At 43.0% G+C, this 576,716-nt stretch overlaps 2 protein-coding genes and 1 non-coding gene across 5 annotated transcripts; 2 read left to right on the plus strand and 1 right to left on the minus strand.

The window, feature by feature from the left end:
- The first annotated feature begins 24,217 nt into the window (after positions 1 to 24,217).
- On the plus strand, positions 24,218 to 231,225 carry ULK4 (unc-51 like kinase 4). Its single transcript, XM_056857060.1, is given in 37 exon segments — positions 24,218 to 24,386; positions 25,338 to 25,437; positions 26,685 to 26,824; positions 27,050 to 27,212; positions 28,729 to 28,830; positions 29,246 to 29,326; positions 31,625 to 31,700; positions 31,903 to 31,998; positions 32,945 to 33,066; positions 33,169 to 33,238; positions 34,335 to 34,437; positions 35,843 to 35,947; positions 41,612 to 41,672; positions 46,831 to 47,012; positions 48,093 to 48,139; positions 50,754 to 50,832; positions 55,024 to 55,131; positions 60,252 to 60,335; positions 69,326 to 69,487; positions 72,018 to 72,200; positions 83,228 to 83,355; positions 88,810 to 88,943; positions 93,506 to 93,627; positions 93,952 to 94,008; positions 99,972 to 100,023; positions 100,123 to 100,217; positions 102,939 to 102,990; positions 103,080 to 103,221; positions 115,943 to 116,035; positions 124,250 to 124,298; positions 160,668 to 160,773; positions 177,264 to 177,430; positions 180,369 to 180,467; positions 182,167 to 182,352; positions 226,742 to 226,830; positions 231,128 to 231,188; positions 231,190 to 231,225. Coding segments are annotated over 37 exon segments (3,870 nt in total). The 5' UTR covers positions 24,218 to 24,248.
- Positions 231,226 to 232,240: 1,015 nt separating this feature from the next.
- CTNNB1 (catenin beta 1) lies at positions 232,241 to 241,710 on the minus strand. 3 transcript variants are annotated; one of them, XM_056857994.1, is made up of 16 exons: positions 241,652 to 241,698; positions 241,384 to 241,482; positions 240,373 to 240,600; positions 240,041 to 240,294; positions 239,643 to 239,881; positions 239,362 to 239,563; positions 238,948 to 239,092; positions 238,182 to 238,285; positions 236,623 to 236,961; positions 236,245 to 236,403; positions 235,552 to 235,671; positions 234,896 to 235,046; positions 234,694 to 234,815; positions 234,092 to 234,152; positions 233,264 to 233,484; positions 232,241 to 232,997 (listed from the first exon to the last, which is right to left on the minus strand). In XM_056857994.1, exons 3-15 carry the CDS (start codon positions 240,590 to 240,592, stop codon positions 233,276 to 233,278), a joined length of 2,325 nt encoding a protein of 774 aa, XP_056713972.1. In that variant the 5' UTR covers positions 240,593 to 240,600; positions 241,384 to 241,482; positions 241,652 to 241,698; the 3' UTR covers positions 232,241 to 232,997; positions 233,264 to 233,275. The 3 variants fall into 3 exon arrangements, with proteins under 3 accessions (XP_056713972.1, XP_056713973.1, XP_056713971.1); XM_056857995.1 differs by having other exon boundaries at positions 241,384 to 241,467; positions 241,652 to 241,689; XM_056857993.1 differs by lacking the exon at positions 241,384 to 241,482 and having other exon boundaries at positions 241,652 to 241,710.
- A 110,168-nt stretch (positions 241,711 to 351,878) lies between these two features.
- On the plus strand, positions 351,879 to 351,950 carry TRNAG-GCC (transfer RNA glycine (anticodon GCC)). The gene has a single exon. It is a non-coding gene; the product is annotated as a tRNA-Gly (tRNA).
- Positions 351,951 to 576,716: the final 224,766 nt, after the last annotated feature.

Genomic DNA, 576,716 nt, shown 5'->3' on the forward strand with positions numbered 1-576,716 from the left:
GCTGAGCACAATTCAAAGCAGTGGTGGTTACTTTCAAAGCCTATGCAGTCTGAGGCCTGGTTATCTTAAGGACTATCTTATCCCATATGAACCTGCCTGATCATTAAAATCTGAATCAGAGGCCATGCTGAGTGTGCTCTCATTGAGTGAAATAATGCAGGTGACCACAACCGACATGATCCTTTCAGTGGTGGCATCTTACTTTTGGGAAACCCTCCCCCCCACATTTAAGGCTGGCGTCATCTATGTGACGTTTCACATACAACATGAAAACACGATTAATTTCTCACTTTTAATGATTAATTTTTATGTGGGTATGGCTGGTTTTACTCTCGTCTGTTTTTTCACTGATAAAAGGCAAGAAATCAATCTTAGATTATTTAAACCTTGTTTCTATTGCTGCCAAATAAAATTTTTAAAAAAATTTAACTACCTATTGTGATTTATTGTTGTTTTATTTATTGTTTATATTCTTGTACATCAACTCAAGAGCCTTCTATGAAAGGGTATATAAATAATAGATACATTTCTGCCATGGCTGAATTATTAAGATGAAATATTTCTATACTTCTAAATCAATGATGGAAGAAGCCATATTTTTCTGTTCTCTCTACATAGGTAAATTCTCTGGAAGAAGCAATTAGGCATTTATACACTATCAAATGGCTTTGTCATGTTTAAGAACATATCAGTTCTAACCATAAGGAAAAAGGTAGAACAACAGAACGTATAATTTGGGTACTGACCGACTGGGGTTCTGTTTTGCGAAGGGAAACAAACATCTGTGACAGACCGGCTAGTCCACAGAAAAAAAGAAGAAAGAACAAACAGTATGCCCCAAAAAATAGAATGGAAATCAAAGCCTGAAGGTGTTTTATCTTTGTGATTCCAAGCACCCATCTGAAAATGAGCAAGCCCCAGCATACAGATGGTGCCAGTTAAAAGAAAGATGCATATCCAGGCCTTGATCGTTTCCACAGCTATGTTGGCAGTTGACATCAGGATTGGGAGAGCCAGAACTGAAGAAATAAATATTACACAAATGGTTTGACTCAGCTTCAGAGTCTGAAGGATTTTTTTAAGCATGTGCCAGAACTGCAAACGGAAGACCTCGAAACGATATACCGCATTTTTCGCTCCATAAGATGTACTTTTTTCCTCCTCAAAAGTGAGGGGAAATCTCTGTGCGTCTTATGGAGCGAATGTGGGGGAATCCGGCCCCCGGGGAGAAGGGCAAAGCTGCGGAGAGGCCCGGCCGTGGCAGCCCAGCGCAGAGCCGGCGCGCCCAGGAGCCGGCTAGGAAGCCGCCAGCCAGCTGGGGGGCGGGAGGCCCCTCCCAGCCACCCAGCGCAGCGGCAGTGGGGCTGGGCCACCCCGGGAGCCGGCCAAGACTTTAGCCAGCTGGGGGTGGGAGACCCCTGTGAGCTGCCGAGCGCAGTGGGGCCGGGCCACCCCGGGAGCCGCCCAAGACTCCAGCCAGCTGGGGGTGGGAAGCCCCTGTGAGCTGCCGAGCGCAGCGGGGCTGGGCAGCCCCGGGAGCCAGCCAAGACTCCTTCCAGGGAGAGGGAAGCGGAGCAGGAGGTTTCCAGCGCCAGCGGCCCTTTGTCATTCCAGGAGCGCGCGCGCCCTCGCTCTCTCTGTCTCCCTCCTTCGCTGGTGTGGCGCCTGGGCCAACTAGCCAACAGAGAATCTCTTACCTTCCAATGCTTCTGTATGGAGGTGGGAGGGGGCGACCTCTTCCAGACCCCATCACTTCGGACCCCCCAACCCAATCTTCACCAAACTTGGGGGTTCTTGCAAGGAGAGTCCCTGCAAACTACCCTGCAAGTTTGGGGGCTCTTCCTCAAAAATGCCCCCCAAGAGCTGCACTGCTAGTATAACATAGCATATGTTATCCTGTCCTCTGCACTATTAATAAAAATAACGCCTTCTTCATCCCAAGGAAACTTTCTAATTCACTAGAGTACTTACTCTTACCCAGTTAAGAGGTTTAATGATAGCCTAAAGATTAGCCAGGAGATCATGCTTACAGTTAATTATTTTAGCAGATTAGTTTCTAATTTACTAGAGATTACTTAGCTTGTTTAGCCCCAGGCTGGGAAAATTTTCTGACTTTCCAGTATCTCAAGATACTTTAACATAAACCACTATACAATTTATTTGAAAAATTATCCTATTTTCATGTTAATATTTTTGATGGATAAAGTGAAACAGGAAAGACCCAGTTTCTAAAAATTATCCTAAATAGAAAACTCCTAGGAAGTTTCAGATAATGATGGTGGGGCATAAAAGAATGAAGGTGAACAGTTTGTCCCATATAAGAATATGGTTCCAATACAGCATGCAACCAACACAGGCAGCCCATTATTGAAAAGGGGGTAGATCTGTGGCCTCCAGGAGCAGCGCCACCTCCTCAGAGGCTTCCTGGCTGCCAAAAGGACTGACAAAATAAATTTTCAAATGCCCCCATAAAGCAAGGCTACGCCACCAAAAATATGGTGTAGCAACACCGCATCTCAAGGGGGCGTTCCCGGGGCAAAAGGGGTTTGGAAGCTAACGTCAGCTCCCACCCCTGAAAACGCACCCCCCCCTATGCTGGCATGGGCTTTCCCTTCTGAGCATTCCCTGCTGGCACAGCTCCATGGTTCCCTGACACTGGCGCATTTGCCCCTGGGACAGTGTAGGTGCCACATTATTCCATGATAAGGTGGCACCAACGCCAGCGCGGGGTCACGCCGGCTCCTATGAAGCTTGCCCCCCTTTAGGAATGCAGCCTTAATAATAGAAACAACTGCAGTGTAAAATTTTGCATCCGAAAAAAAATGTTACATTTGTGCTTTGACACAGACAAAGATCCTGTTCTCCAACATCGGCTTTTCATATCATGACAAGATTTTGTTTCCTAAACAGACAGCAGGGCACCCAAGGGAATGACAAAGGGGGAGGAGGCAGTGTATGTGTTAAATCTCTGATTTCTGAAATCTCAGTTACTTCATGGCAGAGATCAAGCAGTGGAGGAAGAATGTGTATGTCAAAAATTGGTGGAATAGTACAGGGTGGGTGTAATAGCTGAAGGTGAAGAAATGGAACAAGTAACATAGGGATGGGTGGCTATACCCAACAATGTTTTGGATTCAGGAACATATATAGCATATTAATGTATTCAGATGTCATGAAGTTTGACATAACCATAAGATCAGCTCAACTCTTTCATGGAATGAAAAAAGAACATTCTTAAATGTTAATTAAAGTATTTTGATTTCAACTCAATGCTAAATGAAGCCAGAAGATAGACCTACAATGTTTTCAAACACCTAGCTAAATGATTCTCAGTATCAACCGAACTGCATTCTCCTAGAGCAGGGGTGGGGAACCTTTTTCCTGCCAAGGGCCATTTGCACATTTATGACATCATTCAGGGGCCATATCAGGTGTAAATCTCCCGGTGGGGGGGGAAGAGGCTAGGGTTGCCAGGTCTCCAGCCACCACCTGGAGGTTGGCAACCCCAGGGGAGGCCACACAGAGAAGGCCTGCAGGGTGCCCCCACTCCCCCTCCCAGGCATAAGGGCAGCCAGCAGTGGGCCCGAGCAAACGAGGTGCCGGGGGGAGCAGCCCACAGTCGATCTGCAAGGGAGGAATGAAAACAGAGAAAGAGGAGGAGGGAGGGAGAAAGGGAGAGAAAGGGAGAAAGAAATGGAGAGAGGGAGAAAGAAAGAAAAGGACGGAGGGAGACAAAGAAAGAGACAGAAAAAGAGGGAGAAAGAGAGGGAGAGAAAGGAGAGTGACAGAAAAAGAGGAAAAGAGAGAAAAGCCTTCCCCCCACACACACACACACCCACGCATGCTGGCCCCGCGCGACCGGGCCCCAGCCTCCCCTGCCCACACACACACACACGGCGGCACACAGAGCCCCGCGTGACCGGGCCCAGTCTCCATGCCCTCTCCTCCCCAGAGTCCACAAAAGGGCCCCCCCGAAGCCTGATCGGCTCCTGCATGCATGCTCTGCCGCCGGGAACCACCAGCCTCTTTCCCCCTCCCTCTCGCTGCTCAACAGCCGACAGTCGGCGAGAGGAGGTCCAAAGGGCGCCACAGCACCGCTGTGCGCCAAGAACACTCTCTGGGAGGGCCACCCTGCGCCCCGCCTCTGCAGCAGGGCCCCGGAGCTCACGAGGGCCACAAAAAATGTCCTCGGGGGCCGCATACGGCCCCCGGGCCTGAGGTTCTCCACCCCTGTCCTAGAGAAATCAGCACTCGCATTGTGCACCCTCATTCCATATTGACCCAAGCAGACTCTCCATATATTCCACTACAGGACTAGGTTAGAATAGAACCCAAACCTTCTGTAGACTAAATAAAAGAAATTAATTAAAAATGTGCTCAGATGCAATTTTACATAACTCAATATAGCTACATTAATCATATTTCAGCATGCTAAATTTGATCAAAAATGATGGCATAATTAACAACAGAGAAAGTGTAGAAGACTATGCAGAACTACTATCATCATAACCTGGTGTCATGGGCTGCCCTGGTGCAGCATGGGAGGATGAATCCTCATTGAAGGAAGAGGACAACTCGCCCCCCAAAGCCCCACCTTGGCAGACCCTTCTTGTTAGGCCAGGGTCTCAGGGACTTTCCAAAGGGACCCTGGGCCAGCACAGATACCACCCTGAGTCAGCAGGGCCCTCAGGCCTGGAGGCCCCAGCATGGACCTGACCGTGACCAGACCTGTCACTGTCTGCCAAAACACCCTAGGGGCAGAGGAGGGGAAGGGCTAAGGCTGGCTTCCTCTTTGCTAAGGACCATGACTTTTGGACTGTGACCTGAGAACACCTGCTGTCAGACCCTGTGGTTACTGGGACTTGCCTCCCACCTGGTGACCACAACACGTCATAAGACTCCAATCCAATCCAAATGTTTAAGCCAATTTTTAGCACCTGCTCAAATTCAGCTTTCAGATTGTAAACTCCTTGTGTAATCCTGGACTCTATGCACCACCACGCACATTGATGGCACTACATAAATCATTGATTTCCTCCTCTCAAGAAACTTGCATAGGAGTTTTCACTACTAAGGATCTAAACATACACATGACACTACTTCTGTCCTATACGGCTGACTCCATAGTACCACTTGCACAAAAACTATCCTTGGAACCCTGAGTACTTTAACAGCGTACCATACAATCAATTTAAGCAGCACACAAAGACTGTGAAAAGAGACTGGAAGGGGGGAGTTGCTTGTTCTTTCTTGATTTCAAAATAGGATCCTCTGGGGAAAATATTCTTTAAACAAGAACAGGCTATGGCTGTAAGTGGACAGGACATGGGGAAAGATTAATTTGCGGTCAAAACCTTTTTAAAAAATGTACCTGCATCACTGCTGATGCGCACACAATTTTTTTGAACAAAAACCTTAAACTGATCAGAACTTGGGGCTGAAACTAACCACATACTTTAACTGACAGGTAATATTTACTGTCTATAGACATAAAGTCAATGGTAAATTTGCTAGACATTTTCTGTCTAGTCTGTTGCAAGTCTTCTTATGCAAATCACTCCCTTGAAATTGTAAGAAGTCTTGAAACTGACTAGGTGCACAAGTTTTATGCATAGATTCAAAACAACTGGTTTTGTTTGTTTTTACATGTGAGTGTCAGAGAGGAAATTAACGTCCCTTTCTTTTAAATTGTGCCCAAATGAGGACACACGCTTACCAGGAAGAGAGAAAAAGAACAAACGGAAGGAACAAAAAACATCAGCAAGAACAAACTGCATATGTTCCAATTCCAAAATTATACAATCTTTTCTATATATAAACAACTGGGAAATTGATAGAGGGAGACGCTAGGCTTGGTCAATTCACAGAAAACCAGGGGGAATTCACCCAACAATTAAAAGATGTGTATGTATATAAATTACAAAGAGAATCTCTCATGTGTGTCAATCTTTACATGAGTTTCTGACAACATTCCACCCTACTCTGTTTTGAGTAATTTTTTTCATATCCACTTAACTTCTTTACGCCTTGTCCCTTTTCACTGTGTTTTGTACAACTGACAGCCCATTTCTGAGCTGTGTGGGCAAAAGTTCTTTGGAGGCATGCAAGGGCCCGCATCAGCCTCCATGCCACAACCAGCACGGACGTGGAGTTGGGCCACACACGCTGGACTGCCTGCATTGCTGCAGCGCAGCCCTGGGAGGCCGGTTTGGCCTCCCGCTCGCGTGACGGCGCACCTCCGTGCACCTTCATCCCAGGGGGCATTGCTGCCTTTAGGTAGCTTCCTAACCCTCCTTCAGGCCAAGAATGCCCCCTTTACCCTTACTTGCATTTACGCCACTGCTGTAACCTCACCTAACTAGTTTCCGAAGGTAGCCGTGTTAGTCTGCAGTAGAACAGTTAGATACAAGTCCAGTAGCACCCTGCAGACAATCAGATTTTGGGGGTATAAGCTCTCAAGTCAACATTCCCTTCTTCAGATACCTTACAAGATGTGTGTGTAAAGTGCCGTCAAGTCGCAGCCGACTTATGGTGACCCCTTTTTGGGGTTTTCATGGCAAGAGACTAACAGAGGTGGTTTTGCCAGTGCCTTCCTCTGTATAGCAACCCTGGACTTCCTGGGTGGTCTCCCATCCCAATACTAACCAGGGCTGACCCTGCTTAGCTTCTGAGATCTGACAAGATCAGGCTAGCCTGGGCCATCCAGGTCAGGGCACCTTACAAGATAGCTCTATGTTAATCACATGTATTTTGTTGTCACAAGACCAATACTATATCAAAGTTACAAATTTAAAAATACCTGAGGGGGACTTACCAGGGCGGTGTGTGTGTGTGTGTGGGGGGGGGTGGAGCATGCATGTATAGGTATATTGTGTCCTTGCAATAAGATGAAGTAATGATCAATATATACATCATACTTGTGGGAAATTATGACATCATAGTCATAAGATGATTCCAACAGAACATATCACCAAATGAATAACATGAACCGTGACTTGTTTGGAAAGAAAGCTTCCCAAGCAACAGAGTTTGAACTTCAAAAATTATTACTGCTATCTTAATCTCTGAGTCCTACATATTCATGTGGTTGTGGAAAGTGTCGTCAAGTCACAGCCGACTTATGGCGATCCTGTGGGGTTTTCAAGGAAAAATGTTCAGAGGTGGTTTGCCATTGCCAGCCTCTGTGTAGTGACCCCAGACTTCTTTGGTGGTCTCCCATCCAAATACTAACCAGAGCCAACCCTGCTTACCTTCCGAGATCTGATGAGACGGGGCTAGCCTGGATCATCCAGCTCAGAGCACATAGCTGTATATGAGGTAACAGACTATGCTTCCATACTTTAGACTAGAGCAATCCTATGCACACATACCCAGGAGTAAACTATACTGAGTACAGAGAAACTTGGTCCCAAGTAAACATGCATACAACTGCACTGTCAAACCATGTTAATAGTCTGCTTCATTATTAAGAAGAATAGCTTCATTTAAGAGGCTCATTGGTAGATCTTAACATTAAAATGTTACATAGAAACAGATTTTAGAAATCAAGAGACTAAGAAAGTACTGAAACACATACACATAATACAAATTTGAAGAAGTAGAGTTGGTTTTTATAAGCCATCTTTCTCTACCACTGAAGGAAGAATCAAACCGGCTTACAATCACCTTCCCTTCCCTTCCCCACAACAGACACCCTGTGAGATAGGAGGGGCTGAGAGAGTCTGACTAGCCCAAGGTCACCCAGCTAGCTTCATGTGTAGGAGTGGGGAAACAAATCCAGTTCACCAGCTTAGCGTCTATCGCTCATGTGGAGGAGTGGGGAATCCAAACCACTGCTCTTATCCACTATGCCATGCAAAGGAGCACCAGGTTGGAAATGCAACTAGGGGTCCAAAACACCAATGATGAAAAACCAATTTTGACACATAAAAAAACAATTTTGAAAAGCTTCCAGTGACACAAGAAGGCAGAGAGCACCACTTTCAAAATGGTATTGGTGGGATGATTGTAGTGGGATGCAGCATCAGTGCCATGCATTAAAGTGCAGGGATGATAACACTCAGGCAGTGTTCAGATATTACAAACAAGCCACTATTTGTTTGTGATAGGAATCAACCTGAAAGCCTTGATCTTCAGCCTTCCTTTGCCTTGCACACAGAAACTGAGGACTTCCTGGTTTAAGAAATCTTGAGACGCATATTTAAGAAGTCTTCAACCACGAAATCTGAATTGAGAGCTTTAACAAATTGAGGATCGTTTCTTACCCACAGATCAAAATTCTAAACCCTGCTAAACTGTGGTTTGGGATATAAGTTTCCAGGCAACCCCAAAATTATCTGATTCGGATTTCATGACACATTTGGGTTAGGTTGAAACCAGTCTTCACACAGTGCATAGGAGGAAGAAAAGGGAGCATGTGAGTCTGAGAATTTCTGCCTTGTTTTCATCATGAACAAACCGTAGTTGGTTTGTGTTGCCTGAATGCAGCCTCACTCTACAACCTCTTCTACCATGTAGCACCACTATGCTAGGCAGCAGATTCATAAAGGCCACACATGGTGTCATCCTAAACAGAACTACGCCCTTCTAAAACTACTGATTGCGTGTAAGCCAGTAGTCCAAGCTGGTTTAAAGTCCCAGTCAAGCTAGAATCCTGATTAGTTGCAACCCTTGCTCATGTTGCTATTAAACTCAACTGTGTCTAAGGGAGAGAGGAGAGATTTGTGGTGAAGAAAATGCACCCCATTTCCATTTTTCATCTCATTCTTTATGTAGTTTGGCCAGATCATCAAGAAGAGTTAATTCATAAGAAAAGCAAGCGTCACCAAGGCCTGGACTCCTAGCACCGAGATTGTATAAATTAAGGCAATGGAGAACATAAAGGGTATTTTTAAGATCGATGCAATGGGCATCAAGTTTGCTGTTCTTTGGTCAGCTTCTGTGCAAATGCATAATGACTAAATATGTCAACCTAATGTCAATGAACATTATATTAAAAGGCATGGAGATCTTCACACCTTATTTGCGGCTGCTATTCAAACATTTATGAGAACAGTCTCAGTTTATTTCATTCTCAATAAAGACTTTCAGTTCTTACCAAGATCAATGTGTGCCAGAGAAACTGCTACTAATGCTATGGACTACCCATAAACACATGAAGCTGCCTTCTACTGAATCAGACCCTTGGTCCATCAAAGTCAGTACTGTCTACTCAGACCGGCAGCACCTCTCCAGGGTCTCAGACAGAGGTTTTTCACATCACCTACTTACCTGGTCCCTTTAACTGGAGATGCCGGGAATTGAACCTGGGACCTTCTGCATGCCAAGCAGATGCTCTGTCACTGAACCACAGCCCCTCCCCGATGCAAGATGTGCAAATTCAGTTATTTCATCATTTCACCATAAAGTTTGCATATGCACCTGAAGAACTGGGCAAGTTCAGACAGTAGTGCATTTTGAAGTAACAGAAGTATTTAGACTCATCTATTTGCAAATATAATCATACTTCACTGGAAACTCAGAATAGCATGCTGAGTTTCCTAGGTATTGATATTTGCAATATATATTATTATGTCATGCATCAAGGGGATGAGGCAATGGGGCAGGGTGGGTGGAGCAGTTTCAAAAGCATAATAAATTTTTATTGACTGTCTCTTAGATCAGGGGTAGGCAACCTTTTTTGACCCACCTGCCAGGGGATGAAGACTTTGTTTTGTTTGACATACCTCCAGTGTTGTTATGTGTGTTCATATGTCTACACGTTTTTAAATAGCTGAAATATTTTATATACACCTAGTTTTTGCCGCCCTGGAAACCTTATTCGGGCGCAAAGGTGGCATAGAAAGCTTTTAAATAAATATTTCTTATTCTAGGATCAACATGCATACTGAACATCATGATGTTAAGCATGAACAACACATATCCTAATCATAACTGAAGAAAGCCAGTAAATAAGCAGAATACAGGATTTTGTTTAATGTAATCATAAAGGCATAGGCCTTAGAAGCAGAAGCAAGATCTTCCTTGAAAACAGTATATTCAGTACAATATCCTTAAAAATACTGCCCTTATTAAAGTGGAATTCAAACTCCTGCCCTTTGAAATAAGAAACACCTGGGACATAGTTTAATTCCCAAATAAAAACAAATGCACCAATTAATGTTTTTTTGGGGGGTCATGCATAGGATCAGGCCAGCCACCTACAATTTCAGCTTCCAAGGATGTAAACTGCAAGTGCCCCCTATACAGTCCTGTAACCATTTGACTCAACATACCAATAAATATAAATATTAGACAAAGCCTTGGAATCTTTTCTAGCTGCTAACCCATCAAGGACAGGATTAATGGTTGAACAATTCGAGGACTGGAAAGAGGGCTGATGGAAGCCTCGGCATGTTCCCCGTAAACAATCCACCCGGCCCACTTTCTGCAAACAAATTCTTGTGTAAACAAGGATCTCCTGAATGAAAGGGAGGGGAAAAAAGGGCTAAAGACCATTTCACAGCGGACAGTTTCACTTACGGCCCGGCCGGCCTCCCTGAAGGTCAGCTGGCTGTCATGCGGTCCCCAGCAAGGGATGATGGAAAAAAACGGCACGACCCGCTAACCGCTACGTCCCCGTCACCAAGGACTCGAGGGCGGCCTCTTTCCGCTCCCCGGATCTCAAGGAGAGCGCGGCACATCTGCAAGCCCAGCAAGCCACCCGCCCATTGCTCCTACCTGAACATACGCAAGGCGGGGGGGGGGGGAGTTAAACAAGGAGAGACTCTCTCGCAAACCTGTCCTCGCCGGCAGGGCTTACCAAGAACACACTATTATGGCCATTTATGCACGGGAGGCTTTGCCCCTCTCCAGCAGCACATTTTCCCCATCTGAATTCTCAAAACTCTGCATGGGGGCTTATTGTTGAGAATTCGGATGGGGAAAATGCGCACCTGTGTGTGTGTTAAGTTCCGTCAAGTCGCTTCTGACTCACGGCGACCCTATGAACGAAAGTCCTCTGAAATGTCCTATCCTTGACAGCCTCGCTCAGATTTTGCAAATTGAGGGCCGTGGCTTCCTTTACAGGGTCCACCCACCTCTTGTTGGGTCTTCCTCTTTTCCTGCTGCCCTCGACTTTTCCTAGCACGACTGTCATTTCCAGTGACTCTTGCCTTCTCATGATGTGACCAAAATACGACAGCCTCCGTTTAGCCATTCTAGCTTCTAGGGTCAGTTCAGGCCTGATTTGATCGAGAGCCCACTGATTTGTTGTTTTGGTGGTCCACGGTACCCGTCACACTCTCCTCCGACACCCCATCTAGAGAAGGGCCAAACCTCCTGTGCGTCAAGGGCCCTTAAGCAGGCAAGGGGGAGAGCCACCCAACCGACCGCTTCCCCGGCAGCAGCAAACCTCCCCCGGCTGCTCCGTCGACGGCCGCCAAGTATTGTGACAGGACCCCAGAGGTCTCCTGGTAATAATTGGCTCCCAGGCTGCCAGGGAAGGAATTTCTGCCTAGCTACAAGCCTGCTCTGTGCACTGGGCTAAGAGTCCTGGAGTGTCAGAAGTAGAAAGGGGCAAGAGTCCAGTAGCACCTTAAAGACTAACAACAATATTTTCTGGTAGGGTAGGCGCTTTCGTGAGCCACAGCTCACGCTGTGGCTCACGAAAGCTCCTACCCTACCAGAAAATATTGTTGTTAGTCTTTAAGGTGCTACTGGACTCTTGCCCTTTTCTACTACTGCAGACAGACTAACCCGGCGCCCCACTATGGAGTGTCAGAGCGAACGATAAACAACGGTCGGAGAAACTGGATGAGACGGCAACTGCACTGAGCCGCCTTCCTGCCTGCAATACAATCCAGATATGCATTACTTGTTTTTTTATATATATAAATTTTTCATTGATTTTATAATAAAACATACAAAAAGAAAGAAAAAATATATAACAGTAATAATAAAGAAAATAAAATAAAATACACAGAAACATTACGACCTAAACTAATACATTAATTACTTGTTGATGCCTCGTCATCACTTGAATCTGGATCAATATCCCTTCCCCGGTGTAATCGGGACCGGGAGATTTCTGCCCCTGAGGGCCTCTGAGGGCTGCAAACCAACGGTTTTCCTGACCACGGTCTCGCGTCTCCCTGCCCCTCCCCCGCGCACCCCTGTGGAAACAGGCGCGAGGCTCCGGCTCGCGGACCCCGCCGCAGGGCCGAGGGCCACACTCACCCGGCGCCGGCTCTCCCCCCCGAGGCGCGCAGGGGCCTGCGGCGGCCGACCTCCCTCTCTCGACGGCGGGCGAGTGGGCCTGGGGCTCCGTCCCCTTCTGGCGCGGCGCTCGAGCGGCTCCCCTCCTGCGACGCGGCCGCCGGGGGGACGGGGCTCGGGCGGCGGCGGCGGGGCGAGCGAAGGGGCCGGATCTCCGCCTCCCAGCGCCCGGGCCGGGCGGCATGCAGCCAGCCAGCCGGCGGCGGCGCACGTGGGGAAAGGGGCCGGCTGGCGGCGGCGGCTCCCTCCTTTTCCAGCCGGAGGGCGCTGCCTGCTGATGGGGGGCTGGCGGGGTCCGCGCCCTGAGCCTCGCCGCGGGGAGAGCGGGGACCTCCGGCCGCTGAGCCCGGCGCTTCGGGGCCTGGCGCCCTTTCCCCACCCCGCCTTGGGCCGAAGACCTGCTGCTCCTGCCGCCTCGCGGCCAGCCCGGGGAAAGGCGAGCCCCCTGGATGCGCTTCTCGCCGCCCGTTGCTTGCTTGGCCGGCTGGGCGGGCCCGAGGCGCGGCGGCCCCGCCCCTCCGGCGGTGACCTCACCGCGCGAGCCCCGCTGCTGCGGAGGGAATGCCTGGCGGGCGTCGCCAGGCAACCGGCTCCCAGACATCAACAGCGGCCGACCCCACCCGCCGGAGCGGGAGCGCTTGGCCCGCGCTTGCCCCTCCCCCCCCCGGTTTAAATCGGGGGCCGTTACGGCCAAGGTCGGCTCCAAAAGTTCAGCGTCGGAGGGGATGAGAAATCTAGGGGAGAAGAAAACTTAGCAGAGGAGGAAACGGGTTAACATTAAAATGGGTTAACGTTAAAAAAAAAAAAGAATGGGTTAGAATGGGTTCACAAGAAAGAAAGAAAGAAAGAAAGAAAGAAAGAAAGAAAGAAAGAAAGAAAGAAAGAAAGAAAGAAAGAAAGAAAGAAAGAAACCCCTTTGCAACATTTATAAGTGACTCCAAGAGATACCCTGGACCGACACAAAAACAAATCAGGGGGTTATAGATCAAATCAAGCCTGAGCTGACCCTAGAAGCTAAAATGAGGCTTACTTTGGTCACAGTATGACAAGAGTCACTGGAAAAGACAATCATGCGAGGAAAAGTTGAGGGCAGCAGGAAGAGAGGAAGACCCAACAAGAGATGGACTGACTCAATAAAGGAAGCCACGGCCTTCAATTTGCAAGATCTGAGCAAGGCTGCCAAAGATAGGACATTTTGGAGGACTTTCATTCATAGGGTCGCCATGAGTCGGAAGCGACTTGACGGCACTTAACACACACACACAAGATGTAGCTCTATAGATACTTAGAAATTTTCTAAATATCTATGTATCTATCTGTATAGAAATTTTCTGTGTCACCTCTTTAGAGTAATTGCCTACAAAGTAAAATATGATGAACATAAAGCAGTTGACAATCCTATTAAAAGCTCTGCATGAAAAACCCTATTAACAACCCTATTACAAGCTCAGCATTAAAAACCCAACCAAATCATGGAACAGCATAAAACGAGTTTCCTAAAACAGTTTTTAGACTAGGAGAAAGCTATACAACATTAAAAGACTTATCCCTTTTGGCCTGGTGCCTAACAGAGTACCCCCTCCCCCTTCATGTATTCGAAACAGTTTGGCTGACGGGCAGCCGCCTGTGGGGGCTCTTAGTAGAGTGGGACTTATGCGCCATCTTTGGTTACTGGTTAAGATTTAATTTTATTGTTGGTTTTATTATTATTATAATTATATGATTGTTAGATTTTAAATGATGTTATCCGCCCTGAGCCAGCTTGCTGGGGAGGGCAGACTGCAAATTTGAAAAAGAAATAATTAGGCCTGCCTCAAGGGGAAAAGCCTTGTCTGTAGTCGCCACCCTCCTTACCTCTGAAGGTAGGGGCACAAAGAGCTAGGCTTGTAAAGATGATCTTAGTTGACCGTCTGGACAGTATGGAGGAAGTCAGTCTTTCAAGTATCATGGCCCCAAGCCGCTTAGGGGGGAAAAAAACTTGCAAAATGAAAAAAATACAAAAGGTGCAGTCTTGAATTCAAAGTGCTTCCTTAGAGGACCTACAATGATAATAAAAGAACTTTCATTTAAAACCTTATGTTAAAATAAAAGATAACGAGAATAAGTGATAAGAGTGAGAGAAAACAAAAACTACCTACTTTACCTTTAACAACACTTCAGAATAATAGCTCAAACTGCAACTGGGTTTATTAGCACCACATACAGCTGAACTCAATGAAAACACTCAATGTTGTGAATTGTTTAACCGAGACCCCAAAGTTCCAGATCTTAATTTAAACCATGTGGAGCTAAAGAATCCAATCTCAAAATCCAGTCAGCTTCTTAATAGTTTTTTTGTTTGTTATTCATCCCAGTGACTGTTTCCCAAAAATAGAGATGAAATTATTGGTCTGTATGCAATGGGCAACCAAAGGTGCACCTGTTTTCTTATAACATATGTTGCTAAAATGCTCTGAGCAGCTTATCTAGTGCAGCTTATTTTTACAGTTTTACATCACCCACACCACTTAGGACCAGCACTTTCAATTGTGCCTGGAGACAGACAGAGAGCTAGTGTAGATCTTTCAGCACAGGGGCGATAGTCCCTGTATCGTGCCCCTGGCAGTAGCCTAGCTGATGCATTTTTGACCAGCTGAATTTTCTGGAGCTTTCAAAAAGAGCCCCATGTACAGCACATTACATTCATCTAACCTAGATGTGATCAGAGCATGGATCATGGTGGTCAGATAGGGTTGCCAACCTCCAGGTACTAGCTGGAGATTGCCTGCTATTACAACTGATCTCCAGCCAATAGTGATCAGTTCACCTGGAGAAAATGGCGGCTTTGGCAATTGGACTCTATGGCATTGAAGTCCCTCCCCCAAAGCCCGCCCTCCTCAGGCTCCTCCCCCAAAACCTGGTCAGATTACATTTTTTTTTGAGGAATGGCTGTAGCTGGCATATCAGCTAAAACTGATGAATGGTGCTATGTGCCTTAGAAGAGACCTCAGCCTCTAACCACAGGCCAGGTTCCAGCAATACCCTCACACTATGAACCTGCTCTTACAGGTAGTAATTTAAATTAATTACAGTGAGTTTCTTGGGGAGAGGGACAGGTTGAACATAGCTTAAAATTCTAGGCAAGCTAGCCTGGAAGTAACTCCCATTTAACTGTGTTTCTTCTAAGTAACATGCACAGGATCTGGTTGCATACTACCCAGTACAAGTTTAAGAGTAACATCTAGAACTCTTGCCACTAAATTGAGACCACAATATAAGGCCAAAATATAAAGGGGAAGGAGCGGACAGTGTTCCAGTCACAATACACAGATGTGTAATTCCATTTGTTGAGAGGATAGACCTTTCTGTTTGTGTATTTTCAAGGCAAAAACACTCCAAAAAAGGGGGGGGAATCACAGTCTCTCTGTGGTTGTAAGCAAGAATTGACTGTTGTAATGAAGGCTCCAGTCTTTTGTACTTTTACCTGGAAACAAACTCCACTGAACATAATGAGATTTGCTTCCTAGTAAAAGTGTATATGATCAGGCTGGAAGGAAGATAAGGTATGCTCTGGCTACCGTTTGGGCTGGAATTGAGCCTTTACTGAAAGGCTTATGAGTTTTCTCTGGCATATTCTAGTGAATGTGTTGTGCAAACATGCTGTAGGCAGCAAAATACTCCATTGGAAAAATGGAGTGAATTCAGACAACCCATACCTATCACCACAGGCAACAGATTGGTATTTCAAGTAAGAAATGTATAGACTGTCAGATGCACAGGTGGCTTTATGCCATTTTATTACAATTTAACTGTTCTAGTATATAAAACCACAAAGGTTTCTTTTCATGTTGACCCAAGTAAAATTCTTTTAACATATACTAGAAAGCACAAAGAGCAAGTGAAGAAGTTTTTTTTTTTTAATCAGTTTCAGTTCTATTCTAAATATCCATGGTTCCTTCAACAACTTTTTATGGTACTTGTAAAGGAATTATAACAGAGTATTGCTTTAAACACAGTAACTTGAAGAGACTAGTGTACTTTACTGATTGAAAGTTTAAATAAACCAAAATGATGGGCGGCCTCTCCCAGTACAAACCTACATGTGATTCTTTCACTGCAGAATCATTAATTATCATTATCTCCCCAAAGTCAATTACTCTCGCAAGTTGACACTCAATAGACAAAATAGCTGGATGTCTTAACTGTACTTGCCCCACAGAATAACATAAAAATATTGGTGTAAGTTTGCTGATATTTCTTTCAGCTTTGCTACAGTTATTGGCAGAGTGCAAAAAAAATCTGCACTGAAAATTCATTGCCAAGGTGGTTTTTTTGTTTTGTTTTTGGTGAATCTCAGAAAGATAAGTTCACTGCTGTTGAAAGTCTTCTGAATGTGGTGGTGCTCGTGGTGATCTTGCCAAGTATCTCTTGAAAGCATTAGAATGCAGCTGCACAATACACCTAGCAGCTTTTGTTAATCATCAGTTGCCACTGACTCAGTATGGAATTCTTTTCATCCTGTTTTGTTAATCTGCTTCCCTGGTTAGTGTACTGCGGGAGCTACAGAACCGCCTTGTCGGTTTAACAAGGATTATCAGTGTCTTCAGTTCTTTCTGGTCCGTTTATTTATCTTTCTTGTGTTTCCGGCTGCCGGACTTGTATTTATAGCCATACATGGCAGTATGGACTGCGGTGACTGTTTTTTGTTTAAAAACCCCTAATATATATTTGGAGTCTGTAAAATGTGCCTGCATGGGCTTCCGCTGTCACTGGGATAATATCCATGATTATGACAATGGTTTATCCTCCCAACCAGCTGATCCTCTTTCCCTATGCACATGGAATTCTGGGACTGGTAGTTCTTGAATGAGCATATCTCACAGGAAAGCACAATCTATCTGTTTCTCAAACTAAGCCCTAGTTTAACTGGACAAACACACTCATTTCTAGAGAAGGGCCTGGGCTGAGCCACCAACTCAGTGTTCAAAATATTGCTTCTACTCTACTCTGTGCTTTGGCAACTCTCACAAGATCTGCCCCCCCTCCAATATAGATACATGTCATAGATACAGGGAAATATGTTTCCATGAATATCCTTAAGCATGACCTACAGTATAGCCTCATTTTTCCTTCTTATGGTAATGGGGTTGTAGCCTGCGCTGGCTAGGTGAACTTGAGTCAGTTATTATTTCTCAGTGCAAACTACTATATGTGGGAGGGCATGTAGGCCACTCAGAACTCCCTGGAGAAAGGAGAAGATAAAATGTAATAAATAAAAATAAGTCAGAAATCAGCACAGGTATTGATTATTGTAAAAGTGCCACAAGCAAGGCAACTACTGTGTTCTAATTAAAAATACATATGGAAGAGAAAACAACCAACAAATTATTGCCCTAGCTGACATATATAAAATATATTTATCTACCCTCCATAACAACTATGTTTTGAATGTTAGAGGAACACTTTATCCACTAATTAGGCAATGCCTTTCCAATCTAGCAACATAAAGAAACAGGCTCTTGCTTTTGTTTGTTTTTCTTTACAGTACCGTATTTTGCATTGCTGTTGTGGCTTCTAGGGTTTCTCCACTGCTTTACATAAACGTTGTTTGTCTAGCTTTAAAACATCCCATGTGAACAGTCATCTTTTCCACAAATTTTGCATGTAGTGATTGATGCTAAAAATACTGTGTTTGCAAAACAAATAATGCCTCAAGGGGGAAGGCATTAAGGGCTGCCCTTTGTGTGTGTGTGTAAGAGAGAGAGATCCCAGCTCCTGTTTCCTGCCACTGCTCAGAGCAGCAGTGGGATAAAAAGCAAACAAAATGGGCACTGGCCAGATGTCACTTCCAGGAGAAACCCAGAAGCAACATCAGTCCTCTCTAGGAATCGCCAGAAACTGAACCAAGTTTACCCAGTGAGCTCAATTGTTGAAATGGGGTTTGAAACCAGATCTCTACAACCCTAGTTCTTTACGCTACACTGTATTTGTAAGAAGCAATCATGAAATAAATGTAGTAACCAAAGGGGTGCTTTGAGTAGGTGGTTTTTTCATGTTCTTCACAGCAATCAATGAAAATTTTGTTGTGAGTAAAGAGTGAAAGAATTTCTCTACATGTCCCTGTAAAGGTGCTAGTCTTCACCTCCTGTGCACATTTTTTTTTGTAATATTCTGAGGCCACAATGCACTTTTACTTGGTATTATGTTCTCAATGGGGACATAACTCAATGGGACTTACTTCCAATAACCTGTCTAGGATTGCTCCTTAAATCAGATTAGAGTCACTACACTTAATTATACACCTTAACATTATGAGCTGCACAAATCTCTATGACAAACCAGGTAATTACAAGTTATGGCAACATCACCAACCAACTGTGGCATATTAACAGTTCACAACAAAGGAAGAACTTGCTTTCAGTTTACAAAAATGCCTCTATTGTATCCCCTGTGGGTAATTCTTATTTGTCACATCATCTAGGTAAGTGGCAGCTCATAGGCTTCTTCTGTGGAGTGTTTGATTTAAGTTTCCTCATATTTAAAAGTGGGTATTATCTGTCATTAAGTCATGGTTGTTATACGGATCTAAAACCACAGTGTACATGTGCTTTCACACGTGCCAAATAATGCACTTTGACGATCATTCACAAGTGGATTTTGCCGTTTCACACAGTAAAGTCCAGATACAAAGTGCATTGAAAATGGACTATTTGGCATATGTGAAAGCACCCCACGTGTATATGGAAGCAGGGTGCAAATTTTTAGGAAGGGATAAGAGCCCAGGCAAATAGAGTCTCCCTCCCCCACCAGCCAAGATCTGGGTGAATCAAATGCCTCCCAGAGGATTCATATTGATTTACACTGGATTGGGGAAGGGGTGACTGCACCCTAACCATGCCATTATGCCAACAAGCTTTGGGAAGAAGGAAGGGAGAATAGCTACTTTGCTCCACTGATGGACTGTGGATCTGGAGATATATATTTGGTTGAGAGGGGAGTTAGGATAAATGGCTCAAAAAGTTTGAGAAAACAGATAGCTCTATAGTTCAGGGAGCCTATGGAAAATTGCGTTCCCATACCTTAAGAAATGTGGTATTGCCATTTGTCACCCCTTGGGAAGGTTGTCTCACCTTTAACAGTTCTACCTCAAGTAAAAATCCAACAGGTACAGCTTTCCTTCACCTCCAACCAGTAGTGAAAACATAAGCTGCTTGATCCCCCACCCCACGATACAACCCAGTAAAGGCACAAGGGTCCTGCCGGGGAAAGTGGTAGTTCACAACCACATAGGGTTGCCAACTCTGGGTTGGGAAATACCTGGAGATGTTGGGGGTGGAGCCTAGCAAGGATGGGGTTTGGGGAGGGACTTCAACAGGGTATAATGCCATACAGTCCACCTTCCCAAGTGGCCATTTTCTCACGGGTGAACTGATCTCTGTTGCCTGGAGATCAATTGTACTAGCGGGAGATCTCCAGCTACCATGTGGAGGTTGGCAATCCTACAACCACATCGCTTCCCTCAGAAATCATCTTTGGTCTCCTTAGGGTTGCCAGGTCCCTCTTCACCATCGGTGGGAGGTTTTTTGGGGTGGAGCCTGAGGAGGGCAGGGTTTGGGGAGGGGAGGGACTTCAATGCCATAGAGTCCAATTACCGAAGTGGCCATTCTCTCCAGGGGAACTGATTTCTATCAGTGGGAGATCTCCAGCTAGTACCTGGAGGTTAGGAAATTAGTACAGGAGCGAAACTATGTATAACAAAGTGCAAAAATATCTATTTGTTATTCACCCCTATCATCAATCTATCAATATCCATAGTTCATAGCATATCCTAGTACATTTCTTCCAAAAATATGCATAAAGCAATATTGAAACGGCCGTATCCCCTTTTTACTTTGACTTAACTCCTTGAAGAAACCAGCTGGATATTGCTTTATGCATATTTTTGGAAGAAATGTACAAGGTATATGCTAGGAACTATGGATATTGATAGATTGATGATAGATTGTTACTATGAATGATGTTACGTTGGTAGCTCACAAATAGATATTTTTGCACTTTGTTATACAGTTTCACTCCTGTACTAATTTCCTAACTTTGCAGTATCAGTACAGTGGTGTCTATTTTTTCTACAAGTACCTGGAGGTTGGCAACCCTATCCTTGCAGTGGTTTCCCTTCTGCATCATCGCCCAAAGCCAGTACACATCCACTTTGCTCCCTACTGTTATATCACCTCCTGCTTCTCAGTGCTCTTTTCCTAAAAAGTTAATTTAGCTTATCCTAACCCACAGCCTCCCGTGCTCTGTTGCTCCTTATTCTGGAAAGACCAACTTGGAGGTCTCTGGAGCTGCCTCCTCTCCCTCCAAACGTCACTTTTTCCTAGGTTTGTTGCTGCCACTTAACCCTATACTGATTTAGCCTGTCGGGTATCAGGGTTGGTAGGGTTGCCAGGCCCCTCTTCCCCATCGGTGGGAGGTTTTTGGGGCAGAGCCTGAGGAGGGCGGGGTTTGGGGAGGGACTTCAATGCCATAGAGTCCAATTGCCAAAGTGGCCATTTTCTCCAGTTGAACTGATTTCTATTAGCAGGAGATCAGTTGTAACAGCAGGAGATCCTGTAACAATTGTAATATTACTTATGCCATTAAAGGTTTTTCATTCATTTCATTCAATAGCAAGAGATCTCCAGCTGGTACCTGGAAGTTGGCAACTCTAGGGGCTGGTCTTCTGCATGGGGGCTCATTTTTGAGTTTTGAGGATTCAGACGGGGGAAATGTGCCCCTAGAGAGCAGCAAATCCAAGGTAAGACCTCCCATGCACAAATGGCGTGTTCTCTAAAATGACTCGAAAGCGAGTTCGTGTGGATTCCTACGGCCTTTCAACGCAGGTTTAATAGTCACGGGATGTTTATTTTTGGCGCCCCACGCCCGGCTGTAGCGGGAAGGGACGAGCGCCCTCTGGAGGACGGCGCGCAGCCCCCATCTCTGGCGGGAGAAGAGGCCAATTGCCAGAGAGCAACGCGCCTCCTTGCGGCCTGAGCCTGCCCCCCGCCCTATGCTACGGGGGACCAATCGGCGAAGGACAGGTTTCCACAGTAACAGACTTCCTGAACGGCTCCGCCTCGCTGCACCGTTAAGCGCCGTAAGGAACATCCGGGCATCCCCGATAGAAGAGAGCAGGAGGGTCCGCCGCGTGCTGCTCTTAAGGGCAGCTCGCCCCTCCTCCCGGCCCCCTCAAAAGGGCGCGCTCCAATGTTGTTTCCGGCGTCTCGCGCCGTATCTTAGATACCGGGGTGGGTGGGCTGGACTACTCGTGACGCAAAGGGAGGGGGGGGGTTGAACTGGTCAGCAATACGGTTTCCCCAAAGCCCTAGGAAAGGCCGTAGTCGAAAGGAAGACTTGGCGGAGGGCATCAACCGTTGCCACAGGCCGAACGCATCCCCTTCACTGCGATTCCCGGCAGGGGCACCACTGTCCAATAGACAACGCCGCCGCCCCCCCGCGCTTGCAAAATATGGATCAGCCTGGAGGGGGCGGGGCTCGGTGTTTCGGTTGATGCCGTTACCCCGCGCCCACCCCATTAGTGTTTTCTGGGGCCGACCGGGGCTGTTTCTTTGCGAAAGAGCAGGTATTCTTTCTTAGAACGGTGCGGGCGGGGACAGAAAACCGGCCGACGCTTGTTGTGGCTGAAAAGGCTTGGAACGCCTCCCCCTTTCTCCCCCCCCCCGAACCTGAAGGTGTTCAGCAAGCTCTTGGGGCGGGGTGTGTGTGTGTAGGTCTACCTAAGCCTAACTTCAAAGACTAATTCACAGTGGGTCGCCGTGTTAGTCTGTCTGCAGTAGTCAAAAAGGGCCAGAATCCAGTAGCACCTTAAAGACTCTAGCTGTATCTGAAGAAGTGAGCTGTGGCTCACGAAAGCTCATACCCTATCAGAAAATATTTTTGTTAGTCTTTAAGGTGCTATTGACTCTTCAAAGACTAATTCACAGTGGGTCGCCGTGTTAGTCTGTCTGCAGTAGTAGAAAAGGGCCAGAGTCCAGTAGCACCTTAAAGACTAACAAAAATGTTTTCTGGCAGGGGATGAGCTTCCGTGAGCCACAGCTCACTTCTTCAGATACAGCTAGAATGTGAATCCATCTGTCTTTAAGTAGAGGAGAGTGAATTCAGACAAGCATCAGTATGTAAATGGTAAAGGTAAAGGTCCCCTGTGCAAGCACTGGGTCATTACTTGACCCATGGGGTGACGTCACATCCCGACGTTTCCAAGGCAGACTTTGTTTTACGGGGTGGTTTGCCAGTGCCTTCCCCAGTCATCTTCCCTTTACCCCAGCAAGCTGGGTACTCCTTTTACCGACCTCGGAAGGATGGAAGGCTGAGTCAGCCTTGAGCCGGCTACCTGAAACCAACTTCCTTCAGGATCGAACTCAGATCGTGAGCAGAGCTTGGACTGCAGTACTGCAGCTTAACACTCTGCGCCACGGGGCTCCTAAATGTTGTGTGTGTGTGTGTGTGTGTGTATGTGTAAAGTGCCGTCAAGTCGCAGCTGACTTATGGCAACCCCTTTTGGGGTTTTCATGGCAAGAGACTAACAGAGGTGGTTTGCCAGTGCCTTCCTCTGCACAGCAACCCTGGACTTCCTTGGTGGTCTCCCATCCAAATACTAACCAGGGCTGACCCTGCTTAGCTTCTGAGATCTGACGAGATCAGGCTAGCCTGGGCCATCCAGGTTAGTATGTAAATGTGACTAGCAGGCATGATGCTACTACTGCAGACAGACTAACACGGCTACCCACTAAGCCTAACTTGTCAGTGGAGTATTTCGCCTTCTCCTCCAGGGGAGTTGGGTTTGCTCCAGGGTGGCGTGAATCCGCCTTAGTAGGGAAAAGGCTCTGGGATGTGAGTCCCATTTATGCATGGGAGGTTTTGTCTTGAGTTTGCCGCTCTCTAGATGCACGTGGTTCCCATCCGAATTCTCAACAATAAGCCCCCGTGCAGCATTTTGAGGATTGGGATGGGGGAAAATGTGCATCTAGAGAGCAGCAAATCCAAGGCAAAACCTCCCATGCATAAATGGCCAAAGGTTTGTTTCCCTCGGCCCACGAGAACATTCTCTTCTAATAGGGTTGCCTTCACTGTTACCTTCATTTTTCTTTCTCCTCTGACAGATGATGCCCAGGTTATTTGTCAGGCAGCTGCTATCAGTAATGTCTCCCATTTCTATGGGAAGAGCTGTAATTTCAGCCTATGTTATTAAAGGCACCTGCTTTTATGTAAGGGGGGGAAGGGCCCCTTCTTGTGAGAATCAAGGCTAGCCTGGGCCATCCAGGTCAGGGCCTAAGTGCACTTAAGTACATCTTATGTGTTTTCCTTAAAGAGGCAAACAGTGTTATCCTCCGGGGCTGTTTCAGATAGGGAAGCCTTGCCCTGTACCATTTTTCCTATGTGCTGTAGTCTAAATACAATTTGGCCCCATGTGCCTGGGATTTATTCCAACCATGCAGTTTGTAGTGTGTGGCTCATCATCAGGACCTAAGGAAAATGTAGAGTATGGTTGGGCCCTTAAGGGTTGTAGTAGAGGGAATATGAGGAAGGTAGAATGGACTGTGTTTAGCTATATTTTATAATTCTGTGTGAGCTTCCATACTATACAATTCCAGGTTCTGATTTGCTTTTCGTTGGTCGCAAAAACAGCAGCTAAATATTCGTTAATGTTTTACAGTCATGCATAAACTTATTGTTGCAGTTTGTTTAGCAAAAGAACTATGTGTCATTAAGTGTTATTGGTGCACTATGTGCACAATAAATGTTTGCATAAAAGTGCACAACCTTAATAACCAGATTCATACAATAGTGACCACCCCCTTTGGGTTGTGGTTGAAATTAATGTCAGTCATACAGAACATGTAAACATTCTATGAAATTATGTTCTATGAATTAAGGATTGTTTTCTTTGTTTTAAAGGTGGTGCTTTGTTACAAAATCAGTGGCTTTAATTTGATGTGTCCAATGTAACTTTCATTATGGAAAATTTTATTTTGTATGAAGAGATTGGAAGAGGAAGCAAAACGGTTGTTTATAAAGGCAGAAGAAAAGGAACTATTAATTTTGTGGCTATTTTGTGCACTGATAAAAGCAAGAGAGCTGAAATAACAAACTGGGTAAGAATTATATTGAATATCTGGGAAAGAGATGTGAATGTAAATTATCAACAATGTATTTTGAGAGGCAAATGTGTCAGCTGATTGAATTGTGTTTTTCATAGCTTACAATGAAATTGTATAATATGCCTAATAGCTTTATTTTAAAAAGTGTTCTTTTGTCAGATTCTTGGTCTTTGGTGTAAAATTACTCTGCATATCTTGAGTGTTCATACCAATAGTGCACAATTTTTGAATAGTCATCTGGGAGATAATTCTTTGTAGATGGAGAAACTATGTGAGACTTTTATGAGGTAAATGGCAATTATGTAGTACTCTAGGGCATTCATTACAATGATTTTAGATGCAATGGATTGCTATGGATTGCTATGTAGATCCTTTATGAGATTATTAAGATGTGTGATACGGTGCCAGGTATTTTGGCACAAAAATATGATACACAAGGGTCCTTGTTTTGCCATTAACTGATCTGGCAGTCATTCAACCCCTATGTAACTAGCTCTGAAACACTCTTTTCCTGGGTAGTGTCTGTTCTCTGTCTATCTCTGACTTTCCGTGTACTGTCTGTTTTAGTATAATCATCATGGGAATAGGTGGCAAAAATAGAATATAGCATCTAGGAATGAACATGATTATATCTTCACCTGGGTTGTCAAATCTACCCAGGTTTGAATAAAACACAGTTTGGGAAGACAGTGTTCACTTGGGAAAATAAAGAAGACATTTATTTACACATGTTTTATATATGGATTTCATATAATATTTGTAGAACTATTTTTTCTCAAGCTGAAGGCTCATGGTAGTTTACATTGAACACTTTCCTGTGCTGAAACTTCCGTCTACAAACCCAGTCCATGAATTGGTACCCTGAATAGATAACAGCTGTTCTATTATCTGCTTGGTCTCTCACATGTCCAATGTATGTCATCATGTGCAGATGATCTATTACAGGTGCGTCTTACCCATGAAATCAGACACAAGAACATAGTAACATTTTATGAATGGTATGAAACAAGCAATCATCTCTGGCTTGTGGTGGAATTATGCACAGGTAAGAGGATGTTAAACCAATATGTCGATATAATTCCACAGGGGTAGTCATGTTAATCTGTCACGGCAAATTAGAAGTTGAGTATTATGTTAAAGATGAACCAAGTTTATTCCCGTTTAAACGTCATTTCCTCAGTTGGATAGGACTGCATAATAATTTTACAGATATCTTCATAATTAAAGTCCCAAAAGGGGAGGCAAGAGGAGGCATCTAACTCCTCCTTTTCCCTTCCCCCTTTTGCACTCCTGTATATCAGAGGAAGCGAGGTCTGAATCCCAAAAGCTGATCATAGAATACACTTAGTTAGTATTTAATGTGCCACTGAACTAAAGTCTTATTTCAATATGTTGAGTGGCAGTTTGAGAGAACAACTTTTGGATGAAACTCTTTCTGCCCTAAATTTAAATACTTGCATCCAAAGCACTGTTTAGGCTCATGCGAGGGGGCTGTGTTATCTGAATACAATACCTGACTGTTTGTTTCTCTTTAAACCGTTGTTTGACCTATAGTTTATCTATAAACTCTAAGACTTCAAACACAATCTGCTATGTGGCATGAGAAACTTTCTGGAAAACAAGTCTGTAGCTCACTAGGGTTCACAGAAATAATGTCATAGTTCTTTGGATCCTAGCCAAAGTTATTTTTTTTAAATTGAGGATGAAGGTTAGAATCCAAAAAACTGCTTAAGGTATAACCTAGAGATTGAGTGTGCAAGCAGGAGTTCCTTTGGAAAACTTCTTGTAAAGCTCCAGTTTCAAAAGAGGTCCACTATGCATCCTGGCTGCTCCGTCGTGCGTGCGCGCGCAACTGTGAGTAGAGGAGCTGATTGAGAGAAATAAGTCCAAAGCTTCCTTGGGGAGGCAGAATTACTAAGCCACTTCTTTGGACCTAGTTTGAAGTTTATAAGCCTGTTCCCCCCAAAAAAGTAATCTTAGCCTGTAATTTATCTTATTATGTGAGGTGCTGATTGAACTTAGATTCTGACTAATATTTGATTATATATACTGAATACATTCTATTAAAAAAGTAGAGTACTACAGTAGAGAGGTTGAGGCAACTGGAATATTTATCAGGTTAGCATTTTCAGTTTTATGAAAAGGTGTGTGTGTCAAAGGGGTGGAGAATGTTTTATACAGTTTGACATACGTAGATCTAAATATTTAGAAAAAGTCTAATGTAATGCTTATAGTAGTCTGTTGCAAAAAGGTAAAATTATCTATAGTGATTTTCACTAAATACTTTTGTAGGTGGGTCACTAGAAATGGTAATTGCTCAAGATAAACATCTACCTGAGGATGTTGTACAAGAGTTTGGTATCGATTTGGTTACTGGACTCCGTCATATTCATGATCTTGGAATTATTTTCTGTAATCTTACACCTGGAAAGGTAAGTATCTTCTGAGCTAATCTGTTGTAGCAAAATAAAACAAAACTCAAGTTCCACCTTAAAGAGTAACATTTATTTCAATATGAGCTTTCATGGGTCACAGCCAACTTTGTCAGATGGATATGTGAATTGATAGATTAACACCTGAATTCCTGAAACGTTAAATCTCTTTTAGTATCAAAGAAGCAACTAATTAGTGTTTATGTCCACATTTTAACATAACAGATTCTCCTGGAAGGACCTGGCTCTCTGAAATTCAGTAACTTCTGCTTGGCTAAAGTAGAAGGTGAAAACTTAGAAGAATTTTTTGCTTTAGTAGGAACCGAGGAGGGAGGCGGTGACAGCGGTGAAAACACAGGACAAAGAAATCAGAAAAACAAACTGAAAGGTACATTGCAATATAAAAAATATATATCAAGATTTACAAACAAAGGCCTGGATCCAGAGTTTTTGTTCTTACAGTGATGAAGCCTTCCTCTGTATTGGTGGTCTTTTCAAAATATATATAAAAGGAGTAATTATGTGGCCATCTGTCTCACTGAAAGCACCTCTTGGATAAATGGACAGTCATTCCTCAACACAAAGTCAAACCAAGCTGCTGTGGGCCCTAGAAGATAGTGCAATGTAGTTGCTTAGCTGCAAGTTGCGCCAGGTGATGGTGGATGCTGCACTACCTCAGGTCTTCTGTGGTCTCCCAACAAATGCACTTTCCTCTCATGGTTGGTCCCACTCTACAGCTAGTGTAAAGTGGAACGCAGAGGAGACATTTAAGTTTCCAAGTCGGGGTGCCTGAATGTCTACATCATCCCCATTTCCCGGCTGCTTATTGTTCTGTGGTTAATTGGAACAGCTCTAGGTATGTCCTGCAGTCCCATCAGCATGATTAACTTACCGTATATACTCGTGTATAAGCTGAGTTTTTCAGCCCAAAAAAAGGGCTGAAAAAACCAAACTCAGCATATACGCGGGTCAATACGGTAGGAGGGGGGAGGGAGGGAAGGAGGGAAGAGGAACTTACTGCCACCGCCGCTGCCGCTGGCCCGCATGCCTTCTGTGTGGTTTGGAAGCGGCCAGCGGGGCCTGCCTGCGCTCAGGCAGGGCCCTGCCGCCGCCCCCGCTGCCGGCCCGCATGCCCTCTGGGCGGCCTGGAAGCGGCCAGCGGGGCCTGCCTACTCGCAGGCAGGGCCCCGCTGCCGCCCCTGCTGCCGGCTCGCGCGCCCTCTGGGCGACCTGGAAGCGGCCAGCGGGGCCTGCCTGCGCTCAGGCAGGGCCCCGCCGCCGCCCCCGCTGCTGGCCCGCGTGCCCTCTGGGCGGCCTGGAAGCGGCCAGCAGGACCTGCCTGCTCGCAGGCAGGGCCCCGCCGCCGCCCCCGCTGTCGGCTCGCACGCTCTCTGGGCGGCCTGGAAGCGGCCAGCGGGGCCTGCCTGCGCGCAGGCAGGGCCCCGCCGCCACCAGCTCCAGCGCTGGAAGGGCTCCGCTGCCGCCTCCAGCTGATCAGCGGGCCTCCTCCTCCCACCTCTCCCGGTAAGTTGGGGGTTCAGGGGCTCTTCCCCCTCCCCCCCCCAGGGTGGCGCTGGGGTCGGGGTGGGTCTGGAGGGTCTGGGAGGGGGTGGCACTGGGGTCGGTCTGGAGGGCCTGGGAGGCCGGGCGGGAGGGCGACCCGTTGTATAAGCCGACCCTCGGCTTATACGCGGGTGCCTAATTTTCCCCCATTTTTGGGGTGAAATTAGGCACCTCGGCTTATATGCGGGTCGGCTTATACACGAGTATATACGGTATTTAGAAGTTCTTATTTAGAGGAACTTATTTAGAAGTTAAATCCAGCAGGGGTTGAAATAGAGTGGTTAGTGATTTTTGAAGGCTATTACAGATGTGGAGGAAATATACTGATGATTTTTTTGCAGATTCTCCAGCTTACATTGCTCCAGAAGTGATAACGGGAGCCGACTTCTCTATAGCCAGTGATCTGTGGTCGTTAGGCTGTTTGCTGTATGAAATGTTCTCAGGTATTCATACAATATAATTACTAGCATATTAAAAATGCCTTGGAAAGTTAAGATGAAAATTATATTGTAAGCACTTTTAAGATCCAGGTAACTAAAATGTAGTTACGTCATTAGGAAAACATGGCTTTTGTTTACTACATACCTTGTATGCTGGTACACACAACAAAAACCAAAATAGTGATTTGTTCAGGGGTTTTTTGAGAATGAGAGCGGTCTGCTAAGCAGAATATTTCAGTGAGGGAACTCTTTTTCTGACAAGGTATCTACAGATCAGTGGTTTCTTATTCAGAAATCACAAATGTTTCTTTAGTGTAATAAATTATCATGTTTTCACCTGCAACTATAATCTTCAATTATTTTGTAACTTAATGCAGTCTTGTTTGAAATATGGCCTAAAGTGATATTACATTTACAGGGAAACCTCCGTCCTTAGGAAACCTTACTAAATTATCAGAACAGATTGTACATGAAGATCCTTTTCCACTTACACAAAAAGGTAATGCTATGTGCTAATACATTATCTAATAAACCTGGTGAAATATAATTCAGTCAGTTTTCTCAAGTGTGATAAAAGCATGTATGGGTTTTCTTGCCTTGCCAAACAATACCTAGGAGAAAGTCTTTCAGAAACTTATTATGTACTCCAGCGATATGTCTTAAGGCTTCCTTCTTGCTACTACACCTTTCTTTTTCTGGTGTGGTATAATAATGACTGTATTCAGATGTCACCTGCTAATGCTACAAGTATTTATGAGAGATTACCAAGTTACTGGGATATTGATTACTAACATGAAAGTCTTGGGGTTTGTTTTGTAAAATTTCATTTTTAAGAAAAGGACAGATCAGTTCTTGCTGTAAAGGAAGAAAATCTGAAAAATGTGCTACAGAATGGCAATAAAGTTCAGTCACTATGTCTGCATGGGACCCTAGAGGGTCTTATGGCACCAACAAATTACTGAGCATGCCAGCCCAAAATTTGTGCATAAAGGGACAGGGAGGCATTTCCTCATGTGGCCAAAGATGCCAGCGAAGTGGCTGCCAGGAATTGCAAGAAGGTAGGCAGCAAGCACTGGGAAAATGTTGCCAGTAACTAGTAAGTATATAAAGAATGGCAAATGGAAGTGGTTTAGGTAGTGATGGAAAGACAGGAAGTGAAAGGTCGATTTGGGAGAATGTAGTGATAAAATATTGCCCGGATTTGTGGTGGTGCATGCTGCTAGGTCTAGATTTCATGGAGAAGGACAAGCATTTGCAGTATTCTCTGGTGGAATTTTAAAAAGGGGACTTTAAGATGTAGTGTTTAAAGAAGGTAGCAATATTTTCTTCTACTGTTTATTAGTCTATTGTTGTCCCACCCTTCCTGCAAGGAGGTGGTGTGATTAATTTTCCTGTCTGTTTTATCCTCATAACAACCGTATGATGTAAGTTCAACTAAGAGAGTGCCTGGCCCAAATTCACCTGGCAAATGTCTGGGAATTTAAACTGAGGTCTCCCAGATCTGAGTGTGATGCCCTAACAGTTACTGCTCTCTGGCTCTAGTTATTTAGAAATCACTACAATTCGTTTGTTGTGGCAAGGACAAGTTGATGTCTACTTGTGCATCTTTTTTTTATTTTATTAGAAAAAAACCAATGACAATAACAACTAAAAAAAGCAGAATTACTGACAGTCTTCGTAATTTAAAAAATAATATATATATATACACACACATGCACACATAATAAAATAAGATCAAGTCTTCCATGCTACAGCTTATTTCTGTGTCTTCATATTCATCATTACATCCTGACTGAGGGCAACACGTTCTTCTTTCCCGCCCTTGTTTATGAAATTCTCTATTTTACTTATTGTATGTGACCATACTGCATCCAATCTTATTGTATCTCTGTTTTTCTGATATGCTGTTAGCTTAATTAAAACATACCGTATTTTCCGGCGTACAAGACGACTGGGCGTATAAGACGACCCCCCATTTTTACAGTTAAAATTTAGAGTTTGGGATTGTCCCGAGTCCGCGGCCTAGAGTCGGCCCTCAGGACTGCGCCCCAACCCCGCGGCCGCCCCCAGACCTCCTGGAGTGGCCCAACCCGAGTCCGCGGCCTGGGGCCAGCCACCGGTCCTCCTGGGGCGGCTCAACCCCCGGGGACATGGACAGAGCAGAGGCGGCTCCCCAGGGAGATTCTCCAGTCCGGCTCGGAATTCAGCATCCGGCGTATAAGACGACACCCGGCGTATAAGACGACCCCCGACTTTTGAGAAGATTTTCCTGGGTTAAAAAGTAGTCTTATACGCCAGAAAATACAGTATATTTCTTTAACGAGCCATTCCTCTGTCTTTGGAGTTGATTTTTGTTTCCAGTGACTGGCAAAGGTTGTTCTAGCCACAGTTATCATATGTAACACCATACAAAGTTGATCTTTAGCTAGATTAGGTACCAGATTTAACAAGAATATCTCTGGTTTACATGGACTATCAACCTCCATTCCAACCTACTTGTGCATCATTAACTGTGTGATAAATTCCATTGCTTTCTGTAATTTTAGACATCTGATAGCAGGATAAATCTAAGAGCTAGTAGATATGCTTACTTTTTTTAGAAAGAGGAGAAATGAAACTCATATCCACTAGTATGGCCCTAATGGCAACATCACATGCCTTGAGTACTGTTTCGTTGGACTGAATGCAGGCGTTGGTGAGCTTGGTTCCATTTAAATTGTGTAGTCATGATATTTTTTAGCCTTTCTTAAGAAAATCACTTTTGTTTCCAAATAAACTGTTCAATTTTATCTTACAGGACCTGCACTTCTAAAACCATCTTCAGACTTTGTTTGCTTGCTTGAGTCATTGCTTCAAAAGGATCCTCTAAAGAGGTAGAATGTTGATTTGAAAATCTAGAGTCATTGCTTCAAAAGGATCCTCTAAAGAGGTAGAATGTTGATTTGAAAATCTAGCAATCTGTAAATGATAGATGCTGATGTAAGCTTTTCCATAGTTTGGGGGTGGGGGTGCTGTGGCCTTTACATTGTTGATGAGTTTGGAAGGTTATATCACTTTATCTCATTATATTTAAAGGATGACCTGGGGAGAATTATTACAGCATCCTTTCTGGAAAGATGCCTTTATCCAGACTCCCAGTGAATCCATGCCCAGCCAAGACACAAGCTTCAGGTACAATCGATTAAGTGGAGATTTAAAATGTGAATACTATTGTCATTGTTAAGTTGCCTTTTCAGTTTTAATTTTTAGTTGTTTAATATGCACTTAGTTTACACTGGTTTTTCATGGAGCAGCTCTAGTACTGAATTGTATGTGGAGGAAAGAGTACCTCAGGAACTGATGTTGGCTATCATGGGAGTTGTGCTGCTACACTACACTTGATCTTAGCCAAAAGGCCGAGAAGCGAGTTGTGTTGCTATCACTTGTGTGGAATGTGCCAGTTGCACTGTTCCTGCTAGTTCTAGGACTAGAACTGCTGGGGATCAGTATGATTAAAACACAGTTCCATTCTGGATTGAGAGAACCAAACATAAATAAATATGTTGTTCAAACAACCTTCCTTTTTTTGTAGCACTCTGTGTAATACAATGTACACCTACTGCCTGATTCTGACAATTATACATTTAATCCTTTATATAGCACACAACTGCCAATATGACACTAACTTTAGATTCACTGAGTAATTTAAATATTACTGGGGGGAAAGTGAAGTCTGCTCATAGTAGTGTTCTTCAATCAATGAATCTCTTTCTGCCTCCCAGAATAACAATCGTGAGAACTGCAAACTTTTCTGTAGTAAAGTGGAGTTCTTGGGTTTCTGGTAGTGTTATACAGAATTAGTCCAATCTTAGGCCACTGAAATTAATGGGCTCTGATTTGAGTAACTTCATGTAGAATTCTACTGTGAAACATCCACTAAATTCTGTTTGGAACACTCACAATTGCTTTACATTCACCTCACCAATTACCTTTTCAGAATGCCTGCCCTTTACACTGATTTATAAATACAAATTTCTTTGCAAAATTAATTCAGGTGTTTGAAGTTCTGAACCTAGATAGATAAAATCCAGTGAAAGTTGTATTGAATTCAGAGTTAATTTCATTGTTGTTTGAATAGTGGTGGAAATGCCAAGCTGTTTGTATCAGAAAAGTCTAACCATCAGTCGGAGAGTCAAACAGATCCAGACATCATTATATGCCCAGAAGCAGATAAACAATTGAACAAATCTTTCAAGCTGGGTAAGACTATTACTGTAATGTGAAAATCATAATGAAGATGCATGTTTGAAAAACTATATATAAATATTTAGGTTGATACTAGTTGTGTTTTTTGTTTGGCAGACAATGCAGAAGAATTACGTCCTAAAAATGCAGTTGATGGTGAATCAAATGAGTCTATGTTTCTTCTCAGGTATTACCTTATACCTACTTTTTTGTCCTTTAAAGCAAATTCTGTTCCCTAGCTTTATTATGTGACCAGTGCAGACTTTAAAAAACATGAGTCTGTTCCCATGTTACATATAGTTTACACCTTCAACATCAGTTGTGGGAAGCCAAAGAGAATATCAGATATGATAGCTTCCTGAGCTGCCCTAGTTGGACTAGAGGCCTAACACTATTTCAGCTAATGATTAATTTCTATTAGGGAAATTCTGAAGCGGGGTTGGGAAGCAGCCCCTATTCTTCCCTGTTGAGTTCGCTCCTGGGTGGAGTGAGTTGCTCTGTACCCAGATTTGCAAGGAGACAGAGGCACGCAGTATTGTAACCTTAAAGACTATTTATTATATCAAATGGTAAACTAGAAAAAAACAGGCATAGCTTATCCAGATAGGGGAGGGGAGTACATGTGACACACGTGAATTATGGCCAACCCCCCTGCTCAATCTGAGGGGGAAGACTTGTCCCAGTCAGGCCACCATTAAGGTAAATCTTGGATTCCCTTAGCACTTTGAGCCAAGTCATCTATGTTTAAACTTGAGGATGGTACACTTGGCTCTGGAATGTCTGCAGTAACCTAACCAAAGGGCAACTTGAAAGCAGAGCATTCTTGCAAAGGCTTATGGGAAGAAGAACCAGAGATGAGTATTCAGAGAGAAAAACTCCTGGTGTCAATCCTTTAAAAATCTGCCACATTTTCTAAAAACAGATATGCAGGACTTGCCAAATCGCCAAAGCAACTGTCTCTGAAATCTCGTCCTGTAATACTATTTATATGAAAGGCATATGCAGTTATCCAGAAGTAAAGAGAGGCATTTGCTTTATTCTAATTTATGTATTTTATGGCTGAAAACTAATTCTGGGGCTGAATCGTAGTGAGTGAGCTGCAGCTGAGCCCTGGTCTCATAACAAGATTTGCTGTTTACTAGCAGGATGGTGGAAAATGGTTGTGAACTTAAATTGTGAGTGCACAATTGCATAAAATTGTGGGAGTTGTAGAAAGTTAATATAGGAGATGTTTGGAATTTAAGTATTCTGTTTTGTTTGCATGTGTATGCATTCTCTTTCAGTTCTCGCCCAACTCCAAGAACTAGTTCTACAATAGAAATGAACAGGGCTACTATTGTTGTAAGTCCTAATTCAGCGCACCAAACACTGCCTCCTTCAGTAAAGGTGAGTGCAGATTGAAGGAAGGAAGAGGCTAAACAATAAGTTTTATAGGATTGCTATAGGGAAATAAATTATCAGTAGAGCAATTAACAGTGATCATAATTTGGAAAACATCAAATAACAAAGAGCCCTTCAGGTGCCACAAGGCTAACAAATGCGTGCCACAAGATTCTTTGTTATATTACCCACAGCAGACTAAGGCTGCTTCCAAACAGCAATGATTTTCTGAGTAGCTTTCATTGTCGCTATGAATGCAGTGGCAATGGAGCACCCACACAGTAGGTTTCTCTGAACCATCCTTGCCTCAGACCCATAGCTGCCATCCCCTTTTCTCCATGCCATTGGAGGGCTTCTTTGGCCCTTTTTGAAAAATTCACAGTTGACGTGTTGCTATTGCATTATAGCTACCTATTGATGAATTCCTTTGAATTCCCAGCTTCCATGTAAAAAAAAAACATGTCAACAGTCCTTTATATTGTGGACATGTCTTTTCCCTTTATATCTCTACAATAAAATGGGTTAGAGACTTAACGAAAGAAAGGAAGAAAGCTGGGAATTCAGAGGAATTAGTAGATAAATCGTTATAATGCTATAGCAGTATGTGGATAGATCTTTATAATGTTATAACCCTGTAGTGATATCAGTTGCAGATCTTGTTGAAGAAACCTGAAAAAGCCCTCTGGTTGCTGGGGGAGCATGAGGCAAGGAAAATGATGGTGATGTGTGGGGGGACTTGCAGAAAAGCACACCTTCCCATCTACATATCATACAAACACACTGTGACTGATCTTTCACAGGTTAGGTAAAGATCATTGCAAAGCAGTAAAAACCAGAGGAAGTGGATGATCAGGTGATGATGTTGTATGGATGCTCCAAAAACATCTATTCTTGTTTTGATGCCAAACCAGAGCAGAACCTCCATGTTGAAGCAGATTAACATATTTACCAGTACCACTCCCAGAATAGAAAAAGAGAGCCTCACTGGATTGGAGGAGAGATACAATAATTGACCAAAGGAGCAGAGAGGATGAGGAGCATAATTACTTTGCAGAATATGTACACACCTTCTTAAAGCTGGCAGAGGCTGCTAAGGAGGAGTACAATAATTTGTTTTTTGCTTTGTTTTTCATGGAAAGCAGAAGTAACAAAGTTGTGCAGAGCCACTGTTCTCTTTCTGTCTTTGTATGTGTACACAGAGTGTGAAGCCTGAAATTCCTGCTGTTGGGCTTCTCAAAGAAGTATGAAATTCAGTGTTTTGGTGTGCTGGCCAGGAACTATTTGTAATTTGTGCATGAGTTGAGTGCCTTGTTGTATTAAACACAAGACTTGCATATCTGTCATGCTTATGACAAATATTAAAGGGAAAATACTCACAGGACATATTACTAATGTTTTTCTTATATTCTAGGTTAAGAACACATACTGCATTGAGCAGGATATGGAGTCCAAAGTGAAGGAACTTATCTACGTGGAGTCTGATTTAAGTGTAACTCCTATTATTGACAATCCAAAGGTAAAATTAAAACTTACCACACACAGCACTTCTGATTGTATGCAGGAACATGATGCCATTTTTGCATTGCACAGATAAATCTTTAACTCTTATGAATGTTTCCACCTGGTGGCTGTACCAGTTTTCTACAGTTTTATGTCAAACACATGTATCCAGGGGCGATGCCCCTGTACTTACCCCAGGAGAATGCAAGCCCCACAGCTGGGGAAGGTGCCTTATGGGTTGCAGTGGGGGCTGGCCTTGGCAGAGTCTACTCACGAGTTAGCCAGCTTGAATGAAGGAGCCCAGCCAGCTCTCAGCAGCACCGGCCTTCATAGAGGAGGTTGGGCAGAGCAACTAGCTATTTAAAGAAGTCCAGCGGGATAGGCAAGGTAAGCGTCCATTGGCCCAAGAGCTTGTCACTCCCCAGAGCAGGATTGGGAGGAGCTGCCGAACCCAGGATTGTCCCTCCCTTGGGGAAGCATTTAAAGTAGGGGTGTTGAACTCATTTGTTAGGAGGGCCATATATGACATAAATGTCACTTAGCTAGGCCGGGCCTAAGGGCTAACTGGTACGAAACCACAGCCCTACAGCTATGGTTTAAACTTGAGGGAAATGTAACCCATCAAGTTCCTAATAGGGCCTTATTAAAGCTAGCAGTATCTCTAAAATGGCTTAACAACAAACCTTCCAAGAGAGTGTGCTAGACTCAATAAATCCACCAAAACCTTATGTAGACCAGAGAACGCATCAAGACGCCAAACTGCCACAAAAAACCTCTCTAAAGACAATGAGAATGATGACAACAACAACAACAACAACGCAGGTCTTCCCCCCAAACAATCAATCAAATCACTCCTTCCTTTCAGGTTGAAGTCAGCCATGAGGCAGAGAAACCCCCCAGAATTCAAACAGTGGAACTGTGAACCACAATCAGTGGAGAAATGAAAGCAGGGCCTCCCTCCAAAAGAATAATAAAATAACCCTTTCAAACTAACAACCCCATCACTACCCCCACCCCCACCAACCGGCCAAGGTCTGTTGGCTTCTGGCAAAATTCAGAAAATAAGGGCCAAATACTACAACTTGTTTAAAAGAAAAATGTTGATTTCTCAAACCTTTTGATGCCTTCTTCTCCAAGCAGCAGGTTTTAATTCAGCAGGTCATGATGAGGCACCAGGACACAGATGGAGAATCAGGCAGCTAAAGCCAAGCTTTACCACCACTCTCTCTCTCAAATCTCTGTAAGAAATGACCTGGTTTGGGAACCAGACCTGCTTTTATAGTCTTTGGCCAAGCACAGAAAAGTTTGAAAATAATCCCAGCCAAAAAACACCTTCTGTGATTGGTGAAAGAACACTGTTCTTCCTTACCTGGGTTACTATTGGCCAATGAAAATTATTGGCCCTCCTCTCTCCCCCTCTCTAGGTTGTCCTCTGTTGCAATCAAGGTAGGTTGCACCAGCTGGCCACATGGGAAGCTCCAGTGAACCAATGGAGGGAGCAGGCATCTTGGAGTGGCCAATAGGAAAGCTCACTGGAGTTCCCCGTTTGCCAAGCTGGCGGTCTCTGAGTTCCCCGTTTGCCGAGCGGGCGGTCTCTGAGTTCCCTGTTTGCCGAGTGGGCGGTCTCTGAGTTCCCCGTTTGCCGAGCGGGCGGTCTCTGAGGGCAGTCATGTACTGTCTATGGGCGAGAGCTGTTCCTTGTTTTAGTATGTTCCTGGGCCAGGATGTACAAAAACAAATGACAGGATTGCCAACTGGACACAATTGGAGAGGCTGGAAGGCCTATTGAAGATAATGGGAGGCAGGATTGTCAGTTGACTTGCATGTGCTCCCTTGAAATGCATTTCAGTGCAAAAAGAGTTGCAAAGAAAATGTGGAATGGATTTTCCTTTAAGGTCTCTTGGCCCAGATGCAGTACTCTGGGACTGGAATGATAACCCCCGGAGTAGAATGACAGTCTCTAGGAATGGAATCAGTCCTCTGGGATGGAATGTCAGCCCCAGGGAGTCGCAGAAGTGTTCTGGGACTGAAATAACAGCTAGTTCCAGGGCTGTCATTTCAATCTGGCGATTGTCATTCCAGTCTCAGAACACTTCCGCTAGTCTCAGGGTCTGTCATTCTACTCCCAGACCACTTCTGCTGCTCCCTGGGGCCGTCATTCCAGTCCCACAACACTTCTGCTACTCCCTGGGGTTGTCATTCCACTCTGGGGGATGTCATTCCAGTCCAGGATGACTGATTCTAAACCTAGACACCATCATTCCACTCTGGGGGCTGTCATTCGAGAACCAGAGTAGTGTATCTGGGCCAAGAGACCTTAATGGAAAATATGTGTGAGTAACATATCATTCAAAAGTTTCCCTGGAGGTCACCCTTCAAGCATCAAAGAGACTCAGATCTGCATAAGTTCATTTAAACTGTTACATCATGTGCCTGCAGACATGCTTTAAAAATGCAAACATAAAATTTAACACAGTGATAATTTGCACACTAGTTCCTTCTCCACACAGACCAAAATCACACCTTGAATATAAACTGAAGAGCAGCTGTAAACCAACCATGACACATGGCCATCCATAGGGTCAGAAATCCAGTACAAACTGAATGTAGAAATGTATATGTTTATTTGACTTAGAAAAATAATAAAAATTATTAAGAAAAAGAAATCCAGTACAAACTCTCCTTTTTTCCACACGATAGAAACTTGATACTTGCACACCCAGAACTGCACCTGGGTCATCAGCATAGCCTCTTCACCGAGAGCCCCCGCAATTGCTGACATTGTGCTCGCCCCCAGCTCACCACCTAGCACCTTGCTCCAACCTGATGGTGCGCTTCTCCATAGCACAGTGCCAGGTAGTCTGGCATGGCCCAGCCCGGGCTCTGCTGCTAGTGCCAGGACTGACTGTGAAGCAGTCAACATGAATCTAGGATCAGTGGAGCGCCCAGTGGGGGAGCAGCCAGAGTTCCTCGCTGGCAAGAGCCCCGGCCTTTGCGGCCTTCTGCGAAGTGAGGACTCCAGTCCCCACTGAGTTTTTTCTAGTCAGGTGGGCGAGCCTAAGCCGGTGCTCTGGGCCGGGGGGGGGCACCCTGCAGAGAGGCACCCTCCCACCCCGCCCTGTGGGATGAGCTCACTGTTGGGAGGGGGAAAAGTAGGATTGGCATGAACTTCGATTGTAGCCTCCCTTTCTTGTGTAGACCCGAGGAAGGGCTCTGTCAGTCATGAGTGGGAGGGTGGAGGTGAAAGGCTAGAATGCCTGTCCCTTGCTTAGTGAGGAGAAGAGGGACGCTGGCCTCCCTCCCCCAATGGAATAAGTCTGGAACAAGTCGACTGGGGCCATGGCAGATACTATGGGCCTGTGTGGCCAAATAAGTTGGAAACAGGCAGGATGAAGAGAAGGCAGACTGGAATCCAGAGAGCCAGGAGCAACTGGCAGGGGGTTGCCGCCAAAGCAGGGTCATCGGGAGCAAGCACAGAGCAGGGAGGCCAACTTTCTGCGTGGGAAGTTCTCTCATGCCTGAGGGAGGGCTGCCTTGGAGTTGGCCTCAGCACCCCGGGCCAATGAGGAAAGGTGGCTCGCGGGACGGATCAGAGGGCTCAAGGGGCCAGATCTGGCCCAGGGGCCGTATGTTTGACACCCCTGATTTAAAAAGCGTGCCTAAGAGCAGCCAGCGAGGAACTGGTTGACCCATTCAAAGGTAGCAGGGAAGAGGTAAGTGGCTGAGCAGAGTAGGGAAATTGGGTGAAGAGAAACTCCCTTCTCTTGCTCTAGTTTGAGGCTGTTTACTAGGGCAGTTGCTCAAATGAAAGTAACCCTGGAGTTGGAGGGTGAGATAACCCTGGACTCACATATACTGTTAGGATGGATAGCTTTTGTATCAGCTGTGTAAACAGAAAGAAATGTTTATGCATTGGGTCTTTTTTTGTTTTTTCTTGTTGCGTGCTCTGAATGTTGCACCCCATGGGATCAGTTTACTGTATTAAGATGTAGCAATCTGTGGCTTGCTGCCCCTTGTTTTCTTCTTGTCCTTCTGCCTGGCTTTGTACTGCTCCTTCATGCTTGTGATGGTCATCCCACAAAATCTTCCTAACAATTCTGTGAGGAAGCTTAGATTGATAGAATGCTTTGTCCCTGATAACCTAGTGAGGACTGAGCTTCGTGGTTGGGCAGGGCTTTGAACTCTGACCTCTGTGGTACAAGTCAAACACTTTAACCACACAAATGTTAAAGTGTTAAATGAAGATGAGTTATAAAACTTAAAAGGGATTTTCCAGCAAATGGAAGGTAGAAATCCCATGGGACATAACATCACAGAGTCAATGTTCTGTAGAGGTTGGACTGGGATCTGGGAGCACCAAGTTTGAATCCCTGCTCTGCCATGGAAACTTGCTGAATGACCTTGGGACAGTCACACCCACTCAGCTTAACCTACCTCATAGGGTTGTTATAAGGATGAAATGGAGGAGCGGAGAACAACGTAAGCACCTTTGGGTCACTGTTGGGGAGAAAGGTGAAGGGTAAATGAGGTAGATAAACAAATGAAAAGCCCGGAATAATGCAATTTTGGCCTGCTGCTGAAAAATTAACAGGTTGGGCACCAAGCAAAGAATCGGGCTTTTATCTGATGGTTCCCTTCTGGGTGTATATGTGATCTTGCACAAGTGGAAGTGTATTTTTCCTCCCACAAAGAATGTTGTGCTTAAAGCATTAATTGTATCCAAATATGGTGGTTTGCTTGCACAAGGCAGACTGTTGGGGCCCCTTGTGGTCATTCTGGCAAAGTCTTATTGAGACTTTGGGAGTGGACTACTAGAAGTGTCCCATGTGCAGCAGTTTTTACTTGCCCTTGGAACAGTGGCTTGGACATGTTCTTCTGCTTTTGCAGTTGCCCTTGCATCCATGGAACCGCACTTAGTTGATGTTGCATTCTGTGTACATTTTGTTGGGTGTAGGGCAGGAGGAAGGGATTCCACAGACATGGCTGCCTGACAGAAACGGCCCTAGCCTTTCATGGCTGCACAGTTCAACTTTGCAGGTGGAGGGGTGTGAAGCAGGTGATGAAGATCTCAAACCTTGGGCAGGTACATGTGAAAGAAGACAGTCCAGATTCCAGAGCATTTAGGGCTTTAAAGGTTACTTTCAATTGAGCCTGGTGTTGAATCTGTTAAGTATAATCACAATCCAAAGTCCTGGTTCAGCACAGCCGTGGAGGTTTTGGACTTGTGTTTCTCAAAGAGCAGCTCCCCAAATAGCAACTCCACAGGCTCATGGCAAACCGCTTTTGAAACTGAAGGACATTTTAAAAGCAGTTCATAATGTAATGCGAAACTGCTTTTCAAATAAAAGAGTTTTCAAAAACCAAACAGACCAAAACTCCTGGTTTATTTTAATGCTGAAATGGACAAAGAGTATCTAATAAATTTGGCTAAGCAAAAATTCAGGAAAATGGAACTTTTTTAGCTAGTTACGTTGATACTGCTGTTATCCTATTCTAGGATTGAATTGTGAACTTATTCTCCAACTTCATGATAGTAACAATTTTGTGGGGGTTAAGACTGAAATATTGACAGCTCTTGGGCGTTTTACGATTAAAATTATTATGTGAGGATACATTCAAATTTTATGCCTGTCAATGCTTAGAATTGCCTCAAGTCAGACCATTCTTTTTTTTTCTCCAGATAGTAAAGCAAGCACCAGTGAGATTTGACTTGAAAAATTTACATATACCAGCACATTCAGGTAAAGTCTGCTGAAGTAATGATAAAATATGAAACAGTTCTAAAATATATAAAATATGCACAATGGCAGATTATTCTTTGATACTAGAGAAAGTCTTAGCATCCACTTAACTGCTATTTGATTTCTTGTGTCTGTTTGATTTACTTTGATTTCTCACAAATGCTATTATGTAAAAGGTATGCCCACGTGGGTGGGGAAATCTGTTATCATTGTTATTTTAAAATTAAATGTATTTTGAGCTCCTGTTTTATGTATGTTATGGTAGTCCATATTAGGTATGTTTTATTTAGTGTTTGTCTTAACAAGGAAAAATACAACAGGATCAGAGAAATACCAATTGCTATTTATTCAGTTTGGTATAATCTAGGCTCACTACAATGGGTTTTTATGGTATACTCAATTCTATGTATGTTTGCATAAGCCTTGTTCTTAGGTAAGTGTCTTTGGATAGGTAGGCTGCAACAGGGATGAGTCCAATGACTGTGATACATTGCTATCTGATAGTTGTTTCTTACATGCTCAAAAATTGCAGTGTGTTAACTGCCCTGTGGTGCAGAGTGGTAAGCTGCAGTACTGCAGTCCAAGCTCTGCTCACGACCTGAGTTCGATCCCAACAGAAGTTGGTTTCAGGTACCTGGCTCAAGGTTGACTCAGCCTTCCAGCCTTCCGAGGTCGGTAAAATGAGTACCCAGTTTGCTTGGGGGTAAAGGGAAGATGACTGGGGAAGGAACTGGCAAACCACCCCGTAAACAAAGTCTGCCTAGTAAACATCGGGATGTGATGTCACCCCATGGGTCAGAAATGACCCAGTGCTTGCACAGGGGACCTTTACTTTAGCCTAAAATATAGGCTATGCACTTATTGAAACCAAACCAAACTTATGGATTATCCTTCAGTAGTAAAAGTGCTTTGGTTCTGATATTGGAACTTCTTCATGTCAAATACAGTTCTACAAGCCTTCTTATGTGAAGTGACGTGAACTTTCCTATAGTAAACTTAACCTCATTAGGATAATTCACAGTGGATAGCCGTGTTAGTCTGTCTGCAGTAGTAGAAAAGAGCAAGAGTCCAGTAGCACCTTAAAGACTAACAAAAATATTTTCTGGCAGGGTATGAGCTTTCTTGAGCCACAGCTCACTTCTTCAGATACAGCTAGAATGTGAATCCATCTGTCTTTAAGTAGAGGAGAGTGAATTCAGCAAGCATTAGTATGTAAATGTTAACAGTATGTAAATGTGAATAGCAGGCGTGATGGGATAAGGTGTGGTATGCAGAAGAGTCTGATGTCCAGGGGAGAGATGGCTGTGGAGAAATCAGCATTGGTAATGAGCCATGAATGCAAGGTCTTTATTCAGCCCAGGTAAATGCATTGTCTTTAGTTTGAATATCAACTGTAATTCAGCAGTTTCTCTTTCCAATCTCCCTTTGCAATTCCTTTATAAGATAACTGCTACTCTTAAATCTGCAACAGAATGTCCTGGAAGGTTGAAATGTTCTCCCACTGGTTTTTGAATATTGTGGTTTCTGATGTCAGACTTATGTCCATTTAATCTTTGTTTAAGAGACTGACCTGTTTGTCCAATGTAGATTGTGGAAGGGCATTGCTGGCATGTGATGGCATAAATCACATTAGAAGATGAGCAGGAGTATGAACCTGAGATAGTATGGCTGACATTGGTGGGTCCAGAGATGATGTTCCTAGAATCTATATGAGGGCAAAGTTGGCACCTTGGTTTGTTGCAGGCCTCGGTGCCAGAGTCCATGTTCTTGTTAAGTAGTTTATCATCATGGGTGAGAAGCTGTTTTAGGTTAGCCGGCTGTCTGTAAGCAAGAAAGGGACGCCCCCCCAGTGCTTCAGCGAGGGAAGTGTCACAATCCAGCATTGGTTGTAGGTCCTTAATAATACGTTGGACTGGTTTTAATTGGGAGCTATAAGTGACAACCAGAGGTGTTCTGTTGTCATTCTCTCTGGGCTTATCTTGTAGTAAGTTGTGCCTGGGTATCATTCTGGCCTTCTCAATCATCTTTCTCACCATATCAGCAGGATATTGTAGTTGCAAAAATGTTTGCTGTAGGTCTCTCAAGTGTGTATCTCTGTCTGAAGGATTGGAGCAGATGCGACTATAGAGTAGGGCTTGGCTATAGACAATGGATTGTCTGATATGGTTGGGGTCCATATCCCATCACGCCTGCTATTCACATTTACATACTGTTAACATTTACATACTAATGCTTGTCTGAATTCACCCTCCTCTACTTAAAAACAGATGGATTCACATTCTAGCTGTATCTGAAGAAGTGAGCTGTGGCTCACGAAAGCTCAAACCCTGCCAGAAATTTTTTTTGTTAGTCTTTAAGGTGCTACTGGACTATTGCTCTTTTTAAACTCATTAGGGTCATCACATGGACCTGTCTTCTTGGAGGCTTTAATTCATTCTTAAATTGTTGCCTCTTGTGTATCTTTTGTGGGATATGGTTTTTTGTGAGCTCTGCCATGTCCTGTTGTATCTGATCCTGGAACAAGAGAATCTGCACCCACAGCCTCCAGCCGTTACCTGGAAAATGGCTCCAACATGTGGTGTATTGAGATATGGCAAGGTCTGTTGCTGAACTTACTCTTGTCCACTTTCCTTTTACATTTGGAAAGGGGAAGTTTTAGTGACCCAGGTGGGCGAGTATGCCACTGGTTGAATGCCTGCCTACTTGCCTGTGCGCTGGGGCAGCTGCCTGCTTGGGGCTCGGTCAGCTAATTTTTAAGTTGATAATTTTGTATGGCCTGCGAACGATGTTATCCAAATGGCCCTTGGCGGAAAAAAGGTTCCTCACCCCTGTTCTAAACTAACCTAAGCGTAGAGCTATATATCAAGACTGACACCCTAACCACTACACCACACTATCTCTCAAATTAGGATCTGGGAGACCCAGGTTCGAATCCTCACTCTGCAGTGGATGCTTGCTGAGTGTGACTTTGTACCATTCACACACTCTCAGCTTCAACTACCTCGCAGTTGTTTTGAGGATAAAATGGAGGAGAGAAGGAAGATGTAAGCTGCTCTGGTTGGTGAGAAAGGACGGGTATAAATGAAATAACTAAAAATAATTTCAATGAGGCTTATGCATACAAAATGATACACTTGTGGCTTTAATAGTGCTGTAGTGTTACACATGTGAAAAAACGAAAAGGGAAAAAACCTCAACCTAAACTACACAAAGAATTAAAAGTTGAGCTAGTATTATACAAATACGTTCTATCACTGTTTGATGATTTACATATCCACGGGACATTGTAAATATACTATAAGAACCTTTGTGTGTGTGTGTGCCAATTTTAAATGGTGAAAACAACATCTTTCACTACAATTGACAATGGGCCACACAACATATAAGGTGGTTACTTTTCAACATACCTTTTATGTATTTTTGGATGTGTTTGTGAAAATATGTATGAATGTATATATGACCACTGAGTAAGGCTGAACGGGCTGAAATGCGTCTGGTTTTATATTGGTCATTTGCATTTATTACAGATCATCAACACTTGTAATATGAAGTCTATATGGTTTGGGCTTAGTTTTTTTAATGTGTGTACACTCTATAATTATAATAATTTGTATAATATTAGCTCAACTTTTAATTCTTTGTTACACATATTACAGAGAAGCACAAGTTCCTGGCAGTGCTTAAAAAAGACTTTAAAGGGACAAAAATGGTCGGGGGAAGGAATAAAATAGGAAGGTTGCATGTACACTGCAGCTTTCACATTCCTACTGGACTCTAAAATGTTGAAGGGAATGCCATATTCTACTGAAAGTAACAGTTGTCCAATTGGTGTTAATCAGCCAGGACTGTCCTTTTAATCAGATAGTGTCAAAATCTGGTTTGCAGATTTTTACCAAGTGTTGAAAATCATGGCCAAAGACCCCACTGTGTGAGTGTGTGTTAAGTGCAGTTAAGTTGCTTCTGACTTATGGTGACTGTACTAGAATATTGAAGTCTTGCTCTGGTGAGGCTTCACATTTTCAAGCATAGGACTGCTGCATGTCTTGTAAATGTTTTTATGCCACATAGCTACATTTTGAATTAATGGTGTGACACTTAATGTACAATGTATTTTTAGTTAGAGAGATGAATGTGTAGTAAGAAAGATTTGAATGGCTACACTGTACTAAATAAAAGTCCCATTTTAAAGTAAGCTTGTAGCAGAGAGTGCTTAGAAAAACAAAAGATCATTATCTGGCATGTATAATTTCTTCTTCTAGTCATTTCCTTAAGTACTATTTAGAGCTATTGTTATGCGTTTCTTTGTTGAACAGATTTGAGCCAAAACCTTGACTCTTGTGCTAGTTCAGATCTCTGTTTTGCTTGGTGCCAAAAGATAAGCACAGAAAAATAGAAGATCTTATTTCATTATGTATTCAAGAACAAACAAAACTATATTTTTAGACAGGATACACCAGGGAAAATTAGTCCTGACATCAGTGTGACTTAAAGCGTGCAGTTAAACATTTATAGTAAATTGTTTTAAGCAGGATATCGTATTCTCTGGATTCTTATGTCTTAGATATTTAAAATCTACTCAGTACCGTGGTACTGTTTCAGTTGCCTTGGCGACCTCACGCTAATCACTTGATTTCTCCAAATCTTTAGCAGAATATTTTGTACCTGTTTGTCCATAGATCACTTAAATATTCATAAGTGTAAGTAGCACTTGTTCAGTAGGATGTGAGCAATGATCTCTTACGGTCACCCTTGCCTCAAACAGTGCTTACAGTCTGGCCTATGACATAAAAATGGAAGCTGTTGTCTGATTTATATTTCAGGGAGCAATGGGAACTTAATGAACTGCTCTCCAAAAGTGCAAAATTTATACTCCGGCTGCAGTGCCAGGCACACTTGCTTGTTGGGACACACAAAACCTAGTCTGATTACTTTTGATTTAACCTATGTAAGATTGGGCTGTGATACTTATCTTGCATTGTGTTTTGTATGAAGTTCTTTTTTAGCCAGCATTCAACGAAAGCCTTACATTACCTAATCATTTTGAAAATAAGTTAATATTGGTGGAACCCTTTTTATAAAATCACTACTTGGGTTTACAGTCTACAGCAAGAGATCACAGGGCACGTTCTTGAAACTGTTGTTGACATTTTCTGTGCAGCTGAGAAGCTCTTGCTGCTAAAAGAAGCAGAATGGAATGACTTCCTGCAGCAACTGTGTCAGCTGATTGACTCCCCAGAGAAGAGCACTGGGACAACCCGAGCTAAACTGAATTTACTCTGCTACCTCTGCACTGTTGTTGGCAATAAGGAAGTAGCAACTAAGTTAATCAGGACACAGCTGGTAAGTAATTTAGCTTGTCAAGAGCCAGTGAGTTTGGCACAAAGTTAATGTGGCACAAGTCCGATGCCCCCTGTAGTGATGCTTGTTTACTTAAAAAGCAAAACAAAAAAACTAACAGTGCAGACCTAAGCAGAGTTGTACCCTTCTTACTCCATTGAGGTCAGTTGGCTTGGTAGGGTGTAACTCTGCTTAGAATTTTGCTGTAAGAGCACAAGAACAACTGGTGCATCATCAGAACTGAGATAGGAAATACTCTGATTATACTTCTGGATAAAACGTTACATACACTGACTGTGGGTAGTTATTTTTTTCCCCTAATTTTGAGTGCTTGTTTGAAAAAGTGAAGATACCCAGTATTATGATGTGCTGGACTTAAGAATGCATGCTCCCAGTCCAGAGCAGTGTATGTATTCTAGTGTACACATGGAACCTTGAATATTTGAGTTGTACAGTTTCATGGCTGAAGTATATACAAAATAATTTACTTGTTAGTCTTCCTGCATAGAAGTAAAATTGACTCTGTTTTTCCACTTGTCTTTGTCTTGTAAGAGACAAGAAGCTTTTGTGAATTGGGGCTTCTGTGTGCCAGCATTAACAGTTTTTATCCCCTGAATAAGCAACCAGATCTGTTAAACTGTCTTGTTTAGTTGTAGATAGTGTGACTGTCTTTTCAATCCGTACCCATTTAGCTGGGTATAATCTTCATTGATATCACTAAAACTTTCTTCCAAATTGTGCTGTGGAGCAGAGAGACAGTTGCTCAAGCAGTTATTTGAAATGACACTGTGTCACACTTAACGTTGCTGATTTAATTCCATAAAGGGTCCAATAAACCATTTCTAAAATCAGATTTCCAAAAACATTCCTGAAATTCAACCAGATTGGTCTAAATCTCCCTAGTCAATATATTACACAATAAAGTTGGAAAGATGAGGATTAAAACCCATGACCTGTCATTTCTTGTCAGGGCCTTTGGCTCTTCAAGTAAAACTATAATGGTGTAATTTCCCCAGATGTTTTAATTGTCTTATTCCTTTGTTAATTATAATGAGTAATTTGATTTCTTTTTAAATTTCCAAGTTCACAGTGCTGATGCTGCAGTTGCGAATAGCTCCAAACTGGGATATGTAAGTAAAAGTACTGTCTAACCATTTGGGGCTTACATTAAAAAATGTCATGATCCAGGGAGGCTGTATGTGTGCTTGTACAAAATGTTAGATAAAGAGTGCACATATACCTGCTCAGTCTTGAGTATTGAGCTGTAGTCTGTGCAGATGAGAAGGCACTGCCAGGTCACCATTGACGATGTGGAATAAATGCTCCTTGCTTGAGGTCCTGTGCAGCGATAAAGTGAAGTACACTGGTTGATGGCTGTTGATTCTCTGTGGACACATCTGCCAGCTCCTTCATATCGATGTAGCTTCCTAGCAAGAAAGGCTTCTTGGTATCCAGTTGGAGGTAGTGGCCTAGCACTACCATCTTCGCACCTACTTGCATGACAAGGGCGGGACTGAGGCCATTTTTCTAGAGGTTCTTCAGGATTTCAGAAGAAGGCTGTGAATATTTTATCAGTTCTTGCAAGCTTTGCCTGTTTTTTATTGTGAAACAGAAGGGACTATAAGTAACTTCTATTAGTTGGAGTGATAACTACTGTGAGTCCTGGTAAAGTGAGTGAAAGTTTTGGAAGCAGGGTCTAATGAATCACACTGTATTTAGTATGTCAGTTTTTCATTAATGCTCTTAAAATACTGCTAAGTACTGCTTATATGTGGAGTCTAGCTCTCTGTTTCTACCATGCTTGAGTGAAACAGAGCTCTGGCTGTGGGTCATTGTGCAGAAAGCCATCTTGTCTTTCTTGGTGGCTCTTTCCCTACTCAAGCTGGCCTTGGGTGGGAACATTCCAGAGGGAGCATAACTGATGAGCAAAGGATTTGGGATAAAAGGAAGGGGGAAGTGAAGCAGGAGGATACAATATTGGAATGGAAATAATCCACAGTAGTAGCAGGTTGATGGTAGGGGAAAACAAATATTTCTTTATGCAGCATACAACTCTTAGAATTTACCACGAGATGTGATAATGGACTCTAACTTGTTCAGAAAAATGTTGTGGAGTAAAACTTATTGGGATGTGCTACTTCAGGCTACAAATCAATGACTGATGCTTTCCCACATCCCCTGAAGATACAACCTTTTTCTTTTCTTTATTTTTTTTCCATTTCATTTCTTTACTGGTACGTGGAGGTACTCAAACAAGTATTCCTTCACCTGTATTGCAGTGGCATACTCCTACAGCATTAATACTTCCAGTCATGAAGCCTGACTCTCAGGTATATTTAAAAAGAAGTTAGACCCAAATTTGTGGATGGTAAATCTATCAAAGGCTGTAACCATCATCTAAATGGAACCATTATGTTTAGAGGCAGCATATCTCTGATGACATGATGCTTAAGGCGAACAGCAGGGGATAACTATCTCCTTCATGCTTCTTTGCCTCCCAGGTAGCCTCTGTATCCTTGGTGTGATCTGCTAAGGAATTACATTCTTAATTAGAGGGGTTGGAGTGAATAGGGGGCATGGAAAATGAAAGACGTTCTCCTGCCTTGTAAAACACCATCAATCCTGCCTAACCCATTAATTTATAGACAACTAATATTGTTCTCTTCAATTAAAATATGCAAAAACAGAGGATAAAAGTATACATTGCAATCTGATATTAATGTGGATTTACATTATTATCTGCCATTAGCCTTTCTGTTCACAATTTATTTTCCCCTCTGTCTGTTATGTAATCATAAACAGAGAAAACAAACTTCAGATACTTTATTGCAATAATGCCCTCTTCTGGGTGCTTTAGGAAATAGTTTAACTCACTTAAAAAATAGAATTAAGGGCTAAACCATATGTGATTATTCTGATTTTACATCTGACAGTTTTGTGTTCAAGGATTCAGGAAGGGAGGGGGAAGGAAGACATTTTAACCCTCTCCTTTCTTGCTGTCTGTTCAAAATCCCCTCTTTCCATATTTTTCCCCTGTGCAGAGAAAGATTGATAGTAGCTTTTCATCCCTTCTCTTCTCCACGGAGCTCAGAATTGCAATAATGGTTCTTCCTTCACAGTTGGTTCGTCACAATCTCTCTGTGAAGTAGGTTAGGCTGAGAGTGTGTGTTTACTGGCCCAAGGTCACCTGTATGAAGTAAGAGGATTTGTGCATAGATCCTAGTCTAGCACTACACCTCATATCGCCTTTCCCGCAATGGTGGAAAAGTTACTGAGCAAGTGATTTGAAGTGTACAAATATAAGGAAAGGGGAAAGTTAATGCACCCCCCACCCCGCGCGCCTAGTTACTGGGTCTTCATTCCTGATTCAGCTTTTTGGACAAAAGGTTAGGGGAAAGAATTTTGAAACTGACCATTTTGTATAATTTGCCTCTCAGTAAAATATATTCTTTGTGTGCTAAACTGCAGACAGCAGATTTTCACCAGGTACTGTATACCATTCTGGTTAGCATGTACTCATCAAAGAATGGAGTAGGGCTTCCCATGCTTACAGTTCTTCTGGGCATCCTGTTGCTTTTGGGGTAGGGATTTGCAAATATGCGTCTTTCATTAAGTTAATTATTTATAGCCTGCCTTTCTCATTGAGACTCTAGATGGAAAAACTGCATAAAAAGAAAAAAGTGTCACACATGATACATCATAAGCAATGCAGAAAATAAAGTTAATAAATGCATTTCATTGCAGACGAGCCAAAGCAGCCCGAGTGATAGGTTTACTGGCATCGCATACATCTGAACTTAAAGAAAATGTTCCAGTTATAGAGGTAACATTCCTTGCTAATCCAAGGTTTATATGGTCAAAGTGAAATGCTTTATAGTACTAATTTAGACATTTGTTTTAAAGTTGGATTGGGCTATAATGATGGCTAAATATCTGTTAAATTCTATAAGGAGTTCAGGATGGTGAACATGTCCTCCCTCCCCTTTTATCCTCAAAAGAACCCTGTGAGTTGAATTAGTGTATTTTACGACATTATGTCTTAGCAGGGATTTGAACCTGAGTCACCCTAAGTGTAATACTCCGTCAAAATACCATACTGTTACAACAAATTTGCTTGGCTTCCCTCAGACTCCCTAGGCAAAACAGAAGCAAATAGTCTTGCTTTAAACAATCTGTCAGATATTTAAATATTGGATATGGTTTAACGACATGCAGCTCTCTAAATCTTCCTTTTTTAAGTAAAAAAGGAATAGTACATCTTTATAGTGGCCCAAAATCAAAAGGATTTTAAATTTCAGGGTTTAGTAAAAAAAAATTATCTATCTTGTGATATAATGGAGATTAAAAGCTAGAAATGGCATAGATACCCAGGATAATTTTGATATTTTGGGATGCTCTAGATTTTGTCCTTGGTTAAGCCATCTAAAGTTATTTTTTGAATGTGAATGATTTTATAATGCTTGTCACATCCATTGAAAGATGACAAAGGTGCTGAGATGCAGGGGAGAGCACAAAAATGTTGTAAGGAAGGGACTGAAAAATCTAATACAACTGATTTTTTTAGAATTTAATTTCTGTCATTCTAAAGCTTGCATGGGTCAAATGTTCTAAAGGCTGATTGCCAGTTCAACAGTAAATGTGAATCAACATGGGTGAAACTCATATCATGCAGGAACATAAGATGGAACCAGTGTCCATCTAGTCCAGCATCCTGTCCCACATAGTGGCCAACAAGTTCCTCTGGAGGTCCAGCAACAGGGCATAGAGGTTAAGGCCTTCCCCTGAATGTTGCTTCTTGGTACTGGTATTCAAAGGTTTACTGCCTCTGAATGTTCCATTAGTCTCCATGGCTAGTAGCCACTAACAGACTTATCCTCCATGAATCTATCTAATCTTCTTTTCTATTCCTAATAATCGAATCACCACTATCAAAAGCCCACCCAAGAAATTTCTTAAGAACTTAAAAGGAAAATTGGAGAATGTCTTAAATGCTAAGCCTACTATCAATAATCTAATTCAATTTATGTATTTTAAGTTTTTAACTTTTGGGTCAAGAGATCGTTCACAGGTGCTCTAGTATTATTTCTTCTGTAGATGGGTGAAGCTTGGGGCTTATCCAAGGGTGGTTTTCTGGTTTTGAAGAGCTGGGTGATATACACCATGATAGTAAAAAAATTGGGTGGTTAGCAACAGAATGGGGAATCTGTGTCCTCTTTGTCAAAGGCTTTCTTAAAACCTTATTTCATGATTACTAGATTATTCAGTGTAATCTGGAGAAGTCCCTGTACTATTATACAAGCTTCCACCAGAGGTCACTTGGACATAAACATTAAAGACTGATTTTTTAGCTCTTCTGGATCCGGTGGTTTGTAGACTAGGCAGGGCTAAGTATTATATATATAATTCTTAGTCTGATGTAATAGGAAAGATCAACTGTACCTTGGTTCTAAAGTAAACAGATTGAGAGCATGTGATGCAGCAGCCTTGTATGAGGATTAGGCCAGTGCCTGGTGAAGGAATTCCTTTTGAGAATCCTATGTAAGACGCCTTGAATTGTATGATGGTGGGAACAGGATATAAATGCAATAAAAAAATTGAATGTCGAAGATGGCACATTTTCCAAATAACGCTGCTGTACTTTATTCCTGAAATGGCCATAGGTAGTATTTTATTTGTCTTTTATTTGAAATGGAATTAGTTTTTAAACGAACATCCTGCTCACACACTGTCCTGGTGTATAGATCTTATGTAAAGTAGTGTGCAGTAGTGAAAAGATAAGGCAATTATAAGATACTCCAGTTGTAATAAATATGGGGTTTTCATTGGAGTAGACATGCAATTTATAATGATGTTCTTTATTCTTTGCTTATATATCAATCAATCAATCTTTATTAAAAACAGTCATACACCAGCACAGCTCTTCACAATTTACCGTTAAAGCCCTTAGTGTTACGCTCTACCCCCAGGTTAATACAAATAGTAAAAAAGTTGTTTGTACTCTTTGAAAACTATATAAACTACCCATTAAAATTGACATGCTGGTGTTCTCAGCAGCGTCTGACGAATTCGACAGGCCACTGCACAAAACTTAGCCGTTCCTAATGTAACCTCTGCTCATATAAATTATCTGGATATATGTGGAGATGCAGTAGCCTGTTTCAGTTTTGGGCTGTTACTGACTCTGTCTTTTATTCTGCAAGTAAATTGTTTTATAATTTTAAGCTCACTGTCTCTTTATAATTTTAAGATTACTGTCTCCTTAAAATCTCAACTGGTGCTTTGGAGAACATGCACAAATATTTATCTACTTCTAAAGGAACAGTATTCTCTCAAGTTAATCCCATTGAACTTTCATTCATTTGGGAAGTAGGTTTAGAGTGAAAGTACATATTCAGAATAATGATTGTCGTTCAGTTCTCATATATTTCTATCAAGTGGCCAGGTGATTACCTGGGTTTAGGTCAAAGTCTGCCTTCTAACAGGTAGGTGACCAATTCATAGCAAGAAGATTCCTTCCGTGTGCCTTGAAGGGAAGCTTTGCACAGGCATTGAATAGATCAGAGACAACTGTTTTCTATGGTATTGTTACCATGCATACAGAAAAATTTGGAAAGATGTGTTAAATGAGCAAATTATATTTGGAGACTTTTAACCAGTCTTTTGCCATTTCTTGTTCTATGCAAATTAATACAAGACAAAAATAAAATACATTGTAATTGATAAATTTTGGAAAATCTCTTCTTTCAGAGAAAATAATAGAAGCTCTTAAATTATAAGTGTACCCTGCTTGTTGAAATACACATTTGTGTATTTAAATGTTGAAAAACAGTATCAAATCAATTAAGTACCTCTCCAGTTCTCTTGTATTACTTGGCAAATATGGATAAAGCTGTATCTTGCTTTTATACAATTCAGTCATCTGGAAGATTAAACTTAAAAGCCAGCCTGTGGGGAAAAAATGGTTTTCTGCACCTTAGTCGTTTGAGTTTTGACTTGATTGGCCAAAAAAATGCAAGTCTTTATGGCAAAGCTGTTGAAAATTTTATGGAATATAATGGAAAAAATCTGACCACCTTGTTTAAACTGCCACATTTTATGGCATTTTCTTAATACTGGTGAACAATTCTCTGCTGATAATTCTTACTACAAAGGCAGGAAATTATGTTCACTCACATTTGTGGCACTCCTTGCATCTTAAATGAAGTAGAACTGAAATGTTGTTCATTTCTGTTAATTACCATCAAGTTCAAATGCAGTATTTGTTTATTTAATTTATTCCCCACAGAGGACTTGGGGTGGCTTACAACATTTAAAATGCAATAAACAGAAATACAATACAAATAAATACATAAGTATAAAACCGTAAAACCAACTAAAACATTAACTTAAACAGCAAGCCAATCTGAAGGATTAAAACAACTGGCCAACTTCTCAGTTCATAGCACTAACCAAAGGCCACATGAAACCAAGCGGCCTTGCGTGCCCTATGGAATGCTGGAAGATCCTGGAGGGCACAAACTTCCCTGGGGAGTTGTACAGAGAGGGGTCAGCCGTTGAAAATGCCCTTGTCCTGGTGGCTGACAGGCGTCAATTCGTGGGCTGTAGAAGGCTCCGTGATGATGATCTAAGGAGGTGATGGGGGTCATACTGGGAGAGGCGGTCACACATACTTCTGTGTATATTTCTCCTTTTAAAAGTGTGCTGTGCTGGTAGTGACTGCTGAAGCAACTCTTCAAAAATCTGCACAGCCAATCTGAAGTCCTTGGGGCTTGGCAGGTGCCAGGAAAAGTGTCTGTGGGCACTATGGTACCCACGGGCACCATGATGGGGCTCCCTGGACTAGATGATCCTTTGGTCTGATCCAGAGGAGCTGTTTTTGTTAATTAATAAATGGTAATTAGCAGGTTTTGATGGAGAAAATTTATTTTGTATCCTTCATGTATCCTTGATTTGAGTGGTTGACATTCTGCCCAATGGTGTACCTCATTCCTGCTAATTTGTTGTTTTTCTCCAGGCTGTCACCCTCTTAACTGAACTGATAAGAGAAAACTTCAGGAATAGTAAACTAAAACAGTGCCTTTTACCTACCCTTGGGGAGTTGCTTTATCTTGTGGCCAGCCAGGTAAGACAAATAGATACAAATTTCTCTAATTACATATGTGTAAGTTATCAAAGAGGTGAGCATCCTAAAAAGATGTTCTAAGGATTTCTGAAGCCTTTGGCTGTGTCATTTGCAATATATTTTGTATTTTCCATTATATAGGGCAGTGGTTCCCAAAGTGGGCAGTACCACCCCCTGGGGGGCGGTGGGATTACCTAGGGGGCACTAAGAGTCAGGGGGTGCTAGAGGTGGGCCCCTTCGACTGTGTGGTTGGATAGGGTAGGGGGCGCTGGGGTTGAGTTTGTGGAACCAAGGGGGCGGTGGCCCAAAATGTTTGGGAACCACTGATACAAGGTATAAACAAAAAGCACTACTTTATAGTATTAAACAAATGGTAACCCTCAATGATTTGTGGGACTCAGGAGCCATCTTATTTTTCCCTCCCCCGCTATTTTCTCTTTCCCTTTCCTGAAAGCCTCCATAGCCTCTGTAATTCCAGGTGATCTCCAGCTCTCACCAGAGGATTAGCAGCCCTAGTTCCCCTGGAGGAAATGGCTGCTTTGGAGGATAGAGTCTATGGCATTATATCCCTCTGAGACCCCTCCCCTTCTCAAACCCCAGGCTCCACCCCTCAAATCTCTAGGAATTTTTTAACCAGGAGTTGACAGCCCTATCTACCTTTATCTGCCCCCTCTGTCTTCAGCTTTCTCTCTCCCCCTTCCCAGATGGCTGCTACCTAGGGAAACTGTGGCCTAGTTGGGCATTTGAACCTGGGCCTCTCAGACCCTACTCTGAAGCGCTTAACTGTTACATCACTGATTTTCATCAGGTGACGTCTGTTGAACAGTAGCAAGCAACAAGACCTAGTTGAGTAATGCAAGCCAGGTCTGCTTGGGTGGGAGAGGTAAAGGTAGGTTTGTTGGTGGGTGAGAAGGAGGTAGGAAAATGGGAGAGCTACGGGGGCATAAGGAGAAGAGGAACTAGAGGGGAAAATAGTGGGGGAAGGGGAATGAGATACCCCTTTCAAGTCCTTGTGGGTTCCTGCTTGTAACTTTATAGTGATATTGTATTATCCCTTGTTATAATAAGAGAGATAAATCTTAAAAGTATTCTTACATGCAGTATTTTCAATGGGACATTTTCAGAAACCTAGGAAAGGCCATATTTCCAAATCATTGAACCATACTCTCTGAAATGTGAAGAGATTTAATAGATTCAAAGATGCTTCCTGTTGCAAGGACTATGAATGCCTTTCTTTCCCCCAAAGTTACTAAAAATTCAAAGATGTTTCCTGTTGCAAGGACTGTGAATGCCTTTCTTTCCCCCAAAGTTACTAAAAAGTTATTTCTGTGTATTTATTCTTAAATAGTGTGGTATCATGTGGGAATTGAAGCAAATTTCTTAATATTTATGTAAATAGCTCTTTTGTTGTAAATTTTGTTTCCTCTTTTCCATGTGTTTTATTTCTCATTGCTTTGTTAAATAAACTGCTTAATATTCATAAATTGCTGTAATTTCTCCAAGCATAGTAGCTTAGATAGAGACTGGTGTTTCAATGAGCACAAGGATTCCCACCCACATAGAACTATTTTCCTACTTCCCCTTCCCCCAAGAACAGAATTTTGGGCAGGGAGGTGAGGAAACTGTGTTTGCGCCTGTGGAGATGCTAGCCTGGATTCAATGTACTGCTTCCAAAATTATTGCACCAGATAGAAAAGTTCCTGTAGCCTGTGTGTCTTAGACACAGTCTTAGAAGGTGAAAGAATGGTACCATTTTGAAGGTGTTAGAAATTATGGACTGAGTCCCAGAATAATTTTCCGTTATTACTTCTGATAGTATGGATAGGGTGATTTTGGTTGATTTTGTTCCCTCCTTCAACGCCACTGAACTCTTTGATATAATGAGGGACCAGGAACTCTCTTAAACAGCATGGGTGGTGCTGTGGAGCTCTGAATTAGAGAGGTAATTGCCAGAAAATGATCTTAGATTTCTGCCTATGCCTGTATTTCAAGGAGATGGATGTCAAGTGTAGGGAAATAATTTCAGGTATTACCTTGTTGATGGGTTGTTGGTTTATTTGAAGTAGAGTTAAGATCATACTGCTTTTCCAACAAGTTTTATTTGGGACAACATATAGAGAATCCTTGCAATGCATCGGGACCTAAGGCACAGAATATCTTCTGGAAACTACTGAAAATGCAGATTTCAAAGACAACCTTCTTCACATGTTCTTTTTAAGGAAAAGAGAATGCTTGGGGGGAGGGAGGGTTTGAACTTGAGAAAGGCTGTGGAGATGGAAAAGGTAGGGGTGAGGCTTGAAGTATGAGCCAGAGGGGAGAAGTGGGGAAGAAAGGAATAAAAGTTTTGTGGGGGAAAGGGGAGCAATCAAAGATGGAACAAAGAAAGCTTTACAGATAGTAACAGTGAAATTAGAGAAGATAATGGAATTCACGCCTTAAGAGCTTTCTGTGTCTGGGTTTCAGCACTTGAAGGCTAAACTCTACATAAAGTGCCATAAATTCTCTGGCTTTAGATGAGAGTGTGGCTGTTTTGCTTGAAATAAGTCCTCTGTTTCTCTTCAGTGTCAAATGGCTGATAAATTCCAAACACCCTCTGAGTATTCTGCTGCCTGTAAATTTGTCTAATTGTGGGGGTATTAAAATTATTTTGATTCAATTGATTCCCAGATACACCTTTAACTGGTCCCTAATATTTCTTAGGGTGCTTTCTCAGAACAGCAGAAATGATTTATTTGTGTAGTAATAGAAAAGAATGTCATCAGTAGAGTTGCGTATTTTGTTTCTGATGAAAAATAATTTTCTGTAGACATAGTTGGCTTAAGTGTGGAAATAAAAACTAAACAGATGTGTCTGCTTGAAGACATATCCACCTTTTACTATATTAGTTTTCTATCCAGTTCCTAAGATCACTTGCTGAGGGCATTAAGCCAGACTAATCAAGCCAGAAGCAACAATATGGAGATGAAATAATTTCAGTTTAAGTTCCTTCTGTTATGCTCAGAACTGTTCACCTCTCTAGTTCTGATTTTTTTCCATAATTGAAATAAAAGTGTACAAGTATGAAATTAGAAAATACTGATAAAACAAGTTGGCTTCTGAATTCAAGACACATGCTACTTATGTTTTTGTTTAGTTTTCACTAAGCGGGGGCATTGTCACATCAGTTGTCTGTGATGTGCAGATTTACTCCATACTTGGTGAACTGGTTGACTCACGTGATGGCCTGTTGACTGCTATATCTGTGCTTATTCTGTCAACTTTAAGCATTTCAATATTTTAGCTTTTTTGTTGTTGAAATGTAAATCCTGTGTAGAGTTGGTTAAGGGGTTCTTCTGTGGGAATGAACTATTGCTTGCTTTACCTTTCAAATGTTACTGCTAGTAGCCCCATTGCAATGGCTTCCACACTGCTGAAGGTAATGGTACCACTCTGCTATAAATCAGATACTAACACTATGTCTTGTTTAATTGTAAGTGATTAATATGTCCAGTTACTCAAAATCATTCCTGATCATAGGATTTTGTGTTTACTAACTTTGTTATGTCAAATGTATTTTATCCCACTTAATGAAGCTAGTAACATTCCAGATTCAAAAGTCAACCCAAACATGACAGAATAAGGGGGAAGACACTCTATGATTATGGAATAGCCACCAAGAGTGTTTTGTGTGATCTTGCTCATGTTTATTTTCCATGTAAATTAAAAAATTAAAAATATATATCACTTTTAGGCCTAAGGATATTTTATTAAGCCTGGGGAAAAAGAATTCCAGCTCTACAATGCGTGCACGAACTCTACTCAGTTCTTAGGTATCCTTCCTTCTCTGCAAACTCCACCATATTTCAGTAATTTAACAGTCCGTTTTCTGAAGAGCTTTTATGCTTGCTCGTTTGAATGCCGTGCCTTCAGCAGTGCTAAATGGAAGATTTGGAAATTTTCTGCCTTGAAAGACTTTACTCATTTAATATGAAGAAAATTGATATGCTTTCTCACATGATGCTGGAGTGTCCCCTGCCACCGTAACAGATGATAAAATGTTCCCCTTTTTGCTGGTGGATAGAGATCCAAGTATAACATTGGCGGTGGTCAAGTATCTCTCCACCATATTTTCCTTAAAGAAATAGAAAAAAACAACAACTCCCTATTAACTGCTCAAGACCTGTGGGTCATCGGAGCTTGGAAGGAAAAAGGAAAAGTAAATAAATCATTGAAAAGATATTTTTGGACAATCTTGGAGCTCAAGAGGAAGAAATGATCTCCTAGGTAGCTGTTTGAAGATTCTGCAGTCAAACCTAGGTTGTACAGACTGGAAATTTGGGCATAAAACATTCCAAACAACTCTTCTTCTGAAAAGGCAAATGTCCATTTTATTTAGTAGAAGAAATTCCCAACTAGCCATTAAAGAAAGCCCTAAATGGTAATCAGTTAATTTCAGTGGTTCTATTTGGTAAGAATATTCCAATCCCTCTCCGTTAGACTTGAATTTGTTGTTGAATTGTACATTAATTTTGCTGTGAGCCTCAGGACAAATCAAAACAAAGTAGTCCTTATTGAAACCTAGAAAGTAACTTGGAGAATACATTTAAAGGAAGTCAAGTGAGATCTTTTTTTATGGTATGGTATTAATGTTTTGAAGTCATGGAGACATTTGATAATTCTCATATCTGTTCTTTTTCCTTTTCATCTTATAACACTCTTAAGAATCTGATTTGTTATCACACTGTAAATGAGAAAAGGATGTGCAAGTAATCTGTCTTGAGCATTTGGCATACGGCAGGAGAAATCTAAAATAATAAGCTGTAGTGAGATGTGCAGCCATCGTTGTATAAAGAAAAGTTGATGTGTTTCAGCCCTGTTCAGTTTGCTTTCCTCAATAACTTTCCATTGAAAACTATTCTGTCCCTTAAAAAAAGGAGAGTACAGATGCTAAGTTGTACTTTTGTGTACATATTAGTCACATATTCAGCAAAGCAATGGTGTTTGATAGTGGCATCAAAATCATCATTTCAAAAACAGGCTCATATGGATTGTGTGTTTTTTCAAATTGTAATTTTTGCAGTAAAGTCTCAACATAATTTGGGCTATCTGTTACATTTCTGGTCCTTCTACTTCCTCTACAGGAAGGGAAAAAAGAACACCCCAGAGAGAGCAGGGTCCTTCCTTCAGCTGCTTACACCGTGCTAATGAGGTGCCTTCGGGAAGGGGTAAGGCTCTTTTGTTGTCCTCAACAGAATCTCTCCATTGTAATAACCCTTTAGGCATTGTGTGAGGATTGTAGCCTGCAGCAGTGCAGCGCCTTATCAACCAACGATTGGTCCTGAATTTAAATAATCATAAGACCATGACCCACCAAAGAACAAAGGACAAAAAATAAAGTGGTTCTTTTTGTATTCTCATCACTTATAAATTGCTGTCTGATTTTGATTATAGAAATAAAATTTTCTTGGTTAATGTTATATTCAGGTTACAGAATTCTTATAGGAATGCTCTGACAACTAATACAATTCTTGTCACAGTGTGAATTTGTAGTGTGCATCTTCCTTTTTTGTAATCATTAGTTGCCATCTCATGAGGAGCTTATATTTAGGGGGGCTCCAAAGTACTAAACAGTTTTTTGTTTTTTTTTTACTGTCCCTGCTTCTTTCTTTTGGGGATGGTTTCCTTTATTCAGAAGCCAACCATGTGTATTTCCTGTTTCATAAAAGGGAAAAGAATGGATTAGCGTCACATAGAAGGATAAATTTGGTATTTACCTGAGGCCAGTTTGACATTATTGATGCCTAAGGCAAAGCTGAAGGCTGAAAGCGTTTGTTATAAATTGGGGGTGGGAAATATCAAGCCAACACTTTTCTTTTCCTATTTTTATGCATTACCCATTTTCAATAAATGAAAGATAATTTTAAATAGAGAATTCTTTGAATGAATGATCAAAACAGAAGGCAAAAATAGACACACACCCCACACTGAGGATCTGGTTATGGTTCGGTGTTTTCATTCATGCCTTGGATGATGGAGTCTTCATGTGGGAAAGAAAAGTTCAAGAAATTAAATTGGGGGAAATGGTTTGGTTCAGGCATCACTGAAAAGGATTTAATCAAATGCTTGCTTACTTTTGGTTTAATTTTGGGGTTAGGGATAAATTTCCTCTTAAAAAAAAAATCCATTATTGCAGTAACATATGTATTAATTTGTGCTTGCCCAGACCCTTTCTTGCAGCCCAAACACCCAATAATTGGCATTTAGCCTCAAGGAAAAGATGCAACTTAGCAGGCACTTGGACTCAGTCTAAATTTTGACCTTCCATATACAGGGTTGGATCCCGACTACAAATTTTCACCAATTCTCTCTTCCTACTACAGACCTCAATTTAACTTTCATGCAGCTCCCCTGTCCCCTAGAGCAGCGTTTTGAGGAGATCAGTGCCCTGCAACAGAATGGGGGAGGCAGGAAGGTTCTGTTCCACTGTGCTCTTGGCAAGACGTGTCTTGTGTGAATGGAAAACTTAGTTTGAATCCAAACCACGCTCTTTCCAGGGTGGTCAGAAGTCTAATTATGGAGGAATTGTTTTAAAATATATTCATAGAAAAAATTAAAACTTTGTTATGATAAAGGCCACTTTGTGGTCATTCATCAATAAAATTGCCACCTTGTGGTCATCTGCAGGTGCAATAGGGAAAGACAACTAATTAAGCGTTATACAGAGCATGCTTCAAGTGCCAGGCAACTGTTGGTTGCCGTGGAGATCTTTTAAAAAAAAAGCTTGGAGGAATTAAGGGTAGACCTGAAATAGGATGCGTGTGGCTTTCCTGAAGAATGTTCGCCTGCAGGCAGCTACATGTGAGTGAAACTGTGGAGACTGGCATGTCTACGTGCCTTAGAAGGGTATAACTCTATTTAGAATCACACAGGTCAGGAGAACATAAGAGCCCTGCTGGATCAGACCAGTGATCCATCTAGTCCAGCATCCTGTCTCACACAATGGCCAACCAATTTCTTTGAAGGTCCAACAACAGGGCATAGAGACCAAGGCCTTCCCCTGATGTTGCTTTCTAGCACTGGTATTCAGAGGTTAACTGCCTCTGAACACGGAGGTTCCTTTAGTCACCACAGCTATCCTAATCTGTCTAGTCCCCTTTTAAAGCTATCTGTGCTGTTGCTGTCGCTACATCCTCTAGCAGATAATTTTACATTTTAATCACTCATTCTGTAAAGAAGACCTTCCTTTGTGTGTCCTGAATCTGCTGCCCATCAGCTTCATTGGATGCCCTCTAGTTTAAGTATTTTGGGAGAGGGAGAAAAAGTTCTTTGTCAACTCTCTCCACCCATGCATAATTTTATAAACCTCTAACATGTCCCCTCTTAGTAGTCTCTTTTCTAAACTGAAAAGTCCCAGACTCTTCAGCCTTTCCTCATAGGAAAGATGCTCCAACCCCCAAGTCACCTTGGTTGCCCTTTTCTGTACTTTCTCTAGGTCTATGGTGTAGTTTTTGGGATACAGTGACCGGAACCACACACAGTATTCCAAATAAGGCCGCACCAGAGATCTATACAGGGCCCTTATAATATTGGCCATTTTATTTTCAGTCCTTTTCCTTATAATCCCCAACACAGTTTTACTTTTTCGCTGCTGTGGTACACTGAGTTGACACTTTTATTGAGCTCTCTACTAGGACCTTAAGGTCTTTTCCCCTCTCAGTCTCAGCATTCAGACCCCATTAGCATATACTTGAAGCTGGTATTTTTTGTTCCAGTGTGTGTTTTTTTGTTCCTTACACTTACCAGCACTGAATTACATCTGCCACCTTGTTTCCCACTTATCCAATTTGTGGAGATCCTCTTCACAGTCACCCTTGGTTTTCATCAGCCTGAATAATTTTGTGTCATCTACAAACTTGGCGACTACGTTGGTCACCTTTAGTTCCAGATCATTTATGGACAAATTAAATAGTACGAGCTCCAACACCAAGAAATCCATTGCTTGCTTCTCTCAATTGTGAGAACTGTCCATTCCTGTTCTTTGCCTCCTGATATTTAACCAATTTTTAACCCTTAAAATAATCCGTCCTCTTGTCCAGTGACTACTAAATTTACTCAGGAGTCTTTGGTGAGGTACCTCGTCAGCAGCTTTTTGAAAGTCCAAGTAGTTAATGTCTACTGGGTCATGGTTATCTCAAATGACTACTAAATTTGGTTATCTCAAATGACTACTTGTTCACTTTCTCTATGCACTGAATGTATAGAATCTAGTGAGTGACAATGAACTGTGACCCGAGATAGTGTTCCAATAAGCATTTTTGTTGCAAAAAGCATAAGAGATTATATGCCTAAAATAAGACACATAAGAGGGACTCCTGAAGTCATGTGTTTAGCATAATTAAGAATCTTCCCCTTTTTTAGTTGTTTATTTGAGAGACATTAAGATACCCATGAAACATGAATTGGCATGAATAGAGGGTGAATAGAGATTTTTTTCTCCTTGATACTAGAACTCAATCACTAACTGAAACTCATTAAATAAAGACTTGGGGTCTTTTTTTTTTGTGGTGCGAACTTTGAGCAAGATTCCCACTTCGCAATTGGACTAGAAAAGTCATCCTGCATGCCAGAACCAGCTAAAAATATTGAATGGGAGGGAGTCTTGTCAGGCAGTCAATTGTTGGATCTATCTGAGCTCTGTAAGCAGCCAGCCATCAGTCTGAACATATGGATGAACTGCCTTTCCTACACTTTAGAGAAGGGGATGAATGCAAGGTGTTTTGCTTACAAGATGTTCTACTTTGTATTTCTGTTCCATGTTTTCAAAAATCTTAAATACTATTGTCTTGTTTTTTTCATGACCTTAGACAAATAACAGTGCAATCCTAAACATAGTTACTCCAGTAAAGCCTACTGAAATGAATGGTCTTAGAAGTAACTCTCTTTAGTATTGTACTATTAATCTTTTTAAAATTCAGTCTACTTTTATGGAGTGAGTGGGTTGACTTGCATCCCCCCCCCCACGAGTTTACTGCTGTAGAGGTTCATAATATTCAAAGATTGTCCGTTTCCACCTTGACCAGAACAGCTTCTATGGCTTTAACAGGGAATTATACAAATTCATGGAACTACAAACCTGTGGGTTTTCCAGAAGTATCTGGCTAGTCACTATGGAAGGATGGTGATCTTAATGAACTTTTGGTATTTTTCAGGAGGGCTGCTCTCTCTGAGGTTGAGTGTGTAGGTAGAAGTCCAAAAGTAACCACCGCTATTGCCCACCTGCCTCCACCAGGCACTGTTGAATGGTGGTGGTTTCTTCTCTTCACTGCCACCCATCCATCAATGACAGGTTTGTAATCAGCAATTGGTGTGGGGATACTAGCCAGCAACGGACCCCATTAGATGCCTGGACATGCAAACCTCTATTACTTTTTTTTTTTAAATAAAATTTTATTGGTTTTTATAATAGAAATTTTCCATAATAACTAAAAACATATAAACATTACAAAAAGAGAAAAAAGATAAAGGAAATTTCTTTGACTTCCCCATCACCTCTGTCCGCCTCTTAATAAAGTATTTTTATCCCAACGTAATATGATCTTAATTATTCTTAAACTCATTTAAATTTCATTTAACTTTCATATAACATACTCTATTGATATAAATGGTTATAATTCTTAATATTAATAGTGTCATCTAGATCAGATTAAAAGGTATTCTTCCATTTTTCCCAGTTTTAATTCATATTCACAATATTTCATCCAAGCCTCCCATTCCCCCATAAATCGAACATTATCTTTTTGATTTAAAGTAGCTGTAAGTTTTGCCATTTCCACCAGTTCAAACATTTTCATAATCCAGTCTTTTTTCCCAGGGATATCTGCCCCTTTCCATTTTGCTGCATAGAGCAGTCTTGCAGCTGTTGTAGCATAAATCAAAAATTTCTTTGTGTTGACAGGTCATCAGGTATCATACTTAGTAGCATCATTTCTGGTATTTTGGGTATATTTTTTTGTAGTATCAGTCTTAGTTCATTATAAATCATATCCCAAAAATCCTTGGCTTTGTCACAGGTCCACCACATATGGTAAAAAGAACCAACTTCCTTGTTACATTTCCAACATTTAGGGGACGTCATTTTGTAAATCCTTGCAATCTTCTTAGGTGTTAGATGCCATCTATACATCATTTTGTAGATATTTTCTCGAACTGACTGGGCATTTATTCCTTTCAGGTCTTTCGACCATAGTCTTTCCCATTTATTTAAAACAATATCATGTCCCACATTTTGAGCCCAATCAATCATTGTTGGTTTAATTGTCTCCTGCTCACAATATATTGTTAAAAGAAGATTATACATTTTAGATATCAGTTGAGTGTCGTTGTCTAGTAACATCTTATGAAGAAGCGATTTTTCTTTAGAGAATCCATTTTTCATATCTTGTGTAAAGACTGATTTAATCTGACAATATTGAAGCCATTGTAAATCCTCTTTAAGTAACTGAAAGTCTTTTAGTGAGCATTTTTTCCCTTCCCAGTTAATTAAATCCTGGTAAGTAATAAATTTATCTGGTCTAAGTGGGCGTAATGTCAGCATTTCTTGGGGTGATATCCACATCGGTGTTGCTGGTTCAAAAATATGTTTATATCTCATCCAAGTACAAAGTAAGGCAGACCTGATTATATGGTTACGAAATGATGCATGTATCTTAATTTTATCGTACCATAAATAGCCATGCCATCCACTTATATTGTTGAAACCTTCAAGATATAGCAAACGCACATTGGATAAGTCCATCCAGTCTTTTAGCCATGTTAAAGCTGCCGCTTCAGCGTAGAGTTGAAAATTAGGTAGTGCTAAACCTCCTCTAACTTTAAGATCCACCAGATATTTGTAAGCAATCCTCGGTTTTTTCCCTTGCCAGATGAAGTTTAATATGTCTTTCCTCCAGGTATCAAAGTATTTGACATGTGATATTATAAGTAAGTTTTGGAATAAGAAGAGTATCCTTGGTAAAATGTTCATTTGGACTGTTGATATACGTCCCAATAATGACAACTTTTTATTTGACCAAATGATCATTTCAGTTTTTATTTTACTCCATAGTTTAAGATAATTATTGTTTATCAATTCTTTATTCTTCGCAGAGATCCAGATTCCCAAGTATTTGATTTTGTTAACTTTCTCCCAACCTGTATATGAAGTAAATTCCTGCTGTTGTGTTTCTGGTAGATTCTTGAATATTGTCTTTGTCTTTTCTTGGTTGACTTTAAATCCCTACATGCAAACCTCTATTACTGAGATGGAGATCTGCTTGTGTGTGTTGGAGGTGATCTACTGGCAAGATGGAGATGTGACTGCCCGTGGATTCTCTTCTTCCTGTCTCCACCTCCCCAAATGATGCATGCAGGCAGTAAATTATGTATACTCATACTAGCCTGGAGAATGTGAAAATTCTAAAGCATTTTCTGCACTATTTGTTTTCTTCTAATCCAGAGTAGCTGCTAGGCTGATCCTATCCAAATCTTTCCTAGCTGAAAGGAAAACTTGCCAACTTTAGCATCCTTTTCTTTTGCATGATTGGTTTGAATATCCACTGAAACTGCAGGTGGTCAGCATCTCCTAAATTTTATTGCATTGGGATAAAGCTGGAATTAAGTTGGAAAACACAAAATGATTTTTTTCAAGTTGTTGGCGTAGTTTATGAGAAGCACTAAAAGGGACTAGTGCTTTGTACTCCTTTCTTATGGACACATTTCTCTTGACTAGCACACCTCATAGACTCATAATATGGCAAAAAGGAGTCTTTTAGCATAAGAGACCAAATATTAGTTTAGTTCAGTCTTCCCTTCCAGGAAGCTAATTAAGCAGAAAATGGTACAGTCGTCCTGCTTATAAGAGTCTTTGATAATAGATCCCAAAGGGGCTAAAGACAGCCCATCTCAGGTGGCAGCAAATTGAATTAGTCTGACAGCCTCATTGAGTTTATGGAACATTGTGACAATCCATGACCCTTTTTCAGCCAAGATGCTATGACTGTCTGGCACAGGTCATGCTTCATCTCATTACTGGATGCCATATGCAAGCTGAAGAAACCCGTAAGGGACACATTTGCTGTAGACAGGCAAAATCACTGCTGTATGTTACTCAGCTTGTTACTGCTAGTAATAATTGATATCTATTGAAACTGTCCTTTAGTTTTGATTTATTTAGTGTATGTTTTAGTTCAATATGCAGGGTTTAACCTACATTGGGATCCTAATAAGTGCTTCTAATTATTGTTCCCGTGGCACAGAGTGTTAAGCTGCAGTACTGCAGTCAAAAGCTCTGCTCACGACCTGAGTTCGATCCCGACGGAAGTCGGTTTCAGGTAGCCGGCTCAAGGTTGACTCAGCCTTCCATCCTTACGAGGTCGGTCAAATGAGTACCCAGCTTGCTGGGGGTAAAGGGAAGATGACTGGGGAAGGCAACGGCAAGCCACCCCACAAACAAAGTCTGCCTAGAAAATGTCGGGATGTGACGTCTCCCCATGGGTCAGGAATGACCCGGTGCTTGCACAGGGGACCTTTACCTTTAATAAGCAACTTGTATCATTAATGCTTTAAATAGTAAAGTATTTTAGATCATTTTCTGTTTATAGAGTTATGATTTGCCATAGATGTGCAGATATATTGAAATAAAAACCTGAATTTGAGATGAAATCTATATTTGTTTATACTACTTTATCATAAAAAATATACTTGTGTGGTGATTTTAAAGCCACTTAATTGTCACTCATTTGTGGTGATTGTTTCACAATAATATATGTATGTTAGACAAACACAGTTTTGGTGTTAATGCTATAGTCCAGGTTATTCTGGGTATTATAATTATTGATATGAGAAGTAATTCCATTGAAGTTGGTAGTTCTACATATGTATAAAATATGTGTGTGAGATAAAAATTCGGTAAAATATTTGAAGTGTTTGCCCAGTTGAAATTGAAACATTTCAATGATGATTTAATGTTAAGAAATTCAATGTAGAATTTATGTATAATATATAATGTATGTATGACGATCACTAACAGTGCATTCTTAAGGAAAGTTGCTCCAGTCTAAGCCCATTCATTTCAATGGGCTTAGACTGGAGTAACTCTCTTCAGGAATGCACTGTAAAGGTCACAAGAATAGGGTCTATAAATCACATTAGGATGTGTGTATAATATACTGATTATGCCATTTTCTTTAGAGTTTGATTGGTGCTCATAGTTCTTATGGTTATACAGATAACTTGCAGGTATCTGAAGGGCATTGATATTAGTGTTATTAAGGAAGCTGGAGTTATATGTATTGTCCTCAAGTAAAAAATACTTTGATACTTAAGATTTTGTTTGGCCTTTTTTATGAGTGGAAGTAATATTTTGTAATGAATATGAGAGGGACAAAATTCGTTTACTTGGTTTCTAACTAATAGAACAGTGAATTTAATTCAGCCATCTATTTTTGGATACAGCTTATTAGCATACCTCTTGTTACATAAAGTAGAGGAAAATTCATGTGATTATTGGTAATAAGCTCCAATATTAGCCTGTTTGGAGACAGAGAATCCCCCAAAGGGGGAAGGTCGTAAGGATTTGCTGTCAAATAGAATGGATGTGTCAAAACTAGTGGCTGAAGGAGACAGTCTTCCATGGCTGTGCCCTGGGACACGTTTGCCATCTCCCTGGCTTCAAAGAATCCAACAAAAATGCAAATAGATGTGGTCATCTGGAATCTCTTGGGCACTTGGAGACACAGGTTGATTTTTGGTGTATTCTATTCTTTCTGGTTCCCAAGAACAGGGAAACATGAATGAATGGCCTTCTCTTAGCCTAGCTTGCTTGGGTTGTGAGGGTAACACAGTTGGAGGGGCAGTGAACCCCATGGACTCAGCCTTGAATCCATCAGAGGGAGAGTGGGGATAAGCGTTGGATAGAATGCAGGGGAAAGAAGCATGAGGTGCTACATTGACAAAATATGCTATACTCATTAGTGGTAGCCATTTCTCAAAACAATGGTAGTTTCAGAAATAATTTGAATCAGTCCTTCTGATAAAAGAGAAACAATTCATAATTGTGGGGAAAATCATGGCATGGGGCTTATGCTTTTCTCCTGCATCTTCCAATAATTTTTATAGTTTGAATTTAATTTTGTAATATTTTTACAAGGAGTAGCTAATGTACTTTCCCTCTTTCTAGGAAGAACGTGTTGTGAATCACATAGCTGCAAAAATAGTTGAAAATGTCTGCTCCACTCTTTCTTGCCATGCTCAGGGATTTATTACTGGAGAAATTGGACCAGTGTTATGGTATCTTTTTACACATTCAACCATCGATTCTTTAAGGATAACTGCTATTTCGGTAAGCAAATTTTATTCTGAAAATAAAGTTTATTTTATACCTAATTTTGATGCTTTGGGTACTTTACAAGTTCGGTAAACTAAAGTGTGTAGAATTTCAAATATATTTGAAATATTTTTGGCTCTCTTTTGAAGTCTATATAGTGTGCGTATGTTTCTTTATGCTGCCTTCCCTCCCGCCTTAGTACTAAAGACGATACGTAATCGGTTTTTCCTCACTACTATTATCAGCAGATAATATTTTTGCTACTCTAGTATGACTCTTGAACACAAAAGTATTTTGAAAAATTCCTCAGTTTTGGTCAGCTTTTGTAACAGGCATTGTACATCTTTAGAGTAACATTTTACATCAAAAGAATTATTCCTGAGTTATAATTTTAACATCACTAATAAAAGCATAATTCTCCTTCCCATATCTAGTACTTAGGAAAGACTTTTTATGCTAGAAGTATCCACTGCAGCCTGCAGGTTGCACAGTGGCAGACCTACATTTTTGGGACCCTGAAGCTTGAACTGTTACGGGGGCCCCCTTTACAACCAGCAACAATAGGGAAACATCCAACAAGGTCCAAAGGGCTTTGCTGCTCTTGCAATGACCTTGAGGCCCAAATGGCATAGAACAGGGTGGTGGGGTGAAGTCCTTGAAAATGGGCCATACAGTGAGCCCCTTCCCACCAACAACGAGGTCTGGATAACCACTGTTACCTTCTTCAATGGGGTTGTTCTATGGCAGATGTACTGGTTCATTCTCTAATAGAGGGGTAGAAAGTTATCAGAGGGGGCTCGTTAGGATAAAGATGTGAAAATCAGATTTTTGGTGTTGAAATGCACAGGCGAGACAAGTGCAGCCTGAATTGAGAATTCAGATGTCTTTTTATGGTTCCGATTGGCTCTAGCCTAAGGGCTGAGCTATAGAACTATTAAGCCATGCACCAACAAAGGATTTGAGGATTCAGCTGCCAAAATGTAGGCTATGAATAGATTCTGGCGAGCTCAGTAAGCCCCTACAGCTGGGGGTTCGGGCGCTGCAAGCCCCCCCCAAAAAATTGAAATTTGACCAATTACAGGGACTTTGTGAGGCCACATGAAATGGGTATTAGAGCATATTCTGAGGTCAGTACTTAAACCCATTGGCTTATGATTCTATCACTAAAATAGCCTTATTTTAATAACAAACATAAAAAAACTCCATCGATTTTGTTGAAAAATTAACTCATTAAAAAAAAAGTTGCTTCAAGGCCTCTCTGGGATTAGGGGCCCTGAAGCTTAAATTTCATTAGTTTCATAGTAGATCCGCCACTGAGGTTGCATAGTTAATATCGCTGCCCTATGCGGTCTTATCTGTCATCGGTGATAAACTAGAACTGTGTTACAACATTTCCTATTTGCTTTGGAGTGAAACCTGCCTCGGGTATGTGTCACAGACATACTTTCTAGAGAGACTGAGTCTTTCATTATCTTGCTAGTGTCAAAAATCAGAAATACTTCGGTTACATTTCAGATTCAAAACAGGCTCATTCATACAAACTTTGTTACTGAGAAGATTTGTTTCTAAATAAATAGAACAAATGTGACCTTGTTAGTCACAAAATATTTGATGTTATAGTCCTAGAACAATGCAAACATAAAGCTACTAAAATGTAAGCTAATTCTGCCTTACAGAGGCAGGATTCTGATTTGTTAGGTCATTGGCGCACAGATGACACAATTAACCGGGGTTCGATCAAATTATAGTTTACTCTAACGTCTGAATACAACCCTAGGAAACCCTAGTTTTCGTTGCTAAAGAAATTTGAAAAAAAATGTTTTTGTTAGTCTTACTCTGCATTCAATGTAATCTTATTTCAATGAAATTACTAAAGTCGGGTGGACTGGGAGGCAAAAATGGCCAGAGAAAGGGCCCTGGCCTGACCCCCAACAGAGGGTAGAGGGAAGGAGTAGGCTTGTTGGGCTTCCACCTGGTTCATGCCCACCTGCATTGTGCAGGTTAAGGGCCACTGGGACTTGTGGCTGCTACAGTGCCCTTTGTGTGGGATATGGTCTGCTGGTTTCCATGAGGTGGGGGTCACTGGCTTGCTTTGTGTGGGGTGGGGTCTGCTATTTCCATGAGATGGGGGTCACTGGCTTGCGGTGCTAGCAGCTGTACTTCTTTTTCAGATGCTTCCAGCTCACAGTGACAATGGCTCCTGCCTACTTTATGTTCAGTGGACTGTGGCACTAGCACTCTCCCCCCTTGCAGGGTTTGTGAACTGCCCATTTCTTGTGAAGCTGCTGTGGGGTCAGGGAGTGGCCCTTGTGTGTGTGGGGGTGGCCCCCTGGCCATCTGCTCACTGGGGCTTTTTCCTGGTGGCCTTAATAGCCAATCCATCCCTAACCATGATGAAGACTTTGGATTTTCCCCCATTTTGAGGGTCCTTCTAGTTGAAGAGTGACCTATACACATGAATATAAACAAATGTTAACATTTTGAATAATATTTAATAAATAAAGTAAAAACATCTGATCAGGGTGCTTTGTTTTATATCATCTAGGCACTATGCAAAATTACTCATCACTCGCCTAGTGCTTTCCAGAGCGTGATTGAAAAAGTGGGATTAACAGCTGTGATAAATTCACTGGCAACTGGAATATGTAAAGTTCAGCAGTACATGATGACTATGTTCTCTACTTTGTTGTCTTGTGGGATCCATTTGCAGAGACTGGTTCAAGAAAAGGTTTGATTTAAATTTGATGTTCCTTATTATATAACAAATAGTGTTTTCTTTATAGTTCATTGTTTGCATAACTGTTTAAGCACTGAAATGTCTCACTAGAGTTCAATATTATCTTTAATATCCATTAGCCTTCATCCTGTTGAAAATTGTCACCGATGGAAAGATTTGTCAGAGTGTGACTTTGTTGGTACCACGCTTTGCCACTACAGCCCAAAATGTCCCATTGAAATGCTACTTGTGGTGGACAGGGAATCCCAGTTGAAGGTCTACTGTAGGAAGGAGGATTGACTAAAATTGTACCCTCTTTTCTTTCAGTGGGAATATTTGGTAGCCTCCATCTCAGTTTATAAATTATTCATTATGTATTTTGGTGTATTCTGCAAATACAGCTATAGCTTACAGTAACCGAAATAGCCAATCCAGGTTGTTGGGGTGAAGAGGTTTTTTTAAAAAACAAAACACTTTTTTGTTAACATTTATGTGCTACCTTTCCATATAAATTGAACCTCCATTGAGCGTTCAGTTACAATATTGACATTGTACAATATATAGCTACATGTCACAATATATTAAAGGCTGTACATTTTTTTGATTCCTTGATAGTACCATAACATTACTAGCTTTTATTTTTAAAAAATAGACTGGCCCTTGGATTTTTGAACCAGTGTCAAAATTGTTGATTCGATTGGCTTTTGTAGCCTTATTGGTGAGTGCTTCCCAGAATCTCACCCTGTGAGATTAAACCTTCTAAAAATTAGAAAATCAAGACATGATGATTTAGAGGTATGCATTCCAGAATTCGCAAGCCAAAAATATATGCAAACATTGGTGTTCTAGGTAGTTCCGGTGATTTTCCTGAATGGTTACACAGATCTGGAATTTATAGGCATTATGAAACAGCCCCCTCCTGAAAAATCCGTTCAGTTTTTCGAGTTTGGGCGCTTGCCATCATCAGCAGCAGGCATCTTTACTTTTCTTTGATGCACCAAATTTCCCAGGCAGTGGCTCCCAGGCAGTGGGAAATGTGGCTCCCAGCCAGCGCAAATCAGGCACATGGCTTGGCAGAACTGTGGTTCTAGCTCGCTCCTTTCCCCCTCCTTCGGTTGTGAGGGTGGAGCCCTTTCCCCCCCACTGCAAGTAGAATGCCTGGGAGCACCTTGTTCAAGGGCCCATAAAATTTTACCCCTTGTTACAATTCACTTGGATCCTGGGTGAACAGAAGGCACTAGCTCCCCTGCAAATTTGGTTGAAAAACAGCCACTCCATGCCCACTCCAAAATGAGTACACCAAAGGCAATAATAACAGAATAGTTGTTCTGGCTCACTCCCTCTTCCTCACTTTGCGAAAGGAAACAAGCAGCATAACAAGGAAATATGGCACAAACAGAGTTTTCAGCAGAAAGGTAAATTCTTTTTATTGTCAGTCAGCCGCTGTAAGAGTAGGAAAAATGAAAGGGTTTTGTTTTGTTGCTCCTGTGGCTGGTGCCATTCTCCCCCCTCCTAATAGGAATCGTTCAATCTGTTTGAAACTTGATGGATCTTTAGATTAGAGGGAGGGCTATGTTCTGTGCAAATTTAATACCATTATATTTAAAAACAGCTGCCCCAGACCCTTGAATTGGTTCCCCATTGAAAATAATAGTCCCCAAAATCTGGAACCTGAAAAATTACATGGATTTGAATCCCTAGCCTGGAATGTTCTCACTGAAAATCAACAGTCACAGTAACCCCCACCCCCAAATCCTACAACCAAAATCATAATGAAATTTTTTTTGGAGCACACCCCTAATATTGATTGCATAAATGTGGTATGATCATAGAAATTAACACAGTCAATATTTTGGGGTTTCCATTTCATAGATATGCTTACCTTTTAGCCAGGATTCAAAGAAGGGGCCTTTGCACATGGCAGCTAGTTGTATGTCCAGCCAGAGCTTTGCTCACTATTTCAATGCAGCCGTTCTGGCTCTGAAGAGATCAGCTACTGTTCAGTTTTAAAAGTGTATTTTCTCTTTAGCAGTGGGAACCGCTGCAGCGAAAACAGCATATACTAGTCATCTTCAAGCAGGAGTCTCTCTCATGTCTGGAGTATGGATCCCAGCCACTTAAAAAACAAACAAAAAAACAAGTAGAAGATAATGTTCAACAGGAAATTTTATCTTCCATGATGTTATTCTCCCCCTCAGATAAGCTGAATATAAGATAATGAGGGACAGAACATGACATGGTTTCTTTGGCAAGTCCCAAGAGATAGAAGTAATCTGAGTTGCTGCTCAGATTCAATACTTTCTATGAGCTGTAGTATGGTCGTCAACTAATAATGGCCTCGAGGAAAAAACAGTGAGAAATATATGAGGACAACTACTTTGACACAGTATTTCTAGATGCTTAAAAGGGAAACTGATTGAATCTAAAGGTGTACTTTGGTTATACTATCCTAAAAGGACCTTAGGCTAATTTAGAAGTTAAATATCTCCTGCAAAAATTGTCTTTCTGGTAAACTGGACAGTTCTTTTTAACCATATCAGAGAATAAAGCTGAAGGTCAAAGGAAATGCATATACTATCTATGGTTCAATTCTGCCATCATATGTTGGCGAATCTTTTTTGGGTATAACTTAACATTCAGGCTTCGGTAGTAAACTTGAAAACTGCATACAACAAAATCTACATGTTGTTGTTTTATTAACTCATGAAACTATGACTGACTAATGGTTTATACGAATAATTCCAGAACCCTTTATTCCAGAAAAGTCTGTACAGCACAGGGCTTCTTAAACTGTTTCCACTTGCAACCCCTTTTTGCCCGAGAAATTTTTACGCATCCCCGTGTATTTAGGTATACACACATACATAAACCTTTATTGGCATAATAACAGCATTTTAACATGCGATAATACAAACACCAAAGGAAAATCATATTCTTTCATGAGCTATCCATCTGCTTTAATAAAATTGCTAAATATATAGGTATACAAATCAAACATTTACTGATAATAAATCATAAATTTATTTTAAAACGATTCTTTTACTGTTGCCAAATTTTTCGCGACCCCCACATGGGGTCGCACACCATAGTTTAAGAAGCTTTGATATAGCACATTGGCTTTTAGACAAAAATAATGAAAAGTTAAAATACAAAGGAACCGAATATTGTTCCTGAATTTAAAATAAGAAAAATGTACGTATTTTAATATAGCATAAATTAAAATCTGCTGAAAAATTGACAGGCTTGCTTCTTGATTATCCTAACAGTGAATTAATAGCAATGGTTTGAATTATAAGTGCAATTGAAATATATTTGTCAATAACCAGAATGGTGCAAATTTCATTCTCTGATAGGAAATGATAATCAGAGAAAAGGTGGATGTAAAAGCACCCCAAGCTGCACCCCTGGACCTTTAGTGGAAGTCCAACCTCATCCAGAAGAGATTGAATACTGCCTCTGAAGTCTTGAGAACTCCCCACCAATAGTACCTCTGTGTCATCTAGCTTAACAGCCTGAGATAAGCATGTAACTTCATTGTCAGTCTTCAGTGCAGCCCCACACATGGGACTGCACAGGCACAGGCCAGCCTTTCGGGGGAAGATTTTTCTAGCCTCCTAGAAACAGGGGGTGCCCCTCCCCTCCTGGGAGAGCGCGGTGGTTCCTTCCCGCCCAAACCACCACGTGACCCAATGGGAGGGGCACCCCCTCCTCCCTCAGTTCCTTTTTTGCCGCCGTTTGGTGTAGAAGTGTTCAAATTGACCTCCAGTTTGTGAGTCTTCCCTGAGATACTTACGTGATCTGAGGCAGTCCATCTGGCCTAGATCGGATCGTTTCTTAGTGCCGCGATGGCATCTAAGCCACTTTTTAAAAAATGCTCTGGGTGCGGGATGAAGATGCCCCGCTCCAATGATCATGCCCTCTGCCTCCTCTGTCTGGGGGAAGGGCATTCTGTGCAAGCCTGCACTATTTGCAAGGGGTTCACCAACACAGCCCGCAAAGATAGAGCCTTTCGTTTAAAGGCCTCCCTGTGGGAGAAATCGTTGGAAGCCGCTACCAAGCAAGCCGCGTCGGCGCGCTCCACCCCGACCCGCCCGTCAGCTGATCAATCGGGGGCGGTGTCAGCTAACTCTGCGAGGAGTACAGCCTCGGCCCCGGCGAGAAGCTCGACTCCCGCACTGAAGACCGCTGCTTGGGTCCTGGCGTCGGAGCCGGAAGGCTCCTTTGCTTCAAGCGTACACCTGGCTGCAGTCTCAGTACCAGCAGCTTCATTGGTCCCGACCGGCCAGCCTTTAGCCGGCTCCGCTCCGCTCCACCCGATACCATCACAGCCGGGCTCAGGATCGGGTCCGACTGTTACGGGCCCAATGCCCCCTAATCCAGGCTCATCATCTGAAAGGAAAAGAAAGAGCCCCTCTGCTCCAGTGGAGCCCTCTTCCCCCAAGAAACTGAAGCACAAGGATAAGTCTAACAACAAGAAGAAAAGCTCCAGCGCTAAAACGGCACGGGCTTCTATACCCCACCACCTAAAACTCCGTCAGTGGGGTCACCTGCTCATTCAATGTTAGATCAGGACTTAATCTATCCCTCTCCAGAGGGTTTTGAATCTCGTTCAGTTTCACTTGTACCCAACCTTCACTGGCAATGTTAGCAGCTCTTGGCTCAGGAACACCGCACTCCCAATCGACACCAGGGCTAGAGTCGAGGATTTACCCTTTGAGGGAGAGACTCTCTTCTCTTCGTCAAGCAACGAGTTCCTCAAAGAAAAGAAGACGGACCGGCAGACGGCCAGATCATATGGAATCCTCCCTGCTACTACTAACAGCAGAGATCGTTTGAGCCCCAGAGAAGACAGGGATATTACCCATCTTATTACCGGCCTCCACAACAGCAGCAACAACTGTATCCACGGCAACAGTACCAGCCCCGAGGGAGTGGGAGGAGACCTAACGCCTTTGGAGGCAATAAGAACCAAACCGCCTCGGCACCCCCTCCTCAGAAGGATATGCACCACCAGGGTCGCAAATTCTGACTCTCACAAGTCCAGGAAGATCAGTTTTTCCTGGACAGATTGTTCCAGTACCTACCACAGTGGCAGGCCATCTGCCAAGATGAGTGAGTCCTCCAAATTGTTATGATGGGTTACAGGTTGGAGTTTAGAAGTTTACCCCCATTATACCCCCCCTCTGCTGCCGTTGATAACCCAGTGGAGGAGGTTGCAACTCAGTTAAAGGAGTTGCTTACCAAAGGGGCTGTTCAGTGCGTTTCTCCCTCTTCCCAGGAGTGGGGTTTTTACTCCAGATTTTTTCCTGTTGATAAAAAAGACGGAGGCCGCAGGCCTATACTGGATCTCAGAGAACTGAATAAATTCTTGTTTGTTTCACGTTTCCGAATGGTATCGCTTCCAAGTGTTATGGAATTGTTGGCCCCAGAGGCCTGGTTTGTGGTGATGGATTTAAAGGATGCTTACTTCCATATTTCCATCCATAGTAGCCACAGGAAGTACTTGAGGTTCAGAAAGGGTTCCAGCATTTATGAGTACACTGCCCTCCCCTTTGGCTTGGCCACGGCTCCCCGGGTCTTCACTAAGACCATAGCCGTGGTGATGGCCCACCTCAGGACTCTGGGTTGCACCATTTCCTTCTTACCACGACCCAATTGAAGGGTCGATGGTTTTTTCTCACCCCTATTTAGATGATTGGTTGATCGTAGCCACGTCTCCTGACGTCCTGGAGAGTCAGGTCAACCTGGTTCTGTCCACATGCAAGCGATTAGGCCTCGCCATAAATTGGAAGAAATCCCATCTCATCCCTCCTTCATTGGAGGGCTCTTAGATTCCCGCCAAAGCCTTGGTCTACTCCCTGTAGAGAGGGCTGCCTCTATCAAGAAACTGGCTCATTCCTTTCAGAGGATGTGTTGGCAGACCATCAGGTCTACTCAAAGGCTGCTAGGGCTAATGGCCTCTACCACAGCAGTGGTCCTGAGTGCTAGACTCCACATGAGACCATCGCAACTGTGGTTTCTCAGTGTTTTTCGGCCTACTTTACAGGCCCCCTTCCACCATTTTTCGATTCCCCAGATTATACTTAAATCCCTAAATTGGTGGTTGGTTGATGCTCACCTGTTCAGTGGTATTCCCTTCGGGTACTGGTCTCATGAAGTGACCCTGACCACTGATGCTTCCCTACATGGGTGGGGGGGCCATTGTGAGGGTCATGCAGTTCAAGGGTTGTGGATGTTACCACAATCCACCCTCCATATTAATAGGTTAGAATTGGTTGCTGTACGTCTGGCCCTTACCTCTCTTTCAGATGTGGTCCGTGGTCGCAAGGTACTCCTCCAGTCAGACAATATGAGTACCGTCTTTTACATCAACAAACAAGGGGGCACTGGTTCCAGGACCCTTTGCGAAGAAGCCATCAGAGTGTGGGAGATGGCCATTTCCAACGGAGTCACCATCAGGACAATCCATATCGCAGGGGTGGTGAATATGTGGGCAGACAGTCTCAGCAGAGATTATGGGACCAATCACAAGTGGTCTATCCAGAACAAATACCTTTTGCCTATATTTGCAAGGTGGGGTTACCCAGACGTGGACCTATTCGCAACCCGGGAATCCACAAAGGCGACTCATTTCTGCTCCCTGCAGGAAACTACGACATCTCCCTGGGGGATGCATTCCAAATCAGCTGGTCCCACCGGTTCTGTTATGCCTTCCCCCCTTCCCGCTATTACCCAGAGTGTTGGGCAAGATTGTGGCAGACAACGCCCTTTGCATTCTTATTGCCCCCAGCTGGCCCAGACAAATCTGATACCCGGAGTTAGACTGGCCGGTCCCAATGTCATCCCCCTCCCTCAGGTCCCGGATCTGCTAGTGTGGGCAGGTGTATGGCACCACGACATACCCAGACTTCACCTATCAGCATGGCTGATCGGTGCACAGGGTATACCTTAAGCAGTGAGGTTCAAGAGATCCTGTTACAGGCTAGGAAACCCTCTACCAGAGATTCCTATGCTAGGAATGGACGCAATTTCAGAACTGGGTCTCAGAGAAGGATGCCCTACCCTTTGACTGCCCTCTGACGTTGATCCTTGAGTTTTTGCTTATGTTAGCATTTAAGGGCTTAGCGGTATCTTCAGTGAAGGTTTTTCTGGCCGCAATATCCGCTTACCACGACCCAATTGAAGGGTCGATGGTTTTTTCTCACCCCCTCTCAAAGAGATTTATGAAGGGTCTGTTGCATGTTTTTCCTCCGGTTCCTGTCTTGGTTCCCCAGTGGTCCCTTCAGCTGGTCCTCATTAGAATGACCAGCCCCCCTTTGAACCTATGAGTACATGTCCTGTTTCCCTTTTGTCAGGAAGGTGGCCTTTCTAGTGGCCATTACCTCAACCAGACGTGTGAGTGAATTGGCTGCTTTAAGGTCAGATCCGCCTTTCCTGAAGGTTTTCCAGGAGAGGGTTGTCCTTCATCCCAGTTTGGAATTCTTACCCAAAGTTGTTTCCAAGTTTCATATGGCACAGCCGATTACCTTACCTGTGTTTTTTCCTACCCCTTCGTCGGTTGCTGAAAAAACTTTGCATACTTTAGATGTTAAGAGGGCTATCCTTTATTATTTAGACAGAACTAAGCATTTTAGAATAGATAAGTCTCTGTTTATCTGTTATGCGGGCCCCAAGAAGGGAAAGTCTGCTTCTTCCCAGACGTTATCTAGATGGGTCGTGGCTGCTATCTGGTCAGCATATGATGCTTCGGGTGAGAAATGTCCGCTGATCATCAAGGCGCATTCCACGAGGGCCGTAGGTGCATCGGCTGCTTTCCACAGGAGAGTCCCCCTTGTAGACATCTGCAAAGCAGCGACATGGTCAGATGCTGATACCTTCGTCCGGCATTATGCACTGGACCTGAAAGCGAGAAAGGAGGCAGATGTCAGAAAGGCAGTGCTGCAGTCACTGTTCCAATAGTGCGCCTCCCACCTCCAGTATCGTGAGTAGCTCGCTAAAATCCATTATGTGGGGCTGCACTGAAGACTGACAGTGAAAACAGAGTTGCCTGTAACTGGTGTTCATTGAAGTCTTCGTGCAGACACACATCCCTCCCTCCATCCCCGCTGTGGCTCACTATTGTTTTTTCTTTTACTTTAGGAGTACACGGCGGCGCATAAGAACTGAGGGAGGAGGGGGCGCCCCTCCCATTGGGTCACGTGGTGGTTTGGGCGGGAAGGAACCGCCGCGCTCTCCCAGGAGGGGAGGGGCACCCCCTCTGTTTCTAGGAGGCTAGAAAAATCTTCCACCGAAAGGCTGGCCTGCGCAGTCCCATATGTGTGTCTGCACGAAGATTTCAATGAACACCAGTTACAGGTAACTGTTTTATTTTTCATCTTCAGTCTTCTGTGCAGTCTCAGATTGGGACTGTGCACACTCATGATGGCCACAAGAGAATTTTCTAGCTAAAAAAGTAAAGGAGGTGCCTCTCTCCCTCAAAGCGTGTCGAAAGCTGTTTCCCACCAAAAAAGTCACTTGCTTCAAGGAAGTGGTGCCCCCTTCCCTCAGTTTCTTTTTTGCCAGCTCAGAGAACGGATCTGTTCTAGTGTTACTCTTTCTTCGTCCTTAAAAAAAATCAAAGTGTGTGCGAGAGCCTTTCTGTCTCTGTTTTGCTACAGAGTAATCTTGTCAAAATAATGGTGCAGAAGTCTGTGTTTAAAAAGTTTTCCCATTGCGGGATTAAAATGACCCACACAGACGGACACTCACTATGCTTGCTGTGTTTGAGTGAAAACCACAATGTCTCAGCATGCAGGCATTGTCAACAGTTTACACCAAAGGCCCAAAATGAGGGCCCAAAAATCAAGGATGGAAGCAGCCTTATGGGAGAAGGCCTTATCCGCACCCAAGTTTGAAGCAAGAGTAGCGTTGTCCCAAACTCTGTCCAGATGGATTGTTGCTGCAATTAAACAGCGTTACAATCAAGCTGGAGTGTGGTATTTGCTTCCTCTTCAAGCACATTCCACAAGGGCTCAAGTGTCTTCTGCAGCATTTCTCCAGGGAGTCTCCACACCAGGTATCTACAGAGCAAAGACCTGGTCATCTTCTGATACCTTCATCAGACATTACTCTGTGGATGTGAACAAAAGTCAAGAGTCATCAGTGGGGAGTGCACTTCTTCACTGTTTTATTGAGAGCTCTACCCTCTTCCTTGGTGAGTAGCTTGTTAGACTCCCAATATGGGACTGCACAGAAGACCAAAGATGAAAACAAGGTTGCACTTACCTTGTAATTATTCATCGAGTTGTCCTCTGTGCAGGCACACATTCCCTCCCTCTTGCCACGTTGTGAGCTCTGTGTTTTCAGCAATGGGTTGAGGGCTTATGGTGTCTCAAGAGGAACTGGCTGAAGGGGATGCCACTCCCTCAGAGCATGTCACTGTTTTGGCGGGAAACAGCTCAGTACGCTTTCAGGAGTAGGGGCACCCCTCCTTTATTATTTTAGCTAGAAAATTCTCTGGTGGCAGGCCTGTGCATGTGCAGCCCCAGTGTGTGCCTACACAGAAGACAACTTGATGAACAACAGTTACAGGTAAGTGCAACCCTGTTTGCTACAAATTGGAGGCAGAAATCATATCTCTTCTTGAAATTGTGGAGTTCTTAGACTTCAAATACACATCTATATGGCATCTTAAAACTACCACAAACTATCTTTTTAAAAGAATAACGGAGATTTTAGGAGTGTAATACCCAAATTTTTTCTTCCTGTACTGCATCTGTATATTCTAGTTTTGAGGTTCAGAGTACCTCTTTGTTATGTTAAAGGTAATGACAATTTTGTGGCCTCCCATTAAATACAGCTGCCCGTGTGTATACTATGACCTTAAATAAAAAATACATCCAGTCATAGTGTAATATATTTTAAGTTGTGTCTATTGTAGAAATACTCCAGTCTCATGAACTCCAACTTCACTGGGAATCTTTTTTGCTGTGTCACCGTTAGCTGAATATGAGATCACCAGTTCTTCAAAATAACATGTAGGGATAGGGATTCTAAAATAAATACAAATCGCAAGACAGGTTATTTTAAAATATAATGGATCCCTTTATATTCTGAGAGGATACTGTCACTGGATTATTTATCTTATAAATTGTAGCTGGAGATAATACATGTGAATAGAGAGCGCAGGTGTGGAGTTTAGATAGGGGTCTAAATTGTCCTAATTGCATATCCAGGACCGGCTTGATTACTGAACTGGCAAATTTCATCTGTGCATCTTTTTGACATTTTCCCCATGTGTTCATGTGCATATTTTAGTTAGAGATAAGCCTGATCTGTTGGAAGGCTGTTTGTACGGTCTCCCCACTAAGGACACATCCGTATGGGGAGATCTTGCGTTCTTAGTTTGTGTTTTCAGTCACATCAGAAATATGGGAAGCAATCCAAGGGATATTACATCCTTCTGTGTGTAGATTACTAGATGCCATTAAGCTAGCAGAATAGGTTCAGAATGCTAGAGTATTGTTTGGAATAGAAAGGTGAAACTGAATAGAATTTCCCTAAATAACACTCTAAAAACTACTGCTATGTAGAAACGCTGTTAGCTAATTAACATACAGCAGAATTCTTATTGAACTGGGGTGGATCCAAAGAACTGTGAGTGCCATTCTGTAAACACTCAAAAGCTTGTGCCAAAGACTGTACAAAATGTAAGAGACTGTGACAGAGTTCATAATGTTATAAGTAGATTCTGTAGCATTTTTCTTGCTGCATTTTGTGCAGCTTCTTCCAGAAGGGGAACATTTTTTTAAATTTAGTTTCAGTTTTCTCTTGTAACAGTCCAGTGTGAGATGCAGAAACAGGCCTTCCATAAACAGGATAAGTCTTCCGCATACCAAACAGCACTTTTGCATCCAGTACATCGTATACTTATGTAATTTTGTCAAAATATTATTTCATTGAAATACTGTTAACAATGTACTATGTTAATATTTCTGGAAATTTTGCTTTCTATGGATTCTGTCAATAAAACAGTGTTTGTACTTTTTTTCCCCAATCAGGATTTCGTAATTACGGTTATTCGACTGCTTGAAAGTCCTTCAGCTTCCATTCGAGCAAAAGCCTTTTTGGTCCTGTTACAAGTTATAATTAATAATAGGGAGATGTTGCTTCTGAGCTGCCAAGCAAGGTATAGTGATGGTTGGCATGGAAGTTTGGATATGTAAAACACTTTCTTTATTGTTTTGTGGCAATCCTGCACTTAATACTAGTTTTACTAGGCATTGTGTTCTGTGAGGCTATATGATTTTTTGTGCTCATAATGAAAGTTAGCTACCAGTGGGTGATAGAGATGAAATAACCAATCAGGAGAATGTTACTTCTATAGCATTCTGTCAGTTGAATGTTATTTGTTTAATGGGCAAGAATAGTAGACAATGTTTATTATCCAGGTGTCTTAGAAGCTTAAAAATACAGCTGCTTTGACTGGAAGTCAAAGCTGGTGAATAGAAAATTTTCTGTTTTCAAATGTGCACGGTTTGGATACTGCATAGTAATTCAACCAGTTAATAGTGGTTGAGTTCTTTCTATTCTTTTTTTAAAATTTAAAAAGCACATATAGGCACCAAGTATATACAACAACTATTACATTGCTTCAAAGCTATAAAATCAGAGATAAAATGCAACCGGTACATGAGAACCGATCAATATGATTTAGTTGACAGAGATGATACAGCCATCAGAGTAATAACTATCCCAAGGCAATACTGCATAGATTTCCACAAACTAAAGATAAATGCTGTTTATTTTGCGTTTAGAACAGGTTTTCATTTTGACCAAGTTACAACAACTGATGCCATTGCCAAGTTTTCTCTAGATTTCTTAAGTAATATAATGAACCAGTTTAGGTGTAACAGGGTTTTGGGATGCCAATTATGAATGAAAAATTAGATTTCTAGGTGTCAGTTGATTTTACAGCTTTAAGAATACAATCCTACTATGTCCATTTATTTGGAAGTAAATCTCAGCAGGATTGACTTCTGAGTAACCATGCATAGAATCTGTTCTGTGATTCAGTATGTTACATTTGGAGGCCACTGTTCCATAAAGGGGCTCTGTACTGCTTTGTTTCATATGGGAAGTAAGATCAAGGACAGATGCTTCGATTCATTGTTGTGGTACCTGTGTTATATGAGTTACTGTACACATGCAGGCCTACCACAGAGATGTTGAAGCTCAAACTCTAGAGACTGCTCCTTTCCCCCTCTTCCACACTGCTTTCCTGCCTTTTCCTTTTTTTTAACAAAATTTTTATTATTTTCTTCATTTAATACAAGAAAAAAGTAGTAATTAAAAAATGTAGTGACTTCCCCCTACTTCTCTTCCATCCAATAATTAATTATATGTACTTTTGATTACACATTTTAATCCCTAAATTATTTAATCAATATATAATTATCTCAACTATGAATAATAACTTTTAAACTTAATGCAATCACTCTACCAAATCTATAATAGAGATTAAATTAAAGGATATTCTTTGATTTATGATCCCATTAAGAAATGATTTTCACAATAAATTCTCCACGCCTCCCATTCCCCCCAAAATTGTGCATTATCAGTCTGATTTATCAAAGCTGTAAGTTTTGCCATCTCTGTCAAGTCCAACATCTTATTTATTCAATCATTTTTTGTCAGCAGCTCGTCAGTCTTCCATTTAGCTGCATATATCACACGTGCAGCCATGGTGGCATATATCAAAAAAGTTCGATGAGTAAAGACAGTCTCTGGAATCATACTTAATAGCATCATTTCAGGTGTTTTAGAAATATTTTGTTGTAAAATCCTCCGTATTTCATTATGTATCATCTCCCAAAACTTCTTAGCTTTTTCACAGGCCCACCAAACATGATAAAAGGAACCTATATCTTTATTACATTTCCAACAGTTTAGTGACATTGAAGGAGATGATTTTGCTAGTTTCTTCCGTGTTAGATACCATTTGTACATCATTTTATATACATTTTCCTTTAATATTTGCGAGGATATAAGTTTCAGATCTTTTGTCCATAACCTTTCCCATTTCTGCAACATTATATCATGTCCCAACATTTGCGCCCAGCTAATCATAGTAGGTTTTATCCGTTCTTGTTCACAGTAAAGTTCTAACAGTAGTTTATACATCTTAGATATAAGATGATCATTTGTATCCAGTAAAAGTTTTTGTAAAGTTGATTTAGTTCTAAGAAATCCTATTTTCAAATCCTGTAAATAAACCGAATTTATTTGATAGTACTGGAACCAAGATAGTGAGTCTTTAACTTCTTCACAGTCTTTAAGTGAACATGTTGTGCCTTCCCATTTCAAAAGATCCTGATAAGTTAAAAACTGGGCAGGCCGTAGTGGGCGTAAAGTTAACATTTCTTGTGATGAAATCCATAATGTTGTTTTTACTTCTAACAATTGTTTATATCTGGTCCATGTCCTGTAAAGAGATGATTTAACCATATTTTGCTGAAACGATGCATGCATTTTGACTTTATTATACCACAAATAACCATGCCATCCACTTCTGTTGTCATACCCTTCTAAGTCCAATAAACGAGTATTTTTAAAATCCATCCAGTCTTTCAGCCATACTAAAGCAGCCGCTTCAGCATATAATTTAAAATTTGGAAGTGCAAGTCCACCTCTCTCTTTTGAATCAATCAAGTACTTATATGCAATCCTTGATTTCTTGCCTTGCCAGATAAAATTCAATAAGTCCTTTTCCATGTATCAAAATACTTTACTTGGGATATAATAGGAAGATTCTGAAACAAAAACAATAGCCTTGGTAATATATTCATTTGTACTGTCGAGATACGTCCTAGTAAAGATAAATTCTTATTTGTCCAAATCATCATATCTCTCTTTATTTCTTCCCACAGTTTAGTATAATTGTTAAACATCATGTCCACATTTTTGGTAGAAATCCATATTCCCAAGTATTTCACTTTACTTTCCTGCCTTTTCCAGCCTAAAAGGAGGAGGTGGAGCACCCATCCCCTCAGTTCTCTGCCACCACGGAGAGACGTTCTTCTCTTTGAAGCTCTGTGTGAGGAAAATTGCAGCCTTCGAACTTTTTGCTTTTGGCAGACCTAATTCATTTCAGAGATTTCAAAGCAACTGGGCTCAAATAACATGGCCATAAAGCTGTCTGTACAAAATGCATATCTTGTGGGCGAAAATCCCCCATAGGGTCGGCCGTACCATGTGTCCATTGTTCCTCGGTGAAGAGCCTTGAGGTCCCAGTATGCAGACAGTTCACTCCTGAAGCGAGACCTGACCGTGTTGCATTTGAAAGCTGCTTTATGGGGGGGAAAGCTTTGTCCAGGACTGTTCCTGACAATCGTCCAAGTACAGTGCTGAGACCAAAACTAGAGATGTAGATCAGATCATCAATGGATTCAACAGATCCAAGACTCGGGCCACAATGCCCAAAATGGAACAATCTTCTACTACCCTAGCATCTCCTGGGAGAAGTGCTTCAGAGATTCCCCCCAACAAAGGAACATAACAAGCACAAGGATGTGGAAAAAGCATTGTTGAACTCATCCAAGTAGTCCTCTTCCTTCTATCATACATCCAAGACTCTGTTACAACCACTCCTTGAACCTGTTGTTGGATCCACACCAAGAATCAGGCCACTCTCAGATTTTGGCTCTGTCAGTGTTAGGTGAACTTATCTATGCTGGACCATCCTGTCATTAACCCTTGTTGTCTTGTTCATCAGATCCAGGACGTCAATTGAATCCAATGGTGCACACCGCCAGTCTCTTTCCCAAGACCTCTTTTAGAGGACCTGTATGATTCATACTGTGATGACCTGACTTGGGATCCATATGTCCCTCTTGGTTCCTATCGAACAAATGTCACGCATCATACCCATCCTGATTTTTCAGTGACTCTGGAACCGATTGTGAATACGACCAGTCGCTGTATAATAAGCAGGACTCTGATTTTGTCTTGAAACTGTCCCAAAGGACCAACTTCCGGAACCCATTTGTTCCCCTAGTGAAAACTTTAGGCTTTATAGTGAAAAAATCTGTATGGCGAGATCACTCCAAGTTGATGTCTTCTGCACCCCCCACCCCAAGGGCCACAGGTCATGCTTCTCAATTCCCCTGGCCCATTCACCTTCCCTGGAAGGACTGTTAGAAGTAACTACAGGGCCCTGGCTCAAACCTGCTTCTGTGCCATCATAGGCCCAATATAGGATGAAGCAAGAAGGCTGTCCTTTCCTAATCCAGAATCCTACTTCCAACTCCCAAGTGGTCAACTCCATTCAGAGAAGAAACATAGGCCCCTTGCCCCTGTTGACAAAGAGTAGGCCAGTGGGCAACCTTGATGGAGAAGGCCAGTGTTGGGGTCACCCTGCCCCGCCCTGGCATCCTCCTTGGTGAAGGTAACCCCTGTGAGGCCCCTACCCTAGCCAGCCTCTCCCTTCCTTGATCGCTATGTGCTCATGGATCCTCCTCTGCAATTGTTCATTGAATGGTCACATGTGTAGTCATACATCCCTCCCTCCTCTCCCGCTGTGATCTCGAATGATTATAATAAGGCCAGCTCTCTCCAATGGTGGCAGTGAGGAGCTGAAGGAAGGGCTCTCTGCCCCTTCCTTTTACACTGGAAAAGGCAGGAAAGTAGTGTGGAGGAAGGGGAAAGAAACACCCTCTTGAGTTTTTGAGCTTCAAACTCTCTCTCTGTTCGGCCTGAATATGCACAGTAACCCACGTGTGACTGCAAAGGTGGCCACTCAATGAAGAACAGTTACAGGTAAGTGTAACCTTTTTTTTCTGTGTTAGAAATAGTAGATTAGTGCTTTATATTTTGAGTATCATGATTTTTTACCATTGAAACAGTTCTCCCTACTCCAAATTTTTGGGGATTAATTAGTACACTACTTGCAGCCGATCTTCCTCTTTTAAATATTTGAAGGAGTCGATTTGAAATCCCTGTTATTTGTTACTACTGAATGTTTGGTGTCTTTCCAAATCTGAAGCTTCAACCTAAATATGAAACAGGAGGGAATTCTACAGTACCCTAGGTACATACTGCAAAATCACTGATTTGCAGTTAACTTGTGTGGTAAAGCTGTGACATTGTGCAGTAATTTGCTAGAAATTGCTGTGTTTACATTTACCAGTGTTAAATGGGGAATCCCAAAAATACAGACACCTTCCTGCACATACGGTCTAAGAATAAACTAGTGAAAGAGATCCATCTTTTCTGAAACTGGCATTTATTAGATCAGCTGAAGAAAAAAAAAGAGAGGGGGGAATAAATGTTGGAAATTAAATACTGAAAAGTGAGCTACCTTAGCAGTTCATTCATTTCATGTCAGCAGACTGTTATGACTGGTGTTGCTTCTGTACATCTGAGTTGTATCTGGCTGCATATATTTACTTTGATTTTTTTCTCTCTTTTGATCGATTCAGTTTTCGACCTTTCTGATCAAAAGCAAAAAAGTTAATATCTTAAATGGGCTGCTTGGAGCACTGTCGAAACATCATCTCTTTTATGGAAATGCTCGTCTGAAAAGCATAGAGAGTAGCATCATTTTTTGTCATATGAAGTAATCCTTGCATTTGTTTGTGTGTAGGCTGGTGATGTACATTGAAAGAGACGGCAGAAAGGCCACACCAGGAAAAGAACAGCAAAGCAGCAATGAATATCTGTCAAAATGCCTGGATCTTCTCATCTATCACATTGTACAGGAGCTACCGCAAATTCTAGGTACATTGAGCTGCCTGACTATAAACAGGGTTTTTCTCTTTACTCCCTTACATAACACTTAACTGTAGAAAATTGAGAAAACATTATTTCTGCTTCAAGTAACTTGAGGCCAAATTTAGACATTCTGGTTTTTAAAGAATTGGGTTCCCTGCAGCTGTGAGGAATGGCTGTTAAAAATAAAGGAGAACCCGTTTGGTCTTAGATTGCTGCTGCAGGAGGAGGAAGGGCCCTTCCTCCCACACACACAGCCGTTTTCCTGCACTGAAACAGTGTGTGGGGAGGGGTAGCTACTTCCCTGTTCTTTGCTGATCCATGTGCACAGAATACTCTGGGTGGAGCAGCAAAAATGGGGAAATTAAATAACCCCCCCTTTCAGTGATGTTTTGGCATAGAAAAATGGCTTGGGGGAGGGGAGGCTGGAGCCCTTCCTCCCCCCGATGGCGGTGATCCGAGCCCAAATGGACTGTCCTTTTTTAAAAATAGCCATTCACCACAAGTACTGTGTGGCTGCAGGGAACCCAGACGCAACTCTTAAAAACCTGCACATCTACGGTACTTTGACCCTTGTATTCCAAGAGAGGAATATGTAAACTATACTAGAAAGTTGTATACTAGAATGAGAGATGAGTGTTATACAAGTGCCTATATTTTTGTGTGTAATGTACAAAATAATATACAAACCTGGATCGAAGGAGGAGGGGAATTTCTACGAATCCTTCTCCAGCCCCTTTTGCCAAATTCCAGGTTATTCTTGCCCATTTCCTTGACTCTCAAGAGAACACCGGGTGGGGGGAGGAGTATAAGGGAAAGCAATGTTCTGGAAGCAGAGTTTAAGTTTGTTTTGGATCTAATCAAAAAATAATGCAATTGCAGAGAGACAAATCACCCCTTTTAAATATCTTGGGACATAAAGTAAATTTGTATCTGCTCCAAGATGATTGCTACTAAGGGTTGTGTGGCAAAGATGGGTAGCTCAGGAAAATACATTGTGATAAAGGGCAAAATGAAAGCAGATAAGTGTAATAATAGCATACTCTATTGATAGAGAAATGTGTGTGTGTAAAGTGCCGTCAAGTCGCAGCCGACTTACGGTGACCCCTTTTGGGGGGTTTTCATGGCAAGAGACTAACAGAGGTGGTTTGCCAGTGCCTTCCTCTGCACAGCAACCCTGGTATTCCTTGGTGGTCTCCCATCCAAATACTAACCAGGGCTGACCCTGCTTAGCTTCTGAGATCTGACGAGATCAGGCTAGCCCGGGCCATCCAGGTCAGGGCGATAGAGAAATACCCACAGAAAAATGTGAGGACAGGTCATCTTAGCTTCTATTTACATATAAGATTTAGGGAGTAAAAAAGTAGTAGGGAGGCTAGGAATGTGAAAAAAGATCTTATTTAATTTATGTGTATTGTGACTTCAGTTTTGGCCACCACCTAGATATGCAGGGTAAGATACTTTCAGGTTAGAGAATTTCACAGAGTTATTAGTATTGTCAAGTGAAGATTGTAAGGAAAACTTGAGTAGAAATGAAAAAAATTATTTTCAGTTTTAATGGTCTGAATTACAAACATGCATTGAGCCCACCTATCTAAAGCTGGATTTGCTTAAAACACAAGCATGCACACCCTTTTGTGACTGGTGTATACACCTCTCCTCAGTATTCAAAATGAAGTTTGCAAAGTGAAACTAATTAGATATTGTTTAATTTTTGATTTACATTCCTTGCATATTTGTGCAAACAACATTTAAATCTTAGTCTCTTCCAGCAGATGTAGCTGTAATCCACATCTCCTACACAATGGGCCAGATCCTTTATATTAAGTTATTAAAAAATTATTAATTATCCTTCAGTTTTAGCTACAGCAGTGCAACCCATTAATTTTGTTATCTTAAATAACCAAATATTTTTATGTTTTAACAAATATCGTATGTTTTTAATACATATTGACTATGCAAAAATTAAACAGTGCTACTGTAATATTGTTATAATATCTTCGTAGCAAAATACTGGGAAAAGTGACAAAATTGTTAGGACTTCATATATTGTCATATTATACTGTGCTAAGAGTCAGTCATAGCATCAATGCATTGATGACCATTTTCCAGGTCTTAGATCTCTGCACTACATTGTTCTAGGTAACTGACTAGTCACCAGATTTCAGTGGGTAGGGGAGTTGGTGGCCAAGCAGTTAATTAGAACCATCTATTAAAGTGAGAGATACTGATTCTTTTTGGTAGGAGGCAGGCCTGGAAATAGTTGTAACTGGAAGCAGAGGGTCTGTCTAGGTCCAAAATAGTCCCAGCCTGGAGGCAGTGAGCAGGGCATCATTGGTGCCTAGGATTAATCAAGAAGGCCTGACCCAGCAGGCCTACAACAGGCTGCAGAGATCCCATCCCCCTTGCTGATATGGATAGGACAGCATACATTGTTGGGGAGAAGAAGCCATAAAGTAAAAACCTTACTTGTCATTGGAATGCTGGGGATGACCACCCAAACCCTCAAGTTTAGCAGCTAATCTGCAGAAGAAACTAGCCCCCTAAGGCAGAGATCTTCAATATTTTCATACTTAGGACCCAGTTTTAAACCTCAAATGGCAGCATGAGACCTACTGAGCTGCCAGCTAAGATTAGAGCCTTTGGAGAATCCTCAGTGACCTAGCCTTACTGTCCTGCTACACCTCTCAGTTAGCAAGAGCAGCTAGAAGTGTGGCACTAACAGCAAGTCCTTCCAAAAGATCAGCAAAACAAATTAGTGTCTCTTTAGAGGCTCACAAGCAAGTGAGGCTCTCTGACCCACCTGATGATCTTAACCCACAGGTAGAAGACCACTTAACTAAGGCAAACCCAGCAGAGGCCTTCTTAACAGCTAAGTACAGAGAACAGTGACCCTCTCTTCAGCATTCTTTAATCAAGGACGTAAGGAAGGGCAGTTCATTCCCTTTTTTGAGAAACAAGAGAATACTTTCAGGTACTTGCAGGAAAGGTTAATGAAGTTTCAGTTTGTGATTCCAGATAACAGTTGCACTCTGTAGAGGAAATGTAGAAGGAGGGGAAACCCACCACTGTAAGTCCTCAAAATAATTTTAAGTAGAACTCAATAGCATCCTGCTTAAAACATTAGCTATCACTGACAAATAATGTCCAAATGGAAGTGTCTTCTCAAGATGGGAGAAAGCATAACCATAACCCTACAAACATCTTCCCAAACATGCAGAACTAGTATGAAAGACAAGAGGTGGGTGTTGCCAATCAAACTGCTGTCTATCCTAAAAGCTTCTGCCTCAGAGATCAGGGCTTTGCTGCATATCAAAAACGATTAGAAGTTCATGAAAAGTCAGTAGTTCCATGTAGATATCCCATGCTCTGACAGGAAACAAAAATGCATGGAGTTGTGCACATTATTATACGTTATCAGTTATATACATGTGCACACACTCTCTCTGTAACCAGTAAAGATATAAACTCAAGAAGCTGCCTTGTAGACCACTGGTCCATCAAGCCCAATATTATTTACTTTGACTGGCAGTAATTCAAGGGTCTTTCACAGCCCTGCTACTTCGGATCCTTAATGGTGGCTGAACTCCCTGCCATTTTAAACATATCATAGAATGTGACTTTTAATCAATGTAAGAAGAAACTCTGGCGAAGTGTTCTCTGAGATTTTTAGTATATAAAATACCTAATGTATGTCATCTTTTTTCTAATGGTTTGGGATATGAAAATGGTTTGGCTGATATAACATTTGATTGAAAAATCCTGGAGGTGCAGGGGATAATAAGGTAAGGTAAAGGTCCCCTGTGCAAGCACCGGGTCATTCCTGACCCATGGGGTGACATCACATCCCGACGTTTACTAGGCAAACTTTGTTTACAGGGTGGTTTTCCAGTGCCTTCCCCAGTCATCTTCCCTTTACCCCCAGCAAGCTGGGTACTCATTTGACCGACCTCGGAAGGATGGAAGGCTGAGTCAACCTCGAGCCGGCTACCTGAAACCAACTTCTGTCAGGATCGAACTCAGGTCGTGAGCAGAGTTTGGACTGCAGTACTGCAGCTTACCACTCTGCGCCACGGGGCTCCTGCAGGGGATAATACAAATGTTCTAAAGGTGTATATTCACAGTCTAGCAGTGTTTCAAGCATATGACTCTGGACGATGCTGTTCAAATATTGCTGCTCTATACCTCTGTCCTCAGTCAGCACTTCAATCCGGAAGTGAGTTTTGTTGTTTCTGGTGACTTAGATCCATATGTGCCATGCCTAATCATAAACAAGCAAAGAACTTCACTGGCCTTGGGAAGTATTGGTTCCTGGATTCACATTTTATTCAAACCAGGCAGATGCATTTCCCATTTAAAAGTTTTGGTGCTGCAGAGTAACAAGATAAACATACTGAAAATTTGTTGTTGTTGTATTATGAGTTGATTACTTAGTTCTAAAGCTTGAACCCTCAGATTGGAATCATACTAAAAATAGTTTGTTGAGATCAAAATGGGGTTGGTAAGTATTAGTAAGTGCTCAGGTAGATGAATTGCTGGTTTTCTAATAATATAAAACCTGTCCTTTATAGATGATATTCTTGCAGCTTTAGCCAATGTATCAGGACGTAAGCATCCATCAACAGTTCAAGCGAAACAGTTGAAGGGCTGCCTTCCAATGATGCCTGTAGTACTTCATCTCGTAGCATCTCAGGTAATAGTTGTTAAAAGACCAAAATGTGAGGCATTTTATTGCTTGTTTTTGTGCTCCATGGGGTGCTGCGAATATGCAAAATTTTGCCTTCTCTTGTTTTTCTTGGTACAGAAGGGCAGCATTAATGGATGACAGTGAATTTTGGCTTTCCACCTTGAAATCCTTATTTAATTGTTGGTGGTGTTGCAGCAAGATGCTTCTCCTATCTGTCATTCTCCATTCTGACCAAAACGTGTGTTTGTATTAAAAATTATACCAAAATATGTGGCACCTTTGCCACCTATTACAAGTATTTATTGTGTTTTTAAACTTCTGTATACTTAGGTGTTTCGTCCACAAATTGTAACTGATGAGTTTCTTTGCAACTATGGAAATTTCCTGGTAAGTAATAGTGTTAAGTCACAAGTGCACGAAACTATCAGAAGAGCAACCCACATGTCCATAATGTTACCATTTTTGTTTTGTTTTAGTATTTATTTGTGTATCTCTCATATTTTAATTTGCTGATACAAGTGTGTTCCCCCTAACATACATTCAAAAAGAAATATTGTTTTAAAGCACATTTAACTGAGGAATTGACAACTCTGAAATTCAACATATAGGATGCTTTAGGTAGCTGAGTACCTGCATTAGGCCCTGCTTTTACCCATGTGTTACAGCGAGCAACTGATGACTAAGGATAGCATTCATTAGCCCAGCTTCCCTTGAGATCTTTCCACCACCAAGTGACTGTTTTCTCTCAAACCACCTTTCCAATACTCTGTTTCTCTTTTTGTTATTTACCAGGCAGTGTATAGATATGGGGCCACCACACATCTACCTTCAGTCTCAGCATGTGCCGCCTCTCTGTTCTTTCAAACCTTCAGTGTTTGGTTTTAGCATTTGTTGTTTGTTTCAGCACTCCAATCAATCAATTTATTTTTTCAGCACTTGGTTTCACCACTTGTTGGGTCTTATTTTTGTCTCCTACTTGATAGAAGTATGCGCTTTAAAGAGCCTTTGCTGACTTACTAGAAGTCACATTTTTGCTTTTAACTGGTGCCACAAAACCAAAACAGGCCGCCGTACATTAGCTTTTTAAAAAAGGTTTGAGTAAATGTATAATTACTTCCCTTTCATAGTATGGCAAAAATAGCTCATATAAGATTCTTCTGTCTTTTAAAAGATGAAGAATACAACCTGAAAGTGTTGTGTTCTCTTTTTCTCCTTGCCCGAACATTTACATATTTAGTTGATGAAATGCTGAGTGTTATCAACTAGAAAGGTGAGACATTTGTCATGTTCAGCATCAGCACGCTAGCTTTGATATTAACTATAAAACCTCTGTTGGGATTTCAATTGTGTCGCAGCGCACTGCAGTTAAGATGAAGTACTACTTCTATATTGTATTGTCAAGTTTCTACCATGATTGTTTCAGTGGCTGTTCAATGACAGGTATATATTTTAAAAGTTTTAACCATTTTTCCACTGAAACAAAATATGGTGCATGCATATGTTTCAGTAGCAAGTATTTAAATGAATGATTTACTTATCTAGAAAACAGCAGCACGGTCCAGTGATAGTAGGTTGGCTTCGTGTGCACCTCCATGGGCTTCTTCAGTTCCAAGAAATTAGAAGCGCCTCAGATTTAAATGGAGCATTCTATGGTTGTAGACACAACACTGGCTGTTACCGCACTTGTATTCCCAGTGATGTATTAAGAGTTTGAAAACATTATAAAAAATACTGTTCACATTTTCTGTGTATTCCCAGCGATGTATTAAGAGTTTGAAAACGTTATAAAAAATACTGTTCACACTTTGTTTGGCCCCTTTAGTTGTGAAGACGTCTTCCAACCATTTATAAGCCGTGGTATCCAAAAACCCTTTTAAAGCGATGTTTTTTACAACATTTTCAAACTCTTAATACATCGCTGGGAATACAAAGTGCGGTAACCCCCAATATTTGTGGAGATACTGTTAAAATTAGAATTAAAATAAATTGCAAGATGAACTAAAAAAAGGAATTGCAAGGTTCTCTCCTAAATATTTGATTAGATCAGCTTCCATCAAAGAGGTTGAGTTATGATATGAGATTCCTGTTGAGTGTTTTCTCTCTCGTAGAATGCAGTTTGGGGGAGAGACAGCATGTCGTTGCTGTCCTGCTCCTTCTGCACTAAAAATGTGAAATTTATGAACAAAACATCACAATTGGTTCTTGTAGGTTATCCGGGCTGTGTAACCGTGGTCTTGGAATTTTCTTTCCTGACGTTTCGCCAGCAACTGTAGCAGGCATCTTCAGAGTAATAACACTGAAGGACAGTGTCTCACAGTGTCCAGTGTGTAGGAAGAGTAATATATAGTCAGAAAGGGGTTGGGTTTGAGCTGGGTACTGTCCTGCAAAAGTAATGTGCTAATCATTGTCCTGTAAGTATCAAGATAATGTGCTAATGAGGGAATGGTATGTTAATATGGAACCATTGTATCCTGAAGTGATCTGTTAATGTGTGTAATCCAAAGCTAATCTGCATGGCTATTGTTGAATGTTGTCTTTGTTAGTCTGGAGGTTTTCTGAACAGGAAGCCAAGCTTTATTCATTCTTAAACTCTCCTCTTTTCTGTTAAAGTTGTGCTGATGTTTATGAATTTCAATGGCTTCTCTGTGCAATCTGACAAAATAGTTGGTAGAATTGTCCAGTCTTTCAGTGTCTTGGAATAAGACCCTGTGTCCTGTTTGTGTCAGTCCATGTTCAGCCACTGCTGATTTCTCAGGTTGGCCAAGTCTGCAGTATCTTTCATGTTCTTTTATCCTTGTTTGTATGCTGCGTTTTGTGGTCCCGATGTAAACTTCTCCACAGCTGCATCACAAGCTCTGCAATTAAATGAATGAGCAAACATTGTATTTTTATGTAATATGACTAGGAAGGATTATTTCTACAGTAACTTTTAGGAATGGCAGTCTACATAAAATGGTACTTTAGCTTATATCATTAGTGAGATTGTGGCTTTGAAGGGGGTTTAGTAGAATGTGCATTTATTTGATTTAAAATTTGAACGATGGGAGATTATGATATGTGAAAGCCTATTCTAATGCAGTATGGAGATTACTATCTGTAAAGTGAAGTTCATGATGGGTAGCCGTGTTAGTCTGTCTGTAGCAGTAGAAAAGAGCAAGAGTCCAGTAGCACCTTAAAGACTAACACAATTTCTGGCAGGGTATGAGCTTTCGTGAGTTGTAGCTCACATCCTTCCAGAACTTTTCTTAGTCTTTAAGGGGCTACTGGACTCTTGCTCTTTTCTACTGCTACAGACAGACAGACTAACATGGCTACCCATCGTGGTCTATCCTCATGGAAGGCACCAGATTTAGTTTTACAGAATAGAAATCCTTCAATTTTGTAAAGAAACTTGCACAGATTCAAATTGACATAATCTTTCTCACCAAATGCAGAAGACTGAACATCATATCTAAGGGACTAAGAAATAAGAACCCACTACAAGCTTCTTACGAACTTTCACCATGGTTTGTGGGGTGTCATAACTGCATCTGAAGAAATGAGCTGTGACTCACGAAAGCTCATACACTGCCAGAAATGTTGTTAGTCTTTCAAGTGAAGTTCTGTTTGTGTGGCCAGCCCAGAACACACCTATTCTCTCATCATGTTGCAAAGACTTATTTCATGTCCTAGTTTTCCCTCTTCAGCCATGAGGAAGAGAGGGTATTAACCAGTCTAGCTAAAATGAAGCACTTTGGAGTCCTGTTGTTTGAACTGAAGAGATAAACAAAAGCTGAATTCTCCTCCACTGAGTTTGGTGGGACTTGAAACTGCTTAACTTTGGCAGGATCATGTTCTGAGATTCTTATTATCTACACTGCATTTTAAGCTCTACAAAGAAACTATCAGTTTGGGATTTGTGGATCTTAACCTATGCATCTCAGCTAAGTACTTAGGAATCATCTAAAGAAGTGGCTACATCTTTATTTTCTTTTAATTGTCACTGTAGTCTTTTAAGTAGTTTTTCATCTGGTATCTGTGTTGCTGGTATGACACCAGCTGCTTAGTGCTGACCGGTTTTTACAGAGTCCTGCCTGGAATCTTCATAGTGCAGTCCTGTTTGATGAACAAATGCATTATGGTGGTTTAGTGTTAAGTCTACTGGATGAAGTGATGCTGTGAACATTGTGCATGTCTCGTTCTGTCTTGTAGCCTAGTAGACTATAACTTTACACTAAAAGAAAAGTGAGAGAGCTCCTAGTTCCGACTTCATAGCCATTTGTGAAGTGGCCATTGCTGTTAAATTCTGCCCTTGTGCAGCTAGCTTTTTGTTGTTGTTCGGCTACCTAGCAACATTCTCTTCTAGTTTCAAGTCCAAATTCCTAATATATCAGGATGCTAAGTAGCTCTCAATAGCTCTTCCCATAGTTTTCCAGAGGCAGCATTCCCTTAATAGAGCCCAGATTTCTAGGACTCTTTTCTTTCTGCTTTCTTTTACCTGCTTTCTATCTGCAGCTCAACGCTCTTAAGACTTCTCCTTCAGTACTAGCATACTTCTTCCATGATGGAGACAAACCTCCCTATGGGAAAGCCAGACTGGGGAAAAAGGGCTGGGAAAGTGCTTCTAGTTACATCAATAATGTAATTATAAACAAATACAATCACCAGTCAGCCATTCTGCTGCTTAGCAGGACGATAAGAGAATTCATAGCCCTTTCCATTGGCCTGCCTAGCCCGGTTGGCTCCTCCACACTGAATCCATCAACAGCAAGTCACCTTGAAGGGGACCGAAGAGGTCTGAAAGCCCTTCCTTTGGCTGATGATTATTTTATACTTACTTTCATTAGCTCCCTTGAGTTTTTCTACTGGAAAACAATATAGGATCTAAGCAATTAATAAATGTCTTGATACATTTTTTTTCAGTGTGCCAGGAATTCTTTTTCTATCTGATGATGCTTTTCTCATGTGACACTTTAGGGAGAAGAAATTACACATTTATGCTATAGGTCCTGAACAATTTAAGTAACATATATTGCATGCTGCAGAGGGTTATTGCTTCTCCTGCACATAAGCATCAATGACATATCTCTTACATCCATATAAAATATCTTCCATGCATAAAATTGAATTACAAAAATGGAAATAAATTAAGTGGCACAAGAGCAGTGGGAATAATAGTGAAGTATTTACTTATCCCAGAACATTAATATTTCATTTTGCGGCTCTTCAGAAGGATGATTTATTTAGGTTATCCTAAAAGTGTGGGAGGATGTAGTTTTCTGCACTTCAGTATTTCTCCATAGAGTGTGTGTTATGAGAAGTGGCTCGAAAAGATCTCACAAATAACAGAGAACTGTATTTTCTAGAAGACTTTTAGTCTTTTAAATCTATACGCTGAAGTTCAAGACCCCTGTAGAAAATGGAGTCTTAAACTACTAATGAAGTACACTGTCCTTCAGTGTTACTACTCTGAAGATGCCTGCCACAGTTGCTGGCGAAACATCAGGAAAGAAAATTCCAAGACCACGGTTACACAGCCCGGATAACCTACAAGAACCAATGAACTCTGACCGTGAAAGCCTTCGACAATATAATGAAGTACATTGTTTAACAGTGTCGTGTTTTACCTGGAAATTATCTTTCTTGATATTAGTAATGCTAAAAGTCATTCAGTTCGCAGTAGTTCTGATGGCGGGGAAACTTGACTGAACTTCAAAAATTATGTTGCAAACTCATATCAGATGTGATTTCTGAAACATGCGCAGCCCATTCCTGAAGGGGGGTAGATAGGAGGGGGCAGGAGTGGCGCCACCTCCACAGAGGTTTCTTGGCCAAACACTAAATGTTTAAAAAGCATTTTTAAAAAAACACAGTGAAACTCCTCCGTGGAGTTACACAGGGCTATTTTGCTGACATAGCAACGCTGCAGCATAGAAGGGCATTCCCAGGCCAAAAGGTGTTTGGAAACTGACCAGCGTCAGCTCCACCTCTGGGAACATGCCCCCTGATGCCAGCATGGGCACCCACTTCTGGGCTTTGCTGCCTGTGTGGTAGCGCAAACAGCCGAGGTCTGCATTGCTGCGATGCTCTGGGGCGCCACTTTATAATGGTGTAGAGTGGTATGGAAGCCGGTGTGGGTTTATGCTGGCTCCAATTTGCCCTCCTCTTCCGGATTGCACGGTAAAAGTGGCTAAACAGTTTTACAGAGTACATCATTATATTCTCTGCTGTCAGTTTTCTGCTGCCATTACTGTTATTACTAGACAAACACATAAGTATTCTATGTTGTATACAATAAAAAATTTAGTCTTCGCATCATGTAAAAACGAACTAATCTTCTCGATTTGTGTGCTCCCCCTCCCCTGCCCCAGAATTTTGTCAGATCAATAGATTCGGGAGAAACTAACTTACGTGGAGCAATAGGTGAGTACATCTGGGACATTTGTCATTTCTTTTATATAAGAGCGTTTTCTGTCTTAGATACCAAAAGTAGATGCTGTGATTTCCTCCCTCTCCCAACAGGACAGACAGCTTCAGAAGAACTGATTAAGGCTGCTTTATCAACACTTGAGGCAATAATACAACATCCAGCCTTGTTGACGCTTTACTGCTCCACAGTAAGTCCTGGCACTACATGAAACACTTATGTGTTTACTGGCAGTTCTTTCACTAATAAATGGAATATTTCCAGATCATCAGTAGTTATTAGGGTCATGGGTTTTTAAAAACGAACTGTCAGGAGAAGAAAGGAAATTGATTTAAGTATTTTTCACCCTTTTTTTTTTATTCAGTTGCCATTTGTTTGGAAGCCTTTTTGAATTGAACTTTGTTGAATCTGACTCTTCTTATGTACATAGCCCACATCCAGTATGGAGCCAGTTTATCTTTTATATGTTCACCTTGGGTTGTAAGTTCATGAAAGATTTTTCTTTGGGAGTTGTGAATAAGGTCAGGGAGAAAAACTACTTGAAATTTAAAAAAATACTCAGAAACACATGGATGTACCTCAGGCGTCTAAAGATAACAAGCTTTCTGTCCCGATGTCCTTACTTCTTGATTGTCCTAAATCCCTGATCGTAATAGATATTAGTGCCATGATCAGCAGTGCTGTAATATGGCCCCAAAAGGTATATAATTCTACTTATTTAGAATATGGCTTAACGTCATTGTAGGAGAAACTTAACACTTCACTTGCATGATGCATATAAACAATTCAGAAATGCTTTCACTCAAGGGATATCTTAATTCATTGTTGAGCATGACTTGAAATCTATGAATGTAAATGCTCAACACCCAAAGGGTCTTGATGCTTTCTTGTAAAATTGAAGCAGGACATGTTCCGGGTTCCAGATCAATACTTTAAACGTAAAAATTCTTAATAGGATACCCTTTTTCTCTGACTAGAAGTGTGCATCTAAGGTTGGTTCCAGTGGGTAGGCTAGCTAGTGTCAACAGTGTTCGATACCATCCTTGTTTGATGAAGTAAAATATTTTTAAAACTACCTTGCATAACAAATAATAGTTTCTAGAGCAAAGCAAAACAACTTGCAGAAGAAAATCTTCAGGCAGTTTTAAGTTATATGGATATGTTGTTGGCTCATTTAAAATTATATCCACTATTCTTTGAACTTGTCTATATTTGTATGTTCCTGTGGGCAAATATTCAATGGATTGGATCCTATCTCTCATATCTCTGACATATCTAATAGGCTTTTTGTGAGAATAAAGTGGAGGAGGGGATGAGAGCCAGCCTGGCCTCCTTGGAGGAAGGATACGATAAAAATTTATCGTGGTAAAACAAAGAAAATGAAGGCGAGGTCAGCATTAGAGGCATCCTCAGCTTTCAAGAAGCACAAGAGACCATTTTATATTAGACTGAATAATGGTCACTAGTTTAGTTGGCTTTAAAAGGGGATTAGACCATGAAATGGAGGATAGATCCATCACTGGTTGATAGCCATGATGATTAAATGTTGACAACGTAACCCTCAATATCAACAACAGGGTAGCAACAGCAGTGGAAGAATTTGTCTTGAGTGCCTTGATTGTAGGCCTTCTGGGGGCAAGTGGTCGTCCATTATATGAAACTGGATGGGTTTTCCCTCTGCTGTTTTGATGGGTAGGTTCCAAGGATTAATTTATTCAGATAGACTGTGTCCGTGTGGATCTAATGCAATTGAAATGTCCTGCTTCTCCATAGCATTGTTGTTCATTCATGCACCTCCCAGGGTTTCCCCGGCTTCTCTCTGATCTTTCTCAAACCTCCTTTGCAGCAAATATTTTGCTGTGAAATATTGCAATAAAGCCTGAATGACTGCCACGTGTTTGGGAAAATTTGGATTTTCCTGCCCATGTAGTAGCCATTTTCCCTGACACTGTCCCTGCAGCAGCCATTTCCTCCTTCCACTATTGGGGGGGGGGGCTTTTTCGTTATTTAAAAAACCTCAGCAGTTGAATGCCATTCTGTCAGTATAACAATATGTTTAACAGGTTCTCTAAATTCCCAGTTTCTTTTCTTTTTCCTAAAGTAAGTCTCAACCCTTTTTCATTGCAGAGATATAAGGGGAAAGAGAACTCTGCAATGGAAGGAACGAGAGACTTACTTTTTATAGATGAGAGCTAGGAGAATCCATTACGCATATTGTTTATAATGTTATAGCAATATAATAATATTCAATTGGTAGGTTTCTTTTACAAAACTGAAAAGTCTGCATCCCTCCCAGGGGAGGAGGGATGGTTGCTGCAGGGAAATGTGGACAGGAAAACTAGGGGAAACCTGCTATGTAGAAGGCCCATTGCTGCTGAGCTGTATTGGCAGCCACACCTGCAATGGAGAAACCACCCAAGCCTGTCCCCATGTGGGAACCATTACTGTGCTGCCTTCAGGTAGGCATTATTCCTTCTGTACTTTGGTTCTAGGTGATCTCTTCAGATTTTAAAATGTGTAAGACTGAATGCTTTTATTGACTGGAGTAAAAAATTCCACTACACCCATGGACAATAATGTGCCGCTGAAACATATTTCTTCCTTTGTATAGTGAAGGATTATCACTAACGTAGGCTTCACTTGTATCTTTTTCTTATCTAATATTCTACGTTAATTGAATAGTAAGACTGATGGTTAGAAACCAGTAACACAACATATTCCTATATGTAAGATTAGACAATTTACTTGAAATTAATTTGGCTTACACAAGTTTATGAATGAAAATATGTTCAATTATTCAGCTCTTAGATTAGAGGCTGTAGTTGGGAAATAAATGCAGATTGTACTATATATGAATTCTATTTTTATTTCTGAATGATTTAAACCATATTTGTATTGTGCTCTCCTTTAGGTTATGGATTACATCCTTCCACCCTTAGTTTCTTTGGTCTTCAGTCAAAATGGTAAATATATGGCCACATCAACTGAAATACCCATTTTGCTTTAATTAGACATCAGTGTGGTCACATTCTTGGCACGTTAATTTTTCTAGTGGAATGGAGACTCTTCAGCTTGCGGTTACTCTCAGAAACCACATCACTGCTTGTGAGCCACGAGGTCGTGGCTGAAGAGAAAGAAAACCTTAACTCAAACAACAAGCTTCTGTCTCTTATTAGAGACTCACTGCTGCCTCAGTAAGTACCAGACAGTTTTTTCTAATCAAAACTAATTCTATAACCAATCTGTTTTGACTGCATGTTTTTAAAAAATGCTGTTAGAGATCAGTGACAGGAGTTAAGATAGTCCTACTGAATGATGAGCACTGTTACACATTCATCTGCCAGATGTGTCAGTGCAAGTGTTTTATTTAGTCCTTCTCTATATGTATTGTAGAAGTTGCCCAGCTGCAAGACACCAACATTTGCACAGCAGTTTTATAGTCTTCTGGTTCCTCCTGAAGAGAAGCAAGGTTATTTTGCTGCTATTTTTATTGGATTTCTTTCTGCCGTTCTGGCTACAGTAATCATTTGGTCATAATCATTAGTCTACTCTTCACTGAGATTGTATGTTAAGTAAATCCTTTTCTTAAAACATGAAGGCAGGATCGGAGGAAATTAGGCCTTTTGGATGAATTCAGTTATACTCATAGAGGAGCAAAGGGGTTAAAAGAAGGCCTTTCAGGAAAGAGCAGAGCAGTGAAAAGTGATTAATAAAAACAAATAAGAAGTTTTAGGGGGTTTGGTTGAGGCATATGGGCAGTGGAAAGCTAAATACTAAGATTTAATGTGGTTTAGCTAGAAAGCATAGAATGGGCAGTGAGAAAGATGATAATCATACTTGACATGTTTCCTCTGTAGATAATCTCTATGCCGGAAAACCACATGTATTACCGATTTTGAAGTGTGATATGAATGTGTGTGCTTTTACCATAAATACACTAGCCAACAAGTTGATGATTACTAGTCTTACCTGTTACAAATAATATATTCTGGTTAACTCTGCAGTTCTATGTTACTTCAGAGTAAGGGAGCTGAGCAGGACATGCCTCTAAACTAAGTCATGGGGTTAGGAGTGTGCAGCAAAAAATATATATCTTTTTTTTCCTGATCTGGATATATTTGACCCAAAATATATCGATATACTTTTCAGGATCCCAGTACTGGTAAATTATTTGGATCTGGGTTTTATACAGGATTCCAATATTGTTCACTTCCATTATAGCCTATGAGGAACCTATCCAGGAGTCTGGAGGGGCGGTTTTTGAAGCTGGGGGCACCAAATTGCTCCACGGCTACTAGTGCCTGTCCATCGAAGAACTCTGAAGTTTGAAGAAGATTGAGACCCAATTGAGACCCAATTCTATGGGCCCCCAAACAAGGAGCCCCCATCCATCCTCCATTGTTTGCAATGGAATGGGGAAACCAGCAACCACTGGTCAGTGCCTCCCATTCCAAGAACCAACAACAAGACCAACAGAACCAATGCAGAATGCAGGAATCCCAGCACAATCACAAGTCAATGTGGCAAGCCCAACAATTAATGGCAAACCATAGAATCTCAGCAGAACAGTGTTAAGCAAAGTGGGCTATCAAGAACCTCCAATCCAGGGGGCTCTTGTTATGGGTCAGGCAGTATTCAAAATTAACAAAACACCTGGGGTGCAAGTCCTTACACCTCATGAGGATAGTTGCCACACGTCCCTTTCTCTAACCCAACCAGCCAGAAGCTAAGGGATGGATTTCCAACCAACCTGGATTTAACAAAAGAAAGTCATCCCTGCAAAGTAGGTCACCTGCATGTGAGTTTCACCAATTAATTATCTGGTAGGTGTAGCCCTTTGGTCAAGGTACTAGACTCAGATTGAAGCCACCTGAAGACAAAAATACCACACAAATATAATGAAAGGAATTTATTAAAATTGTACAAGAATATTTTTAAAAGAACAAAAGCAAATGAGGCATTTAAAATAGCAAATCCTAAAGCAAGTAGCACTAGCTAAACAGTCAAACACTAATTCAAGAAATAAGATACAAGCTTCAAGGTTCAAAATTCAAGATGTTACCCATCAAAAAGGTCCACCATGTTAGGAGTTAGGAGTTAACAGCATGTCTCGACCCCATAGCAGGAATCATGAAGTCCAAAGGTGGATCATGGAACCATGAGATAGGACCCAAGAACAAAACTGAATTGAAACTGCAATACTTTAAAGCCCAAAAGATGCTGAGTTGACTAGGGCCCTTAATCAATCAAATCTTTGGTTGATTATCTTAACTAATTGCATCAGCTTGTGGCTGACCAGGCGATTGAAAGGGTCATCATGAGTTACAAATGGGACGTCTTCTCTGCAGCGAAAAACCTCCCATTCTCTCCCATGTGACAGACCTTAATTTCTCTGTTAATTAAATGGGATGTGATGCCTCGGTTCTGAAATGTTGACGACCTGAGAGGGAGTCAGCGTAAAACTTGCCAAACTCCCCCCACCTGGCATTCTTATCTCCATTGCTAATAATTACAGCTGGCTAAATTCCAAGGCACTGGCAAACCACCTCTGTTAGTCTCTTGCCATGAAAACCCCAAAAGGGGTCGCCATAAGTTGGCTGCGACTTGACGGCACTTTAAACATACACACAAATTCTAAGCAATGACATTGCAATTATTTTCCTCTTCATGAACTTTTTACCATGTAGGCCCAGAAGAGCCTAAATCAGAGAACAAATGTTTTAAAAAATCAAAATTTAGGGGGCTCAGTTTCTTTACAGGGGCCACTTTGCAAGCCCAGCACTACCAATGTCAGCCCAGAGAAGCCCAGCAGAACAAAATTAGGCAAGGGGGACACTTTTGCAAGCACTACAGAACCAATGGCAATCCGCAGAAGGTAACCAAAAAGGTTGACCAAAAAAACCTAATCATAGACAGAATAACAATGGGTTACATTAAAAATTAGACAAAACTTTAATACATTGTAAATCATAAAAAATATCATTAAACCCAAATGCGATTCGGACACTAGGCCTTCCTCAGTGGTACACTCCATAAAGTATAACAATTCAAAATACAAAAATATAAAGTATAACAATTCTGACCAAGCTGTAAAACACATATAAAAAGTAGGGGCCATTCATTAGCCAGACAGTCCCCACTTCGTTGTTGGGATAACATAGGACCGTCCAGAGTCATTTTGCAGACATTTGGTTTTTTGGGGGGAATGTAGGGTAGAAGGGGAATTTTGGTAATTGAGGGGAAATTTAGGATATAAATAATAAACATTCCAGTAATAGAAAAAATATGGTAAAGAAATATAAATATGGGGGGGGAGGTTATGTATATTTTGAGCAAAAAAAATTAGACAGACTTTTATTAAGAAAATATACCACATTGTCTTTATTCAAAATTGCAGTTATAAAATGAAAGAATGAATTAAAATCATCTTCTTTATTCCGGCTTCATACTAGTTAATTGGCTATCAAGAGGCAATTGTGTAAGATGCTTTTGTGACCTTTTTGACACTGTTAGGGAGTTTTTTTGAAGACACTAACATTTTGTTCAATGTTGAAGTCAAAGAAATCAGGCATGACATTGCTTATTTATCAGAACTATTTGCAAAGTTCAATGAACTGAATTTGCAGTTGCGAGGAAATGAGGTCAATATTATTGCCAAATCTGTCATCTCTACATTTATTTCAAAGTTAACACTGTTTAAACGCAATAAGGGCTGTCGTGAGCTATACCAATTTCCAAGCCAGTCTGAGCTAGAAATGAGGGATACAAGATGATGATCTGTAAGTTTTTTGTGACCATTTGGATATGCTGCAAGAAGATATGTCTGAGTGATTTGAGGATCTTCTTTTCATTGAAATTCCAGATTGGGTGAAAAATTCATTTTCAGATACTGAGGAAGTTGGGGTAGTGGAGGAAGAACAAACTGAGCTACAAAATGACATTAGACTGAAGCCAACGTTTAAGAATCATACCAAGAGTTTTGGTCACAGAAGGAAATTTCTGATTGCCATCCTGCACTGTGGACAGTGGTTAAGAAGCTCCTTGTTTCATGTCCAACACCATACCGTATATACTCGCGTATAAGCCGAGTTTTTCAGCCCAAAAAAAGGGCTGAAAAAGCCGAACTCGGCTTATACGCGGGTCAATACGGTAGAGGGGGGAGGAGGGAGGGGGGAACCTACCTCCATCACCGCCGCCGCCGGGCCCAGGCGCCTTCCTCTGGCCAGGAGGGGCCTGCCTGCGCAGGCAGGAGGCCCCAGCCGGCTACGTCGCCGCTGGCCGCGCGCCTGGCCGCCTCCCTCTGGCCGGGAGGGGCCTTGCGAAGGCCCCCGCCTGCCGCGGCGCCGCCGGCTGCGCGCCTGGCCGCCTTCCTCTGGCCGGGAGGGGCCTGCCTGCACAGGCAGGAGGCCCCCGCCGGCCGCGCCGCCGCCGACCACGCGCCTGGGCGCCTTCCTCCGGCTGGCAGGGGCCTCCTGCCAGCCCAGGAAGGCCGCACCGCCGCCGCCGCCGCCGATTCGCCGCCTCTTCAGGTAAGTAGGGGGTTCAGGGGCTCTTCCCCCTCCCCCCTTGGATGGCACTGGGGTTGGGGTGGGTTGGGAGGGCCCGGAGGCCGGCGGGAGGGCGACCTGGGGCAGGGGCCCTGCGCTCTAAAATGGCGGCCGCCATTTTAGAGCGCAGCATTGCCGGTAAAGGGAATTTCTTATTGACCCTCGGCTTATACGCGGGTCAATAAGAAATTCCCTTTTCTGGCCTCAAATTTGGGGGGTCGGCTTATACTCGGGTCGGCTTATACCCGAGTATATACGGTACTTTGTGGGATGTGGTTTTAGTATGGTCATCCAATTTCTCTGAGAAAAGAAATTGACTCCAGATTACTAAATGTGTTGATTTAAGACTCTTGTTAAGTGACTTTAAACCAGACATTGAGAAACAGGTATCGCTTAATCAAGCCCATCTGTTGCATTAAGAATTTACTGAACATTGAAGTTCCTCTGAATAGCGAATTGGGCCAGACTTAAGCCGGAATAAGTAATCACCGAGTCCCTGGAAGTTCTAGTATACCATAGGGAACTCAGGAAATATTCATCAAAATTCCCTATAAGATTTTGGAAGAGAGTATTATCATCCGGCCCTATTCGTGCGTTAAAATCACCAGCCATAAGAACTGGAGTAGTTGGATGGTGGTTTTTGATGTCATCAAATAGTTCTCCCAGACATTGAACATTGAAGTAGTTATTCAAGATTCTTGCTAAAGAGCTATCAGCTGGTATCTCTAGATCAAATTCATCAATTTTGTTGAATAAATTAAACTAAAAAGTGTTAACTGGATTTTGAATAAAGGTGCATTTAATTGTTACTGTTTTGAGTTTGTTATTATTTCCTTAGTGGGTTGGGCATATCGCTAATCTGAATAATGCTTTTAATAGGGCAGAGCAGGGAGCACTGGGAATGAGTTTGTGGCACTAAGGAGGCGGTGGCCCAAAAGAGTTTGGGAACGGCTTCTTTAGGACATGGACAATAAAGAACTAGCTGGTTGATTAGAACAAAATGTGTATAAAGCATTATGTGACCAGATTTTACAGCACATAAAAGAGTTGATAAATCTATATAGTCCCCAAAGATGGAATAGTCTTTGGGGTGTAAGTGAAACCTCCAAAAACACTTTTCTTTCAACCACAATATTTTCTAGCTATGTGAAGGAATTTGTAAGGGAAAGCAAGATGTTGTACATGTTATCTTCCCCCTTGATAATCCTCCTTTGCCTTTCTGAAGGGTATTTATTTGGCCCATTCAAGATATATGATATTGCCAACCTCTTTCTACTGAATAATTTTATTCTGTAATAATTCTGTTTATCTTGTGTTAACATTTTTTGTTCTTTTCTTGTATATTTTATTGTTACTTAATGTTACTGTAAATGACTTCAGGAGCTGTCCTGGAAAGCAGCCTAGAGACATGAGTCATAAAACCGAAGGGAACCGCTATGTTTAAACTTGTGTTTTCATAGCTGGAGCATGACATGGTGGAATATTAGGAGGCCTGAAGGTTGAAAAGCAGGAAAGAGAAGTTAATTTTGATGGAAATTTTTGCCTTCTATTGTGTTGCTTCTGGAAAAGTGTAAAAACAACAGAGAATGACTGATCTACCAAACATAAAACAAAGAAAATTATACAGGTCGAGATCTTGTACGTCTTAAGAAAACAGATTAACTGTCTGTATAGAGTTGCTTCCTCACTTGTAAAGGACACAGCAGAATGAGTAAGGGGGAGGTTGTTATTAAGGGAAGCATGGTGACTAATTACCCAGTGTACTGCTGAGCATCGAGCCTCTGCCATGGAGGAGAGCAAGAACAAGGAAATTGAGCTATTTCTCTTGCCCAGCAGTTCCACAGCATCTTAAAATGAAGGAGGAGGAGGTCACATGTGTGCAATGTTAAAACTTATTATTTCCAGTTCAAAGCTTCTAATCCTTGAGAGAATGAATCAACGCTTTCTCTTGGGTCCTCCTGCAACCTGGAGAATAACTGAACAGTTCAAGCTGCTTTAATTGATAACTCAAAAACAGCTTCCTTCTCGCTCAGAGGGAGAAGGGCATCTTCATTATGGGTGTCTCCTTTTCCTCTTATCTCGGGAGGCAGGAACCAAATATTTAAATTTTTCTGACCTCTGAGGGTAAACGCCCCCTTGTGACCAGTTCTATTTCCTGCCTTGAACGGGAGAGCAGCCTTCTAGCAGCTCTCTGCTACAGAAATAATAGAGAAACCTTAACCTTACTTATTAGACCTAAAAATATTCTTATTTTAACAAACCTAAACTTAACCTAACTAATCTACTACTCAATTCTATTTACTGTCTTAATTTTCTGCCTATTCTCCTCAGAAGGGTCTTTTCCCGCCAAAAATAATAATAATAATAATAATAAAAAAAATGGCGGATCGGCATCAGGACAGCTATATAGCGCCTGCCAATTTAGACCCTAGCCTGCTAGTGGCCTTACCACTACAATTAGATGAACCCTCGGACAGTCACTCTGGTGACCTGAGGACCAAAACTCAAAAGGGAAAGGCAAAAGCGGCAAGAACGGCGCAGGCAAGTACAAACGGCTTGGCTCGACCGCTAACAAGCGCGCCAAATGCCTGCTGCAAAACGCACGCTGCTCTGCCGCGCCTGAAAGACGCGACTGCCAGATCGCAACAGAAAGCGGCCGGGAGAAAACAGCGGCGGTAGCCGCTCCTCCCACACAGCATGAACGGGGGAAATGAAGGAGGCTGGCGGCTCGCCTTTTTGCCTCGCCCGCCGTGCTCCGTCCTTAGGCGGCTCGCCTATTGTTATTCAAGGACGGGAAGCAGCGGGAAGCAGCCAGGAGAACACAGCGGCTATAGCCACTTCTCCCAAACTGCACAAACGGGGAAAATGAAGGAGGCTGGCGGCTCGCCTTTTTGCCTCGCAATGCTCCGTCCTCAGGCGGCTCGCCTATTATTATTCAAGGACGGGAAGCATCAACGGAGACATCGACTGCCGGTAAGGTGACTTCGCCCCCCCCCTCATAGATGCAGCCTGTTTTACTCCTGTAAGAGCAGAGCTCTCTGCCCTGATTAAAAACGCCTTCTCAGATGGCTTAAGGGCAGTACAACCTCCTTATCCTGCCCCATCCATACAGGGATCGTAGGGATCACACCCTCCAGCACCACAAACAGTAATCTGATTGCTAAAAGGGCAGAATATCAGCCAAAGCAGGGGAACGGCTGTGGCTCAGTGGCAGAGCGTCGGATTGGCATGCAGAGGGCCAATTCTGGTAGTAGGTGATGTGGAAGACCTCTGCCTGAGATCCTGGTGAGCCGATCACCAGTCCAAGTAGTACCAAGAGAGTACGTGCTGGCCAGCCTAAGCAGCGCTGAAAGCTAATTCACGGTCACAAAATTGCCAATTGGTACCCAGACTGTCTATAGTATTTAACGCAGAAGATTTCCTTCTGCATTGGCATAAAAACCTAGCTACTCTTGATCTCTCAGAGGACTCAGAGTGGGAGAAAAGACTCCAGATAGGTTTGTGCCAGCGCTTGATTATTTCTAACTCTGTTGAAAGCAGAGCGGGAGAAACCAATGGCACCCATACAATGCTCCACAGCCTCTAGGAAGCCTTTATATTTGGTTTATCGGTGCTTCTAAAATTCTAAAAGTGCCTTCAGTAGAATCACCTGTCACTGCCTTCACTCCTTCAACCTTGTTACATGGCCTTGCCATGATTAGGGACCCTACAGATAGGAAGGCAGAGTTAGCAGGCATAAATGCTCAGAGGCCTTGGCACTCACTATCAAGCGCTTCTATCACATCTGCCCTAGTATACAGAGCGGCAATAATTTGGACTAGGAAGTTATATCAACTTTTTCCACAGGAAGAAAGAAACGCCTTTACAGGAGTACCCATGTTTTTTGAGAGTGGTATTCTTTCTAACTGATTCGAACTTTGATACCATGCCATATGCAGCTAGGACACTAGCCGCAGCATCAGATGCCAGAAGGGCATCCATGTGTTTTTTTTTAGAGTGGTATCCTTCCAGCTGATTCTACCTTAGATACCATGTCATCCATGTTTTCGAGAGTGGTATTCTTTCTAGCTGATTCCTCCTTAGATAACATGTCATATGCAGCTAGAACACTAGCCACAGCCTCAGCTGCCAGAAAGGCTCTCTGGGTACGCCCCTGGCAAGCGGAGTATATAGATCAAAATTGGTTATTATGGGCTTCCTGTATCAGGGAAAGACCTTGCTTGGAGACAATTTGGTCCCCATATCAGTGGAGACCAAAGACAAGTTTCTACGCAAGGAATCCAAGGGATCACTCCCTCTATGTCCTTTCGTGCATACCACATACTTCAAAGATACAGACCTGATCAACCTAGAAACCACCGGAACCAGAATCGCAGTTCCTTTAGTAAAGGAGGACGATTCAATAAATCTCCAAAATCCTCCACCTTCCAGGGCAATAAAGGGGATAAACCCGACCGCCCAACCAAACAGTGACGCCAGCCACCAGTCAGTGGAAGGCAGGCTCAGCCTATTACACCGTCAGTGGTCACCTCCCAACCAGGCCTCTGGGTCACAAACATTATCTCACAAGGCTATCAGATAGAGTTTTTCTTACACTCCTTCACATCGACTAGTAATATCTCCAACATCCCCCCCCCAAAAAAAAATCCATAGAACTTCAGAGGCCTCTTAGACATCAAGGCGATGGAGCCAGTCTCACCATTAGAGCATACATTGGGAGTCTATTCAGTATTCTTTACTGTTCCCAACAAAGGCGGCGGATGGAAAGCCATCCTAGACCTCAAGTTTCTGAACAGATTATCCCATTAAAGCGCTTCAGGGTGGAGACACTAAAGTCAGTCACACAGGTCCTCAGGGAAAAGCATTTTCTTACATTCTAATACACCCGGCACATTGTTGTTTCCTTCGGTTCCCGTACAAGGGACACCTCTTCCAATTCAGGGCCTTACGATTCGGGTTATCATCGCCCCTCCTCGAGTATTCACCAAAGTTCTGGACACACCAGTCACATCTCTGCGCGAGGAGGGCGTGAGAATGCACCCTTCTCAGACGACATTCTGATTTGCGCAAGCTCAAACTAGCAGAGCATAGATCATTCAGAGAGAGTTCTGAAGAGGTTAACAGAACACGGGTCATAATCAACTTCAGAAAGACCCACTTAGTTCCATCCCAACGATTGAGAGAGATGGGGGATGGACATAGACACACTGACAAACTCCTTATACCTTCCAGTGGACAAAAATCCACAACATTTCATCTCTAGCAAAGAAAGCGATTAATTCCCGGTTGCCTTCTCTAATGTCCCTGACCAAACAGAAGGGTCACATGTCTGCATGCATTCCGGCAGTTCAAGGGGCACGCTTACGAGCAAGACCTCTTCAGTGGTTCTTAAGGCCGTACCAAAGAGACATACCAAGGAAGAAGTGACAGAAATCTCATCCTGACCGATGAAGTCAGATCAAGACTAGTATGATGGTTTCAGTCTCAGAATTTGATGAAAGGAAGTTGGTATCTCCGTCCAACACCAATTCAAATCTTCACAGACGCGTGTCTATCAGGTTGGGAAGCCACACTCAAGGGACAATGGCTCAAGCAACATGGACTATCAAGAACAGAATCTTCACATCAGTGCCCTAGAAATCAGGACGATCCTCAGAAGCGACTACATTTTTCCTTGGGCCGAGTCCAACCTCTCATCAAAATCAGCAGAACATATTCAGGGCACAGTCAGCATACAAGCAGACTGGCTCAGCAGACAGGACATCAGCGAGGCAGAATGGTCTCTACATCCAGAGGTCTTTCAACTTATTACTCAGAGATTCGGCACACCACAGATTCATCTGTTTGCATCCAGCATCATCCACCAGCTGCCAAGGTACTATTCCATGTACCGTCAACAGGGGGCGGAACAAATGGACCTCTTAATGTCACCAGGGCCACACGACCTACTGTACGGGTTCCCCCCCTCCCTCCAAGGGTATTGAGAAAGGTACGACTTCAAAAAGCATCAGTCAGATTCATAGCTCCATATTGGCTGCGACGACCGTGGTTCCCATCTATAATTCAGATGTCCATACAGAACCATTGGAGACTTCCAGACAGACAAGATCTCCCGCTACAAGACCCAATATGCCATCCCAATCCAGGGTGGTACAAACTGACCGCATGGGCACTGAAAGGAGATGACTTATAGCCCTAGGTTATAGCCCGGTGGCCGTCACTACCATATTGACAACAAGGAAGCCATCAGGAGGGACAGAGCTTAGGGCTAGCTACCTGCACTCTACAAAGGCAACTGGCATCTATAGCTACCATAGTACCCAAGGTATCTGGATACCGCTTAACCAAACACCATCACATAAAAGCCTTTTTAAGGGGCGTCAGTTATTTAGCTCCTCCTGTTAGACACAGGTTCACAACTAGAGCCTGCACACAGCTTTGACAGCACTCACACAACTACCATTCGAACCAATCACTGAGATAGGACAAAATGTAGCTGCAAGTTTCACAGGGAGCAGGACATAGTGCTTACATCTTCTGCACTAACCCCAAGAATCCTAAGGAGAAGGCCTAGCACTAGCTAGACCTAAGAAGGGCACTACCTGTTTACATTTATCTTACTAAAATTATTAGGAACTCTGACTCCTTATTCGTTCATATCTCACCACCTGACAAGGGCAAGCATATGTCCAAGGCATCCATTAGTAGGACCATCACCTTATACATAACACAGGCTTATAGAATAAGTAACCTACCTGCTCCTGCGGGCGTTACTGCCCACTTGGGAAGAAGTGCGGCTACTTCAGCAGCCTTCGACTGCCGTGCTTTATGGAAGAGATATGTAAGGCTGCAACTTGGTCCTCGGTGTCCACATTTGTGAGACACTACAAATTAGATCTATACTTGTCAGCAGATGCCGCCTTAGGCAGACGAGTACTGCTAAGTATACTTCAGGACGTCTAACCCTCCCAAGGGCGGGGGACAGCTCTTGTATGTCCCATAATGAAGATGCCCTTCTCCCTCTGAGCGAGAAAGAGCCTTGGCTACTTACCGTGAAGGCTTCTTCTGCTCAGAGGGACGAAGGGCATCTTACCCGCCCAGACGTCAGTAAAATATAAATAAAACAAAATAAAATTACAGGTAATCATGGTTACATCTAACTTCCAGTTGACATTCAATTCAAGTTAAACGCTGTTTGTTGGTTCATGACTTATAGTTATCCTAAAGGTTCATCGTTAATGTTTATTAGGAACTTATTTCTTGTATAGAATTATAACTAACATGTTTCTTCAGTCTATCTTAAATATATAAGGCTCGGAAAGTCTTTAACTGATCACAAGGGGGCGTTTACCCTCAGAGGTCAGAAAAATTTAAATATTTGGTTCCTGCCTCCCGAGATAAGAGGAAAAGGAGACACCCATAATGAAGATGCCCTTCGTCCCTCTGAGCAGAAGAAGGCTTCACGGTAAGTAGCCAAGGCTCTTTTTCAGAATGGTGTAATATTTAGTGGAGGTATGAGTTCTTCTATAACCTTTAGCAAAAAAAAAAAAAAAAGGCAGATTTTGTGACTTGAATAGAACTCCTTGAATGTTACATAGCATTACAGTAAACAACTGAAATGAAGAAGGTTGCTGCAGCAGTTTCCTAACTTAGGCCACCTTGGGTACTTTTTGCTGGCACTATGAAGCAGGGCAGCTGTCTATCAGTGGACAGACTTTGCTGTTGTCTCACTCTCTCACTGGATGATTATAAAGACTACTATATTTCAAAAATGTGGGATTCAGAAATAGTAACAGGTCTGTGCCCCCAAAGGCTATATTATTGCAACAAGGTTGTTCTCCTTTCCCCTCTTCGAAAATATGTGACAACTGAAAATCATTCTGCTGCTTTGGTGCTGTATTACTATGTAAGGGTTCGTTGATCATGGCTGTAGGAAAGGAAAGAGCACTATGCTATCATTAAATATCTGAAGAAGTGAGCTGTGGCTCACGAAAGCTCATACCCTACCAGAAAATATTTTTGTTAGTCTTTAAGGTGCTACTGGACTCTTGCCCTTTTTGACTACTATCATTAAACTTTGTTTTTTATAGCCATCTTTGGGGGAACCTGATATTCTCTCACCACTCTCGACTGCTGTAGCCCAGATTATAATTGTATTAAGACAACCATAATATACTGGTCACTAGGAAAAAATTGTGGTGTTTTTGGTAACAACTGTTAATTACATTTACCACATATTGCATTAGCAATATGGGTCTTTTAGAAAATAAGAGAGATGAACTTTACACATATATTTGTGTTTACATAATTTCATTATTTTTGTGGGAAACTGTAACGGAAGTAATTGTATTATTCTATTTTGCCCTAGATTTGAACAAATTCTAATGGCTCCTGACCCAGTACCAGCTTATGCTCTCAAGCTGCTAGTTGCCCTGACTGAATACAGCCCTGCTGTTACAAGGTAACATGTTCCTTCACTCATTTTGTGTGCTGAATCCAGAGCTTCTTAGTATTGAGGTTCAAAAATGATAAGCCGCCTTGCACTTGAGAGAGGCAACAAACAAGTAAGAGCTTGTGCTAGCCTGGTGGAATCCTTAATCCCCCCCTTTAATCAGCTGACCCCAATATTACCTTGCAAATGGCTTTGAGGAACCACCGCTGTCCTTTCCCCTCTGAGAGCCAGCGTGGTGTAGTGGCTAAGAGCGGTGGTTTGGAGCAGTGGAGTCTGATCTGGTGAACTGGATTTGTTTCCCCACTCCTACACATGAAGCCAGCTGGGTGGCCTTGGGCTAGTCACACTCTCTCAGCCCACCTACCTCACAAAGTGTCTGTTGTAGGGAGGGGAAGGTGATTCTGAACCGGTTTGATTCTTCCTTAAGTGGTAGAGAAAGTCAGAGTATAAAAACCAACTCTTCTTCTTCCTCTTCCGTTTCAAACTCAGTTTACCATGTAGCATGGGTGGCTGCTGTTTTGAGAAAAACAAGCCAGAAGTCCAGTTGGACTCAGTCGCAGGCCTTTGTATCCTGCTGTCAAATGATTCCAATGGTTATCATTCAGTTAGCCATTGTGGTGTAGTGGTTAGACTGCTAAATAAATTGAGATGATTGTTGATACATGATAACCTACATGCAATGTTAATTCAAGGTTATTACTGTATTAAATAAAAATCTCAGACAGGAAGTGTTTGCCAAAAACTAAATAACATGTTTTTGTCCTAAGTTGTAATGAGCTACAGTCTCTCTTTTCTTGATTATAACTTACATTATGTCTTAAAAATATATACAACACATTCAATAAACAGTCATCACAACCAACCTGAAACTAAACTTCAATCTAGTTCTCATATGGAGAAAAAAAGCATTTTATAATAACTCTGCTTCCAAATAATGTACTAAGTGTTACCAGCTTTCCTCCCTACATCTAATATTACTAGAACCTCATAATGCAGTTAATTTTATCATCCTTATCATATTCCAAACTGCCAGTTTTATTCCCTGTATTTGTTACTGTCTTTAGTGTGCATAGTTAAAGCTATACCTCATTCTTGATATCACCCCCTCCCATGTAGTGGCTGAGCATGGAGGAGGATTGCAAGTGAAATCATTTAGTGTTGTCATCTTGATGTGCCCACACTGACCATCTTTAGTTGATATAGGAGGTGATGCCTTCTAATTCATCTAGCAACGGATTATATCTTCTGTTGGAAGTAGATTCTATTGACATGGTGCCCACTTCAGTGCAGGTTTTACTCATTTTCCTCCCCGTTTAAGAGATCATTGCTGCTACTGTCTTAAAATAAGTGTTATTAAAGTGCAGGCCAACTGACTGCGAAAGGTTTGCTAGTTTTAATCTAAATATACAATATATAGTCAAAACCATTTAAAGCCAAAAATAAATTCCTTCCCCTACCCCTCCAGATTAAAAAAATAATAGGAAAATACATAGAAAATTCGAGATTTTCAAGAAATTATAAATGAATGTGAGATAGGAAGATTTTATTCCCTTTGCCATTACCCTCCCCTTTAGTGGACTCCCACACTGGATAAACATATATCCAGAATAATTCCTCATCTTACCTCCACCCTGGGCCTTACTTTCTCTAATGAGTGGGGATGTAGAATGAAAGTTCTGTTAACACTGGATCAACAAGTTTCTGTGCATAGAAGGGGCTGTGGTACAGTGGTAGACCCTCTGCTTGGCTTGCAGAAGGTCCCAGGTTCAATCCCAGTCAAAGAGACCAAACAAGCAGGTGATGTGGAAGATCTCTACTTGAGACCCTTGAGAGCCACTGCCAGTCTGAGTAGACAATGCTGACTTTGATGGACCAAGGGTCTGATTTAGTATAAGGCAGCTTCATGTGATTTCTCTGCTATTGTTCCACAAAGGCAAAAATCTCTGATAGAGATTCTTTCTTGCCCTAGCTGACTTCCCTACCTAATTGGCTTCTCAGTCCTCACTCAGTCAGTCTGAATTGACAGATAGAATACACAGACACTCGAACTGCGTGTAGATTTTCTGTATAATTAGTGTCAATGCAGGGCAAGCATATGATACAGTAGGTTTAGGATTCATAATTAATAGTGTGCAAACGTATGAGGCTATTAGTTTATTCATCTGTACTAATTATTGTCTTTGTCTTTCCAAAGTAATGGCAGCAGTAACAATTTAGATACTGATTATTTATTTCTAGGAATATGGAATTACTACAATTGTTCTTCGCTCAACTCTGCTAACTTAATAATTGGCTCATGGTGGTGATTTTTAGTATACTTAGAATAGGTTTGTCCAGCCTATCAAGACAATCTCTTTTGGAGTGTGAAGAATGAAATTGATGGATAGTGGCAGAACAGTGAAGTTGGAGGTGTGAATAATAATTGTATGCTAGAGGAAGAGGAGAGGAACAAACTGATAGTGGAGGATATGTGTATGTGTGTGTGTGTGTGTGTGTGTGTGTGTGTGTATATATGGAGAGAGATAATATAATGTGTATACATATAATTACACACATACAAGGACTGAATTTATAACTCACATACATGATATATGGCGTATGTGTGTTATAAATTCAGCCCTTGGGCTTAATTTGTTCACATTCTGATATAACGTCCAGTCATACTGAGGAGAGTTTCAGCATATTCATAGCTTCACATCCTGTGCAAGCTTCTTTATTAGCTCATGGAATAATTCTAATTTGCCTTGGATTTGCCGCTCTCTAGATGCATAGGATCGGCTGATCCCATTCATCCTAATAGGGAAAAGGGGGGGACCCCATATTTCGGGGCCCCCTGATCCCATCTTTACAAAACTTGGGGGTTCTTGCAAGAAGGCTCCTCTGAAGCTACGCTGAAAGTTTGGGGGCTGTACCCCCCAAAATGCGCCCCCTGCAGCCACGGAATGGCTCGAATGTGTGCTGTAAATGGAATAAAAATGCACATTAAGGGGGGGACACCTTCCGGGGCCCATATTTTGCCCCCCAATCCCATCTTTACAAAACTTGGGGGTTCTTGCAAGAAGGCTCCTCTGAAGCTACGCTGAAAGTTTGGGGGCTGTACCCCCAAAAATGCACCCCCTGCAGCCACGGAATGGCTCGAATGTGTGCTGTAAATGGAATAAAAATGCACATTAAGGGGGGGACCCCTTTCGGGGCCCATATTTCGCCCCCCCTGATCCCATCTTTACAAATCTTGGGAGTTCTTGCAAGTAGGGTCCCTCCCAGCTACCCTGAAAGTTTGAGACCTCTACCCCCAAAAATGCCCCCCCCCCAGAGCCACGGAAAAGCACCAATGTTCTTTAAGTGGCTTTATTCCTGTGGGTGATTTTTGGGGGGCGACCCCTTCTGGGCCCCATATCTCGGGACCGCCTGACCCAATCTTTACAAAACTTGGGGGTTCTTGCAAGAAGTGTCCCCTCAAGTTACCCTGAAGGTTTGGGACCTCTACCCCCCAAAATGCCCCCCCGAGCTGCGGAAAGGCGCAAATGCGTTTTTAATGGCTTTATTCGGCCGAATTTTCCCCCGAACTCAGAACTTGGCGCCGAATTCCACGAATCCGAATCGGGGGAGTTCGGACTTCGGCATTTCCCAAATAAAAACAGGCCAAATTTTGCCGAATCTGAATTTTACCGAATTTTATTTTCAACAGCCCTAGGTGGGGCATGACATATTTTGGAGGAGTGTGGCCTCCAAATGATGTTCGTATATGATGTGTTGAGAAGCTCATGCTAAGGACAGCCTTCATCTCTAGCTTAAGTCCTTAAGGATTCCATTTAGCTATCATAAATTTGTTTTATCCTATTCTAAAGCTTTGTAAGATGATATATAGATCAGCGCAACTTCTGGTGATAAATTCCATGAGTGAACTATGCATTGTTTAAAGAAGTATGGCACTTTGTTGTTTCTGTGCCATTTCCATTCAGTATCATTGGGCGAGCAAGCATTATAGCATATATGTACACTCATCCTGTCGTGAGCAATCTTGTAAAAGGGGGGGTAGTGGCAAACATGCGAAGTCTCCGCTGCATATCTAGACCTTGCTGCTGTAAGCTTTTTTTTTATTTTTTTTGCCGTTGAGTCACATCTGATTTATAGTGACCCCTGGTGGGGTTTTCAAGGCAAGAGACATTCAGAGATGAACACGTGAAGCTGCCTTATACTGAATCAGACCCTTGGTCCATCAAAGTCAGTATTGTCTACTCAGACTGGCAGCAGCTCTCCAGGGTCTCAGATAGAGGTCTTTCACATCACCTACTTGCCTAGTCCCTTTAACTGGAGATGCTGGGGATTGAACCTGGGACCTTCTGCATGCTGAGCAGATGCTCTACTACTGAGCCACAGCCCCTCACCCCTCTGCCTGCCTCTGCGTCATGACACTGGTATTCCTTGGAGGTCTCCCATCCAAATACCTTCCAGGGTTGGCCCTGCTTAGCTTCTGAGATCTGACAAGCTCAGGCTAGTCTGGGCTATCCAGGTCAGGGATTGCAGTAAGCCTACTCACTTGTTTGTTGCATGAAAAGAATATGATACTGCAGATATGGGAACTGAGCTAGCGGTATGCAGCCACTAAATAAACTGTTTTTTTAAGTTTTCAGGAAAGACCACGTATCTGATCTTACTACACAGTTTGATACAAGCCCTGTGCAGCTGATTCATCTGTATATTAATTCACCTCATGGGGATGGAGCGTGGGCAAGAGTATGCTGGTTCTTCCTCCACACCGTTCCTCAGTGGTCTGTCTGGTGCGAACACATGGAGGAAGTGCCTGTGTGCCTGCCCCATCCTGTGATCAGCAACACTGCTTTGCAAACATTGTTGATCCCAGGGAGGGGGTGTGAGCATGAGTAGGGGTATGCGTTCAGCGTGCAGGAGCAGGATAGAGCATGCTCGTGCCTGCTTTCCCTCCTCATGTGGTGGGTCAGCACGCTGATGGGTCATCTGCACCGGGCTATAGTGTTTGTGGTAGAGATTTCCTTTCATCTTTTTATTTTCTACGGCTTATTGATATCCCTATTTAAGTAATCCCACAAGACTTGAAAGAAGAAGTGTAAGACACTTACTTGTGAAGCCTTCTCCCCCCCCCCCCCCCCCGGATGCTGTATACATTCATAGCTGGTTTGTGCACTCTCAGTCTACAGAACTGGAACTAAATTAACACATTGGAGATGAGAATGATCTGAGTAACTGAGGCTCCTGCCCATAAAATTCATTAGCTATGTATTGAATTCATGCAGTATATAGGTAGACTATACTCAGTAAAATTTCCTGTATGACATAGCTTAATTCAGGGTACGTTATTCAGGGTGCTGTGAGTGTCCTGGAAATGTTCTTTCGGGACATTTTGAGAATATGAAAATAGCTGCTTTCATTCTGTGAGCTGTCCCTTGAACATTTCTCTCCATGTCCAATGTTTTGAGAATCTTCATTGTATACATGGAGAGGTTTGTCTTGAAGATTATGGGCTTGTCGATAGGTAACTTTGTTTTCCTTGATAAGTGACACTGATGTGTGTATCTCCGGCATGTGATTTTTCCCATATAATATTTTATACTCTCAAATGAGTGCCAGTCATTTCCTCAGCTGTTACAAGTTTACCAAAGCAATTGCATGGTAAATAGGTGAAAAATTAATTAGAAAATGGCTTGAGAGGCTTGACAAGTCAGCAATTTTAATATAGTAACTATTTGCATAGTTCATTAAACTTATTTATGCCATCGGATGGTTTTATTTATTGTGCAAATAGAATGTTATTCTCTTACCATTCTTATACTGTCAATTTGTACATTTCATAATTGACACTCAGGGCAGTGTCGGGGTTTACCTCTGAAAGCTATAGCCATATCAGTTCATCATTAGTGACAAAGGGTATTCACCAAAGAACTTTTCCTTATAGCCACTTTACTGTTTTATGTCAATTTGCTATATTTGGAATTCTCCAACAACTGTTGGCAGGCAGTCTGACAAATCGTATAAAGTGTTTTTCCAAGCCTCAATAATGATTTATGAACATGGTGAACCCTCATGAAAAAATCTGTTTTAGAAAACTAACTTAAAAGTTGGTTACAAAAAGACTGAACTTTCAAGCCCTTAGACATTTTCCCATATTTCTATTTTGTCATGCATTTGATACCCAAGGACAACTATATACATACAATTTGTTTGTAAATGTTTTGCTGTGGGTTTTTTAAATTATCAATATTTTATATCTTGCATGTTTTAATGTGGTTGGAAGTCACACTCTCTTGGGAGATAGGAAAACTGAGTGTTTGGCAAGTCCCAACCATTTTTGTGTGTGTGTGGCAAGACACATTTTTTGGTATTTATCTATGAAAAGCTGTTATTTAAAATTTGATTGTTTTTTGGGGGAGGGGGGATATTGACAAAATTAATATGCTATCATAATAGGAACAAAAAGTAAAACTATGGTCGGAGGTTAGCCACCGGAGACATATGTTGCCCATCTTCAAACAACTATGTTGATTGCTAGTCTGTTTCTGAGTTCAATTCAAGGTGCTGGTTATGACCTTTAAAGCCTTTCATGACCTCAGAGCCAAATATTCGAAGGACCATCTCCTTCCATAGTTGTGTGTCATCTATGGTTGTTGGGCAGCCATCTGTTGGCTGTCCTACCACTTAGGGTGGCCCATCTGGCATCGACCAGAGCTGGGCTTATTCCATTGTGGCTCTGTGGAATGGGCTCCCTTGAGGAGGTGAGGGGGGGCCTTTCCTCAGAGATCTTCAGGAGGCGCTGCAAGGAAGGGATCTTTTAAGGGGGATGAGGGAGGGGTTTATTGTTTTATTTTTGGTTTTAAACTTTAAATGTTTTAAATTATTATTATTGTTGTAAGCTGCCCTGAACCACAAGGGAAAATGAGATATAAATGTTTTAATGAATTAATAAATGAATTGGTTTAGCAATAACCTCTTTTGTAGTGTTTGTGATAACTAGTTAGCCTTGCAAGGAAGTATCAGTAAAATTAAAAGCTTGGGGGATAATTTATCACACTTGACACATAAAGTCTGAAGTCCTCTTCTAACCTAACAGTAATTTCTAAGGAAAGCTTAGGGTGGAGAAGGGCTTCATAATCTCCTCAATGGAATGATAGGAAATAAGCCAGTCTTTTTATAAATGAAAATGTAGAGTTTCAGTAAAACTGGAATCATATGTTTAAAAGCCTACTTTCACATTTGCAGCTTTGTAGCATTTCTCTTTGGGGCTGCCTTTTGGTCTAAAATGTTAGTGGCCAGTTGATGGCCCATAGGATTATTTTGCCTGGTCTCCATGAGTTTGCCTGCAGTTTGGAACATGCAAAGATACTTTGACCCTTATTCAAGTTGGTTGGTACTAGCATGCAACTTATACTCCCTCTTCCCATAACAGATGTAATAGGAAAGAATCCCCCCCATCCACCATGTAACATTCTGCTATGTGATTACTGCTTTTCCAAGGAATGGCATTAGCCATCTAGCCATCTTTTGGTCTTTTGGAATAATGCTTTTTAGGTGTAATGAAGTTTACATTGATAAAAAAATAACGATATTTGGGCAAATGTGTAGCTGGTGACTTGATATTGTAATCAGAAACATACATTTATAGTTCCTGTGATCCTAAATTGAAGAAGAGTCCAGGCAGAACCAGAAAATAAGAGATGGACAAGGAAGAATAAGTCAAAGATGAGGATCACAGCAAAAGAAGGGACTCAGGGTCCTAGTTGAGAGAGGAGAAGGCAAAGACCAACTGTTTAAGCTCATAACGCTTAAATAGTTTTTAATAGCTAATAGAAGCTCTCTGTTGTCATAAAACTACACATTCTTTTATCTGAACCCTGCTGGATAATTATTTATCAGATACACATGAGGTGATTCTTAATATATGTAAGTTTATTAATATAGAAAATATAATGTAGTTAATGAGGCATACATAAAAATCTACCTCATCGTGTGTTTTAATTTCAGCCTGTATATTGTGGGCTATTAGTTCAAATTACTGTATCACCTACATTGCTCGTTTGATGGATTTAATCATATTTCTATATTTTAATACCCTCCTTTTAAAAAATTAATTTACTTACTGTTCCACCCACTTGCCTCACATCAGTGAGGAAGACCAAAAAGTAATTAGCGCGCTATATATTCGTCATGCTGCTTTATGTTCAATGGTTTAATCTGATAATTTTTTGACAGCCTTCTTCAAGAAATTCATCTTATTCCAACAGTTTTTCAAGTCATTATGGTAAGAATATATTTTTATTCATAAGTTGATTCATAAGTAAATATAAAGCCATGTTGTATTAAAGCAACATGTATGCTGTTGTATTAATAATGGTATTTGTCTAATATGTCTAAATATGTCTAATTTTCTCAAAAAGGTTGTACAAAACTCAACTGAATGAACTATTGTGGGATGTACTATAGAAAATTCTGTCTCATTCTTCCTATGCTGGCTTGAATGTTTAGAATTGCTATTAACTCAACTTTCCATTTTAATAAGAACTTGAACATATCCCATAAGAACATAAGAAAGGCCCTGCTGGATCAGACCAAGGCCCATCAAGTCCAGCCGTCTGTTCACACAGTGGCCAACCAGATGCCTCTAGGAAGCCACAAACAAGACGACTGCAGCAGCACCATCCTGCCTGTGTTCCACAGCACCTCATATAATAGGAATGTTCCTCTGATCCTGGAGAGAATAGGTGCGCATCATGACCAGCATCCATTTTGACTAGTAGCCATGAATAGCCCTCTCCTCCATGAACATGTCCACTACCCTCTTCAAGCCTTCCAAGTTGGCTGTCATCCCCACATCCTGGGGCAGGGAGTTCCACAATTTTACTATGCGTTGTGTGAAAAAATACTTCCTTTTATCTGTTTTGAATCTCTCACCCCGCGTTCTAGTATTATGGGAGAAGAAGAAAAACTTCTCCCTGTCCACTCTCTCCAAACCATGCATAATTTTATAGACCCCTATCATGCTGTTTTATAGACCTCTATCATGCTCTATCATGCATAATTTTGTAGACCTCTGTCATCCCACCTCAAGCATTGCAAATTTATAAAAAGATAGAGATGCTCTGTCCTGTAACCCATTTTTAACAGACTGGTTCAGAAGTGAAGGGCTGTTACCGCACTAGGTATTTTCAGCGATCTATCAAGAGTTTGGAAATGTTATAAAAAACATTGCTTTAAAAGGGTTTTTGGATGCCACGGTTAAAAAATGGTTGGAAGACATCTTCACAGCTAAAGGGGCCAAACAAAGTGCGAACAGTATTTTTTATAACAGTTTCAAACTCTTAATACATCAGTGGAAATACATAGACAGTGCGAACAGTATTTTTTATAACATTTCCAAACTCTTAATACATCGCTGGGAATACCTAGTGCGGTAACAGCCAAGAAGAGTATGCTTTCGTCACTCTCAGAAATGCACTTTTTGCCAGCTGTTATGGGGCTGGATTTGGACATGGCGCAAAACCATGTTTTCATTAAATGTTAGTAACAGGATTTGACTCACAGCTGAATCCCTTGACCTAAGATCAGGCTGCTTGTTGCATCTCCAGATTTGTAATTGTTTTCCGCTTGCTTCCTTTAAATCCTGAGACAACTCAGATAGGCGGCTTGTGCCTGTGTCTTCTCTGGTGAAAATATTTTTAAAATGCTTCCTTGTAAATCAAAAAAGGCTTACTTCAATAGAGTGTTCCTCAGAGGGCGTTAAAGTTTTACTCTTAACGTAACCTCCAGCCTCATCTAGAAGATCGTTTTACACTACAGCCCAGTTGCTTCCCCATGAAAGGCCCATGTAGCAGATGACTATCTGACTTTGTGTCAGAATGGTACTTGGAAACAGGCTTCCAAAAAGGGTTCATATGTGGTCCTTGAGGTATTATTTTATCCAATATTTTGATGAGCTAAAGCAGATGTTCAGTTGTGAAACAACACAGTAAAATGCTCTAGAAAGAAATACTGTGCAAAATTGATGAGCTGTGCAAAATATATTCCCAGAAATGTTATTTATGAGATGCTGTTAAATATAATTAAAATGACATAAAAAGCTATTTTGTGAATGTTCACTTTAAAGACAGTAACATATATAATGGGAGGGCAGTAGGTTTATATCCATGTAACTATTCTTGTGTTTGAAAATAAATCTCATGTGGGAAGTGGGGAGTAGAGCCTGGTCTATTTTTAACCTGTTTCTCTCCCAAAGGGTCTGAAACATTATATTAACTAAACAAAAATATATCAGCAAGTTTAAAACAAACTAACCAGAACCAAAAACAAGAACTAAAAATACAAATGATAATCTTTAATTTCTTTTAAAAGTCCTTTTTAAAAACAATTCAACTTTGCAGCCATCAAAGTAGGGGCCTTCCTCCCATTTTCAGGAATATATGGCGTCAATATCAGTACTGCCCACCATAGGCAGCTAAAGTCTAAGCATGCCTGTAGGTTGGAACCAATGGTACGACTTGATTGTCAGACCATAAGTATCACTGAGGAGTATACCAGGGGAGTGGTCTTGCATATATGAGGGACCCAGGCTCTAAAGTTCCGAACCAAAACCTTAAATTGTGCTTGTGAACAGATAGGTACCCAGCGTAATGCTTGCAAAATAGGTATACCGTATATACTCGCGTATAAGCCGAGTTTTTCAGCCCAAAAAAAGGGCTGAAAAAGCCGGCCTCGGCTTATACGCGGGTCAATATGGTAGGGGAGGGGGAGGAGGGAGGAGGGAGGGGGCAACTTACCGCCGCCGCCATCGCTGCCGGGCCCATGCGGCTTCCCCCGGCCAGGAGCGCCTGTGAGGGCCTCCTGCGGCTGCTCCAAGGCAGTGATCACATGGAGAAGTGATCACATGGAGATGAGGAAAATTTTGATGTCCTCAATTTTTAAAATGGGATAAATATGTTAAGCTCCTAGTGTTTACAGTGTCAGAATAGGATCTGGGAGACCCTGGTTTAAATCCACACTCTGCCACGGAAGCGTGCTGGGTAACCTTGAGCCAGTCACACACACTCAGCCTAACCAACCTCATAGGGTTGTTGTGATGAAAAAATGGAGAAGGGGAGAATATTGTCAGCCAATCTGAGTCCCCATTGAACAGAAAAGAAGGGTATAACTGAAGTACATAAATAAATTAATAAAATTGTCATTCTAAATGTAGACTTTTTAACATACAGAGGTGTGGCATTACGGCTAAACGGGAATAATTAAAAGAGCTCTAATTATGTTTAAAATGTTTTTTTCCTGTCATGCAAGAATGTCAAATATCTGTTTAAATGTTTAAGATGATTGTATTGCTTCAGATCACCACACAACAGTTTTTTAACGGACAGAAATATTGCATTAATTTCCCAAATGGGCCATACTAGACATAACAGATCCTGTGGGTCCAACCCGTGGATGGCACTGCTATTTTAAAGCAATCTAAAATTGCTGTGAGGGATCTTGCTGCACGGCATGGCCAGAAGCCCCCCCCTCTAAATACCGAATTGGCTTGCCAGGCCACCATTGGGGGCAGGGATCTTCCACTCCGGGCCCCCTTCCTTGGCACCAATCAGCTGGCCTGTGGAGGATTATTGGCAACAAAAGGAGGCCTCGGTGACTTTACTTCCAGCATACACTGGGAGTAGCATCATCACGTCAACGCAAGAATGAAAAATTACTTATACCATGGGGGTTTTGCCCAACTACCAGAGTGTCCCTGCATCGCTGCCAATGTGATGATGTTACTTTCTGTGTGCACTGGAAGTGACATCACCACGATGCCGGCCTAGGCCTCTCTTTGCTCCCAGTAAGCCCCCCTCCCATGGGTTGCCAAGGGGTACCTGCCAATATTTCAGCCCACTGCACTGCAGGGCCAAGATTGGGCCCTCACAGCATTTGAAATCACTTGTGGGTGCCATCATGTCTAGTCTGGCCATAAATATGACTATTCAATACAGTATTCAATGTGAGTAAGATTCAGTGTGAGTAAGTGTAAAGTGATGCATATTAGGACAAAAATCCCAGCTTCACATATACACTGATGGGATCTGTGCTGGCAGGGATCTTGGGGTGGTAGTGGATAGCTCAATGAAGATGTCAACCCAGTGGGCGGCTGCTGTAAAAAAGGCAAATTCCATACTGGCTATACCGTATATATTCGCGTATAAGCAGAGTTTTTCAGCCCAAAAAAAGGGCTGAAAAAGCCGGCCTCGGCTTATACGCGGGTCAATACCGTAGGGGAGGGGGGAGGGGGGGAGGGGGGGAGGGAGGAGGCAACTTACCGCCGCAACCATCGCCGCCGCCACTGCTGCCGGGCCCATGGGGCTTCCCCCGGCCAGGAGCGCCCTGTGAGGGCCTCCTGCGGCCGCTGCAAGGCCACGCGGCCGCCGCCGCCGGGCGCGCCTGGCTCCCCCCGCCCTGGAAGGGCCGGGGGAAGCCTGCTGCGGCCGCTGCCGCCGATCACACCTGGCTCCCCCTGCCCTGGAAGGGCCGGGGGAAGCCTGCTGCGGCCGCCACTGCCGGGCGCGCCTGCCTCCCCCTGCCCTGGAAGGGCCGGGGGAAGCCTGCTGCGGCCACTGCAAGGGCGCGCGGCTGCTGCCGCCGGGCGTGCCTGGCTCCCCCTGCCCTGGAAGGGCCGGGGGAAGCCTGCTGCGGCCGCTGCCACCGGGCGCACCTGGCTCCCCCCGCCCTGGAAGCCTCCTGCGGGGGGCCTGCCGCCGCCACCACCGCCTTCGCCGGGAGCCCTGTCAGGTAAGCTTGCGGGGGGGGGGAGGGGTTATAAGCCGACCCTCGACTTATACGCGGGTGCCTAATTTTCCCCATTTTGGGGGAGAAATTAGGCACCTCGGCTTATACGCGAGTCGGCTTATACATGGGTATATACGGTAATTAGACGAGGAATAGAGAATAAAACTGCTGATATCATACTGCCCTTGTACAAATCTATGGTGAGACCACACTGTGTACAGTTCTGGTCACCACACCTAAAAAAGGATATTACAGAGCTTGAGAAGGTGCAGAAAAGAGCAACCAAAATGATCAGGGGACTAGAGCAACTGTCCTATGGGGAGAGGTTAAAATGCTTAGGGCTGTTTAGCTTGGAAAGAAGGCAGCTGAGGGGAGACATGATAGAGGTCTATAAAATTATGCATGGTTTGGAGAGAGTGGACAGGGAGAGGTTTTTCTCCCTCTCCCATAATACTAGAACACGGGGTCATCTGCTAAAGCTGGAGGGTGAGAGATTCAAAACAGATAAAAGGAAGTATTTTTTCACACAACGCATAGTTAAATTGTGGAACTCCCTGCCGCAGGAAGTGGTGATGGGTGCCAGCTTGGAGGGATTTAAGAGGGGAGTGGACATATTCATGGAGGAGAGGGGTATTCATGGCTGTTAGTTAGAATGGATACTAGTCATGCTGCATACCTATTCTCTCTAGTATCAGAGGAGCATGCCTATTATTTTGGGTGCGGTGGAACACAGGCAGGATGGTGCTGCTGCACTCGTCTTGTTAGTGGCTTCCTAGAGGCACCTGGTTGGCCACTGTGTGAACAGACTGCTGGACTTGATGGGCCTTGGTCTGATCCAGCAGATGTTCTTAATACAAATACCTTTCTTATGTTTTTAATACAAATACCTTTATTGGCATAGTATGTTTAAAGGAATATACAAAAGCTGAGATTAAAAAATTGAATGTTAAACTAGTTTGGATACAGTTTATTCTTTAGTGTTGAGATCCTCTTTCTGGCTAAGTTCCCATTGGTTGATTGCTGTCATCAGGAATTTCGCCACACTTTCTGTAATTTCTGGATCCCGATCAGCTAGTAGTTTTTGAAGTGTTTTCCTGTTAAAAATATTGTCGAAGGCTTTCACGGTCAGAGTTCATTGGTTCTAGTAAGTTATCCTGGCTGTGTAACCGTGGTCTTGGAATTTTCTTTCCTGACGTTTCGCCAGCAGCTGTGGCCGGCATCTTCAGAGGAGTAACACTGAAGGACAGTGTGTCTCAGTGTCAAGTGTGTAGGAAGAGTAATATATAGTCAGAAAGGGGTTGGGTTGAGCTGAATCATTGTCCTGCAAAAAGTATCAAAGGTAATGTGCTAATCATTGTCCTGTAAGTATCAAGATAAGTATCAAGTATCAAGATGTTTTTCTGTTATTTGAGAAGGAATTCGGAATTAAAGGTTTTATTAAGTTGTCTCTTGAAGTGTCATATACCGTATATACTCGGGTATAAGCCGACCCGAGTATAAGCCGACCCCCCAAATTTGAGGCCAGGAAAGGGAATTTCTTATTGACCCGCGTATAAGCCGAGGGTCAATAAGAAATTCCCTTTACCGGCAGTGCTGCGCTCTAAAATGCCGGCCGCCATTTTAGAGCGCAGGGCCCCTGCCTCAGGTCGCCCTCCCGCCGGCCTCCCAGGCCCTCCCGCCCCACCCCACCCCACCCCAACCCCAGTGCCATCCAAGGGGGGAGGGGGAAGAGCCCCTGAACCCCCTACTTACCGGGAGACGCGGCGAATCGGCGGCGAGGCCTTCCTGGGCCGGCAGGAGGCCTTTCCAGGCCCCTGCCGGCCGGAGGAAGGCGCGTGGGTGGCGGCGGCGCAGCCGGCAGGGGCCTCCTGCCGGCCCAGGAAGGTCCCTGCCGGCAGAAGAAAGGCGCCCAGGCGCCTGGGCGGCGGCGGAGCAGCTGGCAGAGACCTCCTGCCGGCCCCTCCAGGACCCTGCCGGCAGGAGAAAGGCTCCCTGCCGCCTGGGCGGCGGCAGAGCGGCCAGCAGGGACCTTCTGCCGGCCCAGGAAGGTCCCTGCCGGCAGAAGAAAGGCTCCCTGCCGCCTGGGCGGCGGCAGAGCAGCCGGCAGGAACCTCCTGCCGGCCCCTCCAGGCCCCTGCCAGCAGGAGAAAGGCTCCCGGGCGAGGCTGCGAGCGGTAAGTTCCTCCCTCCCTCCTCCCTCCCCCCTCCCCCCTCCCCTCTCCTACCGTATTGACCCGTGTATAAGCCGAGTTCGGCTTTTTCAGCCCTTTTTTTGGGCTGAAAAACTCGGCTTATACACGAGTATATACGGTAGATGGCATTCCAGGAGTATGTGGGACAGGGAATCAGGGCATCCTGCACCACATCTGCAGTTTCTGTCTGCATAGGGTATTTTTTAGGAATCTGCCACAAGGAATCGCTGAGGGCAATGTGTTGGTTCTGGCTTGCATAAAAGCTTTCCTGAGCTTGGGATTGTCAAGGTGTTCCAGGTATTTTGGACCAAGGTTTGATGTAATTCCAAAATGTTGAAGTGAGCAGACTGGAGGAGTTAGAGGAAATTTGCTCTGAAGTTTGTGGTCAGTTAATCTTTGTTTTATTTGGCTCTCACCAGCAAGAGATAGGGAGTCCAGGTCAATACCTAGCTGGGTTATCTTCTTTTTTATCTTGATTGACCAGTCAGGATGATCCGCCCAGCGAGTATCTTCCAGTAGGTATCTTAGTAGGGTTGATTCTCCTGCATGATAGTGGATCTGTAACCAGTATTTTATTGTGTGAAACCAGGCCCTTGTGTTTACTAGTTTGTTTCAGAACATAAAGTAAGGTAGGAAATGCAATTGGCAGCCCTACTAGTCTCCTAAGGAATTGGCCTTGGATTCATTCCACTTCATTGGAGTAGGCATGGATCCATATTGGCACTGCATATAATAGTTGTGGCATTTCTTTCATATTGAAGATTCGTAATGCGGCTGGAATTAGTTGATTCCCTTGATGGTAGAAGAATCTTACTATTGCCTGTGCTGCACATCTAGCATGATTTATCGCATGTGTTTTGTTCTGCATCCAACTGAGATTGTAAATGAAGGTCAAACCCAGGTATTTGAAGCTCTTGACTTGCCCGTAGATAGTACTACCGATTTTCCAGTTGTAAAGTCTCCAGGATTTGGCAAAGACCATGATTTTTGATTTCTCGACATTGATGGTAAGTCCATTTTGATGGCAGTAAGTGGCAAGAGTTAAAAGGTATCTATTAAGCCCGATTATGGTTCTTGCCATGATTACAGCATCATCCGCGTACAGTAGCAAAGGAATTGAATGGTTGTTCAATTTAGGGGGATGGCCGTCTGTCTTGTCAAGTGCAGTTGCCAAATCATTAATAAATAGATTGAAGAGGTGAGGAGCTAGGACACAACCTTGCCTCACACCTTTTTTGACTGGAATTTTTGCTGTTAAGTCACCGTTGAGATTAACTTTCACTTGACAGGTTGTGTTGGTGTATAAACGACGTATTAATGCAAGGAGGCGCGGGTCCATTCCCAGTTTTCCCAGTTTCTGCCATAGAAGGTTCTTAGGAATTGTGTCAAAAGCACCTTTTAGATCAATAAAGGCCACATAGAGCTTTCCCCTTTCTACTCATGTATTTTTCGGCTAGTGACATTCAGCGATTCAGAGATGTTAGGGCTTGATATTCTGTCAGGACGTTGAAAAACTTTTGTCACGCCAGTCCAGAATTCTTTTGTATCTTTTGATTTTACTGAGTTCAGGAGTGATGTCCATTTCTGAGCAAAGTAGTTTCTCTTTTTTTGCACAATCAGTTTGTTATAGCTTGCTTTGGTGGAGAAATATTCCTGCCAGCTATTTGAGTCTTCATTTTTGTCCTGCATCATGAAATTTCTGTCGTAGGTCCTTTTTCTTCTGAAGGCATTCTTGATCGAACCAGGTAAGTGGTTTGAATAACTTCACTGTAGGAGTTTGAGCTAGGGAGTTGAATTTTTCTACTATAGAATTATAAGCATCATGGACTTCCTCAGGAGATTTGGCTCCTTGTAGATCTTTATACAATTGTTGTAAGTCTGTGGTGTTAATCAAGAGGTTCCCTTTTCCACTGTCTGAGTAGACCAGTTGATTTTTTGTAGTTTAGGATTCAAGTTCTGCGCATGTTCAAAATATAACTACATGAGCCCAGATGTGGGAGAAGAACACAATGTTATACCTTTTTTTTTTTGCATCAGATTTGTCTAAACATGAGCAGCAGCAAGGCTTACCTTAATAGTAAATTAACATGAGGAACCTGTGTGAACTGAACATGCAGATGGTTGCAGATATTAAAGGTCAAGAAAATATGGATTCTGTTTGTTTCAAACAAATGTTATCAACATGTCCTTGGAAAAATTATTGCTGTTAGAATAATTGTATTTCAGCAAGCAATTCAACATAACATTTTTCAGATTAGCAATTTTCATGGCTGAAATGTGGTCCCTTATATGATCATCAGATCTTACGCTAAATTTACTGTTTTTCTGCTAAGAAGTGAAATTAATATGTATGAGTTGTTAAAGGCTTTGTGAGATGTAGTAAGAGGAAAATACTATGTTCAAATTGGTTTACAGAAAGAAATGCAAATTTGGTAGGTGTGTTTTGTCCTTACTTTATCTGAAGTTCAAGAAAGTTAAATATTTTTCCCTTGCTGAGAACAAATTGAACACAATGTAATTATATTTTTTAAGAAACATGAATTTCTTTTAAGATCTATTTCCGTGTATGATCTGTACATGTACAGATCTTTACTGTCACAGTGGATCAGTTTGTAATCCTAGTCATTTCTACCCAAGAGGTTTCACAGACCTTTATGATTATAAAATAATAGAAACTGAAATATATGCTCTAAAATATTAGGTATCATTATCTCATTATGTAATGCTTCATAATAGGAAGTTAAAAGATTTCAGTGAGCAGGAGGGATGTCACTGAATTATATTCTTTGAGCCTCTAGAATATCTGTGTACTCACTTGGATACCCAGGCTAGCCTGATCTTGTCAGATCTCAGAAGCTGAACAAGTATATTTGGATGGGAGACCACCAAGTCAGTCCAGGGTTGTGACACCCAGGCAAGCAATGGCAAACCACCCCTATCTCTTGCCTTGAAAACCCCACGGGGAGTCGCTGTAAGTTGGCTGTGACTTTACAGCACTTTCTACCACCACCACTAGAATGTCTAGTCTGAGAGAATAGTTACTTCTTTCTCTGTCGTGCATGAACCCTTCTGAACGGCTGACGGGAAGCAGCCCATGGAGTTTGCGATTAGGTGAGCAGGATCTCTAAAGCTTTGCTTTTCAATACGAGCGACAATGCCTAGTGCAGCCCTGTAAATTGTGATATTAAGCAGCACGTCTCTCATCTTGGTCTGGCTGCTGCTTCTGCACGAATTAAACAGTGAAGAAAAGGTTTTCTTCTCTCACTTGCTTGCCACATGTGGCAAGAATGCCAGCACCACCGATGAAGACTGCAATAATCTGGGTTTTATTTATTTAATTTGTTTTTAATCTATTTAAAAAATTTTAAGCCACCTTTCCTCCCAACTTAGGGGTCCCCAAGGTGGTGAACAATAAAAACATTAAAACAAGATTAAAAAAGCATTTAAATATATATAAAAAACAGATAAAAGTTTCCCTGTGGAGAATCATGCTACCCCTAGAATTAAAAAATAAATATTCACATAACCTTTAACTACTGGTAAAGAAGGGGTGTTCTCAAAATGTTTAAATAGAAATCATTGGCAATCTCTTTACACAATTTTAGAAATATTAGGTAAGGTCTTTTCTTTTCAGAAACTTTCAGAATTGAAGTAACATACCCGAAAGCACAGAGAATAAATAGGGTAGATTTTATTGGATGCTTTGGGTTTTGGGGGGGGGAAAGGATTAACTGAACATTTTTTCTTCAAAAATCTTTAGTAAAAATGACTTTATATTGAGCAATAAAATTCTGTTGTGTTTTGGTCAATACACACAGTCCTGTTCATTAAATTTTGTAACATTTCAGTGTGTTTCTCATTTCATGGGTGCTAGGAAAAACATTTGCTTTTTCTCTAGGAAAGTTGGAAGACCGGTGATGAAAGTATTAGAAATAATTATTCCAAAGTTAATTACATTTTCAAATTATGCTGCAGCCTTAGGGGAGTTTCTTTCAAATGTCTAATGTAAAAATAAGAGTTAAAGTTTGTAACAAGGTAGGTTAAATATCTAGAACATAAATTGCCGTTTTTTTCTCCCCCCCACACAATGCCTTCATAAGACTCAGTTTTCAAGTCTTGCATCACCTAAGCTAAAACTCCTCAAGAGAATAACACAAATGTCACCCAGTCTGAAAACCATATGTACTCTTTCGTCAGGAAAGGGTGAGATAGAAATCGATAAATAAAAATCTATGCTAAAAAGTTAACATAGAACTCTACTAGCTGAGAGTAATGAAAACAAGGCTCTAAATAATCCTCCTGAAATAATTTCTATTGTGTACCATATGCATACTGAAAAATACAAGGCAGAGATTTGGTTTGCTTTGGGGTGGGGTATTCTCTGACCAACACAATTCCCCCTTTTGGAGAAGTGAGAGGCAAACTAGAAGTTCCTCTTTCTCTTCGTTATGCATTAACATGCTACCATCCTAACTGAGCCGATGATGCTTACCTTTAAATCAAGTATTCCAGCCATATTTTTGTTACTTTTCCCTCAAAAGTTCCTGCTCCGTCCACCTTATCAGCCAAGATATTCCTATTTGATTAGCATCACGACAGGGTTAGGTAGGTAGGTAGGTAAGTATTTATTTGTAGATAGCCAAAGGCCTTTACAAAGTATATTAAATTAAAACAAGATTATACAATAAGAATAAAAGAGAGAATACAAAATGTCGTATAAGTTATAATAAAATACAACATAATTAGAATATATCCTAGCTGGCCATCAATTTTGGCTAGTTGCATTCTTTGGCACCAGTTCGGCTCTTATCTTTAGCTGCTAGAGCGAAAAGTGACATCCTGTAAGTAATAAATGGGTTGGTATCAGACAACAAAGATACTAATTTATGAGTCAGAAAATGAGTTCAACCCGTTTAGTATGGTACGAAGCAATTTTTCTCTAGGTATTTCATAAAAAGGACAAGTTAAAATATAATGGGATAAATTGTCTACAGCAGAACCACAAATGCAGATACATTGTGCTATTGGCACTTTATTATATCGTCCATCCAATATTATGTCAGGGATTCCTTCATTCCTTCCACCGCCTTCTGAAAGAGGAAGTTGTCAGCACAACATGTCAGAAATTTATTGGAGATTCCATGCTTGCAGAGTTGGTCTTCCTAAATGTATCGGAGTAAGTGAAGTATCCCATCATTACTCATTCTTGCAACAGCTCTAATTTCTTCCAGGAAAGTATAATCCACATTCTCTTCTTGGTCTGTTGGTCTGTACAGACTGCTATAACTATGCTTCTTTTCTTTCTCCTTTTATTTTTGTTTTGATGTTCTCCACAGGGCTACATGCCCAGTCTCTTGGACTTCTCAGCTGATGTACACGTTTTTTACATACAGTGCATTTTGTTGCATCTATTCTTTTTGAGCAAGTCATATCCTTTATTGCTATATTCCAGTCATGGGGAGTCATCTTCTCAGTTATGAAGTCATATTTATTTTCCTGTACTAGGAGTTCAAGCTCATCTTGTATATTTTCTCCGCTGTGGCATACAGCAGGTGTTCCCAACGTAGCTCCCGTGGGCACCAACACATTTTCTGGTGCTTACCAAGTATTTTTAGGAAGTGGGCGAGGCCAGATAGGGCTTTTGCCCAGTAAGACATCTGATTGACTACTGGAGATTTGATTGGCTGTGCAGATTTTAAAAAATGTTTCTTTGGCAGCAGCTGCCACCACAGCACAAGGAACTTCACTGGGTGACTGAAGTTAAGCTGTGACAATCATTTTGTGGCTGGCTCCACCTCCTTTGGCAGCCATTTTGTGACAGGCATTTTGTTGCTATGCCCATTATGCCATGTCAGAATTCCAGAGGTGTCTGCAGGTTCAAAAAGTTTGGGGACCCCTGGCATAGAGGTATTTAGAACAGATATTTAGAAGTTGAAAGCCATGGATACTATGCTCCAGTGTCTCTCCTATTTTATGGTGTGTGTTTTTTCAGGCACTCCTACAACTCCTGGTTTCTCCTACAATATCCATGTCCCTATCTTTGGTACTGCTATCTTTGGTACCTTCAGGCTTCATCTTCTTCCCACACACAGCATTCATTTTCAAGCCCTCTTAATCAAGTTTACTAGGCTTCTGCCAATTTCCCCCCCCCCCCCAGTCTTTTTGAGTTTTGCAGGAATTTGATATTTTGCCAGATTAAAACTGTAGTATAATGAAACTGATCAGTAGGACATTTTTATGAAGCAGTAGGATTGTAAGCTACTGCAATGTTTATTGTACGTATCACCATTTTATTGTATTGTTGTCTGCCTGTGTAACCCACTTTCTGCATTATGCCAGGTCATGCCTTAGGCGGTTTTTTGTTTTGTTTTTCAAATTCACATGAACACATGACGCTGTGTTATACTGAATCAGACCCTCAGTCCAGCAAAGTCAGTATTGTCTACTCAGACCGGCAGTGGCTTTCCAGGGTCTTGGATAGAGATCTTGCGCATCACCTGCTTGCTTGGTCCCTTTAATTGGAGATGCTGGGGATTGAACCTGGGGCCTTCTGCATGCCAAGCAGATGCTCTACCACTAAGCCATGGCCCCTCCCAACCTGTAATCCTAGTCCTGTGGCATTGTTCGTTGGATGTCTGTGCTTTAATCGTTTTTTATATCCTGCAGTCTACCTTAAGTCTCATTGAGAAAGATGGGCTATAAGTGAAGTAAATAAATTGTAATCCTCTGCATTTTACTGGAACAATTGACAAGAACACCTTCTGAGCCTCATAGCTGTGCCTGACAGTGTCAGTTGTCCCCCTGTGAATGAGTAGGGAATGGTAATGATCAGTGGATTTCATAAATCTCAACAACCTGTCTATCACATCCTAATCTGTGCACTGGTTGGAACTCAGCCACCTCCGTACCTCTCAGAAGGAAGTCACCAGCTATCATTACCTGTTCCTCTCCATGCAAGCTGTTATTATATATCCTCTTTCAAGGAGGAGCTTAGAGCCTTCCTTCCTACCCAATATAGCCTACATCATTCATACTTGAAAACTCCTGAAAGTCATGCTCTTCCATGAAGTTTCCTTTTCCCATATAGGTCTCATATTCATTCTTGATAATCCCTGCCAACTGCTATCCTTACTGCAGTGCCCTCTGAGTCCTGTCCAAGAACTTATCTTCTGTAATGATGTGAAGTGTCAAAACTCCTCCAGTCTTCATTCCTTCTCTTCCAATGGGGCAACCAGCTTAAACGTGCTGCAAGGGTATGCAGTGATTGCAGATCTCCACCACGGAATCCATCCTTTTAATTCTTGCTTACATCCCAACCTCTGTCACAACTGATGGAATGTCCTCTGCATATTTCTTCCCTTTTTGCTTGAAGGTCCTATGATGTGCTGCTGTCTAGCAGATACCATATTTTCCGCTCCATAGCACACACCTGACCATAACACGCCCCCCCCCAGCTGGCCGTCGGGGCGGGGAAAGCCGGCTCGCGCTGGAACGACGCAAGCCGTCTCTGTGCTCCCCGCCCACCTCGCTGTTCCAGCGCGCCCAGCCGGCTCTGTGCCACATTCACTCCATAACACGCACAGACAATTCCCCTCACTTTTGAGGAGGAAAAAAGTGCGTGTTATGGAGCGAAAAATATGGTAGTTTGGCATGCTCTGCAAGGCATGATGTTTTCAGCCTGCTTGTGGTTCTCCTAGATGTTATGTGAATGTTTTTTCACCGCCCAAAGTGGCCTCCCGTTTTTCTGGTATCAGCATACCCTATCTTCCTCAGAAGTTAGAATATTTATGAAAATTCTGTGTTCCCTTGGCACGTCAGCCGATTCTTGGAGATGAGCTCTCAGGCATATAACAATCAGATGTTCAGCCAGCTTTAGCCTCGTTCCTTGAGTGCCACCTTGCTCAAACCCTCTGCAAATTTTATAGGGTTTTCTCTTTTTTCATATCCCAGCATAACCCAAATACCAGAAATCACTGAAATGTGATAATGCATTAAGATCAGCCTTTATAGACTGAGCTTTGTTATGATGATGATGATTTTAAAGAATAAGAAAACAGAATTATGTGTAGCTTTAAGAGAGTAATTCTGCAAGCACAAGAATATAGTCCCAAAGGTAGAACTGTCAAGTAAGTGCCCAATTACCATCACACATAGTTACAATTTGCAGTACTGTCTTCATATTCACTGTGTCAGTCAATAGGCAAGAGTTTATCAATAGCTTTACTAGTTTTAGCATCACAGGACATGACACAATAATGGTCTTATATGGATTAATCCTGATGTTGGAGATAGATACAACAGTGCAAATGATTAATATAAAGATGCTAGGCATCTGCTATTTATGCATTGGAAAATCAATCCCTAAGTGTTTTTAAATGTCCGTGTATTAGATAAATTGAGCGGAAAATGTTTTATGATATCTGAAACTATACTTAGATGCTGTCTAATTTTTAAAAGTTTTGGCATGAACAATTCAATAAAAAACACACTTTTTGTTATTGAGTACGAGTCAGTTTCTGATTATACAAATACTGGTGATATTGCTCTCCTTTGAGTGTTCTTTTAAAAAGAAGATGGATCCAATTTGTGAAAAACAAATCTTCCTCTATTTTAATCCGTACTGGTTTTGGGACACAAATCTTGCTGGAAGTATATGTCCTTTTCCAAAATATGGGATCCCATAACCTCAGTGTTTGAAAATTTAAAATCTCTCACCTTCATATTGGCTAAAACCCCAAATGAAATCAATTAAAGAACATCAGTGTTCCAAAACTTGGGGGAACAAAATCTTATAATAACCCCCTTTTTGGTTACTTCTTAGGCCTAACGTTTGGCAAGTTGATGCTGCGTTTTAACCCAAAATAAATACTGGCATTATACAGGTGTGTTGATAAACCTTGCTATCTCTGATCAGGTGCTGGTGTAACAATGGTTGCTTGTATAACTGTGGCTTTCAAAGTAGGGGCCAGCCTTGGGAATATGCATCCTCCTCCTTTCCCCTCCCTTCTCTGGCACAAATTGCTATTCAAAGATATTCTTTTCGCTGCTGTCCTTCTTTATACTTTCTTTAAACTCCCTGCTGAGTTTGCAAGATATTAAATCAGTCAGTGCCAGCCTGTACAGTGTTTTAATCTGCAGGCAAGGAATATATTTATTTATGGCCACTTTGATGTCCCCAAAATAAACAGAAGGAGTGGTGGAGAACTGCTTTAGGACTCGATGTCACCCTAAGCCTTGTTTATCTGGGCACAAAGCCCTTTATATGGGTGGAGACCCCTTTTTAGATATTGCATTTATAAAATTATAGAGGTAAAACAAGCTAAAATAGCATATAAATAGAGGATTATTTTGACATGTTTCTTTCCCCACTGCTTGGCTTGATGATAATACCAAATAAGGCTAAAGACTGAAATGGGGTAAGAGGACAGTTCCTCACATGGATTAGAAAACTGATTACATGACAGGAGGCTGATAATTAAAGCAAATGGGCAAATTTCACAGTGGAGGGAAATAAGTAGTGGGGTTCCTCAGTGGCTGGTATTGAAACTGTTACTATCTAATTTGTTCATAATCTATCTGGAATTGGGGCTGAGCAGTGAAGTGGCCACATTTGCAGATGATGTCAAATTATGCAGTATAGTCCCCAAAAGTTCCTTCCAAACACAGTGAGTGGTCATCAACATGGTAAAGGATATTTAATGTAAGTGTAAAGTGATGTGAATTGGGGTGAAACATCCTAACTTTCAATATATGGTAATAGGGCCTGACATGGTGGTGACTGTTCAGGAATGTCACTTTAGGGTTGTGGTAGCAGCAATGGAAAGGCAAATTCTGTGCTAGGAATTATTGGGAAAGTGATTTGGAAATATGATGACCAGTAATGTAATGCCCTTGTAGTTATGATGGAGCCAAATTTGGAATACTGTGTACAGATCTGTTTGCCATAACTCAAAATGGCTATTATCAATCTGGAAAAGGTGCACAAATGATCAGGGGAACAGAGCCTCTTTCATCTGAGAAAATGCTTAAGTAGTTTAGCTTATAGAAAAGAACACAAGTGGGGACCTGATAGAGGTTTTTAAAGTTATGCATGAGGTAATGGTGGTGGACAGAAAGAGAACTTCCCCCCTCTCCTATAATACGAGAACTTACAAGTAAAGTTGATGGCTAGTAGATTAACAACAGACAAAAAAAAAGTGCTTGTTTTACTCAAATAGAATTTGCTGCTGTGGTAGTCAAGTTTATTTCTGTGGTATCTGATGATTGTGACTAGTTGTTGGTTTTAAAAAGAGTTAGACAAGTTTATGGGTGCCAGATTTATTAACTATGATGGCTAAATGGAACCTGCATGTTCAGCAGCAGAAATATTCTGAATATCAGTGCTGCTTGTAGGACTTTTAATGGTTAAACAGGCTGTTGGACTAGATGAGCCCTTGGTCAGATACATCATGACTGCTGTTATGTTCTTATGCTGTTACGGTCAATAAACCCATTGCTAAAGTTTGACATATTTTGTGCCAAAGCATCCTAACAATGTTATAACCATAATGTTATAGCTGTAATATATGTGAATGTTGTAACCATAATATAAATAATTCTTAAGGGCCTTTATTCCTTTAGTCCATGTATATGGGGAAGAGGAGAACAATGTAAACATCTCCCCATTGTGGAGGAAGGAAGGGTATAAATGAAGTAAAGAAATAATAAATCTCTTACGTTTTTAAAACATACCTTCTCACATTATATACTTTCAATGCTTTAAAAATTCATAGATTTTGCAGCAGACATGTCTCATTTTTTGATGATTTACATGTTTCAAAATATGGCTTATGTATTGTGTCATGAAAGGATATTTGTTGTGTGGACAGACATTTCAGTCTAGGGGAATTATGAACTAATTATAACCCTTTCAATGGTTTGTAATTAAATAACATCTAGGATGATGATTCCAGGTTAATGGTCCTGCCATAATCTGAACAGATTTCTTCATTATGCTTCAGTTAATTACCTTTATTTTGATGACTGGTAGAACCCAAATGGTATACGCCATACTAGATATATTGCATAGAGGATTTGATAATTAAGAGACAGGATTTCATTCTCAAAAGGTCAGACATGTACAAAGTAACTGTGGACATATATAATGGGGTATTTGTGCAAATGTCTAGATGTCTTCATGGCCATTAGCCTATTTCACAGATAAGATTTATTTCTATTGTATATCTATTTCAGTTAAGGAAATAGAGAATTCGAAGACCAAGTTATTGTTTTCAGAGGTTGCTTTGATTCTTGCTGTTTCACCATACTTACTTCTGATTATGCCCGTTTTTCTGTTTCATTGGAGCCGGACATTACAAGTGGGAGCTTGTGAGACTCATGTTGGGGAGGGACATTCCATCCCCCTCCCTTCCACTGGGTCAACCACTTGCTGGGCAGCTCACTACTCCCCTCTCTCCCACCTACCAAGAGCCTCACAGTGAGGGGAATTTCACTTGACCACCACCCTCCCCACCACCCTTCCCAGGTCCAGTGAAAGCTGGCAGAGTTATACCTTCCTCCATATCCACCCTCTTACCTCCAGTACTGCTACCTCAGCAGTGGCAAGGAGGACTGTGAAGGGGAGAAGGCTTCCTCCTCCTCATCTGCCTGCCTCCAGGACTGCTGCCTCAGCATTGGTTTGTTGGTGGAGGAGATGGTGGAGGCTTCCCCTCCGTCTCGCCTGCCTGCCCACAGGTCTCCAGTGAGGCCACCTCAGCAAGGGAGGAGGAGGCCTCCAGTTGTCCGTGCAGAGTACAACGGTTCTGTGTTTTTGGGTTTTTTGGGACCCCCTGCCTTTTAAAGATAGGGCCATGTTTACTATTAGATATATTGGCAAGCTGGGAACCTGCAAGGACTGGCAGGTGTCACTTAATTTTCCTCTGTATCCCCCCGGCAGCCCCCATATGCTCTCGCTTTCCCTGCTCACTTCTTTCCTTCCCACTCACAACCAGCCTTTCTTTTACCTATCCCCCCCCAACCATCTTCAGCGTTATTTATTATTTATTTACTTCACTTCATGGCTTAAGTCTGGATTTAGGCATCCACAGATGGGACCATGTTGAGAATATGATATATTGATTATGCTTTTTAGCGCTGGATTTTCTTTGGAAGCTTTTTGTGAATTTGTTTCTGGAAACTTAATTTAACTCTTCTTCATTTCAGTTGTACTTTTTTCCTTACTAAAGGCAGTAAGGGGTTATTTTCAAACATTTTGATCAAATTGCAGTGCTTGTCATCTATCTTCTGCTCATCCTGTAATGAAAGTCCACAAATTTTGTTGCAGAAAGTGAAAGCTTTTCAGAGAAAACACCTAGATCATTCATCTTCCTTCAAGTATTTACAATTTCAGCTTTTAGGTTTTCTCTTCTATATTTACCAATGTCAGTAATACCAGTATTTTCCAGGAACGGTATCCAGCACTAAATAGAAGTCAATTTAGCTAGCATGTGTTATCCATCATTGCCATCCAAGCAAACCCCTGGACAGTTGTGCTGGATTGCAGTTGTAACACTATCTAGAGAGATTTTTTTTTTTACTATATTTTTATTTTGTTTTTCTCCTTCCTGTTTGCTAACTTCAGCATTACCTGTTGTATTCTTGGAATGATTTCCTTGCTTTGGGAGCACTGATCCACGTTTCTTTATGCTCAAAGGTGGCTATTATAAGTCTAAAATGGAGGCTAATATGAAAATATCGGGTTTGAGAGGCCTTGCTTGCTCTGTAGTTACTTGAAAATGGATGAAGGGATTAAGTTTGGGCTTGAACTGAAGCCTAAATATGCAATTCCAAGGCAGTTGTCACAAATACACATTGTTTCATAGTCAGATTTTACATTTTATCTTTTCTGGTGCCCTTGAAAATAGATGTAGGGCTCAAGTTTCTTCTTGAAAGTGAGCATGATGTCCTGAAGGTACATTTCAACTTCCAATCTGATGTCAGTTTTAATGAGAGGTGTCATGATACACTGTAGTTTACACCACACTTTAAAAATAGAAAAGGGGGATTGAGCTGGAGTTTCTTGGAATATTATCCAGAACTGTTTATTTATTTATTTTTTGCTTTTATTATTTGTATAGTGCCATGTGGTGATGGCTGCCAACTTTAAGAGGGCTTTAAGAGGGGATACTAGTCATGCTGCATACCTATTCTGTCTAGTATCAGAGGAGCATGCCTATTATATTGGGTGCTGTGGAACACAGGCAGGATGGTGCTGCTGCAGTCGTCTTGTTTGTGGCTTCCTAGAGGCACCTGGTTGGCCACTATGTGAACAGACTGCTGGACTTGATGGGCCTTGGTCTGATCCAGCAGGGCCTTTCTTATGTTCATAATTATGAGTGGCACTTTACAAAGTACAAGACAGGTCTCTGCCCTAAGGAACGTACACTAACTAAGAGAATGGGGGAAGATAGAGATAGGAATAAATTGGAAGTTCGTTTACCTGTACTTAGGATAGGTTTTGGTAGATAATAAGAGCTAAGAAGTTATGTTGTGCCAGATGGAAGAGGTAAGCTTTGAGAAATGATTTCAAGGAAATGAAGGTGGTTACCCTAACCTACCTCAGAGGGTTGTTGTGAGGGTAAAATGAAGAAAAGAACTGTCCTTAGCAAATTGGTGGAATGGCGCAATAAAAGTGTAATGAATAGCGTTACATACATATTCAAGATGCATTTCAAGGCATAAGGGAAACAAGGAAAAAAGGTGGAGGGAAGGTTCTGCCTCTTGAGGAGCAAAGGTCACAGATAGAGAGAGATCAGGATGTGGCAGCACACTAATCTAACTTTCATTGCAATTGCTTAGAGTCTAATTAGACTTGATATTGAGAGATCAGTGAACCACATCTCTTGCAAATCTTTTAAGGACACATATCAGCCTATGCGAGGCTGGAGAATTTGAGTTGTAACCACACTCTGGAGGTCTGTTTAACCCCTTGCCTCCATGCCATGAGCCTGATCTCAGTCAGGATCCCTCTGCCATTGAAATTCATCCTTTAAAAAAAAATTGTGGAAGTCATTCTTAGATTGCCCAACATCACAACTAATTTCACTTTTAACTTTAAAAGGGGTTTTCATCTTACATTTGTCTTTTGCATATTTTCTGGTTCTCTTTGAAAATGAGTGCAGGAGTTGAGCTGGAGTTTGAGTTTGAAATACAGAACTGTGTTCTGAACATGTATACCACATTTTATTCTTGTACTTCTATGTTCAAGTCAGTCATTGTGCATGCCACTCTTCTATTATATACTGTACTTAAATAGATTTCATTTTACTCCACTGTACTAGCTCTCTCCTAGAAAATAAATTATATAGGCTAATAGATTTTGCTACTACTACCAGCACCTATGTTATTAATATATGAAGATTTCACCAAACATTCCTTTTAAAGCATATCCTGGTACCATGTTACAATCATCAGTCGCATTGTGTGTCTATCTGGTCCTTAGGCATGTGAGTCCCAGATTGAGAAGGGCTTTAATGAGTTTGTTTTCATGTTCCTATTATTATCCTGTTGCTAGTATAAAATGTGAATGTCCCCAATGATCCTCTTTAAAAAAAATCCATCATAACATTAGAATGTATATTTAATTCTTAATTTAACTATATTGAATTTTAATCTTTTCCCGTATACAGGAAAAAATGTTTTTAAAATTAGACCTATGTGTAGGGGTCCCCCCCACCCGTGGAGAGCCAAGGGTTATTTTTTAAGTAGACTGATTTGTCTTTTCTGTATAGCATGAAGTTCCACATTTGTATGCTTTGTGATAGGATTCAGGCAGGGTGGGATTAAAATTCACCACACGTACTTGTAGTTAGGACTCACATCTGGATAGCAGTGCAGGAGCATATTGCTGAAAGCAAATAGTCTAGCAATTTTGATCGATAATAATGGAGTCTGAGAAAACACTGGAGGCATGAATAAGATTCCATTAATAACAAAAGAGGGAGAAAGAGATGTCTAGTGCAGTTCATTTAATGTAGAACTCTCCAGAGACTGAAGTGGAGATTATGCCTGCTGCCCTTCATATTCGACACAGGTCCAGAGGACGCTGATTGGGTGACTGGCATCGCTATAGCAGGCATGCTCTTAGTCAAGAACAAGAGTCTAATTATATCTTAATGATCTCTGCTGCAAATAGGAAAACAAACTCTTCACTTCTGCAAATGGTTACCTTAGTATAGCTGCAAGACTGGAAAAATTTAAATTATCTTCTCAATAATCTCAGGGGGATTCATTGTGAAAAATGAGGCTTGTTTATAGTCGAAAATTAAATTGCTGTAAAAGCTTATTTCAATAGACAGTAGAGGAGCCATAATAAAATAATTTTGTAAAAATGGAAGTGAGAGCATGCTTAATGGAACATGATTAGATTTAATTTCCATGCTATCGCAATCATTAAGGTGCATTATCCTTCCTTACACCTAATTTAGGCTCTTTATCGGAGTCTTGCGGAGTCACTTTTCCAAGAGGCCCTGAAACGTATGTTACGTTGGGAAATAAAAATGGTTAATAATACAATATTGATATCACCGCTTGGAAACTTGGTCTTGAGCTGGAAACTTTCTTATGTACAATCATCTGTATGTATGAGCAACTACTTATAGGGGAAATGAATTCCAAGGAATAAAGTGAAGTAGGTCCTGAAGTGAAAGCTTCTAGTGTAGTCTGTATCATTAGCATTATCAGTAGAGATTGACAATCAGTAGTGCATTCTTTGTCTGGAGTTGGATGTGTCTTACAGTGCTTCCAAATAATAATCAAGACACAGATTGCCTGCCCACCCCTAGACAAAAGCCAATTACTTTCATTGATTGTTTGCTTGTTTTACTGAGGGCTTGCAATAGACTGAGTGTACACCTTTAAAAGATTAAAGTTGTGTAGATAATGATACCACCATACGATCAATGCTATATTTGCAGATCCTTGGACTCAGTGGGATGTTTCAACTAAATTTGTTGCGTTAATCATGGTTCTGGTTTTGTTGCATCTACCCTGAATAAGTTCATTGCCTGTTGCTTCATTGCATTTGTTTTAGCTGAGGAGTGGGACTTGTGGCACTTAGAGGGTTTAAATATGTGTAATATTAATCAGTTGCATCCACTGAGAAAAGAAAAATTTGAAATTATATTTCTGACAAGGAAAAGTAACAACCAGCACTTTTAAAAAATTGAAAATAAAATTAGCCCTGCCCATCAGCTTACATTCTAAATCAAAGACCAGACACGTTAAGAAAGAAATATCAATGGGGGGGGGGGGATAGCAAACCAAAATGTGCTGTAAAGAGGCACTGTGATAAGAGGAATTGGGTATCAAATGGGAAGACATTCCAGTGGTAGGGAGTAGTAAGGACAAAGGGATGCAGGTGGGAGAGGAGGATCTTTGGTTTAACTAGACAACTGATACCTGTAAAGTTTTGGGTGGGTCTCTTTGTTAGTTTGTAGTAGTAGAACAAAATTCAAGTCCAGTAGCACTTTAAAGATCAACAGTTTTTTTCCAGGTAATAAGTTTTCATCATGAGTCAAAGCTCACTTTGTCAGATAAGTCAGGTATCTGATTAAGTAAGCTTTGACTTATGAAAGTTTATATCCTGGACAATTTTGTTGGGCTTTAAGGTGATACTGGACTAGAATTCTGTAGAGCAAAGGCTCTGAGAGGGGCATATAAAGACAAGTAGGTGATATAAAGGAGTAAGACCATGAAGACAACTCATAAAAGTAGTACAAGAATCGTACAGTAAATGATTATATTCTTAGCTTGCTTTTCCCCCGTTGGACAGTCAAAGTGGCTTACAAAGAAACAGAAATATAATATATACAAACATTAAAAATACACAGAACGACTCCTGGGCTGGGCCAGAATCCAATAGGCCAACTCACTGAGGGCTGCAGGCTGCAACACTTGGGCTAAGAGGGAAAGACCAAGACCAAGATTTATTTATTTATTTTTGTTTATAGTCAAGGCCAATTAGAAATGTGATAGAAGTATTCAGTCAATCAGTAAGCAAATTACAAAATATAACATTTACGTGATAACAATATTTGAATCCAACAACAAAGATTACTAGTAAAACAGAGTTATTCAAAATATCTAGCAACCAAGATTCCAAATAAAACAGCATCTTATGGTGGGATTTGGACTGAAGCACTGGAAGGAAAAAACACATTATCCTTAATAGAGGTCACCTCCCAAGTAGCTCTATTACATCCTGGCTCTATTCCTCTACAAGAATGCCCACCTGAATAATTCTGTTTCTTACATTTTATTAAATGATAGAAGCAATTGGGGTGGAGGTGGCGGGGGGGGGGGTCCTACTGGCCTCAGGCAGACAATTCTATAATGTGAGAGCCACCACATAAAATGCACATGAGCAGGCAGTTGCCAAATTTATCTGTTTGCAGGGTGGCACGTTCAGAAGGCTTTGCTCTGTTGAATGAAGCTGTCACAGCAGAACATAGCAGGAGAGGTGGTCCTGCAGGTTTGTGGGTCCAATGCCATTAAGAGCTTTGTATGTGATACTTAGAATATTGATTTGAGCCAGATACCCATCAGTAACTGATAGTGTTGGCAGAGTGGGAATGATATGCAGATTCAGCTCGTTAGTAATTAGAATGCTCCATTCTTTACCAACTGGAGTTTCCCAGTTGTCTAAGGGCAGATCCATGAAGATTGTGTTACAGTAGTGTAGCCTCAAGATAACCATAGCATGGACCCACGTGGCAAGGTCAGCCAAAACCATGTTGGGGGCCATCCTCTGAGCTAGTTGGAGTCAGTAGAATGCCTTTTTTGGCAGCTGCATCAGCTTGCTTCTCCAGCAATAGAATCACTCCCTAGGCTCTTAATCCAGTCAGCAAGAGACAATTGGACCTTATCAGAAGTGGGGAGCCCCATGTCCTTCAGATCCTTGGCCTTCCCAATCAACGTTATTTCTATCTTGTTAGGATTGAATTTCAGCTTGTTTACTCTTAGCTATTAAACTACAGCGATCAGGCATTGTTTCAGAGACTCTATAGTATCACCAGGTGATTTGGATTAAGAAATGTAGAGCTGGGTCCTCAGCATATTGATGGCACCCTGTTCCACAACTACAAATGCTTTATCCCAAGGGCTTCACATAGAAAACGAATAGAATAGGGGTCAATATTAAGCCTTGTGGAACCCAACAAGGCAAGGCTTGTCCCACACTGTAGAAAACTTAGCCCCTATAGCAACCTTCTGATGGAAACCAAAGCACATCCCTTAATCCCTGCTTCTACCTCCAAACAGTCTTAGCACAATGACATGATCTACTGTGTCAGAAACTGCTGATAAGTGTACTAAAAGCAGCAGAGAGGCACAGCCTTTGTCTACATTTTGACAGAGGTCATCTACTAGGGCACCAATGCCACATCCATCCCATAGCCTGCTCCATAGCCCAGCCCGAAATCAGACTGAAAGGAGTCTAGGGCACATTATTTATTCAGGAAGTGCTGGAGTTATTCTGTAGCCACTTCGGCCTTGTCCAGGCTTAAATACCTGTAACAGGAAGGGAAGCAGAAACTTAACCCTGATCTTACGCAGTTCACACACATCTTCCCAAGTTTCCACTACCCTGCCAAGCAAAAAGAGCACAAAAAGACTCAGTGAAGATAAGAGAACATAGTAATGTGTTCTAAGCAATAAATGAAAATTATCAAATGGTCATCCCATTATTTAAATAATTTCTAAAAAACTGGGATGTTTTTTGGAAGTAATTAATTTGTTAAGTATTGGAATGCAAGCAATTAAATGTCTTGTTTGCACCTGATATAAAAAAGGTAAAGACATTTGTATAAAATCTTGTATTTATACATACTGATTAGATAAACAAGATCCTGGACCGTATCCTAGAGGAGTAACTAGAGTCAAAATGCATTTAGAGATAGGTACAATAAGCTCATCTTGCATTCAGAGCTATGAATTTAAGGGCCAAACTACATGGTACCATTTTTTAACATGTAGTGTTTGGCTTCTCCCAATCTCACTTTGACTCCCAACTTAGCTTCTCCTAACCTGACTTATTCCAAGAAAAGTGTTCTCATTAATCCCCTGCAAGAGCATTCATAAGAATTACTTGTAAATGCATTTTAACAGATGCTGACATACATACATACATACATACATACATACATACATACATACGTGTGTGTGTATCCCCAGTTTCATTTGTCAAATGTACTTGTGTTGGGTCTGTCTTATAAACACGTATCTTATGTAACATGAACAAGGCCATGGGGAATTCCTTATCTGTATTCTCCATAAAATATATTAAAATGGGCAACTTAAAGCCTGGGCAACAAGCATGTTTTGATCTGGATAAGAATGTCAGCAAATCAGGCACAAGGCACTTCAAAGAACGGTGCCATCACTAAGAAAGCCCTGTTTCAAGCTAATGCTTACCTTTTCTCTGAGGTGGGGGCACAGAAAGCAGAGCTTGAGACAGTGATCTTAACTAGCAACCAAGGCAGTACTGGAGGAGGCAATCCTTCAACTATGTTCCCTAACCATTTTGGGCTTTATGTACTAGGACTTGGAATTGTTTCTGCAATCCAGTAGACAGAGTACAGATATCAGTGCAGGGGTGATATGACCCATGTGTCCAACCTCTGACAGAAACCTTGGCTGTTTTAGACTAGTAGAAGCTTTTAGGCATTTTTCAGATGCTTTCCTGTGTAGAGCATATTATAATAACCTGGATCACTGTGGCGAAATCATGCATTTCAAGAAATAAGTGTAACTTGTGTATCAGCTAAAACTGTTAAAAGGGATTTTGTGCCATGGAGGAGACTTGAACATCCAATTGTAGGCTACAATGTGACAGCACCCCCAAACTACACATGTGCTGTTTCAAGGGGTGTTCTTCTATAAATATTCCATCAGCTGATTCTCTTTAATTGCAGCTTGCAGCTCCACTAGCATCCAGTGAAGCAGGAAAATAACCTGTGAAAGCTCATGCTCAGTAAATTAAAAAATCAGTCTGAAAATGCAGCAGAATTGTCTTAATGTTTATTCTAAGTTGAAGCTGTGTCATAAACTAATAATATAGAAATTCATGCTAAAGAAAGACTATCACATCAAGGTTCCTTAACGCTGGAGGTCTAACTATGTATAGTTTCTTAAGTTTCAAGAGTTTTTCTCTTGTTGCACTTATAGATGCACTTATAGATGTAAATATTGCATCATAATTTTAGAACAGAGAGTAATGGTCTGTTTTTCCTGCAGAAGAGAAGAAATTAGAATATTGCTGTCAAACCTCCAGTCTTCCCTCATTTGTTTATTTTTCAGAGCAAAGTTTTAGGTATAAATTTAAAGGTATAATCTGTGTATGGCTCAATTTAACTTCCTTCCCTGCCCAGCAACTGATGCATACCAGCCATTGCCCAAGCCAGGAAGTGCGTGTCTGTGTTTCCTTTCCTCCCCAGTGACCTATCTTAGAAATTCCCTGATGTAAAATAGACACACACACACACACACATACATATAAGTAGCAACCGGCAAGGACTTGTAGGAGGCATATCATTTCCCCCTTCCCCTCTATTTCCTCTTTTCCTTTCCTGAAAGCCCCCATATCCTCTCTGCTTTTCCTGCTTCCTTCTCCCCTTCCCATCCAACAGCCAACCTACATTTATTTGCCTTTGTCTTCGTGTTTCCCTCTCCTCCCAAGCAGCCTCTACCTAGCAAAACTATGGCTCAGTTGTGTGGTGCTGGCCAGTGGGCCAGGCCCACTTGCATGGTAGGGAACCCTCAAAGTCTTGTCGGGGCCACCTCATTTTCCCCTGTATCCTCCTCCCCACACTATTTCCTCTTTTCTTTAATCCTGTCAAACCCCATATCCTCTCCCCTTTCCCTGCCTCATTTTCACCTCAGCCATTCACCTACCAACCTTTTATTGGTCTCCCATCTTCAGCTGTATTTGGTATTATTTCATTTGTATCCCGCCTTTCTCCACAATGGGGACTAAAGCAGCATACATAATTCTCCTCTCCTCCTTTTTTCTCCTTACAACAGCCCTGTGAGGTTGGTTAGGCTGAAAGTATGTGACTGTGAACTTCCACTGCAAGTTGGGGATTCAAACCTGAGTCTCCCAGACCCGACTCTAAAGCTCTAAAGCTACATCACAAGGGTGCCTGCTGTCAAACAGTAGCAAGCAGCCAGACCTAGTTGAGTCATGCAAGTCAGATAGTATCAAGTCACTCAGTGGTTTCTGCAGGCCCAGATCTGGCCTCAACGAGTCCTCCCTCAGAGGCCAAAACAGGCCTGGAAAGGACCCTGCCCCTCCCCCTGCCTTTTACTCACAGAAACAGAAGCCTGGAATGCTGTGGATGTCTAGCAACAGCCACTGAGGGAATCTGTTTGTTAAAGCTATAGGCACTGTTGTCATTTTTGGGTTTTTTAACTCTCCAGTTGTGTGTGTGTGGCATTTTTCAGGTTTATAAAAAGATCTGTCTTGCCTGTTCACCCCCCTAATCACCAGATTTAAGTATCCTCAGATTGGGCTGACTTTGCTATTAGAATATAAAATGATATTTTAAGTCCAATCTGCAATAATTGATAGTATATAATGGGAGAGATTCCTTGGCAAATGTACCCTACTAAAGATATACTAATATAGTGTTAGGTCCACTGTTGTGCTAGTTATAAATGGGGCCTAATTGGCCAGTTCAGTGAAACTACCTTCAGAAAACAAGTTGATAGTATTTCTCCTTTAAATGCTCTTTGATTTACATGCAGTTCTGCACAGTATGTGTCATACTGGGCTGCCACCAAAATAGACACTCCCATATTGGCATCTTTTTCCGGTCCCTATAATGTGTAGAATCATTTATTCCATGTTATAGTGTGATACTGTCATGCTGTATATTTCCTCACTTTCTCTTCAGCTAGGTGTGATGAAGAAAACCCAATGGATTATGTCTTGACATGAATTTCCTACATGCTGAGGAGAGGAGAGCCAGTCATGGAAATCTCATTTTCAACAGCAGCCCTGTGTCATACACAACATAATAAGAGCTAGCACTATGAGTGGTTACTGTATCAGACTAGGACATAGGGACCTGCATTTATGTCCCCATTCTGTCATGAAGCTCACTGAGTGATCTTGGCCAGTCACTAACTCTTAGCCTAAGCTACCTCATAGGATTTTGTGGTGATACAAGGGGAGGAGAGATCCATAGACACTGCCCTGACCCCTCAGAAGTCAGGCAGGATACAAATTATGTGTGGAGTCATTGTAAAACATTATAAAACATTTGCTAATGATACTATTTTAATAAATGTATATTTATTTAGTGATAAAAAATAGATAACACAAAGAGTAATTTATAAAGGGTTTGTGATATTGGCCTGCTAGGGGTTTGATAAGAGTTATACCCAATCCAGCATGAAGCTTTTCTTCGGTGAAGAATTTCAGCAGACATATATACAACATTGATGCTTGCTTTGTTGCTTGTCTGTTTTATCATTCATGTGAAAACTTTTTTTATAAATAAGATGTGACTACAATTTGCTATACATACCTTCTAAATCATTGTATTTATAGAAGGCAGTATGAATTGATTTTACATTAATTATCTTGTTTGCCGACAAAGGTCATGTAGAAGTTCAGAGAGAGAGATGCCCCAAGTAATTGAAATTTAACCACTGTAATTTCATTAAGTGGAATAAAATTACTGTGTGAAATGTCATGGCACATGGTGATTTGGTTATATACCACATCTCTGAAATTAACCATTACAATCTCTTGAAGCAGTGGAGAACTCACATGTTTATCATCTCAGAGAATTAAATGGATTCAGTGTCACTGGTTTAAAATCTTATAATATTGGATGGACATTAAGTACTGATACACTAAAAATTACTGCATCACAAGGTTTGTAGAGCATTTTATTTATTTATTTCTCTCTATCTACCAGAGTAATTTAAACTCCCAGACTTACCTTTCCCCATAATTCTACATCCCTTAAAATCTAAATGAAAAGCCTGTAGCCTTAAAAAGTATAGCAGTTCTTGTGAGTTCTTTTCTGAAATCCGATCCTTTTTTTTCTTTCCTTGTTATGCCCTTGGTATTTCATAGCTGGCCTGTTTAAGCACTGAAGCAATTAGTTTTGAGAAGGCTGATTCTTCAGGGTCCAGTGCTTTCTTGCCTTTCATTTGCTGAAGCTGTACATTTTAATGAAGTTGTTTCATCTGTGTTGCCAAACACTAGAATTTTGCTGCTTCAGTTCTAATTATCTCTGCTGGCAAATGCTATGTTTTATTAAAGCTGTCAAGAGCACTGTTCATTAAATGTCCACAGTCTGTGGTGTCGTACACATAAATTAGATCAGCTTTTCTCATTGACAGATTGTGTAGAACTTAAATACTTTCTACACGAGTCTTAAAAATACAATTTAACAGCCCCCAATATTGTTATATGCATAGATGAAGCATACCTGTGGCGTCATGAGTCTTAAAGCTACTTCTCAATCAGGAGTTAATATGACAGTCCTTTCACCATCGTACCACCTCAGATTTTGTGTGGGGGTCCAGTTTAGGGCTGTCGATTCGGTTCCATCCAACATGGAAAACAGCCGAATTTTCCCTGATTCGGCGGTTTCCAGTACGGATAGAGCCGGAGTAAAAAAAATGGGAAAACGACGAGCCGAACTCGGTGAGTTCGGGCAGACATCGGATAAATTCGGGCAAATTCAGTGCCTCCGAATCAGCATTCTCCCATGGCCAATGGTGGCCCAAGCTGGGTCGTCTTCTGGCCACTCAGAGCAGGGATTCTTCCTTTTGAATTGGCCAGAAGAGTATAAAAACGTTAGACTCCCGTCCCGTCCCGAGTTCATTTCCTTCCATTTTGGTGGTGCTGCTCCTGAGAGATCCTGCTTACTGGAATAGGATTGGATTGGATTTACTTCTCACCCCTGCTTCTGCTGGAAGACATCCACACAGTTTGATTTTGGGTTTTTTTCTCTATACCTTTTCTCGTGTGTGTGTGTGTGTGTGGGGGGGAAGCAGATTCAGTGTGTATGGGGGGGAAAGCAGTTTCTGTGGGTAGGGGGGAAGCCAAAGAGGGGCTTTTGCCTGTCCTGCGGGGGGGGGGGGTGCCCGCTCGCCTCTGCGGGAGTGTGCGTTCTGCCTTTTTCTGCCCGTTGCCACCCTCGCCTGGAGTTGAGTCAGTGCGGCAGTGTCCCTCCATTCAGCACCCGCACCTCCTCCGCGCCTCCTCCTCTTGGTTTGTTTGGGGTTGAGCTGAGAGTCATACTGGTTTGAGGGGGGGCTTTGCCTGTCCTGCGGGGGGGGATGCCCGCTCACCTCTGCAGGAGTGTGCGTTCTGCTTTTTCTGCTCGTTGCCACCCTCGCCTGGAGTTGTGTCAGTGCGGCATGAGTGTCCCTCAGCTCGGCACCGGCACCTCCTCCGCACCGCCGCCTCTTGGTTCGTTTGTTTGGGGTTGAGCCGAGAGCTGTACTGGTTTGAGGGGGGGTTGCCTGTTCTTCCGGGGGGTGCCCACTCGCCTCTGCGGGAGTGTGCGTTCTGTTTTTTTCTGCCCGTTGCCACCATCGCCTGGAGTTGTCAGTGCGGCGTTGCAGCGTGAGTGTCCCTCCGCTCAGCACCCGTGCCTCCTCCTCTTGGTTCGTTTGTTTGGGGTTGAGCCGAGAGCTGTACTGGTTTGAGGGGGGTGTCTGTTCTGCCGGGGGGGCCCCGCTCGCCTTTGCGGGAGTGTACGTTCTGCCTTTTTTGCCCGTTGCCACCCTTACCTGGAGTTGAGTGCAGCTGTGCAGCTGTTCCCGTTGTTTCTAATGGGCTAGCCTGTCATTTGTTTTAGTACATCCCATGTCAGTGAGTCTCTCTCTGGCCCATTCTCCTTCATTTGGAATTTGCATCTTCTGGTTCGGGGGGGGGTTGTTCTTCTGGGGGGCTTGATTGCCTCTGTGGAGTGTGATTTGGGGGGGCTGATTGCCTCTTTGCGAGTGGCAATCAGGATCTATCAATCCTGAAGATACGGAATTTGTGCAGGTCGCACTTATGCTAGTAGCGTTATAAGATGCACTTTGGCTGTGTTGAAATGAAAAGATACGTTACCCATGCTAGTTACGCTTTTTACTTACGCTTTGAGAATTGTTGGATGCACTTTCGGCGTAGTTACATCGGCTCTTAGAAGTCACGGACTGGCTTCTACTGTGTGTGTGTGTGGGGGGGAAGCCAAAGGGTGGGTGGCCTGTCCGTGGGGGGGGGGGCTTGATCTTTTCTTTGCGAGTGTGATTGTTGCTGTTTTCACTGGTTGCAACCTTTGCCTGGAGGTCAGTGTGGGTCGGTGAATCTCTCTCTGGCTGCCCCAGAAACAATGGGAGGTTTTGCCTTGGGTTTGCCGCTCTCTAGATGCACATTAAGGATTGCCGGCTCCTCTTCATTCCAATGGGCAGGGGGGGAACCCCTCCCAGACCCCATAACTCGGGACCCCCTGACCCAATATGCACCAAACTTGGGGGTTCTTGCAAGAAGGGTCCCCTCAAGCTACACTGAAAGTTTGGGACCTCTTACTCCAGAAATGCCCCCCGAGCCGCAAAAAGCCGCGAATGTGCTTAAATGGCATTATTCAGCCGAATTTATTAGGGAGCGCCGAATTTCATGCCAAATTCCATGGATCCGAATAGGGGAAGTTTGGACTTCAGCATTTCTCAAATAAAAACGGGCCAAATTTTGCCGAATCCAAATTTTACCGATTTTTTTTTCAACATCCCTAGTCCAGTTGCCATTGGATGAATGTGTACTGCTCTCAGAGGTTTCACCACTCCAGGTCTTGCTGGACGGATCCTGAATGTGTCTTATGTGTCTAAAATAGGCGTCTCTCCATTATGTTTTCCAGACAAACTGTTCACCTCAAATAGGAAGGTTCTGATAGAGCAACCGAGCTTCCACAGTGCAACATCCACCTTAAGATTAGATTGTTAATGCAGTCTTAATATCAGCAACTGCATCTATGCAGTATTATTTCATTAGACAGCTGTATAACAGATGATTGATTTCTGCTAAAAGAAATATGGTTGCACTAAATGCTGTTAATCTTGAGAAAGAATTTGAATGCTGAAAAGATTTCCCCCCACTATACCAATACATTAACAGTTGGATTTTATTATCAGATTTCTACATCAACCATATGATGCATTGGACAGAGTGACAGATTTATTACACTGAATTGAAAGTATTTGATGCAGTCTCATCTGTCATTTTCATCTTGGTTATCTTTATGCCAGCTTTTGTAGTTGTATTTAACAAAGGCCATGGTATCTTATAGTAGTTAGTTTTGTAGTAACATACGTGCTTTTGCCCTCATATTTATTAATCAGTATGATCTCATCAGACCTCAGAATCTAAGCAGAGTCGGCCCTGGTTAGTATTTGGATGGGGAACCTCCAAGGTATACCAAGGTCGTGACGTTGGAGGCAGGCAATGGCAAACCACCTCCAATCAGCTTTTGCCTTGAAAACCCTATGGCATTGCTGTAAGTCAACTGTGGACGGCACAAAAAAAAGTGTTATAAAAATTCTTTATTAATATGTTGTGGAGTTAAGAGTATTCAGCAGCCATGAAGCATTCTGATGTATGTCCCTATTTCCAATCAGAAAGAGATGGAAGAGTATTGGAACTTGCAGCTGTTGGACAAACATCTCCATACTTAATTATACCTTCTGGTTTTGTTCTGTAGTTTAAGGCATTGCACACACACATATCATGGTTTTTATTTTTTATTTTTGTTTTATTCGGGACGTTACTGCCTTAGCAGAGCCTGGTCAGGTCGCACAGACGATCCTCTTGTTGGAAGTTTCACTGTGGAGGCATGGTCTAATGGGCTTTCTTGGGCCTGCCAAAGAGTGAACTTTCCTGTGCTTATTGCTTCATGCAAATTGTCAAGTTATTTTGGAGTGTCTTGATATAATTATGCTTGAGAATTATACTGGGCTCATGATTAGAAATAAACCCAAAAACACAGAGAGATTATTTGTCTTCAGTAATGAACTTTGAAATTCTCTTTGTTATTAAAAAAAAAAAAAACCCTCACCAACACAAAGGTCTTGGTATGATGGCAGACAAACTATGGCTAATGCAGTAGTAGTAATGTAATTTTTTAAAATATATATTTCTTTGTTTCAAAAAACACAGGGGGGAAAGAACAAGAAGGGGAAAAACTTGAACCCAATACTAATTTTAAAAAAGGAAAGGAAAAAGGGGGGAAGGATATATAGAGTGAAAATAAAAATATAACAGCAAATGGTGGCAGATCTACACATAAGCGTCTATAAAATATCCAAATATCTAAGAATACGTCCATATGCAGTCATCATCTATATGCCATGCATCTAAATATTGATAGTTGTAATGTCCTTGATCTGAAGGTGGGCATTTATCTCTCCAATGTTGTCATACAAGTCTTTTAGCTGTAGTAAGGGCACAGAGGATCAATTTCTGTTTACCATCGGTTAGCAGATAGTTCAAAAGTACATAAGTATCCTCAAAAGTCAATGAACATTCTACTGTAGAATTGTTATGAGTCAATAACTTTCTCCCAGGAAAACCAAATGACTGGGCACACCCAAAGCATATGTTTAAGTGACATGTCCTGTGAGATACAATGCATACAATTACACACTTTGCTCAGTCCTTTACTATGGAGTCATATTTTTGCTGAATTAGTTGCAACTTAAGATCCATGGAGAAAGCAGGTATAAATTTAAAGGTCATATGCCATTGCTTCCGCAAAATTGGATGATCTTATTTCATTCATTCCTGAGAGTCTGCATATCATATTTATTAACTGACATAAAATATTTATAAACAAACATTGTAGATTTAGTTTTTGCATTGATTCAATTACAGTTTCCAGGAGCAAAGGGGACTCTGAGACACTTAATGCTGTGAGGCCATATTTAGACACCAACAGATGTTGCAATTGTAAATACTGCCATTCAGCAGAGGTTGACAAATCATATCTAGACCTCAGCTGGGAAAATGACAAAAGCTCATCATTGTAGTCTATCAATTGATCCAAAGTAAAAAATCCCCCTATCCGTCCAATCCTTCCATAAAAAAAATTTCTTCCCAATTTTTAGGACTGGATTGGCCCATATGGTTACTTTAGCATGTGAAAATGGATCAAATTGATACTGATATTATGTGCCATCATTCTCTAGCTGCAGAAATTGCAGATGGAACAGGATCCAATCTAGCTCAAGTATTTTATTTATTTTTATTTTCATTTTTTATAGTCCGTCTTTCTCACTTGGATGCAAAGCCTGATTTACACAGTATGTCAATACAATCAACAGGATGAGATATTCAGTAACTAATATAATAGTATTAGGAATTATTTATTTATTTTGTGATTTATAGCCCGCCCTCCCCAGCTGAAGCCAGCTCAGGGTGGGTAACAACATACAGATACAATAATATGATCAGCAATAAAATTAGCCAAAAAATCTAAATTTAAAACAATAATTTAAAACAATAAAACCCCAAATTTAAACTTAAGAAACCACAAAAAACTACAGATGGCGCCTAACCCCTGCTCATGTTGCTAGGTATATGCAGCAGGTTACCCCTCAGATTGACATCAGTAATATACCGGGGGTGGGGTGGGGTGGATAGGGAGTCCAGCAGATTATATTTGAGGCTGTTCTCAACCATAGGCCTGGTGGAATAGCTCTGTCTTGCAGGCCCTGCGGAACTCTTTAAGGTCCAGCAGGGCCCTGATGTCACTGGACAGAGCTTTCCACCAGGTCGAGGAGAGCCGCACACTCTTAGGGCCAGGGACCACCAGTAAGTTGTTGTCAGATAACCATAATGGTCTTCAGGGGGTATACCAGGAGAGGCGGTCCCAAAGATACAAAACTTGTAGAACCAATCAGAAATCTGAAAACAAAACTGAAGCAAAGCATAAATATCAACATGACACATTAAATGATGCAAAAATTACATAGTAGGACCCTAGTTTCACCAAGTTAAACACAGTAGTATAGGCCACAGTCCCTAATAATTTATCTAAGTAACTTTGTGAATCATTTAGTGCTGTGTTATTCTGTTGCCTGCATAGAAAAGTCCTCTTGAATAATTCTGTTTTGCATAGTTTGTGGAAAGCCAGGAGAATGGGGGCCTTCCTAACCTCCTCAGGCAGACCATTCCACAAGGTGGAAGCCACAACAGAGAAGGCATGTGTATGGGCATTTGTTGATTTTGCCCATTTGTGGGTTGGCACCTATAGAAGATGATGAAGCTCAGATGAGTGAAGCTGTCATGGGGATGAATAGAGGGAGAGGTGGTCTGGCAAATATGAGGGTCTAAGGCCATGAAGGGCAAGTGATATGTGTGCTCCATCTAACTTCCAATAATAGCCAAACTGTAGTCTGCACCAACTGGAGTTTCCAAATCATGCACTACAGTGGTCTAGTCTCAATGTTACCATGGTGTGGATCCAGGTTGTTAGATCAGCCATATCAAGGTAAGGAGCCATCTTTTGGGCTAGTCTGAGTTGGGAGAAAGACTTTTTTGCAACTGCTTTAACTTACTTCTCCAGTGATAACATTGGGTCTAGCATAACCCCAAGGCTCTTAACTGAGAAAGTTCTTATGCAGATGTTTTTTTGTTACAGGAGCATCATGGCATGCTGCTTGGAAATACAATACAAAGTGCAGTTGCGGTTTTAACTAATCTGGTTTCTCATAAAAGTACAAACATGGCTCTACTTTATGAACAAGGTTAGTATTTCCAACTCTTGGTACTTACTGTAAATACTTGGTATTGTGCTTCTTCTGAAATGTTTCATAGTTTGAATCTCAAGTGTTTTAGAAGAAGCAACAACTTCAAAATGGCTACAGTGGTTTCCACTGCAAACGTTAGTTTACATGATAATGTTGTTGCATGTTTTAATCAAGGAATAATTGGTAAATTGGGGGAAATGCATCTGCAGCATTGCTCCTCAAATGCAATAATTTATGCTGTCATATCAGTAAGCCTGAATATAATAGCTTTGTCAAAAAATTCAACTTTTGAAACATTCCTTCCTAAATACTGATCTGCTTACCTAATTCCAATTTTCATTGGTTAAGATCATGGTGTTATTAAATCTTTCCTACATTAGCTCATCTTTGGTTTTTTCAGGTTACCACTGTAATATAAATGTAATTAGCTATCAGCGGTGGATCTTGTTAAATATGTGGCCACAAGCCTACTGTTCATTGCATCAAAAAGTTCAGTGTTACCCTACGTTGTCCCCCTGTATTTCAAATGTGTTTGATTCATTTATTTTATTTACATACCTCATCTATAGCCTTCTTTGTGCTGATTCTTCAACTACTGATGGTATTTAGAAACATTACTGAACATGTAGAGCATGCAGGCTGAGAGAAAATAAATCTCAGTAGGAGTAGTATATAAGGCAATAGTGCCAAAGTCTGCCTGGATTAAGGGTCTTTCCAGATGTCGTTTGTGCGTGGGAGCATCATTGAATCAGCCAGAACCTCTAGAAGGGGCTTGCACTGTATAGAAATCACTTTTCTCCCCTGACTTTCCATTCTCAGTCTTTCGGGGGGGAAATTAAATTTTGGACAGATTGTCATAAAGGACTGAAAATACCATGGAAAAGTGACATGAAGAATAGCTTGTTTGATCCAAAACTAAAAGCAAGCTGGAATTCAGGGTAACCACATTGCCTGTTTTAACTTTCAGCAACAGAATCCATAACTAGATTCACCTAGCAGTCTGTACTGTAATAGGAAGGTGTAATATTACATCTTCAGGGTTCCAGCTTCTCATAAAAAAGTTTGAGTGTCTGTCACATTTTTATCTCACCCTTTCTTTAAAAAAACTGAGGGTGGTATACACAGCTCTCTCCTGCATTTTATCCCAACAAGAAAACTGTAAAGTATAGTAGAGGGTGTTTTTTTGTGTGTATGTGTTTATGTGTGTGTGAGTGACCCAAGGTGAAATTCATGTGTAAGTGAATCTGAAGGAGAGTTTTGACTCTCAAAAGCTTATACTCTGAAATTTTTGTTGGTCTCTAAGGTGATACTGCAATCTAATCTAGCTCTTCTTCTGCAGACCACACAGCTTCCTTCCTGAAACTATCTTTATGTGTAAGCGGGGATCTGAAACACAGGTTGCCCCTTGTATTATGTTTGTGCTTTGCTCCTTTCTGTCTGAGTGACTTTGAGAGCCATCCCATGCATAAATCAGTCATAGATCAGTCATCCACTGGCCTACCTCCTATTGGATGGGATTGGCTATCCTGAAGGATAACAAATGCCCTCCTGCCCTCCACTTGATATTAGATATTTATAATAAGATTTTTTTTCTTCACCAGGTATAAACTAGACACTGGGACAATTCTGGAAACTTAATATCAAGAGTCTTTTCATTTGTTTCTGTATTTTATAATACTAGTAAGTTGCAGAATTTAAGACAAAGGAAATCTCAGATGTTATTTATATGACAAATCCTACTCATACAACTAACAGCCCATTCCTGAAAATGCAGCGTGCGGAGTCGGTGGGGAAGAGGCGCAGCAGCGCCTCTTCCTAAGCCGAATCGTGCATGCTGCAAAACACATAAAAGCCGTTTTGCGGCTGGTTTTTTTTTTTTTACCGGGGTCTTTCGCCCCATAGGGAACAGCGAGGCAGCACCTGCTAAAAACCAGTCGCAGCCCTGCCATTCCCAGTGCTGGCGGCTCGGGCCGAAACAGGATAGGAAGCCCCCTACCCGGCGGCTCCTCCCCCTAGAACACCCCTGGAACGCCCCCCTGCATTGGCGCAGCCTCTCTACGCCGAGGCCTGTGCCACGGAGAGGCCACTCCAGCGGAGGGGGGAGGTGTGGTCCCAAGCGCTCTGCCGCCGGCGGGACTGGCCTCGCCGCCAGCGTAAGTGCATTTAAACACGCGATTAGATGCACTTACGCTGGCGGTGAGGTCACACCTCCTCCTAAGAAGTTTCAGCCCAATTTTCAGGAATGGGCTGTTAGTTGCACTCACTGAAATAGCTCTTTGTTTCAGTTTTTACTAAATAATGTGTCCCTTTTGTTTTCCCTAGGCATTTTCACTTCCTTGTCAGGGCCCAAGGAAATTTACTGCTGGAATTGTGACTGTAGAATCGATTTTGCCACTGAGTAATTTTTTATATCACAGTGCACAAAGAGGGGCAGAACCTTGAACTTCCTTTTCTAAGTGCTTCTCCATATTCATTTTTATACCATGACCAAGTTCTTGAAGTTTTAAAGATGTTTGCAAAAATCTATTCTGGGTTATATGAAGAAGTCTTAGGGATACCTTTGGACATGATGTCCAAAGCCACACTCTTGAGTAGTCTGAAATTAGTCACAGCCAAAGGTTACCAAAAAGCTTGTGAAAAATATGAAATCATTTTAATATTAATGCTGTGAGACAATTTAGGACTTTTTTAGTTATAAAGGTTTCTTTGTAATGTTGGAAAAAAAGTATAATATAAAAATATAAACAAAAGCTGCCTTTCACTGTTAGACAAAAAGGCCATCTATAATTTCATTTTCAATCAATATTAAACATAACTCACTACATGTAACTATAAATAACTTACTACAAATAAGCAGTCCCTTGGTTGAATAAAATTTGAAGGCCTAATTAAAAGAAATGTGATTAAGGCAGGAAAATTATAAGTTATGAGGAAGTGGGGAGTCGCACATAATGTCGGTAATGGATTATAGCTGAGGTGAAATCAGTACTGAATCATAGGCAGACAAAAGTATGGATCTCCAGATTCCAGGTGACAATAAAATAGAACTAGAATTTGCTCAGAGGCAGAAACACAAAAACAGATTTATTTAGCAAACTGATAGAAGTATTTTGTAATAGTTCATGTGCTCTTCCTTAGTAACAGACAACAGTAGCAGTTTGAAATCTGGACATTATCTAAGCATCCTGAGTCCTAAAGATATTCATTCCAAACACACACAACTGCTGAGTATAAGAGTCACAACAGCTACAATTTAGCCAAATGCTGTTTTATGATTAAGTGCCGTCAAGTTGCTTCTGACTCATGGCGACTGAACTGACCCTAGAAGCTAAAATGACTAAAGTGAGCCTGAACTGACCCTAGAAGCTAAAATGACTAAACTGAGGCTATTGTATTTTGGTCACATTATGAGAAGGCAAGAGTCACTAGAAAAGACAGTCATGCTAGGAAAAGTTGAAGGCAGCAGGAAAAGAGGAAGACCCAACAAGAGATGGATCGACTCAATAAAGGAAGCCACAGCCCTCAGTTTGCAAGACCTGAGCAAGGCTGTCAAAGATAGGACATTGATTCATAGAGTCACCATGAGTTTTATGATTACACGAATTAAAGACTGCCAAGAGTATTTGATTCTCTATCAGTATCTTTACCAGATACCAGAGGGTTTTTTTCTACATCTGGAATTTTTTTAATAAAATTTTATTTTATATAAACAGAACAGGAAAAAAAGGAAAGAAAATAGAAACCATATGATAACAGCAATTACAATTACATCAAAAGAAAAAGAGTAGGAAAAGTATACATATAATATAATAAACAATGATATAATAAGCAGTAAACTATATGATAATAGCAACTGTTATGGGCAGTTAATAGTGATATAATAATGAGCATTATAGTGATTATTTTTTCTCACATTCTTATCATAGTAGGTCTCTATAGGGGACATTAATGAGGATATTGGAGGACTAACTCTTCTTCGAGTAGATTCCCAAATTCTGAGTACTCCATCTCTCATTACCTATTCTACATTCAATTGTGAGGGCGGTCTGGCTGTGACATCTGTCACCCCACTGATCACCAGGGTTGATTCAGCTGATCTGGCTGGCTAGGTGGGTATCCCCTACCTCCCTCACCCCTCCACGTGCATCCCTCCTGAAGCTGCGCACTCGGTGGAAGAGGACGACCATCCCAGATAGGAGTGTACCATTCTTCGGTCAAGGGTATACGATAGCTGCACTCCCCTGCTAGAACCTCCAAACAACCTCAAGGTCCATTTGTAGGAGAACATAGTATTTTAAGTAATTAAGGCTATGTAAACTTCTTCACTCTAATACTTTACCTCGTTGATCAACCAGAACTAAGTTTGGTGGTTGTTTCAACTAAGAATTTTGAAAACAGCTCAGGTTAATATTAACAAAAAAGGCAAAATTAAGATAGTATGTGAATAATAACAATACTATATACTATAGAGCAACATATTCAGAAATTACTGCAGGAGAAAGCATGAACAGCAGGTTGACCTTTCCACAATATCTGGTGCATCTTGGACATTTAAAATAAAAACAAACTTCCAGAATCTCTTCTTCATGGACATAACCGTCAAACAATTTCATTAAAAACAATGAACTTGCACCTTTTACACTCTATTGTTTTGGCAACTTCCAGGTGGAGTAGTTGGTCCTTAACTGTAAATAACCAGCGAAGACCTTAATGATATTCCAAAATGAGTGCTCGCAGCAAATATTAGATCCTATATTAAGAGAAAACCATAGGCATTTAGTGCATGTATAGTTATGAAAAAGAGGAAAGTCTGCAATAAAACTTTGTAGAAGATACTTAGTAACTCATTTATACCTCATGAAAGAAAGACAATACTAGTCAACCTTCACGGGTGAGGGGCTCTGTTCATCTTGTAGTCCACTCCTTTGACTTTTAGTCAAATGTCAAGAGATTAATTAGATTTCAAATGTCTTTCTGCCTGTCGAATTGTTAAAGTCTGTTAAATCTTGCATCCTTAAAGTGACTCCTCTGAGAGCGGCAATCCAGCATTAATGCTTTTAATCAAAAAAGGTCATGTGTCAGCCTTTTATATTTTTAATATATAATGGGCAATTTTCAAAAGGTTCTGAGATCTTGATAAGCCCCAAAGGGAGTACAACATACCTAAATGCTTGCAGGACCCTTACTGTAGTTATAAGTAATTGTACTGGAAGTACAATAACCAGAGCCAACTTTATTTTCTCTTCTGTCATCTGCTAACCAACTCCTGCATTACTCTGACATTATAGAATGTCTGTTAGATCCCTCGTGAGTTCCCCTTGCTTTCCATTTTCTTCTCTTGCTTTCCTTTATCTGCGGCATTACCTTCAAATATACAATTATTATTTTCTGTTTCCTACACTGTGCCGTGATGTAAGAGGATAACTAAATAACAGCCATTCCTGAGCTTTCGGCGGCTGGGGATGGCATGGCCAAGGCGCTGCCACTTTAAAGCCTTTTGGCTGCTTTTTATTTTTTAAATGGGCATTTTGCCCCATTAAAAAGCGAGGCTGCGCCTGCAAAAAAAAAAAGCAGGCCCAGCAACGCTGTTCTCCCCACCAGCATACCAGGCTGAAATGGGACAGGAAGCTGCCTACTGGCAGTTCCGCCCCTGGGAACACCCCCTGGGACACCACGCAGGGGTTTGCGCCAGTGGGACGCCAGTGGAAGGCCCAGCCAGCGTCCCTGGACAGTGCTGCCGTGGCAGTGCCAGGAGACTAGTGTTTGAGCCCAACTGGCAGGCGTAAATGGGACAGACGCTGGTGGAGGAGAGCCAGACTGTCTGCCCTACGCTAGAGAGAGAGAAAAGGCAGACACCTGGGCGCAGAAGGGAGCCTTCTCCCAAGGGCCCGGTCCATTCTGAGGCTGGATGATGGAAGGAAGGGCACTGCCAAGGTGGATCGGAGGCGTGGTCCTGGCAAGTGGGGACCCGGCTTACGGTAATTTAAATTTCTGAAAAAGCTCTATTATTTACTTTAAATTCGACCAGTTGACCATATGAATGCTGAAGTTCTTACCTTTTGAAAATGTTAATAGTGGATAAGGCAGAAAGTAGTTATTGACCTGTAGGAGGCCATGTGGAGAGCCATCTGTCTTGGTGATTTTAAGAGAAGTGATATCCAGGGTGCAAGAATGTTAGGGCCATTTTTAAATTTCTTCCTAAGGGTCTCGACTGAAATACCCTGAAACTTCAAGTGGCTGGCCTGTATCAGGATCAAGCAAGTACTCAGTACTCTTGTACATTTTCAAAGATAACAAATGCCCTCTTACCGTAATGGAAGGAAAGTTTTTCCCCCTTTATTGTCAGTTCCTGTTCTCAAGGGAGGTAGGAGGACATATTCAGTGTAGATTGAATTTTTATTGTTCTGAAAGTATTGTCTGATTCTTTGGGATGATAAGCAATATATAAGGAAGCAGACTAAGACACCTGGAATTGGTTCCTCCATTCTTTAATTTGAATAATTTCTTCTGCTGTTATTGTGAAGCTGCCACTTTGGCATGGGTCCTTGTTTTCAACTGCCTGATGTTTGTTATGAGCTTCCTACTTCCCTACGTTTCCGCTTTGAGGTGGAAGCCATCCCATGGAGGTCAATCATCAGTTGGCCCTCCCTCCTAACTGATGAGATTGGCTGTGCTGAAAGGTAATGAACACTCTCTTGCTTTCCTTGAGAGCAGAAATTTATAACGAACAGATTTCCTGTGTGAATGTGTATGTCTGCCCATGTCCTGGGTGTGGTCTCAGTCATGCTGATTATGTGAGTTAACAAGGTCCCAGGGGCATGACCAGTATTGCTTCTATGTGGCAGGAAGCTATCGGGACTGCCCATGATAGAGGAAGCACAAAATATCAGACAAAAGGGAATTCTTTTTTGTGGAAATGTAGTGGTCATTTTGAATGCTTCACCATCACTGAGTTATAGTAATTAGAATATAATGATGACTGTGTCACTGTGCAGTTTGTCAGATATAATTAGATAACTCTCATAAGTTGCTGGAGAGTAAAATTCAAAATGTGGCTCTATGGTTATCCAGTACAATCCTTTGTTAATACCTGACAGACAGTGTTTATTAGTGGTTTCTGTCTAAAAGAAATTCTAAATCCAAGATCAATGTGTGATGGAGCAATTAAGGCTTGCGCAGAACTTTGAAGATGAAAAGTGCTCAATATAGTAAGAATTAAGTACTATTACAGTGCAATCCTATGCAGAGTTTCTCCAATCTAAACTTGCTGAAAGCAGTGGATTTAAGACTGGAGCAGCTCTGTATAGGATTGTACTCTTAATTACAGCTCTGCCATTGAGCCTGATATCTTTATTCTGGGATACATAATTGACTCCATTGGAATTAGCACACTCTAAATAATTGAACTCAAACTATCCCTTCGAAGGCCAATTCAGTTTAGTAGGCAGAAGACCTTTAATTCATTCTTGAAAGTTTATTATTTGGATTCCATCTTAATGTATGCTTAGTTCAAGAAGGCCTCAGTGCAGTCCCATGAAAATTCTCAATCCCAGGGGGAAGAGCCAGATCCCAGTCTCACAAACTGCAAAACAGGGTTATTTTTCTCCTCTACACCCTGGCTAAAAGAATACCTGGCTTTCCCCCTGCAAATACAAAAAAATTAATCAATTTGTCACAGTGGCTCTTTCCCTTTCTTATTTGTATATTGAAGATTGTTCTTTTCTCATTTCCATGTTAAGGGGAAACTTACCGTAACTCATTTTATTGCCCGTATTAATTTTCTCCATCCTACAAACCTTTCCCCTGCCAGGAAAGGGTGGGGTATACATCAAATAAATAAATAATAAAGTGCTGCAAATATTGGATTTTCACCACCCCTATACTGTCCAAGTACTATATTTCATGAGTACCATGCTCTGCTTGTGACATATGGAGGTTTTTGACAATAATGTTTGCAAAATATTTCTCATAGTTGCTGGCGGAGACACTTCTGCTATATTCATTATACATTGAGCAAAAAAATCAATAAAATATCCATTTGGTGTCCACCAGGCATTACATTTTTACTTGTTAAGACCTATCAGAAAACAATGTTGTACATGTTTTTATTAAAATGAAGTTAACTTTGAATGATACCCAGTATTCTTGGGTACGCCAATAAACCATGTTTAATGGAACATGATGGATATGGTTCTTCCATGAACTATGCATAAAGAAACCTGCAATTTTTTCATAGAGTAGAGGAATAGAGTACATGGAATAAGAGTTATTTCCACCTTCCCTTTACCCTCCTCTTCCATTACAACCTGGGCATCTGAGGGCTTGAGCCTGTGGGTTGCTGTCTGCTATGTTTTGAGGCAGTGGAAGAGTAGCATTGACCTCTGAAGATGGATCAGCATTTCAACCACCTAATATTTTTTCTGCATAGTAGAGAGTTTCTACAGTTGATAGAGATGCACTGTCCCCCTTCCTTCTTCCCTTCCCTCCATAGTCTTTTGGTATCCATACATGGCATCGCTATCTGCTTTTCAAATAGCGGGAGGGATGTTATTGCATGCTACAGAATTAGACACCGGTGACAATGAAAACAGAAAGCATGCCAACTGGTTGCAGTGGGAAATCAAAATGATTTAGTGGTGGTACTTGGGGCCAATGAAAGTGGGACAGTTTTCTTGGAGTAAAGTAGTCTCAACTCTACCCCTTTGCTTTCCCTCCCACATTTATTTTGATTCTCTTTGAGAATATAACAGTGCAGTCCTGTGCAGAGTTATTGCAAGCCCATTCATTTAAATAGGCATAGGCTGGAACACCAAGGAATACCAGGGTCACTATGCAGAAGAAGGCAATGGCAAATCCACCTCTGTTAGTCTCTTGCCTTGAAAACCCTACTGGGTTGCCACACGTTGGCTGCAGTTTGAGCTGTCAATTTGAGCTGATTTTATACATAGGCTAAAATAACTTTGCATAGGATTGCACTGTTCAAGGACTAATAGCATCCAGTTTGTAATGTACAGATTACTTTTGCTCCTAGACAGGCGTTTTCAGCCCATTGTGATTATGTGATTATTCTCTGTGATTTGTATTCAGTCTTCTGCTTTTGTCCTAGCCTCCTTTGTCTTTTGTGTACATCCTCCAGCTGTAGTTCACCTAATTCTTTTGAGAAACAGTGCTTTAGACAAGGGTGAACAGGGTGCTTCTAACATGATGGGAGAGGTGGGCTCATAATGGACCTAACACTGAGTGGGCAAAACGGAGACAGACCAGTAAGGGCAACAGTGTAAATCAATATCAGTTCTAAAATAGTGGCAGAATCCAATAGTTCTTTAACCAGCCCACCTCTCATATTCAAACTGCTTTTGTGGCTGTCCTGACTCTCTTTTACCTGAATTTATCAACAATCCAAACTAAACCCCAGCTAGCCTTATAAAGGCAGCTATGTCAGTCCAAGCTAGCTCTGAAGCACTTTTGGGCCAACAAAATAAAGTGAGAGAGAGCCACAATATGTAAATGGGCTGAATCATGAAAAGTGTTTTTTTTTTTTTTTTTTTTAATGTCCACTGTTTGGATTCTTTTCCCAAAGGGGTATAGAATGAGGTCATTTTTCTGTTCCACTGAATTTTTGCTAAATATGAGTCAGTGTAAACATTATACAATACTGCATCTAAATTAGAAGTCTTCCATATAACATGTTAATACAACTTGACTCTCCACCCTCATGTCTTATTCCCATGGAACAAGTGCAATCCAAGTTTCTTAGAGCTGCCCTGCAATTGCCAAGATGTGTATCAAATGCTATGATCCGTTTAGAAACTGGCATGATGAAGGTGGAGGCAAGGGTTGTCTTGTCCTCGCTTTATCTCTGGCTGAAAATTAATTTCAACCCCAAGGGTCTTCTTCTACTGATTCTTTGTGATACCTTTAGGTCAAAGTGGATAATAGCCATTGAAGACAAACTAAATAACCTGGGTTTTACCCCCCTAGCACTACTTCAGTTAAGGTGGGATCAAGCTAAGTCAACTATAAACCAAAGGGTTAAAGATATCGAGCAACAAGTAGATCTAGCAAGAGTGCCCCTATTTATGGCTCCCCCACTCCAAATTTATCGCTGCACCGGCAGCCTATCTCTGTTACTTAGAGATAAACAAATATAGGAGGGCTTTTACCTTGGCTAGGTGCGCAGCCTTACCCTCTGCTATGTTAGAGGGGAAATTCAAGAAGATTCCCAGGGCAGAGAGACTATGCCCCTGCAAATCTGGGGATTTAGAAACCACTGAACATGTTCTCCTGAACTGTAACTTTTACACTATACCCCGTTCTAAGTTTATTGAGCCCCTCATACTGAGAATAGGACCTGACAGGGAAAGAGAAAAGATAGAAAAGCTCCTACAAGGAGATAATCCCTCAATCACCTCTCAGGTAGCAAAATTTTGTACGGCTGCAATGAAAATTCGTTGCCACAGAGTAGTCTCTTAGTCCAAATGGCAGATGTAACTTGGATGTTATTTATTTTATTTTTTTAAGTGACTTAAGACTCGGACTGTAAACCTTTGTCGGTAAGACCATTTTAGTCCATGTATCTATCTAGAAGTATTAACGCTAACTTTTGTCAAGCATTCCAAATACAGTCATGAATGTTAATAGTTTGTGATAAGTAATTTAATATTGCAGTTTCGGTATATTCCGGGGATTTTCCTATCTAGATTTTACAGGTAGTTGTCAGAAGCAATTCTCTGTTTGTTGTTTGTTTTTAATATAGTCAAAGATTTCGGGTGGACAGGGTGCAACTGAGAATCCAGGTTAACGTTTATTTGACAGCAGTATTTTGTTTAAATCAGTCTGTTTTTAAGAGTTTTTAGTTGTAAATTAACATTGTATGAAAAATCTGTTGCCTTTCACATAATAGCTTTGAATGTATGCTGCTAGAGTATTATGTGAAATAATATTTTCCATGTGACTTATTGGCTGTAAGAGTTTTCTGATCTAGAACCAAAGAAGCTCGGTTGTCTGCAATTGATGAATTTGGGCTTTTCCTCATGTGTGTGTGTATGTGTGTGTTGTGACACTGTTGATGACCCTCTGATGATGACAGTACCCTCCCTTTAAAATCCTGAATATTTGAGGCATGTGCAGAAGAAAATAAACTGATTTCACAACTGAAATTTCAGAGACAAGGCAGACATGCGGCAGAACCATACCCAAGCCGATTCCAATTCTTTTGGATCAACTGCCAAGAATGTCAGGATTAAGTTGAGCGTACAGAAAAGCTGTTTCTCTGGACTTTGCTGTTAATCTGACAACTTCCCACATTCTTTGCAGTTCTGTAAAAAATACTGTCCTGTTAGCAAGCAAAACAGAAAAGCAAAGCTTTACAGCTGGGGTGTCAAACATATGGCCTGTGGGCCTAAACAGGCCCCTTCAGAGCTCTTATTCAGCCCAGGAACACCTGGGGAAAAGGCTGGAGGCTGTTGGGGTGAAGGACGGGTCAATTTAGTTTTTACCGGCTGAGGCTCCTTGCTCAAAACCCAGCAGACCTATCCAGAATGACCTTGGGCCACATGGGGGGCGGCAGGGAGTGGTGCAGGCTTGCCTTTGGCAGAGAGAGATCTCCCTCTGGTTTGCAGCCTGCTTTTAAAGTAGAGGGCGCCAAACTGCACTCTCCTTTACAGCACATGCAGTTGGCCTGCTTTCTTTTATCCCACGTTGGAGCTTGGTTTTCCCAGTTCTTGGAAGGGGATAAGCTGGGGGGCGGGCAAGGCCATTTCTATTTCCTGGCAGAGGCGTCTTGCGCTGCAGAGAGGTTACTCATGAGTAGAGTAGAACTGCTGCTCTTGCTCATGAATAGAATAGCTGAGCAAGAGCGGGGCTTGCTCCAGGCAGCACCTGTTGATTCTGGCAGGGGGAAAGCTCCTGTTGCTGCCTGCCTGCTTGCCTCTTTCAGAGAGAGCTCTGTGCGTTGGGGTTTTTTGGTGTAAAACGAGACCTGGTGGCATGGTGTTCTTGCTCGCGAGTAGAATGGCTGGCTTTACTCACAAGCAACTGTTGGTTGCAGTGGGATGCTGTGCTCAAGGATAAATTCCGTGAAGTTGGCATTAGCAAATTTTGAGGTCTGAATTACCCCCAACTTAAGGCTTTGCTGCTAAAATGTTGTCCGTTTGGACAACATATGTATGTGAACAGCTCTTCTCTGTAATGAATGTTAATAAATCAAAAGTACGTTCTCAGCTTACTGAGACACCCTGAACATCTTACTCAAAATTGCTACAGCACAGTGACTCCAGATTTTGATGCAGTAGTTCATTTATGTCATATCTGGCCCAGCCCAACCAATGAGTTCAATACCCGTTTTACAGTGTTATACAGAAAAGAACCTGCATAAGCCTAGCTGACAAAGGGTTTATTGGGGAGGGAGGGATATTTTATTTCTGCAGAGTTTTCAGTTGTTTTCATTTCCACCCTTGTATTTAAATTGATTGTCTCTGCAAGTATGTAGGTTGGATCCATGGAAGGAGGGGGGAAAGTGGTTTATTGTTCCATCTCTGCATTATTTTGTATATTGAACTTTCCTCCCACGCATACACATTATTAGCAGCCTTGGGGGAAAACAGTTGTGCTTTGGATCTTCCTGAGTCTTGTAATACGGACCTTGACTTATGGACTTCAGTTTGACCCAATAAGAGAACTGATGTGTTCTTGGGGGGATTTTTACCCATAAGGCAAACGTGTAACTTGTTTTAAGGCTACATATTTGTGCTATCCCAACTTCCTTATAATTTGAGTATGGAAAATATATTTAGAAGCAGCTTCTGTCCTAATTTTGATTTAGGTAAGCTGCAGATTCAACTTGTTGAATCTTGTTTTATCTGCAGTGATTTAGTAGGGAAGGCCTGCGCTGAGGTCTTTTGCTAATATTTCATATATCACAGCATATTTACTAGTGAAGTAGTAAAATAATTAAAACTCAGTAAAACTTTCAAATTAACCTTAAGATGCAGGATACTGCAACCAAAGCGAAAAGGTTGAGCTAAAAAATAAGGCCCAAAAGTAGGACTTGGTCCTACTTTGGGGCATTATTTGGTCCTACTTTGGTCATTGTACGATTTCACATCAACTCTGTATGAGTTTTATGTATTTATTGAATGTGAATGACTTGCCTATGGTATAGGCCTTATGTTTTTAACTGTACTGTGCACCATATTAAAATTTATATATTGGTAATTTTAGTGTTTTGTAGCTCAACCTTTTTGCTTTGGATTCAACATTTTAGTTGAGTTTAATTTGTTTCTTCCCCTCTTTTGTTGTTGATGATGATTCTGCAACAACATCTGGTATAGATTCATATCTATATGAAGATAGGAAAATTACTTCCCCCCTCCTAGCCACTTCAGCTTGGGAAAACACCATTGGGGGAGGAAGGCAGGAGCCTTTCCCTGCAGCTGCAGTGTAACTGTGGGGAAAAGGAGTTTGGCCTGGGGAACCTGGATCCAACTCACAAAAAAAGTAACATGTAGCTTGTCCCTTAGTCATAGTGGCCTTATGTACACAGCAAAACACAGTGCAAAGGGTCATTTGTCCACAAAGTAAGATTTCTGTTTGGTAGGCACCAGTTCGTATTGGACTGTTTACTTTGGCTTGCTAAATTTTAGCTTGATGAAAAGAAAAATGACTGATGACAGATTTGGAATAGTAGGAACATGTAATTGTGTTTGTGTAGTTTCTTTTTGTGGGCAGTGGTGACATCACCTAAATATATCTGTGTGCAGCCTGTTATTTGTGCAGAGTATGCTAAATGTTAACAGAAACGAAGCCTACAAAGAGGAGGAAATTAAATAACAAGATCATATATATAACATTGAGACTTTGATTTAAGTAGAGAAAGGCCAGAACATTCAGTATATGGGCTTGTACTTGTCTGAGCGTGGAAATAATAAAAGCTACATAATAGAAAGGTTCAAGAGTGGATTTTGAATGTCCTGTCTCTTTACAATGGCTTCAAGTAATGTTTTGTATTTAACTACTTTTAGGAGTTGAAATGGGGAAGACCTTAAACAAACACATCAGCAGAATTTTAATAAATTAATGAGCAATTTTCCAGGGCTTTGTCAAAATCTGTTTACTTAAGCCGCTAGTAGGTTCTTTCTGAGCACTTCTGCTCTATTGTGTTGAAAACCTGAAATTACATTACTTTCTAAATGATATTTTAATACTTACAAAGCCCAGTACTTTAAATAATGTTGAATTTGCCTCAAAAATGTATGCTGAAATCAGTATGTGCAGGTGTAATACCAAGGGATCTTCTTGCTTGCATTTCAAGTAACAAGTTTGTCTTATACAGTCTTGACTTTGCCTCTTATTACCAAATATATAACCCTTTACATTCTGAATGCACAGCATTGTTACAACTATGGCATGCCCTAGTGCAGCTGGCAATGCAGTGTCCTGGATTCTATGGTGCTGTCAGCCTAATACTTTTGTTGTTGCAGGAAAAAATATCTCTTGTTAATCCATAGGATCTGTCTCTCTATATATATATTTCATTTTGAGCTTGATCAGATTCTTTACTGTTTGCTCATTTCTCAGAGAACCGTGCCTTAATTGGATTCTCACCTTTATACTGGATCACTGTCTGTCCAGATGGATCCCCATGACTTGCCACCTTCCCTCGAAGTTCTCAGCACTTTTTTTTGTGATCATCCAATTTTGAAGATGCACATAGTCTCAATTTTAGGAATAGTTCAGTTTGTTGGCTTGAATTTTTAGGCTTGCTCCATCTATATTGGATTGCTTGTTAAATTATTTGAAACCTGTATGCCTTAGTTACTCTATGTTAACTGGACAAACAAATGTGTAACTCCCCCCCCACTCCTATTTGGCATTCTGGGAAGCCCTGGTTTGCCTTACCATGTAGTGGGCCTTGCCAAGCCAAAATGAATGCTTACAGACACCAGAAAATACTGGCTGCAGCTGCATCCATCACAGGAAGATCTTTTCTTTTGTTACGTTTGGTTTTAGTAGGTCACATGTTTGCAGCAGCGTAGGCTTACGGGAAATCCAATAAGCTAGTTAAACCTTGTTTTGCTGGATAGAGGGAATCAGAATCTGTGGAACAGCAAACTAAAGTTTCAACGAAGTTCCGCTGTCCTGGAAGTTACTCTTCTACATTGCGGAGGGATTAGGGAGATGTTGAAACACAAACTGATCTTCTACATGATAACTACAAAACATTTTTTGCTAAAACAAAAAAAAGATCATATAATTCTTTTATCCCTCAGTATTTTCATTTATAAAAATGAAAACTTTTTATTTATTTATATTATTTATAAAAACTTCACTTTTAACTCTGTTTAATTTTATGCTGCCCTGAGTTCCTTGGAGGAAGGGACCATTACCAAATGAGTTTGACACATTTTCGCCTGTGGACTGATTTGAAAGATGCATCTACACAAACATTTTCCTTTGTACCGTGTCTGCTCAGATTGGATGGTCTCCTATCCATGCATGGTCTGCAGATAGCTACCAGATATGCTACAATTCTTTACTCTTATGTACTTTTTACTATATTTTCATTTATGAATACGTTATGTCAAATTAATTAATCACCTATTAAAAGCTATTTATTCTTATCAAATAGCATAACTCCTACTGAAATTGTAAGGACCTGTCACTCTGTCCTGGTCCTACTTGTGTCTGGAGTAGGAATGAACCTGAAAAAGGGGAAGAGAAGAATAGCACAAACACACTGGACTGTGGAAAATCCTTTGTCTGTGATTAACTGTTGTACCCTTGAAGAAAATGAAAGCCGAAACACATCTTGTGTTTTGTTGGTGTTTGGTGACCAACTAGGGAAAATCAGGCCACAACTTTATTGACTATGGGTTCCTCTGGTCTTAGCACAACATAGGCTTGGGACAATGGGTGCAGCTGATAGCCCAACTGCTGACAGCCCCCCCGGTCACACAACCAGCTATCCGAAATGGGCTGAAGCCCATGTTTAATAGAATTTATTTTATAATCGCAGCCAGCGTGGTGTAGTGGTTAAGACGTCGGACTAGGACGGGGAAGCTCTGGTTCAAATCTCCACTTGTGCCATGGAAGCTTGCTAGGTGTCCTTGGGCCAGTCACACACTCTCAGCCCCAACCCTGGCTAGTATTTGGATGGGAGACCGCCAAGGAATACCAGGGTCATGATGCGGAGGCAGGCAATGACAAACCCCCTCTGAACATCTCTTGTCTTTAAAATCCTACAGGGTCGCCATAAGTCAGCTGTGATTTGACAGCAAAAAAAAAAAAAAAAAGATCAATTTCTTCATTTAAAATATGAATCCTAAAAAAGAAAATGTGTTTATGAAACATGAAATTGTGTCTTTCTTTTTTATTTCTTTATGATAATATATGTTTTCTTGTAGAGCTGCCTTCTAAACCAATTTGCTCTACAAGTACTGTGTATATTTTTTTCTGTCTAAAAGTATTCTGTCTGCCTACCTTTTTAGGTCTAGTCCATCATGTCTGTAATCTTCTAATAGAAACTGCCACTCTGTGCTTGGATGTGGATGATAAAAGCAACATCAAGACAGCAAATGCATTGCTCCTCTCCTTGCTTGACATTTTGCACCACATGCTGATGTATACAGCTAATATTATCCGTCTGACATTACAGGTAGAGAGTCTATTTTCTAGTAGAATGAACACCATTGTACAGATCTTTAGTGTTGTTGCTGTTGTTCATATTGTATTCCCCACTAAAAACTTCCCGAAGTTAAACAGTCTGGTTGAACAAGTGACATGTCTGAAGTTTTTACAGGCAATGGCTGTCTGTACTTGTGAGGGGTTTTTTTTTAAAAAATTAGCTTTTAAAAAATAAATTTAGTAGTAAATACCCACAGTGGATATGTGTCATGGGCCCTGCCTTGGGAGCTGAGGACTCGGAGGACTCTGAAGCTGAAGTGGAGGAAAAGGTTGCCTCTGGGCCTTCAGTACCTCCATTGCAGTCAGTAGCACAGGAGCCTGAAACAACTCAGCAGGAACCACAGCTAGGCAGAGAGATGGAACAAGGGCAGACAGACGCTACTCTTCCCCCAACCCCTGCAGCGGAAGCTGAGAATGGCAGCCCTCCAAGCTCACCTGAACCTGATAGGCATATCAGGACTCGGCAGCGTGTGATTTTGCCGGGTAAAAAGAGAAGTGCTCACTTGGAGAGGCTAAGCAGACAGAGAACTGGTGCTGAGTCGTTTCAGGATGAAGCCTAGCTTGGAAGTGCACTGACTGATAAAGGCAGTGCAGGCATGCTTTCACTTTGCGGAAGCAACCGTGCAGTTTCTCTGTGTTCCTGCTACCGCCCATGATTGATCTTTTCGGCCGTGACTCCTGCCTGCTTTGACGACTCCTCTGACTTCTGACCTTGGTAGATAGCATAATCTTTGTTGCCTGCTCCGAAAGGGGCTAAATACCTCCCGCACGTCTGAGGACTGCGGGCACCGCCCAGCCCTTGGCCTACGCCGGCACAGCATGCTAGATTTTAAATAGTCTCTTTAACTAGAGTTTTGAACTATTGTGCATTTTGTTATGGGCCTGAACCTTTGCATATTTCATATTATGTGTTATTATGAAGTCAGCTATTTGATGTACAAAAGCAATAAAAATATCCCATTTGTCTCTTTTGGAGATGGATATTGTTTCCATCATGATATAATCCTCCCAATAAAAAGATTATTTGTTATCTTTCTTTTAAATTGCACCTTCATATTAAAAGCCTATGGCTTGTCTACATAGTGGTTTTTGAGTAAAGATGTACTAGCCATGCATATCCATATAATCTAATCTGGGTGAGAAAAGTGCTGATAGTGGTTTGTACCGATCCTCATCCTGAGCTGCCTGGATGGTCTGAAATATAGCCCATGGTGATTTTATAGTGTTACCTAGGCTGTCAAATAGGCTTGTGAAAACTTTGCATGAAAGGTACCTGTGTGTTACTTTTCCAAATGTTGAATTTGCACTCTGTGAGTGTTCAGATGTTAAACAACCATTCCAAATAGGCAAAAGATTGCAGATCAGGTTTTTCTAAACAGCTTGCAGTCTGCCAGGGTAGCAGGATATAAATTTTATGTTGATAGAAAAAGCCAGTGTAATCAATGAAGGCTTCAGGGAACCTTCTGGGAGCAGGCTGGTAAATTTCCATTAGGTAGGATGGTAGGGATCTGATGGGCTATATTAAAAAAAATGACCTTTGTGTGGGGGAGAAAAAGACTTGGGAATTCTTTCTTTTGGGGGGAAGGGAGAGCCTCAAGGAAGGAGGGCAACAAAGCGGCAAGGAAAGAGAGACAAACATGAGCAGAACCTGGGTGGAAATCAGAAACTTTTGTTTTACTATTAGAAACAAAGTAATCCAAATTGTGCAGCATATGTTTCATGTATTTATAGTGCCCTTTTCTGGTGGCTCCCTCCCGTTCCTGCCAGAAATCTCTCTTTTGGAAGTTCTGGGGTAGGGGTGTGCATTCGGTAAAGCCAAGCTGGGGGAGGGAGGGGGGAAGCCAAAAAATACATTGTCAGTATTTTCTGGCTGTTTTTCCCACTGGAAAAAAATGGGTTTTAAAACTATAGCCGGTAATCCTGATCCCCAAAAAGTCAAACAACATCAGTTTTTTCTGGAATCATTTTGAGATCGCCAGCTACAGCACTAGAAACTCCTTTTTTAAAGTGGGGGGGGGGAGAAAAACATTTGGCACATTTGTGCCAAGCACTTAAAAGTTTTAAATCCCTCCCTTCTCCGTTATAGTCTATGGGGAATCTTTCTGATGCTCTGGGAGGGTGTATTTTTTAAGGTAGAGGCACCAAATTTGCAGCATAGCTTCTGGTGACTCTCCTTAGAAGAACCCCCACATTTGGTAAAGATTGAGTCAGGGGTCCAAACTCATGGGTTCTTCTACGGAGAGTCACCAGCAGCTATGCTGCAAATCTGGTGGCTCTTTCTTAAAAAAACAGCCCCCCGCAAGCCCCGGAAAGATTCTCCATAGAGTAATGGAACTACATTTTTTTGAGATTCCCCAAAAAGCCAAGGAAAACCCATACTGGTATGGTATTTCAGGATTTTTCAGGAATCCCGAAAAATTTTGGGTCTAATATACGCAAATCCAAACAATACTGATTTTAGGGGGGTACACCCTTCGTCTGGGGGTTCTCATGAACAGTACTTTAAGAGGCATGAGACAATGAGGGTGGTTTTTGTTTTGTTTTTTAACATGAGGGAATATTCAGGCCTTCCACCTACCATCCCTAATAGTATATTCTAGTAACTGATATATGGCATGAGGCTAGCAATTGCATTTTTTCTTAGACTTTGAATTAATTATATAAAAAGTCTGATGGGGATGATATTTAACATCATCTCATTAGAGAATGCACTACTGGACTGATTGTTCAAACTAGTCATTAGATGATGTGTTTTTTGAACGATTATCTTAAGAAAAACAAACAATGCTTAATATCTTGAAAATAAACATTTAGCAACAAATAGAGCCCTGTATTGAAGTGGCAATGGTGATGATCTTCTGAAAGCTTGCTTCCAAATATTCTTCTTATGGTTTTTTTTCCTTATTAAGGCACAGAAATCTGGCACAGGAGGGGACACTCAAGCTGCTGAAGATCTCCTTATTATTAATAAGCCGCTGACAGACCTAATTAGCCTGCTTATTCAGTTGGTAAGAGCTTCTTAACTCTGTTGAAAAGTTCACTATTTTCTTTTTAGCTTACCTATCCCAAAGACTCTAATCAAATTAACATGCCAAAAAATTCCAAGAAGAAAAATAGTGTTTCCAGTTTTCAAAATTTAACCATATACCAAGAAGCAAGATACAAGGGCCCAGCACATACCATCCTTATTAACATACTATCACAGTACCTCAACTGTCTGTTGCCACTTAACCTATTTCACGTTTTAATAGAACCTCTATAGCACATGCTTGAAGGAAAGAACAAAAAAGGGGGCAGTGAGTCGCCACTCTTTTGACAAAACTACACCCCCAAATGCCAAAGTGAAATTGCTGCAGAGCATGTGTGAAAGGGAAAAGTCAGAAAAAAGAAGAAAATGTGCAGAAAACTCCCTCGTGAAGGAGTTCTGTTGCCAACTCATGACTGTGTTCACAGCAGCGATGACTCCATGTGGGAAATCCTCACTGTGTGAAAGTAGTCTGAGATTAGAATAAGGGGTTCTTGTTAGCCCTTATCTAACAAGTAAAAGATGATGAAAATTCTCCCAATTTAATGCGTTGGTCAGATGCAGAAACCTTTTAATGTCCTACAGGACACTTAACATTAGAATTGTTACTCATTTGCCAATTTCTGTTTACACTGAAATATGTTTTCCCTTCCATCTATATGTTTCATTTTGAAATTCCTTACGTAACGAGCACTTCTAGTGTGAACTGTAGCTTTAGTTTTCCATTTCGGTTGTTCAGTCCTTACATTTGAAAAGCACACAAACACTTTTCTGTTCAAGTCTTTCTATAGACTGCCATAGTTTCCTTAGCCATCTTCCTTGCCCATTCAAAAAGAGTCTGGAAATGTTGAAGTGTTATGTTTTGTATTATGTTTATGTGAATGGATTCAAGTGCCAGTTGGCTAGCATATGCTTTACTGTCGAGTTACACTAATGATTAACTGTGGGCCAACACAGTTAATCATTGCACTTGTAACAGTTCTGACTGCTTAATAACATTCAAGCGATTGGGAGCAAGTCACAGGATCTCATCCACCTCTGCCTTCTTCTTTCTAGAATATAAGTTCCACACACACCCATATTTTCTGTGGTTAAACATTAGATCTGTTGGCCATGATTAAGGCTAAGGAGGGTATCCTTGAACCACAATTTGGAACCACAGTTCAAAACCAAAACTGGTTTCAAATTGTGGCTTGGGGGGAACCATGGTTATTTACAGCCATTCTCATCTTTTTCAGAAAAGGCTACATGATATTTCATGTAAAGCAGAAACTGTTGTTTAAAGTATGAACATCAATGTTACTGTGTGCACTAACAGACAATCCGCATAAGACCCACACAGGAGTGGAAAGAGTGAATTAAGTCTTCTGATCCTGCTCAGTTTCACAAATTGAAACTAGGCTCCCTACACTGTTAGCATTTTGAAGGAAAAAAGTAATAAAACACCCTACCCCCCCTTTAAACCACTAATAATAGTGGGGGGGGGCAGTTTCAATTAGCAAAAACGAATGAGGGTTGAAGTCTTAAATTCCCTTTTCACTCCTTTTGTTGCCCCAATCCAAATCAGGACTGTATACATTTAATTTGTCCTTTATAAAGATATGCAATCTTTGTCACATCTGTTTGTTCTCATGTCATTCATAACTCTGAGACTTTCATCTGATTTACTTTTTTATTTTTAGCTTCCAAGTGAGGATACTGAAATATATGAGAAAGCATCACAGTGCTTGTCATTGTTAGTTCAGCTCTATGGTGGGGACAACATGGATAGTATGTCTCCAGAAAACATGGGCAGCTTTGCTGAAGTATTGCAGTGCAAGAAGGAAGTGAAAGATCAAAAGCTGTTGTTGAGAGTCATCAAAAGACTGGTAGGTTAACTATTTAATTTTCATTGTTATCATAAAAATAGTTCTAGTGCCAGTTATCAGATCTGTATACAGGTGTACCTCGTTTTATTGCACTTCATAGATATTGCTTTTTTTAAAGCAAGTCTGTCAGTGCCATTTTTCCAACAGCATGTGCTCACTTCATGTCTCTATGTCACATTTTAGTAATTCTTGCAATATTTCAAACTTTTTCATTATTATTACAGTGTTTTTTTAGACATAATGCTATTGCACACTTAATAGACTACAATATAGTGTAAACATAACTTTTGTATGCACTGGGATACCAAAAGATTGTGTGACTCGCTTTATTGGTGTAGTCTGGAACCAGTCCCACAATATCTCAGAGGTGTGCTTGTGCTATGGTGTATAGATAACATTATTTTTAATTAGATATTTCTGCTTACAGACGTATAATCCTGCTTGGTTCCAAGCTGGGTGGTGGCTAGTTTTTTTGTTTTAAAAGTCTGGTCTTCTGATAGGAGAAGCTTGAAAACCCTCTTCAAGCCACAACTGTTGGAGGAAGTCTCACTGTATAGCCATTTATGCAGGGTCAATTTTGATGCTCGGTCAAAGCTCTTTTTTTTAAATGCGACCTTTAAAATGCTTATTCACAGTCCCGATGCAAAAGGAGAAATTCCACCCTCCACTCGCCTGCTCCTTTGTTCCTTCCATTAGCCAACCGCCGTTTGCATAGCTAATGCACGGCTGTCATTTTGCATGGCTCCTTCAGGGGATTCTTCGGTGTGGGGGTGGAGTAAACACACAAGGTAGCATTAAAGGGGCTCTTAAGAAATGCAAAGTAGGTATGCGCTGGCTTCGCAGTCACTTCCTGAATGACAGTTCAGCATCGTGCAGAACTCAAAAAAATATGCGGGGCACTTCAGCTTGGAACGTGCTGCTAATTACCAAGCATAAATGGTCTATCAGAGGAAAGTGTCAAATTTGGCTGAGCAAAGTGGCAGGATACAAGACAAAGTATATGAAAAGGCTCTAAAAGTGTCTAAATCTGGGTCTCACTAATGTCCTGGACTACTGAAACTTGGAAGAAAGATTTTCAAAGCTGTTAATGGCCACTTTGTAGGCAGTTTCCATGCTGTTGGGAAGCTTTAAAAAAAATTAATGCACTTCACAGCATTTCCATAACTTTTCTCCAATCTTTACCAAACCTGCTTTGCTGCAAAGTTTTGGGAAAGAACGCAACAAAGCCTGGATGGCTGCCATGTGGCTGAGAAAGTTTGGGTTTTCCCTATTCCAACCACATGGCAGCCATTGCCCTGTCCCTGTCATGGCCGTTTCCTCCCCCTGCCACCGCGCGGTTTTTGTTGTTGTTGTTGTTGTTGTTGTTGTTATTTTTAAATCAGCAATTGAATATTGGTATAACAGATTTGTGTATCAGTTTCTCTGAATTCCCAGCTTTCATTTTGTTTTTGTTTTTAAAAAGGTCTGTAGACTCTTTTGTTGTCGGGTTATAAAGGGAAAGGCGTATCTCTGCAGCAAAAAGGGCTAGAGGCTTACTTTTTAAATGAAAGCTGGGAAGTCAGATAACCTGTAACCGAGATTGTTATAATTAGATTCATTTAAAAAGCCCAAGTGGTGTGAGGGTGTGGCAGCCCTGCCTGGGGAATCGAGAACGGAAACTGCAGGGAAACCTGCCATGTAGAAGCCCTGTTGCTGCTGCATTGTATCAGCAGTCCCAGCAGCAATGGGAAAACTACGCAAGCCTTTTCCCGTATGGAAAACACCATAAAGTGTAACAGGCCCAGACCATTTAGTTTGTTAACTTGGCTCCTCTGAAGCATGGAAGATTCTTCTTGTATTGTTAAAGCCATTTTGCTCTGGAGAATCTGCACACCACTGGGTCCATGCTTACCTCAGATTTGGGGGTGACCAATTCATGCTATTCATTGGAGTGCACTTGCATGCTTTTAGAAGGGCCAGTGCCCAAGATTATTAGATGACTGTAATATGGCCAGTCTGTAATAATTCAGGGCATCAGTTGGAAGAAACTAGGCAGCTCCATATCACATTTACAGAAGCAAGTCTCATGCTACCTTCCTGAAGATCCAGAAACAGCACAGTACTATATAGTGCCATGAGAATGCAAACAGAAATGCTTGTTTCTGTATATTTCTGGTCTCCAGATGTGCAGATCTAAGAAGTGTAGACCTGCACTCCATACTTTTCCCCCTTCCCATTGGTCATCCATCACATTATCACAGCTGATAACTCAATAACTCAGCTTTCATAGTTTATATGTACAGTAAATTAGCAATGTGAATCATGCTACATTTCTAGTTCTGATGACTATTCATGTACATAGACAGCCAATTCCTGAAAGCTGGAGAGGCTGGGGACAGCGTTGCCATGGCACCGTGGCTGCCATGGGGCAAAAAAAAGGTAAAAATGGGGGGGAAAGGCCCCTTTGAAAACAACAATGCTGCGCCACCCAAAAAGGTGGTGCAGCAACACCATTGCATTATGGGGCGTTCCCAGCGCAAAAGGGGTTAGGAAGAAGAAGAAAAAGTTATCTTCATCAACTGTCTCTACCCCGTGCATAATTTCATAAACCTCCATCATGTCCCCCTTAGTCGTCTCTTTTATAAATTTAAAAATCCCAGATTAAGACTCCAACCTTCATAAGGAAGGTGCTCCAACCCTCTAATCATCTTGATTGCATTCTTCTGTACTTTTTCCAGCTCTGCAATATCCTTTTTGAGATATAGTGACCAGAACCAAACACAGTATTCCAAATGAGGCTGCACCATAGATCTTACAGGGGCATTATAATATTGACTAATTTATTTTCAACCCCTTTCCTAATAATCCCTAACACAGCTTTTTCACTGCTGTGGACAAGGAAGGGAGAGCTTATGTTTTTATAAAGTTGGGGGGGGGGGAGGTGTAAGGAAATTCACACAAATAAGATTTAACTAATGAAAGAGGGGAGAATTAATGGTTAAATGTTTTTGTATTTGAGAGCTAGGACAAATTAGAATCCGTCTTTAAAACATGAAAAGAGTTTTTATTCTAGCACAATCTAGTATGAGGTAAGCATCTTTTTTTCTTCGAACATGAAATATAAAGTGCTTCATTTGTGTGGGTTTTTAGTAATTATTTTGTAGTACAGAACTACAGGTTATTGACTGGCTTTATCAAGAAAGAAAAAAGCACTAATGGTAGAGGCTTCATAACCTGTGTTAAGCTTTTCACTTTGGCACTGGAAAGTTACTGTCACGTAATGACTTTTCATTCCTTTCACACTTCTCCAGTATATGGCAAATTAGCTGCATGAAAAGCAGACTGAACTAGAATACATGACAAGTCACATGATCTGCACACTCAACTGTAAATCTGCTCACACTTCTCACCTTGAAGTCTCTTGGGGAGGCCCTTTAGCTGGATTTTTAGGTAATTAGCTCTTCCTCTACACTATCAACCAAGGAAGAGAGTGTTTTACTGTAGCAGGGATAGCAGTCCTCTGAATTTGTTGTCTGGGTTACAGTAAAGATAGATGTATATACAGGAGTATCTGCAGGACTTGAGATTTGTAGCTGGATGGGTGACTAGAGAAGACAGAACCATAGCACCTTCACTGGCATTCCAGAGTTCAACAGGTAAGTCCGTGTTTATGTTGTAAAGGGATAGATAATCTTCTATCAAGGGACAAAAAAAAAGCCAAGCAAGTCAAGTATATATAGTCTATCCCTTTACAACATAAACACGGGCTTACCTGTTGAACTCTCGGTTCGCTTTCATCTCCTTTGGGGTTTGGGGGTTTGCGCTATTGTGCTCATTATCTGTATTTTATATGTAATTTGCTTTCTTGTCACATTAATTGTCATCCATTATGAATGTAGCTCATAAGACTTTATCTTTCCTTTCCTTTTATCCCTTAGAAGCTCCTTGATCAATTGATCTTGAGCAGCATATATCTAGTGTTGGAGGGATATAAGGACTGAAACAAATCTTGCCACTGACAATGTAGCCTTGGGGTCCCTGACGCTTAGTAAAAAAGGCATTATGTCAGTCACAGAGGCGTTGGATTTGTATATTAAAAGGGGGGAAATATAGTGCGATCGAAGTTCCTCGTAAAAGCGGCATTCCAAAAGGGGATGGGCTAATGAGTCAATAGAGCCAGAAGAGTAAGGGCAGATCCTGTCAGAGTATGGTATATTCAGAATTCTGCCCTGCATTACCATAGAAGGGTTAGCATTCAATCTAGCCAAGCAAAAAGCTCTACAGAGACGAGGAGTTGTTAGATAATATGTATAGGCAGGCAGACCACGTGGAGGGGGTATTCCGAAGAACTGGGATGAACAGACACGACGAGCACGAAAAGTAGTGCTGTTATAATCAAGCTCTTTAATGCGCTTTTTAATTTTGGCAAAAGCTTCAGTTTTCCCAAGATCTGATAACATATCCTGTGAAAAGCCCAACAACGCCAGTTTCTCATCTAAGATTTTTTGCCATGAGGATTTAAAAGGGTCATGCTTCAGAGAAGCTAGGAACCCCTCAGTGTTAAAGCACAGTTTAAGGTGTAGTTTAAAGGCGGCCAACCACGCCCTAGCTTCAAGTGACATTTGGCCAAACTCGGAACGAAGAGTAACGCCAGCAACACATCGAGGGGCATTTAGAAGTTTTCGCATAAGACTTTATAGTAATTTAAATTCCAGAAGAGGGGCTGCCACGTAAATTCCAGAAGAGGGGCTGTGTTACTGTGATGGAGGAAATCAGCGGGGTCCTGTTGCTCTTTAAACACAAGTTTATTCTGGTGTGACCTTTGAGCCGTGTTCTGGTAGATGCCTGTGGTGAACTGACGCCAGCCCATTAAAACTCACTCCTGAGTAAATGTGTTAGTCTTTAAGATACTGTAGGACTCCTTGTTGTTTGTGTCTGATAATGTTTTCCTCATACAAACCTACTGGGTTGCTTTGCTTCCTAGTCTTTTGGATGTCTTTACTAATCTATTCCTTTGACTGCTAGTAATTCTTTACTTGTTCTGGGCTCTGCATCATCTCCTCTGCACTGTGTGTTTTTTCAGTGGGTTCTTAAAGTCCCAACTGTTACCTACCTGTGTGTTCCCCATCTCTCCAGCGTTCCCTGCGTAGGAGCATAACACAGTTGACTAAGCTTGACTGCAGACTTGTACAGTGTGGCCTTGACTAAGTATGCCAACTTGTCTTTGCCTCAAGGGGCAAGCCACATCACACAGCTTATTCCATTCATTAGCAATCCTGCACAGCACAATTATGCCCCAGCACTGTTCTTGCCACTTCTTGTTGATAGTAAAAATCAAACAGAAGCTCTTTGGAAGCTATTCACAAATTGTACAGTTTAGATACATTTATAGTTGTACTTATTTGAGTTGCAATGGCTTCTATTGTAATATCCCTAAAAACTGTTTCCAAATTGCTAGCATGAAACATTCAATCCTCCAATGTTTTTCCTTCACTTCTATGTAAAAAGAATATTTTAAATTCTCATTAAAGTACATATTCGTTGTTCCTAGTCAATTACAGAGATTCCTTAAATATGAAATGTTTACTTGATATGAGTTACTAGTTCTGACTTCAAAAATGGAAGCCCATCAAGACTAAAATAGTTTAGCATATCACAAACAAATTGTTATCCAAAATATCTTATAAGTTATGTAGTTGGAGATACTAATATAACTTCATTTTGATATCCCTTTGCTATTGTATCAAAAAGCTCTTTTTGTATATAAACTCAACCCAGGCTTTCAGTATAATAATTACAGGCATGTTTTAATGAAAATTGAGAGTCTTGGGAGATCACAGATACAGAGGCCTTTACCATTGTAGGGTTGCTTAGCAACGTTAAACCATTACATTTTCAGACTCTGTAATAACATGATATGCTTCTCTATTGCAAGTCCCTGATGAAAAAAGTAATAAAACAAATCCCTTTCTAAAGACTGTTTTGCAGGAGTAAAACACAAGGAAGAGGTAAAGAAGTTTTTCTTCATATAAATTCTATGGTAGATTTTTTAAAATCCATATCTGTGAATGCAGTGTATTTGTTTCTTTTGTATGTCTGGTTAAGTTATAGTTAAAACACGCTTTAGTGTCAGATTTTAGAATTGTACATATTATTTCAGAATAATCTTAAAAAGCCACATTGTATTACTGTTACACAAAAATACAGCTGTAGCATGAAAACTGAATTGGGAACACCGGTGTTTGGACAAGTCCTAAGGTCAGGAATCTTTTGACACAAGTATACAAAAGATATTGAACCACCCTTGCCTGCGTGTTTGTGCTGCAAAACATTTGTGATCTGTGTCCTGTCTGTCTGGGCAGGAAGTAGTAGGTGGGCATGTAAGGGTGTTGCTAACAATGGCTTCACATGTCTTTATTCTTTCTTGCCAGAAACAATGGGAAGTGGGAGGAGAAGAAAAGTATGTGAGGGGGAAGTACCGGCAGCTGGAAACTCTTTCTGGTTAGCTATGGGAAAGTAAGGGGGACAGTTGGCCTACTAACCCATGTCTGCCTTTTGAGTGACCTCTGGCAAAAGAGATGATTTATTGAGAGTTGAGGAATGGGAGAGAGGCTGAGATAAAAGAAAAAGTATTTTCCACAAATAAAAATACAATGGCCTATACCCAACCATCCTTGTGTGGAAGCTATATGGCTTTTTCCTGCATTCTTCTCCATTCTAGCAACCCCTTTCCACCTCCAAAAAAGATAAATCCTGGGTTTTTGACCCCCTGCTCAAGGAATATTTCCATGGTTCTGGGGCTGGAGTAAGGAGGGACGAGGGGATGAAATCACCCCCTCCCCTCAACAAATCCACACTTGTGGAAGAGGGAGGGCAATTTCACCCTCTTCTCACTCCAGCCCCCAACTCGTGAGGCTATTCCTCTGCAAGCATCCCACAACCCTAGAAATGAGCTTTCTGGGAGATAGAAGGGACTGCAAGAACAAAGAGGAATGCAGGAAAGCTCCACGTTCCATGCACAGATGACTGGTAAAGGCCATTGAAATTGAAGCTGGCATCCTGGTCCTTATCTGTCTTTTCCTTTTTTTAAAAAAATTCTGTACCCCTTTTAAAAAATGAATAAAATTAACTTTAAAAAAAAGCAGTCAGAGAAATAGAAAAGCTTGAAATGCTGTAATAGAAAAATGGCTTATAATTTAAGTTCACTTGTAATTTCATTTGTTTCTCACCCTTCTGCTAAAGTGCTCTGAATATAATACATGGGTTTTGTCCCCAGTTTATCTTCCCAATAACCTTGTGAGAGACTGAGACCAAATGGTTCAAGGTTACCACTGAGCTGTTTTACCAAGAGCTGGTTTGACCTTGTCTCCCTGGTCCACATCCAACTCACTCTCCACTGAACCAGACTGGTTTTCTTAGATAATAGATTTCAGAAAATGAGATCATATTTGACATTGACAGTCAGCTATGAGTCTTGAGTATTGGGAAAGCATGTAGAACATATTCTCCCAGGTAGCAATCTAGTTGTTCCAAAATGTATGTTGAAATATATGTTCTGGCACAGCCAGTTATGTAACTATGCAACTAGAACTGGATTGAGGCAGTTGTATTTCTGAAGTTTGAAGACAGGGCATTGTATTTGAATAACAGTTTTTTCCCGTGCCTATGGTACTTAAGAGAAGGGGCTGCTACTGTTATAAATAGCAGTTAGAAATCCAGTCTGATCTAAGGACACTGGAGCAATATAGACCTCAGAAATTTACTCTGGGTAAAGTCCAGCTCCTCAACCAAATAACAGCAGAATACTACATACAAATGTTCAAATCTCCACTCAGTTGCAAAGTTTTCTCTGTGATCTTGAGCCAGTCCTATTCTTAAACTAACTCAAGAGCTTTATTTTGATCAATTAGTAACTGGATTTGTTTACATTTTCTGAAATTTCTTGAGGTAGTTTACAATTTAAAATATGACACAAAAATAATAAATTAGCTTAGGCCATTGATTGTTCCCTTATGAGCTAATGGCATGAGCCTGTTGGCCTGTGTATCTCCTACTCTCTTGCCTTCCCCTCCTGGATCTTTCAGTAACCAAAGGAAAAGTAGGAGAGAGGTTGTTTGAAATCAGTTACTGTAGGCTTTTGGTCCTCTTCAGTCACTGATGGTATGAACGTCTTGGTTTTCTCATCTTTTGTGAATTTACTCTGTTAAAATTGGGATTGTGTACATTATTACAAGCTTCCTGGAAGGAGGACTGGATAAACGGAATAAATAATAAGCTGTATTCTATGACTTCATGTGCCTCTTCCCCAGGGACGGTTCCTCTCTTAGGTGGAATACAGCACATTTTCAGCCCACATGGCAAGACCAAGAGTCTTTAAACTGAACTTGTAAAAAAAAAGGTTGGCCCAGTTGAATAATGGAGAAGGAGCACTGTAATTTAAACTTCATTGCTTGCATATGCGGATTCGAAGAATTTCTACAGAGCATACTTCAATGTTTTCATCTATTCAGTCATCAGTCCATGGGTAAACATTTGTGGATTGAGCATATTAACCAAATGCTTGAGCCTTAAAATAGGGCTGTATTGTAATTCTGACAGTGGGCTTTATTTATTTGCGTCATTTATACTCCACCTTTCTCCCCAAAGGGGACCCAAAGCAGTGTACATCATTCTCCTCTCCTCCATTTTGTCCTCACAACAACCCTGCGAGGTAAGCTTGGCTGAGAGTATATGACTGGCCCAGTGTCACCCAGCAAGCTTTCATGGCAGAGTGGGAATACAAACCTGAATCTCAAAGATCTCATTCGAATACTTGAGCCATAACACCATTTTGGAAATATTATGATCAGCACATATTAAAATAGAAGGCTTTTTACTAGACACCAATACAGGAAAATGCAGACCCCTTGTAATTTGAGGGATATACTGTTTACATAAAATTAAGATGGGAGGAAATATACCTCTCTACCTTACTTACAGCATTTCTGTCTTATTTATTTGTAACTCAGAATTTCTTAATTATTTCCCATGAAATATGAACAGGAAGTTCATAAAGAATTTACCACTCATTTATCATAGCATATAAAAATTTAAATGAGTTTACATTTGCACTTTGTGTGAAAAAATGATATTTTCCATAATTTATAGCAACAGGATAGCCAAATTTAGTCATTAATAATTGAGATGGGACTAACCCTGGAAATAATGTTAATATAATGACATTACATTTACTCACACTTTGTGGAGGAAATACTGTCATTTAAAATTACTGCTGAAACACAGAAACTGAATACTTGGTAATGTTAATGCTGCAGATGGCTCAGAAATCATCCTAATACATTACAGGGTGATCAGCTGGTTGAAACTAGTGCTGTACCAAATGTCCACACAAATCATTTTCAGTGCGAAAGTAATGCTTCCGGTGGTGGTGGTGGGTCAGTTATGTGAAATCACCCCTTAGTCTCTCTGTTTTGCACCTGTTTGAGTGCTGGCTGCTGCCCAGTCAACAGCTGCTATAGTATAGTGTTGTTTTTTTAAACTGCATGGTTTCCCTGGAAATGATCCTAGCCAATCAGAGATCCCATAGTGTATTTAATAGCATCTCAACAAGTAGCCAATAATGTTTGGTTTACGATGGTCAGAAGGCTAATTCAGTACACTCATCCTATGTGCTGGTGTGTAGCTTTCACCCCAAATTACTTAAACGGGGGGACTTTTTGCAGCTCCGAGAACTCTCTCTTTAATTGGCAGATGATATTTAATAATGAACATTCTTGTATAGTCTCTTTTCCACTTACTAAAGCATTTTTAGGTGCCACCTGACGCTGTGAGTGATTTGCACCCTGCTATGTCAGCATGCCGGTTGCCTCCAAGCTAAAAAGCTATGCCAATCCCTGTGCCAGTTGCTGCTAGCCCAAGAGGGATAGCAAGCACCATACAAAACCCAACCCCAGAAGCTCTAAACTCCTGTGATAAGTTACCTCTTTGGGAGATGAGATAATGAAAGATTTGTGAATGGAGCTCCTGCATTTTTCAAAAATGTTAATGGCAGCTGTAGAGGACCCTAAATTAGTTTGGAGTGGCGTCTTTAATCCTTTCCCTCTCTGCTATTTTTTTCTGATTATAAATCACAAACACACTTTGAATTGGCTATTTGTCCACAAGGAAAAGCATACAGGTATCCATACAGTACCTGCGTTTCCTCCCCCAGGAGCAATAGTACCTGGTGGGGGGTAATGAAATAGTACTTGGTGGGCCACTGGGATTGGAACCAGATCAGATTCCATTCCCTCAGTGGCTGCTTTTAGCATTTGAAAAAAAAATCCAGTCAAAAAATCTCCTGTCACTTTCTCTAGTTTGGCCTTACAGGGTAATGCTTGTTTCAGATTTGTGGCAATTGTTGCTGGGAGAGGGGTTGGCCTGTCTGAATTTGGTGGACTTCAGGAGACAACAGCCAGAAGAACCCTTAGGTTGCATCCCTTCTCCACTGCTTCTATTTCTCTTAAGTCTTTTTGTCTTCTTTCCTCGTCATTTTTTCATCCTGTGTTTTCACTTCATCCATCCATGTTTTTCAAACTCTTCTCTTGTCCCACAGGATCTTGACATCATCACATACTTTCAGCTTATTAAAAAACAAAGCAGACAAGCTGCATAAGATTTTGCTGTTGAAATCTGGAGTAATAGGAACATCGTGAACATTTATATGCCCTTACAGTACACTATGATCCTCGCAGGCTTCCCTTGTTCCCTTCCCTAAGGCATGGTGCTTTAATTTTGCATGTACTTAAAAGCTCATAATAAAATCGACATTGAATATGAGCATGGGTGTAGGACAATATAATTTTTTGTAGTCAGCTTTGTAATTGTAAATTTAAACTTGAGTGAAAACTTCATGGTCTCCGGTGCATCTTCTACAGCTAGTGTCCATCCCTGCAGAGACCTCATATTGGGAAGGAAGGGATTTGAATCTTCTCCTGCCAGGACTCTCCCTTCACTCTCCTGCACTTTTCTCTTAGCCAGGACATGCAAAAGTCTAGAAGTGGTCCTGATCCCTCCAGGAATATTGTCCACATCTTCAGGTTTTGCAAGCTGAAAAATATACATTGGGATTAGGATATCTGTAGTGGTAATACTAATCTTTCTTAGATGACATACATCAGGATAACAATGAACACTAGCCCTTTGGGCAGGAGCTGTCTGTAATGAAGTGTTGGTGCAGTGCCCACTCTGATAATGAGCGAAGACTTTGGGAATTGTTGCTGTATAATCTTGCTGTACTAATAATCACCATTATAACAACCAGAGGGTAAGACTAATATGGGAGTATGACAGTTAAAAATTCTATACATCATTTCCAACTTAGGGCAACCCTATGAATCAACAACCTCCGAAACATTCTATCATTAACAGCCTTGCTCAGGTCTTGCAAACTGAGGGCCATGGCTTTCTTTATTGAGTCAATCCATCGCCTGTTGGGTCTTCCTCTTTTCCTACTGCCTTCAACTTTTCCTAGCATTATTGTCTTTTCCAGTGACTCTTATCTTTCATGTGACCAAAGTACTAGATCTCCTCAGCGATAGCCTCAGTTTTGTCATTTTAGCATCTAGGGAGAGTTCAGGCTTGATTTGAACTTTGACACTCATACATAGTAACGGGGAATACTGTGGTATGAATTAACTTGATCTTGGTTACCAGCAACACATCCTTACACTTAAGAATCTTTTCTAGCTCCTTCATGACTGCCCTTCCCAGTTTCAGTCTCCTTCTGATTTCTTGGTTGCAGTCTCCCTTTTGGTTGATAATGGAGTCAACAAACAGAAAATCTTGAAAAATTTCTTCATCATTAATCTTAAAGTTGAATAATTCTCCAGCAGACATTACTTTTGTCTTCGTCATCTTCAACTGTAATCCTGCTTTGGCAATTTCTGCTTTAACTTTCATCAGGAGTTATTTCAAGTCTTCACTGTTTTCTGCCAGTCATGTGGTGTCATCTGCATATCTCAAATTGTTAATGTTCCTGCCACCAGTTTTCATTGCACCTTCATCTAAATCCAGCTTTCCTTATGATATGTTCTGTATGTAGATTGAAGAGATAGGGAGATAAAATATATTCTTGTCTGACACTCTTGCCAATTGGAAACCATTCTGTTTCTCCATATTCTGTCCCGAGTCCAGAGTACAAGTTGCACATGAAAATAATCAGATGTGGCACACCCATTTATTTTAAAACCAACTGTAACTTTCATGATCTACACAGGCAAAGGTTTTGCTGTAATCTATGAAACACAAGCTGATTTTCTTCTGAAATTCTCTTGTATGCTCCAGTAACCATCATAAATTTGCAATATTATCTCTAGTGTCTCTTTCTTTTCTGAATTCAACTTGAAATTCTAGCATTTCTTGTTAAATATATGGTAACAGTCTTTGTTGTCAGATTTTGAGCATTACTTTACTGTGTAAATTAATGTGATGGTCTGATAGTTGCTGCAGTCTTTGATGTCTCCTTATTTCAGAATTCCTTCAGAGGAACTGGTTGGCTGTTGTGTGAGACAGGATGGTGGACTAGATGGACCAGTGGTCTGATCCAGCAGGACTCTTCTTATGTTCTCCTGCCCTGTGAGATCTTTGAAATAATGATTCCACTAACAACCCCTATCCTTAAAATATACCCTCTATATTTCTTCCCTTTTCACCTAGGGAAGCCAAAGCTAAAGCAGAGATTGAATCTTTTTTGCTTATTTCTTAAGATTGTTATGAGGGATGATACTCTCAGATCCATAAGGATTGGGAACTGCTTTTGACTGTAACAGTGTTTTATGCTGTGTAAGTTAGGCAACTGGATATAATCGTAATTAAATGAGATCTGTCTTTTACATTTTCTCCCATTAGAGACCTAACTTTTCTGAACGTTGGTGATCATTGCTAGCAGGAGGGGTCATGGAGCAAAGGGTCCCATATTCATGGATTGTTTGTCCTGGCTTGGATGCTGTTGGGAAATGGCTTTTCCCCGCACAGCATCTGGGCATATGTCCCAAGTTTTCCCCATTTTTCTTGCATTCTTTCTCAAACCTGCTTTGCTGCAGTGCTTTGGGAAAGACTGCAGCAAAGCTGGGGTTGCCCCCGCATGGACAGGAAAGCTCAGATATTTCCAGCCCCACCCATATCACTGCAGCAGCCCTTCTCTTCAACATCAGAGGACTTTTAAAAAATCAACAATTGACATGACATTATAGCATTTTAACATTACAGTAATCTGTCTGTCAGATTGTTTTCATTTTTTTTTAAGTCAGTCTCTGATCTAATCCCTTTCACTGGAGAAATACAGCTGTTCCCTTATATCTTGGCCAGGAAAGGGGCTAATGCTGGAAAGATAGATAGGTTGTTATAACATGAAAACATGTTAACAGTGTGGCATAGTGGTTAAGAGCGGCAGACTCTAATCTGGAGAACTGGGTTTGATCCCCCACTCCTCCACATGAAGCCTGCTGGGCCAGTCACAGTTCTCTCCGAACTCTCTCAGCCCCACCTACCTCACAAGTTGTCTTTTGTGGCGAGAGGAAGGGAAGGAGATTGTAAGTGAGTGGCAGGTATGGCCACCGCTGGGTACTGGGGCAGGGGAGATGCAGAGAAAGCTTCCATGTGGAAGTCTTATTGTTGTCGCCCTGTCAGTAACTGCAGCGGCAATGAGAAAACCACACAAGCCTGACCTTATATGGAAAGTACCAAGGTGGAGACAGATAGTGTCCTAAGAAAGTACTATCCAATATCTGTGTGCAATGGGATGACCAAGTTTTCTGTTATTCTCTGCTTCCATTTCTGCATGCAAGAAGCTAAGAGGGCCAAAGCTATTGAAGAGATCGGATTGTCTGCATTGAGGTATCACAATAAACCACAGTTAACAAGATGCATATAAACATGATTGAGAATTCCAGTGTAGCACCCCAAAACAAATCACAAATAGTTTGACAGCCTGCCTACAGGCAGAGTTTAATCAAAATATGGATTATAAACAATGCTTTATTGCAGGGGTGGGGAACCTCCGGCCCACAGGCCGGAAACGGCCCGCGACATCATCTTAGCCGGCCTTCCCTCCCCCCTCGATCCCCCGGCCTCCACGCTGGACGTGCTGCCGGAGAGCTGAGCCCCTGCCCGGCCCTCCCCCCCATCAGTTCCCCGCCTGCGCGCTGGACGCGCTGCAGCCGAATGCTACTGGGGCGCCCAAACCCTGCTCAGCCATCTTCCCCACCCCCTTGCATCGGCATGCACGCTGGTCTTGCTGCTGGCTCCGTGGGCCCCTCCGAGGCCCTCCCCTTGCTCTCCCCCGAAGCCAATGCAGAAGAGGGTTGGGGCACTCCGTATTGCTCCCTCCTGCTCAACCCGTCCCAGCCGAGCCTGAACTGGAGGCTGTGGCTTAGAGGTAGAGCATCTGCTTGGCAGGGGTTGTGGCTCAGAGGTAGAGCATCTGCTTGACAGGGGCTGTGGCTCAGAGGTAGAGCATCTGCTTGGCAGGGGCTGTGGCTCAGAGGTAGAGCATCTGCTTGGCATGCAGAAGGTCCCTGGTGCAGGATGGACTACCAAACGAGCAGCATCTCTCTCTGTGTACTCTGTGCCCCTCCCCAATCTGGACCCTTGTAAATTCAATCCACAGCATTGCCGGGTCGGGCAAGAAATGAACAGAGGTGAGTTGCCATTGCCTTTCTCTGCAGAATGACTCCGGTATTCCTTGGTGGTCTCCTATCTAAGTACTAACCAGGGACGACCTTGCTTAGCTTTTGAGATCTGATGAGATCAGGCTGGTCTGGGCCATCCAAGTCAAGATCCAGGCAGCATGTAAATTTATTTATTCTCAATAAATAAAGTGTACTTCATAGTTATATATATATAACTATGTGTGTGTGTATAACTATATTACTATAGTTATAGATATTTATTTATTTATTTATTTTATGGCCCTCGAATGATGTTAAAGATATCCAAATGGCCCTTGGCCAAAAAAAGGTTCCCCACCCCTGCTTTATTGTGATGTCTGAATACAACCCATGACTGGCTCCTTCAATCTCATTGTAGACGGGAGGAGAAAATGATACGGTATGCTAGGTATTTGTATTTCCCAAATCTTAAATACCCCATGGGAGCTCTTCTGCTATAATCAGTAGTTTGGTAGGGAAGTCATATTAATTTATGCTGCTATACTAAAATTTAGGTCAATTTGTACTGTACCATGGCAATGTGCTGCACTGATCAGTTGTTAGGGGGTTCATTGCTGCAGCAGCAACTTATGGTGAGTGTGGCAAGCTAGCTAGATCATATGAGATTCTTGCACCAGTGCCAGGAACCCCGTGGATAGTACATTACTACTGTGGGAGCTTGTCATCCACGGGTTCCAACATGTAGTTTTCAGGCCTAAATTGAAATGTCTCGTAAGCTGATATAGTTCTTGGACTAATCTGGATCACAGGAGAGTCAAGCTCCAAATCAGGCAGTATAAATGGTTTTGTAAATAAACTTCTTCTACATCTAGGCAAAAAATTATGATCCAAACAGAGGGAAAATGGTTCTTAAATATGATTTTACCTTTACAGAAAATGCACATTTTGAAATGATGGTGACCTGTTCTGATGTTGTCACGAGACTAGATCCTTAAGGATATTAAAGTACATGAATAATTCTTACCTTTTAAAAGTGTTGCATAAGGAAGTACACATACATTTGTTATTGTGATGAGCTTTTGAAGACGTATATTTTTTGTGAAGGTAATAAAATAAAATAAAAATCACAAGTTCTTTTTAACCACTGAGGAAGATACTATAGCTCATTATTTTCATTTTACTTCTTGTCATTATTTTCTCTCTCTCAAGATGTATTGATGGAAATAGAATGATAATTGGTGTTAAACTTTGTAAAAATATGGTAGTTACTTGTGGAAGTGTGCTTATTGTGAACTCCTCAGAAATCAGTTTAAAATAAGATTACTAGTTGCCAGCAGTGTTCTGTGTTCAGCTGCCTCTTTATTAGGCCTGACACGTTTTCCTACTTCATATGACTTTCACTATAATACAAATGTCTATTGTTAGAGGCATCTAAACTAGTCTGACTACAATGTACAACAGCAAGGGAATGCTGTCTGTTAAAATATTGAAAGAGAAATTGCAAAGAGTACACGCTAAGTCGTATGTTGGGATCCTGCATTTGCTGGATCCCAGACTGTTAATCTGAAGAAGTAATGAGATTGGTATTACTTTATTGGCTTTTTCCAATGTACGAGTCCTCTTTCTTTCTCGAGAGGCAGACAACCATCAAGTCTATCATTCTTTCTAGCTACATTAGCTATTAGAACTGGTTTCAGGGAGAAAAAGCTCAGCTCACTCTTTCCATTTTTAGGCTCTTGAAGAAGTCATCAGTGCCTCTCCTTACCATATCTAGCCCATTTTTAGGAGACCGCTTTTATTTCTGATGTGTACCTTGTTGGGTCCCAGGCTATGATTGTTGTTCACCAAAGTCTAGTTTGGCTTAAGCACCTTCTCTTGGCCTCAGAAGGAGAGTGTTGGGGTTGAACACCACCCTGCTTTACCTGTTCTTCAAGCTCCGCTGCCTTCTGAGCTGGGAGCCAAAGTTCCTCCTCCTTCCTCAAGCTTGTAAAGGTCCTAGTAAGGCCTGGGGCATGCCCAGCAGCCTTCCTCTACTCAGAAGCTCTATTAGGGTGTGACCAAACCATGAGGGACCCAAAGCATCTTCTGAACCTGTCCCATGCTGCTCCTGCCCTGCCCACAGAGCAGAGCTTCTAGACAGCTGTTAAAGGGCCAGCTGTCATTGACTGGCTGACTCTTAAAAGGCCAGCTGCCATTGATCACTTGGCTAGTATGTGGGCCTTTACAGGGCGCATTCATGACCCCACTGGGCCTGGTGGATGCTGGTTTTGACAGACTGGGGTGCCAAGAAGTAGGGGGGCATGATGTTGTCCTTGCCACCCCAACCCATCTTTCTTAGCAACCTTTTATTCAGCATGCTACCCACTGCCTTCATTTATCTCTGGCTTTGCTTTCATTGTTTCCTCCTGCTCATCATTCTGTGTGCCCTCCTTCCATCTTTGGTTACTCCTGTAACCAGTGTACTTCCTCTTTACCTGGTAAATACTAAGCTACCCAAGGGAAAATGCAGCATTTCTGTTTTGCATCAGCAGACAAAAGTATTGGTCTCGGTGCACTCAGTTCTTCATCTGACTTTGGTCCAGTGAGGAAAGTAAACTTCCCCAGTAGTTTACCCAATCATTTAAAAAAGTTATCACTAGTCTTAGAAAGTAGTTATATGTGTTTTATTTTAAAAGACCAAACGTATTGCCGGTAGCTTTATACCCTTTACATTTTCAAGAATTCAGGGAGCCCTTCAGAATTTTTTTAAAGTTTTCTTTCTACGATATTTAACTTTATTTTCTAAAATCTTTAGCACTATTTAACTGGTATACACAGGCCCTAAAAGAGGATATGAGGTAAATGGTACTTTTTGTTATGTTATTTATATTTAAATTGTTACATGTCCGAATTATGCCAGTAAACAAACCATTCTTTCCGTTTATGTGGACATAGTTACTTTTTAAGTTGATATATGATTAGAATAAAATTGGTTGTGTGATTACAAAAATAATCAAATGTAATATTACATCTTTTCTTGCTATCGTGTGCGTATCAAATTCAGCCATCTTAGAGCATTTTTAGAAACATTGAGAAATTTTAATGGAAGATTCAGGCAGCCATTTCTGCTGCAGTGGACAACTGATATCTCCCCATATGGTAAATGTGACCAGAGATTAGAGATTCTGTAGCATACAACATTAAGAGAGGCTCTTCTGTGCTCAGAATTCCCACACTTGGGATCATTTGTGGAAATGATGTAAAACTTGCCTTGCTACATACCTGAACTCTACAGGTGGTTAGCTCTCCACACAGTTCCGGATACCATGTGGTGAGCATGTAGTTGCCCTAAAGGCAAGGGCCATTTTGCAGGTATCTTAAAATGATATTTATATAACTTAGAAAGTGGTGTCAGTTACATGACAATTTGCTTGTGGCCAACCTCACTTTACCTTATCTGACTTTTTTCATTTGTCCAGAGGATTCCCAAGAAAGCAGAAAATTTCAAGACTAAAGTGCTAAACTGAATTTGTTTAAATTTTAATTTTGTAGTGTTAGCCAAAATGCTCGGTTAAGAATTATTATATGGGGGAATTAGCATTCAATAACCGGCACTGGACATAACCTGCAGGATCTAACCTGTGTCTACGGGAGTCCAAACCGTGATTTAATGAATAAGCGGAGTCAATGGTTTTAGTTTCAAGGATTTACTTATTACTCATATGTACACAGACACTCAAATAGCATGTACACAACAACACACAGAGCCTAGGAATTAAAGAGAGTAGTATAGAGACATTTGCCAATGTGGCAGGCCCTCTGAAGATGGATAATACTGCACCTGGTCCAGAAGCGGAGACGTCCGGGGTTCCGTGGGCTAAGATGCTGGGAAAGTGGGGAGAGGAAGAGGGGTTCCCGGGAGGAGAGCGTGGTCAGGCTGTGCAAAACTTAAACCAACAGAGTGACAGCAAGTATGCAAGGGGAAGACCTAAGATAGCGTATGGACTAAGGAGACCCCAGTTATACCTTTTCCTGGGGGCAGAGTGATGAGATTACCTCTTCGTGGTTCCCGCTGTAAAACAAAAGGTGACAATAATACTAATGGTCGGCTGCCGGGGTGGGGCAAAAGGGCAATTGAGACAAACTATTCTACTCCTACTGATTTGCGCAATTCTGGGAGGACCGGGAGTCGTTCGTAGATGGGATTAACAAGCTGGAACAAAGACGCAAACAGCTGGGTCTGGGGCGTGTCGCTTTGCATAGCTGGGGGAGCGATCCTCCGTTACTGCTATCTCGATGCTTTCCGATGGGCCATCAATCATGCAGATGATGCAGGGAGAGGGGGGGATTGGTGACGATTACGTGCTTGACAATTCCCTGCGAGATGGCTTCTGCTGGAACAGGCGCACAGGAAAATGGATTCCCTCTGGTTCACAGGAGGGGTTGACCTGGCCGTGGTTCCTTGGCTGCCTGTATTCCATAGGAATAATGCTTTGGGAAGCAACAAAGCAGACTGCATATGGCTTAACAAACTTGGCATAAATGCCAAATGGTCCTTAACATCTGTAAACTTGGATAATTCACTTCTGTTATTAAAGTGTTAAGTTCTTTTATCTATTCATCTAAGGATAGCATCGTTGACTACAGTCCCACATTAACATTAATTAAAATGTTGCATCTGTTGATTAACCACATAGTTTACATAGGGGAATTAAATGCTGTGGTATCATAATGCTATGAGAGCTGCCAGTGGGTAATTAAAATTATACCATGTTAAATAATTCTTAAAATCATAACAAATTAGGTGTAGCATCAATCATTCTTCTGGGTTGTTTTTTTTTAATTCCAGGCATTCTTGAGTTGCTTGTTAATGGCTCAACATACAATGACTTGTATATGTTTACAGCTTTAATTGCTCTTGATCATGAATCCGCATGTTAATTTTTAAAACACAGAATAGTACACAACACCCTCTCAGAAAATTGAGCTCCACAAAGAAAACTCAGCACTATTGTTCTGTGAGCCTAGCAACTGGATGCTGAGCTAGGCAAACTAACAGGGCAACAGCCTGAACTGTCCCTGGCACAGCATACTTCTGTGTGAGGTGCGCTCACATAAACACATGAAGCTGCCTTATACTGAATCAGACCCTTGGTCCATCAAAGTCAGTATTGTCTACTCAGACCGGCAGCGGCTCTCCAGGGTCTCAGGCAGAGGTCTTTCACATCACCTACTTGCCTAGTCCCTTTAACAGGAGATGCCAGGGATTGAACCTGGGACCTTCTGCATGCCAAGCAGATGCCCTACCACTGAGCCACAGCCCCTCCCAGAAAGCTCTCAGGTCCGAAAGCTGCACAAGGGATTATTTATTTAATTAATTCATCTATACCTTGCCTTCTCCCCAATGAAGGCCCAAAGTGGCTGACATCATTCTCCTCTCCTCCATTTCATCCTCTCAACAACCCTGTGAGGTAGGTGGGACTGAGTGAGTGTGACTGGCCCAAGGTCACCCAGCAAGCTTTCATGGCATCAGTGTGGATTCAGACCAGGGTCTCCCAGACACTAGTCCGACTTTCTTAACCACTGCACCAAATGGGTGCTCCAAGAGGCAGGCTGGAACAGGAAACTGAGCGGAGCAGGGGAGGAAACGCTCATGGCTTTGCACTCTGTCTCCCTGTTGAATTGCCATCTGCACAAAAGCAACAGAGAGACATGAGCAGTGATGGCAAACAGCAGAGAAGCTATGCTGGGCACAGCCATGTCTGTGGCATCCCAGCAGGGTCCGCAGTCCCAACCCTATGCAGAGGGAATTCGCCTGGGACACCCTCCCTTGAGGCAGATGATGGTGCCATCCAAGCTACACTCACTTGTCCTGTGTAAACCTGCTCAGTCACTGGCAATGATCGATCCACTGCAGAAGCTGCTACACAAGGCTCTGATCCTACTAGGGAATGAGTTCAAGGATTACCTGGCAAGCTGGTCCACCAAGTAAAGCAGGGCAGCTGCCAGACCCCCCACCCACCCCGCAAGCCAAAGTTCAGCCTGGTCCTCTGCTGGAGGGGTGTTCCTTGCAAAGGAATGAGCTAACAGTCCAGTGCAGGACTGATGACATTGGCAGTTATCCCAGGAAACTTTCCTGGGATCTTTCCCCATTGCATGAGAGGGGCCATGGTTCTGCGAGGCCATGGCTTGGGCTGCTCCCGCATGAATACAAGCCTGGGCCCTTGCTTACCTGTCAGTGCATGGTTGCCTCTTTGGGTCGAGCCTCCACAAAGGGGTGCCTGTGAGGCTTCTGCAGTGAGACATAGCCACAGAGTGTGGACTTTGCTCTCCCCTCTGGGTATCTGTGCTGAATGCTTGCACAGCAGTGTTAAGGGCCCACTTTGTGCTTTCCCACCAACAAAGCACCACACCTCTCACTCTAAATCTACACATTAGAGAGCTCTGAGACAGTGTCTCGTCTTGCATGCCTTACCTAATGAGTTATGCAGTTTCCTGGCCAGGGTTTTGGTATAGCTGGGGGAGGAGCAAGAGCCCCATGGCGCAGAGTGGTAAGCTGCAGTACTGCAGTCTAAGCTCTGCTCACAACCTGAGTTCAATACCGATGGAAGTTGGTTTCAGGTAGCCGGTTCAAGGTTGACTCAGCCTTCCATCCTTCCGAGGTCGGTAAAATGAGTACCCAGCTTGTTGGGGGTAAAGGGACGATAACTGGGGAAGGCACTGGCAAACCACCCCATAAACAAAGTCTGCCTAGAAAACGTCGGGATGTGACATCACCCCATGGGTCTGGAATGACCCGGTGCTTGCACAGGGAACCTTTACCTTTTAGGGGAGGAGCAATTGGGTGCTGGGGGGTTGGCCGACCCAGGGGAGGGAGCTAGGGTTGCCAAGTCCTTCTTGGCAACCAGCAGGAGGTTTTAGGGGCGGAGCCTGAGGAGGGCAGGGTTTGGGAAGGGGAGGGACTTCAATGCCATAGAGTCCAATTGCCAAAGCGGCCATTTTCTCCAGGTGAATTGATCTCTATCAGCTGGAGATCAGTTGTAATAGCAGGAGATCACCAGCTAGTACCTGGAAGTTGGCAACCTTAGAGGGAGCCGATTGGTTAGGTGATCACTGCTTCCCCAATAGACTAGATTTTGATTGGAGGAAAAGTGCTCTGGGCTGCATCTAGGTTTCAATTGTTAGTCAGCTACACTGTTAAAGATACTGTCAACTAGAAATATTTTTCTTCAGCTTGACAAGAAGAAAAGGCCATTACCAGCAAAGATAATGAAGTGCCTAAAATAAATTATAAATATCCATTGAGGCAAGATTTCTGGGTACTTTTAAACAAAACTGGCTAAATAAGGAAAAGAAAAAGCAGTGTTTATCAGAAGAATTAGGAAGCTGTCATTTTCCTGAGCTGCTTCATAATCATATTTGCTTTCTCCATTCTGGCATGTATTTGGGAAGGCCTGAAGTTACTGCTGAGATTGCTTTAGGTTTTACTGCCATCAACATGTATTAGATAGTTCAGACATTATTTTGAAAAGAGCATCATTTCATAAAAGAGAGCTCCAGCAAATTTAGAAATATTAAAGGTTGAGCTGTAAGGCAGTATTTATTGTGGCCCTATATTTAGAATAAATGTTAAGAGATTATAAGTAACTTAATTATTCTGAATCAAAGTGGAGGTCTAAAGGAAATGGAGTTACTGCACAATGTGGGGTCTTGGATGAATGTCAGAAAAAAATGCCACTAAAGTTTTCTTAAAGCAGCTGTTTAAGCTCTTCCATGCTACTAAAACAGTCAAGGGTACAACTGACCACCCAAAAACCACTCAGATTTTTTAAAAGAAGCACTGTTAAATACTTCTTTTTTTGAATAGCGTACATGTTGGCCAAAGGTATTGAACAACATTAGTTCATGTAAAATGGCATCGTGCCATTTATTTCAATGTTTTTCTGCCTCTTTACACAAGGATAGAATTTCCATTTGGCACCAACTGAACATTTTCAGTTCTCAAAGAATTCCTTGCATGCTTATGAACTTGATGCATGCTTTTTAGCTATTCTTCGTGATACCTAAAACATTTCATGAAAAGAGTGGCAGGAAAGGATCTACAAAAGAATTAAGAATAACAAATATTAAACACTCCCTTTGACAATGAATTCTGTCCTCCCTTCTCTAGTCCTTTTTGGGGGGGCCTCTCAAGAAGCATTTACTGGCCTGGGCAGAAGTTGAAAAGGACTGATATTTCTGAAAGGTCTGTTGTCTCTTCATTCTCACTTCAAAAGAAATCTGCTGCATACTGTTGGCTTTCATTTCATCCTTGCGTGATTGGAAGAACCCAAGATAGTACTCACATGTGGATTCCCAATGCCCCAAGCCATGAAAGTGTGTTGGCATGGCGGTCTTTGTGTTGATCCTTCACATTCTTAATACCTATCTATTCATTACTTTTCATTTTGATTCCCCTTAAAACTTTCTAAACTAAACATAAATACCAAATTTGAGTCAGTTAGCATGACTTCTGGAATATAAGGGTGGTGGGGTTTTTTTTTGAAGATTTTAGTGTGAAGCACTGTGGGTAGATTTATTGATCTCATTGATGAAATTTAGAAAACAGCCAGCAAATTTAAATGTAAATGAGTCCATTGAATTAAAGTGTACTTAGTTAATTTTGTACAAGGATTAATTACAAAGCTATGTTCAGTATTAAATTTGGTAAGCGATATAGGTGGTCAATAAAAGGACAAGAAGTTGTTCATTGCAGCTGAGGCCACATTGCCTGTATATGTGAAGTGAGTGTATTTCTACACGTTATTGTAAATAACACTTCACTAGTTTGCTGTTGTGCTTAATCATAAGTAAGCTCGTGAATTTAAATAGGTGCAACGTTCCACTGATATCTGTTTATAGATGCATGAAACTTCTTATTCCGTATCTAATGCAAACTATATAAATGATGTATTTCAGGCATGTTTGATAATAGACAGATATTGGTTTCAACAGTCTGAGGGAACACCGTAATGTCTTTCAACATTGTAGAAAATTTTGAAGCCCCGTGGGTTGCTATGCCAAGCTCCTCACTCAGAATATGATGCAATTGTTGGTACTGCCACTCAATTTTTGTGGTAATTTATATTTTCTCTGAAGGAGCCAGAAGGAAAGGAATTTCCGTTCATTCTTGTAGAGCAAATTCCATCTGTGTTTTTATTGTATCTGTTTTTATTTCTGTAGACAGCTTTCAGATTTATAAGAAAAGCTTTATACACAAATAAGATTATCAAGTTATAGATTCTGAATGAGGCCTAGTGTTGCCACCACTTCTTCAAAGAAATTTTGGCTATAGACAGCTTTAAGCTATTTGATTAGTTTTGGTTTGTGTAACTTCTGTTGTCTATTATATATGTATTTAAACAGCACAATGATTCCTGTTACTTTCCATATGGAGAGTGTTTTGTCTGTGTAATAAAATATCAAAATTAATATTTCAAAATACAACCAGTAAATGTTTAGCGAGTGCCCAATGGGTTTCTGTGACTGCCAACTCAAAACAATTTGTGCATGAGTCCTAGATAGAAATTAGCTCTTCATATTTTATCAGTGGCTGAGCTGATTGTAGCAATGAAACAAATGTGGCTTGAATAGCATCGTGGTTTGCAAGAATCATCTGAAAATGTAGATAATCTCAAATTGGAGTCACATCGCCTTGTGACTTGGTCCGAATCATAAGGGAATTGCATTATCCTATACAGAAGTAAAATGCTTACATCACACCTTTACATTTCAACAGCATAATTGGCTGCTGTGAGCCACTTACTATTGAACAAAAAATGTGCATAATGAAATTATTTTTTGTTAAATTTTTCATGCAGTCTAGCACTTTGGACATGAATACTGGGTTTCCAGCACTCTCATATTTCTTCTTAAACAGAAAAATATTGTTTTCTGGCCATTATTGCTCTAATTAAGACCTCTTCAGTTTTTCAAATGAACTTGTAGGTGTGCTAATGGAGCTGTGGGAGCTTGTGTGGTAAATCTCCTGGTGTGCAAACTTGCAGCATGAAAGAGTTTGCCTGAGTTCGTTCCCCCGGCTGAGGAGGCTGGGGACCAGTGGTGCTTTCCTGGCTCCTCCGGAAAGTGCCGGGCTCCTTCCCAGTGCCTTCTCCGCAGTCGCCGGCTGTGCGCTCCGGAAGTGAAGACAACGACGAGCCTTCTGCCGAGGAATGGAAGAGGCAGAGCCGGGACGGGGATGGACCAGGAGTGGGACGCCTGGGCGGCCGTCTGCAGTGGGCTGGTTGGTGACTGCAGCGCAGGGGGTTGGCGGTGAGGGCCGAACGGGGGCCCGCCTGGCGTTTGTGCTGGAGCCAAGCCCTTCGCTTAGCTTGGGTTTCCACTCTGCTCGTTCATGTAACTGAAGGTGCCTCTGAGCGCATGCAGAGGGCTGTCCCCACCATCAGCCCCCCCCCCATAACAGTCTTTTTAAATTCGTATGAAGATAAAAGCTGGAAAAAGAACCAAACTGAAGGGGTGGGGCTATTCTCCAGCTGCTTTCCTTCCCCCGCTCAGCCACCCATGCAGGGTTGCCAACCTCCAGGTAGTAGCAAGAGATCTGCTACTTCAGTTCACCTGGAGAAAATGGCCGCATTGGCAATTGGACTCTATGGCATTGAAGTCTCTCCCCAAACCCCACCATCCTCAGGCTCCGCCCCCAAAACCTCCCACAGGTGGCAAAGAGGGACCTGGCAACCCCTAGCCCCATGTGGACTTCTAGCTGTGTTGGCACTTTGTGATAAATAAGTGGGTTTGGGGTTGCAGTTTGGGCACTCGGTCTCTAAAAGGTTCGCCATCACTGAGCTAGGGCATGTGAGGGGCAGGGGAATTGTGTATTTCTTTTGTATTTGTTACTCAATCTGTTACTGTGCACAGAATATATATGTGTGGATTTCTTTACTATTTTGAATGCTGGTAGTTGTTCTCCATACTTCATAGACCTCCACCATTCAAACATGCTATTTAAAATGGGTGCTTGGAAGGGCAGTCAGTTGCTAAATCTCTTATTTCCCGGGAGAGAATAGGTGTGGTAAGACATCCTCATGATAATCAATCATTGGGTAGCAAGAGATGAGGGTATTAGGTGGAACCTTAGAATGTCAGTGTGGGAAGGGAGGCTAGGAGTACTTGGCAGGTAATTCCTAAAATGATCAGTTGGTGGCAGTGTACCAAAGAAAGAGCAAGAGATAAACCCTCTGAGGGTCAGGTGAGCCAGGAGATCAGCACGTTGCTAGGTGGAGATCTGGAATAGTAGTGGGTCCCTAGACACCTTGGAGGGCCAGTCCATAATGGTATCACTGAAAGAAATCTTTCCATTGTTATGAAAGGGAAATGGTTTGTTGTACCAGATTTGAAAGATATTCATTTCCATGTCTCAAAAAAAAAAAAAAAAAAAAATTGGTTTCAGGAAGTTCCTATGATTTCAGTGCAATATCCCATCTTTCATTTTATCTAGACGCCAAAGGTATTCACAGTATAGATGCACTATAATGGTAGTGTATCTAAGAGTGCAACATTTTCTCATTTCTAGAAAATTGCCTTATAACAGCACAATTAGAAGGCGTTCTACACAGTTATCTGAGCTGGTAGAGCAGCAGTGGGCAGAAGATCACCTGGGAATTAACAGTCACTCTACAAGCAATTAAAAGTAGCTTTCTACTCCTCCTCCGTTGCTGCTGTAATAACTTTCTTATCCTTGCCTTTAAACCTGCTGCAGCAGCTTCTCTATCTTTTCTGTAAACAAGAAGAAGTGCACACACCTTTGCTCTGGTTGGGAAAACGACAGCACCTGCACCCTTTCCCATCTACCTTTCCTCCTCCACATTCACATGTGCACACATGTACTCATGCTCTGTACAGGAAAGGAAGACACTATGGACTGCCCCACTGCATCAAAGTTGCTGTTTTCCTCTTCCTGGGAATACATAGAGGTAACTGTATATTTTTCCCTTGCAGCGCAAGTAGGGTTGCCATCCAGAATCCTTTTGGGGGCTTCTTTGGAGGTGGAGACTTGAGGAAACAACATTGCACAACACTCTAGGGATTCCTCTAACCTCTGTGGCTTTATCACAGAGATTGGGGAAATTCCTAGAGCATTGTGAGATGCCTCTCCACCCCAGTTTTGCTTCCACTGTTCCATTGAGCTAGGGTGGGGGCCAGAGCAGCGAAGGTGAGAGTTAAGTCTTAAGAGCAAGTTGCAATTGGGGGGGGCAGTAGTTTGTGTTCATAAAACAGCAGAGGAAAGGTTTCCCCACCTGAGCACTGTAGACCTGCTCTGAAATGCTGTAATTTTCATGTTAGGACTTACTTCACCCACCGAGCCACCATTTTGTGACTGGTAGCTCCTAAAGCTCTTGAACAAAAGTAACTTTTAGACATAAAATCTGCCTTCCCCTGCTGTGGAGGATCTAAGTGTACTCAGGTGTTCAGATAAATCAAATTTCACTTACATTGTTTTTTATTATGTCCTGAAACACAATGTAAATAGGAAAGATCTATTTTAAAAATGGAATTTGGATCAGGTGTACATCTTGTCTGGCATTCACATGCAAGGAACAGATCAGCTACAGTGGAGAATTCCCATACTTCTTCAGTGTTCTTTTAGGGCCTTTTCCATTATGCAATACTATTTTCCATATCTTCCCATTAGACATCACAAAGCCTTAATAAAACATGCCTGCCAAACCACTCTGAGGAGGGAGTTCCAGGTGCCACCGCTGGTTGAAGTCTTATTTCTGAATATAGTTACCTACACCTCCACACAATATTTATCTGTATCTTACAAATTCACTTACCTGCATACAAATACCATATAGGGTATTCTCTGACAGAAGTGCAGTTTGGCAGTTTACACTGTCCAAATAGACAAGAGCATGCAGAGGCCAGAATGGGGCCCTTATTCAGTCTTCTTGGACACTCCATCTCTGATCTTAGAGCTGCTCTGCTTAAAACAGTTTAAATGGACAATTCTCAGGGTTTATCGCTCCTTCTATCAAAAGTCCTAGATACCTCTCTTAATATAAAAAGCTCATTCAGAAACTACATTTAGTTCTGTAGCAGTCTGGGTGTTTTGTATTCTCACTGTATCTTAGTGTACACCTTGTTAATTTGGTTTATCCTTCAGTGTTCTTCTGTCCATGTTGTATATGTAATAAATGAGGTTAATTTGTAAATCTAAGAGGGCTTAAACAGTGTTCCACTTTCATTAATGTAAGTTAGGAGTATCTGCATTGATGCCAATGTTATTGTGGAGTGGAAATGGTATATACTATCAGTTGTTCCTGGTAGAAAAATGCAGAATATTGCAGTGCCTTTGTAAAGTTAAGATGTGCCTCTCCCTCCCCATTCCAAACATTCTACCTACGTATTGGAAAGATTTTAACTGTTTTTCAAATACAGAGTGCTTTTCTCCAAGGCCAGATTAAATGCACTGCCATTGGGGGAGTTAGCAGGCAGATTTTCAGGGGTCCCCTTTTCTGAGCAACTGTGATTGTGGGTCAGGGAATTTGGACACTGTTTGGCATTTTTTTGTAGATTGTAAAAAGCATGATCTCGCCAGAGACAAATGGATCACAATATACATTCAGAGGTGGGGACCTGCCCTAAAGCAAGATGTAGTTGTAAAGTTATTGGCTGATACTGATTCAAATGTAACCCTGGCAAAAATTTTATCTATGGTTTTTAATACCTCCTTTTAACTGTACTGTTTAGATATTATATTTTTGTATGTTTGGTTATTTATGTATTATGCAATGTGTTGAATTTGTTTTGCTCATGACCTGTTGGTCCATGAGCATAAAGAATGGAATAAAAGATCTGCCTCTCAAGTTCTGCTGTCTGTGCCCCTGCCTTCAGAGGTGAGGCTGGTGGTGGCTAGAGACAGGGCATTTTCTGTTGCGGCACCTCACCTTTGGAATGCCCTCCCTCAAGGCTTGTCCGACACCTGTTTTATTTTCTTTAGGGGGCCAGGGTAAAACACATCTTTTTACCCAGACTTTTAATTTGGGGGTTTATCTTGCCAGCTTTTTAATGGTCTGCTCTGTTTTATGGATAGTTTTTTTTTTTTTTTTGCTGCTTATTCTATTGGCTTGTTTTTATACTGTGGTTTTAATTGTAAGCCACTTTGAGGAGGACTCTGATGAGGCCACATAGGAATATTTTAAATAAATAAATAAATTTAGGACACACATCACACTTTTTAAGCAGTAATGGTAAGTGTGATAGTAGTAAGAAGTAGCATGCCATTTGGAATTAAATTTGAGGTATATATAATGTACCCTTTCCACATTGGCCCATTATACAGAGCCTACTGAAGTTAATGCAGAAACCACTGTGAACTCACATGGAATTTAACTGAAGCCTGGAGGGTTAAGCCTAGCCATTCATTGAGGCATGCCAATATGCTGTTGGTACAAACCAAGGGTCAATAGACTCCTTCATCCCCATGGGAATATTTGCCCATTACCACAGTACAGCTAAGATGGCAGTCACTTAAAGTCAGTGAGCATCAGCAAAGTACACTATTGTCATTATAGTCATGTATGGGAACTAAAAATCAGAATTGGCTGGTCATTATAATGATACTATGGGAATTCTAGTTTTTGCAAGAATAGTTGACTCAATAGAGAACAAAAGTATTAGTGTACTGAGATACTGTAGGAAATGCTTTTAAAGTGGGCACACAACCATAGCAAGTTAAACATCTTATCATATGCTATTGGTGACCTCAGTCCTGTTAGTTCCTCAGCGGTCAAGAGGAGGAAGTTGAGAATTTGAACTGAATTCATAAATAATTCACCCGAAACTGTGAACATCATATCAGAAATGGCATATTCCGGAAAAGTGACAAACTATGCATTTTCCCTTGGGAGGAGAGAGAGGAAAATTTTTAAATAATTTTAGCCACAATGAGATACCAAGTAGAAATAGTTAGCATGTAGATCCTTGACTTTTAAACCAGGAGAGGATCTTGTTACTTGCCATGATTGGAGCCATTTTAGTACGTCTCGAAAAAGTTTCAATATATGGAACTGAATGGTATTGTACTTTGTTATAAATCAAAACACTTAACTGTTGTTAAATTTCCCCCACAAAAATTGCAGTTTAACTAAGCTATTTATCCTGGTGTTCCCTTCATAATAAAACTGGTGATTTATTTGTTGTTTAGAGCCACAAATGACTTGGCTAAGAAAAATAACTTGCTGCAGTTCAATTTACATACAGAAAGAAACGCGGTGGACACAGATATATTCCTCTCCCCCATGGTGTAAATCTTTGACTGTAGCTGTTGCTCTCTTCATTTCCTTACCTTTGCTAATAATGTTAATGGATACGTATGAAGCCATAATTTTACACAGACTTTCCTGCTACCCATAAGATGATCATTTCATATATTCTCATATCAAATTTAGTATGTGCTTTGTCTTGGTTTCTGTTTTTATGAAATAAATACGTTGACCATGAGTTGATATGAAAGTTATGTTGAAACTGTAATTAATTATAATACTTATGACTAGATCCATGGGAAATGTTTATCTCATAACAGAATTCAGAGTTATTTATGTTCATGAATAGCTAATTTGTGGCAAACAGTACGGGAGAGCTTTATACCCATTTCTCAGACATTGCAAAAGGGACATGCAAGAAAGTTCCTGATGGATAGTGCCCCAAATCACGTTATGTCTAACAACACAACCTTTGCTGTCAAGCTTTTCAAATAGATTGTCTATGGAATGAATCCAAGTGTTTTCCCTAATGATGCAGCCTTCCTCCTCTGCTTGGAACCTTCCACTGATGTAAGGAGCCTCTCTCCAGGGGAAGACCTTTTGTACTGGAGAAAAGAAGCAACTAACAATGCATTCCTAAGGAGAGTTACTCCAGTGTAACCTCATTCATTTCAGTGGGCTTAGACTGGAGTAACCCTCCTTAGGAATGCTCTGTAATAGTGTAACAGAATCTTTGGACCCAATTCTATCTGAGTAATCAATAGATTAAGAAAATTCTACTATTCATTTCTTGTGAGGGCATTTTTCAGACTATACTCAAGGCACAGGAGCACCTAGCCTAATTTTTCTTCATGTTTATGCAGATTGCTTTTCATGGGTGCAGACATGAGTGATGCAAGATTATGTAGCCTCAAGATGGAAATATTTGAGCACTTATCCTAAAGAAGAAGAAGAAAAAAGAAAAAGTTAGATCAACATTAAAAGCTAGTAAGGAATATAGAATTAGAAACCAGTCCCAAAGCTAAAATTGTCCCTGCTGTCACAAATATACACACACTGAATGGAGGTCATGCTGTTCTTTCTAGAATTCTGGAGGAGGTTTATGTTTTTATTATAACAGTTACAGTGCTGTCACTTCTCTTCAGCAGAAAAGCTGAAATTGCTGAGGACATGGACATTTCCCTGTCATGGCTTGAAGGCTGAGTTATTTTTATACTTCATTCACTGTGGATTTTTCTTGCTTAAAAAAAAACAACAATCTTGAAACTGCAGTGTTAGTCTAATAATGTTTGCCTGACCAGTATTGTTGTGTGTGTGTGTGTAAAGTGCCTTCAAGTCGTAGCCGACTTATGGCGATCCCTTTTGGGGTTTTCATGGCAAGAGACTAACAGAGGTGGTTTGCTAGTGCCTTCCTTTGCACAGCAACCCTGGTATTCCTTGGTGGTCTCCCATCCAAATACTAACCAGGGCTGACCCTGCTTAGCTTCTGAGATCTGACGAGATCAGGCTAGCCTGGGCCATCCAGGTCAGGGCCCAGTATTTGTTAGTATCTTGTAATTGCAACAATTGTGCTTTTCGCTATAAAATACTTGCCTGTATTCTGTGTAGTGGAATCTATCATTGCTCATTCCTGGTCCACTTATGCCTGGCAGGGGAGGGGCTGTGGCTCAATGGTAGAGCATCTGCTTGAATGCAGAAGGTCCCAGGTTCAGTCCCTGGCATCTCCAGTTAAAGGGACCAGGCAATTAGGTGATGTGAAAAACATCTACCTGAGACCCTGGAGTGCCATTGCCGGTCTGAGTAGACAATACTGACTTTGATGGACCAGAGTCTGATTCAGTAGAAGGCAGCTTCCTGTGATGATCTTGTGCCAAGGCTAGCATAACAGAAAATTACTCATCGTCTACATAGTAGCTCTGTACTTGGATATACGTTCAAGGCAATTGGGACATGAGCCTTGTAATTCTTCCATTCATCACCAGCTTTATTTGATCCAGCTAGGGAATCTTTTCTCCGTTGACTGTATTTCATGAAGCAAGCCACAGCATAGCTGTCCAGAGACTTGGTTGGTAGCTACCGCATAACTGAGTTCAGACATTTCTTGTTTTTCTCTCCACTTCAGTTTCCCAGGAAAACAAGGGTAGGTTGCAAGACCTGGTACTGGACTCTGATGGTTTATTTAGCGAACAGACTGTTCCTTCAGGAAAATCAATTATTCTGTCTGTGTCCAAAGCTTTGGGGACAGTATATTAAGCTCCCATACAAGCCTAATTGCATAGCAGCATCTTTTGGCCATAGACTAGTTATTTGAAAATTACATAGAAATCAGGGTTACTAAAACAAAGTTCACCAGGCTCTGTGACGAAAAGTCCATTGGTTTCAAATACCTTTGGTATTTGAAGAAGAGGTCATGGAGACAATATGGATCCATTCCCTCCACAAGATAGTGTTTTATGGAAATATTTATTTAAAAATTTAAGGATTTAAGTATACACCTATAAAGTGTGAACAAAATAAGTAGGTGTTTGAAAACACGCTACCTTACAGAACTGAGATTGTCAGCAGATCCCTGTTGAGTGTATACTCAAGACAAACCCAGGCATGTTGCTCGTTAATGTAAACTGGTTCTGCAAAAGCCCGTTTTTATCATTGAGACTTTCATAAGAGAGTGGATGTGATTTTGCTGTTCCTTCCTTGCATAAGATAAATTTTCAAAAAGCCCTGACCTGAATGGCCCAGGCTAACCTGATCTTGTCAGATCTCAGAAATTAAGCAGGGTTGGCCCTGGTTAGTATTTGGATGAGAGACCACCAAAGAATGCTAGGGTTGCAATGGCAAACCACTTCTGTTAGTCTCTTGCCTTGAAAACCCTACTTGGTTGCCATAGGTTGGCTGCAATTTGACAGCACTTTACACACACAAATTTGAAAAGGCTCCATCAGTGTTCCCAGTAATTTCCTTTACATTTGACTAGGGTTGCTAACCTCCAGGTAGGGCCTAGCGAGCTCCCAGTATTACAGTTGATCTCCAGACTACAGAGATCAGTTCCCCTGGAGAAAATGACTTCTTTGGAGAGCGGATTCTATGGCATTGTACCCTGCTAAGGTCCCTGTCTGCCACAATCCCCACCCTCTCCAGGCTCCACCCTCAAGATCGCCAGATATTTCTCAATCCAGAGCTGGTAACCCTACATTCGACAGGTTCAGAACTTGATAAATAATAAATAATGTATATTCTGCCCTGACCTGGATGGCCCAGGCTAGCCTGATCTCGTCAGATCTCAGAAGCTAAGCAGCGTCAGCCCTGGTTAGTATTTGGATGGGAGACCACCAAGGAATACCAGGGTTGCTGTGCAGAGGAAGGCACTAGCAAACCACCTCTGTTAGTCTCTTGCCATGAAAACCCCAAAAGGGGTTGCCATAAGTCGGCTGCGACTTGACGGCACTTCACACACACACACACATGTATATTCTGGGAAGTCATCCTGTTGCTGTTCTCCACAAAAGCTTTGTGAAGTTTATGGAATAGAAAGTGCTGTCAAGTCACAGCCAACCTCTGACAACCCCGTGGGGTTTTTAAGACAAGAGACATTCAGAGTTGGTTTGCCATTGCCTACCTCTGTGAAGCAACCCTGATATTCCTTGGTGTCTCCCATCCAAATACTAACCAGGGCCAACCCTGCTTCTGAGATCTAACGAGATTGGGCTAGTCTAAGCAATACAGGTCAGGGTAAAGTTTATACACTCAGTAATTAAAAGAATACCCATCAGCATCTGGTGATGTTGCAGTCTTTCCTAGCATTCCTAGAGACGCAGAAGGCAGAAGTTAGTAATAGTTCTAGACTATTCACATCACCCAGCCTCTCCTTCCAGTGTACCAATGATAATTATCATTTTGAATTTAATTTGAATCTATCACAGGGAAATGAAAGAGTCTATATCTCATTACAGCTCCTTAATGCTCCCATATGGGTGAGAGGTAGGAATGCTTTAAGAAGCTAATATCAGCCATTCTTTCAACCTTTTAAAACACCTGGCTTTAAGTATCTCTCTGACATAAGACTTTCCCCACTGCTACTTTGTCCTTGGGGAGCGGGAAATCAGGTGAACTTTAAGCTTTAATGGTAAAGGAGTTCTTTTAAAGATCTAGTGAGTTTTGATTTCTATTTTCACATGTCTGATAGTATGCCAGAAACCAATCCAGATTTTATGTAGGAGCCTAGGTGCCTTCAAAATTGGAACTCCTGGCCAAATTGGTTTGATGCTGATGCTTAAAATAGTGTTGCAAAACTGTTCATTTCTGCAAGATGTGCAAGATTCTTTCTAACTTGACTAAGGCTGTTACCTCACTAGGTATTCCCACCGATGTATTAAGAGTTTGAAACTGCTATAAAAAATACTGTTCTCACTTTGGCCACTTTAGCTGTGAAGACGTCTTCCAACCATTTTTTAACCGTGGCATCCAAAAACCCTTTTAAAGTGATGTTTTTTATAACATTTCCAAACTCTTGATACATCACTGGGAATACCTAGTGTGGTAACAGCCTAAAAGATACTCTCGGTTATCTATGAAAAAGGGGCACTGACAATAAAAAAGGAGGAAAGGGGGGAATACATCTGTCTTGAAATGAGTATTAAATAAGGCACCAAAGTGTTGAAATGAAATTAATAATTTGTTCAGTTAAAATTCATTTATTTTGGCATTCTGCTTGCTCTAGTGCTTTTCTTAATAGTGTGGGTGAGGCCAGACTGAAGCTTGCAGGGACATCTGTGTTAAATAAGTACAGGTAAATGCTAGATAGTCAGATTACAAGTGGGCGTTCACAGCCAGTGGTAGATGAATGTTCTAGGTGAACATTTAACCAGCATTGCACCCACCTTATTGTTTCAGTAACAATGCTGATATTATCTTAAGTTGACACAATTAACACTTGATATTTGGTTCATTGCAGGATGACAAAACCCTGGCCTCACTGAAGCTAGTGGTAGACTGACATTTACATAAAGTGAAAACAAGATTTTGTCTTATGCCTCCCCCCCCTTTTTTTTTTTTTTTAAGGAGTGCAGGCTTGAACAATTTTGTGAATTGCTGGTCTAAAGGAAGAACAAGAGTTTGTCTGGCAAAGACCTGGCTGCAACAGAATGGGGTTGTAGGGGGGCTGTATTATTTGAAAACCATGCAAGGGATTACGTTTTTCAAAGTTTCTCCACATTAACAATTCCCTGTAAGTGGAAAACTAGTACGGCTTGCAAAGGTTATAAAGCTTTTTGTGATAAGCTGATTTTATTTTTTGTGAGTTACATGCCAGCAAGTCGCTTCCATCTTATGAATTAACGGCCTCCAAAACATCCTATCTTTAACAGCCTTGCTCAGGTCTTGCAAACTGAAGGCCTTGGCTTCCTTGATTGAGTCAGTCCATCTCATGTTAGTCTTCCTCTCTTCCCACTGCCTTCTACTTTTCCTAGCATTATTGTCTTTTTCCCATGAGTCTTGTCTTCTCATTATGTGACCAAAATATGATAGCCTCAGTTTAGTCATGTTAGCTGCTAGGGAAAATCCAGGCTCGATTTGATCTAGAACCCACTTATTTGTCTTTTTGTCGGTCCTGTAATGTTCTCCTCCAACACTATATTTCAAATGAATCAATTTTTTTCCTGTCAGCTTTCTTCATTGTCCAACTTTCATATGGATACATAGTAATGGGGAATACCATAGGATGAATGATCTTGCTCTTAGTCTTCAGCAATATTTTGTCACATTTTAGGATCTTTTCTAGTTCCTCTGTGGCTGCCCTTCCAAGTCTCAGTCTCCTTTTGTAGGGAATTTTTTGTATGGAGACACATTCAGACTCATACCTTTCTGCGGCAGTCTGGAGTGGGATGGCCCATTGTATCACCTTAGAATTAAAATCACATTTGCTGCATGTGTAGATCAGGTTTTAGTGGTGTTACAGATTGAATAATTACTGCTATTATTCAAAAGTCATTGTTCTTTGCTCATGCATGATGTCTTAAGCAATTTCTCATGTTAACCCTCTTATTTTAATATAAGAAGGATTTATTATGTGGTCTACTTCTGACAAGAACTGGTAGGCCACAAATCTGGGAGCAGCAAGGCATGCTCCGATTCTATTCATGCTTTGACATTTGTACATTGTTATACATAGTGGAAAATATACTTATTTGTATAGCAATACTTTAGTTTTTTAGGTCTCTTACATGTTAGATATAACAGCTGGACATGTAATTTTTTAGCATTTATTTGTTAAAATTAGGGTTGATGCACACCATCGTTATCATCTTGTTTAGTTTTTCGACACCTGCCCAGCTACTAGCAGCAGTTACAAAGCCGCTTTTTGAATCAAACTGTGTGACTCATTCTTCTCCCTATCTAACAGATATGTTAATTGTGGAGGTGATGCTGGGGCAGAGATTGAATGTGTACTTCCTCCACACATCATCATCATCATAGTCATTCTGTGCTGTCACAGCATTTAGTCCAGTTGTATTGGAAAGCCTACAAGAAACATCATCACATCTCCCACGGTAGTATATCAGAGAAGGTGACCCTGGAACAGTCAAAAGCCATTCCTCCTCCTAGCGCCACCCCCTTCAATAGATGGTGACTCTGATCTAAGTTCTTGTAATTTAGCATACATTATAGGATCACCTCTTCTATAAATGGTTTTCAATTAAAATACACTAACATCTGATGATGGCTGGTAACATGTCAATGTATAGACCAGTGGTTCCCAACCTTTTTTTGACCAGGGACCACTAGGACTTTTTTGTTCTGTGCAGGGTCCCCAAAGTTCAAAATAAAATTCCGAGAATTTGAAAATAAACTTTAATCATAACTGTTAGTTAAACATTAAACTAAGAATAATATTTGAATACGTATTTTTATAATAGAGAAATTTTAATTGAAAATATTAATTTATTATGGGTTTATAACTTTGTTTCGCGGACCTTAATTTAGTTCTCGCGGACCCCTGGGGGTCCACGGACCCCTGGTTGGGAACCAGTGGTATAGACCATGTATATTGGGTTGCCAACCTCCAGGTACTAGCTGGAGATCTGCTTTTACAACAGTTCATAGAGATCCGATCAGCTGGAGAAAATGGCCGCTTTGGCAGTTGGACTCTATGGCATTGAAGTCGCTCCCCTCCCCAAACCCCGCCCTTCTCAGGTTGTGCCCCAAAAACCTCCAGGTATTTCCCAACCTGCAGTTGGCAACCCTACATGTGTAGCGGAACAGTGCCCTTTCCAAACTTTCTTTACTAAAGCATTGTGATAAGCAATGATTTATGTTTTACTTCGTTCTTCTGTTTGAAAAATGGAATAAAAACAATCAGCTGCCTTGAAAAACCATTTATATTAAAACAATTCAGCTAAAATACAAGAAAACCACAGCTAAAATGTCAGTTAGAATCATCAGTCAACCAAATAAAACCAAAATAAATAATTCAAGCTGTGCTTATTAAAAATAAAGTGCTACAAAAGACACCCCAGACCATAATTAAATGTTCCATGAACAGGAAAGTCTTCAGCATTTTTTTCAAAAAACTTGTCATGAGCTGGGCAATCATATCTCCCTTAGAAGGGTTTTTCACGAGTCAGGGGCCATTATGGAGCAATCTCTAGATTTAGTGACTGCCTCTTGCATTTTTGGTAGCACAGGTTTTTTTCTAATAATCTCAAGGTTTAGAGGTTGCAGAGAGGAGAAAAGGAGTTCCTTCAGAAAGCCAAGTTTAGATGATTTAGATGTCCAGCACTTTGAATAGAGCTAATGGTAACCTGGAAGTTAATAACTAGTACTAATACCCTAAGAACCACTGATCAGAAGCTGTGCCATCACATTCTGGGTCTTTTGTGGTTTCTGAGTGCTGTTCAAAAGTCAGCCCTATAAAATTACACTGGAGTTGTCCAAACGTGAGATTACCATACTATGTTAGTGTTTCTCTGTTCCCTAATAAAGGGTGTCGCTTGTGTATCGGACAGAGACACTCCTGATCACAGATGACCACATCTACCCCAAGCAGCTGAACCAGAGTTGGCGCTGCCTCCAAGCTGTGAACCAGCGCTTTCGCTGGAGGATATAACTAAACCTAATTCTTTTTAGGACTGCTGTCTGCTTCTAATGTGACTGGACCACCTCTCATTAAGAGTGTAGCGGTTAAGAGTGGCGGACTCTACTCTGGAGAACCAGGTTTGATTCCCCACTCCTCCACATGAAGCCTGCTGAGTGACCTTAGGCCAGTCACAGTTATCTCAGAACCCTCTCAGCCCATGTAGAGGCAGGCAATGGCAAACCACATCTGAATGTTTCTGGCCTTGAAAACCCTATGGGGTTGCCACAAGCCAGCTGTGACTTGATGGCACTTTCCACCACACCTCTCCTCAGTACCTCAGACATCTGTCTTGACCTTCAGTCTGCCATCTCTCATTAGCCCATTCCTGATTCCATGCCCTCATTCAAGGACTTTTCCACCTCACTGGAATTTGAGAAGAAAGATGAGTAGATTGTTCTGGACGCATCCTTAACAGTGAACTTAACTTCCCATTCAGTCTCTCCCAGCAATGCAGATGTTAAACGTGTTAACATTCAACTGCATGAAGCAGACAATGGAATCTTGTGGCCTCCCACAGGACAATTCTCATGGGGTGGAGCAGCAGTCTCCACCACCTATAAATCTGTCCAATAGATAAGAACTACTGCAGCACAATGACTCCTACTCCAAACCCTGCCAGGTGGTCCAGAGAATACTGTTGCAAGCAAGGCAGTTTTGTGGCCTCGATATCGTACATTCTATTATGATGGTAAATTACTTCCTTTGAAAGTGTTATCTTCCAAGCTTTCCTTTGTGGCTGTTGCTTCTTGTTGGAAAATTAGAAATATCCTTGACTTACAACTGGAGGATATAACTAATCATATCAGTTATGATGTGTCAGTGAACACCACAATACAAGTAAAGAGAGAGCAGGACCTTTGTATGTAAGCCAGAAGATTCTTCTTTCCAATTATCACACTATTAAATTATGAAAGCAAACTATATTTTAAAACCTACAGATCCCATTTTAGCTGGCTGCTTAATGAAAAAACGCTTTACTTAAAGAATAATAATATAGATAAAGGCCTTCTCTTGTGTGTTTAATTTCTTGATGTTGAAATATGTAGGTATGCTTTACATTTTTGGCTACAAAAATCTCATTTGGCCCACACACTTCCTCTGACAGCCTTGTTTCTAGATTCAGGCTGAAAAATTTCTCTAAAGTGAAATTCAAAGTGAACGGTGGGGGGTCATGCCTCTTCAAGTAGAATATCCAATTAATTTTAAAAGACGCAATAGGAATTTTGAAGACTAGTGAAATTTCTCAGGTGGTTCAACCCATCTGTAATCTGTCGCTGGTTCTTGCTTCGAGAGAAATTCATTGACCTCCTGCCAATGTGCAATGCCAGTGGAATTCCAGTGGAAACCAAAAGAGATAATATTAGCAACATTTCTGTGGAGAATTTCATATATCAGTTTCCTAAGCGTTCATATATATAGGATCCATTGGAAGGCCACACACATTCTGCCACACACATGCCGTAGTATAGTATGTTGTTGTCTTGCTTTCTTTTCTCACTTTACTCTGAACAAAGGATGCTAGTAAGTGTTGTTGTCAGGGGGAGCTTGATTTCCTTCATAGCAATGGCTTAATGTAACACTCAGCCTAACACCATCTCCTGGGGGATACCCACAGTGGGTCTAGTAAGGTGCCCTCCAGTTTTTGCTGTCAGGACATGGGAAAATATCAGATCCCAAATTATCATTACGAGAAGACAAGAGTCACTGGAAAAGACAGTCATGCTAGGAAAAACTGAGGGCAGCAGGAAAAGAGGAAGACCCAACAAGAGATGGGTTGACTCAATAAAGGAAGCCACAACCCTCAATTTGCAAGATCTGAGCAAGGCTGTCAAAGATAGGACATTTTGGAGGACATTGATTCATAGGGTTGCCATGAGTTGGAAGCAACTTGACAGCACTTAACACACACAAATGAGGCACTGCTCTCCCTAGTTCTTTTATGAACAGTTATCAATTGATTTGCCTTTTTTGTTGACTGGTACTGCCATCTTGTTGGGCATTGGTCTCACATCTTTTCTTTTTTGCCCTTTGAAGAGCATACACACCTACCACCTGTTTCCACTCACAAAATAAGCACACAGGTGAAATCTTTTAATAGCATTGTAGGCGGTGGCTGTTTGGGGGGGGGGGAAGGCATGTGGTTTTCAGTGAATTCATCCCTAATTGTTTTGCTGACCGTTCCAGGAATGGCTGTTATCAAGTTGCAGGGGGAAGGGAGCCATAAGGACCATGGGGTGACCTGAGCACAGGCAACACAGCTGCTTATCTCCAAAGACAAGACAGCATAAAGCTTTGAGTGGGGGGGCTGTGTAAAAAAAATCCCTATTTGCATTCCCTCAATCCACCCCCCTCCCAGTCCATTGTCTCTGTGAATAGGGCTTTTGTGTAAACTGCTTTAGGGATGGAACAGGCAATTAAGATAGCCAGGATTCCACTGGGGCTGCTTTTCCCCCTGAGGGATGCAGGAGGATCTTGCTGGATCCCTGTGTCTTTAAGAGAGTGGAAGCTGGGGTAGAGAATGGAGTCTGTTGCCAGTCAGATCCTGAGCTAAGGACCATGGGGCTTGGCAGTAGTGTGGGTCAGCTGAAGGCAAGGGAGGTGGAAATGTTGTCCTGCTGGTTTCTGAATACAGCGCTGCAGTTTTTAATGTTAGATTTCTGACTGGTTCCAGGAGTTAACTATTTTAGCAAGACCTGGGACTCTCCATCCCATTACTTGCCATTAACTAGTTTAATAAAGGGTCTCTGCATGTGTCTTGATTAGGTTTGAATTTTATATCATTACAATTCACTCCATAGTTCTTGCGTTTCATGGCCCCTTGGCCCTGCTGTTCACTTTTCATTCCCCGCCCTACTGCCCAATTGCAGTGACTGCATAGTGAGGATCCAATCATTGCATCTGAAGAAGTGGGCTTAGGCGGGTCTAGTGACTTCAAAACACTGACTTTCAGAATGCATAAACTGTAAATGACTTCAAACTCCAAAAAGGTTTCTTCATTTCATAATTGAGAAAGTAAGTTTAGAGTTTGAAATGTAAGCTCCTTTATGTTGGCTTTTGTATTTATTTGCTGAAGGGAGCTGGTTGTTGCAACATGTATTTGCTGAGATCTGAAGATTACACATCTTCATAACCTGTCTGAGGCTATTCATAATACTTGTCTGTAAAGTTGCCTGCCAAAGAACACCTGGAGCCCTTGTGCTTTTATCATGCTGACTTCTGGTTTAAAAGGCCCATCATCACTGCTCAGGCCTGTTGGTGCGAGTCATAAATTGGCAGGAGCAACCGAACTTGTTCAGCTTGCTCTGCTTTCGTCATACGCTCACTGTCTGTTTGTCTCTCAAGTCAAGATGGTTCCATGGCTATTGAAACTAGCGGAGAGGATCTTTTAGAAACTGGAGCTCACTGGGCTTTTCCAGAAAGTCAGGAGGTTGATCTGTTACATTGGGGCTCAAGACACCCCCTCTGATATTAAAGCTCTAGTCTGGACACATGTGAGGGAAGACGCTGTCGTTATTCAGTGTGTGGGAAAAGCATTAAGCACATGTTTAGGAGCATTCGTTTATAAACTGCCTTCATTTGTGGAAGCAGCAAAAGAATCCCAATGAATTTTGTGTATTCTCTGAACCGTTACAGGTGTTCAAAGCTCTCTTATACCTTTGGTGAATGTACATGCAAAGAGAAGCTAAAAATGCCTGGACTTGAAAATGGGTTTCTTTCTTATAATATATCAGGTTCCATATTCTTCCATATTAAGGATATGATTTCTGCATAGGTAGGGGTGATTCCATTGTAAGTTAATTTGGAAAACATCTGTTTAATGTTAAGACTACTAATATGAGGTGGCAGAATGAATGATCCTGCCTTTCTGCCCTTACAAAGGCCACCAAGGCAGCTAACAATTTAAAACCGACATGATAAAAAAATCACATTTTAAAACCATTAAAATATAATTGACATGGTGAGCTAACATATTGGAGGAGAGACACAGTCTCATACTAAAAAAGTGGCAGTGTGTTAGCATTGTACCCCTCCATCCACACATTCAATCACGTGTGACACAAATCAGTTTGACATAATCAGAGAGATCATGAACTTGAATAAGCTGATAACTTGTATCATTTCGGGAAGTGCCTTCAAGAAAGAAACAGCATTTTTTTTTAAGATTGTCCTGTTTCAAGACAATTCAACAAAAAGTTCCCAAGGGATATATAAAATAATGGAAATATAGTCTGCTTTTTTGTGTGTAATCATTAATGACCTGTGGAAAATAATCATGGCACCAAATGTAGTTAAATTCATCTGCTTTTACATGTTGTTGTTATTCAATTACACAGTTGATGTAATGTGTAGTTAAATATGAGTTACAATTGCATTTGGACCAAAAAAGCTGTGATTTTGCAGCCAATCTTTTGTATTATCTTGCAATTAGCACACAGTTTTCCTATCCAGAAAGCAAACTTCCAATTTAATTGAAGTTGCTGTGGGGCCAGAGAAAACCATCTCCTTCAAAAGGATGAAAGTAATTCATTCCTCAGGTTAATTGATTTTGAAGGTTCTTGTAAATTGAAAACTTCAAGTTGTGACTAATTGGGAGGGGGAACGAGTTCATGTTGTGGAGACATGAACCTTAAGAAGAGAAGCCAAGACCATCCTCTTTCCTTTTAACCCAGAATATAGCCTGATGTTTTTTTAATAATCTTGTTCTGAGAATCAAATCTGACAAAAATTGGAAGATAAATCAAATGTCCAACTTCACACAGATTGTTAGAACAATAACAAAAAATTCTAATCATGGATTTCTTTATGTTGTGCATTTCAGTGCATGTTAAATTTCTTTATTAAAGCACTGTATTACCTGTGCATTTATTCTGTGTTTTAGGAACTAACTAGGACATTTACATATGAATTATGTTCTTTATGACTATCTTTGTTTAATTGTATTAAACAGAGGACTGCTGTAAGGTGCTTTATTAGCTTCATAAAGAAAAGTCATTTTGAAATTGTTATTAAGTCTCAGTAAATGGGCACTACTGCAAGATTTAATTATGATTTTTTAATTAAGGGAACAGGTACAGATTATAAAAGAATTCAACATGCGCTCATAACTCATCACAATAAATTGGTAAAAGTAAGGGGAAAGTCTCTGAACCATTATTAGTGTTGGTGGTGTGATGTTTAAGGATATGTGAAGCAGAAGATAATACGTGTAAAAAAAATGGCTTGTTGAGACACATCCACTTAAAACACAAAGCACATAAGAAGACCCTGATGTAAAGGCTGGTTGCATCCACAGATGCTCCTGTACACACTTGGGTGTTCCCATACATGTGGTGGATTCTTCATGCAAGTATACTGTTCTAATGTGCAGCCCTGTGAACATGTAGTGATGTATTCATGGAGCCAAGCCCTGATGTATTCATGGAGCTAAGCCATCTCCAGATGTACATTATACCACCTATAGAGTTAAAATTGAAGATGAAAAGATTGTCTTTGGGTTCCTTTGCAGTTTTGACTCCTGCCCTTTTTGGCCTTCTCCATCAGGCCCATGTTAGAAAGCATCATTGGACCATCAGAAAGACAACTAAGCAGCACTGGTGTCATCTCACTGACTGCCATCAGAATATATCGTTTCTCAGTGTTGCCGCAAATAATATGATTATGCTTGTCAGAAACATGAAAACGATGTCACTTTAACGACAGTAATAACACACATTTGAGATGTACAAGATTTACAAGGTCAAGTTACCACTTCTCCAATCCCAATCCACTGTAGAGCCTTCCACAAATTAATCGTTCATAGTTGGGAAGATAATTTTGCTACTTAATTTCTGACAGGTTATGCATACAAGTACTCTGCTGTTTTGTAAGCTATCTCCCAACAGCAGTGATTTTATACAAGCCCATTCATGTTATTATACATGATATGTATAATAACTGCATGATATGTATAATAACTGCAAAGCTGAAAGAACTAACTTTTCCTGCTTTCCAACAGAGAATTATTGTATCATGATTTTTTCCGCCATGTGTTTTGTGGGGGTTTGGGTGGCGATGCTATATTATTTGCACCAAAACTAAACCCATTGTATTGAAGCCATTGGTGGACTCTGTGAACTGTCAAACAAATACAGGTATAAAGAACACACACAGATAACAAACTCTTCCAATTGGGAGGCTTTGGGAGCTAGCCTCGAGCAAGATCAGCAGATTTGCAAAGTGGCAGCTTTCTGGATTCTAAGAAGGTGCTGGGATAATTGAAAGGGTTGGGAAGCTTAGCACCAGACTGTTTGGCTAATTTTTGTAGAATTCTTATTTATTTCCTCCACACACACACCTGATGAAGAACGTCGTCCTAACTAAACCTTTGGCAATTATTCCTTTGATTCCAGATAACTTCTAATGAGAAACACACTGAAAGCTTGAAGAATGACGGAGATATTCTTGTTCACACGCTAGAAAAATTGGCCCAAACTGGCAGGTGAGTTCCCTAAGGCTTTCTGGAATTTCCAGGCTATATGCGCATCCCTCCTCTTTCATCTCTCTATAATAATCTCAGACAGTACAAGCTTCTTGTGTTACCAGCCCACCCCTTCCTACACAATACTGTCCTCTAAACTCTTTTATTCAAAGCTTTCTAGTAGGGATTTTTTTGGGGGGGCAATCTTGTTTTGATTCACTGATGTGGCTGGTTAGAGCTGGGTGACACAATTTCTTTTTACAACATCTCTCTTCATAACCAGATACGGGTATACTGTTCTTGCATGCTAGCAAAAACAGCTCCTTTTCCTTCTGGGTAAAAATGGTAGCGGGGAGCATGAAACCCTTTCAGACATAGAGTTGAGAAAAGATGTGCCCTGTTTTTCTTTTTGGGGAAGTAACAGCTTGGAGCCCTGGACACATTCACAGATCTCTCCAAAACACTTTGGCTGCAGCAATGCTGAGAAGGGTTTTTTAAATTTGTTTAGAAAATGTTTATGCCACCTCTCCAGGGAACCTGCCCAAGTTGGCTTACAAAATAAAACCCAATAAAACTGTAAAATATTTAAAGTTGTAATTTAAAACTCAGCATTAAAAACCCATCCAAAGCATGAAAACATAAATAATTGAGCAGCTTGAAATGAATTTAACAGCTTTCAGGTTAAAAGCACACAATAAAAACGTTGCTAAAGATCAGCCCCTTAATTAAAAGCCTCGGTAAACAGCAGGTTTTTTGGCCTGCTGCAAAGAGAGGGGATTAACGCATGGGCAGAATGTTCTTGGTTCGCTCCTCCCTTATCTCACAATATTTTATTCTGAGACAGGATAGTCAAACTCATGACGCTAGTCCATCCCACTATAAGTCCGAAGCAAGTAGCTGCTGGAGGCTCCCCATGCGTTTGAGCCACCCATATAATGTGGGATAGTAATGGAGTGACCGCCGTGTCATTGCCCAAGGATTGGCTGAGGGGTTATCCAATCAAAGGCCGATTCTCCCTTTTTTTTCTTGGGACACCAGCGTTCCGGGACACCATCGTGATGGTGTGAAGCACCCCCCACTACAGGGCTGGTCGGGGGGGGCGTCTGTCTGGCCTGGAGAGGGTCGGGGCTTGAGGCGCCTCTTCAGCCTCAGACCAGTCCGAGGGAGAGTCTGAGCTTTCCCCTCCCTCGGAGGCTACCCGGGTGGCTCTATGCTCAGCCAGCCAGGGCACAGCCTGCTTCCTCCCTGGCTACTCTTCAGGCCAGAGAAGCTCCACCCCTTCCACCCTCTGCCCTCCCTCCGAAGTCCATAAAAGGAGCTCTCCTTCCCCGTCACGTCACTTCCCTTCCTAGCCAGCAGTGCGGCTCGCACCTGCCCTGCCCTTGCTCACCAATAGCTCAGCTGTTTGTCGGGGCTGGGAGCTTGAACAAAAGGTTAGTAGTGGGCTAGTTGTGCGATTACACGCACGCCGGCGTTCCGGTAATGTAGCAAAATAAAAAAAAAGTAGCGGTTTAGCACCGAAAAGATCGCTAGAAACCAGGGATTGCTTAATCCGGGTTGTTGTTGTTTTGCTTAAATCGCACTGCCCTCGGACGGTCATGCGTTTAGACCACGGGAATTCGCTACTTTTAAGGCACAAAGGCGAGACAAATTGGCCATGCGTTAAACTCCAGTCACCTATGCACCAGGCAAGCTTCAAGGGGAAGGGCATTCCGTAGGTGAAATGCCATTGCTGAAAACAAACCCTGCCTGTGGTTGGTATCCACCTTACTCTGACGGTGGGGGCGTGGAAAGCAGCTGGCAGGCTGGACAGTATGTGAGAATACAGCAGCTGAAGTTCAACTCATTCAACCCATTGGTGTCTTCTACAAGCCTTCTACACACGCTTTCTTTTCAGAATTGCTGGACAGTGGGGTTGTGCTGACTTAAGATTCTACATAGCTGAGCAGTCATCTACCATGTCTTTTTTTTTGGAACAGAAGGCAAATGTTAGTGCAGTGACACCCATGGCAGCTGCCATTCTCACATGGGAGATGGAATTGAGGCCTGGTGCCTGCTTAAATGCATTTATTGTGAACCCCTCCCCCCCACGTAAGGACCCTTATGCTTGATTCTGTGGAAGGCATTGTCATGGGATGCAATACATATTCTGGAATAATTAGTGTGAATCCCAATATCCTGGGCAGAGCTCGACACAGAATATAGCAACCTATGTCAACATTATCTTCCTGGTTGTTTGAGCTGGTGCCATTTTATTTTTAACCTTTCTCAATGTACAAAGAGAAATGGCTTCAGGGTCTCAAAAATGACAATCAATGTGTTTTCTTATGGAACTTCTAATACAATCATTATGGTCTAGTAGATTGAAGGACCTTGGAGTTGTCATATACACTCAACCCGTTTCTTCTTTGTACAGTGAGAATCTAAGCAGTTGTTTCATTGTTGGTCTCTTTTGAAGCTGTGAACCACAGCTTGAGATATTATTGAAATATTTTTTTAAAAAACTTTGCTCAGCCATGAATTTGCTAATGACCTTGAGCAATAGTTCTTTGAGCCAGATTCTCAACTGTAAAATAAGCTTAAATACAAACTGACCTGAATTGATAGTCATGATTGTAATGTATTTTGCTAGCAAACTACATTAATAAGCAATACCAGAAGACAATTTCTCAGAAATAGACTTTGCTTCCACTGCAGATAGAAATGGTCAGTAAAATAGATGCACATCATCCACATAGCTTTATGGCATGCTCTCACAACTGGGATGCAGCTGTTTGATGGCCGAGACTACCTAACCTGGCTGAGAGTTCCTTATTCTTATATTTTTTTCCTTTCAACCAGTGTCCATTCTTTTTCAGAACATGGGAGACACTGCCAGTTACTACAAAGCAAGGATAAGAAGGGCAATGAGGTCTCTCATCTCTTGCATAAAGCAGCCGTACTGTTAACCCACATTTATTCATTTGACTTCATTTATACCCAGTGGGCACCCAAGTGAGCTTACCTCATTCTCCTCCATTTTATCCTCACAGCCAGCTGTGTGTGCGCACGTGCACGCACAAGACACCTTAGAAGCTGCGTTAGGGTGGTCTTTCTTTTTATTAAGAAATGTGCTGTTTCTTCCATCCAGAACATTGTTGGAGACATTCTTCCAAGGCTCTTTATTTCTCGTAAGAGTAGCAGCTTCCTGTCCCTGTACCACTGGAAGAATTTCTGTGGGTCTCCAAGGCCATCAGGCTTTGCACTTTGTGCAAACCAGTTATCTAACACCAGTGTTATACGTACATAGCCATATGTGGAGGTTAGTGCTCATCAGCTCACACAGCCAGCACAAATGCGGCTGCACATCTGTGCCACTCACCTATGGCCACTGACCTAATTGGGTTCATCTTTTGCTGCAGAGTTCCATTGCTTCCGTGTAGCTCATCAGGTCGAATTCCTCTTATGGCAAGGGAACAAAACTACATTCTGACAATGTTTCTGTGTTTGATAGTGCACAAGAAGCCCTCATACTCGTTTTTTCCCTGTGGGTGGGTGGGAGTGTAACCTTAGAGTTCTGCTTGAAATAGCTAGTGCATGGGGCTTATTTATTGGTACTGAGCCTCTTGGTAAGAGTACTTTTCTGATTTACAATTAAATAACAATGCATTTATGGTAAAACTTAGTTATGGCTTAGATGTAGTTTTGGAGTGTGTGTTTCTTGAGACTCATACATCCAAGAGGAAGAAAAGACTTAACTTAGCACTATTGGGAAGGAGCCTGCTTCTTCAATAGCAGGGCTGCTGGAGTATCTTCCTGTATTACTTGAGTACATTTTTATGAGGACCAGGTTATCGACATTTAGAGTTTGGTTTCTTAATGAATTGATTTGTGACTTATGGGGAATACATAGGCAATATCAAGACACATGCCAATGTCAGACATATAACATAAATTTTTGATGTAGGCAGAAACTATAATAAAATTGGTGCCACCTAAACAGTAAGGGGTTTATAGATATGGAGCATATCTGTTCAGGCATAACACTTGATACTTATACATTAATATGTATTTAATAATTTTCCCAAAGTGACAAAGATAAAAACAAGCTCCTAGACATAACTGAGCTTTTGTAAAACCAGTTTTTAGATGCAGGAGTAATGGATTAAGTAGTATGGAGATGCTGTTTTTTGATGATTGAATAAAATCTTTCCTCCTTCCTAAAAATATTTGAAATGTAGCCTGAACATACTTCCTATTCTCTAAATAATGCAACTGCTTGGAGTCTTTTAACTAAAAATATTTCCCTAACTGTTGGGTTTTCCCTTCCTTTTGTTAGCTCCCATGCTGATATCCTAATTGCTTCCTTGGCTTCTGAAATCCTGAAGAAAATTGAATACCATCAAGCCTCATTCTGATGCCACTGAACAGCTGTAAATTTGCTTGAGATCTGCAGTATAAAATCACATTTCCTAATAAAATGTTGCTGCTCACTGCCTTGTTGCTTCAGTTTGTTCCAGACCCAGTTTGCTAGCAGATGGTCCCTGGAAGCAACTTGTGCCATTTATGTGTCCTGTTTTTACATGCAAGGGCTCCAGATCTGGATAAGCTAGAGCCTCCACAATAGGTTATGGCAGTACCAATCTAAGAGAATAACCATAAATGCGGAGGGGTTTCTGTGTGTGTGTGTGTGTAATATCCTAAGGCTACAGTGTAACACCTAGGCCATAGTCCAGTAGTACCTTAGAGACCAACAACATTTTTCAGGCATAAGCTTTCAAGAGTCAAAGCTCCCCTTTGTCAGACGCAATCCAACTCAAAACAATCAGAGGGTTAGCGGCAGCGTCCCCAGGCATATTTAATGTAACTACACTCAAGCTGATACCCTATAGTGTGTAAGAGAGCAAGAAAAGAAAAGCTGGTTTGATATGACAACTGGAGGTTTTGAAAAAAGGGAACTCGCTGTATGTACAAGCCACAGCTGACTTTCTCTGCCTCCAGGCAGGAAGGTTTCTGTACCATACACTCGCTATGGGTGCTACTTGGCCTTTCAATTGTCTTGAGTCAAAAGTGATGAAACGAGGCTTTCTTTGAGCCTTTAAAAACAGCAAGTATTAGAAACTTCCGAAACGTTGGCAAAACTGGGCTGGGTAGAGGAGCACCTAAAATGCAGATTAGAACCCATTTGTTCCCAAGCAGTGCTCAGGCAACAAGGATTGCTGTGGGAAAGGAACTCCCATTGTTTCAAGACTTTTCTCTGGCAGAGTATCAAGACAACATTTAAACTTCTATTTCACCATATCTGACCAGGATCTAAAATGCGAATTGACTAACCTATTGCATAGAGCACGCATTGCTGCACAAATAACCACATTTTGTTAACTGAAAACCACTGCTTTAAATCAATTATTTAAACACATCAAAAGATCGATTGAAATAACTTGACACAAACTGAATTAAAAGTTTACTTTAATTCTGAACCATTTGTATAACTGTTCTCATGAAGCATCTGTATCACAGCAGGCTACAATAACTTTGGGATAAAAGGCAACTGGTAAGCTGTCCAATACAAGGTTCCATACAACTGTTCTTACTGGCCCCTACCCAGACATCTCCAGATAAAGTTTTTGATCAAAAACATGAAATAGATCCACCTGCTTATTTTAAGCATATTAAAAAGGAAACTAATTGGACCATTTCTATTTTGTCTAATTTTTTTATACAAAAAGGCTACACAATGTTACACTTTTCAGAATACGATTAGAGTGATTATGAATTAGTGTTCTACACCATTACTCGATCCTTAAAAATCAGAAATTGCTGTAGCGTATTCACTATAACTTAAACACAGACTTTAAAACCCTACAGTTACTGCAAAAAAAGGGAACTACTTTCAAAGCAAGCAAGGTCAGTACCATTACAGAGATTTTAAAAATTAAAAAAAAAGTTTTAAACAAGCAAGGCTAGGGTTTGATAAATTCCATCTTGTGATTCATTCTTGTGCATTCTTCGTCTCGTGAGTCACTCCCCAAATCCATTTGTTACTCCTCGACCAAAAGGACCAGAACAAAAAGTTTACTTCAGTTGTTCCCATAGGAAACTCAGCTTGGTTAGTGTGTCAGGCACTTTCTGAGATACTAGCCCACCCCTCGAGCCCTCTCAGCAACTCTACAGGCCAATCACAATGCAAGATCATTCAGACAATACAGCTGTGTAGGAGAAAAAAAATAAGGAACAAGTCAGTGTTAAAAAACACAGAAATGGTCACTCATGTTAATGAGTTGCATCAAGCCTGCAGCACAGAATGCCTCAGTTAATCACGTTCACAGATTGCATAAATGAGTCAGTTTGAGTGCAGATACTGCAAGCCTGACACTTGTACCTATGACTAAGCACAGACCAACCCACTCAAGCCATTCCCTCCCTGCCAGCCAAGTTCAGTTTGGTAGGTAAGGTGTAGGGGGGAGCTTCTTACCTAACGGACGATTTACAGGTCAGTATCGAACCAGGCCAACTGATTACTGTCACCTGGAGGCAACCCATCCATAAGGTCCTGGGCATGTCCTAGATCTGGCAGCCCATCAACTGGGTAGTCAGCACCAGGGTGGTGGCCACCCATTTCATGTTCCATCATTGGGTCCATACCCAAGGCATCCTGACCGTATCCTCCAGAGTGGAAAGAACGGTAACTAGGATCTATGAAAGTTAAGGGTGGCAGAGGAGAGGGGGGAAAAAAGCATGTTAACATGTTAGATGCACCGGAAGCTTCAATATCAGTGTGTGAGATTAATTCTTACAATCCAGCCACTTTGAAGTTACATTTTATAAGCTGAACTTGTATGGACAAAATGGCGGGCCATTAAGTACATTTGTATGACTGTGCCAATAAAGCATGCTGCTATCAGGAACATTTAAGCCAATTTGAGCCAAGCCATTAGTCTGCATACGGCTGAAAACCCAACATTTCTATAGTGCACACCAAACTAAAATATAGACTTAATACACAGAGGCACTTATAGCCTTTTACCAGCCTTTAAAGCATTTTCACAATCAGTACGTGTTCAAAGGAAACACCACATCACGCATTATTCAAGGGTTAGAAAACAAGCAAGTCATAATGTCTTGGTGAGGTAGTCTCACTGAGGCTGTTTAAGACGTGTTGAGTGTCACTGTTTCATTTAACAGTACAAGTAACAGATTAGATGGCAGAGTGAGCTTAAGTATAATGTGTTTTCAAATCTCCATTAAAGGAATTTTGATTAGATTTGTTTTGCTACCAGACAACTGAACAATTTATACGTACCATCTGGGCGATATCCAAGAGGTTCTCCCTGGGCACCAATATCAAGTGCAAGATCAGCAGTCTGTAGAAAATACGTACAGAACTGAGTACTGTAGTAGAGGGCAAGAAATTAACTCCCAATGTAAAGTGTTCCCTTCAATTCTACAAGTTTGCTCTAACAGCCACTTGGTAGTAGAAATGCATACAATAGGTGCATTTTAGCAGTGACAGGAATTACAATGAAGATTAAGAAGCTGCATGCATTTCTGCCTTGCAAGAAGTCTCATGTGTAGCAAGACAAATAATGTGACCAAGCTGCCTTTGCTTAAAAAGAATTGTACCAGTGCTGCTCGAGACCAAGAACTGTTGCTGCAACTGTAATAAAAAAGCCTAATACTGAATTTTCTTTTCTCCAGCATAACTACATCAGACGCTTTAGCAGCAACTAAGTTAGCTGAATTTTAGTTTGATCAAATTGTGTTCAAGTCAAGTCAGAACACCTTTTGCCAGCTGGGAACACTGAATAGCAGCCAGCTGCTGACTCATTAATGTCCAACCTGAATTCTGTAAGTAAAGACAGTATTAAATTGAGACTTAAAAAACAACCGAACAGAATCACTCACCTCATTCCAAGCCATTGGTTCAGTCCTGAATAAAGAGCTGGTCAATTCAACTGAAAGCCGTTTCTTATAGTCTTGTGGTTTATCCTCAGACATTCTAAACAACACTGCAGCTGCATATGTTGCTGTTCAAAGACAAGTAAAATTTTAGCAGGGAAACTGAGAACAGAACCCAGCCACCACCCCCTCACTCCACTCCACTTACCCACACCCTCATTCCTAGAATGGAGAAGTTCTGTAAGTGGAGCTGTTGCTCCCTCTGCCTCAATGGCTTCTGCAGCTTCTTTATCTTGAGCCAGTTCACACAACACACCAGCCGCCACTCTCTGAATATTCTCAATAGGGGAATACAGCAGCTGGGTAAAAGGGGTGGGGGGAGAGAACAGAACATTCACTCTAAGACAAGTTTTCAGATGTATAAGCTGTTAAGCAAAAGTACTGGGGGAAAAACAGGATTATCAGGCAAAATAATGTGGTCAACATCACCTCCTTTAACCCAAACCTGCATCAGCAATTTCAGAAAGTAATCAAATTAATTGGTAAGGGCAATTAACTTTCAAAATCAAGAATTTAATGATTATGTCAAAGCCTTTCTTTCTTCCTGGCCACCTCTTGCTTAAGAGATTTTAAGGCCAAGTTAGACAAGCACAAATCAGGATTTATACTTTGTAACGAGTTCTATAATTCTGTGTAAATGCAAGCAGCAGAATAAAACTTTGTTATATCCTACCCAGAGGAACAGACCACTACAGTGCAGTTATAGCTGAGTTTAGTTATTTTGCAAGCTTCCTCTATTATCTATTATGCTGTTCAGTTTAATTACAGCTATTGAAGTATTTCTTCGAAAGAGCATTAACCTACCTGAACGAACAGTGGAATGGTATTTAGACCCCTTATTACAATACGATTGTGGACATCTCTAGCCAGGATATGAAGGGCTCCAGTGCAGCCTTCAACTATTTCCTCCATTCGCACACCCTCCTGTACAAGATTAACTGTGTATTAGAGATCAGAGCAAGTGCTTTTTGCTAGAAATAAAATTTCATGAATTCTTCATTGCATATTCCTTTCCACAGAGATAACTGAGTTTGCATCTTTCAGGGTTCATCTGAACTTTCTAAGCTGCAGGACTTCAAGCAACACTGCTCCCATAAGGAACTTTCCAACTTAAATTTTATGAAAAAGGATTATGGCTGGGGTTTGAAATTCAGTTGCAGCAAAACTGCTCTAATCCTGAAAGAATCTGTTCTCCAGCAGCATACACCATACTTTAGTTGTCCTCTAACCTACATTACGTTTACAATTAAAAATAGATGCTGTATAAAGTGGTAAGATTAACTAGCGGGTACACTTCAACTTAAGTGTGCACCATTGCAAATTTTTACTGGTTGCCCATTATGATGGAGAACTAGCCTCACATCAATTACAGCTACAGTATCATCATCATTTTATCAATACAGCACACAGCCACACTATACAGTCTCACTGCAGGGCTTGCCTAGCAGAGGGACATCTTGGACAAGTTGCTGCCACTCTTCAATATGCACCACCTACCACAAACTGCTGTTGAGTGCCTCCCATTGAAGTACGACGCTGGGTATCCTGATGTGCTCTAACCAGCAATTGGACTAGTCTTGGAATGGCACCTTGTTCACGCAAAGGGGCGTGATTTGCTGGACAGAGAGCAAGATTGCGGATCAGTCCAACAGTAGCCTGAAATTACAGAACACTTTGTTAGGAACCTTATTTCTGACATAAAGGACACTCCAAAACCCAGCTTCAAACAGCTAAAACAAATCCTGGACTGCAATGGTTTTGAATCTTATCCCACCCTCAAACTATCTCACAGTGGTGGAAAACTGTATGTGGGCTGTCCCCCTTATCCCCCACAATAGGATTCAACATACAGCTGATCATTAAAGGAAGCCTCACCTTGATTAGAGGCCAGTGAGATGGTGGATGCAAGAGTTTTACCACCACTGGAAGTCCATAATGGAGACGCACTGCATTCTGGGCCATCTCTGCTTCCTGATGCCGACTAGTGAGGTGGCGGAGTGCACAAATAGCTGGTTCAGTGATGTCTTCCCTGTCACCAGCCCGAAGGACTGTGCGGACGAGAGCCTCAATGCCACCAACCTGGCACACCATCATTTTGTTCTTGTAGTTGTTACAAGTAAGGTTCGAAAGGATACCCGCAGCACAGGTTACAACATTGATATCATCTGATCCTAAAAGCTGCACAAGGGTTCCCAGAAGACCCTCCATACCTTCCTGTAGGAAAAAGGCATTCTTAGCATTAGCTTTTTTAGGATCCATTTCCCCCGCCCCTCACATAACTTGCCAGCTACTGGTTCACATGCACTCATTTAACAGCTTCTAATTACCCTAAGTGTTTATTGTGGGTTGTGTCTGTAAATTTGTATTTCTAAAGAGTGACTTGGCAGACCACAAGTTAAATGGGAAATATGAAACGGCCTTCTTTAAGAGATCCAATTTAATAGGGCCTACTGAAAATGCACCCCCACCCACCCCCCAGATTGTTACCTGACTAAAGAGCTTGGCCAAGAGGTTTACAATGAATGCGGATTTGACATATGCAGTATTTTCCACAAGCTACCTGTTTCAAAGCGAGTAATCCTTTGAGCACTCTGATGGGAGTGCAGACACACATGAATGTACTTTATAATCCCCTACAAAGCAGAAGTCTGAGTAAACCAAACGCCAGATGAATACAGTGCAGTCTGCCTTATGACATCAGAATTCCCCTTTCCCCCTCAGTGGTTTCACAGCAATGAAGTTCAATTCTGTTCCCCCCACCCAAAATTAAGGCAACAAGTGGACCTCTTGGTGCTTAAAAAGGGCACGTATTAACATACCAACAGCTTGCCTCAAGCGAGAGGGTAAGAGAAAGACTGACGCTCAACCAGCAGTGGAAGGCGTCTCGTGGGAAACAGCACTGCAGGATTCTGTGGAATAGGATGAACTTGCTTTGCAGGAAGAAAGTCAGTTGTACCCGTTTTCACCTCAACTTTAGCACCAAGTTCAGTCTGACACACTTATCTAACACACATTCCTTGCCAACATTTTGCTTAAGTATTCTAAAGTTTGCTGAGTAAGCATCAGCTCCACCACTAGAATATGAGAATGGCTGGTACTGTTCTGTGTAGCACAATGCATATTGTGAAAAGCTATACAGCAGAGGTCCCCAACCTTTTTAAGCCTTTGGAATTCTGACACAGGGTGGCGGCCACGTCTGTAAAATGGCGGCTTCAGGAGGTGGAGCCAACCACGAAGTGTCAGGGAGTGAGATTATGCACAATCCTAACAGTTACTCTTCAACATTTCAAGCAGAAAAGCTGTTTAAGATGCCGTCTTTTTAAACATTCTGTTTTACAATATCTACTTGCATACATACTGCTTACTTTCAGTCACAAACTAAAGATCCTTGTGCTGTGTAAGGTTTGTAGGTACGTTTCAAGTTCAATTCTTACCTGCTTAGTTGCAGCATCTGAGAGATTTCTAAGAGTCCAGAGACAATTCTGAACAAGACGCTGACTTGGGTCTGTTAGGTGGAGTCCTAAGGCTTGCATCCCACCTGAAAAATCAAGAAATGTTTACGTTTATGCTCTTGACTTTATATTAAACCTAGCCATTAGACCACTATCCCCACCACTACACCACCCTTCAATGCTACCAATTTGGAAAGTGGGAATTCTATTTGAAGTGCATGTAACTCGGATGTGACTCATGGAAAAATATTTTTGTCTAGTACATCTTGGGAAGACCATAGCTCAGTGGTAGAGCATCTGCTTGGCATGCAGAAAGTGCCAAATTCAATCCCTGGCATCTCCAGTTTAAAGAATGAGATAGTGGGTGATATGAAAGACCACTGCCAGTCTGAGTGACAATGCTGACTTTGATGGACCAAGGGTCTGATTCAGTATGAGGCAGCTTCACGTGTTCAAGTTCTTTAAGCTTCAGTTTGGTCAGGAATATTTTTATCATTTAACATGCACACCTAAACAGTCAGGATCCCTAAAAAGCTCAAGACGGACGGCCATTTCATTTTAGAATGCCTTCTAGACTTAGAACGCACAAGCATGAGCGTACACACACCACAGAGACCGGATTCAACTGATATTGCTGTTCTGCTAGTTTGTCTGAAACCCTTCCCCATTCAGAAGTTGCAGGTTCAGTTATAGTCTGGAGTTCAAGGACATGGAATGCCACACCAACATTAGATGTAAAAAAACTTACCAGCTTCAACAATTGCAGGTTTGTTACTAGAGCAGACGGAAAGCACCTTCAGCACTCTACTTGTGGTCCACAGTAATTTCTCATAGGTATAAGTCCTCATGATGTTCACTAGAGCCTGGGGTCCACCGCTTGCTAGAATGATGAGCTGTAAGAGGACAAATGTGTTGCTCTCCAAACAAAAGTCAAGCACAGCTGGTACTAATGCTACTGTCTGCTAGCAGATATACCTGGATACAGGGTATCACTCACATTTTCAGGTTTAAAAGAACAGATTGGTGCGTTCACGTTTAGCTTACCCTAGCAGAATTAATGACCATGTATTGCCAGCACTACCCTCATCAGTCCCAATGGCACTGTTGCAATGTCTAATATTACTATGCCCTTGTGCAGTCTTCACCCTTAATACGTATTTACCTTACTTTCTTGATTGCCATAAGCAAGAATCTGAAGGCAGTCTGTTGTAATAGCCAAAAACTTAACATTTGTCTTGTTGAGCAAGGCAACCATTTTCTGCAGACCCCCTGCTAGACGAACAGCCATTTTGGCACCTTCTTGATGTAACAGAAGATTGTGTAGAGTAGTAATGGCATAGAAGAGTACAGAATCCACTGGAGAACTGTAAAGAAAAGCCCAGATTAGCAAGCAGCCAGTCAAAGATTAATAGAAGCTATATAGAGAGAGAGGCTGACACATACCCAAGCATTTTAACCAGAGCAGGAATGCCTCCGGATTTGAAGATTGCCAGCAAGCCTTCACGATGATGAGAGAGGTTGTGTAGTGTACCTGCAGTACAACGGGCCGTTTCCATATCACTTGTATTCTGCATAGTACGGACAATGGCAGAAACCATTTGAGGAGAGCGCATGATAGCATGGCGAGAGGCTTCTTTTTTGGACAACTGATGAACCATAACTGCAGCCTTGTTCACCACCACCTACAAAATGTATATACATTATTAGTATGAGTTTTCAGCATTCAAAAGTACTTCAAACATGCACACAGTACACTTCCAGTATGGCCAAATTTCCAGTTCCCCGTGAACTCACTGTAAAGTACATTCAACTGACGATGGGTTAGTTACATATGTACATACCTGGTCCTCGTCATTCAACAGTTTGGTCAGTTCTGGGATGGCACGGGTTGCTAGTTCCGCATCATCTTGGTAGTTTATCAAATTAACCACAGCATGCTTTAACATCTGAGAAGGTTCAGCCAGGCGTTGCACGTTTGTTGGATGAGCAGCATCAAACTGTGTTGACGGGATCTGCATGCCTTCATCCAACGTTTCAGGGAACATGGCGGCACGCACTCTCTGTGCTCGGGTCATAGCATATTGCCCGTCAATATCTGAAACATGATTAAACACTTGACTAGTAACTGACAAACTACAAGTGGACCGTTAGTAAGCTACAGGATCTGACTTACCAGCCACCTGCTCCTGGGTGAAGGACTGGGAGAATCCTTGTTCCCACTCATAAAGAACTTGGGTAGTATCAACGTCGTCATCTTCAGGGTTTCCCTTGCCACTCAGAGAGGGAGCTGTTGTTGTGGCACCAGAGTGGATACCGGAATCCAGATATGACTGCTGCTGCCAGTGGCTGACAGCTGCCTTTCTGTCTGGTTCCATCGCCATGTCCAATTCCATCAAGTCTGCTGCAAGAGGAACCAGCGTTTTAAAATAAGCTAAGACATCAGATGTCAGTTTAGTGCAAAATATACTGCTTTATATTATACACACACACTAAACATTTAAACAAGAAAGCCTAGCCAACAGTAGACAAACGCAACTGGCTCCTATTAACGTACAGACTAAGCTTTAAATCTAGCAAGGATGTTGCTTTCCATTAAGTGTGCACAAAACACCTTCCAGCAGTATTCAAATATATGGCTAATTAATTTGCCATTGTTGACCAGCAGATTTTATTTAAGTAGCAAAATGTATATCTTGTAGAAATCATGTTACATATTAATACTCCAATACAGATACCAAATTAGGGTTATGTGTCCAGTCTGAACTAATTTAGCTTGTGATAGACGCTTCAGTCTCAAAGAAAGAGCAACTGATCTGCAACAAGATTCTACCCCTCCAGATGGTGCTCACATGATAGCCCTCTCCTCTCTACCCTCACACACACTGAAAGTTCCCTTCACATGAAAAGTAGTCATAAGTATCCTCCTCACAGTTTTCTATGTGGAGAGAATGTATGGAGTGTTCTATAATGTGAGCAGCCTGTGACTGGAAGCATCAAGGCACATCTATAAGCCCATTTCCTGTTTAAGAAGTGGGTAAAAGATAGAAGATTGTGACTGTATTAAGCAGCAACTAAGCAACTTTAGTATATATTTGAACAGACACATTAAGGGAGAGGGAGCGACAGAAGATGCATGGTCTAGTCAGAGAATAAGGATCGAGTTATACTGCATGAAGAAGCTTACCCAAAAGTCTGCATGTATTTGAATCTGTAGCAAAGAAGATAGTAACTTCAAAATTTCTCTGCAGTTAAGGACTGGATACTTGCTCTGTTTAGGGTAAATCTGAAAGTCATACAGTGAAGCCACCAAAATGGCTAGATTCCGTGGCTCTGATTTCTAGGCAAAGGAGTATTTGCTATTTTTAACTGTCCAGAAATGCTAAGCAGACTCTGGATGACTACTGTTTAAATAAGAGCAAAGACAGTCTGCAGCTTGATATAAATCAACACACCTTGAGTTGCCATGTTCCTTTGCGTGCTCCCAGAACTGTGGTCTGCTGATCTTCAGACCCTAAAATGAATTTAAGAACATTCAGTTAAGACCTATGCTTATGAGCTCTATTCCAGCAGAAATATTAAGTACCAAGGGACATATTTTTTTAGCATAAGTGGCGCCTGTGGGCACCAGGGCACCCATTTGCTTCTTTCCCAAAGCAAACAGTCAGTCCTGACTTATCTCCATCTCACTGGAGCAAAAGGTGTTGTAGAAGAACCCGCCTTTGTGTTTACATAGAGCACCCATTCAGAAACAGCTGCCTCCACCTTAATACACTTGGCCTGTAACTTCCCAACATTTGGTGATTGGACCCAACCACACAGCCACTATTTTGTGGTGGTGCCCATTCCCCACTCTTTAAATTCCAGATGTGCCCACAGGTTCATCAAGATTAGTTACATTAGACCTAAAGACTAGTCCTTCTGCAATTGGATAAATGTCTTCAGTATGGCAGACAACCCTTAATTTAAGAAAATTACACTTAGCTTTAAACAGGCTATTGTGGGATATTGGAGCCTATGTGCAACCCATCTGTGAGCTACCTGCTAACAAAGGTTTCCCCACATCATACGGTCCTCTGAAGACTTCACCTTTTGTGCTGCCCAGTTTCCAAAATATTTCTGGTTCATTTCTCCCAACCAATATCAACTACAATAGACTCATGCCAATAGACTCCTTTGTACAGTCAGCACCATTTATGAAAGCTTGTCTCATTCTCAACAATACTTGATGGGTTAAGATCTTGAGTTGTGCTTATATCATGACAAAGATCAGCCATACACCATACTTCTTTTCTGCTAGCAAGCATATTAACTACAGTTTGGCTCTAAGTTAACTGTCTGTCTACTTGGCATTTAATTGCAAAGTGGTAAAACCAGTTGCACAACAACCTATTCCTATGACTTGCATTACATGGAGTCAAGAAAATACTAATTACTTATGTAGAAATCTGGCATGATTTAGGTTCCAAACATTAGGTGCCAAACTCTACAGCAATGCTCCGTGACTATCATTATGCACAGAGAATATAGGATATTGCACACTGGCACTACGTTACTGTAGCAAGTTGTATAGAAGTCCAGAGCCCTACAGCTCCCGTAGAAAGCGATTAGCGCTTAACCTCAGTAGATCAAGTACCGGTTGCTCAATTCAAATCTTTGAGGCATTCTCTGCTGCAGAAACTATGAAGAGTTTTCTACCTAATGGTGTAAGTCTGGGTCATAAAATTTTAAATGAAAAACAAGCTTGGTGGTGTATTTTACTCAGGTCTACTCAGAAGGCTCATTTTATTTTATGTGGCTTACCCCCCAGGAAAGAGTTCATAGGCTTACAGTCTCTTATTCTTTCAAAGGACTCTAATTCAAAAAGGGTACACCCAATTCTATCACTTTTAATTCCACATTTCCTTCAAATTCAAGACAGCTAATGGTTGTCCCCTCTTACCATCTCATCCTCACAAGTGGACTGAAAGAATGGCTGGCCCAAAGTCACATAGTGAGCTTTATAACCCACTGATGATTTGAACCCAGGTCGGCTGCGACTTGATGGTATTTTACACACACACACTCTATCCTACACTCTCAATACACCAACATACCAGCTCCCTTCCCAAAATGTGGTAGTAGCCCAATCTGTACTCTGAAGCTTACTATGAAATAGCTGTTACTGTGCAGATCTAAATCTTTAACCCAATATGCCTAGCATCTAATGTAAATGATGTGTAGCAGATTTCACACATGCAATTTCACTAAATGAGAAAACTATTAGTAAGGCATTTTTTGCCCTTAAGTCACATCTGACTTATGGCAACACCGTGGGGTTTTCAGGGGAACAGACGTTCAGAGGTGGTTTGCCATTGTCGGCCTCCAGATCACAACCCTGGTATTCCTTGGAGGTTGCCCATCCCAGGGCCAACCAATGCTTAGTTTCCAAGATCTGATGAGATCGGGCTAGCCCGGAGCTATCCAGGTCAGGGCAGTAAAGCGTTAACACCACAAAAATACAATTCAGAAGCCAGCTTGAGCCTATATCAAGTACAAAATAAAATGAATGTCCAATAAGACCATTTTTAATCTATTTAACTTTTGGTAGCAAAGGCAGATAGACCTTTGCACCTAATTGCAGTATTTTTGTTTTTTGCCTTACAGACCCTTTACTATTTCCAACTCTAGGATGAAGTGAAAATGCAAAGGTGGTTCTGTTTCATAAGCTTCACGAATGGGCTGCCCCCACACTGCAGGGTAACAGGTGCAAGTTACATTCTCATTTACAAGGCACCTGCTTTAAAGTACAGCCTTGCAAGTTACCCCTTCACACACTTCACAAGCTGTGTGATTAAAAAAAAAGCTTAAACTTGCCAGCCAGCAATCCTCATATCACAGGCAAGTAGCAATTTAATAGCCTGTTAGTAACCTATGTCTACTAACAAATCTACCACAGATTTGTACATTTTGCTGAACTCCGCTCCTCCAACTCTCCAACTCTGAACCCAACCAGAGCATCCAATGCAGGCAGAAGTGCAAAATAAGGACTTGCACCCCTTCCTCCTCTGCAAGTTATGTTCTTTACACATGTACTTGTTCTTTAAACAATAGTAACTTGTGAATACAGCTGTGGAATGTTCCTGGCTAATCCCAAAAACATATCTGTAAATTGCTTAATGGCATGTAGATACAGGCACCTTAAATCTGCATCCTCTACCCTATTTTAAGAGCAAAAGGAACTACTTCAGAGCATTTCAACTACTGTTCTTTCCCGCATCCTTTCAGTTGAATTTTTGAGTTGATTTTTTGTGGCAGATATACTTCATACAAACTTTTATAAATTACTAAAATTAAGGCGGAGCCTTTACAAGGATGGGCACTACAAATTCTTGAGGAAGGTGCCTCACCTTGATCCTTTTCTGTAGACTCCAAGTGTGGTGTTGAGTACTACACTATGAGTAATTCCATGATCAACACAATAGTATACAAGTAAATTAATGATTGAACCTCAGATGATAATTTTCAAGAAGTATACAGAGCACAGTTTCAGTACTGAGAATTGAGGTTTTTCAAACTGCTATTTTTTGCCACCTGGACAAGCAAGATACTTGCTCTTAAAACAATACTCAGCCACGGCTAGAATTCTTTATGACCATGTGCTGAAGCAACAGTTTTCCCAATCTAAATACTCTCATTACAGCTTTGGAGTCAAGAAGAATCCAAGTCCATTTATTTCAATATTTGCTGGAGTTTAAACCTGCAGTGGCAAATGACAATCCCAATTTACAGATTAGCATAGAACAATACCCAACAAGACACTGTGTTCTTTCAACAGAAGAGAAGAATGGGCAGTCCTATGTGTTTAATTTTTACAGTGGTTCCTTTAGGTCAATCTTGGACTCTTTACTGAACACATTTAGCAATAAACAAGTTTCCTACACTTTTTGAAGCCGTGGAAAAAGATACACATTTTGAGAAGCCTGAAACATGCAATACTTCAGACTTAGTCTGTAATACTGTGACTATAAGACGACAGTTTATCAGCAGATAGCGAGCAAAGTATTTTCTTAAAAGTTATTTTTCCCAAATAAAATGCTTCAAAGCAACTTTTCAACATTCCCCTAGATTTCTGATTTTTCTATTAAAACCCAGAAATACTTCTAAAGTTTGGTTTCTATCAGGCCTCCACATCTCTACAAGATGACACTAGGATCAGGGTCTTTCTGGACAGTTTATCACAGATAGTATAGCCATTCAAAAATATTTCAGCCACTCAACTAGAACTTCAGCTATAGTACAGCAACCTTCAATACTGTTGCAAGGAAAATTCAGCTTCCTCTCAGCGACTACATCCTGCACTAATTGCATAGACCAGTTGGATCAGTGTTTTATGAGGTTGCTGGCTATACACTCCTTCCTTACCCCCCGCCAGAAAACACTGGAAGCAGGACACGCCCTGTTGCACCACACCAGGAACAGGTTTCATCCTAGCTTAAAATGCAACCTGTCATGCCATTTGCCCTGACCTGGATGGCCCAGGCTAGCCTGATCTTGTCAGATCTCAGAAGCTAAGCAGGGTCAGCCCTGGTTAGTATTGGGATGGGAGACCACCGAGGAAGTCCAAGGTTGCTGTGCAGAGGAAGGCACTGGCAAACCACCTCTGTTAGTCTCTTGCCTTGAGAATCCCATAAGGGGTCGCCATAGGTTGGCTGCGACTTGACAGCACTTTACACACACATGCCATTTAGTTATCATTCCTCCTTCCATATGTCAATCGTAGTAATGTTTAAGATGTATATTTTCAGTTATACAAATGGGCCCTCTTATGCTGGCGTTTTGTTGCTCTCTTACTCTAATGAATTTTGACATACTTGGACTAAGATTCTCGCCTCCCAGTGTTTATTTACAACATTTATATCCTGTCGTTCTACCCTTACAAGGGCCATTACAGTAGCTAATAATTTAAAACATACATGATAAAACCACATTTTAAAACCATTAAAAACCATCCCAACACACATTATTAAAACAATTGAAAACAGAGTTAAAATACATACAAGACATAAAAATATCAATTAAAACATTGATTACGAAGAAGGAATCACTGAGGGAATGCCAAATAACCTCAGAACATGACCATAGTGGTCAGACAGGACCATAGACTGTCCATTATTTACGTTGGTCTCTAACCCTATAGGGCTTTGATGGGCAACATCAGCATCTAGAATTGTGCCCAGAAACAAACCGGGAGCCAGTGTACAGGGAGCTACACTGCAGTGATATGGTCCCTACAACCCACTCCAGTCAACATCCTTGCTGCAGCATTCTGTATCAGTTGAAGTTTCCAAATATTTTTCAAAGGCAGCCCCTCAGAGAGGGCATTACAGTGGTCTAATCTATACGTAACCAGGGCATGCACCACAGCAGCCAAATCTTTTCTGCCCAGGAAAGGCTGCAGATGGCTAACCAGTCGAAGCTGCTAAAAGGCACTCCTGGCAGCAGCTGCCACCTGCTTATCCAGCAACAGTCCTAAGGGACCCAGACCACAGACCTGTTCCTTCAAAGTGAGTGCAACCCCATTCACAACAAGTGACACCTGAAATTCTGGGTCAGACCTTCCGTCCACCAGTAACACTTCCATCTTGTCATGATTAAGTTTCCATTTACTAGCCCACATCCACTCCCAAACTGTCTCCAGGCACTGGCTCAGGGTTTCTACAGCCTAAAGAATCCCCACCCTAACATCAGAAACAAGACCATCTGTCTAGTGTTTAGCAAGCCATATTCTTGTATTTTTCAGTTTCAGCAAGATACAGGAAGCCAATCAGGATACTCATGCTAAAATAACCTTCAAATTACTCTCCACCATAGAAAATAAACTGTTCGTGGATCAAGCAAGTTAGTTTATACTACTTCATTATCATCCCCATGTAACTCACATTGGTCAAGATGATGACTGAATCATGAGGTGCGTGGGGTAAGGGAGTTGCTACAGCCACTGGTACCTAGAACTTGTTATGACAATGACAACAGTAATCCCCTTCAAGGGAAATTTTTTACCAGCAGATGCTTATAACAATGCACACTTCCAGTAAGAATTTGAGACTTCTGTTCCTTTGTTGTGCAGGTTACAGTGATAGCCAGTCCTCGTTATCGAGTGCTCAGTTCACTACTTACTGCCTGCAACGACTAGATTGCAGATAAGTGGGTGTCTCCCTCTAATACAGTTCATGCACTTAAGTCATGCTGATTTCTTCTCATCAGAAAAGACACACGTCAGAAAAAAATAGGCCTTTATTTTTTCAAGGAAAATTCATTTCTAAAGACTCACTGTTTTATAAAACAACAAACAGATATCATTGCAAGTATTAGGCCAGTGTGCCAGTTTACAAGTTATAATGTGACTAGATTTTTTCAAACTTAATCATGGCTAGACCAGAAAGAGAACCTTCTAAAATCCTTCGGTATCTTTATTTCGAATGCTCTGCTCCATATCTGCCTGCAGAGCTGGAGCCATCTGCTACCTTAGCCTTCAGATAACACAGAAAGCTGGAGTTCCTGTGTATACAAGTTAGCTTTCAGGTTTGAGTTAACAAGCTCTTGGCCTGTCTGTTTGTATCAGAAAATAACTAAAAAGATATTTAGATGGATTTATGAGAAGCTTAATATCCAGTTCAATTACATTAAGTTGCCTGATCATGTATTGAGTTCAATGCTGCATGTCAGCAGAGCAGCTAGTGCTTCTCAAGATGCTCTACTCCAAGACCCATTCCAATCCTAGTGAGACTCTAAGACCATGAAGTCTCCTTTAAACTTCATGGGGATTAATCCAGCCTATGTGGCTTTCTTCCAAACTAGCTAATTACAAAAATAGTTACACAGCCCTGACATAACTCAGCAACTTGAAGAAGGAATGCTATAGAAACTTTCTCCTTAGATGCAATGATGCTCCTGTTAAGTTCACTTTCTGAATATCATGCATTAATACCTTTCCCTCGAGTCATGCGAATTTAATAAAGGGAAAGGTTTTAATTCTGACTACTTGACCCAGCCAACAGTTCTGCTTTCCTCCCTACCCCCACCCCAATAAAGAATCTGACTGTCAGCAGCAAACATGAAAGTCATTATCAACTCTGGCTGAATTAGGACCCTCTCACACACTACCATGTGCTGTATGTACTGTTAGATGTACTAAGGCTTTAGAGCTGCATTATGCATATAAACTTTTATCTATTATTCTGACTCTGTGCGCTGCAGAGAACTAGGATTTGCCCTGACCCTATCAAACAGATATGTAACAGCATTTACACAACATATACTTGCAACTGCCTAATAGTTTAAGCATCTTTTGCCCGGAATCAGAATAGGTAGACGTCTAGAAACATCCTCCAACAGGAATATCAAGTCTTGAAGTTACCAAACTAATGTGAACATAGCAATTATCCTCTTCTTTCCCTTTTAGACACTACACCCAATGAGGAACATCTGCTGCTCAAGTTGTCTTATATTCCAGTGCTGCCTTCAAGCTTTAATTACTGACCATCCCCCTATGTTAGTGTGTAGCTCTTGCCAAAGGCATCAGAGCAATTCTGGAACATTACTGCTTTCAACTTATGAAATTAATGTTTGTCTTCTTGTACTTTCATTGTCACCATCCTGCTTTACCTCTGATTTACTGTTAAACACTATTGAAAATCAAACCACCCACGCATTAATGTTACCAGTTTGATAAGATTTAGGAAGAAAACCCCCAATTATAGGAGGTACCAAAATATCAGGATATCCCTAGATATATTTATTTGATCAGCCAGCACAAAACCCTTACATAAAGAAAATTAATTTAATACCCAAAAATGCACAGCTGAGGTTTTGATCCAGTAGTCACACTTGAACACTAACTATAGACATGATGTTTAGATATTTTTCAATAAACTACCCAAGGTAACATAGGTATCCTGACAACATAAATGGGAACTTATTTTCTGTAGGCAAGCCTGGTATTGTAAACCGCAGTTTAATCCAGTGTTCTTTGAAGTAGCGCTTTATTACCCATTTAAAATGGCTGTTTCAAGCTACAAGAATATTTACAATTTCTTGTAATTTGAGCTATTGACCTATACAGCCCTAGCATTTCACTTCAGCAAAGTTACACATTTGTTCATTAGCTTTCCTGAAGAAACTCCCGCACAATCATTTAAGTGTACAATTGCTCTGCCTCAATTAATACCAAGCAAATGTTCATAAATTATCAAATCACAAATTACTGTGCCTGTAGGCACCACAGCATTTGTAAGGAGTATGATTACAAAGCTGCAAGTTATTATTTAACAGTAACATGTTAACCTGGAAGTGTAATTTACCTGTATAAGTTAATGATATGGAATCTATAGATACCATATTAGAAACCAACTGTTTCAAGTTTTGTTTTGTCATCCTAATGGGCTTACACTGGAGTAACTTTCTTTAGGATTGCACTGTAAATTATGCTAGAGATCCTAACTGCCACATTAATGTTTAAAGTCATAGAAGCAAATACAACTCATGTAACATACAACAGCTTTTAGGCATATGCCTTTTTCATCCTTAGCACAATGATGCAGTTATAATTTTGTGAAACAGCAAGGCAAAAGAGCAAAAATGGGTTCAAAACTCAGCTTGCTATACCCATTCTGCTCTCATCTGTTGGTATAAAGCAAAGTGGTATTTTCCTTGGAAAAGGCAGCGAAGATTGTGTAGCAATTAGAGCTGTGCCAACATGACCTACAATTTTAGGGTCACTTGATTTTTATACTGAAATTACTTAATGTGGAAAAATACAACTCCCATTTATATTGTTAAACGTAACTCCAATTTTTATGCTATTTGTGGTACATGCCCCCTTATAGGATTACATCGATACCTACATGTGCTTATTATCCCCATGTAGGAGAAAATTAACTAACCCACCCACCCATGGAAGAACATGTTTGGATGAAAACTTTGGACATTAAACTACTGATGATCGTAAAGTAGAACTTATAAATTCCTGTATATCAACATAATTTTCCAGGGGCTGAAGTGACCAAGCACTTAAGATTTTTTTCCAGCCATCTACCACTGTACAAAGTTAACAAACCAATCTACTTTACAACTTCAGGATGACAAACCAGTCAGCCAAAAATGCCTAGGTGTTTACAGACCACAAATGTAAAGATGTGGGCAACAGGGTGTATAGCCAAGGATAATCTAATGACAAAGCTGAAGTTAGGGCTGACATTGTACGTTTCTACCAAGACACATTTGTTCAATTTAATCATCTTGAAATTTAAGAACCGGGCCCCTTGCTTTCAAAGGTGCTCTTGTTTTGCATTCAATTTAGTTGTCAATACACTTGCATGGTGGAAATGTGCCTTATTCATTTAAGACCACTATTATGTCACAAACTCCCATCCAACAGCCCATTACTCTTATAACTACAGGATCAGATGGCAAGAGTGCTCCACAATACCATACCTAAGTTAGAATGTAGCCATCTTTGTTGCCCTAAAGCAATAGATCTTCAGAAATATAGACTGGATACAACTGAAAGTGTGAGCAAATGTACTCCAGTTCCATTCTTTTAGAAAATTGTCAGATCAGATGCCAATCCTGTACAAAACCTTTGCAGTTTGATTCCATGTGTTTACTTAATGTCCCATTGAGGCAAGTACAGGACTGTAGCCTCGGGTTTCTGTTATGCATGCACCAGAAATTAATTCTTAAATCAGCTCTTGAGACTAGTGTTTACTAGAACTTATTGCAAGTAGTAATGACTCCATGTCTAACACTTTGCTTCTCATATACATACAAGGAGAACAACTTGCTTTTGCTATATACATAATCTTTGTAAGAAAGTGGACAAAGTTATAATTAAAGCAGCATGTGCCTTTTTCAAGCACCAGCTTGTTTTCTGGCATGACATGTTTCAGTAGAGTCCATCTATTCCTTTCTAGAGACCATTTTTATTTTATCCTTCCTCTGAAATTCAATTTACAATTGGTCACTGTCTCGTTACAGTCACGCCACTATGAACATACTGGTCTATGATTTGGTTTTTTTTTTAGAAATGGCAAGAAGCACACATTCATAGTACACATTCAATCAGTATCCAGCTTATTTAGTTTTCTTGTAGAGAAATGCACTGTTTACTTAATAGCCTGTGATGCTACTGGAGGGCTGAAGCACAAGAACTTTCTCAATTTGGTAGTTTAGGTATGCATCCATTTGTAGTTAAATAGGTGATCAGCTTAAACTTAAATTTTAAGAGTTTTGTGCACAACAATCTATTGAAGTACCTTATCTAGTAGCTAAGTGTAATTCATTATTAAAAACTTAATTTAGTCACCCAGCAGATGGCAATTTGCAGATCATTTAAGGGGGGGGGGGCTTTCCTAGATTCTTCCGGCACCATCCGCTAACACATTCAAGACTAGCTACCCTATTTCTGAAAGCAGAGAATCAGAGCAGTGCAACTACCCACAACTAACAAGACAAAGGCCGTATTGACTGTAAACACTGGCACTATATTTTCCCAAGCCTAAAAATATTGAACTGAAATATTAACCATTTGCTTGTAGCTGAAGTAAGCGACATGTCCCTTGCGAGGAGCACCAGAACACACCCAAAAGGCTTCAATGAGAAACCTGACCAGTACAATTTTCACTGAAGTCACCTAAGCCCCAGATTTAGCGCTTCACTTTCCCTTCAAATCTCACCATCAACTCCACCCTGAAAAGACCCTCGTACTACCGAAGATATTTTGCAAGCAGTGTCTACAGCAGTCCCTTATCCCCCCCTCTCCCTAGCAGCTTTCTGCTTACAAGTAGGGTCTAAAAGCAGCAGGAATCGGAGCCACCCTACACCTCATCTAGAGCGCCTCCTCCCCTGCAAAAACATGCATGCAAAATAACCCAAGACCACCACCCCCACTCACCCCAAAGCAGCCCACAATGCAACAGATCCCTAGTGCTGCTGACTGCAGGCGAGGCTGTGGAGTTAATGACACACAATCCAAACAAACCCTCCTCTCCCCCCCACCGATCGCAGCTTTGCGGGCAAAAGCCCGCCCGCGAGTGGGAACCGAGCGGCTCCAGCCCATCTCTCGGAGGAATCTTTCCTTCTTCCCCCGGTGCCCCGGCGCGGTTGGCATTTGCACGTGTCGGACCCCAGGCAACCTCTCCCCCCCCGCATCTCCTCCCCGAGACCGAAGCTTCCCTTCGCTCCACACGACCCAGAAGTCACTCTCCCGAAAGGAGCTCCGGCGATCTCCCCCCCCCCCACACCCCCCAACAAAATATCTAGTTTACACCTTGGGCACGCCTATGCTCCCAAACTACTACTACTACTCACACGGGGGAGGGAGAGGAGAGAAGAGGCCTCCCCGCCGCCCCCGGTCTTCCCGAGCCCCGTCCCGCACGCGCTTCCCACGACCAGCCCCCCGACCCGCGTCCTAAAACCAGCCCCATTTTCGCGCGCGCCCCCCCCTCACCTTCCCGCGAGAGGATCCCCCCCTTCCTCCTCCACTAACCGAAGCCCGGTCGCTTCCCCTGAGGGGGGGGAGAGACAAAAACCAACGCCCGCCTCGCTTCTCTCCCCTCCCTTCCCCCCCCCACTTGCTCTGAGGAGACCGAAGTCGCGCCGGGACCGAACCCAAGTTTCTGAGGAAAAGCCGTTAAAAAGGGGGGTTGGGGAGGACGGGACCCCCCGAAAGGGCACTGACACCGGCAGGGAGGCGGGAGCGCAGCGGGCCCCCACGGCTCCTCTTCCCAGCCGCGACCTTCGCTGCCACACAGCCGCCGCCCCGGCGCGTCCCCCTCGCCGCGCCCCGAGGAAACCGCCGCCGCCGATCCCACCGACCCGAAAGGGGAGCGCGAGAGGCTTAAAATGGCGCCGCTCACCAGGAGCTTCTTATAGCGAGTGCGGGAACTCGGCTGTATCCTGCCGCCGCCGCCTCGCCTCGCCGTGCGCGCAGCATTCCACAGGCAACCCACCCAGCAGCGCGCAGGGGCAGGGAAAAAAAAAAAAGAGCAGGGGGGGAGGTGGAGAAATAGTACCCCTCCGCCCTTCCAATCTGGCGCGCGCTCGCACTCGCGCACGAGGCGGAGGGAGATACGAGAAGGGAAACCGGCCGCAGTTAACCAGCGACGGAGTTTCGAGAGAAGAGGGATTGTGGGAACTCCGGCGAAAGGGGAGGGGGGGAGGCAGAGCGAGGCCTTGGAAGAACAAGGCAGGATAGGTGCAGGGATCCAGCTGAGCGGAGGTGTGATGAGGTCGGCGCGGGGGGGGGGCGAGAGAGGGTTTCCTTTTTCTCCTGGAGGATGAGCTTGGCCAATGAGGTTCCTGCCGCCTGGAAGAGAAGTGACTGCAAAGGGCGGCGGAGGGGAAGGGAGAGCAGCTGGCTGGAGTCTGGTTTTTTTTTTTCCAATTCCGAGTGCAGTAAAGTTCTGGCATTAAGCTTTTTTAAAAAAAATATTGCTTACCTTCTAATTACAACGGCAGTAAAATCGCGAAAAAACCCTGCATTCAACAAAAAGCGCGATTCTTCCTCCTCCTCCTCCCCCCAGCTTGGCGTTCAGCTAAATTAAAGGAAGCAACTTTAAATCACGCCGGACCAGACCAATCTATGCCAAAAAGGCTCCTGGGGGGGGGGTTGGTTTCCGGCCGCAGCCTCACTCGCAAAGTTGCTTTCCCCAGAGAAAGGAACTAACCTAGAAACGCCTGCAATGAGATTTGCAAAGCAGGAATTCCTCCGGGCTCCTCCCGCCTGCCTCGCTCTTGGGCTGCTCGCTGCGAATCTGGTCCTGCCGTTTGCTTGCAGCCACTCCTACGGGGGGGGGGGGACCCTGAAAAAGTTGCTACAGCCGCATATGGGGAAGGTGATTGTGGCCGCCTCGCTCACGTAGGCGGAAACGTCTGCGATCCCTTTCGAAACATTTGCCACGGAGGAGCTGCCAAAGCAAACACCTTCTTTCCAAAAGTTTTGGATGGGGGGGGGGAGAGAGAGAGAGAGAGAGACCGACCGCCAGCTTTGTTACCTCGTTACTTTCATTTCACGCCTCTGGGGAAATTATTGCGTATTATTGTATTATCGCAGGCAAAGCAAATGATGTATTTGATTGCAAAAATGAATTAGGCTGAAGAGGGTGTGTGTCCCCCAATTATACCTCACCCAACTTGCATTAACTTAAAGCCCCAAGATCATAACTGCAAAGGAAAATCTTATATTTCTTCTATTTAAGTAACTGATCGATTCAACCCCCTCCCCCGGAAAAAAAGAAAACGCAGCACCGCAAAGATTGTACAACAGCAGCCTGAACAGAAATTTGCATCGGCCTCTGTCGTGATGTTTATATTAGCAAGTTATGAGTTTTCATCTTTGGCCGTTTATGCAGGGGAGGTTGTGCCTTGGATTTGTCACTCTATAGATGCACATTTTCGCCATCCGAACCCTCAAAACTCTGCAGGGGGGCTTATTGTTGTTTTGAGAATTGGGATGGGGGAAACGCGCACCTCCAGAGCTGCAAAACCTCCCGTGCACCAATGGCCTTGGTCGGCTATACCGAGTAAGCAACTTCCGACTTGGTGATATTCTTCCAGTAATAAGATCCTCCCCATTTCTCTTGGGATCGTCTAAATCTCCGACAAGATCCCACCCACACACAACCCTTTCTCTCCGAGAAGCGTCTTTGCTAACCCTGTTGATCACACGTGTTTACTAGCGGCGGATCCCCCAACCGATGCACAAACCTGAGCGGCGATCGAGCCCCTCTTCCCCAAGTGAAGGGCCAGAACCGACCATGCGGTCGGGGGAAGAGATCCGAGGGGGAGCAGCGCCTCGCAGGGTCGACCCTCCCCGGGATAGCCTGCCCTCCTCCAATGACGCTCCCTCCGGACAGCCGCGTGTTTTGCCAGCTTTGTTTCTTTCTTTTAACTCCGCCTCTTCCTTATCTTCCCAAAAGGTGGGAGGAGTTCGAGGCTGGGTCTGCGACTCTCCCGGAGGCCACGTGGGGAAGGGGTCCCCGCATCCTTCCCCCCCCCCGCTTGCACCCGGGCTTGCAAGTTCACCCAAAGCCGGCCGATCGTGGGGGAGAGCCCCGTGGTCGTCTCCGGGGTCTTTTATTTCTACGTCCTGGGGGGAGTGAAACTCCACTGATGTCAGGAAGGGCTTGTTTCTGAGTAAACGTGCACCCACTCTGCCTGCGTAGCAGCAGTGTGGAACTACGCTGGTTTCTTTTCTTTTTTTAAAAAAAATAAACATTTTATTATTTTTTCCAAAATTGTTAATGGAACTACGCTGGTTTCTTTTCTTTTTTAAAAAAAAAAATAAAATTTTTATTATTTTTTCCAAAATTGTTAATGGAACTACACTGGTTTCTTTTCTTTTTTTTAAAAAAATAAAATTTTTATTATTTTTTCCAAAATTGTTAATGGAACTACGCTGGTTTCTTTTCTTTTTTTTAAAAAAATAAAGTTTTTATTATTTTTTCCAAAATTGTTAATGGAACTACGCTGGTTTCAGCGGTTTGTAGACTTCGCAAGTTCAAGATCTTGGTGGGTTCTGAATGTTTCCACAAGTGTGTGTTCTCTGTCGTAGGACTCACTTTCCCCAAGTCCCCTCCAAGCTGGTTTTCCCAATGCCTGTTCAAGGATCAAAACCCAACAAATATCTGATATGTATTTACACCAATAAGCCTGAAGTGAAGGGTTGTAAACCTCTGGAATCCCCGATGTGGATGTTTACTTTTGAAATAGTAGAAAAGAGCAAGAGTCCAGTAGCGCCTTAAAGACTAACAAAAATATTTTCCGGCAGGGTATGAGCTTTCGTGAGCCACAGCTCCCTTCTTCAGATACTTTTGAAAGTAAGACTCATTGGTTTCAGTGAAATTTATGGCCAGGATTATTTATTAATTAATGAGCTGTGAGAGATTGGTTATAATGTTTATTGTTACATCTGTGCTGGAATATGTTTGCTAGGACAACTTTGTTACTTTTATGGCAACTGGCTAGGGGAAAAGATGTGTTTTTTTTATTTTGTATATTTGTATTTCTTTTGTAGAGATGACACTGAATTTCACTAGAAAATTAAATCCTAAAATGGTTTCCTAGTTGGGTTGCCAACTGCCTGGAGCGGGAAAAATGCTTAACGGGATATTATGTACTAGGAGATACTCTTTACCTCCATGCCATGAAAAGTTTCACCTGCCCATTTTCACATATTAAGCCTCTATTAAAGAGGCAAGATGTTTTTCCAGGCTGTTGGCAACCGTATTTCCTAGTGGTTTCAAGAGTTCTTTGCTGTTAATTGGGCTTGTATTCGGATTAAGATTTTAATATTTATGTTGCTCATTAAAAATGAATTGTATCGATTTACCTGGTAAAAATGTAAACTGTTATTTTGAGAGAAAGAATTAGTGGCGTTTTATAATTTTTCAGCCAATCCGAGGCCAGCATCCTCAAAGGTAAACTGCACTGAGTTGAATAGGAACAAAGTCCCATTGAAATCTTGGGTTTACTTCTCCATAAATAAACATGCGATCAGGTTACGTGGGTGGGGGGGGGTATAACTTTGAATATCTACAGAATCCATAGCTAAAACATGCTCTTTGTATATATTTCAAAGTAATATCAGTGTGAATACATCTGTACGTGCTTGAGAAGACTAGCTAACCCTTTTTTATTGAAACCTTAGTTCAAAGTGCATGAAAAGATAATTGTGTACCATCTTGGCCCCTGAGTCACTAAAGTGGCAGAATATCCAAGAAAAGTCATGTAAACATTCCAGAGATTTAGAATTCTCACAAAAGCTTGTGTCAACAAGCCCATAATGGTTACATTGGAGGCTGGAAAGTCCAGAAGTACATAGGTTGGCAGATCAAAAGGAATCGGCAGCCCTTCCCCACAACCGGTGGTGTCTGAAATAAGGATTACAGTATATTTTATAAAATTCCCCTGTTCTCAGACAACAATCTGTAAAATAAAGAATATCTGAGAATGCTATGACTACAGATCCTGCCAACACTTTCCCCCATCTTAACATCTTAGTTTAAATCAAAATGATTGTAAAGGTAAGCAAAAAAGCATTCTCAAAACCGAAGCTTTCCATCTAACCTCAGCTGGTTGCAATGGACTGTGGCACCAAAAGCAGCTGGACCTTTACTTTTGCTGTGACATTGCTGATAGATAGAGAAGAAGTGAATGTGTTTTAGGTTTCACCACCTTAGGCCTTTGTAAAATGGGGACACAGGCACCAACCCGCATGTTTTAGGCCCTTGCCCAAAGATGTGTTGTTTAAAATTAGAAGTATTGGCGCTAGTAGGGTGTTGCTATCAAGTTGCCTCAAAGCAATTCTGCTGGGTATTCGATCACAGCCGGAGAATCAGTCAACTGGCCTTGAAGCATTTCATGGTCCCCTGTACCTTTCAGAGCTTCTTTGTGCGCCATCCCACCCTCTGAGGGTTGAAGAGCTGGGCCTATTGAAGTCTGGTTGTCGCAGGAGCAGGAGGGGCAGTGTCTGTATTGAGATTCTCTGGCCCTGGAATTCAGGCACATTGAGGAAGACCAGGGAAATCAGGCGGTTATACCAGTAGGTTTCTAAACATTATTTGAAATATATTTCCAGAAGGCTTTTGATATCCCCCCTTGTGTATTTTTAGCCATTCACTCTGTATCTTATAGCATGTTCTTAGGACATTTGGCAATTGCGCATATGAAATGGTGGGCTCATTAGCTTTGTGTGCTAGCTGTGATTTCTCTGTTATATTTTTTTACAATGTTTTATAGAGGCCAGGTTTGCCGAGTTCCAGGGTAACGCTGCCAGTAGTCCAGTTCTTGACTTAACTTTTAATAACTGCTGTTTATGGTTGAATTGGTTCAACCCACAATGTAATACGAAATAGAGACTGAAGAACAGAATAAATGGTCTTGCATGGCTTAATGGATTCACCTAGTCGTGTCTGGCAGTTATTATTTTCGAGAGATGCTTATGATAAGTATAGTTTGAGAAGTTTCGTCCAAGGGTATACTTTGACAGATTTGTTGTGATGACTGGTTCTGACGCAGCAAAGACTTATATCCCCCCCCCATCCAGCTCTCTTCTACTGTCATTATTATGTTTGCACTGAGAAAGCTTAATCACAAATAGCTTAGTTTTGTGATTCTGTTCATGATGAGTTATAAACATTTTTTAAAAAAAGTTGGTTGACATGTTTTTGTTACTTAAATCAGCTTTAAGTCAGCAAACAAATAAAATGCAGAAAATCATAATTAAGGTGAACATAATTGGTCCTGTCTTCCAATGCAAATATTAAATTCTAGCTATGCTTATTTCAGGGACATAATGAAGAATTAAACTGCAGTGCACCTAATGGAGCAAAACTGCCAGTTAAAGAAACATCAAAACACCGGGCCTCAGCCTTTGATACCAGGCATTGGAAGATGGAGTTGATTGACTTCTAATATTGTGTGTTCTAGTAATGTACTTTGGAATTTTATTCTTTATTTTTTTAAAAAAATATTAACTTCATTTCCAGTGGCATCCAGCTGCCCAGCGACAGCCTCTCTTGCACACACAACCTTTTCACATCCTCAAGTACAGCTTTTATGTAGAGGGTTACTATACTTTGGCATCTGTAAAAAAAAATACAAAAATAAAAGCCAAAGATGTAAGAGATGTAGCATTTCGGCATTCCATTTAGTCTGTGTTCGTAACCAGTGCAACACATTCCATGCAGCTAATAAATATATTTGAGTATAAGTTGTAGGTTTGCACAGTGGGGAAATAATTATTCTGCCCAATTGTAAGTTTTGCAAATATTATTACCAGAAACAGCTTAAAAAAAAAAAAAAGTTGCTGCGGCATGTACGAATGTTGTCAATTCCAAACAAATTTAATGAATATCTGAAAACTCCAAGATGCACTGATGAACGTTGACAGTGGGCTATATATGATCATGAACATTCACATATATGTCCAGAGAGTGGGGAAGTATGTATTCTGTTTTTGGATATTTAGTTTTGCTTATCCACTGTAACAAATGTGTTAGTACTGTTCAACTGTTGCTCCAGGTATTTTGGATTAAGTGTCATTAACAACTGCTCGTGTGTTTTTTATAAAATGGTAAATGTAACCTTTTGGTTGACTTATCCCCCATTAATAAAAACTACATGGGTATTATTCAATGTATGCAGGTACCACAGCAGGTACACTTTATGAGTCTGTTGTGATATAGCAACTTCCAAGTCGCATAGTAGACACATTAGTCATCCTGCAATGTAACCAAGAAAGCATGAAGGGGAGACGTCACTTTCAGAATATCTGTATAGCAGGCCAAACAAGTAAAGAGAGAAATTGGCTAGCAATTATGATTTTACTTGTACCATGTGGAAAACAAGGAGGAGGAGGCATGAGGGGTAAATTCAAGAATCACTTGCACCGATGTAGCGCCACTAATCTCAATACAGCGATGCCAGTCTAAGCGGGCCCTTAAATGCCTTCCAGTTACGAGTGGAGCTGACAGACCTTGTCTCCTTTTTTGAAGTGTGACCTATCAAGCATCCCCTAGAACCAGAGTGATCATTAAATATATATCTAGTCCTTTCTGAATTATGTACTTCATCTTCTGTTTAAATCAATATGGGACTGCTGTGTTCACCCAGCCTTGCAGAAAAATTAGCTGCAAATGGCAAGCAACAGAAGCAGCAAAAGGTGCACCACTTGCCCTTTTCCTCAGTCAGCTCCATGTACTAGGTGCCATTATTTGTGGCAGTAGGTAACCCCTTAAATGCTGGTACTTGATGATAGGGAACCACTGATGGGGGAAAGGATGTGAATGAGTTGATGGACCGCTTTGAAAACACTCTGTTCCAGCTTTTTGTATTTCTTACCAGATTAGGACAGATTTCTTCAACCAGAAGGAGCCTTCATAATGAATTGTTAACTGGAAAATATTCGACAGCTGGATGAGAATTTTATGTAACATACCTCCAAATAGAATAATTTTGGTGAAAGTCAGCATGTAAGTGGTCTTTGAATTAACCCACAGATCTTTTAACTTTCCTTCCATCCGAAAAAAAGGTTAAACTGCACTGAATATAAGTTGTCGGTTTAGATACAGTTATACAAGCAAGCCATGTAAGAATCCACTGGACTCCTTTCAATGAGAGTCTCTCTGAAGACAAATAGAGTTTCTATAACTATCTCACATCATGGTGCTACTACTAGTACTAATAGCAGTCATGGAATTATACGATGTAAATATTATAGTCATCCTAATATCTCAGCTTTTGATTTCTTGAGCAAGTACAACAATGGTTACCGTTCTCTGTTAGAGGTATGTTGGTGTGATTACCATTGATGGAAGAAGATAAGTAATGGAGACAGCCGCCAACAAAGGACATAAAGCGTTTACAGTATGTTTTCCTTTCAGTTTTCTTTCAATGCAGAGTCAATACCATTCCGTCTCTTAGATTTCATCCCTCTTCCCCTCCCTTCACAAATTTCAAAATGGTCGCAGATTTTTTATTCACGAAAAGGTTAAAGGCGTTTCCCCATCGCAACAGGGATTATCTTACCAGAGGATTCTGGGACTGCAGATGTATACTGCGGCAAAATCCTAAATTCATCAGTTTAAAAAAAAATTCATTTCCAGACCCCAGCTGCTAAAAATAATAGTATTATAGCAAATCATTGATAAGATTAAAACATAAAGCCATTTTACACTCCAAAGCGTCCTAAAACACTGGGCTTTTTCTCTTATTTCATTTCTTAAACAATGCAAATTTTAAAGTAGCTTTTCTATCCTGAGCACGCAGCGCCATGAAATCGATAATTTTTGATCTTTTGGTTAGTAGGCAACATGGTGAGCTATTGCGGTGACTTCAGGCAGCAGACATGTTCTCGTCAGCTCAAAATTTTCATATTGTTTTTGACTCAATGGAGGATTGTCGATGGGATACGGAGCCAGTTATATCTTCAAGCTTCCTATGTTGCTGAAGGTTTTTTTTTTTTAAAGACGTTTTTACATACCTGTACACAAATATTTTCTTTTTTTGGGAAAAAAAAGAGAATTTACTGGATTTTAAACAAAAAAAAATATGTAGAAAGAATGGCTGGTGTGATTATAATCACATCATGCAAGGTCCACGGTTTCCATTTAGTGAAATTTCGCAGAGGGCAACTTCTTAAGAACATCCCTGCTGTGCAGAGTGAAAAGCATGAACAAACCAAAGACAGAATTCATCTGTGTTTATATTTTACAGACAATGAAAAACCTACTCTTTGTATTGCCTTTTTTTCTCCACCTTATTATTTCATGAAAACTGCAGCATTTTCCCCACCCCCCCACCCGAACACTCACCGCCCAGCACTGCAGTGTTTGGTATTTCTCCCCCCGCCACCACCACCACCTTCTTCTTCTTCTTTTCTCTCACAAATTCTGCACGCGCCATCTTTGTCCATTGTTATCCTTTTCTGAATTCGGATGGCCAATCGCTTTCAAAACGATTAATAAATAGAAGATGAAATGGCCCGAATATGGTTTATATGTTTTTGTTTCTCAGTTACGTATTTTCTCTTCTCCTCGCCCCCCCCCCCCACCCAGCCACCAAGAAGGCAGGCAGGGAAGCTTCCCCAAGAATTTTCCGAGACTGCCATAACCTGTTGTATACCATGATGATGAGAATATTAACATAATAGCAACAGCTGCAGCCTAAATAGAACCTATGAGACAATTAATGGGCTACAACAAATTAATTTGCTGCAGGTGTGTGAGATCTGAACTCCATCACCCAAGCTATTTCCTGTTTGAATACAATTAAGCCCCCCACCCCCCCACCAAACAAAAATAAAATGCAGATTGCTGTGTCCTGTTATTAATATCTCCATTGCCAGTTGTCAGGGTCCCTCTCTCCTAATGCTTTAATCATTAGCAGAGGACAACAAATTAGGAGGATTTTCAACCATATTATAAATGGTTAGCATTAGGAAAGTATTTAAGCAAGACTCGATTGTGCGTCCTGCCTTGCAAATAAAACACCTTTGCTGTGGTTTAAAAGCCTTGCTGATAAAAGGAGGGACGTTGATAAGTGCTCATGGGGGTCTTCTGGTGAACGGTTCTCTGCAGTAGCTGATAGAAATGGACCTGCTTTGCATCTTCTGGAAGAGAGGGGGGGGGGAATAGCGTTGCCATCCGAAGTGTACCGGTTGAGTATGGCTGTCCCACTGAACTCACATTCCGAGCAAACCTGGTTACGTCTGTAAATGATATTTGGGATGTTCAGCTTATAAAACTGGTAGGTGAGCCTACATTAGAAAAGGCCTTGGACAATTAAGGCTAAGCTGAATGGGTATATTTTGATTTATGCTTTGTTAAGTTGATGTGGGTTTTCAAAGTTGCTACTAAAATATGTTTTAGAGAGAAAATGTCTAAAGCAGAGGTCCCCAACATGGTACCAACATTAACATGAATGAGATTATTACCTGAAATTTTAAGATCCTTCAAAATAAGCAGGATGACAGGTGACAGATCCTATGTCTTCAGACATGGCCTTATCCCCGTCATATCTAAAATGAGCACTGAAGAGCTGCATTGGTCAAGGCTGCGTCAAATGTAGCCCTACATCCTCAAATCCTCTCCCCCCCCTCCCCCAATCAGGCTCTAATACTGGAAAATAGCCCCAGTAGGAGAAAAATCACCTGCAGAGAGGAGGAGCTACGCAAAGATGTCAGCTTGCAAACCTCTTCGGGTGCTTTAAATGGTACCTCCATTCACTTGCAATGATTATCACCACATGTATTTTTCTGGCAAGGCCGTAATAAAGTGTTTGTTTGCAATGGTTATTGGATCAGGTCCATGACTGAAAACCGGGTTCGGTTGTTGCTTGTGGTTTAGACCCAAGTGAGGGATGGTAGGACTGGAATTATAAAAACGCTGTCTTGCTTGAAGGTGCAAAAGATCCCCTTGTTTCTGTTAATCATTTGTCAAAGTGCTTTCCTAGATTAAGGCACTGTTGTTGTTTTTTAATCAACCATAGTGGACTGTTCCCAATTCATGATATTAATAGAAGCATCACACTGATATTTAGACAGACCCTATACAACATACTATCTAAATGTTCCTATTTATTAAACAGTGTTCTACTGGTTTGATTTTCTTTTTTAAAAAAACCACTCTTGATACAAAAGAATTTAATCGGTTCAGATCCCTGCTGCCGTCCGGGCACGCAATGACAGTAAGCAAACAACCCAAAACATGTTTGTTTATTTATTTTTTGTAAAGCGCATGTTGTATGTACAATGGCTAGAGCATCCTGTACACTTTCTCTCTTCTAGTGGAAAGCTTTTATCACATCCTTTTTTGGGTACAAAATTTTGCGAATTTCCCATTTTTTACAGGAAATCCTACACCATTCTCACTTTTTCTCGCTGTTCACGGCAATGTATCTTGCTTTAGGTGCCGACTTTCCTGCGGGATAGGAGTTCCATTTTCCAGTCAGCCATGGATTAATTCTTACATGTCATTGCCTTTTTTGTATTTCTTCTGCTCCTTCACACCATTCTGCCCGTCTAATCCTTAAGCCCTTAATCAAACCAAACTTTCATTGATGTCAGCGACTCTTTTGTCTGGATAACAACTGCCAAACCACTCCCTATAGCTGCATCACTCTGGTTATATTCATACAACTCTGCTATAATGGAGGCATGAATAAAAAGTCTCCTGTTTACCACATGGCAACAAATCCACTCAATTTTTTTCTTCGTGCTTCTGTACGAAATGCACATTTTGAAGATTTAGGAATGAGTCCCCCCTGCCGTAAATAGGTCACTATAAATTAAGACCGCTGTCGTCTTCCTGTTCAGGTGTCTGAGCAGAGGAGAGCAACTGGTTAGATAGAAAAATAAGAACTGTGACTATATTTCATCATTTTCATACAGAACTCTTCAGACTTTGATACGTATGATTTTAAAAGATACAGGTATGTCACGAATTAAAAGCAGTTCATGACATTTATATTCTACTTTATTGCAGAGAGGTACTCGAGCAGGACAATATCTCAATATATCCCTTTGCTGCTGGCAGTACAGACCATTAGCTCAGTTGACAGTGTCAGGAGGCCAAAGTTTGTTTGCAGTCATGTAAACCTCATGATAGCACCACTGTCCCAGTGTGATGCTGGACTTCTGTGTACCTCAAACCGTAGCTAGGAAAATCGTCCTTTCCAAAGCTAGATTCAGGCTACAATACTATGCATGCATATTTAGAAGCAAACACTTTTAAATACGAGGAATTACTTTTTTATAACACAGAGGGGTAGAAGACAGTTGCAGATATGGTTGTAGGTTCTTATTGTCTAGTGTCAGTAACATCACTGGAGCAAAATAACACACGTGGTTTTTTTGCTCCTCCCTCTCAACTTTTTAAAGTTTTTGTGTTTTTTTAAAAAAATTAAGGTGAATAATGTGGCTCTTTCTAAAGCAAGTGTAATAATACCTGCTTCCCTCCTCCCCCTCCCAGAGGGCCTGCCATATCAGCATAATTTTCTTAGTTGTTAGTGTATGGGGGTTGGGGAAGCATTTCAAAAGATAATTTTAATTTTTTTCCTGAGCTAAAATGGTACAACATCGTTCCTTTTCTCTTTCCATTCTTGTGAGTGAAGAAGACCAAAAGTGTTGGTAATAATGTAGAGTGCTAAATAATAATTATACTAGCAGCATTTATATAGGATTTACAGTAAGCCAATATCCATCCTTTAGCAGGAAGGTCAATATTATTACTGGACAATATTATTATCCCCATTTTGCAGATTTGGGGTAGGGGGTGGGCTGAGGCCAGGAAAGAGCAGAAGGCCCAAGATTGGGAATTTTCTGGCACTTTTACAGTATCATTCTGATCAGAATTACACCCTTCCAAGCCCATTGACCTCATTTGTATGCCACCTTTCCAGCCAATCAACCAATCAAAACATTGAAACAGCCTTTAAAATATAAACATATTTAAAATATTTAAAACAAATCATATAAACACAGAAACACAAATGGAGGAAGGCCAATGAGAGTTAGGGAATGCCTATTAAGACAGAAAAGTCTTCACCCATTGGTGGAAGACAATGATAGAAGGAGACAGATGAATCTCCCTGGGAAGAGAATTCCAGAGAGAATTTTAGCACCATGACTGAGAATGCTGTTTCTGAGGTTGCCCCTGTCTAGCCTCAGATGGCAGGGACACCCAAAGCAGAGCCTCTGAAGATGACCAGAGTGGTCTGGTAGGTTCATATGGGAGCAGGCAGATCTAAGGTCCTTTACTCCATTTATACCGCATCTTTCTGGCAGATGGGGACCTGAAGTGGCTTACACTGTTCTCTCCTACATTATATTCTCACAACACTATTATGAGGTAGGTTAGGCTAACTATGTGTTACTGGCGCAAGCAAGCTTCCATGGCACAGTAGTGCTTCGAGCCTGGGTCTCCCAGTTCCTAGCCCAGCACTAACCACTGTGCAACACATCCTCATCCTACAAGAAGCCTATGTGTTACATGAGAAAGATTTGCAGGCTGATACCTGCACAATGAAAGAACATGAATATTTCAAACCAGTTTAGTGTCACTAGCTAAGGATTTTGGGATACCCCAGTATTGCTAGCCAAAGATCCAACAGCATTAATGAGAGTGTATTTTTTGTCTCTAGGGATTATAATATAAAAACACTATATTAAAATCTTGTGCAAACACAAGCTAAAAATGTCAGGAATCTGCTTAACCACCCCCCCCCAAAAAAGTTTTGTGGCATCTTAAAAAATAACAGACAAGCCCTATGGCGCAGAGTGGTAAGCTGCAGTACTGCAGTCCAAGCTCTGCTCACGACCTGAGTTCGATCCCAACGGAAGTCGGTTTCAGGTAGCCGGCTCAAGGTTGACTCAGCCTTCCATCCTTCCAAGGTCAGTAAAACGAGTATCCAGCTTGCTGGGGGTAAAGGGAAGATGACTGGGGAAGGCACTGGCAAACCACCCTGCAAACAAAGTCTGCTTAGTAAACGTCGGGATGTGACCCCATGGGTCAGGAATGACCCAGTGCTTGCACAGGGGACCTTTACCTTTAAAAAAATAATAACAGATGTTTTTATATCATAAACATTAATGGGTTAGAGCTCATTTCATCTGCTGATGCTTGTGACCTTGACACAATTGACTTTTCACTGTCTAAGATCAATTACCTACATCATCAGCACATAGGTAGAGTTATATAAAACAAATATGTCTCTTATTCTGCCATATTTTAAGGGGCTGACTCTTTTAAAGTGAAGCACTCAGACACACCTTCAACTGACAGGATGATACGATACCATCAGGTAAATTTGTAAAAACTAGAAAACAGCCCCCCAAATTACAAATTGAAAACGGGTTGAGCGTCTTTATTTTAAAAATTAATTTCTAGTCCTCATGACGTCTGGGGAAAAATATAACATCTAATACCAATTTTACAGAGTACTGCTGCAGCTTCAGTCACTCAGATACTATCTAAGTGGCTATTTTAGCTGCACTTCCAGCGATAACGTTTCTCCATACAGTGAGATGCTTCACCTTCTGATGTCTGCAAAGCAAACTGATGTTTAAAAAGTACCAGCCTGTCCTCCAAACCACAAATTGAGGACATAATTAGCGTCTTTGTTATATATTATGTATTATATATATATATATACATATGGTTAGCTTATTTATTTTATATATATGCTTTAGAAAATGTTCAAAATATTCTATGTAAATTGTGTTTCTATACGTTTCCTACCCCTTTGGTTATGAGTCTCGTCTCACCCTCAACCCCCGTTTTGGTCTCCCCCCCCCCCCTGTATGTTTTGTGCACAATGCAGAAATGTATACACAGTCAGCTAACATCCCAGCATAGAGATGCAAAATATAGTTCAGGGCTGCCACATAAATTATGCAGCAAGGCCTCCCAATTTAAGCCTGATGTGGCACCCGGGACAAGAGGCCTTGAATAAGGCGGGAAGAAAAGGGGAGCCAATTACGAGTTCTGTCAGGAGGAGGGACTCGCTTTGCAAACAGGGGAGACATCCTAATAGCACCGTGCCAGTCAAGCTTCCTTTTAAGATCTTGGCGGCTTTCAGTGGGATATCAGATTGTTAGATGCTTCTTTAAAAGAGAGAGAGAGAGAGAAAAACGGGCCAGCAAATAGTTGGTAGTTCCTTTTCTCTATTTAGTGGCTGAAACTCTGAAGTTGCTAGAATGGGGAAGCTCACCGCTGAGTCACAAGTTACTTTTTGCTCCACTGTACCTGCTCTTTGGGATGCGCCGACTGCGACTGTTAGCTTAGTTATCGCTTGTTTTTAATTCGAGTAAGGCCCCATAGGTCCTTTTTGAGACAAAGGTGGGTTAAAAATGCTTCAATAAGCAACGTGTGAATGGAAATACAAGAATTTTTTTCCTTCTTGGGAATCCGCAGTGTCAGTTGTATGCCTCTGAAGCGGGGCGTCGGGGTGGAATAGGCAATGGCTTCAGTTGTTACGAAATTTCTGAAACGGAATATTTAGCAACAGTAAGCATGAACAAATTTAAATCCTAGTATTTAAACTCCAGTGGAATGTAAGTTGGTTTCTAAAGCTTGTTTTCTTGTAACTTCCTATGGAACATTTGAGAAACCAACAGGCCTAAGTCTGTAATTCTAAATATAGTTTCTTGGAAATAAATTCCATTGAAAACCATAGAACTTACTTCCAAGTAAATGTGGTTAGGATTAGGCTGTAAATTGCTTAAACCCAAGTCAACTGACAAAACCAATTTGTGGATCATAGCCATTATTAAAATTACAAAATTACCTCATCACTTCTGAAATTATTATGTTCCAGCTTATGGAGGATATTTCTCTCTCTCTCTCTCTCTCTCTCTCTCTCTCTCTCTCTCTGGTATGTGTCTCCTTCAACTCCTAACATACTATCCTTGAGTGTCACCTATATTTACGATTTTATAAAGATACTTAAAGAGGTGGGGATAATATTATCAAAATATTATTATTGATTCAGTTATCAAAGCTGAGACCCAAAGAAAATAGCCTCAGATCACAGGGGGGGAAATCAAAGCCAGCCTTCTGATAATGATGTGGTCTCCTTATGGGTGAAGAAGTCCAGTCCGACTGAAGGAAAAACATACCATAATGTGACTATAAATATCTCTTAATGCACGGGAAACACGCTCCTCTCACTGAGTTCTAACTACCCTAACATTCTTTTTGAAGTGGATTTTCAAGCTTCGACGAAGCAGGAACTCCAGTATTATCAACCATAGTTAGTGTCAGTATAATGGTAAAACCCTGGTTAAAACTGACAAAGAAAGGGAAGATATATATGGAATAAGGCAGGAAATATTGTTAGTACTTCATACTAAACAAATCAGCATTCTGCACCAAGATCACGTTGATGCCGTGCCAAAAAAAGGTAAATTTTACACTTGTATAATGTGATGCAAATTGATATATTTGGGTGCTTTATTTTGCCCGTGTCATACAAGGATGTAGTACAAAGTGCTCTTCCAGATCACTTACGCTCTGGGAAATCCTGTTCAGTCCCCCCCCCCCATTGCCATCGCCATGCCTAAAATTTCATGGGGAAGGGTCTGTAACTCAGTGATCCAGCATCTGCTTTGTATGCATAAGGTCTCGGTCCTTAATATCTCTAGCTGAAGCAACTTAAATAGCAAGACCTGAGGAATGCCCCTGCCTGAGACCCTGGAGAGTCTCTGTCAACCAGAATAGACAGTACTAGACTTCACGGACTACTGTTCTGCCATACATTCACTTTTCAAGTCTCCTTTGCAGCCTTAAGGATAGGGTTGCCAGGTCCCTCTTCGCCACCGGCGAGAGGTTTTTTGAGGAGGGAAGGGACTTCAGTGCCATAGAGTCCAATTACCAAAGCGGCCATTTTCTCCAGGTGAACTGATCTCTACCGGCTGGAGATGAGTTGTAATAGCAGGAGATCTCCAGGAGGTTGGCAACCTAACTTAAGAACTAGAAACATTTTTGAAAAGTTAAAATGGGAGATAGGCAATCTACTGGGATTTTTCCCCAGCCACTAAATTCTGTGTATTTTCCATATGGCCATAGAATGCGTGCAGCTTCACTCATGACACCGTGCCCTGCTTGAGCTAGTGCAATGGAGTGCCAGGTGAGCTCTCCTGTAGCTGTTAACAGTCCTAGAGAGATTTTGGGAATCTCATCTATAGAGGGATATATCAGCCACAAAGTGCCCCACAAGACAAGCTGCCTAGAAAACAATCCCTATCAAAGTCCCTCTGGTATCCGAAGGCCCCACTGTGTTACGCAAGGAGAAAAGATTTACACTTATTGAGTTCAGTGTTATTGCTTTGAAAAATAAGATAATCCCTTGGAGCTCATTCCTGCATAATCATTTTGGTATGTTTCTCCTGACCTTAGAAACAGAATTAGAGATGAGAGCCGTTGGGTAGATGGAAGGCCGCTTCCTTAGGCTTTCCATTGCTTCTGGGCTGATAGCTTTGGGAAGTGTTATAGAAAGGGGTTTAGAAATCTGGACATTAAGGAAACCCCAAGCAAAACATCAAAATGAATGAACTGTGCCAGCTGCATTTGCAGTACCTGGTTTCGTTTGGAAGGCTTCCTAGTTGCGAAATGTTGAAAGGGTGGTGGGTGGTGGCAGAATTTAAAATGGCATGTAAGGAGCAATTGCAGTCCATCTTAACTTTTGTTATGGGACAAGGAGGATTGAATGGTTACTGTGGAATTGTTCCCACTTGCGTGTATGTCCCTAGAGCAGGGGTCGGCAAACTCATTAGTCAAAAGAGCCAAATATCAACAGTACAACGATTGAGATTTCTTTTGAGAGCCAAATTTCTTAAACTTAAACTATATAGGTAGGTACACTGTTTATTAACTTAATCAACTTCAATTAAAGTTTTAAGTCTTAATTAAACTATAGGTACACTGAATAAAACTTGATATCATACTTAATAGCGATCTTGTTTATTGATAAAAATTAAATTGTAAGTCCCTGCCATTTCCCCCTCCCCGTCCGGAGTCCTCGTCTGGAGGCCTGGTCTACCGCCATAAAAGCCTATTGGTAGACCTGGCCTCCGGCTGAGTCCCATTGGGAGGCCAGGTCTACCCATTGGCTTTCTTGGTGGTAGACCTGGCCTCCGGAGGCCCATAGAAGCCAATTGGTAGACCTGGCCTCTGAAGGTGGACATTTTCCCCTCCTCGGAGTCCAGGTCTACCGCCAAGAAAGCCAGTGGGTAGACATGGCCTCCCAATGGGACTCAGCCGGAGGCCAGGTCTACCAAAGGAAGCCCGCCCCGCCCAACACTGATGGGCGGGGGGGTCAGGAACCGCCGAGCTGCCCACCCAGCAATCGCGCGGCTAGAGGAGAGGGGAGGCTTTAGCCTCCCAACCATTGAGGGCAAGGGAAAGGGGGACCCAGCCATTCTCCACGGCGGGGAGGGGGAGAGACAGCGCGCCCGCTCACCCGCTTTCTCTCTCAGGCGCGCCAGCTCCGCAGCCCGGCTGCCGGCGCGAGCGGGCGCAAGAGCAGGGGCTCCGAATCAAGTTCAGAGAGCCGCACTCAACCGGCCAAAGAGCCGCATGTGGCTCTGGAGCCGCAGTTTTGAGACCCCTGCCCTAGAGCACCACAGCTTCGTGACTTGCCAAATAAGGGTAGTGTCAATAGTGCACAGTTAGGGCTCCAAACGCTACCTTGTTTACTGCTAGGAGGACTGGCCCAACCCAGCAGATGGATCAGGCCAATTTAATTTCCTTAACTAAACCAGAAACCAAGGAGCACATGTTAACTTTGGTCTCTCTCTTTTTGCTTGTTCCTATGCTGTGCATCTGAACACGGCCCCATATAAAAACTTCTCCCATTGGTGATAGCCAAGTTGGTAGGCATGAACACTAGCCAGCATGGTGTAATGGTTAAGAGCGGTGGTGTGGAGCAGTGGATTCTGATCTGGAGAACCAGGTTTGATTTCCCACTCCTCCACATGAGCAGCGGACGCTAATCTGGAGAACTGGGTTGGTTTCCCCACTCCTACACATGAAGTCAGCTGGGTGACCTTGGGCTAGTCACACTCTCTCAACCCCACCTACCTCACACGGTTTCTTCTGTGGGGAGGGTAAGGGAAATTGATTGTAAGCCGGTTTGAGTTTTCCTTAAGTGGTAAAGAAAGTCAGTGTGAGGGTCTCTGTCTTTGTGTCTCTGCTTTCCATCACCTGCGGTGTTATCAGTGAACTCGTAAAAGCAGTTCACACCTTCTGGTCTCAGGCGCCAGGCCTGATGGCCCATGTATCTTCCCCCCCGCTGTTCTTCCTGCCAGTACTCCCTCAGGCCGGTGCGGCCTTGGAAGTGTGATAGCCGCACCAGACTTCCTGGGATCCGTCTGATGTTTTGTATTATGCCAAGCTTGTAACTTCCCATAACAATAAGTGTGAACCCCAGTGCCCCAGTGCCCTGGAGTCAATATATTCTGTAAACCCGTATAGCCCCTCACTTGCAACTTTCTACCTGTGCCTGTCTCATCTCCTGAAGGCTTCAATAAATCTATTGTTTCTGTATCAACGTCTGAGCAACTGATTTGGAGAAGCAAACTCAGAGAGGGGGATCTCTCACATTAAGTTGCAAGTCCTTGCCTCTCGGACTGCAGCTGTACCGCTTTGGACAGAATGTCAGCCGACGAGGACACCACCCCTAACCCCGATGCCCCCAAGGAACCGGACGAGCCGGAGAAGCCGGACCCGAAGGAGGAGGGAGCCAAGCCAAAGAAACCGGAGGGTCGCGCCCCCGACCAAGATCGAGACGGACGTCCCCGGGGGCTTACTTATTGGCTGGACTCTCCCAAGGGCTGGTCGCTCTCGCGGACTGCGGCGAAGGATCGCCGGTTGGCCTTCCCCAGCACGGGACTCGAAGGGGACCCGGCCCGCAAAGAGGCCCTCATGGAGGAAGAACGAAAGCAGTGGCAGGAAGACCGCCGGGCTATGCAGGAGCAGATGGAGATCATGCAACGCGTAATGGGTGAGATGGCCACGACCCTAGATGCGCTGAAGTTGCAACCTCCAGCCGGTGCTCCCCCAGACGGGGCGCCGGTAGTTCCGCCCGCAACCCCTGCCCCCCCGGCCCGTCGGGACCTGAAAGTCACGTATGACGGGTCGGGAGACCAGTTGACCTTTTTTATGGTCCAAGTGGACATTTTTATGCGGGAACAAGGCCGAACCTTCGTTTCTGAGGAGTCCCGGGTGCAGTACGTGGCTTCCTTACTGCAAGGGGAGGCGGCTGCCTGGATGGTGTTGCAGTATGAACTCCGCTCGCCGGTGCTGCGAACCCTGGACGAGTTCATGGTAGCACTCCGAAACCGTTTTGAGGACCCGACTCTGGGTGAGCGGGCTAAAGCCTCCCTGATGCAACTGCGCCAAGGGACTAAGTCGGTGGCGCAGTATGCAAGTGAGTTCCAGTCACTGGCTAGCCGAATTCTGGACTGGAGTGAAGCTACCTTGGTACAATGTTTCAGGGAGGGTCTCAACCCAGACCTCCAACATTGGGCCTTCATGCAAGGGAACCCCCCGGATGTGGAAGGTTGGGTTCGCCATGCTGCTGACATCGAGAATCGCAAACAACTCCTGAACTTGTCCAAGCAACGGCTTGGGCGAGATCCCAGGCCCCGAGGTGACCGTGGCCGGGAACTCCGGCAAGGGGGTGGCGGGGGTCTCTCGGCCGCGGAACGCCGCAAGCGGTTCGAGGCCGGCGTCTGCCTGATCTGCGGGGGAAAGGGTCACTTTGCATCGCAATGCCCCTCTCGCTCAGGCCGTCCGACCCCCCCCCGCCAAACCCAGGCCGAGCCGACGAAACCGGCCGCCGACAGCCAGCCTCGCCGCAGAAGTGGACCACTGAGCCGGCGCTCCGGCGCACCCTCCGCTCTCCACGCGCGCCCCCAGGATGGGGCATCCGACTCTACGGTCCCATCGGGGTCCCGGATTACAAATACCGTCTTTGATTCGGACGGCTCCCCGGAAGCCACCACCCCGTCCCCCTCTTCCAGCGAGGAGGAAGAGTGGGAACAGCCGGCAAAAAACGCCGTCGGTCTACTGTAGAGGGGGCTCCGCAGCAGACCGTCCCTATCGTTGTGCAAGGAGCTCCACCGATGGTAAGCGCCCAAGAGGACAATGTATTTGTGCGTGTTCATCTGTCCCTACCCAAAGGGGGTCCCCCGTTAGAGGTCCCCGCGTTGGTCGACTCGGGGTGTGCCCGCACCATGATAAATGAGGAAACTGCCAAGAAGTTGGGTGTCCGGCGCAAGCGGCTTCCGGGACCCCTCCGTTTTTCCCAAATGGACGGGAGTGACTTTAAACGGGGCCCTGTGACCCACAGAACTGCAGCCGTGATTATGTCCGTGGGGGAACATTGGGAACGGTTGTATTTCACCATCGCCCCTATTGTAACCCCTGTGGTGTTAGGGATGAACTGGTTAAGGGGACACAATCCCTCCATTGATTGGGTTAAACGGGTGCTTTCCTTCCCCGAAAACCCCTGTGGGTTGCATGACAAGGAACGGGTACTCAGAACTCCAGCCGCCGCACTGGTAGGGTCCCCCGCCCCAGTCTCTCCTCAATTACCCTCTGAGTACTCGCAGTTTACTGATGTTTTCGATGTTAGAGAGTGCGACGAACTGCCTCCCCACAGAGAAACGGACTGTGCCATCGAGACTGTAGGGGAAGGCAAACTGTCTAAGGGAAAGGTTTACCCCATGAGCCCTAGTGAAAAGACTGTATTGCGAGACTATCTGGATGTCAATCTGGCGAGGGGTTTCATACGCCCCTCCAAGGCTCCTTATTCAGCCCCAGCTTTCTTTGTAAAGAAAAAGACGGGAGATTTAAGACTGTGTATTGACTTTCGCAGACTGAACGCAGTCACCCAGTCTAATGCTTACCCCCTCCCTCTTATTCCTGACCTTCTAGCACAATTAAAGGAGGGCCGAATCTTCACCAAACTGGACTTGGTAGAAGCCTACCACCGCATTCGCATCAAAGAAGGAGACGAACCCAAAACGGCCTTTTCCAGTTGTTTTGGGATGTTTGAGTACCTGGTCATGCCGTTCGGACTTTCGGGGGCTCCGAGTGTCTTTATGCAATTAATTAATGAAGTTTTGCATGATTTACTGTTTCGGGGGGTGGTGGTATTTCTCGATGACATTCTTATTTACTCTGAGACCATGGAAGAACATGTGCGCCTAGTGCGAGAAGTGCTCCAGCGGCTGCGGGAGCACAAACTGTATGCTAAGGTGTCCAAGTGTGAATTCCACCAACCTTCTATTACATTTCTGGGGTATGTGATTTCCCACCAAGGGTTGGAAATGGACCCCGCCAAGGTCCAGGCGGTGCGGGACTGGGAAACCCCCACTACCCGCCGCCAACTTCAACAGTTTTTGGGGTTTGCCAACTTTTACCGGAATTTCATTCCCAACTTTGCCCAAGTTGCGCTTCCCCTCACTGCCCTGTTGCGTACCAAGGACAGGGGGGCTAGCGCCGCACTCCCCTCAGCCCGTCTGCAATGGTCTCCCCAGTGCCAGCAAGCTTTTGAACGTTTAAAGCTACTTTTTTCATCCGAACCCGTTTTGGCTCACCCGGATTGCACCAAGCCCTTCGTGGTGCAGGTGGATGCCTCGGATGTAGCCATGGGCGGGGCCCTATTGCAGAGGGATGAGGGGGGACGGTTGAGGCCATGCGCCTACTTCTCCAAGAAGTTTTCCCAGTCCGAAATCAACTGGGCCATTTGGGAGAAGGAGGCAGCAGCGGTCAAACATGCCCTTACCATATGGAGACACTTCTTGGAGGGGGCCGAGCTGCCGTTCGAAGTGTGCACAGATCACAAGAATCTTGAGGCTCTCAAGGGAGCTAGAAAACTCAATGCCAAACAAATTCGGTGGGCCCAATTTTTTGCAAAATTCCGGTTCACCCTCAAACATGTCCCTGGCAAAGAAAATGCCCTAGCTGATGCTTTGTCACGACTTCCCCAGTATCGCAACGATTTCGATCGCCCCGTCGACTCCCTGTTCACTCCCGAACAGCGAGGGGAAGTCCCTGGCTTGGCCGTCACCACCCGATCCCAAGCCCGCCAACCGGAGACCCCCCCTACGCTCAAAGGTATCCCGGAAGCATTCCAACAGCGACTCCGGGACGCCTCCTTACAGGAGGAGGAGCACCATCTCCTCCCCACTGGCTTGGAACGAACCAACACTTGGTGGGTGCAAGGGGGGAAACTATATGTCCCATCTTCCCTTCGCAAAGAAGTATTGGGACTTGTACATGGGGCCAGGCTAGCGGGTCATTTTGGTTTCGTAAAAACGCTTCACCTGGTTCGAAGGCAATTCTGGTGGCCCGGTATGAGATCTGATGTAGAGTTGTATGTGCGCAGCTGCCCCACCTGCGCCACAGCCAAGAAACGGATGGGAAAACCCCCGGGGCTTCTCAAACCGCTTGAGAACCCCTCCCGTCCCTGGGAAGTCATCGCCATGGATTTTATCACCGACCTACCTCCAAGTCGGGGGAAAACGGTTCTCTGGGTTATCACAGACCTCTTTTCCAAACAGGTTCATTTCGTTCCATGTGCAGGTCTTCCTTCAGCCCAGGGCTTAGCTAAACTGTTCATCACGCACGTCCTCAGGCTACACTCGATCCCGAGGAAGGTCCTCTCCGACCGGGGGGTCCAGTTTGTTGCCAAATTCTGGCGGGCTTTCCTAAAGTTAATGGGAGTGGAGGAACAGGGCCTTTCTTCCGCCTATCACCCCCAAACGGATGGTCAAACGGAACGAGTAAATGCGGTAGTAGAATGTTATTTGCGTTGCTATGTAAATTTCCACCAGGACGACTGGGTCGACCTGCTGCCATTTGCCGAATATGCGTACAACAATGCGCCTCATTCCTCTACCGGCTTTAGTCCCTTCCAAGTTATATACGGGACGGATTTTGGCCCTTTCGGTTCTGCCCCCGTCTCGCCAGAGCTCCAGTCTACCCCTGATCTTCAGGAGTGGATTCAGGTGGTTAAATCCACCTGGCCATGGTTGCTCAAAAATCTGGAAAGGGCAAAAAGCAAGTACAAGGAACAAGCAGACAAACACCGGTCTCCGGGATGGGAACTCAAGGTGGGGGAGCAGGTCTATCTGTCCACCAAAAACCTCCGCTCTCTTCGCCCCTGCAAAAAACTGAGCGACCGTTATGTAGGACCTTTCCCCATTACCAGAGTGATCAACGAGGTTACCGTGGAACTGAGTCTCCCTAAGACTCTCAAGGGAGTTCATCCAGTCTTCCATATAAGCCTCCTCAAACCTTATGTAGCAGCTCCCCAGTTCCACCCCCCTCCCGCTCATGAGATTCCTACCGTAGTAGGAGGGGATACCCATTTGGAAATATCCAAGGTTTTAGATTCCAAATGGAAGAAAGGGATCTCTCACAGTCAGCATATAAAAACGAACTCTTCTTCTTCTTCTTCTTCTTCTCTTAAGGAAGTACATTTCCCAATTTTGAGTGTGTTTACAATCCCACAGTACACCCCCAGTGTTAGCGGTCACCTTATTCCCACAATTTGTCATCCCTGATTAATTTTAATATGAGAGGAGTTGAGGCTCAAGCTTGTGTGCTTGAGCCTCAACATCCCCCCCCCCCGCAAATTTTCAGGAATATCCCATGCGTTAGTTAGCAACCCTGAACCTAACCAACTAAAGTGAGTCTGTGGGGGGAATCAGTATTGCTGAATCCTCCTGTATTTTGTTTACAGACAAGGGGAAATAGGTGGGATTTGCCAAACAATGGAATTTAGCACATTTTTGAAGAGAAGCAAATGTATAGTAGTAGCAGCAGCTGCTATGGCATTAATAATGGCAGAAAGTGTTAGTAGCGGCAGTGATATTTCTAGTAGAACAGTCATCCCAGTTCTTGTTGGTTATCCGGGCTGTGTGACCGTGGTCTTGGTATTTTCTTTCCTGACTTTTCGCCAACAGCTGTGGCAGGCATCTTCAGAGGAGTAACACTGAAGGACAGTGTCTCTCAGTGTCAAAGTGTGTTGGAAGAGTAATATATATAGTCAGAAGGGGATTGGGTTTGAGTTGAGTCATTGTCCTGCAAAAGAATCAAAGGTAATGTGCTAATCATTGTCCTGTAAGTATCAAGGTAATGTGCTAATTAGGGTGTGGTATGTTAATGTGGAACCATTGTATCCTGAAGTGATCTGTTAACATGTGGAATCCGAAGGTAATCTGCATGGCTACTGTGGACTGTAGTCTTTGTTAGTCTGGAGTTTTTCAGGACAGGAAGCCAAGCCTTATTAATTCTTAAATTCTTCTTTTCTGTTAAAGTTGTGCTGATGTTTATGAATTTCAATGGTTTCGCTGTGCAATCTGACAAAATAGTTGGTTGAATTGTCCAGTATTTCAGTGTCTTGGAATAAGACCCTGTGTCCTGTTTGGGTTAGTCCATGTTCAGCCACTGCTGATTTCTCAGGTTGGCCAAGTCTGCAGTATCTTTCATGTTCTTTTATTCTTGTCATCCCACTGTCCATTCTGTTGTATTTCACAAGTCCTAGGATCCAAGCTACAATTTAGAGCAAACCTGTTCAGTTCCTCAATTAAATAAATAAAATAAGTCTGATCTGAAAATCTTTTTGGAGTTTGTCCACTTTTTTTAACAGCTTCCATGGTATGACTCTCTCCTTTTGTTTGTTAAAGCTAAGTAAAACTGGCTTTTATGTTTATCTTTCCCATTGAGTCATCATCAACAACTGTCAGCAACAGCACCTTTATTGGCATATATGCAATTAATGCAGGGGCTAAAAAACAAGGAGAACAAAAGCGAGGACAAGAAAGGATCAGAATTGAGATTCTCGAAGGCTCATAGCTAGTTGTAGAAATGTTGCTACCCTGTCCATTATATCGGAGTTTTGTCCAGAGAGGAAAAAACTGAACTTTACAATTGTCCGAAACTCCCTTCCATTCATCTAAGAGTGACTTAAGAAATTTAGCTTGGATATCAACATAGAAAGGACAATACAGAAAAAACATGTAGTGATTCTACACTGCTCATACTGCATGGGACAGAGTCTTTTAGAATATGGGATTTTCTGAAACCTCCCAAAAAGGACAGCTGAGGGTAAAACATTAAATCTTGCAAGCATAAAAGCTCTTAGTTGTTGCGAGTTAACCAAGTGATGGAAGTAAGGCGCCAAAGGTAGTGGGATCCCAAGATTTACAGGGGAGCAGGTTTTCCTGACTGCACAGTTTAGTAATTCCATGTCTTGGAATCGACCTTTTATTATTTTAAATGCAGACGCTTCAGAGGCCAGTACGAGTGAATCATTCCAGAAAGCCCAACACCGCTCTTTCAGACTCTTTCGAAGCACCTTGAACATTTAGGAAGTTCAGTGAGTGCTCTGTAAATACAAAAGAGTTTTATTGTCTGTTCGGTGTTTCACGGTAATAATAAAAGAACAGAAAAAAAAACCAACTAGACTGAGCTATATGTTTTCTCTCTGTTCTTGTATCCACTGTTGGAAGACCAAGCAATAGATCAAATGCAGTAATGAGAACAATTACAAACAAGTTGCTGCAAAAGATAGACATAGGAATGTGTCTAGGAATCCATTTGCAAGGCAACCACAGGTTTGTTTCTCTTCCTAGTGTCATGGTACCCTTCTTGCCAGTCAACTGTGTCCCACTGGGTGGCCAACTTATGTTTTCAAAAATCCTGGCTCCTTGGGGTAGGATCTCAGGGTGGAAACTGAGGCGCCCCAGGCAGCACCTGGAAAACCGTGGGACCCAGGAGGAAATCTGGTAGGTCAAGAGATGGTGGGTAATGAGTGACTCGTGTCAAAATGTGGTGGGTCATGGAGATGGACAGAACTTGGCTGGACATTAAATTTACTGAATTTTCATGGTCAAAAAGATGCTAGAAGGGTTGTGGCTGAATCTCCTCTTTGTGTGTGTGTGTGTTTTAATGAGTAGACACCTGAGGCCTCACTTCAAATCAGGATGACATTGTAGTGGAGGGGGTGTCAGTTCTTTCCTCCAGCACCATTGTCTCAACCTCAGCCACTCCTCCCCATGATTAGGGGTGCCAACTTCCAGGTGGTGGCTCCCGCTATTACAACAGATCTCCAAGCGCCAGGGATCAGTTCCACTGGAGAAAATGGCTCATTTGGCAATTGGACTCTATGGCATTGAAGTCCCTTCCCTCTCCAAACCCCGCCCTCCTCAGGCTCCACGCTCAAAATCTCCAGGTATTTCCCAACCTGGAGCTGGCAACCCTACCCTTGATGATATTTGCCCAGTTGGGAGATACAGATATTCATCTACACCACTGAGAAAAATAGCTGATCTGGGAAGTCAACTGAAGTCAGGGGAATGGCACAAGGAGGAAGGATTTAATGCCCCTTCAAGCCCTGACCTGGATAGTCCCAGGCTTGCCTGATCTCATCAGATCTCAGAAGCTAAGCAGGGTCAGCTCTGGTTAAAATTTGGATGGGCAACCCCCAAGGGCTACCAGCATCATGACGTAGAGGCAGACAATGGCAAACCACCTCCAAATGTCTCTTGCCTTGAAAACCCTATGGGGTTGCCGGAAGTCAGCTGTGACTTGATCGTGCACACACATACAACTCACACCACAGTTTTGATCCCTCATGGGGTCTTATGCAAATTGTCATTTACAAAAACGGAACAAATAGATGCTGTAGGTCTGGTCTAGTGTAGTCTAGAATCTTCTAGGGCCTTGTCTGGTTTGGCCTTCAGAGTTGGTGACCTGACAGAATACATTTTTTACTAATCAGAGAAGTAAAAAATACTGACTGGTTGGCAACTCTACAGAAAAGAGACAGAGAAAACAGAAGCGTGTTCTGGGCAGATTTGTAGTCAGTGTGTCAGTACTACTGTCCCACACCAGCCTCTTCCTAACTCCTCCATCTCAAGGCAGGGGGTTGTTGCGTTTGCTTTGTGTGTGAGCAAACTGAAGAAAGTTTTCTTTGTGATGCAACCCTGTCTTTTTTTTTTTTTTACAAAAGCCCAGTCCATATCATGCAAAGCAATCACATCGAATGGATATAATGCTTCCTACTAAAGAGTTAGTCAGCCTCACCCTGCCCACTTTTGGAAGCATGTTTCCAGAGAATTGCAACATACCTGCTGGGCTCTCAGGGTTGCTGTTCTTTCCAGTTCCCTCTGCCTTTCTCTTTTTGCATATCCTTCCAGTGAGTGGCTGGAGTCATTTTTTTCCAAAGCCTCCAGTAGCAAATATGAAGCATCCAGTTGGAGAGCCAGCATGGTGTAGTGGTTAAGAACAGTGGTTTGGAGTGGTGGACTCAGTTCTGGAGAACCGGGTTTGATTCCCCACTCCTCCACACGAGTGGCAGAGGCTAATCTGGTGAACTGGATTTGTTTCCCCACTCCTACACACGAAGCCAGCTGGTTGACCTTGGGCTAGTCACACTCTCTCAGCCCCACCTACCTCACAGGCTGTCTGTTGTGGGGAGGGGAAGGGAAGGTGATTGTAAGCCAGTTTGATTCTGCCTTAAGTGTTAGAGAAAGTCGGCGTATAAAAACCAATTGTTCTCCTCCTCCTCATGGTGCTTGGCATCAGACTACAGCAACACACTAATTTGGCAGATTTTTTTTTAAATGAGAAATACCCAAATGATGGCATTCCAGAAAATAATGGATTTAACTGGACCAAGATGGCATTTGCTCACACACAAAGCACAGCCTTAAGCTGAAAAGCATCCTTTATCAGCCTGTCCAGAAATAAGCTATTCATCAAAGTTGAGTGTTCCTGCAAATGCCTCAGTCCAAGCAAACGATGGATTTTCTTTTGTGCTGTCCCTAAAACGAGTACCGCATTGTGCTCCCAATAGGCAAGAAGCAAACTGCTCACAGCACGTACATGCCAAGTTAACCCACCAGTCATTCCCCACCAACCAGTAGATCCAACTTGACAGAAAGCCATACTTCTTCCACCACATTGCCACTTTGTCGCAAAAAGTCCACCATCTCTTAATTTACAGTGAGTGTCCAAAAATCTGGTGACTGTTGACAGTTCCAGGCAAATTTGAGTATATAAGAAGAATCCTGCTGGGTCAGAATACTGGTCCATCTGGTCCAGCATCCTGTCTCCCACAGTGGCCAATAAAAGGTAACCAACCAGTTGCCCTGGAGGGCGAACACACAGGGTGTAGAGGCCAAGGCCAAGAAGATGTTGTCTCCTATGTATTCAGAGGTTTACTGTCTCTGATTATGGAGATTCCCTTTACTCACTATGACTAATAGCGGTTGACTTTGTGAACGAATCAGATCTCTTAAAGCCTTCCAAGTTGGCAGCCTTCACCACATCCTGGGGCAGGAGTTCCAAAATTTAACTATGTGTTGTGTGAAAAAATACTTCCTTTTATCTGTTTTGAATCTGTCACCCTCCAGCTTTAGCAGATGACCCCTATGTTCTAGTATTATGAGAGAGGGAGAAAAGCTTCTCCCTGTCCACTCTCTCCAAACCCTGCATAATTTTATAGACCTCTATCATGTCTCCCCTTCGCCACCTTCTTTCCAAGCTAAACAGCCCTAAGCGCCTTAACCGCTCCCCATAGGGCAGTTGCTCTAGTCCCCTAATCATTTTGGTTGCTCTTTTCTGTACCTTCTCAAGCTCTGTAATATCCTTTTTTAGGTGTGGTGACCAGAACTGTACACAGTACTCCAAGTGTGGTCTCACCATAGATTTGTACAAGGGCAGTATGATATCAGCAGTTTTATTCTCTATTCCTCATCTAATTATGGTCAGCATGGAATTTGCCTTTTTTACAGCAGCTGCACACTGGGTTGACATCTTCATTGAGTGATCCACGACCACCCCAAGATCCCTTTCTTAGTCTGTCGCTGCCAGCACAAATCTCATCAATATATATGTGAAGTTGATATTTTTTGCCCCGATCTGCATCACTTTACACTTGCTCACACTCCAGTTTGTAGAGATCCTTTTGGAGCTCTTCACAGTCCGATTTTGTTTTAACTACCCTAAATAATTTGGTGTCATCTGCAAACTTGGCTACTTCACTGTTCAACCCCAACTCCAGATCATTGATTAACAGGTTGAAAAGCACCGGTCCCAACACAGATCCCTGAGGGACCCCACTGCTCACATCCCTCCATTGTAAGAACTGACCATTGATTCCTATTCTCTGCTTCCTATTTTTCAGCCATCTCTCAATCCATGACAGAACTTGTCCTCTTATTCCATGACTATGAAGTTTGCTTAGCAGTCTTTGGTGGGGGACTTTGTCAAAAGCCTTTTGGAAATCCAAATACACAATGTCTACAGGCTCATTCCTGCCCACATGCTTATTGACACTTTCAAAAAACTCTAATAGGTTAGTGAGACAGGACCTACCTTTTCAGGACCTACCTTTACATACATACTACTATATGTACAAATCATGCCAGGGTTGGGACATTCACAAAATTTATGTGGGATTCTCATATGTAAATGCTGGCATTCACCAAATGTTGCATATTTGTTGTGACAAATCTATAGGCTCCCAGTATCTGCATTTGTCATACATGTAATGGAATTTGAAATTGACACTCTCTCATCCTGCAACCCAGTCCTGTGCCAAATCCCCTTTGAAATAGGCAGTGGCCAAAAGCACACAAGGGAAATTGCTTTCTTTGAATCCAGATCTGAAAATGCATCCCCTTATTTACATTTATATTGTCCGGTGTGTGCACTTCCCCCCATATTTACCAGTGTGTAAAAAGGTTTCCAAACAACTGTGATGTGTTTCACAGTCATATTAAACCCAGTTCACTATATACCACTAATATTTTTTTTACCATATAAGGGATTTCTGTAGAAAAGTCATACTACTTTAACTTCCTTAGTTTCGTAACATGTTTGGCAATGCTCATCTAGCAAATGACTGTGTGATCTTTAGCAAGATAAAGACATGTTGGTCATTTCCACTCTACATCATGGACTGAAAGCCTAAATATTTGGAAATCAACTCAACTTAATGGTCACGATGTGGGGAAACGAAGCCTCTTCTCGGAGCGACCTTCAGTTTCAGAGCAGATTTTGGGGGGGAGGGTGATACCGGAGCCAGCCGAAAGTCTCGACCACAGGGGCTGTCTGAAGGAGATTGCTCATGCTCACAGGTGAGGAAGTCTCCTTCGGAAGCCTGGTGGTTTGAGCAGCTGTTGAAGCTGGTTCTTTTTAGTTGGAGGGTATATCCCTCTGGACGGGACTGGTGAGCTGCATCTTTTAAACAACCCTTGTGTTTTATCCAAATTAACCCACTGAATGGTGATGGACGGATGGTTGTGTGGCTGGATGGTTGGTCAGACAAAGTTGGCTCCAATTACACAACCCCTCCCTCAAAAGGGCCCCAACTATGGGGCCCTAACAAAACCAGTTAAAAAAAAAAGATAGAAAAATGGGAGATAGCACAGAGCCGTGTATCTGAGCAAAGGCAAATAGCCAAACCCAAAAAAGCTGAATATTTGTTCAGCATTTTTGGGAATCACCTATTTGGCTTCAGGGAGATCCCCAGGTTTTGGTGTTTGGTAAACCCCAAACCCAAATATTGCCAAAACAGCTAATTTTGGGTTTATTTTCAGTTCGGGTTTATCGATATGCAGAACCCTAGTCCTGACCTTGTCACCCTTGCCTTGGTCAATTGCAGACTAGAGTGCTGCGATCCATTTTACATGGGGATGCCTTAAAAAAGTGTTTGGGAAACTAGATGGCCGTGAAAGTGGTACAAAAGTTGTGAACTGGGGTTTTTCACAACACACACATACACACTGTATCTATGCTCAAAGAACTTTATGAAATCCCAGTTGGTTTCCTAGAGCAATCGAAAGGACTGGTATTAATCTTTGAAACATTTGAATTACCTGGGACCGGGATACCTAAAAGACTGTCTGCTCATGAGGCGAGGTCATCTTTGGAGGCCTTGGTCTGGGTGACCTTCAGTCAAAGGTGAGATAAGTAGAAGACAACCAGGTAAGCAGTCTTTTCTGCTGTGGCACCCAGACTTTGAGATACCCTGACCCTTCCCTCCTCCCTTTTAGATGGCAAGGGAAAACAGTTTAGGCTTACCTTTGAAGGAAGAGAGGGATAAGAGGGATTTAGGTGGTTGCTGGCTACTATGTATTCTGTACTTTTAACTGGTATTTTATTGTTTTCCGTTTTCATGATGTTGTGTGTGTTTATTGTTTGTTATTTTGATAGCAGCCTTAGCTACATTTTAGTGGCAAGCAGGATAGAAATATTTCCCTTTAAATAAATAATATTAAAATGAAAGCTTAGTTATCACTGTCATCCAGAATTCAAATCCAAAATGTACACACATACATACCACAACACATTGTGTAAGCACAAGAACACACTAGAGACCACTTTCCAGAGAAATGGAGGTGGTATATAATGCTGTTATTGCCTGCTGCATGAACATTCATTGTGTCCTCGCAAGTCTCGGATAAAATCAGATTTGTGGTTTTTGATAGCATGTAGACACTGCTTACATAGTTTTGTGTAACGTGCTACTGCAAGTCATTTATTTCTGTTATTAACAACTTGTTTATTTTAGGAGATTTGTTTGCTGCCATCTTCATAAAATGCCCCGTGTTTTTATCCAGGAATATAAGCTAGTTCCTGAACATAGCTTTGTTTTTCTGGATTGCATCCAGTGACTCAGTCGAAGGCTAAATATATATGGTTTTCATATGGCCAGGATTGTATCCAAAGCTTTCCTCCCCCACCCAATAATTCACCTCTTGCTGTTCTTCAAGCATTTTTTTTTATTTTTGAAAAGCATAATTAACCTTCAGCAATATATGGATTGTGAGTACAGAGCTGACGTGGTTGTTTCTGGTTTTCCCTTTTTTCTTTTAAAAAGAAATGACCTTTTCAAATTCCTATCCAGCTAATGGTCCATGACTATTAAATGGAAGCTTTCAAACTATTCAGCATAACACAAGATTAGTCTACAAGGGAAACATGAAAAACAAGATAACTGTTGATTTGATTTCAGATCAGAACAACTTAAAAAAACACACAACAAAACTACCTGTTATTTCAAGTTTTCCTTCTTCTCCCCTAGTTAGCCATTTTTAAAAAATGCATCATTCTTGCTTTCAAGAGCTTGATTATTGTGCCACAGCTTACTGTAGTGGTTAGAACGGCGGAACAGGGAGTCACAGGTTCGAACCCCCACTCTGGAAGGGCAGGTTGCTGTGTGACCCTGGGCTAGTCACTCTCTCTGCCAGCCTAACCCGCCTTGTGAAGTAGGTGAGGCTTGGAAAGAGCAGCTGGCCTGAAATCACCTAGCAGATCAACTCACCTAGTCCTAGGGTTGCCAGCTCCGGGTTGGGAAACCTGGAGATTTTAGGGGCGGAGCCTGAGGAGGGCAGGGTTTGGAGAGGGGAGGAACTTCAATGCCATAGAGTCCAATTGCCACAGCAGCCATTTTCTCCAGGTGAACTGATCTCAATCGGCTGGAGATCAGTTGTAATAGTGGGAGATCTCCAGACACCACCTGGAGATTGGCAACCCTACCAAGTCCATGGCAGAATAAGGACCTGATTGTTGTTGTGAGGATAAAATGGAGTGGGGGGGGGCAATGTTGTAAGCTGCTTTGGATCCCCCATAGGAAGGAAAGCAGGGTACAAATATATAAATAAAAATATATAGCTAGGCTATTTCAATGTGTTCAACATTGAGAAGTAACTTGTTTACAGTGAAGCTGAAGGAAGGTAGGGTAGGCTTGGAGGTGGTGCCTAGGGAGGGTGGAGTCTGGGCAGGGGAGGGAGCTCTATGAGGATGTGATGCCATAGACTCCGCCCTCCCAAGTTGCCATTTCCTCCCGGGCAACTGATTTCTGCTGCCTAGGGATAAACTGTAATTCTGCAAGAACTCCAGGCTGTTCCTGGGGGTCAGCTACCCTATTTACACATACAAATTTGGATTAAGGGTAGGGTTGCCAGGTCCCTCTTCACCACCGGTGGGAGGTTTTTGGGGCGGAGCTTGAGGAGGGCGGGGTTTGGGAAGGGGAGGGACTTCAATGCCATAGAGTCCAGTTGCCAAAGCAGCCATTTTCTCCAGGTGAACTGAGTTCTATTGGTTGGAGATCAGTTGTAATACCAGGAGATCTCCTGCTAGTACCTGGAGGTTGGGAAAGATCCAGACAGCACTCACAAATTGTAATACAAAAGTAAGCTTTATCAAAGTGTGAAATAGTGCAAAAGGTGCAAAATATATATACAAGGATGACGAAGATATACATACAAAATAAATAATGGAAGTCCAATATGATATCAAGTTCAAATGTCCAAAGACACAAAGTAGGTAAATATCCTGAAAACAGGTAAGTCAATATTTATAATCCAGTCTAGCTTGAGACCTATCAGTTGCTCTGGTCCTGTTAGAGACTTTAATGAAATTTTGCTGTGCATCCTTTTGATGCATGTTGCTGATGAAGCCATGTGCGAAACGTGATTTGAATCTAGACACCACGTCCGGTCACCTTCCCTTTGTGGCTCTCGCCTGGAACATCTGCTCCTTCAGCTGTCTATAAGTACAACAGAAGTCCATACTGGATTATAAATATTGACTTACCTGTTTTCAGGATATTTACCTACTTTGTGTTTTTGGACATTTGAACTTGATATCATATTGGACTTCCATTATTTATTTTGTATGTGTATCTTCGTCATCCTTGTATATATATTTTGCACCTTTTGCACTATTTCACACTTTGATAAAGCTTACTTTTGTATTACAATTTGTGAGTGCTGTCTGGATCTTTCCCATTATCCATACAGCGCTGAGCCGTTATCTTTTCCAGGAGTACCTGGAGGTTGGCAACCCTAATTACAGGTCTTGACCAGATACTGTCTGGACAGAATGCAAACAGTCTGGCTTTGATTTCTGACCAGGCAGCCCCAACTGGTAACCTTTAAGGTTAGGGAATGATTCTTACTCCACAGTAGGAATGATCTAATACCCATGCGTGACCTTCTTGCCCCTGGGTCTGTTCAGGTAATAGTCTTGCTACAAAGCTTCTTCTCATCTCCAGAACAGTTGGAGAGTTCATTGCTGTTTGTAATACAGTGCCTGAACTCTGGATATTGTACTGCCCAATTTTTGTACACACTTTGCTGGAGTAACAGCCCGTAACCGATTTATGCCTGGTAAAGTGATGGAGGCACACCTTGAAATGGTTGCCTTTTACAAACGAAAATCTATTCTGCTCCTCATGTCCACTCCCCCTCCCCCAGTTTTACAAGCTATCTGAATTTGTGTGACTCTCAGGGCTGGCATAAAATAATGCTCAGACAATACCATCCTGAAAACCAAGATGGATTGCGAAGATCTGCAGGAGGATCTCTCTAAATTGGGTGTGTGGGCAACAACATGCCAAATGAAGTTCATTGTGGGTAAGTGTAAGGCAATGCATACTGGAACAAAAAAAAATCCCAATTTTCAGTATATGCTGATGGGGTCTGAACGGGCTGAGACTGAAATAGATTTGGGGATTGTAGTGAAAAGCTCGATGAAAATGTCGACTAAATGTGCAGTAGCAGAGAATAAGGCAAACCTATCCAAGGGAATATTAGGAAAGGGAATGAAAATAAAACAGATTATTGTAATGACTTTGTATAAAACTACAGTGCAGCCACATTTGGAATTCTGTGTGAAACTCCAGTCACATTATCTTTGAAAGGATATTTCAAATTATATCATCATCATCATCATCATTTATAGCCATCACAACATCCTAACATAATATAAACAGAAATAAAATATCAAGTTGGCATTCTTATAATAGGGGATAACATCCACTGAAGACCCGGTTGGGCAGTGTAACCCTCCACAAAGTCACAAAGGGGGGGGGGGAGGATGAGGAGGCCACCAACAATGTAAAAACTTGCGGCTGCCCTCAGTTGTAGGGCTGGTGGAATAGTTCTGTTTTACAGCCCCTGCGGAACTCATTAAGGCCTGATGTTACTAGGAAGACTATGCCACCAGGCCCTGGCCCTCGTCGAGGACAGCCGCACATAACCAGAAAAAGTTCAAAAGAGGGCAGCCAAGATGTTCAAGGACCTTACCTATGAGGAAGTCTGGAAAGTCTGGGACTTTTCAGTCTAAAAAAAAGATGGCTAAGGGGGAACATGATAGAGGTTTATAAAATTACACATGGTGTGGAGAAAGGGGATAGAGAAAGCTTTTTCTCCCTCTCCCATAATACTAGAACTCGGGAGCACCCAAATGAAGTCGGTGGGCAATAGGTTCATGACCGAGAAGCAAGAAATTCTTCTTTACTCAGCTGTGGGATTCACTGCCAGGGGATGTAGTGGTGGCCAGGAACATAGATCCCTTTAGAAGGAGATTCATGGCCATCAATGGCTACTAGACATGGTAAGTCAGCCTGGTGTAGTAGTTAAGAGCGGTGATTTGGAGCGGTGGACTCTAATCTGGAGAACCAGGTTTGATTCCCCACTCCCTCCACATGAGCGGCGGATGCTAATCTGGTGGACTGGGCTGGTTTCCCCACTCCTACACACGAAGCCAGCTGGGTGACCTTGGTCTAGTCACAGCTCTTAGAGCTTTCTCAACCCCACCTACCTCACAGGGTGTCTGTTGTGGGGAGGGGAAGGGAAGGTGAGTGTAAGCCAGTTTGATTCTTCCTTAAGTGGTAGAGAAAGTCAGTGTATAAAAACCAACTCTTCATCTTCTTCGTCTTCTAAGTTAAGAGAACCTCCATATACAGAGGCAGCATATCTCTATGCTGGGAGGCAGCATCAAGGGAGGGCCTTGACTTCAGTGCTCTGTTTGTTGGCCTCTCTGGAGCAGCTGGTTGGCTGCTTGATTAGAGGAACCTCTGGTCTGACCCAGCAGAGCTCTCAGCGCAGCATGGTGTAGTGGTTAAGAGCAATGGTTTGGAGCGGTGGACTCTGATCTGGAGAACCAGGTTTGATTCCCCACTCCTCCACATGAGCGGTGGATGCTAATCTGGGGAACTGGATGTGTTTCCCCACTCCTACACACAAAGCCAGCTGGGTGACCTTGGGCTAGTCACAGCTCTGTTAGAGCTCTCTCAGCCCCACCTACCTCGCAGGGTGTCTGTTGTGGGGAGGGGAAGGGAAGGTGATTGTAAGCCGGTTTGAGTCTCCCTTAAGTGGTAGAGAAAGTTGGCATATAAGAACCTACTCCTTCTTCTTCTTCTTCTTCTTCTTCTTCTTCTTCTTCTCCTTCTTCTCCTTCTTCTTCTTATGTTCTCAATGCTGCACCATCAGACTAGACAAGTACTGAGGATGTCCCAGAAAATTTCTAATTGTATCTGAGTGAGATGGTTCACAATCTTTATTTGCTCTGATGCTTGTTTTAGTCTTTGTCCTGGCTGGAACAAATGTAGCAGTGGCCTCAAAACCCCACAGTTCTTTCTACTGAACTATAACCTGTGTGTGTGTAAAGTGCCATCCAGTCGCAGCCGACTTATGGCGACCCCTTTTTGGGGTTTTCATGGCAAGAGACCTACAGAGATGGTTTGCCATTGCCTGCCTCTGCATAGGGACCCTGGCCTTCCTTCGTGGTCTCCCATCCAAATACTAACCAGGGCTGACCCTGCTTAGCTTCTGAGATCTGACGAGATCGGGCTAGCCTGCGCCATCCAGGTCAGGGCGAACTGCAACCTAGGGTCCTACATTTCTCTGATCATATCATTTTTCAAAGAGTTAGAGATGCAAAAGGCGGTGCGGGGGGTGGGGGACAGAACTTTTTTGCCCTCCAAACTAAACTTGTCTAATGGAAAAAATGGGAAATTTAAGGGACCACTAAAAACCTTATATCAATATTTATTTGTTTGAAATGAGTAAAGTGCTTTCTAAGTCAAGATTTTGGACTTTTTAATAAATTTTCCAATACAAATTTTGGGGAGCACTGAAAAAAAAATTCCATAAAATATTTCTTTTCTTTTCTTTTTGGGGTACAGATTATTCACTTAAAAAGGACAGCACGAGAAAGTATAATGACTTCCCCCTCCCCAATTTTTCCATTCTGAAAAATGGGAAATGCTTGGGGAACACGGGGGGGGGGGGGAATGCTGCCTTTTGGCATTTCTCAGTAAATGTAAACTTGGACATTCTTCCCCTGTAGTGTGATGCGGAATCAGCTACCTAGGGCCTGAGCTGTGAAGGATTAAGGGAGTCCAGAAGAAGCAAAGAGGCCAGTCTTCTACCCACGGAGATGCTGTCAGATAATTCCACCAGGGGCTCCAATTTGTCTGACACGACACTATAGCGTACTTAGTATTAATGTTAATCCTGCATTAGAGTTATCGCTCAATCTAAGAGGAATGGAATTCAGCGACATAGTTCGGGGACTTCGGGGAAGCAACTTCCCTGTGAAGATAAAGGGCTGTCAGCCTGTGGTATGGTTAATGCGCAAAGAGGGGGATGAACACCTCCCAAATACTCACGTTGCTCAGAGACCCTGCGGTGAGTCACTGGAGCCGCTGTGACTCCAGAGTTTGTGAGAGACCGCTTGCAGACGGGTTGTTTGGGTTGCGGTTCCAGCTTGGCTCCAGGTAAAAGCAAGAAATCTGAAGGGACCCCTCGACTGATGCCACATTAAGAGCGGCATCCATCCAAAGGGCTGGCGGGCATCCTCAGAAATAATTCCAGGAGGGGGCAATTGTTGTTCCGGATTTGCCTGATGCCGAGTGGCACACTGAGGAGTCCAGGGGAGAGGCAAGCACCTCTGCGTTCCTCTGCTGCAGCAAAATTAAACAGGACCGGCTTCCCCCTCCCCAATTTTTCCCATTCTGAAAAATGGGAAATGTTGGGGAACACTGAAAAAAAATATATGCCGCCCTTAAACAGGATAGGCGGCACCTTAAAAACCTCACCAACTTTATTCTAGCATCCGCTTTTGTAAGTCGGAGCTCACTTTGTCAAAGGCGTAAGGCATACCTCCGTTTGGCAGATGCATTTATGCCCAAAGCTACAGTCCGAAGGGTAGGAGGGGGCCGTTTCTTACCAAGAAAGGCCTGTTGTCAATCCTTCAAAGAGCGGGAGCCAATCGAAAGAACAATGAATCCACACAGAGCGAGTGAGGACAGCTCCCAACCGTCCATGCAGAGCAATTAAGAACGAAGGGAAATGTCCAGTGTTTACTTTGGATGCTTCATAGTACTAATGGGAATTTTTGGTTTTGTCATGGATTCCTCTTTGATTGGCTACCCGTTGTGGAGTGCCAAATGGGAAGCGAACGGCAGTGCAGTCCTAAACCGAGTTGCGTCCTCCTAAACCCATTGAGCTCAATGGAGATACAAGGGTGGAACTCTGCTTAAGGTACTCTCGGCCTCTGCCAAATGTAAAGACAAAATATCTCTTTAGTCAAGGCTTTGGAGATGTGCGTTGCTGCTATGAGAAGGCTAATCAGGAGCGGCAAGGGCAGTGACAAATGCCCCCTGAAAGGCACTCAAAGGTAAACTAAAAATCCCACCATTTACAAGATACCATTAATGGCATTTGACAGGGAGCTAAATAAACTCCCATCGTGTAACGCTAATTTATAACAATGCACAGATAGCGAGGAGAACCAATTGCTCGAAATCAATGGCGATGTAATGACCTGTGGAGGGGGAAATAAAACATTCTGCCACAATGCAGAAGTCTAATAGGGCATCAGGTAAGAGAAAGAGAAGATGAAGGACATGCTAGGCATCTTTTATGTGACAATGTTAATCCAATCAAGGAGGAACCTATCATGGCCAATAAGCCCAATCAGGTAACAATATTACTAAAAGACCTCTGGTTCACCAAATGCCAGATTGGGGGGAAATATGACATTAAAGTAATTGCTGGTTTATGGGAGCCATGATTCTATTCAAGCTTATCACCTAACTCCCAAACTGCCACCTCCCAAACCTGCTTTTCTTTCGCAAACTGCCCCCAGTAAGAGGTGCTGTATATAACATGCTGTTAGGCAATAGAATGGAAATTCTGTTGGTTTTCCTACACTTTTTTATTTCCTAGATTTCTTTTTTTGCTAAGTAATGCTGCAGATTACATGCTTCCTATCTTTTACCCTATTAACTATGCAAATTGGAAACACACTTACTCAGGATCTACAGAATTCCCCATTTTCTTTCTCTATATTGATGCTATTATGTACTGTCAGCTCAGTTTATGGCTCTATGAGAAGGTGAAGCAACTGAAGTTATGCAGCATCTGTTCTCAGTTCTCCCTGCCTCACTCCATTCCTTATGCTTTCTATATGGAAATACTATTCTAAATGTTTTCTAATCTTTTTCATTGTGGAGATATAAGGGGTGCATCTTTCCCTTTATATCTCTACAACTAAACCAGCTAGGCACTTACTTTTTTTTTTTTTTTTTTTTTTTACAAAAGACAGCTTAATTTCTCATTCAGCATTACTTTAAACTGTTCCAAACAAGACTGGAACAGTTGCACTGGGGAAGAAGGGGTTTTAACCCTTCTCCCTCTCCACCATTCTGCTTTTCAAAATCTCCCTTAAAAGCTGGTCTTTGTTCCACTGTAGAAAACATTTCCCTCCAGCAGGGCAAATAGCAGTTTTGGAAGGAGGTTGTGAAAACAGGTTGTGAAGTAAAAAAAACCCGAAACCCTTCTGTCCTCTAGCACAGCTGCTCCAACCCATTTCCAGGCCTGCCCGCCCCCTATGGCTGGTAAGAAGTAAGAACAGAAAGGCCGAGAAATGCAATCATCTATTTGCCTTCACCCTACCCTTCATCTAAGGAGTTCTGAGAGCTATATGGAACCCTCACTTCAGTGCATCCTTACAACTGCTGTGTCGAGAGAGAGTGGCTGGCCTAACAGTATCCAATGAGCTTCAGGAGAGCCAGCGTGGTGTAGTGGTTAAGAGCAGTGGTTTGGAGCGATGGGTTCTAATCTGGCGGACGGGGTTTGATTCCCCACTCCTCAACATGAACAGCAGACGCTAATCTGGTGAACTGGGTTGGTTTCCCCACTCCTCCACATGAAGCCAGCTGCATGACCTTGGGCTAGTCACAGTTCTTTCTGAACTCTCTCAGCCTCACCTACTTCTCAAGGTGTCTTTTGTGGGGAGAGGAAGGGAAGGTGATTGTAAGCCGGTTTGATTCTTCCTTAAGTGGCAGAGAAAGTTGTTATATAAAAAACCCAACTCTTCTCTCTATCTCTCTCTTCTTCAGGCCTGAGTGGGGATCCAAACCTCCATCTCCCTAGCCTTAATCTAGCACTGTAACCACTATACCACACTAGCTCAGTCATGGCTATCCTGCACCCAGTGCAATTTTGCTGAACCTTCCTTTTCCTTCACCGGTTTTGTAATAGCCATCAGACTAAGCAAAAACATTTTGCAAAGACCCTCAACACAATCAACTCATTATAAGAAGTTTTCTAACATGAGTCCTAACAGCTACTGGGTTCAATCCAGCCAGCTTTTAAATTCAGTTTCACCCAATTCACTTCCTTACTATACCCCCCATCTTACATGGCTTTTGTACAGACAGGTCCCAATGATACTCAGCATAGCATTTTTGGGTGTTCAAAGAGGATGCCTCCTTCCCTTTATACCAGTAGAAAAATGGTTGTATCCAACCCATTCGCTTGTCCACAACTTTGCATTCAACAGGACCACAGGCTGCCATGTGACCAAACAGATCTGTATCTTTTCTCCCTCTCTCATAATACTAGAACGTGGGGTCATCTGCTGAAGCTGGAGGGTGAGAGATTCAAAACTGATAAAAGGAAATATTTCTTTATACAACGCATAGTTAAATTATGGAACTCCCTGCCCCAAGATGTGGTGATGGCTGCCAACTTGGAAGGCTTTAAGAAGGGAGTGGACATGTTCATGGAAGAGAGGAGTATTCATGGCTGCTAGTAAAAATGGATGCTAGTAATGATGCATACCTATTCTCTCCAGGTTCAGAGGAGCATGCCGAATATATTAGGTGCTGTGAAACACAGGCAGGATGGTGCTGCTGCAGTTGTCTTGTTTGGAGGCTTCCAGGAGGCACCTGGTTGGCCACTGTGCGAACAGACTGCTGGACTTGATGGGCCTTGGTCTGATCCAGCAGGGCCTTTCTTATGTTCTTATGTATCCTACCTGCCTATGCTGAGGTATATCACATGAACACATGAACACATGAAGCTGCCTTCTACTGAATCAGACCCTTGGTCCATCCAAGTCAGTATTGTCTACTCAGACCGGCAGCGGCTCTCCAGGGTCTCAGGCAGAGGTCTTTCCCATCACCTACTTAAGATCAAACCTCAAACAGAGATGGCTGATTAATGCTTCCCAGATTCATTTATGGGATTGCTGCCTTGACTAAGGCTCTCACCTGGTGTTTTCGAGACTCTTCGTTGTGTTTCTGCCTGGCCGATGTCAGACCAGGGCTGAAAAAGAAGCGAGGCCTCCGGTTCCGAGAGGTTTTAAGGCGCTGCATTCTCTGCAGATGAGAGAATTTGCTTGTTACGAGGAGACAAATGGTCACCTCCAGACAGTGTGTTTCCAAACGGAAAGAGAACCAGAAATCCTGAACGTAATGAGAAAGACTGTGGAGGAAAATAATTTCTTGACCTGCCCTCCAAAACTGTATTATCTGCCTTAATTAGCTCGTATGGTGTGAGGTATGTCTAACACCATCTGCAGTGGGAATCTGGGTACTAATAAAGGTTAACGATTCGAGGCAAACCTTTAAACTAACACAGTTAATGCCACGTGCTGTCGCTAATTCACAGAGATGGTATGTCTTGTTTTCAGTAAAATGTTTAGTGCTGGGAAGCGCTATAAAGCGGCTTTTTATTTGCCCGTATATGGCTGACACCATCTTTTGATTTTCAGACTGATTCCTATAGCTTTTTCTGGAATGTACATTGGCTGTACGGTGAGTAATCAGAGTATTCCAGGATTTAATGCTCAAGTCCACCCTTTCCTCCGCAACAGAAACATAGTTTACCTCCTCCCATATATCCCACTGTAAGTTACGCAGCTGTTTCAAAGATTTTTATCACCAGAGAAAACAAGGGAGTAGTGTAGTAATTACCACTCCACAAATTGCTCCCATTCCCTTCCCCTTCCCCACTGCAACCTTCTGACTAGGGTTGCCAGCCTCCAGGAATGAGCTGGAGATCTCCTCTGTTACAACTGATCTCCAGCCAATCGAGATCAGCTCACCTGGAGAAAATGGCCGCTTTGGCAATTGGACTGTATGGCATTGAAGTCCCTTTCCTCCCCGAATCCCGCCCTCCTCAGGATCCACCTCCAAAATCTGCAGGTATTTCCCAACCCTACTTCTGACCCATGTTTGCAATGACTCCAGGAGTAGGGTTGCCAACCTCCAGGTAGTAGCTGGAGATCTCCCACCATTACAACTGATCTCCAGCCAATAGGGATTAGTTCATCTGGAGAAAATGGCCGATAGAGATCAGTTCACCTGGAGAAAATGGCCGCTTTGGCAATTGGATCCTATGGCACTAGAGTCCCTCCCCTCCCCAAACCCCGCCTTCCTCAGGCTCCACCCCAAAAATCTCCCGCTGGTGGCGAAGAGGGACCTGGCAACCCTGTCCAGGAGGGTTCTGTGACCCCAGGAAAAATCTTTCTGGGGATCAGAAATGGCTGCTGAGGGAATGGGAGAGCTGGGAAGACTGGTGACCATTGGCCCTTTCTGCGGATGGATGTGGCACTTCTCTTCTCCAGCTCTGCTGGCCGTCCTTCAGCCATCTTGCTAGATGTTGCTGGTGGGCCTCCTCAGGCCTCAGAACAGGGTGGGAAGGGGGTTGTGTAAAGTTGCCAACTCCAGGTTGGGATAATTCCTAGACATTTGTGGACAGAACCTGGGGAGGGCAGGGTCTGGGGAGAGGAGAGACCTCTGTGGGGTATAATGCTTAGGGTTGCCAGGTTCCTTTTCACCACCGGTGGGAGATTTTGGGGGTGGAGCCTGAAGAGGGCGGGGTTTAGGGAGGGGAGGGACTTTAATGCCATAGAGTTCAATTGCCAAAGCGGCCATTTTTCTCCAGGTGATCTGATCTCTACTGGCTGGAGATCAGTTGAATTAGCAGGAGATCTCCTGCTACTACCTGGCAGTTGGCAACCCTAATAATGCTGTAGAATCCACCTTCCAAGGTAGACATTTTCGTCAGGGGAACTGTAGTCTAGAGATCAGTTGGAACTATGAGAGATCTCCAGGCCCCACCAGGCAACCCTAGCTTTGTCACCTGGTTCCTTCCTCTTCCCCAGACACCATCTTGTGTAGGCTGAAGCTGCCCATGTCCTTCCTTCTTGGCCTCCTATAGGAGCCCTTTCTAAAGAGGCTGTCTAGCTCCACCCTTCACATGAAGCATGCTGGGTGACCTTGGGCTACTCACAGTTCTTTCTGAACTCTCTCAGCCCCACCTGCCTCACAAGGTGTCTCTTGTGGGGAGAGGAAGGAAAAGCGATTGTAAACTGCTTTGAGGCTCCTTAAGGGCAGAGAAAATCAGGTATAAAAACTAATTCTTCTTCTTCTTACCCCCTCCTCCGCAGCCACACCTGGCCGATGCCTGGGGAGTGGCGATTGGTCCGTCCACCCTGCAAGGCCACCAGCTTTTCCTCTTCCTCCAGTAGGGTTGCCAACCCCCAGGTACTAGCTGGAGATCTACAGCCAATAGAGATCAGTTCACCTGGAGAAAATGGCCATTTTGGCCATTGGACTCTATGGCATTGAAGTCCCTCCCCTCTCCAAACCCGCCCTCCTCAGGCTCCGCCCCCAAAATCTCCAGGTATTTCCCAACCCAGCGCTGGCAACCCTATCCTCCAGCCATCTCTCCCATGGGCTGTGTCCTGAGGCTGTTTGGGATCAGCCGTAGACTCTCTGGACCTGCCCCTCGCCAGGCCTCAGTCCCTGGGCTGTGTTGGGCCTGGATGACTCTTCAGGGGACCCTCTGTCCTGAGGGGCTGGGCCGTCATCCGCGCTGGCTGTGGGGGCAGACTCGCCAGTGGGGGCGGCTCGGAGTCCAGTGCCATCCCCAGCTGTGGATCTCAGGATCGAAAATGCCAAAATCCGGCGTTGTTCTTCCTTGTCTGACAGCCCTCCTAAAACCAGTCAGTTGGCCACCTCAGCCTTGCTGTCTCCACACTGAAGATCACCCATGTCAATTTAGGACTTTATCATGGTCTAATCTCTCTTAATTACCTTTGTTTTGGCTATCGTGTTTGCTGAAGGTGATTGTGTTTGTAGAAAGATATGGTAAGTGAAAGCCATATGGATAGAGTAAGAAACTTGGAGTGCAACAGCCAGAATAAATGTAGCTACAAAATGGGGAATTAGATTAAAGAGTGGTTAAGAAGATTCTGGGAAACCATGTAGATGAGGAAGGTAACTGCTTCATAGTGCATCAGGGAGAGTGGATTTTTAATAGGGCTCCTGTAGAAACGTGAAGGCTCTCTGATAACTGGAATGAGCTGTTTGTAAGATACAAAGTTTTGGGTTGTGTATTCTTGTTGACACTTCATTAGTGTGTTTGAATTTTTGTTATTTGTTCTTTCTGTAATTTTAAAACTATCAAGTCTGACAAATTATAAATTAAAAAAACACACACACTCCTTTAAGCCCCCTCCCGCTTGCTTCAATGTCTCCCAAGCTCTGAAACACAAACAAATAAATGCTTTTTGTTGCTAATTTGAGGGTGATTTTTTTTTACAAAAAAACCCTTAATTGCAAACAAAAGGGATATGTTGAAATTTCATCCCAACCCCAGTGATACTTTTTATGTGGGGGAGTAAATTGGCAGTTTGGGATGACTCAGTAATTCATCCCAATCAGCCAGGTGTTAATTGGTGCTTAGATAGCAATTTAAGTGATAATTAAGGTGGCACCAATGTGTTAAAACCAACTTCAAATAATGGAAACTTTTATTCATTGGTGAGTTTTGCTGCTGTGTAAAAAAAAAAGCATGCTGAGTTGGTACTTATTGGGTTTTTGAAGAGCGATGTGGGAACATGAGGGTGGGAATTTGGAGAGGGAGGATTTTCTAGCTAGATATTGCATTGTTTAAAATATTGGTAGAAATATCTGAAAGAGCCAGCATGGTGGATATAGTGTCGGACTAGAATCCCGGAAGAGCGGGTTTGAATCCCCATGTCTACCATGGAAGGTTGCTTGATGACCTTGAGCCCATCACACAAACTCTCAGCCTGGCTTACCTCATAGGGTCGTTGCTGTGAGAAAAAGCAGGAGGGAAGAAAAGTGCTCTAAGTCACTTTGAGTCCCAACCAGGGTGAAAAGTGGAAAATAAATAAATGCAAATTCATCTCTGCAGGTGCATTAAAATGTCGTTTAGAAAACACACAACTAAGAACAGTATCTTTTTCTTGATTTTTATCCCACTTGTTTGAGATAAAATAACAAGACTGTCATCTAGAGGATGGTGCCGAGTTGTTTTCTGTTGCCCCAGAAGGTCGTACCAGAAACAATGGGTTGAAATTAAATCAAAAGAGTTTCTGTCTAGACATTAGGAAGAATTTTCTAACAGTTCGAGTGGTTCCTCAGTGGAACAGGCTTCCTTGGGAGGTGGTAAACTCTCCTTCCCTGGAGGTTTTTAAGAAAAGGTTAGATGGCCATCTGTCAGCAATGCTGATTCTATAACCTTAGGCAGATGATGAGAGGGAGGGCATCTTGGCCATCTTCTGGGTATGTAGTAGGGGTCACTAGGGGTGTGGGGGGGAGGTAGTTGTGAATTTCCTGCATTGTGCAGGGGATTGGACTAGATTACCCTGGTGGTCCCTTCCAACTCTATGATTCTAAGACACAGGAAAAAAAATTGTTATCTGCCCTGGCCCTGTAGTTGGGTGAAATATACAATAAATAACATAAATCTACAAAAGATACTGAGAAAGTCTGAACAAGCCGGGAGAAAGGAGTTGTCAAACACTATTGTCCAGGCCAGTTGTTATCAGACCACATGCTAATCCATTCCAGGATTTATCAATGATTGAAAAGACAGGAGTCAACAGACTAATCGGGCTATCCTTCTGTTAACAGCAAAGGCTGAAGGAAATTCTAGAAAGAAACTAGTCCAGTTGTTGCTGCGACTCCATGAAGCAAAGGAACCCAAGTACTAATCGTTACCTCTGTTTAAACCTGAGGTGCCTGCTGGTTTTCAGACTTAGGTCTTTTGGATACAACCAAGACCTGCACTGGATGACTATTGGGACCAACCATAGCAATCTGATCCAGCGCATCTGATGGAATGAGCTCTGAGTCATGAAAGCTTATGCTGGAATAAATGTTGTTAGTTTTCCAGCTGTCGCTGGACTCCTGACTTATTCAGCAGCAAGAAGAGAGTCCTCGAAACAGGAAGATCCTAATTAAAGCAGAACTTCCAGTAGCAGGGATTTTGAGCCGCCCTTGTGTTGACAGCCCTGTCTGCTTCTGCCAGTGCTGATTCTGCTCAGCTATGAGAGTCCAGGAGGTTGAGGTAGGGTTGCCGACCTCCAGGTGGTAGCTGGAGATCTCCCGCTATTACAACTGATCCCCAGGCGACAGAGATCAGTTCCCCTGGAGAAAATGGCCACTTTGGAAGGTGAACTCTATGGCATTTTATCACATTGAAGTCACTCCCATCCCCAAATCCCGCCCTCCTCAAGCTCCACCCCCAAAATTTTCAGGCATTTCCCAAGGTACAAGCTGGAGGTCTCCTGCCATTACAACTGTTCTCCAGCCAAAAGAGATCAGTTCACTTGGAGAAAATGGCCCCTTCGGCAATTGAACTCTATGGCATTGAAGGCCCTTCTTAGGGTCCGCCCCAAAAACCTCCCACTGGTGGCAAAGAGGGACCTGCCAACCATATTCCCAACCCAGAGCTGGGCAACCCTAGGTTGAGGTTATCTTTTTGAAGGGAATGTAGCCCATGTTGGACTGTGGCATAACCACTGCTTGACTCCCTTTCTAGTCTTACTTGTGTAGCCACCAGATGTTTTCAGAAATTTAGACCTAACTCCTGGGGCTGGGGACGGAAGTGCCAGTCTCAGGCGTCTGCCCCTAGCATCCCTCAAGCAAACTCATCCAGACAGGTAGATCTGAAGCAGTAATACTTTATTAGGAACTAAAAGGCAAATAAAAGAACTGACTGCACGCAGGCAGGAAAGGTTAGCAATGGAGACCCAGGACAGGTTACCCGCTTAAAAACATTAGGACATGAGAATAAGGTAAACATTGCTACGCAACAGAGAGATAAGCTGTTCCCATGAGTTCCCCTGAACGAAGACAAAACACGCCGCAGCTGTGATAACCGGCACAAATGAAGTATACAAAGGAGCTTCCAAACCCTGGGAACCAAGGACTTGACTCAGGGCCAGAACTTGGCCTGAACTTATGTCAAGAGCCTGAGTGGATCTTGCGTTCAGTGAAGAACCTGACAGGAAGGACCATGGGGCCGTTTCACTGCTATCTTAGGGGCAGCTCCAGGTTTATGGCCTAGCAAGTAATTTGTGGGTTACAGCATTAATTCGTTCTAGATCAGTGGTTCCCAAACGTTTCGGCCCACCGCCCCCTGGGTCCCACAGACTCAACCCCAGTGCCCCCTACCCTATCCTATGCAAAGCATTATTCAAAATAGGGGTTTGCATGACTCATTAAGAAGATAATAACAGTACAATTTCAAAATAGTAACAATTAATTGCACATCTATTCAAAATCAAATTAAAACTTTGAAGTTGAAATTTATTCAACAAAACTGATGAACTTGATCCAGTGGTACCAGCTCTTCAAAGTCTGAAAAAAAATTCTGATAGTTTCCACCAAATTTGCCAGCGTGGTGCCATAGCTTGATCTATTGTAAATTAGTGAACAACACTGTTGAAGGGGCCCACCTCTAGTGCCCCCTGCTGCCCTCTTGCCTCTTAGTGCCCCCTAGGTAATCCCACCGCCACCCAGGGGGTGGTACTGCCCACTTTGGGAACCACTGTTCTAGATGATCACATCTGTGACTTTGGTCATTCACTTGTGAAAACTCTGGACACCCGTTGAACAGATAATACGTTTCTAATGAGCTAAATGCAGCCATGGAACAGCGACTTCGGTGGAGTTAGCAAGCAGAGAGAATGAGTTCATGGTTTCCATCTGTTGGCAGCCCTGTGTGCCAACGGAGGAGCTACATTGAAGTTCACAGAGAAGTCACACAGTGCTCTCAATCATCATGCCATAACTGGAAAAACAGTCCAAGTGTATAGGAGAAGCCTTTTGAGAGAACGGATGATGATTCCCATTAAAACACTCACAGTTTGTTGCTTTTGCAAAAGCACAGGAATTTTAAAATAATTGTATCTGTTTGGGCACTTTCAAACACATGGTTTAAATTCAGTGGTTATTTATGTTCACCGACACCTTGCTGGGAGTCTAGTGTACAAAGATGCTTCAGGAAGTGTTGATTCCCCCCCCCACCCCGCATTTAGCCAAGCCAGAGAAAACGCTCCAGCAATTTTGGCAAAACCTAAACACCCGTCTTAGCAGAAGCAGCAGTTTGGACGAGGCAGCTGATCTCTGTTTTGCCAAAGCAGCCTGAAAACAAGAATAAACTCTTATTGAAGAAATAAACCCTTTCATGCAAGTGCTGGCTACAACTCAGAGAAATGCACTCCCATCCAGGTGTTGGCTATGGAAGGCCAACATCTCAGGATGCGAGCTGCTTTGCCAATGGCAGGGAAGTCCTGGCAGAACTTGCGGGCCTCCCTGGATCATAACCTCATCTTCAGTTCTAGAGCCAACAACAGGGCTGATTCCAGGTTTGGGGGGGTCATTGGCCAGATGCTGTCCAGTGGTCCCCTTCCTGGTGCAGCTGGTGGAGCAGGCTAGCAATGACAGATGCCCCTTGTTCCCCTAGCTTGGCATTCACCCATGAGCAGCCAATCGAAGCAGCTGCTGCTACTAAAACTAGCAACTGCTGTTTGCTTACCTGCCCGCTCTGGTTGGCAGCCGCTGCTGTTCCTAACAGCCCATATTGCTTGCTGGGTCAAGAGGAGAAGGAGGAGAAGGAGAAGAGTTGGTTTTTATATGCTGACTTTCTCTACCACTCAAGGAAGAATCAAACTGGCTTACAATCACCTTCCCTCCCCCTCCCCACAACAGACACCCTGTGAGGTAGGTGGGGCTGAAAGATGTTGGGAATTGGACGACGAGTTTTGTCTGGATCAGGAATGCTAGTTAAATGTATTTATTTATTTGCATGATCTCAGGGAACAGTGCTGCAGCACATAGTCAGTGTTATTTGATCAGTTGGTCATGTGACATTCTGCTGCGTTCTGAGGGGCTGCAGTTAAACTGTCTTTTTAAGTTGTTTAGACAGACTGGCTATGAAAGAGGACATATTCCTCAAACTATAAGCAACATGACAGCTTTTATTATATATCCCATGTTTAAAGGTAAAGGTCCCCTGTGCAAGCACTGGGTCATTCCTGACCCAAGGGGTGACGTCACATCCCGACGTTTCCAAGGCAGACTTTGTTTACGGGGTGGTTTGCCATTGCCTTCCCCAGTCATCTTCCCTTTACCCCCAGCAAGCTGGGTACTCATTTTACCAACCTTGGAAGGATGGAAGGCTGAGTCAACCTTGAGCCGGCTACCTGAAACCGACTTCCGTCAGGATAGAACTCAGGTCGTGAGCAGAGCTTGGGCTGCAGTACTGCAGCTTACCACTCTGCGCCACGGGGCTCCTCAATGTTTACCCTCCCTATAATTTTGTGTGTGTACAATAATCCACAAGATCATGATCTATTTAGAATTCAAACTCAACAAAATTGGTAGCAGAGGATGGTGTCTTGAGTCAGCCTGAACTCTCCTCTGAAGAAGAGGAGGAAGGAGTGGCAGAGCAGGGTGATGCACCGGGGGAAGTCTTACCAGGGCGACTGGACCATAGGTCTGAACTAGCAAAGACGACAGATGCAGAAGAAGGTGGTACATATGGGGAAGGAGCAGAGGGACAGAGAAGGTTATCACCTCCAGACCTGCCCAGCCCAGTTAGCCGTCAAAGATCAAAGGTTCGGCTCAGTTTGCAGGAGAGGCGTCGCAGCGCGAGATTGCAGGCAATTGGTCGTAGGTGTTTGCAGGAGCCAACACCAGTGAGTGATGCAGGACAGCTGGCCCTGGAAGGGAGTGAGGAGGAACAGCCATAAATCTTAGGCTGGCCAGTCAGTCAGTGTGGGAACAACTTTGCTAATTGCTGCAAGCTCTGCTGCTCGTGCTGAGATCTCTGTGCTCAGTATTATCTTGCGTAGGTGCCAGCTACCAGCTCCTGCCCTTCTGGTATCCCTGCAGAACCTGGGAGGACCGAGCCTAGACCTTGATGCAAAGGAGCTCGTTCTGGTGAGTAGACCTGTTCCTTGTTTAGAGTGCGGCTTTGGTTATGCACTCAGTCCACCCATACTACCGGGAAGAGTAAACTGCGACAGGCTCTGCTCCCCCCCAGTACTCTCCATTGCTGGGAGTGGAGTCAGAGGCCAAGCACCTCCGCCTGGTCCCTGCCTGTACGCAACAGATGGTTTCCTCCGATTTAGTGCTTTCCAGCTCCACGTCCATTTGCAGGTTTTGGATCTGCTGCTCTCTCTCCCTAATATCATCTTTATTTTTTGCAGCAGCTTCATCGGCAAGTTGAAGGGCTTGTTCCAGACCTTTCAGCTGAGTCTCCAAGAGGCTCAAGCTCTCCGCGTGACTCGTCCGTGCTGCTGAAAGCTGCTGCAGGGCACTCTCCAGTCGGTGTTCCAGAGCACTTTTCTCCTGGAGCAGCTCCCTTACATGCTCATCACCAGAAAGGTTCCCTTCCAATCGCTTCTCCAGAATGGTCAGTTTCCCTTGCAAGTGTCCCATGAGCTGGTTTTTCTCCTCTATTTTGACAATCATCTTTTGCTTGTGCTGTTCATACTCCAGTTTCTGTTTTCTGCCTCCATCATTTCCGATGTCATTTCACAACTGGAGGCTGTGCTGGCCCACCAGGGTGGGATGCTGCTGTAGCAGCGCGGTGCTACGAAGAGGCCTGCAGCGGGCGGGGCAATGGGCTGGGGTTTCTGAAGCCAAGGCTTCTACAGCTGGCAGCTGTACTAATTGGGAATGGGCGTAGTAGACAAAGTCCAGTAACAGTCCAAAGTTCAGTCAGGGTGAAAGGCAATCCGTCAGAGCAAGAGGCAGAGTCCAGGTCGGGCCAGTCCAAGGTCAGGCAGGGAGTCCAGAAGAATTCAAGGTTGGGAAAACAGTCCGAGTCGATACACCGTCAGCCAGAGTGGAGTGTCGCAGGTTCACCATGCCTTGCTTCCACAGCTTCTGCTGACTCAGCCCTCCTAAATACTTGCAGCTGTCTGGGGGAGGCAGCTTCTGTAAAGACTCAATCACTATCTCCATTGCTGTCCCGGTTCCTTCTTTGTTGCTCTAGCCTGGCCGAATGCCGGCGTTGTTCTGCCAGGACCCGGCCCATTTTCCTCCGACGAGTCCCAGGAGACATCTGTTCCTCATGGTCTCCCGGCTCCCTCGGCAGCTTCCTCAATGTTCCCGGGTCGGCCAGCGTCTGGTTTTCCTTAGGCTGCTCTTTAGCCGGTGACTTTAAGGTTTGTCTTGGCAATACATCCTCCTGTCATGGGCCCTGCCTTCGGAGCTGAGGACCCAGAGGACTCTGAAGCTGAAGTGGAAGAACAGGTTGCCTCTGGGCCTTCAGTACCTCCATTGCAGTCAGTAGTACAGGAGCCTGAAACAACTCAGCAGGAACCACAGCTAGGCAGAGAGATGGAACAAAGGCAGACAGAAGCTACTCGTCCCCCAACTCCTGCAGTGGAAGCTGAGAATGGCAGCCCTCCAAGCTCACCTGAACCTGATAGGTATATCAGGACTCGCCAGCGTATAGTTTTGCAGGGTAGGCGAAGGAGTGCTCGCCTGGAAAGCCTAAGCAGACAGAGAACTGGTGCTGAGTCATTGCAGGATGAAGCCTAGCTTGGAAGTGCACTGACTGATAAAGGCAGTGCAGGCACGCTTTCACTTTGCAGAAGCAACCGTGCAATTTCCCTGCCTTCTTGCTACTGCTATGATTGATCTTTCCGGCCGTTGACTCCTGCCTGTTTTGACGACACCTCTGAATACTGACCTTGGGAGATAGCAGAATCTTTGTTGCCTGCTCCAAAAGGGGCTAGATACCCCCCCGCACGTCTGAGGACTGCGGGCACCGCCCAGCCCTTGACCTACGCCGGCACACCTCCTCAGCTGTTTTCTCGGTCAGTGTGGGTGGGGAAGGAGGACTCTGCCCCTGGATCTGGTCTTCGTCAGAGTCTGAATCTGTTGTCAGGCAGCCTCTGACAGAGGCAGTAACCTGAGAATTTTGAAAATCTACTGACATCAGATGTATGCATGTTTGAAGTTCGTGGCCCCGCTGCTCCAGGTCAGTAATCTTATTCTCTGCACTCTCCTCTGTGTCTAAGAGCTCATCCCTCTCTGCCTCCAGGTCCGTATGCTGCTGTCGTAGTTCCTGCAACTCGGCAGCCAGACGTGAGGACAAAGAGTCGGAGGCCTGTAGGTTGCAAATGGATATTCAAAATAAAAAGGAATAAAGATGGAAGTGTGGACAAATATAAGGCAAGACTTGTTAATAAGGGATTTACCCACAGATATGGGAAAGACTATGTAGAGACTTACTCTCCAGTTATTGGATATACAGCAATACGCACTTTGATGAGTATAGCAACATCCAGAAAGATGCATATACTCCAACTTGATATGAAAACAGCCTTCTTAAATGGACAACTAACAGAAGAGATCTACATGGAAGTTCCACCTGAACTAAAAGATTCTGTCAATAATCAACACGTTTGCAAACTTCAGAAAACATTGTATGGACTAAAGCAGTCAGCCAGAACATGGAATCAGAAACTGACAACACTGTTAAAAGATCAAGGATTCAAACAAGGAAATGTAGAAAAATGTTTGTTCAGCAGAAAGAAAAATGGACAATGCCAATACATACTTACATTTATAGATGATATCCTGATATGTTGTGAAACGGAATCAGCAGCAAAGGAAATAGCTGATGAACTAAATCAACTCAGTGAAAGATAAGCAACAAAAGGGGATTATAATTGTAAAATACTGTACATCAAAAGAAATGGTGGCTGACATACTAACAAAACCAATTAACAGACATCAGTTTGAGTATTTGCGTGATAAGTTGTGTTTGCATGCCTGACAACGACTAAAATTTGAAAAGGGTTTTGTTAGGAATTGGACTATGAGTTTTGTCTGGATCAGGAATGCTAGTTAAATGTATTTATTTATTTGCATGATCTCAGGGAACAGTGCTGCAGCACATAGTCAGTGTTATTTGATCAGTTGGCTGCAGTTAAACTGTCGTTTTAAGTTGTTGAGACAGATTGGCTATGAAAGAGGACATATTCCTCAAACTATAAGCGACATGACAGCTTTTATTATGTATCCCATGTTTACCCTCCCTATAATAAGTAAACGTTTGTTCAGTTAAAAGAAAGCTACAAGTTCAGAGTCCTTTATTTTGTGTGTGTACAATAATCCACAAGATCACGATTCATTTAGAATTCAAACTCAACAAAAGAGCTCTAAGAGAGCTGTGACTAGCCCAAGGCCACCCAGCTGGCTTCATGTGGAGGAGTGGGGAAACCAACCTGGTTCACCAGATTAGCGTCTGCCGCTCATATGGAGGAGTGGGGAATCAAACCTGGTTCTCCAGATTAGATTCCACCGCTCCAAACCACCGCTGTTCACCACGCTGGCTCTGATGAACCAGTGGACAGGAGCATGCTGCAGCAAATGCTTCCTGGCCTCTGACAATGTGGCAGAAGAGGTAAAGAAGAACAGGAGAGGAAGAAGAAGAGTTGGTTTTTATATGCCGACTTTCTCTACCACTTAAGGAAGAATCAAACTGGTTTACAGTCACCTTCCCTTCCCCTCCGTATATCAGACACCCTGTGAGGTAGGTGGGGCTGGGAAAGTTGTCATAGACTGTGACTAGGGGAGAGGAAGGGAAGGTGATTGTAAGCTGGTTTGAGTCTCCTTATAGGTAAAGAAAACAGGGGTATAAAAACCAACTCTTCTTTTTCTTCTTCCTACTCAGGTTGGCTGTGGCTGTCCAGGGTCTCAGGCAGAGGTCTTTGACATCACCAGCCACCTGATCCTTTTAATTGGAGAGGCTGGATATTGAACATGGAGCCTTCTTCATGCCAAGCAGATGCTCTTCTACTGAGCCATAGCCCCTCCTAGATTAATGGTCTAACTCAGGATTAGGCAACTTCATACACTTGTGTTCATAAAAGATTCATCAGAGTTTTACATCCAAAATATTTATGTATATACACCATAAATGGAAACAATTAGAAAATAACATTGGAATTACTCTGCCAATATGCCAGGGTATGCTATTCATTTGTATAGTATGCTATTCATTTGTAGTGTGAAGCAACCCAGTGTGTGGATACTGAGTATGGGTATTACTTCAGTGTTGGCATTCTATGCAGCCCTGGGTAAGAAGGTAAAGGACCTGAGCGCACAGGTTGTGTTTTCGTCAGTTCTTTCTTTCTTTTTTCCCCCTTTTTTTGCTATCTTGTGGGCATGGAGTAGGGGGTCACTGGGGGTGTGGGGGGGAGGAGGTAGTTTTGAATTTCCTGCATTGTGCAGGGGGTTGGACTAGATGACTGTGGTGGTCCCTTCCAACTCTTTGATTCTATGATTCTATTCCGTTTCAGATGGAAAAGGGTAGAGGCAATAGAAGAAACCACTCAATTCAAAGAGACAGTAGGACCAAACCCCTCAATCTGGCTGATCATCTCAGGAAGGGTGGCAGCTTCCTGTGCAGTTCTTGAGCAACACATTGCCCATCTTGCTTGCAAATATAGTTAGCACATGAAGAATGATGTCAGACCAGGGACAAACAACCCCTGGTCCTTGTGCCAAACAACAGCATGCCGGATCATTGCACCCAACATGAAATGCCGGTTCCCCACCCAAGGAACTGAGAGGAGTCCTTGAGGCACGGGCAGCGTCAACGGGGCTCAGCTTGCTCCCAGTAAATCTGGCCAAGTGCCACCCTCCTCTCTCCCTCCTGTTTGTTTGCTACTAGCACACCATCTTCGAAGGCAGACTTGTGGGGTGGCGCTGTTGCTTGGCACTCAGTTGAAAAGGTTGCCACTTGATTTCTTAGTCATTTGACTGCTTCAAACGGACACAACAAAAGCGCAACTCCCTATTTTTCCATTGGGAAGTTGTTTAAAAGACAGGCCTGGCTAAAGGGTGGAACTTGGTGAATCATTGTTGACTCCTCAAGGTGCCTTTGAGCCTAAGTACCGGCAAACATGTGTGGAGGCTTCTTTTGATAGCTTCCCCTCCCCATAGGAAAATCCAACTGGAAAGGGGCAATTTTGAATGCAGCAAGCTGTGTGTGGTGGTGGTGGTGGTGGCGGCGGCATGGGAGGAGATGGTTTACTCTTTCCTTGTCTGTCATTTTTCAATTCCACCCAGCTGCTGAGGCGTCCTCGTTTGGGGACTTTTCCCTTGAAGCTGAGTTTCCTAATAGCTTTTTCCTGTTTAATGATGAAAATAATACCGTGCATTCAGAATTATTCTTCTTCCCTCTCCGACCTAGGCAGATGAGAATATTAATTTATAACCCACTGCCTCCCTCATGTACGGAGTATTTTTGGTTATTATTACCAAGAATTAAAACACACACACAACCTGGCAGGAACCATTGTGTTGGCACCCTGCTCTACAAACAGGAAAGAACAAAAACAAGACTTGACATTTGAGTGCATTTGCCTTCGTGCTCCTTTGACACTAACCACACACATTTTTTAAAAGGTTGCATTATAACATTGCCCTTTGTTTTCAGTGTTCGCATAGTGGTCAGTAGTACATATCACGAAACTTGCTCAGATTAATTAAGCCAGAAATGGAGGGTGTGGAGGAGCACATTTCCACGGAGACTATATTGCCGAAAGCTATTTTATTCACAGCGGAGGTGGGAGAAGGGAAGGAAGACTAGGAGGAAGTGGCAAAGAGTTAGAGTTATTATCAGGAGTTCAGTCAGCACTGCAGGATCTTCATCTGTTGGTTCAGCTGCAATTCATGCAGATGAGGACAAGAAGGGTGGACATATTTCCTTCTTTGACCCTGGTGGTCCCTTCCAACTCTAAGATTCTGTGGTTCTCCTGGACTTTAAGGGATCTGCAAAGAGGAAGGCCTTTTATGCATGGGTTGTGTTTCCCTTGTTATCAACCCCCCTCCAACTACTTCAAGGCTTCATTTTCATTCTTTCCCGACCTTTAGAAGTCACTTTGCTCTCTCCCCGCATTTCTCCTGTGTTTTCCGGATGGTGTTTCTGGATGCGTCCAGAAATGTGGGGGGAAAGTGGAGAGAGAGCGGAGTGACTTCTAAAGGTTGGAAAAGACACGGGTAATGAAAACGAAGCCCCAAAGTGGGTGGGGTGGGGTGTGTGTGATCGCGATGGAAACAACCCATGCATAAGAGGCCAAAGAGTCTAAAAACAAATGGGAGATTATGAAAAAAGCATACTTTCAAACTGAGTTGGTGAAAAAAGCATATTTTCAAACCGAGTTTATCTCACTGCCCACTGCCATTTCTTTCTTTGCTATTGATTGATCATAGACGAGGGAACATCCATACTGTTTGACCATCTAACCATTTGCAAAGGAAAAGGGCGTGCCATTCGGTTATCTGGCATGACAAGAGCAAGGCAAGGCCAAAACACCATGGAACATGGTTGTGGGGTTAGGTCATTTTCACAATGGCATCTACTCTCGTTCTGTTTTCTTGGCCGTCAGCTTTGACCACAGGAATACCCAACACAGCAGGCAGATAAGGTCTCCTGCCCCCAGCCTCTGGCTTCCTCCTGCTGCCTGGTGTCGCAGCAGGAGAAAAATGGGAGGGGGGAGTACAGTGGTAGTGATGTCACTTCCAGTTGCATAACCAGAAGTTGCATGGGATGCCCAGTCCTGCCTCCCAAATCTCCCAGGGGTTGTAGTGCCGGCAACTCAACAAAATGATGACAGTGATTTATAATTAGAAATAAACATTTTTTTCTCCAGATTTCCTGATTCTGGACCTGGGAAACTGAAATCCCTAGGGACAAAAGTAAATAGGGTTGCCAGGTCCCTCTTTGCCACCGGCGGGAGGTTTTGAGGGCGTAGCCTGAGGAGGGTGGGGTTTGGGGAGGGGAAGGACTTCAATGCCATAGAGTCCAGTGGCCATTTTCTCCAGGTAGGGTTGCTGATAGTGCGGGTTGGGAGGTGCTAAACTTAACAAAGCCCCACGGCCGGCTCTCAGCAGGATTCAGGAGTGACGAGGAGAAGACACAAAAGGAGGCAGCCCTTCCCATTGGTCTGGCTTTTGCCGTTTGAGTGCAGCTGGGCAAAAATGCTGAGGGGAGCATCTATCATTGTTCTTGATAAAATGTTTTGGGAGATTGCAGGAGAGCATCTGGACATTCCTGAAATGGCCCCTGTGTATCTTTCACTCCCCGTGGCAAAAGCTACCTCTGGGTACCCAGATCTCAAAGATAAGGACTTGCACTATACCCAGAACAACATTTGCTCACTGTTGTTATAATAACTAGATTTTGCGGAAATTGGTACGTTTTGATGAAATCGGAGGATACTTTCGAGGCAGATTGTGAGAAGGGGTGGGGATGGAGATATTTATTTATAAAGATATTTATACCACACTTCTCTCCCCAGTGGGGACCCAAAGAAGTTTACGGCAACAAGCCTGTGAGATAAATAATAATAATAAGAGTTGGTATGCTGACTTTCTCTACCACTCAAAGAAGAATCAAACCGGCTTACAATCACCTTCCCTTCCCCTCCCCACAACAGACACCCTGTGAGGTAGGTGGGGCTGAGAGAGCTCTAAGAGAGCTGTGACTAGTCCAAGGCCACCCAGCTGGCTTCGTGTGTAGGAGTGGGGAAACCAACCTGGTTCACCAGATTAGCGTCTGACGGTCATGTGGAGGAGTGGGGAATCAAACCTGGTTCTCCAGATTAGAGAGAATGTATTACTGGCCCAAGGTCACCCTGCAAATTTCCCTGGCAGAATGGTGGTTTGAACCTGGGTCTCCAAGATCCTGGTTTGACACCCTAACCACTACACCACACTGGCTCTCCAGAGATGTAAACAGGGTTTAATTAAAACTGGCGTTTAGCCCTAGAGCCTTTTTTCAGCATTAAAGAGAGCAATCATGTCCCCCCCTCAACCTCCTCTTTTCCAAACGAAACATTCCCAATTTCCTCAGCCTTTCCTCATAGGGCTTGGTCTCCAGGCCCCTGATCCTCCTCGTTGCTCTCTTCTGCACCCGCTCCATTCTGTCCACATCCTTTTTGAAGTGAGTCCTCCATAACTGCTCACAATGCTCCAGGTGTGGCCTGACCAATGCAGTGTACAGCTAGGGATGCCAACCTCTAGGAACTAGCTGGAGATCGCCTGCTATTACAACTGATCTCCAGCCGATAGAGATCAGTTCGCCAGGAGAAAATGGCCGCTTTGGCAGTGGGACTCTATTGCATTGAAATCCCTCCCCTCCCCAAACCCCGCCCTCCTCAAGCTCCACCCCAAAAATCTCCTGCCGGTTACGAAGAGGGACCTGGCAACCCTATGTACAGCGCTGCATGGTATCCAGTTCATTTCAATGGGTCTCAGTCAGAAGAACATCCTAGTGGACTGTGCCTAAACCAACAAAATAGTTGCAGTTTAAGTCTGCCCACAACCTGGTGAAAAAATGTCCTGCCCCTTTAACAGAGGCTGACTGGGATGTAGGGTTTCCAACCTCCAGGTAATCTACAATAATGAAATACACCTGTGCCGTATTTAACGTCGTTGAAGAAATTGGCGGCACGAGAGGCTCAAAAATAAAAACCACACTGGAGTTTCAACAAAATAACCATGTAATCCATACAAAGCATTATTCCATGCATAAAGCAAAATTAAATTGCAGTCATACTCGACTCTAACATAAAACAGCGAACCAAAGAGCAAATGCTTTCAAAAAGGGGCGGGAAACTCCCGTCCCAAAATGTCCATACAGTCCCGGGGGTTCCGGAAGTCCATAATATAATGATAATAAACAAAGTCCAACGGTATATATACAGTGAAGAACCAAAAGAAGGAGGAGAACGTGGGACTAGTCGTTGGTGCACGTTTCAAAAGGCTTTCTTCAGCTCCAAAAGAAACATGGCAACCGCAGCTTTCAAATCCGTTTGGTGATAAGCCGGTTGTCTATTAGACCGTCAGCTGTGAAATCAAAAGAGCATTATATTGTCACAATTATATATACATAAATAAACCATGTGGACAGTCCAGAGTGACTGGGGATAGCAGGCTTACCTAGAATGCGTCTTTATGGAATTCAATAGCGCATGTATCTTAAAAATCAGCGGTGAAAGCAAACAGGAAGAGGAGTTTTTATATGGTAACCAATCAGCGCAAAGAGATCTTTAAAGGGATATGATGTTAAAAAACCATGTATACAAGAGAACAGAATCATGAAATAATTACTATATCAAACAAAACATGACAGATCAAACTCATTATTCAGACCGTTGGGAATGAGAGTTTGAAAGGCATAAATTAGGCGAGACTCTTGCTGAAGTAGTATTTTCTTAGCATCTTGTATGTGAAAAGGTTTTGATTTGAACTGCCAAAGAACAAAAAACAATAAATCTGTATCAGAATGGCGTGCTTGAATATAATGTTGCACAAGTGGCGCCCCTGAATTCCGTGCGTGTATGCGCGCCCTGTGGTTGCCAATCCTGAGTTGAACAGGGCGGGAAGAGCATCCAGGTACCTGCTATCCAGGTAATAGCAGAAGATCTCCTGCTATTACAACTGATCTCCAGCCGATAGAGATCAGATCACCTGGAGAAAATGGCCGCTTTGGCCATTGGACTCTATGGCATTGAAGTCCCTCCCCTCTCCAAACCCCGCCCTCCTCAGGCTCCACCCCAAAAACCTCCCGCAGATGGCAAAGAGAGACCTGGCAACCCTACTGGGATGGTATTTCTTCAGTGAACGTTACTTACCTTCACCTGCCCATTTCCACACATTAACCCTCTGTTAGATGGGTAGTTGCAAGATATGTTTCTCCAGATTGCTGGCAACACTAATTCAGTCGACCTTTTGTTTGGTATCCCTTTAAGAACATTTCTAAATCTAATGGTTTTAATTGTTTTCTACATTATATTAGGGACGGCAGTTTCCCCTTTACCTTTCTAAAAATCTTCCTGCACGCATAAATCCACTTAATTGCCCCTTTAAAACCCATGGGGGAGAAGGATCAGTGTTCAGAAATCTTGCTACTTTTATGCTAAGAGCAACAGGAGTAGGATTGCCAAGTCCCTCTTCGCCACTGGCAGGAGGCTTTTGGGACAGAGCCTGAGGAGGGCGGGGGTTTGGGGAGGGAAGGGACTTCAGTGCCATAGAGTCCAATTGCCAAAGTGGCCATTTTCTCCAGGTGAACTAATTTCTATTGGTTGGAGATCAGTTGTAATAGCAGGAGATCTCCAGCCACTACCTGGAGGTTGGCAACCATAGACAGGAGAGACAGCAGTGGGGCATCTTGGGGTTCCAACCCCACACATGGCCTCCTTCCTCTCTCCCTCCCCTGTCTTCCAGTGCATACTACACTGACTGACACAAGACATGGGAAGGAGCCAGAAAATCCAAAACAAAAGGGGGCTTCTATTATCAACTGCTTCCTGTTGCTGGAGAATAAATTATTTCTTTAGACTCTCAGAGGAATTAAAAACAGACAAAAGAAACTAACAGCACACATAGGATCTATGTTAGATTATTTAGTGCTTGAACAATAATTGGTTTTCTTTTGAAGTTCTCTCTCCTTCCCCCAAACAGTTCTACCTCTTTCCCTCCTTACAAACCCCTTCTTATACAATTTGGATGAAAGGCACATTATTTATATACAGGGTATTACTGTAACTGTCTGGGTCATTTCACACATGATATCAAGGCAAACCAGGAGTTGTCACTGAACATACACTCAACAACCAAACACAACTTCTCAAGAGGTATCCAGTCACACTTCTCCCACTGTGCAATATACATGTTTACAAATCTGTGTTTGTCACACTGACATGGACTTTTAAGGTGTGCGCTTAAAATATCTTATGTATACATCTTTTAAAAATAGTGCAAAGTGGTCCTTTGAAACACAAAGTGACCTTTAATAAAAAGTGCTAGAGCAACACCATATCTAATCATCATCTTATTTCATTGAATATTGCTTCTGGATAGAAAGGTCCACACTACAGTTTCCCTGGAGAAAATGGCAGTTTTGGAGTTTCCTCCACTCTCCAAACTCACATGAACACATGAAGCTGCCTTATACTGAATCAGACCCTTGGTCCATCAAAGTCAGTATTGTCTACTCAGACCGGCAGTGGCTCTCCAGGGTCTCAGGTAGAGGTCTTTCACATCACCTACTTGCCTAGTCAAGGAACCAGCGTGGTGTAGTGGTTAAGAGCGGTGGTTTGGAGTGGTGGAGTCCGATCTGGAGAGCGGGGTTTGATTCCCCACTCCTCTACATGAGCGGCGGAGGCTAATCTGGTGAACCGGGTTGGTTTCCCCACTCCTACACACAATGCCAGCTGGGTGACCTTGGGCAAGTTACAGCTCTGTTAGAGCTCTCTCAGCCCCACCTACCTCATAGGGTGTCTGTTGTGGGGAGGGGAAGGGAAGGTGATTGTAAGCCGGTTTGAGTCTTCCTTAAGTGGTAGAGAAAGTCAGCAAATAAAAACCAACTCTTCTTCTAGTCCCTTTAACTGGAGATGCCAGGAATTGAACCTGGGACCTTCTGCATGCCAAGCAGAGGCTCTGCTACTGAGCCACAGCCCCTCCCATCCTCCTCAGCTACCAAATCTCCAGGAATTTCCCAGTACGGAGTTGGCAACCCTAAGTTTGGCCCAGGGTTTGTTGTTTGTTGTTGTGATTTGGAGATGCAAGGGGCTTTGAAGGGCATTGGACCATTCGTAGGATCCCAACAGCCATCTATTTTCCCAGAGAAGAGACCCATAAATTCACAAAGCGGTCAGCAGATCAGAAGGTGTATTTCTGCAGAGAGATAACCAGTTGCCTACCTGCCAGGGGAGGCAAGATGACTGGTGGTGGAAAGTGCCGTCAAATCGCAGCTGACTTTGGTAACCCCATAGGGGTTTCAAGGCAAGAGATGTTCAGAGGTGGTTTGCCATTGCCTGCATCTGCATAGTGACCCTGGTCTTCCTTGGTGGTCTCCCATCCAAATACTAACCAGGGTCAACTCTGCTTAGCTTTCGAGATCTGACAAGCTTGGGCTAGCCTTGGCTATCCAGGTCAGGGCATGGCAAGATGGATAGCTGTTGTAAAACATGATCTGAGAATGGAGATGTGTGGAACGTGTACTCTTGGTTGAGTGGGGGAGATTGGGGTGTACCTCCTCACAAGGGGCAAATTCCCTAAATCTGGATTGGGAGAGGCTTCCCACCAATAAGAGGTAGGAAGGATTGAAAAGTCTAGTTCAAATGCTTTGTCCCAGTGCTGGGAGTTCGATTCTTCTCTGCATGGAGCAGCAGGGGGTCTGGAGGTGCATTTATTTGACAGATATCTGGGGAAGAGGGGATGTCGGAGGTAAATGCTCTGTTTTGTTAAGTTTAGTATTATGCTTATGTTCTTTTCATCAGATCTGTAACCAGTAGGCATTATAGCTATTTTCTCTGTCTGTGCTCTAGCTCAGAGCTTCTCAAACTTTTTCCACTCGCGACCCCTTTTTGCCCAAGAAATTTTTAGGGGACCCCGCTGGGGATATAGGTATATAAAATTGGTATACAAACCAAACATTTACTGATAATAAATCATAAAGAAATTTATTTTAAAAAAATTCATTGGTGTACCTATAATTATACAATTTATTAAATTAAAATATAATTATACCATTTATTAAATGTGTGTGCGAGCCACCCCCTCCCTTCAATAATCGCATTCCAGGTCCAGCACCAGATGCAGGGATGCCAAAGCATGCCTGCCCTCCACCCCCTACTCACCGCCAGGGGGGAGGAGGCCAGGAGGGACCCAATTTTGCAGCTGTCCCTAAGAGCAAGGAGGCGGCAGGGCGCCAGCAACTCAAAGGCAGCCACGCCACGTGGCTGGATGACAGCTCCTTGCCTTGGGGACTTGCACAGGGAGCTGGGTCCCACACTGGCTCTACTACACTGCACCCAGGTGGCCCGGCCACCCTGCGACTAAACAACTGCAAAGCGCGGCACCACGTGCGAGCTCATTGTACTGGCGGGCCGCATGCTCTATTCAGCCCTGGTGGCACGCGCAGCAGCTTGGGAAGGTCCCTCCCTCCCCCATCACAGCCAGCTCCCCACTCTGGGCTGGAGTGTGTAAACCGAGCTGTTGGCAGGCTTGGGGCAGCTTGCACGCTCCAGCCCGGATTGGGGGAGAGGGGGGGTGCCTTGCTTCCGTGGGCCGCATAAAAGCCCTCTTCGGGCCTGATCTGGCCCGGGGCCCTATGATTGACACCCCTGGTCTACAGGGAGCGCTCGGCAAGAGGGGCTGGGGCTGGCGACTTTGTCGCGACCCCAAGATTCAATTACGCGACCCCATTTGGGGTTGCGAGAAGCTCTGCTCTAGCTTAATCTGTAGCAATATCGTCTTTTCCTGTTTAAGAAAGCAGGCTGTGATTCAGCTCTTCCTCGTGTGCACCTTTGATCACTCGCTCATGCTCACAAGCTTGCACGTGGCACGGGCTGAAATAATTGGAAAGCTCTGCCCTTTGTACTTGCTCAGAGGTAGCTTTTACCAGGGTTCCCCAAGTTCACTGGTAACGTGGGAGAGTGGATTTTAACTTGGGGTGGCACAATGAAGAGGAACAGGCTTTACATGCACACAGGCATGTAAGAATACACGGATCCAGGACGGGTTAGCGACAGATATTACGACCATTCTAGTGTTTGTGCCAGAATGTGGGCTTTATGACAGGGTAGTAGATCTGGGGAATTAAATTTTCCTCAATTTAATTAAAGCTGCATCTTTTAAAGTGCAAATGAAGGTGCTACTGTTCCTATGGAAAATCCCTGTACAGATTATTGAACTATATGCAATATTTAGTTGCGATATGTTATGGTAAACCTTGTATAATATATATCAGTCTTTGGTGAACATTCATTTTAATTATGTTTACTGTTCCCCACAGACAGAATTATATCGGCTTCCATCTGTCTAGGTGTGTTTTAATCAACCGCAAAAGACACTTCATGTCTGTCTGGACCATTTGAGATATCTCATTCGGTATTTCATTTCTTTTTTCCACCATCTGAATTTCCATTTGTTAAACACATTGGGATCAATGTTGGTGCCCAGAGACATGGCTTCTAATTTCATCCCATTTATTGAATGTTCCACATTTCCCCAGTAATTTTATTAGGTGGGGGTAAGAAGTGGGCAGAGTTATTTGTGGGAAATATCATATCATCTATAGGTAGAAGGAGTTTATGCTACTTTCCACCAACAGGAGATTTATGTTTTACTTTAATTAAAGAGTCCATACAGAAGGGCTCAATGGTAATATTGAAAATAGCAGGAAGACGTCAGGCGCCTGATTGTGAACTAACTGATTCCAAGATCATGTCACTGATGAGCGCTCTGCAAATAGTTCAATGATACAAGGTCTGTATCAAGTTATAAAGGATTTGGGGAGGTCGCTGTAGCCCACAGGAAGCCCCATTGTACTTTAGAGCCAGCGTGGTGTAGTGGTTAAGAGCGGTAGTTTGGAGCGGTGGAGTCTGATCTGGAGAACCGGGTTTGATTCCCCACTCCTCCACATGAGCGGCGGACTCTAATCTGGTGAACTGGGTTTGGTTTCCCCACTCCTACACACAAAACCAGCAGGGTGACCTTGGGCAAGTTACAGCTCTGTTAGAGCTCTCTCAGCCCCACCTACCTCACAGGGTGACTGTTGTGGGGAGGGGAAGGGAAGGTGATTGTAAACCGGGTTGAGTCTCCCTTAAGTGGTAGAGAAAGTCGGCATATAAAAACAAACTCTTCTTTATTGAAGGCTTTCACTGTGTCCAGAGGTATGCAGAGTATCACTGTGTGTCAGTGCCACCAGATAGACTGTGGTGGGGAAAAGTGCTGTCAAGTCAAAGGTGACTTATGGCGATCCAGTAGGGTTTTCAAGACAAGAGACATTCAGAGTTGATTTGCCATTGCTTGCCTCTCCATGGGCTAAGAAAGTTCTGAGAGAACTGTGACTGGCCCAAGGGCACCCAGCAGACTTCATGTGAAGGAGGAGGGAATCGAACACAGTTCTCCAGATTAGAGTTTTCCACACTTGACCACTACACCATGCTGTCTCCCAGACAGACTGCCAGTCAGATATTACCTAAGTCCAGTCTGTTCCACCTGGTCCATATGTATTAGAGTGGGTATGATGTTTTGTACCCTTTCAGCCAGTATGGCAACAGATATTTTGGAATCTACATTTAACGAAGAAGTGATGGCGATAGCTAGGAGTGCTAGCTGGATCAACTGCTTTGTATCTAATGGGTATGTTTCATGGAAAAAGAGAACATAAGAAAAGCCATGCTGGATCAGACCCAGGCCCATCAAGTCCAGCCGTCTGTTCACACAGTGGCCAACCAGGTGCCTCTAGGAAGCCCACAAACAAGACGACTGCAGCAGCACCATCCTGCCTGTGCTCCACAGCACCTAATATATTCGGCATGCTCCTCTGATACTGCTCACAAGGCTGGATTTTTTGTGCACAGAACACAACACACATTTTCTTCAAACAGCTTTCTTCCCCCTTTCTCCTCAGAATTCCCTCTTGTTCTCAGAAATCTCTCTCCCTTTTTCTCAGTGACCTTCCACAGCTCTTTCTCTCAGGGACAAACCTCCTTCCTTCACAAACTCCACCACAGAGCCAAGCCCACAGGGTTACATTTATTTGCCATTGCCTTGCCCCTGATTTGGCCTACCTAGCAGCTTTCCCCCCTACTTCTCCATGGGGTTTCAAATGTTTGTCTGTGCGGGTAAATTCTTTTGCATTTAATGTGGCCTCAATGAATCTATCATGATATACCACGAGTTAGGTCATAGGAGGGGGGCATATTTTCTTTTAAATTATCAGATTATGGTGGGTCATATTTATCTCTGAATGGCACATAGTTGAAATGTTAAATAGAACCCAAAAAGAGATACAATCTGGAGCCTATTCTTCTTGGCTTTGAAACAAATAATAACGCTGCCTAGATGCAGCTTGGCAGTAAATTTTAATGCTGGAAACACTGTATTTATTGCTTTGTAGCTTATCGGCCGAAAGATGTGAGCAAAGCAAGTTATTTTTAAGTTGTACGAGAATGCTGTGAGTGTGGGTGTCAGGAAGAGTTAAGAATTTACCATATTTAATTTAAAAAATATGGTTATAATCCAGAGTGTTAAACTGCAGTACTGCAGTCAAAAGCTGTGCTCACAACCTGAGTTTGATCCCGACAGAAGTTGGTTTCAGGTAGCCAGCTCAAGGTTGACTCAGCCTTCCATCCTTCCGAGGTTGGTCAAATGAGTACCCAGCTTGCTGGGGGTAAAGGGAAGATGACTGGGGAAGGCAATGGCAAACCACCCTGCAAACAAAGTCTGCCTAGAAAACGTCGGGATGTGACATCTCCCCATGGGTCAGGAATGACCTGGTGCTTGCACAGGGGACCTTTACCTTTTAGAATGTGTAGGTGTACCTGTTTCTATGGGGCACAGTCACATGTTGTTCCTGGACTAAAGCTAGTCCAGATCGGTGCTTTTCTATATCCACACCAGCAAATGTTCTTCAAGCAGGTTCTGTCACAACAGCAGTGTTGTTGCCAAGTTTCTTATAACTAAGCAGCCAAGCCTTTTCTTTATGAGTCTTCAATCTGGGGTTAGCAGTGGAGACTTATTATGCTCTCTGACTTACACACTGCATCTTCTGCCAGTCAAGCAGAGACAGCGGGGCTCCAGTATTTGATTCAATTGTATTGCCACGGATCGTTGGCAGTCATGTAACGTGTAACCTATATGTATTATTTACAGAGACGTTAGAACCAACATTTTCTTTTTATTTTCCTTGAATGCAATTCTTGTTGTTTAAGTAAACCCGTGGGTTCCGTTCTGGGGGGATTTCACCTGATTATGAGAGCAATCTTAAGGAAGTCTACTGTATTTTATTTATTCCCAGGAAGTTGTTTTTAGGATTGCAGCCTTTGTCTCCCCTGACATTGTCCTTTCATCCAGGTGGCTGAGTGTGTGCTTACTCTTTATAGGAGTTGGTTAGACCAGAAGTAGAAGAGTAGTAACTTTGTACACCAGGTAAATATCTTGTCCATTGTATATAATAATCCTACTTTAACCTAATATGTGTGTGTGTAAAGTGCCGTCAAGTCGCAGACGACTTATGTTGACCCCTTTTGGGGTTTTAATGGCAAGAGACTAGGGGCGAAAACGCACGGTCGCTTTATCCTCCTTTAATCCCTGTTTTAGCCAGGATCGAACGCACATTAGGCGAAACGCATGCATTCGATCCAGGCTGAATCCTGGCTGAAACGGATTAAACGAGGATAAAGCGACCATGCGTTTTTGCCCTAACAGAGGTAGTTTGCTTAACCTAATTTGAATTATGCTAATTGGTAGCAGCTCTCCAAGGCCTCGGTGATCCTAGCGCTGAAACTAAATACAGCTTCATATGTACCAGTAGCCAAATAGAATGTGGTACTGAGAAACACTTTAACATGATGGCAACCATAACTTATGAATTTTTCTATGGGGACTGACCCTATTGACCAGTCACACCACCATTTACCGGTCCACACAATACCATATAGACTTCATATGTGGCTTTCACATGCCAACCCACCCCCACAAAGAAGTGTATGATGCTGTGTATGAAGAGAGCCCCCCCAAGTTAGGGTCTGTACCTTGGACCTTATACATCCAAATAATGGTTTGGATCCTGCCTATAATTTCTGCAGGCACAAAGGAGGGTAATTTTCACCAATTCTCCCCTCCCATGAGACCTCCCCACCCCCAGGAAAAGCATTCCAGGAGGACATTTTAAGCTGCTGCATGAGGGAGGAATTGGTGAAAATCATCCCTCTTGTTCTCACATGAATTCTAGGTGGGATTCAAGGTATTGTAATTGTCCATTGAGGTATGGCCATTGAGACAAACCCCACATTTGTGAATCAAATGGGATATCCCACTGGACCAGATCTTCTCTAGGCTTAGATTTTCATTCTTCACACATCCTAATAATGTTAACCTTTAAGATTAAAAGCAAAGCTTCCTTAAACACTTTACTCTTTTAAATTTCCTTAAAGTTAATTCTAACTTTTGTAGCTAGAAAATATGGTTAAGGGACAAATTAGAGAAATTTCACGTTCATGTTTTGCACAATTCCTGCATAGGAGAAAGCCTAATTCAGCTTTGTAAATGGAAAGAGGATTTTCTGGCTAACTTAGATCACAACAGTGGGCACACAATAATTCATTCATCCAGTTTGCCAACAACAATCCAAACGAGAAATCCCAAAGCAGCTAAGGAAATGGACTTGTTCAGGAAAGTTGCTATAATACAGAAAACAAATGTCTCTCTTTCTGTCTAGAACGAGGCATCTGTTGGCTCTCTTGTTTCTCAGGCAACACTCTTATTTCTTAAGATGAGAGTTTAGATTCTGGTTTAAAACAATTACTGTCATTCACATAAGGTGCTTTATTGCCAGTTTAATGCTATGCGGCAGTAGGGATTGAGAATTCATGTCTTTGAGGCACAGGGTAAACGATTGCAAATAAAACATCTCTTTATGCTACCCTTTGAAGAGATGCATTTATTTTCTCATGAGCAGAGTGTCTTGTTACTTCCTTGGTATGCCTGTACTATTTACAGCACAATCCTAATGAGAGCTACACCCTTTTAAGCCATTGACTTCAATGGGTTTAGAAGGGTATAGCTTGCTATAGGGTTGCACTGATAGTGAAAACCTCCACCAAAGGTTTTGAATTGGTCTGAATACAATCCTGTGTACCTCAGTCAAACGGGATTTCCCCTCGACTGGCAGTAACTTCTATGGACCTGTCACCAAGCCCAAGGTTCTCCTTTTGCTTTATTATTTATGAATAGTTGGAATATTCTGTATAAACAGAATAAGAAAAGTTATTTTTAAGTCTGGAAGTTTATGCATACTAGGAAAGAAAATCTTTTGTACACAACTACTAACCTCCGAATTAATTTTGAGGGGAGACCAATGTAGTCTAGTCTTGATGTCACTGTGGCATGGATCCAGGTGGCCAGATCAGCCTTTTCAAGGTGAGGGGCCGTTTTTTGAGCTAGGCTGAGTTGTAAGAAAGCCTGTTTTTACTTCCCCAGCAATAATCTTGGGTCCACTATAACCCCAAGGCTCTTAACTGAATTGGCAAGGGTCAGCAAAAGTGGGCAGCTTAATGTCTTCCAAGACCTCCACCTTTCCAACCAGCATTACTTCTGTCCTTCCAGGGTTTCGCTTCAATTTGTTCACTCTTAGCCACTTAACCACAGCTGCCAGGCAGTGGTTTAGAACCTCTACTGCATCATCAGGAGATTTGGATAAGCATATATATGGCTGTGTATTGTCTGCATATTGTCAACAGCCAACCCCATACTACATATGATTTGGCCTAAGGGCTTTACATAAGAATTGAAGAGGATGGGGGATAAGATTGCGCCCTGTGGGACCCCACAGGATAGGTCCCACACTGATGATAACTGGTATCCAGTGGCAATTATTTGCAAGGAGTGATTTGAATCAGTTCAACACACAACCCCTGATGGCTACTTCTGCCTCCAGGCACCTCAACAAGATGGCATGATCTACTGCAGTGGTTCCCAAACTGTGCTCCACGGAGCACTCGGTGCTCCATGAAACATCTCCTAGTGCGCCGTGAATAGATTGGAAAGAAAAATAAATAAAATAAATGTGACAAGATCTCAAAATTGTGAATTTTTTGCGGCCATGAACTGGGTGTAGGTAAGTAAAAAATGGTTTTAAATACTAGATCTATGTGGGCAAAATATTGTGGGCTTACAATACTTGCTTTGAATCCATTCTCAAATGTATTGCCTTACTTTATGTTTTTTGTGTAAGTTGTGAAATCAGTGGAGAAAATAATTTTTTTGAATGAAATATAACTTGAAGTTTAATATGCCCAAATGCTTAAGCTACCTTCCATCATCAATACTGGTGTCATTCAGTTTAGTATATAGGTGCCAGGTGAAAATTAGTGCTCCATGATGAATTTCTCTCCTGAAAAGTGTTCCATGTCTCAAAAAGTTTGGGAACCACTGATCTACTGTGTCAAAGGCAGCAGATAAATCCAGTAAGAGCAACAGGGAGGCCTGACCTTTGTCTACATTTAGACAGAGGTCATCGACTAAAGCCAGCAGAGCCGTCTCCATCCTATAGCCTGGTCTGAAACCAGACTGAAAAGGGTCTAGAGCAGATGGGTTATCCAGGATCTTCTATTTCTATCTATAGTTTGGTGAACTGGAAGTATGCCGCAAAGAGAAAGTTTTTGGGGAAACAAAACACAAAAGAGGAATCAGACAGGGCTGAATTCGCCATGCTGCTACAGTGAGGGGGAAAAGTATTTGATCCCCTGCTGAATTTGCCCGTTTGCCCTCTGACGAAGAAATGACCAGTCCGTAATTTTAATGGTAGGTCTATTGTAGCTGTGAGAGACAGAATAACAACAGGAAAACCCCCAGAAACCCAGAAGACAAAAGTCAGTGATTGATGTGCATTATAATGAGTGAAATAAGTATTTGATCCCTTTGCAAAAGATGACTTAGTACTTGGTGGCAAAACCCTTGTTGGCAATTACAGAGGTCAGACGTTTCTTGTAGGTGGCCACCAGGTTTGCACACATCTCAGGAAGTATTTTGTCCCACTCCTCTTTGCAGATCCTCTCCAAGTCAGTAAGATTTCGAGGCTGATGTGTAGCTACTCGAACTTTCAGCTCCCTCCACAGATTTTCGATGGGATTAAGGTCTGGAGACTGGCTAGGCCACTCCAGGACCTTAATGTGCTTCTTCTTGAGCCACTCCTTTGTTGCCTTGGCCGTGTGTTTTGGGTCATTGCCATGCTGGAATACCCATCCTCGACCCATTTTCAATGCCCTGGCTGAGGGAAAGAGGTGCTCACCCAAGATTTGACGATACATGGTCCCGTCCATGGTCCCTTCAATGCGGTGAAGGTGTCCTGTCCCCTTAGCAGAAAAACACCCCCAAAGCATAATATGTCCCCCTCCATGTTTGATGGTGGGGATGGTGTTCTTGGGGTCATAGGCAGCATTCCTCCTCCTTAGGGCTGTCAATTCGGTTCGGTCCGAACTGAAAATCAACCGAATTTCCCCTGATTCGGTGATTTTCTGTTCGGACAGATCTGAACTCAAAACTGGCGGGCAACCCGGGGGGCCGAATTCAGCCAGTTCGGGAGTTCGCGAATAAATCTGGCAAATTCGGCCCCCCCTTCAGGGGAGCCCGCTGAAGAGGCGCGGGCTGCCCTTTAAACTGATCTGTGCCTCCCGGCCGGGAGGCGCAGATCAGTTTAAAGGACAGCCCGCCCCCCTTCAGGGGAGCCCGCTGGAGAGGCGCGGGCTGCCCTTTAAACTGATCTGTGCCTCCCGGCCGGGAGGCACAGATCAGTTTAAAGGGCAGCCCGCGCCTCTCCAGCAGAGCCCGCTGAAAGGTGCGGGCTGCCCTTTAAACTGACCTGTGCCTCCCGGCCGGGAGGCGCAGATAAGTTTAAAGGACAGCCCGCACCTTTCAGCGGGCTCCGCTGGAGAGGCGCGGGCTGCCCTTTAAACTGATCTGTGCCTCCCGGCCGGGAGGCGCAGATCAGTTTAAAGGACAGCCCGCCCCCCTTCAGGGGAGCCCGCTGGAGAGGCGCGGGCTGCCCTTTAAACTGATCTGTGCCTCCCGGCCGGGAGGCACAGATCAGTTTAAAGGGCAGCCCGCGCCTCTCCAGCGGAGCCCGCTGAAAGGTGCGGGCTGCCCTTTAAACTGACCTGCGCCTCCCAGCTGGGAGGCTCAGATCAGTTTAAAGGGCCCCCGCGCGCCTTCAGGGAATCCCTCTGAAGGCGCGCGGGGGCCGAATTTTCCCCCGAACTCTGGATCCCCCCGAATTACCGGGGATCCGAAGCGGGGGAGTTCGGACTTCGGCACGTACCGAACCCACAAGGGTCAAATTCGGCCGAATCCGAACTGTACCGAATTTTTTTTTTTGACAGCCCTCCTCCTCCTCCTCCAAACACAGTGAGTTGAGTTGATGCCAAAGAGCTCGATTTTGGTCTCATCTGACCACAACACTTTCACCCAGTTCTCCTCTGGGTCATTCATATGTGCATTGGCAAACTGCAGACGGGCCTGTACATGTGCTGTCTTGAGCAAGGGAACCTTGCGGGCTCTGCAAGATCTCAGTCCTTCACGGCGTAGTGTGTTACCAACTATTTTCATGGTGACTATAGTCCCAGCTGCCCTGAGATCATTGACAAGTTCCCCCCGTGTACTTCTGGGCTGCTTCATGACCGTTCTCATGATCATTGCAACTCCACGAGATGATATCTTGCATGGAGCCCCAGACCGAGGGAGGTTGACAGTTAGGGTTAGGGTTGCCACCTTCTCACCAAGCTGCTTGGCAATAGTCTTGTAGCCCAGTCCAGCCTTGTGCAGGTCTACAATCTTGTCCTTGACATCCTTGGACAGCTCTTTGGTCTTGGTCATGGTGGCTAGTTTGGAATCTGATGGATTGATTGCTTCTGTCGACAGCAGAACCCTAACCCTAACCCTGACCCTAATCTGGCTGGTTGATAGGGGATCAAATACTTATTTCACTCATTATAATGTACATCAATCACTGACTTTTGTCTTCTGGGTTTCTGGGGGTTTTCCTGTTGTTATTCTGTCTCTCACAGCTACAATAAACCATAAAATTATGGACTGGTCATTTCTTCATCAGAGGGCAAACGGGCAAATTTAGCAGGGGATCAAATACTTTTTTCCCTCACTGTAAGTACTGTCAGGAATGTGCTATGGGAGAAGAATATAATTCACCAAAAGGCACCCCATACAGGACAATGATTAGCACATTACCTTTGATACTTTTGCAGGACAATGACTCAGCTCAAACTCAACCCCCTTCTGACTATGTATATTACTCTTCCAACACACTTTGACACTGAGAGACACTGTCCTTCAGTGTTACTCCTCTGAAGATGCCTGCCACAGCTGCTGGCGAAACGTCAGGAAAGAAAATACCAAGACCACGGTCACACAGCCTGGATAACCCACAAGAACTGATGCACCCCATACCCTTTAATTTGGTCTCTCCCTCAATATGTCATCCTCTTGCTAAGAGTTGAGTCTTTGTTTCACAATATTGTCTGCTACGTTTTGTGGACAACCTTCTAGGTAATGAAGACAAAAACAATCTTTCTTCTAAATCAAGGGAACAGTTTGTCATTCACGCTCTGTGGGCTTCCAGGCTCTTAGCATGTGATATTGAAATAAGAGAAAGTGTGCTGTGTGGTATGCTCTCTAGGTAATGCCGATGAGAGTGAAAGGCTAATAATGCATGTAGCAAGATGCTGCTTAGCCAAGCAAGAAAAAAATGAAGACTCCCTGTGAAGGGGACAGAGAAAGCGGCCTTTCAATGCAGCGTCCGTAACTGAATGCATACAAGATACATCAGTGTCATCTCTCTGTCAGTCCTGAACTGGGTCAGATGGGTTTGTAGCCTACAAGCTAAATTATACAAAGATGAAATGTCAGTTTGGAACCACTGTGTTTGGCATCACTGGTGTGGTAGTATTTAGTGTGAACTGGAGATTCATAGAGGAGCCAGGAACATCTCTTGGAACATCAGTCCTCAGATTTGAAGGCAGCACTTGCAGAGGTAGGGTGGGGTACAATCAGTCAAGGACAGGTGCTTTAAAGGCAGGAGTAGGCAGTAAAAGAGAGAACCTTGCAGCTAAGGAAACCCTGAACCAGTGCCTGGAGGCAGTTTTGGAACGGATGTGGGCTAGAAGAAGAAGAGTTGGTTTTTATATGCCGACTTTCTCTACCACTTAAGGCAGAATCAAACTGGCTTACAATCGCCTTCTCTTCCCCTCCCCACAACAGACACCCTGTGAGGTAGGTGGGGCTGAGAGAGCTCTAAGAGAGCTGTGACTAGCCCAAGGTCATCCAGCTGGCTTCATGTGTAGGAGTGGGGAAACCAACCCGGTTCACCAGATTAGCCTCCGCCGCTCATGTAGAGGAGTGGGGAATCAAACCCCGCTCTCCAAATCAGAGCCCACTGCTCCAAACCACCACTCTTAACCACTACACCACGCTGGGTCTCCTACACCATGCTGGCTAATAAACTCAAGCCTAATTCCAATAAGATGGAAGTGCTACTGGTGAGTAGAAGGTCTGACCCAGGAATTGAAGAGTCTCATGCACTGGATAGGGCATCACTCCCCTTGAAGGAACAGGTCCGTAGTCTGGAAGTGCTCTTGGATGCAGTCCTTCAGCTGGATAAGCAGGTAGGCATCTGGCAACAGCAAGTATTTAGTCTATTGAATATAAAGAAAGAGAAAATGATATGGTGGGTTTCCTCATGCCCAGTCTTGGCCCAGTCTCAGAATTATTATTTTCTAAGTGCCAGTGTCATGTCACAAATCATGCAACTAGTAGGGTTGCCAACCTCCAGGTACTCCCGCCGTTGGCAAAGAGGGACCTGGCAACCCTAGCAACTGGCAATGGACTTAGGTCATACAAATGGTACCTTGCCCAGCCCTTTGTCCATTACTCACAGAAAAAGCACCCTGCCCTGGCCGATAAGGTAATGTTAATGGGCCCCTTTATCCAACTGTTTAGACAGCAAAGGGGGATTCAACAATAGGTAAGGCAAGAAAGTGAAGAAATACAGAGAAGGACCGTTCCGTGACCTATTGGTAAGAGCTGTGTAGGAATCTGGCATTCTTTGCACTGTTATGCTTACTAATGTTTCCAAATTCAAACTTCAGCAGATGCCAGGAGAGCTAGCATGGACAACCAGGGAACTGACTATCCTTTTGATAGGAGCAGTGGCTAACAAGCACAGTTTAGCATCCCAAAAATTGGTTTCGAACCAAGCCACACTGAAAAGGTTCTTGAAACAAAACAACAACAAAAAGAGGCGATAACGTAGGAATTCTATCTGAACATGTGAAATTTAAGCTCTTAATAACTCAAATCAGGGGGTGGGGAGGGGAAGAGATAATCCTCATTTAAGAATATTAAAAGAGTCGTTGCATGAAATAGCAGACCCACTAGCCAAGATTACTAATAAATTAATTAACTCTCAAGGAATACCTACGAACTTGCAGAAATCGCTAATGGAGTACTATGCCAGGAAGGGAACTTTAATAGCCAGCCTAAACTATGTATGCATTAACTTAATTTCTGAGTGAGGTAAGGTCCTATTTTCAACCAGACCTCTGTTCTGTGAGATAAATGTTTTTTACAGTAGCTGAGAGAGAAATGTTGGGTCTAAATAACAGGAAGTAAAATGTAAGCAAAGTGCAAGCAAGAGTTGGGGAAATTTGCCAAGTGCATTCTTTAAAATACGCAGTTGTCAAAGTTTGTGCTCAGGAAATACCAGAGGCAATGTTTCCTAAAATTCAAATGGGCCACACTGTTTATTTTGGATTTGAAGTTTATAAGAGATTAACACTGATAAAAGCCTTCTGCTGATTGTGAGCAAAATTGGGATCTATTCTAATTCATTAACCACCAAGGGTGATTGGTGTTGAACACATGGAGCTGCCTTATACTGACCATTTGTCTATCAGGGTCAGCATTGTCTACTCTAGGGTTGCCACTGGTGGGAGTTTTTATGGGCAGAGCCTGAGGAGGGTGGGGTTTGGGGAGGGGATGGACTTCAATGCCATAGAGTCCAATTGTCAAAGCGGCCATTTTCTCCAGGTGAACTGATCTCTATTGGCGGGAAGTCAGTTGTAATAGCAGGAGATCTCCAGCTAGTACCTGGAGGCTGGCAACCCTAGTCTACTCTGACTGGCAGCAGCTCTCTAGGGTCAGAAAAATAGGGTTGCCAGGTTAGTGTTTGGAGTGGCGATCGCCACTACACTGTTTGGAGTGGAGATCGCACGTGTGATACGATTATGTCATTTCTGGGGGTAAACCCAGAAGGGCCGCATCACAACAAGAAGCTTTAACACTCTAGTATTTGCATCCAAATGGAAGGAGAAGAAGGTTCCAAAAATAAATCTTTGGATTATCAAAATACATGACTATGCTTCAATGTCTAGACTTTAAGCTCTAATGCAGTATAAGATGGCGGACGACCACAAACAAAAATGGAAACCATTTTATGACAAATACCAATAATTTAATTAAAAACCAAAAATAAAGTTGGAATGGAACTTGGGCTGATACCAAAGACTGCTAGTGACTAAACCGAACCATAAAATATATGGGGGATTACAAATTCAATTCATGGACTACAAACTGAACAATATTGGGCTGTAAACCTGCGGATTACAAACTGGATGAAAATAAACCAAACACGTGAATTACAAATCAAACAATCTTGGATTATACATTTGGGGAATACAAAATTGTGGCCGTTGCAAAATACCAAACCACAGTATGGATTACAAACCAAACGTAAAGATTTTGACATAAATAAGAGTGACAATAGAAGACAATCTGGTCCACGATAAATAAATGTAGAATGTGGTATATTAGAATGATATCTTAGCTAATATAAATGAGTAAAAGTAGAACCGTGTTAGATTTTATTGGAAGTTAATCAGTATGGATTTCAATTTGTAGAGTATACATAAGAGACGCTCACCTAGCCTCTTAGACAGAATGGCAGAATAGACGTCTCTTCCCAATTTTGGTGATATTCGCACGTGGTACTTCTTGAAGCTTGATGAAAGCTCTGAAATGGGGATTTTACCGGAAGCCCATTGCGTTTGAAATCCGTTCCGTGCTTTATTTGGATATTACCATTCTGGATTGTTAACTTTTGTGCACCTGATTTTCCTTTGTATATACACTTACCTGATGTATTCTATTGTATTATAACAAGTCCCTGCTCTGTATTTATACCCTTGGGATATTGTTTTGGTGAGGCTCTACCTCACAATACAACTGCTTGCAAATTGCTTTGGATGTGCTTTATTGAGCTTTAAACAAGTGCAGACTTTTGATTCCTCATTCTCTGACTTTGTACTTGTAGCCCGATTTTGATTACTAAGTATCTGGAGGTTGGCTACCCTAAGAATAGATGGAGATATGAAATGGAGATTTTGAAACAGCTTGATGGTCTGATATTTTAGTGCCCAGAGGTTTCTGATCCAGTCATGACAATTTAGCAGGCACAGACCAGGGGGAAATAACAGCCCTGGAAAGGGCCCCACCTCCTGGCCCACCCAGGCCCTGCTCCCACAAAGGAAAGAGGGAAGCAGGGAGGGAGAAGGAGCCAGCCAGCCCTGCAGTTCTGCTGGGCTCTGTATCTGGCTCTCCTGGGCTGGAAGCCACCTTCTCCAGGCTGGGTGAAGCCTGCCTGGGTTGGGACCTGCCTTCTCCAGGTAAGGTTCACCTTGGCTAGGAGCCACCTTCCCTGGGCCAGGTGAGATTCAGCTGGGCCAAAAGCTGCTTTCTCCATTCCAATAGCCATCTTCTCCAGGCCTGTGTTGCTCTTCTAATTTGGCTGGACCAGCACAAGTGTGGGCAGATTATTGACAGGAAATTCCCTGGTGGCTACAATGGTTTACCATGGAACATCTCACGAATGTCCAGTTTTGGATAATTCTAGTTTTTTGTATAGAGTCCCATGGCACAGAGTGTTAAGCTGCAGTACTGCAGTTGAAAGCTCTGCCCATGACTGGTGTTCGATCCCGACGGAAGTTGGCTTCAGGTAGCCGGCTCAAGGCTGACTCAGCCTTCCATCTTTCTGAGGTTGGTAAAATGAGTACCCAGCTTGCTGGAGGTAAAGGGTAGATGACTGGGGAAGGCAATGGCAAACCATCCCTTAAACATAGTCTGCCTCATTAACGTTGTGATGTGATGTCACCCCACAGGTCAGTAACGACCCAGTGGTTTACCTTTTAATTTATGCATTGGCCAAAATTGACCCATTGTATATTTTAGAACCCTCATTAAAACTTATTGATTGTACAAGATGAATGAAAGTTCTGAGAAGATAATCAATATAGTCTTACGCAGGTTCATCTCCCCGAGGAGAAAAAACATTTTTATGAATTTTAGCCAACACATAAAACACTGGGTTTAGGACTAGCATCTTATATATGAGATTCTACAGATTTATTTAACAAATTGAATGATGTATTATAGGAGCTAACAGCTGACCTTTTAGTTACATCAGATGTTAAATCTCCATCCACTAACAGTCCCCAGATGGAGGTTTTGGCCATCATTAAAAATATTTCAATAAAAGGCCTAAGAAAAACCCACTGGTACATTTTTTGATATTGTTGGCTGGGATAGATCTGAAGAATTGTTTCTCATTTAATCACAAATTAGACTGGCAAATCTAGGGTATTGGCATGGGATCATCTTTAGCTCCAGAAAGGCCTAATTTGAATATGGGTGAATATGAACACTTTTCAGACAACACATTTTCTAGAAATATGGTCAGATAGTGGTAGCACATTGATGCTTTCTTACTTTGGAGGGGAGATGCGTTGTACTGTTGGCTTATCATCTTAAATAGATTATATGAATGAAAATACTGAGTTTGAATATTTTGATAGCAGTCAAATTAATTTTTGGATGTTGTGGTTCAACAGAAGATGGGAAACTGATTGTGTGTGTGTAAAGTGCTGTCAAGTCACAGTGACTTATGGCAACCCAGTAGGGTTTTCAAGGCAAGAGACTAACAGAGGTGGTTTGCCATTGCCATCCTCTGCCGAGATGCCCTAGTCTTCCTTGGTGGTCTCCCATCCAAGTACTAATCAGGACCGACCCTGCTTAGCTTCTGAGATCTGATGAGATCAGGCTAGCCTGGGCCATCCAGGTCAGGGTAACCTGATCATAGTTTAGTAAAAAAACAAGACAAAAAAAAACCCTGACAAAAATTCTTTTCTAAGGTATCCTTGTCCTAAACACGATAAAAACAATTTGCTATATAGCGAGTTTTGATAACTCAGAAGGTTCTAAACTTGGTGAAGTTAAAAAGGAAGCTTTCATTTTACAACACAATTTGGCTTCTAGAAGCTACCCATCTGGTGTTTTTAACAAAGCCTTATAACCAGACAGGAACAGTCTAAAGTAAGGAGAGAACTGAAAATAAAAGGACTATTCATAGTCCAACAGTGTGTTAACATTGATATTGGCCTAAATAAAAGTGTATACAGATAACTATTAGGAAATATACTTATACGTGACTTGAAGCTTGTTACTCATTCAAGAGAATAATACATCTGAAAGATCAGCTCATGTGTAATACTACTAGACACAGTAAAAGGTTGCAAGTTTTGCCTAGAACAGGGCACCCACAGGGATATTTCCTTTATAGAAAATGTATTTATTGCGGACTTACATGCACAATGAGATGTTTTGTTAATTCTGTGTAAAATCCTTCCATGTATATTGTCTACAATCAGGTCTAACCTACTCAATAGAAGTCATCAAATACCCTCATCAGAAGCTCTGTGTGGGGAAAACAATGGGAAGTCTTTTAAAAACAGATCGGCATCACAAGATTGCTATTAATTTGAAGGAAACTAGTGCCTCTCTAGTAAAACATTATCTTGACAACAATCATAAACTGAGACACTTGGCATTTTGGGCTATATGGTTCCAGTGATAGGTTTTTGGTTTTGTTTTTTTTTACTGGAAAAAACACAACAGCTCTTGAGATTACAAACCTTCTCCTGCAGGGGTTAAGAGCTATCACAGCTGATTTAGATACCATGTGTTCTGACTTTTTGCCTCTTCTATATATATTGGAACCTTGTCAGTTATCATTTTGGTTCTGCAAGGAAACTCAGCTTCTCTGTTTGATTTTACAAGAAATATTCATATGTGAAACGTTTGCTGTCTGGTTTGTCAGGTTTTCCCCTCTACCTTGTGGACTGTTTTCATTTCAGGTTTGGATTATTTCAGTCTTGCAAACAAGAGTATCATCAATTATTCTTGTTCTGAGAAGTAATTTGCCATATATTGTCATTTGTACTATGGTTCCAAAATTTAGTTTGGGTTGTTCAGATAATTTTGTGTGGCCATCTAGTTTGACACTAGTGTAAGATAACATGGCAGTGACGTTTTAGAAAGAAGAGTTGGTTTTTATCCCTTAAGGAGTCTCCAAGTGGCTTACAATCACCTTCCCTTCCCCTTCCCACAACAAACATCTTGTGAGGTAGGTGGGGCTGAGAGAGTTCAGCGAGAACTGTGACTAGCCCAAGGTCACCCAGCTGGCTTCATGGGTAGGAGTGTGGAAACCAACCCAGTTCACTAGATTAGAGTCCGCCACTCTTAGCCACTATACTACGATGTCAAAATTCATATATTCGTCAATGCCTGGAACTCTCTGAACGTTCTCAGTGCACATATGGCACATTTGACACATGGTTAGTAGTCCATGCAAAAGTGATAACCATGCTGGGGGTGCTGGCTGTGAGATTCATAGTGCCATCCTGAGCAGAGTCACATTCTTCTAAGTCAATGGAAGTCAATGGGCTTAGAAGGGTATAACTCTGCTCAGGATGGCACTGTTGGCCTTCCATCCCTAAACAATTGTCATGAACCTTTCTTGGGTGTAGGGTAACCCCCAGGAGCTTTTGGAGGCGACACTGTGATATCACTTCTAGTCATGTAACTATAAGTGACTGTCATATGTTGCCGCAACACTTTATGATCCCCCCCAAACTCTATAGCACTCTTCAGCCGCATTTTCTCCGACTGCTGCACTAGACAGCAGCAGAAGACAGGAGGCAGAGGGTGGGAAGCCTCCCATTATAGTTTGAGACATGGGTGATCTTGGCCCAGTCACTCTCTATCAGCCAAACAGACCTCGCAGGGTTCTTGTGAGGGTAAAATTGGGGGGGGGTGTCCCTTGGATTGCAGGAAGGGCAAAATCAAAATCATGCCAAAATGTATTGGTATTAATAATATCATTTCATTTTACATGTATTTTAAAAATATACCCCACGTTTCCACTTTCTGCTTCGGTTGGCTTATAGTAAATGAGCATTGAAAACCAGAAACAATTTAACAGCGCAATGAAGGACAAAGCAACTTTTTAAAAAGAAAATGTTATCCTGGAATACTGTCCTGTCTCAGCTGACAGTGCAAATATCAATCAAAAATCAAGTCATCAGTTGAGGAATGCCCTATGAAATAACAACTTTTTAGACCCCTTCCTGAAAGCCAAGAGAGAGGCAGCTTTTTGCACATCCTCTGGCCGGTTATTCCACAACCAGAGAGCCACAATATGAGTGAACACAGAAAGCATTGCTGGGAGGATATGACTTGGTATACTAGGTGAGATCGTCCTTCAGCAAGACCCAGCAACTTGAGTTGAACCTGGAAGCTACTTGGTAGCCAGTGCAACTACTTCAGTGGTGTTATAATATTCTTGGAATGCTGTGTAGTTGTAAGTAAGAAAGCGGCAGCGTTTTGCACTTTCAAGTTGTCTCCAAGGGCAGCTCCACAGAGAGTATACAATGATAATAATCTCAAATCTCACTTATTGCAGATTTAGGACAATTGCCATACTGAATTAGACTGAAGATCCATCTAGTCCAGCTCTGAGTGCCTTTAGCAGCCGGGTGTTTTCAAGTTAAGAAAAATGACAATAGGCATCCTCCGTTTGTTTGAGCATTCATTAATCAGGTATGGTGTGCTTCTGCCCATGGACATCACAACTCTTAAAGAAGGCTACTATGAAAATATTTGAGAGCCATAATCAGATTTCGTGGTGTAGTGGTTAAGAGCAGTGGATTCCAATCTGAAGAATCAGGTTTGAGTCCCTCCTCCTCCACTTGAGCAGGGGACTCTAATCTGGTGCCCTAGGTTGGTTTCCCTACTCCTACACATGAAGCCAGCTGAGTGACCTTGGGCTAGTCACAGTTCTCTCTGAACTCTCTCAACCCCACCTACCTCACAAGGTGTCTGTTGTGGGAAGAGGAAAGGAAGGTGATTGTAAGCTGGTTTGATTCTCTGTAAAAGGTAAAGAAAGTTGGCATATAAAAACCAACTCTCTTCTTCTTCTTCTTCTTCTTCTTTTCACAATACTCATGCTAGATAATGTGTTAAAGATATTTTTGACTGTTTGAGTATATTGCAAGCAACGTGTGGAGGGAGCGCATATCTTGTTAAAATAAGATTGGCATTCTGATGCCAGTTTCTATCTCTCCCACCCTCACAAAAATGGCACTTGCAGGATCCAATCAGAAACTGGGTCAGCTGCCACCTGACTCCTTCAGTGTGGTACATGATGTTTTCTGGTCCCCCTGGGGCACAAGTCAATTTGAAATGGCCTAACAAAAAACTGGCTATCGTTGTCCCAACAGTGACACTACTCTGCACTGTTTAGACAGATATGAAGACATAATAAGTGGCGGCAATAAGAGCCCCAGTGTCGGTCTCAGTGTATGTATGTGTTTGTAGGAGATTTTCATTCAAATCAATGGGAGTTTTATGCATGAAACACAGGCCCTTAGGATATAAAGAAGATTTGCTAACCTTGCTTCCTACTGTTCATGCAGATAAGGAGGCCTCATACTTCGGCTCCAATCAGAAGCCTGTATTATCCAGTACACTCCCAAAGGCCATAATTACTTCCAGAAGCAGAAATTTGAATGACCCAGATAATTACTTCAGTAAAGCGGGTCTAGAAATTATTTACATAAAAGCCAATTTACTTTAAGAAAGGAGGGAAAACATCCTAGCCACCCAAAGCAAATGACCCAGTTAGTTCAGCTGTGCGATGAACTCAAAGAGTATGAGCATCGAAATGGAAACTTGCAAAGAAGCATGTGGGTTGGTTTTGTTCCACCTTGTTTCACCAAAACTGGTTGAAGATACATTTCTAGCAAATTATACACATACAAAACATGTCCCGAAGGGTTTAAATAATCTGTTTTGCTGCAATAGTGTCTGAAAAAAGGAGGGACAAACAATCAGGGATCCTCACTGTCAGAGACAGGCTCAGATCCAGGGATGAGTTCAAAACAAGACATGAAAACCTTGTCAGGAGAGGAAACGGCAGACATGGGTGTAAATCTTTACACCTCAATGTTATTAGGGGCTTTTCCACATGGCCTTTTTTGTTGTTGTTGGTTTTGGCCCCATAGTTAGGGTTGCCAGGTCCCTCTTCACCACTGGCAGGAGGTTTTTGGGGCAGAACCTGAGGAGGGTGGGGTGTGGGAAGATACTTTAATGTCATAGAGTCCAATTGCCAAAGCGGCCATTTTCTCCTGGTGAACAGATCTCTATCAACTGGAGATCAGTTTTAATAGCAGGAGTGGTTTCATTTTTTTAAGAAGCCTTAAAATAACGATATAATGCTGTAGTGTTATGATAGCTTAAGCAGGTGCTCTGAATTCCCTGCTTTCATTTTTAAAAAGTAAGTCTCTGACTCCTTCCCTCACGGAGATATGCCTTTTCCCTTAGATCTCCGCCATGGAAAGCTTGTTGAATTTTCAGTGGATTTTAATTTATGCTATTTTTAAACGTATACATTTTTCTGCTTTTAAATTAAGGAACAATATTCTGTTCCTTTGTATTTTAACTTTTTATTGTTTTTGTTTAAAAGCCAATGTGATATGTAGACTTTTCTGGAATAAAGTGAAAGACAGGGCTGATGAAATCTGATGTCTTTTTCCTGCATCCTGAAGGCATCAGGTGAGACAGACTCAATTTATTGGCCCTGAGAAATGATTCTCTCCTTCCCACTGTCTTTGCCTGAGAAGAAGAGAGGAATCTGTGCATGAGAGAGGGCTTCTTCTCCCTCCCAACCCTCCTCACTCTCCTTACTTTGATAGGCGCCATTACTCAAGGTATGCTCCGTCTTATTCTGCCCATGGCTTGGGGTACAGATAGGGACTATGTGCATGCATGTCTGTGTACTGCCTCACACACACTCCTCCTCCCTGGCCAGCTATCACACAAACTGAATAATACACTTTCAAGCCACTTTCAATGCACTTTAGCGATCGTTTGCAAGTGGATCTTGCCGTTTCATACAGTAAAATTCAGTTGCAAAGTACACTGAAAGTGGATTGAAAGTGCATTATTCAGCATGTGCAAAGAGCCCTGTATCCCAGTCAGGAGTTTCTGGTCTATGCATGGAATGAGCAGTCAGATGCCATGGGGGAGATCTTTGACCACAGTCTGAGATCTTTAAAAGGGAAAGACCTTTATTTACCAAAATACAATCTCAATTCACTAGAGCACAAGGGCACTGGAAAACTATGTCAAAACACTACCAGGTGTTACAGAACTAAGAAGAGAAATAAAACATGTGAGGCTAAATTGTTCAGTCACCGGTAGGGTTGCCAGGTGGGTGGCATTGGCGGGCAATTGTCTGCGTGCAGACAGAGGTTAAGACAGACGTCACTCGATTTTCTCCTTGTTCCCCAGACATGGCGTGTGTGCTTCGGACAGGGTCTCAAGACCTTTTAACTATTTCCATTCCAGCTGGGAGGGTTTTACTTTAACCTATCATCACTTTAGGGTATGAGCCCCTACATCTGTCTTTTCTCCAGTCATATTAAGGTACACACCCCAAAACCTTTATGACCCATCTCAGGATATTCAAATGGCCATCTGTCTTGCCCCTTCCTGGCAGGCAGACAAATGGTCATCTTGCCTACATGTGGAAACACATCTAATCTCAGCCTAAAACAGAGGAACGTAACATTTCTTTTCCCAGGAAAGAATGTTTACTCTGAGATCGGGGCCTCCCTTAGAGTTAATCAAGGTACACTTCATTTCTCTGAACCAGTCACTGAGGTCCCTACATCATTCGTATGCAGCCCCTGGGCATGTAGGAGCATATCGCAGGGAAGATACTCCAACTTTGTATGTGAAGGGGCTATGCAGTGAGAACTCAAATATGTATGTGTGAATCAGACCTAAGAATACTCTACTTTGCTTGTAATAGTACCCAGTTTTTTTAAATCTTTCAGATTACACAATAGGTATTTTATTGCAAACGTCATAATAAAATAGCAGCATAGCGGCAGGCCTCTTCTGCCGTGGTCACACAATTAGTCTTTGGGAAAGCCTCTGAGTGTATTCTAGTAGAAGTAGAAGAAGAAGAGCTGGTTTTAAATGCTGACTTTCTCTACCACTTAAGGAATAATCAAACCGGCTTACAATCACCTTCCCTCCCCACAACGGACACACTGTGAGGTAGGTGAGGCTGAGAGAGCTGTGACTAGCCCAAGGTCACCCAGCTGGCTTCATGTGTAAGAGTGGGGAAACCAATCCGGTTCACCAGATTAAACTCCACCGCTCATGTGGAGGAGTGGGGAATCAAACCCGGTTCTCTAGATCAGAGTCCACCGCTCCAAACCGCCACTCTTAACCACTATACCACGCTGGCTTTTGTGAACAATCTCCTGTGAAAACTGCTTGTGCCTCAGCAACATAGCATCCGAGGTGTGAACTCACAACAGACCCTGGCTCCTTCTCTACACACGTTCAGCGTGGAGCTGCTTGGCCTAGGAGGTTCTCAAAGTTATTGCAGAGGACATGTAGACGTTCGTGTCAAAAGCTCCTAAATGTAGCTCACAGGCTGGTTTGCCCAAAAGAATGGATCGGTAAAGCTGCTTCTCTTTTCTCCTCTTTGTGAGGGCTGCTGCAGCAGATCTAAAAAAAATGCCACCCTTACTTACATTTGCCCTTACATAACAGGGGCCAGGAACGCTGACATTTCCTTGCAGAACATTCTGTTGCTGCTGTACAGTATAGCATTTTCTCAGCGGGGGAACAGGGAATTAAAAAGGAAGCAGAGGCCAAGAGGCACAAGCTTTGCATTTATGCTACTGGAGGGAGTGACCACACCCATCCACCGAGCTTCAACTCTGCTGGAAGCCAGCAGCCCTTTCTCTGTGGTCTGACCTGGCTGCAGTTCAGAGTGACAATTATACCCTCGTGCTCCGTATTCCAGAAATGTTCTGGTCACTCTAATAAGGTGTTGAATTGGTGTTTAAAGCCTGCTTCCTATTCTTGTTCCAGGACCTTAACCACCAGTAGGATAGCCGGCTGAGAGGAAGCCCAATCGGTGAGTTTGGTTGAGTTGGTGTAAAATAATGCTCAGGGCTCAAATGACAAGGTTGAAGTACAAAGCAGTTGGGAGTTAAGCTTCATAACTTGCAAGGGTTTCTTTTACGATCCTAAATTTCTTTTGAACTTAATATTGAGGTGTTTTGTTTTTTTTTAAATCACATCGTTCCCAAGCTTTCTCAAAATCCACTAACACATCAAACCATTTTTCTCAGAGGGACAAAGACAGGGTTCTGACACTTTAAGAGAAGGAAGGTCTTATAGGAAGGGAGGTCTAGAAGAGGTGTAAGGTCTAGAATCCAGTAAATGGCTGTGTAGTTTTGTTCAGTAAAGACAGGTCGGTGTCTGAAACAATAAAAGTGACCGAGGACAGGACTGGGATGTTTCTGGGTTCCCAGATAAAAGCTAACAGAATGAGGAATGGCTGAAACGAGACTATAAAGGAAACAAACAACTTGCTGGAACCCCCCCACCCCCCTTGCTTCATGCATCCGAAGTAATAGGCGGCCCTTGGTTGTAAAGTTAATAGCAGCAAGAGAGCTTTTCTCTTGCCGTTTGTCACAAAAGAAGTTTATGATGGAGCTGACACACTCCCACAGAGGGGAGGACGGTCTCTTACACATGATCTAAAATTAAAGGCCTAAATTGGGAACCAGGGACTCAAAGGTAGGGTTGCCAGGTCCCTCTTCACAACCGGCGGGAGGTTTTCGGGGCGGAGCCTGAGGGCGGGGTTTGGGGAGGGGAGGGACTTCAAGGCCATAGAGTCCAATTGCCAAAGGTGGCCATTTTCTCCAGGCGAACTGACCTCTGTCGGGTGGAGATCAGTTGTAATATCAGGAGATCTCCTGCTATTACCTGGAGGTTGCAATCCAGAGAAAGGCACCTCCGTGCTATTACCGTAAGGTTAGAAAAAACTGCACAGGAGTCTCCAAGTACAAAGGTATCAAGTTACTTATTGGTGTTTAAACATATAACATCTACAGAACATCAAAGTGTAGCCGAAGAGTATCCTGCGTGGAACTGAATACTGTGTGTGGTATATAATTGAATTTTCATAACTGAAAATGGAACTTTGAATGGGGCTGAAGAAAAGAATTTGAAACGGCCGTCCCCCATCGTTTCCCCAAGAAAAAAGGCACCCTTTGGGGAACTTTGTACCATTTATGGACTTGTTGAAGATTATTTAAGAGAGATATACCCAGAACATTTCAACACCTAATTTGATTTGCATAGAGACTGCATCAAACCTCATACGTGTATATATTGTATATATTTTCTAGGATTTTTGTTTATGTATCCCACTGTGTTCTGTAGATGTTATATGTTTAAACACCAATAAGTAACTTGATACCTTTGTACTTGATTACCTGGAGGTTGGCAGCCCTACTCAAAGGAGGGAACTAAAGAGGGCCTTTTCTGTGGGGGTACACTGGTTGTAGAATATGGTCCCCATAGTGGTTCAGCTGGTACTTTCCTTATTAAATTTTAGGCATCAGGTGGAAACCTGTTTGTCTTTGCAGCCATTAATTTACACATCAGTTTAGGGGCCCTGACCTGGATGACTCATGCGAGCCTGATCTCCTCAGATCTCAGAAGTGAAGCATGGCCAGCCCTGGTTAGTACTGGGATGAGAGACCACCAAGCAAGTCCAGGCCGGCAGTCGCAATCCACCTCTGAACTTCCCTTGACTTGAAAACCCTGTGGGTGGGTGGGAAGAAGAAGGAGTAGGAGTAGGAGTAGGAGTTGGTTTTTATATGCTGACTTTCTCCACCACTTAAGGAAGAATCAAACTGGCTTACAATCATCTTCCCTTCCCCTCCCCACAACAGACACCCTGTGAGGTAGGTGAGGCTAAGAGAGCTCCAGGAGAGCTGTGACTAGCCCAAGGTCACTCAGCTGGCTTTATGTGTAGGAGTGGGGAAACCAACCCAGTCGGCTGTGACTTGACAGCAGTTGCTACCACCGAGTTTAGGGAAGCAAAGCTTCAGACTACAGAGACAAGAGAAAACTGCTGCACCAGGGCCTGGCAATTAGCAGCAAATGATGCCTTTTGGAAAAAACGGATAAAGTGGTCAAGTCACAGACCATGTAGCATTTCAGTTCAACTGGTGTGAGAAAGCCAAGGACTTGCTGATTGTGACAGTATCCTAACACAACTGCTAAGTCTTGCATGAATCATGGACTAGCTGAAGTGCAAGTAGCCATCCCTGAAAAGGCTCATCAACTCCTAGAAGAAAAGATCAATCAACTTGCTCACTTAGAAAAGGATAAAACGAGCAAATCTAGTGCTTGGGATGGGGCTAAAACTGAATCAGTTAGGACAGGGAGTTCCTGCTTCTTCTGTGGAAGCAGCTGCCCATATAAAAATGGATACGAAAGAGAGAGGTTGTAGTGTTTGTGGCAGAAAAAAGGAAGTAGAGTGCAGCAACAAAGGAGAGAAACTAGCCAATGCCCCAGATAATCTGACCCATTCCTCTTCTGTCTTTATAGAAGTAGTTTTACCCTCATCAGTGATCATAGGTCAATGCATGGCTGTTTCCTCACGGTCACCCTGCTGACTACTTTGGGGCTTTGCCTTGATTATGCATGCATTTTCCGACTGTCAGAGGTCGCCTCACCCCCCCTCGTGTTTCCGTGCATTTTGCCCACATTTTCTGGATTCATGTTTAGCCAGCATCCAGAAAACCCGGGTAAAACGTGCGGAATTGCAAGGGGAGAGCGAGGCAACCTCTGATGGTCAGAATATACATGCAAAATTAAGGCAAAGCCCCAAACTAGTCGGCAGGATGTCCACGAGGAAATAACCAACCATACTTGACCATAGACCTCAAAATATGATCTTTAGAAATCTAAATTCAAAACCACCAGCAAGTGGGTGACTGATGGAGAGCATGGCCTCAGTGGTATACCTTCATCATGAAGCACATATGGACAAACCAGAGGATTACCTGTCTCCCTCAAAATGCCAAAAGATAGCTACAGGTCCCAGTCACATGTAGCAGAAACACTGGTCAACTTTCTTAGTTAAATCAAATAAGAAAAAGAACAACAAATGAAATTTGAGAGGAAATAATGACCCTGATATGGAGTGGTTGACCATAGACACCTGTCAATGAACTGGAACTATACAAGTAATTTTACATAAATGAAGTACTCGCCATTGTAGTAGCAAATGATGCAGGGTTTGCTCACAGAAAAATTACACTTCTCTGGCCTAAAGGATATGAAAGACCAGAAACATTTGCACCCAGTTATCAATAAACGTCTGAAACTAGCATTGTCATGGGGAGGAGGATCTCCCTCACCCCCAAATTCACTTTTTAAGATATTACTGTTGATTCCTTTTATTCTCTTTTAAAATAGGGATTTCTCTTTCATTTCTCTTTGAAGAGATATCAGTGCACCCCTTGTTGTCTGGCAGGTGCTGTATTAATAAATATTTACACCCCTTTGTAACGTCAGCTCTTGCAGTTGTTTTATTAACACACCACAGAATGGTGCTCAAGAAGGAGAATAGGAAAGGTTGGGAAGACATTTTCTGCCTCTGAGCATCTGAGGAATGAAATTCTGACATTTGTAGAACCTCCATTTCTGCCCCGCATTTCTTCGAATTTCTTTTTGATCAAAACAGAATTGATTACCAACTGACTCCAAATTCCTAAAAAGAGGGGAAGAAATGGTTTATTAGATTTCAGGGAGAAATTGGATAAAGAGGAATTAAGAGAATTTTTCTTAACAATGCCACTGCAAATACAAAATGTTTCTGTATTTTTAAAAAGTAGATGATTATAAAGTTAAAAATGGAACTATAAAAAAATATACTGCCAAGGAGCCTGGTATACAAGGCCACCGCCCGCCCACCCACCCCCGCTGCCAGACACCTTCTTTGGTCCCACTTAAGTGCTCAAAGCACTGGCATGGATGGGTCACGTCTCATAAGATCTCAGAAGCTAACCAGGGTTGGCCATCGTTAGTACTTGGGATGGGAGACCAAGAAGTCCAGGGTTGCTATGCAGAGACAGGTAATGGGAAACCACCTCTGTTAGTCGCCTGTCTTGAAAAACCCATGAGGGGTTGCCAGCTGAGATTGGATGGCCCCTTCTGTCACCAAGTGCTCAAGGCCAGGAGTACTCCTAGCCTCATCATGAAATATACAAAGCATGCGAATGGGCACAGAACCAGGTCTAAATATGAAGAGGGTGATGGCCTTAGGGGGGTAGTCTTAGTCTGGATGTAGGGTAAAAGAAGGTGGGAACCCCCAAAAACAGAGGGGAGGGGTTCTTGCACCACTAACTGCAGAATTATTTTAAAGAACAGGTGCAACAGCCCATCTTTGCTTAGTCAGGACCTGGGACAGCAATCTGTTTGTTGGTTCAAGCCAAGACACCCAACCAAATGCTCAGGTTAGATGTTATTTCTTTCTTTGCTTCACTGGAGGAACTGTGCTGAGGAGTCTGTGGAGCATGTGCAGAGACCTTAGTAAAAACCTAGCAACAACTTGTTCCTAGTAAAAGCAAAGAAGCTGATTTGAGTACAAGAATAAGAAAGAACTACAAGGGGGTAGTGGACTGTAAGCTGAATATGAGCAGTCAGTGTGATGCAGTAAAAAAGGCGAATGCATTTTTGGGGTGAATTAACAGGGGTAGGGCTGTCTATTCGGTTCCATCCTAACTGAAAAACAGCCAAATTTTCCCCGATTCGGCGGTTTCCAGTTTGGATAGAGCCAAAGTCAAAAAAGGCGGGAAAACGATGAGCCGAATTCAGTGGGTTCGGGCAGACGCCGAATAAATTGGGGCAAATTCGGTGTCCCCAAATCGGCATTCTCCCGCAGCGCCTTCCTGAAAAGAAACGAAGAGCGAGCTCTCTTCTGGAAGGCAAGCAAACTTGACTTTCAGGAGAGACAACCAAACACCAGCAGCCAATAGGTGGCCAAGCTGGGTCTTCTTCTGGCCAATCAGAGCAGGGATTCTCCCTTTTGAATTGGCCAGGAGAAGAGTATAAAAACTCCCGTCCTATCCCGTCCCGAGTCTGTATTCATTTCCTTCCATTTTGGTGGTGCTGTTCCTGAGAGATCCTGAGGTGAGCTGCTGCTGCTTACTGGAATAGGATTGGATTTACTTCTCCTCCCTGCTCCTGCTGGAAGACATCCACACAGTTTGATTTTTGGGGTTTTTCTCTATACCATTTCTCCTGTGTGTGTGTGTGTGGGGGGGGGGGAAAGCAGATTCTGTGGTTGGGGGGAAGCCAAAAGAAGGCTGTTGCCTGTTCTGCTGGAGTTGAGTCAGTGCGGCGGTGTGGCATGAGTCTGCCTCCGCTCGGCACCCATGCCTCCTCCTTGGGTCGTTTGTTTGGGGTTGAGCTGAGCCATACTGGTTTGAGTGGGGGGCTGTTGCCTGTTCTGCCGGGGTGTGTGTGTGCCCACTTGCCTCTGCCGGAGTGTGCGTTCTGCCTTTTTCTGCCAGGATTCAGCCTGGATCGAACACATGCGTTTCGCTTAATGTGCGTTCAATCCTGGCTAAAACAGGGATTAAAGGAGCATAAAGCAACCATGCGTTTTCGCCCTTAGAAGAGGGCAGGGAGCTGTTCCTGTTGGCAACAGAGGATAGGACTCGCGATAATGGATATAAATTACGGGTGGAAAAGTACGGGCTGGACATTAGGAATTTTTTTTTTTTTACAGTAATAGTAGTTCAGCAATGGAATCAGCTGCCTAGGGAGGTGGTGAGCTCCCCCTCACTGGCAGTCTTCAAGCAACAGCTGGACAAACACTTGTCAGGGATGCTTTAGGCTGCATTGGGATGATCCTGCATTGAGCAGGGGGTTGCACTGGATGGCCTGTATGGCCCCTTCTAACTCTATGAGTCTATGAATAAGTACAAATCTAATTGGAAGTCAAAAGGACTCAGGAAAAATCCACAAAGGCCAAAGGAAGATAAAAGTGTAATCACACCAGCTTAGCCAAATATGATTCCTAGCAATCTAAGTAGCTTGCGCCAATGTTGTCCACTGGGGATTGGGCCATCAGCACGGAGGAGTCTGAATAGCAAAAGAGTAAACCAGATGGAAATGAACAAGGGGATGCCAGACTGGATTGGACAAAATCCAATGGCTGGGCTCTTCTTTTTATAGATGATTTGAAACTTAGTGCCCAGCCATCCCATTGGCTTGATTTTCAGTGGGAAACTGGTCAGGGGAAGGATCCGTGGGCCAATTGAGGGGTGTAAACATAAGAAAGGCCATGCTGGATCAGACCAAGGCCCATCAAGTCCAGCAGTCTGTTCACACAGTGGCCAACCAGGTGCCTCTAGGAAGCCCACAAACAAGACGACTGCAGCAGCATTGTCCTGCCTGTGTTTCAAAGCACCTAATATAATAGGCCTGCTTTTCTGATCCTGGAGAGAATACATATGCATCATTACTAGTAGCCATTTTTACTAAACATCATGGGGCAGGGAGTCCCACAATTTAACTATGTGTGTAAAGAAAACCATTCACAGGTCATCCTGCTGGCTGGCTGGGTTATTTGAACTATTGCTTTGAATGCTTTGAATGTAGGAGTCTGTAGGCAGCCTCTTCCCTAGATGGGATATCTGCTTCCGGTTAATCCTTCTTGCTGGTGGGAGCATTCTGAGTTTTTCCAAACATATTTAATATTTGATACAAAGGTAAGGATGTTTTAGGGAGAGGCGACTTCCTGGTCATTCCAGTGATTCTTTCCCTCAGGGCACCAGTACACATTGGTCTAGAGAGAATCAGTAGCTGTGGGTCACCGATCAATGCTGGATCTCCTGGCGTACTGGGGCCTCCACAACTGCCCTATGATGCTGATGCTGGTGCTAATGGGATAATCCTTCACTGAAAGATATACATCTGCCATTATTCTGTATAGTTTAGGCATGAATAACAAAGCAGTGAAAAAAATAGGCAGAGATTTATGTTCATGGGTGTGTGGAGAGGAGCGTTCTGTTTCTGCTTTGGTAATGTGAAATGTCTTGGAATTAAGCGCCAGTAAAATATTCAGTGTTAATCTTAAATATTCCTGGGACCTCATCACCCTCTTTTAGAATCTACAAGCTGTCATTCCCTCCTACAGACTCCCACACTTCCACTCGAAGCATATTACACTTCCCAGCTGCATGCCCGAATTTTAAAAAAACCTGCGAAAAGTAGAAATGACTCAAGTGGTCGACATGGGTCCTCCCCAGATAAGGCAGAAAGCCTCTTTATTTTATTTTTTCGTGCTAACCCTGATTCAGCACCAGCGGCATAATATCAAATCTGCACAAAAGGCATGGAGGTGGGTGATCTTGCTTTGTGGGGGGATAGTGTGTTCACCAAGGGCAATATTTCAGATTCCTGTAGTGTATATGGAGAAGGGGGGAGATTCAGCCAGCGTCAAAGGCTCTGGTCTTTGATACATTCAAGGGTAAACTGTGCAAAAGTAGAATACGTTTAAAAAATTGGTGAGAATATTGTCAGACTTTTGGGGGAGGGGTTAAACAAAAAAAAATAGCAGCATAGGACACAGGCAGTATGCAGTTACCTTCCCCATACATCATGTTTTTTAGGCTACATATGATAATACCAGTCACTATAAGGCACCATTATCAATTAAATGGGCATACACACAAGGTACTGTATGCATGATAAAGGGAGCCAGTGTGGTGTAGTGGTCAAGAGTGGTGGTTTGGAGTGGTGGACTCTGATCTGGAGAACCGGGTTTGATTCCCCACTCTTCCACATGAGCGGCGAAGGCTAATCTGGTGAACTGGATTTGTTTCCCCACTCCTATGCATGAAGCTAGCTGGGTGACCTTGGGCTAGTCACACTCTCTCAGCCCCACCTACCTCACACGGTGTCTGTTGTGGGGAGGGGAAGGCTAATTGCCAGGCCCTGGTGCAGCAGTTTTCTCTTGTCTCTGTAGTCTGAAGCTTTGCTTCCCTAAACTCAGTGGTAGCAAGTGCTGTCAAGTCACACCTGACCAGGTTGGTTTCCCCACTCCTACACATAAAGCCAGCTGAGTGACCTTGGGCTAGTCACAGCTGTCTTAGAGCTGTTTCAGCCCCACCTACCTCACAGAGTGTCAGTTGTGGGGTGGGGAAGATGATTGTAAGCCAGTTTGATTCTTCCTTAAGTGGTAGAAAAAGTTGGCATATAAAAACCAACTCTCCTTCTTCTAAAGGCACAAATCCTTTTACTCCCCCCACACCCCAAGGAGGTGTATACCTATTAAGGTTGCCGCATTAAAAAAAAATTAAACTGAACCTGCTACTGTGCCTTTGTGGGCAGCTGAATGCATTCAACGCAGGAGTACAGCATTACCATGGTGGCCTGCTAGGGCGAAGGATTGCATTTTCCTAGTGATAACATATTGCAATTTGGATGTTTGGGGAAAGTGATTTCTCTGAAACACTACTTTGTCTACAAGAAATAAATGGTATATTTACTGCATTAAAAATGAGACTGTTGGATAAGGAAGCTGATACCTGTAGCTTTTTTAAAGGTTCATCTGTTTTGCATAACTTCTCTATATGTTATATGTGGGGCATGATGGTGGGTCTTATATTCCAGCATAAAGAACATGACGGCTTTTTTACATAGGCTGTTGCTTATCATTTTTCTTACTGGATACCAAGTACTAAGCGGTACTATAATTTCATACTGAAAGGAGGGAGCAAATGAATAAGGGACAAAAATAGCGGGCATCTATTATTTTAAGCATTTATAGTACATAAAACATAAACATGCATTTGTTGTGTTGTATGTCCCCATAAAACAGGTTTCTGTTTAGAGGAACAGGTGGAAGAATTGGAGAGCTTTGAAGCAATCATGCCCTGGGCAAGAATAGAATTGTTCAAGCGATGAATCAGTTGTGTTGTCTCTTTCAAGCAGGGCTGGCAACTCCTTTACTGGCCCTGCCCCTGTTACGCAGAAATGGAGCTAGTAAAGCTTTTCCCAGGATGACACAGCATATGGGCACATGGTAGACACAACAAAGAAGACCCATGATCAGATCTCTCAACATATATTTTGTAAGTAGGGTTGCTGGGTCTCCTGTGGTCTCTGGCAGGAGATGGGGAGGGGGGACGCGTAGGGTTGCCCGCTCCAGATTGGGAAACTCCTGAAGATTTGGGGATGAAACCTGGGGAGGATATGGATCTCAGTGGGTATGATGCCATAGAGTCGCCTCTCCAAAACAGCCATTTTCTCCAGGGGAAGAGATCTCTGTAGTCTGGAAATGAGCTGTAATTCCGGGAGAACCCTAGGCCCTCCTGGAGGGTGGCGTCCCTATTGTAAAGCTAAAAAGCATACAACAAGGACCTGGCTTGGTTTGAAGCCACAGTGCAAGGGAGTGGGTAGAATTAATGGCTTCCACCCACAACTCTCTTTTTGAGAGAAATCTACTCCCCCAACCTGCTCTTGTCCTGACCTGAGTGGCCCAAGCTAGCCTGATCTCATCAGATCTCAGAAGCTAAGTAGAGTCAGCCCTGGTTAGTATTTGGATGAGAGACCACCAAGGAAGTCCAGGGTCACTTTGCAGAGGCAGGAAAAGACAAACTGAAACCACCTCTGTAGTCTCTTGCCTTTAAAACCCTATTGGGTTGCCATAAATAGGATGCGACTTGACAGCACATTACATACATAATGTACACAAAGATAATGTATCAAAGGTAATGTCTGAGAAGTAAATATATATAGTTGGATCCAACCAATAGCAAACCACCTCTGTTAGTCTCTTGTCTTGAAAACCCTACTGGGTTGCCATAAGTCAGCTGTAACTTAAAAGCACTTCACACATACAACAACAACCCCTTAGCCCATTATGGAACAAAGACAGTTACAATATGGGTACGTGTTTTCTGTACTGGGACTAAAAGTGTCTGTGGGATGTGTGTGTGTGTGTGTCATCAGAATGTAGCAAAGCAACCCATTACACTAGAGTCAGTGTCCTAACACCGAAGATAATTATATTCTACCATAGTAGAAAAGAGCAAGAGTCCAGTAGCACCTTAAAGACTAACAAAAATATTTTCTGGCAGGGTATGAGCTTTTGTGAGCCACAGCTCACTTCTTCAGATACAGCTAGAATGTGAATCCATCTGTCTTTAAGTAGAGGAGAGTGAATTCAGACAAGCATTAGTATGTAAATGTTAACAGTATGTAAATGTGAATAGCAGGCATGATGGGATTAGGTGTGGTATGCAGAAGGGTCTGTGATGTCCAGGGGAGAGATGGGTGTGGAGAAATCAGCATTGGTAATGAGCCATGAATGCAAGGTGTTTATTCAGCCCAGGTAAATGCATTGTCTTTAGTTTGAATATCAACTGTAATTCAGCAGTTTCTGAGCTGTGGCTCACGAAAGCTCATACCCTGCCAGAAAATATTTTTGTTAGTCTTTAAGGTGCTACTGGACTCTTGCTCTTTTCTACTACTGCAGACAGACTAATACAGCGACCCACTGTGAATTATATTCTACCATGTTCTCTGTGTATGTGTTGGCTATATGTGTATATGCAAGAGTCACATGTCTAGAGTGAAGATAGATCAGTCTTTCATACCATTAACTCTGGAGGCAAGATTTGTGTTGTTATTTGTTCAACTCCTCTGTTCCATTAGTCTTTTACAGAGCCTGTTACCAGCCCTGCTTCCCTGTTTTGCACTAAGTAAACGAGAATCTGCGCAGACAGGAGACAGGTCAGCAGCACGCTCTTCCAATTTGCTTTGCTCGTAGTGTTCTTGACTGCTGCATTTTCATTGTTAGTGATGGTTGCGGGTTGCTTCTTTCCACCATAGAATCATGCCTATAAATACAGTGATCTATATTTGCATGGTATGACTTGGGCAAATAAATGATTCACATTACAACTTGTCTTCCCTTTCGGCATGATGGGAAAATTAAGTGGGTATTTTCATTGGGTTTGCGTCTGCAAGTAATCTCATTCAGGTGACTAGTCCGGATGAATAATAAAAGAACTCATGTTTGATTCAAGCCTGCATTCTGCAAAATCCATATCCTAATGAGGAGATGCCAAGTTCCATGTGAGTGCAGCATTAAGGTACTTGCAGAGGTTCGGTTCAGGGCTTAAAAGAAATTATAGCTGGAGTAACACCCCCCCTGGATTCTACAGAATTCTTGCAGGGTTCATATTAAAGCCAGTATGGAAGCCACGGCCCTCAGTTTGCGGGACCTGAGCATGGAGGACATTGACTCATAGGGTCGCCATTAGTCGGAAGTGACTTTATGGCATTTACCACACACATAATCAACATCAACTTAGCTCTGACTTGGATTTACTCTAATGAGCATGTGTGTGTGAGATAAAACTTGCCAGGTTCCAATGTGAGGGAGATATGAAGGGTAGAATGGTATAGGAGTGAAAAGAAACATACACTCTGAAGTGGTGCAGTGTTCTGAACACAGGCTACACCCCAAGGCACTGGATGTTCTGAGTAGAGGGCGTGTGTGTGTGTTCCATCACTTTCATCACATTTAGACTTTAAATCTGTTAAGGAGAGTAGATGAGATGGAAGTCAGCTCTTAGTATGAAGGAAAGCTTGTGGAGGGGAGAGGAAGGACCTCATGATCAAGAAGAGGAACCTTCTCCAAAGCCTGTCATCAAGCTCCTCTCCAGTAACAAGAGAGAAACAATATCAGGCATCGATATATGCAGTAGGGGTACTTTATAGTGAAGTGGCAGAAAGAGATGCATCGATCAGGCATCGATATATGCAGTAGGGGTACTTTATAGTGAAGTGGCAGAAAGAGATGCTTGACTCCTCTCCCACTAGATGTTTCCCCCCAGAAACTCTCCCCCAGCTGTTCTCTCTGTCCTTTGGGTTGGATCCTGGTTTATGAGGTAAACGTTGATTTGGAACACTATCAAGTGTTAAAGCCTTGGAGGAGAGGGGAGTTCCAAGGAGAAAACAGATGGCGATGGAAGGATTTAGCACCTCTCCCGCCCTGCTTCTTTTCTGCTGCAGAATGCCTCTTTTTGTCTGGGCATGCCACCCTATGCCCCAATATTAGGGCCCTTAAAAAGCCCTAATACCAAAGCATAGGGTGGCATGCCCAGACAAAGGAAGCATTTTGCAGCTTTCATTCTTTAGAACTAGTTAGTCTCTAACCCTTGTCGACACAGAGGTACAAGGCAAAATGTCCAACAATTTTGTGAGACAAACCTACTCCCACCTTCCATTTTATCTAGTCGATAAGAGGAAGTCCCAGCAATGAGTGACATGCTTCTGCATCTCTCCCAGACACAGGGAGGGGCTGTGGCTCAGTGGTAGAACATCTGCTTGCCATGCAGAAGGTCCCAGGTTCAATACCTGGCATCTCCAGTTAAAGGGACTAGGAAAATAGGTGATGAGAAAGACCCCTACCTGAGACCCTGGAGAGCTGCTGCCAGTCTGAGTAGACAATACTGACTTTGATGCACCAAGGGTCGGATTCAGTATGTGTTCATGTGTTCGCTTGTTGTTGTCCAAGAAGACAGCATGACTGAAATTCTGGCAGTGGGAAATGGTCAGGTTCAAAGATGGTTCTTCAGATCAGCTTTTTGTTGCAGTTACAGGGAAAAGATGCAGAGCAATTGGCAGGCAATTAATATGCTTGATTTGTATAATTAACCATTGGCATAATAAGTTACCCAGATTTGGGGGACTAGAACATGGACGTTTTACAATGGAGATAGTGTGACGTGATTGCAATATGTCATTTGTCCCAAAGAGAAAAAAATAGACACCCACACTGGGTACTGAGGAACCTCCTTCGTCAGAGAAGTTTTGGGGTGGGGGATATTCAGAATATCTGAAAAATTAGTAGTATGAACAAACTGGAGTTCTTTTAGGCAGTTTTAACTACTATATTGCCCTGACCTGGATGGCCCAGGCTAGACTGATCGTGTCAGATCTCAGAAGCTAAGCAGGGTCAATTCTGGTTAGTACTTCAATGGGAGACCACCAAGGAAGTCCAGGGTTGCTACACAAAGACAGGCAATGGCAAACCACCTCTGTTCATTTCTTGCTTTGAAAACCCTATGGTGTTGCCATAAGTCAGCTGCGACTTGACGGCACTTTCCACCAACAACTACATCAATGATATTACTATACTGAAAGGAAAAGTTAACTTATGGAGACTTCCGTTTCAGAATTGTTTGGGTGAATTGGTTCATATCTAGGATTCAGATTGATATGACATAGATTCCAATGTAATATTTATATATCACATGTGTGTATAAGAAAATGCAATTAAGATGTTGCATCAGTGGCATGTCTCTTCTGGCAGACTTGCAAAAATTTATAAGATGGTGCCTAGCAGCTGTTGGTATTGCAGTGAATCAAATGCAGACTATATCCATATGTGGTAGACTTGTTCAAGGGCACAAAGTTATCGGCATGTGGCTAAAATGATTTTATTGAGGGGCATTGAGTATACAATTGAGCCTTTCCCAGAACTATTTTTGTTAAATTATACCTAAGACATTTTGAACTCCTATACTACACATTATAATGGCTGCAAGAACAGTTAGCTAAGTTTTGGAAGAAAAAGAAGACTCCAGCAGGAAGAGAGTTTGTTGATAAAACCAAACCCTTTTATTTTCATGTTGTAAGCATTACAAAAAATAGAGATGCTTTGGATAGATACAATCTGGAAGAGAATTGTAAACCAGATGGAACAGTTATTTTGAATGTATTTGAATTTGTTACATTTCAACGGGGGCGGGCAGGGGAAGAAACAAGAAGGTTTACATCAGGGGTGGGGAATGTCAGGCCCGGGGGCTATTAAGGCCCGCGAAATCATTTGGTCTGGGCCTTCATGGGTCCTGGCAGATCTCTAGCACAGAAGGATCTGGCAATCCGCCCCCTCCCACGGACAGGAATAGCCTCTATTCAAGGCCGATGTGAGTTTTTTTTTGCCAAGAAAAGGAACCTTTTCCCCCCCTTGCAGAAGAGTCATTAGCTATGGAGCTGCTAGGACCGCCCAAGAAACTGTGTTGACCCTATCCCATCCGGGCCATGGAGAAACGGATTCTCTCTGTACTACAAGAGGGCTGGGGGCAGAAGTGGCGACAATGGAGGGGTTAAAGGGGGCAGGGCTAGAATGCACGGGGTGTGTGTGTGAGTTCTTAGCCAGTGTGTCCTCATTTCATCCCTGCAGGTGGAGGTAGCAGGAGCCGGCTGTATAATCCAGCCCCAACCATGCGGAGCAGGAGCATCTCCGGCGTACGGCTGGACGGCTACTCCCGAATGGTGCAACAGACCACCCTGTGCCACCAGGTGGGTGAATGCACCACCGGTTGGATGCCTGCCTGCCCACATGTGTGTGGGGGTCATCTGGGGCAGCTGCCTGCTTGGGGCTTGGTCGGCTAATTTTTAAGTTGATAATTTTTTATGGCCCACGAATGATGTTATAAATATCCAAATGGCCCTTGGCGGAAAAAAGGTTCCTCAACCCTGGTTTACATGAAGCCACCTCATTTTTGCTCTCAAGGACCCTAAGAGTAGGCAGCTAGGTTGAGAGAGAGCAATCGGGCCCAATCCACGAATTTGAACCCTGGTCTTTATTGTCCAAACCCCTCAACAGTCCACTGATCCATCAGGGCTTTATGTCGAATTCAGCAAGATGCTGGTCTATCCGAATAAGTCCTGCCACAAATCAAAGCAAGAGTTGGCATATATATTAGAGGCCCTGCATTGAATGGTATAATAGGATCTCAGTCTTCTTTGCCTGTTTGTTCTTCATTCTTATACAAATATATGAGCAGGGGGAGAAATCGAAAGAGAAAATGGTGGTTGCTAAGCAACAACACAGTGCTGACAGAAACTGGTCAATACAATACTGGATTAAAACTACAACAACCCCCAAAACCCATTTGCAGGATTTGTTGACAAAGCAAGAATAGTTACGACACTGAGACTTTGGTCCTAAAATCCTTTTAGGTTTGGACGCCAAACTACTATGAATTAAAGTTCTGAGGACTTTTTGGTTTGTGCTGAATGAAGGATTCTAAATCCCAAGACTAGGGCTGCAAACCTGTGCACGCTTATTTGGGAGTAAATCTCATTGAACACAATGAGGCTTACTTCCAAATCCACATGTGTAGGATTGGGCTAATGCTCCCTTTCTCCTTTCATGTAATTGTTGACGACTATACTCATTTTGAACAATACACATTACAAAATATTCCACAGTGACCCACAGAGTGGGGAAAGAGGGTGTTCACACTGCCTGTCAAATCAGTAATGAGAGAGTATAATGCTTACCACTTTAGGGATAGAGTTAGGGTTTAGGTTTACTAACCTCCAGGTACTAGCTGGAGACCTCCTGCTATTACAACTGACCTCCAGCCGACAGAGATCAGTTCACCTGGAGAGAATGGCCGCTTTGGCCATTGGAATATATGGCATTGAAGTCCCTTTACTCCCCAAACCCCACCCTCCTCAGGCTCTGCCCCAAAAACCTCCCACCGGTGGTGAAGAAGGACCTGGCAACCCTATATAGATTGCTTGGAATTGGGGAGTGGTCTGCTGATCTACTCCTGCCTGTACCGTAGCAGTGCCTGGAAGGGGTGTGTGTCATTCCCTGTGAGAAACATGCTGTCTCTCTAGAGATTTTGCAACCTCATTGCAAGCAGCAATGAGGTTCCCATCTTTCAGATCAGTGTCTAAAGAAGAGCTGAATAGGCCCACTTGTCTCTTTCTTTTCCTTTCTTTTTCAACGCTACAGACTGTGCCCGCCTACCCCAAGATTATGGCTCCTTCACCCTCCCATAGACCATCCCCGCGAGTTGCCATTATGATATATTCTCCTGGCATTGATACTGCTAGCCATTAACACACGGTTATCCCGAAACATCTCTCTCTTGTCCATTCTTTCATTGTCCCTTGCCAGGGTCTCTTCTCAAACCCCATATAATATGACACTAGTCACCCATCAGGAGCTACAGGGATTTCAGAATTCTTTCTATTACCAATGGAACTTTTACAAGAGCAAGATTTTGAGGTCCTATCTAATGATGAGAACAGATAGACTATTTGATGGGATGGGAGTTGGGCAAGTAGGCTTGCCAGATGCCTGTTAATGGCGGGCAATCGCCCGCCAATTAACATTCCTGCCTTCCACCTCTCAGCTGGCCAGCGGGGGAAACAGGCCAGCTAAAGGGTGGCACAATAAAGTCCTTTCAGAGGTAAACCCGGAAGTGACGGACACGTTCTAGCATGTCCGTCAAAAAACTCTATGGAAACCACACAGCTTCTTCTGTAGAAATTGTTCTGAAGGATCGGTGCTCAAGAAGGCTATGAGGGCAGCCACATAAAATGACTTTGAATGGGAAGTAACTGTTTTAACCTGCTCACAGGGGGCAATGGTAACTAGCCCCTAGTGAGCAGAGTGGAGGTGACACATAGGTCTACCTCAGGAAGGCCAGTCCTATAAATACGCATATGAAGCAGTCTTGCAAGTAGTCAGGCCGCAGGCCAGGATTTCTGCACTCTCACCTGCCAGGAAGAGGTGGGTTGCGGAATGGAGGGGGCTAGCCTTGTTTAGCTGCGACCTGCTCAATGAAACTAGAGAGAGATGGATAAAGCCTTTTATTTGGGAATCTCTTTGTGAATTGGATAATTTGAGGGTTCTTTTAGCAGGGGTGGATTTTAATACTACGTTGGCAGTTGCCAAGTTTTTATCTCAGTCAATCAAGATAAAAATACTAATTTTCTTATTGTTTATCTAAATATTTGTTTTTATAGATTTAGTTCCTTTTTAATTTTGATCTTAGTGTGACATTGTTCAGGGCTGAACTGGCCATATGAACAGTATCATTAAAGTAAAGAATGGAGGGGGCAGAGTGTAGAATAAGTTTTAAAGGCATCTTAAAAATTTGAGAAATGCTGTTTTAATTTTTTTAAAACTTGGTCTCTTGTCAGGACACTGTTAATTTCAAATTGTACTGAGCTGTTGTAGTTGAATCTTCTAGAGCTAGCTCACTAGCGCCCACAGACTTCTCTGTGACTTCCTTCCACAGAGCACAACACATTTGACAAAACGGTTCCTCAATGCATATCATTTTACAATCTTGTTGAAATGAAATGAAAACGTATCCGAAGGAAGACCTTACTTGTCTGATTTTACAGGCAATGCTTGCTTCAGGAAAACATTATAAATAAGCCAACTCGTTCTGCGGATGGCTATGTCTGTTTAGAATTATGACAGGATCAGGGAGAACTTGCTGAAAGCAGAAGACCAAAGGAGAAAATGATTGGTCAAGCATAAATAGTAAATAGTAGCCTCCGTAGTGTTACTTTAAAAAGTATCCTTTTGGCAAACAAAAGGAGGTTGACCTAATGTTGATTAGAATAAGTGATCCATATTTTCATCAGTTTATCTTTGCATTGAATCATGATTACTATGGTGTTCCGACATCAGCGTGAAAAGAGACAATAGAGTCACTTGTATTCTATACTTTCAAAATGTTTCCGTGCAGACAAGGCTTTCCTTCATGCAAAGAAAGTTAATTGCTCTTAAGGCATGTTGGGGTAAGTTAAGTTGCCTTGAAAACCCACGAATACAGCAAGGGTTGTCAACCCTACGGCATTTCCAGAGTGATCCTGAACTGTTGTCACCATCTAGAGTTGATACTCTAGCATTTGTAGGGTTGCCAGGTCACTCTTCACAACCGGCTGGAGGTATTTGGGGTGCATCCTGAGGAGGGCGGGGCTTGAGGAGGGGAGGGACTTCAGTGCCATAGAGTCCAATTGCCAAAGTGGCCATTTTCTCCAGGGGAACTGATCTCTATCGGCTGGAGATCTGTTGTAATAGCAGAAGCTCTCCGGCTAGTACCTGGAGGTTGGCAACCCTAAGCATTTGCTCAAAGCATAATGTTTTGAGTGAATGCAAGAGTATGGCGCCTACATGATGACATCACTTCTGGGCTGCACAAGAAGTGACATCACTAAGTTACTGGTGACAGCGATTTCCCCACTGCTCTCCCCACCCCCAGCAGCCCAACAAGGGGCTGTGGGGGAATAGGGCTGCCAACAGGAGGTCTCCTGCCAATCCAGCAGACCTGGAAGCTCTAATAATAATTGAACTCAAAAAAAAATTAACTGTACCTATAACCCATGGAAACCAGCAGGAATGAAACACACAGTGAAGCACTTGATTCCTCTGGATTTAAGGGTGTATGCATGGATTGTTTTCTCCAGATTGTGGCCTTCTTATTATTTGGAACGTTTTATTCATTTTGAAATTTTAAATGCTGCCTCTCCAGATATCTGCTGGGTGCAACTTACAACAATAAAACAGGACCATGAAAAAACAACCATTAAAAACAAAGCCACTAAACAAGACACTAAAAACAAGACTACACCATTAAAACAAGACAGGACATAACAGCAGCCTAAAATGAATGGACGGGAAAGGACCGTCCTTCAATACTGTCACTGAGCTAGACAGAGGCTGTTACCGCACTAGGTATTCCCAGCGATGTATTAAGAGTTTGAAAATGTTACAAAAAACATCGCTTTAAAAGGGTTTTTGGATGCCATGGCTAAAAAATGGTTGGAAGACGTCTTCACAGCTAAAGGGGCCAAACAAAGTGCGAACAGTATTTTTTATAACAGTTTCAAACTAATACATCGGTGGGAATACATAGAAAGTGCGAACAGTATTTTTTACAACATTTCCAAACTCTTAATACATCGCTGGGAATACCTAGTGCGGTAACAGCCAGAATTTTGTTCTAACTTTTTCTTTCTTGTGCATTTTTGAATTCTTCTATTCAATATTAAACCCTAGCAATTAAAAACAAGGGAGATACGTTCACTGCATGATCTTTCTATTGTGTTTCCTCAAACAGCAATGTTTATTTTGTATTTTACCATGGCCTATAGATAAGGTGACCAGATGCAAAGGAGAACAAAGAAGAAGAGTTGGTTTTAATATCCTACTGTTCTCTACCTTTAAGGAGTCTCAAAGTGGCTTACAATCCCCTTCCCTCCCCACAACAGGCACCTTGTGAGGTAGGTGGGGCTGAGAGAGTTCTGAGATCCTAGTGAAGGAACTGGAGGAGATGTTTTACATGCAAAAGCATTCAAGTTCAAGCTTCAGCCTTTCCAGTTAAAGGACCTCAGGTAGCAGGTCTTAGGAAAGGTCTCTCGACCTGGGACCTTGGGGAACTATGACCCTTATAGTTACGGTTGCCAACCTCCAGGTAGTAGCTGGCGATCTCCTGCTATTACAACTGATCTCCAGCCGGCAGAGATCACATCACCTGGAGAAAATGGCCGCTTTGGCAATTGGACTCTATGGCATTGAAGTCCCCACCCCAAACCCTGTCCTCCTCAGGCTCCGCCCCCAAAATCTCCTGCCGGTGGCAAAGAGGGACCTAGCAACCCCACTTATAGTAGAAAGTATGAACCAATGGAAGTGTAAGGTAGCTTCATATGTTCATATTTCCGTCAAAGCATCAGCAACTCTTTTAATTTCAGAATTACCCTATGTCACATTCCCACACTGGGTCTGTGTGTTCTCACATGCATGTTGCGTGTTTGATTGCATGTAAAAAGCATGTTTCCTCTTCCTGCCACTACCCCAAAGTATAAAACCCAGCCTCTCAGCAAACCAGTGCCTCTGAGCACGTGCAAAGGGCAGAGCTTCCAACTACGTTAGCTCTCCCAGTGAGTGCATGTCCTTTAGCGTGTAAGAGCAACCTTTAGCATGTGGATGAGATTTCCATGCACAGTCTGCTTTCTTAAACATAAAGAAGCTTTATTACAAAATATTAAGCTAGAGCACAGACATGGGAAATAACCATCATAGTAAACGGTACAGATCTAAGGAAATAAAAACAAAACCATGTATCTAACTTAATGGCATCATGCTGGTTACCTTCAAATTGGATCTAGCACATTTCCCCTTCCCCTCTATCAGGGACAGGTTTTCAAAAGTCAGAGCAGAGCTGACCCTTCCTCTGCTCTCCCCTCACAGTTCCTCACATCTCTCAGTTTCTCGCTTCTCTTTGCTGTCAAACAAAGGAAGTGTTCACCTTTTAACTCTTCTGCCTGCTAAAGTAAAAACTCACCCCTCCAATCAAGAATCAGATCTCTCTCTCACGTGGCCTCTTCTTTTGCCATGCCACAAGGGTCCTCCTGGCATGTAGCTAGGGTTGCCGACCCCCAGGCAGTAGCTGGAGATCTCCCGCTATTACAGCTGATCTCCAGCCGATAGAGATCAGTTCGCCTGGAGAAAATGGCCGCTTTGGCAATTGGACTCTATGGCATTGAAGTCCCTCCCCTCCTCAGGCTCTGCCCCAAAAACCTCCCGCCGGTGGCAAAGAGGCAACCCTACATGTAGCATCTCAGTTTAATGATGCTCATCCATCACCCTCTCTTTGGCAGGCATGCCAAATGGTGAGAGCTCTCAGGATGAGCCAGTTTCCTGTTTCTCATGCCTTCCCCCCTCTTGGCAAAACAAGCAGTTTGCCATGGCACAGGAAGCCCTGACCATAACATATTTCCCTCAAAGCATCAGTAGCTCATTGCTTTTAATTTCAATATTGCCCTATACCTGTTTCTCTCCTTTCTAAATTTAAAAAAAAATTGCTAAGGCAAGCTATAAAATTAGTGAGATTAAATTGGCTTCAAGTCTGTAAAACGCTCTAGATATAACCTTTGGGCTTTTTAATGTACTCGGATGTTTTGTTGTCAAAACTCCAGCCCGTTTACTTTTAATGGGAAACAATTCATCCCCAAGCTCTGCTAAACAATTTATTCCCGCTGCTGTCAAAAATGGCAGCATCCATTTCATCCTTTCTCTCTCTCTGTAGGACAAGGGAAAATATTGGGCACTTCATAATAATAATTTCATACTTGCACTATATATTTTGATTAACTTTCTGAGCATCTTCAGGTCATCTTTAATCCATAATGCCAGCTATGCAGGGTGTCTCTGCATTCACCAAAGTCAGGCTTATTGGGCAAAGTCCCTGGAGAGGGCAATTGTACCAACAGGAAACATTCTTTTTAAAGGAACCACACATAGAGATGCTTGGAAGCTTTGGTCAGCTTACTTTTAAAAGGCCATGACCTAAGAACTTGAAACCTTTTCACAAGAGCTTTATTGGAAAGATATGTCACTAGCCACAATGTTATGCCATGCAAAACTTCCAAACAGTCATCAAGGCCAGCCCTTGGTAGATCATATCGCAGTAGTTTAGCCTCGAAGTTCGAGGCATGAATCATGGTCAGCGGGCCTGAATCTGAAAGCAAGAAATATAGCCTTCTCAGCAGTGGGAGTTGGTTGGAAATATTTATGACCTCGCCACAAGCAGAAATTCAGACACACTTCAATGTGTGAGTGACTTATGGAGATTGTAAGTCTGCATAAGAATTACTAGTCTCATTGCTAACCAAGTTGGAAGATCATCAAGCATCCTTGACTAAATTTACTTGGTTTGGGCCATTATGTTTTTTTTAATCATTGGGGGCTGTGGGCACACACCAATTTTGTTGCTGCTAACAAGTAGAAAAGAAAAATAGTTCAGCAATAATTGCAAAGTACAGATGGAACAGAAGCATGCTCATTTTACAAAAGGGGATACTACTACTATGGGAAGAAAGTGTAAGAAACACCTAATGAACCTTAGTAAGTCTGCAGGTTTGTTATCCAGGTAAGCTCCCAGATTCTGTAACCAGTGAATTAATGATTTCTTCCACTATGAACATCTATCTATTGCATTTTTATTCCATCTTTCCTCCAAGGAGCTCAGCATGACATAGAAGGCATAATGTAGAAGGCATGCCATCCACTAGGGTGACCAAGGCTGTTTCAGTCCCATAACCAGCCCTGAAACCAGACTGGAATGGATCTGAACAATCTGCTTCATTCAGGAATCCCTGAAGTTGGCTGGACACCATTTGCTCGTTCAACTTGCTCAACAATGGTACATTTTAGACTGGATGATAGTATTTAATTCTCCTGGGTCCAGAGTAGGTTTGTTTAGGAGTAGACACACCATTGCCTGTTTCAAGGCATGAGCAACCGCTCCCTCTCTCAGGAAGGTGTTTACTGTCTCCTGGACACCGTCTGCAAGCCCCCCTATCAGATTTAAGCAGCCAGGAGGGGCAAGAGTCATAGAAGCAGGTGGAAAGTCTCAAACTTCCCAGAATCTTGTCCACATCCTCAGACTGCACAAGCTGAAAGGTATCCCACACAACTGGACAAATCGGCAAACTGGGACCATCCGATCCTGTTGCTGGCAATGTAGCATCCAAGTCGGAATAAATGCAAGAGATTTTATCTGCAAAGTGCTTAGCAAAATGATTGCAGCGGTTCTGCAGAGTAGTCCACTGCCTCCTGTTGGCCAGAACCCAATAAGTTCTGCAGGTCTATCCTGTGCAGATGCAATAGGGGTGGAGAAATATTGTTTCTATGCCAACAAGACTGCCATGGAACAGGCTTTAAAATCAACTCTAGCCTGGGTTCTTAGACCTGAGAGAGGGCTCCTAGGTACCATTGTGTCAATTACCTGCGTCATTTCCCTATTCCAGAGGTCAGCCATGGCATTGGAAGGAGAACCAACTATGGGGGTTACCGCACTTGTATTCCCAGCGATGTATTAAGAGTTTGAATACGTTATAAAAAATACTGTTCGCACTTTGGCCCCTTTAGCTGTGAAGACGTCTTCCAACCATTTATAAGCCGTGGTATCCAAAACCCTTTTAAAGCGATGTTTTTTTATAACGTTTTCAAACTCTTAATACATTGCTGGGAATACAAAGGGCGGTAACCTCCTATATATCCCTTTTTTTGTCAGCTGGCTCATTGGGGCATACCTGAAAAAGTGATGATGATGATGATGATGATGATGATGATTTAGAAATTTTGAACTCTTTCCATGTTTCTTTTCATAGTCAACTGATGTTGTAAGGACACATGATTTTTATGCTGGAATGTGAAGGGTATCTTCTAAAGGAAGTGTGAAAATATGTCACACTTAAGTGACAAGAAACCAGTAGAACATCAAATCACAGGAGTGGGCTATGTAGATAAGAGCTGGTTGACAAAGGAGTTGCTGAATGTGACTGGACGCTATCTCCAAAGAATGAGGACTGGCTCATTGCTTATTGACCTTGAAAAGAGAAATAGTTTTTGAGACAGCTTCCTCTCATTTGCAAAAGTTGAAGCACATAACACATCTGATTTGACATTGTACTGAGTATCTAAAGCAAAAGCCATTCCCCTTTATCTCAGCATTTTACTGCTAGCCTCCCTTTCCCTGAGGTTAACTACAGTTTCTCTACATGATCATGTTCCCAAAAGTTAAAAAAGAAGAAATCCGTGGTTGATTTTGTTCTTGAACATGGGCAAAATGATAGTTGAGCATTGTAGAAATCAATAATATTTTGAGCAATTTCCCCTTGCAAATTGGGGCGTCTGTTTTGAAATATATTGGGATGAAACATAATGTTTCCGGGGGGTGGGGATAAGAGTATAATCTGGTTTGTGTATCAGTCAGAAGAATAACTGGATCTGAAAAACATGTACTCAGAAGTAAGTCCCATTGTATTCAGCAGAACTCAGTTCTTAGTAAGTATTCTTAGTAAGTATGTGACCCCTGAGCCTAGCTTTGGCTGACGAGGGCGGACTAGAAATCGCAAAATAAAAAAAATAAAAATATTCTTCAACAGTAGCCAAATAAGATGGAGGCATAAACAGCTGTTTTAGTGGTGCTCTAACTCAAGGCTTCTTAAACTTTTTCCACTCATAACCCCTTTTCGCCAGAGAAATTTTTACGCGACCCCGGATATGTAGTTATATAAAGTAGGTATACAAATAATAAAATGATTTACTGATAATAAATCATAAAGAAATTTATTCTAAAGCAATTCTTTGGTATACATATAATGTTACCATTTATTAAAGACGAAAGTAAATTTGCATACTGTTGCCAAATTTTTAGCTACCCCCACATTCAGTTCCGCGACCCCCACATGGGGTTGTGACCCACAGTTTAAGAAGCTTTGCTCTAAAGTCTTGTGCTTTCTGGTGTCTTCAGTATATAACATTTCCCACATTTCTGCAAATCATTTCTGCAAATCTCGTTGTTCCCCACCAATCTATAAGACATCAAGTAATTATGGATTTTAATGTTATTCATATGGGCTTGAGAAAGTTTTCTTAACTCACCGACTTGAAACGGGTTCACTATAAGTCTGGCTCAGGAATAAGAGCAGGATCAGAACCCTCCGCTTCCAGGCTGCAGTTTTAGAACCTTCCGTTCAGCTTTCTCTCGCTGTGACCTTCTGTAACCTTTCTGCAAATCTCAGTTTCAAATGAGGTGTCAGTGCATACCTTGATAACATTCCAGGCTAGGGCAGCAAGGCCTTTGTCAAAACCAAGAGGGATGAGGTGCATGGGAAGATGAATAGCTGTCAAAGGAACAGAGAGACAACCCGATGGCCTCCTGTTAAACAGGACTGCTCCCAAGGCAATTGGCCATCTGCTTATTCATGAACTCGATGCTTATCCATAGAGGAGACACAAAGAATAGTCAGAATCCCCCTGAAGGGTGTGATGTCAATCAGCCTGAGGGGGTCAGGCCATTTACATTGGCCCTGCTACGCCACTGAAGGTTTGTTTACATGATCTCTGAGTTCTGGTTCACATATGCTCATTTTTCATCTTTCGATGACTGTGGCAATGAGCAATGACTTGCGTTTGTGAATGCGCATTCACAGATCCCTCCTCAGATACAAAACTTTAATCCCACTTCATTTTAGTAGTCTTTTCACACAATCAACTGCAACTCATCAATACCCATCCTTCCTGGATTCCATTGGCAGGAGAGAGAGAGCAAGGCTCCTTCTATTAACCTGTCCAGCCAACTGTCACATGGTGCATTCTCAGACTTCATCAATGGTCACCCATTCTGCAGGACTGGGAAGGACAGGCAACAAGGCCCGTTCCCTTGGTTTACTTTTACAAGTCTGAGTTTGTGATTTTCATTTGATAGCCACTTTGAACTCTTCTTTTGAAAAGAAGGAAATAAAGAAGCATATGAGAACTGGTTCTGAGTCACTGAAGGTCCTCCTAATTTGGTATTGCACCTCACATCAACAACTTCAGCATGAATGCAGGTTAGGGTTGCCAGCTAAGTGCCAGCTAAGTGCTGGCAACCACCAGGAATCTTTGGTGGGTGGAGAGTAATGTTGCATGATGACACACAATGTTTGATGTCACTTCCACTACCCAGGAAGTGACATCTTGACATTGCTCATCTCTGGTTTTTTACCATAGAGATGTGCAGTTCCTAGAGCATCATGATATCATTTCTGGCTACCAACCAGGTGCAGGAGCCTGCATGCCACCCCCAGGAGGATGGCAACCCTTCAGGTACCTTACATTTATTACCCCAGATGCAACCCCTCTTGATTCGGAAGAATCTGAAGAAGTTGAGCTGTGGCTCAAGAAAGCTCTTACCCTGCCAGAAATTTTGTTAGTCTTTAAGGTGCTACTGGACTCTTGCTCTTTTCTGCTGCTATTGACTGACTGACACGGCTACCCACTGTGATATGCCTCTTGATTCTGTAGGTCTTTCTTCTGAGTAAATATGCATAAGAACAGACTGTTATTCTTTTGCTCCAAAGCAGGATTCTCTTCCCATTAGCTGTGTCTCAGGGAAGTGATATCAAGGCATACAGCATGTTACTCAACTCACCCTCCTTCCTAGAGGTCGTACATCTCTCAGATAAAACAGAGTCCTCAATAAAACCACTGGAGCTTCGGAAAGTTTAGCTTGGCCTAATTGGGACTGACAGTCTGAGAGGAGGAAAAGCTACAAAAGTGTTTTTAGCACTGAGCAATTATAGCAACGATTACAGTGCCAGGGACAGTAAGAGGATTTGTACTGGATTATATCTAATATTAACATGATCTAATGCTGCATGAAAATACAGCTCAGACTGGACCTACTTCTCAAAAGCAGCTTCTTTATCCTTTAGTTATCCAAATTTTGAGAAAACGGTGGGAGGAAGAACTTCCCCAACCAGAAATCTAGTTGTGAATTTCTAGAAGTTTTTTTTAATCTTAAGGAAAAGATATAATACACTCCAGGTAATAGAAAAATTACATTTGCGTCAGTCAGAAATAGTGCAGTTCTCAACTCAGTGCTTGCTAAGATTATATCCTGCAAATTCAGATTTCCAATATATGAATCCACCTATTGCATGCAGTCCAATTTTGGTAAAAAGTTTGTCTGAGGGTATAAGTAAGTCCTCTGTCTTAGGCTAGGGTGGGAGGTTTTTGGGGCAGAGCCTGAGGAGGGCAGGATTTGGGGAGGGGAGGGACCTCAATGCCATAGAGTCCAATTGCCAAAGCGGCCATTTTCTCCAGGGGAGCTGATCTCTATCGGCTGGTTTGTGTTGGCCTGATCCACGTTTCGGCCTTCTCCTATATGCGTTCGCTATGCACATGATGATATGGGGTGGGCACTCTTTAAACAGCACCTCTCTTGGATTTGGACTTAGGCTGAGCACTTTCCAGCTGTCTCTCATAGTTACAATAGCCTATACTGCCCATTTAATATTGATATATACGACATGTGTTTGCAGAGCAGAGAGTGGTGTAAACATAATGGCTTGGTTTCATGTGGTACCCAGCCCCTGCCGCTGAGCATCAAGCAGATTTCTGTCTTTCAGAAATGGCTCAGATCGATCTGATATAATTTTTTTTTTAAACGTGGGGTCAGGAAATATTAATTCGTATTTTTAAAATGTCGCCTTCCTGTGCGGGTAGATACAGCCACAGGGTCAAAGAGCTGCATCACCGCCAGAGTAGTGGCAGAAGACATTTCCCCCGCTTTAGCACACCAACTGTTACAACGTACCTCATAACCAAGAATCAATAAAGTCAAGGCAATTTCCTTAACAATCCATCTAGAAGAGATTATGGAAGGGGGGGGGAGGGCTTTCCTCAGCACCAAATGCCTTGCTAAAGTTCAAATGAGGCAATATATAATAAAATAAATTCAATCTCTATTTTCACTCCTTGCAATTTTAGTGGAGGCTAAATGGAATGGAACTGTGTTGATTCTAACCAGCTCAATATATCCTGCCTTTCTAATAACCAAGGTCATTTTTACCTTCATGGAAAGAGAAGCCATGCATAAAATACTCATCCTTACTAAAAAAGGGGGGGGACATATATGCATTTTTTAAAAGCCTGGTTGATGGGTGATATATTATCTTATTCATTTCTTGACACAGCTGATTTCTTATATATAGATAGGGATTAACCTTGTCTGTTTGGCTGTGGAATAAACTCCCCTCGGAGGATAAAAATCACATATTTTAATATCCTAAGAATGACAGAAGGATGGTTTCAAAACACAAATGTGCATTATCCAACCGGTACCAAGGAGGTCATCTGTTTAGAAAGATGGAATTAGAGCAAGTTTTCCTGCTGAGATCGTTATTAACTGGTGGTTGCTACAGGATTAATCAGAAACGCCCAGCTAAATGCTTAGCCTGTATTTTGGGGTCGCCAGTGAAGAGTGAACAAAACGCTTCGACACCTCGCAACAATGTATTGCTGCTTTTATTAATAGGACTCGAAAATATATGCATAACAAGTTTTCCAAATTTAGCATCTCAGCAACTCCGAGTCCACTGGATCATCGCTCCAGGGCCACTTTAATAATGGGATACGCTTGGGTAGCTGCTCCCAGCCTCTCGTTTGAGGACCTGACGCTGCAGTACCTGCTCAGCTCTTGGATCTTGCGATTCTTACAGCCTGCAGTGAGGAAGAGGAGCTCCGCCAGTCAGAAGCAGCCTTTATATTGCTAAGACCTTGGTAAAGCTTGGTGGCAAAGAACGAGAAGTCCCTGGATCATACCTCAACCCTAGTTCAGAAGACAGAACGTTAGTGAAACCTGTTGAGTTGGTTGATTTGGCGTTTTTTTATATGTCGCTTTTCTGTACCTTTTTAAAGGAGAATCAAACCGGCTTACAATCGCCTTCCCTTCCTCTCCCCACAACAGACACCTAGGTGAGGCTGAGAGAGTTCAGAGTTCAGAGAACCGTGACTAGCCGTGACTAGCTGGCTTCATGTGTAGGAGTGGGGAAACCAACCCAGTTCTCCAGATTAGAGTCCACCGCTCTACACCACTCTGGCTCTGGACAGGTTGATGGGTGATATATTATCATATATTATCATATTATCATATATCACCCATATATTATCATATTAACCATAGCTGATTGGACGGGGGTCCAACAGAAGGGGCGCTGAGGAGATGGAGGCATCCCAATGTGCATCGTTTTAGTGGGGAATCCACTGTGAAAATGCACTCACCAAGGTCAGCCAGAGGTACGGTCCCCTCCTGATCAAGCTCAGGAGAAAGCTGTTCTTGTCCGCAGATGGAGAGATTGTGCATTGAACAAGTGGCTGGCCGTGACAAAGCCACACCTTTTCCTCCCACTTCTCATCATTTGTTAAGTAACAACAAATATACATTTTAATCCACCACCAAAGTACCAAACAAATTTACCTGGGAAATTTGAAGGGAAGAACCTTTAGCTTCTGCCACATGCCAGAGGTCCACAGTCCACTGGAAGGTTTCACTTCTCCTCGCCTAGGAAGAACAGCAGAACTAGGGTTGTCCAGCCTGGTCCCAGTTATAGGTCGGAGAATGAGCAGCTACTTCTTCCTCCCCTACTTGAAAAAGCTTCTGTTGCATTTGCCCATTTGCCTTGGGACACCGTTTTGCTTCAGTCTGTTGTAAATGCACCTCTCCAATCATTTGGTCTAGAAAGTGGGGGGTTATGTCTTTTAAATAGGACCTGATCTACACATGTGGCATTGTGAGGCGGTAATGAGGGGACGGAGAGCTGAGATGGTAGGATGAACACACAAGAGCACATGAAGCTGCCTTATATTAAATCGGACCATGGGTCCGTCAAAGTCAGTATTGTCTACTCAGTCTGGCAGCGGCTCTCCAGGGTCTCAAGCGGAGGTCTTTCACATCACCTACTACCTGATCCTTTTAACTGGAGATGACAGGGATTCAACCTGGGACCTTCTGCACTCCAAGACAATGCTCTATCACTGAGCCATGGCCCCTCCCCAAAGATGGACTGCACCATTTTAGAATTCAGGGGAGGGGTAACCTTTTTCAAAGTCCCCCCTTACATTAATAATTCCCCATGAAGTGGGAAATTAGCACAACGTAAGAAATAGCTAGAAGAGGACTTTTTCCCTGATGTGCTATGTTTCAATCTGCAGAGAGTTTTTCCACGAGGGAGCATTAAAAACACGGCTCTGCCCACCTGCAGTCTGAACTGATACTGCTCAGTCTGCCACCTCGGGGTTCTACCACCTCCTTCTCCTGCATGTGTAGATCAGGCCTCTCTCAATAAATGTTGATTTGGATATACATAACTGTTGCCAACTCTGAGTTGGGCAAGTCCTGAAGATTTGAGAGTAGAATTTTGGGAGTGGGGTCTGCAGAGAGGTTCACCCTCCAAAGCTGCCATTTTTTCCAGGGGAACTGACCTCTGTAGCCCACAGATGAGTCATAATTCCAGGAGAACTCCAGCCCTCATCTGAAGGTTGGCAACTAGGGGTTGCCAGCTCCAGGTTGGGAAATACCTGGAGATTTTTGGGGCGGAGCCTGAGGAGGGCAGGGTTTGGGGGAGGGGAGGGACTCCAATGCCATAGAGTCCAATGGCCAATGCGGCCATTTTCTCTAGGTGAACTGATCTCTATCGGCTGGAGATCAGTTGTAATAGTAGGAGATCTCCAGCTAGCACCTGGAGATTTAGCAAACAAAAATTAGCATGCTGTAAGTTAAGATAGTAAACAGCAAACCAGCAGTATACTGCGAACAACGTAATTTATCCACAATAAACAAAGTATAGAATCCGTTGTACATATAGTGCAAAAACGTTAATAACAGCTAGCGTTGGCCCCTGAGGAAGGCTGTTTTAAGCCGAAACAGAACGGAAACAGGATGTCTGTAGACAAGTTATTTACCTCTTGGAGAAAAGGACACTTTCCTAGTCAATTTCCTAGGACTGACAATGATTCCTTTTCGTGGCAATTGTGAATGTCTTTGATTTGGACATCGTCCGTTTTTGCACTATATGTACAACGGATTCTATACTTTGTTTATTGTGGATAAATTACGTTGTTCGCAGTATACTGATGGTTTGTTGTTTATTAGCACCTGGAGATTGGCAACCCTGCTTGCAAGGCCCTTGGGGGGGCATAGGTGACAGCCTGCCTGAAATCGGAGGCTTGAAAGAAAAGCAAATCAGTGCTTAATGTGGAGCGCTCCACAGCAGGCAAAAAATACAGCGCCTCTCTACTTAGGTATCTCCTAAAATATACCCCTTATGAAAGAGTAGCTGTAAGCAAGCTGGATTGTGAAACACTTTTACAGTGAATTCCTAAGGAGAGTTACTCCTTAGTAAGCCCATTCGGGCTTAGACTGGAGCAACTCTCTTTAGGAATGCACTGTTAGCCAACTAGTAGGCGTCAAATGGAGTTCTTCTTTCTTTGGTCTGGTGGTACGTCTTGTAGGTCTCTCCCACTCTGCACAATACTTGAATATAGTCTAGAAGGAAAATGAACGGCATCTGACAATTGAATGCGGAGAGAGGCATCTCTCTCTCTCTCTCTCTCTCTCTCTCTCTCTCTCTCTCTCTCTAATGTTCAAGATGTTCCAGTTGAAGCACTTTGCCCTCATACAGCAGAGGCCTTGACCTCTTCCTCTAACTCCAGAGCTGTTCCTGAGTTCTTAATCTTACACTGCACACCAGCAAAGGAAAAGGACAACCAAACAAAATGCCCCAAACTTCCTCATATGTTCAAACTGCAGTCAAAAAAGGACCCATCTGTTTCTGCTTAACGTTAGGCTAACAGTGTCTGTTTCCTGGCCTCTGAATGAACCAGCCCCCCAAACCCAGACAAGCTTGTGTAGTCAAAACAGTTGCTTTTATGATTTGTACACATCTATTAATCCAATTAACATCCTCCGAAAGACCTGACGTCAGTCTAATTAAAGGGCTCTTCCTCAGTCCTGTTTCCATAGTCTTGTTCCGTATTATTTTCTAAATTCTGGGATTTCTACTCAGTACTTGAGCAATGGGAAAGAAGGCAGCATGGTATAGCTTGACCACGTCAGATCTCGGAAGCTAAGCAGGATCAGCCCTGGTTAGTATTTGGATGGGAGACCACCAAGGAATACCAGGGTTGCTGTGCAGAGGAAGGCACTGGCAAACCACCTCTGTTAATCTCTTGCCGTGAAAACCCCATAAGGGTTCGTCATAAGTCAGCTGCAACTTGACAGCACTTTACACACACACACACACACACACACACACACGCACACACAGACTTGAGCAGTGCATCCCCTGTCCCAGATTTTAACCTAAAAAGCCAAACCCAAGTTTCTATCCGCCATTATTTGAGAGGAAAAAGACAAAATCTATAGATTGCTCAAGAAGTCAATAAAAAAAAAATGAGATGGACTTCGTCTCCTTCTAATCTAGTCAGTAATAGAGAAGTCTTGATCAACTGAGAACCTTAGGAGTAATCCTAAACAGGTGTACGCAGAATCCGACTCAAGTCTATTCAATGGTGCTTGCTTCCAGTAACATGTCCTCGGGATAGCGCTGCTGGTTACTCAGTTACATGGGAAAGGGGCTGGAAAGAAAGGATGGATCCTGGGAGGGGAGAAGCTATGGCTCAGTGGCATAGCCTCTGCTTGGCATGCAGAAGGTCCCAGGTTCAGTTCCCAGCATCTCCAGTTAAAGGGACTAGGCAAGCAGGTGATGTGAAAGACCTCTGCCTGAGACCCTGGAGAGCCGCTGCTGATCTGAGTAGACAATACTGACTTTGAAGGGTCTGGTTCAGTATAAGGCAGCTTCATGTGTTCATGGTGCAATTGCTGAGTGAGCCTAGGATAGTGACTAGCAGTGCTGGCACTGAGCCACCATTGGCGACGTGCCAGCACCCAAGGTTTTAAGTTTCAGCCGTAACTGTTACGTGGGACTGCCGCCAAAATTGTCTTTCCCGACACCTGGAACAGATGTTTGCCATTGTTTGGCTTTTTCTCCCTCAAAGCGCACACATCCCGACAGCCGTAAAAATCCACACTCTTATTGACATGGAACGAAATGTCTAGGTTTCTGCCATCGCTATTAAACTGCACTAGAGGCCAAAGCTGCAGCAAGATGCTGAGAGCTAAGCGGCATGGATGGATTGGTAGTGATTGTATGATGTTTTTAGCCCCACGCCCTTCCTTCTTCCCCTGGAATGTTTGCAGCCAGTCCCTCCCTTCCTGAATCTAAATTAAAACTATTTTTCAGACGCATATTTTGTGTGGATGGACAGCAAAACTCTCAGGGGTCAGGGGTCTTTCTTTAGCTGGGCAGCCCACTTCCCAAGGCAAGTGTCATATTTACGCACAGGCCTGAGGCCAAATTGGACCCCGTGAAAAGGAAAGTGGGCAATGGCTCTGCTAAATGTACTTGCCAGATATGTTTCGGGTACTCCCTTCAGTTTCTGAAAGCTGGTTTTAATGTCCTGTTTTCCTTGCGAAGTTACTTGTTCATGCGGATTTTCTGTTCTGAACTTTAGGATTTTTGAGAATCTGTCCACTGTTTACATCCCCATGCACACTGAAGGAGAGGGAAAAAAGTTGCACCAGTGGAAGTTCATACAACCACTCCATAGTATATGTCTTTTTCCGAAGACCTGAGACTTTATATTTGAGAATGTTTTAGGTTTTGGTACACTTAATGTAATCACACATTTATCGACCTGTTCTACTGAGCAATCACATGAAATCTGAGCAAGGCCTTCTGAGGGTGCCACTCTGCAAGTGGGTAAGATCAGCAACAGCCTTTGCAGGCGCATTCTCTGTTGTGGCTCCCACCTTGAACACATGAACACATGAAGCTGCCTTCTACTGAATCAGACCCTTGGTCCATCAAAGTCAGTATTGTCTACTCAGACCGGCAGCAGTCCTCCAGGGTCTCAGGCAGAAGTCTTTCACATCACCGACTTGACTAGTCCCTTGAACTGGAGATGCTGGGGATTGAACCTGGGACCTTCTGCCTGCAAAGCAGAGGCTCTACCACTGAGCCACAGCCCCTCCCTTAAGCACCTCCCCTAAGCACCTCCCCATAGCACCTTGTGGAGGCCACTATGGCAGGAGGCCTCCTACCATCAACTCTTGTTACACACCACCATTTGGAGCGATGGTGGGAGAAAAGAAAACACCCTACTGGCACATAGTTCTAGGAATCACAGGAAACTCTATGGATTTACCATAGAGTCCCCAAAGATTCCTAGAGCAATGTGACATAACTTCTGGGTTTTTTCACGGAAGTGATGTCTTGGCACATGCAATGCCATGCACCCCTACAAGTTCCAGTGCACAGGCACTGTCTGGCAACCCCAGAATGGCAGAATGTGCAAAACAGAATTGTTCAGGAGGGCGTTCTTCTAAAGGGAATTAGGGTTATGGTATAATGGGAATGATTCAGAAGGATGCTTCTGTGAAGGGAACAGATTGTGCTCTATTCTGCTGTTATTATATGAGCTGTCTTGCTCTTATGGCTTTGTATTTTGTAATTCTGCATTGTTTATATATATCTTGTCTGATACTTTTTTTGCATTGTTTTCTCACTCTGTCACACTAGATGTGATGCCTAGTTCATTGTTTGTCTTATGATGTCTGATTGCTTTGTTTCATATTTTGCAAACTGACTTGAGTCTCATTGAAAAAGGCGAACTATAAATAAAGCAAGTAAATAAATAAATGGCTTATTCCCCCAAATTAAAAAAAACACACAACGCTTCTTGCTGAAGCCATTTGACATGAGCAGAAACCCCACTGGATCAGAACTAAGGTGTATCTAGTGAAACACCCTTTTTCTAACAGCAGCTGGTTGGATGCCTCTAGGAAGCTCTCATGCAATGAACTCCTAGGTTATTTATGCACGAGAGTTTTACCTGAGGTTTGTTGCTCGCAGGACCCACACTTTCCTGTTGGGAATCTATGCACCAGCAGTCTCCAAGTTCAAATCAAGTCCCTGCCCTTTTAAATGCTGCTTTGTAATTGGCTTACTCTGTAGTGCTTACTATGACAGAACCCCCCCCAAAAAACCTCAATTACCCAATAAAAAAACATTTTAAGAAGAAAAAAAACAAAAACAGAGCAATCTGAAAGGAAGGGGGAGAAATCCAAACCTCGTTTTTAAAAAGCCTTTCTTCTGCTCAGAAAGAGCTTGGAGGAATAGGGTTACCAACCTCCAGGTACTAGCAGAAGATCTCCTGCTATTACAACTGATCTCCAGCCAATAGAGATCAGTTCACCTAGAGAAAATGGCCGCTTTGGCAATTGGACTCTATGGCATTGAAGTCCCTCCCCTCCCCAACTCCACCTTCCTCAGGCTCCGGCCCAAAAATCTCCCGCCGGGGGTGAAGAAGGACCTGGCAACCCTATGGAGGAAGCAGGAAGCATTTGAATCCCCGCCTCTTTACACCCTGCTTTGTAATTGGCTGCATGCCTTCTTTGATAGAAACCAAGCTTGGGTGTCCCATGCTTTGCATTATGAATGGGGATTTCACCCAGGCTGAGCTCAGGGGAGAGGGAAGAATCAGGTTAACAGAGGAACAGGAAGGTCCGGGATTTGTGAGGGCTGGCAGCGAGGTCATCTGTAATGGATGGACAACTCATGCATAACTCCAAGGAACAACTGAGACAGACTGGGGGCAAATGTGAGTGAAAGTACGCATGCATAAACAACCATAGTCTCCTGTCCCTCCCCCCATGTAGCACCAGGTAACATTCATTGGTTGTCATGCAGAAGAACAATTTGTTCTTTTTCTTTAATTTTGATCTTAGTGTGACAGTGTCCAGGGCTGAATTGGCCGAATGAACAGTATCGTTAAAGTATAATTCGTGTGCAGAAACATATTTTTCTGTGCCTGGATCACCTTTGCTATATTCTCGCAAATATCTGCTGTTTCATGTGGCTTTCACTCTACCGCCAATGTAGCTGTTTTTGAAGAATGCTTTTCCACAAAATTACCTTAGCAAGATACCCGAGCTTGCCAAAAGTAAAGAGACCTGACACTGACAGTGCATTTTTACTTGCATGGGTGACCATGCCAATAGGACACAGTCACCTGAATAAGGATGGTACATTTGAGGGGCATTCAATAGCATTAGAGTGGCTATATTTTCAAAAGTGTAACGCCTACACTAGCTGCTAAGTTTTCAGAATTCTCTAGCAGTTATTAGCTCACACTATGATATATACCTTTTAAAAAGGTTAAGATAGCCCCTTGTGCAAGCACCGGGTCATTCCTGACCCATGAGGTGACGTCACATCCTGACGTTTACTAGGCAGAATTTGTTTATGAGATGTTTTGCCATTGCCTTCCCCAGTCATTTACCCTTTACCCCCAGCAAGCTGGATACTCATTTTACCGACCTCGGAAGGATGGAAGGCTGAGTCAACCTTGAGCCGGCTACCTGAAACCAACTTCCATCGGTATTGAACTCAGATTAATAAATATATATCTTCCTAATAACTTCCCTTTCTCACCTCTAGGGATGTTTTCCTAAGAGGCTAGAACATTGAGGTATTTCTTATACCTAGGTCAGTCACATCAGCTTTAACTGGCCAGGCCTGGGGATGGGGGGATAATTGCGGAACGGAAGTCACCAATTCCCAACAGAAATGTGAAAATGCAGTCCTTTCAGATAATGGCATTTGCTGAGTTCCTATAGGTAAATGTTTGTCTACTCCAATGTGTTCATTTGCCAGACTGGGATTCTTTTGAATTGGCCTGACCTATTTTGTAATGCACTATGCTTGTGGCTCAGAGGCAGAGATGGTCGTGCAGATTCAACCTTCCTCCAACCTCAAGAGTCTTCCGCCAGCTTCAGTGGCTCTTCGTCTGCCACCTGATGCCGCCATAGACTGGAGGAGGGCTCCCAGGTTTGCTCAATGGAATGATAGAATAGGTATAGGAATCATCCCATTGGCTGAAGGAGGTGCCTCTTAAGCGCATTGCATTCACGAGTGTGTTGCCGTGGTGACGGTGGTCCCTCATTCTGCTTCTCAATTTGTTCTAGAGAAGCTCTAGTTTGATCATTTAACTATGAATTCCTTGCTGTAAACCTCATTTGAAGTCAATGCAAAGATCCTTTGAGGGCAGGTAATCTACAGAAAAACATAAGAGGTGCCCTGTGGCCCATCGATTGGAGCATCCTGTTTCATAAGCTGCCTTGGAAAGCCAACAAACAGGCCATAGAAGCCAAGGCCTTCCCCTCACGTTTGTCTCAAGGACCGAAGTGATGGTTCCACCAATCAATGTATTTGCTTTAGGCATTTCTGGAGAGGTTCAAACAACCCTTTCTGAATCAAGTGTCTCTTCGTACAACCACTATAGCACATAATGGCTATAGAAAATCAGCTTGTTCGTGTTCACCACCGTTCTTATCAGCCTGTGGCATGGAGGGGAGCATCCATCTTGCTAGGGTTGGCCTGGAATGGCTCTTACCCTGCCTCTGCAAACTCCACTTTTCAGTTGTTTTGCATTTGTGTGCCAAAAGTTTGAATCCTGCATGTTCCAAACAGAAGCCTTTCCAATGGGTTGCTGCGATCAGAAGTAAACAGGAGCTGTACTGTTTCTGTGACTCCCATATGCTGAAATAAATGGTTAGGTAAACAATTGTTACTGTAACCTCTGCCATATGCTGAATTATTCTAGGTCCTTATTCATTTTAAAGGACTTTTTTTTTGCAATGTGGTTGCACAGCAACATTGTCACGGCGACTCATAAAGACATATCCTTTCTAGCTTGCTCAACGGACTTAGCACGGAATCTCAGTGCTCCTCATTTCAAGATTTCTCTCTGCATAGGATGTGGCCACTCCCCTCCCCATCACTTGATGCTGCAACACCTCCTGCATTAAGGGAATGTGTGTGTACACACACACACACAGAGGAAGGCAATGGCAAACCACCTCTGAATGTCTCTTGCCTTGAAAACCCCTTGAGGGGTTGCCATAAATTGGCTGTGACTTGACGATGCTTTCCACCACCACAATATAGCATAGTGTCCTGGACAAACTGCGGCTTCCATCACAAGCAGTACTGTATGTTATATTGTGGTGATGGTGGTGGAAAATGCCACCAAGTCGCAGCCGATTTATGGCAACCCCTCAAGGGGTTTTCAAGGCAAGAGACGTTCAGAGGTGGTTGGCCATTGCCTGCCTCTGCATAACAATCCCGGGCTTTCTTGGTTGCCTCTCATCCAAATACTAACCAAGTTTCTGAGGTTTGACAAGATCAGGCCAGCCTGGACCATCCCATATTGCACTAATCTTAATTACTAATCTCTCATTTAACTGAGATTAAATATGACTCTGAATATGGATGCTGAAATTCTAACCCACAAACAGTGCATTTTACTATGGCCTAAATCTAATGCTCCATTCTCAAAGGAAGCCAAGAAGAAGTAAAAGAAACTGATGTGTTTCACCCTAACGAAAGACAATGCCTCTATATTACACCGCAGACATTTCTCATGCTTATTTCCTTTCTTATTTCAGCCAAGTGAAACACACAGCCGTGCACGTCAGTCGATGTGCAACGTCCGTGCGCCGCAGTACGGTTCAAGGTTGCCTTGGCAACCAATGGAAAGGGTTTTGAAGAGCTGGCAAGGCCTGCGCTAATCAAAATGAGCCTTCGCGGAGCCTCTTCTCCAGGTGGGTGAAAAGAGACTCCCCGCTGGGTTCCCCGGCCCAGCCTGCTTTGAAATAGCTGGCTGTATTTTTCAGAAAAACAAGCCGGGCCCACTTCCTCCCTTTTCCATAGTGAAACGCAGCCGCTGATTAAAAGTTCTGAGACGATTCTTTGAAGCCTCTGATTAATGGGTTCCTTTATGAATCCAAATTAGACAGTCGACATATTTTTTCCCCCCACACCCCACAACTACTGTTATGAAAATGTTTGTGGTTGTTACTGCTGTTGCTGCCTTTCACATGTTTTAATCTCCCTCATGTGCATCTGTGCCAGATGGCCGGGTGAGAACCGGTGAAGATAATCTCTCTGCCTTGAGCAGGAAGAACTTAACGCCCTCACTGCTGTGGAGGCACGCTGTTACCCCCTGATAGGCAACTCAGGTGATCATACCAGCTTCCTTCTGATGTGGAAAGCACCACTGGGTAAACATGATGGCCACTGTAGCCTATCAGACATTGGCCCCACTTTACATCCGACCACAGAATGTGCCTCCTACGCTGTGGTAACTCTTGGTGGTATGTTCAACTGCACGGGCTTTTACTGTGTCTTCTATTTTTCAGTCAATCAAGCAACCATGAAGAAATGGGTAGACCTGCAATATGTATCGCCATATCTGGCCGGGCCAGTGGCGCAATGGATAACGCGCCTGACTACAGAGCAGAAGATTCTCGGTTCGACTCCTGGCTGGCTCGGCAATAGTTTTGGGAGGGGCCATGGCTCAGTGGTAGAGCATCTGTTTGACATGCAGAAGGTCCCAGGTTCAATCCCCGGCATCTCCAGTTAAAGGGACTAGGCAAGTAAAGGTAAAGGTCCTCTGTGCAAGCACCGGGTCATTCCTGACCCATGGGGTGACGTCACATCCCGACGTTTCCTAGGCAGACTTTGTTTACGGAGTGGTTTGCTAGTGCCTTCCCCATTCATCTTTCCTTTACCCCCAGCAAGCTGGGTACTCATTTTACTGACCTCGGAAGGATGGAAGGCTGAGTCAGCCTTGAGCCGGCTACCTGAAAGCAACTTCCGTTGGGATTGAACTCAGGTCGTGAGCAGAGCTTGGGCTGCAGTACTACAGCTTGCCACTCTGCGCCACAGGGCTCTTACTAGGCAAGTAGGTGATGTGAAAGACCTCTGCCTGAGACCCTGGAGAGCCACTGCCGGTCTGATGAGACACTACTGACTTCGATGGACCAAGGGTCTGATTCAGAATAAGGCAGCTTCATATGTGTTTATGTGTGGCCATATCTCTGTTTTTCTACTGTGGTGAAATTTATATGCTGTAAAACAATCTTTAGTGACAGCTTAGATGGTGGAGGAGGAAAGTGCCATCAAGTCACAGCTAAATCATGGTGACTCCATAGGGTTTTCAAGTCAAGAGACATTCAGAGGTGATTTGTCATTACCAGCCTCTGTGTAGCAACCCAGGTGTCAGACTCAGGCATCTATCCCTAGTATCCCATAAACAGACACGCTCAGGCAGGTAATCCTAAGCAATGCTAATTTATTAGGAGCAAAAGACAGATTAAAACACACTGACTGCCTCTCACTCAGGAGAGGTTGCTCAAGGGGTCTATGCTGGTAGGTTACAGTAAAAAAGCATTCTAGGCAAGAAAGTAAAACAAAGTGAAACCACAGTGCAGTAACTACAAGCCAACGGTTCCCAGAGAATCGCAGACATAACATCTGTGATAAACAGTACACAGGATTTGCAGCATGAGAACAAGACCTTGACTAGCAGCCAGAACCTGGCCTTGACAGGAAGCCAGCCTCTGGCCTGCAATTGCCAAACTCCTATTCCAAAGGTAGCAAAGACCTGACACCAGGACTTCCTTGGTGGTCTCCCATCCAAGTGCTAACCAGGGCCAACATTGCTTAGTTTCCAAGATCTGACAAGCTCAAACTAGGGCAAGAGCTCAGGACCAGGTCAGGGCAAGAGCTCAGGACCAGGTCAGGGCAAGAGCTCAGGACCAGTTGAAAAATCTGGGGAAAAAATCGTTTGTACCCACCCAATAGCATCCATCTATACAGGGTGGATAGCCAGATGATTTTTCTCAGCTAATCATAAATGTTGAATTTTTGAACAGCATAAATAACCTTTAGCTACAGTTTGGCATCTGGTCTGTGGTAAAATTGTCCTTACAGTAGAATTGTACAGATAACCTAGCGGTTACATGTATGCCATGTTAGATTAATGGTTGATAAATGGTCATCTTTATCCACACACTGGTCCAATATTACAACTCTTGTGCTACCTGGTTAATTACGGTGCCTGAAAGCAACCCTTGGCAGAAAGAAATTCAAGCCTCATAGATGTACTTGAGCTATCATGAATCTAAACTGTTCAGGTAATATTATTTCCTCAGAGGCAGGACTGAAGAACAAACTTTCTTCATCAAGGAGAAACCATTCCCGTTCCTATTTAACTTTGGTTCTTTGCCTTTTGAGGCATGATATGAAAATCATTACACCTATCTGCTTTCATGGAAGCTTCTTGGGTCTTACAGATTGGCCATTAAAATATGATGTTTGTGAGAATTTTAAATCCCCCAAAGGATTTCTGCACAGCCACAGTCAACTAAGTGTGGAATCATGGGGTGAACAGAGCTTACAGCTAGGCTGTTCTGTTACTATGTTGCCTTGCAAAGATCCATTAGGACAACCCATGATCCCTCATTCACTATCACATCATGGAATCATAAAATGGGACCCTAAAGTAACCAAATGTCTGGAGATAGCTCGTTGAGGCCTTGCCTGGGTTGTCCTTCCTGATGCCACTGGTGGGGCAAAGGCAGGAGGAGCTGGAAGCAACCTTCCCCAGCTCATCCAGCAGCGAGGCCGGGACCGTTGGGGCGGAGCTTGGCAGGGGTGGGGATGACACCTCAGGAACTGGCTCCAGCAATGGACAGCCCAGCCCAGGGGCTGAGCTTGTCAGAGCCAATAGGGGGAGGGGGAGTTTGCTGCAAAGTAGGAAGAGCCCAGAGACCCAGTAGCCCTCCCTGTTGGCTAACCTGCCTGAGTGCAAGGAGGAGGCAGGAGCTAGAGAAGGGCAGGGAAAGGGCCAGATGTGCATGAGGGGAAGAAGTAATGAGGGTCAGTAACCTCCTAGGCCAGGGATTGGCCAGGGCGCCAGCAGGGGTGGAACCTGGCCCTGGATGGGTGTCAGCGGGGAAGGGGTGGAGACAACAAGGACTTTAAAAGAAGGTGCCTGGTGATGGTGAAGGAGGAGAAGGAGGCTCAGCTCAAGGCTGCAGGAGCTGCTGCCTGTGGAAGAGAGGAACAAGGTGAAGCAACACCCTCTGCTTCAATTCTGAGGCCTAGGGAGACCGCAGAGCTTGCAGCAAGATGACAGAGAGGCAGCCAAGTGGGAACCGGACAGGAGGAGCATCGCACCAAATTTCACATCGCAACCAACCAACCTCCCCTCCGATCAGTCCCTGAAATTCAGGCACAACACAGCTGAAGTGTTCAGTTTCATATACATTCTCTTGTATTTAGTTATTCATTTAATTTTTCCAAATGTTTATATCTATCCTTTCGGTTTAAAGAAAATACTGAAGGCGGTATAGAATAATTTCAAAAAGATAATGTATGAAAACCACTTAAATATATAAGCAGCAGCAGCAGAAAACTTTAAAAAGCTCAGAAGGATTCAGTTAAAAAGACCTCCTGGAATATAAAAATCATTGCTACCAGAAGGTCTTCAATGAAGAAACCAGATGAATGGAAAGGGGGCAGGGCATTCCACAGAGCAAAGGCGGCATCTGAGCATGCTGTCCTGCAGGTTCCCATTGATTGAATTTCCATGACCTCATGACATTCATGATTTCATGCTCTCTTGACTATTTTCTGAGCTTGGCAGTTGTGAAAGAATGGGTGCAGGAGAATCTTCAGATATCCAGAACCTAGGCTATTTAGGACTGTTGTGTGTGAATAATGTATACACCAAAAAGTATGGGTTGGATCCAGCCAGATGTTCTGCTGATGAAAAATGAAGAGGGGGGAGGTCCTCTTTGACAATTCAAAAGGCTATGCTGAGAATCATGGGACCTGCATGTACAAAAGCCATCTGAGACGTTGGCTGCAGCTGGCAGGGGGATTGTGAAATATTGAGAAAAAAAGCGGGTTGAATCCAACTATATGTATTTACTCCTCAGACATTATCTTCATGTACACTGTGTGTGTAATGTGCCATCACATCACGATGACTTATGGCAACCCAGTAGGGTTTTCAAGGCAAAAGACTAACAGAGGTGGTTTGCCATTGCCTTTCTCTGCATAGCGACCCTGGACTTCCTTGATGGTCTCCTGACCAAGTGCTAACCAGAACTGACCCTGTTTAGCTTCTGAGATCTGAAGAGATCAGTAGGGTTGCCAGGTCCCTCTTTGCCACCAGCGAGAGGTTTTTTGGGCTGGAGCCTGAGGAGGGTGGGGTTTGGGGAGGGGAGGGACTTCTATGCCATAGAGTCCAATTGCCAAAGCGGCCATTTTCTCCAGGTGAACAGATCTCTATCGACTGGAGATCAGTTGCAATAGCAGGAGATCTCCTCTAGTACCTGGAGGTTGGCAACCCTAGAGATCAGGCTAGCCTGGGCCAATATTTTACTGTAATCCTTATAACAACCCTGTAAAACAGAAGAGAATTATTATTGCCATTTGCAGGAATGGGGAGAGGGAGGGTGTGGGGCCTTCCTAGTGGATTCACAGCAGTGGCAAGATTTGAAGCCCAGAGATTACCAGTTTTGGTAGCTCAGCCTTTTAGCCTCTGTGCTCACTAGGATGGTCTAAGAAAGCCGACGGTCTTCTAATATATCTGATCCTTCTCTCCCTGATGGCAGCCTCATCTGAGTAGCCTTGATCCCGACAGCAGAGGAAAACCCCAAGACCTGTATTTAAACATATGGCTGATAGTACTGGCACCGAATCACTCTCACAGTGTATTTTAGGACAAGGCATTTAGCACGACCATTACAAAATTTATAGCAGTCAATCTGCTCTGTGCGGTTTCTGAAATCTGCTGTGCTCTCCTAGCCAACAAAAACACAGAGACCGAGCTGAGCAGAGGAACAGCTAACTCAGCAGAAACGAGGCCTTGTTGTTCTATTTGCAGTGGAGAAAAGAGAGGGGGAACGCCCTCTGCCCACAGAAATGCGATTCCATTTTACTCCCGACACTGGCAGTCTTAGGATGGAAAGCATTAAAAAAATAAAATAACGGGAAGAGTTTGCTTAGAGTTGGAGAGGCCATGGAACGGCTTGCAAACGTGCCCTGCCTGCAGGAACATCTCTGGACCACCTTGTCCAGTCCAGCCCTTTGGCTTATGGGGAGGGGGAGGCATTAGGTTTATCTAGAACAATGCTCAATTGATGAGAAGTCATCCCTAAACTGTAGACAACTTAATCTTTGATAAGTTGATGAGGAACAAAACATTCTCTGTTAACTCCAAAGAAAATAATGAATTGGACAGCACCTCCCCTAACTAACCTTTTTTTTTTTTTTTTTGAGATAAGGATTCCCCGCTACTCCTGACAGAAGTATCTGGCAAAGGGAGCTTTGAGTCTCAAAATCTTAAATCTTGTTGGTCTCTAAGGTGCTCTTGGACTCGAATCTAGCCCTCCTACTCCTGTACACATCGGAATGACAGTGCATATGATAAAATCAGGCAACAGTTCCAAGTTTGGTTTTAAGACAGAGAAACAGGCTGCGTTTGGGAGCCTATGAGCAACTTCTTGGCTGCCTGAAAGGTTTCAAAGTTTGCATTTACGAGGGTCTGGAACTGGCTGGTGGAAGGTGTGCGTTGTCATATGACATTCCAATAGTTACAATTTTCAGTCATTTTATAATATTGCAGTAGTTATTTTGCAGATTTTGCCTCTGTTTCTCCCTGTTCTTCTACTCTCTGGGGCTCAGGTACTTTTCAGAATTTTAAACTAGCAAAGCCATTAGACTTAGGATCAAAGGATGACTTGATAGGTACCCTTGCAGTATATGTTTCAGGGTTATATACACATTGCTGCATGCCAGCAATGAGCAGTGTAGAGTAGTGGTTAAGAAAAAAGGCAGTGAACTAGGAAGCCCCTGATTCAAATCTGAATTTAGGGATGCCAGCCTCCAAGTGGTACCTGGGGACCCCCTGGAATTACAGCTCATCTCCAGACTACAGAGATCAGCTCCCCTGGAGAAAAATGGGTGCTTTGGAGGGTGGACTCTATGGCATTGTACTCCAATGAGGTTGTCCTCCCTAGGCTCCATCCCCAAAACTCCAGGAGCTTCCCAACCTGGATATGGAAAACCTACCCCTCCATGCCCCGCTGGTGGCCAGGAGGGACCTGGCAACCCTAAATCTGATCAGTTGTAATAGTAGGAGGTATCCAGCTAGTACCTGGAGGTTGGCAACCCTATTAACAACACAGGGAGCATGTTCACTTATATTGCAGGATTGTTGCAAGGCTTACTGCAATACGAAGTGCTGCGAAAACTCTGAAGAGCTCTGCATTGCTCTGAGTGGGAAAAGAATAGTTACTGAACCTTTTGAATATATACAGCTGGAAGGAGTGGCAACTTTCACAATCGTTCTGAGGTCATTCTCTCATCAAATGACACCAGTGACTCACACCATCGCAGTGCCCTGCAGTTCAGTCAACGTCAGACAGAAACCAGGAGTTCACCCCGTGGCTCAGCTATTTCCAGGCGCATCTACATCATCTTTGTTTAGGCTTGGGTTCACAAAGTTCCCCTTGCTTCTTTACATGCTGTGACTCAGGATGCAGTCAGAGTTTTCGGAGCAAAGTAAACTTTTCAGACACCATTGGGTGTGTGTGTTTTAAACCAGGAAAATAAACAGCAGTTTGAGCACTGCTGGGGACAGGGAGGGCCTTTTAGAGGATTTCCTCCCCACAAAATTAGAGCTATAATATTGGGGGGTTGGTTGTTTTGGTTGTTTCCTGGGCTGTGATGAAGTACAGCAGAATGCTGATTTTTGTGCTTCATTCTCTTCTAGGCAAAGGCACCTGCAAAATGTTGCTGTTTGTATATTACGTTTGGGTGGAAAGCAACTGAAGAAAGGATTTAGATTTTCTGTACTGACCAGTTCAGGAACCTTTCTGCCTTCACACTGTGTGTGTGTGTGTGTGTGTGTAAAGTGCCGTCAAGTTTCCGCTGACCCCCTTTTGGGGGTTTTCATGGCAAGAGACTAACAGAGGTGGTTTGCCAGTGCCTTCCTCTGCACAGCAACCCTGGTATTGGTTCTTGTAGGTAATCCGGGCTGTGTGACCGTGGTCTTGGTATTTTCTTTCCTGACGTTTCGCCAGCAGCTGTGGCAGGCATCTTCAGAGGAGTAACACTGAAGGGCAGTGTCTCTCAGTATCAAGTGTGTAGGAAAAGTAATATATAGTCAGAAAGGGGTTGGGTTTGAGCTGAGTCATCGTCCTGCAAAAAGTATCAAAGGTAAATGATAAAAATGATTAGCACTTTACCTTTGATACTTTTTGCAGGACAATGACTCAGCTCAAACCCAACCCCTTTCTGACTATATATTACTCTTTCTACACACTTGACCCTGAGAGACACTGTCCTTCAGTGTTACTCCTCTGAAGATGCCGGCCACAGCTGCTGGCGAAACGTCAGGAAAGAAAATACCAAGACCACGGACACACAGCCCAGATAACCTACAAGAACCGATGAACTCTGACCGTGAAAGCCTTCGACAATATTTTGAACCCTGGTATTCTTTGGTGGAGAGATGGATTGACTCAATAAAGGAAGCCACAGCCTTCAAATTGCAAGATCTGAGCAAGGCTGTCAAACAAAGGACATTTTTGAGGACTTTCATTCATGAGTCGGAAGCGACTCGACAGCACTTAAAACACACACACATTCCTTGGTGGTCTCCCATCCAAATACTAACCAGGGTTGACCCTGCTTACCTTCTGAGATCTGACGAGATCAGGCTAGCCTGGGCCATCCAGGTCAGGGCATCCTTCACACTGAGTTGAACTGAATATTCACAACAATTTAGAAATTTGTCTAAGGGCTTTCCCACATGCTCAACTTACTCCTGACTTTCTTGGCAGTCAACCCACAAGCACTGGAGTCAGTTAGGGCAGGGTTCTCTAGCATGTCTGCCCTCCCTGTGCATTTTCACAGTTGTGGAGTCAGTTTATTTTCTTCCGCATGTGTCTTAAATAATCAGGATTTACAAAGGAGGGGGCTGTCGCCATCGGTGGCATCATCGGTGGTGTCACAGCACACACACCCTTTTTATTTTTTGCCCATGTTTATATCGATAGATCAATATTAGGGCTGCATTTCTTTAAAGGCACTTAAATATTGATATATCGATATACCATTATAATGTTAGATTAAACAGGTTCTCTGAATTCCCAGCTTTCATTAAAAAAGAAATGGAAACCTCTAATCCTTTCCATCTTGGAGAAATAAGGAAAAGCGCATATCTCCACGAGGGAGGGGCTAGAGAGTTACATTTTTGCTGAATGAAAGCTGGGAATTCAGAGAACCTTAACCTATCATTACAAAAGTATATTGATATTTTAGTACCATTAAAAAAATGAAAACACTCGTCTTCAGAGTCGGGGGGAGGCAAGGGAGTGGTTTGATGACAACAGTTCAATCATTGAAAAGTTGAATGGAGGTGGGTGGGACAAAGAAACCCAACAGACACAATCACAGGAGGAAAAAGGTGACTTAAAAATAGCTTCCAGAAAAAGTTCAGAGTAAAAGTGGTCTCAAAAGAACCGGAGAAAAAACCGGGGAGGGGGAAAAATGAAGCAAAAACTAAAGGCAAAAAAATGTGTGTCGAAATCAGGATAAAATGAAGAAGTATGGGGCTAGAACGCATGAAAAAACTCCATGCAGAAAAGCTCTATGATTCTGCCACTCACATTTTCCATGAACATTTGTTTTTGGACTACGTTTCTTATCCTCAAAGTTTTGAAATTCAGGGACTTTAGACCTGTCATTTCTTCACAGGTTTGACTGCAGACATGGGCATATCAAATATGAAATCCCATCTTTTCTGAGCTGCCAGTCAAATATGTTGTCAGCAGTTGGTAAATACCATTGTATGCTAGCTATATCAAATACAGACAAAAAATAAACACCATTATATGTTAATTACATATATGTCAATTATCCATCCAATAGCATCTGTTTTATTGTTCAGCATTACCCTACTAAGACAATATACTCTACTTTGAATACCACAACCATCAGAAGTGTGACAGATGGCAATATATCAGTGGTATAGAACTTTTGTGATCCTAGGTCTATTGTATCACTTATCTGGCGTCTCACTCTTTTGGTTGCCTTGACTTGCACTGTGTAATCTGCCTTGTGTCTCATTGAAAAAGGCAGGCTATAAATAAAGTAAATTTCTAAAAAAAAAAAAAAAATCATGGCTGAGGGCAGTTAAAAACTGTCTTCTTCTTTACTCCACTGGCTGACACATTTTCCCCCCAGCCAGGCTCCGATATCTGAAGTGGCCAAACTGGGATAAAAATGCTGAGCGACAGAGAGACTGGTAAGTATGGCATGGGAATGAGTCAGGTTTAAATGCCCTTGTTTGTTTAAAAATGTACTCATTCACCCTACCCTACTTTGTGTTCCTGGGAAAGAAGAAAAAAAAACACCAGTCCATGCTTCCCTATGTCTGCTGAATGTCAGAAGTTTCATGGCCTGTACAACAGGAATGCTTTTTCCTGTTTGCCTGAAATTGGCAAGGAGGGTTCCTTGGCTGAAGGGTACAGTTGTTGAGAGTTAGGGTTGTCAGGTCGCTCCTTACCACCAGTGGGAGCTTTGCGGGGCATGGCTGGCAGACACGATCGGGGCAGCCACAACTCGCACAATGTGCCAAGATCACTTTTGGGTTTATCCAGAAGCTACGCGGACCTTGTCTTAATTTGGTGGAAAACAAGAAATGGACAGGCACCCAAATCAAATCTGCTTTGCCATCCTGGGAGGTTTCTGTGGTCCTTTCTCTGTGTTTCCCCCCATGATATTTCCTGCAGCAACTCTGCATTGGCTTTTGGGAGTATGGCTGCCACTGCTGTGGTGACTTTCCATGCTTTTTATATTCATGAATGCAGTATATCACTATAACAGTTCTAACAGTTCTATTAACATGTGAAAGCATAAGTGGCCATAGATTGTTACATGGCTATAGCGATTAGTAATTTCTTCTCCCCCTCCCAAAGCCTGTTGGTAGCACAGCAGGAGAAAATGCTGGGGGAATGGTACCAATTCAATTGGACTTTTGCAGGGCAGGAAAATGTGCATCATTCCTTCTAGATAGTGTGCTAATCTGCTCAGCCTGCATTACCCAAAAAGATCAGGGTAAAGCATGTTTGGCAAAGAGCATATTGAGAACAGGAAAAACCTGGAAACAGGACAATTTATAGGGTTGTCAGGTCCCTCTTCACCAATGGCGGGAGGATTTTGGTGCAGAGCCTGAGGAGGGCGGGGTTTGGGGAGGGGAGGGACTTCAAGTCCAATTGCCAAAGCGGCCATTTTCTCTAGGTGAACTGATCTCTGTTGGCTGGAGATCAGTTGTAACAGCAGGAGATCTCCAGCTAGCACCTGGAGGTTGGTAACCCTAACAATTGCAGCATGACATCATGTGGAATTCCCCCCCACACATACACACACCAAATGCTCTAGTTTGCAAGGCAAGGCAGAGAAAAATCTCTGTGTGGAAACAGCCCAGATGAATCAAATAATGAATGGCAAAGCAAATCTGAACAGGTGTGGTAACTATAATAAAGAATGTAAATATTTTAAAACATTAACAGAAAACAGCTAAAATAACATTTCAGTGCATATCCTTAGTTTCTGCTTCTGTTGTCCATCTGGTTTTCTTATTGTGCTCCTCACTCCCTCGCCCATCATTTCTCCCATATTTTTTTTACCCCTGAGCTATTTTCTTGACAACCTAAAAAAAAAAATCACTGTGGCATTCAAAGTAAAAGCAGGAAAGGTTTGTTCCAAAATGAAGACACAAATCTTATGCAGTCTGGCTGAGAAAGAAACTTGGCACAGATGCGTTTGGGGAGGCAGAAGGTGGCAACGAAAATCATTGTTTTAAGAGGATATTAATTGAAGTATATAAAACCCTAATGGGCTGTGTCATCCAAAGCTACAATTTGCATCCCATCAGGAGAGAGAAGACCAAATAGAAAAGAGTAAAATGAGATATGAAGAACTGTCGAGAATCTCTTTGTTATAGAAGTGTTAAGTGATGGCTGGAGTGACCCCTGAGTCGAGGTCAGTGAAAGCAAAAACATTAGTGTAATTAAGAAACACTTAGATGTTATATGGGGAGAAATGATAAATGTGCTGTGGCACAAAATGTTTCTGTCCAGCTTGTCTTAATATAGATGCAAGTTCTTAAGCAGAGCTTTGTATTGAACTGGCCTGCTACAAACTGCAGGAGAGATGGCACAGATTCTTAAACATCTCTATTATGTTAGGATAAATCTGTATCATATGATTAATGCAGTTCTTTGCACATCCCCCTTACCGGACTCGTTTGCCTTTAGCACAAGCAGATCCAGTGTGATCACAGGGTTGTGGTGAGGACAGAATGGAGGAGTGGAGAGCCAAACTTGCTTGGCAGCAGGGTGAGATTTTAAAAAGGCAAATTGATTAAAAAAAAAGGCATAGAAGGTGAATTCACTGAATCGAGGGCAGTTTGGTCATTTCTGCCATCCTTCCAAATCATACAGGGAACATTGCCTTGCATTAAGTGTTGATGGCGTTGTGCAATGTATGGCCAAATACATACTGAAACGGTCGTTTATATTGACCCGCATGGTGGATCGCTTAGAGCTGTTCCTCACACTACACTTTCATAGTGCAGATCTGAAGATGTGTCTGAGAATACCTATGTTGTAATAGGAGAGCTGCTGTGTACATAAATGTCTTCTTCTAGTCTGAGGATGCATGTCTGGAAGACTCCTTGCTTCTGCTTTCAGTTGCGTATTTTGAATAACCCCCCCCCCAAAAAAGACAACCTGCCTGGCCATTGTTACATTCCTACCCTCCATTGCTTTGAAAATTAAAATAATGACACTCGAGGGGTATTTGTAAACACTCCTATTCTTACCCCAAAGGTAAGAAACGAGCTGTTCCTCTGACCAAGCTCTAATTCTATTAACCACCCCACTGTGTAATTTACTATATATCTTCTGTTTTCCCACCTACACTGGTGTGGATAGGATCTGTAGCAGCCGTAGGAAAGGTCCTGGGTCCAGGAGCAGAGCTGCTCTGGTGTGGATGAACGAATCCACATTTGGACACCTGCTTTGAAGGGCTCCTAAAAGTTTAGTTCACATTATCGGGAAGGGCTATCAACACCATTACCTTATATGAACACAAAACATGTGTCTGGTGTTCTGGAAAGAAAAGGTAGAAGATGCATAAACTGATAAGCCTGTGTACAAGGAAAAGCTTCCTGATCTTCAGGCCCTTGTCAAGTCTTCATTAGACCAAGATTGTATCTGACCAAATCCAATTACTAAAGCAAACATAGAATGTTCATTTAGCAAACAAAAAAAAAGCTATCTTTGATCAATGATGTTAAAAGTGCACCTTAAATTACCAGCAAGATTTTCAACTGATGGATAAATGGGTAAACAGAAAAGAAGATCTTCATCACAAACAAACTAAATATAATACAGCATGATACGTTTGACTTAGCAATGTAGTCCAAACTTACCGTTCACTTTATACTGCAAAACGTTTCATATTCTTTGTGGATTGCAGTGTTTTATTACTTCAGTCTTGAGAACATGGTGCTATAGGATTGTTACCTGATTTAAAAAACCATTGATGATTAATCATGTAAACGTTAATTGATTAATCAATTACGTGTTCATGTTTGTATATGAATCAACCAGTGGTTTTGAAAAAATGCATTTTATCTTTGCATTTAGCAATGTAACCTGGTGAACACCAACCCAGGATATCTTGCTTATTTTTTGTCTTTTTGTTGTTTTTCATACTGTTTTATGTAAATTTGTTTAAAAGTATATTTTTGTAAGTTGCTTTAGATCCCCATTGGGGAGAAATCTGGATAAAAATATACCGAATAAATAAATAATACACATGCATTTACTTATTTAGGGTATTTATAAGTGTGTGTGTATAAAGTGCCATCAAGTCGCAGCCGACTTATGACGACCCCTTATGTAGGGTTGCCAAGTGCCAGGTGGTGGCGGGTAAAACCCTGCCAATCCACTGGGCTGCCCGCCGACAACCTGAAGGCCAGCAGGCAACGCGTGCATGCATGCCCGCGCAACATGTCCACGTCCCTTTCAATTTTACCTGGAAGTGACACGGACACTCTAGCAGCCTCCGCCGAACTCTATGGAAACCATAAAGTTTCGGCACAGAATGATACAGTGTCCACATCGCTTCCCGGTAAAAACGGAAATTACGTAGGCATGTTGCGCTGCACGCACACGCGCATTGTGCTAGGTGTGTAGGCACATTGCACCAGGTGCACACACACATTGTGCGCCAAAGAAAAGCTCCCGCCAGTGGATCTGCAAGACCTGGTAAGTCTACCCTTATGGGATTTTCAAGGCAAGAGACTAGCAGAAGTGGTTTGCCATTGCCTGCCCCTGCATAGCAACCCTGGTATTCCTTGGTGGTCTCCCATCCAAATACTAACCAGGGCTGACCCTGCTTAGCTTCCAAAATCTGACAAGATCAGGCTAGCCTGGGGTATTTATGCACACTGTAAATATTTATCAAAGCAGGTGGCATCACAGAAGAGCCACTTCATCCTATGTGTGTCTCTTCCTCTCCAGGTACTATTTTTTATAAATGCTTTTATTAGCAGTCATGTCAGTTCATTCCTCCACAGGATGGCACCGAAGCTGTGGCAGAGTAGGCTTGCTCAGATGCTGGGATGGGCCTAGGGTTGCCAGCTTCACGTTGGGTAATACCTGGAGTTTTTTGGGGCAGAGCCTGAGGAGGGTGGGGTTTGGGGATATATATATAATCCTGAAAGAATGAAGGGATGTTGGATCGCTGGCTCTTTGCACTACCCTCGCTTTCCTTTGCACATTTTCTGCTCTTTTTAATTTTTACATTTTTTTCCTGAAGTGCTATTGGACTACCAAAGCAATGTTAGATCTTTGAACTGCAAAAACTACCAAATGAACATTGGAGCGTTTGACCAACCAGCCCCCCCTCATGATTTCTCTTTGTCCTGGGCTTTGCAGACTGCCAACTTGAGGGGTGGCAGGGAAAAGAGAGGTCCTCGCTTGTGTGCTTTGTTGTGATCTTGATGAGACCTCTAAAAAAAACAAGGCACAGGCAGATACGTGGGCTATGCGGCTCTCCGCTCTGTTCGTCCATTCTCTCTGCTTCTTCAAACTGGTGGATAATTGAGCATCCCTGGTCCAGGATTTTGACAGACAGTATCTCAGAACCCGGAGGGGTGCATGAATCAGGTTCCCAGTGGCTGGGGCAGTAATCTCCATAACTAGATCATGCAAGATAGTAAAAAACTGTAGCATCAGTTGTGCAAAATAAAATGAATAATGCATATTGGCTGCATCTGCAAACTGATACAGGTTGTAGAATTCAGCTTTTCTGGTACAAAATTTCAGTTGATTTGAGTCCATTTTTGAGATGTAGAATATACCCAGCCTTGGCTACGGCTTATGTGTATTGCCTCAGCAATGTTAGGCAAAGGCCTGAACCATATATCTCCCTGTGCCTGAAGGTGTAACATTCCATGTTCCCCAGCACAAGAGATATAAGTTGCAAAGCATCAAGTCTGGACTTAATCAAATGTTACGCCTGTGCTTAGCTTGTCAGACTGAATCGTGGAATGCTATGTTTAGCAGGCTGAAGCGAAGCAAAATGGAGAGGTGATTTTTAGCTTGAAGTCTGCTCAGCAGGACCAGGTTCAAGGTATTTGTTACACCAATCCAGGTACTCCTGTTGATTCCTCTGCACCACCAGTAAGGTTGCCAGGTCCCTCTTCCCCACTGGTGGGAGATTTTTGGGGCGGAGCCAAAGGAGGGCGGGGTTTGGGGAGGGGAGGGACTTCAATGTCATAGAATCCAATTGCCAAAGGGCCATTTTCTCCAGGGCAACTGATCTCTGCCGGCTGGAGATCAGTTGTAATAGCAGGAGATCTCCAGCTAGTACGTGCGCCTCAGTTGCCCTCCTGACTGTGCCTCAGTTGCCCTCCTGACAGCTACTCAAAGTAGCTGTTTGTTTCGTTTGTGTGCAGAACCAGCCCTGGGTAGGAAGACATACCGCACATTCCTGAGCCGTGCTGGCGGCCGGGACGAAAGTCTTCCAGAGGCTTGCAAAGGCCTGCGCCGGTGCAAGGGCCCACAGCGCCGGCATCTGGGCAGCGTAAGCCGGCGTTTGTGGACCCAACGCCGGCGTGAAGTCCCGAACGCCGGTTGCCGGCCGCTGCCGCAGCAGTACCAAGCTAGGACAACGCCGGAGCCTTCCGCCAGCATCTGGAAGCCAGCAAAGGCTGCCGCGGCATCCCAGGAGGTGTTCCCGGGGCGACACAGCACCTGCCTGGGGGCGGGGCCGCTGTTAGGTAGCCTCCTAAGCCATTAGGGCTCGGGAACGCCCCCTTTTTTTAGGCCGAGATACGCCACCTTTTAGGTGCTGTATCTCCCGTGCAACTAGGGTTGCCAGGTCCCTCTTCGCTATCGACGGGAGGTTTTTGGGGCGGAGCCTGAGGAGGGCGGGGTTTAGGAGGGGAGGGACTTCAATGCCATAGTGTTCAATGGCCAAAGCGGCCATTTTCTCCAGGTGAACTGATCTCTATCGGCTGGAGATCAGTTGTAATAGCAGGAGATCTCCAGCTAGTACCTGGAGGTTGAGCAAAAAGAAGCACCGAAAACTAACAGGTCAAGCTGTGCAAATAAATAGTAACCGGCTCTTGCAATATATGCTAATTAGTGATGTTATTATTTACATGAGTAGCAACCAGCTACTATAAGTACACCATTGTACTGTTGTAACCTTGTCTGTTTTTGCACATGTAAATAATAACATCAGTAATTAGCATATATTGCAAGAGCCGGTTACTATTTATTTGCACAGCCGTACCTGGAGGTTGGCAACCCTCATAGGGTTGCACGGATTTTTGGCGCCGGTGGGACGATTTGGCAGGGCCGAAACCTCCTTAGGAGGCAGCACCGTTGCATTGCCTCCTAAGCCTGGTGCAGGCGTTCCCCTCAGGAATGCACGGATAATATGGAAGGAGAACAAAGTATTTGGCCTGTTGGGAAACTGGGGCTGCCCACAGTTTGAAACAAGGCCATTATGGGGGAAAATATTTCTGAATTGACTGGTGGAAAACTACAGAAGGGGAAAGAATCTGTGTTGAGCCAAGATGTTGTCATATGCCCCAAAAGTAAGTTATTTTGAGCTGTTTGCAGAACTTTGGTGTACTTAGCCTCCCATTTGGGTTGCCAGCTCCTGGTGAGGCATGAAGATCTTCCTCAGCTCCCTGGAGAAAATTATTGCTTTGGATGGTAGACTCTATGACCTTATACCCTGCTGAGGTACCTCCCCTCTCCAAACCCAGGCCTCCTCAGGTTCCACTCCCTGGAATTTCCCAGCCCGGAGCAGTCAACCTTACCTCCCAGTTACTTGCCCCTGGGATTTATGCACCCCCAGCCCCAATTTCCTGCCCCTGAGGAACTTGGGAGTAGGAGAAAAAATGGCCTCCACATAGTGACACTCTAGGAATTTCTCCTAGTCTCTATGACAAAGACCAAAGAGTCTAGGTGAAGCCACATAGAACATCCCTTTGAAGCAACATCCCCGAATTCTGCCTCCCTAGGCACTGCCTTCAAATTTCCTAGTGTTTGCTGAGGCAGTGTTGGGAACCCTATAGTGTATTTAAGATGCATAATTTGGATATTACATAATCTAGAGCTGTGGTTCTCATCCTTTCATCTCTTATACCCCACAGATCAGTGTATCAAAGAAACGGGGTCCCACCACGGTAGAAACAAAAATCCCACTTTCCCCAAGAAGGACCTTTATATGTTTACAGGCATTTTTTATTATATTTATTATTTACCATACATTTTAAGGACATAAAAACTGATGCACAACACATAATCCCTGGCAAGGAAGGTCGGAGGAAATGGCACATCAAAGATGGTGGGCAGTGGGAATGGGGGATTAGGAGAAACACCATGGCAGGAGACTGCAGGTCACACATGCCCGTGGTTATGGGGACTGAGGAAGACTGAGGTCTTAATAATTGTCATGAAAACCCTGCATCCCACCTAGACTACTTCTGCATCCCATGGTGGTGGTACATGGACCACTGGTTGAGAACCACTACCCAGAGTAGTCTCAAGTTAGGGTTACTGAGTAATAAATCTTGAGATTGCTGCCAAGGCCTTTTTAAGAGACCACATTGCACTGTTCAAAATTCCATTTTGCAAGGAACATTTACAACTGGAAAGAAACAGTCTTCCCCCACCCTGAAATGTGTACTTTTACAATGGAGCTTGTGAGTTTGAGAAAGGTCTATAATAATATCACTTCTGTTTCAGTGCTATTTTTATAACCGTACTGCACTTCTATTGTAGGGGAGTTATTGGAGTAGAATTTTTCTATTTTAATAGAAGGGCTGTCACATAGACTTGCTTCTGTAGTAGAACCTTAAATTAATCCTCTACTTTACACACAATAGAGAACCATCTGCTTGAATGGATACGCTTTTGAGATAATGTATTTTTTTTCCCAGACAGACATGTGGGAAAATGAAAGGACAGAGCTGCAAAGACACAGTTGGGGGATTGTTTACACCCCTAGGTTATTTCAGAGGGTGTTGGCTTAGAGTTATTCTGAATCAACCACATTTGTTTATACTGTGAGGAAATCCTGCTGGTGTTTTCGCCACACTCTCTATCTATCTAGGCTATCTAGGTTGCTCCTGAGTTAGTGTGTTTTATCTTTTGTTCTGAAGCTGGCATTTAAGAAGGTTTTACAAAATGTATCCTCAAACCATTAAAAACAAAATTATGTGTTGCCTTATGTGTTCAATTCTCAACAATCAATGCATATTACAAACCACTTCCAATTATAAATATTGATTCTGGGTTGCTGATTTTTAACTGCGCTGCTAATCATCCTGTCTTGCTTGGAAAAGCTGGACATGTCTTTGAAAGAAAGCACTCCCAATACTTGTGAAGGCGGAGAAATCTTCCAGATTTGTGTTTGCTGCTCTTGAACCCTACCTCCAATGAGGGGGACTGAGTTGAAGAAGAAGAAGAAGAGTTGGTTTTTATATGCCAACGTTCTCTACCACTTAAGGGAGAATCAAACTGGCTTACAATCACCTTCCCTTCCCCTCCCCACAACAGACACCCTGTGAGGTAGGTGGGGCTGAAAGAGCTCTAACAGAGCTGTAACTTGCCCAAGATCACCCAGCTGGCTTCGTGTGTAGGAGTGGGGAATCAAACCCGGTTCTCCAGATCAGACTCCACCGCTCCAAACCACCGCTCTTAACCACTACACCATGCTGGTTGAGCAAAAACATAGGTAGCAGGCAAGGGCAGACCAGGGAAGGTGTTCCACACAAAGCCATGTTACAGTAGAGCAGTAGTAAAAGAAGAAGAGTTGGTTTTTATATGCCGACTTTCTCTACCACTTAAGGAAGACTCAAACTGGCTTACAATCACATTCCCCTCCCCATAACAGACACCATGTGAGGTAGGTGTGGCTGAGAGAGCTCTAAGAGAGCTTTGACTAGCCCAAGGTCACCCAGCTGGCTTCATGTATAGGAGTGGGGAAACCAACCTGGTTCACCAGATCAGCCTCCACTTCTCATGTGGAGGGAGTGGGGAATCAAACCCGGTTCTCCAGATCAGAGTCCACCGCTCTAAACCACCGCTCTTAACCACTACACCATGCTGGCTCTCAGAGTACCAAACTTTATTAAATCTGTGGGTGCTTTTGGAATTTGGAGAACAGATAATGAGTGGCTGCCACAACTTAATGGCAGCCATAGGAGATGGGACCTATCAAAAGTGAGCTTCCAGGGAGGGGGACAAATCACAGAACAACAAGAAGTTGCACAAAATGTTAGGAGGTCGAGAGACAAGTATCCTCCTACAATAGAGACAGCTTTTTCCAAATAGGTGTTCCATGTAGACCCAAAGATAATGTGCCTCCTGGGCTCTTCTTCTAAAGTGCCGTCTATTCCAGTGAAGACAATGAAAGTCAGGTTTGGTTCTTTGTGGAAGAAGAAAGTGGATGCCAGGGAACAGATCAGTGGGTGCCGCAGTGCCCGCGGTAGGGTTGCCAGGTCCCTCTTCGCCACTGGTGGGAGGTTTTTGGGGTGGAGCCTGAGGAGGGCGGGGTTTGGGGAGGGACTTCAATGCCATAGAGTCCATTTGCCAAAGTGGCCGTTTTCTCCAGGGGAACTAATCTGTATTGGCTGGAGATCAGTTGTAATAGCAGGAGATCTCCAGCTAGTACGTGGAGGTTAGCAACCCTAGCCCGCGGGGATCATGGCAACGGCGTCAAAAATCCAGGAAAGAGCCTAGGTTGGAGGCTGTCACAAGGAGCTTGCTCTGATGAATTCTGCCATCGGAATAAACTTTTGAATGGCTATGTCTGCACCACCTCTGCCTTTTCCAGGCTCAATCTCAAAAGATGCTAAACCGAGCCCTATTGTCGCTTAGAGTTTTCATAGAGGATTGTTGATGTCTTCCGTGAGAGAAGGGGAGGAGAGAGTTCAGCTTCGGGTGCAGAGTATGGCGCTTGCAGTATTCTGGCTCAGGAGCTTCTGCCTCAGGAGGTACGACAGAACTCTGGCCCAGTCTTTGTGGTTGGATCCACCCATGGTTCCTCTATTGCAATGAAGGCCCACAGCCTGCTCCCTTCAACTCCTTGGTGGCTGTACCTTACCCTTGATGTCTGTATTGTCATTCAAAGACAGGGTCATCACATCTAAGGCAAAGCCTGCTGAAAATTCTCCTGAAAAGAGGCCTTCTCTCTCAAAATTAAGATTCTGGGGGACAGAATATTTCAGATAACTACCACAGAAAAAGTATACATGTTCTGGGTTTTTATCTTCCTAGCTTATCTGGAAAATGTCTAGAATTTAGTAGGTCATCATACATAGAACAGCAGTGATTTATAACTGTAAACTTTCTTCCAACTGTTTCTACATTTTCAGTTCCAGGAAAAAAAAAATCCTACCTGGCGAGGAATTCATCTTTCTAGGGAGGCAAGCAGGACTTTGACAGTCAAACTCCACTGAGACAATTTGAGAAGTTCCCGATCATGTGGGAGGAACCCATGCCAGTGTCAACTCTCAAAACTGGGACTGATGTCGGTATGGTGAAGAGGCACAGTGTGGACGCCTCCTGCATGATTCCAGACATTACTTGGCAGCGCAAGAAAGAAACACACTGCTGCAGCTCCCAGTTCTACCACAATAACCTAAGGACCCAGCTTCTGAGACTCAAGTTTACTGAAACCAAAATCACCCCTCTGCCCCATTCAAATACGTAAATTAGTGAAAAGCATTTTTTAAAAAAAAAAATTCTCCAAATTTGCAAAGGGTACACCCCTTCCTTTAAAAATAAACTTCAAGGTCTTCTTCCAGATTTTACTCAAAGAAGTGTTGGAAACTTGCCGCTGATGGGTGCCCCGTGCATATCTTTTTGCAGACTATTTCATAGAACTAGAGTCATAACTGAAAAAGGCACAGGACCTCTTGATGAGGTACAGACATGGAAGATGGAGAATATTATGAGAAAGTTTGCTGGGAGAAACGAAGCTGATGCACTGGTTTATACATAGAGAGGTGGTTCTTCAGGTACGTCAGTACCAGGTTGTGAAAGGCTTTAAGAAGAACAAGAAGAAGAGTTGGCTTTCATATCCTGATTTTCTCTGCCTTTAAGGAGGCTCACAAACTAGCTTACAATCACCTTCCCTTCCTCTCCCCACAACAGGCACCTTGTGAGGTAGGTGGGGCTGAGAGAGCTCTGAGAAAACTGTGACTAGCCCACACACTATGAATTGCCAAAGGAACAATATTTACACCCCGAAGTGGGTCCTGAGGTGGTATGAGGTAAGCTGGCAGGAAAGCCAGAGATAAAGAATTGATTGCTTTACCAGGGCCCAAACAATAAGATAGGAGAGTCTTGATGAGTCATCAGGACCCAAGAGAATGCCTGGACTATTCTCTTGAATACTGATTGATAACTGGGATGGGTACAGATAGGGTAAGTAATGGTCTTCTCAGAGCACTGATTAAATCACCTTAGGGTGACACAATGGGGATTACCTAGCCCCATTGTCCAGCCAGGCACACCTTGGGGCCGGGGAAAAGTTCAGCATCCAACTGCCTTTCTGCTCATACTTGACACACAAGGTGGATCCCAAAACTCTCTGAGAGGCATCCATTTTGTGGGGAGCAGTGTCTTGCTCTTATGCCAGTCTTTGGCTCAATTAGAAAGGATCAGAAGGTAGAACCTGAGACTCTAGAGAGAAGAACAGTTGGTTTTTATATGCCGACTTTCTCTACCTTTTAAGGGGAATCAAATCGGCTTACAATCACCTGCCCTCCCCACAACAGACACCCTATGAGGTAGGTGGGGCTGAGAGAGCTCTGTGACTAGCCCAAGGTCACCCAGCTGGCTTCATGTGTAGGAGTGGAGAAACCAAACCCAGTTCAACAGGCTAGAGTCTGCTACTCATGTGGAGGGGTGGGGAATCAAACCCGGTTCTCCAGATTAGAGTCTACCGCTGTTAACCATGACACCACATTGGCTCTCACTGCCTGTTACAGTAGACAATACTGTCTTTTATAAACCAAGAGTCTGATTGATTACAAGGCCATTTCAGATGCTCAGTAATCCAGCTTGGAAGTTTCAGGTTCGTGAATCTGAGTGACCAGATCAGGGGAGAATTTGCATGCTAAATGCAGGAGGAAGAGGCACACTACAAAAATGGATGGCATGAATTGCATGTTGGTCCCTGTGCAAACAGGACCTTGAATCCATGAAGGTCAAGGATGGGGCCAAGAAGGATTATTTTTTTAAAAAAACCTTTATAAGGCTAACTGATCAAACAGATACACTGGGCTAAGGTGTTTATCCTTTGAGGTAAGGTCCTCTTTGTGTGTGTGTGTAAAGTGCTGTCAAGTCGCAGCCGACTTATGGTGACCCCTTTTGGGGTTTTCATGGCAAGAGACTAACAGAGGTGGTTTGCCAGTGCCTTCCTCTGCACAGCAACCCTGGTATTCCTTGGTGGTCTCCCATCCAAATACTAACCAGGGCTGACCCTGCTTAGCTTCTGAGATCTGACGAGATCAGGCTAGCCTGGGCCATCCAGGTCAGAGAGCAAGGTCCTCTTTACACTACCACAATAGACTTCGTCCATCTAGATAGGCAATAGTAGTGTGAGTTTGGCAGAAGAGGAGGCAGGAGATGTTAGGTCCAGAGGAAGGTTATTGGGAAGAAACATTTAGACCACTGACAACATAATGTGAAAGGGCTGGGTGGAAAAATGGAACAGATAGAGTCTGTTGAACCAAATGAAACATTTAAGGAAAACTGCAGCTGCAGTATAATGAATATCTTTGCTGGGGTAAGCCCACCCAAGACCTGACCTCCTGCTTGCTTGCTTTTTTAAAAACTTAGCAAGCCATATACATTGCCATAGTTGGTGAGGAAACTGACCTGAACAAAAATTATTTAGGAAAAACTGAGAAGCATTCACTAGCTGTTTCTGGACAAGGAGGAGTCCAACTGGTAAACCATGCTGTGAAGAGTGACTGTTACAACTTGGCACTGTGTGTATGTAGGAAAAGTAAACATACCCCAGACAGGGATTTAAAAACATCATTTGGAGCTCAGCCTTGCTTTGAAAGGAAACGGGGTAAATACAGGTGAAATGGTAATCTCGGTTGGCAACCAATGAAAGTTGTCCACAGTGTTGTTGTGTACCTGGGCCTTGGAATAGCATAGTCTTTGAACCGGGGAGACCTGCCTTCCAATCACTGTTCAGCAGTGGCAGACTGGGTCTAAAAATATTGGTTGCCAGGAGACAAAGGGGCCCACCCACAACTATAAAAGGCTACCATTTAATTTTTATAAGAAATGAATAAAAATTTCAAAAAATACGTCAGTGGAAAAAAGGTACAATTAATTTTTTTGCAAAATAAATGTATATTTTTTAGTAATTACAGTGTACATATATTGTACACATTATTGTACATATAATGTACACATTACTGGCAGCATACAGTAGATACTCACTGTAAATACAGATTGCTATAATTGAATTTTTATTTTTTTTAATAAATAATTTTAAATATATCTGTTATATTTTCAAGCTACTATAGGGTTGCCAAGTGCCCGGTGGTGGCAGGTAAAATCCCACCAATCCACTGGGCTGCCCACCGACCAGCTGAGGGCCGGCGGGCAATGCTTGTATGTGTGCACGCTGCACGTGCGCGTCACTTTCAGGTTTACCAGGAAGCAACACAGACGTTCTGGAAACCTCGGCTAAAATTCTATGGTTTCCATAGAGTTTCCATAGAGTTTCGGCCAAGATCACTAGAGCATCCGCCTTGCTTCCGGGTAAACACGGAAGTGACGTAGGCGCGTCGCACGGGGTGTGTGTGCGAGCTGCGCCAGGCGCGTGCGCACATCGCACACCTCGGGCGCAGCCCTTCAAAGTTCCCGCTGGTGGAGCTATGGGGCCTGGCAAGCCTAAGCTACTAAAAGGTCATTAACATTTTTAACATATTGGCCATTAACTCATGGGCAAGATGTCACCGGTTAATCTCTCTCTCATCTCACACTATTTTAATCTGGGATCATAAAAGTAAACGCATGTCCGTTTCCCATCCCACACTATGTGCACCATCCGATGTTCCATGCATTTGGGGCATGGGATAACGTGGGATATTTGGGGAGTGTTCATCGCTACTGACGTCATTACATCACAGTCACTCGACTGTGCATGCTTGGCGTCTACCTTTTTTTCCCCCTAGAATGATATGCTGGTATACCAATGTACCTCCCTTCCTGACGTTGGTTTTTCTCCTTTTATGTGGCCATGTGTGGCGAGTAGCTTGTGCCACGGAAGAAATGTAAACGCAGTAAGGACAGCTGCCGTCGGTCAGTCAGGCACTGAGGAAGAGTTTCATACAAGACGGAGTGGAAAGAGATCAGAGAGCGGGAAATGGCGTGAAGCAAGTGTGTGCAACTGACTCTACCACGCCGCGAATGCTGATAAGAGGGGCGGTGGGTGTGGCTATATGAGTTTTGGGCGGCAAGGACTGATGGAATATCGACCCGGAAGCTCATGCATGACGAAACAATCGGATTTACCTCGATTGTGATCTCTATTTCGCGATAAGACGGGTCTTGGAAAACACGCAAGTAAACTGTGCTCGTAGTAGATTTGATCTGCAGAGCGGGGCCAGTGTGCGTGTGACCACTAGAAAACTGCTACATTGGGGGGGGGGGTGAAGCAGACCAAATCGGACATGCGTCAATGGCCATTGTCTCATGTTTAAGAGGGCCCACTTGCCATCGGGCAAGCTGACACCCTGGCCAGTCCACCACTGCTATTCAGCAATACGTTTCTCTGGGTGGCTTTGGTCAACTTACTGCTTTTGCAGATTGAACTATGTTACACACTCTTGAGGCTTGATGGAGAGGCTGGGTTACAAACATGACAAATAAAATTATGTGGTGTGGCTACAGTAGAGCCTGGGGAAAGTAGCTCTGTTTTCTGAAGCAATACCTGTTGAGGGGGTGACTGGGTGTACAAAATGGGGGGGGTTGGTTGCTCTGGGGATGAAATGAGATGGGCACAGTGAATCTGGAGGACTAGTATCAGCAATTATCAGCTGCTCTCAGCCCTGCTTGACCAAAGGTTGCAGGATCTGAAGAGAAAGTCGCTTCTGAATCCTTCTCATCAGCATATTCAGCCTTATCATCACTGCTGGGTCTTGACCCTGATGTTCTACAGCAAAGGACATTTTCTGATGGAATTTATCCAGATCCTTTGAGTGCATTTTTTGTGCAAAGTGCAGTTACTTGTCTATGGTTAATATGCCTGTGTGGGCTGTATATGCATTGATTGGTACTGGGGTAATCTTAGCCAGGGGCATCTGGGGGCAGCTGCTCTGGGGCTGAGTGAGCCCCTAACTGCCTCCCATGTAGGGGGAAAGAAGTAACTGGCCACTACATGTGCATGCCCACCCATCCCCTCCAGAGCTCAAGCAGCGGTTGGCCACTCCTGCCTTCTCAGGGGCTTGTTTGAACCTTGGGTGGCCCTGGTGTTTAGCTTGGAGCCCCAGAATCACTGAGATTGGCAGGGGAGGGTTGGGGGAAAGTCTTGGAACAAGACTCTGTAAATGAAAATTGGGAACAACCTTTAAGAGAATCTCTGAGAGAGACAGATATTAAAAATTTATTTTGTATTTTCATTAGCACAGTCTGGAGACAGACAGTGTTTGGGGTGAAGGAGACAGTTCCTTGAGCTTACTGAACCTGTGGGCCTGGTTTACTAAAGTACATAGGCATTTCCCACAGGCCCTTCCTATGTCATTACAATCAAACATATCTTGCAAGTTCCATCTTGGGAACTTTAACCCAGGCACACACAGGCCTTTTATGCAGGGATGTTTCCCCACCGTCTCCCCTGCCGACTGCTTCGGGGCTGCTTTTTGATTTTGCATGCCTTTTCCATACATCAGAGGTCGCCTCGCTCTCCCTGCGCATTTTGCCCATATTTTCCAGATTCTGGCTAAAACAGCATCTGGAAAACACGGGCAAAAGGTGTGGGGAGAGCGAGGTGACCTCTGATGGGCAGAAAAGGCATGCATAATCAAAAGGAAGCCCTGAAGCAGTCGGTGGGGGTGACCGCAGGGAAACGTCTCTGCAAAAAAGGTGACAGGATCAATCCAGACTGATCCCACAGTGCATAGGGAGAAGGGGCTTCAGCCTTTCCCCTGCACCATTTTTCCTGACATGAAATGGCCCCCAAAGGTGGTATTTGCCTCATTGGGTGTCCCATGTACACTGATAGAATGCACTTAGGTTTCCCAAGTAGGAATAGGACTTTTGGGGGGGGGGGCATTTCAGGCCCACATGTGTCTGAATCAGGCCCACATGTGTCTAGAATGAAGTTCCCAGTATAGAACACTCAATGCACATTTGAGCATAAGGACCCAGGGAGGTGCGCCATCCTGTAATATGAGCCTATGTGTGATGTGGTGGTGGTGGGGAAACACAGGCTTGTTTTTGTTTATTTATTTAATTCCTTTATACCTTGCATTTCTCCCAAATGGGGACCCAAAGGGGCTTACATCATTCTCCCCTCCTCTATTTTATCCTCACAACAACCCTGTGAAGTAAGTTAGGCTGAGATCATGCGACTAGTCCAGGGTCACCCAGCGAACATCCACAGCACGAGGGAGGATTTGAACCTGGGTTCCCCAGTTATTAGTCTGACACTCTTAACCACTACACCACGCTGGCTCTCGCGCAGGTTTTCCTTGCAACGCAAACAAGCCTCACAGGGATAAAGATAATATTTTCCTCAGAGTAAATTCCTCACATACTGCAAAGGCATTTAGGTTCCGTCATCTGGAACTGCGTATGAGGGAGAGCGTTTGCTGGATTTGTGGGAGGAAGAATCTCTCCAGTGCCTCTGCCTGGCCTCTCTCAGGGTCTAATGGCAGCTCCACCCAAAGGGGAGCTGCTGCATCTTTATCTAGGAGGGACACAGCTGAGACAGGAAAGGAATGGCAAAGCTAGGACAGGGTGGGACTGGGCCGACCAGTGAGCCCAGACGAGGCCTGAAATATAGAAGATAGCTATTCGGATTGAAAAGTATGAAAGCCAACTTGCGTTTCACCAACGGAGGCTTCATCAGCCTTGCATGTCTTCACAATACAGAATCTTTTCCCTTGGAAACGTTTTGACCTTTACTCAAGGCGACTGCGCAATATTTCTGAGACGTGCAAGGAGAGATGAAGCCACAGTTGGTGAAACGCAAGTAAATACCTGGGATTTGCATCCCTTTATGCGGTCCTGAACAAATCTTTCCTGTGGGTCCCACCAGACGCTTGAAGTTACCCTTTCAAGGGATCCACGTTGGCTTCGATACTACAAGTGGAATTGAAGATATCACCGTGCTTTTGAAGGCTTGTAGAGTCTGTACACGGCTTATTATCATTTGTGTCTACCACTTTCATTAGCGTGACGTGGGACAATATAGTTGATTTTGTTCATTGTATATAGTTGTAAATATTTTTGTTCAGTACCACCATGTGTTTGTCTACATATTGCATGTCATTAGATAGTTAGATCGTTCCTTTGTTATCGTCATTGCTGTAAATACACTTGTGTTTGCTTAAGATACCGTGTGTGCTGTTGATTTGGTTGAGCTAACCTCCAGGTAATAGCAGAAGATCTCCCGCTATTACAACTGATCTCCAGACGATAGAGATCAGTTCCGCTGGAGAAAATGGCCGCTTTGGCAATTGGACTCTATGGCATTGAAGTCCCTCCCCTCCCCAAACCCCACCCTCCTCAGGCTCCGCCCCAAAAACCTCCCGCCAGTGGCGAAGAAGGACCTGGCAACATTATTTATATTATATTTTATATATTTATTTATTATATATTATCTATTGCCTAGAAATCAGTTGTAATAGCAGGAGATCTCCAGCTACTACCTGGAGGTTGGCAACCCGAATAGTCTGCCAGTCTTACTTGGAATCAAGGCAGATCACACAATTAAATACCATGCAATAAAAACAATATAAAACGCACAACCAAGAGCGAGTGACATTGGATTACCAAATTAGAGAACAATTCCCCAAAGACAACAATAGAAGAATATAATACAGATAAATAATACAAGAGATGAATTGCAATGGTAGAGATCAATGCAATAAAAACTGTAATATATAAGAGGAACAAAGCAATGGAAACAGCATTTCACAGACCATTAACAACAACCTTTTCCCCTATTATAAAAATGTCCCTATATGCACTGCATACTGTATGTCCTCTATATACAAAACATATTGCTTGACTTTTAATTTATTTTTAAAGATACTACTCTAATTGAAAGCATGGGCCAAATTAGACAAGGTGGGGGATTTTTTAATACAACGTTTGCTCAAAAACATCCCCCCCCCTCCATAAGCGATTATGTATTTTTTTTCCTGTTTCTTTCTATTTGCTTTGCTTGTTAAAGTTCAAACGCTAACTATCAGGGTTAAAGATTTTAATTGCGCGGGCTGTGTACTGAAGCCGTTTCTCATGAGCCGTTCCACAGTGGCCACTTGTTCTGAGTCTCTTCTCATCGTATAGAAAATAAGATGTCATTGTAAGAGATCAAATAGCGCATTCTCTCCCCCCCCCCTTTTGCCGCAGCCGCCAAGAAAGACCGGAGCTCAAGCTGTAGTCAAAAACCAATTACAAAACATAAAATTTGGCAGGAGTTTGAAAACAAAACCCCCTTTTGTATTAAAAGAAGCCAAATATATCTGAATCTCAGGCACATCCTACTTATTGTAGCCAATACACCCTTAAAGTTTTTTAGAGACAATCTGGCTTGTGGCTGGTCAATATGTTCTTCTAATGATGTTTCTTGTGAACTGGCTTTATAAAGCTCTTTAGTCTTGGGTTGCTTACATACATTCCTCTAAGCAAATTCTTCACATGCCCGGAAGATATTTGGATTCCAACATCTGGGAGAGTTTTAGATGCTGTTATTTTATATTTGCCAAGATAATATCTACTGGCATGAATGTACTACTGTTCCTATTGATTTGCTGTTTGCCATTTAGTGGCAACTGTTCATGAATTACAAATGAAGGATGGTTCTCTTATGGAGACTGTGTTTTTCATCAATATATTTTCACCAATATGCTGTTTCAGCCTTACACCTCGGTCCTAACCTTAACCCCTTGGGAAGATGTCTCATTCATTTCAATGGAATGAACTTCCAGATAGGTGCATTGTAGCAATGTCAGTGTTTAGGTAAAATAATCAAAACCAACCCACTCACCCTGTCTCAGTCTGCACAGTGATTTCTGCAAATTCTGGGTATGGTGTTTTTCTCACTTTTCTGGTAGTTGTTGTGAAGCCTGTCATAATTCCACAGATTTCAGGGTGAAATTTTGAGAACTTGGCTGGTATCAAGGGAAGAGAGGGTTCATTCACCACCCCAGTGATCCAAACCAGCAGGCATAACCACTTGGGAAGAGTCAATGATGGACTCAGATCTGGAGAACCGGGTTGGTTTCCCCACTTCTACACAGGAAACCATCTGGGTGACCTTGGGCTAGTCACAGCTCTCTTAGAGCTTTCTCAGCCCCACTTACCTCACAGGATGTCTGTTGTGGGGAGGGGAAAGTGATTGTAAACCGGTTTGATTCTTCCTTAAGTGGTAGAGAAAGTTGGTATATAAAAACCAACTCTTCTTAATTCTTGGCATTTCCATTTAAATAAGCTCAGATAGCAGAGACAAGAAGACTCCTGCAGAAGACTTTGGAGACTGTTGTCAGAATAGACAGTAGCTTGGATAGATGTAACAAAGGTCTGAGAGCTGCACAAAAGAGCTTGTTATGGGGGAGGGACTTCAATGCCATAGAGTCCAGTTGCCAAAGCAGCCATTTTCTCCTGGTGAACTGATCTCTATCGGCTGGAGATCAGTTGTAATAGCAGATCTCCAACTAGTACCTGGAGATTGGCACCCTAGGGGAAGGGAAAAGAAGAAGGAGGGGAAGAAAAAAGGGAGGATGGAAAGGGTAAGAGGAGAGAGAGGAAGGGAAGGGGGAAGGAGGCCAGCTGATCTACTAAACCATTTCTGTCTTAACCATCAGCCTTGTGGAACATTTCAGTCTTACAGGCCCTGCAGAACTGAGCTAAGTCTCATTAGATAGAGAGTTCCACCAGGAAGGGGCCAGCCCTGCTTAGATCAAGTTACAGTTGTCCAATCTAGAGGTGCCCGTTGCATGAATCACTGTGGCCAGGTCAGTGCGGGACAGGTAGGGGGCCAGCTGCTGGACTTGGTGGAGATGGAAAAATGCCGTCCTAGCCGTATTTGTGACCTAGGCCTCCAAAGAAAGGGAGGCATCCAAGGTTACACTCAGACTCCTGATAGTGGGGACTGGTACCAGCTGTACCCCATCTACAGTGGGAAGCTGGATCCCCTGATCTGAGCCACCCTGGTCCAGCCACAGAACCTTCATCTTTGATGGGTTCAGTTTCATGCAGTTTCCCCCCCGAAGCCCTCTAGAAGTGGAGAGGGGGGAACTGGCAGCTGCAGGAGACTAAAGGAAAGAATGTGTGGGTGAACCTGCCATGTAAATGCTTGGCTGCAAATACAGAGGCATTCACAGTAGCAATGAACGCTGCATGGACAATCATCCCTATGTAGAAGCAGCCTGTGCTGGGCTGATAGAGGCCTTCCTTCCCTCAGTGATGCGATGGGAAGCATTTTTAGTAGTATCCTGTAGCTGTATAATCGGATGTTTCTCCATTAGGATGTCAGCAGTTATAAGCACCATGTGATGAGATCTGTGCGAACAGGAAATATCCCATTTACTCCACCTCTGAGTGATGAATGTGTGCGCTCTTTTGTTGGGGCAGTCTGCAGTAATATCTAGTACATGATTTTCTCTGCAGGGAAGCTGTCTAGATTTAGGCAGATAAGTGCCTTCTTTGTTTACCTCCCAGTGAATTGTGATGCTTGACTGAACTTATGGTGTGTCTAGAATTTTTAGAGCACTAATGACAGTGAAAGAATATTTCTCAAGCTGAATTTCTGCATAAATATTACATTTTCCCCTTGCTGTTGATTATATGCTATGTGTTATTTCATTTTCTAGAATTTTTTTTAATTTCTAGTGTCTTCAAGAGAGCCTTAATATTTCCTTATGCTTTGGCGTCCTGGAGTAATTAATAGTTGCATCGATTGGTCCAGCTCTATACATTACAGATGATGCTGGAAACATCGGTGTTACATTTGTGCTGACTGTATTCCAGTGCCTAACGTGTGGCTGTCACACACAAGCGTTCATCCATGTTTCAACACTAGTGTAAGCCCATTTGGGAAAACCTATTGGGTCAGGCTTTCTAGATGGTTGAATTTTGATGTTACAAGGAACATGTGTATGTGTGTGAGAGATTAGGAATGTACGCACATGTGCTTCTAAATTTCTTTTTGTTTTCAGCGAGCACAACAATAAACACAAGTGCGATTTTGCAAGGGGAAAGTGAGACCGAAACAGATTTTCAAGTTGGAACGGCGGGATGGTGAAAATTGGCTTGCATCCTCACGCATGACATCGGGATGTTATGCAGCAATGTACGATTCTGACCCATAGATATGGTTCTGTTTTGTGTCTTAAAGCTTTCAAGGGCTTTATTGGAAGTGTAGGTAGAGAAGGGATTATGGGTTATTTATTTATTAAATTACATTTATAACCCACCCTCATTCCTGGCCAAGCCAGGCTCAGAGCAGGTAACAACATTTAAAATGATGATGATGAAGATGATGATGATAATGAAGAAGAAGAAGAAGAAGAAGAAGAAGAAGAAGAAGAAGAAGAAGAAAAGAGTTGGTTTTTATATGCCGACTTTCTCTACCACTTAAGGAAGAATCAAACTGGCTTACAATCGCCTTCCCTCCCCCTCCCCACAACAGACACCACAATATCCTAATATGAATCTAAAACAGAAATAAAATAACAAGATGACATTCTTATAATAGGGAGATAGCAGCCACCGAAGACCCGGTCGGACAGTGTAACCCCCACAAGCCAGAAAGTAGGGGGAGGATGGGGAGGCCAGCAACAATGTAAAACTTGCAGCTGCCCTCAGTTATAGTAGCTTTACCGTGCATTCCTGAGGTGGCCCCGAGTCCTCATAGGAGGTGGCATGACCTCGCTGCCAGTGTAAGTGCGTCTAATCACGCAACAAGATGCACTTATGCTGGCGTCGAAAGCAGTTCTGCCAGCACTCGAGTGTCGTGCGCCTCGCCCTTCCACTGGTGTGGTCTCTCCGTGGCGCAGGCCATGGCGGAGAATAGCTGCACCGGTGCATGGGGGTGTTCCTGGGGCATTCCCGGGGTGGGGTGGGGGGAGGAGCCGCTAGTCGGCGGCTTCCTATCCCCGTTTGCCCCATTACGCCGGTGCTGGGAACAGCGTTGCTGCGCTTTTTTTTTTAGCAGGCGCAGCCTCTCTGTTTTCAATAGGGTGAAAAGGCTTTCTTCAATGGAGTGAAATGGCTTCATTTTTGTTCATTGGCACACGGGGAGCGGCGTTAGGAGACGGCTAGCCTGCACCTTCTCCCCGCCGTTCCCGTATGCCAATTCCCGGGAATGCGCGGTTAGTCAGCCCGATAGTCAGCAGTGATACCTCCTCACAAACACGCCTGATTTATGCTGCCCCCACCTCCTCTTGTATAAGGGAGAGAAATCACAAATGATCATCAATAGGGAGCTTCCTACTCATATATGTCATCATCTTCTTGATGGAGAGAGGTTCCCCTCATGCCTCTATCCCATGAAGGCTAGGGAAACATCTGAACTGGCTTACTGCCATCTACATTTCTGTCCTCGATTGGGAGTTGTCTGTGAGGGAGATCGTTATTTTCATAACGGTCCTGTGACACCTTCGAGATTAACTCATTTATTAAGGCCAATGCTTTTGTGAGCCAGAATCCACTTTAAGATGCATGCATCTAACAAGGTGGACACTAACTCAGGAAAGTTTCTGCCATAAAAATTACTTATTGAGCAAATGTCTTTGTCACCCCTCCAGAGAACCTGGAAAGTCAAGGTGACTTTAATAATAAGCATATTAATCTTTAAGGTGCCACAGACTAACATGGCTACATAACCCTCTGGAATTTGTAATTTTCATATTGAGTGTAGTCTTTCTCGGGGTTAGGGACATGCAAGTTCATCTTCTGGCTTTGTGAACAATGTCAGTGGGCTATTCAGGCAAGTAAACACTACATAAATTCTATTGAGCATGGAATAGTGAGATCTACTTGGTAATGCTTTAAGGCTCAAATTATGCACACAAAGCTTACATAACATTTATACAGTACCGGAATAAATGCACACACCCTGTTCCTATTTACCAGGGTCAACTCCTATTTCTAGTACCTGTTTAGGAAACTCTGTCCTTATTTGCTCCCTATTCACTGTCTTTCAGAGATGCTTTAACATGTTTGTTAGCCCACATTACTAGAATTGCCAGCCCTCAGGGGTTAACTCCCCCTCAGGATCTCTAGAAGTTAAATCCCTGAGCGGTGGATAGATGCATCGTCTCTAATGTACATCAATTTAAATGCATATTTTCGAACATTGTTATGTGTAGCTCTGTGATCCTTTCCCCATTATTTTTTAAATCTTGCCCGTGTTTTAAAGGGGGAATCCAGCAAAGGGTGAAGAGGGGGTCTGAAGCATTCTCCCCTAGCCCAAGAAACACCAGCTTCAAGCTGCAGATAGGGAAAACATTCAAATATCTGGACATTTTCCCCGGAGGAAGTAAACGGTTGATGGTGGAACTTCTGTTGGTAAATGAGGCACAGCCCCATTGGTGTGTGTGTGTGTTAAGTGCTGTTAAGTCACTTCCGACTCATGGTGACCCTATGAATCAATGTTCTCCAAAACGTCCTGTCTTGCTCAGGTCTTGCAAATTGAGGGCCATGGCTTCCTTGATAGAGTCAATCCATCTCTTGTTGGGTCTTCCTCTTTTCCTGCTGCCTTCAGCTTTTCCTAGCATGATTGTCTTTTTCCATGACTCTTGTGTTCTCATAATGTGACCAAAGTACGATAGCCTCAGTTTAGTCATTTTAGCTTCTAGGGTCAGTTCAGGCTTGATTTGATATAAAACCGATTTGTTTTTTTGGCAGTCCAAAGTATCCGTAACACTCTCCTCCAACACCACATTTCAAAGGAATCTACTTTCTTCCCATCAGCTTTCTTCATTGTCCAGCTTTCCACCCATACATAGTAATAGGGAATATGATGGCATGAATTAACTTGATCTTGGTTGCCAGTGACACATCCTTACACTTAAGAATATTTTGTTTGCAATGAATAAATTGTTGTCTTCACAGAATTTTATGATTTGTTCTCCTTCATTCCGAGCTCCTAGCTCAAATCTGTTTTTAAAAAATCACAGAACTAGACTAATTTGGCAGTTCTGCTCTAAAGTATTCTAAAATATAAAGCTTGCCATTGCATATACTGGAGCTGCTAAAGTATATTTTGAATTGAATCATCCACCCAGCTTTTAAATCAATACAGGACAGTTCACTACAAAAGAAATGAATAGAACATACAACTAGGCGGTGAAGAACCTTCTACCTTATATACTAGTGAATGGGGAGCATATGGTACAGGAATTTGGGTACAAGCAAGTCCCTTGTGTGCAAATGTCATTTCCCTGCCCTCCGGATCCTTGGATGGTACTTAGACCCCGAAATCTAATCAAGCACATGGCCAAAGGGGAACTTCCTCCCTTACAACTTCCTACTGTACATCCTCTTACTTTTGATATAGAGGATCTCCACAGTGAAAGTCTACAAGCCCATCTTTCTGATCTCTTCCTGGCATAACATCCAAATCGCAAGATGACATAGTTCCGCTGTACACTGCTTTGGTCAGGTCACACCTGGAGTACTGTGTGCAGTTCTGGAGGCCTCACTTCAAAAAAGATGTGGACAGAATTGAGTGGGTTCAGAGGAGAGTGACAAGGATGATCAGGGGCCTGGAGACCAGCCCCTATGAGGAAAGACTGAAGGAGTTGGGAATGTTCAGTCTGGAGAAGAAGAGGTTGAGTGGGGACATAGTTGCTTTCTTTAAGTATCTGAACGGCTGTCACTTAGAGGAGGGCAGGGAGCTGTTCCTGTTGGAAGCAAAGGATAGCACATGCAATAATGGGTTTAAATTGTAGGAGGAAAGGTACCAGCTGGATATATTTTTTTTACAGTATGAGTTGTTTGACAGTGGAATCAGCTACCTAGGGAGGTGGCGAGCGCCCCCTCACTGGCAGTCTTTAAGCAGAGGCTGGACAAGCACTTGTCAGGGATGCTCTAGGCTGATCCTACATTAAGCAGGGAGTTGGACTAGATGGCCTGTATGGCCCCTTCCAACTCTATGATTCTATCTATAAAAGAGGGGTATCCACAAGCTCTTCCCCCCACCCCACCCCCATATATCTTTTTAAAAAGTTGTGAAACTTAATTAATTCTTGAGGAGTTCTTCGGGCTTCATGGAGAGGAAGAATCAGGCAAGTGGTAAACATCTTCATTAGACATCATTCTTAGCAACTGCAGCAGTATTGCGGCAGGGTCTGATTTGTTGAGACCATTTTATTGGATCATATTCTTGAGGAAACTCGTTTTGTTTGCAATGGTGATTCATTATGCGGTTCTTCTGCCTGATTACTTATGTTTTCTGTCTCGTTTGTAGTTTTATTTTTTAAAATACTTCCAGATATAACACATCTGTAAAATTACAGGACAGGATGCAAGCATTATGGAGGAAATATGGAACATTGTCTATACAGGTTGAGCCATACATCAAATCTTAACAAGCACTATGTAACAGAGTTGCACTAAAATATGGCAGTTTTTGAGCTCGACGAAACTTCATGAATATGCAATTTATTGCAAGTAGGGAGTTATGAGTGTGTTGGTGTGTATATCTAAAACTTTGAGTCTTGGATGTAACTTTTCTAATTCTAGGTGGAGTAATCCTGGAATACTATTAGAGTCTCCAAAAGCAGATGACTAAAGTCCATTGAAGAGGTGCCGAGTTTACATTTTAGTTTTCATGCTATACTCATATATTAAATTGTATACATGCATATGTTGTATACTCATATGTTAAATTGTATGCTGAAGATTCTAAGGGCCATGACAAGTATTAGAAAATTCCGGCATTGAACAGAGTGTGTGATGGTGATTGCACATGTGTATTTCCTGCATGCCTGCGCATGGAAAGCCACATTTGGCCATAGCCAACCAGTGTATGTGTGCACACAATATGTACATGTCATGAAAGTCATGTTTTTATTTATTTTAAAAAATTAGAATCCTACCTTTCTGTCCACCAACGTGGCTAACATTAAAAATGTCTCATAAAAACAATTCATAAAAACAGTTTAAACCAAAACAACAACAACAACAAAAATTAAAAGCACTTAACACAGTTATTAAAGGATAGGGCAGGAAGGAGGGATCAGTCCAGGGAATGCCAGATGAAACAAACAAAGTCTTCACCCACTGGTGGAAGACAATGACAGAAGGGGACATTCAAATATCCTTGAGGAGAAAGTTCCATAGTTTGGGGCCACAGTTAGAAAGTCCTGTCTTTTTTGCCACCAGCCTAATCTCAGAAAGCAGGGCTTCAGAAAATGGTCATGTAGGTTCTTGGTAGGGTTGCTAACCTCCAGGTGGTAGCTGGAGATCTCCCGTTATTACAACTGATCTCCAGGTGACAAAGATCAGTTCCCCTGGGGAAAGTCGCTGCTTGGCCAATTGGACTCTATGGCATTGAAGTCCCTCCCCTCTCCAAAATTTCCAGTTATTTCCCTAGTTCTTGGAGGAGTAGGTGGTCTTTCAGATATGTTGGTTCCAAGCCATATTGGTTTCAAAGGTTAACACCAGTACTTTGAATTGGGCTCAAAAACAAACTGGGCTGTTATTAAGTAAAAATCTAAATATTGGTTGCCTTCTTACATGCAGGTGCTCATCTTGTACAGTTTCAATGTGGAAGCATCCCTGCAATGTAGTGGTTGAAAATTCACCACCACATTAGTTCTAATATATTGAATGGCTAACAGTGCATTCCTAAGGAGAGTTACTCCAGTCTAAGCCCATTGAAATGAATGGGTTTAGACTGGAGTGTGCACTGTATGTCTTTCTTAGGTACAGGGGCTAGAGAAATAAATACATTTATGAATGTTAAGTGTGAAATCTGAAGCTGTAGCCAAGCATGAAGTATGAAAATTCCTTAATAAAACAAAACAATCAGCAAAAAGCAAAGGACAAAGTATGATGAAAAGGTAAATTAATTCTGAAGCTTCCCAAATAAAAGTTAGAGAAAATTTATCTAAGGTAGTAAAAAAGGGTAACATTCTTACAACTGCTTATAAAGACTTAATCTGACACATATAAAACTCATAGGTTCTTGCAAAAAATGACAGAAAGAGAAATGTCTGTTGCCCAATTTTATTTAACATTTATTTTTGTACAGAATGACAGGAACACCATTACCAAAGCAGCAGTGGCAAACCTCTTAAATTTAATCTTCTGCACAAAACAACAACCCAGTAAGATGTCCATCCTAAACCCCAGACCAAAAGGGCGACTGAGGTTTACACTTGTGTATCCCAGAGATATGCAGACAGCAAGCCTTGCCTGCACCATGCTGATGTAACCACCACACCAGCGTGGATTTGGACAATGTCTGCAGACATTCCACGCATGGAATAGGACTAATCATGTATTCCTAAAGAGAGTTACTCCAGTCTTTCATTCATTCATTTCAATGGGCTTAGACTGGAGTAACTCTCCGTAGGAATGCACTGTTAGTCTCCTAAACCCTCCAGTCTTGCATATGCCCTCATGCTTGCAGAACATCATGCCAATGAAAACCCACTTCTTTTCCCCTTTATATTTTTATGGAACTCTTGCTTGAATTGCCGCAAGGCCCTAGCAAAGCTAGGGGCTCCTAAACTCCTACTTTGTGTAGGTCTGATCGCTGTAAGCCACCTAGATGCTTGAAATTTCCACAGGTGAACCCCCTCCCCCACTCAGAACAGGTAATTTAACCTTCTGCTTTGCCTGCTGCTTTTTTCTCTTTCCTAACCCTTTCTCTTGGGTTTGCACAAATACACGAGGGTGTTGGGGTACCGTGCTTTTAACAGCTGGAATGAAGCAGGAGAACCGTTGGTGGGGCGGCTTTAGATGGCACCGTTTTTGTTGACAGTACAAGCCTCTTTTGGCCAGACAATAGGGCAGAAAATGAAAGGTCGCCTGCTTTTTGGTAATAGGTGGATTCCCTGAATTTCCTGACCAGTAGACCAGCCCCACCCTTGCAAGAACTGAAACCACTGCCCTAAGCAATACACATTTCACATGACTGGATGGCAAGAAATCTGACTCATGCAGCCATTGTTTACATGCTGAAGTCACCTGGCCAGTCGCCTCAGCCTCTTACAACTCCATGACGAATGGAGAGTCAGCAAGTTAAGCCTTTCTCATTTTGTAGATACCGTGAGAGGAAAAGGTTCCCCTCTGGAGTTTCTGCTAGTTCTACAGCTCTGTGAGGCATAGCAGCGTTGGTAGTAATATACATCAGATCTCCTTTAAGCAGTGGCGTACCCTTCTTTATTGACCGATGGGGAAATGAAAGGAGTGTTTCACTTCCGTTATCGTTGTCAGAACAAAAATTTATAGCAAAACATTAGTTAATACTTGTTATCCTGAGCCCGGTTTAGAGTTCAAGGAGGTTAAAGGGAGAAAGAAAGACCCCCTCTTCCTCCTTTTTCTCTCCTGCTTTCCCATCAACCGTGTAGGCTAGGGTTGCCAGCTCAAGGAGATTTTACCAGCATAGAGTTGCCAACCTCCAGGTGGTAGCTGGAGATCTCCTGGGATTACAACTGATCGCCAGGAGACAAAGATCAGTTCTCCTGGAGAAAATGGCCACTTTGGAAGGTGGACTCTGGCATTATACCCCATCAAAGTCCCTCTCCTCCCCAAACCCAGTCCTCCTCAGGCTCCACCCCCAAAATCTCCAGATATTTCCCAACCCAGAGCAGGCAACTCTATACCAGCATGGGGTGGGTGTCTCTCTCTCTTTGGTTTAAACATAGTTTGGGGTGAACGCTAGAGCATCGCTCCTATGGGTTGCACAGGAAATGACTTCATTGCATTGCTGGTGATGGTGGTTCTCCCCATTTCCCCCTAGCAGCTCACCCAGAGTGGTGGTGGGAGGGGAAAAGGCTGCTGGCAAGAGGTCTCCTACTAGTCTGGGAGACCTGGCAGTCTATGCTGAGTGCTGTGGCCACAGCTTAAGCCATTGCTGTTGGCATGTGATTTAAAGGGGGACAATGGGCCTGCATAGGTGAGAAGAGAATGTTCTCTTACCTTCCCCAGCACTTCATATATTCTTTGCAATCTGGAGCATCTGGAGAAATACAATCTGTTGATATTTCCCGATAGAGATCAGTTCACCTGGAGAAAATGGCTGCATTGGCAATTGGACTCCCGTCCCCAAACTCGCTCTCCTCAGGCTCCACCCCAAAAATCTCCAGGTATTTCCCAACCCGAAGCTGGCAACCCTAGAACAGTAGCAGCCACCCAACCCATCCTGTAGGTAGGGGTCAGGAGGAGGGGGGCAAATGAAACAATAATGAAGTGTCTAAAGAAACAGGAAACAAAACAATTAAAACATTTATACACCTTAAGACTGAGCTGTCATCCTTCTGGAATCTGGAGGATCTGGTCCCATTTTCACATTGCCTTGCTAAGTGTGCATCAATAATGGTAGCACTGTGTCTCCTTTCTGTATTTTCTCATGATACATTTACATTGCACATAGCACATTGGGTTGGGTCTGAAAACCAGTGCTTTTTAGGCATGAATTGTAATATCAACAAAGCCTTAATAAAAAAGGGGGGGTCTGTTATAATTTCCGACACTCTGGCTGCAAATATAATGGTGATGATTAAAGATAGGCGCTGTTGAATTGACTGCCTAAACTCATTCTGGTGTTATCAATTGGAAATAATATGAAGTCACCTTGGGTCAGACTTCCACCGAAAAGAGAACACAATGTTCTCCTTACATGGTAAAGGAGCAGTGTTAGAATTCAAACATATAAAGCTGCTCTACACTGAGTCAAACCATTGACCCATCTCGCCTCGCAGTGTCTGCTCCAACTAGGAGTTTCTCAGGGTCTCAGAAAAAAGGCCTTTCCCGGCAACTGCTTCTGAGATCTTTTAACAGGAGATACCAGAGCAGAGAATTTGAATTTGTCATCTTTGCCTGTAGCTTGTGCATAAGCATGCTAGCCTCCCAGGGTGTAAAGTTCCCAGTGGGACACTGCCCTAGAGGGCCAAGAGTGAGGAAAGCCATGGCCATGTAACTCTTCCAGCAACATAGCAGCCATAGGGGTCTAAGCTGAGTGGCCCTTGTGGTGTGGGCTAGTAGTGACATGGGCCACACAGAGATACACTAGATGGGACAGCCTCCCTGTTTTCCTCCACCATTTTAGAGATGAAATTCTCTCTGTTCACAAAGTGAGCATGGATGGGGGAAGGTGAAAACAGGAGGGAGATGGCTGCTGCGTGGAGGGAGAATCAATGTAAAAAGATGGGATGGGTTTCCCCTCACCCTGTGAGTCCTGTGGGTCCCCTTGCCTGTACTTTTATGATTCTCAGGTGCACGGTCATTCACCTCCACCCTGAGAACCTTCCCATAGCAAATTCTTTTGTTTTCAAGGGTGCTTCAGGGCTTTAGCGCTTCTTTCAGATTGACAGAACAAAAATGCTTTTTGCCTTTCCTTTGGCTCATCTTGCATTTGCAAGTAAACTTAAAATCTTGACGTGTCAGTTATGGACGTGATAACAACGGCTAACTCAGGAAATCCAAGGTGTCGCTTGTGTGAACAGCCTAATGGATGCCAATGAAGCAAAGCAGCGGCCCGTATCATATCAGAGGGTGACGCAGTTAATTGATCCGCTGGCATTCGCTCTTCATCAGTGCACTGTCTGCAGAAATCCTCCAAGTCGTGTAATTGAAGAGAAAGTAGGGATTAGAGTCTAAAGTGATAAGCATGGGTGAAAAGCTTGAGACCGCAGTAATCAATATGAGAAAGGCAGCTTCTCCCAACCTTCTCCCCTCCACAGGCTTAATGGAGTTAAAGGTTTGAGATGGCAAGCATTGGCGCAGCTTCTTTAAAAAGTCATGAATAAACCTTCCTCGTGCCAGATAGGATGACCCTTCAAGGGAAGGCATAAGGCGATTTTTTTTTTTTTGGCATTTATTGTTGAGCGTTTGAAACATGATTACATCAGTTGTGCTCAAAAGCTCATTTGTAAAGGTTAGCAACTCGGCTTCCCATCTAGTTAAGAAAAATGTTTATATAATTGTAAAGAGTCTAAAAAGAAAGCTATGTAAGGAATGTATTCTCCAGAGGCATTTTCTTACATGCTACTTTTTAATTAGTCTAAAGTAACTACCGCTCAGCTTCTGCATTTTGCAAAGACTGTGACAGATCAGAAGCGACACTTTCTGCATAAGCAGAAAAGTGGTACAAATCTTTTGATGAGGAACTGTCTAGCCCCAAGCATGCCCAAGCCAAAGGCATCCCATCAGCCATGAACGGCCCACACATGGGCTCAATAAACCCCTGATGTTGCTGCTTGCTTGGGTCAACAAAAACAGGACAGGGACTCCAAGCATCTAGCAGGCCACAAAACAGAACCAGTGAGGAGACTTCCGCTTTATGGGTCAAAGGTTTGGCAGGCCTGTTCTAACCACAGGGTATATACAATGTCTTGGGCCCCCGTCGGAAATTATCACTGCTTGTTAATTTATGTATTTTATAACGTTACTTTAATTTTCAAAGGAATAGTGTAATTACTAATTTGTTATGCATTTTAATTGCATTTATGATTGTATTTTGTATTAGGTCTCATGATGAAGCAAATTGTGAAACACGTGGGGATTGCAAAGAGCCAAATAAACTCTCAACCTTGCGCCTTGCTCTCCTTTGTCTTCTCCTGCCCACTGGTGAGGTTTTATATTTCTCCCATCATGCTACAAGCCTGCCTTCTGCTCTCATGGCAGTGGAAGAAGAGAAGCTACTGTTGCCACCAATAGCTAGCTGTATGGTGAAAAGAAAGAGGACATCATCCTGCAGTACAATCCGAAGCAGACCTACACCTTTCTAAGACTGACGGATTTAGCCGTGCATAACTCTGCTGAGGATTTCACTGCTAATCACCACAAAGGGGGCAGGTGCCCAGTATTGTTCCTCGCTGGCAGCAGGTCATGGATTGGCACTAGTGGGACCTCCCAGAGGGCTGAGCCCTAGCCATTCTAGGATGCCTGCTTTTGGGAGGGGCCATAACTATTGGTAGAACATCTTCTGCACTAGCCAAAAGTCCCAGGTTCAGTCTTCCAGCATCTCCAGTTCCAAGGATCTGGTAGCAGGCATTGTGTAATGCAGTTAGAGAGCCAGCATAGTATAGTGGTTAAGAGTGGTGGTTTGGAGCAGTGGACTCTAATCTGGAGAACCGGGTTTGACTCCCTACTCCTCCACATGAGCGGCAGACGCTAATCTTGTGAACCAGGTTGGTTTTCCCGCTCCTACACATGAAGCCAGCTGGGTGACCTTGGGCTAGTCACAGCCCTCTTAGAACTCTCTCAGCCCCACCTAACTCACAGGATGTCTGTTGTGGGGAGGGGAAGGGAAGGTGATTGTAAGCCTGTTTGATTCTTCCTTAAGCAGTGGAGAAAGTCGTCATATAAAAACCAACTCTTCTTCTTCTTCTTCTTCTTCTTCTTCTTCTTCTTCTTCTTCTTCTTCTTCTTCTTCTTCTTCTTTTTCATGTGAGCCTCTGTATTTGCTCCTTAACTAATTCTTGGCTTTGTTGGAATGTGTGGACATTAGTGTGGGGTGCAAGCTGCAAAGTCCTCTGACGTTACAGGAAGCTGCTTTGGCTGCTAATGCTTGCTGTTCTGCAGCAGCAAAAGTCAGATTCTGCTCGGAAAGAAGGTGCCACTGGATTGCCTCATCCTTAACTCCCCAGATGAGCCAATATTATAGCGAGCCCTCCAAGAGATCTCCACATGCACAGTATTCAGCAAGGCCAAAGACCTCTGCAACATAGTCTGCTATACTTTCACCAGCTTGCTGCTCAGGCTTTAAAAAACGAAACCTCTATGGAGTAGCAGGTGGCTTGGGGCAAAAACATGTCTTCAGCAGAGCTACCAGTTCATCAAAGGTTTTAGTACTTGGCACAGCAGGTGCTGTTGGGGAATAGACAACAGCAAAGGATTTTGCTCCACAGACTGTCAGCAAAATTGCACTTTTGTTCTGCCCCTTCAGTTTTATGACTAAGGTAGTCTTTCTGTATAACAGTCCAAAGAGGCTGGTTGACTAACATCTGATTGTTCTATATGGCCCAGTGAAGCCATCTCTGCACTGACCCAGAAGCAATATGGAAAGGAAAAGAAAGAGAAGAGCAGGAGGTCTGGTGTCAAATTATTCTCACAGCTTCTGGGTGTTTTAGTAGCAGGTAGATCCCCCACCTTTGTCACCAAATATTGCACAGTGGAGCAAAAACAACACTAGGGTGGCCGGGTTACCTATTATGGTGGGCAACCTCCTGCCCCCATGCTCCTGTTCCCTGCCATAGATCAATGCTGTAGCAGGAGCAAAATGGGGAGGGAGAGGGCGTCATTTGACATGGTGACATCACTTTTAGGTAAGGTTGCCAACCTCCAGATACTAGATGGAGATCTCCTGCTATTACAACTGATCTCCAGCCAACAGAGATCAGTTCACCTGGAAAAAATGGCCGCTTTGACCATTGGACTCTATGGCATTGAAGTCCCTCCCCTCCCCAAACCCCACCCTCCTCAGGATCCACCCCAAAAACCTCCCGCCAGCGGTGAAGAGGGACCTGGCAATCCTACTTCCCGCTCAGATTTCAGTTAAGCAAGTAGAGCCAGCCATGTTGCATACAAGAAGTTGGTATCAGTCCTGATCCCTTATTTGCTTTATTTCAGGGAAGAAAATGCGAGGGTTCCATTTGTACACAGCAACATTTATAACCACATCTTTCCTCTGCTACTTTGAGACCTGATTTCCCCCCTCGTTTCTAACATAAGGATGAAATTTCCAGGCCGTGTGTACAAAATAATTGTACATTTTCCTCTGGAGGGGGTTAAAAAAAACACCCAGTTGAGATAATCATCTGGGGCACACAAGCTAAAACAATCATGTCCTATTTAAAAAGTGCTTGTTTCCACTCACTTGAAGGTGGTCATTTCTGCTGCGTGGACAGAGGGGCATTCTTTGGCTTTCTGATCCAATTTATTCTGTCCTTGCTATGCATCCAGTGACAATAAACAGTTCCCTTGTAGTGGCAACAAAGTTAAAAACAAGCCATTTGAGTACTCAAAGCCCTTGTACAAGCTCTTTAAAGAAAAGAAAAGAAAGAAAAGAAAGAAAAAGAAAACCCTGTTCAAATGATGCCAGGGTAGACTTCTGGGCAATTTACAGTGCAACTGCAAGATCAAAAATGAAAATTTAAAATTAAGATTGCAGGGTCTGTTTGGAGAAGCCCTGTGCAAGAGGATCTAAAACAAATGGCCTGTTCTCTGTACATTGCAGATCTAGAGCAAAGGACACTCCCGTAAAATAAAAGACGTTCCTTAAAGTCCAGAGCTTTACACTGGGGATTAAAACCCTCAGGGTGAAAGAAAAAGTTCTGAAAACTCAGAAAAACAAATAATTGGACAGTAAGAAAGTTTCATTTAAGATGTTATGTGAAAAGCAAAGAGTCGGCTTTTTCCAAGGCCATTTCAGGTTGGGAAAACAGTGCAGGAGGGAAGATTAAAACCTCCTCCCCTCCCCCTCCCCTCCCCCTCCCCTCCTCCCCTCCCCCTCCCCTCCCCCTCCTCCTTTTCTTCTTCTTCTTCTTCTTCGTTGTTGTCGTCGTCGTCATCGTCATCATGGGCCTGATTGAAATTGGGCACCAAATGCATGGCATTGGCAATAGATGCAATTGGGAACTCATAGCTGATATCTGGCCGCAAGACAGAGTAGAGACATTCTAGGGTCACCAGTCCATCCCATTCCTGAAAGTGTTGAAATGGAATCCTGAGAGTTGCGGTTTTTTTGTGTCATCTCTGACGTGGAAGCAGGCGGATTAGCAGTTATCCAGGACACACCACCAGAACTCCTTGCTTTATAGAAAACAGTGTTGTTTAATTTACAGTGCACAGATACAAAAAACAAACCGTCACGTACACTTCTCTCCACCAAACTACCCAACACAGAATTACAGTTACATAGGCTTATATACAGAACTCCACCTGAAACCAATAAGGCCACCTGCAGACCTGGCCACAGTATTACATCATCCTTACTGCTTCAAACCGGTTAGTTGCAGTTCACCCTAGAACCTGCAAGGCTATTGCTGACTCTTGCATCATCCTAGATGCCTCTGATCTGACAGCTACCTGTCAGCTGTCTCTGTCAGATTATTATGGGCAACTTGTTACAAAGTTTTGTCTGGAAATGATGTCATGGCAATGCTGTTTTCCTGTTACTGCATTGATCTATGATGGGCAACTGGGTGAGGCAGCAGAGGATTGTCCACTGCCTGGCAGCTGGCAACCCTAGTGCATGCCATGGTGAACATGTACAGTGAGGGAAAAAAGTATTTGATCCCCTGCTGAATTTGCCCGTTTGCCCTCTGACAAAGAAATGACCAGTCCATAATTTTAATGGTAGGTCTATTGTAGCTGTGAGAGACAGAATAACAACAGGAAAACCCCCAGAAACCCAGAAGACAAAAGTCAGAGATTGATGTGCATTATAATGAGTGAAATAAGTATTTGATCCCTTTGCAAAAGATGACTTAGTACTTGGTGGCAAAACCCTTGTTGGCAATTACAGAGGTCAGATGTTTCTTGTAGGTGGCCACCAGGTTTGCACACATCTCAGGAGGTATTTTGTCCCACTCCACTCCACTTTGCAGATCCTCTCCAAGTCAGTAAGATTTCGAGGCTGATGTGTAGCTACTCGAACCGTCAGCCCCCTCCACAGATTTTCAATGGGATTAAGGTCTGGAGACTGGCTAGGCCACTCCAGGACCTTAATGTGCTTCTTCTTGAGCCACTCCTTTGTTGCCTTGGCCGTGTGTTTTGGGTCATCATCATGCTAGAATACCCATCCTTGATCCATTTTCAATGCCCTGGCTGAGGGAAGGAGGTGCTCACCCAAGATTTGACGATACATGGTCCGTCCATCGTCCCTTCGATGCGGTGAAGGTGTCCTGTCCCCTTAGCAGAAAAACACCCCCAAAGCAAAATATGTCCTCCTCCCTGTTTGACAGTGGGGATGGTGTTCTTGGGGTCGTAGGCAGCATTCCTCCTCCTCCAAACACGGTGAGTTGAGTTGATGCCAAAGAGCTCGATTTTGGTCTCACCTGACCACAACCTTTTCACCCAGTTCTCCTCTGGGTCATTCATATGTGCATTGGGAAACTGCAGACGGGCCTGTACATGTGCTATCTTGAGCAAGGGGACCTTGCTGGCTCTGCAAGATCTCAGTCCTTTACAGCGTCGTGTGTTACCAACTGTTTTCATGGTGACTATGGTCCCAGCTGCCCTGAGATCATTGACAAGTTCCCCCCATGTAGTTCTGGGCTGCTTCATCACCTTTCTCATGATCATTGCAACTCCACGAGATGAGATCTTGCATGGGGCCCCAGACCAAGGGAGGTTGACAGTTAGGGTTAGGGTTGTCACCTTCTCACCAAGCTGCTTGGCAATAGTCTTGTAGCCCAGTCCAGCCTTGTGCAGGTCTACAGTCTTGTCCCTGACATCCTTGGACAGCTCTTTGGTCTTGGTCATGGTGGCTAGTTTGGAATCTGATGGATTGATTGCTTCTGTCGACAGCAGGACCCTAACCCTAACCCTAATCTGGCTGGTTGATGGGGGATCAAATACTTATTTCACTCATTATAATGCACATCAATCTCTGATTTTTGTCTTCTGGGTTTCTGGGTTTTTTCCTGTTGTTATTTTGTCTCTCATAGCTACAATAAACCTACCATTAAAATTATGGACTGGTCATTTCTTCGTCAGAGGGCAAACGGGCAAATTTAGCAGGGGATCAAATACTTTTTCCCCTCACTGTAACCCTTTCCTTTCAGTTTTTTTCTCTCAGTACAATTCTGAGTGCTGGTTTTTGATCTTTAAACTGCTAGGTCCCAGATATCTGAAGGACTACCTGCTCATGCATGAACTTGACCATTAACTTGGGTCTTTCCTGGAGGCTATGCTCTGGATCCTTACCTTCTGAAGCAAGGTGACAACTAATAGGGTCTTCTAGGTGGTGGCCCAATTTCTGAAAAGTTCTCTCTCATGAGGCTCACCAGGCATGATTATTGGTAGCATGAAGGAATAGAGGGGATGCTTATTAAATTTGCAGATGATACTAAATTGGGAGGGGTAGCAAATACAGTAGAAGACAGATCCAAGATGCAGGATGATCTTGACAGGCTGGAGAAATAGGTTAGAACTAATAAAATGCACTTCAACAAAGACAAATGTAAAGTTCTGCATTTAGGTAGGAAAAATCAAATGTATAATTATAGGATGGGGGAGACTTGTTTGAGCAGTAGTGTGTGTGAAAAGGATCTTGGGGTCTTAGTAGACCAAACACTGAACATGAGTCAGCAGTGTGATGCTGTATCTAAAAAGGCAAATACAGTCTTGGGCTGCATCAACAGAAGTATAGTGTCCAGATCACGCGAAGTGGTGGTATCGCTTTACTCTGCTCTGGTTAGCTAGAGTACTGTGTTCAGTTTTGGGCACCACAATTTCAGAAAGATGTAAACGAGCTGGAATGTGTCCAGAGAAGGGCAACAAAGATGGTGAGGGGTCTGGAGACCAAGTCCTATGAGGAAAGGTTGAAGGAGCTGGGTATGTTTAGCCTGAAGAGGAGAAGACTGAGAGGGGATATGATAACCATGTTCAAGTACTTGAAGGGCTGTCATATAGAGGAGGGTGCCGAGTTGTTTTCTGTTGCTCAAGAAGGTCGGACCAGAACCAATGGGTTGAAATTAAATCAAGAGTTTCCATCTAGACATTAGGAAGAATTTTCTAACAGTTAGAGTGGTTCCTCAGTGGAACAGGCTTCCTCAGGAGATGGTAAGCTCTCCTTCCCTGGAGGTTTTTAAGAAGAGGTTAGATGGCCATCTGTCAGCAATGCTGATTCTGTGACCTTAGGCAGATGATGAGAGGGAGGGCATCTTGGCCATCTTCTGGGCACTAGGGGTGTGGAGGGGGGAGGTAGTTGTGAATTTCCTGCATTGTGCAGGGGGTTGGACTTGATGGCCCTGGTGGTCCCTTCCAACTCTATGATTCTATGATTATGATTCTATTTGCACACCATACCATGGCTGCTTATGCTTTATTTTAATTTCAGCATGCTTTGACACGGTTTCTCGGTTTTCCTTGGTTCGCTTTTTAAACGTTCTTTTATTGCAATAAACCAATGATCTGCCGCTGCTTCTCTAGTACTGTGTTGTTCATTTTAATCGTATTGGTTTTACTATAGTTTGATTCTTTTGTATGCTGCTTTGAACAGGATTTCTGTCTGGAAAAGCAGGAGCGAAATAATGTTAATAATTAATAAATAAAACAATCTAACAACTACAGAGGGAGGGGTCTCAAGCTCAATATGAATCCATTGAGACAGTTTATATATTCAGCTGTTACTCATGAAGTGATCCAACAACAAGTGGCATGCCATGCCTTAGTCTCATGACTACTGTTGATATTTTTCATTAATGAAAATGATCAATTTTTCTCTCCACTCTTTAATTGAAGGTTTATTTGTTTGCTTCCATCTTTTAGCAATTTTAATTCTTGCTGCTGCAAAACTATATTGACATATGACTCTGTCACCTTTATCTAAATCTTAAGGGGAGATATGATAACGGTTTATAAAATTATGATTGGTATGGAGAGAGTGGCCAGGGAGAAGCTTTTCTCTCTTAATACTAGAACGCGGGGTCATCTGCTGAGGCCGGAGGGTGAGAGATTCAAAACAGATAAAAGGAAGTATTTCTGCACGCAACGTACAGTTAAATTGTGGAACTCCCCGCCCAGGATGTGGTGACGGCTGCCAGCTTGGAAGGCTTTAAGAGGGGAATAGACATGTTCATGGAGGATAGGGCTATCCATGTCTACTAGTCAAAATGAATACCCGTCATGATGCATACCTATTCTCTCCAGTATCAGAGGAGCATGCCTATTATATTAGGTGCTGTGGAACACAGGCAGGATGTTGCTGCAGACATGTTTGTGGACTCCCTAGAAGCCATGTTGTGAACAGACTGCTGGACTTGATAGGCCTTGGCCTGATCCAGCATGGCATTTCTTGTGTTCTTATTACCTCCTGACCAACCCTGCCCCCTGAATAGCTGCCTGGAAACCTTGGGCTATAAAGATATTTCTGGGTTACCTCCCATCAGTTGCCTCAGCAACAGAAATTGATTTCTCTGCACTTGGCTGTTATTCTTCTGGGAACAGTCTCTGCTGCCTCCCTGCCTGTTTGTTCCCATCCTGGTTCTTTCCTACCAGCCCTTCTGGTCTCTGTGCCTGCCCCACCCCTTGTCTGTATCGAACTCCTGCTGCTAACCATCAGCTCCTCCTGCAGTACACTTGCAGATCGCCATTTGGTTTAGAATGCTCTGATTTTTCTCCACTGTGGCCTCTTTTCATGCTCCAGGGCAGTGAAATCCTTTGGAAGGCACACTTTGTTTTTTGACAATGCATTCCAAGGTAAATAATGCAAGTTTCTCTAGGTCTGGTTTGGGGGAGGAATTACCTCAATTAACAATCTTTGCAATTTTAGTGATTCTGAATGAGCCACAAGCAAATTGGGGACACTGAGAAAGTTCAGTATCTATTCTACAACAAGCAGTATAATTATGGACCGGAAAGATGGATACCTATTAATTTTCCCCCTGATGTGCTGCAAAACTGAAAGTTTTATTCTAAGAATATGAACTTCTCAGGACTCTGTCTGGGGCATCCACAGACAAATACAAATGTCCTTGCAGCTTGTCTTTTATGCCCGGGCGGTGACCTAGCCAGTTTTCCAAAATTGTATACTATATAATCTGCCTGTGGTTTGGCTGAATCATGACTGTGATTTAAGGCATATCTGTGCCTTAGTTCAGCAGAGAGCTTTTGCTTTAAAGCAACATTCTGGTAGAATGAGTTGATTTCCAGTAGTAATATGTGAACTTCAATTAAATACATATCGCCTTATCCTGAGCCACCCCCTCTTCCAGGCGGCTCGGGTCTTTTACAAGAGACTGCCAGGTCCCAGCTTACCAACTCAAGATGCCCTGCTTCCCAGAAGACCTCCAAGGGGCCCGAGGAGTCAGGCCGTGGCTGCCGCGCTACCAAAGCTCCCAGGTAGGACGGGGAAAGGTGGGGTCAGGCAGGCTAGAGTACAATGGACAACAGGCGATGTGGGGGCTAGGAGCCCAGAACCTTGCAGGGGCAGCAAGCCCTGCTGCAGTGAAGACTAGGGTTGCCAACCTCCAGGTAGTGACAAGCAAAAACAGCACACAATTACAAATAGGGAATTTATATAAAGTGTCAAGGAGTGCAAATAAAGTGACAGAGGACAAATAACTATGTACAAAATATACAAATAGGATATGCACAATGTAGACCAATACGTTGTTCCAGCACATTGTACCACGTTATCATATAGTAATCCTAATACAACAAGTAGGTTTTTTCTTGATCAGACTAAAAAGTCCTGAACAAATAAATCAATAAGTTATTGTTATCTTTTCCAACAGGAATCAATATATAGGCTGGAAGCAAACCGGCAAATGATCCATAGCCACAAGAGATGTTCCAGGAAGTGTCATCTAGATCATGTGACCACGTTTCGCTACGGGCTTCATCAGCTACACATTCAACAGAAGAATAATCATATAAACCACAATAGGTATCGTCTCACAATGGACCAGAGATACTTCTTTGTAGGTCTCAGGAAGACAAGAGTAATTGTGTGCTGTTTTTGCTTGTCAAAACCTATTATACAGCACAGAGCCTTTTTGTTTGTTGGTTAACCTTCAGGTACTAGCTTGAGATCTCCTACTATTACAACTGGTCTCCAGCTGATAGAGATCAGTTCACCTGGAGAAAATGGCCGCTTTGGCCATTGAACTCTATGGCATTGAAGTCCCTCCCCTCCCCAAACCGTGCCCTCCTCAGGCTCTGCCCAAAAAACTTCCCGCCAGTGGCATAGAGGGACCTGGCAACCCTAGCAAAGACACAGGCAACACAACAGGGAGCCCTGGCGCAAACAGCCCCGGCCGAGCTCCAGAAAGCAGCAGGAAGCGGCCAGGCGAGCAGCCCGCAGACAGCCACAGGCCCCTCCTATTGCGCACTGCAAGTCAGGCGGCAAGGCCCAGGGCGGGCCCAAGAGGGGCCAGGGCGAGCAGCAAGACCCAGCAGGGCACCAAACCTTAAGGCCAGCTCAGGAGGCCTCCTTATATGGTTTTCCGGGGCAGAGCCTGGGAAAGCCCGGCAGGAGCCTGGAAGGAGGAGGGCAGAGCCTGAGAAGGACCTTCCCTATAAAGCTGGACAGGAGGCTGAGGCCACAGGCTGCCAGAAGCTCCAGGCTTAAGGCAACCTGGCAACCACCGAGGGAGAGGACAGCTCAGACTCTCCCTCGGACTCGTCTGAAGCTGAGGAGGCTCCTCCTGTGAGAGATAGAGAGGTCCTGGAGGGTACTCTGACTCCCTCTTCCAGGCCAGCACGTCACACATATATCAAACATATATAAGCAAGAGCCACTAAGTAATATACATGTATGATGAGGACATGGGTTACCAAACAGTGACATTGACTTTTATGCAGGGACGTTTCCCGCGGCGATCCCTGCCAACTGCTTTGGGGCTTCCTTCTGATTATGCATGCCTTCTCCTCCCACCAGAGGTCGCCTCGCTCTCCCCACGTGTTTTGCCTGCATTTTCCAGATTCTGGCTAAAACAGCATCTGGAAAACATGGGCAAAACGCACAGGGAGCGCAAGGCGACCTCTGACGCACGGAAAAGGCATGCATAATCAAAAGGAAGCCCCGAAGCAGTCAGCCGGGGTGACCGCGGGGAAGCATCCCTGCATAAAAGGCCTATATAAATATGGGGCTCTTTTATGCAGAAATAATCATCTCGTGTATCCAGCTGGGGATGTGCAGCCCCTCCTTCCCCCAGTATTTTTCAGATTCAGATTTTGGGAATGGCTTAAATTCCAGGTTATTTGTATCCCCAATACCATTTCCGGATTTGGGTTTGGTTTTTTTTTTTTTGGGGGGGGGGGAATTGTTCAAATTCCATTTTTCCCCATGGGGGATTTTTCAGGGGTTAAGAGTTGCTGTTTTTCAATCAAACAACACCAAAATTGCAGGGTCCTAGTCCAACAAAGACTCCCAAAGTTTCAAATGAATTGGATAGAGTCCCATTCGATGGCCCTTGAACAAGGTGCCCACAGCCATCTCCATTGTTTCCTATAGGGGGGAAATTCAAAGAAGCCAATAGCTAAACACACTAGAGCAACCTGTGGCCAAATGCCTTCAATGCAAACAGAACCAATGTCAAACCAGAGAATCCAACTCAACCCAACCTTGTGTGTTCTAAACCCTCATCTACAGTTAACAGTTATTAAAACAGAAACGGAAATTTTCTTTTGAGCCCACTACAATTTAAATTTAAAAATCTGCTAAAACTCCATGAAATCGCAAAACAAAACCACAAGGAAAATTATTTATAAAAAAAGAACCAGAAAGAATAAAAATGCTGGCCTCCCCCCAACCCTGACTACAACCTCTCCTTTAATGTTGTTACCTTCCCTGAGCCTGGCTTTGGGTGGGGAGGGTGGGATATAAATTGAAAGTAATAAATCCTCTGGCAACCTCTCCAAAAACCCACAGAAAGAAAGACAGAGAAACTTGAAATAATATTTTGAAACAAATTTTGCCAGTCCTGAAGATATTCAGTAGACAGAGAACAAGGTCTTCCCAGGCAGGGATCAGGCAGTAGAAATCCAAAGCAGACCAGGACAGCAGCAGCAAGCAGCAGCACACTCCCAAAAAATCTAGCTCAGGAATGGAGTCAAGCTGTTTTTATCTTCTTTTGCCTATCCACACAATACTCCATGTGGAGCGGAGTTTAAAACCAACTCAGAGAGGCTCCTCTGTTATAAAAGTACAGTTTGGCCTCCCCCAACACAAGAAAGAAAAAGGGGGGAAAAAACTGTGTGAAATGTTTGGGCGTTAATGGGTCACTGTAGTAACCAATGGATTTGTTTTTCCCATTGCTGTTTTGGAAGAGTAACGGCGATGGGAAAAATAAATCAGTTGGTTAGTACAGTGGCCATTAACACTCAGACTTTTTACATTGCTTTTCTTTTTCTTGGAAGACTTCAGCAGTGGTAGCTAGTGAATTTCAGACTCTGTGCCTATGTTTGTTTTTTGGGCATCCCCTTTCTGTGCTTGTTTTTCTACACTCCAGACCACAGTGCAAAATATTCTGGGTGAACTGAGGTCGCTCACTGTATGCACACATTAGGTTTACTAGAGAAATTCCTTGCTTTGATTTTGGGACTGTCTCCCCACTCTAGGACAACAGAGAGAGCAGTTTCTCACTTTAATCAATTCGAGTCTTTGGTATAAGAATCTGTGGATGTAAGACTGTTTTGTTTCATTCAGTGGCACAGGAGCTACTATTTTGTTTATGATTCGTGTCGTGTGGTCGCAGAATTCTTCAAAGAAAAGAATGAAGATATACAGACTCAAACCGAGCAGCGTACAGAGAGAGATTGTTCAGAGGTTTTTCAGAAAAATGGCTGCTTTGAAAGACACCTTAAAATTATTATGTAGCATGTCTCTGTTCAACTGTTTCTGTTCAATTTCATTTAAATTCATTACTTCTAGAGTCCAAACGGTCATGCATGAAGCTTCCTGGTCTAGCAAAGTCAGCATTGCCAGCTCTGTCGGGCAGCAGCTCTCCAGGGTCTCAGGCAGAGGTCTTTCACATTCTTTCCGGTCCCTTTAAGATACCAGAGAATAAGCCTGGGACCTTCTACATGCAAAGGAGATGCTCTACCACTGAGCCACCGCCCATGTATTGGATTACTTGGTCTGCTCGAATGCCCGCTGTGACCAGTTTGCATCCAGTGCTTAAGACCAGTGCTTCTTCAAGTACTTGAAGGGCTGTCATGTAGAGGATGGTGCCGAGTTGTTTTCTGTTGCCCCAGAAGGTCGGACCAGAACCAATGGGTTAAAATTAAATCAAAAGAGTTTCCATCTAGACATTAGGAAGAAGTTTCTAACAGTTAGAGCGGTTCCTCAATGGAACAGGCTTTCTTGGGGGGTGGTAAGTGCTCCTTCCCTGGAGGTTTTTAAGCAGAGGCTAGATGGCCATCTGTCAACAATGCTGATTCTATGACCTTAGGAAGATCATGAGAGGGAGGGCATCTTCTGAGCATGGAGTAGGGGTCACTGGGGGTGTGTGGGGGAGGTAGTTGTAAAATTCCTGCATTGTGCAGGGGGTTGGACTAGATGACTCTGGTGGTCCCTTCCAACTCTATGATTCTATGACTAGGTATCCACTTGGATATACATCCAATACTTTAAAAATGCCCTGCTGAGTGCCTTCTATCAGTCTATGGTCAGTCAACTTTGGTCATTTATGCATGGGTACTTTCACTCACCTTCACCCCCCTCCATCTGTCGCTGTTATTCCTTGGAGTTATGCATGAGTTTTCCGTCCATTAGAGATGACCTCGCTGCCAGCCCTCACAACTCCCAGGACTTCCTGTTACTCTGTTTTTTTTTATATATAAATTTTATTAGGTTTTATACTAGAAGTTTTCCATTACATTGAACAACATCTATAACAATATCAAATTTCAATTCTAACTTAAAGTTGTTATAGTTCCATATCATATAATAAAAAAAAGAAAAAAGAAAAATGGAAATTTTTTTTGACTTCCCCTTCACCTCTATCTGCCTCTTAATAAAAAGTTCATCCCGTCGTAGGTAATCTAATCTTAATAAACTATCAATACCATATATAGAAAAAAAATCATAGTCTGTTAGTAAATATACTTATACTTAATCATTATAAAAAAGATCAGAAATAATCCTCTGGATCAGATTAGAAAATATTCTTCCATTCTTCCCATTTTTAACTCATATTCACAATAATGCATCCACGCCCCCCATTCCCCCAAAAACCGAACGTCATTTTCTTCATTTAGAATAGCTGTGAGTTTTGCCATTTCTGCAACTTCAAACATTTTAACAATCCAGTCTTTTTTCTCAGGAGTTTCTAGCCCTTTCCATTTCGCTGCATAAAGCAGTCTCGCAGCTGTTGTGGCATAAATCAAAAAAGTTCTTTGTATTGCTAAGTCGTCTGGAATCATACTCAGTAGCATCATTTCTGGTGTTTTGGGTATATTCTTTTGTAGTATTAATCTCAATTCATTATAGATCATGTCCCAGAAGTCTTTGGCTTTGTCACAGGTCCACCACATGTGATAAAAGGAACCAATTTCTTTGTTACATTTCCAACAAGTAGGGGACATCGTTTTATAAATCTTTGCAATTTTCTTGGGTGTTAAATACCATCTATACATCATTTTATAAATGTTTTCTCGCACTGACTGTGCTTTTATTCCTTTTAGATCTTTGGACCATAATCTTTCCCATTTATTTAAAACAATATCATGTCCCAGATTTTGAGCCCAATCGATCATAGTTGGTTTAATCGTATCCTGCTCACAATATATTGTTAAAAGGAGATTATACATTTTAGAAATCAGTTTTGTATTATTATCTAGTAAAATCCTTTGAAAAGAAGATTTTTCTTTAGAGAAACCTTTTTTTGCATCTTGTATAAAAACTGATTTGATTTGGTAGTATTGGAGCCATTGTAAATCATCCTTAAGAAGTTGAAAGTCTTTTAGTGAGCATTTCTTTCTTTCCCAATTAATTAGATCTTGATAAGTAATAAATTTGTCTGGTCTAAGTGGGCGCAAAGTTAGCATTTCTTGAGGCGATATCCACATCGGTGTTTCTGGTTCCAAAATATGTTTATATCTCATCCAGATACGAAGTAAAGAGGACCTGATTATATGATTACGAAATGTTGCTTGTAATTTAATTTTATCATACCACAAATAACCATGCCATCCACTTAAGTTATTATAACCTTCCAAGTCTAACAAACGTATATTTGACAAGTTCATCCAGTCTTTTAGCCATACTAAAGCTGCCGCTTCAGCATAGAGTTGAAAATTAGGCAGTGCTAAACCTCCTCTAGTTTTTAGATCCACCAAGTATTTATAGGCAGTCCTTGGTTTTTTCCCTTGCCAGATGAAGTTTGAAATGTCTTTCCTCCAAGTTTCAAAATATTTAGTTTGTGATATTATTGGTAAATTTTGGAATACGAAGAGCATCCTCGGTAAGACATTCATTTGGATCGTTGAAATACGTCCCATTAGTGACAATTTTTTGTTTGACCATATAATCATATCAGTTTTAATCTTACCCCATAACTTGAGGTAATTGTTGGTTATCAGATCTTTATTCTTTGCAGTAATCCAAATTCCCAGGTATTTAACTTTGTTAGCTTTCTCCCAGCCAGTATATGATATAAATTCCTGTTGCTGTGTTTCCGATAAATTTTTAAATATTATCTTTGTTTTTTCTTGATTCACTTTAAAGCCTGATACTTTTCCAAAATCGTCCAAAGTCTCCTGAAGTATATTCATTGACTGTGTTGGATTTTCCAAAATTAGCAGTAGGTCATCCGCGAATGCTCTCAACTTAAATTCATGTTTTTTAATTCTTAACCCGCGGATGTCCTCCATACTTCTTAGCTTCACACATAGCGGTTCCAACACCAACAAAAATAAAAGTGGAGACAAGGGACATCCCTGTCTAGTCCCTTTCGTGATTTGGCAATTATCTGACATTGATTCATTAACCAAAATTTTAGCTTGTTGGGAGGTATAAATAGCCGATATACCTTTCTGAAAACGATCTCCAAAATTCAATTTATCCAAAATCCGTTTCAAAAAGTTCCAAGAGACCATATCAAAGGCTTTTTCTGCATCCAAAAATACAAAAGCCGCAGTTTGTTGAATATTCTGGTCATAGTATTCCAGTGAGTCTAGTAAAATTCTTACATTGTCTTTTATTTGCCTTCCTGGTATAAAACCTGCTTGGTCCTCGTGTATAAGATCCTTAATAAATTGTTTTATCCTACATGCCAAAACCGAAGCAAAAATTTTGTAGTCCACATTTAGCAGCGATATAGGTCTGTAATTAGATGTTTTTTCTGGATCTCTTCCTTCTTTAGGTATCAATGATATAAATGCATGTGACCAAGTCTCCGGGGATGTTCCCTCGTCCAAAATTGCATTGTAAAGTAAGCCAAAAAATCCAACTAAATTGTCACTAAATGTTCTATAAAATAGTGCAGTAGTTCCATCTGGTCCAGGTGTTTTATCCGTCTTTTGTTTCAGTATTGCTTCTTGTATTTCTTCCCTTGTTACTGGAGCTTCAATACATTCTCTCTGGGTCATTGACAAAGCTTTCATCTGTATTGAGTTTAGAAATTTATCTATTTTCTGTTTTGGAGTATTTTCTTTCTGATATAACTTAGAGTAGAATGAAACAAATTCTTTCTGAATTTCTGAAGTTGAATAAACTGGTCCTTTAACAGTTTGGATTTTTGTTATAATCTTCTTTTGAAATGAGTCCTTCAGTTGTGTTGCTAAAAATTTTCCTGGTTTATTTGCATATTCAAAATACTTTTGTTTAGCAAGTTTCAGATTTTTATTCATTTCCTCCATTATTACCAAATTTAATTGGTGTTTAGATGCAGAAATCTTTATTTGAATTTCTCTTTTCTCCTCTTCCTGTGTTACTGTTACCAATTTCTGCTCCAAATTTTGTAAATTCCAAAGTATATTGTTTGTAAATTGCAATTGAGTCTTCTTCCAGGCCGAATGTTTCTGTATCATAAAACCTCTCAGAACAGCTTTGAATGCATCCCAAACTGTATTCAAAGAAGTTTCCCCATTAAGGTTAATTTCAAAAAAGTCTTTCATTAAAGCCTGTAATTCCTTTTGTATCTTATTGTCTTTTAAAAGTTTATCATTCATTCGCCATCTAAATGCTTGTTTATTGTTCCAATCAAAAGTAACAGGATTATGATCAGAAAAAGTTCTAGGTAAGATATGAATTTTACGTAGTTGCGTGAAGATTGATTTACTGGCCCATATCATATCGATTCTGGAGTGTGAATCATGTCTTGCTGAATAAAAGGTGTATTCTTTAGCTGTTGTATTCATTGTTCTCCAAATGTCTTGTAATTCTAATTCTGAAGCCATGGTAAAGAAAGTTTTAGGCAAGCATCCATCATTGATGTCTTTTGCTTTTGATTTTTTGTCCAGAGATGGGAGAATAATTCCATTGAAGTCGCCCATCAATAAAATTTGGTCTTTTGCGTGCTGGGCTATCAAATCGTGTAATTTTTCGTAGAAGGGTTTTTTCCCTTCATTGGGTGCATAAATTCCAACCACTATTGTCCTTTGTCCCAGTATTTTAGTTCTGATAATTACAATTCTTCCTTCATTGTCTTTATATACTAATTCTGGACAAAGATTGGGGTGGGCATAGATTACCACTCCCTTTGTTTTAGTTTTGGCTGAAGCAATAAATGCTTGTCCAAGCACCTGTTTCTCCAAGTATTTTTTATGCTTTGAAGCTATATGGGTCTCTTGTAGACAAATTAGGGAGTATTTATATTTCTGTAGATATTTGAAGATTCTAGCCCTTTTAGTTTTCTCATTCAGTCCATTTACATTCCAAGAAATTGCTTTTGCCATAATGTAGTATTTTTTAGCAAAATAAAAAGTCTATAATTTGGTACCTCCTTCTGCACCCTGTACCTCTTCTTCTTCCTCTTCTTCTTCCTCCTTCTCTCCAGGTAATTCTTTAAGGTCCATCTTATATTTTCTCAGAAATTTCCCCACATCTGCTTGAGATAGAATTGTCGTTTTCACTTCCTTGTAGGTGAAAGCCAAACCTTGTGGCATAATCCAACGGTATTTGATACCATTAGCTTTCAGTGTAGACACAAAGTCTTTGTAGTTATTCCTCTGTGAGAGTAGATGCCTTGGAATATCCTTCAGTAGTATAAGAGAGGAATCTCCTGCTGACACTGGATTTTCATAATGAATCTTCATAATCTTATCTTTAACTCTGGTGTCATAAAACACTATCATCAAATCTCTTGGCTTAGATCTTCTCATTCTGGCAGGTAATGGTATCCTATATATTCTATTAATGGCTTGTTTTAATTCTTGTTCATCTATCTGAAATAAGTAGGCCAAGTTTGGTATTGCAGTTTCTTTATTGTCTCCCATCATATCTGGAAAGTTGCGTATACGAAGATTGGTCTCTCTCACTCTCATCTCCATCATTGCCATTTGATTTTTTGCCACCATCTGATCAGTTTGTATTGTTTCAATCTGTTTTTCTTGGCTTGTTAATTTTTTCTTTGTGTCCTTGTGCTCATCCATCACTTTCTTAATTGATACATCCATCGCTTGCATATCTGTCTTCATAACAGTCATTTGAGTTTTTACTTCTTTCAAGTCTCCAGTGACCACATCCAACTTCTGATTAATAGCTTGGGATGCTTGACCAAGATTTGTCATCATAGAAGTCAACTGTGCCATCTGTGTAGACATCTGTTCAAACTGTTTATTTGTTGCCTCAGTTTGTTCAGTTAGCATATCCTGTAACTTTTTTTCCATGGTCGAGGTTTGTAAAGAGTCCCTTAGTTTAGTATAGGCAGGGCTGTGTAGTGAGCCAGAGCGGGGTCGAGACATTTACATTCAAAAAAAGCTGGTAAAATACATGTCCACAGACAGGGCCTTTAAGGTGCTGATTAAAAGATGATAATTCAAACATCAGCCTAATAATTTTTTCGGGTTGAAAAGAGTCGAAATTGGCTTTAAAATTGCATTTTAAAGTTTTAAAATACCAGTGAGTTTTTTCGGTCGCTCTAGATCGGGTTAATCAGGAAGTATACCGGAAGTTGCAAGTGCTGCGGACCTTCTACCGCCTCTTCTCGATGGTTATTCCTTCAGGAATGATTTCAAAGTAACTCGAGTGCGACGCATATTCAGTCCCACAGCTACTTCCTGTTGTTTTAGTTCCGATGATAGAGAGGGTGTTATAGAAAGTCTTCCGTTCCAGGCGCTCCCTTACTACAAACGTGGCAGGAAATTCTTTTCGCCGGAAAATCAGGAAGAAAGATCACCCTCCCCTTCCCTCGGACCTTCTCATTGGTGATAGTTCTTGTCAATCTAAAAGGTATCCTTCCGACTCTTTGTTATGGTTTAGGCTGATCAATTTGATAAAGGTCCTGTCGCTAATCCCGATGACTAACTCAGATCAAACTTTTTCAGTTCGAATTAAGGAGGAATGGGGGTCTCAGAAATGTTCTTATCAGCCCCCCGTCTGTTCAAATATTCCAGTAAGTAGACGCAGAGTTCTTTGTACTCACTTGGGTGTCAAGAGGTGAGGTTCTTTTCTTTATGTAGTCCTTATGCTGGTAATAAGGTGGTGGAGGGTAGAGCTTGAGGCCAGAGTTGCGTTTTGGCGATGTCCTTCCCTAGTGCCCTCGCAGGACCGGCGTCCAGGACTCCGAGGGGCTTAAAAAAGCCCCCTCAGAGTACCTAGGAGGTCAAACCGCGTTTGCGGGCTGCAGGGAGTTCCTGCTTTCCAACCCACTTGCAAGGGTCGGATTGGGGTATCTATGTACCCCAGAAATAACGCAAACTTGGATTTCTCCCAGGACAGCCTGGGGAAATGGAGTGCTCTCTCCAGCGGCACCACCGGAAGTCCGACTTCCTGTTACTCTGTTAACCTGATTCTTCCCTCTCCCCTGAGCTCAGCCTGGGTGATATCCCTGCGCATAAGGGAAAGCGCAGGACACACAAGCTTGTTTCCTCTCACAGCAGCATGTAAAAAAGGGGATTCAAATGCTTCCTGCTTCCTCAAAGCTCTTTCTGAGCAGAAGAAAGGCTTTTAAAAATCAAGGCTTGGATTTCTCCCCCCCCCCCCATTCAGATTGCTCCATTTTTTAGTTCTTAAAATGATATTTTATGCAGCAATTGGGTTTTGGGGGGCAAGGAATTTTCTCTCACAGTAAACTCTACAAAGTAAGCCAATTACAAAGCAGCATTTAAAGGGGTGGGGACTTGCTTCGACCTTGGAGACTGCTGAGATTCCCGTCAGAAAAGTGTGGGTCCAGTGAGCAATGAACCTCAGGTAAAACTCTCATGCATAAACGACCATTGACTCAATGGCTAAAGCCAAATAGGACATGCAGTGCCCTATGGCTCTTCTGAGCAGAGCAGCACACATGCTGGTAGAGCAATAGCAAGTCAGAGCAAGCCTGTAGCAAGCCAGGCAGAGGCCAATCCTGCTGTTTCACCTGCTGCTGGGGTAACAGGAAGCTACAAAATGATGTCCTGGAGACTGGGTGTGGATCCTAGGTGGGGCAGGGTTTGGGGAGGAGAAGGACCTCAGTGGGATATACATGAAGCTGCCTTCTACTGAATCAGACCCTTGGTCCATCAAAGTCAGTATTGTCTATTCAGACTGGCAATGGCTCTCCAGAGTCTCTGGCAGAGGTCTTTCACATCACCTACTTGCTGGTCCCTTTAACTGGAGATGCCAGGGATTGAACCTGGGACCTTCTGCATGCCAAGAAGATGCTCTACCACTGATCCACAGCCCCTCCCCATATAGTACCCCATATAGTACCAAAGAGCTCACCCTGAAAGGCGGCCATTTTCTCCAGAGGAACTGAGTGCCATCAACTGGAAATCAGTTGTAATTCCAGCGAGGTAGCAACCCTACACAACGTTCTCAGTCCCCAATTAAGTAGTGACACAGTGGAGGAATACAGGAAAGGGCCAGTTACACAGGGGAAGCCTTGTGGGATTGTGCTGGGCAGCTACCTACGATCAGGAAAGTCCTGTTTGCCTGACCTCAAATGGTTGTAGAGTTTGCACTTGGGCGGCGGGGGCGGGGGGATTAAGACTACCAGACACACGTTTACTTGCAATCCAAACCAGAAGAATTACACAAAAGAACGAAAGTCTCTAAAGAAATGCCCCTGGGTGTCTGTGACATATAATCTGAGGCTGGAAGGAAATTATATATGGTCACCTGAGTCAGCCTAAGGCTATTACACCATTCATTTTGTATGCAGGACAAAATACATTTGCCTGAATATATGTTCTGCATAAAGGGAATAGGTTGCATTATTCAAGGGCACCAATTATTGGCATTATTCCTGTTTAGATAGGGTTGCCAACCTCCAGGTACTAGCTGGAGATCGCCTGCTGTTACAACTGATCTCCAGCCGACAGAGATCAGTTCCCTTGGAGAAAATGGCCACTTTGGCAATTGGACTCTGTGGCATTGAAGTCCCTCCCCTCCCCAAACCCTGCCTTCCTCAGGCTCCACCCCAAAAACCTCCTGCTGGTGGCGAAGAGGCTGGCAACCCTGTGTCTAGACCACTGGGCTGGGATGCAGGAGGAAATCCAGATCCAAATTGCTGCACAGTTCTGAAGTTCCACAGTGATCTTGGGCAAATCCTCCAATAGTCCGGTCAAACTCTACATGGTTGTTGTAAGGGTTTAAAGGCTGCTCAGAGCTTCTTAGAAAAAAGACAGGATATCATTGAGAGATCAGCACAGGTTCAGTAGATTATGTTCAGCAAGGCCAAATGTTTTTATATTTGTAGTACATCCTCTGACATTTGGCAGAGGAAAGAAGCAAAGTGCTCACAAGGGCTTATTCACATAGCAAAGATCAGTCCTTTTTTGCTCTTCACCTTCTGCTGCATGTTCTATTCATTTACTTTGTAATAGTCTCTGTATACACTAACAGGATATTGTCTTTTTGGTAAAGATATAAAAGGAAAAAAATGCCCAACAACATGTTATTTATTTAATTTTTATTTATTTTATTAAACATCCTTTACACCCCGCCTTTCTCCCAGATGGGTACCCAAAGTGGCTTAAATCATTCTCTGTCCTGTCCTCCATTTGATCCTCACAACAGCCCTGTGAGGTAGATTAAGCTTTGAGTGTGTGACCATCCCAAGGTCACCCAGCAAGTTTCTATGGCAGACTGGGGATTCAAACCTGGGTCTTCCATATCCCAGTCTGACACTGTAACCATTACACCACTCTGGCTCTCAACAACAACGCTAACAGTTCAAAACATACCTTGGCAGCTGCAGCGTACTAAATGGTAGGCTGTGCACTGTATGATGCCTTAGTGCTCATGTGCATGTATTTGTGTATTTATTAAAGTGCTCCGGAGACAAAATACATACAATCACCTGCCAAGGAATTTATTGATTTATGAGGATATTTCTGTGCCTCCTTTCTGCATTCAAGTGAACCCAAGACAGTTTATAGAACAGAGAGTAATAAAAAAGACAGCCAAATTAAAACACAACCCATAGAAATCCGACAATCTAAACTTCACAAACCTACCCACACAGAGCCCAAACCACCAGTTAAAACTCTCTTAGAGGAAAACCATTTTGCACAAACTGTGAGAAGTAAGGACAGAGGGCATTGCTCAAACCTCCTCCAGTGGCCTCTTCCAGAACCGAAAAAGCCCCTGGAACGGGCCGCTAAGTGGACAGCAGAAATTCACAGGCAGAGTATAATGAATGCCATCCCAAAAGAGCCTTAAACACAACTGAAAGAAAGCACATTTGCCAGGAAGATGCATGTCACAAAAGTCCATGTCAATTCTTTGCTGGTTTTTGAAGCCACAGCAGGGATACTAAAAATTGTCTCTTTCCAACAAAATGTGGTCGCTGTTATTCAGTTCAGACTCCTTCCCCCAACCCAAAAAGTCCAAAACCCTCAGTGCCCTTCCTTCTGCATCTGTTTGCTACTATGCAAACTGATTTACATTTAATGGAATGATTAAGAGCCCAATGATTACCCTAAATAATGAGTTGACTGACCTGACGCAGAGAAATGTCACCTTTAACGTGTAGCATAAGTGAAAGCTGCATTCACTAAAACTCTTTTTAAAGAACAGCAACCTGAATTTCAAGATGCAATGGCTGTTTTCATACCTTCACATAATATTCACAGTCTAACACAGACATGTTTGAGTCTACAGAGATTGCTAGCCTGAGGTGCCCTTAAATTCTGTACCGGTAGGAGTCCTGTGGCTCAGAGTGGTAAGGTGCATTACTGCAGTCCAAAGCTCTGCTTATGACCTGAGTTCGATCCCAGCGGAAGTCGGTTTCAGGTAGCCGGCTCAAGGTTGACTCAGCCTTCCATCCTTCTGAGGTCGGTAAAATGAGTACCCAGCTTGCTGGGGGGAAAGGGAAGATGACTGGGGAAGGCACTGGCAAACCACCCCGTAAACAAAGTCTGCCTAGAAAATGTCGGGATGTGACATCATTCCATGGGTCAGGAATGACCCGGTGCTTGCACAGGGGACCTTTACCTTTACCTTAGAGTATCCCTGAGCCGGACATCCTATATCCAGACTGATCCGAAAACTGGACCCTACAAGCTGGGATTCAGGCAGATCCATGCTGCCTGCTTTCAATTGTTTCCTTAAAAAATGAAATACAGTGTACATTCCATTGTAGGTGAAGACTGAAAGCCTGCTGTTGTTCGTTTGTTTGTTGTCTGTGTTGCTCTAGTTTAACAGCTGACACAGGTATTCTGGTGAGACAGCTGCACCTTTGCTTTCTGATGGTTCAATGTACACAAAATTATAAAAATATTGTTGAAAATTACATGCAGACTATGTGTATAAAGTGTATATAATACATAAATGAATTTGGGTCCCATCCCCAAGGTATGTCACTACATATATGCAAAAATTCCAAAATATTCCAATATACAGAACGATCCGAAATACGAACCACTTCTGGTCCCAAGCAGTCTGGATAAGGGATACTCAACTGGTATTACACTGAGGGCTATAGAATCTGGTGTCCACAGCTTCTGGACTCCTTTCTCCATTTAAAAAAAACTTTCTTCCGACGGTGTAATGAAAGCAATGACAATATAATAAATGGAAGGGGAGTTAAAATTAAAATAAGGTGTTTTTTTAAAGCAGCAATTAGTTGGGCTTCTCTTGTTAGAACTGAGGAACAGGGAGATCAAAGACACCCCTCAGTATTCTGCAGTGGACTCGCAACCTTCAAACCTCCCAGCCCCTTTGAACATGAAAGCTCCGCGTTAGGCTTGCCAACATATGGAAGCACTCGATGATGGTCAGTCCCAGTGTGTCCCCCCTACTGTGAACAAAGGCAAGGGAAATTGGATGCACCAAGTGTACACCTGCTTAGAAAACATCACCTGAAAGTCCCAGAAAAGACATGATTGGAGGAGACGGATGAGAGGGAGTTATTTCCGTATGCTGCCACGGATGTCTTCATATGTCTTAGTCACTGTCGTTATAAGGCTCCTGGGCTTTGATGTTTTAGCACTACATGGAATGAAACTCTCAGCCCGGAAGGGTCCATGGTGAGTGATTGTGATGGGAGAATTCGGTGATATAGCTCAAGATTGGCTATAGCGACCATATTCTGTATGGCCGCATAGGCAGGGTTGCCAACCTCCAGGTAGTAGCTGGAGATCTCCTGCTATTACAACTGATCTCCAGCCGGTACATATCAGATCACCTGGAAAAAATGGCCGCTTTGGCAATTGGACTTGATGGCATTGTAGTCCCTCCCCTCCCTCCTCAGGCTCCACCCCAAAAACCTCCTGCCGGTGGTGAAGAGGGAACTGGCAACCCTAGTCTGCAATTGGAGAGTGGTATTATATGTTTGAATAAATAATAGGCCAGTGTTATTTTAAAAAATCATCTTGCCAGCACACTTAGAGATTTCCGATCACATGGTCCACTATTGAAAAAAACATAGTGGACGCCCCGGCTTGAAGGATCACAGGCAGCAGGAACTTTGCTTCTCAATAGTATGATAAGTTTTTTTGGGGGGGGGTATGGCAACAAAGGTAGGGTTGCCAACCACCAGGTACTAGCCTAGTACCTCCTGCCGGTGGTGAAGAGAGACCTGGCAACCCTAGGCATAGGTAACGTGGGCCATGAGAAGAGGTAGGGCCTTGTCTGTGGTAGTGCCTTGGACTCTAGAATTCACTCCCTGCATAGGTTCACATATATATTTATATCCCGCTGCGCTTCTCCTCATGCGCTTCTCAGGTGTTCTGTCCCTCCCCTCCCTCCCGAATGCTACCGCTATTTACTTCCCTGCTATTTTACTATTTATTCCTCTGCCTTTTTTTTTTTTATTACGCTCTGCGATTCAAAACTCAGGAACCCACTCTTAGCACATTAATACTGTTATTCACTTTAATCTGTTTTATGATTTGATGTTTTTAAAGATTATGGATACCTTTTTAAAGATTGTTCTTCGCTAACTAAAGCCTTCCCCCAATTCCGTTGTTTAGGGCATTCTTCCTGTAGAAGCCAGATCTGTAATACCTGCAGCATCACCTGAATTTTACCAGAAGAGCCAAATCCCTGAGTCTCTCATCCAAAGCTGTTTGATTCCCTTCTGCTTTATTTAACATACCCCTGCTTTATTTGGAAGCTTTACACAACTTGAGGCTCTTTTCAAGAAGGGTTCCTGGGGGTTTCCCTTTTTAGCAGCAGTAACCCCCCCCATTTGGGGCAGGGTCTCTGTGTGGGAGGTCTGCCGGTAGCTCATCTGGAGCAGGGTAGAGATTAACTCCGCAGGGAGAGATTAGCGCCACTAAACCCAGCCACCCTTCCTCCACATTTAGCCCTGTTACAGGTAGGGTTGCCACTGCCAGCTCCAGGTTGGCAAATACCTGGAGATTTTGGGGTGGAGCCTGAGGAGGGCGGGGTTGGGAGAGGGGAGGGACTTCAACGCCACAGAGTCCAATTGCCAAAGCGGCCATTTCCTCCAGGGGAACTGATTCCTATCGGCCGGAGATCAGTTGTAATATCAGGAGATCCCCAGCCACCACCTGGAGTTTGGCAACCCGATTCACAGGGCTCAGCAGCAGCTCAGCTATTGGGAGGGGGGTTGCTGGGCCCGCAGGGGGCCTATTAAGATTCCCCTCAAGTTGGCACTTTGTGGCAAGGAAGGAAAGGGTGCGGGAGGGTGGCACCAATAGCGGCAGTGTAAGGACAGGACATGTGAATGCCCTCTCTAAGCATCTCCACCCTGCTCAAGGCTGTTCACATGTCGGGGGTGGCTGTTCCCAACCCCTTTCTTCTGCCCCCGTGTGGACCCAAGTAAATGTGACCAGCACTGAAGTGCTTTTCTGTGACCCCTTTCACTTGGAGGCTTGACAGCACAGTGAGGCTTGACAGCACAGTGACCCCCTCACCTCTGCAGGAGTATATCGTATACCTTGCAGCTGTGGACAAGTTTACATCGGGACCACAAAACGCAGCATACAAACAAGGATAAAAGAACAGGAAAGATACTGCAGACTTGGCCAACCTGAGAAATCAGCAGTGGCTGAACATGGATTGACACAAACAGGACACAGGGTCTTATTCCAAGACACTGAAAGACTGGACAATTCTACCAACTATTTTGTCAGATTGCACAGAGAAGCCATTGAAATTCATCAACATCAGCACAACTTTAACAGAAAAGAAGAGAGTTTAAGAATGAATAAGGCTTGGCTTCCTGTCCTGAAAACCTCCAGACTAACAAAGACTACAGTCCACAATAGCCATGCAGATTAGCTTTGGATTTCACACATTAACAAATCACTTCAGGATACGATGGTTCCATATTAACATACCACACCCTCATTAGCACATTATCTGGATACTTACAGGACAATGGTTAGCACATTACCTTTGATACTTTTTGCAGGACAATGATTCAGCTCAACCCAACCCCCTTCTGACTATATATTACTCTTCCTACACACTTGACACTGAGAGACACTGCCCTTCAGTGTTACTCCTCTGAAGATGCCTGCCACAGTTGCTGGCGAAACGTCAGGAAAGAAAATACCAAGACCACGGTCACACAGCCAGGATAACCTACAAGAACAGTGAGAGAAGTTCGCAACGGAGATTCGTGGGAACTATAATGGCCACTGAGGTTATTTCTATCTCCCCCTCGAGTTACATTTGGCTAACCGAGTCCTCGTTGGTGATGTAATGAAACCTTCGTGTAAATGTCAACGAGCTCCTTCAGCGATTCCATACGATCTGTAACATTGGAATAAATCTCCGCTGCAACCTTTGGGCGTGCTTTTACTTTGCCTCAGCGGGAGAAACTGAAGGAAAGTTCAGCACTTAGCGATCTGTCTCTGTGTTATTTCTTTTAAAAAGTCGTTACTGACTGCTATTCAATTGAGGAAACGAATACGTTGTTGTTAATTCTGAGAAAATATTTAAGAAAATATTGCTGTCCATACTTATTTGTGAGACAGTCCCATTGAGCACAGTAGGAAATGTAGGCAGCAGGCCTTTGTCAAAAATGCTTTTCCTAGTGAATCTTGCAAGTGTGGTGTTCAGGATTAAGTTCACAAAATTAGCTCCATCTTGTTTCCAGGCACAGGCCAACTGGCTAGATCTTACCGTAAAAGTTCAAAATAACTTGGAGGCAGGGTACTTGAAGCTGTGTTGTCCAACCCAGCAGTTCTTTCCAAGCCCTGCTTTCTATATCTCACCTTCATAGGTGAGCTGGGTGGTGACTAGGGTTGCCAACCTCCAGGTAATCCTGGAAAAAAAAGGGAAGGCTCCGTGCTGTATAGTAGGTAAAGCAAACTAGAAACAGCACGCAAGAACAATAGGATATAAATATAAATATATTAAAGTGACAAGTGAAAAGGTGAAATAAGCAAAAATACAAACAGAACAAAATGCATAAATATATACAACAAAAAATTCCCAGCCTAGACAATTCAAACAATCGTCAGAAACTGATATAACAAGTTCAAAGTAAGTATTCAGATCACAGATCTTGAAAATACTTGTTCTATATAATCTTGTATTTCTCTTTTGCAGGAAGAAGTAGACAGAAGGCTTGGGAATAATCATCAAGAAATAATCCATAGCTTCATTGATAGGACGTGTTGTCTAGCTCATGTGACCACGTTTCGCTATGGGCTTCATCAGCTATGCAATCAAAAAAAGAGGAAATAGAATGCACCTAATAGGTATCATTTCATAGCGGACCAGACTGGTTCCTCACAAGGATCTCAAAGGCAGGTAGGGTTGCCAACCTCCAGGTACTACCTGGAGATCTGCTATTACAACTGATTTCCAGCCAATAGAGATCAGTTCACCTGAACAAAATGGCCACTTTGGCAATTGGACTCTATGGCTTTGAAGTCCCTCCCCTCCCCAAACCCTCCCCTCCTCAGGCTCCGCCCCAAAAATGTCCTGCCAGTGGTGAAGATGGACCTGGCAACCTTAAAGGCAGGGCTTTTTCAATGGTGGCACCTCGTCTTTGGACTATACTTCCTTGGGCACCTATCCTTTAGGTGGCAGTCCAAAATATGTCCTTCCTTCTAGGCTTTTAGTGGAGGGGTCCATCTTTTAAAGCTGTTTTTATGGTCTCATTCTAGTCTGAGGACTGTTCCATGGATTTTCAAGGTACTCGATATTGGTTTTATGGTGCTTTTATGTCCTTAGATTGTTTTCATGACTCTTTTAATATTGATCATTCTTAAGATTTTATGATTTGATTGTAATCGGGTTATCCAACCACTCTCAAGGATCACATAGCAGGATTTTCATGCTTGCCCCTCTTGTTGCAGCCCACTGAGCTCCCCCAAATTTTTCCTGGGGGCCTGCATAGGGAACACATTCTGGGTCTGCAATGGGAGAGGGGAATTGGTGGCAATCACCACCCCTTCTTCAGCAGAGATGCCATTCCATCAGAGGCAATGTGTGGTTGGATAAATCTGATTGTTTTTGCTTTGTGAGCCACCCAAGTAGGGCTCTGGATAGGCATTAGGGAGCATATAACTGACCTTAATATTAACTACTTAATTAAAACCTATAATTCTCATATTCTACCAAATGGAGCTTGTGTGTGTGTGTGTGTGTGTGTGTGTGTGTGTGAAAAATACTTATTCTGGTTTTTAAAGCCATAAAAGAAGATTATTTATTTCTGATAGAAAAAATCTGTGATTGGATGACCCAGTCCTCCAATAAGGGAACATCTGGAGTATAAAATGTGGCCATATCTATAAATTCATTAATCTTATCTTTAACAACACTTTGTAGCACATGCATGTATATGTGCATATGTAGAAATACCATGTGTTTTGATCATGTTTCAGCATGTTCAAGAGAAAGACAAGATTATGGGCAGGAATATATACATGGTAGAAAGCTGAGCCCAATGTATACATCTTAAGCTTAATCCTGACCAGAAGGAAGTGCTATTGGTAAATCCTGACCCAGGATTTAAGATAGGGTTGCCAAGTTCTTCTTTGCTACCGGGGGGGGGGGGAGGTTTTTGGGGCAGAGCCTGAGGAGGGGAGGGTTGGGGGAGGGGAGGGTTTTCAATGCCATAGAGTCTAATTGACAAAGCAGCCATTTTCTCCAGGTGAACTGATCCCTATCGGCTGGAGATCAGTTGTAATAGCAGGAGAGCTCCAACTAGTACCTGGGGGGTTGGCAACCCTAATTTAAGATGTCATCTGTTCTAGATGGGGTTGCACTCCCATTCTAGGAACAGTCTGTAGCTTGGGGGTGCTCCTGGACCCGGGCTTACTGCTGGATAATCAGGTGTCAGCTGCAGTCAGGAGTGCCTTTTACCAGCTTCAACTAGTTAGCCAGCAATGGCCTTTCCGGGGCAGAAAAGATCTGGACACTGTGGTGTATTCCATGGTAACATCTAGATTGGATTACTGCAATGTGCTGCATATAGGGATGCCCTGGAAAAAGTGCTCAGAAACTGCAATTGGTCAGAATGCTGCAGCCAGGAAATTTACTGGATGGATCATAGGGACCATATCACTCCAGTCTTGGCCCATCTACACTGGCTCCTAAATTGTTTCTGGACCTAATTCAAGATGCTGGTGCAGCACTTTAAAGCCTATATGGCTTGAGACCAGCATACCTGAAAGACTGCCTATGGCGGAGCCTGAGGAGGGCAGGGTTTGGGGAGGGGAGGGACTTCAATGCTATAGAGTCCAATTGCCAAAACAGCCATTTTCTCCAGGTGAACTGATCTCTATCGGCTGGAGATCAGTTGTAATAGCAGGAGATCTCCAGCTAGTACCTGGAGGTTGGCAATCCTATGCTTCAACCTTCTGCAATTAGGCAGGTGGCGACCTTCTCGGCTGTGGCACCAAACCAATGCAGCTCTCCCTCAGGGATATCCATCTGTCTCCTTTGTAAGGTTGCCAGCCAAATTGGCTTTATTAATTGTTTTTATGATATATATATTTTATAAAGTTTTGTTTTACCTGTTAGCTGCTGTAGTGTCCCTCATTGAGCAGAAAGGCGGCATTCCACTTTTGTAAACAACAAACAAATTACAGCAATCAGAAGAGAAGCAGAAGGATTCTAGGGCAGAGCACTAGGAAGAGATTTCCTGCTTCTACCTGCCCACCCTGGAACCCATTTTTCATGCTGTTAGTGTCATTGTTGCCAATGCGATCTAGACAGGTAAGTGAAAAGCAATCCAGGAAGCTTTCCTAGTCCAGAGAAAAGGGGTGTGATATATAGAGGGGAAAATGATCTTCTGTCTGATGAGTGGCATTTGAAAGCACATTCCTTGGATCACACGAAAACATGTTTCTAAAAGTATTCCTAGTATTGTGGAAAGGATTTACAAAAAAATTAGGTAGCCATGCTGGTCAAAACATTTATACAGATACATTAAAATTTGACATCTAACACTTTCTCTTAAGATGCCAAGATGTTTTGTGTTTCCATGGAATCCCTTTTGAAATTCAGCAGTTTTGGAGGGATCGTTTTGGAGCAAATCCCAATTTTTGCATCCCACTGTTTACTTTGGACTGTACCATCTTGAATAATTTGCACCATCTAAAAAACTCAATTACTTAAATGTTTTCCCTTTACTCCAGAGCATGCAGTAACTAAATAAATCATCCCCAGTATGGGGTTGTTGGGGAGGGGGGTCTCCTTGTTGACCACCTACCACCGTGAAAACAATGTATTTATTCCCATTTTTTCCCTACCTGTCTTTTAGCCAATTAATAGTTAAGGAGACTACTCTGCCAATTGCCATGGTTAATAAATTTCTTCAGGAGCTTTCAAGAGGAAGTTTGTCAAAAGTTTTTAAAAATCCAAGCAAGCGGTGCCTATCAGTAGACCTCCAAGTGGACCCATTCTGCCAATCCAGATTGGTTAGTGTTCCTTTGTTGTACTCATCCTTAGTACAGTAGTAAGGAACTGATATATGGTCTTGAGAGATTAGCAGTCTGTTGGAAAATTCCAAACTAAGCTGTTAGGTGAAGCACTTGCATTTAAAATGCAAAGCCATATATTCTTCTGACATGGTGAGGATCTTGTCTCGGTGAGATATTGGATAAGTACCAGTCAGCCTTCCCCTATTCTGGAATTTGTATGCACTTCTGATTCCTTAAATTATTATTTGCAAGTAGCTATGCATTCAAGTGAGGCTAGAATCTACTTGACAAATGCTCAAGTAGAATCAGTTAATGTAAACTAATGGAAACAAGTATCAGTTTCTTGTAACAAACAATGATGAATAGTGTCAATAAGGGCTAAATACTTGAGCAGCTATTTCTACAAGCTCTTCAAAGCCATTGGCACTAGACATAGGACCAGTTTGATGTAGTGCGCAAAGGAACAACATGCCACAATGCACTGAAGATGGAATTACATGTTACAAGAAGCACAAAGTTGTTACCCCAAGTGCGAGATGCTTGAACACTCGTCGGCTCAGCTCATGTCCTGTTCACAGGTTGTGAACTGGGAGTCAGTTTTTCAATTGACTGTTCATTTGTTTGTTGATCTGCTCATGATTGTTTGGCAGGTTGCTTCAACAATTCCCTCTTAACAGTACAATACAAACTGCTGTTAGCCCATGTGCATTCCTACACAGTCTAAGTAGGGTTGCCAGGTCCCTCTTCGCCACCGGTGGGAGGTTTTTGGGGTGGAGCCTGAGGTGGGCGGGGTTTGGGGGAGGGACTTCAATGCTGTAGAGTCCAATTGCTAAAGCCACAATTTTCTCCAGGTACTGATTTCTATCAGCTGGAGATCAGTTGTAATGGCAGGAGATCTCCAGCTAGTACTTGGCAGTTGGCAACCCTAAGTCTAATGAAGTTCTGCTTCCCCTGCCCTTACTGTGCTGCTGCTCCACTTGGCAGGCAATTGTTTGACTAGACAGTTACATTGGTCACAAATCATATAGATAAGTCATAAATAAATGTTTTTAAAAGTTCATCTCAGTAGTCCTTAGTGATGATGATGGCAGCTGATCTGTTTGGGTCAGCAGCTGATCTGTTTGGATCAGCAGCCTTTTCACATATGCAAGTTTTGCGAACTATTTGGTGGGCATTTGAATTTTCAGGTGCCAAATGGAACTGGCCTGGTGATCTGATTGACACAAGGTAAATTCAATGACTGAACACGTTCACCATAAAATTTGTGGCATCTCTATCAGAAATGGTATCTCTATGTTGAGTTCTTCTGGTGTGCAGAAAACATAAAGCAAAACATACCCTGTGTCCTGCTATCATCATGCCATGTGTTTCCTACACAGTTGACTGCTACTGGCAAGGGGTAGGGAAACACACAACATGTCATCAGGGCACAGAAGAAGATTTACATTACAGAAGGGTCTGGAAGGATTTAACATATGGATGCCATTTCGGGTAGCAGCTACATGTTACAACATTTCTTGTAACACGTAGTTCAACCCTCAAAGAGTGACCAATTTTTAAAGTAAAAATTGGAGAGATGACTTTCGAACAGAATTTGCCAGTCTGGTCTTAAAGTAGGTTGCTAAACGGAAGTTTATTGTGTTCACTTAGTAATTAGCCAAGTAAGCTGTTTTATGACTTTTACGAACTTTGACAATCATGAGTAGGTGGACCATGTTTGCTTTGGGGTTTACTATCTCACCTTTCCTTCAAGTCTTTCAAGCGTACTTGGGGCTATCCCAATTTTATACTCGCAGTACCCCTTTGAGGTAGGGATGGTAGATCAGACTGAGAGAGGCAGTGATTTAGTTATCTGGTGAATTCGATGGCTCAGAAGAGATTTAAACTCAGACCCATTTCAGTATTCTGTTTACTATATCATACTGGCTACTACAATGAGCAGATAGTCCAATGGATACTGGGCAAGACTTGTACGACTAATAGCTGCACTCTGAAAATCAGTGATGGATCCTATGTGGCTAGTGCCTTAGCCTAATAACTCACCCGGAAGGTGACCCCTGGAAGAGTTCCTACAGTGAAATGCTTCGGTAGACAAAAGCATTGGGCCTTAGTATCATAAGGCATTTCTTCCGTACTAACTCAGAGGAAATAATGTCACCCACAGTGTCGCCAACTCTAGTTCCCAGAACACCACTGATTTTCTTAGAAGTTTCCTGCTGAAAGGCTTAGCCTGACCAGGCCTGACCTTCCTCAGCCTGTGAGATATAACAAGTTCAGTGCCTGAGGTGAGGAATGACACAGGAATGGAGGTCGTAATCTCAAAGCATATCCCTTCACCATCTTCCTGAAGCATAATAGTCCTGTTTCCCTAGCTTCTGTATGTGATTAATAAATTGTGTTTGTGGAAATGTTTGCCCCATTGGGCCACTGAAGCACACTGGTTTTACTTATTTGTGTATATACATCTACAGATACACACACACATATCTACAGATGTATATCTGTATACATAGATATATATCTGTGCACAGATGTATATCGATCTGCTCCGCAGCACACCCCCATAGGTTTATCAGCAACATTATGCTTTTTGTTCCTTTGCATCGGTAGGTTTTGTAAAGATGAGCCTGAAGATGCACTGACAGATCATGAATGGCTTTTAAAATAATGGCAGCAAAATGTCAAACAGATCATTTGTGGGGGAATAATCTATTTAAAAGCTGTCAAGAAGAGAAAAAATGTTCACCTGTATAAACACAATATAGTGGGGACATACACATAGAGAAATCCAATTGGTTTCTATAACAAAGCGCTACTTAGTTCAATGGGGTTTTAATCCCAGGTAAAGGTGAATGGGATTCCCATCTAAGGAAATTGCTTTTATAAGGCCACAACTTCAGCTACAAACAGCATAACTTTTTCAGTGATAGAACTTCAGAGAATTACAGTGTGTAAAGAATAGTCATAAATGACAGGTCATCCGAAGCACTATAAAATACCCTTTTGCCTACAGAAGCATGAGTTATATAATACTCCATTATGCCACTGCATAAAACCAGCCCTAGAAATAGATGCACCATGGTGTAGGAGGTAGGAAGGCAAATAATGAGACATTTAAATGCAAGTATAATTTTCTCTCAGTAATTTCTTAGAAAATCAATACATAGTTAAGGAGAGACGCATTTGATTAAGGCCAGATGGTCTATGAAGCTTTCCAGATGAACAGTTCTGTTTTCACTCTAGCCTACTCTAGAGGCTTTATCCTCTCTATCAGGACAGGTATGGGCAGTAGTATATGTCAAGAAGTTGAGGTCCCTCAATTTCTTGGGTTTCATGATTTTCTTGGTTCAGGCTGTATGCCGATGATTTTTGTGAAATTGAAACAGTAAAAATGTTGCCTTTTGAAAACTGCTTCGGTGGAGGGAGCAAGATAGGCCCCAGCTGGTTCTCGTTAAGGCCTTCTCTCCCCTTTTGGAAGGCAAGGCCGTGCGTTGTCACGGTAACTAATCGGTCAGCCACTATCTTAATGTTTGTGACGACATTCAGGTGCAGGGAGTTCTGCAGGCTTCTCCACCTGAATGCGTCAATGAGTGAGTCAGCATTCTGACCAAGCAATTAATTAACCACCAATTACTTTCATGTTCTCATTGGCTCTTGAGCTCACGCCATTGGGAGCATGGCCATAAAGGCAGATCAGTTCTAAGCCAAATTATGCACGCTTTGGGGTACAGCAGGAGAGCTGTGCTGGCGGCATCAGAACCCATTCAATTTTGGCCCTTGAGGGGGAAACTCTGGTCAAACTGACCTTTTGGAGGAACCTTTGGACAACCTTTTGAAACTCTTGTATGCTGAAAGAACTCTTGAAACTGGTAACTATTTGAACATTGCTTTTAGAAGCCTTGCCAATCTTTGGAACCTTAGAAACCTAAATGTGTAAGTTAAGCTATGCTAAACTATTTTATTATTTTCTTGCTTAACACTCCATGAAACCTTTTCTTTCCTGTAACCAGCATAAATCTTATAAAATAAATCATTAGCCTTTTAATTGGCTGTGTCTTTTGCCTTTGGGATTCCAAGTGCCTTGTGTGTGTGTGAGTGTGAAACCTAAAACATTTTTGAAAGGTGAAACCTCCCCCTGCTGGGTCTCTACCTTGCAGGGCGAGTTTGCAATTGTGGTACTAAATAGCTGGCAGAAGCTTTGCCCTTAGGCTCTGCTATGTGTAATCCTTTTGAAGGGCTGGTGGGAGATCTACCCGCTAGGCTCAGAGGGGAAGCTCTCTGAGTGAAGCGTCTTGTGTAAGCAGCAACTCTTGCCTAGTTGGGTCCCTTTGCCTGGCGGAGGCTGGCAAGGTGCCCTGCAAGCGGCAAGGTTGTTTGCATTCTGACCCAGCTAGGAGCCTCCCACTCCTCGGAGCTAGGCACTGAGGGCTGGAACTCCTTGACAGTATAGTTGGCATGTTGGTCAGAAATCCAGATGTTGCTTACACTGCAGTCTCTCTACCACTGTAAACAATCAGCTAAGAATAACACCCTGCACTAGGGTTGCCAGGTCCCACTTCACTACCAGCGGGAGGTTTTTGGGGTGGAGCCTGAGGTGGGAGGGGAGGGACTTCAATGCCATAGAGTCCAATTGCCAAAGCGGCCATTTTCTCCTGGTGATCTGATCCCTAACGGCTGGAGATCAGTTGTAATAGCAGGAGATCTCCAGCTAGTACCTGGAGATTGGCAACCCTACCACAGGTTGCATTGCTTCTTCCAGTCGAAGGAGGCAATGCACTTCAGCAATCATTTGCAGGTGGATTTTGCCGTTTCACACAATAAGATCCACTTGCAAATTACGTTGAAAGAGAACTGAACGTGCATTATTCAATGTTTGTGAAAACCAATTCATGTGGTTCTTCCTCCAACAGGAGAACTATTTATGTTGGAGGAAGCCACTCAATGTTTCTAGGCCTTCTAGAGAAAAGAGGGAATATATGCAAGTTGCCTGGTAAGAATACTCTCCTCTTACCCTTTCTTGCCCCCATCCAGGGAGGGGTAAAACAGGCATGAAAACAGGCTTCTGAGCAGCATGTCTCGAGTTGGATATGAAACCCCGTGACCAGATGGGTGCTGCTCTAGAGATTTCCTTCTTTGATCTAGAAGCATGAGTTTTGTGGAACTCTTTAAAACTTAGTGTTTTACTAATCAACAGTTTGGAAAGCAGAGGTCAGAGCTGGATTAAATCTACCCTGCTCCCTCTTCCACATTGAAATGCTGGTGTTAGCTTTTTCAAAGGGCCAAGTTCTTTGCAGTTCAGCCATTTGGAAGGCAAAAGCGGATATTTGGAGATGCAAGGATAGGTTTGATTTTTAATGCCTGTGTTACTCAAGCAGCCCCGTGGCGCAGAGTGGTAAGCTGCAGTACTGCAGTTCAAGCTCTGCTCACGACCTGAGTTCGATCCCGACGGAAGTCGGTTTCAGGTAGCTGGCTCAAGGTTGACTCAGCCTTCCATACTTCCGAGGTGGGTAAAATGAGTACCCAGCTTGCTGGGGGTAAAGGGAAGATGACTGGGGAAGGCACTGGTAAACCACCCCGTAAACAAAAGTCTGCCTAGAAAACGTCGGGATATGACGTCACCCCATGGGTCAGGAATGACCTGGTGCTTGCACAGGGGACCTTACCTTTTTAAGTTACTCAAGCAGGCCTTGGGACTTTTTTTTTTTTTTTTTTGCAATGGTAAGATGTCTCTACCATTGGTAGACAGACATCTTCTGCCCTGATCAACCTCCGGTATCTGTCTTTGGTCATCTGCGCATAGACTGACCTAGTTCAGAAACAGGTTACAGACCTGTGACTATAATACAAATGTTATGTTAATATATCATGTTTGATTTGCATATTCATGGTTTGCATAACCTTTTGCAGCAACAAATTTGGTATAATCCCATTCTGAATATTGTTTAGCGCTTGCCCACATGCACATAGTCCAGCAAACACAGAAATAAAAGCACTGTTCCCCTTCCTAAGTGCCATCTGTTTCATTTCAATTCCCCTGCCTGTTCCCCAAAGCCACCCTATATTTCAGCTCTTCAGATTCCATTGTTGTGGGAAGCGGTTGATGACACTTCTCTGACTAGGGTTGCCAGGTCCCTCTTCTCCACCAATAGGAGATTTTTGGGGTGGAGCCTGAGGGCGGGGTTTGGGGAGGGGAGGGTCTTCAATGCCATAGAGTCCAATTGCCAAAGCAGCCATTTTCTCCAGGTGAACTGGAGATCAGTTGTAATAGCAGATCTCCAGCTAGTACCTGGAAGTTGGCAACCCTATCTCTGACAGAAGCCACCACTTGACGAAACTACCATATTTTATTTATTTATTTATAAATTCATATCCTGCTCTAACCCAGCAAAAGCGGGGCTCAGAGTGGCTCACATCACAACCATCATTTCACAATATGGTTCACGTTATATCAACGTACAAAATTACAATTTAGCAATTAAAACCACAATTCTAAAATAAAACTCTAAGATTTGACTAGGTCCAATTCAAGGACACAAAAGTCAGCAACCAGCCTGGAGGGGAAACAGGAAATCAGATAGCCCCAAGTCCCTCCCCTCTCCAAATCCCGCCCTCCTCAGGCTACGACCCCAAAATCTCCAGGTATTTCCCAACCAAGAGCTGGCAATCCTACTTCTCTCATCCATCTATCTAATGTAAAAATTGAGAATTCTCACTTTTTTTTAAAGGATTGAGGCCAGTGCTCTCCTTCTCAAAGGAAGGGGATGAAATCTGCTTCCTCCTGTTTTGAATGGTGGAAGCTCATAGAGACACCAGTGTCTGTATTCATCTAGTTTAGTATGAGCCACAAAACATACTGATTGATCACTGAGCACCATCAGGAATTCTAATGGGTTGAGTGGCAAGACCGAGATATAGTCCTAAAGGAGTCATCATAATTAATTCTGGTATAAAACCAAATTGGTTTTCACTCTTTTTTTTCCAATGCAAAGGATTTCAGCATACAGATAGATGCCACTCTGCCTCCATACTCAATAACTGCTAATTGTGGTTTTTAAACTGAATACCAGAAGTTCAGGTTTTGTGTGACGCTGGTCTTTGTCTATTTCATTGAGAAACTCCGAATAGTTATCCAGGCTCGTTCCCACCCAGTTCACTGGGCCTTTAGCTAGCAATTATTAACCAATAAGGAAGTTTCTAGCTATCTCCAGTATGACGCACCCTCCAATCACAAGGCAAAATTGATTAGAAGTTGGGTCAGAGCCCTTTTTAATTATGGCCCTATAGAAGCATTTCAGATTCATATAGAAGCATCACTGACTCATTGGCATCCTAACTTATTACTGTCCCATATGACCACTTTGATTGTTTATGCAGTTTAGTAAGTAACAGATTAACTCCCAGGCATCCAGAGAGCTCCTATTAAATTGCTGCCCAGAACTAATTGGGAAAATTGTGTGTGTATGTTTGCCCCTTAATGTGCTATTCACAATGAGGGTAGATGGTCTCATTGGATTATCACATTCAGATAGGGTTGCCAACCTCCAGGTACTAGCTGAAGATCTCCTTCCAATACAACTGATCTCCAGCCAATAGAGATCAGTTCCCCTGGAGAAAATGGCTGCTTTGGCAATTGGACTCTATGGCACTGAAGTCTCTCCCCTGCCCAAACCTTGCCCTCCTCAGGCTCTGCCCCAAATATCTCCAGATATTTCCCAACCAGGAGGTGGCAACCTTACATTCAGAAGATCCATACAATTAAAAAATGGAGGGGGAAAATCTCATGTTTCAAAGGTGCTGATTGAAAATAAGTCTGCAACTATAACTCTGCATTGTTCTTAAATTTATATCCCGCTCTATCTATCCCAGCAAAAGCTGGCCTCAGAGTGGCTCACATCACAACCATCATTTCACAATATGGTCCACGTCATATCAATACACAAAAATACAATTTAGCAATTAAAACCACAATTCTAACATAAAACTCTAAGGCCATTTATGCAGGGTCAATTTTGAAGCTCGCTCAAAGCTCTTTTTTAAAATGTGACCTTTAAAATGACTATTCCCGGTCCCAACGCAAAAGGAGAAATTCCACACACACCCCACTTGCCTGCTCCTTTGTTCCTTCCATTAGCCAAGCCAACCGCCATTTGCATGGTTCCTTCAGGGGATTGTTTGGTGTGGGGGCGGGACAAACACAAAAGGTTGCGTTAAAGGGGCTCTTAAGTAATGCGAAGCAGGTATGCGCAGGCTTCGCTGTAACTTCCTGAATGACGGTTCACCATGAAAAATTCAAAAAAATATGCGGGGCAATTCAGCCTGGAACATGCTGCTAATCACCAAGCATAAATGGCCTAAGATTTGGCTGGTGCCCCATTCAATAACATGAAGATGACATATACAGAAAGGGGAATTTACTTTCATGACACAAGGAGAATTGAAAATTCAGAATTGCAACTGTTGGAATATCTGTCGTAGAGATATTCCTGTGTTTAGCAGAGTGCCTTAAGCTTAGCAGTAGCAGAAGCTACACGTGCGTGCGTGTGTGAAAATAAAAGGAGCATCAGTCGTTTGACCTAATCAAACTAAAGTACATTTATTGTTGAGATACACATTGGATAGGAAAGGACAAACAAGGGTTCACTATCCTGATCTACCTTACTAATTCTCTAGGTATAAAAGGGTATCTGCCTTCCGCTCCATCTTGGGATGGGAAGGCCTGGACGCGCGGAGCGCCCGGCTCCTAGGTCTTGCTTCGATGATGGGCAAAGGGAAAGAGAGAGTGAGAGGGGAAGTTTCCCTGACAATACATCCTCTAAACATCAAAGGGGCAGGAAATGAGGGCAAGGTGTAACTAAAGATGACCTACCCCTGTCCTGTCTATCTATCTGACTCTGTGGTCAGTTCCCCCTCTCAATGTGTAGGCAAGTGACACCGTCCTAGAAGGGCAGATTTTCCAACAGCAACTAGGTCAAACCTGCAAGATTACCAGAATGCTGCTTTCACTTTGAAACAAAAAACCAGCTACATAAATCAGTTTTCATTATAAACCTAATGAGAATGAAAAACAGGAACAATGATTCAGTCTCTGTTGCCATCTTTGGAAAATGCCAAACATTTCAGGGTAGGTAGCATTTTCTGGGCTCTGTTCCCATCACGGGTGGCCTACTACTGTGGTATGTCATTTACATCAGGCCTTTATCTTGCAAAGCATTCCAGAAGGAATTCCAGATTACAATATTCAGAAAATAGTGGGAGAACATTTCAGTCTTCCTATCTGTCACAGACCTATAAGTCATCATTCTTCAGAAAAGAACTTCAGAGGGAGACTGCAGCACGAAACACACAAATTGGAATCTGTTAAGAGGTTTTACACACACACAATCTTGAACAGTCGTTTGGGTTTTATTACTCACGGCAGGGGTTAACTCTCCTAACAAAACCTGGGATAACCCCACCCATTACAGATATCAACTAGCTTAGCATGACTAGTCTCTGTAATTTTCTTGATTAAATCTGAATTTTACATATTCACATTTCACTAGGGTTGCCAGGTCCCTCTTCGCCACCGGTGGGAGGTTTTTGAGGTGGAGCCTGAGGAGGGTGGGGTTTGGAGAGGGGAGGGACTTCAATGCCATAGAGTCCAATTGCCAAAGCGGCCATTTTCTCCAGGTGAACTGATCTTTGTTGGCTGGAGATCAGTTGTAATAGCAAGAGATCTCCAGCTAGTACCTGGAGGTTGGCAACTCTACATTTCACTCTGTACTTTTTAACACTTCATGGCCTCTTGACCTTACTGTGTTTTTTCCCCTCATCCTCCTGCAAGAAAAAAGTTTGCATAATAAGGATCCACTCATTGCATCTGAGAAGTAGGTTCTAGTCCATGAAAGCTTCAGCTGGAATAAAAAATTGCTAGTATTTAATTAATAAAGGTGATAGGAAGAAATTAGATTGCTTTGAAATGTGGTGGTGGAGGAGAGTTTTACAGATACCGTGGACCGCCAAAAAGACAAATAAGTGGGTTCTAGATCAAATCAAGCCTGAACTCTCCCTAGAAGCTAAAATGACTAAACTGAGGCTATCGTACATTGCTCACATCATGAGAAGACAAGACTTACTGGAAAAGACAATCATGCTACGAATAGTGGAAGGCAGCAGGAAAAGAGGAAGACCCAATATGAGATGGATCGACTCTATAAAGGAAGCCACAGCTCTCAGTTTGCAAGACCTGAACAAGGCTGTTAACAATTGGACGTTTTGGAGGACATTGATTCATAGGGTTGCCATGAGTTAGAAGCAACTTGACGGCCCTTAACGCGCACACACGGTGCCACAAGACTCTTGTTTGTCTTGCAAAGATTTTTCTTGCCAGTTAAAAACAATATAGATCTTATAATCAGGTGAGGGTTTTTTTTATTAAAATGTCCTTAGGGTGCATCTTAGTCATGTAACCGTGGTCTTTAAGTTATGAGTAAACATAAAACGACTGCGGCAGTGCCAAAATCTATATAATGCTTCATTTTTAATCTACCCGTGTAGCAGTTGTGAAAACAGAAATTGTATTGGGAATGCCACAGGGGTGCATGATGAATGGTGCTTGTTTTCTTTTGGGTTCAGTTCATGAAAACATTCTTATGATTAAAGTTAATTGCCACTGGGAAGACAGGTACAAACAAATCATTACTACTAAATAACCATGAGATCTTTCATAATAAAAATAACTTTGACAGAGGAGACCTAGTTTCAAAGTTTGCTACTTTGTTGTAAAAAAAAGAGGGAGGCAGGTGTCAGTGTTCAAGGGCCATTAAGGTTCCACCAGACGTCCCACAGGCTAGAGATGATGGTCAAGAAATGCCTCTAACCTTGAAAGAATACCAAGGTGGGCTGTCTGTCTTTAGAAGCTGAGATACAGTCTATAGACTCCAGGGAAGGTAGATATGCTTAGAACTACTGGTCACAGTGTAGGACATAGCAGGATGGTGGGCATTCCTCTTTGTGGTTTGACTCAGGAAACATGCTTTCCGCAGGAGACAAAAATGACACTAGTCGGGAATAATGTTCCGTTATTAAATGCACCACGGGGTCCTTTAAATATCACTCAGTGGCTCATGAATTTCCATTAACCTAGATTATCCATCTACAGTTGCATGGAAATGGCAGATGGAAATAAGAAGAGGGATTGGCCTCATACCAACTGCTACCCTTTGAATCTTGCCTTTTATTTCCTTAAAACATGTTGATGGTTCTTAGCTTTAATTTAAGCCCCATGTTGTATTATACAACAGATATGACACTTTGGTGCATCTGGAGCATTCTAATTGTTCATGTTGGTGTGCACAGCTTTTCTGTTGACTCCTAAGTTACTATTTCCTGTGCTGTGCATCAACTAGACTCAATCTACCGCCATTTTAGGAACCACCTTCTTTCAAAATAATGTTATGACACAGATTTCGTCCATCTGTACAACTCTGTTCACTACCATGACAGATGTCTCTTGGGACTTTCTTAAGATTATAGTACAAAATAGTTCTCTTGAAGAAGTAGAAGAAGAGTTGGTTTTTATATGTTGACATTCTCTACCACTTAAGGAAGAATCAAACTGGCTTACAATCACCTTCCCTCCCCCTCCCCACAACAGACACCCTGTGAGGTAGGTGGGGCTGAGAGAGTGTGACTAGCCCAAGGTCACCCAGCTCGTTTCATGTGTAGGAGTGGGGAAACCAACCCAGTTCACCAGATTAGTGTCCGCCGCTCATGTGGAGGAGTGGGGAATCAAATCCAGTTCTCCAGATCAGAGTCCAGGCAAAATGGGAAGGTAAGAGGTGGGTTCCAGACCACAGCTTCTGGCTGATATAATATATATTCGAGGGAACTGAAGTTTCGGGGGAAGGGTAGGTATCATTTCTTCCATGAAATGGGAGGCTTTAGTGAAGGGGCGGGGAAATATCAAGTTAAAGTATGTTTGGTTGGTCAATAACTATCAATTAGGGATTTCTAAGTCATTCTATTAAATAATTAAACTGCAAAAAATGGTCTAATGCTTAATAAAGTTTGTAATGGAGTTTGTTGCCTGACTTGTTGAAGCCAAAACTAATTAAAGCACGCAACAGAAAATCATGCATAAGCAATGTAATTCATTCATAACCTACCCTGCAGTAATTGATTTGCTGCATACAGGCCCTGCAGTGGAAAATATCCCAGAGTTCCTAATTAATGGGTTTTTTTTAAATTCATGGATGCTTTGATAATAAAATGGCTTACTTGTTGCCAGCCTTAAACCTAATAAATAACTACTCTTAATTTTTTTGACCTTTTATTTACAATTTGTTTTGGTTACTTGACTTCATCAAATTAACTCATGTGTTACTTAAGATATTTTACAACACCCTTTCTCCCAAAAGCCCCAGAGGGCTATTTCATTTTATCCTCTCAATAACCTTGTAAGGTAGGTAGGCTAGGAGGGGGATCTCCCTAACCCAAGTCCTGCATTTTATAGGGTTGACAGGCTGCACAATCTCATATTGTCAGTTATAGCCAGGGATCTTGTAAACATGGTACTGCTCTGTAAAAAAACAAAATGCTGGCAGACAGTCCATTCTCTCAAGTCTGGTGGGGTGAAAGGAAACAGGTAACAGTTTGTTATGCTTGTTATCATGTTTCTTAAGCCTTTTGAGGAGAAAAGGGACCATATAAAAATTCTTAAATACATGACAAAATGTGCTGTGAAGCCAGTCCAGCCAGTTAGTAGAGAGGGGAAAGATGGGGAAGATGTTGTGAGGATGAGAGGGGAGACCCACGCACGCCACCCTTAAGCTCCCAGGAGGAAGGGTGTGATAAACGTGTAATAAACAAAGGCGCCCAATAAAGTTGTTGGAAAATAGGTTCTATCAAACAAAAGGAGAAACTTCATTACCCAATGAGTACAATGGAATTCACTACCAGTGGATGTTGTAACGGCTGTGAGCATAGAAGGCTTTAAAAGGGGGTTAAGCAGATACAGAGGTGAGGTCCATCAATGGCTACTAGTGAATAAAGGGAACGTCCGTATTCAGAGGCTGCAAACCTCTGTACCTTCTAATTTTTTAATGATGGTTGTAAAGTTTCTTATTTAATTACTACTTTTGTACCCCGCCTTTCTCCCCAATGAGGACCCAAAGCCTCTTATATCATTCTCCTCTCCTCCATTTTTATTCTCACAACAACCTTGTGAGGTAGGTTAGGTTGAGAGTATGAATGGCCCAAGGTTAACTTCCATGGCAGAGTGGGAATTTGAACCGGATCCTGGTCCATCACTCAAACTCACCACACAACAGCGGCTCTCAGTTCTTAAGAGACACCAACTTGTTTGGTATGCAAACTGCCATTTAGTCAGATGCTTCAATAGGGTTGCCAGGTCCCTCTTTGCCACCGGCGGGAGGTTTTTGGGATGGAGCTTGAGGAAGGCAGGGTTTTTGGAGGGGAGGGACTTCAATGCTATAGAGTCCAATTGCCAAAGCAACCATTTTCTCCAGGTGAACTGATCTGTATCGTCTAGAGATCATTTTTAATAGCAGGAGATTGCCAGCAATTACCTGGAGGTTGGCAACCCTAGGCTTCAAAGACTGTGCATAATGTAATCTATAGCATCACCAAGATGGGAAACTTTTTAGAAAAGTGGTGGTGGTGGAGGGGGCGAGATCACAAACACAGCTGACTTACAATAACCCCTAGCAGGGTTTTCAAGGCAAGTGATTAAGCAGAGGTGGTTTGCCATTGTCTTCCTCTGCAGAGTCTTCCTTGACGGTCTGCCTTCCAAGTACCCACCCTGCTTAGCTTCCAAGATCTAATGAGATCATGCTATAATATTCCATTCCACATCCCACAAACACAATGCTGTATAGCAAATACAAATATTGACCCTAGTTCAGATATCGTTTTCATGTTCCTTACATGACACAGTTTTCAAAACAGCTTGCATTCATGCCCATTCAGCCTTGATGCGTGCCCACAGGTGAGTACTCTCCCTATTTCTTTGCCTTATTCACTTGAGACAATTATGTTTATATATGAGATTATATTCTTAAAGGCAACCCCCCCCCCAAAAAAAAACAAGTTCAACCTCAAGTACGCCATAGGAAGCCCACACACAGGAGAAGCGAGTGAATTAATTTTGTGTTCTTCCAGTTAGTGGGGCAAACATAACAATGTAGGGGTGTGGTGTACAATTTGCAGCGACAAGAGGATGAAAAAGTCTTTCATGCTCTGCTGAATGGATCAAAGCCGGCACATTCTAGCTTTCTGTAGGAGTTTCATTGGTAGTTAATTCCTGCTCAACACCCAATAAAAAGCAAAACAATAACGTTCCGGAGCCTCAAAAGAAGGCTATTCACAATAGGGGAAAAATTCAAGACAATGTTAGTGCATAAAGAATTGTTCTCTTACATAAGTTTGATGTCCTCAGTCCTGGGGCCAATTTGCAGAGCCAACTTCTGGTTTCCATTTTAACTTGAGCCCTCAGGGTTTTAAGGCCAGATGTTTTTCAATCATGTTCTGATGCTCCAGCACTCAGGTGGCAGGCCAGCGGAGGGCTGTGCTGCCGTGTCAAATTGTAAATCTGAGTTGGTAACAAATGGTTCAGATAACCATTCTGCTACAAGCCAAGTTCTACTTATGCGGTTGGATTAGGGTTGCCAGGTGAGTGGTTTTGGCAGGCAATTACCTGCCAATTCACTCAGCTGCTCCAGAGCGGCAATGGCGTGCATGCACTCACGCGCATCTGCAGTTGCTCCAGCCCCACTCCCTAAAACCTCCCGTTGAACAAGAGGGGAGACCTGGCAACCCTAGGTTGGATCCAGCCAGCCTTTTCACTCAATCTCATCTAGTTCCTCTCCCTACTACAACACCCATCCCACATGTACTAGTCCCATGATTCTCAGCACAAACATTTTGGGAAGTCTAACAGAACACCTCTTTCCTTTTACACCAGCAGAAAAGCTGGTTGGGTCCAACCTATGGCCTAAAAAGCAATGGCCAATCACATGTCTGACTGTAACAGGAAGTATAAGGTGGTGGTGGGAACTTGTGGGGGCAGGCGGCTTTTCCATATTCCTGGCTGGTATGCATTTGTTGGACCTATATATACTGGGTATACTGGATATATACTGGATATATTACAGCGTAGTGTAGTGGGTAAGAGCGGTGGACTCTAATCTGGAGAATGGGGTTTGATTCCCCACTCCTCCGCATGAGCGGCGGAGGCCAATCTGGAGAACCGGTTTCCTCACTCCAACACACGAAGCCTGCTTGGGCTGGTCACAGTCCTCTCCGACCTCTCTGAGCCCTACCTAACTCACTAGGTGTTTGTTGTGGGGAGGGGAAGGGAAGGTGATTGAAAGCCGCTTTGAGACTCCTTAACGGTAGAGAACAGCGAGGTATAAAAATTAAACCAACCCTTCTTCTCTTCACAAGCTCTTAGAATAAACACTTCATCTCCTTGCTTGAGTCCAGTGCTGCACACCTTCCACAAATGAACAGCCCCACTGATTTCAAGTTTTTTTCACTACCTCCCTGTCCCGAACATTTTTTTTTGTCAGAGAAAGTGTTTAGAACGTACTTGCTTAGTTAAGCTACAGCTGAGAAATGACAATTGTAACGGATTTGTCTCAGCATTTCATATACTTGGGAAGGTCAATGTTGAGGGGTTGGAAGGACCGGAAAGTTATTTCTCTGTAATAGTGGAAGCATCCAGTTCTCTAGTACTGACCTGGTACTCCAGAATCTGGTGGCAACTTCCATGGAAAGATTTCCTTATTTACGTTCGACAAGTCTACATGACAAGGAAACTTTTGTACCATAGTGCAGCATCAAAGAGTCCTTTGTGTTCAGATAAGGGTTATAAAACATTTTATATCATCATGTTGTTCAGTCCTATTCACTCTTTTTTTCAGAGCCTTGTGGGCTTTCTGCAGCCTCTTTCTGCCAAAACACTGAGGCTTCCTATTTCCAAAATAGTTGTCTGCAGCAAGAAATTGTACCGAGATCTCAGCCTGAGAAACAACAGAGCCTGCTTCTTGTAGGTTATCCGGGCTGTGTAACCGTGGTCTTGGAATTTTCTTTCCTGACGTTTCGCCAGCAACTGTGGCAGGCATCTTCAGAGTAGTAACACTGAAGGACAGTGTCTCTCAGTGTCAAGGGTGTAGGAAGAGTAATATATAGTCAGAAAGGGGTTGGGTTTGAGCTGAGTATTGTCCTGCAAAAGTATTGTCCTGTAAGTATCAAGATAATGTGCTAATGAGGGTATGGTCTGTTAATATAGAACCATTGTATCCTGAAGTGATCTGTTAATGTGTGTAATCCAAAACTAATCTGTATGGCTATTGTTGAATGTTGTCTTTGTCTGGAGGTTTTTCAGGGCAGGAAGCCAAGCCTTATTCATTCTTAAACTCTCCTCTTTTCTGTTAAAGTTGTGCTGATGTTTATGAATTTCAATGGCTTCTCTGTGCAATCTGACAAAATAGTTGGTAGAATTGTCCAGTCTTTCAGTGTCTTGGAATAAGACCCTGTGTCCTGTTTGTGTCAGTCCATGTTCAGCCACTGCTGATTTCTCAGGTTGGCCAAGTCTGCAGTATCTTTCATGTTCTTTTATCCTTGTTTGTATGCTGCGTTTTGTGGTCCCGATGTAAACTTCTCCACAGCTGCAAGGTATACGATATACTCCTGCAGAGGTGAGGGGGTCTCTTTTGTCTTTTGCTGATCGTAGCATTTGTTGTATTTTCTTAGTGGGTTTAAACACTGTTTGTAGGTTATGTTTTTTCAAAAGTTTCTCCATCCTATCAGTGACTCCTTTAATAAATGGCAAGAATACCTTTCCTATGGGAGACTGTTTTTCTTGAGTTTTCTGATTTTTGTTTGGTTCAATGGCCCTTCTGATTTCATTCTTGGAGTAGCCGTTTGCTAGCAGTGCGTGATTTAGATGGTTAGTTTCTTCCTTGAGAAACTGTGGTTCACAGATCCGTCTTGCACGGTCCATTAATGTTTTGATTATTCCTCTTTTCTGTCGGGGGTGGTGGTTGGAGTTTTTGTGTAAGTAGCGATCTGTGTGAGTTGGTTTCCGGTAGACCTTGTGACCTAACTGAAGGTTTGATTTACGGATGACAAGGGTATCAAGAAATGGGAGTTTACCCTCAATTTCCTTTTCCATGGTAAACTGAATGTTTGGATGGATATTATTAAGATGGTTTAGAAAGTCCATTAATTTTTCTTCACCATGGCTCCAAATGGTAAATGTATCATCTACGAACCTGAACCAGACTGTAGGTTTGTAAGGTGCTGATTCTAATGCTGTCTTTTCAAAATATTCCATGTAAAAGTTTGCTATTACTGGACTGAGTGGACTTCCCATAGCTACTCCATCAATCTGTTCATAAAATTCTTGATCCCATAGGAAATAACTTGTTGTCAAACAATGGTGAAATAAGGCTGTTATATCTTCTGGAAAAATCTGGTTAATCAATGAGATTGTGTCTTTAACTGGAACCTTGGTAAAGAGGGATACAACATCAAAACTGATTAATATATCCTTTGGATTGAGTCTTAACGGACTGATTTTGTTGATGAAGTCAGTTGAATCTTTGATGTAAGAAGTCGTTTTTCCAATGTGGTCCTGTAGGAGGGTGGTCAAATATTTAGCTAATTCATATGTTGGGGAACCAATGGCACTCACGATGGGTCGGAGTGGAACGGAATCCTTATGAATTTTAGGTAGTCCATATAATCGTGGTGGTTGTGCTTCAGTCTTGCATAGTTTTCTGTGTGTGTCGGGATGAAGAGTGGAATTCTTGATCAGAATGCTAGTTTTCCTGGTAATTTTGCAAGTTGGATCTCGTTTTAGTTTTTTGTATGTGGCAGGGTCCAGAAGTTCCTCAATCTTCTTTTTGTATTCTTCTGTTTTCATGATCACTGTGGCATTGCCTTTGTCAGCTGGTAGAATAATGATTTCTGGATCTGCATTGAGGGTCTTGATGGCGTTTCTCTCCTTGCGTGTTATATTGCTAGCAGGGGGCTTTGCTTTTCGTAGAATTCTTGCTGTCTCTCCTCTTATTTCCTCAGCAGCTTCTTCAGGTAGATTACGAATGGCAGATTCTACATTTGCAATGATGTCTTCCACTGGAATTTGGGTGGGAGTGACTGCAAAGTTTCCTCCCTTAGCTAAGATGGACGTTTCTTCAGGTGAGAGTTGTCGGTCTGTCAGATTGAAGATAATCCGTTTGTTGTCAAGTTTTGGACTGTTCTGTCTTCTTTCCTGTAATTTGTTAAACTTTTGCTTCTGTCTGGAAGTATGGCTGGTTACCAAGGTTCCAGTTAAAGACACAATCTCATTGATTAACCAGATTTTTCCAGAAGATATAACAGCCTTATTTCACCATTGTTTGACAACAAGTTATTTCCTATGGGATCAAGAATTTTATGAACAGATTGATGGAGTAGCTATGGGAAGTCCACTCAGTCCAGTAATAGCAAACTTTTACATGGAATATTTTGAAAAGACAGCATTAGAATCAGCACCTTACAAACCTACAGTCTGGTTCAGGTTCGTAGATGATACATTTACCATTTGGAGCCATGGTGAAGAAAAATTAATGGACTTTCTAAACCATCTTAATAATATCCATCCAAACATTCAGTTTACCATGGAAAAGGAAATTGAGGGTAAACTCCCATTTCTTGATACCCTTGTCATCCGTAAATCAAACCTTCAGTTAGGTCACAAGGTCTACCGGAAACCAACTCACACAGATCGCTACTTACACAAAAACTCCAACCACCACCCCCGACAGAAAAGAGGAATAATCAAAACATTAATGGACCGTGCAAGACGGATCTGTGAACCACAGTTTCTCAAGGAAGAAACTAACCATCTAAATCACGCACTGCTAGCAAACGGCTACTCCAAGAATGAAATCAGAAGGGCCATTGAACCAAACAAAAATCAGAAAACTCAAGAAAAACAGTCTCCCATAGGAAAGGTATTCTTGCCATTTATTAAAGGAGTCACTGATAGGATGGAGAAACTTTTGAAAAAACATAACCTACAAACAGTGTTTAAACCCACTAAGAAAATACAACAAATGCTACGATCAGCAAAAGACAAAAGAGACCCCCTCACCTCTGCAGGAGTATATCGTATACCTTGCAGCTGTGGAGAAGTTTACATCGGGACCACAAAACGCAGCATACAAACAAGGATAAAAGAACATGAAAGATACTGCAGACTTGGCCAACCTGAGAAATCAGCAGTGGCTGAACATGGACTGACACAAACAGGACACAGGGTCTTATTCCAAGACACTGAAAGACTGGACAATTCTACCAACTATTTTGTCAGATTGCACAGAGAAGCCATTGAAATTCATAAACATCAGCACAACTTTAACAGAAAAGAGGAGAGTTTAAGAATGAATAAGGCTTGGCTTCCTGCCCTGAAAAACCTCCAGACAAAGACAACATTCAACAATAGCCATACAGATTAGTTTTGGATTACACACATTAACAGATCACTTCAGGATACAATGGTTCCATATTAACAGACCATACCCTCATTAGCACATTATCTTGATACTTACAGGACAATACTTTTGCAGGACAATACTCAGCTCAAACCCAACCCCTTTCTGACTATATATTACTCTTCCTACACCCTTGACACTGAGAGACACTGTCCTTCAGTGTTACTACTCTGAAGATGCCTGCCACAGTTGCTGGCGAAACGTCAGGAAAGAAAATTCCAAGACCACGGTTACACAGCCCGGATAACCTACAAGAACCAATGAACTCTGACCGTGAAAGCCTTCGACAACAGAGCCTGCTATTGAGCTGAATCTCCAAGAGTGGGGGTTTCCGCATTTGTGTATATTGCTGATGGCAAAGAGAGAGACAGAGAGAGTAAGAGAATGAGGGAGAGACTAGGTCGGGTGAGAAGGGGTATTTAGAAGCATGAGAAAGACCGGCCTCTCATGAGTCACTTACTTCCATTCATATATGCTTGCTGCAGTCCGCAGCATGAAAACTGAGATCAGGTTATCGGCAGACTCTCTTCATCACATCCGGAGGGGAAGGACTACGCAAGCAAGATCAAATAAAACAGGAGTCTGGTGGCATTTTAAATGCTAATGAGTTTTTGTAAGCATCCCTGGGCTATAACTCACTTCATCAGCTGCAGGGACTGCATCCTCAATAGGTAGGGAGATATACTCCAAAGTCACAGGGGAAAGTTATAGAGGGGGAAGGGTTTAAACAGCAGGGTCAAAGGGCTCTGATATGCAGGTAATGCAGAGTGAAATGTATTTATGTAAAAGAATAAATGTGATCAAGAAATTAATTAGTCATAATTCCGTCTCCCAGGTTTTGTTAAACTGGTTAAGATCCAGGGTTCCCAACCTCTAGGTAATGTATGAATTTACCCACTGATTGAATTGTGAACCCTCTGAGGTCAGAAAGAAACTTCCACTGATGGGCAAACTGTATGTATAATATTGGAATTTACTGTTCATTTTAATTTCAATTTTTATCAAATTACAACATATCATGTACTATGAGGATATTATGTTTATTTTGTAGCATGTGGTTACTGTGGCAATTTGCCATAAATGTAAGGCTTCCACTACCAGGGTGGTGTCCCTATTGAAAAGTCTATGGACTACTGTGGTGACTGACTCAACAATATTCAACAAGCTGAGGAAGGCTTCTTCGAAACGCAGCCAGGATCTAGAGGGCGCGTTCTCCTTGCTTGAACCTTCTAACTTGATATATGTAGCCTACATTGTTGAATACAGGACTGTTCTTCCTGTTATTATTATTTAGCCTACATTGTTTAATATAGGACTGTTTTCCCTGTTAATGTCTGTGGCGAATTTACACACTGGAATGAATACTGAACTGAATTTGAACAACTGAAAATTGAAAATTTACAATTACCAATTGATGTTTATGGAGTTAATAAACATAACTATAGCAGTACGATAAATAATAAATGAGCTGGTATGTTGCTTTAATTATCAGTTAATATTATAGCAACACAGGTTTATTGTTGGATTGAACCTCCAGGTACAAGCTGGAGATCTCCTGCTATTACAACTGATCTCCAGCCGATAGAGATCAGTTCACCTGAAGAAAATGGCTGCTTTGGCAATTGGACTCTACAGCACTGAAGTCCCTTCCCAAACCCCGCCCTCCTCAGGCTCTGCCCAAAAAACCTCCTGCCGGTGGTGAAGAGGGACGTGGCAACCCTATTAATATCTGTAATGGCTGAGGAATGCCAGGTCAACTTGTTTATTTATTTATTTCAAAAGAACAGGGCAGGGGGAGAACAAGGGGGAGCAAACCTCAAAATCGATCAACTAAATAGAATTTTAAAAGAAAAAAGTATACATACAGTAAAGACAAAAATATAACAACAACGGTGGCAGATCTACACATAAATTTCTATAAGGGGTTTCCAAATATTTAAGAATAAGTCTATACGCAATTGTTGTCTATGTGCCATACAAATTAATACATTCATCCTCTCAGCGTCTTCTGTTTTAAAGAGATCCCACAAGATGTTATCTCCTTGCATAACAATTTGTGATCTGTCAAAAGAGAATCCATCTTGGAGGAATTTTCCCAACTTAAAAGTCTTTCTCGGACTCTTTGCACTCTTGTGGGATCTCTTTAAAACAGAAGACGCTAAGAGGATGAGTTTCCAATGCAATTGTTCAGTAGCCAAGAGTGGATTGCAGCTGAAGAAGCAAAAATCTGCCAAAAACGTCCAGAAATTCCGGAAGACGTTTCACATCATTCAATATTTCTATTCTTCCAGGATACTGGGATTCCCCCCCCCTTTTTCGAAAATAAACACCAAGACGCATTTTAGTCTTATTGGACATTATTTAAGACTCTTACATGTTGTAACTTCTAGAAGTCCTTTTTGACTCAATTTGGAGAGTTACTTATATTGTGTATATATTTAGTGTATAGTTTGTGTTTAAGATTTCTGTTTGCACTTCACTATTGTCTTCACTATATTGTAATACACTGTTTGATATTTTTGCATATAGAGCTGCGTGCTGGTTCTTTCTTAGCTATATACTGTACAGCGCAGGTGATTCTTTGTGTTTGACCACCTGGAGGTTGGCAACCCTACTTCCCATAGCATCCATATCATTGGGATGACTGGGAGGGAGCTTTTGTTCAGTTGGTATAGTGAGATTTAGTAACAAAAGTAGATTTTGCCAACATACAATACAATCCTCACAATAGAAGCATCCCAAACTATAGCAGCATACTCCAAACTGTTGTTTAAAGTGAAGGTCCAGACTCCTAGTCCATCCCTTTGTAGGGACTGTGATCGTCACACACACTGGAGCATCTACAAGCCCACAAATTCACAGGAAGAGACAACATCTGGTGAATTCAACACATTAAAAATTGTTCTGCAAATCACAGCCTTGTAGCTTTTAGCACCCACCACATGCACTTCCTTACACTTGCAACCCCGAGGACTGGCCACTCCCTTGAAAAGTGAAACTCGGCATGTTCAAAAAATATGAACCCTGGACCTACACAAAATAAATGTGCTTGCTTATTATGTGTATATAAATATGCATTTGCATGACTACCGCTGTTGGGAAGGGTCAGAAAACCTTAAAAGCCAGAGTAAGAGAGGGGGGAAATCCATCTGTCCGTCTCATGCTGAGAGGTAACAGCCTTGCATTTCGAATCAAGATGCACAGATGGTTTCATTGCAGAAAGGGCTGTATTGTTGTCGGACTGAAGATGCATCCCTGCATGGGGTCCACCGAGCTCATTGTCAAAAGGCAGGCAGGATTCTGCCTGGCTTGGCTCGCGCTCCCAGGTTGATCTATCTAATATTAATGAGGCATTTATTCTCCATCAAGGAACTCGGTGAGAATGTACATTTACTCCTAATGGGTTGTGCCGTTAAATTAATTAATACCATTTAATCTTTATACTTTGGGTAGGATGATGTATGGGAGCCCTCTTCCCCCCCACCCCCGCCTCAGTTTCACATTGCTGTATATGAACAGTGTCAGACTGAAATGTTTGTGCTGCCAGTGAGTCTGCTAATTAGCGAGGGCTTTGTTAAAAAAAGACAACCAAAGTGTGTGCACGCGAACGAGCATGTGCCGTGGGACATCAGATGCAGTCGTAAGGAGGCCATGAAATTAATGGCTAGCATATTTGGAACCAATAAAGGGAGAGGCAGCTCTGCACAGCCTACGGAGTTCTCTTATTCCGACCCATCATTCAGTCAAAGGCTCTAGCTGAAGGATTTTCATGGCCATTAGTAACCCTGGAAGCGATTATGCTAATAAATGAGAGTCAAGAATCATATTTCTGGCCTTAATTGCCAATTTTTCCCCCCTTGGCAAGGTATCAGTCGCTAAATCATGTACCTAGAGAAGCCAAACTCTCCTGCTGACTCACATTGTCAGCCAGAGGAGGTGTCTTCTGATTAGCTCCATTTCAGGAGTCTGGGGGGAGCTAGGGGGCTTCTCTATGGCAGTAGCTTTTAATAGGGTTGCCAGGTCCCTCTTTGCAACTGGTGGTAGATTTTGGGGGCGGAGACTGAGGAGGGCAGAGTTTGGGGGAGGGGAGGGACTTCAATGCCATAGAGTTCAATTGCCAAAGCGGCCATTTTTCTCCATTTTTCTTGAGTCCTTACCAGGAGTGGAAGGAACTCAGCATCTTACCCCTCTGGGGAAGTATTATGCACTTTATTCTGGAAAAGGTTATTCTTTGAAACCTGATATCATGGATGTTGATATAGGATTGCATGCATTGCATCTTTTGAAGAACTGATGAAGAACTGAGCCCTTGTGCTCCGAAACGATCGTATTCTCCTTGACTGTTCATCTTGCAGCATCTGTTTTGAGAAAAGACTAAGATAATTACTTCAAAGGACTTATTTGATACTTACCAGATGGAATTCAAATGAGCTGTGGAAATTTTGTACATCCACTGTTGTACTGAATGTATGTGTTGTTGGTGGTTTCATTACCACATACTGTAAAGTGTATATGTAGCTATAATATATTGGCATTGTTACCAGCATTGCTCCTGTACTGGTTTTCTCATCCTCCTGATAATAGTATAGAGGTGTCTTTTTTCTCCTTCACTACCTGGCAGTTGGCAACCCTAGCTTTTAACCTGTGTTCTAGGGAGCCAAATCCCGCTATTCCTTGGGGTTCCTTAGTGAGATCACAAAACATGGTGGACAGGGTTCCTTGAAATGCAGCTTGCCCACCAAAACCAATCTGCAGAGGATTGGGGGAGGGTTGTTAATTGGGTATGTTGTTTAGGCTGGGTTGCACTTTCTGTTCCCTTTAGCTATCATAAGAACATAAGAAAAGCCACGCTGGACCAGACCAAGGCCCATCAAGTCCAGCAGTCTGTTCACACAGCGGCTAACCAGGTGCTTCCAGGAAGCCCACAAACAACTGCAGCAGCACCATCCTGCCTGTGTTCCACCGCACCTAATATATTCGGCATGCTCCCCTGATCCTGGAGAGAATAGGCATGCATCATGACTAGTAGCCATTTTAACTAGTAGCCATGAATACCCCTCACCTCCATGAACATGTCCACTCCCCTCTTAAAGCATACCTGTACTGTTCCTGAGTGTCATCCTTAGCACATTGTCCCAACCCTCTACAAACATGCAGGAGTATAGGGTTGCCAGCCCTATTCTGGTAAATGCTGGGAGATTGGGGGGGGGGGAGTGGCTAAGGAAGTTTGGGGGAGGTGATGTCACATCCTCCATGCCTCTCTATGAACCCTCACAATTTCTATGGCCTTTACTATAGAGAGTGGTGAAATTCCTAGAGTGTCATTGCTGTTTGTGTGCATTTATTCACCGGGAGGTTGGCAACCCTAGTAGCATATCACTCAGAGAGTGTGCACTTCCATTGCACCCATGAGTGAGCTCAAAGCTGTTTGCATGCAGGGCATTTGGTGTCACCATCTGTGTGAGCTGATCCGTATGTCCTGTTGGAATATAAATCCCCCTTTAGTAGGTAAGCCCTACAGTTGCTTTCTGTCATTCAGTTGAAGCCCGGGCTTCAGTCAGTAGACGGGGTAGACAGGAGCAATTCCACACACATTGGCCCCTGTCATTTTGTGGCTGCTGCAGGGAGAATACTTCATCAGAATGACAATAGGGCACCTCTGAATGCGGCAGTCAGAGGAGGTACATTACATAATGCCAGGAGGCAGGCAGACCTCATTCCTTTTCCTTTCTTAACCTGATAATTAAATATGAAAATGGATGTTTAGGAAGCTAAAAACTCAGCTGAGGGAAAAGACTAGGGAAAGTGATTTTTAAAGCAACTATTTCCTTTTGGGGAGCTACTTCTGATTCTAATGTTATGCTACTCTTAGTGCGGGGTGTGGGTGGGGGAGAGCAAATCTAGCCAGCAGCCCTCAACTGGTAATTAAGTAGCAGGGGACAAGAATTAACAACTCCCCATTCCCTCTCCTATTATATAACACTAGCAAAGGGTATTTCAGTTTGAGTGATCATGAGTCATTGAAACTCCTTGCTAAAAATCCTGCTCTACTCTTCGCTCACAATCTCCTGAATTATGCAATTTCTTCCTTGCCCTCTGACTTCTCTCCATGACCTGCCTGTCCTGATTTTATTGGCTGATCTTCTCTCATGTCAAGGAAAGTTTAGGTAGCATTGAGCAAAGCAGTTGTGCTTGGGGGAAGGGGTCAGTAGGGACCTTAAGACTGGAGTTTGCACAGTGCAGAACCAAACATAGCTCTTAAAAAAAAGAAAATTAAATCTTTAAGTGAAGGTACACTGGAGGGTAGGTAGGATGCTCGAATCACCAGTATGTGAAAAGACTGGCTGGAAAATACTTTTATGGGGCTAAAGTGCTTCTTAGAGATGCTTTATAAAATGATAAAGGTGAACAGTTGCCTGTGATCCAAATGTAAACCATATGTATATGTATGCCAGTGCAGTAAAACAATTGCTGCAGGGTGTTCCTGTGTATATTTGCTTTTATATTGATTTATTTGGACACATTTACCCCACTTTTCTCCACTGAGTAACATATAATATAATATAATACAACATATCTACCCATCAGCAACAAACTAATTCACAGGGGAGGGGAAAGGAAGACAAGCAGGTAGTAAAAGCTCTGTCCCTGATGACAACAGTTTCTCCTAGGCACTTTGTTACTTACTGTAGGACCTTGCAGGTGCTACTATCTAATAAAGGACTTAGAGAATCATAGAGTTTGAAGGGGCCATACAGGCCATCTAGTCCAACCCCCTGCTCAATGCAGGATCAGCCTAGAGCATCCCTGACAAGCGTTCGTCCAGCCGCTCCTTGAAGATTGCCAGAGAGGGGGAGCTCACCACCTTCCTAGGCAGCCAATTCCACTGTTGAACTACTCTCACTGTAAAAAAAAACAAAAAAAAAAAAACCCTAATATCCAGATGGTACCTTTTAGCCTGTAATTTAAACCCATTATTTTGAGTCCTATCCTCTGCTGCCAACAGGAACAGCTCTCTGCCCTCTTCTAAGAGACAGCCCTTCAAATACAAAGAGAGCAGCCAGTCCCTTCTCAGCCTCCTCTTCTCCAGACTGAACATTCCCAAGTAGCTCAGCCTTTCCTCTTGGGCTCAGTCTCCAGGACCCTGATCATCCTTTTCCCTCTCCTCTGCACCTGCTCCATTCTCTCTACATCTTTTTTGAAGTGAGACCCCCCCCCAGAACTGCAGGTGCAGCCTGACCAATGCACTGTACAGTGGAACTAGGACATCTTGTGATTTGGATTCTATGCCTCTGTTGATACGCCGCAAGACCACATTAGCCTTTTTTTGCCACTGCATCACACTGGTTGCTCATGTTTAGCTTATGGTCCAGCTGTATCCCAAGATCTTTTTCACACACATTGCTACCCAGAAGTGTATCCCCCATCTAGTATGTGTGTTTTGCATTTTTGTTACCCAGATGTAGAACTTTGCACTTGTCCTTGTTGAATTGCATCTTGTTCACATCTTCCCACTTTTCCAATGTGTTCAGATCTTGTTGAATCTCTATCTTCTGGTGTGTTCGCTGGTCCTCCCAATTTGGTGCATCACCAAATTTGGTGCCATCACCAAATTTAATGAGTAGTCCCTCCACCCCCTCATCCAGATCATTTATTTAAAAAATTAGGGCTGTTGATTCGGTTCGGCCCGAACTGAAAAACAGCCGAATTTCTCCTGATTCGGTGGTTTTAGTTCGGGAGGAACCAAACTCAAAAATGGCGGGCAACCGGGGGGGCCGAATTCAGCGAGTTTGGGAGTTCACGAATAAATCGGGCAAATTCGGCCATCAGTAAGCAGCATAACCGTCAGTAAGCAGCATTCTCCTCCCCTGGCCAATTGGTGGCCAAGCTGGGTCTTCTGGCCAATCAGTCAGGATTGAGTACTGGAGGAATCAGCTGATGTGTGGCCGGCCGGGGGAGGGAGAGAGAGAGAGAGAGAGAGAGGGAAATCTTCGTGTGTGGGGGGGTGCTTGTGCACATTCGCTCCTTTCTGTGGCTGCAGGGAGCATATTTTTTGGGGTACAGACAAAACTTTCAGCAGAGATTCAGACAAGCCTTCTTAAGAGACCACCCAAGTTTTGTAAACATTGGGTCAGGGGGTCCCGAGATATGGGCTCCCCCCTTTTTTCTTTCCATGGCTGCAGGGGGTGCATTTTTGGGGGTACAGAACCCAAACTTTCAGTGGCACTTCAGATGAGCCTTCTTAAGATACCCCCCAAGTTTTGTAAACATTGGGTCAGGGGGTCTCGAGATATGGGCTCCACCCCTTTTCCCTCCCCCCTTTTCCATTTCCGTGGCTGCAGGGGGCGCTTTTTTGGGGATACAGCCCCCAAACTTTCAGCATAAGCTCAGACAATCCTTCTTAAGATACCACCCAAGTTTTGTAAAGATGGGTTCAGTGGGGGCAGAAATATTGGCTCCCCCCTTTTCTCTTTTTGTGGCTGCAGGGGGCGCATTTTTGGGGGTGCTGATCCCAAACTTTGAGCGGAGCTTCAGACAAGCCTTCTTAAGAGACCACCCAAGTTTTGTAAACATTGGGTCAGGGGGCCCCGAGATATGGGCTTTCCCCTTTCCCCTTTCCCCTATTGGGATGAATGGATCAGCTGATCCTGTGCATCTCCAGAGCAAAACGTCCGTGCCTAATTGGAATCGTCTTGGATTACAAGTCCTCCCCAGCCCCTCCTGATGGAACAGAAGACAGCCACAGTAAGACCCCTTTGGGGGCTTTAATCTATAATTTTTCTCCTGTGTGTGTGTGGGGGGGGAAAGCAGAGTCTGTGTGTGTGTGGGGAGGGAGCAGTTTCTGTGGGTGGGGGGGAAGCCAAAGGGGGCTTTTACCGGTTCAGCCTGGGGGTGTGTTCCCCCTCGAGTCTCTCTCTCCCTGGTTTGAGGGGGGGTTTCAGTTGTGTGTCTTCAGGTTTTCCCTCATTCATAAGAGCGGTTAGGTCTATTTGGATGCTTGCTCAAAACTGGTTTTCAAATGGTGACTTAAAGAATGCATTTGGAGTCCCATGCAAAAGGGGAAATTCCACCCCTGCTCATTATGCATAGCTAGCTGCCTCTGTCTCTTTCCATGCTTTGCAAACTCCCAGGTGTCAGGTGTTGCTTTGCACAGTTGCAAAGGTGTTGCTTACAAGGTTGTGTTGCTTTTGCAGTCGTGTTGCTTGCAGTTGTGCTGCAATGCTTTGCAAACGTATCAGCTGTTTGTCGGGGCTGGGAGCTTTGTGCGTGGGCGGCAAGCTCTGCTCAGAGATGCACATTAAGGGTGGGGGGACCCCTTTCGGGGCCCATATCTCAGCCCCCCAACCCAATCTTTACAAAACTTGGGGGGTCTTTCAAGAAGCGTCCTTTGAAGCTCCGCTCAAAGTTTGGGACCTCTACCCCCCAAAATGCCCCCCCAGAGCCGTGGAAAGCCGCGGTTGTGTTTTTAATGGCTTTATTCGGCCGAATTTTTTCCCCGAACTTTGAATTCCTGCCGAATTGCACGGACCCGAAGCGGGGGAGTTCGGACTTCAGCATATCCCGAATCTAAACGGGCTGAATTCAGCCGAATCCGAACTATACCGAATTTTTTTTAATTCAACAGCCCTATAAAAAATGAAAAGTACTAGACCCAGAAATGAATGCTGTGGCACCCCAGTGGTCACATCCCTCCATTCAGATGAAATGCCATTGACAACTTAGAGTAAGTTCTCCAGTGGTTCTCCAACCAGTTCTCTATCCACCTATCCTAGAGTCCAGTCCACAGTCCTCCAGTTTACCCATCAGAACATCATGGGGAACCCGGTGAAAAGATGTACTGAAATCCAGTAACAGCCAGTGCAATGACCTGTGTTTGGGCTTCAGAAAGTTTATGAATTATTAATCAACATGTCAATTATTAGCAACGTTAAAATGCATATTTTCTTATACTGGCTGTTTGTCAATCTCTGGTTCTGAATTTTGATGTAGTTTCTCTTTAATTATAACTGTTGCTATAGTCGGATTTTATTTCCAAGTCCATGGTCATTATTTGATCAATTAAGACCCTTTATGCATAACAGTACTGATGAATTTTTGCACAATATCTTGTTGGTCTAGATTAAGACAGCTGGTTTCAAACTCCAGTGATCTACATCAACAAAGCATCTTTTTATTTTTTATTTTGCAGAGACATGCTGCTTGCATATATGAGTCTACAGAGGTAATAATTTGTAGCTGATGTGGGTCTTGTCTGAAGCACATGAAGAAATCAAACTCCTTGTTCCAAGCACCTGATATTTAACATCATCAGTTCAACTAAGAAACCCTTGCATGAATCCAGTAGATGACAGGGCATGGCTGTATATTCTTCAAGAACAGTACTCCAGCTTCTTGGTTGGAACCTCAAAGGATCCTGGAATGCACACAGTATGGCCATCTGATGACTGTCTAGGAGAAAAGTAGATCTACCCTAGATGTGCCTTAGTAATGCCTGCTAATTGCTGGCCCCCAGTGTTTGGTAAATGTGCCACTAAACAATGTATTTATTTATTTCAATAACTGAAGACTGCCTTTCCCTAAAGAGCCCAATGTGGTTCATATGAAACTACCACATAGAATAAAAAACAAAACATTAAAACAATTCTTCCGGATCAAATAAAATCAACCAAAGAATCTCCTGAACAAAACATATTACATCCTCTACAGAAAACCCGCCCTGAGCCTGGCTTGCTGGGGATGAGGGTGGGCTATAAATTTGAAATTTGGAAGAGAAAAAAAAACTATCAAACTCCTCACTCCTCATAGCAACCCATTCCAGAGCATTGGAACAATCCCTCCAAATGCAGAGAACAAGCTGAAGCTGGTCAAATGTCTCTATGAGAGTGGACCTCCAGAAGGAGCTGCTGGGAAGGAGGAAGAGGAGGAGGAGGAGGAGGAGGAGGAGGAGGAGGAGGAGAAGAAGAAGAAGAAGAAGAAGAAGAAGAAGAAGAAGAAGAAGAAGAAGAAGAAGAAGAAGAAGAAGAAGAGAAGTTGGCTTTTGTATGCCGGCTTTCTCTACCACTTAAGGCTGAATCCAACCTGCTTACAATCACCACCATCCCTTTCCCTCCCCACAGCAGACACCCTGTGAGGTAGGTGAGGTTGAGAGAATGTGACTAGCCCAAGGTCACCCAGCTGGCTTCATGTGTAGGAATGGGGAAACCAACCCAGTTCACCAGATTAGCCTCCGCCGCTCATATGGAGGAGTGGGGAATCAAACCCGGTTCTCCAGATTGGAATGTACCGCTCCAAACCCCTACATCAGCACAACTGGAACACAGGCGAGCAACAGGAGATACAGTCCTTTGGATATGTGGGTCTCAGGTCATAAAAGACTTTAAATGTGCACCATAGACTGAACCCAGAAACAACATGTAGTCAGGGCCAGTGCTTTCAGAGAAGATAATATGATTTGTTAACAAATGAGCCATTCCTTCTGTCCCAATTGCCCTTTCTGAGGTCTCCTTAAGGACAGCCCCATGTAGAGGGCATTACAAATGGTGTGTTCTTACCCTATTAGCTTCATAGCAACTCCATTTTTAATTATTTTTTCCAGATAATAAACACTATAATTGCAACCATCAGGGCAATTTCCTGTTTTCTTAACTTTCTTCGCAACTTAACAAATGGCATTAGGTTGTTGCCCTCTAGACTATCTAAGACTCTGCGCATCCTTTCTGGGAATGCTTCAGCTAGATATAATGCTATCCTACAATGGTTAATATAACCCATCGTTTGCAAATCCATGTCAGCTCACTGTTTCACAGTCTTACTTGCAGCTGATCCTTGACTGAGGTACTCAAATATAACCCTTTTCCATAGTCTAGCATTATGCCTGTGTAGGGCCATTCTAGAGCAAGAATGAATGAATGGTGTGTTCATTCAGAGTTTAAAGACATGGGGTTCATTCTACAGTGTTTTTCTCATGCTTTATCTGGCATAAGAATTAATACCTACATCATAAAATATGTGAAGTGACCCTGAATATGGCAAACAATATCAAGGTGTTCCATACTTTAAACTGCTATGGAGGTCTTTTTTTTTTTTTTTAGATCACCTGCCATGTAACATTCTTGATTCTGACTTACAATGCAAGCTTCAGGGCCAAACCAATAGCCTGCACATTGTTACCATAAATGTTGCTGTTACAGGTGACATCAATATTGCAAGAGAAAATTAAAAGTTGAAAATGACAAGTGAGCTTCCTTCTGGTAACATAAAAAACGGCAATGACATCACATTTGCGACTTTATTGTCGCTTGTAAATCGGTCACAGAGTTGTGCAATCAAATTTATAGAATCGTGAAAGGGACTCTAGTTTACTTCCACAGGCATTATCAATGCTCACGACTTCTGGGCAACAATACTTATAATACACAATACATGTTCAATCTCTGGTGCAGGGACGGGGATGGAATGTTTCCTCACCAAGCAGAAGGTTGGTGATTTGCCATTATTGATCACCCACCGGAGAGGTAGAAGTGTGCAAAAAGAAAATTAAGAATTGAGTCATTTTTCCCATTTTGGATTAATCTTTCCCCTTTTCAGTTTCTCAGGGACTGTTACCCTGGCCCAAAAGATCTTACTTGCCAAATTCAAGGTTGCTAGGAGAAAGCATCCCCGTGTTATAGAACATCACAGGCAAAATACCTTTCTGAGTATGACTTCTTGGTTTTCCATTCCATCGGGACAGAATTCTCAGGGACTATACCCCATAACTAATGGATCCTCCTTACCAAATTTCAGTCTCTTGCCATGAAAACCCCCCAAAGGGGGTCACCATAAGTTGGCTGCAACTTGATGGCACTTTACATGCACAAAATAAAGCTACCTGTTTCTGAAGCAATTAAAATTCTGGCACCATGGGATGTGGGTCAACCCAACAAACTTGCCAGCATGCCTGAGCTGGAAGAAGCTGGCAATTGGGAGATCCCAAGCATGGTAATACTGACACACAAACAGTGACACATGATGTTGGGGTGCACTCCACTCAGTCATTCATACTGCAAATAATAAAACAATACAATACAAGTGGCACTAAAATGAGGAACAATGAATGATGGGAAGGGGGGAAAATGTCACTGTTTAATCTGATCCCTCTCACAAAAGGCAAGCAACCAGTCACACAGATATAGCTCATCCTCTAGCAACTGTAATAAGCAAAGCAGGTTTCTCTTCACACCTCTTACTAACTGAACACGATAGTGAGTATAAGCCCAACAGCATTAGTACCAGAGGCAAAGGGAAATGGCCTCATTACTTCAGTTTGTAGATCCTCCCAAAGAAATCAAGATAAAATAGAGTGTGGGGGGAAAGACTCCACCGAGTGCCGGCGTCTCCGCACCACAGGGAGAGTTTACTGCACTTGCCCACTCCTGGAGAAATAGTAATCTAGCAACCAACTACCGCCCTTCTCCTGGCACCCATTTTAGGGAGCATTTTTGAACAGAGGAAGTCTATGCAATCCAAAGAGTAACTACCAGCATTTAAAATAGAAAAGCATTTATTGAATAAGAAAAGCCCTCGTACATACTCTGCACAGCAACAGATTGAGCAAAGAATACAAAGCAAGACTGTCTTGCTTTATAAACTGTCAGTTTTGCCTTATAAACTGACTCCAGCAGTGGCCACTGGCCAGTCATTTGCCCCTTGGAAAGTCAAGAGCACAGCAAGATGAAAATAGTGAATGAAAGGTTCACTGGGTAAGTCTAGGATACAGCTATTAATGTAGGATTGCTAACTCCTTGAGCAAGCTCCTTTGCCTTTAACAGTGGCTTGCTTTGTAGACACTAATAGGCAATAAAATTCATTTCTATGCTGGGGTCCCCAACCTTCTTGAGGTGGCGGGTACTTTTGGATTTTTAAGTGAGTGAGCCCTTCCACAAAATGACTGCAAGGGGGCAGGGCAAATTACAAAGTGGCTTCCATGGGGGCAGGATCTACTCTCCTCAGAAGTTACTACATCCTGCAACCCAGTGTGCATTATTTCTTTGCTTGTTCGTTCGCTCCCTTGTTGCTACCACCTTATTCTAGGAAAAGAAGTGCCCTTGCAACATTTGAAATAGAAGCAATCTAACATATTCCCATTTCAGGAAACCAGCTTTAGAGTGATGTATTCTGTGGCAGGATAAAGAAGGAAGATGGTGGCTTTGAGGCAACCAGACAGTGGCTATAGAATACTCAAGCATTCAATCCATGAACATAAGAACATAATGCCTCACTGCTGGATCAGACCAAGGCCCATCAAGTCCAGCAGTCTGTTCACACAGTGGTCAACCAGGTGCCTCTAGGAAGCCCCCAAACAGGACAACTGCAGCATCATTATCTTAGGGTTGCCAACTGCCAGGTAGTAGCAGGAGATCTCCTGCTAATTCAACTGATCTCCAGCCAATAGCGATCAGTTCACCTGGAGAAAAATGGCCCCTTTGGCAATTGGACTCCATGGCATTGAAGTCCCTCCCCTCCCCAAACCCCGCCCTCCTCAGGCTCCGCCCCAAAAATCTCCCGCCGGTGGTGAAGAGGGACCTGGCAACCCTAATTATCCTGCATTATCTTTTTGCTAAAATAGCATGAACCAGTAAAAAGAGAGCTCAAAGTACATTCACTGGGATATGAGCCCCTTTAATATACACCTGGTTTCTCTTTAAAAATGGAGAATTTCATGAAGAGAAGTTCCTCCCATTACCTGCCATTCACTGTGATAACAAAGTCATTAATAAAAAATAGCTGGTTCATATCAACCATACCTCTAAGATTTTTTTTTATGTTTTACAGGTTGGCTTTTAATGTTTGTGGTAGACTTTTAAATTGCATTTTGGCTATGTTGTTAGCTACTTCATGGATCTCTTGGTAGGAAAAAATGAATTGGAAAGCTAATGAATGAATAATTAATAAACAACAAATCTCACTGGATTGGGGTATATGTAATTTGCTTGTCCAAAGCCCACAAAAGGAAATAATTAACAGCTAAAATACAATTTGTTATTGACTTGTTTAACCAAAGATAAGAAAAGTAGGCTGATTAAAACGAGTAATGAACTACCTGGAATTTAGCCTGAGACATGAAAACAATTATTAAATATTCTTAAGTTTTACAGCTAGAAACTTTTTTCATTGTTTTCCTGTGCTGTGCCTGCCTTCAATGCCTCACTACTCAAGTTCTCGCCTCCTCAGAAGTATTGTCATAATGAGAAAATTGTAAAACTAAATAAAAACCCAAACCCACACAAAACGCACGTCTTCATAAGTCTTTGGTCTTTCATGCACCACTGGTTTTTTAAAAAGCAGTTCAGTTTCTCATCATCTTTTGTACACAGAAGCATCTTGCTTTCTCCAACAGATCGTGTTTTTGATGCCAAGGGTTATTATAGCCCATGACACAAAAATGTCAAAGTTGAAAATGGATGCAGGAGAATTTGGACAAGGTTTACAGAATGGGAAGAGGAGCAGAGGAAAGCTTTCTGAACTGGATGACAATCCAGCTCTTCCCTTCCTTTGTTGAAATCCGGGTGTAAGTTTGCATTTCCAAATTCATGTGCATGCTTACTTTCAGGAGCAATCCTAAAGCAGGTCTGTTCAATGGGCTTACTCCCAGGAAAGTGTTCTTAGGATAGCAACCATAGCTCTGAAAGTATTCATTTGCTTTAAGGGAATGACCTGTCAGTCTTGCCTTATAAACTGACTCCAGCAGTGGCCATTGACCAGTTATTTGCCACTGGCTAATCATTTGCCCCTTGGAAAGTCAAGAGCAGAGCAAGATGAAAATAGTGAATGAAAGGTTCACTGGGTAAGTCTAGGATACAGCTATTAACGTAGAATTGCTAACTCCTTGGGCAAGCTCCTTTGCCTTTAACAGTGGCTTGCTTTGTAGACACTAATAGGCAATAAAATTCATTTCTATGCTGGGGTCCCCAACCTTCTTGAGGTGGCGGGTACTTTTGGATTTTTGAGCGAGTGAGCCCTTCCACAAAATGACTGCAAGGGGGCAGGGCAAATTACAAAGTGGCTACCATGGGGGCAGGATCAGCTATTTCCTTGGGGGAACAGATGCTCTTTGGTTTCAGTTTCTAAAGACGGGGCCCTCGGGGAGAGGCTGCCAAACCTGGAGATGTGAGAAAATCTGCGTCTATAGCCTGTGGCGATCCTGCCCAGGAGGAACTCGGCATTTTGTTAGTCAGTCATACTGGTAGGGAGATTCACCAAGCATGTAGATTCCAAGAAACACAGTGGTGGGCACTATGGGACCAGTGGGAATCACTGCCATGAAAACCTGCACCTGCTATCTGCACATCAAGCCAAAGGCACAAGAACAAGCCCGAGTGCTTTTTTTCTGGACCACTGGCAAACCTAACTTATCGGTACAGGAAACTTGCCAGGAAACATTTAGCTTCTCTGCAAAAGAGAAGATAAAATATTCTCAGAATTATCAGCCAGTCATATGTTGGACAGAGATCTTTTTTTTCCTGAGCCATTTAAATAGAGTAAATACAGAAGCTAATAATTAACAGCTTGATCACAACCATCTGTGCTCAGAAATAGTTGCGCTAAAGCCGGTGTGCATCAGATTGCAGTCTAAAAGAACAATCTTCAGCAGGTCGATTTATAACTCCTATTTTATCCAATGGGAATAAAAGTGTGTTTAGGATTGAGGCAGCCGATGTTCTTTTATTTGGGAGGGGGGAATCTTAGTACCATTTATTATGCCCCTTTGTTAAATTCTGAAGTGGATAAGGTTAAACCGATAGGGGTGAAAAATGCCTTTGTAAAATCTACAGGATTAAAAAAAAATCAAAAAGTTTAAATGTCATTGGGCGAAAACGCATGGTCGCTTTAGCCTCCTTTATTCCCCATTTCAGCCAGGATTCAGCCAGGATCAAACGCGCATTCGGCGAAACGCATGCGTTCGATCCTGGCTGAATCCTGGCTGAAACAGGGAATAAAGGAGGCTAAAGCGACCGTGCGTTTTCGCCCATTGTTAGCTTTCAAAGGGAGGCAAAAACATTCCCAAGACCAACGGAATATGCTCAGATCAGCAGCTCTGCCCAAATCGCACAACTGTTTGCAGTTGTGTGGACATTTGTGTATTTGATGTAAGGCACTTGATTCTATGCAGGTAATTCTTCGGCATCAGATTTACCATTCCCATGAGTCACTCCAAACAAATAAAGTCTTCAGCCGTGAATATACCTTCCCATTAGACCTCCAAGCCTATCAGCTGGAGACCAAGCCACTCTGATTATCTCTCTCCTCCATTTCACCTAATGATCATTCATGGGATTTGAGATGAGTCACCGAGGGCCTTTGATCATACCTCAGCCCTGCAAACAATCTTGCTGGCCATGATAGGCTGTGGAAGGCCTAGGGAAAGTACTCCAATTGCTTGTGAGATCCTTACTCATTCGGCCGTAATTATCTCTGTAGCTGTTGCCAGGGGCAACAGGGACATGTGTTTTGGGTTTGGAAAGGCTTTTAGGTGTGTGATAATGGAAGAATGTTACCGGATGTTAAATGTGTTCTGGCATGTTTTTATTCAGATGTTTTTTTGTTTTGTTTTGTTTTTAAGACGACTGTCTTAACTTACCTGTTTTACTTGTGCTGGGCACTGACTGTAATAACATTTCTATTCTATTCTAATGTGTTCTGGCTGTTTTCATGTCACCTAAATGCATCTTTCTTCAGTTTAATTGGTTAACTGCATTACTTTGGCACAGCAAAGATCCACTGGAAAATGCCCATCTGAATGAAAATGGTGTAAGGCGGAACATCTGGGCCTGTTTCCTGATGAAAACTGCCTGAGGCCTAGTTTGAAAGAAAGCATTTCGGCCTAAAACGCACGGCCACTTACCGCTGTTTCTGCCCAGGCTCCTCCCTGTTGATTCCCAATTTCACCCAGGATCAAATCCTCGCAAACGAACGGCACTTGATCTGCTGCTGGCCGAGCGATGTGTCGACCCAAAACGAACCCGGATTTGCTCTCGAGGAGCCAAAACGTTATCCCTGGCTCGTTCAACTTACCCGGAAGCGGGGCGTGGACACCAGAGGCTGTGGTTGGTCAGTGAGAGTGAATCGACCAATCACCAGGGGGAGGGGGCGTTGCTGGACGACCAGGAAGTTTGTTGCTCCAGCGTTTTCTGTTTGCACGGCCGGAGCAGCGCACAGTTTCGCCATGGGTCATGCGTACAGTTACTCCCTCGGCCCGGGTTCATTTAATCCTGGCTGGAATGGGGAGGAGCCTGGGCAGAAACCGCGGTAAGTGGCCGTGCGTTTTAGGCCTTCCTCAGCTTTAAGTTTTTTTTTTAAAAAAATAACAAGTTACATTAAAATCTCACTTCTAGCTCTCCCCGTCCCTCATTGCTTTTCATTTCCCTTTACTTCATGCTAAGGGTTATACATTTGTGCAGGTTTGTTTTAGCTAATGCACTTTAGTTCAAACATACAGCTAAAAGCTAGAGAGATCAGCCTTCTCTGAGAAAAAAGCAGTAAGCAGTTGCTAGGGTTGAGAGCTCAGAGTTGTGAAATTCCTAGAGATTTGGGGGCGGAGCCTGGGGAGGGCAGGGTTTGGGGAGAGAGGCACTTCAGAAGGGTATAATGCCCTAAAGTTTACCCCGGAGCGGCCATTTTCTCCAGGGGAACACATTTCTGTGGTCCTAGAGATGGCTTGCTAGCTCCGGGTTGGGAAATACCTGGAGATTTGGGGGGTGGAGCTTGAGGAGGGAGGGGAGGGACTTCAGTGGGTCCACCTTCCAAAGCAGCCATTTTCTCCAGGTGAACTGATCTCTGTTGCCTGGAGATCAGTGGTAATAGCGGGAGATCTCCAGCCACCACCTGGAGGTTGGCAACCCTAAGCAGTTCTGATTATTGGGTGCTTAAAAAAATAGGCTTGGCTCCTATGCATTGAACAACAGCCTGCCTGCAGAAATTAAGTGAATTTTATAAGCCAATCTTAATGTTTTTTAATGTATTTTCCTGCTTTTATTATGTTGGTTTTTAATTGTGTAAAATGCCTTGAGTGCCATTGAGACAGGCAAACAATAAATGAAATAAATAAACTAAGCTTTTTCTAGCCTAGATATAAGTGGTGGGACTCACTTCCTCAGGTAAAATTCTGCTTTTTAGGGTGCTGCTTGACTTGTAGGGTTGCCAATCTCCATCTGGGGCCTGGAGTTCTCTCGGAATTTCAGCTGATTTCCAGAATACAGAGACCAATTTGTCTGGAGGACGAAACTCCACTCTCCATAGGGATTGCCCCCAGATGGCGAGGAATTTCCAAGCCAGAGTTTGCAACCCTATGTTTAAAGCATAGAAGCACAGCAGTAAAAAAAAGAAAAAGAAAAAAAGTTGGCAATCCTATTAGGGCTATTTTATTTTTATAAACATAATTTTCATATGTATATCCTGCCTGTTTATTTCTTCTGTAACCATTACAACTGGTCTGTAAGAGAGAATTTCAACAGCTAATAATTAATTTTAATAACCATGTATGATTAGGGTCATGTATTGTTTTACAAAGGGGCAATTAGTAGGGCTGCCAACCTCCAGGTACTAGCTGGAGATCTCCTGCTATTACAACTGATCTCCAGCCAACAGAGATTAGTTCACCTGGAGAAAATGGCTGCTTTGGCAATTGGACTCTATGGCATTGAAGTTCTTCCCAAACCCTGCCCCACTCAGGCTCCGCCCCCAAAATCTCCTGCCAATGGCGAAGAGGGACCTGGCAACTCTATCCATTAGTGTTCCCCCAGGACCAGAAAAACAGGGGGAGGGGAAGGAGAGAGACTTAAAAGTCCTTCTACTTGTGCTGTGGTTCCAATGTGAATTGGGCCATAAGGCTGTAAATAGGCTAGGAGGAAAACATCATGTCCCTTCAATATAAGCTTAATGTATTAGGATTGCTAGCAACCTTTGCTGTCTCCCATAACTCTGTTGACCAGCAAGGAATTTTTTTAATAAATCTCTGTCATCATGACAGCACTACATCACTTCCTGGGTAAACCTGGAAGTGACGTCATACCTCTCTAGAAATCACCAGAGAGTCTCTTGTGATTCCTAGAGAGGCATGACATCGCTTCTAAGTTTTCCCTGGAGGTGACATAGGCTATCATGCTGATGGTGCCCCCTCCATGTCCCTGCCACCCCCAGACTTCCACCTGTTGTGTGGAAAGTTGCCGTTGAAACTTGATATCATGAAGGTAAATAACATCACCTGGTATTTGCTGCACATAAAACTAATCAACATCTGGCTATGGTCAGAGGCACAAGCGCTGGTGCATGAGCTGAAGGGCAAGAACCAGCTCTTGGCTCTCAGACTGTGACTTGTGCCCTTTGTCCTTGGACAAGCTGGCTCACTGGATTCAAGCCTGTCCAAGATACTGTTGGGGAGGCTGATCCTACTTTACTGTGCAACGTATGAGGCTTTCTTCCAGCCTTAGGAGCCTTCCTCCAACTTAAGTGGCTCTTCCTCCAAACAGAAGGAGAAAGATTCCTTAGGCTGGCGGAAGGTTTAAGATTTTGCTCAGTGGAGTGGTAGGATAGGAGTACGATCAACCCTAGTTATCCTTGTTTATATATTTAAAGTGTATTTTCCTTTTGTTATATTTTTATTGCATCTTACTAACTATGGACAAAACCTGTCTTAACAATAGCGCTACAGTGTAATAATAGCAACAACAACAACCTTGTATGTGCAGAACATCTCAGCATCACGCTTGGATCCTGGCCCTAGATTTAAATGCTAATTGGTGTGGTTGCTGGTGCTAAGTGGGCACAGAGTCGGACTGTACTAGCATTGTGAAATGGAAGTACATGAACCAATACAGTTCTCAATGCTGCTGCTTTGACAGAATGTTTTGGCAATAATACAACGCTTTCAGTTCCAAAATTAGGCCGTGACAGGTCGGATGAGCTGGGAGAAAGCAGAGAAACAGAGGAGGGGTGGGGGGGATATGGACTAAAGAGGAGACATGAAAACGAAATGTAAAAAAAAAATAAGGAACAGCAAAACTAGAAATTCTATCTGGATGGTGGGAAAATGAATGCATATGGGAATTAAATCAGCAAGCAGCTATTACAGTCCAGGCTTAATATAATGATGAGAAGCTATATGAAGACAGAGCCAGCACTGTGTGCAGAATCCTAAGTACATGTCAAGGAATTTTGTTAATGGAGGGCTTCGTCCAGCCTATCCCAAGGTATTACCTTGAGGACACCCCCTTCTGCGGAAAGCAAGTTTTTGAGAATCCCTGGATTCTCAGGGCTTGTGCTGCTTGAGATGCAGGAGAGATTCCATCTTTAATATAAAAGCTGAGAATCAGGATCAAGCTATGTGCAATTAAGAGTCTAGCACATGAGGGATTATCCTGTTTCCCACTGTAACTGTGAAACACTTCAGTCAAGGCTCTCTGGAGCTTGTCAGTGTCCTGTCTATAATTAAAGACTGAAGTTTGCAGGGCAATAACCAAAGCTCTCGGGCCACACAGAAGTGTCTCTTACAAGGCAGACTCCACAAGAAATCTAATCAAACGTATAGACAGGATAACTTCCATCTCTGGAGTCTTTGCAATTAGGCATGAATCAGGCCATTGACACCAGTAACTCAATCATGGCATGCAATCCCTTGTCCCACCCCATCAGCACCTCCCTAAACATTCAGATTCCCTAATAGCAACATGGATCCAAATAACCAGACCAATTGTTGACATCCTACAAAAGGTTGCAGCCAATGAAACTCACCCCAATCACCAGTGTCCAGGCAAAAAAGGTATAAAAAGGTATAAAAAGGGGCACACTTAAGCTAGGAACTTAGGTTCCATCCCATCCCCCAGTATTTGTCTTCCACCACTGGAATTTCAGGATATGAGATAAAATTCCTGCCTGCTTCATTCCCATGCCTCTTCAGAGCATTGAAACAACATTTGTGCTGCAGCATCAGGCAACATATGCAGTTTTCCGCCATTACTCTTATGATCTGCCATGTCTTCTTCCCAGCTTCTCTCTCCTAAGCCCAGCTTCCCTACCATCTATTCTGCTTCCCTTTCCTGTTTCCAAGTGCCTACAGACTCTACCAAGGAGCCCCGTGGTGCAGAGTGGTAAGCTGCAGTACTGCAGCCCAAGCTCTGCTCACGACCTGAGTTCTATCCTGACGGAAGTCGGTTTCAGGTAGCCGGCTCAAGGTTGACGCAGTCTTCCATACTTCCGAGGTGGGTAAAATGAGTACCCAGTTTGCTGGGGGTAAAGGGAAAATGACTGGGGAAGGCACTGGTAAACCAACCCGTAAACAAAGTCTGCCTAGTAAACGTTGGGATGTGACGTCACCCCATGGGTCAGGAATGACCCGGTGCTTGCACAGGAGACCTTTACCTTTATCGACTCTACCAAGTCCTGGCTTGCACAGCGTAGGTTGTGTTTTCATTGCTGCTGCATGACTTCTGGATGGCAACTACTGGGGAGTGGGGAAGGGTGGGTTGTGAAACAAGTTGTGTTGAACAATGTTCCCTCTAAATAATTATTTCAAAAATGAGAATTTTGGGACTGTACTCTTCAAGGCATGGGGCAGGATAATATTTTTCTAATTCCTATACCACAATGATAACTCCTACACCACACTGATACCATATTTCATTGCTCCTGAGATAGTGTGTATCACTTATTTATTTAGTTAATTTTGAAATCTGCTGCCTTTCTGCCCAATGTGGGCCACCAAAAAGGCTAACAGTTAAAACATATCATAAAAACAATTTAAACCAAAATTAAAATATATATTAAAAACACATAAAATAGTAATTAAAGCATGGGGCAGGAAGAAAGGATCTTGAAGGAACAGCAGACAAAACAAGTCTTCACCCAGACAAATATCCTCAAGGAGAAAGTTCTGTAGTTTGGTGCCACAGCCAAGAAGGCCCTCTCTTGGCTTGCCACCCACCTCATCTCAGAATGTGGGGGCACCCGAATCAGCACCTCAAAAAATGACCTTAGTGATCAGGGAGGTTTGTATGGGAGTAGGCAGTCCTTCAGGTATGATGCCAGTGTGGTGCTGGAAATCATATTTCCTGCAAACTCTTTGCATTTACCTGAGTTAATGGCTGAACCAACATGCCATCTCTCAAATTTCACCACCTTGCTCCCAGTTTGTAAACAGGGCTTCCTTTTTTCTAGTTCCTATATGGGGGGTTAGGGACTGCAAAACAGAGCGTAGGAGGAATATCACTTTTCATAAATGTTGAGTGCTATTTCCCTCCCCCCTCTGTATTTATACCAGATGCCATCATAAAGATGGAAAGCAGAAGCACAGACTTCTCCCTATTTTGCCTTCAGATGCTATCATGCAGCCAAATCTGAATGTTGTCATGCAACTAAAATAGAGTCGGTGCAATGCTTTCTGCCTTCCTCTTTCTTTTTTTTTAGTTCCTTGATGATGTTGCCAGTGAGATTCTGCTCGGCAAAGACATCTGGGACCAAAAGAAGATGAGATTAGTGCTTTTGGTTCTCACTCTGGGATCTTATGGTTAAAAATAAAAGTGGGAAATGGCTCCTGGCCACAGCAGAAAGAAGGGTTGCTGCTGCCAGGAGCACAGAATTTTTTTTGAAAAAGATAAACGTTTTACCCTCTCCAAAATGTTGAAGATTTGGAGGCAGTATCTGGAAAGGGTGGAGTTTGAGGAGGGGGCTTAACAAGATGTGATGCCATAGAACATGGGTGTCAAACATAAGGCCCCGGAGGCTGGATCTGGCCCCTTGAGAGCTCTTATCTGGCCCGCGGGCCCACTGAGGCGGCCGCCCCCCACTCCTGATCTTGGCTGGTGAGCCCGCTGTGGGCTCATCAGCCGAGGCAGCCACTTCCCCCAGTCCTGAGGTGTCAATTATCAAAGACTGTTAAATAAAAAATAATAATAAGTGTGTTATTGTTTTAAGCATGTTTGTATTTTAAGTAAAAAATAAAGTAAGAAATAGTATCATTAACTGGCTTTGCCTGTGTCTTCTATAAAGTCCTCTGGTAGCTGGCGTTAAATTTTATGGCACACTTGGCCTGACCAAGTGACATTTATGTCATATCCCGCCCTTGTAACAAATGAGTTCGACACCCCTGCCTTAGAGTCTATCCTCCAGAACAGCAATTTTCCCCAGGGGAATTCATCTCTGTAGACTGGAGATCAGTTTTAATTTTGGGAGCTCTCCAGGCCCCTACGTGTAGTCTGGAGGTCCGTTGTAATTCTCCTTGATTCCCCCTTCCCAACACTCTCAATCCTTTCTGCGAACCAGGAAGAACTAGAGCTCTGATCACTCCGCAGTCTTGTTCCAAAACATTGCAATCATAATTTAAAATACTCATATCTGGGCAGTCTGCCAAAGCCAAAATGAAGCTTTTAAAAATACAAGACAAAAACCTGGAAAACATGATTAGGGGACAAGATTGCCTAGAGACAAGTCTATGAGAAAATATCACCCGTCCTTCCTCTAGCTTGTATTAATAGGAATATCTTTGCTTTGACATCATTAAGAAGCTTTACATGTTTCCTGCTTTGCTTCATAATACAGAACAAGAATTCCAAGTGTGCCGTTACATTTCTAAGAGAACCCTGGTAAAAAAGAGGCCTGTAACATATCTTGCAGCTCATTGGAGGCAAGTATTTATTGCTACACAGAAATTTCTAAATACTGTTATCGTATTGCATCGTATCATATAGAACCTTCAGAGTCACACTGGACCTCCTCCGGGTCCTTGCAAAATTCAGGTTCTCCCTTTGTGCTGCATACACACCATAATGGCATATAATTACGGATGATCCTAGAATAAACTTTTTCATAGGGTTGGTAGATCCCTCCCCCCCGATCGGTGGGAGGTTTTAGAGGGCAGGGCTGAAGCGACTGCGTGCATGAGCATGTGTGCAATGACAGCACTTCCAGTTTTATTTCTGGAAGCGCCGCAACACCGTAGCTGAGTTAACACTCAAACCCCCAATTTTTGGGGGAGTTGAGTGCAAAAGCAGCTGCGGCTATGTAGCGTTTCCGGAAGTAAAACTGTGCATGTGCGCGCCCACCCATGCACACAGCTGCAGCCCCAGAGCATCTGGGTGGATTGACAGGCAATTGCCCACTAATACCACCCACCTGGCAACCCTACTTTTTCACTTTTTTGGGGGGGGGAAGGTAAAGGTCCCCTGTGCATTCCTGACCCATGGGGTGACATCACATCCCGATGTTTTCTAGGCAGACTTTGTTTTACGGGGTGGTTTGCCAGTGCCTTCCCCAGTCATCTCCCCTTTACCCCCAGCAAGCTGGGTATTCATTTTACCCTCCTCGGAAGGATAGGGTGTGTCAACCTTGGGCCAGCTACCTGAAACCAACTTCCGTTGGGATCGAACTCAAGTCGTGAGCAGAGCTTGGACTGCAGTACTGCAGCTTACCACTCTGCGCCACGGGGCTCTTGGGGCCCCTTTTGAGGGGGGCACAGATATAACCAAAAACTGGCACTTAAAGTTTACTGAGTGCTCTTGATTTCAACATTTCTGTAATCTTAGAAGGGCCAGGGAATAAAAGGTCATGGGATGGGGCAACACAGGGAAGCAGCTTTGAGAATAGTGGCTACGGTTATCGGTGCCATATTGCTTTGTGTCCACCTAGCCTGCTTCTGTGGGTTCAAGGGAGCCTATGGGAGCAGCTGACTACACAAAAGCATCCCGCTGTGTTCCAGCAAAGGAACTCAGCAAACAGTATTCTGGTGTGCATGTGTTTCGCTATAGAGTTTTGGGTGCCACATGGAAAATGATGATGATGATGATGACTTTGTTGTTGTTGTTTTTAATCTGCCAACCAATTCAAAGAGTTCTCTTTCAGCCACAAAAAGTTTGGCAGCTAGTCCAAAAGTCAAAAAATGGGCCAGGCCAGTCCCTCCCCCAGTTGTTTAACAACCCTCTTCCCTTAGCATAGGGTTGCCAGGTCTGTCTTCGCCACCGGCGGGTGTTTTTTTGGGTGCAGCTTGAGGAGGGCAGGGTTTGGGGGAGGAGAGGGACTTCGATGCCATAGAGTCCAATTGCCAAAGTGGCCATTTTCTCCAAGTGAACTGATCTCTATCGGCTGGAGATCAGTTGTAATAGCGGAAGATCTCCGGCTAGTACCGTGAGGTTGGCAACCCTACCTGAGCACATTTGTTATGTTAAAGAGGACACTGTCCTATTCTTACTGGCGACATTTGAAAACAGTGGCATAAGAACAAACACATTCCAAATCTCTGTTTGTGTAGATTGTATTTATTCTTTCCTGTTTAACCACTGGGCGGCCCAGATTTGCAGTAGCCTGCAGCCACAGTTAATTTTCTGCAGAAAAGTTTCCCAGTCTCGATGCTTGTGAAGTCACTGATGATTTCCCTGCAACTCAATGCCGCCGACACCTGATTTAGACAAGTCCAATTACCTCTTATGAGTTTCTGCATTCTCTGTCTACTTCCCCCTTGTCGCCAATTGACTTTTTCTTTCCATTTGCCGAAATGCTGCAGGGAGAACTGGAAGGGAGCCATCTCGACAGGATGTAAAGAAAATATGCTTAAATATTGACTTTGTTGTACTTAATGGGAAGTGATGAACCCACAGGAAGCCCCTTGAGCTATGTAAGAGAAGGCTGGATTCTACAGTTAATCTGCTTGTCAAACAGATGGGATATTTGGTGTGGCTTAATACCATGGTGACACACACATTCATATTTTAACATAGCCAGTCCCATTGCAATCACAGTAACACTACACTTATATATATATATTTTAAAAATAACAGCCAGAGTAGTATTCATAAAATTCTAGGCACCAAAGGTACTTTTATTTAGTATACAAATAAATGGTTGTTTGCAATGGCTTTTCTACAAAGGGGGCTGGCTTATTTTTCCTCTTTGGAGTCTGTGTCTGTTAGACTGCTCCTGAAAGGTGGTAGCTGAAAGTGGAATTAGATCTCAGGTACCTGCCAAGTCCAACATGCTTCTGAAACAAACGTTGTTCTGTCCGTGAGAAGGGCCAGGCCTGCCAAAGCTATGCGAGGAGCAGCAGTTTAATTGTCAAACAGTAGAGCAAGAAGTTGACTTGGCAGCAAGGAAGAGGCACCTACTACTCGTACTGTAAATCTAAACTTTCCACAGCAAGGAAGAGAAGGGGTGGTGGGAGCATAGCACAAGATATGAAATAACAGGCCCCTCTTTCTCTGAAAGGAAGGTTCACAACCAATTAGAAGTGCTCATAGTTCAGACAGAGACCAAGAGACACTCTCCAGTTCTTTTATTACACGAGGACTGAGGCAGAATAGGCAGAATAATGTTAATGTTACCAAATATCAATTTCTTTTTGTCATGTTTTTGAAGCTGTGTCTATTTTTCAGCTAAACCAAATACAGGCCTCACCCTCTATGAAAGAGCCCCAAATCACAACCCTCTCTGCCCTCTCTCTGCCCTCCAAATTCTCTCTACAGCTGCTTTCCTGAACTTTCTAGCATTCCAACAGTGCATTCCTAAGCAGTTACACTCTTGGAAGTAACTCTGCTTAGGATTGTACTGCAATTCTCCCACAAAGGACTGTGTGTGTGTGTGTAAAGTGCCATCAAGTCGCAGCCGACTTATGGGGACCCCTTTTTGGGGTTTCCAAGGCAAGAGACTAACAGAGGTGGTTTGCCAGTGTCTTCCTCTGCACAGCAACCCTGGTATTCCTTGGTGGTCTCCCATCCAAATACTAACCAGGGTTGACCCTGCTTAGCTTCTGAGGTCTGATGAGATCAGGCTAGCCTGGGCCATCCAGGTCAGGACTGAGTGCCCTCCTTTAATCACCACCAGGCCCTTTCTAGCTGCGGTAAATTTCTAGCTTCTAGGCGGCACGCGATTTTTATGAGCCCATTACTGATGGCTGCCTGCCACCATTAACCTGTGAATTGTCCTCCTTCCCACTCAGGCAGACTAAAAAAGCTAGAACAACTGATTCTACAACCTTTGTGCAGATGGGAATACTGTGGTAGCCCAGCCTTTGAACATTGGTATAGGAAAGTGCCGTCAAGTTGCAGCTGAATTATAATGACCCCGTAGGGTTTTTAAGGCAAGAGATGAGCAGAGGAATCCCTGAGCTTCCTTGGTGGTCTCCCAGCTAAGTATAAAACTAGGGACATCCCTGCTTAGCTTTCAAGATCTGATGAGACTGGGCTAGCCTTGGCCACCCAGAACCAGGCTTCTGAACTGTAGAAGAATGCTAATTAAATGTGACATTTTAATTGTAATTTACCTGTGGAGTGAGTTGCTATTTCAGCACAATGTGTACCTTACAAGTGATAGTTTGAGCTACTGTAACAGGACTCCAATGGCAGATCTCAGGCAGGTTTATTTTATTTACATTGCTTATGGTTGGCCTTGAGTACTGAGACTCGAGGCGGCTTACAAAATTAGAAAAACAACAACCAATAGAAACTTGTTATGTCATAAACAATGCAACAACTGGACTACAAAAATTAGAAAACAATGCAACACCAACAAGATAATAAATACAGCAAAGAGTGCAATAAATGGCAACCTTATTCCTTTTATGAAAACACCCTCCTTGCCAATTCCATTATCTACAAAGCTATTTTCCTGGTCAATTCCCTTTTATATGTGGGGGTGCAATAGCTAGGATTGCCTACCTCCAGGTACTAGCTGGAGATCTTCTGCTATTACAGCTGATCTCCTGCCAACAGAGATCAGTTCACCTGGAGAAAATGGCTGCTTTGGCAATAAGACTCTACGTCATTGAAGCCCCTCCCCAAAACCCATCCTCCTCAGGCTCTGCCCCAAAAACCTCCTGCCAGTGGCGAAGAGGAACCTGGCAACCCTAGGAATACCTCAAGTGTTTTGGACCCAGGCTACTTATAGATTTAAAGAATAAAACATGCATTTTTAATGGGGCCTGGAAACAAAACTGAATGCCAGTGCAGTTGATAAAGCACTGGCCTTATATGTTCATTACAGTGGTTTCTTGTCAACATCCAAGTCACTGCACTTTGCACCAATGGATGTTTTAGGACCGTATGAAAGTCCGCCCTATGCAGAGTGCTCTACAGTAGTCCAGTCTGGGTGATACCAAAGCACGCATAACAGCAGGTACGTCTGCCTTATTCAGGAACTGCTACTGTTGGTGAGCCAACCTGAGCTGGTAAAAATATTCCTAACCAGCTCTGGCATCGACTCATTCTATAAGGCTGCCTACATAGGATGACCGGGTAATGTTGGTAGGCAACCTCCCAACCTTGGCCTCAGTTCCCCACCACAGCTCAATAGGGAGGGAGGAATGGGGAGTTAATTGGGATCCCGAAATGCTGCAACATCACTTTCTCCCAGACTTGATGATTGCATGTTCCCTTACAACATTCAGTTTTTACAGGGCCCAGCCCTCATTCCCTAAGGAAGACGTTGAAGTGTATCTGTTTGGTTCCATGTTCAAAGTGAACTGGTGCATTTCCCAGCCAACAAATAGTCAATGTATTAATTAAAACTTGCATTTAAAAATAATGTGGTCACTCTAGATCTGATTAAACAAAACTTTATATAGATACACTAGCCAATCCCATAGAAACCAGTCCTTTTTTAATCAAAGTTTATTATTACATTTAAAAAAACCTACAAAAATCCCATAAATCTATACATCATTCCAAACAGTAAACCCATACAAAATTTCAGAAAAAATAAACACTGTACATATAGTCATCTCCACTTTCTAAACTTTTATGCATATTTTCCATTCTAGAAATTATTGGATTCCATACAACATCTAGATCTTTAGTGTTTTTATTATTCTGGTAACAGGTCCGTTTAATTAATACGTAGGTCTGTTTAACTTTATCCATCCAGTTATTTAAATCTGGAAATTTGTTTCCTTTCCAGTATCCCGCGAAATTTATTCTTGCAGTTGTTACCATATGGAGACATATATCACGAAGTTCCTTTTGCACAGAAACCAATCCTGTATAAGCATACATGTTCTACCTAAGCTGACTTTGGCCGAAAACGCATGGGCACTTACTCCTGTCTCCGCCCAGTCTCCTCCCTGCTTTTTTCCATTTTCAAGCCGGACCAAATTCTCGCAAACGGACGAGACCTCGGATGCTGCTGGCCGAGCATTGTGTCGACCTAAAACGAACCCGTCTTAGCGACTGAGGACCCAAACCGTTACCCCTGGCTCACTTCAGATGAACAGGAGCCTCTTCTTCCAGTGTCACAACGTCCCACATGCCTCCAAACTCCTCCCTGCGCAACCTCACCCCCTTTTGTTTCCAATTTTTTTTTGAAAAGTGGGAGCACAGGGCTGTCATTGGTCAGTGAGTCGGCCAATCACCACCGGGAGCGTGCTTTGCTGAACGGCCAGGAAGTGCGTGTCTCCGGCGTTTTCTGTTTTGACGGGCAGATCAGCCCGCTGACTCGCCACGGATCAAGAGAGGTTCTGCGCACAGATTGTCCCCCCGCCCGGTTTGAACTGATCCTGGCTGGAACGGGGAGGACACTGGGAAGAAACCGGAGTAAGTGCCCATGCGTTTTCGGCCTTTGAGAAAAAAAGGTGTCAAAACTTCTTACACAGAGCTTTCCCACACACAAAAAAGGGAAAGCCAATTTCACTGAATTCCAAATCTGAGAGATTCAGGGGTTACGGGGTGTGGCCAGTTTATCTACACAACTTTGCTAAATCTTTGGATTCACTCTCTCTCAAGACATAATGTAAGACAGCACTGAATATCCCAAAATATATAAAAAAAATATTGCAAATTCTGTCCCATTTGTTCATTGATTTGTTCTGGGCATAAAGCCATTTATTTGTAAGTTACCCTTCAAGGCTGAAAACTGTAAATTAGCTAGAACATTTAAAAAATGTGTGTTTGCAGATTTGCAAGAGAACCTCAAAGCAAACTCTCAGGCCTTCTGTGTCAAAACATCTGATCTAAACAGTGATTTAAAGTTAAAATCCACAACACGAAGGAGGGGGAAAGACCTATATTTTTCTGCAATTAGGACTACAGCCCTATTCCCAACACATCAAAAGTGCCTTCTTACACAATCCCATTTTACTACACTCATATTCCCGTTGTAAACACGCCCTTCGGAACAATTCTGTTTTACACATTCTGAAGAATGATCAAAATGTGGCAGCCTTGCTGATTTCCTCAGGCATTCCACAAAGTGGGAGCCAAAACAGACAATGCTCAGATAGTAGTAGCTGTCATCTTTTTCCATGAAGGCGTTGGGACATACCAGCCAAGGAAGATCATAGCTGACTTATGGCAATCCCATAGGTTTTCCAAAGCAAGAGACAAACAGAGGTGGTTTGTCATTGCCTGCCACAGTGTAGCAACCCTGGACTTCTTGGTGGTGTCCCATCCAAGTATTAACCAGGGCCAACCCTACTTAGTTTCCAATATCTGATGAGACTGAGCTAGTGGGCCCATCCAGGGCAGGGCAAATTAAGCCCCATAAAGTTGCAACTAGGGTTGCCTTTGGCAAAGCCAAACCGAACCCCCCCCCCCAAAAAAAAATGCCTTTTCTGTTTTTTTCCGGGTTATTTTCACCTGAAAAAGGCAGCAATTTAAAGGGAGGCAAAAAGCAGATCCTGCCAAATTTTCCAGCGTAATCACAGGCCACTTTGGCCCCACTGCCATTTTTTTAAAATAATCCCCTCTGTCCCTCTCTCCCCTCACTTACCAGCTAGTCCACACACACACACACCCCGGGCCCTGCCTTCAGGTTCCATACGGGACTTGGAGACTGCAGCGGGGGCAGAGCTGCGGCCTCTGGGTTCCACATGGGACTTGGAGGCAGCCACCCCTGCCAGTGGAGTTCAGGTAAGTGAGGGGAGGAGGAGATTGAGGGTAAAATTCGGATTCAGGGCTAATGGACTCGGATTTTGGGGGAATCCTGGATTTTCTGATATAGGGATTCAGAAATATCTGCAATTCCCGAAAAAATTAAGGTCCATTAGATCCGAATCCGAATTTTACTGTTGTTGTTGTTGTTGTTGTTTTGTTTTGCACACCCCTAGATGCAACCTATTTATGGCTACCACTTATGCGGTTTTCAAAGCAAAGGATGAGTAGAGATGGTTTGCCATTGCCTTCTTCTCCCGTGGTGGTTTTCCTTGGTAATCTCCCATTCAGGTACTTATCATGGCCAACCCTACTTAGACTCTAACCTCTGACAAGGTCAGGCTAGTCCAGGCTATTCAGGCTGCTGTTTTTTCAAACACTGTCCCTTGAATTTTACTGCATCTTGAGCCCACAGTTGATATTTTCTCCTCTGTACCAGTGTATGTATAAAATCTTCATACCATAATAAATCTATTAGGGCGCATTCCTGAGGTTGGGGGGAGATTCGGATTAGGAAGCAGCATGACCACACCGCCAGTGTAAGGGCCTCTTTTTCCGTGATAAGAGGTGCTTACGCTGGCGGCAGGGGCAGCTCTGTTGGTGCCTTAGCACTGCTGAGCTGCACGCCACTCCCCTGGCGGTGCAGTCTCTCTGGGACGTAAATCCCGGAAGAGACATGTGGTGTCTGCATGGGGGGGGGGCATTCCCAGGACAATCCCGGGGGTGGAGCTGACTTAAGTCAGCTTCCACAGCCCATCCAAGCTGGGAATGTCCCCTCCAAGCCAGGAATGTCCCCTCCCTCTCTGTTTGCAATGGGGAAAATGCCTCATTTTTTTCTTTTTAATGTTTTAAAAGGCTTTTTGAAGCCTTTTGGCAGCCGGGGAACCTCTTTGGAGGTGCCACAGCAGTGCCTCGGCCACACCATCCCTGACCGCCAAAAGGTTCAAGATTGAGCTGCCCGTCTTTAGGATGCCACAAGACTTTCAGAGTTTGCTGTAAAAACTACAGAATGTCAACAGAATACACTCAACCCTGAATTCATTGGTAGGACAGATTGACTGTTTACCTTCCTGAAATAATTGAGGTTAATCAGTTATTACCTAAAATCCTTTGCAGTTACTTTGTGGTTAAACGATTTTCTAAGGACACAACAGTATCAGTATTACGAACGAAGACATTAACCTTGCAGGATGCTTTTTAAGAAAATATCTCCCCTTAGTATTCTTTAGGTCCTTTTCTGTATCTCCTCACAGCCATTGTAAGAGGATTAGCCTTGCCTCCCGATTGGAACATGAGTCCTTACCTGTGGGAGGTTGGAGGAAAACAAAAAAAGCTAGTGGAACAAGCCTTGACAACTCTGTAATTACTCACTCAATTCAGAAAAAGTAAGTTTAAAAAAGAATATAGAAAGTGAGAGTTCTATTGAAGTCCATTGAAATTTAGCCAAAGACATCAATGGCATCATAACAGAACTACCTATTAGATAGGTAGATATTAGTAATGTGCTTCTATGTCTGTCTGTCTGTCTGTCTATCTATGTTCTAATGGCTGTAATGACTCTAATTTAGTATATTTAGCATTATATATTCACACATAATCTACCTACAGTCCAGGCGTATTGGAGGAATCCCATTCCTAAATGAATCTCACTTTTGTTGGAAGGAGTTACATCAGGGTTGAATTTAGCCCTGTTTTTTTTCCTAAAGAAAGTGTTGAAAAAGAGATAATCAGTTCCTTTTGCCTGAGCTCTTGCAAGATATGCACTTTGATCAATAAGCAGCAATAATGGATTCCATCAGGGAGGAAGATGTAAATACCAGCTTGGGCTATATTAATAGATCAGCCTCTTAGGATCATCTTCTTTTTCTTCTAGTGTTTTTCCATTAGAACTGTTCTTTGCACTGAACACTCTTTTTGTACAAAATGCCGCTTCATCCCAAAGATGTGGTCTCTAATGTTAGCAGACGCTCTTTGAATCTCAGAGCTCCATAATGGATATGTTTTATTTTAGAACCTCTAGCATAGATGTCTCATTTTTTAAAGCTGGCAAAACATCATATAATATCAGCAGAGGGGTGGGGGTGGCTGCTGTTTGGAGAATAGCTCTGGAGAGACAGGGAGATGACCAAGGCACCCAGAGCTGGTTATGGAAAACAGGAAGTACAATCACAACCACCCCTCTATGGCCAGCTTGCGCTTTCCCCAAGAGGCTGAGAAGGTGCATGCATGTGTGAGGCGGTTAACTCGTATGCCTCAAGACCACACAGAAAAGACCCCCATATGGGATGTCTTTGAGGGAAGACTGGGCCATCTGCTATCAGAAGTAAGGAGCCTATTTTATCACCACTATAATAGAGTCCCCCAGTACTGTTCTTTATAGGGTTGCCAGGTCCCTCTTCACCACTGGCAGGAGGTTTTGGGGGCAGAGGCACTTCAATGCCATAAAGTCCAATTGCCAAAGCGGCCATTTTCTCCAGGTGAACTGATCTCTATCAGTTGGACATCAGTTGTAATAACATCCTAACCTGTTCCATTCTGAATTCTTTGTCATAAATAATTTAATTTTAACACATAAATAATTTTGGATCTATTTTTAATTGTCATCTTTTGTTTATTTAAATGATTTCTAGTCCGGAGTCTCAACCTAAGAAGACTCCCAAGGCAGCTTACAACAAAGAGGTCAAAATAGTTTTTTTTAAAATTATTTTTATTATTTTCTACAATTCAACAAAAATAAACATATCTCAACAATATATTCAGTTGTAACTACTTGTAACAAAAAAAGCTCATTGCTATTACTGAGAATATGTTATCTATAGTATTCAATGCTATCTGCTATATATGACTTCCCCGCATCTTCTTCAGTCACTAATTCTACTGGTTAACACTTTTGCATTTCAAATTAATTTCTAATCCTTATTTTCTCTCATACAGACTTGCTTTAAGCTATCTATACTACTTCTATAAGCAATTTCAAGTCCTACCTAGTTATATTATCATCATTGTCTCTATATAACATTCTATTATTCTATAATAAAGGGATTAGATCAATACATAAACAAATTTTCCCATTAAAAATTCATCAAAGTAAATCCACCGTGCCTCCCTTACACCCTAAAAATAAGCATCATCTTAGCCATTATCTTGTTTTGGGAGGGGATCTGCCAGTCCTTCTTTATTTCCCAATCCCCACCCCCCGTTTTTCAGTATAGTAGCTGCAATTCTGGCCTCTGAAAATGTAAAAGAAGATCCCAGTGATTGTATCCATTGGCTTCTTGTTAAAATTTCCAGCAGCTTCTTGGTAAAATCCTTCGTCATGTCTCCCTCCATCGCTGGCTGCCAGGAAGTGTTTTCTTGGGATAATAATGTTCCTCCTGTCAGCAGTAACTCAGACAAGTAGATTGTAGAGGTATTGAATTCTCTCATGTTGCTCTCTCTCATTGCCAGCTGGTCACTTGCAGCTACCTCTTTAAAAATAGATTGTTCTAATTCATTGTCATTTTTTCCAGGTTTTATCACCATTTCCACATAGCATTCAATCGTCATCTCCTTAGTAGAATCTTTTTTTCCCATTGACATAATTGTTGTCGTATCTTGGGTCTTCATATCGTGGATCTCCTCAATAATAGTGTCCAGTTTTCCATTAATTGATTTAAATAGGATATTCATCACCTCAGCTAGTTGAAATACTTGATGTGAGAGCGCTTGTTGTTTTTCAAAGACTAAATCTTGTTGCACTGCAAACATGTCCATTTGTTTGAGTAACATCTCTTCCATCCTCTTGTTTGACATATCTGCTTGTATTCTTATATAGAAACAGGCTTTGTAATTTTCAAGATATCCTCAATTACGCTTCAAAGCGGCACAGATAAAGAAAAGAAAGTAGACAGGAAACTGCAGTATCATAGACCCTGCGTCATCTCCTCTCGGTGGTTAAGTGATAGGAACGATTTGATGGTTACACCGGGGAGATTCACTTCAAGTCTTCCAGTCTGCCCTGTCTTTTCGATGGTAACAAAGCCCTTCTTATTATCTTCCAGTCTTAAGAGGCGACGTGGCTGAACATTGAATCAAAGAGATCCGGAAGTGGGGGGGGGGAGGTTTTCGTCTCCCTCCCTCCCCTCAAAGCATTTAATTGGTAGTTGTAAAGTCATTCAAAAGTCCCTTTTATTGCATCTACTCACTGATCAAGTTGATAAGGTCTTAGTCAGTTCATTTAATGGCATTTGTTTATTTAAAAAGTCTCGTTACGCTGGGTAGGGAGTCGCCGGTTTTCGTAGGTGTTTTTATCTTCATTCTCAATCAAGATAAAGGCAAAAAGTGTCTTTTTACTCACTCTGACTTCCAAAGGTTAGGTTTCTTGTTCTTTTCATAGATTCTTTGATGTTAATGTATAGAGGAGGTCAAAGCCTAAGGCCAAAGAGTCATCCGTGGCAATGGTAGCCCCTATGTGCCGGCGGGGACAGCTTCCAAATCTACGAGAGGCTTAATGAAAGCTCTCTCAGAGAATATGGGAGTCCAAACCACTCTTGAAGGCTGCAGGGGAATTTCCTGCTTCCCGAAGAATAAAACTATCAATAATAGCAGTAAATAGCCCTAAGTGGTGTCTGTGACAACTCCATTTCTGGATCCAGGCCAGTGTTTCAGATTGCCCTGAGTTAACCGTGTGCTAATCCATTCTAAGATTGGTGGTGGGTTTGAATAACTAAAGGAGATTCTAGAAACCCGTTAAATTAGTTGGCGCTATAAAGCTATGTAAAGGAGGAACCTCATCCTTAAACTATTTAAATTTGATTTGATTCTCATACTTAAAGAGACCCTGGCTTTCTCAATACAGGATCAGTAAACCCAATAAATACAGCAGATAAAAACATATGAACAAAATGTTAGTTCAACATTATAATTAGGGTTGTCAACCTCCAGGTACTAGCTGGAGATCTCCTGCTATTACAATTGATCTCCAGCTGATAGAGATCAGTTCACCTGGAGAAAATGACCCCTTTGGCAATTGGACTCTATGGCATTGAAGTCCCTCCCCTCCCCAAACCTCAGGCTCCGCCCCAAAAACCTCCCGCCAGTGGCGAAGAGGGACCTGGCAACCCTAATTAGAATGGTTTTAAGAAAGAGCAGAGCAGCAAGGATCTGTCTGTGATCTTTCAAGCCAGGGTCGTCCAATATTTTTTTTCAGCAGTGGACCATGTGATCAGAAATCCCTGTGAGCTGGCAACATGAATTTTTTAAATAACACTGGTCTGTCACTTATTCAAACATATAATGCAAAAAAAATAAAGTTAAAAACACTTTAATCAACTTTATTTATACAAAAGGGCATGGGAGTGTGGCCTACATTACCATGTATAGCATATATTATCTGTTTGCCATATGTATTATCTTGTTGTCTGTTAGGGTTGCCAACCTCCAGGTACTAGCTGGAGGCAACCCTATTGTCTGTACATTGTTATCTACCCATGTAATTCCACCTCTTGGCATTATTAACATATTATATCCAATACATATGGCTTTGTTTTCAGATTTCTGTAATCTTAGTCCTATTTCTTCACTTATCGATGTCATATTCTGTTGGTTGCACTGATTTACCTTGCGTAATCCACACTGAGTGTCAAGAAGAAAGGCAAACTATATTATAAACAAACAAACAGGCACAGTTACAGGCCCAGTGCTAGTCAGTGATCAATTTTGGTGAAGTCAATGAGAATGCTGAACTATTCCAAGAACTGTAAGATATATTTGAAGAGCCCCGTGGCGCAGAGTGGTAAGCTGCAGTACTGCAGTCCCAAGCTCTGCTCACGACCTGAGTTTGATCCCAACAGAAGTTGGTTTCAGGTAGCCTGCTCAAGGTCGACTCAGCTTTCCATCCTTCCGAGGTCGGTCAAATGAATGCCCAGCTCGCTGGGGGTAAAGGGAAGATGACTGGGGAAGGCACTGGCAAACCACCCCGTAAACAAGGTCTGCCTAGGAAACGTCGGGATGTGACGTCACCCCATGGGTCAGGAATGACCCGGTGCTTGCACAGGGGACCTTTCCCTTTACGATATATTTAGTCAGGGCGCATCTCAATTTGAACTCCAGATTTACATCACCAGTGGTGGCTCTCAACTTCAGTTTCCTCAGTTTCATGAAAGAGAATGTGCATTTGCTGAGCCAGGTGGACCCAAACATTGCGTAGAGTTCAGCCGCATAGCCAGAAATTCCAGGATAGTTTTGAGATTTGTATTCTTGTCTCCAAAATCCCAGGGATAGTGTGTCTTCTTGGTGAGCACAGTTTGCTTTTGGCTCAATCAGTTCCTCTTGGAACCAGGCCCATTCCAGTCAAGGCCACGGAACAAATGAAAATCCAAATATGTACAAGGACCTTGCATTTCAGAGCTGCTGCTTGTAAATTCCTCCACCTCCTAGAAATGACTTGCTGCAAAACAGGTGATAAAATCCAGTCTCTCACAGTAGTGGCAGTCAGGTATGTAAAGCCATGTTGAGACAGGAAAAATAAATCTGATCTCAGCTCTGGATCCATTCATCATTCAGACCCACATATCTCACGGAGCACACACCCTATTCATTGTCATGTCAATTACCAGGATTCTAAAATTGTGCCTCATTCCTGCATGTTTGAAGAAACTCAGAAACCCTCATTTGGAAACCACAGGGCTAGAAAGATTGTTTTGCCCTGAATCACAGTGGTGATTGACAGGTTTAAGGATCAAAAGCCAACCAATGAAACAATATTAAGTTACATTTATTGATCCAATTGTGCTGGACTAGATCCCAAGAACATACTACTTACAAAGACATAGGGCAAAATCTTTGCTTGTAAAGCTCCTTGGTTGTTGTTTTTTTTAATATATATATATTTTTAATTTTTCAAAATATTATACTGTAAGGAAATACTTTTCAACAACATATACATTTTATGAATAGATAGCGTAAGAAAAATTTAACAATATTGTCGAAAAGCTCTTTCATCATTAAGAAAATATAGTGTAATAAAAAGACTTCCCCTTCATCTTCCTTCGTCTTGCTATAAATTTATACACTCGTATTTAAAATTCTAATCCTACTAAGATATTCCGAACTGTATTTTCAATTCTGTTTTCTATCACTGTAATAGATATAAAGTTACATATTATCTTTTAACTTAAAATAATAGTAGAAAGGTAATTTTCAAAAATTATCATCAAAGTAAAAGGATTAGATCAATATTAGCTAAAATTTGTTGGTTATTATTAAATTCCGTAGTAAGCTCTCCGAGTCTCTCTTTGACCCATAGGTTGTACGATGTCTTTTGGATTTGTTCTTGCCATGAATTTTAGTTTTTCCACCACTTCTAGAGTTTCTTATATCTGTTCCTTTTTGTCCAAGTTTCAAAGATGGAGCTTCTTTCCCTTCTTGTTGTTCTTGCTTCTGCTCTGGAATAATATTGATTAGATCTTGTTCATAGCATTTCAGAAATTTTTCAGTGTCTTCCAGTGAAATGATTGTAATTCTGACCCCTTTGTAGGTAAGAATAAGTCACTGTGGAAATATCGAGGAAAATCTTATTCCATTCCTCTTCAGTATCACAGTGTACTCTTTATTCATGTTTCTCTTCATCATCAAATGTTGAGTGATGTCCTTGAGTATTATCATTGGGTTTCCCTTCATTGACAAAGGATTGTCGTAAAAGATTTGCATGATCATGTCTTTCATCCTATTGTTATAGAAGGAGATCTTAACATCTCTGGTCTTTGATTTTTCCAATCTGGATGGTAAAGAGATTCTGTATATTCTATTTATTGCATAGTTCAAATCTTGTTCACTTATCTGAGTTAGATCAGCCAATGATTTTATAATTGATTTTCTGGTATCACCGAATTCTTCCGGCAAATTGCAAAGGCGAATATTAGATTCTCTTACTTTCATCTCCATCATAGCAAGTTGGTCTTTAATAATCTCTTCTTGGGAATGCATAGCTTTAATTTGTTGATCTTGAGTTTCCAGTTTTTTCTTTATTTCTTTCTGTTCTTCAACTGTCTTTTTTATTGATAAATCCATTTGTCCCATAACCGTTTTCATTATAGTCACTTGTGATTTTATATTTTTCATGTCACTTGTCAGAATGTCCAGTTTTTGGTTAATAGATTGGTTGGAGTTGGTTAACATGGTTAACATGCCAGTTAATTGAGTCAATTGATGTGACATTTTTTCTTGTTGTTTACTTATCAGATCCTGTTGTTTTGCTAGCATTCCCTGTATTTTTTTCCATCTCATCCATATTTGTTTTTTTTAAAAGGGTTCCAGAAATTTTGATGTTACAAGAGAAGTGATGTTTAAAAATCCAGTCTTTAATAAAGTCAAAACTTATATCCTTAACGTTTGTCTTTCCAATGAAATGGCAGGGCCCAGTTCTGTTTACTTTGTATTTCCGCCAACTTTAATCAGTTTAAATTTTTCCAGTTATAATGAGAATGAAACTTAAAAGTTCAACAAATCATCAAGTTTTAGTGATGCTCTAGCTCGGCAGTGGAGTAGGAAGTAGACAGGATGTTGTTGGTTCTCAAACCTTCCGTCGTCTCCTCTCTACGATCCTGGGTTGTAGGAGATATTTTGTAGTTGCACGAGGGAAATGCACTTCCGGTCCAATGATTTAGTCTGTCCTCTCTGATCTCGGTGGTGCTGGGTCTTAGTTATAGGGTACGTTGAAAAGCAGTGAGTATATTTCCTTGCAGTCTTCCGGTGCTCCGAGATAGATCATTCCAGTGAAAACGTGGCTGGAGTACCTTCTCAAGCCAGAAAGATCCAAAGGTATTTTTCTTGTTTACTCCCACCCCTTTCGACGTCTCAGGAACTGATTGGTAGTTGTAATGTCTTTCAAAAGTCCCGTTTGTTGTGTCTAAGTGCAGATCAAATAGATAGGGCTCCTGCCAGTTTATCTGGTATCTTTTTAATTCCAAAGTCACTTATTTTTTGGGCGGAGAAGCGCGGATTGCATAGGTGATTTTCCCGGTATTTCAAAACTTCAAATTCAAGGTAAAAAACAAGAGAGTTCTTGTAACTTACTCAGATTATGGAAGATGCAGTTTCCATTCCCCAAAAATTATTATTTAACTGTTGATAGATAGAGGAGGTAGAAGCTTGAAGCCAAAGAGACGTTCATGGCGATGGAAATCCCCGCAGTTGGCGGCGGGACAGCATCCACTCCTCCGAGAGGCTTGAAACTCTCTCAGAGAATATGGGAGTCAAACCGCTCTTCGCGGCGTGCAGGGGTGATCCTGCATCCCAGTCCGCTATTTAGGACTGGGGTGGAGTGCCTTATTGCACCCCAATTTGAACGTTTCTTGGATTCTCTTGAGGAGATCCCCGAGAGACATGGTGCTTGGGCCAGCACTCTACCGGAAGTCCCTAAAGCTCCTTGGTTGTTGTTGTTTTCTTGATTCTCATCGTTTACATTTTTCAAAATGTGAGTTTTGGAGAAGTCTTCCCAAGGAGGAAGGAAGAACAGGGTTGCGTGTATTCGTTGACTGTACACATGCATGAAAGAACACAGAATTTGTTCTTGAGTTACACAGAAATAGTTTTAAACACATTTTTAGCCTTATGGCTGCAATCTGTGTTAATAAACAAGACCGGGGGGAGGGGGGAGACCCGACCTGAAAAACCAAGAGCTGGGTACCCAAGGTTGGGTGGAGAAAGGTAAGATAATGTTATATAGAAATATATTTATTTTAAGGCACTTATATCAGGTTTAAAAATATTAAAAATGATAAAACAAGGCACAATAGCAACTAATAGGTTGATAAACTTAAACCACGCACCATATTCATTTCGGCCAACTGGCCTTCATCAGTGGTCAGATAAAAACCCATATAATGCACACACAAACAATATACAAATGTATCACAATATATAGACAGAATTATAAAAGCCCAGGTATGTATGTAGGGTATATATCAATTTTCAAATTTGAAAGCCCACTAGGTGGAATACCTGCAAGTTGTTCTTCTCTGGGCTATATTACTCTCCCATACAGAGGTGTGCATGCTAGTATCAACCTGATAAAATGGTGCTAGCTGATAATCATTACTCTCTCTGTATTTATAATTTAAATTAAATATATTTCTATATAACATTATTTTACCTTTCTCCACCCAACCTTGGGTACCCGGCTCTGCAATCTTTGTTAAACCAGAACAGAATTTCCAGGGGAGAGGATGGTTGCTTTGGCTCCCTGAGCTTCTCCACAGTCACGTACAGGATTTCATCCTGCAGCATGGAGTCCTAACTGTAGCTTTTCTCCCATTTAAGCTTACTCATAGCACTGTTGTCCATTTATTGTCTTTCGGTGGTTGCTTTGAGGCTTCTCTGTCCTTTCTCGAACTACCTTTTCTGCAAGTATGTGGCTGAATCACCTTTGCCTTCCATGAGGAAGGTTTGTTGTACTTCAAAATGTGCTGCTTGCTTCAGAGACATTTTTCTCCTATGGAAGCTATTGTCCCCAAATATGGGGAAACAGTGGAGGAAACATCGCCATATGGAAGCTCTGTTGTCGCCATACTTCAGCAGCAACCACAATGGCAACGGGAAACTTACCAGAAAGTCCTGTCATGTGTAAGACCACCATGACAGAATAAATGCGATCTCAACTGCAGCATACATTATGGAAACAAAGCACACGTCAGCAAATTTGCAAATGGTTTATACAAAATGCCAGTGTGGAGAAATGCCCGCTACCCTAGAATTCAACCCAGTGATTCAACTATTAGGGCCACACTCTGTCTGTGAGTTGAAACCCAACTGCAAACTGACAAAAAAGGAAAGGTGCCTGGAGATGAGTCATCAAGCCCCAAGCAGACAGTACTTGAGTGCTTACAGTTGCAAATGGCTCTGGCAAAGTAAGAACAAAAGGCTTACAGTCTCACACATTGCTGGAATGTCGCACCTAAAGGGACAGAGGCTTGGAATGCTAAAGGCTAGATATCAATTTATTCCTCTTGAAGTGGAAAGACCAGGGCTGACCCCATGTGTTGAAGGACATATAGGGGAGGGGCTGTGGCTCAGTGGTAGAGCCTCTGCTTGGCATGCAGAAGGTCCCAGGTTCGATCCCTGGCATCTCCACTTAAAGGGACTAGGCATGTAGGTGATGTGAAAGACCTCTGCCTGAGACCCTGGAGAGCAGCTGCCGGTCTGAGTAGGCAATACTGACTTTGATGGACCACGGGTCTGATTCAGTATAAGGCAGCTTCATGTGTTCATGACAATGGGATAAATCCCAACTATGAGAACAAAGGTAATGATGTATTTTTAAATGCTGCAATTTGAAGCATTACTACCCTATTCTAATTTTAAAATGTAGGTTAAGTAGGGAGTTTTCTTTTTATCCTTGGCCAGCCTGATGCTTGGACAGACTACTTGTACTGTTTTTATTTATTAAGCTTTCTTATATTTGAATGCTCGAAATCTGATCTCTGTAAACTCACCATGCCTATTTGGTCTTGTTATCCAAAGAGCAGTAAAGGGAGCAGGTGCACTTGCCATCCCTTGAGAGTGACAGCTCAAAATTGCAAAGGTGCAGTTGATTCTCCCCACACTAGTTAGTAAGTACAAGTGAAGTGGAAGATGTGGCAGTTTGGTGGAGCCTCTAAACGGCAACACAAATACAGAGTGCTCTCTCAGATTGGCAGTGGGGGCAGCTCTACCCGGAGAAGTTTGGTACATCCACGACATAGGAGAAAAGGGCTGCAGTGCATAGCAGAGACTTGGAATGGCTGTGGGGTTTTTCCAACCTCCAGGGACTCAAGGGAACAGGGGCTTGTGAGTCCATCCTTTCACAGCCCCCATAACTCCATTTTTCATCACATGAACCCATGAAGCTGCCTTATACTGAATCAGACCCTTGGTCCATCAAAGTCAGTATTGCCTACTCAGACCGGCAGGGGCTCTCCAGGGTCTCAGGCAGAGGTCTTTCACATCACCTACTTGCCTGGTCCCTTTAACTGGAGATGCCGGGGACTGAACCTAGGACCTTCTGCATGCCAAGCAGATGCTCTACCACTGAGCCATGGCCCCTCCTCAGTCATTCTCCAGATAGCCTTCCTCAAGCCTGCGGAGCCTTCCTCCAACTTAAGTGTCTCTCATTCCAACAGAAGAGCCACGTGAGCTGGTGGAAGGCTGCTTAGATCAGAGAAAGACTTCAAACTTAAGCCAAAAGGAAAGGTGGGGTATAAATGTTTTAATAAATAAACATTGCTCAGTGGAGTAGTAGAATGGGATTCACTCCATGGGCTTGGTATTTCCAAAAGCAACTTTTACCACCAAACCAAATAATGAACTTCAACTTTCACATCACCTACTTGCCTAGTTCCTTTAACTAGAGATGCCGGAGATTGAACCTGGGACCTTCTGCATGCAAAACAGAGGCTCTGCCACTGAGCCACAGCCCCTCACATGAGTTCTGGCTCTCTTTTGTGCAAATCTGAAGAATATTTTTAAAGCAGTGTGCACCCAGCTCTCAATGTTGGCTAGCAGTGATGGGACAAATGCTCTGCTGAATTGAGCAAGTGCTGTGAAGCTGAGGATGTTTCCAGATGCTACAAGGTCTGCCCATATTAATAATGTCCTGGCTAGCATTGATGGAAAGGCACAGTGAGCCTCTGCTGAATTCCAAGGTCCCTTCCTGATGCTCACAGGTCAGGGGGGCACGGGAGGGGTCAGGGTTCAGGAAGGCCTTGGAGATGTTTGCTTATCTGAAAAATGCCATTTAAATGTTCTTTAAAGCTGAGCTAGCTTTCCTTCAGTCTGCTTTCATGTCTTCTGAGAATGTGTGATCTTTGGAGTCAATTAGAGCTGTGGAGACATCTGCAGGGTGAGTCAGTGCAGCCTTAACTCTCATTAAAAAGAATCCAAACGCTTGCGAGGAGGGGGAAAACACACACAAAACAAATCACAGCTCAAAGCTAATGCCCAACCTGGCTCTGTCTTTCCTCAAACCTTCCAGAGGTGCTTACTTCAAGTGTAAGAATCCTCTTTGGAATTTGAGTCAATTTTCATACTACTTGAGTAACATCTCTTTTTTTCTTTTTTCTTTTTTGGTTTTCATGATTGAACTTGCCCCTTTCAAGGGCACACAACAACAACAATATAGAAAAAAATAAGGGATTGTTTTATCAGATTCTGTAATTCACCTTGAATCCAAGTGAGAAAGGCGGGCTACAAAGTAAATAAATACATAAAATAAGTTAGCATTCACATCTGTTAATGTTTGGTCCTTGCTTTCTCTGTTCAGCAAAATGCATTTAATACAATTTACATGTGTGCGAGAGGAAAGAGGTGGTGTGCGTGTGATCTTCAAAGGAGAGCCACCGTGGTGCAGTGGTTAAGAGTGGTGGTTTGGAGCGATGGTCTCTGATCTTGGGAACCGGTTTGATTTCCCACTCCTCCACAAGAGTGGCAGAGGCTAATCTGGTGAACTGGATTTGTTTCCGCACTCCTCCACATGAAGCCAGCTGGGTGACCTTGGGCTAGTCACAGCTCTCTTAGAGCTCGCTCAGCCCCACCTACCTCATAGGGTGTCTGTTGTGGGGAAGGGAAGGTGATTGTAAGCTGGTTTGATTCTTCCTTAAGTGGTAGAGAAAGTCGGCATTTAAGAACTAACTCTTCTTCTTCTTTTGTGGGACTGGGTGACTGGCATTGGATGGACACTCAAGATATTTGGTGGGAAGGTACTGTTTGCATGCAGATGGAAACTTTCTGGGCTATGAGCAAGAGTGGGGTGTGTGTGGTGTTTGCTGCAAGCATCTTGTAGAGAGTTTGGTAGAGGGGGGTTGCACTGAAATCAACTTTTTCTGGGCATTCGGTGAGGAAAACGTTAATGTAAAAGCCTTGAAGCTTCCTAGTCTAGCCTGGGCAGGGGGCGGGGGGGCGGCTCTGTGGCCAATTTCTGTTCCAAGAGCGGCTGAGAAGCTTCCTAACCCTTGAGTTGCCACCCGCCAATAGTAAGCAAGTTGGTCATGTTGCTAGGCTTTTAGGTCAGTGAGGCATCATGAGGTAAGCTTGGAAATCTAACACGATACCAGCTATCACAGAATGGAACAGTAAACTTTTGGATTTTCCACTAATGGTCAGGCAAACTCACCTGCTGAAAATGGATTCTATGGATGAATTTATGATAAAATGGCAACCTTTATATGATTATTACTCATGTGCCATGAACAGTTACTAAAAACAAAGAGTTTAGAGAATTAATTTAGAAATTACTTAATCAATGCATAGTAACATTTACATGCTTAAGACAAGTGACGATATTTTGATATGATGATATTTTAGACTGTATAATGCTCGGAAGACAAATTAGATTTGAGCTTTCCCCCCGTATCCCTTTTTCTACTTTCTGTACCCTCTTATAAAAACAACGTTAAAAAAGAGAGGTAAGCTTGGATACCAGCTGAGTCTCTAATGGGTAGGTGGGGGAAAGAGCGCCTAACTTGATTTGCTGGAACAAACCGAAATTCATTGATTGTCTGTGGGGCGAATCCTCGTCTCCCCAACTAACCAGTCTTACGATAAACCATGGCTTTATGTTATGTCTGAATGAACCAAACCTCAGTCAGCACAACAACACTTTTTGAGATGCGTTGGCATATTCCTGTAGTGATATAGATGGGCGTGTGTTTGTATATATGTTGTGACATTCAGGTTCCCCTCTGGAAAACAATACAAAATAGAGCCCCTTTAGCGGCTTCACCTCACACGAGAAAATCCCTCTGGACTGACAGACTCATTATTGGTATGAATATTATCTACAACAATGATGGTCAGGTGCATTATTCCAGCATGCTTGATATATACTGCTGGGAGGCAGGAAGGGGGGAGAGAAAGGAAGGAAGCCATTCAGTTCGCCTTTGGGGAAAAAAAAGGTCAAGTCTTCTATGGGATTGTGTAGAAAGCAGTTTTAAGTCATGTGGCGAAAAAGAATAATGCTAGATGAAGGCAATTAGGGCTGTCTGAGAGCTAGGTGGGGTGAATCAGCTAGTTGCCCTTAGTTCAGTTCTCTCCTTGGTATAAGAATATTTGTTTCTCCTGATCTCTGACTCATGACATTGCTCAGAAGCTTTCCCACCAAAATCAGATTCATTAAGGTGGCTAAAATAAATGCTTTGGTTCACTAAAAAAAATCAAAATCATATTTTATTGGTAAAAAGCCTTGTGGCAGACATGCTTTTTTAAAAACTTATGGGTACATCCTATTTTTGTTCCAGACTTTTCCAGCTCAGGGCATCACACATGGCTCTCCTCACCCTCATTTTATTACACAACAACCCTGTGAAGTAGGTTAGGCTGAGACAGAATGGCTGGCACAAGGCCTCCCAGTGAGTTTAACGGGAGAATGGGGATTTCAAGGTCATCCAATGATATTCGTGGCTGAAGGGGAATTTGAACCTGGCATTTCACAGTCTTAGGTCACTTCTGTACTTGGGGGAGGGGGGAAGTAACCCCCACTATGGAAGCAGCAGTGAGTGGGGAAGAGGTATATGGGGAGAGCGTCTGCATGCATAATCCCCATGCTGCTCACAGCTTAATATATACTTAATATATATTATATATACTTAATATATAATATAAAAATATGGAGAAGGAGGTGCAAAGTTTACTTAAGGATGGCCAAACTGCTTAGTTTAGCAATGAGTTAAGAACTGTGCAGGGTTTATTCAAGGATGGACAAAACTACTTACTGTGCAATCCTAAACAGAGTTGCATCCTTCTAAGCCCACTGATTTCAATGGGCATTGAAAGGTGTAACTGTGTTCATGATTGCATTGTTACTTTAGCCACATGAAAGAGTTAGGAGAATCTTCAAAGTTAGTGCAACAGAAAGTGAAGATCAGAAAGGTAAAGAGGTAAGAAATCAGAAAAAAAATTGAAGGGGGAAATGAAAACACTTCAAAAAAAAACACTGAATTATATATTTGTGGGATGTATAGTGTTTGGCTGGATTATCAGCCCATGTTATGTATCCTTTTCTGCAATATAGCTACCTATGCTCTCTACCTCTTCATTGATTCATGCTGCGAGCCACATGGGTGGCTGTTCATAATGCAGCCTCCACGTGGTCGGAGCTCTACATGGTAAGCCATTGGCAAGGGCAGCATCCCATGTGGTTCAGGCGTATTTTAGCCACAACAACCCAAAATTCTTTCACACTGTAGCATTTATGGTAAAAAAGGTAAAGATACCTTTTTGGTATTTTCCGGGGGGTGGGGGTTAACCGGTATGGGAAAGGGCCGCAATAAAGGAAGCCGAATGCAAGCACCGGGTCATTACTGAGCCATGGGGTGAAATCACATCACGACATTTACTAGGCAGACTATGTTGACAGGGTGGTTTGCCATTGCCTTCCCCAGCCATCTACACTTTACCCCCAGCAAGCTGGGTATTCATTTTACCAACCTCGAAAGGATGGAAGGCTGAGTCAACCTTAAGCCGGCTACCAGAAACAGACTTCTGTTGGGATCGAACTCAGGATGTGAGCAGAGCTTTTGACTGCAGTACATGAGTCGGAAGCGACTTGATGGCACTTAACACACACACAAGACACACTCACTGCAGCTTACCACTCTGCGGCATGGGGCTCCTCCATTTATGAGCAGCCCTCAAATGGGTAGCTGTTGTATGAAACACATCTACCTATAGATTTCACCTTCTTCCTGCCCACATATAATGAAATTCCATTTTACAGAGAAATTAAGGTTGTCACCTCAACAATTCGAATAACAGCCGTAAACCAACCTATCTCAGTCAACCACACCTAAATTTCCTATTCACTCTTGCCTGCAGATGCTGAGGAGTCTGCTCTGATTGATGCTGTCACCAGAACTGGCATAGATGGCAAACAAGAAATACACACGTAAAGATAAACATGGGGTTGTAACTGAACAATTCTAGCAATCCTGTTCTCATTAATGGACACGTTCAATTTAATAAGCACTTCTTCAGAGTTCTGTAAATAGACCGTCACGAGGTATGTGAAAAGGCTCAGGATATATGATTTTACAGGCAAACAAAATTTACTTGGTACCACTGAGCATAAGGGTAGCCATGGAAACTTGCTTCTCAAACCATCACACCGCCTGTATCAGCCTCAAGTGCTACTATTTGTGTCCAGCAAGGGAAACTTGAGTGGAAAAGGTCACTTGTGATGGCAATCTGCAGGCTGCCTTGAGGTGAGAGAAAGAAGAGTGAGGGATGGTGAGGGGAGAAGTCATTCTGCAGAAGGCAGGGAGGCAGCCCTAAAACTGAGCGTCTGGAAAAGCAAAAGCGTCATTTTGGTAATATAGCAGAGACTTTATGCTGCAGCTAGGAGGTAGGGCATTTGGAAATGAGACTGCCTACTGTGGATTTGTATTCAGTCATTTAATGCTTGTCCTCCCAGTGGCTCTTTTGTTCCATTGCACAAACGACCCTTTCAAGAAAAGCATTCTGCAAGTAGAAAGTAAAATTGTCATTTCCCTTCTTGTTGGCTGAATGAAATATATGCAATAGTAGTCATCTGCATAAAAGCAAGGTAATAGTAATTACTCTGGACTTTACAAGAGGTGATAGTACAATTAGAGGGACGGTGTCAGAGGAGAGGCCCTGGTTCAGTGGTAGAGCATCTACCGATTCAGTCCCTGGCATTTCCAGTTAATGGATGTGGAATAGGCTTACTAGTCTGGGAGCCTTCTGGAGGTGGAGTGTATGTGTGGGAGCATCACTGATGCACAGGTGGTCAGGTCACCCAGAAGGGATGTCATTGCCCCACCCCCATACCACTGTAGGAATTCCCCAGATTTCTATAATAGACCATGGAGATTGGGGAAATTCCTAGAGCATCACAGACACAGTGACTGGGAGTGACGTTGCCACACCTGCACCCCCATTTTCTGCCCCTGAGAAAGCAAGGGAGAGCTGGTGTGGCTAATGTGATAGTTGGGGATGGGAAAGAGCTGAGACCCTGGAGAGCCACTGCCAGTCAGAGTAGACAACAGTGACCTTGAAAGACCAATGGTCTGATCATGTTCACCACCATAGTGCGCACTTGCTAGTATTATTTAATCATCTTATGAGCATTGTTTTTTAAAAAGGCTTTGACCCTGCCTTTGCACTACATGTGGCACTCAACATGGCTTACAAAAACCCAGTAAATATGACAAATGAGCAACACACAAACTTACAGCTGCTGGACAGATGTCTCAGTGTCCTATCCCCAGCCTGCAAGATCTTCCTGCTACTGCTGCTCTAGCTGTTGTTTCTCCTTCAGGCTATTGTGGTGAAGGGTAAAAATACACCCCTTGTACAAATAGGTTGCCCAGCTTACATTCAGCAGACAGATATTGCCAGTATCTCTAAGGGAAAATCTCTCACCTTCCCCCACGAATCTTGCTCCCCAACCACTGGTGCAGCTTAGGGTGCCAACTAAGTCTGCAGCCAATCACAGTCCTCTAAACCAGCTGATCATAACCTTCCTAAGCACTAGGGGTGTGCATATCAATTTACTGTAGTTAAAAAAAAAAAAAAACCAAAATACCTTTTTGGTATTTTCCGGGTTTTTTTTTTTATTTGATCTATAACCCACTTATTTGTGGGTTATAGAGTGGCAATAAAGGGAGCCGAATAAGTGCATCCCAAATAATGCTGAATTTTTCATCATTATTTGGACCGTTTTGTCCCGGAGAATTGGGGCTGCATGGAATTGCTTTAGATCTGTGCTGCGGGTCTTCTCTGGCCCCGGAGAAGACCCGCAGAACAGATCTAAATTAATTCCACACCGCCCCGATTCTCTGGCCTCCATGTGGAATTCATTTTTCGGTTCAGTTATATTATTGGGGTTTTTTTCTGGTTCAGATTTAGTAACCCAAAAAAATTAAAAAAAAACACACAGGTTTTTCAGATTTTTTGAAATATTCTGGGTTTGATAAATCTGAACCCCAAAAATACTTTTTTCTTTGTACAGCCCTACTAAGCACTATGTAAACCCCAGCTAGGAGGACACCCATATCTTAGAAGATAGAGCACATAGTTTTAGCTATGAATTCCACACCACCCTGATTCTCTGGAGGCCAAAGAATCGGGGTGGTGTGGAATTAATGTAGATCTGAGCCGCGGGTCTTCTCCGGGGCCAGAGAATACCCGCAGCACAGATCTAAAGCAATTCCATGCAGCCCCAATTCTCGGGGACAAAGTCCAAATAATGATGAAAAATTTGGCATTATTTGGGATGCACTTATTCAGCTCCCTTTATTGCCGCCTTTTTCCATACTGGTTAAAAAAAAAACCACCCAGAAAATACCAAAAAGGTATTTTGGGGTGTGTGTTTTTTGGCAGATGAGCACACTTACATCTCAGATTTAAGGACTTTGAGGAGACTGTTCTGTGAGGGAGCTGGTACAGTAAATACAAATCACTTGCCCCTAGGAAAACACACACATCTGCATGAACCTGTACCATAAAATGCCATCTGTTCACCAAGGAAAGGCAGAAATAGGTCATATGTTGCTTGATGGCTGGGAACAGTCAGAACTTGGAGCCAGAGATCTGGGGTGGTACATGAAACCAAGATCAATGGGATTTCATACCCTCAGCTTAGAGCATTAACAGCGCATTCCTGAAATGCGCTGGTGGCCGCGGCGAAAGACCTTAGGAGGCCGACGAAGGCCTCCGCCGGCACAGGGGCCCACACCACCGGCGCCCGGATGGTGCACGCCGGTGTGAGTGGCCCCAGCACCAGCGTGCAGGCCCAGCCGCTGGTCCCTGGCCGCTGACGTGGCAGTGCTGGCCCCGGCTGCCTCCACAGCCTCCTGCTGCCGGCACAGGCCATGGCGGAGAGCCGGGAGGCATTCCGGCGCCCCAGGAGGCGTTCCTGGGGTGTTCCGGCACAGACCAGGGGGCGGGGCTGACGTTTGTCACCTCCCGAGCCATTTTTGTTTTTCTCAAGTTACGCCAGCCGAAACCTCCTTAGGAGGCAACGCCGGCGCAGGCATTCCTTTCAGGAATGCGCTGTTAATCTCACTGATGCACAACCTTACTGGGTTGGCTAACAGAGTTATGGCAGGCTAAGCTGATTCATTTCAAATGTGGGGTTGGAGGAGAGTTGATACCGTGGAGAGCCAAAAAGACGAATAAGTGGGTTATAGATCAAATCAAGCCTGAAATCTCCCTTGAAGCTAAAATGACTCAACTGAGGCCATCACACTTTGGTCATGCTATGAGGAGACAAGAGTCACTGGAAAAGACAATCATGCTAGGAAAAGTTGAAGTCAGTAGGAAAAGAAGAAACCCCAACATGAGATTGATTGAATCAAGGAAGCCAGGGCCCTCAGTTTGCAAGACCCAAGCAAGGCTGCTAATGATAGGATGCTTTGGAGGACATTAATTCATAGGGTTGCCATAAGTTGGAAGCGACCTGAAGGCACTTAACACAAAGACATGCAGAAAGCCAATTCCCCAGAGTGTGGATTGGTTATTCCACCTTCCATGAAACTGGGAGTCAGATGCATTATGTCTGTCTGAGGATTGTGTGCAGCTAATGAGGGAGGAGAGATGTGACAACAGCACCTCTGCAACTGCTTCTGTCACTTTCATGCCCATCTCTCAGAAGGGCGGATACCTACTGAGAACCCCTAATCTAAGGGAGTTCACAGGATGGGCAGTTAACAAACAAATTCCAAACCCTGAGGTGTGACTCCCTACACCTCAGCCTAGGTAGCTGCCAACGGTCCCTTTAACTACAGTCCCTTTGACTCTGAACTACCCAAAACAGCCAGAAGCTAACAAATAAGTTTCTAACCATCCTGGGATTAAAGTCAAGAAAGTCACTACTGGTAGACCACTTGCAAACTGAGTTTCACAAGAAAACAGTTAACTTGGTAGCTAGTGCCAATCAGGACAAGGTAGTAGAATTAGACTGAAGCCCTCTTGAAGTCAAAGACACCACAAGAATGCAATTAAAGTGAATTATTAAAATTGTGTGAGGAATAACAATAAAAGAACAGTGAACAATGAGGACAGAAAATAAAAGCTCTAATTCAAAAGGGCTAACTACGCAGTAATAGCATTGGTTCAAATCCAGATGTTACCACAAAGGCTGAAGTCCTTCAGCTTTCAGAGTCCACTCCTCTCCAGGAGCAATCAGATTTCCAGTCAGCAAGACTCACCCACAAGACAGGTTCAAAGATGAAAAAGGAATCCGGATGAAGGATCAAAACTAGAATGAAGGCTCTGATCTAGATGCCCACGAGTCTGAATTGGCATGACCTTACTCAGCCAATCAGATGCATGGTTAATTATGTCAATTGACCATGTAACCCTGTTGCTAGCTATGTAACCAAGGGGGTGAGAGGGCTTTGATGGCATGACTAGACTCACCTGCAGCTAGGGTTGCCAACTTCCAGGTACTAGCTGGAGATCTCCCGCTATTACAACTGATCTCCAGCCGATAGAGATCAGTTCACCTGGAGAAAATGGCTGCTTTGCCAATTGGACTCTATAGCATTGAAGTCTGTCCACTCCCCAAACCCCACCCTCCTCAGGTGCCACCCCAAAAACCTCCTGCCAGTGGTGAAGAGGGACCTGGCAACCCTATCGGCAGCTAAGTCTAGCCCCCACCCTCAAAGGCTCTGTTACCACCATGAATTCATCCTACTAACTGGATGAAATGTGCTTCTTGGCCTTCAGGGTGCTAAGACACTGCTCCCTGCACCTGGGGTTGTTATCTGCGTCACATCTTGCTGGGTTTCACATAACAGCTCTAAATATTTTCAGCTGGAAACTTTCCCTTTCTTTACTAGGCCTAAAGCCTGAGCCAATATTTGAAAGAACCAGAAACTGCATTAAGGGACTCAGTTTCTTGACAGTACCAGGTATTTTGTATCCAGTATAGGTTAGTTTTTGAGAGCCAGGGTGGTGTAGTGGATAAAGTGTCAGACTAGGACCTGGGAAACCCAGGTTTAAATTCCCACTCATGCCATGGAAGCTTGCTGGGTGACCTTGGTCCAGTCACACACTCTCAGCCCTGGGTTTATTTGGATTTGAAACCTCCAAAGAATGCCAGAGTCGTGATGCGGAGACAGACAATGACCAACCACCTCCAAATGTCTATTGCCTTGAAAACTCTATGGGGTCGCCATAAGTTAACTGTGACCTGATGGCAAAAAAATATACAGTTTATTCTCTGTTTGCTTTATTTTCTTAGATGCTCTTGTAGGCTGCTAGATTTCTGTTCACCTGTGCTGGAAATCTGTATAGTGGAATTTAGTGAATAAAGTATTGTCGAAGGCTTTCACGGTCAGAGTTCATCGGTTCTTGTAGGTTATCCGGGCTGTGTAACCGTGGTCTTGGAATTTTCTTTCCTGACGTTTCGCCAGCAACTGTGGCCGGCATCTTCAGAGGAGTAACACTGAAGGACAGTGTCTCTCAGTGTCAAGGGTGTAGGAAGAGTAATATATAGTCAGAAAGGGGTTGGGTTTGAGCTGAGTATTGTCCTGCAAAAGTATTGTCCTGTAAGTATCAAGATAATGTGCTAATGAGGGTATGGTATGTTAATATGGAACCATTGTATCCTGAAGTGATCTGTTAATGTGTGTAATCCAAAGCTAATCTGTATGGCTATTGTTGAATGTTGTCTTTGTCTGGAGGTTTTTCAGGGCAGGAAGCCAAGCCTTATTCATTCTTAAACTCTCCTCTTTTCTGTTAAAGTTGTGCTGATGTTTATGAATTTCAATGGCTTCTCTGTGCAATCTGACAAAATAGTTGGTAGAATTGTCCAGTCTTTCAGTGTCTTGGAATAAGACCCTGTGTCCTGTTTGTGTCAGTCCATGTTCAGCCACTGCTGATTTCTCAGGCTGGCCAAGTCTGCAGTAAGATACTGCAGTAAGATACTGCAGACTTGGCCAGCCTGAGAAATCAGCAGTGGCTGAACATGGACTGACACAAACAGGACACAGGGTCTTATTCCAAGACACTGAAAGACTGGACAATTCTACCAACTATTTTGTCAGATTGCACAGAGAAGCCATTGAAATTCATAAACATCAGCACAACTTTAACAGAAAAGAGGAGAGTTTAAGAATGAATAAGGCTTGGCTTCCTGCCCTGAAAAACCTCCAGACAAAGACAACATTCAACAATAGCCATACAGATTAGCTTTGGATTACACACATTAACAGATCACTTCAGGATACAATGGTTCCATATTAACATACCATACCCTCATTAGCACATTATCTTGATACTTACAGGACAATACTTTTGCAGGACAATACTCAGCTCAAACCCAACCCCTTTCTGACTATATATTACTCTTCCTACACCCTTGACACTGAGAGACACTGTCCTTCGGTGTTACTCCTCTGAAGATGCCGGCCACAGTTGCTGGCGAAACGTCAGGAAAGAAAATTCCAAGACCACGGTTACACAGCCCGGATAACCTACAAGAACTAGTGAATAAAGCTTTACTTGATATCAGAGTGAAAGTGCACTCAGTCCTTATCAACCACCAAGACTGTTTGCTTACACTGCTTTGCAAAGCTCCCTTTCTGGTGCGCCCTCAACCCCAGAAGAAGGTGAGAAGGGATCATCTCGGGGTGATGGCAGCCTGTTGGAGAGATCCAGGAGCTCTGTTGGAATCCTGGAGGAGAATGAAGGAATTACATCAAGGCAAGGGGGGATCCACCACAAATCCCCCGGCACCCTTGCCTTTCAGGAGTTGTCACAAAGGGATGACAGAGATGGTGAAGGGGAGGGAAACCAGAAGGGGATTGTGACCAGTGGAAGCCCCTCCTCTACCATGCCACGGCCCCAAGGAACCAGGACCCTGCGGCTCTTTGAAAAGCAGTTGCCTGCAGGAAACCCAAGTCAGGCCAAACCCAACTCATTCAAAGTCATGATGTCTCGTTTGAGCCGAAGACTTCTATGATCAGAACTGTTACAAGTACTCCATCTCAGGACACAAACAGCACAGGAGAGGCCCCACTCCCACAGTGCACCATGATTGGGTTAAGAGGGTTGCCATGGAATCCATAGTGGTCGCTATGGCATCTGTTGTTCGCCAAGGGGTTTTCCTGTTAGTTATTTTTCCTCTGTAGGACAACCATAGGGTGCCAACTAGCAATGTTGTTGGCACCATGCCAGCACCAACAGGGGAGGTGTTGTGGCTCAGCAGTAGAGCATCTGCTTGGCATGCAGAAGGTCCCAGGTTCAATCCCTGGCATCCGCAGTTCAAGGGACTACGCAAGTAGATGAAAGACCTCTGCCTGAGACCCCGGAGAGCTGCTGCCGGTCTGAGTAGACAATACTGACTTCGATGGACCAAGGGTCTGGTTCAGTATAAGGCAGCTTCATGTGTTCATGTGTTGGTCAGCATCAGAGTCTTAGGATGCGGCTGTCCATCACCTATTGAAACTCAACCTAAGTACAGTTATGAATGAATATCTCCCCCACACACACCACCACCACAACTTCCATTCCTCTCTTTGTTTTCTTTCTTATTTTGGATTTTCAGTAAATAAGCTTCTTAGAGCAGCATCCTCTTGTACTTTGTAAACTGCTATGCGCATTGATACACTATGTAGGTTCTTATTAACCATAAAAACAACATGTATTGGCATGTTCTTTTAAAGCACAGGCCCCCTTGACAGTGAAGGTAGCAAATTTAAAAAATTGGCTCTGTCAAAATATCCATGAAAATAAATCCTATTATCATGGCAGAAAGTCAACACCCAGGGGCTTGACGACAATGGAATAAGTTTCTTGCCCTGCCCATTGTTACTAGTAGGTAAATTCTCCCTTTGGATTAGATTTACCAGACTTTAATTGTGTGCAGCATTGTAGCCTTCCATTTGCTTTGTTTTTCTGCTTCAGCAAATAGGTAGCAAGCCCTTGGGATCCACATTGCCAATAGATTCTTTCTAGGAAATGCCTCGCCAGCTCTTTAGGCATCTGAAAAATCTCATTGTTCTGCAAATATCTCTGCAGAAAATGCTTGTATAATTTAACAAAAATCCACTTTTTAACAAGTGATGTGTGTGGCAGCTGCTAGTTTTTACTAGTTCATTCATGCGAATAATGGAACTGGAGCAAACTGCAGTGGCAGAAATGATTTTCCCCCAGTAGAATGTTCATAGCATGTTGATACCCTACAAGCTGGGTACTCATTTTATTCCCTGTACTCCTTCCAAAATCCTGGGCCCTAGGGTTACCTTCTTCCTGGAGATCTCCTGGAATTACAACTAACTGCCAGGCTTCAGACATCAGTTCCCCTGGAGGAAACGGCAGCTCTGAAGGGTGGATTCTATGGTGTACCATCAAAATCACATCTCTGCTGAACCTCCCCCCGCCCAAGCTCCACCCTCCCCAGGCACTGCCATCAAACCCCCAGGAATTTCTCAGGCTTGAGTTTGCAACTCTGCTGGGCCCTAATCAAATGTGTGTGTTTTTTTCTCACCTTCTCCTGCCACTTTTTAACCACACTTCTCAGTGGTGGCAATAGGGTTGCCAACCTCCAGGTGGTGGCTGGAGATCTCCCGCTATTACTACTGATCTCCAGGTGACAGAGATCAGTTCCTCTGGAGAAAATGGCTGCTTTGGCAATTAGAGTCAATGGCATTGAAGTCCCTCCCCAAACCCCACCCTCCTCAAGACTCTACCCCCAAAATCTCCAGGCGACAACCTGCCTATGTAATCCCCTTTCCCTTGAAGCTCTTCTGGCATCTACATTGCTGGCTTTTAGACACCAGGCTGAAAGGTTATTGTTCAGGCAGGCTTTTGATTGACTTTTATCTCCCTACCTATTCTCTCTCCTCTTTAATACTACTTTCTTTTATGGCTGTTTGTTTGTTTGTTTGTTTGCTGATGTTTTACTGCTGTTTTTATTGGCTACTGTTGTAACATAATGATGGGGGCATGTTGCTGCTCTAAAAGTTATCTCAGTCTGCTGATCTTTGCTTTTTTATAAATATCATTTATTTTATTATTTTATTTTATGTTAGCCAGCTTGTGCTGATTCTGGAGAGTGCAGGTCAAGTATCTTTTGAATAAACAATGTGCATAAAAATAAAATTTGCAAACAGCATTAAGTCTTCAGTTTCTTCCACCTCCTCAAAATCTTCTCTTAATTTTCCCATTCAACTAATGATTTAACAGTGCCATCCTAAGCACAGCTACATCTTTCTAGGTCTGTTAACATCAATGGACTTTGAAGTGTGAAACTCTACTTGGGATTGCCCTGTAAATAATACAATAGTTTTGATGAAATTTAATTGTAACTTCATGGAAGCTAATGTGATCCAGCTGTTATTTTTTCTAATCATTTGAATGACAGGCTCCATTTTCAGTGGTACTGGAGAAAGGCTCTACATTTCCTAAGTCCAGTATGTTTACTTGGGGACAAATCATACCTCACTGCCCAAAACAAAATTTCAAAAGCAATTTTGTGGTTGTGAGCATGTTACAGCCACAGGCCTAAGGCTAGTATTCATATTTGTTAACCTGTTGTTTAATACTTTGAATGTTGAGTCTCTCCAGTAATGGTGTTAGTGCCTTCAAAAGCGTTTTTCATTTTTACTTACCCTTTCTTCGGGGAACTAGGGATGGTATACAATGTTCACCCCTTCCATTTCTATCCTCACAACAGCCCTGTAAACCAGTAAACCAGGCAGGAACAGTGTGACTGGCCAAAGGGTACGCAGTGCGTGGGGATTTGAACTTGGGTCCCCCCAGTCCTAGCCTGACTCTCTAACCACTATGCTACATTAAATTCTAGAAATGTATTACAAATGTGCTGTAATAGTGAGAAAGTATTAATATGTCGGAAGAGCTCCTTTGCTTATTTATGAAGTCAGAATTACAGTAAACAGACAGACAAAATACTTCTATGATGCCGAGTCGGTCAAAACAGTGAATGTCAGTCATCACGCTAATCATAAACTAATTAAACAAAAGAATATAGCCTGTATATAGAAATAAAGGATGCAAAATAAACCTTCTGTACCTCAGTCATAAACATGTATTCCTAGTGTTGACCAGACAATGGCTATTCTCAGCTCCTTGGAAAAAGGCCAAGATATAAATATAGAGACATGGGTTGAGATCTGTCTCAGCCATGACGCCTTTTGGTTGACCAAGAGCCAGTCACCATAGCCTTTCTCATATTTTATGTCTGGGTGTATCCAACCACTCTTACTTGTAGTATGCGCTTCTGCTCCGTCTTCCCAATGACTGCAGTCGTTATTTCATTTGAAACAGGCACCATGTTCTCAACATGGTTGAAACACAGTTTTCACATAACATGTACTGTAGCTGAAAATACGCACGTATCTCTTTCAGACAAAATGGCAACCACACTTATCAGAAGGATCATAGGTAGCACACACTCCTGGTATATTCAGTTGGATATACCCAAACTTACATATGTAAGTGCTGTCTAGCCACAACCAACTTATAGCAACCCCAGCAAGGGGCTTTCAAGGCAAGTGAGAAGCAGAGGTGGTTTGCCATGGTAGTCTCCCATCCAAGGACAGACCCTGCTTAGCTTCCATGATCTGATGAGGTCAGTCTGCACCATGCCACCGTCCCACATCCAACTTAATGCTGGAAAGAAGCTCTTGTTTCAGCATAATGTACTTCGGTGTGGATAAAAAAAAGAGAACTCCCGACAAAGCAAATCAAGCCAACTGTTGGAAGTGCTCTGAGACTGAAGGAACTTTTTATCACCAATGGTGGACCTGTAAAAAGAGTCAAAGATTTTGGCGCAAAATACATAAAGAAATTCAAGGTATGCTTCAGGTGAACTTCAAACTAGATCCTAAATACATGTTATTGGGCATCACACCCCCTCAAGTGAACTCAACTCACAAAGAACTTTATCAATATGCAACTACTGCTGCCAGAATTCTTTATGCAACATATTGGAAATCTAGCTTGCTTCCAGATATTACAGAGTGGATTAATAAATTGTTTGATTTTGCATTGATGGCTAGACTAACACACCTGGTAAGAATGAACTCAATGGAAGGATTTAGGATAAAATGGCAACCTTCATAAGCTTATTACTCACGTGCCTGAAATATTATCTAGAGAATATTTAATGATTGTTAAATTAGTAACTATTTAGAGAAGTTTAAAGACTTGTTCTAATGTTTCTATTGCTTAGATTAACTGATGAAGTGATGAGAATGTAAATTATTTAAAAGTTCGGATATTGACACATTTTGGATATATCTTGTTTTGTTTTTTTGTTTTTCCCTCCTCCCTTTCTTCTTTCTGTATCCTATAATATAAAAATAAAGTGTTGTTGTTTTAAAGGAGAACTCCCATGTATGTTTTCCTGAGGTCTCAGAGGCAGGACAGGTTACAAATGTAGTATGTAAACAGAACTAGAGGATTTTGCTAAAGGAGCACAAGGCTGTTTCTGAAGTGAAGCTAAGAACCTGAACTTTTTCTTAGCTGGACAGTTTGGTGACAAGCTTATGACCCAGTGAGACAGACTGTCAGCCCCTTTCCCGAAAGCAGAGTAATTGTAACATATTGAAATCATGTCATGCTAATGAAGCCAACCGCAGTGTTGTGATGTTTCCATTGTTACTGTGTACCCTCCTTGCACTGCATCTAGGAACTAGACTTTGGGGCTGTCCCTCTGTGCATCTTTATTGTTTGCTGATGTCAAAAATGTAAAACATGACTTGGATATTGCAACACTGAAGCACTGCACTGGAAGCCACCTTTGGAATCATTAGAGTCGCAGCAAACTTGAAGTCAGCTGAAGTTTGCTACCAACCATATTCTTACAATTTGATCAATTCAAAGTCCCCACATTACACTCATTAGTTAATTACTAAAGGTTCTTTGAAGATGAAACACACAAATTAATCCCCTTATTTTCTATTTTACTGTGAAGTGTGCATTGTCATCTTGAATCCATGTGTGGTGAATCATTACTTCATATGATGTTCGATGCAGGCCCTTGTTACTTTTCTGTTGGTTTATGATATGTTTGTTTATGGTTTGAGAACTCTGCTATAGTATACCATTCAGGAATGCTATAAAATATTACGCAGGGACTGGTGGCCACATTGTAAGAAGCTATACTGGTGAAACCACAATGCAATCCTATGTCTAGTGACACCCTCCAAGCCCATAGACTACAATGGACTTATAAGGGTGTAATTCTACTTAGGATGGCACTGTTGTCTATCTTTCCTTTACTCATACTACCTGGAAATGTTCTCTGATGTTGCACAGAAGTTATAACTTCTTTTGATAAATGCATGTTATCACACAGACATCACACAAAATCATGGTTCATTTTTAGTTTGGTTAGTTTGCAAAACCAAGATTCAGCTTACAGATGATCGTTCAAACCCTGGTTTGCCTTGACAAATGATGGTTTCGTTGCTGCCTCCTCTGTAGCCTGGGAGGTTGTTTTCAGGGAACAAGCTAGGATGGCTAAGTTTGTACATCACACAAAACCATAGTTAAGACTAACTGTGGTTAATAAAACAACTTCAGATCCCAGCTTCAGGTCTTGGTTTGATGGACCCTAACTAACCGTAATTAATAGAATAGCCTGCATTGAGACAAGCAAAATTATATTAATTAAACCATGGTTTCATGTAATGTCTGAACTAGTTTGCTTGGTTTTTAAATGCTTGGGTACTGGAAGTTTTTGGGCCTTCTTTTCTCATTGTCTGTTCTGTGAAGAAACAAAATGAGGGATGTTGGTTGAATGTGGGAAGTTCAGTATCTGAAATGCTTCAAACAATCTTGAAAATGTCCATAGAAATTGGTAACCTCTAAAAACCATCTATTGTCCACCCACACATCCCTGTACAAGTCATTAGGAGAACCAACTAACATTCAATTCATACAAGGTTCCTTGCCTGGATTCCTATTGGGCAGGAATGGTTAACCAACCTATTTTATCCATCAAGTGTGAACTTGCAAGATAAATTGACTTTGGAGAGATAACTCATGCTTTGCGATGGAAAAGTCCATGAAAATAAAGCTTTAAAATGAATTGGTCTACTTGTAAAATGTTTGGAGCCACACTGGTCTGTTAGGGTAATATCTTAGGGCCAACCAGCAAGTTAAAAATTAGTCAGCATGCTTTGTAGGATTCTTCAGTCTTATTTTTGTTCAGTCTAAACAAAAAGAGGAAATTTCTTATTGTACTCTGCTCTCCTCTTGTATCCTTAATCAGTACAAAAGGAGATTTGTGTATATTCTTGTTTAATGGAAGGGAGATAATGCAGGTGCATCATTGGAAAACCTAGAAGACCATTGAGAAACCAGTTTGGTATCATCTCTGAAGGGTTATCATCATCCAAGCCATACCAGTCCCAATAATGACTATCTTGGCAAGAAGAGAAAGCTCTAGATTCAGGGTGGCTCCCTTGACCTCCTCTCTTGACTGCCCATACATGCCAACCAAGAAGATAGCAATGGAGGTAGGTGTGGGTATATGGAAGGAAAAGGAGGCTTACCTGATCTCTTTCCCAGGGCTACCTGTACATGGAGCTCCGTGTAGCATGTGAAATGTTCTTTACCTAAAAGGAACTGATAATACAATTGGCAATATTGTAATGGCCCTGTCTAGATCTATAGTGGAGACTCATTTGGAATACTGTGTGTAGTTTTGATCTCCATATCTCAAAAAGGTCATCACAGAGCTGGGCAAAGTACAGAAGAGAGTGACCAAGATGATTAAGGGGCTGGAGCACCTTTTCTAAGAGCTGGAATCAGGGATTCTTCAGTTTACAAAAGAGATGACTAAGGAGGGGACATGATAGAGGTTTATAAAATTATGCACAGGATAGAGAGAGTGGGCAGAGATACCTTTTTCTCCCTCTCCCAAAATAATGGACTTGAGGGCATCCGAAGAAGAAGAAGAAAAAGAAGAAGAGTTGGTTTTTATATGCCGACTTTCTCCACCACTTAAGGAAGAATCAAACTGGCTTACAATTACCGTCCCTTCCCCTCCCACAACAGGTACCTTGTGAGGTAGGTGGGGCTGAGAGAGTTCTGAAAGAAGTGTGACTAGCCCAAGGTCACCCAGCAGGTTTCATGTGGAGGGGTGGGGAAACCAACCTGGTTCACCAGATTAGCATCTGCCACTCATGTGCAGGAGTGGGGAATTGAACCCAGTTCTACAGAACAGAAACACCGCTCCAAATCACCGCTCTTAACAACCACACCACGCTGGCAATCTGAAGATTCAGGATGGACAGAAGGAAATACTTTTTTACACAATGAGTGATTAAAATGTGATATTCACTGCCAGAAGATGTAGTGATGGCCACAAGCCTAGATGGCTTTGAAGGGTGGGTTAGATAAATTCTTGGAGGAAGAGAGATCCACAGTGGCTACTTGTCATGGTGACTAAATGGAGCCTCCACATTCAGAGGCATTAAACCTCTGAATCCCGGTGCCAGAAGGCAACATCAGGGGAAGGCCATGGCCTCTCTACCCTGCTACTGGCCCTCCAAAATAACTGATTGGCTCATCTGTGAGACAGGATGCTGGACTAGTCTGGTCTGATCCAGCAAGGCTCTTATGTAATCAATAGTAGATACTGTTGATATAAGCAAAACTATGCCACATGACATTTATTGGTAGGGTTGCCAACCTCCAGATGGTGGCCAGAGATCTCTCACTATTACAACTGATCTCCAGGTGACATAAATCACTTCCCCTCGAGAAAATGGCCACTTTGGCAATTGGATTCTATGGCATTGAATTCCCTCTCCTCTCCAAACCCTGCTCTCCTCCGTCTCCACCCCCAAAATCTCCAAGTATTTCCCAACCTGGAGCTGGCAACCCTATTTATTGGGTTAAACCTGACCAATTTTTCTGCTAGTGAAAAAGGAAGGAGACATAATCTCTGACCAGTGAAAAAGGTTATGCTGAGGATAATGGGACCTGCTTGTGCAAAAGTCATTTGGAATTGGGGCTGTAGGGCTATAGTAGGAAAAGGAATTGGGTGAATTCAGTGAATATACTGGCTGGATCCAACCCATTCTATTTATATACTTAATTATTTGTATCCCGCTTTACTCCCTAATGGGGACCCACAGTGGCTTACAATTCAAAAAAGAAAAATACAATAGGAATAAACAAGAAAAGGGGAAGGGGCGTCTAAGTATAGAGGCGATCCTCCTCTCTCTCCCAACAGAGTTTCCTCACATGAACACATTAAGCTGCCTTATACTGAATCAGACCTTTGGTCCATCAAAGTCAGTATTGTCTACTCAGACTGACAGCAGCTCTCCAGGGTCTCAGGTAGAGGTCTTTCACATCACCTACTTGCCTAGTCCCTTTAAGTGGAGATGTGGGGGATTGAACCTAGGACCTTCTGCATGCCAAGCAGATGCTCCACCACTGAGCCACGGCCCCTCCCTTTTCTAGGCTGCAACTTTCAAGCTAAGAGCCAAAGGACATGAGCTTTTTGACTCTTGCAGGCCAGCTTGCACCCAAGGGCTCATGCCTCTGGTCACAACCAAGTCATAAGTACCCATGTAAGCAGAAAGATAAAGTCAGTGAGATGTTCCGCAGGGGCTGCTAGCACTAGCAGCTTCTACCCCACTTCCTCCCCTGCCCAGCCTGACATATGTTGAGGAGCTTCTCTCTGTTTGTTACAGTCTGTCTGCCTGGTGATTATTTTAGTGCCTCAGATAGTGCAGGTAACAAGGAGCGAACAGCATATGTTTAAAAAATAATCACTTATCTTTTTAGCTCACCTTTTGAGACTGCAGCTACCAAGCTGATCTCTCGTGCTTATAAGCTATGCTCTGAATTGCAGATATTAGCATTTGCATTATCAGTTTCCAGAGCAATGTGTCCACATTTGTTGATAGCTACAGGATGTCAGAGGGGCACTTTAGTCTTGGGAGAATGCAGAAGTGGAACTCCAGATTTTATTTCCAGGCAAAGTAGTGTATCTCAGCCTCCCTAGAGCCGATCGTACCACTGGAACAACATATAGGCATTTTATGGATGGACTGAACGTGCTCATGCAAATAGGGCTGCTTTGCTTTTAGAATTGATGCCTATCACTAGCCTGGATACCATTTCCTGGTAGGGTTGCCAACCTCCAGGTGGTGGCTGGAGATCTCCTGCTATTACAACTGATCTCCAGGTGACAGAGATCAGTCCCCCTGGAGAAAATGGCCGCTTTGTAAATTGGACTCTATGGCATTGAAGTCCCTCCCCTCTCCACCCCCCGCCCTCCTCAGGCTCCACCCCCCAAATATCCAGGTATTTCCCACCCTGGAGCTGGCAACCCTATTTCCTGGTCACTATAATGTTGGAAGATTGAGATGAAATGTTAAGAACTGTAAAGAGCATGCACTGTGTGGGTGGGATCTCTTTCTCCTGTCCATCTGTCTATCTGTAAGATTTTAACCCACCCTTAGACCCATAAAAGGGTGAATCTCAAATTGTCATAAAACATGTTTTTAAAAGCAAATTAATTTTTACAGACAAGTATGAAACAGAGCCAAATATATACCAATTAAAAGAACCGCAGGAGACTTGACGAAGGAAGGCAATGGGAAAAGGAGACATTTTGCCACATATTTTATGACTCTTTTATTAAATACGTAAAGGACTCAATGTACTGCTCATTTTTCCACTAGGCCTCACCAAAAGTGCACATCTGAACATCCATACTTTCAATATCAAGCTTGTTTTACTAGATTTTGACACACTTTTGAGAGGTTAAACTTTTGTTTTAATTTTGGAGACTTGTGGTAGGGTCTCTGTGCTAAATAACATGCCCAGGGAGAAACGGTTTTGCAGCCAAAGAAAGACCAAAATATTGTTTCTAAGCATACTCCTTTTTTTACAAGACACAGGCAGGCAGTTCATGGCTCACTTGGTTGCAAGAGATCTGTAGTAAGACTAATTGTTTCTGGATTCAGAAATCAAAACCCTACTCTGTTTCCATGGCCAAAGTTACAATATGACATTCAGCCAGCTTACCCTAGATGGCGGCTGATAATTTCTTTCCATAGCTTTGGCAGTGTTTCTTACTGGGAAAAGAAACTTCTCTGGGAGCCAGCTTTAGTGTAAAACGGGATAGAAGAATGTAGGACACTAGGCTAGAGGAGTCCGTAAGAATCTGTGGGAGGCTGTCACATGTGACTTATTTACTATACCAAAGGGCAGGAAAAAGGAAGCCCAGCATGCTGTAAAGGCTGCATCTTGTCCACCCCATTTACAACATAAAGCAGTGACCCCCCACCCAGCTTGGTACAAGAGGGCACCAATGGTGCTTGCCAATGTGTTTCCTGGTGACCTTTTGCTTCTTCAACAAAGTACCTCTTCCCTAAAGCAAAGGACCAATCTTGACTTTCCTCTACTTCACTTAGGAGATACTTCCATAGAGTCTTGGGGGGGATGATGCTAGAGCATCCCCAGAATGATCCAGTGCTTCCATGTTGACGTGGAAGTGATGTAATTCTGCTGGGGATGCTCATCGCCACCCCCCATCCATTGGGCCTGCTTCCACCTGCCAACCAGTTGAGGGTCGGTGGGCAGCCTGGTGAACTGGTAGGCAATTTCCCGCCATCACTGGGAAGATGGGAACCCTATTTGTGGGATGATATGATTGTTTCAACTGGGGGGATGATGAGAATTCGAAAAGTTACATTTCACTACCACCCCTAGTACACCTTCCCATTCTTGCTTTCAACAGAAAATAGAAAATATACAAACATGAAAACACGATTGCCATGTATTATTCGTAACATAATGTCTCATCCAGGAAAGCCCTCAAACACAGCATACTGCAAATATTTTCACTATTGTAGACAGATTCATATCATCACTAAGACTTCAACATGGAGTAGCTTAGCTAATGCCAACCAGAAGCCCTTCTACTTGCACCACCCAGACATTTCTATGACATCAGGGCAGCTAAGCCAACTACTGCTGAAAGCATTACCATCTCCACAAAAAGCACTTATGCTTTACAATATACATAGATATATTTCTCAGGGCGGTGGGCTAGACTTAAAAGCACAATCCTACGCAGAGTCACTCCAGTCTAAACCCATTAATTTCAGCAGGCTTAGAGCCAAACTCCATGACACATTTTCTGGCACGTTCCCCAAACCCAACTCGCTTTCCTTGCAGCCGCACGGCAGCTGCTGGCAATGTCATGTTAAAAACTGGCAGGAGTCCAATTTGACTTGAACTGCAACATGGGTGGAAGAGGGGCTCCTACCTCCCCCCCCCCGTGTTTTTTCAAGGTGAAATGGCCCCAGCAGGCAGTTCTCTGCATGACTTTGGAACTGCACGTGGAGTATTCTGGGTATGTGTAGCTCCCAAATTACTCCCTGCAGGGGCAGTTTTGTCTCAGGAAGATGGTGTGGAGGGAAGGCAGGAGCCTCTCCTTTCCCTGTGCTACAGTTCCAAGATGAATAGAGCTCCCACCAGTTTTTTAAATTACATTTGGACTGGGGAACTAGCAAAAAATTATATTGGGTATTTGGGCCCTTTGACTACAGTAACTCTACAAAAGTCAAGTGACAGTCAAGTGAACCGCTGGGATCCCATCGTACTGACAGAAACAGATAGAGATATAAGAAGAAGAAGAGTTGGTTTTTAAATGCTGACTTTCTCTACCACTCAAGGGAGAATCAAACTGGCTGACAATCACCTTCCCTTCCACTCCCCACAACAGACACCCTGTGAGGTAGGTGGGGCTGAGAGAGTGTGACTAGCCCAAGGTCACCCAGCTGGTTTCGTGTGGAGTGGGGAAACAAATCCAGTTCACCAGATTAGCCTCTGCCGCTCATGTGAAGGAGTGGGGAATCAAACCCGGTTCTCCAGATCAGACTCCACCGCTGTGAGAATGAGGGACTGAGAATGATGAGAGACTTACACTCCTTACGTAAATGGAACTCTGGCAAAATGAGTACGGTATTTCTGCAGTTTCCCATCATGCTGCCAAAATCTAAACAGCAATGATGAAAGCTCTCCCTTTTCCGCAAATAGCTGTTATTTCCCAGTCCAGTTTCACGATCTGAGCTCAGCAGATTTTGTGCAATGCTGGGAAGGTGTGTTATATATTTATTTTCATTTCATTTTCCGAAGCAGTTGGAAATTGCAGGCGAGTGAGTGTTGGAGCTCCCCTTGACCCTGTGTGACTCCAATTCGAAGGCTCGTAGCAAGGTGCTGTTCCTTCCCCTCTGGAGACGGAGATGCTGTGAATACCTCACCCCTGAATCCCTGCCTGCCTCTTTCTTATACACAATACAACACAATGAAAGCCTATTTTTTATAGCATCTTTCGGAGCAGAATAGCCCAGAATGGCAGACATTGTGCCTTATACAATCCTGAGAGCGCTTGTGGAAAAGGCCATAGCATGGGGAATAAATTAAAGCATCCAGTCATATAAAGTCAACAAGAGAGGACACAAAAAATTAAAAGGAAGAGAGAAAGGCATAAGAAAAGAATCGCAAGACTCAAAAGGAGATGAAAAATCACTGAGCCTCACTGCAAACAGTTTCCTGTAACTCCATTGCACAAAGCGTCTGAACCGGCACATTGCTAAAAGGCCTATAAAAACCAGTAAACTGTATGTATCAGTGATGAATTCTGTGCTCCGTGGGAGCGGAGGATGAGATGCGTTGCATGGAGTTCTGCACCCACATTTGGAGGGCATGATTATGTCTTAGGGCAATCGAGGCAGCTGATGGAGGCACAAGGGCATAAACCATCTCCCCTGCAAGTAGGATGAACACCCGCTCTTTGTGATAATAGTATATATAACACAGGCACCCCATGTCAGGCACCCCACTGTGAAGCGCTTTGATATGTTTTCTCAGGCAGAAGAGGGAAAGAGGAGGCAGCAATGAGCAAGTGGAAGAATGAGTGGATTGATAAGAGAGTTGTGGTTCTTTGTTGTAAGCTTCCTTGCGCCCATTTGGGGAAAGGTTTACAACATCAGTGTTGTAAACAAACCCATAATGGGCTTGAACCAGCGCTGGAGTTGCTGATAGGGCAATTTAGCTTGGAAAGAAGGCGGCTGGGGGGGAGACATGATAGAGGTCTATAAAATTATGCATGGTTTGGAGACAGTGGACAGGGAGAAGCGTTTCTCCCTCTCCCATAATACTAGAATGCAGGGGTCATCTGCTGAAGCTGGAGGGTAACAGATTCAAAACAGATAAAAGGAAGTATTTTTTCACACAACACATAGTTAAATTGTGGAACTCCCTGCCCCAGGATGTGGGGATGGCTGCCAACTTGGAAGGCTTTAAGAGGGGAGTGGACATGTTCATAGAGGAAAGGGGTATTCATGTCTACTAGTTAAAATGGATACTAGTCATGATGCATACCTATTCTCTCCAGGATCAGAGGAGCATGCCTAATATATTAGGTGCTGTGGAACACAGGCAGGATAATGCTGCTGCAGTTGTCTTGTTTGTGGGCTTCCTAGAGGCACCTGGTTGGCCACTGTGTGAACAGACTGCTGGACTTGATGGGCCTTGGTCTGATCCAGCAGGGCCTTTCTTATGTTCTTATGATAGGCTCCTCTAACAGCTCACCATTTGAATTCTTGGTATGTTCATTTGACATCCGTTTTTGGAGAGCTCTCTTTTATGTCTGTTTTTAGTCTCAGTCATTTGGTGACCTTGCGGTAGATCACAGGGTACTAAATTGTGTCTGACCTCTTCACTGAAAACAATGTTATCGGGTAGGAAGTCTAATAGTCCGCCCATGAATTAGCAACTGGGACCTCAGTCCAAGCTCCAAAGACCGGTCTAATTCTCTGATACTGACTGTCTCTGCATCTCAGCACAGCAGCCCACAAGTAGCCCTTCAGTCTGCAAGAGATGAAAAGGTGGTATCCAGAGCCATTCAAGAATGAAATCACTCCATGTTACAGTTTCTGAGCCAGCGTGGTGTAGTGGTTAAGAGCAGTGGTTTGAGCAGTGGACTCTGATCTGGTGAACTGGGTTTGATTCCCCGCTTCTCCACATGAGCAGCGGATGCTAATCTGGTGAACTGGATTCGTTTTCCTCCACATGAAGCCAGCTGGGTGACCTTGGGCTAGACACTCTCTCAGCCCCATCTACCCCACAGGGTGTCTGTTGTGGGGAGGGGAAGAGAAGGTGATCGTAAGCTAGTTTGCTGCTTTCTTAAGTGGTGGAGAAAGTCAGCATATAAAAACCAACTCTTCTTCTGTTTCAGGATTGTTTCTTGTGCTGGCTGCTTCTGAGAGTTTAGCTTCAGTGTTTCTAGATGGTTTCTTTAGCCATGAATAAATAAAATATCTGGGTGAGGGCAACAGGACTGCTAGGTTACAACTCCGAGGACCTTCCTCTCTCTTACACAGAAAATACAAAAGATGCTTACATCTAAACAAAATCATCTTGAGTGTGAAAGATCACTGCGCTTGCCAGAGATTTTAGTAGAGGGACAGGACCCAGGAGGTTGGCGGAAATCAAACCAGACGTACACATTTCTGAGGTAACCTGGTTGTCCTCAGAAGAACTCAGGCAATGGTGCCTCTTTAAAATGTGATATCCCTGCATCTGAACTGGTGCCAAGGGGAAAGACATCTGGATCCCCTGCAGCAATGACCAGCTGTTCCTTTATTGTGCAGGGGGGGATGCTCGTCTGGAAGGCTTTTGAAGAAAACATATTAATGTATATAGGATAATTGTTCTTTCTTCTTTGATCGAAATGGACTGAAACTTGGAAGTGGGAGGCCACCAGGTATAATATGCATAGAAAGACCAACCCTGCACCAAACCACAATGCAGATATGGGTCATTTATGCATGCTCGCTTTACTCGTCTTTATTCCCCGTTTCAACCAGGATCAAAGCAACCCGGGTTGGGGGAAACTGTATGCATTGGTTGGAATGATCAGGGACGAAACTGTGTGCTAATGGAGGCATGAATACAGAAAAGCAGTCTCCCAAGTTCAAATCAAGTCCCACTCTTTTAAATGCTGCTCTGTAATTGGCTGACTTCTCAGTACTCACCCTGAGAGATTTCCTCCCCCCCCCCAAACCCAACTGCCGCATAAAAAAGCATTTTAAGAACAAAAAACAAAAAAACGGAGCAATCTGAAAGAAGAGGGGGGGAGAAATCCAAGCCTCATTTTTAAAAAAGCCTTTCTTTTGCTCAGAAAGAGCTCCGAGGCAGCAGGAAGCACTTGAATCCCTCCCTCTTTACACACTGCTTCGTGATTGGCTGTGAGAGAAGCCAATCTTTTGTGCTTCCCTTGTTTGGCTATCAGCATGCTGCCTTGAAGAAGGGTTTGGAAAAGGGTGGGTGAAGCTCAACTCGAGAAAGTTGTACGCTCGCTCCATGACTCCGAAATTAGCAAGGATCCACGGTTTGATTCGGGCAAGAAGAGGAATGGGAAAAGCCGGGTTCATTTTGCTTTGAAGCAGCATTGAGTTTCCAAGGAATAAGGTAACGTGCATTCCCAAAAATTTTATCCTGGCTGAAATAGGGAATAAAGGTGGGGTAAGCAACCATGCATAAAACACCATGGTCTTAGCCATTCTCATAGGAACACCTCCCCCGCCCCCGACAATGCACATTACCTGCTATACCTTTCTACATTAGCTTTAGTATTAAATCTTTGATAGTTGGATTCTTAGATTTCACATATATCACATTTACCTGAATTTCTCTTATACATCCAAATTTTGAAGTTAGACTTATTCTTCTAGCTTGTAGGGCATGTTTTGTGGTCTGGATGACTGAGCTGTTGCTAGAATTTATTTATTTACTTTAGCCTTTCTATACTTCATTCTTTGCTGCCAAGCAGCTGGGGCAAGCCACGTTGAAACAATGTGGTTTTTAAAAAGGAAGTTACTCACCCCTCTCACAAAGTGAGAAAGAAAAGCAAACACTCCACTGAAAACCACTTTAAGTGATTCATAAAGGTCTTTCCAGATGATTGTTTTACTGCCCAATAAATGCACAGCTGTTAACTTGGTTGTTGCAAGAGATTTAGCCGTTTCCCCCGAGGTCCATTCCCCCTTCCCCCCACCCTCACCCCGGAGAGAATACCACATTTTCCTAGTAGTGAAATGGTGATATTTTGTTGAGAAAATGCAGATTTTTAATTACCATTTAGAGTACTTAATGGGATAAGAATATGTGAGTGTAGTGGGTGCTATTGGCTAGTGCCTGTATCATCACTAGTAAACAATGGTCATTTATGCATGGGAGTTTTACCTGAGGTTCGTTGCTCGCTGGACCCACACTTTCCTGTTGGGAATCTATGTACCAGCAGTCTCCAAGCTCAAATCAAGTCCCACCCCTTTAAATTCTGTTGGTAATTGGCTTACTTGTAGGGCTTACTGTGAGAGAAAATCCCCCCAAACCCAGTTTCCCATTAAAAAAAGCATTTTAAGAACAATATAAAAACTGGAGCAATATGAAAGGGGGGGGAGAAATCCAAGCCTCAGTTTTAAAAAGATTTTCTTCTACTCAGAAAGAGCTCCGAGGAAGCAGGAAGTATTTCAGTCCCCGCCTCTGGACATGCTGCTTTGTAATTGGCTGTGAGCGAAACCAAACTTGCATGTCCCGCGCTTTGCATTATGAATGGGGATTTCACCCAGGCTTTGCTCAGGGAAGATGGACGAGTCGGGTTAACAGAGGAATGGGAAGACGCTGACATTGCGAGGGATGGTAGCGAGGTCATCTCTAATGCAGGGAAAACTCATGCATAACTCCAGGCAACAGCTGAGACAGACCAGGGGCGAACGTGAGCGAAAGTACCCATGCATAAACAACCAATGACACAATCCTTATCCCCATGCTGGTGCCATTATGTGAACACTGTTACCCATGATTTCACTTATCTTCTTTTCCTGTGGTAATTTGCCATGAATTATCAGTGACCAGGAGCATTGTGCACAGGACAACAAGAACAGCATCACCCAAACAGCTTATCCACAGCCTTCCAATGAGACAATTGGGCTCCGAAAGCAAGACCTCAGACTGCCCACAAATAAGAACCGACCATGATAGCATGAGAATCTCAGCTCTGAAGCTGCAGCAGATGGTAAGGAGAGTGGATCTACGGATGACTGAATATAGGGGGCAACTGGGGCTCCCACAGTGCAAATGACCCCCTGGGCTCCCACAATGCAAATGACCCCCTGCCTCAGCACCCATGTATACCAGAAGTTGCTGTACTGCCACATTGCTCAGAAGAATTCTTGGTATTTGGTTCAAAGTGTTCATGAAAAAAGAAGGAATTGCCGCTGAATGTCAGCAACTAATGGGACCTATCCCCAACAGTGATGCGTGTGTGAAACTGAATAGATGCGAATTTTGTGGCTTAAGTGATTATTTAAAGCCCTGATGTGTATCAGCAGAACAAACAATATTTGCATATCTTGAAATCATACAACATAAATCAATCAATCAATCAATCAATCATTTATTTTTATGGTCATTTGACCAAAAAATGAAACATATAAATATCAGCTGTTTTCTTCCCAGTCACTCTCCGTTTTTCACTTTAAAAATCGTCCCCCCTTCTTTCAAACCAGATTAATGGGAGCAGCAAATGAAATAAATTCCTTTCCTCTACTGGTGAGGAACTAGTTCGATGCAGTGGCTACAGAGTGGGTTCCATAAGAACAGAGGACGAGCCCTGCTAGATCAGGCCAATGGTCCTTCTAGTCCAACATCCTTATGCACACAATGACCAATCAGTTGCCCTAGAGAGCCAACCAACATGACATGGAGGCTGAAACCTTCCGCTGATGTTGCCTTCTAGCACTGTGTTTCAGAGTTTTACTGCCTCTGAATATGGAGTTTCTCTTTACTCCCCATGGCAACTAACCATTGATGGACCTGTCATCCCTGAATCTGCCTAATCCCCCTTTAAAACCATCTATGCATTCGAAGAAGCACATTCTGGTCCACAAAAAGTGATGTCACAATCAATGGGTTAAAGCTCAAATGAAAACTGCAAAAAATATATTAAAATTTGCTATCAAATTATTCAAAAAATGAACATGTCTTAGAAAATAGAGTTGATTTGATTTTGTTGACCCTATTAATTGGAAAACAAGTATGAATGGTTTAAAAAGATGTCTATTTGTATTTATAGGGTATTAAATTAATGCTTGTTATTTCAATAAAAATGTTTAAAAATCTATGAAGCATGCCAAAAGACTCTTAATCTATCACTCTACTGCATTTGTCATTGATGAAACTGATTTTAGTCAGTCACTGAAAGCCTTATATATGTATATATTCCCAGGATTTTCAAGACTTATTCAGTAATGATTTTGTTGCCCAGTCCTCAAGCTTCAGTTGGCAAGAACAGCATAGGAGTGCTTAAAATAAAATTTATCTTCACCTAATTATTAATGACAGGGTTGACTATATAGAACCACTGTATTTCTTTTAGTATTGAAGCAGCAATAATTTCCCACGGATATTAAATATGAATAATTTTATTCATTTGCACATGGGTCTGAGCCATGTAAAATATTTTTCACTGGCAGAATGTGTGGGGTTTGATTTGCTCCTGATGTATAACAACAATAATAAAAGTACATTTGCATGTGTGCAAGTAGTTTTATTTCACCATCAGGTAACTGCATCTAATCCCCCACATCTGACCCTGAAAAAGTCCATGACTCCCAGATAGGCTTGTAAGTCAGAGCACCCCAGTTGGGAAACCGAGCATGGTGTATCTTCCTGATAAGAGAACGGCAGCCGAAGGTTCTTTAAAATGTTAATCGTTTATAAGTAGGGCTGCCAGTTCTGGGTTGGGAAATACCTGGAGATTTTGGGGGTAGACCCTGAGGGGGACGGGGTCTGGGGAGGGAAAGGATTTCAATGTGGCAGAATGCCAGAGAGTTCCCCTTCCAAAGCGGCCATTTTCTCCAGGTGAACAGATCTCTGTTGCCTGGAGATCAGTTGTAATAGCAGATCTCCAGCTACCACCTGGAGGTTGAGAGAACAAACAACACCACAGCTCAATATAATAAATAGAAGCTATTTAGTAATATTCAACATTAATCAAAAAAGGCAAAAAATCGTACACTGAACATAGCCTAAACAAATAACGCAAATATGCAAGGCTCAAGTCCTTATGCCATAGTCAAAATATCAGTATCAACACCAAAGTGGTCTAAATCAGGTAAGTTTCTAATGGTGGTAACACCCGTCTGAGTCAATCAGCGGGAATCCACCATCGTTCCAAAGAAACCTCAAACGAAAATCAAATATGTTGCACACACGGTTGCTCCACCGCTGCTTCAAGAGTGTAGGGGACAAAAATTCTGCAAACGGTTGCTCCACCGTAGTTCCAAAGCAATCAAGGTATAGAGAACAAAAATTCTGCAAACGGTTGCTCCACCGAAACTCAAAAATAATATGGAAAACCAAAGCGATACTTCTGGATCTCGTAATCGTTTCGCGATAGCTTCTTCAGTCGTGACTTCTAGTTTATGTATGGTACAGAGACCTAAATAAGAAATTATATAATAACCCAATAATAATATCTTATAAACATGCAATGTACACAAACACCAATTAAACCATATCACCTTCAGGACTCAACAGTGAGTTTGACTTGGCTAGTTTTCTTTAAGACTCTGATTCCCTTCAGCTGGGTAGATAGAACAATTTTGCTTTTAATGAGGCATGAGAGCCTCACCTTTCACCAGCTATCAGAGATAGTAAGAAGCCCTATGGGTCGCTGGTCACTAATTGGTGAGCTATGTTATATTGTAAAATTGTAATATGGTTTAATTGCTGTTTGTGTACATTGCATGTTTATAAGATATTATTATTGGGTTATTATATAATTTCTTATTTAGGTCTCTGTACCATACATAAACTAGAAGTCACGACTGAAGAAGCTATCGCGAAACGATAACGAGATCCGGAAGTATCATTTTGGTTTTCCATATTATTTTTGAGTTTCGGTGGAGCAACCGTTTGCAGAATTTTTGTTCTCTACACTCTTGAAGCAGCGGTGGAGCAACCGTGTGTGCAACATATTTGATTTTCGTTTGAGGTTTCTTTGGAACGACGGTGGATTCCCGCTGATTGACTCAGACAGGTGTTACCGCCATTAGAAACTTACCTGATTTAGACCACTTTGGTGTTGATACTGATATTTTGACTATGGCATAAGGACTTGAGCCTTGCATATTTGCGTTATTTGTTTAGGCTATGTTCAGTGTATGATTTTTTGCCTTTTTTGATTAATGTTGAATATTACTAAATAGCTTCTATTTATTATATTGAGCTGTGGTGCTGTTTGTTCTCTCAACTAACGTTATTCAGCATAGGTAACAATTGTTTAGTGTTTACCACCTGGAGGTTGGCAGCCACATTTATAAGCAATGTTTATCAACTGGATCCGGCCTATTTAAGTTAGTGATACTCATGGCAAAACTTAGGCTGTGAATAAAAAGATCCAGTTATGGTGTGCCAGAAATGAATTATTATAATTAAATTTTGCATAGCCTATCAGAATTGATCCTGTGCACCCAATGATTAGAAACATGGTTGGATTTACATTCATTGGCACTGTGAGGTAATTTTAGACTCTGAACTTAAAGGTTTTAGTGGGGGGGGGCTTTATATGTAAATATATGCTTCAAGCTAGGGTTGCCAACCTCCAGGTACTAGCTGGAGATCTCCTGCTATTACAACTGATCTCCAGACGATAGAGATCAGTTTGCCTGGAGAAAATGGCTGCTTTGGCAATTGGACTCTATGGCATTGAAGTCCCTCCCCTCCCCAAACCCCACCCTCCTCAGGCTCCGCCTCAAAAACCTCCCACCGGTAGCGAAGAGGGACCTGGCAACCCTACTTCAAGCACAAGTCACAGAATAAAAACATTCAGCAACCATGTCTCATCCACCATCCTCACAGATAAGGGACACATGGGTAAGCTTATTCTATGTGTATTGACTCAGAAACAAAACCCACTGTGCTCAATACGGCTTGCTGGTTACAGCCTGTCCCCGCCCCAGATTTCTGCCCCAAAGTCTGGGCCTGATTCCACTACTGTTCATAGTTAATATTAATAGAAATATCCCACTGTCGGCTCCTTGATGACTGATCTCTTTGGTATCACTCAAGGCCCTTCTTCTTTTTTTGATGTGGCACTTAGTTCTTTCCTTTTAGAAAAACCGACTGGAGACATCTGCATGCAAGTCCTATTGCAAATGTCAGCATCCTCTTTTAAAAGATTATTCATACAGACATTTCAAAATGGGGAGTGTACTGATGATTCTTGTTCTCTTCAGCATGGAAATTGGCAAAGCCCCGTGTGGATTGGAACAGAACAAACAGTAGTAAACAGCAATGGATGTCTATCTCACTATCCAGACACACACAAAAAAGATGATCTAGAAGTCTCCTAAGATGCATACTGTCATATCAGACAGCTAAGGTGCAAAAATGAGGGACAATCCTCAAAAGTATCAGGAAACAGTACTGAGGATAATGGGGAAAAATGACTCAAAATAACTGGAGTTCTCATTTTTGTAGGAAAAGGCAATTTTACTAGCTGGTGCTGTATGGTTTTATTGTGAATAGCATAGCAACGCTCTGCCTAAAAGGATTGTAATTGAGGTGGTTTTTACCTCTGATGGGGAAATCTTGTTCTGTATTCATTTCTGAACTATTTTATTTTGCTTTGGTGCCTGACATGTGAAACTGGACCAAGAATGGGAGGTAAATTACGCCATGTGTGGCTTATTTTAAAAGAAAACTGCTCATCATTATGAAACATTGCAACTGTGAACATGGCAGCATTCAGGTTTTATGCCAAATCATTGTCTGATTAAACTTGGGTGTAACAGGACATATGAATGCTAGTTACTGCATTAACATTGGTTTGGAAAGCCACAAACTGGGATGCTAAACCAGAATTTGTTACAATTTCCTGTGTTTTTCTCAATCCACTGTGCATCTGCACACACCCCACCTCTCTTGGATTCTAGAGATACACATCTGGTAGTTACTTGCTGTCCCCTATGGATTTTTTAGGATAGGTGGCTCTAGGCCAAGCCAATAATATTTTTTATGCATAATGAAGGTGAATTTGGCCTGCACGTTAGCATCCACTGAGACCAGCCAAAGCTCTTTCATGATAACAAGTGTTAATAAACTTAGGCACACCCAACTTGACTAAGAGTTCATGTATGCTTACCATTAGGTTAACATCCACCTGCATAATTAGGGTTGCTGACCTCCAAGTGGTAGCTAGAGATCTCCCACTATAACTGAACTCCAGGAGACAAAGATCAGTTTTCCTGGAGAAAACGGCGAAGAAGAAGGAGGAGTAGTAGTTGGTTTTTATATGCTTTCTCTACCACTTAAGGAAGAATCAAATCAGCCTACCATCACCTTCCCTTCCCTTCCCCACAACAGACACCCCATGAAGTAGGTGGGGCTGAGCTCTAACAGAGCTGTGACTAGCCCAAGGTCACCCAGCTGGCTTCATGCGTAGGAGCGGAGAAACAAATCCATTTTACCAGATTAGCGTCCGCCACTCAAGTGGAGGAGTGGGAAATCAAACCCAGTTCTCCAGATCTGAGTCCACCGCTCCAAACCACCGCTCTTAACCACTGGCTTTGGAAGGTGGACTCTATGGCATTATACCATATTGAAGTCTCTCCAAACCCCTCTCCAAACCCCGTCTTCCTCAGGCTACACCCCCAAAATCTCCTGGTATTTCCCAACCTGGAACTGGCAACCTTATTAAGAATTCAGTTTGTGATAGCCCACACAAAAGAAGTACAGTGTTATCTGTTTTTTTTTAAAAAAACTAATGTAATGGGCCCTGGATGAAGGCTTGAACACCCTCCAAACTGGTTGACATCTTGATCACCCCTCCCCCCATTTCTAAAACATTTTTTATCTTTCTCCACACAGTCAGTTTGTTTCCCCATGGCTCTGTAGCGATCTAAGGAGGGTTATTTCATCCACATCTAGCTGGCAGCAAATTGATTTGGCCCATTTCTGCATTTCTGCTTCCCTGTCTACCTTCTGTTGCAAGGACTTCAGTAAGTCTATTGATTTTAATTTTATTGTATTTAAGCTTGCATGAAGTCACAGTTTAAAATCTTTCCCTACATGATTGTTCTTCCAGTGTGCCTTCCTAATTCTGTTTAAAAGCTTTCCCTTGCACACACACAAAATGTTTCTCCTGAATACCTGGCTATTCTGTATTGAGATGGAACACTATGAAGCATTAAAGTTACTCTTCTTTGATCTATGACTCTGGCATTGTGCTTATTCAGTGAATATAAAAATTATCTTTGATTTTAAGCAGTATTTCCTTCCCCCATTCTTACATATTAGGTTTAAAGGGATTGTGAGGATCCTAGCATTGATTTTCCCCTCCTAGACCTTTTAAATATATGCATAAAAACTCGACTGCGATAAGCAACATTGAACAAAAATAAACATTTTCTTCTCATTACAGTCATCCTGTGTGCATGATACCATTATGCCATTTATGCTACTCTGTGGTCTTACTTTAGGAGGGATTCATGATTTAACCAGATGCACTAACATTGGCTGACTGAATACTTGTTGATTGCAAATGGAATTTAAATGGTGGTTCTACACAGCCCTTAATATGCATCTATATTCCTCATGACAAACTGTTCCCATGGTCAAGATCCTACTATATGTCTACTGGAAAGTAGGTCTCCTTCTTTAAAAGTCCCTCTTCTTCCTGCAATTTTCCTTTAATTACTTAGTTTTAGCATACTCGAGGCCCTTAATGGTAAAGTATCTGTTTTTGTTCCACTGGGGATGTGTATATGTATGTGTGTGTGTGTGGGGGGGGGAGTGTTATGCGCTGTTTTTCACTTTATAGCCAGCCATTGTCACTGATCATAATTTTTAAAAAGGTAAAGGTCCCCTGTGCGAGCACCGGGTCATTCCTGACCACTGGGGTGACGTCACATCCCAACATTTACTAGGCAGACTTCTTTTACAGGGTAGTTTGCCAGTGCCGTCCCCAGCCATCTACCCTTTACCCCCAGCAAGCTGGGTGCTCATTTTACCAACCTCGAAAGGATGAAAGGCTGAGTCAACCTTGAGCCGGCTACCTGAAACCAGCTTCCGTCGGGATCGAACTCAGGTCGTGAGCAGAGCTTGGACTGCAGTACTGCAGCTTACCGCGCTGCGCCATGGGGCTCCTAGATCATAATTATAATAGCATAATTGCAAAATAACAATAATAAATATATATTTTTGAGCAGTGCCTTGAGGGGACTACAAAGTACAAAACAGTATGTATGCTCCCACTGTCTCCCCAAACAAGAGCTGATAATTTGCATGAATGCCAGCAGAGAAATGGGACAGAACTATAATTAATTAAACTGGATAAGAAAAAAGCAGGAAAGAAGGAAATTTTAAAGGGACAGTAGTCCTAGGACGCCTCAATAGCATGTCGACTGTTCACGACAATGCTGTCTGGATTCTACTTTAAAAGTGTATGAGAAAAGTGACAATTCTAGACTAAATAGCTAATCTGTGCACTATAAGTAGGTCCCCTGTCCCACACTAAACAACAGGTTGTACAATGACAAAGCTTAACAATGACAACCAACCCAAAGCATTTCCAAAATAAAAACCTACTCTGCCTGGGAGCGATATTCTTTTAAATGAATAAAACCCCTTTATGAATATTTACCACACACGTTGCATACTGGCATTGATAAACCAGAAGGAATGCATCTGTGAAGAGAAACCATTTACTGCTTTTCTGTCAGCGTCAAGGCAATGCATTCGAAGGGGTGTTCACCATGTTAGTGGAACGTAACGGAAGCGCAGCCTTTGGGCACCTCTTGGTTTGCTGCTGAAGATTAATTTAAAGCAGGGGGGACCTGAAGCAGCAAACCATTGATATACACCCAAGGAAAAGCAGAATTCTACCGCTGTGGCAACTCGCTTGGCAGCAGCCAAGAACCCATCCATTTTGAACGCAAAAGGAGAAGTCAGTGGGCTTACTCAGAAAGGAATTTAAGCGGTTAGAATTGGATCTGACAAACCAATTGTCAAACTGTTAGGAAACAACATTTGTATGGACTGAGGTAAAAACATTAAACAGCATTTTTCAAAAGAGCTAACTTCTTTGCAGTGTGTCCATTCATTATGCTGTCTACTCTTCTGCATTTTACTTCCTCATGTATATCCTCCCACTTTTTCCTTTCCTTTTATTTTCTGGAGCATTCCTCTACACTAGGGTTGCCAACCTCCAGGTACTAGCTGGAGAGCTCCTGCTATTACAACTGATCTCCAGCTGAGAGAGATCAGTTCAACTGGAGAAAATGGCCGCTTTGACCATTGGACTCTATGGCATTGAAGTCCCTCCCCTCCCCAAACCCCGCCCTCCTCAAGCTCCGCATCAAAAACCTCCCGCCAGTGTCAAAGAGGGAACTGGCAACCCTACTCTTAGGGTTGCCAGGTCCCTCTTCGCCATTGGCAGGAGGTTTTAGGGGCGGAGCCTGAGGAGGGTGGGGTTTGGGGAGGGGAGGAACTTCAATGCCATAGAGTCCAATGGCCAAAGTGGCCATTTTCTCCAGGTAACTAATCTCTGTCAGGTGGAGATCAGTTGTAATAGCAGGAGATCTCCAGCTACTACCTGGAGGTTGGCAACCCTACCAACTCTACACTTTACCTTTCCTTTAGTTCAGGCTTTTTTGCCATCCTTCATGGGAACTGGGTGCAGCCTCCCTGGGCCAATCTGTATTCTTCGGTACCTACAGTTCCCTCCCACTTAAAGCAAGGCCATTTTGTTTAAATTTGTACCCAGATATAGCCTGAAGTGTTCATGCAATAACAGATTTCTTGTCCATTTCTTATCCCCTGGAATTTTTCAAATGTATGAAAAAGAAACAGACGTGGTGATCTTTGCCCAGAACCTAGTAATGCTGAGAGATTTTGAGGGGGGAGTTTGGGAAGGATGTGAAATCTCTGGTAAAGACCATAGAGACATCAGGAAATTCCTAGAGCATCACTATGGAAGCTATGGGGTCTATTTTCTGCCCATTTTTCTTCTTCTCCTTAATTCCTCAGGAATTTACTCACTGCAAGTGCCATGGGGGGGGCATGGGGGCTTTCCTGGATTCTTCTAAAACAGTAGCCAAGAGAATAAATAGGGAGTGATTCCTCCCTGTGATTCAAATACTGGCCTTGTCCATATAGTGTTGTTAGAACAGAACAAGGGAACTACCACAGCCATCCTGAGCTCCTTGGAAAAAGGGTAGAATACAAATCTATTCAATACAATTGTAATACCAGTAAATTGTACATGGGTAGGGTTGCCAACCTCCAGGTAGTACAGGAAACTGTGTATACACAAAGTGCAAATTTTTATAAGCTACTGAGGTGAAACCTAGACCATATACATGACATATACACAATTATATACAATATATACAGTTCACACAGAAAATGTAGAAAAAGTTCCAAAGGTCTCAGCTGAGTACCAAATGAATAATAATATTGTAATCCTTGTGTAAAGTTTATAAGAGCCACAATCATCGATGGATACGGTCGTTTCAGATCCACAGCAGTGGAAATCTTTCTTCAGTCCTTCTAAAAATTATTATATTACCATCAGTATATAAATATATAAAGATTATGACTATTAAAAATGAGTCAATACAATATACTTACATTACAAAAGTGCTGTTACATATTCATCATTCCTTCCCACACAGGGTAAGTATAGACAATTACAATCAGACGTCAGCAAAGTACATCACATAGTGCAGCTAGTAAACTAGAACTGTGTGAACTGTATATATTGTATATAATTGTGTTGTGTATATGTCACATATATGGTCTAGGTTTCCCCTCAGTAGCTTATAAAAATTTGCACTTTGTGTATACAGTTTCCTGTACTGTTTTTCTAAACCTTTTGGTACGAGTACAGAGGTGCCGTTTTTCTCCCCAACCTCCAGGTAGTAGCTGGAGATCTCCTGCTATTACAACTAATCTCCAGCTGATGGAGATCGGTTCGCCTAGAGAAAATGGCCGCTTTGGCAATTGGACTCTATGGCATGGAAGCCCCTCTCCTCTCCAAACCCCACCCTCCTCAGGCTCCGCCCCTAAAACCTCCTGCCAATGGCGAAGAGGGACCTGACAATCCTAAGAGTAGTAGCTGGAGATCTCCTGCTATTACAACTAGTCTCCAGCCGATAGAGATCAGTTCACCTGGATAATATGACCGCTTTGGCCATTGGACTCTAGTGCATTGAAGTCCCTCCCTTCCCCAACCCCTGCTCTCCTCAGGCTCCACCCCAAAAACCTCCTGCCGGTGGCGAAGAGGGACCTGGCAACCCTACTGTGCACATTGCCAATACATTGAGAGATGCCAGGATTTGGGTCAGCCTAGTAATCATGAACAGGACGGAATAAAGAAAATATGGGAACAACGCACTCAGTAACTTTACAAAAGAGATGAAAAGGTGAGAGATTCCTCCTAAGAAGAATCTTTTGAAGAAGAACCTACGGTTTTAGAAAGTGAAGTGAAAGCAATTGGGAGAAACAAATCACCAGGAGTAGATGGGATATCAATAAACCTAAGCCAAGCCACAGAAACTGAGTCCATCAAAATCTTAACAAGAATATGCCAACAAACATGGAAATAGAACAATGGCCCAGAGTCTGGAAACAGTCAATTTACATTCCAGTTCCAAAAAAGGAGGCATTATAGACTGCAGCAACTATCAGACCATCACATTAATTTCTCACATGAGTAAAGTGATGCTCCAAATCTTACAACAAAGAAAGTTACCATATATGAAACGAGAAATGCCAGATATTAAAGCTGGATTCAGAAAAGGAAGAGGCACTAGAGATCATATTGCAAATTTATGTAAGTTACTGGAGCATATGAGAGAATTTCAGAAGAAAATCAGCTTGTGTTTCAAAGGGGTTTAACGCACGGCCAATTTGTCTCGCCTTTGTGCCTTAATAGTAGCGAATCTCCGTGGTCCACACGCATGACCATCCAAGCCGGGTTAAGCAATCCCTGGTTTCTAGCGATCTTTTCTGTGCTAATCCGCTACTTTTTTTTAATTTCGCCACATTACCGGAACGTTGACGTGCGTGTAATGACTCGACTAGCTCACTACTAATGCTCCTTACCGGTCTCCTCCGTCCCGCCCCCTTTCCTGCTCGAGTAATTGCCGCTTCGGGTCTCCCGTCCCGCCCCCTTTCCTGCGCAAGCAATTGCCGCTTTTCCCGCCATTTCCCGTCAGTCCTCATTCCGTCGCCGTATTGGCCGTGCGAGGGTTGAGACGATGGTATACCGGAACACTGGTGTTCCAAGAAAAAAAAAGGGGGAGAATCGCCCTTTGATTGGATAACCCCTCAGCCAATCCTTGGGCGATGTCACTCCCCTGCTATCCCGCATTGCGAACTATCCCACATTATATGGTTGGTTCAAACGCACGGGGAGCCTCCAGCAGCTACTTGTTTCAGACTTAAATGTGGGATAGGCTGGCGTCATGTGTTTGATTAGCCAGACTTAAATATTGTGGGATTAAAATATTGTGAGATAACAGAGGAGCGAACCAGGAACATTCTGCCCATGCGTTAATCCCCATAGATTACAGCAAAGCTTTTGACTGTGTGGATCATGAAAAACTATGGTTAGTTTTAAAAGAAATGGGTGTGCCATAGCATCTGATTGTTTTGATGCACAACCTATTCTCTGGACAAGAGGCTACTGTTAGGACAGAATATGGAGACACAGAATGGTTTCCAATTGGCAAAGGCATCAGACAAGGATGTATTTTATCTCCCTGTCTCTTCAATCTATATGTATAACATATCCTAAAGAAAACTGGGCTAGATTTAGATGAAGGTGGAGTGAAAATTGGTGGAAGGGACATTAACAATTTGAGATATGCAGATGAAACCACATTACTGGCAGAAAATAGTGAAGACTTGAAATGACTCCTGATCAAGGTTAAAGTAGAAAGTGCCAAAGCAGGATTACAGCTGAATATGAAGAAGACTAAAGTAATGAGTATAGGGGAATCACACAACTTTAAGGCTGACGATGAAGAAATTGAAATTGTTCAAGATTTTCTGTTCCTTGACTCTATCATCAACCAAAAGGCAGACTGCAACCAAGAAATCAGAAGGAGATTCAGACTGGGAAGGGCAGCCATGAAGGAGCTAGAAAAGATTCTTAAGTGTAAGGATGTGTCGCTGGCAACCAAGATCAAGATAATTCATCCCATAGTATTCCCCATTACTGTGAGTGTGAAAGTTGGACAATGAAGAAAGCTGATAGGAAGAAAGTGGAACAATTTGGAATGTGGTGTTGGAGGAGAGTTTTACGGATTCCATGGACCACCAAAAAGACAAATAATTGGCTTCCGCATCAAATCAAGCTTAGAAGCTAAAATGACTAAACTTAGGCTTTACTCTGCTTTGGTTAGACCTCACCTAGAGTACTGTGTTCAGTTTTGGGCACCGCAATTTAAGAAGGATGTAGACAAGCTGGAACGTATCCAGAGGGAGGCAACAAAGTGGTGAGAGGTCTGGAGACCAAGTCCTATGAGGAAAGGTTGAAGGAGCTTGATATGTTTAGCCTGAAGAGGAGAAGACTGAGAGGTGATATGATAACCATCTCCAAGTACTTGAAGGGCTGTCATATAGAGGATGGTGCCAAGTTGTTTTCTGTTGCCCCAGAAGGTCAGACCAGAACCAATTGGTTGAAATTAAATCAAGAGAGTTTCCATCTAGACATTAGGAAGAATTTTCTAACAGTTAGAGAAGTTCCTCAGTGGAACAGGCTTCCTCGGGAGGTGGTAAGCTCTCCTTCCCTGGAGGTTTTTAAGCAGAGGCTAGATGGCAATCTGTCAGCAATGCTGATTCTATGACCTTAGGAAGATCATGAGAGGGAGATCTTGGCCATCTTCTGGGGATGTAGTAGGGGTCACTGGGGGTGTGGGGGGAAGGAAGTTGTGAATTTCCTGCATTGTGCAGGGGGTTGGACTAGATGACCCTGGTGGCCCCTTCCAACTCCATGATTCTATGATTCTATTTCTATTATTCTATGAGGCTACTGTGCTTTGGCAACATTATGAGAAGACAGGAGTCACTGGAAAAGACAACAACACTAGGAAAAGTTGAAGGCAGCAGGAAAAGAAGAACACCAACATGAGATGGATTGACTCTGTAAAGGAAGCCACTGCCCTCAGTCTGCAGGACCTGAGCCAGACTGTTAACAATAGGACGTTTTGGAGAACATTAATTCATAGGGTTGCCATAGGTCAGATGTGACTTGCCAGGACTTAACACACACACACCACACAGAGTAACCGTGGGCTTTGGCCTGAAAGCCTTCACCTCAAATCCTAGACATGTTATTCAAAGTGTTAGGAAAGTGTCTTTAGGATTGCAACTGTTCATTAGTGCATGGGACATAATGGGAACTGTGATTCTTGAGACTACTTTTTCCAGCAGCTCCTGCTTTTTCACTGTGACCTGTAAAAAGAGCTACTCTCTGAGAAAGAGGAAGAGAGAAGAAAGAATGAAGAGAAGGGAGGGGGAAACAAGCAGAGACGGAGAGATGACTGTTGCCTGCATCAGATCAACATAAAGGTTCAAACCAGCAAAACTGAACGTTTTCTGAAGAGATAAATTAAGTATCAAGCGCTGAGGTGCAGACATTTTTACTTTGCCCTTCCTCCAAGGAACTCCAGTCAGTTTATAGTCCTTCCCTTCTCCAGTTTATCCTTACAACATTCCTGAGAAGAAGTCTAGGCTGAAAACCACTGGCTGACCCAAGGGTACCCAATGAACTTCATACCGAATTTAAACAGACTCCCAAATAATAATACAATTAGGATTGCCAGCACTATCTCAGCAAATGCCAGGAGATTTTAAAGGTGGTGCTTGAGGAGGGTGGAGGTTGGGGAGGATATGACATCACCTCTGAGGGACCTGAAGGAATTTCCCCTAATCTTTATGGTAAAGATCATACGGATGGCAAAATTTCTAGAATATCACTATGGAGGCCATTTTCTAACCATTTCTACCCTGCTCCTTAGTTTCTCAAGGGCGAGACATTTGAGCCATAGTGGGGGTTTACCAGTTATGGGTGGTCAATTGGCAAGTCTAAGTATGATACTTTAGTCACTACAAAAGACTGGATTACTTTTATTGGCTTAGTCTTGTACTATGGAACATTTAGTGCTAATTTTACTGCAGTTTCCCAGCTGAGCTGCTTCACAAATTGGGCAAAAATTCCAGGGGACCACAACTTGCAAAGGAGAGCCCCTAGAGCTCAAGAAAAAGTCCCTATAGGAATCAAATGGTGCCCATATCTTGTACCAATATTTTACAAGGCCCAGCTAACATTCATCCTGGATACAGAACCATCCTGGATCCAGGCAGCCAGGCCTAAGTGGTGCTTACAGAGTCTTGAGGCTCTAAGAGAAGGAGATGTTAACTTAATCATAACCTTAATGCCAGAAGAAATGAGCATTGACAGAAACGCAGGCATTTCAATACACAATGACAGAGATGTCTCTTAAAAAGAGGTCCGAGTCACGGCTCCAGTAATTTCCCAGAAGAGTAACTGGAAAGAAAGCACCCTGTGAGATTTCCCAGAAGAAGGCAGGCACAATCAGACCCAGGCTTATTTCAGTACAAAGATGTTTGCCTGATTTATTGTTCAAGCAAGAACTGTTAGTTGCTCAATGGCAGGGAGAAACAGAATCCTTTGAACACAAATAGTGGTCTTGTAGGAGTCAATCTCCAAGCTCTCAAAAGCATTACATAGCCCAAAAGAGTGGATATTTGGAAACAGAAGCTACTCAAAGTCCAAAGTGAGTACTGTGTGTGGGCCTTGATGATCCACATTCATTAAAGACTGGATGAAGCCATGCACTATTTGTGAAGTTCACAAAATTACTCCTGTTGTGCTCATGGTTCATTCTCATGGACCAGAGTATGGACACTCCTCCTCAAAACAGAAAGAAATGGTTGAGACATCTCCAGGACCTAGGGTTGCCAGGTCCCTCTTTGCAACCAGCAGGGGATTGCTGGGGCAGAGCCTGGGGAGGGCGGGGTTTGGGGAGGGGCCATTTTCTCCAGGGGAACTGATCTCTATCAGCTGGAGATCAGTTGTAACAGCAGGAGATCTTCAGCTAGTGCCTGGAGGTTGGCAACTCTACCAGGACCCCTGGTAGGGATCCAGCTCTGAGTTGGGAAATACCTGGAGATTTTGGGGGCAGAGCCTAAGGAAGGTGGGGTTTGGGGAGCGGAGGGACTTCAGTGGGGTATAATGCCATAGAGTCCACCTTCCAAAGCGGCCATTTTCTCCAGGTGAACTGATCTCTATCGCCTGGAGATCAGATGTAATAGTTGGAGATCTCCAGCCACAACCTGCAGGTTGGCAACCCTAGTTCCAACCAATGCTGCATGCTTTCCTCTTGTCTGCTCCACTACTGCAATCCCTTTGTTGCAGGGACTGCCTCCCTTCTGGCTGCCCATGCTACCCCGCCACCTCTCTTTCCCACGTCCACGATGGCAACATGTGCTGCCTGTCTCTCCTAGTTAGATAGCTAGCTAGCATGCCTGTCTCACTTTTACTCACAGTACGGATTGCTTTATCAATAAAGAATATCCTTCCTTTCTTAAAGCGACAAGCCTGTGTCTTAAGGCAGCCTCCCCTCCATTTGCACACAGACTGCTCAAGCTAACACAATGTTATCTGCCAATCACAGTTTTATTCCATTATTCCCGCCAGTCAGAATCGTATCATTCTCCTACCCGTATTTTATCCTCCCAATAACCTTTTGAGGTGCAGAATTCAGTCCAATGTAAGACTAGTCTTTTCCCAGGAGTGGCATAAAAAAAGGAGGAGGGATCATCTCACATTCACATACAAGTTACAATTAAGTCAAGTTAAAAAACGGGGGGGGTAATTTTTTTTAGGAGGGGAGGGGGGTCATCTTACATTCAGGGTCACCTTCCTTTCAAGTAGATATGGTATGTTAGGCTGAGAGAGAGAGAGAGAGAGAGAGAGAGAGAGAGAGAGAGAGAGAGAGAGAGAGAGAGAGAGAGAGAGACTGGCCATTATGTCAGCCATTATGGTTGCCAACCTCCAGGTACTAGCTGGAGATCTCCTGCTATTACAACTGATCTCCAGCCGATAGAGATCAGTTCACCTGGAGAAAATGGCTGCTTTGGCCATTGGATTCTATTGGATTCTTTGGCCATTGTATTCAATACATTGGCATTGAAGTCCTTCCCCTCCCCAAACCCCACCCTCCTCAGGCTCTGCCCCAAAAACCTCCCACCGGTGGCAAAGAGGGGCCTGGCAATCCTATCCGCCCGTGGGCTTCAACATAAAATGAAGCTTTGAGCCTGGATCTCCCCAGTCAATGATAGTTTATGCATGGGAGTTTTACCCGAGGTTCGTTGCTCGCTGGACCCACAGTTTCTTGTTGGGAATCTATGCACCAGCAGTCTCCAAGCTCAAATCAAGTCCCCACCCCTTTAAATGCTGCATTGTAATTGGCTTACTTTGTAGAGCAGGGGTGGGAAACCTTTTTTCTGCCAAGGACCATTTGGATATTTATAACATCATTCACGGGCCAGACAAAATGATCAACTTAAAAATTAGCTGACCAAGCCCCAAGCAGGCAGCTGCCCCAGATGACACCCTCCCGGCATGGGCAAGCAGGCAGGCATCCAACTGGTGGTGCACTTGCCCACTTGGTGGCACAGGATGGTCTGTTGCACCAGCCAGGCGTAGCCGTCCAGCCACATGCTGGAGTTGCTCCTGCTCTGCATGGTCGGGGCCGGATACTACAGCTGACTCCTGCTACCTCCGCCTGCAGGGATGAAATGAGGATACACTGGCTAAGAACTCCTCCCCCTGCGCATTCTGGCCATGCCCCCTTTAACCCTCCATTGTCACCACTTCCGCCCTCAGCCCTCTTGTAGTACAGAGGGAATACGTTTCTCCATGGATGTGACGGCGATCTGGCTGCTACATCTGTCACCCCATTGATTGCCAGGGTTGATTCGGCTGATCTGGCTGGCTAGGCGGGTGTCCCCTACCTCCCTTACCGCTCCATTTGCGTCCCTCCCAAAGCTGCGCGCTCGGTGGAAGAGGACAACCATCCCAGATAGAAGAAGTGTACCATTCTTCGGTCAAGGGTATACAATATTTTTCTCCACGGCCTGGGTGAGAAAGGGTTAATACAGTTTCTTGGGCGGTCCTAGCAGCTCCATAGCTAACAGCTCTTCTGCAAGGGGGGAAAAGGTTCCTTTTCTCAGAAAAACAAACTCACATCCACCTTGAATAGAGGCTATTCCTGTCTGTGGGAGTCTTAGATCCTTCTGAGCTAGAGATCTGCCAAGACCCACGAAGGGCCAGACCAAATGATTTCACAGGCCTTAAACGGCCCCGGGGCCTGACGTTCCCCACCCCTATAGTAGAGCTTCCTGTGAGAGAAAATCTCCCCAAAAATTGCTGCATAAAAAAGGATTTTATGAACAAAAAACAGAGCAATCTGAAATAGAGGAGGGGGGGGGGAGAAATCCAAGCCTTGGCTTTAAAAAGCCTTTCTTCTGCTCAGAAAAATCTCTGAGGAAGCAGGAAGCATTTGAAACCCTGCCTCTTTACATGATGCTTTGTAATTGGCTGTGAGAGAAACAAAGCTTGTGTGTCCCACGCTTTGCCTTATGCACAGGGATTTCACCTGGGCTGAGCTCAGGGGAGAGGGAAGAATTGGGTTAATAGAGGGACGGGAAGTGCTGGGATTTGTGAGGGCTGGCAGCAAGGCCATCTCTAATGGATGGAGAACTCATGCATAACTCCAAGGAACAACTGAGACAGACCAGGGGCGAACATGAGTGAAAGTACCCATGCATAAACGACCGTAGTCTGATTAACTAACCACTATGGCTGCTGGATAATCAGGACTGAAACCATCTGGGCTTTAAAGATCAAAGCAACAACCTTGAATTCAGCTTCAAAACAATGTGGTAGCCAATGAAAATGTTTCTAAATAGGCATCATATGTTCATCCTCAGCCTACAACAATTGGGTAGTTGCATTCTAACTTCGCTTCAAAGTTTCCTAACCATCTTCTAGGGCAGCCCCACATTCAGTGCATTACAATAAGCTAATGTGGACGTCACCAAAGCATAAATGACAGTAAGGAGCCAGATTTCTAATAACATACTTGTTTGTTGAGTTCCATAATACACATGCAGATGTGTGCAGTGATACTCAACAGAGCGGCCTTCCCGTCTTTTGAAACCACAGGCTGGGCATATATTAAAGCCACTTAAACAGCACAAACAACAGGCCATGAATATCTGAGGACAGGAAACAATTACTGTACAATACTTCATATGTATTATTCAGCCTCCTTCAGCAGCAAGGACAACAATAGAACAAACGATTTCTAGTAAAATTAATTTTAATTGAAACACCAAAGAGTCACGGGAACATTTCCCTTTATCCTAAAAGACTGTAAAGCAAATGACTTCCTGATTTCCCTCCTTCAGCCCAAAGATTCTAGTCTTATTTTCATTGTCCCTCATTTGTCGGAACAGGCAATAGGGTTGCCAGGATTGGGTTGGGAAATTCCTGAAGATTTTGGAGGTGGAGCCTGGGAGGGTGGGATTTGGGGAGGAGAGGGACTTCAGCCATAGAGACCAACTTCCAAATCAGCCATTTGCTCCAGGTGAACTGATCTCTGTCAGCTGGAGACAAGTTCTAATTCTGGGAGATCTGCAGCCACCACCTGGAGGTTGGCAACCCTAACTGGCAACCCTATGGGAGTCAGCAATATTAAACCAAGTTAATTTTTCTTCTTTTTTTTACAGATGAAAAGACTGGAATCATTTTTCTCAAAGAGAGAAAGATCAGTTGATCAAGTCTAAAAAATCTTGGTTAATCAGCAATGCTTATAATTGGTTTTTTGGCCATTATGGCCACCCTTTGAACAAATAACAGATCAAGGTCTGTGCTGTAATGTTTAGCAAGCCCTGCCTGGTATTGTAAGGGAAACACAGTTACAGCTTCTTTTATAGGGTTGCCAACCTCCCGGTACTAGCTGGAGATCTCCTGCTATTACAACTGATCTCCAGCTGATAGAGATCAACTCACCTAGAGAAAATGGCTTCTTTGGCAATTGAATTCTATGGCATTGAAGTCCCTCCCCTCCCCAAACCCTTCCCTCCTCAGACTTTGCCCCAAAAACCTCCCACCAGTGGTAAAGTGGGACCTGGCAATTAGGGCTGTTGAAAACAAAAAAATTGGGTTTAATTTGGTTTCGGGTTTAAATGGCATTTTTTTTATTCAGGAAAACCCGAATGCCGAATTCCCCTATACCGCTATAGGTGGGAATTCGGCTTTAAATTCGGGATTCCCGAATAATTCGACCATTTAAACACATTAAATGCATTTCGAGGCTTTTTGCGGCTCCTGCGGGGTCATTGTTGCAGGTAGAAGTCCCAAATTTTCAGGGTAGCTAGAAGGGACTCTCCTTGCAAGAACCCCCAAGTTTGGTAAATATTGGGTCAGGGGGTCCAGAGTTATGGGGTCTGGAAGGGGTCCCCATCCTCTTCCATCCAAATGCATTGGCAGACTCTTTAATATGATCTTTCCAATGTATCTGAATGGAGAAGCTGGGCGGGAAAGTTCGCCCGGTGCCTTCATAGAGATACAATGTGATACTCTTTTGCCATTTATGCTTGGGAAGTTTTGCCTTGGATTTTCCGCTCTCTAAATGCATGTTTTCCCCAGCCGAATTCTCAGAACTCTGGATGGGGGCTTATTTTACAGTTTTGAGAATTCGGATGGGGAAAATGTGCATTTAGAGAGAGGCAAATCCAAGGCAAAACCTCCCATGCATAAATGGCCTTTGTCTCTATGGAGGTGTAGGGTGAACTTACCCACCTTTTCAAGCCTGGCTTCTCCATTCAGATACATTGCAAACATCACATTAAAGAGTCTGAACACAGCCACTTTGCCAATGCATTTGAATGGAGGAGGATGGGGGCAACCCCTTCCAGACCCCATAACTCCGGACCCCCTGACCCAATCTTTACCAAACGCATGGGTTCTTGCAGGGAGAGACCCTTCTAGCTACCCTGAAAATTTGGGGCCTCTAACTGTAAAAATGCCCCCCCGGAGCTGTTGCCACCATTGAGAAGAATAGGGAATTTTTTTTGCACAGCTCCTGGGGGGCATTTGGGTAGAGGTCCCAAATTTTCAGGGTAGCTAGAAAGGACTCTCCTTGCAAGAACCCCCAGGTTTGGTTAAGGTTGGGTGAGGGATGCCGAAGTTATGGGGTCTGGAATGGGTCACCCCATTTCCCCATTGGAATGAATAGGAACCAGCCTAATTCATCCCTAGACTTGCAGAAGCTGAACATTTTGTAGTGAAGTTCCAAAGAGATATCAACAAGGGCATTAAATTCCCTCCATCCTGATGCAGTGTTGATGTTAAACAATCCCACCATTTTTTGGTTTGAGTTGCAGGGTTTCCTTTTTGTTGTTTTGCCTTTAAAGTTCATCCTAAATGTCAGTCTACAAGTCTTTTTAAATTAAGATATGCAAATAAGTAAGCAGTAAATTAACTTGCTCTGAAATGGGAACATACAATAAATGCAATTAGTTTGCATAGTATGACAAGTTACTTCACACTCTTCCTTTTCCCCAAATGCTACAGGATGGATTTTTTTGTTGATGAAATATCGAACCAACAATCACAGCTATCTCATTCCTATTCAACTTGGCTCTTGATTGTACCTTCTGCATATGAAGTTGCCTTATATCATGTTAGATCATTGGCCAATCTACCTCATTACTTTGTACTCTGATTAGTGGTGGTTCTTCAGGATTTCAGGCAGAAAAGGGTTTTTCCCAACCCTTCCTTCACTTTAACTGGAAACCCTGGGAATCAATAACTGGGACTGTCTGCATGCAAAGCATATGCAGGTCCTCTTCGCCACCAGCGGGAGGTTTTGGGGGCAGAGCCTGGGGAGGGTGGGGTTTGGGGAGGGGAGTGCCATAGAGTCCAATTGGTAAAGCGGCCATTTTCTCCAGGTGAACTGATCTCTATCGGCTGGAGATCAGTTGTAATAGCAGGAGATCTCCAGCTAGTACATGGAGGTTGGCAGCCCTAACTGCTGAGTCTAAGGTGGCTGCCATCTCATAGTTTTAAAGAGGTCCTTAGTGGTCACCTACAACTCGGAGTCAGTTTTGCTAGTTTCCAAGGCTCCTTTATTGGAAGCCATCATAATTTATATTCATAATTAAATTCATGAGCTAACCTTCAGATATGCAAAATCCCTAGGTATTGAGCTTCACTGTGTGTCTTTAATGTAGCCGCATCTCAGCACAGCCCTACAAAACTGTTTTCAAGTAAGAGAGAGAGAGGCAATTAAAATTACTTGCCTGAGAAACTGTCGAGTTAGGCATGAACTGCCTTATTCAGGAACACAAACAACACCAATGTGCCTTTCAAGTCACGTGAGGCCTCTAGACCAGGGGTCCACAGCCTTTTTGAGCCTGTGGGCACATTTGGAATTCTGACAGCATGGTGGGTGCAGCCACAAAATGGCTGCCACAGAAGGCAGAGCTGACTGCAAAATTGTTGCCATAGCTTAACTAAAACAGTGGAAAATCCTTGTGCTGTGGTGGCAGCTGCTGCTAAAGCAACATTTTAAAAATCTGCACAGCCAATCAAATCTCCAGTAGTCAATCAGCAGCCTTCTTAGGCAAAAGCCCTACCTGACCTTGCCCACTTCCTAACAACACTTGGCAGGCAGAAAAGGTGTCAGTGGGCTCTAGACCTAGCCTGCTTACATCGTGGAGCTGCATTTGTAGCACTGGCCGTGTAAGAAAAGTGGGGCATGATGGTGGCTGGAGATCTGCTTTTACAACTGATCTCCAGGCGATAGAAATCCGTTCCCCTGGAGAAAATGGCTGCTTTGTCAATTGGACTCTATGACATTGAAGTCCCTCCCCTCTCCAAACTCCGCCCTCCTCAGACTCCACCCCCAAAATCTCCAGGTATTTCCCAACCCAGGGCTGGCAACCTCAGGCATAATCAGGATAGTGTGATAGGGAAAGGATGGCCATTTCTCAGATGTACCTTTTCTCACACAGATGTACATAGGTATGGAGCAAGGGAGAAACTAGATATTACCAATGCATATGAAGACCACAAAAATGCCTGCTATGCTTATCCTTGTTGGGAGGCCATGACTGCTGGTGTGTCAAACAAATGAATACCCAGGAGCACAGACCTTCGTGTGATCATCCCATATGATGGCATCTGCAAAGTTTCCTACACCAGCATAGACCCTTGAACCGGAACTGGGGAAACCTGGGTTGAAATCCCCGCTCCTCCATGAAGCTCATTGAGTGACCTTGGCTTGGACCAGCCACCATCTTCAGCCTACCTTGCTCACAGACCAAAACAGGCTGTCTGGTATAATTCTCATATGTCCAGCAATTCTTAGGAACCAATGAAAACACGGCCAAGATATATTCATCTAAGTACATCGTTATCTGAGGAAGAAGAGCGAAACAAGAATTATACCAGATTCCTGTCATTCTTTGGTCAATCCTCAGCTTGATTCCTTACCAATAGTTCTCCTACTCGCGGCTGGACTACTCATTGCGACTCAGAAGGAAGCCTGCACTTCTGGGCGCAATACATGAACTTACTTTGGGACTTTTTGCAAGGACTAGTTTGGTGTCCTGACATGTACTTATACTACTGTATTTTCTATTGTTTTTGGACCTGTTTTGTGCCCGCAGTTCATTACAATTGATTATTGCACGTGTCCCTTTGGAGAGCTTGTTTTGTTCAGTACTGCTGCCGTGTTTTTTGCTCAGCCCCTATTGTACAGCACGTTCTTTGTATTTTGCTACCTTGCTCACAGGGCTGTTTCAAGGACAAATGAAGAAGACGCTGTGTTTCATGAAAGAATGTCAGAATAAAAATCTAATAAACGAAACCATCAAGTGTAAAATAACTCTCAGTTAAGAAATCAAGGTGTAGTACCAGGCAGCCTATTGAATTATGACCCCCCCCCCCAAAGGTTTTTGATTGGTCCTGCAGCCCTCTGCAAAGGAATATGTAACTTGTATTAATTGCTTCCAATCCAAACGTTTTCTGTTTTTCCACCTAAACTTCTCATAAATACTACAGCACTCCCTCAAAGGCTTCTGTCTCATGCCACAGCAAAGAAGTATGAACTGCAGTTTAAGAGCAATGTAAATAGAAATCCATTCGGATTCGCTGAAATTTCTGTTTCATCTTTGAAAAAGTAAAGTTTTGTTTACAAAGTTTCTCCTTCAAAGAAAAAGAAAACCCGAATGTCTTCAAAGGGACTGTCACGGAAATCTTTTGGCATCTGCAGCTCAAACGGGAGTGAATAGCAACCGGCTCGTATCAATATCCTCATTCTATTACGATTTTGGAACACCTCCAGGAACTAATCTTCCATATTTTCTGATTTCTGTTCTGTTGGCTTGTCAGCAACTCTTTATCACGCGGCACATGCTTTGCCTTCACAAACAGAATGGCTTTCGTAGGTCACAGCACAGTTGCAAGATGGGTGTTGCCAAGGCGCCACAGCAGTGTTGCAAACACCTGTGTTTTGCAACACAGCTGCACCAGCCACAGTTTGGAACAAGTCCGTGCAGTTATTGCGATCGTTTCTTAAATTTACAGCAATGAAGAAAGGGGGGGGGACATTCTGTTAATACCAGAGCTCTCAAATCCCATTCATTTTCCCTACAACAATTACTCAATCCGTCTGAACAAACCCCAGAGCCTCTTCCCCTGACCAGCCCAAGATATAGTATTGTTTTTGTTGGTTGGTGTATTTATATTATATTTTTGTACTTGTTTGTGAAGTGCTCCACGTCCTTTTGGGGAGAAAAGTGGGATATGAATACTTAAAAATTAAAAAAAAATATGGATCAAAAGAACACAAGAAAGGCCATGCTGGATCAGACCAAGGTCCATCAAGCCCAGTAGTCTGTTCACACAGTGGCCAACCAGGTGCCTCTAGGCAGACCACAAACAAGACAACTGCAGCAGCATTGTCCTGCCTGTGTTCAAAAGCACCTAATATAATGGGCAGGCTCCTCTGATCCTGGAGAGAATAGGTATGCATCATGACTAGTATCCATTTTGACTAGTAGCCATGAATAGCCCTTTCCTCCATGAGAGAGGAGATCACTAGTTTAAAACCGCAGCTAGGCCACTGATGGTCTCCTGGTAGCTTAACCTTCAACCATTTCTTCTCTGCTGTCTGGGCTCTCCCTTTGAACAACAGCTACTTCAGGTCTCAGTGTCATCTGACCAGCAGATCTCAATCAAGAAGAGACCCTTGTAAGGATTCTCTGAACGTTCCCCAGGGAACTTCCATGGCCGAGTGGGGATTTGAACTTCGTTCTTCCAGATCCTAATCTGGCACTCTAATCGCTATATCTAGCTGGTATACTGAATGAACTGGTGTCAATAGCAAAGTACTCAACTTGATAGGGATTGAGATGTGACCATAGAAATCCAAAGAGGCGGAGGCTGCAGTAGTCAGTGAGGGTTAACCAGTGCATATGAATTGGAAATGTTTCCAGAGAGGCAGAGAGGACAAGCCATACCTTTCCAATCATGTGACATTAGGGTTCATAGAATAATAGAATCATAGAGTTGTAAGGGACCACCAGGGTCATCTAATCCAACCCCCTGCACAAGGCAGGAATTTCACAACTACCTCCCACACACACCCCAGTGACCCCTACTCTATGCCCAGAAGATGGCCAAGATGCCCCCCTCTCATGATCTGCCTAAGGTCATAGAATCAGCATTGCTGACAGATGGCCATCTAGCCTCTGCTCAAAAACCTCCAGGGAAGGAGAGCTTACCATCTCCTGAGGAAGCCTGTTCCACTGAGGAACTGCTCTAACTGTTGGAAAATTATTCCTATTGTCTAGATGGAAACTCTTGCCAGGTCCCTCTTTGCCACTGGAGGGAGGTTTTTGGGGCAGAGCTTGAGAAGGGCGGGATTTGAGGAGAGGAGGGACTTCGATGACATAGGCCTAAAATGCATGGCCACTTACCTCGGTTTCTGCCCAGGCTCCTCCCTGTTGATTCCCAATTTCACCCAGGATCAAATCCTCGCAAACGAACGGCACTTGATTTGCTGCTGGCCGAGCAATGTGTCAACCCAAAACGAACCCGGATTTGCTCTCGAGGAGCCAAAACGTTATTCCTGGCTCGTTCAACTTACCCGGAAGTGGGGCGTGGACACCAGAGGCTGTGGTTGGTCAGTGAGAGTGAATCAACCAATCACCAGGGGGAGGGGGCATTGCTGGATGACAAGGAAGTTCATTGCTCCCACGTTTTCTGTTTGCACGGACGGAGCAGCGCACAGTTTTGCCACGGGTCATGTGTACAGATACTCCCCCGGCCCGGGTTCATTTAATCCTGGCTGGAACGGGGAGGAGCTTGGGCAGAAACCGTGGTAAGTGGCCATGCGTTTTAGGCCATAGAGTCCAATTGACAAAGCAGCAATTTTCTCCAGGTGAACTGATCTCTATCAGCAGGAGACCACTTGTAATAGCGGGAGATCTCCAGCTACTACCTGGAGGCTAAGAAAGAACCAGAACACAGTTCTATATGCAAAAATATCAAACAGTGTATTACAATATAGTGAAGACAATAGTGGAGTGCAAACAGAAAACTTAAACACAAACTATACACTAAATATATACACAATATAAGTAACTCTCCAAAAAAGAGTCAAAAAAGACTTCTCCTAGGAGTTGCAACATGCAACATCCTGGATTTATTTCCCCTTTTTGAAAAAAAGCGCCAATACGCATTTTAGTCTTATTGGACATTATTTAGGATTCTTGCATTTTGCAACTCCTAGGAGAAGTCTTTTTTGACTCTTTTTTGGAGAGTTACTTATATTATGTATATATTTAGTGTATAGTTTGTGATTAAGTTTTCTGTTTGCACTCCACTATTGTCTTCACTATATTGTAATACACTGTTTGATATTTTTGCATATAGAACTGTGTGATGGTTCTTTCTTAGCTATATACTGTACAGGGCAGGTGATCCTTTGTGTTTGACTACCTGGAGGCTGGCAACCGTACGTGACATGCCTCAGCTTTGAAGTGAAAAGGCATTTGAAGCAGAAAGGAGAATGCATTTGTGAAAGGGGAAGAGCAACACACACTCACACATACTATGTTCCTGATCACTGTTAAACACACTTGGGCTGGATTACAACAGAACCAGACTGTAGACTGAAGAAGTATCTGCCCAGATGGAAAACATGCTTGGGTTTTGTGCTGTGTGAACCAGTCCTCCATCCTTGTTTATTCTCTCATGGTGCTGAAAAATAGTTTTCAATCTTGGCAGCGCCTTCCATTCTCTTCTAATAACGCAATAACCTGTGCCCCATAGATAATTCTGCAGGAACATGAGTGGCATTCAGCCCTAATGCCCCCAGGTTATGAAGAGAAGTGTTGTATTAAACATTTTAACAACCAGGGGTGATAAAGTTTGAAATTGATGGCAATGTATGGTGAAGTATCTTAAATAATATAAAATGCCCCTTTGGCTGAAAGGAGCCGGCAGTTGATAAGTTGTTAAATTACCGCCTATGGCTGACTGCCTGCCTTCGGAATGTACAGGATGATAAGGCCGCAAATGATTATTACTACACAGAGTGGAACCCATTTCCAAAGAAGCTGATTTTATGAATGAGAAGTTATTTATCATGATTAAAAAGATTGCATTTGTGCTTCTGCCCGTCTGGCAGAACCAAAGTCGGCGAGCCAGTTTTGAAAAGGATGATATCCTGATTTAAAGGACCTTATAATTGTTTAAAATGATGAATTTGTCTCTTCCCAAGGAGAAAATTGGTTATAATTTTTTTTTAAAAAAACCCACCCTGAAGTTTGCAATACTCAAACAGGCATATGAGGCATTGCCCATTCTGTCTACACCCTGTCACCTTTATCTAGGGTTGCCAACCTCCAGGTGGTGGCAGGAGATCTCCTCCTATTACAACTTATCGCCAGCCAATAGAGATCAGTTCACCTGGAGAAAATGGCCATTTTGGCAATTGGACTCTATGGCATTGAAGTCCCTCTTCTCCCCAAGCCCCGCCCTCTTCTGGCTCCACCCAAAAAAACCTCCCGCTGGTTATGAAGAGGGACCTGGCAACCCTACCTTTATCTAGATCCTCTACTGTTCTGAAATCTGCATTCTGATTGTCTGCATGCTCTCTATTAATTTCTGTGGACAGAACAGAAGGATGTATATATGAATGAGTGTGGGCAATAATGAAATAATTAGGGCAAGCTCAATAATAGACCCTTACAATCATGACCAAAGTGATATGAAGCTGAACTACAGGGCAAATGGCTTGTTACATATGAACTGGGACTTATGGCGCCATAGTAAGCAGAGCTGTACCCTTCTAAGCTGCTGGATTTCAATGGACTTGTTATTTTTTTAATTAGATTTATACCCCGCCCTTTTCCCCAGCCAAGGCATGGCTGAGAGCAGCTCACAAGCATTAACAACAATTTAACATATATTACATTAAAATTTAGCACAACACAGCACAATTAAAATTAAGTAAAACTGAACAGTAAAACCAATGAAACCCATTAAACCAATTGGTGCACATTAATAGCACACTGGGCCACAGTGAGTTGCGGGGAAGGCAATCAGGACCCCACCAAGAAACAGTAGATGGAACAAGAAACAGAAGGGGGGCAGGGAGTAGGGTTTCCAGGTCCCCCCTCTCCTCCAGCAGGAAATTTTTCAGGTGGGAACTGCATGTGTGTGGCTGCAAGTGACAAGATCCCGTCACTTCCGGTGTACTTCTGGAAGTGCCACACAGTGCAACGGGATGATTTACCACTCAAACCCCCATTTGAGTGGTAAACCGTCCCTTCACGCTGAGGCGTTTCCAGAAGTAAACCGAAAGTGACAGGATCGCGTTGTTTGCTGCCACAGCCGCAATCTTTCCTATGAGCTGGCCAATGGCTTGGTGGGCAATTGCCCACCATTCCAAGCCACCTGCCAGGGAAACCAGCTATGATATACACCATTGCTGTCCTCAACCATAGAAGGATGTAATTCTGCTTAGGACTGCACTGATAGTTGTGTTTCATCCGATTCTGCCCATTGTTGAAAAACCATTCTCCCCTTTCTCTCCCCCCTCCTGCACATCCTTTTAAAGATTTGGAAGCTGTCATCTTGACTCTTTTCAATCTTCTGTGCTCAGGTTAAATATACCATGCACCATCAGCTTTCTCTCCTTCGACTGGCCTTCTGCACCTTTTATCATCTCAGCAATTCTCCTCTTAATGATTGCCAACCTCCTTCCAGATCTGTTAATACACCCCATACACCAAATAAAGAAGTACCAGTGCTGGGTAGGTGGATGTTATATTGATCAAACGACTACAAGATTGCACTACAGTCACAAACAAGGACATCAACAGATATCTATATCTGGATCACAGTCGTTACTATTTTTAATGCTGGATTTTTCCACTGGATAATATTTATATACATGGTGCTCATTCCTCTTAATTGATTACATGTAACCATCAAAAACCTAATAATAAATGGTTTAGTTCATTGACTTTGGGACATAAAGAAACCTCCCCTCTCCATTGTAGTCTTTCAAGGTATGTGTAATATTTTCCTGTGACTCTATTACTTGATGCTGAATTATAAAAAATATTTTTAAAGTTATATAAAATCAATCATCATTAGAAGGAGAACATGCCCAGGAAGGTGTCAGAACTCAGACGAACCAAGAAAACAGAGAAACAGACACAATCAAAAGACAGAATCCCTCTTTCATAAAAAAATAAAGGAGTTGAAATCTGTCAGAGAAGTCAGTTGTACAAATTAAATTCCTCTCCAGGCAGATGTACCAATATATGGCTGGTACACATGCAGCAAGCAGGCCCAGAATTTCACTGATCTAAACCGTATAACAAGGATAATAGTTTCAGTGCTCATGGACAGAAAATTGTGGGGGGTGGGAGAGATCCTGTGTTCCATTTATGTCTTAATTCTCCTCTGTCTTTCACACGGTAACCTGGGGCAGTGTTGTGCTGGAGTACTGAATCTTCTTCAATAACTATGTCGGTTTTATAGGATTTTCTCTTTCAAGGCTCCAGTGTAATAGAGTGACTATTTTGTGGTCTTCTGGGACCATGAATCTGGCCAGACAGAGGTGGATAAGGTGAAGGAGAAATCTATTTATGTAGATATTATGCTTTAATACAAAAAAAATGTAGATAGCCACCAGCAGCTTGTGGGCTGGGGATGACTGTGCCAGTGTTCGGTTTGCTGGTATGTATGTATGTAAGGCAAGTTGAAAAATGGGAGTGAATGACTCACTGCTTAAGGTTGCTTCCATGAGGCAACAGGTCTCTTGTCGCTGAGGCAAAAGCAGAGGCATTTGCCATGGCAACCAAGCATCCATACAACAGGTTGCCCATATTTTCTCTGACCCAGTCTCCAGCAGCAGCCATTTCGTCCTTGTACCACCAAGGGCTTCTCTTTGTGTGTGGAGGGGATCCTAATTGGTAATTGACATATTGCTGTAGGGTTATTATAATGCATCCCGTCAGTTACCAAATTAAAAAAAACCAAATGAGAAAACCCTCCGGTGGAGCGGAGGTTGGTTGGAATGGTTGCCACTGGAGACTGGGGCAAGAAAAATGGTGTCACTGTGATAGGACCAACAAAGGTCTGGAATTTCACCTCCACAGGTCAGCCACCCAGGTTTTCTCGGTCTCCGGCTTCAGGCCTTCCTCCCGCTGCTCAGCCGGACAGTGGCAGGGGCAAATGGGGGGCAATCAGCATCAACATGATGCTGTTACATTACTTCTAGAGCCAGCGTGGTGTAGTGGTTAAGAGCGGTGGTTTGGAGCAGTGGACTTTAATCTGGAGAACCGGGTTTGATACCCCACTCCTCCACATGAGCGACGGATGCTAATCTGGTGGACGGGGCTGGTTTCCCCACTCCTACACATGAAGCCAGCTGGGTGACCTTGGGCTGGTCACAGCTCTCTGAGAGCTCTCTCAGCCTCACCTACCTCACAGGGTGTCTGTTGTGGGGAGGGGAAGGAGATTGTAAGCCAGTTTGATTCTCTCTTAAGTGGTAAAGAAAGTCGGCATATAAAAACCAACTCTTCTTTCTCTTCTAGCATGACGTCATCACCAGCGATGCACCAGGTTGTGCTGGAAATGACATCACCCATGTCACCTACAAGGGCCTCCTCTCAGACAGTGAGACTCCTGCCATCTTTCCTATTAACACCCACTGTGGAAGCAACCTAGATGTTTCACATATCATTACACTAACATGTTGTAAAAGACAGTTATCAATAACATTCATTGCAATCTTTTGTGGTATCTTAGAAATATTGGTAAAAGGTAAAGGTTGTGCCCTGTGCAAGCACTGGGTCATCCCTGACCCATGGGGTGACGTCACATCCCGACGTTTACCAGGCAGACTATGTTTATGGGATAATCTGCCAGTGCCTTCCCCGGTCATCTGCACTTTACCCCCAGCAAGCTGGGTACTCATTTTACCGACCTCGGAAGGATGGAAGGCTGAGTCAACCTTGAACCAACTATCTACTTCTTTCGGGATCGAACTCAGTTCATGAGCAGAACTTTGACTGCAGTACTGCAGCTTTCCACTCTGTGCCACGGGGCTCAAGAAATGTTGAGGGGGAGGGTGCCAATAGCTGTGCAGTTACAGAATGTGACATCATGCCGCATTATTGCTTGTGCTCATCTTTGTTTGGGACCCCTGCTCAACAAACACAGCCTTCATCAACTGCTAACTGCCTTTCAAGTATAAATGTTGGTCCTGTCCAGTAACAGGCTGTTTCTTTTCTGCCTTTGAAATTGTGGAGAAAACTAGGGAAAGGAGCAGTTTAAGGAAGAAGTTAACAGCAACCATGCAGGATCCAACTAATGGCATATCTAATCCAGTTTCTTGTTTCACACATTATCCAACCAGCTTAGGGTTGCCGGCTCCGGGTTGAAAATAACTGGAGTCTTTGGGGGTGGAGCCTGAGAAGGGTGGGGTTTGGGGAGGGAGGGGCTTCAGTGTGGTATAATTCCATAGAGTCCACCTTCCAAATTGACCATTTTCTCCAGGTGAACTGATCTATGTCGCCTGGAGATCAGTTATAATTCCTGGAGATTTCCAGCCGCCACGTGGAGGGTGGCAACCCTAAACCAATGCCCCCAGGAGATGTACAAGCAGGGCGCAAAGACTCCTGTTGCTCCCTCCCCACATGCATTTCAGTATTCAGAGGTTTACTTCATCAATGCAGAAATTCTGTTAAGTCATTGTGTCTAATAGCCATTGATGGATTTCACCTCCTTTAGTCTAATCTTTAAAAATCCCTAAATTAGTAGCAGTGAATTTTGCAAGTCAATTACTGTATGGGTAAAAAAGCATTTTTCCCCCTGACCTGTATCTACTGCTCATCAACTTCATTGGTTGTCTGAATCACAGTGTTATGGAAGGGGGAAAAATCTTGCTGTTCGCTTTCTCCATCAAGCGCATAATTTTATAAAACTCTATCATGCCTCCCCCCAAAATTCATCTTGCCCATGGCGTAAAAAGCTCATATTTCCTTAGACTTTCTTGGTAGACAAGATGTTCCAATGCTGTTATCATTTTGGTTGCCCTTTTCCAGAACAGCAGTATCCTTTTTTGAGATTGGTAACCAGAATTTAAAGCAGTATTTCAAATCTGGCTGTACCATAAAACTGTACAATGTTATTTAAATGCCAGCCATCTTGTTTTAATCCATTTTTGTAATACACTCTAGCACAGAATTTGTGGAGGCAGTGGCGGCTGGAAGTGCGCTGTGTTGCTGCCGGCAAAGCGGCGACACCCGGCAAAGGCGACCCCCGTTTGCATCAGCTGGAAGAGCTCTGCATTGCCAGCAAAGTGGCAAAGCGGTGGCTCTTTCCTGCGCCAACGCTGAGCACTTCCAGCCGACACAAACATGGTCGCCTTTGCCGGGAAGGAGCTGCCGCCACCGCATTGCCTCTGAGTGTGGGGCTCCGGGCTGCAGGCTGGAGCCTGCCTTGAGGTGGGCTGAAACCCCCACTGGTGCTGGGGGAGGCGGAGGAGGGCACAGGAGGAGAGGGGGGAGAGAGGCGTGGGTCCCGGGGGGCAGAAAGGGGCGGCTGTCCCATCTTCATTTGTTTGTCCCTCATGCATTCCATTTTTTGAACGGGGAATTGGAAGGTGTGAGATCCGACAGGGGCAAACAAGTGAGAAAACAGCCATGCATTAATGGTCCCAGTGTCCACCAATCGGCATTTTGGAATACCTTGAGAGTTTGGGAACGCTACAGCCTTTGGGCCATTTGAATCCTCAGTGGCCTGTGTCTTAATGTATGGGAGACTGACCCTGATACTAATCTCATTTGCAAAACAGAAACAAACTTGAATCGTTGAAGAGCCATTTTCAAATTCCAGACCTGCAAACAACACAATTTCAAGTGTACCTAACAGGAGCCAGCATGGTTTAGGGGTTAAGAGCGGTGGTTTGGAACGATGGATTCTAACCTGGAGGACCAGGTTTGATTCCTCACTCCTCACCCGGGATGTTCATCCTCCTCCACCGAGCGTGCAGCCCTGGGAGGGACGCACACGGAGTGGCGAGGGAGGCAGGGGACACCCGCCCAGCTTGCCAAACCAGCTGAACCAACCCTGGCGACCAACGAGGCGACAGATGTCGGAGCCAGATCACCCTCACATCCAACCAGGTTTGATTCCCCACTCCTCCACATGAGCAGTGGACGCTAATCTGGTAAACCGGGTTGGTTTCCCCACCTCTACACATGAAGCCAGCTGGGTGACCTTGGGCTAGTCACAGCTCTCTCAGCCTGAACTACCTCACAAGGTGTCTGTTGTGGGGAAAGGAAGGGAAAGTGATTGTAAGCCGGTTTGATTCTTCCTTAAGTGGTAGGGCAAGTCGGCATATAAAAACCAACTCTTCCTCTTCTACTACTAATTGTTATTCTTACTGAGACTTCCTTTTAAAAAAATTTGTTCCCCGGCCAATGACCAAACAAAAAGGTTTCATTTTAAAAAAATTAAAAGTAACCTGCAGGCTCTTTGCTCGCAAACCTTTGTTCACGTGACTTGCAGTTTCGTAGTTTTATTGACCTTATGCAGAATCCGTCTGTAAAGTGTAGCCAGCAGTACAAATGGTTAAAGTGGACCATCCATCTTTGTCTGACAAACTGTGATAATTGGATTGTCTGGGAAGGGGGGAAAATAACAATTGGAGGCAAACCTCAGCACTGAATTAAAAGCCAGTCAGTCTCTTGGTTAATAGTGTTGTATAAAAATGCAAAGTGGCTAATGATAAGGAAAGGAAGTTCCATTAAGCCGTGGGCCTGATGCAAAAGGGTATTACTGACCCCCCAGAAAGATATTCAGCAGGAATGGTCAAGCAGCAGAAACAGGTGCAGATTAAAGGCAAAGCGACAGGCCTGGGTGTTTTTTTTTAAGCCCCTCCATTTGCAGGTTTAATGACTTGGGTGCTAGAAAGCCAGGGGTGGCTGCTGTGTTTTGTGTGCGAAAAGGTCACACGGAGAGAAAGGAAAGAGATCCACAACCCACTGGACTGCTTTGGGCAGATCGTGCAGCATATTCTTTGCCGTGTTTAACCTTCAGAAGTTTATTTGGTGCATTGAGGGACAGACACTAAATATAGCCCCATTAACTGAGACGGAAGAGAGCTGGTGTGTGAGAAGGGCAGGAGGGATGCTATGGGGACCACTCCTGGGCTTGATAATGAGACATCATCATTAGAAGATTAGCTGGCAGAATGAATGAACAACGCCCTCTTAATAATGCACACATCACTATGACAACCACAGAATTTGAGACCCCAGCACAAGTTTATTGTGCCGTATCCAAAATTGGGTATGGGCAGCAACATCTCCAAGCCAGTGCCTGCGGCTTGGAGCTGATTTGGTTCCCTTGCAGTCCGCAGCCTAGAAACTGGCTCAAAGTCAAGTACTCTGGCTTAAGGGCTTTATGGTTCTGAGCTGCAGTTTGCAGTCTGGGCTCTGCTGTCATCTCCTTTCCCCTCCCCGCCCCCTGTTTACATGGCAAGATCGGCCAGCGGGTTAATGTGTCTCTCCTAAGATTGCTAAATTGCTGTCAAGTATTAGTGTTGGAGCACGCTGACATAATTATCCCACTGTACCCCATATAATTAGCAGAGCTAAGCCCAGGCTGTATTAATACCCTGATTAATTATGGTGGAAGGCATAAACAAGGGTATTAATGCTCAGAAAGTATCAGGGATAGCTATTTGACAGCCCATATGCTTGTCTACAGGACCACTAGGGATTGTGTCGAATCGGGAGCTGCGCCGTGCCCCTGACTGTAATGAGAAATGAGAAAACTGCTGAAAAATTGATGCCGCC

This window comes from Euleptes europaea, chromosome 11 (genome assembly GCF_029931775.1).
Source record: "Euleptes europaea isolate rEulEur1 chromosome 11, rEulEur1.hap1, whole genome shotgun sequence".
Lineage (NCBI taxonomy): Eukaryota > Metazoa > Chordata > Lepidosauria > Squamata > Sphaerodactylidae > Euleptes > Euleptes europaea.

Coding starts and splice junctions, on each gene's coding strand:
- CTNNB1 (XM_056857993.1), bottom strand. Junction 239,564..239,642: donor GCTCTGGTTAAAATGCTTGG/GTATGTGTCAGC, acceptor TTTTCTTTACAG/TTCTCCAGTGGATTCTGTAC. Junction 236,404..236,622: donor CTCACTGGCCTCTAATCAAG/GTGAGGCTTCCT, acceptor CTGTAATTTCAG/GCTACTGTTGGACTGATCCG.